General features: G+C 45.6%; 3 protein-coding genes and 5 long non-coding RNA genes across 14 annotated transcripts; 6 read left to right on the top strand and 2 right to left on the bottom strand.

The window, feature by feature from the left end:
* The first annotated feature begins 135,184 nt into the window (after positions 1-135,184).
* Positions 135,185-138,018, top strand: LOC147655081 (uncharacterized). Its single transcript, XR_015283770.1, has 2 exons — positions 135,185-135,954; positions 137,341-138,018. It is a non-coding gene; the product is annotated as an uncharacterized LOC147655081 (long non-coding RNA).
* Positions 138,019-150,455: 12,437 nt separating this feature from the next.
* Positions 150,456-153,289, top strand: LOC147655080 (uncharacterized). Its single transcript, XR_015283769.1, has 2 exons — positions 150,456-151,225; positions 152,612-153,289. It is a non-coding gene; the product is annotated as an uncharacterized LOC147655080 (long non-coding RNA).
* Positions 153,290-157,745: 4,456 nt separating this feature from the next.
* LOC147655079 (uncharacterized) lies at positions 157,746-160,141 on the top strand. Its single transcript, XR_015283768.1, has 2 exons — positions 157,746-158,077; positions 159,464-160,141. It is a non-coding gene; the product is annotated as an uncharacterized LOC147655079 (long non-coding RNA).
* Positions 160,142-173,782: 13,641 nt separating this feature from the next.
* On the top strand, positions 173,783-176,178 carry LOC147655078 (uncharacterized). Its single transcript, XR_015283767.1, has 2 exons — positions 173,783-174,114; positions 175,501-176,178. It is a non-coding gene; the product is annotated as an uncharacterized LOC147655078 (long non-coding RNA).
* A 26,933-nt stretch (positions 176,179-203,111) lies between these two features.
* PCARE (photoreceptor cilium actin regulator) lies at positions 203,112-211,057 on the bottom strand. The gene is made up of 2 exons (XM_023923371.2): positions 207,324-211,057; positions 203,112-203,241 (listed from the first exon to the last, which is right to left on the bottom strand). The coding sequence occupies exons 1-2, from the start codon at positions 211,055-211,057 to the stop codon at positions 203,112-203,114; spliced, it is 3,864 nt and encodes a 1,287-aa protein (XP_023779139.2).
* A 6,609-nt stretch (positions 211,058-217,666) lies between these two features.
* CLIP4 (CAP-Gly domain containing linker protein family member 4) lies at positions 217,667-247,963 on the top strand. Of its 2 annotated transcripts, XM_086871399.1 has the most exons (18): positions 217,667-217,795; positions 219,125-219,161; positions 221,335-221,396; positions 221,976-222,122; positions 224,692-224,831; positions 225,666-225,759; positions 226,642-226,803; positions 229,929-230,047; positions 232,280-232,516; positions 235,738-235,873; positions 236,579-236,719; positions 239,272-239,355; positions 242,075-242,215; positions 242,631-242,759; positions 244,972-245,095; positions 245,955-246,019; positions 246,668-246,740; positions 247,506-247,963. In XM_086871399.1, the coding sequence occupies exons 4-18, from the start codon at positions 221,990-221,992 to the stop codon at positions 247,825-247,827; spliced, it is 2,100 nt and encodes a 699-aa protein (XP_086727525.1). In that variant the 5' UTR covers positions 217,667-217,795; positions 219,125-219,161; positions 221,335-221,396; positions 221,976-221,989; the 3' UTR covers positions 247,828-247,963. The 2 variants fall into 2 exon arrangements, with proteins under 2 accessions (XP_086727525.1, XP_086727530.1); XM_086871404.1 differs by lacking the exon at positions 239,272-239,355.
* A 3,858-nt stretch (positions 247,964-251,821) lies between these two features.
* Positions 251,822-558,486, bottom strand: ALK (ALK receptor tyrosine kinase). 6 transcript variants are annotated; one of them, XM_086871357.1, is made up of 31 exons: positions 557,904-558,486; positions 474,805-474,924; positions 463,337-463,501; positions 415,617-415,818; positions 355,326-355,453; positions 329,338-329,469; positions 321,908-322,039; positions 320,851-320,951; positions 310,719-310,888; positions 299,911-300,005; positions 298,401-298,544; positions 287,335-287,497; positions 283,031-283,181; positions 280,577-280,708; positions 279,620-279,764; positions 278,677-278,859; positions 277,125-277,223; positions 276,274-276,426; positions 274,984-275,082; positions 273,095-273,281; positions 270,792-270,882; positions 269,813-269,877; positions 268,788-268,917; positions 263,053-263,150; positions 261,916-262,008; positions 260,159-260,260; positions 258,840-258,974; positions 258,166-258,256; positions 254,993-256,831; positions 254,749-254,857; positions 251,822-252,713 (listed from the first exon to the last, which is right to left on the bottom strand). In XM_086871357.1, exons 1-29 carry the CDS (start codon positions 558,484-558,486, stop codon positions 256,127-256,129), a joined length of 4,794 nt encoding a protein of 1,597 aa, XP_086727483.1. In that variant the 3' UTR covers positions 251,822-252,713; positions 254,749-254,857; positions 254,993-256,126. The 6 variants fall into 6 exon arrangements, with proteins under 6 accessions (XP_086727483.1, XP_086727472.1, XP_086727499.1 ...); XM_086871346.1 differs by having other exon boundaries at positions 254,749-256,831; XM_086871373.1 differs by lacking the exons at positions 474,805-474,924; positions 557,904-558,486 and adding an exon at positions 467,755-467,859.
* LOC147655077 (uncharacterized) lies at positions 467,913-470,315 on the top strand. Its single transcript, XR_015281462.1, has 2 exons — positions 467,913-467,975; positions 468,478-470,315. It is a non-coding gene; the product is annotated as an uncharacterized LOC147655077 (long non-coding RNA).
* Positions 558,487-576,716: the final 18,230 nt, after the last annotated feature.

The following is a 576,716-nucleotide window of genomic DNA, read 5'->3' as shown; positions in this document are numbered from 1 at the left end:
TGGAGTCGGCAACCTTGAAAACCCGGACCGGATTTTTCCCGGAGTCCGGAATGGAGTCGGCAACCTGGAAAACCCGAACCGGATTTTTCCCGGAGGCCGGATTGGAGTCGGCAACCTGGAAAACCCGGACCGGATTTTTCCCGGAGGCCGGAATGGAGTCGGCAACCTGGAAAACCCGGACCGGACTTTTCCCGGAGGCCGGAATGGAGTCGGTAATTTGGAAAACCCGGACCGGATTTTTCCCGGAGTCCGGAATGGAGTCGGCAACCTGGAAAACCCGGACCGGATTTTTCCCAGAGGCCGAAATGGAGTCGGCAACCTGCAAAACCCGGACCGGATTTTTCCCGGAGTCCGGAATGGAGTCGGCAACCTGGAAAACCCGGACCGGATTTTTCCCGGAGGCCGGAATGGAGTCGGCAACCTGGAAAACCCGGACCGGATTTTTCCCGGAGTCCGGGATGGAGTCGGCAACCTGGAAAACCCGGACCGGACTTTTCCCGGAGGCTGGAATGGAGTCGGTAATTTGGAAAACCCGGACCGGACTTTTTCCCGGAGTCCGGAATGGAGTCGGCAACCTGCAAAACCCGGACCGGATTTTTCCCAGAGGCTGGAATGGAGTCGGTAGTTTGGAAAACCCGGATTGGATTTTTCCCGGAGTCCGGAATGGATTCGGCAGCTTAGAAAACCTGGACCGGACTTTTCCCGGAGTCCGGAATGGACTCGGCAACCTGGAAAACCCGGACCGGACTTTTCCCGGAGGCCGGAATGGATTTGGCAACCTGCAAAACCCGGACCGGATTTTTCCCGGAGTCCGGAATGGAGTCGGCAACCTGGAAAACCCGGACCGGATTTTTCCCACAGTCCGGAATGGAGTCGGCAACCTGGAAAACCCGGACCGGATTTTTCCCGGAGGCCGGAATGGAGTCGGCAACCTGGAAAACCCGGACCGGATTTTTCCCGGAGTCCGGGATGGAGTCGGCAACCTGGAAAACCCGGACCGGACTTTTCCCGGAGGCTGGAATGGAGTCGGTAATTTGGAAAACCCGGACCGGACTTTTTCCCGGAGTCCGGAATGGAGTCGGCAACCTGGAAAACCCGGACCGGATTTTTCCCAGAGGCTGGAATGGAGTCGGTAGTTTGGAAAACCCGGATTGGATTTTTCCCGGAGTCCGGAATGGATTCGGCAGCTTAGAAAACCTGGACCGGACTTTTCCCGGAGTCCGGAATGGACTCGGCAACCTGGAAAACCCGGACCGGACTTTTCCCGGAGGCCGGAATGGATTTGGCAACCTGGAAAACCCGGACCGGACTTTTTCCCGGAGGCCGGAATGGAGTCGGTAATTTGGAAAACCCGGACCGGACGTTTCCCGGAGGCCGGAATGGAGTCGGTAATTTGGAAAACCCGGACCGGATTTTTCCCGGAGGCCGGAATGGAGTCGGCAACCTGGAAAACCCGGACCGGACTTTTTCCCGGAGGCCGGAATGGAGTCGGCAACCTGGAAAACCCGGACCGGATTTTTCCCGGAGGCCGGAATGGAGTCGGCAACCTGGAAAACCCGGACCGGATTTTTCCCGCAGTCCAAAATGGAGTCGGCAACCTGGAAAACCCGGACCGGATTCTTCACGGAGTCCGGAATGGAGTCGGCAACCTGGAAAACCCGGACCGGACTTTTCCCGGAGGCCGGAATGGAGTCGGTAATTTGGAAAACCCGGACCGGACCTTTTCCCGGAGTCCGGAATGGAGTCGGCAACCTTGAAAACCCGGACCGGATTTTTCCCAGAGTCCGGAATGGAGTCGGCAACCTGGAAAACCCGGACCGGATTTTTCCCGGAGTCCGGAACGGAGTCGGCAACCTGGAAAACCCGGACCGGACTTTTCCCGGAGGTTGGAATGGAGTCGGCAACCTGGAAAACCCGGACCGGACTTTTCCCGGAGGCCGGAATGCAGTCGGTAATTTGGAAAACCCGGACCGGACTTTTCCCGGAGTCCGGAATGGAGTCGGCGACCTGCAAAACCCGGACCGGACTTTCCCAAGAGGCTGGAATGGAGTTGGCAACCTGGAAAACCCGGACCGGATTTTTCCCGGAGTCCGGAATGCATTTGGCAACCTGGAAAACTCGGACCGGATTTTTCCCGGAGGCCGGAATGGAGTCGGCAACCTGGAAAACCCGGATTGGACTTTTTCCCGGAGGCCGGAATGGAGTCGGCAACCTGGAAAACCCGGACCGGATTTTTCCCGGAGGCCGGAATGGAGTCGGCAACCTGGAAAACCCGGACCGGATTTTTCCCGGAGTCCGGAATGGAGTCGGCAACCTGGAAAACCCAAACCGGACTTTTCCCGGAGGCCGGAATGGAGTCGGTAATTTGGAAAACCCGGACCGGATTTTTCCCGGAGGCCGGAATGGAGTAGGCAACCTGGAAAACCCAAACCGGACTTTTCCCGGAGTCCGGAATGGAGTCGGCAACCTGGAAAACCCGAACCGGATTTTTCCCGGAGGCCGGATTGGAGTCGGCAACCTGGAAAACCCGGACCGGATTTTTCCCGGAGGCCGGAATGGAGTCGGTAATTTGGAAAACCCGGACCGGAATATTTCCTGGAGTCTGGAATGGAGTCGGCAACCTGGAAAACCCGGACCGGATTTTTCCCGGAGTCCGGAATGGAGTCGGCAACCTGGAAAACCCGGACCGGACTTTTCCCGGAGGCCGGAATGGAGTCGGCAACCTGGAAAACCCGGACCGGATTTTTCCCGGAGGCCGGAATGGAGTCGGCAACCTGGAAAACCCGGACCGGACTTTTCCCGGAGGCCGGAATGGAGTCGGTAATTTGGAAAACCCGGACCGGATTTTTCCCGGAGTCCGGAATGGAGTCGGCAACCTGGAAAACCCGGACCGGATTTTTCCCAGAGGCCGAAATGGAGTCGGCAACCTGCAAAACCCGGACCGGATTTTTCCCGGAGTCCGGAATGGAGTCGGCAACCTGGAAAACCCGGACCGGATTTTTCCCGGAGGCCGGAATGGAGTCGGCAACCTGGAAAACCCGGACCGGATTTTTCCCGGAGTCCGGGATGGAGTCGGCAACCTGGAAAACCCGGACCGGACTTTTCCCGGAGGCTGGAATGGAGTCGGTAATTTGGAAAACCCGGACCGGACTTTTTCCCGGAGTCCGGAATGGAGTCGGCAACCTGCAAAACCCGGACCGGATTTTTCCCAGAGGCTGGAATGGAGTCGGTAGTTTGGAAAACCCGGATTGGATTTTTCCCGGAGTCCGGAATGGATTCGGCAGCTTAGAAAACCTGGACCGGACTTTTCCCGGAGTCCGGAATGGACTCGGCAACCTGGAAAACCCGGACCGGACTTTTCCCGGAGGCCGGAATGGATTTGGCAACCTGCAAAACCCGGACCGGATTTTTCCCGGAGTCCGGAATGGAGTCGGCAACCTGCAAAACCCGGACCGGATTTTTCCCGGAGGCCGGAATGGAGTCGGCAATTTGGAAAACCCGGACCGGACTTTTCCCGGAGTCCGGAATGGAGTCGGCAATTTGGGAAACCCGGACCGGATTTTTCCCGGAGGCCGGAATGGATTTGGCAAGTTGCAAAACCCGGACCGGATTTTTCCCGGAGTCCGGAACGGAGTCGGCAACCTTGAAAACCCGGACCGGATTTTTCCCAGAGTCCGGAATGGAGTCGGCAACCTGGAAAACCCGGACCGGATTTTTCCCGGAGTCCGGAACGGAGTCGGCAACCTGGAAAACCCGGACCGGACTTTTCCCGGAGGTTGGAATGGAGTCGGCAACCTGGAAAACCCGGACCGGATTTTTCCCGGAGGCCGGAATGGAGTCGGCAACCTGGAAAACCCGGACCGGATTTTTCCCGGAGGCCGGAATGGAGTCGGCAACCTGCAAAACCCAAACTGGACTTTTCCCGGAGGCCGGAATGGAGTCGGCAACCTGCAAAACCCGGACCGGACTTTTCCCGGAGGCCGGAATGGAGTCGGCGACCTGGAAAACCCGGACCGGACATTTCCCGGAGTCCGGAATGGATTTGGGAAGTTGCAAAACCCGGACCGGATTTTTCCCGGAGTCCGGAATGGAGTCGGCAACCTGGAAAACCCAGACCGGATTTTTCCTGCACTCCAGAATGGAGTCGGCAACCTGGAAAACCCGGACCGGATTTTCCCCGGAGTCCGGAATGGAGTCGGCAACCTGGAAAACCCGGACCGGATTTTTCCCAGAGGCTGGAATGGAGTCGGTAGTTTGGAAAACCCGGATTGGATTTTTCCCGGAGGCCGGAATGGAGTAGGCAACCTGCAAAACCCGGACCGGACTTTTCCCGGAGTCCGGAATGGAGTCGGCGACCTGCAAAACCCGGACCGGACTTTCCCAAGAGGCTGGAATGGAGTTGGCAACCTGGAAAACCCGGACCGGATTTTTCCCGGAGGCCGGAATGGAGTCGGCAATTTGGAAAACCCGGACCGGACTTTTCCCGGAGTCCGGAATGGAGTGGGCGACCTGCAAAACCCGGACCGGACTTTTCCCGGAGTCCGGAATGGAGTCGGCAACCTGGAAAACCCGGACCGGACTTTTCCCGGACGCCGGAATGGAGTCGGTAATTTGGAAAACCCGGACCGGATTTTTCCCGGAGGCCGGAATGGATTTGGCAACCTGGAAAACCCGGACCGGACTTTTCCCGGAGGCCGGAATGGAGTCGGCAACCTGGAAAACCCGGACCGGACTTTTCCCGGAGGCCGGAATGGAGTCGGTAATTTGGAAAACCCGGACCGGAATATTTCCTGGAGTCTGGAATGGAGTCGGCAACCTGGAAAACCCGGACCGGATTTTTCCCGGAGTCCGGAATGGAGTCGGCAACCTGGAAAACCCGGACCGGACTTTTCCCGGAGGCCGGAATGGAGTCGGCAACCTGGAAAACCCGGACCGGATTTTTCCCGGAGGCCGGAATGGAGTCGGCAACCTGGAAAACCCGGACCGGACTTTTCCCGGAGGCCGGAATGGAGTCGGTAATTTGGAAAACCCGGACCGGATTTTTCCCGGAGTCCGGAATGGAGTCGGCAACCTGGAAAACCCGGACCGGATTTTTCCCAGAGGCCGAAATGGAGTCGGCAACCTGCAAAACCCGGACCGGATTTTTCCCGGAGTCCGGAATGGAGTCGGCAACCTGGAAAACCCGGACCGGATTTTTCCCGGAGGCCGGAATGGAGTCGGCAACCTGGAAAACCCGGACCGGATTTTTCCCGGAGTCCGGGATGGAGTCGGCAACCTGGAAAACCCGGACCGGACTTTTCCCGGAGGCTGGAATGGAGTCGGTAGTTTGGAAAACCCGGATTGGATTTTTCCCGGAGTCCGGAATGGAGTCGGCAACCTGCAAAACCCGGACCGGATTTTTCCCAGAGGCTGGAATGGAGTCGGTAGTTTGGAAAACCCGGATTGGATTTTTCCCGGAGTCCGGAATGGATTCGGCAGCTTAGAAAACCTGGACCGGACTTTTCCCGGAGTCCGGAATGGACTCGGCAACCTGGAAAACCCGGACCGGACTTTTCCCGGAGGCCGGAATGGATTTGGCAACCTGCAAAACCCGGACCGGATTTTTCCCGGAGTCCGGAATGGAGTCGGCAACCTGGAAAACCCGGACCGGATTTTTCCCACAGTCCGGAATGGAGTCGGCAACCTGCAAAACCCGGACCGGATTTTTCCCGGAGGCCGGAATGGAGTCGGCAATTTGGAAAACCCGGACCGGACTTTTCCCGGAGTCCGGAATGGAGTCGGCAACCTGGAAAACCCGGACCGGACTTTTCCCGGAGGCCGGAATGGAGTCGGCAACCTGGAAAACCCGGACCGGATTTTTCCCGGAGTCCGGAACGGAGTCGGCAACCTGGAAAACCCGGACCGGATTTTTCCCGGAGTCTGGAATGGAGTCGGCGACCTGCAAAACCCGGACCGGACTTTTCCCAGAGGCTGGAATGGAGTCGGCAACCTGGAAAACCCCGACCGGACTTTTCCCGGAGGCCGGAATGGAGTCGGCAACCTGGAAAACCCGGTCCGGATTTTTCCCGGACGCCGGAATGGATTTGGCAACCTGGAAAACCCGGACCGGACTTTTCCCGGAGGCCGGAATGGAGTCGGCGATCTGCAAAACCCGGACCGGATTTTTCCCGGAGTCCGGAATGGAGTCGGCAACCTGGAAAACCCGGACCGGATTTTTCCCGGAGGCCGGAATGGAGTCGGCAACCTGGAAAACCAGGACCGGATTTTTCCCAGAGGCCGGAATGGAGTCGGTAATTTGGAAAACCCGGACCGGATTTTTCCCGGAGGCCGGAATGGAGTCGGCAACCTGGAAAACCAGGACCGGATTTTTCCCAGAGGCCGGAATGGAGTCGGTAATTTGGAAAACCCGGACCGGATTTTTCCCGGAGGCCGGAATGGAGTCGGCAACCTGGAAAACCCGGACCGGATTTTTCCCAGAGTCCGGAATGGAGTCGGCAACCTGGAAAACCCGGACCGGATTTTTCCCGGAGTCCGGGATGGAGTCGGCAACCTGGAAAACCCGGACCGGATTTTTCCCGGAGGCCGGAATGAAGTCGGCAACCTGGAAAACCCGGACCGGATTTTTCCCGGAGTCCGGAATGGAGTCGGTAATTTGGAAAACCCGGAACGGACTTTTCCCGGAGTCCGGAATGGAGTCGGCGACCTGCAAAACCCGGACCGGATTTTTCCCGGAGGCCGGAATGGAGTCGGTAATATGGAAAACCCGGAATGGATTTTTCCCGGAGGCCGGAATGGATTCGGCAACCTGGAAAACCCGGACCGGATTTTTTCCTGGAGGCCGGAATGGAGTCGGCAACCTGGAAAACCCGGACCGGATTTTTCCCGGAGTCCGGAATGGAGTCGGGAACCTGGAAAACCCGGACCGGACTTTTTCCCGGAGTCCGGACTGGATTTGGCAACCTGGAAAACCCGGACCGGATTTTTCCCGGAGGCCGGAATGGAGTCGGCAACCTGGAAAACCCGGACCGGATGTTTCCCGGAGGCCGGAATGGAGTCGGTAATTTGGAAAACCCGGACCGGACTTTTCCCGGAGTCCGGAATGGAGTCGGCGACCTGCAAAACCCGGACCGGATTTTTCCCAGAGGCCGGAATGGAGTCGGCGACCTGGAAAACCCGGACCGGATTTTTCCCGGAGTCCGGAATGGAGTCGGCGACCTGCAAAACCCGGACCGGATTTTTCCCAGAGGCTGGAATGGAGTCGGCAACCTGCAAAACCCGGACCGGACTTTTCCCGGAGTCCGGAATGGAGTCGGGAACCTGGAAAACCCGGACCGGACTTTTCCCGGAGTCCGGAATGGAGTCGGCGACCTGCAAAACCCGGACCGGATTTTTCCCAGAGGCTGGAATGGAGTCGGCAACCTGCAAAACCAGGACCGGATTTTTCCCGGAGTCCGGAATGGAGTCGGCAATTTGGGAAACCCGGACCGGATTTTTCCCGGAGTCCGGAATGGAGTCGGGAACCTGTAAAACCCGGACCGGATTTTTCCCGGAGTCCGGAATGGAGTCGGCAACCTGGAAAACCCGAACCGGATTTTTCCCGGAGGCCGGAATGGAGTCGGCAATTTGGAAAACCCGGACCGGATTTTTCCCGGAGTCCGGAATGGAGTCGGCAACCTGGAAAACCCGGACCGGACTTTTCCCGGAGACCGGAATGGATTTGGCAACCTGAAAAACCCGAACCGGACTTTTTCCCGGAGGCCGGAATGGATTTGGCAACCTGGAAAACCCGGACCGGATTTTTCCCGGAGGCCGGAATGGAGTCGGCAACCTGGAAAACCCGGACCGGACTTTTCCCGGAGGCCGGAATGGAGTCGGCAACCTGGAAAACCCGGACCGGACTTTTCCCGGAGGCCGGAATGGAGTCGGTAATTTGGAAAACCCGGACCGGACTTTTCCCGGAGTCCGGAATGGAGTCGGCAACCTGGAAAACCCGGACTAAATTTTTTCCCGGAGGCCGGAATGGAGTCGGCAACCTGGAAAACCCGGACCGGATCTTTCCCGGAGTCCGGAATGGAGTCGGCAACCTGGAAAACCCGGACCGGACTTTTCCCGGAGGCCGGAATGGATTTGGCAACCTGGAAAACCCGGACTGGATTTTTCCCGGAGGCCGGAATGGAGTCGGCAACCTGGAAAACCCGGACCGGATTTTTCCCGGAGTCCGGAATGGAGTCGGTAATTTGGAAAACCCGGACCGGACTTTTTCCTGGAGTCTGGAATGGAGTCGGCAACCTGGAAAACCCGGACCGGACTTTTCCCGGAGTCCGGAATGGAGTCGGCAACCTGGAAAACCCGGACCGGACTTTTCCCGGAGGCCGGAATGGAGTCGGCAACCTGGAAAACCCGGACCGGACTTTTCCCGGAGGCCGGAATGGAGTCGGCGATCTGCAAAACCCGGACCGGATTTTTCCCGGAGTCCGGAATGGAGTCGGCAACCTGGAAAACCAGGACCGGATTTTTCCCAGAGGCCGGAATGGAGTCGGTAATTTGGAAAACCCGGACCGGATTTTTCCCGGAGTCTGGAATGGAGTCGGCGACCTGCAAAACCCGGACCGGACTTTTCCCGGAGGCCGGAATGGAGTCGGCAACCTGGAAAACCCGGACCGGACTTTTCCCGGAGGCCGGAATGGAGTCGGCGATCTGCAAAACCCGGACCGGATTTTTCCCGGAGGCCGGAATGGAGTCGGCAACCTGGAAAACCCGGACCGGACTTTTCCCGGAGGCCGGAATGGAGTCGGCAACCTGGAAAACCCGGTCCGGATTTTTCCCGGACGCCGGAATGGATTTGGCAACCTGGAAAACCCGGACCGGACTTTTCCCGGAGGCCGGAATGGAGTCGGCGATCTGCAAAACCCGGACCGGATTTTTCCCGGAGTCCGGAATGGAGTCGGCAACCTGGAAAACCCGGACCGGATTTTTCCCGGAGGCCGGAATGGAGTCGGTAATTTGGAAAACCCGGACCGGATTTTTCCCGAAGTCCGGAATGGAGTCGGCAACCTGGAAAACCAGGACCGGATTTTTCCCAGAGGCCGGAATGGAGTCGGTAATTTGGAAAACCCGGACCGGATTTTTCCCGGAGTCCGGAATGGAGTCGGCAACCTGGAAAACCCGGACCGGATTTTTCCCGGAGGCCGGAATGGAGTCGGCAATTTGGAAAACCCGGACCGGACTTTTCCCGGAGTCCGGAATGGAGTCGGCGACCTGCAAAACCCGGACCGGATTTTTCCCAGAGGCCGGAATGGAGTCGGCGACCTGGAAAACCCGGACCGGATTTTTCCCGGAGTCCGGAATGGAGTCGGCAACCTGGAAAACCCGGACCGGATTTTTCCCGGAGGCCGGAATGGAGTCGGTAATTTGGAAAACCCGGACCGGACTTTTCCCGGAGGCCGGAATGGAGTCGGCAACCTGGAAAACCCGGACCGGATTTTTCCCGGAGGCCGGAATGGAGTCGGCAACCTGGAAAACCCGGACCGGACTTTTCCCGGAGGCCGGAATGGAGTCGGTAATTTGGAAAACCCGGACCGGATTTTTCCCGGAGTCCGGAATGGAGTCGGCAACCTGGAAAACCCGGACCGGATTTTTCCCAGAGGCCGAAATGGAGTCGGCAACCTGCAAAACCCGGACCGGATTTTTCCCGGAGTCCGGGATGGAGTCGGCAACCTGGAAAACCCGGACCGGACTTTTCCCGGAGGCTGGAATGGAGTCGGTAATTTGGAAAACCCGGACCGGACTTTTTCCCGGAGTCCGGAATGGAGTCGGCAACCTGCAAAACCCGGACCGGATTTTTCCCAGAGGCTGGAATGGAGTCGGTAGTTTGGAAAACCCGGATTGGATTTTTCCCGGAGTCCGGAATGGATTCGGCAGCTTAGAAAACCTGGACCGGACTTTTCCCGGAGTCCGGAATGGACTCGGCAACCTGGAAAACCCGGACCGGACTTTTCCCGGAGGCCGGAATGGATTTGGCAACCTGCAAAACCCGGACCGGATTTTTCCCGGAGTCCGGAATGGAGTCGGCAACCTGGAAAACCCGGACCGGATTTTTCCCACAGTCCGGAATGGAGTCGGCAACCTGCAAAACCCGGACCGGATTTTTCCCGGAGGCCGGAATGGAGTCGGCAATTTGGAAAACCCGGACCGGACTTTTCCCGGAGTCCGGAATGGAGTCGGCAACCTGGAAAACCCGGACCGGACTTTTCCCGGAGGCCGGAATGGAGTCGGTAATTTGGAAAACCCGGACCGGATTTTTCCCAGAGTCCGGAATGGAGTCGGCAACCTGGAAAACCCGGACCGGACTTTTCCCGGAGGTTGGAATGGAGTCGGCAACCTGGAAAACCCGGACCGGATTTTTCCCGGAGGCCGGAATGGAGTCGGCAACCTGGAAAACCCGGACCGGACTTTTCCCGGAGGCCGGAATGGAGTCGGCGACCTGGAAAACCCGGACCGGACATTTCCCGGAGTCCGGAATGGATTTGGGAAGTTGCAAAACCCGGACCGGATTTTTCCCGGAGTCCGGAATGGAGTCGGCAACCTGGAAAACCCAGACCGGATTTTTCCTGCACTCCAGAATGGAGTCGGCAACCTGGAAAACCCGGACCGGATTTTCCCCGGAGTCCGGAATGGAGTCGGCAACCTGGAAAACCCAAACCGGACTTTTCCCGGAGGCCGGAATGGAGTCGGTAATTTGGAAAACCCGGACCGGATTTTTCCCGGAGGCCGGAATGGAGTAGGCAACCTGCAAAACCCGGACCGGACTTTTCCCGGAGTCCGGAATGGAGTCGGCGACCTGCAAAACCCGGACCGGACTTTCCCAAGAGGCTGGAATGGAGTTGGCAACCTGGAAAACCCGGACCGGATTTTTCCCGGAGGCCGGAATGGAGTCGGCAATTTGGAAAACCCGGACCGGATTTTTCCCGGAGGCCGGAATGGAGTCGGTAATTTGGAAAACCCGGACCGGAATATTTCCTGGAGTCTGGAATGGAGTCGGCAACCTGGAAAACCCGGACCGGATTTTTCCCGGAGTCCGGAATGGAGTCGGCAACCTGGAAAACCCGGACCGGACTTTTCCCGGAGGCCGGAATGGAGTCGGCAACCTGGAAAACCCGGACCGGATTTTTCCCGGAGGCCGGAATGGAGTCGGCAACCTGGAAAACCCGGACCGGACTTTTCCCGGAGGCTGGAATGGAGTCGGTAATTTGGAAAACCCGGACCGGACTTTTTCCCGGAGTCCGGAATGGAGTCGGCAACCTGCAAAACCCGGACCGGATTTTTCCCAGAGGCTGGAATGGAGTCGGTAGTTTGGAAAACCCGGATTGGATTTTTCCCGGAGTCCGGAATGGATTCGGCAGCTTAGAAAACCTGGACCGGACTTTTCCCGGAGTCCGGAATGGACTCGGCAACCTGGAAAACCCGGACCGGACTTTTCCCGGAGGCCGGAATGGATTTGGCAACCTGCAAAACCCGGACCGGATTTTTCCCGGAGTCCGGAATGGAGTCGGCAACCTGGAAAACCCGGACCGGATTTTTCCCACAGTCCGGAATGGAGTCGGCAACCTGCAAAACCCGGACCGGATTTTTCCCGGAGGCCGGAATGGAGTCGGCAATTTGGAAAACCCGGACCGGACTTTTCCCGGAGTCCGGAATGGAGTCGGCAACCTGGAAAACCCGGACCGGACTTTTCCCGGAGGCCGGAATGGAGTCGGTAATTTGGAAAACCCGGACCGGACCTTTTCCCGGAGTCCGGAATGGAGTCGGCAACCTTGAAAACCCGGACCGGATTTTTCCCGGAGTCCGGAATGGAGTCGGTAATTTGGAAAACCCGGACCGGACTTTTCCCGGAGTCCGGAATGGAGTCGGCGACCTGCAAAACCCGGACCGGACTTTCCCAAGAGGCTGGAATGGAGTTGGCAACCTGGAAAACCCGGACCGGATTTTTCCCGGAGTCCGGAATGGATTTGGCAACCTGGAAAACCCGGACCGGACTTTTTCCCGGAGGCCGGAATGGAGTCGGCAACCTGGAAAACCCGGACCGGACTTTTTCCCGGAGGCCGGAATGGAGTCGGCAACCTGGAAAACCCGGACCGGATTTTTCCCGGAGGCCGGAATGGAGTCGGCAACCTGGAAAACCCGGACCGGATTTTTCCCGGAGTCCGGAATGGAGTCGGCAACCTGGAAAACCCAAACCGGACTTTTCCCGGAGGCCGGAATGGAGTCGGTAATTTGGAAAACCCGGACCGGATTTTTCCCGGAGGCCGGAATGGAGTAGGCAACCTGCAAAACCCGGACCGGACTTTTCCCGGAGTCCGGAATGGAGTCGGCGACCTGCAAAACCCGGACCGGACTTTCCCAAGAGGCTGGAATGGAGTTGGCAACCTGGAAAACCCGGACCGGATTTTTCCCGGAGGCCGGAATGGAGTCGGCAATTTGGAAAACCCGGACCGGACTTTTCCCGGAGTCCGGAATGGAGTGGGCGACCTGCAAAACCCGGACCGGACTTTTCCCGGAGTCCGGAATGGAGTCGGCAACCTGGAAAACCCGGACCGGACTTTTCCCGGACGCCGGAATGGAGTCGGTAATTTGGAAAACCCGGACCGGATTTTTCCCGGAGGCCGGAATGGAGTCGGCAACCTTGAAAACCCGGACCGGACTTTTCCCGGAGTCCGGAATGGAGTCGGCAACCTGGAAAACCCGGACCGGATTTTTCCCAGAGGCCGAAATGGAGTCGGCAACCTGCAAAACCCGGACCGGATTTTTCCCGGAGTCCGGAATGGAGTCGGCAACCTGGAAAACCCGGACCGGATTTTTCCCGGAGGCCGGAATGGAGTCGGCAACCTGGAAAACCCGGACCGGATTTTTCCCGGAGTCCGGGATGGAGTCGGCAACCTGGAAAACCCGGACCGGACTTTTCCCGGAGGCTGGAATGGAGTCGGTAATTTGGAAAACCCGGACCGGACTTTTTCCCGGAGTCCGGAATGGAGTCGGCAACCTGCAAAACCCGGACCGGATTTTTCCCAGAGGCTGGAATGGAGTCGGTAGTTTGGAAAACCCGGATTGGATTTTTCCCGGAGTCCGGAATGGATTCGGCAGCTTAGAAAACCTGGACCGGACTTTTCCCGGAGTCCGGAATGGACTCGGCAACCTGGAAAACCCGGACCGGACTTTTCCCGGAGGCCGGAATGGATTTGGCAACCTGCAAAACCCGGACCGGATTTTTCCCGGAGTCCGGAATGGAGTCGGCAACCTGGAAAACCCGGACCGGATTTTTCCCGGAGGCCGGAATGGAGTCAGCAATTTGGAAAACCCGGACCGGACTTTTCCCGGAGTCCGGAATGGAGTCGGCAACCTGGAAAACCCGGACCGGACTTTTCCCGGAGGCCGGAATGGAGTCGGTAATTTGGAAAACCCGGACCGGATTTTTCCCAGAGTCCGGAATGGAGTCGGCAACCTGGAAAACCCGGACCGGACTTTTCCCGGAGGCCGGAATGGATTTGGCAAGTTGCAAAACCCGGACCGGATTTTTCCCGGAGTCCGGAACGGAGTCGGCAACCTTGAAAACCCGGACCGGATTTTTCCCAGAGTCCGGAATGGAGTCGGCAACCTGGAAAACCCGGACCGGATTTTTCCCGGAGTCCGGAACGGAGTCGGCAACCTGGAAAACCCGGACCGGATTTTCCCCGGAGTCCGGAATGGAGTCGGCAACCTGGAAAACCCAAACCGGACTTTTCCCGGAGGCCGGAATGGAGTCGGTAATTTGGAAAACCCGGACCGGATTTTTCCCGGAGGCCGGAATGGAGTAGGCAACCTGCAAAACCCGGACCGGACTTTTCCCGGAGTCCGGAATGGAGTCGGCGACCTGCAAAACCCGGACCGGACTTTCCCAAGAGGCTGGAATGGAGTTGGCAACCTGGAAAACCCGGACCGGATTTTTCCCGGAGGCCGGAATGGAGTCGGCGACCTGGAAAACCCGGACCGGACATTTCCCGGAGTCCGGAATGGATTTGGGAAGTTGCAAAACCCGGACCGGATTTTTCCCGGAGTCCGGAATGGAGTCGGCAACCTGGAAAACCCAGACCGGATTTTTCCTGCACTCCAGAATGGAGTCGGCAACCTGGAAAACCCGGACCGGATTTTCCCCGGAGTCCGGAATGGAGTCGGCAACCTGGAAAACCCAAACCGGACTTTTCCCGGAGGCCGGAATGGAGTCGGTAATTTGGAAAACCCGGACCGGATTTTTCCCGGAGGCCGGAATGGAGTAGGCAACCTGCAAAACCCGGACCGGACTTTTCCCGGAGTCCGGAATGGAGTCGGCGACCTGCAAAACCCGGACCGGACTTTCCCAAGAGGCTGGAATGGAGTTGGCAACCTGGAAAACCCGGACCGGATTTTTCCCGGAGGCCGGAATGGAGTCGGCAACCTGGAAAACCCGGACCGGATTTTTCCCGGAGTCCGGAATGGAGTGGGCGACCTGCAAAACCCGGACCGGACTTTTCCCGGAGTCCGGAATGGAGTCGGCAACCTGGAAAACCCGGACCGGACTTTTCCCGGACGCCGGAATGGAGTCGGTAATTTGGAAAACCCGGACCGGATTTTTCCCGGAGGCCGGAATGGAGTCGGCAACCTTGAAAACCCGGACCGGATTTTTCCCGGAGTCCGGAATGGAGTCGGCAACCTGGAAAACCCGAACCGGATTTTTCCCGGAGGCCGGATTGGAGTCGGCAACCTGGAAAACCCGGACCGGATTTTTCCCGGAGGCCGGAATGGAGTCGGTAATTTGGAAAACCCGGACCGGAATATTTCCTGGAGTCTGGAATGGAGTCGGCAACCTGGAAAACCCGGACCGGATTTTTCCCGGAGTCCGGAATGGAGTCGGCAACCTGGAAAACCCGGACCGGACTTTTCCCGGAGGCCGGAATGGAGTCGGCAACCTGGAAAACCCGGACCGGATTTTTCCCGGAGGCCGGAATGGAGTCGGCAACCTGGAAAACCCGGACCGGACTTTTCCCGGAGGCTGGAATGGAGTCGGTAATTTGGAAAACCCGGACCGGACTTTTTCCCGGAGTCCGGAATGGAGTCGGCAACCTGCAAAACCCGGACCGGATTTTTCCCAGAGGCTGGAATGGAGTCGGTAGTTTGGAAAACCCGGATTGGATTTTTCCCGGAGTCCGGAATGGATTCGGCAGCTTAGAAAACCTGGACCGGATTTTTCCCGGAGTCCGGAATGGACTCGGCAACCTGGAAAACCCGGACCGGACTTTTCCCGGAGGCCGGAATGGATTTGGCAACCTGCAAAACCCGGACCGGATTTTTCCCGGAGTCCGGAATGGAGTCGGCAACCTGGAAAACCCGGACCGGATTTTTCCCACAGTCCGGAATGGAGTCGGCAACCTGCAAAACCCGGACCGGATTTTTCCCGGAGGCCGGAATGGAGTCGGCAATTTGGAAAACCCGGACCGGACTTTTCCCGGAGTCCGGAATGGAGTCGGCAACCTGGAAAACCCGGACCGGACTTTTCCCGGAGGCCGGAATGGAGTCGGTAATTTGGAAAACCCGGACCGGACCTTTTCCCGGAGTCCGGAATGGAGTCGGCAACCTTGAAAACCCGGACCGGATTTTTCCCGGAGTCCGGAATGGAGTCGGTAATTTGGAAAACCCGGACCGGACTTTTCCCGGAGTCCGGAATGGAGTCGGCGACCTGCAAAACCCGGACCGGACTTTCCCAAGAGGCTGGAATGGAGTTGGCAACCTGGAAAACCCGGACCGGATTTTTCCCGGAGTCCGGAATGGATTTGGCAACCTGGAAAACCCGGACCGGACTTTTTCCCGGAGGCCGGAATGGAGTCGGCAACCTGGAAAACCCGGACCGGACTTTTTCCCGGAGGCCGGAATGGAGTCGGCAACCTGGAAAACCCGGACCGGATTTTTCCCGGAGGCCGGAATGGAGTCGGCAACCTGGAAAACCCGGACCGGATTTTTCCCGGAGTCCGGAATGGAGTCGGCAACCTGGAAAACCCAAACCGGACTTTTCCCGGAGGCCGGAATGGAGTCGGTAATTTGGAAAACCCGGACCGGATTTTTCCCGGAGGCCGGAATGGAGTAGGCAACCTGCAAAACCCGGACCGGACTTTTCCCGGAGTCCGGAATGGAGTCGGCGACCTGCAAAACCCGGACCGGACTTTCCCAAGAGGCTGGAATGGAGTTGGCAACCTGGAAAACCCGGACCGGATTTTTCCCGGAGGCCGGAATGGAGTCGGCAATTTGGAAAACCCGGACCGGACTTTTCCCGGAGTCCGGAATGGAGTGGGCGACCTGCAAAACCCGGACCGGACTTTTCCCGGAGTCCGGAATGGAGTCGGCAACCTGGAAAACCCGGACCGGACTTTTCCCGGACGCCGGAATGGAGTCGGTAATTTGGAAAACCCGGACCGGATTTTTCCCGGAGGCCGGAATGGAGTCGGCAACCTTGAAAACCCGGACCGGACTTTTCCCGGAGTCCGGAATGGAGTCGGCAACCTGGAAAACCCGGACCGGATTTTTCCCGGAGTCCGGAACGGAGTCGGCAACCTGGAAAACCCGGACCGGACTTTTCCCGGAGGCCGGAATGGAGTCGGCAACCTGGAAAACCCGGACCGGACTTTTCCCGGAGGCCGGAATGGAGTCGGTAATTTGGAAAACCCGGACCGGATTTTTCCCGGAGTCCGGAATGGAGTCGGCAACCTGGAAAACCCGGACCGGATTTTTCCCAGAGGCCGAAATGGAGTCGGCAACCTGCAAAACCCGGACCGGATTTTTCCCGGAGTCCGGAATGGAGTCGGCAACCTGGAAAACCCGGACCGGATTTTTCCCGGAGGCCGGAATGGAGTCGGCAACCTGGAAAACCCGGACCGGATTTTTCCCGGAGTCCGGGATGGAGTCGGCAACCTGGAAAACCCGGACCGGACTTTTCCCGGAGGCTGGAATGGAGTCGGTAATTTGGAAAACCCGGACCGGACTTTTTCCCGGAGTCCGGAATGGAGTCGGCAACCTGCAAAACCCGGACCGGATTTTTCCCAGAGGCTGGAATGGAGTCGGTAGTTTGGAAAACCCGGATTGGATTTTTCCCGGAGTCCGGAATGGATTCGGCAGCTTAGAAAACCTGGACCGGACTTTTCCCGGAGTCCGGAATGGACTCGGCAACCTGGAAAACCCGGACCGGACTTTTCCCGGAGGCCGGAATGGATTTGGCAACCTGCAAAACCCGGACCGGATTTTTCCCGGAGTCCGGAATGGAGTCGGCAACCTGGAAAACCCGGACCGGATTTTTCCCGGAGGCCGGAATGGAGTCGGCAATTTGGAAAACCCGGACCGGACTTTTCCCGGAGTCCGGAATGGAGTCGGCAACCTGGAAAACCCGGACCGGACTTTTCCCGGAGGCCGGAATGGAGTCGGTAATTTGGAAAACCCGGACCGGATTTTTCCCAGAGTCCGGAATGGAGTCGGCAACCTGGAAAACCCGGACCGGACTTTTCCCGGAGGCCGGAATGGATTTGGCAAGTTGCAAAACCCGGACCGGATTTTTCCCGGAGTCCGGAACGGAGTCGGCAACCTTGAAAACCCGGACCGGATTTTTCCCAGAGTCCGGAATGGAGTCGGCAACCTGGAAAACCCGGACCGGATTTTTCCCGGAGTCCGGAACGGAGTCGGCAACCTGGAAAACCCGGACCGGATTTTTCCCGGAGGTTGGAATGGAGTCGGCAACCTGGAAAACCCGGACCGGATTTTTCCCGGAGGCCGGAATGGAGTCGGCAACCTGGAAAACCCGGACCGGATTTTTCCCGGAGGCCGGAATGGAGTCGGCAACCTGCAAAACCCAAACTGGACTTTTCCCGGAGGCCGGAATGGAGTCGGCAACCTGCAAAACCCGGACCGGACTTTTCCCGGAGGCCGGAATGGAGTCGGCGACCTGGAAAACCCGGACCGGACATTTCCCGGAGTCCGGAATGGATTTGGGAAGTTGCAAAACCCGGACCGGATTTTTCCCGGAGTCCGGAATGGAGTCGGCAACCTGGAAAACCCAGACCGGATTTTTCCTGCACTCCAGAATGGAGTCGGCAACCTGGAAAACCCGGACCGGATTTTCCCCGGAGTCCGGAATGGAGTCGGCAACCTGGAAAACCCAAACCGGACTTTTCCCGGAGGCCGGAATGGAGTCGGTAATTTGGAAAACCCGGACCGGATTTTTCCCGGAGGCCGGAATGGAGTAGGCAACCTGGAAAACCCGGACCGGATTTTTCCCGGAGGCCGGAATGGAGTCGGCAATTTGGAAAACCCGGACCGGACTTTTCCCGGAGTCCGGAATGGAGTGGGCGACCTGCAAAACCCGGACCGGATTTTTCCCGGAGTCCGGAATGGAGTCGGCAACCTGGAAAACCCGAACCGGATTTTTCCCGGAGGCCGGATTGGAGTCGGCAACCTGGAAAACCCGGACCGGATTTTTCCCGGAGGCCGGAATGGAGTCGGTAATTTGGAAAACCCGGACCGGAATATTTCCTGGAGTCTGGAATGGAGTCGGCAACCTGGAAAACCCGGACCGGATTTTTCCCGGAGGCCGGAATGGAGTCGGCAATTTGGAAAACCCGGACCGGATTTTTCCCGGAGGCCGGAATGGAGTCGGCAACCTGGAAAACCCGGACCGGACTTTTCCCGGAGGCCGGAATGGAGTCGGCAACCTGGAAAACCCGGACCGGATTTTTCCCGGAGGCCGGAATGGAGTCGGCAACCTGGAAAACCCGGACCGGACTTTTCCCGGAGGCCGGAATGGAGTCGGTAATTTGGAAAACCCGGACCGGATTTTTCCCGGAGTCCGGAATGGAGTCGGCAACCTGGAAAACCCGGACCGGATTTTTCCCAGAGGCCGAAATGGAGTCGGCAACCTGCAAAACCCGGACCGGATTTTTCCCGGAGTCCGGAATGGAGTCGGCAACCTGGAAAACCCGGACCGGATTTTTCCCGGAGGCCGGAATGGAGTCGGCAACCTGGAAAACCCGGACCGGATTTTTCCCGGAGTCCGGGATGGAGTCGGCAACCTGGAAAACCCGGACCGGACTTTTCCCGGAGGCTGGAATGGAGTCGGTAATTTGGAAAACCCGGACCGGACTTTTTCCCGGAGTCCGGAATGGAGTCGGCAACCTGCAAAACCCGGACCGGATTTTTCCCAGAGGCTGGAATGGAGTCGGTAGTTTGGAAAACCCGGATTGGATTTTTCCCGGAGTCCGGAATGGATTCGGCAGCTTAGAAAACCTGGACCGGACTTTTCCCGGAGTCCGGAATGGACTCGGCAACCTGGAAAACCCGGACCGGACTTTTCCCGGAGGCCGGAATGGATTTGGCAACCTGCAAAACCCGGACCGGATTTTTCCCGGAGTCCGGAATGGAGTCGGCAACCTGGAAAACCCGGACCGGATTTTTCCCACAGTCCGGAATGGAGTCGGCAACCTTGAAAACCCGGACCGGATTTTTCCCGGAGTCCGGAACGGAGTCGGCAACCTGGAAAACCCGGACCGGACTTTTCCCGGAGGTTGGAATGGAGTCGGCAACCTGGAAAACCCGGACCGGACTTTTCCCGGAGGCCGGAATGCAGTCGGTAATTTGGAAAACCCGGACCGGACTTTTCCCGGAGTCCGGAATGGAGTCGGCGACCTGCAAAACCCGGACCGGACTTTCCCAAGAGGCTGGAATGGAGTTGGCAACCTGGAAAACCCGGACCGGATTTTTCCCGGAGTCCGGAATGGATTTGGCAACCTGGAAAACCCGGACCGGACTTTTTCCCGGAGGCCGGAATGGAGTCGGCAACCTGGAAAACCCGGACCGGACTTTTTCCCGGAGGCCGGAATGGAGTCGGCAACCTGGAAAACCCGGACCGGATTTTTCCCGGAGGCCGGAATGGAGTAGGCAACCTGGAAAACCCGGACCGGATTTTTCCCGGAGTCCGGAATGGAGTCGGCAACCTGGAAAACCCAAACCGGACTTTTCCCGGAGGCCGGAATGGAGTCGGTAATTTGGAAAACCCGGACCGGATTTTTCCCGGAGGCCGGAATGGAGTAGGCAACCTGCAAAACCCGGACCGGACTTTTCCCGGAGTCCGGAATGGAGTCGGCGACCTGCAAAACCCGGACCGGACTTTCCCAAGAGGCTGGAATGGAGTTGGCAACCTGGAAAACCCGGACCGGATTTTTCCCGGAGTCCGGAATGGAGTCGGCAATTTGGAAAACCCGGACCGGACTTTTCCCGGAGTCCGGAATGGAGTGGGCGACCTGCAAAACCCGGACCGGACTTTTCCCGGAGTCCGGAATGGAGTCGGCAACCTGGAAAACCCGGACCGGACTTTTCCCGGACGCCGGAATGGAGTCGGTAATTTGGAAAACCCGGACCGGATTTTTCCCGGAGGCCGGAATGGAGTCGGCAACCTTGAAAACCCGGACCGGATTTTTCCCGGAGTCCGGAATGGAGTCGGCAACCTGGAAAACCCGAACCGGATTTTTCCCGGAGGCCGGATTGGAGTCGGCAACCTGGAAAACCCGGACCGGATTTTTCCCGGAGGCCGGAATGGAGTCGGTAATTTGGAAAACCCGGACCGGAATATTTCCTGGAGTCTGGAATGGAGTCGGCAACCTGGAAAACCCGGACCGGATTTTTCCCGGAGTCCGGAATGGAGTCGGCAACCTGGAAAACCCGGACCGGACTTTTCCCGGAGTCCGGAATGGAGTCGGCAACCTGGAAAACCCGGACCGGATTTTTCCCGGAGGCCGGAATGGAGTCGGCAACCTGGAAAACCCGGACCGGACTTTTCCCGGAGGCCGGAATGGAGTCGGTAATTTGGAAAACCCGGACCGGATTTTTCCCGGAGTCCGGAATGGAGTCGGCAACCTGGAAAACCCGGACCGGATTTTTCCCAGAGGCCGAAATGGAGTCGGCAACCTGCAAAACCCGGACCGGATTTTTCCCGGAGTCCGGAATGGAGTCGGCAACCTGGAAAACCCGGACCGGATTTTTCCCGGAGGCCGGAATGGAGTCGGCAACCTGGAAAACCCGGACCGGACTTTTCCCGGAGTCCGGAATGGAGTCGGCAACCTGGAAAACCCGGACCGGACTTTTCCCGGAGGCTGGAATGGAGTCGGTAATTTGGAAAACCCGGACCGGACTTTTTCCCGGAGTCCGGAATGGAGTCGGCAACCTGCAAAACACGGACCGGATTTTTCCCAGAGGCTGGAATGGAGTCGGTAGTTTGGAAAACCCGGATTGGATTTTTCCCGGAGTCCGGAATGGATTCGGCAGCTTAGAAAACCTGGACCGGACTTTTCCCGGAGTCCGGAATGGACTCGCCAACCTGGAAAACCCGGACCGGACTTTTCCCGGAGGCCGGAATGGATTTGGCAACCTGGAAAACCCGGACCGGATTTTTCCCGGAGTCCGGAATGGAGTCGGCAACCTGGAAAACCCGGACCGGATTTTTCCCACAGTCCGGAATGGAGTCGGCAACCTGCAAAACCCGGACCGGATTTTTCCCCGAGGCCGGAATGGAGTCGGCAATTTGGAAAACCCGGACCGGACTTTTCCCGGAGGCCGGAATGGAGTCGGCAACCTGGAAAACCCGGACCGGATTTTTCCCGGAGTCCGGAATGGAGTCGGCAACCTGGAAAACCCGGACCGGATTTTTCACGGAGTCCGGAATGGAGTCGGCAACCTGGAAAACCCGGACCGGACTTTTCCCGGAGGCCGGAATGGAGTCGGTAATTTGGAAAACCCGGACCGGACCTTTTCCCGGAGTCCGGAATGGAGTCGGCAACCTTGAAAACCCGGACCGGATTTTTCCCAGAGTCCGGAATGGAGTCGGCAACCTGGAAAACCCGGACCGGACTTTTCCCGGAGGCCGGAATGGATTTGGCAAGTTGCAAAACCCGGACCGGATTTTTCCCGGAGTCCGGAACGGAGTCGGCAACCTGGAAAACCCGGACCGGACTTTTCCCGGAGGTTGGAATGGAGTCGGCAACCTGGAAAACCCGGACCGGACTTTTCCCGGAGGCCGGAATGCAGTCGGTAATTTGGAAAACCCGGACCGGACTTTTCCCGGAGTCCGGAATGGAGTCGGCGACCTGCAAAACCCGGACCGGACTTTCCCAAGAGGCTGGAATGGAGTTGGCAACCTGGAAAACCCGGACCGGATTTTTCCCGGAGTCCGGAATGGATTTGGCAACCTGGAAAACCCGGACCGGACTTTTTCCCGGAGGCCGGAATGGAGTCGGCAACCTGCAAAACCCGGACCGGACTTTTTCCCGGAGGCCGGAATGGAGTCGGCAACCTGGAAAACCCGGACCGGATTTTTCCCGGAGGCCGGAATGGAGTCGGTAATTTGGAAAACCCGGACCGGATTTTTCCCGGAGGCCGGAATGGAGTAGGCAACCTGCAAAACCCGGACCGGACTTTTCCCGGAGTCCGGAATGGATTTGGCAACCTGCAAAACCCGGACCGGACTTTCCCAAGAGGCTGGAATGGAGTTAGCAACCTGGAAAACCCGGACCGGATTTTTCCCGGAGGCCGGAATGGAGTCGGCAATTTGGAAAACCCGGACCGGACTTTTCCCGGAGTCCGGAATGGAGTGGGCGACCTGCAAAACCCGGACCGGACTTTTCCCGGAGTCCGGAATGGAGTCGGCAACCTGGAAAACCCGAACCGGATTTTTCCCGGAGGCCGGATTGGAGTCGGCAACCTGGAAAACCCGGACCGGATTTTTCCCGGAGGCCGGAATGGAGTCGGTAATTTGGAAAACCCGGACCGGAATATTTCCTGGAGTCTGGAATGGAGTCGGCAACCTGGAAAACCCGGACCGGATTTTTCCCGGAGTCCGGAATGGAGTCGGCAACCTGGAAAACCCGGACCGGACTTTTCCCGGAGGCCGGAATGGAGTCGGCAACCTGGAAAACCCGGACCGGATTTTTCCCGGAGGCCGGAATGGAGTCGGCAACCTGGAAAACCCGGACCGGACTTTTCCCGGAGGCTGGAATGGAGTCGGTAATTTGGAAAACCCGGACCGGACTTTTTCCCGGAGTCCGGAATGGAGTCGGCAACCTGCAAAACCCGGACCGGATTTTTCCCAGAGGCTGGAATGGAGTCGGCAGCTTAGAAAACCTGGACCGGACTTTTCCCGGAGTCCGGAATGGACTCGGCAACCTGGAAAACCCGGACCGGACTTTTCCCGGAGGCCGGAATGGATTTGGCAACCTGGAAAACCCGGACCGGATTTTTCCCGGAGTCCGGAATGGAGTCGGCAACCTGGAAAACCCGGACCGGATTTTTCCCGGAGGCCGGAATGGAGTCGGCGACCTGGAAAACCCGGACCGGACTTTTCCCGGAGTCCGGAATGGAGTCGGCAACCTGGAAAACCCGGACCGGATTTTTCCCGGAGGCCGGAATGGAGTCGGCAACCTGGAAAACCCGGACCGGATTTTTCCCGGAGTCCGGAATGGAGTCGGTAATTTGGAAAACCAGGACCGGATTTTTCCCGGAGGCCGGAATGGAGTCGGCGATCTGCAAAACCCGGACCGGACTTTTCCCAGAGGCTGGAATGGAGTCGGCGACCTGCAAAACCCGGACCGGACTTTTCCCGGAGTCCAGAATGGAGTCGGCGACCTGCAAAACCCGGACCGGATTTTTCCCGGAGGCCGGAATGGAGTCGGTAATTTGGAAAACCCGGACCGGATTTTTCCCGGAGTCCGGAATGGAGTCGGCAACCTGGAAAACCCGGACCGGACTTTTTCCCGGAGGCCGGAATGGAGTCGGTAATTTGGAAAACCCGGACCGGATTTTTCCCGGAGGCCGGAATGGAGTCGGCAACCTGGAAAACCCGGACCGGACTTTTTCCCGGAGTCCGGAATGGAGTCGGTAATTTGGAAAACCAGGACCGGATTTTTCCCGGAGTCCGGAATGGAGTCGGCAACCTGGAAAACCCGAACCGGACTTTTCCCGGGGGCCGGAATGGAGTCGGTAATTTGGAAAACCCGGACCGGACTTTTTCCTGGAGTCTGGAATGGAGTCGGCTGTTGCTATCCAGCTCCCCGATGGGACCCCTCTGTCCCACCCCCCGTGGAGCTCGCTCGTCCCTGGGCACGGGCGGTGGAGGGGGTCCTGGAGTGGATACAACACGGACTCAAAGTATCTAGACACAGGAGGCTCAAACTTGCTGGAATAATCCCGGGTTTATTGTCTGTCGTCCATCCGGGGCAAGAGAGAGAGCGAAATGCTCTGGATCTTATCTCTTATACCAGGGGGCAGGGGTGATCAGGGGATGCAGGGAGGTCACAGCCAATGGGAAGGGGGGGGAGGGAAAGAAGGTTTTCAGGTAGGAACTAACATTACACAAACCAGAGGTGAGTTTTACCCTTGGGAGGTACCAAGATTTCTAGATGCACTACAACACCTCACCCTTTTCTGTTATACAAAAATGAGAAACATGGATTTGAATAAGAGGTAAGTTATTTCAAAAAAGGAAACAGAAATTTTTTTAAAACATATTCGCAGCCAAAGTATGCAGGTCAGGGGCTAGGGAGGTTTCTTCTTGCTCTCTTCAGCGGCGTCTTCTCTTGGAAGCAACAGCCACTTGCTTCTCTTCTCTTCTTGCTGGTGCTGGATTCTTTGGAACAAAAGGTTTTACCCATTTCTGAGGGATCCATCGGGGGCCTGAAGGGGTGGATACACACGCATAACCTCGCCCCCAGGTGACAAGTTCATAGGGGCCCTTGGTTTGCCAAGTTTCAGGGTCCCTGATTAACACTGGTGGATGCTGTGACAATTTAAACTGATCACCACTGTTAAAATGCCGAGTTACAGGAGGATTCATGTTTTCAAATGAGCAGTTTAGGAAATTAATAGTAAACAGAGCTTTACATAGTTTCTGTTGGGGAGACATCCACACTGCTTCGCTACCTTGCCTGGCTAGGACTTGTTTGAGCGTCTGGTGTGTACGCTCGATTACAGCCTGACCTGTGGGGGAGTGGGGGATGCCAGTTTTATGTTCCACTCCCCACTGCTGGACAAATTCCAGGAACTCCTTGGATTTATACGCTGGGCCATTATCTGTTTTAATTTCTTTAGGGACTCCCAATACAGAAAAGGCTTGTACTAAGTGTTGTTTAGCATGCACAGACTTTTCTCCTGCATGAGCAGAGGCATACATCGCTCCTGAGTATGTATCGATACTCACATGTACATACTTAAGGCGACCAAAACTGGGAATGTGAGTGATATCTGTTTGCCACACCTCACAGCTCTTAAGGCCTCTGGGATTAACCCCGATGCCTAATGATGGCACTGCCTGGAGCTGACAATTGGGACAAGTAGCCACGATGGCTTTGGCTTGATTCCGTGTCAGCTGGAACTGACGAATCAGTCCTGGCACATTTTGATGATATTGCTGGTGACTTATTTTTGCCTGCTGAAACACATCAGGGAGACATACCTTTTCGGCTGGGGCAGCAAGGGAATCAGCCTTCCGGTTCCCCTCAGCGATTTCACCTGGCAATGAGGTGTGCGATCTTATATGCATCACATAGAAAGGTTGTTCTCTATTCGAGACTAAGTAAATCAGTTTTGAAAGCAATCTAAAGAGATGTTCGCTCTCAATGTCCTTGAGAACTGCCTGTTCCGCTCTGGACACCACTCCTGCTACGTAGGCTGAGTCAGTAACTAAATTAATCGGTTCTGAAAATTTTTCAAAGGCTCTCACGACCGCAGCTAGTTCAGCTATCTGGGGTGACCCCTCTACAAACTCAACATCAGCTTCCCAAAGCTGAGTCTGTGGATTTCTCCAAGTCATCACCGACTTGTGAGATGTCCCAGATGCATCAGTGAACACTGTGAGAGCTTTGAGTGGCCTCCGGCTCCTTTTCTCACGAGGAATGAGGTGGAATTCCTCATGAAACAATTTGTGTGACGGTGCATGAACTGAAATTTGCCCACTATAGCTGTCCAGAGCTAACTGGAGGTTAGCATTGCTCTGCAGCAGATGCTCAAACATCTCTTTGGTCAGTCTCTCAGGGGAGTTTTTCCCTTCTCCAGAGAGCCTGACTGGGAGGTGAATACACATAAAGTCACAACCTGCCAGTTCCCGCAGCCTTACCCTGGCCTTTTGAATCAGCTGAGCCATCAGCTCTTGTGGCTTGGTGATAGTCTTGGGTCTTTGATGGGAGAGGAAGACCCATTCTATTATTAAGAGTGGGTCTCTCTGCCCTTCAGCCCATTGGAATATTAACCCATAGGTAGGTGTGGCAATTTTCCCAGGACAATAAATTTGAAAGGCAGCTCAGGTTTGAAGCGGTGTGCCTGTCTTTCTGTCAAGGCCTTTTGTGCCTTTTCAATTACAGTTTTTGCTTCTGGAGTTAGCACTCTGGGAGACAGTAACTCTCTCTCCCCTTTTAATAAATTGAGTAGGGGGCCCAGGTCTTCATTGGTGAGACCTAGCCAGGGTCTGACCCAGTTTAGTGACCCGCATAGAGAATGAAGATCTGCTAGAGTTTTAGGATTACCAATAATTTCCAATTTTTGTGGAACAACAGTCCGTGCTGTAATTTGCAGGCCCAGATATTTCCAAGGTGGCATCCTCTGAACTTTGTCTTCCTGCAATTGGAATCCAGCAGAGGTTAAAACTTTAACCACTAGGTCAAGGGTGTCTTTCAGTATGTTGTTATTGGGACAGCATATTAAAATATCGTCCATATAATGCAAAATGATAGCCTCTCTCTTTTCAGCACGCACTGAGGACAGCAATGACCCCACATACCACTGGCAGATGAAGGGGCTGGCTTTCATCCCCTGAGGTAATACTGTCCAGTGGTACCGTTTCATTGGGGCTTCCCTGTTAATGGTAGGAATGGAAAAGGCAAACCTTGGTGCATCCTCTGGATGCAGGGGAATTTGAAAAAAGCAATCTTTAATATCCAGTACTGCTAGTAGCCAATCTTGTGGTAGCATGGTTGGGGAGGGCATTCCTGGTTGGAGAGATCCCATGTTTTGTATTTTTTTGTTTATTTCTCTTAAATCTTGAAGGAGACGCCATTTGTCTTTCCCTGGCTTTTTTATTACAAACACCGGGGAATTCCAAGGGCTGGTTGTTTCTACTATGTGTCCCTTAGCCAATTCTTCTTCTACTAATTTTTCTAGCGCCCCAAGTTTTTGTTTGCTGAGAGGCCACTGGTTCACCCAAATTGGATCATTATCTAGCCAAGATAATTTTTGGACAGGACGCTGTACAGTGGCCTCTATCAAAAATCCTGAGGTGTCTCAGGAATAGTGAGTTTTACCCCCCACTGCAACATGGTATCTCTCCCCCACAGGGGGCACTTGTAGTCAATTACAAAAGGTCGGACACTAGCAATCCTACCATCCGGACCTTCGATCTGGACGATATCTCTAGCAATTTTTGCCAGTTTCATCCCTCCAACACCTTGTATTTTTCCTGCCACTGGTTGTAGTTCCCAGTGTGATGGCCACACCTTTTCCGGTATGATGGTCACATCTGCCCCAGTGTCAATTAACCCTTCTACATGGAGATGTTCTGATTTATGTGTTAAATTGCATCCTATAATAGGCTTGTTTTCACCCACTACTTCTGCCCAGTAAACTCCCAGTGCTTTGTCATCTACTGGGACTTCTGTTGGAACAGGGATTACCTGGGCTATTACCTGCCCTTTGTCTATATAGAAAGGTGGTTGGGGGCACCTGGCTAAGAGAGTGAGGTGTGTTAGGTCTCCCGTGATTGTCATGGGAGCCACCTCAATCTCTATTGGTGTGTGTGCTGTGTCTCCAATAACAAAATACCTACTCTCCAGTCCAGCCAGGTCTTGTGAATTATCCTGCAAATCTACTCCAACAACAGTCCATCGATCAGATCTGAAACAAAAAGCTTTAGAAGTTACAAGTCTGAATCGCTTTTGCGGTTGCCAGACCTTATTAGGCAAACGTTTTTCACAATTATAGTTTTGCAGTTTTTCACTCCCCTTCCCCCTTTTTATTAAAGGACAGAGATTCGTTTCCACTTCATTTATGTCTGCACGCTGAGTGGATAAGCGCTGTGATGTAAGTTTTTTGGCAAGCTGGTATCCATGTGTTTCTGTTGTTTTAAAGGACAGTTTTTAGCAAAGTGTCCTGGTTTTCTGCAATAAAAACAAATTCGCTGTTGCTGGTCAGGCGTCATCTGTTCATTCCTTGTCTCAGATGAAACTGCAGCAACAGGTCTTGGGGTGGTCCAGGGAGGTCTCTTTTCCTGCGAAAACATCTCTGCTTTCCTTGCACAGGCTGCTGACATCTGTGCAAGGGTTGGAGGGGGATCCACAGGCAAACCTAAAATGACTCTACGGCAAGATTCATTAGCATTTCTCTGAGCAAGTTCCTTGACTAACTCTGTCTGTACCACGGGGTCTTCTACCTGACGGGAGACTTGTTCTCTTAATCGGTCTAAGAATTGCAGGAATCCTTCTGAGGGCATTTGTTTTACATTAATATAACTGCCCTTAGTGTCAGCTGTAGGTAGTTGTGTGAAAGCCTTTTCTGCAGCTGTAGTGATTTTATCTATCACAGCTTTTGGCAATGCCCTAGTTTGGTCTTCAGGTTTTTCCCATACTCCTTCACCACATAAATGCTCTAAAGTAATAGGATTATTTAATAAATCCACATATTGGGGATTAGTTTTTAATAATTCCACCGGTATGTTTTTTAGAAACCGCTTCCATGTGTTTTCCCATAATTCAAATTCAGATGGTGTAAGCAAACACTTAAAAAGATCTTTAATATCTGTAGGAACTAAATCATTTGAAGTTAATGTTGTTTTAACAATGCTTTTAAATATTTCACTATTACGGCCAAATTCTCTTTGTACTTTGCAAATTTCTTTTTTGTCTTGGTATGAAAACGGTTTGTAAGTACGGTTTTGTGGTCTCATTCCAGTAAAAGTGACAGGAGCAACAGTGGGGAAAAAGGCTGAATTAAAACTATTTAGTTTTCCATTCTCAGTTGTATTGAGCTGGGCGGGGGGAAAGGCTTGTCCTGCTCGGACATCGGGGAAGCCCGTATTCCCCCATCTCCCAGGGGCACCATGTGGCTCCACACTGGGAGCAGGCTGTGAGCTTCCACCCCTCCATCCCCCGGGGCGTCCCCCGGGGCCATCAGGGCAATTTGCAGCAGCGCAACCACACCCGCCTTTGGAATGTGGTGAGGCAACCTCACCTCCCTGCCCGGTCTCGGCCCCGCCCCCCGGACCGTGGGAACTGGGCGGGGCCCCGCCCCTCAGCCCCCACTCGGCTCCGCCCCCAGCCCCGCCCCCAGACCGTGGGAACTGGGAGGGGCTCCGCCCCTCAGCCCCCACTCGGCCCCGCCCCCACTTGGCCCCGCCCCCCGCTTCCACCCCAGCCCCGCCCCCGCAGGAGCCGGGCGGGGGGGCGCTCCCCCCCACACCGGGCCTCGGGGTTCCACCCCCCCCCATGTCGGGTCTCGGGGTCTCCCCCCCACCCATGCCGGGTCTCGGAGGCTCGCAGCTCCCCATCGGGGGGCAGAGCCGGGACACCCCTCTCCCTGCCTCTCTGCAGGAGCAAGGGGTGTAACTCTCTCCCTCCCCGCTCCTCCTCCCCACGGGACAGGGGCCGGAGGAACAGGGAATAGGGTTACAGCCTCGGGGGGCAGGGTCATAGGGTGGGGCCAGGCAGGGCTGGGGGGTGGAGCAGGGTGGAACATCAGGAGTAACAAAGGGGTTGTGATAAGAGTTATGGGTGGAAACCGGTGGGTGGGAGGGATTATGGGTAGGAGAAAGGGGATACACAGGAGGATTCACCACGTGGCCGGGTAACACGTGGCCGGCGCCATCTTGGCTCTCAGCCATGTGGGGATAGAAAGATACATTTTCTGTAACACTGACAGGGTATAGGGAGGGAGCCTTGATGGCTTGTGAGGCAGGACTGGGTGACTGAGAGAGACACACCGGATTAGAACTTGTATTGTTTGTCTCGGGTATCTTTTCTATTGGGGGAACAGAGGTTTTGGGGGAAAAGTTAGGAAAATTAGGTGGATACTGTGGTGCTTGTTTGTCTTCTGTTTTTATTTCTCTGTTAACTAATTCTTTTCGAATTAAAAGAAAAACTGGGAGGAATTTCAGGGCCGATTTGTCTCCTCCTTCTATTTTTAAGGTTAATAAATTTCCAATTTCATCCCAGGCAGTTACTGAATCTAATTTTAACAATTCGATCTGTTTACTTTGTTGAGTCAAATATGATACAAACTGTTTTATCTTATGTTTTGAAGTTTTTACATTTGTGGTTTTTAAAAAATTCTGTATTTGTTGTGTATGACTCCTTTCTTGTGTGCATAGCCGGGATCCCATTTTTGGAGGTCACAGCAGCTCTGCACACAATCTGTCTATTTTCCCTACCACAGAAAACAAGGTTGCACCAAAAGGATTACAATTAAACTCACACTGTACAGGCAGCAGGGAGAATTCCCTCTCCCACCCCCTCTCCGTCTCTGCCCACGGCTGGGGGAACCCCACAGGCTCGGGTCTGCTGCCGCTGGGAAGGAGTTACACGGAGCACAGTCCCCTGGGATCTGTTTCACTCTCCACCCCTCCCAGCCCGGTGTCGGAGTCCAATCTTACCTTTTTCTGTCATTTTCTGGCGGTGGAAAGATACTCGTTGCCCTGGAATCGGTCCTCTGGTGCTGGAGGATTTTCGACTCCTTTTTGGAAACTTTTTTTGCTGTGTTTTTTTTTTAACTGCATCCAAAGTCTCCAAAGAACGGCTCACCCTGGCTCCGATAAGCCTTTAACGTGGGCTTGTTCAGCCCCAACGGTCGGGCGCCACTCTGTTGCTATCCAGCTCCCCGATGGGACCCCTCTGTCCCACCCCCCGTGGAGCCTGCTCGTCCCTGGGCACGGGCGGTGGAGGGGGTCCTGGAGTGGATACAACACGGACTCAAAGTATCTAGACACAGGAGGCTCAAACTTGCTGGAATAATCCCGGGTTTATTGTCTGTCGTCCATCCGGGGCAAGAGAGAGAGCGAAATGCTCTGGATCTTATCTCTTATACCAGGGGGCAGGGGTGATCAGGGGATGCAGGGAGGTCACAGCCAATGGGAAGGGGGGGGAGGGAAAGAAGGTTTTCAGGTAGGAACTAACATTACACAAACCAGAGGTGAGTTTTACCCTTGGGAGGTACCAAGATTTCTAGATGCACTACAACAGTCGGCAACCTGGAAAACCCGGACCGGATTTTTCCCGGAGTCCGGAATGGAGTCGGCGACCTGGAAAACCCGGACCGGATTTTTCCCGGAGGCCGGAATGGAGTCGGCGACCTGGAAAACCCGGACCGGACTTTTCCCGGAGGCCGGAATGGAGTCGGCAACCTGCAAAACCCGGATCGGATTTTTCCCGGAGTCCGGAATGGAGTCGGGAACCTGGAAAACCCGGACCGGATTTTTCCCGGAGTCCGGAATGGAGTCGGCAACCTGGAAAACCCGGACCGGATTTTTGCGGAGTCCGGAATGGAGTCGGCAACCTGGAAAACCCGGACCGGACTTTTTCCCGGAGGCCGGAATGGAGTCGGTAATTTGGAAAACCCGGACCGGATTTTTCCCGGAGGCCGGAATGGAGTCGGCAATTTGGAAAACCCGGACCGGATTTTTCCCGCACTCCGGAATGGAGTCGGCAACCTGCAAAACCCGGACCGGATTTTTCCCGGAGTCCGGAATGGATTTGGCAAGTTGCAAAACCCGGACCGGATTTTTCCCGGAGTCTGGAATGGAGTCGGCAACCTGGAAAACTCGGACCGGACTTTTCCCGGAGGTTGGAATGGAGTCGGCAACCTGGAAAACCCGGACCGGATTTTTCCTGGAGTCCGGAATGGAGTCGGTAATTTGGAAAACCCGGACCGGATTTTTCCCGGAGGCCGGAATGGAGTCGGCAATTTGGAAAACCCGGACCGGACTTTTCCCGGAGTCCGGAATGGAGTCGGCGACCTGCAAAACCCGGACCGGACTTTTCCCGGAGTCCGGAATGGAGTCGGCAACCTGGAAAACCCGGACCGAACTTTTCCCGGAGTCCGGAATGGAGTCGGTAATTTGGAAAACCCGGACCGGACTTTTCCCGGAGTCCGGAATGGAGTCGGCAACCTGGAAAACCCGGACCGGATTTTTTCCCGGAGGCCGGAATGGAGTCGGCAACCTGGAAAACCCGGACCGGATTTTTCCCGGAGTCCGGAATGGAGTCGGCAACCTGCAAAACCCGGACCAGATTTTTCCCGGAGTCCGGAATGGAGTCGGCAATTTGGGAAACCCGGACCGGATTTTTCCCGGAGTCCGGAATGGATTTGGCAAGTTGCAAAACCCGGACCGGACTTTTCCCGGAGTCCGGAATGGAGTCGGCGATCTGCAAAACCCGGACCGGATTTTTCCCGGAGGCCGGAATGGATTTGGCAACCTGCAAAACCCGAACCGGACTTTTTCCCGGAGTCCGGAATGGAGTCGGCAACCTGGAAAACCCGGACCGGATTTTTCCAGGAGTCCGGAATGGAGTCGGCAACCTGGAAAACCCGGACCGGATTTTTCCCGGAGTCCGGAATGGAGTCGGCAACCTGGAAAACCCGGACCGGACTTTTCCCGGAGGCCGGAATGGAGTCGGTAATTTGGAAAACCAGGACCGGATTTTTCCCGGAGGCCGGAATGGAGTCGGCAATTTGGAAAACCCGGACCGGACTTTTCCCGGAGTCCGGAATGGAGTCGGCGACCTGCAAAACCCGGACCGGACTTTTCCCAGAGGCTGGAATGGAGTCGGCAACCTGGAAAACCCGGACCGGATTTTTCCCGGAGGCCGGAATGGAGTCGGTAATTTGGAAAACCCGGACCGGATTTTTCCCGGAGTCCGGAATGGATTTGGCAACCTGGAAAACCCGGACCGGATTTTTCCCGGAGGCCGGAATGGAGTCGGTAATTTGGAAAACCCGGACCGGACTTTTTCCTGGAGTCTGGAATGGAGTCGGCAACCTGGAAAACCCGGACCGGATTTTTCCCGGAGTCCGGAATGGAGTCGGCAACCTGGAAAACCCGGACCGGACTTTTCCCGGAGGCCGGAATGGAGTCGGCAACCTGCAAAACCCGGACCGGATTTTTCCCGGAGGCCGGAATGGAGTCGGCAACCTGGAAAACCCGGACCGGACTTTTCCCGGAGGCCGGAATGGAGTCGGCAACCTGGAAAACCCGGACCGGAATTTTCCCGGAGGCCGGAATGGAGTCGGTAATTTGGAAAACCCGGACCGGATTTTTCCCGGAGTCCGGAATGGAGTCGGCAACCTGGAAAACCCGGACCGGATTTTTCCCAGAGGTTGGAATGGAGTCAGCAACCTGCAAAACCCGGACCGGATTTTTCCCGGAGTCCGGAATGGATTTGGCAAGTTGCAAAACCCGGACCGGATTTTTCCCGGAGTCCGGAATGGAGTCGGCAACCTGGAAAACCCGGACCGGATTTTTCCTGGAGTCCGGAATGGAGTCGGTAATTTGGAAAACCAGGACCGGATTTTTCCCGGAGTCCGGAATGGAGTCGGCGATCTGCAAAACCCGGACCGGATTTTTCCCGGAGGCCGGAATGGATTTGGCAACCTACAAAACCCGGACCGGATTTTTCCCGGAGTCCGGAATGGAGTCGGTAATTTGGAAAACCAGGACCGGATTTTTCCGGAGGCCGGAATGGAGTCGGCAACCTGGAAAAGCCGGACCGGACTTTTCCCGGAGTCCGGAATGGAGTCGGTAATTTGGAAAACCCGGACCGGACTTTTCCCGGAGGTCGGAATGGAGTCGGCAACCTGGAAAGCCCGGACCGGACTTTTCCCGGAGTCCGGAATGGAGTCGGCAACCTGGAAAACCCGGACCGGATTTTTCCCGGAGTCCGGAATGGAGTCAGTAATTTGGAAAACCCGGACCGGATTTTTCCTGGAGTCCGGAATGGAGTCGGCGACCTGCAAAACCCGGACCGGACTTTTCCCAGAGGCCGGAATGGAGTCGGCAACCTGGAAAACCCGGACCGGATTTTTTCTTGGAGGCCGGAATGGAGTCGGCAACCTGGAAAACCCGGACCGGATTTTTCCCGGAGGCCGGAATGGAGTCGGCAACCTGGAAAACCCGGACCGGACTTTTCCCGGAGGCCGGAATGGAGTCGGCAACCTGGAAAACCCGGATCGGATTTTTCCCGGAGTCCGGAATGGAGTCGGTAATTTGGAAAACCCGGACCGGACTTTTCCCGGAGGCCGGAATGGAGTCGGCAATTTGGAAAACCCGGACCGGACTTTTCCCGGAGTCCGGAATGGAGTCGGCGACTTGCAAAACCCGGACCGGTATTTTCCCGGAGTCCGGAATGGAGTCGGCAACCTGGAAAACCCGGACCGGACTTTTCCCAGAGGCCGGAATGCAGTCGGCAACCTGGAAAACCCGGACCGGACTTTTCCCGGAGTCCGGAATGGAGTCGGCAACCTGGAAAACCCGGACCGGATTTTTTTCCCAGAGGCCGGAATGGAGTCGGCAAGCTGGAAAACTCGGACCGGATTTTTCCCGGAGTCCGGAATGGAGTCGGCAACCTGGAAAACCCGGACCGGACTTTTCCCGGAGGCCGGAATGGAGTCGGCAACCTGGAAAACCCGGACCGGATTTTTCCCGGAGGCCGGAATGGAGTCGGCAACCTGGAAAACCCGGACCGGATTTTTCCCGGAGGCCGGAATGGAGTCGGCAACCTGCAAAACCTGGACCGGATTTTTCCCGGAGGCCGGAATGGAGTCGGCAACCTGGAAAACCCGGACCGGACTTTTCCTGGAGTCCGGAATGGAGTCGGCAACCTGGAAAACCCGGACCGGACTTTTTCCCGGAGGCCGAAATGGAGTCGGCAACCCGGAAAACCCGGACCGGATTTTTCCCGGAGTCCGGAATGGAGTTGGAAATTTGGAAAACACGGACCGGATTTTTCCCGGAGACCGGAATGGAATCGGCTACCTGGAAAACCCGAACCGGACTTTTTCCCGGAGGCCGAAATGGAGTCGGCAACCTGGAAAACCCGGACCGGATTTTTCCCGGAGTCCGGAATGGAGTCGGTAATTTGGAAAACCCGGACCGGATTTTTCCCGGAGGCCGGAATGGAGTCGGCAACCTGGAAAACCCGGACCGGCCTTTTCCCGGAGGCCGGAATGGAGTCGGCGACCGGGAAAACCCGGTCCGGACTTTTCCCGGAGGCCGGAATGGAGTCGGCAACCTGGAAAACCCGGACCGGATTTTTCCCGGAGGCCGGAATGGAGTCGGCAACCTGGAAAACCCGGACCGGATTTTTCCCGGAGTCCGGAATGGAGTCGGCGACCTGGAAAACCCGGACCGGATTTTTCCTGGAGTCCGGAATGGAGTCGGCAACCTGCAAAACCCGGACCGGCCTTTTCCCGGAGTCCGGAATGGAGTCGGCAACCTGGAAAACCCTGACCGGACTTTTTCCCGGAGGCCAGAATGGAGTCGGTAATTTGGAAAACCCGGACCGGATTTTTCCCGGAGGCCGGAATGGAGTCGGCAACCTGGAAAACCCGGACCGGATTTTTTCCCACAGTCCGGAATGGATTTGGCAACCTGGAAAACCCGGACCGGACTTTTCCCGGAGTCCGGAATGAAGTCGGCAACCTGGAAAACCCGGACCGGATTTTTCCCAGAGGCTGGAATGGAGTCGGCAACCTGCAAAACCCGGACCGGATTTTTCCCGGAGGCCGGAATGGATTTGGCAACCTGCAAAACCCGGACCGGACTTTTCCCGGAGTCCGGAATGGAGTCGGCTACCTGGAAAACCCGGACCGGACTTTTCCCGGAGGCCGGAATGGAGTCGGCAACCTGGAAAACCCGGACCGGATTTTTCCCGGAGTCTGGAATGGAGTCGGCAATTTGGAAAACCCGGACCGGACTTTTCCCGGAGTCCGGAATGGAGTCGGCAACCTGGAAAACCCGGACCGGATTTTTCCCGGAGGCCAGAATGGATTTGGCAACCTTCAAAACCCGGACCGGATTTTTCCCGGAGGCCGGAATGGAGTCGGCAACCTGGAAAACCCGGACCGGACTTTTCCCAGAGGCTGGAATGGAGTCGGCAACCTGGAAAACCCGGACCGGATTTTTCCCGGAGGCCGGAATGGAGTCGATAATTTGGAAAACCCGGACCGGACTTTTTCCTGGAGTCTGGAATGGAGTCGGCAACCTGGAAAACCCGGACCGGATTTTTCCCGGAGTCCGGAATGGAGTCGGCAACCTGGAAAACCCGGACCGGATTTTTCCCGGAGGCCGGAATGGAGTCGGCAACCTGCAAAACCCGGACCGGATTTTTCCCGGAGGCCGGAATGGAGTCGGCAACCTGGAAAACCCGGACCGGATTTTTCCCGGAGGCCGGAATGGAGTCGGCAACCTGGAAAACCCGGACCGGACTTTTCCCGGAGGCCGGAATTGAGTCGGCAACCTGGAAAACCCGGACCGGATTTTTCCCAGAGGTTGGAATGGAGTCAGCAACCTGCAAAACCCGGACCGGATTTTTCCCGGAGTCCGGAATGGATTTGGCAACCTGCAAAACCCGAACCGGACTTTTTCCCGGAGTCCGGAATGGATTTGGCAACCTGGAAAACCCGGACCGGATTTTTCCCGGAGGCCGGAATGGAGTCGGCAACCTGGAAAACCCCGACCGGATTTTTCCCGGAGTCCGGAATGGATTTGGCAAGTTGCAAAACCCGGACCGGATTTTTCCCGGAGTCTGGAATGGAGTCGGCAACCTTGAAAACCCGGACCGGATTTTTCCCGGAGGCCGGAATGGAGTCGGCAATTTGGGAAACCCGGACCGGATTTTTCCCGGAGGCCGGAATGGAGTCGGCAACCTGCAAAACCCGGACCGGATTTTTCCTGGAGTCCGGAATGGAGTCGGCAATTTGGGAAACCCGGACCGGATTTTTCCCGGAGTCCGGAATGGAGTCGGCGACTTGCAAAACCCGGACCGGTATTTTCCCGGAGTCCGGAATGGAGTCGGCAACCTGGAAAACCCGGACCGGACTTTTCCCAGAGGCCGGAATGCAGTCGGCAACCTGGAAAACCCGGACCGGACTTTTCCCGGAGTCCGGAATGGAGTCGGCAACCTGGAAAACCCGGACCGGATTTTTTTCCCAGAGGCCGGAATGGAGTCGGCAACCTGGAAAACTCGGACCGGATTTTTCCCGGAGTCCGGAATGGAGTCGGCAACCTGGAAAACCCGGACCGGACTTTTCCCGGAGGCCGGAATGGAGTCGGCAACGTGGAAAACCCGGACCGGATTTTTCCCGGAGGCCGGAATGGAGTCGGCAACCTGGAAAACCCGGACCGGACTTTTCCCGGAGGCCGGAATGGAGTCGGCAACCTGGAAAACCCGGACCGGATTTTTCCCGGAGGCCGGAATGGAGTCGGCAACCTGCAAAACCCGGACCGGACTTTTTCCCACAGTTCGGAAAGGAGTCGGCAACCTGGAAAACTAGGACCGGATTTTTCCGGGTATCTGGAATGGAGTCAGCAACCTGGAAAACCCGGGCGGGATTTTTCCCGGAGGCCGGAATGGAGTCGGTAATTTGGAAAACCCGGACCGGACGTTTCCCGGAGGCCGGAATGGAGTCGGCAACCTGGAAAACCCGGACCGGATTTTTCCCGGAGGCCGGAATGGAGTCGGCAACCTGGAAAACCCGGACCGGACTTTTCCTGGAGTCCGGAATGGAGTCGGCAACCTGGAAAACCCGGACCGGACTTTTTCCCGGAGGCCGAAATGGAGTCGGCAACCTGGAAAACCCGGACCGGATTTTTCCCGGAGTCCAGAATGGAGTTGGAAATTTGGAAAACCAGGACCGGATTTTTCCCGGAGTCCGGAATGGAGTCGGCAACCTGCAAAACCCGGACCGGACTTTTCCCAGAGGCTGGAATGGAGTCGGCAACCTGGAAAACCCGGACCGGATTTTTCCCGGAGGCCGGAATGGAGTCGGTAATTTGGAAAACCCGGACCGGATTTTTCCCGGAGTCCGGAATGGATTTGGCAACCTGGAAAACCCGGACCGGATTTTTCCCGGAGGCCGGAATGGAGTCGGTAATTTGGAAAACCCGGACCGGACTTTTTCCTGGAGTCTGGAATGGAGTCGGCAACCTGGAAAACCCGGACCGGATTTTTCCCGGAGTCCGGAATGGAGTCGGCAACCTGGAAAACCCGGACCGGACTTTTCCCGGAGGCCGGAATGGAGTCGGCAACCTGCAAAACCCGGACCGGATTTTTCCCGGAGGCCGGAATGGAGTCGGCAACCTGGAAAACCCGGACCGGACTTTTCCCGGAGGCCGGAATGGAGTCGGCAACCTGGAAAACCCGGACCGGAATTTTCCCGGAGGCCGGAATGGAGTCGGTAATTTGGAAAACCCGGACCGGATTTTTCCCGGAGTCCGGAATGGAGTCGGCAACCTGGAAAACCCGGACCGGATTTTTCCCAGAGGTTGGAATGGAGTCAGCAACCTGCAAAACCCGGACCGGATTTTTCCCGGAGTCCGGAATGGATTTGGCAAGTTGCAAAACCCGGACCGGATTTTTCCCGGAGTCCGGAATGGAGTCGGCAACCTGGAAAACCCGGACCGGATTTTTCCTGGAGTCCGGAATGGAGTCGGTAATTTGGAAAACCAGGACCGGATTTTTCCCGGAGTCCGGAATGGAGTCGGCGATCTGCAAAACCCGGACCGGATTTTTCCCGGAGGCCGGAATGGATTTGGCAACCTACAAAACCCGGACCGGATTTTTCCCGGAGTCCGGAATGGAGTCGGTAATTTGGAAAACCAGGACCGGATTTTTCCGGAGGCCGGAATGGAGTCGGCAACCTGGAAAAGCCGGACCGGACTTTTCCCGGAGTCCGGAATGGAGTCGGTAATTTGGAAAACCCGGACCGGACTTTTCCCGGAGGTCGGAATGGAGTCGGCAACCTGGAAAGCCCGGACCGGACTTTTCCCGGAGTCCGGAATGGAGTCGGCAACCTGGAAAACCCGGACCGGATTTTTCCCGGAGTCCGGAATGGAGTCAGTAATTTGGAAAACCCGGACCGGATTTTTCCTGGAGTCCGGAATGGAGTCGGCGACCTGCAAAACCCGGACCGGACTTTTCCCGGAGGCCGGAATGGAGTCGGCAACCTGGAAAACCCGGACCGGATTTTTTCTTGGAGGCCGGAATGGAGTCGGCAACCTGGAAAACCCGGACCGGATTTTTCCCGGAGGCCGGAATGGAGTCGGCAACCTGGAAAACCCGGACCGGACTTTTCCCGGAGGCCGGAATGGAGTCGGCAACCTGGAAAACCCGGATCGGATTTTTCCCGGAGTCCGGAATGGAGTCGGTAATTTGGAAAACCCGGACCGGACTTTTCCCGGAGGCCGGAATGGAGTCGGCAATTTGGAAAACCCGGACCGGACTTTTCCCGGAGTCCGGAATGGAGTCGGCGACTTGCAAAACCCGGACCGGTATTTTCCCGGAGTCCGGAATGGAGTCGGCAACCTGGAAAACCCGGACCGGACTTTTCCCAGAGGCCGGAATGCAGTCGGCAACCTGGAAAACCCGGACCGGACTTTTCCCGGAGTCCGGAATGGAGTCGGCAACCTGGAAAACCCGGACCGGATTTTTTTCCCAGAGGCCGGAATGGAGTCGGCAAGCTGGAAAACTCGGACCGGATTTTTCCCGGAGTCCGGAATGGAGTCGGCAACCTGGAAAACCCGGACCGGACTTTTCCCGGAGGCCGGAATGGAGTCGGCAACCTGGAAAACCCGGACCGGATTTTTCCCGGAGGCCGGAATGGAGTCGGCAACCTGGAAAACCCGGACCGGATTTTTCCCGGAGGCCGGAATGGAGTCGGCAACCTGCAAAACCTGGACCGGATTTTTCCCGGAGGCCGGAATGGAGTCGGCAACCTGGAAAACCCGGACCGGACTTTTCCTGGAGTCCGGAATGGAGTCGGCAACCTGGAAAACCCGGACCGGACTTTTTCCCGGAGGCCGAAATGGAGTCGGCAACCCGGAAAACCCGGACCGGATTTTTCCCGGAGTCCGGAATGGAGTTGGAAATTTGGAAAACACGGACCGGATTTTTCCCGGAGACCGGAATGGAATCGGCTACCTGGAAAACCCGAACCGGACTTTTTCCCGGAGGCCGAAATGGAGTCGGCAACCTGGAAAACCCGGACCGGATTTTTCCCGGAGTCCGGAATGGAGTCGGTAATTTGGAAAACCCGGACCGGATTTTTCCCGGAGGCCGGAATGGAGTCGGCAACCTGGAAAACCCGGACCGGCCTTTTCCCGGAGGCCGGAATGGAGTCGGCGACCGGGAAAACCCGGTCCGGACTTTTCCCGGAGGCCGGAATGGAGTCGGCAACCTGGAAAACCCGGACCGGATTTTTCCCGGAGGCCGGAATGGAGTCGGCAACCTGGAAAACCCGGACCGGATTTTTCCCGGAGTCCGGAATGGAGTCGGCGACCTGGAAAACCCGGACCGGATTTTTCCTGGAGTCCGGAATGGAGTCGGCAACCTGCAAAACCCGGACCGGCCTTTTCCCGGAGTCCGGAATGGAGTCGGCAACCTGGAAAACCCTGACCGGACTTTTTCCCGGAGGCCAGAATGGAGTCGGTAATTTGGAAAACCCGGACCGGATTTTTCCCGGAGGCCGGAATGGAGTCGGCAACCTGGAAAACCCGGACCGGATTTTTTCCCACAGTCCGGAATGGATTTGGCAACCTGGAAAACCCGGACCGGACTTTTCCCGGAGTCCGGAATGAAGTCGGCAACCTGGAAAACCCGGACCGGATTTTTCCCAGAGGCTGGAATGGAGTCGGCAACCTGCAAAACCCGGACCGGATTTTTCCCGGAGGCCGGAATGGATTTGGCAACCTGCAAAACCCGGACCGGACTTTTCCCGGAGTCCGGAATGGAGTCGGCTACCTGGAAAACCCGGACCGGACTTTTCCCGGAGGCCGGAATGGAGTCGGCAACCTGGAAAACCCGGACCGGATTTTTCCTGGAGTCCGGAATGGAGTCGGTAATTTGGAAAACCCGGACCGGATTTTTCCCGGAGGCCGGAATGGAGTCGGCAATTTGGAAAACCCGGACCGGACTTTTCCCGGAGTCCGGAATGGAGTCGGCAACCTGGAAAACCCGGACCGGATTTTTCCCGGAGGCCAGAATGGATTTGGCAACCTTCAAAACCCGGACCGGATTTTTCCCGGAGGCCGGAATGGAGTCGGCAACCTGGAAAACCCGGACCGGACTTTTCCCAGAGGCTGGAATGGAGTCGGCAACCTGGAAAACCCGGACCGGATTTTTCCCGGAGGCCGGAATGGAGTCGATAATTTGGAAAACCCGGACCGGACTTTTTCCTGGAGTCTGGAATGGAGTCGGCAACCTGGAAAACCCGGACCGGATTTTTCCCGGAGTCCGGAATGGAGTCGGAAACCTGGAAAACCCGGACCGGATTTTTCCCGGAGGCCGGAATGGAGTCGGCAACCTGGAAAACCCGGACCGGACTTTTCCCGGAGGCCGGAATTGAGTCGGTAATTTGGAAAACCCGGACCGGATTTTTCCCGGAGTCCAGAATGGAGTCGGCAACCTGGAAAACCCGGACCGGATTTTTCCCAGAGGTTGGAATGGAGTCAGCAACCTGCAAAACCCGGACCGGATTTTTCCCGGAGTCCGGAATGGATTTGGCAACCTGCAAAACCCGAACCGGACTTTTTCCCGGAGTCCGGAATGGATTTGGCAACCTGGAAAACCCGGACCGGATTTTTCCCGGAGGCCGGAATGGAGTCGGCAACCTGGAAAACCCCGACCGGATTTTTCCCGGAGTCCGGAATGGATTTGGCAAGTTGCAAAACCCGGACCGGATTTTTCCCGGAGTCTGGAATGGAGTCGGCAACCTTGAAAACCCGGACCGGATTTTTCCCGGAGGCCGGAATGGAGTCGGCAACCTGGAAAACCCGGACCGGACTTTTCCCGGAGGCCGGAATGGAGTCGGCAATTTGGGAAACCCGGACCGGATTTTTCCCGGAGGCCGGAATGGAGTCGGCAACCTGCAAAACCCGGACCGGATTTTTCCTGGAGTCCGGAATGGAGTCGGCAATTTGGGAAACCCGGACCGGATTTTTCCCGGAGTCCGGAATGGAGTCGGCAACCTGGAAAACCCGGACCGGACTTTTCCCAGAGGCCGGAATGCAGTCGGCAACCTGGAAAACCCGGACCGGACTTTTCCCGGAGTCCGGAATGGAGTCGGCAACCTGGAAAACCCGGACCGGATTTTTTTCCCAGAGGCCGGAATGGAGTCGGCAACCTGGAAAACCCGGACCGGATTTTTCCCGGAGGCCGGAATGGAGTCGGCAACCTGGAAAACCCGGACCGGACTTTTCCCGGAGGCCGGAATGGAGTCGGCAACCTGGAAAACCCGGACCGGATTTTTCCCGGAGGCCGGAATGGAGTCGGCAACCTGCAAAACCTGGACCGGATTTTTCCCGGAGGCCGGAATGGAGTCGGCAACCTGGAAAACCCGGACCGGACTTTTTCCCACAGTTCGGAAAGGAGTCGGCAACCTGGAAAACTAGGACCGGATTTTTCCGGGTATCTGGAATGGAGTCAGCAACCTGGAAAACCCGGGCGGGATTTTTCCCGGAGGCCGGAATGGAGTCGGTAATTTGGAAAACCCGGACCGGACGTTTCCCGGAGGCCGGAATGGAGTCGGCAACCTGGAAAACCCGGACCGGATTTTTCCCGGAGGCCGGAATGGAGTCGGCAACCTGGAAAACCCGGACCGGACTTTTCCTGGAGTCCGGAATGGAGTCGGCAACCTGGAAAACCCGGACCGGACTTTTTCCCGGAGGCCGAAATGGAGTCGGCAACCCGGAAAACCCGGACCGGATTTTTCCCGGAGGCCGGAATGGAGTCGGTAATTTGGAAAACCCGGACCGGACTTTTTCGGAGTCCGAAATGGAGTCGGCGACCTGCAAAACCCGGACCGGATATATCCCGGAGGCCGGAATGGAGTCGGCAACCTGGAAAACCCGGACCGGATTTTTCCCGGAGGCCGGAATGGAGTCGGTAATTTGGAAAACCCGGACCGGATTTTTCCCTGAGGCCGGAATGGAGTCGGTAATTTGGAAAACCCGGACCGGACTTTTTCCCGGAGGCCGGAATGGAGTCGGTAATTTGGAAAACCCGGACCGGATTTTTCCCGGAGGCCGGAATGGAGTCGGTAATTTGGAAAACCCGGACCGGATTTTTCCCGGAGGCCGGAATGGAGTCGGCAACCTGGAAAACCCGGACCGGATTTTTCCCGGAGTCCGGAATGGAGTCGGCAACCTGCAAAACCCGGACCGAATTTTTTCCCACAGTCCGGAATGGATTTGGCAACCTGGAAAACCCGGACCGGACTTTTTCCCGGAGTCCGGAATGGAGTCGGCGACCTGGAAAACCTGGACCGGATTTTTTTCCTGAGTCCGGAATGGAGTCGGTAATTTGGAAAACCAGGACCGGATTTTTCCCGGAGGCCAGAATGGAGTCGGCAACCTGCAAAACCCGGACCGGATTTTTTCCCACAGTCCGGAATGGATTTGGCAACGTGGAAAACCCGGATCGGACTTTTCCCGGAGTCCGGAATGGAGTCGGCAACCTGGAAAACCCGGACCGGATTTTTCCCGGAGGCCAGAATGGATTTGGCAACCTTCAAAACCCGGACCGGATTTTTCCCGGAGGCCGGAATGGAGTCGGCAACCTGGAAAACCCGGACCGGACTTTTCCCTGAGGCTGGAATGGAGTCGGCAACCTGGAAAACCCGGACCGGATTTTTCCCGGAGGCCGGAATGGAGTCGGTAATTTGGAAAACCAGGACCGGATTTTTCCCGGAGTCCGGAATGGATTTGGCAACCTGGATAACCCGGACCGGATTTTTCCCGGAGGCCGGAATGGAGTCGATAATTTGGAAAACCCGGACCGGACTTTTTCCTGGAGTCTGGAATGGAGTCGGCAACCTGGAAAACCCGGACCGGATTTTTCCCGGAGTCCGGAATGGAGTCGGCAACCTGGAAAACCCGGACCGGATTTTTCCCGGAGGCCGGAATGGAGTCGGCAACCTGCAAAACCCGGACCGGATTTTTCCCGGAGTCCGGAATGGAGTCGGCAACCTGGAAAACCCGGACCGGATTTTTCCCAGAGGTTGGAATGGAGTCAGCAACCTGCAAAACCCGGACCGGATTTTTCCCGGAGGCCGGAATGGATTTGGCAACCTGCAAAACCCGAACCGGACTTTTTCCCGGAGTCCGGAATGGATTTGGCAACCTGCAAAACCCGGACCGGATTTTTCCTGGAGTCCGGAATGGAGTCGGCAATTTGGGAAACCCGGACCGGATTTTTCCCGGAGTCCGGAATGGATTTGGCAAGTTGGAAAACCCGGACCGGATTTTTCCCGGAGTCCGGAATGGAGTCGGCAACCTGGAAAACCCGGACCGGATTTTTCCTGGAGTCCGGAATGGAGTCGGTAATTTGGAAAACCAGGACCGGATTTTTCCCGGAGGCCGGAATGGAGTCGGCAATTTGGAAAACCCGGACCGGACTTTTCCCGGAGTCCGGAATGGAGTCGGCGATCTGCAAAACCCGGACCGGATTTTTCCCGGAGGCCGGAATGGATTTGGCAACCTACAAAACCCGGACCGGATTTTTCCCGGAGTCCGGAATGGAGTCGGTAATTTGGAAAACCAGGACCGGATTTTTCCGGAGGCCGGAATGGAGTCGGCAACCTGGAAAACCCGGACCGGATTTTTTCCCGGAGGCCGGAATGGAGTCGGCAACCTGGAAAACCCGGACCGCATTTTTTTCCCGGAGGCCGGAATGGAGTCGGCAACCTGGAAAACCCGGACCGGATTTTTCCCGGAGTCCGGAATGGAGTCGGCAACCTGCAAAACCCGGACCAGATTTTTCCCGGAGTCCGGAATGGAGTCGGCAATTTGGGAAACCCGGACCGGATTTTTCCCGGAGTCCGGAATGGAGTCGGCAACCTGGAAAACCCGGACCGGATTTTTCACGGAGTCCGGAATGGAGTCGGCAACCTGGAAAACCCGGACCGGACTTTTCCCGGAGTCCGGAATGGAGTCGGCGATCTGCAAAACCCGGACCGGATTTTTCCCGGAGGCCGGAATGGATTTGGCAACCTGCAAAACCCGAACCGGACTTTTTCCCGGAGGCCGGAATGGAGTCGGCAACCTGGAAAACCCGGACCGGATTTTTCCAGGAGTCCGGAATGGAGTCGGCAACCTGGAAAACCCGGACCGGATTTTTCCCGGAGTCCGGAATGGAGTCGGCAACCTGGAAAACCCGGACCGGATTTTTCCCGGAGGCCGGACTGGAGTTGGTAATTTGGAAAACCCGGACCGGACTTTTCCCAGAGGCTGGAATGGAGTCGGCAACCTGGAAAACCCGGACCGGATTTTTCCCGGAGTCCGGAATGGAGTCGGCAACCTGGAAAACCCGGACCGGATTTTTCCCGGAGGCCGGAATGGAGTCGGCAACCTGGAAAACCCAAACCGGATTTTTCCCGGAGGCCGGAATGGAGTCGGCAACCTGGAAAACCCGGACCGGACTTTTTCCCGGAGGCCGGAATGGAGTCGGCAACCTGGAAAACCCGGACCGGACTTTTTCCCGGAGGCCGGAATGGAGTCGGCAACCTGGAAAACCCGGACCGGATTTTTCCCGGAGGCCGGAATGGAGTCGGCAACCTGGAAAACCCGGACCGGATTTTTCACGGAGTCCGGAATGGAGTCGGCAACCTGGAAAACCCGGACCGGACTTTTCCCGGAGTCCGGAATGGATTTGGCAACCTGCAAAACCCGGACCGGATTTTTCCCGGAGTCCGGAATGGAGTCGGCAATTTGGGAAACCCGGACCGGATTTTTCCCGGAGTCCGGAATGGATTTGGCAAGTTGCAAAACCCGGACCGGATTTTTCCCGGAGTCCGGAATGGAGTCGGCAACCTGGAAAACCCGGACCGGATTTTTCCTGGAGTCCGGAATGGAGTCGGTAATTTGGAAAACCAGGACCGGATTTTTCCCGGAGGCCGGAATGGAGTCGGCAATTTGGAAAACCCGGACCGGACTTTTCCCGGAGTCCGGAATGGAGTCGGCGATCTGCAAAACCCGGACCGGATTTTTCCCGGAGGCCGGAATGGATTTGGCAACCTACAAAACCCGGACCGGATTTTTCCCGGAGTCCGGAATGGAGTCGGTAATTTGGAAAACCAGGACCGGATTTTTCCGGAGGCCGGAATGGAGTCGGCAACCTGGAAAACCCGGACCGGACTTTTCCCGGAGTCCGGAATGGAGTCGGCGACCTGGAAAACCCGGACCGGATTTTTCCCGGAGGCCGGAATGGAGTCGGTAATTTGGAAAACCCGGACCGGACTTTTTCCCGGAGTCCGGAATGGAGTCGGCAGCCTTGAAAACCCGGACCGGATTTTTCCCGGAGTCCGGAATGGAGTCGGCAACCTGGAAAACCCGGACCGGACTTTTCCTGGAGGCCGGAATGGATTTGGCAACCTGAAAAACCCGAACCGGACTTTTTCCCGGAGGCCGGAATGGAGTCGGTAATTTGGAAAACCCGGACCGGACTTTTCCCGGAGTCCGGAATGGAGTCGGCAACCTGGAAAACCCGGACCGGATTTTTTCCCGGAGGCCGGAATGGAGTCGGCAACCTGGAAAACCCGGACCGCATTTTTTTCCCAGAGGCCGGAATGGAGTCGGCAACCTGGAAAACCCGGACCGGATTTTTCCCGGAGTCCGGAATGGAGTCGGCAACCTGCAAAACCCGGACCAGATTTTTCCCGGAGTCCGGAATGGAGTCGGCAATTTGGGAAACCCGGACCGGATTTTTCCCGGAGTCCGGAATGGAGTCGGCAACCTGGAAAACCCGGACCGGATTTTTCACGGAGTCCGGAATGGAGTCGGCAACCTGGAAAACCCGGACCGGACTTTTCCCGGAGTCCGGAATGGAGTCGGCGATCTGCAAAACCCGGACCGGATTTTTCCCGGAGGCCGGAATGGATTTGGCAACCTGCAAAACCCGAACCGGACTTTTTCCCGGAGTCCGGAATGGAGTCGGCAACCTGGAAAACCCGGACCGGATTTTTCCAGCAGTCCGGAATGGAGTCGGCAACCTGGAAAACCCGGACCGGATTTTTCCCGGAGTCCGGAATGGAGTCGGCAACCTGGAAAACCCGGACCGGATTTTTCCCGGAGGCCGGACTGGAGTTGGTAATTTGGAAAACCCGGACCGGACTTTTCCCAGAGGCTGGAATGGAGTCGGCAACCTGCAAAACCCGGACCGGATTTTTCCCGGAGTCCGGAATGGAGTCGGCAACCTGGAAAACCCGGACCGGATTTTTCCCGGAGGCCGGAATGGAGTCGGCAACCTGCAAAACCCGGACCGGACTTTTCCCGGAGGCCGGAATGGAGTCGGCAACCTGGAAAACCCGGACCGGACTTTTCCCGGAGGCCGGAATGGAGTCGGTAATTTGGAAAACCAGGACCGGATTTTTCCCGGAGGCCGGAATGGAGTCGGTAATTTGGAAAACCCGGACCGGATTTTTCCCGGAGTCCGGAATGGATTTGGCAACCTGGAAAACCCGGACCGGATTTTTCCCGGAGGCCGGAATGGAGTCGGCAACCTGGAAAACCCGGACCGGACTTTTCCCGGAGGCCGGAATGGAGTCGGCAACCTGCAAAACCCGGACCGGATTTTTCCCGGAGGCCGGAATGGAGTCGGCAACCTGGAAAACCCGGACCGGACTTTTCCCGGAGGCCGGAATGGAGTCGGCAACCTGGAAAACCCGGACCGGAATTTTCCCGGAGGCCGGAATGGAGTCGGTAATTTGGAAAACCCGGACCGGATTTTTCCCGGAGTCCGGAATGGAGTCGGCAACCTGGAAAACCCGGACCGGATTTTTCCCAGAGGTTGGAATGGAGTCAGCAACCTGCAAGACCCGGACCGGAATTTTCCCGGAGGCCGGAATGGAGTCGGTAATTTGGAAAACCCGGACCGGATTTTTCCCGGAGGCCGGAATGGAGTCGGCAACCTGCAAAACCCGGACCGGATTTTTCCTGGAGTCCGGAATGGAGTCGGCAATTTGGGAAACCCGGACCGGATTTTTCCCGGAGGCCGGAATGGATTTGGCAACCTACAAAACCCGGACCGGATTTTTCCCGGAGTCCGGAATGGAGTCGGTAATTTGGAAAACCAGGACCGGATTTTTCCGGAGGCCGGAATGGAGTCGGCAACCTGGAAAAGCCGGACCGGACTTTTCCCGGAGTCCGGAATGGAGTCGGTAATTTGGAAAACCCGGACCGGACTTTTCCCGGAGTCCGGAATGGAGTCGGCAATTTGGAAAACCCGGACCGGATTTTTCCCGGAGGCCGGAATGGAGTCGGCAATTTGGAAAACCCGGACCGGATTTTTCCCGGAGGCCGGAATGGAGTCGGCAACCTGGAAAACCCGGACCGGATTTTTCCCGGAGGCCGGAATGGAGTCGGCAACCTGGAAAACCCGGACCGGATTTTTTCTTGGAGGCCGGAATGGAGTCGGCAACCTGGAAAACCCGGACCGGATTTTTCCCGGAGGCCGGAATGGAGTCGGCAACCTGGAAAACCCGGACCAGACTTTTCCCGGAGGCCGGAATGGAGTCGGCAACCTGGAAAACCCGGACCGGATTTTTCCCGGAGTCCGGAATGGAGTCGGTAATTTGGAAAACCCGGACCGGATTTTTCCCGGAGGCCGGAATGGAGTCGGCAATTTGGAAAACCCGGACCGGTATTTTCCCGGAGTCCGGAATGGAGTCGGCAACCTGGAAAACCCGGACCGGACTTTTCCCAGAGGCCGGAATGCAGTCGGCAACCTGGAAAACCCGGACCGGACTTTTCCCGGAGTCCGGAATGGAGTCGGCAACCTGGAAAACCCGGACCGGATTTTTTTCCCAGAGGCCGGAATGGAGTCGGCAACCTGGAAAACTCGGACCGGATTTTTCCCGGAGTCCGGAATGGAGTCGGCAACCTGGAAAACCCGGACCGGACTTTTCCCGGAGGCCGGAATGGAGTCGGCAACCTGGAAAACCCGGACCGGATTTTTCCCGGAGGCCGGAATGGAGTCGGCAACCTGGAAAACCCGGACCGGACTTTTCCCGGAGGCCGGAATGGAGTCGGCAACCTGGAAAACCCGGACCGGATTTTTCCCGGAGGCCGGAATGGAGTCGGCAACCTGCAAAACCTGGACCGGATTTTTCCCGGAGGCCGGAATGGAGTCGGCAACCTGGAAAACCCGGACCGGACTTTTCCTGGAGTCCGGAATGGAGTCGGCAACCTGGAAAACCCGGACCGGACTTTTTCCCGGAGGCCGAAATGGAGTCGGCAACCCGGAAAACCCGGACCGGATTTTTCCCGGAGTCCAGAATGGAGTTGGAAATTTGGAAAACACGGACCGGATTTTTCCCGGAGACCGGAATGGAATCGGCTACCTGGAAAACCCGGACCGGATTTTTCCCGGAGGCCGGAATGGAGTCGGTAATTTGGAAAACCCGGACCGGATTTTTCCCGGAGGCCGGAATGGAGTCGGCAACCTGGAAAACCCGGACCGGCCTTTTCCCGGAGGCCGGAATGGAGTCGGCGACCGGGAAAACCCGGTCCGGACTTTTCCCGGAGGCCGGAATGGAGTCGGCAACCTGGAAAACCCGGACCGGATTTTTCCCGGAGGCCGGAATGGAGTCGGCAACCTGGAAAACCCGGACCGGATTTTTCCCGGAGTCCGGAATGGAGTCGGCGACCTGGAAAACCCGGACCGGATTTTTCCTGGAGTCCGGAATGGAGTCGGCAACCTGCAAAACCCGGACCGGCCTTTTCCCGGAGTCCGGAATGGAGTCGGCAACCTGGAAAACCCTGACCGGACTTTTTCCCGGAGGCCAGAATGGAGTCGGTAATTTGGAAAACCCGGACCGGATTTTTCCCGGAGGCCGGAATGGAGTCGGCAACCTGGAAAACCCGGACCGGATTTTTCCCGGAGTCCGGAATGGAGTCGGCAACCTGCAAAACCCGGACCGAATTTTTTCCCACAGTCCGGAATGGATTTGGCAACCTGGAAAACCCGGACCGGATTTTTCCCGGAGTCCGGAATGGAGTCGGCGACCTGGAAAACCTGGACCGGATTTTTTTCCTGAGTCCGGAATGGAGTCGGTAATTTGGAAAACCAGGACCGGATTTTTCCCGGAGGCCAGAATGGAGTCGGCAACCTGCAAAACCCGGACCGGATTTTTTCCCACAGTCCGGAATGGATTTGGCAACCTGGAAAACCCGGACCGGACTTTTCCCGGAGTCCGGAATGGAGTCGGCAACCTGCAAAACCCGGACCGGACTTTTCCCACAGTCCGGAATGGAGTCGGCTACCTGGAAAACCCGGACCGGACTTTTCCCGGAGGCCGGAATGGAGTCGGCAACCTGGAAAACCCGGACCGGATTTTTCCTGGAGTCCGGAATGGAGTCGGTAATTTGGAAAACCCGGACCGGATTTTTCCCGGAGGCCGGAATGGAGTCGATAATTTGGAAAACCCGGACCGGACTTTTTCCTGGAGTCTGGAATGGAGTCGGCAACCTGGAAAACCCGGACCGGATTTTTCCCGGAGTCCGGAATGGAGTCGGCAACCTGGAAAACCCGGACCGGATTTTTCCCGGAGGCCGGAATGGAGTCGGCAACCTGCAAAACCCGGACCGGATTTTTCCCGGAGGCCGGAATGGAGTCGGCAACCTGGAAAACCCGGACCGGATTTTTCCCGGAGGCCGGAATGGAGTCGGCAACCTGGAAAACCCGGACCGGACTTTTCCCGGAGGCCGGAATGGAGTTGGTAATTTGGAAAACCCGGACCGGATTTTTCCCGGAGTCCAGAATGGAGTCGGCAACCTGGAAAACCCGGACCGGATTTTTCCCAGAGGTTGGAATGGAGTCAGCAACCTGCAAAACCCGGACCGGATTTTTCCCGGAGGCCGGAATGGATTTGGCAACCTGCAAAACCCGAACCGGACTTTTTCCCGGAGTCCGGAATGGATTTGGCAACCTGGAAAACCCGGACCGGATTTTTCCCGGAGGCCGGAATGGAGTCGGCAACCTGGAAAACCCCGACCGGATTTTTCCCGGAGTCTGGAATGGAGTCGGCAACCTGGAAAACCCGGACCGGACTTTTCCCGGAGGCCGGAATGGAGTCGGTAATTTGGAAAACCCGGACCGGATTTTTCCCGGAGGCCGGAATGGAGTCGGCAACCTGCAAAACCCGGACCGGATTTTTCCTGGAGTCCGGAATGGAGTCGGCAATTTGGGAAACCCGGACCGGATTTTTCCCGGAGTCCGGAATGGATTTGGCAAGTTGCAAAACCCGGACCGGATTTTTCCCGGAGTCCGGAATGGAGTCGGCAACCTGGAAAACCCGGACCGTACTTTTCCTGGAGTCCGGAATGGAGTCGGTAATTTGGAAAACCAGGACCGGACTTTTCCCGGAGTCCGGAATGGAGTCGGTAATTTGGAAAACCAGGACCGGATTTTTCCGGAGGCCGGAATGGAGTCGGCAACCTGGAAAACCCGGACCGGATTTTTCCCGGAGGCCGGAATGGAGTCGGCAACCTGGAAAACCCGGACCGGACTTTTCCCGGAGGCCGGAATGGAGTCGGCAACCTGCAAAACCTGGACCGGATTTTTCCCGGAGGCCGGAATGGAGTCGGCAACCTGGAAAACCCGGACCGGACTTTTCCTGGAGTCCGGAATGGAGTCGGCAACCTGGAAAACCCGGACCGGACTTTTTCCCGGAGGCCGAAATGGAGTCGGCAACCCGGAAAACCCGGACCGGATTTTTCCCGGAGTCCAGAATGGAGTTGGAAATTTGGAAAACACGGACCGGATTTTTCCCGGAGACCGGAATGGAATCGGCTACCTGGAAAACCCGGACCGGATTTTTCCCGGAGGCCGGAATGGAGTCGGTAATTTGGAAAACCCGGACCGGATTTTTCCCGGAGGCCGGAATGGAGTCGGCAACCTGGAAAACCCGGACCGGCCTTTTCCCGGAGGCCGGAATGGAGTCGGCGACCGGGAAAACCCGGTCCGGACTTTTCCCGGAGGCCGGAATGGAGTCGGCAACCTGGAAAACCCGGACCGGATTTTTCCCGGAGGCCGGAATGGAGTCGGCAACCTGGAAAACCCGGACCGGATTTTTCCCGGAGTCCGGAATGGAGTCGGCGACCTGGAAAACCCGGACCGGATTTTTCCTGGAGTCCGGAATGGAGTCGGCAACCTGCAAAACCCGGACCGGCCTTTTCCCGGAGTCCGGAATGGAGTCGGCAACCTGGAAAACCCTGACCGGACTTTTTCCCGGAGGCCAGAATGGAGTCGGTAATTTGGAAAACCCGGACCGGATTTTTCCCGGAGGCCGGAATGGAGTCGGCAACCTGGAAAACCCGGACCGGATTTTTCCCGGAGTCCGGAATGGAGTCGGCAACCTGCAAAACCCGGACCGAATTTTTTCCCACAGTCCGGAATGGATTTGGCAACCTGGAAAACCCGGACCGGATTTTTCCCGGAGTCCGGAATGGAGTCGGCGACCTGGAAAACCTGGACCGGATTTTTTTCCTGAGTCCGGAATGGAGTCGGTAATTTGGAAAACCAGGACCGGATTTTTCCCGGAGGCCAGAATGGAGTCGGCAACCTGCAAAACCCGGACCGGATTTTTTCCCACAGTCCGGAATGGATTTGGCAACCTGGAAAACCCGGACCGGACTTTTCCCGGAGTCCGGAATGGAGTCGGCAACCTGCAAAACCCGGACCGGACTTTTCCCACAGTCCGGAATGGAGTCGGCTACCTGGAAAACCCGGACCGGACTTTTCCCGGAGGCCGGAATGGAGTCGGCAACCTGGAAAACCCGGACCGGATTTTTCCTGGAGTCCGGAATGGAGTCGGTAATTTGGAAAACCCGGACCGGATTTTTCCCGGAGGCCGGAATGGAGTCGATAATTTGGAAAACCCGGACCGGACTTTTTCCTGGAGTCTGGAATGGAGTCGGCAACCTGGAAAACCCGGACCGGATTTTTCCCGGAGTCCGGAATGGAGTCGGCAACCTGGAAAACCCGGACCGGATTTTTCCCGGAGGCCGGAATGGAGTCGGCAACCTGCAAAACCCGGACCGGATTTTTCCCGGAGGCCGGAATGGAGTCGGCAACCTGGAAAACCCGGACCGGATTTTTCCCGGAGGCCGGAATGGAGTCGGCAACCTGGAAAACCCGGACCGGACTTTTCCCGGAGGCCGGAATGGAGTTGGTAATTTGGAAAACCCGGACCGGATTTTTCCCGGAGTCCAGAATGGAGTCGGCAACCTGGAAAACCCGGACCGGATTTTTCCCAGAGGTTGGAATGGAGTCAGCAACCTGCAAAACCCGGACCGGATTTTTCCCGGAGGCCGGAATGGATTTGGCAACCTGCAAAACCCGAACCGGACTTTTTCCCGGAGTCCGGAATGGATTTGGCAACCTGGAAAACCCGGACCGGATTTTTCCCGGAGGCCGGAATGGAGTCGGCAACCTGGAAAACCCCGACCGGATTTTTCCCGGAGTCTGGAATGGAGTCGGCAACCTGGAAAACCCGGACCGGACTTTTCCCGGAGGCCGGAATGGAGTCGGTAATTTGGAAAACCCGGACCGGATTTTTCCCGGAGGCCGGAATGGAGTCGGCAACCTGCAAAACCCGGACCGGATTTTTCCTGGAGTCCGGAATGGAGTCGGCAATTTGGGAAACCCGGACCGGATTTTTCCCGGAGTCCGGAATGGATTTGGCAAGTTGCAAAACCCGGACCGGATTTTTCCCGGAGTCCGGAATGGAGTCGGCAACCTGGAAAACCCGGACCGTACTTTTCCTGGAGTCCGGAATGGAGTCGGTAATTTGGAAAACCAGGACCGGACTTTTCCCGGAGTCCGGAATGGAGTCGGTAATTTGGAAAACCAGGACCGGATTTTTCCGGAGGCCGGAATGGAGTCGGCAACCTGGAAAACCCGGACCGGATTTTTCCCGGAGGCCGGAATGGAGTCGGCAACCTGGAAAACCCGGACCGGACTTTTCCCGGAGGCCGGAATGGAGTCGGCAACCTGGAAAACCCGGACCGGACTTTTCCCGGAGGCCGGAATGGAGTCGGTAATTTGGAAAACCTGGACGGAATTTTTCCCGGAGGCCGGAATGGAGTCGGCGACCTGCAAAACCCGGACCGGACTTTTCCCAGAGGCTGGAATGGAGTCGGCAACCTGGAAAACCCGGACCGGATTTTTCCCGGAGGCCGGAATGGAGTCGGCAACCTGGAAAACCCCGACCGGATTTTTCCCGGAGTCCGGAATGGATTTGGCAAGTTGCAAAACCCGGACCGGATTTTTCCCGGAGTCCGGAATGGAGTCGGCAACCTTGAAAACCCGGACCGGATTTTTCCCGGAGTCCGGAATGGAGTCGGCAACCTGCAAAACCCGGACCGGACTTTTCCCGGAGGCCGGAATGGAGTCGGCAACCTTGAAAACCCGGACCGGATTTTTCCCGGAGTCCGGAATGGAGTCGGCAACCTGGAAAACCCGGACCAGATTTTTCCCGGAGGCCGGAATGGAGTCGGCAACCTGGAAAACTCGGACCGGATTTTTCCCGGAGGCCGGAATGGAGTCGGTAATTTGGAAAACCCGGACACGACTTTTTCCCGGAGTCCGGAATGGAGTCGGCAACCTTGAAAACCCAGACCGGACTTTTCCCGGAGTCCGGAATGGAGTCGGCAACCTGGAAAACCCGGACCGGACTTTTCCCGGAGGCCGGAATGGATTTGGCAACCTGAAAAACCCGAACCGGACTTTTTCCCGGAGGCCGGAATGGATTTGGCAACCTGGAAAACCCGGACCGGATTTTTCCCGGAGGCCGGAATGGAGTCGGCAACCTGGAAAACCCGGACCGGATTTTTCCCGGAGTCCGGAATGGAGTCGGCAACCTGGAAAACCCGGACCGGACTTTTCCCGGAGGCCGGAATGGAGTCGGCAACCTGGAAAACCCGGACCGGACTTTTTCCCGGAGGCCGGAATGGAGTCGGCAACCTGGAAAACCCGGACCGGACTTTTCCCGGAGGCCGGAATGGAGTCGGCAACCTGGAAAACCCGGACCGGACTTTTCCCGGAGGCCGGAATGGAGTCGGCAACCTGGAAAACCCGGACGGAATTTTTCCCGGAGGCCGGAATGGAGTCGGCGACCTGCAAAACCCGGACCGGACTTTTCCCAGAGGCTGGAATGGAGTCGGCAACCTGCAAAACCCGGACCGGACTTTTTCCCGGAGGCCGGAATGGATTTGGCAACCTGGAAAACCCGGACCGGATTTTTCCCGGAGGCCGGAATGGAGTCGGCAACCTGGAAAACCCCGACCGGATTTTTCCCGGAGTCCGGAATGGATTTGGCAAGTTGCAAAACCCGGACCGGATTTTTCCCGGAGGCCGGAATGGAGTCGGTAATTTGGAAAACCCGAACACGACTTTTTCCCGGAGTCCGGAATGGAGTCGGCAACCTTGAAAACCCGGACCGGACTTTTCCCGGAGGCCGGAATGGATTTGGCAACCTGGAAAACCCGGACCGGATTTTTCCCGGAGGCCGGAATGGAGTCGGTAATTTGGAAAACCCGGACCGGACTTTTTCCTGGAGTCTGGAATGGAGTCGGCAACCTGGAAAACCCGGACCGGATTTTTCCCGGAGTCCGGAATGGAGTCGGCAACCTGGAAAACCCGGACCGGACTTTTCCCGGAGGCCGGAATGGAGTCGGCAACCTGGAAAACCCGGACCGGATTTTTCCCGGAGGCCGGAATGGAGTCGGCAACCCGGAAAACCCGGACCGGACTTTTCCCGGAGGCCGGAATGGAGTCGGGAACCTGGAAAACCCGGACCGGACTTTTCCCGGAGTCCGGAATGGAGTCGGCAACCTGGAAAACCCGGACCGGATTTTTTTCCCAGAGGCCGGAATGGAGTCGGCAACCTGGAAAACTCGGACCGGATTTTTCCCGGAGTCCGGAATGGAGTCGGCAACCTGGAAAACCCGGACCGGACTTTTCCCGGAGGCCGGAATGGAGTCGGCAACCTGGAAAACCCGGACCGGATTTTTCCCGGAGGCCGGAATGGAGTCGGTAATTTGGAAAACCCGGACCGGACTTTTTCCTGGAGTCTGGAATGGAGTCGGCAACCTGGAAAACCCGGACCGGACTTTTCCCAGAGGTTGGAATGGAGTCAGCAACCTGCAAAACCCGGACCGGATTTTTCCCGGAGGCCGGAATGGATTTGGCAACCTGCAAAACCCGAACCGGACTTTTTCCCGGAGTCTGGAATGGAGTCGGCAACCTTGAAAACCCGGACCGGATTTTTCCCGGAGGCCGGAATGGAGTCGGCAACCTGGAAAACCCGGACCGGACTTTTCCCGGAGGCCGGAATGGAGTCGGTAATTTGGAAAACCCGGACCGGATTTTTCCCGGAGGCCGGAATGGAGTCGGCAACCTGCAAAACCCGGACCGGATTTTTCCTGGAGTCCGGAATGGAGTCGGCAATTTGGGAAACCCGGACCGGATTTTTCCCGGAGTCCGGAATGGATTTGGCAAGTTGCAAAACCCGGACCGGATTTTTCCCGGAGTCCGGAATGGAGTCGGCAACCTGGAAAACCCGGACCGGGTTTTTCCTGGAGTCCGGAATGGAGTCGGTAATTTGGAAAACCAGGACCGGATTTTTCCCGGAGGCCGGAATGGAGTCGGCAACCTGCAAAACCCGGACCGGACTTTTCCCGGAGTCCGGAATGGAGTCGGCGATCTGCAAAACCCGGACCGGATTTTTCCCGGAGGCCGGAATGGAGTCGGTAATTTGGAAAACCAGGACCGGATTTTTCCGGAGGCCGGAATGGAGTCGGCAACCTGGAAAACCCGGACCGGACTTTTCCCGGAGGCCGGAATGGAGTCGGTAATTTGGAAAACCCGGACCGGATTTTTCCCGGAGGCCGGAATGGAGTCGGCAACCTGGAAAACCCGGACCGGACTTTTCCCAGAGGCCGGAATGGAGTCGGCAACCTGGAAAACCCGGACCGGACTTTTCCCGGAGGCCGGAATGGAGTCGGTAATTTGGAAAACCCGGACGGAATTTTTCCCGGAGGCCGGAATGGAGTCGGCAACCTGCAAAACCCGGACCGGACTTTTCCCAGAGGCTGGAATGGAGTCGGCAACCTGGAAAACCCGGACCGGATTTTTCCCGGAGTCCGGAATGGAGTCGGCAACCTTGAAAACCCGGACCGGATTTTTCCCGGAGTCCGGAATGGAGTCGGCAACCTGGAAAACCCGGACCAGATTTTTCCCGGAGGCCGGAATGGATTCGGCAACCTGGAAAACCCGGACCGGACTTTTCCCGGAGGCCGGAATGGATTTGGCAACCTGGAAAACCCGGACCGGATTTTTCCCGGAGGCCGGAATGGAGTCGGCAACCCGGAAAACCCGGACCGGATTTTTCCCGGAGGCCGGAATGGAGTCGGCAACCCGGAAAACCCGGACCGGACTTTTCCCGGAGGCCGGAATGGAGTCGGCAACCTGGAAAACCCGGACCGGACTTTTCCCGGAGTCCGGAATGGAGTCGGCAACCTGGAAAACCCGAACCGGATTTTTTTCCCAGAGGCCGGAATGGAGTCGGCAACCTGGAAATCTCGGACCGGATTTTTCCCGGAGTCCGGAATGGAGTCGGCAACCTGGAAAACCCGGACCGGACTTTTCCCGGAGGCCGGAATGGAGTCGGCAACCTGGAAAACCCGGACCGGATTTTTCCCGGAGGCCGGAATGGAGTCGGCAACCTGGAAAACCCGGACCGGACTTTTTCCCGGAGTCCGGAATGGAGTCGGCGACCTGGAAAACCTGGACCGGATTTTTTTCCTGAGTCCGGAATGGAGTCGGTAATTTGGAAAACCAGGACCGGATTTTTCCCGGAGGCCAGAATGGAGTCGGCAACCTGCAAAACCCGGACCGGATTTTTTCCCACAGTCCGGAATGGATTTGGCAACCTGGAAAACCCGGATCGGACTTTTCCCGGAGTCCGGAATGGAGTCGGCAACCTGGAAAACCCGGACCGGATTTTTCCCGGAGGCCAGAATGGATTTGGCAACCTTCAAAACCCGGACCGGATTTTTCCCGGAGGCCGGAATGGAGTCGGCAACCTGGAAAACCCGGACCGGACTTTTCCCTGAGGCTGGAATGGAGTCGGCAACCTGGAAAACCCGGACCGGATTTTTCCCGGAGGCCGGAATGGAGTCGGTAATTTGGAAAACCAGGACCGGATTTTTCCCGGAGTCCAGAATGGATTTGGCAACCTGGATAACCCGGACCGGATTTTTCCCGGAGGCCGGAATGGAGTCGATAATTTGGAAAACCCGGACCGGACTTTTTCCTGGAGTCTGGAATGGAGTCGGCAACCTGGAAAACCCGGACCGGATTTTTCCCGGAGTCCGGAATGGAGTCGGCAACCTGGAAAACCCGGACCGGATTTTTCCCGGAGGCCGGAATGGAGTCGGCAACCTGCAAAACCCGGACCGGATTTTTCCCGGAGTCCGGAATGGAGTCGGCAACCTGGAAAACCCGGACCGGATTTTTCCCAGAGGTTGGAATGGAGTCAGCAACCTGCAAAACCCGGACCGGATTTTTCCCGGAGGCCGGAATGGATTTGGCAACCTGCAAAACCCGAACCGGACTTTTTCCCGGAGTCCGGAATGGATTTGGCAACCTGCAAAACCCGGACCGGATTTTTCCTGGAGTCCGGAATGGAGTCGGCAATTTGGGAAACCCGGACCGGATTTTTCCCGGAGTCCGGAATGGATTTGGCAAGTTGCAAAACCCGGACCGGATTTTTCCCGGAGTCCGGAATGGAGTCGGCAACCTGGAAAACCCGGACCGGATTTTTCCTGGAGTCCGGAATGGAGTCGGTAATTTGGAAAACCAGGACCGGATTTTTCCCGGAGGCCGGAATGGAGTCGGCAATTTGGAAAACCCGGACCGGACTTTTCCCGGAGTCCGGAATGGAGTCGGCGATCTGCAAAACCCGGACCGGATTTTTCCCGGAGGCCGGAATGGATTTGGCAACCTACAAAACCCGGACCGGATTTTTCCCGGAGTCCGGAATGGAGTCGGTAATTTGGAAAACCAGGACCGGATTTTTCCGGAGGCCGGAATGGAGTCGGCAACCTGGAAAACCCGGACCGGATTTTTTCCCGGAGGCCGGAATGGAGTCGGCAACCTGGAAAACCCGGACCGCATTTTTTTCCCAGAGGCCGGAATGGAGTCGGCAACCTGGAAAACCCGGACCGGATTTTTCCCGGAGTCCGGAATGGAGTCGGCAACCTGCAAAACCCGGACCAGATTTTTCCCGGAGTCCGGAATGGAGTCGGCAATTTGGGAAACCCGGACCGGATTTTTCCCGGAGTCCGGAATGGAGTCGGCAACCTGGAAAACCCGGACCGGATTTTTCACGGAGTCCGGAATGGAGTCGGCAACCTGGAAAACCCGGACCGGACTTTTCCCGGAGGCCGGAATGGAGTCGGTAATTTGGAAAACCCGGACCGGACTTTTTCCCGGAGTCCGGAATGGAGTCGGCAACCTGGAAAACCCGGACCGGACTTTTCCCGGAGTCCGGAATGGAGTCGGCAACCTGGAAAACCCGGACCGGATTTTTCCTGGAGTCCGGAATGGAGTCGGTAATTTGGAAAACCAGGACCGGATTTTTCCCGGAGGCCGGAATGGAGTCGGCAATTTGGAAAACCCGGACCGGACTTTTCCCGGAGTCCGGAATGGAGTCGGCGATCTGCAAAACCCGGACCGGATTTTTCCCGGAGGCCGGAATGGATTTGGCAACCTACAAAACCCGGACCGGATTTTTCCCGGAGTCCGGAATGGAGTCGGTAATTTGGAAAACCAGGACCGGATTTTTCCGGAGGCCGGAATGGAGTCGGCAACCTGGAAAACCCGGACCGGACTTTTCCCGGAGTCCGGAATGGAGTCGGCGACCTGGAAAACCCGGACCGGATTTTTCCCGGAGGCCGGAATGGAGTCGGTAATTTGGAAAACCCGGACCGGACTTTTTCCCGGAGTCCGGAATGGAGTCGGCAGCCTTGAAAACCCGGACCGGATTTTTCCCGGAGTCCGGAATGGAGTCGGCAACCTGGAAAACCCGGACCGGACTTTTCCTGGAGGCCGGAATGGATTTGGCAACCTGAAAAACCCGAACCGGACTTTTTCCCGGAGGCCGGAATGGAGTCGGTAATTTGGAAAACCCGGACCGGACTTTTCCCGGAGTCCGGAATGGAGTCGGCAACCTGGAAAACCCGGACCGGATTTTTTCCCGGAGGCCGGAATGGAGTCGGCAACCTGGAAAACCCGGACCGCATTTTTTTCCCAGAGGCCGGAATGGAGTCGGCAACCTGGAAAACCCGGACCGGATTTTTCCCGGAGTCCGGAATGGAGTCGGCAACCTGCAAAACCCGGACCAGATTTTTCCCGGAGGCCGGAATGGAGTCGGCAATTTGGGAAACCCGGACCGGATTTTTCCCGGAGTCCGGAATGGAGTCGGCAACCTGGAAAACCCGGACCGGATTTTTCCCGGAGGCCGGAATGGAGTCGGGAACCTGGAAAACCCGGACCGGACTTTTCCCGGAGTCCGGAATGGAGTCGGCGATCTGCAAAACCCGGACCGGATTTTTCCCGGAGGCCGGAATGGATTTGGCAACCTGCAAAACCCGAACCGGACTTTTTCCCGGAGTCCGGAATGGAGTCGGCAACCTGGAAAACCCGGACCGGATTTTTCCAGCAGTCCGGAATGGAGTCGGCAACCTGGAAAACCCGGACCGGATTTTTCCCGGAGTCCGGAATGGAGTCGGCAACCTGGAAAACCCGGACCGGATTTTTCCCGGAGGCCGGACTGGAGTTGGTAATTTGGAAAACCCGGACCGGACTTTTCCCAGAGGCTGGAATGGAGTCGGCAACCTGCAAAACCCGGACCGGATTTTTCCCGGAGTCCGGAATGGAGTCGGCAACCTGGAAAACCCGGACCGGACTTTTCCCGGAGGCCGGAATGGAGTCGGCAACCTGGAAAACCCGGACCGGATTTTTCCCGGAGGCCGGAATGGAGTCGGCAACCTGCAAAACCCGGACCGGACTTTTCCCGGAGGCCGGAATGGAGTCGGCAACCTGGAAAACCCGGACCGGACTTTTCCCGGAGGCCGGAATGGAGTCGGTAATTTGGAAAACCAGGACCGGATTTTTCCCGGAGGCCGGAATGGAGTCGGCAATTTGGAAAACCCGGACCGGACTTTTCCCGGAGTCCGGAATGGAGTCGGCGACCTGCAAAACCCGGACCGGACTTTTCCCAGAGGCTGGAATGGAGTCGGCAACCTGGAAAACCCGGACCGGATTTTTCCCGGAGGCCGGAATGGAGTCGGTAATTTGGAAAACCCGGACCGGATTTTTCCCGGAGTCCGGAATGGATTTGGCAACCTGGAAAACCCGGACCGGATTTTTCCCGGAGGCCGGAATGGAGTCGGCAACCTGCAAAACCCGGACCGGATTTTTCCCGGAGGCCGGAATGGAGTCGGCAACCTGGAAAACCCGGACCGGACTTTTCCCGGAGGCCGGAATGGAGTCGGCAACCTGGAAAACCCGGACCGGAATTTTCCCGGAGGCCGGAATGGAGTCGGTAATTTGGAAAACCCGGACCGGATTTTTCCCGGAGTCCGGAATGGAGTCGGCAACCTGGAAAACCCGGACCGGATTTTTCCCAGAGGTTGGAATGGAGTCAGCAACCTGCAAGACCCGGACCGGAATTTTCCCGGAGGCCGGAATGGAGTCGGTAATTTGGAAAACCCGGACCGGATTTTTCCCGGAGGCCGGAATGGAGTCGGCAACCTGCAAAACCCGGACCGGATTTTTCCTGGAGTCCGGAATGGAGTCGGCAATTTGGGAAACCCGGACCGGATTTTTCCCGGAGGCCGGAATGGATTTGGCAACCTACAAAACCCGGACCGGATTTTTCCCGGAGTCCGGAATGGAGTCGGCAACCTGGAAAAGCCGGACCGGACTTTTCCCGGAGTCCGGAATGGAGTCGGTAATTTGGAAAACCCGGACCGGACTTTTCCCGGAGTCCGGAATGGAGTCGGCAACCTGGAAAACCCGGACCGGATTTTTCCCGGAGTCCGGAATGGAGTCAGTAATTTGGAAAACCCGGACCGGATTTTTCCCGGAGGCCGGAATGGAGTCGGCAATTTGGAAAACCCGGACCGGATTTTTCCCGGAGGCCGGAATGGAGTCGGCAACCTGGAAAACCCGGACCGGATTTTTCCCGGAGGCCGGAATGGAGTCGGCAACCTGGAAAACCCGGACCGGATTTTTTCTTGGAGGCCGGAATGGAGTCGGCAACCTGGAAAACCCGGACCGGATTTTTCCCGGAGGCCGGAATGGAGTCGGCAACCTGGAAAACCCGGACCAGACTTTTCCCGGAGGCCGGAATGGAGTCGGCAACCTGGAAAACCCGGACCGGATTTTTCCCGGAGTCCGGAATGGAGTCGGTAATTTGGAAAACCCGGACCGGATTTTTCCCGGAGGCCGGAATGGAGTCGGCGACTTGCAAAACCCGGACCGGATTTTTCCCGGAGGCCGGAATGGAGTCGGCAACCTGGAAAACCCGGACCGGATTTTTCCCGGAGTCCGGAATGGAGTCGGCAACCTGGAAAACCCGGACCGGATTTTTCCCGGAGGCCGGAATGGAGTCGGCAACCTGGAAAACCCGGACCGGACTTTTCCCGGAGGCCGGAATGGAGTCGGCAACCTGGAAAACCCGGACCGGATTTTTCCCGGAGGCCGGAATGGAGTCGGCAACCTGCAAAACCTGGACCGGATTTTTCCCGGAGGCCGGAATGGAGTCGGCAACCTGGAAAACCCGGACCGGACTTTTCCTGGAGTCCGGAATGGAGTCGGCAACCTGGAAAACCCGGACCGGACTTTTTCCCGGAGGCCGAAATGGAGTCGGCAACCCGGAAAACCCGGACCGGATTTTTCCCGGAGTCCAGAATGGAGTTGGAAATTTGGAAAACACGGACCGGATTTTTCCCGGAGGCCGGAATGGAGTCGGCAACCTGGAAAACCCGGACCGGATTTTTCCCGGAGTCCGGAATGGAGTCGGCAACCTGCAAAACCCGGACCGAATTTTTTCCCACAGTCCGGAATGGATTTGGCAACCTGCAAAACCCGGACCGGACTTTTCCCACAGTCCGGAATGGAGTCGGCTACCTGGAAAACCCGGACCGGACTTTTCCCGGAGGCCGGAATGGAGTCGGCAACCTGGAAAACCCGGACCGGATTTTTCCTGGAGTCTGGAATGGAGTCGGCAACCTGGAAAACCCGGACCGGATTTTTCCCGGAGTCCGGAATGGAGTCGGCAACCTGCAAAACCCGGACCGGATTTTTCCCGGAGGCCGGAATGGAGTCGGCAACCTGGAAAACCCGGACCGGATTTTTCCCGGAGGCCGGAATGGAGTCGGCAACCTGGAAAACCCGGACCGGACTTTTCCCGGAGGCCGGAATGGAGTTGGTAATTTGGAAAACCCGGACCGGATTTTTCCCGGAGTCCAGAATGGAGTCGGCAACCTGGAAAACCCGGACCGGATTTTTCCCAGAGGTTGGAATGGAGTCAGCAACCTGCAAAACCCGGACCGGATTTTTCCCGGAGGCCGGAATGGATTTGGCAACCTGCAAAACCCGAACCGGACTTTTTCCCGGAGTCCGGAATGGATTTGGCAACCTGGAAAACCCGGACCGGATTTTTCCCGGAGGCCGGAATGGAGTCGGCAACCTGGAAAACCCCGACCGGATTTTTCCCGGAGTCCGGAATGGATTTGGCAAGTTGCAAAACCCGGACCGGATTTTTCCCGGAGTCTGGAATGGAGTCGGCAACCTTGAAAACCCGGACCGGATTTTTCCCGGAGGCCGGAATGGAGTCGGCAACCTGGAAAACCCGGACCGGACTTTTCCCGGAGGCCGGAATGGAGTCGGTAATTTGGAAAACCCGGACCGGATTTTTCCCGGAGGCCGGAATGGAGTCGGCAACCTGCAAAACCCGGACCGGATTTTTCCTGGAGTCCGGAATGGAGTCGGCAATTTGGGAAACCCGGACCGGATTTTTCCCGGAGTCCGGAATGGATTTGGCAAGTTGCAAAACCCGGACCGGATTTTTCCCGGAGTCCGGAATGGAGTCGGCAACCTGGAAAACCCGGACCGTACTTTTCCTGGAGTCCGGAATGGAGTCGGTAATTTGGAAAACCAGGACCGGACTTTTCCCGGAGTCCGGAATGGAGTCGGTAATTTGGAAAACCAGGACCGGATTTTTCCGGAGGCCGGAATGGAGTCGGCAACCTGGAAAACCCGGACCGGACTTTTCCCGGAGTCCGGAATGGAGTCGGCGACCTGGAAAACCCGGACCGGATTTTTCCCGGAGGCCGGAATGGAGTCGGCAACCTGGAAAACCCGGACCGGACTTTTCCCGGAGGCCGGAATGGAGTCGGCAACCTGGAAAACCCGGACCGGACTTTTCCCGGAGGCCGGAATGGAGTCGGTAATTTGGAAAACCTGGACGGAATTTTTCCCGGAGGCCGGAATGGAGTCGGCGACCTGCAAAACCCGGACCGGACTTTTCCCAGAGGCTGGAATGGAGTCGGCAACCTGGAAAACTCGGACCGGATTTTTCCCGGAGTCCGGAATGGAGTCGGCAACCTGCAAAACCCGGACCGGACTTTTCCCGGAGGCCGGAATGGAGTCGGCAACCTTGAAAACCCGGACCGGATTTTTCCCGGAGTCCGGAATGGAGTCGGCAACCTGGAAAACCCGGACCAGATTTTTCCCGGAGGCCGGAATGGAGTCGGCAACCTGGAAAACTCGGACCGGATTTTTCCCGGAGGCCGGAATGGAGTCGGTAATTTGGAAAACCCGGACACGACTTTTTCCCGGAGTCCGGAATGGAGTCGGCAACCTTGAAAACCCAGACCGGACTTTTCCCGGAGTCCGGAATGGAGTCGGCAACCTGGAAAACCCGGACCGGACTTTTCCCGGAGGCCGGAATGGATTTGGCAACCTGAAAAACCCGAACCGGACTTTTTCCCGGAGGCCGGAATGGATTTGGCAACCTGGAAAACCCGGACCGGATTTTTCCCGGAGACCGGAATGGAGTCGGCAACCTGGAAAACCCGGACCGGATTTTTCCCGGAGTCCGGAATGGAGTCGGTAATTTGGAAAACCCGGACCGGACTTTTTCCTGGAGTCTGGAATGGAGTCGGCAACCTGGAAAACCCGGACCGGATTTTTCCCGGAGTCCGGAATGGAGTCGGCAACCTGGAAAACCCGGACCGGACTTTTCCCGGAGGCCGGAATGGAGTCGGCAACCTGGAAAACCCGGACCGGACTTTTTCCCGGAGGCCGGAATGGAGTCGGCAACCTGGAAAACCCGGACCGGACTTTTCCCGGAGGCCGGAATGGAGTCGGCAACCTGGAAAACCCGGACCGGACTTTTCCCGGAGGCCGGAATGGAGTCGGCAACCTGGAAAACCCGGACGGAATTTTTCCCGGAGGCCGGAATGGAGTCGGCGACCTGCAAAACCCGGACCGGACTTTTCCCAGAGGCTGGAATGGAGTCGGCAACCTGGAAAACCCGGACCGGACTTTTTCCCGGAGGCCGGAATGGATTTGGCAACCTGGAAAACCCGGACCGGATTTTTCCCGGAGGCCGGAATGGAGTCGGCAACCTGGAAAACCCCGACCGGATTTTTCCCGGAGTCCGGAATGGATTTGGCAAGTTGCAAAACCCGGACCGGATTTTTCCCGGAGGCCGGAATGGAGTCGGTAATTTGGAAAACCCGAACACGACTTTTTCCCGGAGTCCGGAATGGAGTCGGCAACCTTGAAAACCCGGACCGGACTTTTCCCGGAGTCCGGAATGGAGTCGGCAACCTGAAAAACCCGAACCGGACTTTTTCCCGGAGGCCGGAATGGATTTGGCAACCTGGAAAACCCGGACCGGATTTTTCCCGGAGGCCGGAATGGAGTCGGTAATTTGGAAAACCCGGACCGGACTTTTTCCTGGAGTCTGGAATGGAGTCGGCAACCTGGAAAACCCGGACCGGATTTTTCCCGGAGTCCGGAATGGAGTCGGCAACCTGGAAAACCCGGACCGGACTTTTCCCGGAGGCCGGAATGGAGTCGGCAACCTGGAAAACCCGGACCGGATTTTTCCCGGAGGCCGGAATGGAGTCGGCAACCCGGAAAACCCGGACCGGACTTTTCCCGGAGGCCGGAATGGAGTCGGGAACCTGGAAAACCCGGACCGGACTTTTCCCGGAGTCCGGAATGGATTTGGCAAGTTGCAAAACCCGGACCGGATTTTTCCCGGAGTCCGGAATGGAGTCGGCAACCTGGAAAACTCGGACCGGATTTTTCCCGGAGTCCGGAATGGAGTCGGCGACCTGGAAAACCCGGACCGGACTTTTCCCGGAGTCCGGAATGGAGTCGGCGACCTGGAAAACCCGGACCGGATTTTTCCCAGAGGTTGGAATGGAGTCAGCAACCTGCAAAACCCGGACCGGACTTTTCCCGGAGGCCGGAATGGAGTCGGTAATTTGGAAAACCCGGACCGGATTTTTCCCGGAGGCCGGAATGGAGTCGGCAACCTGCAAAACCCGGACCGTACTTTTCCTGGAGTCCGGAATGGAGTCGGTAATTTGGAAAACCAGGACCGGACTTTTCCCGGAGTCCGGAATGGAGTCGGTAATTTGGAAAACCAGGACCGGATTTTTCCCGGAGGCCGGAATGGAGTCGGCAACCTGGAAAACCCGGACCGGACTTTTCCCGGAGTCCGGAATGGAGTCGGCGACCTGGAAAACCCGGACCGGATTTTTCCCGGAGGCCGGAATGGAGTCGGCAACCTGGAAAACCCGGACCGGACTTTTCCCGGAGGCCGGAATGGAGTCGGCAACCTGGAAAACCCGGACCGGACTTTTCCCGGAGGCCGGAATGGAGTCGGTAATTTGGAAAACCTGGACGGAATTTTTCCCGGAGGCCGGAATGGAGTCGGCGACCTGCAAAACCCGGACCGGACTTTTCCCAGAGGCTGGAATGGAGTCGGCAACCTGGAAAACCCGGACCGGATTTTTCCCGGAGGCCGGAATGGAGTCGGCAACCTGGAAAACCCCGACCGGATTTTTCCCGGAGTCCGGAATGGATTTGGCAAGTTGCAAAACCCGGACCGGATTTTTCCCGGAGTCCGGAATGGAGTCGGCAACCTTGAAAACCCGGACCGGATTTTTCCCGGAGTCCGGAATGGAGTCGGCAACCTGCAAAACCCGGACCGGATTTTTCCCGGAGGCCGGAATGGAGTCGGCGACCTGGAAAACCCGGACCGGATTTTTCCCGGAGGCCGGAATGGAGTCGGCAACCTTGAAAACCCGGACCGGATTTTTCCCGGAGTCCGGAATGGAGTCGGCAACCTGGAAAACCCGGACCAGATTTTTCCCGGAGGCCGGAATGGAGTCGGCAACCTGGAAAACTCGGACCGGATTTTTCCCGGAGGCCGGAATGGAGTCGGTAATTTGGAAAACCCGGACACGACTTTTTCCCGGAGTCCGGAATGGAGTCGGCAACCTTGAAAACCCAGACCGGACTTTTCCCGGAGTCCGGAATGGAGTCGGCAACCTGGAAAACCCGGACCTGACTTTTCCCCGAGGCCGGAATGGATTTGGCAACCTGAAAAACCCGAACCGGACTTTTTCCCGGAGGCCGGAATGGATTTGGCAACCTGGAAAACCCGGACCGGATTTTTCCCGGAGGCCGGAATGGAGTCGGCAACCTGGAAAACCCGGACCGGATTTTTCCCGGAGTCCGGAATGGAGTCGGCAACCTGGAAAACCCGGACCGGACTTTTCCCGGAGGCCGGAATGGAGTCGGCAACCTGGAAAACCCGGACCGGACTTTTTCCCGGAGGCCGGAATGGAGTCGGCAACCTGGAAAACCCGGACCGGACTTTTCCCGGAGGCCGGAATGGAGTCGGCAACCTGGAAAACCCGGACCGGACTTTTCCCGGAGGCCGGAATGGAGTCGGCAACCTGGAAAACCCGGACGGAATTTTTCCCGGAGGCCGGAATGGAGTCGGCGACCTGCAAAACCCGGACCGGACTTTTCCCAGAGGCTGGAATGGAGTCGGCAACCTGCAAAACCCGGACCGGACTTTTTCCCGGAGGCCGGAATGGATTTGGCAACCTGGAAAACCCGGACCGGATTTTTCCCGGAGGCCGGAATGGAGTCGGCAACCTGGAAAACCCCGACCGGATTTTTCCCGGAGTCCGGAATGGATTTGGCAAGTTGCAAAACCCGGACCGGATTTTTCCCGGAGGCCGGAATGGAGTCGGTAATTTGGAAAACCCGAACACGACTTTTTCCCGGAGTCCGGAATGGAGTCGGCAACCTTGAAAACCCGGACCGGACTTTTCCCGGAGTCCGGAATGGAGTCGGCAACCTGAAAAACCCGAACCGGACTTTTTCCCGGAGGCCGGAATGGATTTGGCAACCTGGAAAACCCGGACCGGATTTTTCCCGGAGGCCGGAATGGAGTCGGTAATTTGGAAAACCCGGACCGGACTTTTTCCTGGAGTCTGGAATGGAGTCGGCAACCTGGAAAACCCGGACCGGATTTTTCCCGGAGTCCGGAATGGAGTCGGCAACCCGGAAAACCCGGACCGGACTTTTCCCGGAGGCCGGAATGGAGTCGGGAACCTGGAAAACCCGGACCGGACTTTTCCCGGAGTCCGGAATGGAGTCGGCAACCTGGAAAACCCGGACCGGATTTTTTTCCCAGAGGCCGGAATGGAGTCGGCAACCTGGAAAACTCGGACCGGATTTTTCCCGGAGTCCGGAATGGAGTCGGCAACCTGGAAAACCCGGACCGGACTTTTCCCGGAGGCCGGAATGGAGTCGGCAACCTGGAAAACCCGGACCGGATTTTTCCCGGAGGCCGGAATGGAGTCGGTAATTTGGAAAACCCGGACCGGACTTTTTCCTGGAGTCTGGAATGGAGTCGGCAACCTGGAAAACCCGGACCGGACTTTTCCCAGAGGTTGGAATGGAGTCAGCAACCTGCAAAACCCGGACCGGATTTTTCCCGGAGGCCGGAATGGATTTGGCAACCTGCAAAACCCGAACCGGACTTTTTCCCGGAGTCTGGAATGGAGTCGGCAACCTTGAAAACCCGGACCGGATTTTTCCCGGAGGCCGGAATGGAGTCGGCAACCTGGAAAACCCGGACCGGACTTTTCCCGGAGGCCGGAATGGAGTCGGTAATTTGGAAAACCCGGACCGGATTTTTCCCGGAGGCCGGAATGGAGTCGGCAACCTGCAAAACCCGGACCGGATTTTTCCTGGAGTCCGGAATGGAGTCGGCAATTTGGGAAACCCGGACCGGATTTTTCCCGGAGTCCGGAATGGATTTGGCAAGTTGCAAAACCCGGACCGGATTTTTCCCGGAGTCCGGAATGGAGTCGGCAACCTGGAAAACCCGGACCGGGTTTTTCCTGGAGTCCGGAATGGAGTCGGTAATTTGGAAAACCAGGACCGGATTTTTCCCGGAGGCCGGAATGGAGTCGGCAACCTGCAAAACCCGGACCGGACTTTTCCCGGAGTCCGGAATGGAGTCGGCGATCTGCAAAACCCGGACCGGATTTTTCCCGGAGGCCGGAATGGAGTCGGTAATTTGGAAAACCAGGACCGGATTTTTCCGGAGGCCGGAATGGAGTCGGCAACCTGGAAAACCCGGACCGGACTTTTCCCGGAGGCCGGAATGGAGTCGGTAATTTGGAAAACCCGGACCGGATTTTTCCCGGAGGCCGGAATGGAGTCGGCAACCTGGAAAACCCGGACCGGACTTTTCCCAGAGGCCGGAATGGAGTCGGCAACCTGGAAAACCCGGACCGGACTTTTCCCGGAGGCCGGAATGGAGTCGGTAATTTGGAAAACCCGGACGGAATTTTTCCCGGAGGCCGGAATGGAGTCGGCAACCTGCAAAACCCGGACCGGACTTTTCCCAGAGGCTGGAATGGAGTCGGCAACCTGGAAAACCCGGACCGGATTTTTCCCGGAGTCCGGAATGGAGTCGGCAACCTTGAAAACCCGGACCGGATTTTTCCCGGAGTCCGGAATGGAGTCGGCAACCTGGAAAACCCGGACCAGATTTTTCCCGGAGGCCGGAATGGATTCGGCAACCTGGAAAACCCGGACCGGACTTTTCCCGGAGGCCGGAATGGATTTGGCAACCTGGAAAACCCGGACCGGATTTTTCCCGGAGGCCGGAATGGAGTCGGCAACCTGGAAAACCCGGACCGGATTTTTCCCGGAGGCCGGAATGGAGTCGGCAACCCGGAAAACCCGGACCGGACTTTTCCCAGAGGCCGGAATGGAGTCGGCAACCTGGAAAACCCGGACCGGACTTTTCCCGGAGTCCGGAATGGAGTCGGCAACCTGGAAAACCCGAACCGGATTTTTTTCCCAGAGGCCGGAATGGAGTCGGCAACCTGGAAATCTCGGACCGGATTTTTCCCGGAGTCCGGAATGGAGTCGGCAACCTGGAAAACCCGGACCGGACTTTTCCCGGAGGCCGGAATGGAGTCGGCAACCTGGAAAACCCGGACCGGATTTTTCCCGGAGGCCGGAATGGAGTCGGCAACCTGGAAAACCCGGACCGGACTTTTTCCCGGAGTCCGGAATGGAGTCGGCGACCTGGAAAACCTGGACCGGATTTTTTTCCTGAGTCCGGAATGGAGTCGGTAATTTGGAAAACCAGGACCGGATTTTTCCCGGAGGCCAGAATGGAGTCGGCAACCTGCAAAACCCGGACCGGATTTTTTCCCACAGTCCGGAATGGATTTGGCAACCTGGAAAACCCGGATCGGACTTTTCCCGGAGTCCGGAATGGAGTCGGCAACCTGGAAAACCCGGACCGGATTTTTCCCGGAGGCCAGAATGGATTTGGCAACCTTCAAAACCCGGACCGGATTTTTCCCGGAGGCCGGAATGGAGTCGGCAACCTGGAAAACCCGGACCGGACTTTTCCCTGAGGCTGGAATGGAGTCGGCAACCTGGAAAACCCGGACCGGATTTTTCCCGGAGGCCGGAATGGAGTCGGTAATTTGGAAAACCAGGACCGGATTTTTCCCGGAGTCCAGAATGGATTTGGCAACCTGGATAACCCGGACCGGATTTTTCCCGGAGGCCGGAATGGAGTCGATAATTTGGAAAACCCGGACCGGACTTTTTCCTGGAGTCTGGAATGGATTTGGCAACCTGGAAAACCCGGACCGGATTTTTCCCGGAGTCCGGAATGGAGTCGGCAACCTGGAAAACCCGGACCGGATTTTTCCCGGAGGCCGGAATGGAGTCGGCAACCTGCAAAACCCGGACCGGATTTTTCCCGGAGTCCGGAATGGAGTCGGCAACCTGGAAAACCCGGACCGGATTTTTCCCGGAGGCCGGAATGGATTTGGCAACCTGCAAAACCCGAACCGGACTTTTTCCCGGAGTCCGGAATGGATTTGGCAACCTGCAAAACCCGGACCGGATTTTTCCTGGAGTCCGGAATGGAGTCGGCAATTTGGGAAACCCGGACCGGATTTTTCCCGGAGTCCGGAATGGATTTGGCAAGTTGCAAAACCCGGACCGGATTTTTCCCGGAGTCCGGAATGGAGTCGGCAACCTGGAAAACCCGGACCGGATTTTTCCTGGAGTCCGGAATGGAGTCGGTAATTTGGAAAACCAGGACCGGATTTTTCCCGGAGGCCGGAATGGAGTCGGCAATTTGGAAAACCCGGACCGGACTTTTCCCGGAGTCCGGAATGGAGTCGGCGATCTGCAAAACCCGGACCGGATTTTTCCCGGAGGCCGGAATGGATTTGGCAACCTACAAAACCCGGACCGGATTTTTCCCGGAGTCCGGAATGGAGTCGGTAATTTGGAAAACCAGGACCGGATTTTTCCGGAGGCCGGAATGGAGTCGGCAACCTGGAAAACCCGGACCGGATTTTTTCCCGGAGGCCGGAATGGAGTCGGCAACCTGGAAAACCCGGACCGGATTTTTCCCGGAGTCCGGAATGGAGTCGGCAACCTGCAAAACCCGGACCAGATTTTTCCCGGAGTCCGGAATGGAGTCGGCAATTTGGGAAACCCGGACCGGATTTTTCCCGGAGTCCGGAATGGAGTCGGCAACCTGGAAAACCCGGACCGGATTTTTCACGGAGTCCGGAATGGAGTCGGCAACCTGGAAAACCCGGACCGGACTTTTCCCGGAGTCCGGAATGGAGTCGGCGATCTGCAAAACCCGGACCGGATTTTTCCCGGAGGCCGGAATGGATTTGGCAACCTGCAAAACCCGAACCGGACTTTTTCCCGGAGTCCGGAATGGAGTCGGCAACCTGGAAAACCCGGACCGGATTTTTCCAGGAGTCCGGAATGGAGTCGGCAACCTGGAAAACCCGGACCGGATTTTTCCCGGAGTCCGGAATGGAGTCGGCAACCTGGAAAACCCGGACCGGATTTTTCCCGGAGGCCGGACTGGAGTTGGTAATTTGGAAAACCCGGACCGGACTTTTCCCAGAGGCTGGAATGGAGTCGGCAACCTGGAAAACCCGGACCGGATTTTTCCCGGAGTCCGGAATGGAGTCGGCAACCTGGAAAACCCGGACCGGATTTTTCCCGGAGGCCGGAATGGAGTCGGCAACCTGGAAAACCCAAACCGGATTTTTCCCGGAGGCCGGAATGGAGTCGGCAACCTGGAAAACCCGGACCGGACTTTTTCCCGGAGGCCGGAATGGAGTCGGCAACCTGGAAAACCCGGACCGGACTTTTTCCCGGAGGCCGGAATGGAGTCGGCAACCTGGAAAACCCGGACCGGATTTTTCCCGGAGGCCGGAATGGAGTCGGCAACCTGGAAAACCCGGACCGGATTTTTCACGGAGTCCGGAATGGAGTCGGCAACCTGGAAAACCCGGACCGGACTTTTCCCGGAGGCCGGAATGGAGTCGGTAATTTGGAAAACCCGGACCGGACTTTTTCCCGGAGTCCGGAATGGAGTCGGCAACCTGGAAAACCCGGACCGGACTTTTCCCGGAGTCCGGAATGGAGTCGGCAACCTGGAAAACCCGGACCGGATTTTTCCTGGAGTCCGGAATGGAGTCGGTAATTTGGAAAACCAGGACCGGATTTTTCCCGGAGGCCGGAATGGAGTCGGCAATTTGGAAAACCCGGACCGGACTTTTCCCGGAGTCCGGAATGGAGTCGGCGATCTGCAAAACCCGGACCGGATTTTTCCCGGAGGCCGGAATGGATTTGGCAACCTACAAAACCCGGACCGGATTTTTCCCGGAGTCCGGAATGGAGTCGGTAATTTGGAAAACCAGAACCGGATTTTTCCGGAGGCCGGAATGGAGTCGGCAACCTGGAAAACCCGGACCGGACTTTTCCCGGAGTCCGGAATGGAGTCGGCGACCTGGAAAACCCGGACCGGATTTTTCCCGGAGGCCGGAATGGAGTCGGTAATTTGGAAAACCCGGACCGGACTTTTTCCCGGAGTCCGGAATGGAGTCGGCAGCCTTGAAAACCCGGACCGGATTTTTCCCGGAGTCCGGAATGGAGTCGGCAACCTGGAAAACCCGGACCGGACTTTTCCTGGAGGCCGGAATGGATTTGGCAACCTACAAAACCCGGACCGGATTTTTCCCGGAGTCCGGAATGGAGTCGGCGACCTGAAAAACCCGAACCGGATTTTTCCCGGAGGCCGGAATGGAGTCGGTAATTTGGAAAACCCGGACCGGACTTTTCCCGGAGTCCGGAATGGAGTCGGCAACCTGGAAAACCCGGACCGCATTTTTTTCCCAGACGCCGGAATGGAGTCGGCAACCTGGAAAACCCGGACCGGATTTTTCCCGGAGTCCGGAATGGAGTCGGCAACCTGCAAAACCCGGACCAGATTTTTCCCGGAGGCCGGAATGGAGTCGGCAATTTGGGAAACCCGGACCGGATTTTTCCCGGAGTCCGGAATGGAGTCGGCAACCTGGAAAACCCGGACCGGATTTTTCCCGGAGGCCGGAATGGAGTCGGGAACCTGGAAAACCCGGACCGGACTTTTCCCGGAGTCCGGAATGGAGTCGGCGATCTGCAAAACCCGGACCGGATTTTTCCCGGAGGCCGGAATGGATTTGGCAACCTGCAAAACCCGAACCGGACTTTTTCCCGGAGTCCGGAATGGAGTCGGCAACCTGGAAAACCCGGACCGGATTTTTCCAGCAGTCCGGAATGGAGTCGGCAACCTGGAAAACCCGGACCGGATTTTTCCCGGAGTCCGGAATGGAGTCGGCAACCTGGAAAACCCGGACCGGATTTTTCCCGGAGGCCGGACTGGAGTTGGTAATTTGGAAAACCCGGACCGGACTTTTCCCAGAGGCTGGAATGGAGTCGGCAACCTGCAAAACCCGGACCGGATTTTTCCCGGAGTCCGGAATGGAGTCGGCAACCTGGAAAACCCGGACCGGACTTTTCCCGGAGGCCGGAATGGAGTCGGCAACCTGGAAAACCCGGACCGGATTTTTCCCGGAGGCCGGAATGGAGTCGGCAACCTGCAAAACCCGGACCGGACTTTTCCCGGAGGCCGGAATGGAGTCGGCAACCTGGAAAACCCGGACCGGACTTTTCCCGGAGGCCGGAATGGAGTCGGTAATTTGGAAAACCAGGACCGGATTTTTCCCGGAGGCCGGAATGGAGTCGGCAATTTGGAAAACCCGGACCGGACTTTTCCCGGAGTCCGGAATGGAGTCGGCGACCTGCAAAACCCGGACCGGACTTTTCCCAGAGGCTGGAATGGAGTCGGCAACCTGGAAAACCCGGACCGGATTTTTCCCGGAGGCCGGAATGGAGTCGGTAATTTGGAAAACCCGGACCGGATTTTTCCCGGAGTCCGGAATGGATTTGGCAACCTGGAAAACCCGGACCGGATTTTTCCCGGAGGCCGGAATGGAGTCGGCAACCTGCAAAACCCGGACCGGATTTTTCCCGGAGGCCGGAATGGAGTCGGCAACCTGGAAAACCCGGACCGGACTTTTCCCGGAGGCCGGAATGGAGTCGGCAACCTGGAAAACCCGGACCGGATTTTTCCCGGAGGCCGGAATGGAGTCGGCAATTTGGGAAACCCGGACCGGATTTTTCCCGGAGGCCGGAATGGATTTGGCAACCTACAAAACCCGGACCGGATTTTTCCCGGAGTCCGGAATGGAGTCGGTAATTTGGAAAACCAGGACCGGATTTTTCCGGAGGCCGGAATGGAGTCGGCAACCTGGAAAAGCCGGACCGGATTTTTCCCGGAGTCCGGAATGGAGTCAGTAATTTGGAAAACCCGGACCGGATTTTTCCCGGAGGCCGGAATGGAGTCGGTAATTTGGAAAACCCGGACCGGATTTTTCCCGGAGGCCGGAATGGAGTCGGCAACCTGGAAAACCCGGACCGGATTTTTCCCGGAGGCCGGAATGGAGTCGGCAACCTGGAAAACCCGGACCGGATTTTTTCTTGGAGGCCGGAATGGAGTCGGCAACCTGGAAAACCCGGACCGGATTTTTCCCGGAGGCCGGAATGGAGTCGGCAACCTGGAAAACCCGGACCAGACTTTTCCCGGAGGCCGGAATGGAGTCGGCAACCTGGAAAACCCGGACCGGATTTTTCCCGGAGTCCGGAATGGAGTCGGTAATTTGGAAAACCCGGACCGGATTTTTCCCGGAGGCCGGAATGGAGTCGGCGACTTGCAAAACCCGGACCGGTATTTTCCCGGAGTCCGGAATGGAGTCGGCAACCTGGAAAACCCGGACCGGACTTTTCCCAGAGGCCGGAATGCAGTCGGCAACCTGGAAAACCCGGACCGGACTTTTCCCGGAGTCCGGAATGGAGTCGGCAACCTGGAAAACCCGGACCGGATTTTTTTCCCAGAGGCCGGAATGGAGTCGGCAACCTGGAAAACTCGGACCGGATTTTTCCCGGAGTCCGGAATGGAGTCGGCAACCTGGAAAACCCGGACCGGACTTTTCCCGGAGGCCGGAATGGAGTCGGCAACCTGGAAAACCCGGACCGGATTTTTCCCGGAGGCCGGAATGGAGTCGGCAACCTGGAAAACCCGGACCGGACTTTTCCCGGAGGCCGGAATGGAGTCGGCAACCTGGAAAACCCGGACCGGATTTTTCCCGGAGGCCGGAATGGAGTCGGCAACCTGCAAAACCTGGACCGGATTTTTCCCGGAGGCCGGAATGGAGTCGGCAACCTGGAAAACCCGGACCGGACTTTTCCTGGAGTCCGGAATGGAGTCGGCAACCTGGAAAACCCGGACCGGACTTTTTCCCGGAGGCCGAAATGGAGTCGGCAACCCGGAAAACCCGGACCGGATTTTTCCCGGAGTCCAGAATGGAGTTGGAAATTTGGAAAACACGGACCGGATTTTTCCCGGAGGCCGGAATGGAGTCGGCAACCTGGAAAACCCGGACCGGATTTTTCCCGGAGTCCGGAATGGAGTCGGCAACCTGCAAAACCCGGACCGAATTTTTTCCCACAGTCCGGAATGGATTTGGCAACCTGCAAAACCCGGACCGGACTTTTCCCACAGTCCGGAATGGAGTCGGCTACCTGGAAAACCCGGACCGGACTTTTCCCGGAGGCCGGAATGGAGTCGGCAACCTGGAAAACCCGGACCGGATTTTTCCTGGAGTCCGGAATGGAGTCGGTAATTTGGAAAACCCGGACCGGATTTTTCCCGGAGGCCGGAATGGAGTCGATAATTTGGAAAACCCGGACCGGACTTTTTCCTGGAGTCTGGAATGGAGTCGGCAACCTGGAAAACCCGGACCGGATTTTTCCCGGAGTCCGGAATGGAGTCGGCAACCTGCAAAACCCGGACCGGATTTTTCCCGGAGGCCGGAATGGAGTCGGCAACCTGGAAAACCCGGACCGGATTTTTCCCGGAGGCCGGAATGGAGTCGGCAACCTGGAAAACCCGGACCGGACTTTTCCCGGAGGCCGGAATGGAGTTGGTAATTTGGAAAACCCGGACCGGATTTTTCCCGGAGTCCAGAATGGAGTCGGCAACCTGGAAAACCCGGACCGGATTTTTCCCAGAGGTTGGAATGGAGTCAGCAACCTGCAAAACCCGGACCGGATTTTTCCCGGAGGCCGGAATGGATTTGGCAACCTGCAAAACCCGAACCGGACTTTTTCCCGGAGTCCGGAATGGATTTGGCAACCTGGAAAACCCGGACCGGATTTTTCCCGGAGGCCGGAATGGAGTCGGCAACCTGGAAAACCCCGACCGGATTTTTCCCGGAGTCCGGAATGGAGTCGGCAACCTGGAAAACCCGGACCGGATTTTTCCCGGAGGCCGGAATGGAGTCGGCAACCTGGAAAACCCGGACCGGACTTTTCCCGGAGGCCGGAATGGAGTCGGTAATTTGGAAAACCCGGACCGGATTTTTCCCGGAGGCCGGAATGGAGTCGGCAACCTGCAAAACCCGGACCGGATTTTTCCTGGAGTCCGGAATGGAGTCGGCAATTTGGGAAACCCGGACCGGATTTTTCCCGGAGTCCGGAATGGATTTGGCAAGTTGCAAAACCCGGACCGGATTTTTCCCGGAGTCCGGAATGGAGTCGGCAACCTTGAAAACCCGGACCGGATTTTTCCCGGAGTCCGGAATGGAGTCGGCAACCTGCAAAACCCGGACCGGACTTTTCCCGGAGGCCGGAATGGAGTCGGCAACCTGGAAAACTCGGACCGGATTTTTCCCGGAGTCCGGAATGGAGTCGGCAACCTGCAAAACCCGGACCGGACTTTTCCCGGAGGCCGGAATGGAGTCGGCAACCTTGAAAACCCGGACCGGATTTTTCCCGGAGTCCGGAATGGAGTCGGCAACCTGGAAAACCCGGACCAGATTTTTCCCGGAGGCCGGAATGGAGTCGGCAACCTGGAAAACTCGGACCGGATTTTTCCCGGAGGCCGGAATGGAGTCGGTAATTTGGAAAACCCGGACACGACTTTTTCCCGGAGTCCGGAATGGAGTCGGCAACCTTGAAAACCCGGACCGGACTTTTCCCGGAGGCCGGAATGGATTTGGCAACCTGAAAAACCCGAACCGGACTTTTTCCCGGAGGCCGGAATGGATTTGGCAACCTGGAAAACCCGGACCGGATTTTTCCCGGAGACCGGAATGGAGTCGGCAACCTGGAAAACCCGGACCGGATTTTTCCCGGAGTCCGGAATGGAGTCGGTAATTTGGAAAACCCGGACCGGACTTTTTCCTGGAGTCTGGAATGGAGTCGGCAACCTGGAAAACCCGGACCGGATTTTTCCCGGAGTCCGGAATGGAGTCGGCAACCTGGAAAACCCGGACCGGACTTTTCCCGGAGGCCGGAATGGAGTCGGCAACCTGGAAAACCCGGACCGGACTTTTTCCCGGAGGCCGGAATGGAGTCGGCAACCTGGAAAACCCGGACCGGACTTTTCCCGGAGGCCGGAATGGAGTCGGCAACCTGGAAAACCCGGACCGGATTTTTCCCGGAGGCCGGAATGGATTTGGCAAGTTGCAAAACCCGGACCGGATTTTTCCCGGAGGCCGGAATGGATTTGGCAACCTGGAAAACCCGGACCGGATTTTTCCCGGAGGCCGGAATGGAGTCGGCAACCTGGAAAACCCCGACCGGATTTTTCCCGGAGTCCGGAATGGATTTGGCAAGTTGCAAAACCCGGACCGGATTTTTCCCGGAGGCCGGAATGGAGTCGGTAATTTGGAAAACCCGAACACGACTTTTTCCCGGAGTCCGGAATGGAGTCGGCAACCTTGAAAACCCGGACCGGACTTTTCCCGGAGTCCGGAATGGAGTCGGCAACCTGAAAAACCCGAACCGGACTTTTTCCCGGAGGCCGGAATGGATTTGGCAACCTGGAAAACCCGGACCGGATTTTTCCCGGAGGCCGGAATGGAGTCGGTAATTTGGAAAACCCGGACCGGACTTTTTCCTGGAGTCTGGAATGGAGTCGGCAACCTGGAAAACCCGGACCGGATTTTTCCCGGAGTCCGGAATGGAGTCGGCAACCTGGAAAACCCGGACCGGACTTTTCCCGGAGGCCGGAATGGAGTCGGCAACCTGGAAAACCCGGACCGGATTTTTCCCGGAGGCCGGAATGGAGTCGGCAACCCGGAAAACCCGGACCGGACTTTTCCCGGAGGCCGGAATGGAGTCGGGAACCTGGAAAACCCGGACCGGACTTTTCCCGGAGTCCGGAATGGATTTGGCAAGTTGCAAAACCCGGACCGGATTTTTCCCGGAGTCCGGAATGGAGTCGGCAACCTGGAAAACTCGGACCGGATTTTTCCCGGAGTCCGGAATGGAGTCGGCGACCTGGAAAACCCGGACCGGACTTTTCCCGGAGTCCGGAATGGAGTCGGCGACCTGGAAAACCCGGACCGGATTTTTCCCAGAGGTTGGAATGGAGTCAGCAACCTGCAAAACCCGGACCGGATTTTTCCCGGAGGCCGGAATGGATTTGGCAACCTGCAAAACCCGAACCGGACTTTTTCCCGGAGTCTGGAATGGAGTCGGCAACCTTGAAAACCCGGACCGGATTTTTCCCGGAGGCCGGAATGGAGTCGGCAACCTGGAAAACCCGGACCGGACTTTTCCCGGAGGCCGGAATGGAGTCGGTAATTTGGAAAACCCGGACCGGATTTTTCCCGGAGGCCGGAATGGAGTCGGCAACCTGCAAAACCCGGACCGGATTTTTCCTGGAGTCCGGAATGGAGTCGGCAATTTGGGAAACCCGGACCGGATTTTTCCCGGAGTCCGGAATGGATTTGGCAAGTTGCAAAACCCGGACCGGATTTTTCCCGGAGGCCGGAATGGAGTCGGTAATTTGGAAAACCAGGACCGGATTTTTCCCGGAGGCCGGAATGGAGTCGGCAACCTGCAAAACCCGGACCGGACTTTTCCCGGAGTCCGGAATGGAGTCGGCGATCTGCAAAACCCGGACCGGATTTTTCCCGGAGGCCGGAATGGAGTCGGTAATTTGGAAAACCAGGACCGGATTTTTCCGGAGGCCGGAATGGAGTCGGCAACCTGGAAAACCCGGACCGGACTTTTCCCGGAGGCCGGAATGGAGTCGGTAATTTGGAAAACCCGGACCGGATTTTTCCCGGAGGCCGGAATGGAGTCGGCAACCTGGAAAACCCGGACCGGACTTTTCCCAGAGGCCGGAATGGAGTCGGCAACCTGGAAAACCCGGACCGGACTTTTCCCGGAGGCCGGAATGGAGTCGGTAATTTGGAAAACCCGGACGGAATTTTTCCCGGAGGCCGGAATGGAGTCGGCAACCTGCAAAACCCGGACCGGACTTTTCCCAGAGGCTGGAATGGAGTCGGCAACCTGGAAAACCCGGACCGGATTTTTCCCGGAGTCCGGAATGGAGTCGGCAACCTTGAAAACCCGGACCGGATTTTTCCCGGAGTCCGGAATGGAGTCGGCAACCTGGAAAACCCGGACCAGATTTTTCCCGGAGGCCGGAATGGATTCGGCAACCTGGAAAACCCGGACCGGATTTTTCCCGGAGGCCGGAATGGAGTCGGCAACCTGGAAAACCCGGACCGGATTTTTCCCGGAGTCCGGAATGGAGTCGGTAATTTGGAAAACCCGGACCGGACTTTTTCCTGGAGTCTGGAATGGAGTCGGCAACCTGGAAAACCCGGACCGGACTTTTCCCGGAGGCCGGAATGGAGTCGGCAACCTGGAAAACCCGGACCGGATTTTTCCCGGAGGCCGGAATGGAGTCGGCAACCCGGAAAACCCGGACCGGACTTTTCCCGGAGGCCGGAATGGAGTCGGCAACCTGGAAAACCCGGACCGGACTTTTCCCGGAGTCCGGAATGGAGTCGGCAACCTGGAAAACCCGAACCGGATTTTTTTCCCAGAGGCCGGAATGGAGTCGGCAACCTGGAAATCTCGGACCGGATTTTTCCCGGAGTCCGGAATGGAGTCGGCAACCTGGAAAACCCGGACCGGACTTTTCCCGGAGGCCGGAATGGAGTCGGCAACCTGGAAAACCCGGACCGGATTTTTCCCGGAGGCCGGAATGGAGTCGGCAACCTGGAAAACCCGGACCGGACTTTTCCCGGAGGCCGGAATGGAGTCGGCAACCTGCAAAACCTGGACCGGATTTTTCCCGGAGGCCGGAATGGAGTCGGCAACCTGGAAAACTCGGACCGGATTTTTCCCGGAGGCCGGAATGGAGTCGGCAACCCGGAAAACCCGGACCGGATTTTTCCCGGAGTCCAGAATGGAGTTGGAAATTTGGAAAACACGGACCGGATTTTTCCCGGAGACCGGAATGGAGTCGGCTACCTGGAAAACCCGAACCGGACTTTTTCCCGGAGGCCGAAATGGAGTCGGCAACCTGGAAAACCCGGACCGGATTTTTCCCGGAGTCCGGAATGGAGTCGGTAATTTGGAAAACCCGGACCGGATTTTTCCCGGAGTCCGGAATGGAGTCGGCAACCTGGAAAACCCGGACCGGACTTTTCCCGGAGGCCGGAATGGAGTCGGCAACCTGCAAAACCCAGGCCGGATTTTTCCCGGAGTCCGGAATGGAGTCGGCAACCTGGAAAACCCGGACCGGATTTTTCCCAGAGGTTGGAATGGAGTCAGCAACCTGCAAAACCCGAACCGGACTTTTTCCCGGAGTCCGGAATGCAGTCGGCAATTTGGGAAACCCGGACCGGATTTTTCCCGGAGTCCGGAATGGATTTGGCAAGTTGCAAAACCCGGACCGGATTTTTCCCGGAGTCCGGAATGGAGTCGGCAACCTGGAAAACCCGGACCGGATTTTTCCTGGAGTCCGGAATGGAGTCGGTAATTTGGAAAACCAGGACCGGATTTTTCCCGGAGGCCGGAATGGAGTCGGCAATTTGGAAAACCCGGACCGGACTTTTCCCGGAGTCCGGAATGGAGTCGGCGACCTGCAAAACCCGGACCGGATCTTTCCCGGAGGCCGGAATGGAGTCGGCAACCTGGAAAACCCGGACCGGATTTTTCCCGGAGTCCGGAATGGAGTCGGTAATTTGGAAAACCAGGACCGGATTTTTCCGGAGGCCGGAATGGAGTCGGCAACCTGGAAAAGCCAGACCGGACTTTTCCCGGAGTCCGGAATGGAGTCGGCGACCTGGAAAACCCGGACCGGATTTTTCCCGGAGGCCGGAATGGAGTCGGTAATTTGGAAAACCCGGACCGGACTTTTCCCGGAGGCCGGAATGGAGTCGGTAATTTGGAAAACCCGGACGGAATTTTTCCCGGAGGCCGGAATGGAGTCGGCAACCTGGAAAACCCGGACCGGACTTTTTCCCGGAGGCCGGAATGGATTTGGCAACCTGGAAAACCCGGACCGGATTTTTCCCGGAGGCCGGAATGGAGTCGGTAATTTGGAAAACCCGAACACGACTTTTTCCCGGAGTCCGGAATGGAGTCGGCAACCTTGAAAACCCGGACCGGACTTTTTCCTGGAGTCTGGAATGGAGTCGGCAACCTGGAAAACCCGGACCGGATTTTTCCCGGAGTCCGGAATGGAGTCGGCAACCTGGAAAACCCGGACCGGACTTTTCCCGGAGTCCGGAATGGAGTCGGCAACCTGGAAAACCCGGACCGGACTTTTCCCGGAGGCCGGAATGGAGTCGGCAACCTGGAAAACCCGGACCGGATTTTTCCCGGAGGCCGGAATGGAGTCGGCAACCTGGAAAACCCGGACCGGACTTTTCCCGGAGGCCGGAATGGAGTCGGCAACCTGGAAAACCCGGACCGGATTTTTCCCGGAGGCCGGAATGGAGTCGGCAACCTGCAAAACCTGGACCGGATTTTTCCCGGAGGCCGGAATGGAGTCGGCAACCTGGAAAACCCGGACCGGACTTTTTCCCACAGTTCGGAAAGGAGTCGGCAACCTGGAAAACTAGGACCGGATTTTTCCGGGTATCTGGAATGGAGTCAGCAACCTGGAAATCCCGGGCGGAATTTTTCCCGGAGGCCGGAATGGAGTCGGTAATTTGGAAAACCCGGACCGGACGTTTCCCGGAGGCCGGAATGGAGTCGGCAATTTGGAAACCCGGACCGGATTTTTCCCGGAGTCCGGAATGGAGTCGGCAACCTGGAAAACCCAGACCGGATTTTTCCCGGAGGCCGGAATGGAGTCAGCAACCTGGAAAACCCGGACCGGATTTTTCCCGGAGTCCGGAATGGAGTCGGCAACCTGGAAAACCCGAACCGGATTTTTCCCGGAGGCCGGAATGGAGTCGGTAATTTGGAAAACCCGGACCGGACTTTTTCCCGGAAACCGGAATGGAGTCAACGACCTGGAAAACCCGGACCGGACTTTTCCCGGAGGCCGGAATGGAGTCGGTAATTTGGAAAACCCGGACCGGACTTTTCCCGGAGGCCGGAATGGAGTCGGCAACCTGGAAAACCCGGACCGGATTTTTCCCGGAGGCCGGAATGGAGTCGGCAACCTGCAAAACCCGGACCGGATTTTTCCCGGAGTCCGGAATGGAGTCGGCAACCTGCAAAACCCGGACCGGATTTTTCCCGGAGTCCGGAATGGAGTCGGCGACCTGCAAAACCCGGACCGGATTTTTCCCGGAGGCCGGAATGGAGTCGGTAATTTGGAAAACCCGGACCGGATTTTTCCCGGAGGCCGGAATGGAGTCGGTAATTTGGAAAACCCGGACCGGATTTTTCCCGGAGGCCGGAATGGAGTCGGCAACCTGGAAAACCCGGACCGGACTTTTCCCGGACGCCGGAATGGAGTCGGCAACCTGGAAAACCCGGACCGGACTTTTCCCGGTGGCCGGAATGGATTTGGCAACCTGGAAAACCCGGACCGGACTATTTCCCGGAGGCCGGAATGGATTTGGCAACCTGGAAAACCCGAACCGGACTTTTTCCCGGAGTCCGGAATGGAGTCGGCAACCTGGAAAACCCGGACCGGACTTTTCCCGGAGGCCGGAATGGAGTCGGCAACCTGGAAAACCCGGACCGGACTTTTCCCGGAGGCCGGAATGGAGTCGGCAACCTGGAAAACCCGGACCGGATTTTTCCCGGAGGCCGGAATGGATTTGGCAACCTGGAAAACCCGGACCGGATTTTTCCCGGAGGCCGGAATGGAGTCGGCAACCTGGAAAACCCGGACCAGACTTTTCCCGGAGGCCGGAATGGAGTCGGTAATTTGCAAAACCCGGACCGGACTTTTCCCGGAGTCCGGAATGGAGTCGGCAACCTGGAAAACCCAGACCGGACTTTCCCCGGAGGCCGGAATGGAGTCGGCAACCTGGAAAACCCGGACCGGATTTTTCCCGGAGGCCGGAATGGAGTCGGCAACCCGGAAAACCCGGACCGGATTTTTCCCGGAGTCCGGAATGGAGTCGGCAACCTGCAAAACCCGGACCGGATTTTTCCCGGAGGCCGGAATGGAGTCGGCAATTTGGGAAACCCGGACCGGATTTTTCCCGTAGGCCGGAATGGATTTGGCAACCTGGAAAACCCGGACCGGATTTTTTCCCGGAGTCTGGAATGGAGTCGGCAACCTTGAAAACCCGGACCGGATTTTTCCCGGAGGCCGGAATGGAGTCGGCAACCTGGAAAACCCGGACCGGACTTTTCCCGGAGGCCGGAATGGAGTCGGTAATTTGGAAAACCCGGACCGGATTTTTCCCGGAGGCCGGAATGGAGTCGGCAACCTGCAAAACCCGGACCGGATTTTTCCCGGAGGCCGGAATGGATTTGGCAACCTACAAAACCCGGACCGGATTTTTCCCGGAGTCCGGAATGGAGTCGGTAATTTGGAAAACCAGGACCGGATTTTTCCGGAGGCCGGAATGGAGTCGGTAACCTGGAAAACCCGGACCGGACTTTTCCCGGAGTCCGGAATGGAGTCGGCGACCTGGAAAACCCGGACCGGATTTTTCCCGGAGGCCGGAATGGAGTCGGTAATTTGGAAAACCCGGACCGGATTTTTCCCGGAGGCCGGAATGGAGTCGGCAACCTGGAAAACCCGGACCGGACTTTTCCCGGAGGCCGGAATGGAGTCGGCAACCTGGAAAACCCGGACCGGACTTTTCCCGGAGGCCGGAATGGAGTCGGTAATTTGGAAAACCCGGACGGAATTTTTCCCGGAGGCCGGAATGGAGTCGGCAACCTGCAAAACCCGGACCGGACTTTTCCCAGAGGCTGGAATGGAGTCGGCAACCTGGAAAACCCGGACCGGATTTTTCCCGGAGTCCGGAATGGATTTGGCAAGTTGCAAAACCCGGACCGGATTTTTCCCGGAGTCCGGAATGGAGTCGGCAACCTTGAAAACCCGGACCGGATTTTTCCCGGAGTCCGGAATGGAGTCGGCAACCTGCAAAACCCGGACCGGACTTTTCCCGGAGGCCGGAATGGAGTCGGCAACCTTGAAAACCCGGACCGGATTTTTCCCGGAGTCCGGAATGGAGTCGGCAACCTTGAAAACCCGGACCGGATTTTTCCCGGAGTCCGGAATGGAGTCGGCAACCTGGAAAACCCGGACCGGACTTTTCCCGGAGGCCGGAATGGATTTGGCAACCTGAAAAACCCGAACCGGACTTTTTCCCGGAGGCCGGAATGGATTTGGCAACCTGGAAAACCCGGACCGGATTTTTCCCGGAGGCCGGAATGGAGTCGGCAACCTGGAAAACCCGGACCGGATTTTTCCCGGAGTCCGGAATGGAGTCGGTAATTTGGAAAACCCGGACCGGACTTTTTCCTGGAGTCTGGAATGGAGTCGGCAACCTGGAAAACCCGGACCGGATTTTTCCAGCAGTCCGGAATGGAGTCGGCAACCTGGAAAACCCGGACCGGATTTTTCCCGGAGTCCGGAATGGAGTCGGCAACCTGGAAAACCCGGACCGGATTTTTCCCGGAGGCCGGACTGGAGTTGGTAATTTGGAAAACCCGGACCGGACTTTTCCCAGAGGCTGGAATGGAGTCGGCAACCTGCAAAACCCGGACCGGATTTTTCCCGGAGTCCGGAATGGAGTCGGCAACCTGGAAAACCCGGACCGGACTTTTCCCGGAGGCCGGAATGGAGTCGGCAACCTGGAAAACCCGGACCGGATTTTTCCCGGAGGCCGGAATGGAGTCGGCAACCTGCAAAACCCGGACCGGACTTTTCCCGGAGGCCGGAATGGAGTCGGCAACCTGGAAAACCCGGACCGGACTTTTCCCGGAGGCCGGAATGGAGTCGGTAATTTGGAAAACCAGGACCGGATTTTTCCCGGAGGCCGGAATGGAGTCGGCAATTTGGAAAACCCGGACCGGACTTTTCCCGGAGTCCGGAATGGAGTCGGCGACCTGCAAAACCCGGACCGGACTTTTCCCAGAGGCTGGAATGGAGTCGGCAACCTGGAAAACCCGGACCGGATTTTTCCCGGAGGCCGGAATGGAGTCGGTAATTTGGAAAACCCGGACCGGATTTTTCCCGGAGTCCGGAATGGATTTGGCAACCTGGAAAACCCGGACCGGATTTTTCCCGGAGGCCGGAATGGAGTCGGCAACCTGCAAAACCCGGACCGGATTTTTCCCGGAGGCCGGAATGGAGTCGGCAACCTGGAAAACCCGGACCGGACTTTTCCCGGAGGCCGGAATGGAGTCGGCAACCTGGAAAACCCGGACCGGAATTTTCCCGGAGGCCGGAATGGAGTCGGTAATTTGGAAAACCCGGACCGGATTTTTCCCGGAGTCCGGAATGGAGTCGGCAACCTGGAAAACCCGGACCGGATTTTTCCCAGAGGTTGGAATGGAGTCAGCAACCTGCAAGACCCGGACCGGAATTTTCCCGGAGGCCGGAATGGAGTCGGTAATTTGGAAAACCCGGACCGGATTTTTCCCGGAGGCCGGAATGGAGTCGGCAACCTGCAAAACCCGGACCGGATTTTTCCTGGAGTCCGGAATGGAGTCGGCAATTTGGGAAACCCGGACCGGATTTTTCCCGGAGGCCGGAATGGATTTGGCAACCTACAAAACCCGGACCGGATTTTTCCCGGAGTCCGGAATGGAGTCGGTAATTTGGAAAACCAGGACCGGATTTTTCCGGAGGCCGGAATGGAGTCGGCAACCTGGAAAAGCCGGACCGGACTTTTCCCGGAGTCCGGAATGGAGTCGGTAATTTGGAAAACCCGGACCGGACTTTTCCCGGAGTCCGGAATGGAGTCGGCAACCTGGAAAACCCGGACCGGATTTTTCCCGGAGTCCGGAATGGAGTCAGTAATTTGGAAAACCCGGACCGGATTTTTCCCGGAGGCCGGAATGGAGTCGGCAATTTGGAAAACCCGGACCGGATTTTTCCCGGAGGCCGGAATGGAGTCGGCAACCTGGAAAACCCGGACCGGATTTTTCCCGGAGGCCGGAATGGAGTCGGCAACCTGGAAAACCCGGACCGGATTTTTTCTTGGAGGCCGGAATGGAGTCGGCAACCTGGAAAACCCGGACCGGATTTTTCCCGGAGGCCGGAATGGAGTCGGCAACCTGGAAAACCCGGACCAGACTTTTCCCGGAGGCCGGAATGGAGTCGGCAACCTGGAAAACCCGGACCGGATTTTTCCCGGAGTCCGGAATGGAGTCGGTAATTTGGAAAACCCGGACCGGATTTTTCCCGGAGGCCGGAATGGAGTCGGCGACTTGCAAAACCCGGACCGGTATTTTCCCGGAGTCCGGAATGGAGTCGGCAACCTGGAAAACCCGGACCGGACTTTTCCCAGAGGCCGGAATGCAGTCGGCAACCTGGAAAACCCGGACCGGACTTTTCCCGGAGTCCGGAATGGAGTCGGCAACCTGGAAAACCCGGACCGGATTTTTTTCCCAGAGGCCGGAATGGAGTCGGCAACCTGGAAAACTCGGACCGGATTTTTCCCGGAGTCCGGAATGGAGTCGGCAACCTGGAAAACCCGGACCGGACTTTTCCCGGAGGCCGGAATGGAGTCGGCAACCTGGAAAACCCGGACCGGATTTTTCCCGGAGGCCGGAATGGAGTCGGCAACCTGGAAAACCCGGACCGGACTTTTCCCGGAGGCCGGAATGGAGTCGGCAACCTGGAAAACCCGGACCGGATTTTTCCCGGAGGCCGGAATGGAGTCGGCAACCTGCAAAACCTGGACCGGATTTTTCCCGGAGGCCGGAATGGAGTCGGCAACCTGGAAAACCCGGACCGGACTTTTCCTGGAGTCCGGAATGGAGTCGGCAACCTGGAAAACCCGGACCGGACTTTTTCCCGGAGGCCGAAATGGAGTCGGCAACCCGGAAAACCCGGACCGGATTTTTCCCGGAGTCCAGAATGGAGTTGGAAATTTGGAAAACACGGACCGGATTTTTCCCGGAGGCCGGAATGGAGTCGGCAACCTGGAAAACCCGGACCGGATTTTTCCCGGAGTCCGGAATGGAGTCGGCAACCTGCAAAACCCGGACCGAATTTTTTCCCACAGTCCGGAATGGATTTGGCAACCTGCAAAACCCGGACCGGACTTTTCCCACAGTCCGGAATGGAGTCGGCTACCTGGAAAACCCGGACCGGACTTTTCCCGGAGGCCGGAATGGAGTCGGCAACCTGGAAAACCCGGACCGGATTTTTCCTGGAGTCCGGAATGGAGTCGGTAATTTGGAAAACCCGGACCGGATTTTTCCCGGAGGCCGGAATGGAGTCGATAATTTGGAAAACCCGGACCGGACTTTTTCCTGGAGTCTGGAATGGAGTCGGCAACCTGGAAAACCCGGACCGGATTTTTCCCGGAGTCTGGAATGGAGTCGGCAACCTGGAAAACCCGGACCGGATTTTTCCCGGAGGCCGGAATGGAGTCGGCAACCTGCAAAACCCGGACCGGATTTTTCCTGGAGTCCGGAATGGAGTCGGCAATTTGGGAAACCCGGACCGGATTTTTCCCGGAGTCCGGAATGGATTTGGCAAGTTGCAAAACCCGGACCGGATTTTTCCCGGAGTCCGGAATGGAGTCGGCAACCTGGAAAACCCGGACCGTACTTTTCCTGGAGTCCGGAATGGAGTCGGTAATTTGGAAAACCAGGACCGGACTTTTCCCGGAGTCCGGAATGGAGTCGGTAATTTGGAAAACCAGGACCGGATTTTTCCGGAGGCCGGAATGGAGTCGGCAACCTGGAAAACCCGGACCGGACTTTTCCCGGAGTCCGGAATGGAGTCGGCGACCTGGAAAACCCGGACCGGATTTTTCCCGGAGGCCGGAATGGAGTCGGCAACCTGGAAAACCCGGACCGGACTTTTCCCGGAGGCCGGAATGGAGTCGGCAACCTGGAAAACCCGGACCGGACTTTTCCCGGAGGCCGGAATGGAGTCGGTAATTTGGAAAACCTGGACGGAATTTTTCCCGGAGGCCGGAATGGAGTCGGCGACCTGCAAAACCCGGACCGGACTTTTCCCAGAGGCTGGAATGGAGTCGGCAACCTGGAAAACCCGGACCGGATTTTTCCCGGAGGCCGGAATGGAGTCGGCAACCTGGAAAACCCCGACCGGATTTTTCCCGGAGTCCGGAATGGATTTGGCAAGTTGCAAAACCCGGACCGGATTTTTCCCGGAGTCCGGAATGGAGTCGGCAACCTTGAAAACCCGGACCGGATTTTTCCCGGAGTCCGGAATGGAGTCGGCAACCTGCAAAACCCGGACCGGACTTTTCCCGGAGGCCGGAATGGAGTCGGCAACCTGGAAAACCCGGACCGGACTTTTCCCGGAGGCCGGAATGGAGTCGGCAACCTTGAAAACCCGGACCGGATTTTTCCCGGAGTCCGGAATGGAGTCGGCAACCTGGAAAACCCGGACCAGATTTTTCCCGGAGGCCGGAATGGAGTCGGCAACCTGGAAAACTCGGACCGGATTTTTCCCGGAGGCCGGAATGGAGTCGGTAATTTGGAAAACCCGGACACGACTTTTTCCCGGAGTCCGGAATGGAGTCGGCAACCTTGAAAACCCAGACCGGACTTTTCCCGGAGTCCGGAATGGAGTCGGCAACCTGGAAAACCCGGACCGGACTTTTCCCGGAGGCCGGAATGGATTTGGCAACCTGAAAAACCCGAACCGGACTTTTTCCCGGAGGCCGGAATGGATTTGGCAACCTGGAAAACCCGGACCGGATTTTTCCCGGAGACCGGAATGGAGTCGGCAACCTGGAAAACCCGGACCGGATTTTTCCCGGAGTCCGGAATGGAGTAGGTAATTTGGAAAACCCGGACCGGACTTTTTCCTGGAGTCTGGAATGGAGTCGGCAACCTGGAAAACCCGGACCGGATTTTTCCCGGAGTCCGGAATGGAGTCGGCAACCTGGAAAACCCGGACCGGACTTTTCCCGGAAGCCGGAATGGAGTCGGCAACCTGGAAAACCCGGACCGGACTTTTTCCCGGAGGCCGGAATGGAGTCGGCAACCTGGAAAACCCGGACCGGACTTTTCCCGGAGGCCGGAATGGAGTCGGCAACCTGGAAAACCCGGACCGGACTTTTCCCGGAGGCCGGAATGGAGTCGGCAACCTGGAAAACCCGGACGGAATTTTTCCCGGAGGCCGGAATGGAGTCGGCGACCTGCAAAACCCGGACCGGACTTTTCCCAGAGGCTGGAATGGAGTCGGCAACCTGGAAAACCCGGACCGGACTTTTTCCCGGAGGCCGGAATGGATTTGGCAACCTGGAAAACCCGGACCGGATTTTTCCCGGAGGCCGGAATGGAGTCGGCAACCTGGAAAACCCCGACCGGATTTTTCCCGGAGTCCGGAATGGAGTCGGCAACCTTGAAAACCCGGACCGGACTTTTCCCGGAGTCCGGAATGGAGTCGGCAACCTGAAAAACCCGAACCGGACTTTTTCCCGGAGGCCGGAATGGATTTGGCAACCTGGAAAACCCGGACCGGATTTTTCCCGGAGGCCGGAATGGAGTCGGTAATTTGGAAAACCCGGACCGGACTTTTTCCTGGAGTCTGGAATGGAGTCGGCAACCTGGAAAACCCGGACCGGATTTTTCCCGGAGTCCGGAATGGAGTCGGCAACCTGGAAAACCCGGACCGGACTTTTCCCGGAGGCCGGAATGGAGTCGGCAACCTGGAAAACCCGGACCGGATTTTTCCCGGAGGCCGGAATGGAGTCGGCAACCCGGAAAACCCGGACCGGACTTTTCCCGGAGGCCGGAATGGAGTCGGGAACCTGGAAAACCCGGACCGGACTTTTCCCGGAGTCCGGAATGGATTTGGCAAGTTGCAAAACCCGGACCGGATTTTTCCCGGAGTCCGGAATGGAGTCGGCAACCTGGAAAACTCGGACCGGATTTTTCCCGGAGTCCGGAATGGAGTCGGCAACCTGGAAAACCCGGACCGGACTTTTCCCGGAGGCCGGAATGGAGTCGGCAACCTGGAAAACCCGGACCGGATTTTTCCCGGAGGCCGGAATGGAGTCGGTAATTTGGAAAACCCGGACCGGACTTTTTCCTGGAGTCTGGAATGGAGTCGGCAACCTGGAAAACCCGGACCGGACTTTTCCCGGAGGCCGGAATGGAGTCGGCAACCTGGAAAACCCGGACCGGACTTTTCCCGGAGGCCGGAATGGAGTCGGTAATTTGGAAAACCCGGACCGGATTTTTCCCGGAGGCCGGAATGGAGTCGGCAACCTGCAAAACCCGGACCGGATTTTTCCTGGAGTCCGGAATGGAGTCGGCAATTTGGGAAACCCGGACCGGATTTTTCCCGGAGTCCGGAATGGATTTGGCAAGTTGCAAAACCCGGACCGGATTTTTCCCGGAGGCCGGAATGGAGTCGGTAATTTGGAAAACCAGGACCGGATTTTTCCCGGAGGCCGGAATGGAGTCGGCAACCTGCAAAACCCGGACCGGACTTTTCCCGGAGTCCGGAATGGAGTCGGCGATCTGCAAAACCCGGACCGGATTTTTCCCGGAGGCCGGAATGGAGTCGGTAATTTGGAAAACCAGGACCGGATTTTTCCGGAGGCCGGAATGGAGTCGGCAACCTGGAAAACCCGGACCGGACTTTTCCCGGAGGCCGGAATGGAGTCGGTAATTTGGAAAACCCGGACCGGATTTTTCCCGGAGGCCGGAATGGAGTCGGCAACCTGGAAAACCCGGACCGGACTTTTCCCAGAGGCCGGAATGGAGTCGGCAACCTGGAAAACCCGGACCGGACTTTTCCCGGAGGCCGGAATGGAGTCGGTAATTTGGAAAACCCGGACGGAATTTTTCCCGGAGGCCGGAATGGAGTCGGCAACCTGCAAAACCCGGACCGGACTTTTCCCAGAGGCTGGAATGGAGTCGGCAACCTGGAAAACCCGGACCGGATTTTTCCCGGAGTCCGGAATGGAGTCGGCAACCTTGAAAACCCGGACCGGATTTTTCCCGGAGTCCGGAATGGAGTCGGCAACCTGGAAAACCCGGACCAGATTTTTCCCGGAGGCCGGAATGGATTCGGCAACCTGGAAAACCCGGACCGGATTTTTCCCGGAGGCCGGAATGGAGTCGGCAACCTGGAAAACCCGGACCGGATTTTTCCCGGAGTCCGGAATGGAGTCGGTAATTTGGAAAACCCGGACCGGACTTTTTCCTGGAGTCTGGAATGGAGTCGGCAACCTGGAAAACCCGGACCGGACTTTTCCCGGAGGCCGGAATGGAGTCGGCAACCTGGAAAACCCGGACCGGATTTTTCCCGGAGGCCGGAATGGAGTCGGCAACCCGGAAAACCCGGACCGGACTTTTCCCGGAGGCCGGAATGGAGTCGGCAACCTGGAAAACCCGGACCGGACTTTTCCCGGAGTCCGGAATGGAGTCGGCAACCTGGAAAACCCGAACCGGATTTTTTTCCCAGAGGCCGGAATGGAGTCGGCAACCTGGAAATCTCGGACCGGATTTTTCCCGGAGTCCGGAATGGAGTCGGCAACCTGGAAAACCCGGACCGGACTTTTCCCGGAGGCCGGAATGGAGTCGGCAACCTGGAAAACCCGGACCGGATTTTTCCCGGAGGCCGGAATGGAGTCGGCAACCTGGAAAACCCGGACCGGACTTTTCCCGGAGGCCGGAATGGAGTCGGCAACCTGCAAAACCTGGACCGGATTTTTCCCGGAGGCCGGAATGGAGTCGGCAACCTGGAAAACTCGGACCGGATTTTTCCCGGAGGCCGGAATGGAGTCGGCAACCCGGAAAACCCGGACCGGATTTTTCCCGGAGTCCAGAATGGAGTTGGAAATTTGGAAAACACGGACCGGATTTTTCCCGGAGACCGGAATGGAGTCGGCTACCTGGAAAACCCGAACCGGACTTTTTCCCGGAGGCCGAAATGGAGTCGGCAACCTGGAAAACCCGGACCGGATTTTTCCCGGAGTCCGGAATGGAGTCGGTAATTTGGAAAACCAGGACCGGATTTTTCCCGGAGCCCGGAATGGATTTGGCAACCTGGAAAACCCGGACCGGATTTTTCCCGGAGGCCGGAATGGAGTCGGTAATTTGGAAAACCCGGACCGGACTTTTTCCTGGAGTCTGGAATGGAGTCGGCAACCTGGAAAACCCGGACCGGATTTTTCCCGGAGTCCGGAATGGAGTCGGCAACCTGGAAAACCCGGACCGGACTTTTCCCGGGGGCCGGAATGGAGTCGGCAACCTGCAAAACCCAGGCCGGATTTTTCCCGGAGTCCGGAATGGAGTCGGCAACCTGGAAAACCCGGACCGGATTTTTCCCAGAGGTTGGAATGGAGTCAGCAACCTGCAAAACCCGAACCGGACTTTTTCCCGGAGTCCGGAATGCAGTCGGCAATTTGGGAAACCCGGACCGGATTTTTCCCGGAGTCCGGAATGGATTTGGCAAGTTGCAAAACCCGGACCGGATTTTTCCCGGAGTCCGGAATGGAGTCGGCAACCTGGAAAACCCGGACCGGATTTTTCCTGGAGTCCGGAATGGAGTCGGTAATTTGGAAAACCAGGACCGGATTTTTCCCGGAGGCCGGAATGGAGTCGGCAATTTGGAAAACCCGGACCGGACTTTTCCCGGAGTCCGGAATGGAGTCGGCGACCTGCAAAACCCGGACCGGATCTTTCCCGGAGGCCGGAATGGAGTCGGCAACCTGGAAAACCCGGACCGGATTTTTCCCGGAGTCCGGAATGGAGTCGGTAATTTGGAAAACCAGGACCGGATTTTTCCGGAGGCCGGAATGGAGTCGGCAACCTGGAAAAGCCAGACCGGACTTTTCCCGGAGTCCGGAATGGAGTCGGCGACCTGGAAAACCCGGACCGGATTTTTCCCGGAGGCCGGAATGGAGTCGGTAATTTGGAAAACCCGGACCGGACTTTTCCCGGAGGCCGGAATGGAGTCGGTAATTTGGAAAACCCGGACGGAATTTTTCCCGGAGGCCGGAATGGAGTCGGCAACCTGGAAAACCCGGACCGGACTTTTTCCCGGAGGCCGGAATGGATTTGGCAACCTGGAAAACCCGGACCGGATTTTTCCCGGAGGCCGGAATGGAGTCGGTAATTTGGAAAACCCGAACACGACTTTTTCCCGGAGTCCGGAATGGAGTCGGCAACCTTGAAAACCCGGACCGGACTTTTTCCTGGAGTCTGGAATGGAGTCGGCAACCTGGAAAACCCGGACCGGATTTTTCCCGGAGTCCGGAATGGAGTCGGCAACCTGGAAAACCCGGACCGGACTTTTCCCGGAGTCCGGAATGGAGTCGGCAACCTGGAAAACCCGGACCGGACTTTTCCCGGAGGCCGGAATGGAGTCGGCAACCTGGAAAACCCGGACCGGATTTTTCCCGGAGGCCGGAATGGAGTCGGCAACCTGGAAAACCCGGACCGGACTTTTCCCGGAGGCCGGAATGGAGTCGGCAACCTGGAAAACCCGGACCGGATTTTTCCCGGAGGCCGGAATGGAGTCGGCAACCTGCAAAACCTGGACCGGATTTTTCCCGGAGGCCGGAATGGAGTCGGCAACCTGGAAAACCCGGACCGGACTTTTTCCCACAGTTCGGAAAGGAGTCGGCAACCTGGAAAACTAGGACCGGATTTTTCCCGGAGGCCGGAATGGAGTCGGTAATTTGGAAAACCCGGACCGGACGTTTCCCGGAGGCCGGAATGGAGTCGGCAATTTGGAAACCCGGACCGGATTTTTCCCGGAGTCCGGAATGGAGTCGGCAACCTGGAAAACCCAGACCGGATTTTTCCCGGAGGCCGGAATGGAGTCAGCAACCTGGAAAACCCGGACCGGATTTTTCCCGGAGTCCGGAATGGAGTCGGCAACCTGGAAAACCCGAACCGGATTTTTCCCGGAGGCCGGAATGGAGTCGGTAATTTGGAAAACCCGGACCGGACTTTTTCCCGGAAACCGGAATGGAGTCAACGACCTGGAAAACCCGGACCGGACTTTTCCCGGAGGCCGGAATGGAGTCGGTAATTTGGAAAACCCGGACCGGACTTTTCCCGGAGGCCGGAATGGAGTCGGCAACCTGGAAAACCCGGACCGGATTTTTCCCGGAGGCCGGAATGGAGTCGGCAACCTGCAAAACCCGGACCGGATTTTTCCCGGAGTCCGGAATGGAGTCGGCAACCTGCAAAACCCGGACCGGATTTTTCCCGGAGTCCGGAATGGAGTCGGCGACCTGCAAAACCCGGACCGGATTTTTCCCGGAGGCCGGAATGGAGTCGGTAATTTGGAAAACCCGGACCGGATTTTTCCCGGAGGCCGGAATGGAGTCGGTAATTTGGAAAACCCGGACCGGATTTTTCCCGGAGGCCGGAATGGAGTCGGCAACCTGGAAAACCCGGACCGGACTTTTCCCGGACGCCGGAATGGAGTCGGCAACCTGGAAAACCCGGACCGGACTTTTCCCGGTGGCCGGAATGGATTTGGCAACCTGGAAAACCCGGACCGGACTATTTCCCGGAGGCCGGAATGGATTTGGCAACCTGGAAAACCCGGACCGGACTTTTCCCGGAGGCCGGAATGGAGTCGGCAACCTGGAAAACCCGGACCGGACTTTTCCCGGAGGCCGGAATGGAGTCGGCAACCTGGAAAACCCGGACCGGATTTTTCCCGGAGGCCGGAATGGATTTGGCAACCTGGAAAACCCGGACCGGATTTTTCCCGGAGGCCGGAATGGAGTCGGCAACCTGGAAAACCCGGACCAGACTTTTCCCGGAGGCCGGAATGGAGTCGGTAATTTGCAAAACCCGGACCGGACTTTTCCCGGAGTCCGGAATGGAGTCGGCAACCTGGAAAACCCAGACCGGACTTTCCCCGGAGGCCGGAATGGAGTCGGCAACCTGGAAAACCCGGACCGGATTTTTCCCGGAGGCCGGAATGGAGTCGGCAACCCGGAAAACCCGGACCGGATTTTTCCCGGAGTCCGGAATGGAGTCGGCAACCTGCAAAACCCGGACCGGATTTTTCCCGGAGGCCGGAATGGAGTCGGCAATTTGGGAAACCCGGACCGGATTTTTCCCGTAGGCCGGAATGGATTTGGCAACCTGGAAAACCCGGACCGGATTTTTTCCCGGAGTCTGGAATGGAGTCGGCAACCTTGAAAACCCGGACCGGATTTTTCCCGGAGGCCGGAATGGAGTCGGCAACCTGGAAAACCCGGACCGGACTTTTCCCGGAGGCCGGAATGGAGTCGGTAATTTGGAAAACCCGGACCGGATTTTTCCCGGAGGCCGGAATGGATTTGGCAACCTACAAAACCCGGACCGGATTTTTCCCGGAGTCCGGAATGGAGTCGGTAATTTGGAAAACCAGGACCGGATTTTTCCGGAGGCCGGAATGGAGTCGGTAACCTGGAAAACCCGGACCGGACTTTTCCCGGAGTCCGGAATGGAGTCGGCGACCTGGAAAACCCGGACCGGATTTTTCCCGGAGGCCGGAATGGAGTCGGTAATTTGGAAAACCCGGACCGGATTTTTCCCGGAGGCCGGAATGGAGTCGGCAACCTGGAAAACCCGGACCGGACTTTTCCCGGAGGCCGGAATGGAGTCGGCAACCTGGAAAACCCGGACCGGACTTTTCCCGGAGGCCGGAATGGAGTCGGTAATTTGGAAAACCCGGACGGAATTTTTCCCGGAGGCCGGAATGGAGTCGGCAACCTGCAAAACCCGGACCGGACTTTTCCCAGAGGCTGGAATGGAGTCGGCAACCTGGAAAACCCGGACCGGATTTTTCCCGGAGTCCGGAATGGATTTGGCAAGTTGCAAAACCCGGACCGGATTTTTCCCGGAGTCCGGAATGGAGTCGGCAACCTTGAAAACCCGGACCGGATTTTTCCCGGAGTCCGGAATGGAGTCGGCAACCTGCAAAACCCGGACCGGACTTTTCCCGGAGGCCGGAATGGAGTCGGCAACCTTGAAAACCCGGACCGGATTTTTCCCGGAGTCCGGAATGGAGTCGGCAACCTTGAAAACCCGGACCGGATTTTTCCCGGAGTCCGGAATGGAGTCGGCAACCTGGAAAACCCGGACCGGACTTTTCCCGGAGGCCGGAATGGATTTGGCAACCTGAAAAACCCGAACCGGACTTTTTCCCGGAGGCCGGAATGGATTTGGCAACCTGGAAAACCCGGACCGGATTTTTCCCGGAGGCCGGAATGGAGTCGGCAACCTGGAAAACCCGGACCGGATTTTTCCCGGAGTCCGGAATGGAGTCGGTAATTTGGAAAACCCGGACCGGACTTTTTCCTGGAGTCTGGAATGGAGTCGGCAACCTGGAAAACCCGGACCGGATTTTTCCCGGAGTCCGGAATGGAGTCGGCAACCTGGAAAACCCGGACCGGACTTTTCCCGGAGGCCGGAATGGAGTCGGCAACCTGGAAAACCCGGACCGGATTTTTCCCGGAGGCCGGAATGGAGTCGGCAACCCGGAAAACCCGGACCGGACTTTTCCCGGAGGCCGGAATGGAGTCGGCAACCTGGAAAACCCGGACCGGACTTTTCCCGGAGTCCGGAATGGAGTCGGCAACCTGGAAATCTCGGACCGGATTTTTCCCGGAGTCCGGAATGGAGTCGGCAACCTGGAAAACCCGGACCGGACTTTTCCCGGAGGCCGGAATGGAGTCGGCAACCTGGAAAACCCGGACCGGATTTTTCCCGGAGGCCGGAATGGAGTCGGCAACCTGGAAAACCCGGACCGGACTTTTCCCGGAGGCCGGAATGGAGTCGGCAACCTGGAAAACCCGGACCGGACTTTTTCCCACAGTTCGGAAAGGAGTCGGCAACCTGGAAAACCCGGGCGGGATTTTTCCCGGAGGCCGGAATGGAGTCGGTAATTTGGAAAACCCGGACCGGATTTTTCCCGGAGTCCGGAATGGAGTCGGCTACCTGCAAAACCCGGACCGGACTTTTCCTGGAGTCCGGAATGGAGTCGGCAACCTGGAAAACCCGGACCGGACTTTTTCCCGGAGGCCGAAATGGAGTCGGCAACCCGAAAAAACCCGGACCGGATTTTTCCCGGAGTCCAGAATGGAGTTGGAAATTTGGAAAACACGGACCGGATTTTTCCCGGAGACCGGAATGGAGTCGGCTACCTGGAAAACCCGAACCGGACTTTTTCCCGGAGGCCGAAATGGAGTCGGCAACCTGGAAAACCCGGACCGGATTTTTCCCGGAGTCCGGAATGGAGTCGGTAATTTGGAAAACCAGGACCGGATTTTTCCCGGAGCCCGGAATGGATTTGGCAACCTGGAAAACCCGGACCGGATTTTTCCCGGAGGCCGGAATGGAGTCGGTAATTTGGAAAACCCGGACCGGACTTTTCCTGGAGTCTGGAATGGAGTCGGCGATCTGCAAAACCCGGACCGGATTTTTCCCGGAGGCCGGAATGGAGTCGGCAACCTGGAAAACCCGGACCGGACTTTTCCCGGGGTCCGGAATGGAGTCGGTAATTTGGAAAACCCGGACCGGACTTTTCCCGGAGTCCGGAATGGAGTCGGCAACCTGGAAAACCCGGACCGGATTTTTCCCGGAGGCCGGAATGGAGTCGGCAACCTGGAAAACCCGGACCGCATTTTTTTCCCAGAGGCCGGAATGGAGTCGGCAACCTGCAAAACCCGGACCGGATTTTTCCCGGAGTCCGGAATGGAGTCGGCAACCTGCAAAACCCGGACCAGATTTTTCCCGGAGTCCGGAATGGATACGGCAATTTGGGAAACCCGGACCGGATTTTTCCCGGAGTCCGGAATGGAGTCGGCAACCTGGAAAACCCGGACCGGATTTTTCCCGGAGTCCGGAATGGATTTGGCAAGTTGCAAAACCCGGACCGGACTTTTCCCGGAGTCCGGAATGGAGTCGGCGATCTGCAAAACCCGGACCGGATTTTTCCCGGAGGCCGGAATGGATTTGGCAACCTGCAAAACCCGAACCGGACTTTTTCCCGGAGTCCGGAATGGAGTCGGCAACCTGGAAAACCCGGACCGGATTTTTCCAGGAGTCCGGAATGGAGTCGGCAACCTGGAAAACCCGGACCGGATTTTTCCCGGAGTCCGGAATGGAGTCGGCAACCTGGAAAACCCGGACCGGATTTTTCCCGGAGGCCGGACTGGAGTTGGTAATTTGGAAAACCCGGACCGGACTTTTCCCAGAGGCTGGAATGGAGTCGGCAACCTGCAAAACCCGGACCGGATTTTTCCCGGAGTCCGGAATGGAGTCGGCAACCTGGAAAACCCGGACCGGACTTTTCCCGGAGGCCGGAATGGAGTCGGCAACCTGGAAAACCCGGACCGGATTTTTCCCGGAGGCCGGAATGGAGTCGGCAACCTGCAAAACCCGGACCGGACTTTTCCCGGAGGCCGGAATGGAGTCGGCAACCTGGAAAACCCGGACCGGACTTTTCCCGGAGGCCGGAATGGAGTCGGTAATTTGGAAAACCAGGACCGGATTTTTCTTGGAGGCCGGAATGGAGTCGGCAATTTGGAAAACCCGGACCGGACTTTTCCCGGAGTCCGGAATGGAGTCGGCGACCTGCAAAACCCGGACCGGACTTTTCCCAGAGGCTGGAATGGAGTCGGCAACCTGGAAAACCCGGACCGGATTTTTCCCGGAGGCCGGAATGGAGTCGGTAATTTGGAAAACCAGGACCGGATTTTTCCCGGAGTCCGGAATGGATTTGGCAACCTGGAAAACCCGGACCGGATTTTTCCCGGAGGCCGGAATGGAGTCGGTAATTTGGAAAACCCGGACCGGACTTTTTCCTGGAGTCTGGAATGGAGTCGGCAACCTGGAAAACCCGGACCGGATTTTTCCCGGAGTCCGGAATGGAGTCGGCGACCTGCAAAACCCGGACCGGATTTTTCCCAGAGGCTGGAATGGAGTCGGCAACCTGCAAAACCCGGACCGGACTTTTCCCGGAGTCCGGAATGGAGTCGGGAACCTGGAAAACCCGGACCGGACTTTTCCCGGAGTCCGGAATGGAGTCGGCGACCTGCAAAACCCGGACCGGATTTTTCCCAGAGGCTGGAATGGAGTCGGCAACCTGCAAAACCAGGACCGGATTTTTCCCGGAGTCCGGAATGGAGTCGGCAATTTGGGAAACCCGGACCGGATTTTTCCCGGAGTCCGGAATGGAGTCGGGAACCTGGAAAACCCGGACCGGACTTTTCCCGGAGGCCGGAATGGAGTCGGTAATTTGGAAAACCCGGACCGGATTTTTCCCGGAGTCCGGAATGGAGTCGGTAATTTGGAAAACCAGGACGGGATTTTTCCCGGAGGCCGGAATGGAGTCGGTAATTTGGAAAACCCGGACCGGACTTTTCCCGGAGTCCGGAATGGAGTCGGCGACCTGCAAAACCCGGACCGGACTTTTCCCAGAGGCTGGAATGGAGTCGGCAACCTGGAAAACCCGAACCGGATTTTTCCCGGAGGCCGGAATGGAGTCGGTAATTTGGAAAACCTGGACCGGACTTTTTCCTGGAGTCTGGAATGGAGTCGGCAACCTGGAAAACCCGGACCGGATTTTTCCCGGAGGCCGGAATGGAGTCGGCAATTTGGAAAACCCGGACCGGATTTTTCCCGGAGTCCGGAATGGAGTCGGCAACCTGGAAAACCCGGACCGGACTTTTTCCCGGAGGCCGGAATGGATTTGGCAACCTGGAAAACCCGGACCGGATTTTTCCCGGAGTCCGGAATGGAGTCGGCAACCTGGAAAACCCGGACCGGACTTTTCCCGGAGGCCGGAATGGAGTCGGTAATTTGGAAAACCCGGACCGGACTTTTCCCGGAGTCCGGAATGGAGTCGGCAACCTGGAAAACCCGGACTAAATTTTTTCCCGGAGGCCGGAATGGACTCGGCAACCTGGAAAACCCGGACAGGATTTTTTCCCAAAGTCCGGAATGGACTCGGCAACCTGGAAAACCCGGACCGGATTTTTCCCGGAGTCCGGAATGGAGTCGGCAATTTGGGAAACCAGGACCGGATTTTTCCCGGAGTCCGGAATGGAGTCGGCAACCTTGAAAACCCGGACCGGATCTTTCCCGGAGTCCGGAATGGAGTCGGCAACCTGGAAAACCCGGACCGGACTTTTCCCGGAGGCCGGAATGGAGTCGGCAACCTGGAAAACCCGGACTGGATTTTTCCCGGAGGCCGGAATGGAGTCGGCAACCTGGAAAACCCGGACCGGATTTTTCCCGGAGTCCGGAATGGAGTCGGTAATTTGGAAAACCCGGACCGGACTTTTTCCTGGAGTCTGGAATGGAGTCGGCAACCTGGAAAACCCGGACCGGACTTTTCCCGGAGTCCGGAATGGAGTCGGCAACCTGGAAAACCCAGACCGGACTTTTCCCGGAGGCCGGAATGGAGTCGGCGATCTGCAAAACCCGGACCGGATCTTTCCCGGAGTCCGGAATGGAGTCGGCAACCTGGAAAACCAGGACCGGATTTTTCCCAGAGGCCGGAATGGAGTCGGTAATTTGGAAAACCCGGACCGGATTTTTCCCGGAGTCTGGAATGGAGTCGGCGACCTGCAAAACCCGGACCGGACTTTTCCCAGAGGCTGGAATGGAGTCGGCAACCTGGAAAACCCCGACCGGACTTTTCCCGGAGGCCGGAATGGAGTCGGCAACCTGGAAAACCCGGTCCGGATTTTTCCCGGACGCCGGAATGGATTTGGCAACCTGGAAAACCCGGACCGGACTTTTCCCGGAGGCCGGAATGGAGTCGGCGATCTGCAAAACCCGGACCGGATTTTTCCCGGAGTCCGGAATGGAGTCGGCAACCTGGAAAACCCGGACCGGATTTTTCCCGGAGGCCGGAATGGAGTCGGCAACCTGGAAAACCAGGACCGGATTTTTCCCAGAGGCCGGAATGGAGTCGGTAATTTGGAAAACCCGGACCGGATTTTTCCCGGAGGCCGGAATGGAGTCGGCAACCTGGAAAACCAGGACCGGATTTTTCCCAGAGGCCGGAATGGAGTCGGTAATTTGGAAAACCCGGACCGGATTTTTCCCGGAGGCCGGAATGGAGTCGGCAACCTGGAAAACCCGGACCGGATTTTTCCCAGAGTCCGGAATGGAGTCGGCAACCTGGAAAACCCGGACCGGATTTTTCCCGGAGTCCGGGATGGAGTCGGCAACCTGGAAAACCCGGACCGGATTTTTCCCGGAGGCCGGAATGAAGTCGGCAACCTGGAAAACCCGGACCGGATTTTTCCCGGAGTCCGGAATGGAGTCGGTAATTTGGAAAACCCGGAACGGACTTTTCCCGGAGTCCGGAATGGAGTCGGCGACCTGCAAAACCCGGACCGGATTTTTCCCGGAGGCCGGAATGGAGTCGGTAATATGGAAAACCCGGAATGGATTTTTCCCGGAGGCCGGAATGGATTCGGCAACCTGGAAAACCCGGACCGGATTTTTTCCTGGAGGCCGGAATGGAGTCGGCAACCTGGAAAACCCGGACCGGATTTTTCCCGGAGTCCGGAATGGAGTCGGGAACCTGGAAAACCCGGACCGGACTTTTTCCCGGAGTCCGGACTGGATTTGGCAACCTGGAAAACCCGGACCGGATTTTTCCCGGAGGCCGGAATGGAGTCGGCAACCTGGAAAACCCGGACCGGATGTTTCCCGGAGGCCGGAATGGAGTCGGTAATTTGGAAAACCCGGACCGGACTTTTCCCGGAGTCCGGAATGGAGTCGGCGACCTGCAAAACCCGGACCGGATTTTTCCCACACTCCGGAATGGAGTCGGCGACCTGGAAAACCCGGACCGGATTTTTCCCGGAGTCCGGAATGGAGTCGGCGACCTGCAAAACCCGGACCGGATTTTTCCCAGAGGCTGGAATGGAGTCGGCAACCTGCAAAACCCGGACCGGACTTTTCCCGGAGTCCGGAATGGAGTCGGGAACCTGGAAAACCCGGACCGGACTTTTCCCGGAGTCCGGAATGGAGTCGGCGACCTGCAAAACCCGGACCGGATTTTTCCCAGAGGCTGGAATGGAGTCGGCAACCTGCAAAACCAGGACCGGATTTTTCCCGGAGTCCGGAATGGAGTCGGCAATTTGGGAAACCCGGACCGGATTTTTCCCGGAGTCCGGAATGGAGTCGGGAACCTGTAAAACCCGGACCGGATTTTTCCCGGAGTCCGGAATGGAGTCGGCAACCTGGAAAACCCGGACCGGATTTTTCCCGGAGGCCGGAATGGAGTCGGCAATTTGGAAAACCCGGACCGGATTTTTCCCGGAGTCCGGAATGGAGTCAGCAACCTGCAAAACCCGGACCGGATTTTTCCCGGAGTCCGGAATGGAGTCGGGAACCTGGAAAACCCGGACCGGATTTTTCCCGGAGGCCGGAATGGAGTCGGTAATTTGGAAAACCCGGACCGGATTTTTCCCGGAGTCCGGAATGGAGTCGGTAATTTGGAAAACCAGGACGGGATTTTTCCCGGAGGCCGGAATGGAGTCGGCAATTTGGAAAACCCGGACCGGACATTTCCCGGCGTCCGGAATGGAGTCGGCGACCTGCAAAACCCGGACCGGACTTTTCCCAGAGGCTGGAATGGAGTCGGCAACCTGGAAAACCCGAACCGGATTTTTCCCGGAGGCCGGAATGGAGTCGGTAATTTGGAAAACCCGGACCGGACTTTTTCCTGGAGTCTGGAATGGAGTCGGCAACCTGGAAAACCCGGACCGGATTTTTCCCTGAGGCCGGAATGGAGTCGGCAATTTGGAAAACCCGGACCGGATTTTTCCCGGAGTCCGGAATGGAGTCGGCAACCTGGAAAACCCGGACCGGACTTTTCCCGGAGACCGGAATGGATTTGGCAACCTGAAAAACCCGAACCGGACTTTTTCCCGGAGGCCGGAATGGATTTGGCAACCTGGAAAACCCGGACCGGATTTTTCCCGGAGTCCGGAATGGAGTCGGCAACCTGGAAAACCCAGACCGGATTTTTCCCGGAGGCCGGAATGGAGTCGGCAACCTGGAAAACCCGGACCGGACTTTTCCCGGAGGCCGGAATGGAGTCGGCAACCTGGAAAACCCGGACCGGACTTTTCCCGGAGGCCGGAATGGAGTCGGTAATTTGGAAAACCCGGACCGGACTTTTCCCGGAGTCCGGAATGGAGTCGGCAACCTGGAAAACCCGGACTAAATTTTTTCCCGGAGGCCGGAATGGAGTCGGCAACCTGGAAAACCCGGACCGGATCTTTCCCGGAGTCCGGAATGGAGTCGGCAACCTGGAAAACCCGGACCGGACTTTTCCCGGAGGCCGGAATGGATTTGGCAACCTGGAAAACCCGGACTGGATTTTTCCCGGAGGCCGGAATGGAGTCGGTAATTTGGAAAACCCGGACCGGACTTTTTCCTGGAGTCTGGAATGGAGTCGGCAACCTGGAAAACCCGGACCGGACTTTTCCCGGAGTCCGGAATGGAGTCGGCAACCTGGAAAACCCGGACCGGACTTTTCCCGGAGGCCGGAATGGAGTCGGCAACCTGGAAAACCCGGACCGGACTTTTCCCGGAGGCCGGAATGGAGTCGGCGATCTGCAAAACCCGGACCGGATTTTTCCCGGAGTCCGGAATGGAGTCGGCAACCTGGAAAACCAGGACCGGATTTTTCCCAGAGGCCGGAATGGAGTCGGTAATTTGGAAAACCCGGACCGGATTTTTCCCGGAGTCTGGAATGGAGTCGGCGACCTGCAAAACCCGGACCGGACTTTTCCCAGAGGCTGGAATGGAGTCGGCAACCTGGAAAACCCGGACCGGACTTTTCCCGGAGGCCGGAATGGAGTCGGCAACCTGGAAAACCCGGTCCGGATTTTTCCCGGACGCCGGAATGGATTTGGCAACCTGGAAAACCCGGACCGGACTTTTCCCGGAGGCCGGAATGGAGTCGGCGATCTGCAAAACCCGGACCGGATTTTTCCCGGAGTCCGGAATGGAGTCGGCAACCTGGAAAACCCGGACCGGATTTTTCCCGGAGGCCGGAATGGAGTCGGTAATTTGGAAAACCCGGACCGGATTTTTCCCGAAGTCCGGAATGGAGTCGGCAACCTGGAAAACCCGGACCGGATTTTTCCCAGAGGCCGGAATGGAGTCGGTAATTTGGAAAACCCGGACCGGATTTTTCCCGGAGGCCGGAATGGAGTCGGCAACCTGGAAAACCCGGACCGGATTTTTCCCGGAGGCCGGAATGGAGTCGGCAATTTGGAAAACCCGGACCGGACTTTTCCCGGAGTCCGGAATGGAGTCGGCGACCTGCAAAACCCGGACCGGATTTTTCCCAGAGGCCGGAATGGAGTCGGCGACCTGGAAAACCCGGACCGGATTTTTCCCGGAGTCCGGAATGGAGTCGGCAACCTGGAAAACCCGGACCGGATTTTTCCCGGAGGCCGGAATGGAGTCGGTAATTTGGAAAACCCGGACCGGACTTTTCCCGGAGTCCGGAATGGAGTCGGCGACCTGCAAAACCCGGACCGGATTTTTCCCAGAGGCTGGAATGGAGTCGGCAACCTGCAAAACCCGGACCGGACTTTTCCCGGAGTCCGGAATGGAGTCGGGAACCTGGAAAACCCGGACCGGATTTTTCCCGGAGTCCGGAATGGAGTCAGCAACCTGGAAAACCCGGACCGGATTTTTCCCGGAGGCCGGAATGGATTTGGCAAGTTGCAAAACCCGGACCGGATTTTTCCCGGAGTCCGGAATGGAGTCGGCAACCTGGAAAACCCGGACCGGATTTTTCCCGGAGGCCGGAATGGAGTCGGTAATTTGGAAAACCCGGACCGGACTTTTTCCCGGAGTCCGGAATGGAGTCGGCAACCTGGAAAACTCGGACTGGACTTTTCCCGGAGGCCGGAATGGATTTGGCAACCTGAAAAACCCGAACCGGACTTTTTCCCGGAGGCCGGAGTGGAGTCGGCAACCTGGAAAACCCGGACCGAACTTTTTCCCGGAGTCCGGAATGGATTTGGCAACCTGGAAAACCCGGACCGGATTTTTCCCGGAGTCCGGAATGGAGTCGGCAACCTGGAAAACCTGGACCGGATTTTTCCCGGAGTCCGGAATGGAGTCGGCAACCTGGAAAACCCGGACCGGATTTTTCCCGGAGTCCGGAATGGAGTCGGTAATTTGGAAAACCCGAACCGGATTTTTCCCGGAGGCCGGAATGGAGTCGGCAACCTGGAAAACCCGGACCGGACTTTTCCCGGACGCCGGAATGGATTTGGCAACCTGGAAAACCCAGACCGGACTTTTCCCGGAGTCCGGAATGGAGTCGGTAATTTGGAAAACCCGGACCGGATTTTTCTGGGAGTCCGGAATGGAGTCGGCAACCTGCAAAACCCGGACCGGATTTTTCCCGGAGGCCGGAATGGAGTCGGCAACCTGGAAAACCCGGACCGGATTTTTCCCGGAGGCCGGAATGGAGTCGGTAATTTGGAAAACCCGGACCGGACTTTTTCCTGGAGTCTGGAATGGACTCGGCAAGTTGCAAAACCCGGACCGGATTTTTCCCGGAGGCCGGAATGGAGTCGGCAACCTGGAAAACCCGGACCGGACTTTTCCCGGAGGCCGGAATGGAGTCGGCAACCTGGAAAACCCGGACCGGACTTTTCCCGGAGGCCGGAATGGCGTCGGCGACCTGGAAAACCCGGACCGGATTTTTCCCGGAGGCCGGAATGGAGTCGGCAACCTGGAAAACCCGGACCGGACTTTTCCCGGAGTCCGGAATGGAGTCGGTAATTTGGAAAACCCGGACCGGACTTTTTCCTGGAGTCTGGAATGGAGTCGGCAAGTTGCAAAACCCGGACCGGATTTTTCCCGGAGTCCGGAATGGAGTCGGCAACCTGGAAAACCCGGACCGGACTTTTCCCGGAGTCCGGAATGGAGTCGGCGACCTGCAATACTCGGACCGGACTTTTCCCGGAGTCCGGAATGGAGTCGGCAACCTGGAAAACCCGGACCGGACTTTTCCCGGAGGCCGGAATGGAGTCGGGAACCTGGAAAACCCGGACCGGATTTTTCCCGGAGTCCGGAATGGAGTCGGCAACCTGGAAAACCCGGACCGGATTTTTCCCGGAGTCCGGAATGGAGTCAGCAACCTGGAAAACCCGGACCGGATTTTCCTGGAGTCCGGAATGGATTTGGCAAGTTGCAAAACCCGGACCGGATTTTTCCCGGAGGCCGGAATGGAGTCGGCAACCTGGAAAACCCGGACCGGATTTTTCCCGGAGGCCGGAATGGAGTCGGCGACCTGCAAAACCCGGACCGGATTTTTCCCGGAGTCCGGAATGGAGTCGGTAATTTGGAAAACCCGCACCGGACTTTTTCCCGGAGTCCGGAATGGAGTCGGCAACCTTGAAAACCCGGACCGGATTTTTCCCGGAGTCCGGAATGGAGTCGGCAACCTGGAAAACCCGGACCGGATTTTTCCCGGAGGCCGGAATGGATTTGGCAACCTGGAAAACCCGGACCGGATTTTTCCCGGAGTCCGGAATGGAGTCGGTAATTTGGAAAACCCGGACCGGACTTTTTCCTGGAGTCTGGAATGGAGTCGGCAAGTTGCAAAACCCGGACCGGATTTTTCCCGGAGTCCGGAATGGAGTCGGCAACCTGCAAAACCCGGACCGGACTTTTCCCGGAGGCCGGAATGGAGTCGGCAACCTGCAAAACTCGGACCGGACTTTTCCCGGAGGCCGGAATGGAGTCGGCAACCTGCAAAACTTGGACCGGACTTTTCCCGGAGGCTGGAATTGAGTCGGCAACCTGCAAAACCCGGACCGGATTTTTCCCGGAGGCCGGAATGGATTTGGCAACCTACAAAACCCGAACCGGACTTTTTCCCGGAGGCCGGAATGGAGTCGGCAACCTGGAAAACCCGGACCGGACTTTTCCCGGAGTCCGGAATGGAGTCGGCAACCCGGAAAACCCGGACCGGATTTTTCCAGCGTCCGGAATGGAGTCGGTAATTTGGAAAACCCGGACCGGATTTTTCCCGGAGTCCGGAATGGAGTCGGTAATTTGGAAAACCCGGACCGGATTTTTCCCGGAGTCCGGAATGGAGTCGGCAACCTGGAAAACCCGGACCGGACTTTTCCCGGAGGCCGGAATGGAGTCGGCAACCTGCAAAACCCACTTCGGACTTTTCCCGGAGGCCGGAATGGAGTCGGTAATTTGGAAAACCCGGACCGGATTTTTCCCGGAGTCCGGAATGGATTTGGCAAGTTGCAAAACCCGGACCGGATTTTTCCCGGAGTCCGGAATGGAGTCGGCAACCTGGAAAACCCGGACCGGACTTTTCCCGGAGGCCGGAATGGAGTCGGTAATTTGGAAAACCCGCACCGGACTTTTTCCCGGAGGCCGGAATGGAGTCGGCAACCTGGAAAACCCGGACCGGACTTTTTCCCGGAGTCCGGAATGGATTTGGCAACCTGGAAAACCCGGACCGGATTTTTCCCGGAGGCCGGAATGGAGTCGGCAACCTGGAAAACCCGGACCGGATTTTTCCCGGAGTCCGGAATGGAGTCGGCAACCTGGAAAACCCGGACCGGATTTTTCCCGGAGTCCGGAATGGAGTCGGCAACCTGGAAAACCCGGACCGGATTTTTCCCGGAGGCCGGAATGGAGTCGGCAACCTGGAAAACCCGGACCGGATTTTTCCCGGAGGCCGGAATGGAGTCGGTAATTTGGAAAACCCGGACCGGATTTTTCCCGGAGTCCGGAATGGAGTAGGCAACCTGGAAAACCCAGACCGGACTTTTCCCGGAGTCCGGAATGGAGTCGGTAATTTGGAAAACCCGGACCGGATTTTTCCCGGAGGCTGGAATGGAGTCGGCAACCTGGAAAACCCGGACCGGATTTTTCCCGGAGGCCGGAATGGAGTCGGTAGTTTGGAAAACTCGGACCAGATTTTTCCCGGAGGCCGGAATGGAGTCGGGAACTTGGGAACTTTTCCCGGAGTCCGGAATGGAGTCGGCGACCTGCAAAACCCGGACCGGATTTTTCCCGGAGTCCGGAATGGAGTCGGCAACCTGGAAAACCCGGACCGGATTTTTCCCTGAGGCCGGAATGGAGTCGGCAACCTGGAAAACCCGGACCGGATTTTTCCCGGAGTCCGGAATGGATTTGGCAACCTGGAAAACCCGGACCGGACTTTTCCCGGAGGCCGGAATGGCGTCGGCGACCTGGAAAACCCGGACCGGATTTTTCCCGGAGGCCGGAATGGAGTCGGCAACCTGGAAAACCCGGACCGGACTTTTTCCCGGAGGCCGGAATGGAGTCGGCAACCTGGAAAACCCGGACCGGATTTTTCCCGGAGGCCGGAATGGAGTCGGCAACCTGGAAAACCCGGACCGGATTTTTCCCGGAGGCCGGAATGGATTTGGCAACCTGGAAAACCCGGACCGGACTTTTCCCGGAGGCCGGAATGGAGTCGGCGACCTGGAAAACCCGGACCGGATTTTTCCCGGAGGCCGGAATGGATTTGGCAACCTGGAAAACCCGGACCGGATTTTTCCCGGAGTCCGGAATGAAGTCGGTAATTTGGAAAACCCGGACCGGATTTTTCCCGGAGTCCGGAATGGAGTCGGCAACCTGCAAAACCCGGACCGGATTTTTCCCGGAGTCCGGAATGGAGTCGGCAACCCAGAAAACCCGGACCGGAATTTTCCCAGAGGCCGGAATGGAGTCGGTAATTTGGAAAACCCGGACCGGATTTTTCCCGGAGGCCGGAATGGAGTCGGCAACCTGCAAAACTTGGACCGGACTTTTCCCGGAGGCTGGAATTGAGTCGGCAACCTGCAAAACCCGGACCGGATTTTTCCCGGAGGCCGGAATGGATTTGGCAACCTACAAAACCCGAACCGGACTTTTTCCCGGAGGCCGGAATGGAGTCGGCAACCTGGAAAACCCGGACCGGACTTTTCCCGGAGTCCGGAATGGAGTCGGCAACCCGGAAAACCCGGACCGGATTTTTCCAGCGTCCGGAATGGAGTCGGTAATTTGGAAAACCCGGACCGGATTTTTCCCGGAGTCCGGAATGGAGTCGGTAATTTGGAAAACCCGGACCGGATTTTTCCCGGAGTCCGGAATGGAGTCGGCAACCTGGAAAACCCGGACCGGACTTTTCCCGGAGGCCGGAATGGAGTCGGCAACCTGCAAAACCCACTTCGGACTTTTCCCGGAGGCCGGAATGGAGTCGGTAATTTGGAAAACCCGGACCGGATTTTTCCCGGAGTCCGGAATGGATTTGGCAAGTTGCAAAACCCGGACCGGATTTTTCCCGGAGTCCGGAATGGAGTCGGCAACCTGGAAAACCCGGACCGGACTTTTCCCGGAGGCCGGAATGGAGTCGGTAATTTGGAAAACCCGCACCGGACTTTTTCCCGGAGGCCGGAATGGAGTCGGCAACCTGGAAAACCCGGACCGGACTTTTTCCCGGAGTCCGGAATGGATTTGGCAACCTGGAAAACCCGGACCGGATTTTTCCCGGAGGCCGGAATGGAGTCGGCAACCTGGAAAACCCGGACCGGATTTTTCCCGGAGTCCGGAATGGAGTCGGCAACCTGGAAAACCCGGACCGGATTTTTCCCGGAGTCCGGAATGGAGTCGGCAACCTGGAAAACCCGGACCGGATTTTTCCCGGAGGCCGGAATGGAGTCGGCAACCTGGAAAACCCGGACCGGATTTTTCCCGGAGGCCGGAATGGAGTCGGTAATTTGGAAAACCCGGACCGGATTTTTCCCGGAGTCCGGAATGGAGTAGGCAACCTGGAAAACCCAGACCGGACTTTTCCCGGAGTCCGGAATGGAGTCGGTAATTTGGAAAACCCGGACCGGATTTTTCCCGGAGGCTGGAATGGAGTCGGCAACCTGGAAAACCCGGACCGGATTTTTCCCGGAGGCCGGAATGGAGTCGGTAGTTTGGAAAACTCGGACCAGATTTTTCCCGGAGGCCGGAATGGAGTCGGGAACTTGGGAACTTTTCCCGGAGTCCGGAATGGAGTCGGCGACCTGCAAAACCCGGACCGGATTTTTCCCGGAGTCCGGAATGGAGTCGGCAACCTGGAAAACCCGGACCGGATTTTTCCCTGAGGCCGGAATGGAGTCGGCAACCTGGAAAACCCGGACCGGATTTTTCCCGGAGTCCGGAATGGATTTGGCAACCTGGAAAACCCGGACCGGACTTTTCCCGGAGGCCGGAATGGCGTCGGCGACCTGGAAAACCCGGACCGGATTTTTCCCGGAGGCCGGAATGGAGTCGGCAACCTGGAAAACCCGGACCGGACTTTTTCCCGGAGGCCGGAATGGAGTCGGCAACCTGGAAAACCCGGACCGGATTTTTCCCGGAGGCCGGAATGGAGTCGGCAACCTGGAAAACCCGGACCGGATTTTTCCCGGAGGCCGGAATGGATTTGGCAACCTGGAAAACCCGGACCGGACTTTTCCCGGAGGCCGGAATGGAGTCGGCGACCTGGAAAACCCGGACCGGATTTTTCCCGGAGGCCGGAATGGATTTGGCAACCTGGAAAACCCGGACCGGATTTTTCCCGGAGTCCGGAATGAAGTCGGTAATTTGGAAAACCCGGACCGGATTTTTCCCGGAGTCCGGAATGGAGTCGGCAACCTGCAAAACCCGGACCGGATTTTTCCCGGAGTCCGGAATGGAGTCGGCGACCTGGAAAACTCGGACCGGATTTTTCCCGGAGGCCGGAATGGAGTCGGCAACCTGGAAAACCCGGACCGGACTTTTCCCGGAGGCCGGAATGGAGTCGGCGACCTGCAAAACCCGGACCGGATTTTTCCCGGAGGCCGGAATGGAGTCGGCAACCTGGAAAACCCAGACCGGATTTTTCCCGGAGTCCGGAATGGAGTCGGTAATTTGGAAAACCCGGACCGGATTTTTCCCGGAGGCCGGAATGGTGTCGGCAAAATGGAAAACCCGGACCGGATTTTTCCCGGAGGCCGGAATGGAGTCGGCAACCTGGAAAACCCGGAGTGGATTTTTCCCGGAGTCCGGAATGGAGTCGGCGACCTGGAAAACCCGGACCGGATTTTTCCCAGAGGCCAGAATGGAGTCGGCAACCTGGAAAACCCGGACCGGACTTTTTCCCTGTTGTAGTTGATAGCCTGAAATGTATCTTTTCCCATCTTTTATTTGTGATCCTCCCCCCACCCCCAGCTTCTCTTTCTCCTAACTGTTTACCTGGTGTCAGGTTACCATGGTTACTGAAGTTTCTCTCCTCAGCCCCACGGCGAGAGGCCGGATAGAGTAAAGAGAGGACCCTGCTGGCATTTCCAGCTGCTTGAAGTTTCTTTAGCCCAGGAAAGCACAGGGTTGAGAGAAGAGAACCCTTCTTTCCAGCACGGAAGTTTGTAACTCTGTTTTTCCTGTCCCAGAATGCCTCTGAGCTATGGAAGCTGAGAGGCCAGGCTTCCCTTCCCTTCCCTTTCTTTTCCCCCTGGGTTGCCGGGAAACCAAGCCCCCCCTCTCTCCTCCGCTGCCCCTCTGTGGAGAATACTCCTACACCTTTGTGGGCATTTGAAGAAGTTGGTGTCTGTTATTTCTTATCTTGGTGTGTGTAACCTTGATTTGTAGAAAGTTTGTAAGATGTACTAACTGAGAAAAATAATTGGTTCTCTCTCTGATGTTCCCTCCCTCCGAGAAACCCTGCTAAAAGAGACCCCCCAGACCCCAAATCCTTGGTCTCTCGTCCCTTGGATTCCCCTTCACAGAAATAAACTGTGGAATGCAAACCAGAGAGAGAGTCCCCCCCTGATTTCTTTACTCGCTCTATAGACTTGAATTCTTGAAGAAAATCAGTGAATCTCACAAACATATGCTGGCTCAAAACTCGAGTGAAGAGAAACCTCATCACTGAGCTAGCCGGGTCACACTCGAGAAGATCGAGTCAGGTGGCGCCCAACGTGGGGCTGGCCTGTCCCTCAATGAAGGGGACAGAAGAACCACGGAAGGTGAGATTCTGACCACCGCTGGGACGACATCTACCCCAGAAGCATCTCTTCGCTGTTCTAAGTGGAAGACGTGCTGGGGAGAAAAGCAAGAACCCCTAAGCACCGAGGGGCTGCTTTTGAGAGCGAGACAACGGCAGGAGCATTCAGAAGACTGAATTCCCCAAAGGGGGGAAGTGGTGAAGAGGGAGTGGGTGAGAGAAGAGTCCCATCCCAGGTGAAACTTCTGGATGCAGAGCAGTTTGGAGCCGTTGGTGAAATAGCTGCAACGGACAGGTGAGATCACAGAGATGGGTGCAAGACTGTCTGTAGCACAAAGGGGGATTTTTAATCAAGTGATTGGCATTTTGCAAATTGGAGAGAAACCGTTTTCTAAGAAAAAGGTGAAAAAATTAGTGAATTGGGTTTTTTTAAATTTTCCTCAAGTGTCTCCTGCAGATATAACTTCTGTTTCCTTTTGGAACAGAGTGGGGACAAAATTGACTGAATCTGTGAATGCTGGAGATAGTTCAGCAGAGAAAGTAATCCATTTGTTTGTTTTGATTAGACTAACCCTTATTGAAAAAGAAGAAAAAAGGTTATCCAATCCTAACCCTGATAACCCTGTTTCTTTACCTCAACCCTGTTACCCTAAGCTGGGAGAGTCCTCTCAGCACCCCTGTTCCAGTAGCTCTGGCCAAGCTGTTGGAAACCTTTCCCTAAAACCCATCCCAGCTCCCTCTCCTACCCCTCTTTACCCTCAATATTCCTCTCCTTTTATTCCTGGTGGTCTTTTGGGTACACAAAATGGAGGAGACCACACGGGGAGTCTCCCCCCAAGTGTTACACAAAGGGCCCAGGAACTTCAAAATGGTGGTGAGCACATGGTCGACCCCCAAGTTGCTTCTTCTTCCCACAATCCCTTTGTTTCCCCTCCCCCCTTCAACCCTTTCCTCCCCCAAGACCTCCCCCCTCCTGGTCCTCCAGACCCTCCCTCCTCTGCCTCCGCCCCACCCCTCAGGGGTGTCTCCCTCCCAAGGCACCCTGCCCCTGACCCCTCCTACCCCCCCTGCAACCCCGCCTGCCCTCTCTCTGCTGCTGGCTCCCAGGTCACTCCCTCCAGCTCACACAGAGTGGGGAAGGGAGGGGGTGAAGGGACAAACCAGGAACAGAGACCTGCCTTCTTTGCAGCACCTGTAACTTATGGGAGGGGAGGAACATTACCAGAATGGAATGAAATGTCATTTCAATTGAAAATGGAATTATGCAAAGCAGCAAAGGAGTTTGGAAAGGAAAGCCAATTTTTTAAAAGTCTTTTAAAGGCAACCCTCTCCTCCAACCAATTGGTCCCACATGATTTGAAGGATTTGTTTTCCTGCCTTCTATCCCCAGGAGAATATTTGCTCTGGGAAGGGGCTTGGAAAAAATTGTTGAAAACCCTTTTGGGAGAATTACTGAGCAGTGATTTTGAGGCTTTAGATGAAAGGGGTAAAATAATTACCATGAATCACTTATGTGGCGAAGGTGATTGGAGTGAACCTGTTGACCAGGCCCAAAATTTGCCAAAAGGAGTTAGAGAGAAAATAAAGAAAGCTGCAGAGAAAGCATTTTTCAGTATTCCTCTTTCTGAATCTGTTGTTCCCTATGCTCAAGTTAAACAGCGTTCTGATGAAAGATTTGTAGATTTTGTGAATAGATTAAAGGTACAGATTGAAAGACAAGTGCAGAATACCACCCTGCACTCTGACTTGCTGTTGGAAATGGCTCGAGTGAATGCGAACGAAGCCTGCAAAGCTCTGATTCGGGTGCTGCCGAAGGATCCACCACCGACCTTGACAACTTTAATCGAGATGTGTACGGATGTAATCAGCACTTCAATGCCAAGGACTGAGGATTCCCAGAGAACCCCAGGAAGGATTGCAGCCACAACTGTACCTACTCTGCCATCGCCAGCCAAGCCGAAGGGACCGTTCACCTGTCATCGGTGTGGACAGCCAGGACATTTTGCAAAGTTCTGCCAAGTGCTATATCCTAACAAGCAAGGGCAGGGAAACCGGGAAAAGGGAGGGGGTCCTCAGAACCAAAAAAACTAGATACCCAGCGCGAGTCTATTCCGCGCAGAGACACAAGTGGAATAGAAGTCACAGGGGGAGGGAAAATTGAATGTGATAACAGTCTTAAACGTGACATTTCTCACAGGTCTGACTTCTGCCACTGAAATAACATCAAGGGTTATGAAGATTGGAAGCCAAAATTACCTCTCAAATTGTTTACTGTGAAAGATCATTTTTTTAGGTCTCGCCACTGGACAGTTGTTTCCGTTGACCCACTGAGGGAAAAACTGACCCCCGACCTGAATTGTAAGTTTCTTGTTATTGGGGACACAAAAAACACACCCCCAGAGATTGAAATTTCTCCTGTCACTCTTTCAGCTGACTTGGATGCACTCATCCTTTTGGCACGGTGCATCAACCCACCATTCTACCTGGCACAAGGGCAGGTAATTGCTCAAGCTATTCCCATTCCATCAGGGATCCCAGTAGATGATGCAGCACCTCAGATCTACTGGGCTCAAGCAGTGGGAGAAAACAAACCCATCATCTCATGCCATTTGAAGAAAGGTAGTGAAGGCATGGGAATGACAGGCATGATAGACACAGGAGCAGATGTGACTGTCATCCCTGAAAGGAGATGGCCACCACAATGGGAACTGCAACCGATGGTTAGCCACATCCAAGGTATAGGGGGAGCCCAATTGGCCAAGATATCAAAGGAACCCATTCAGATTAGAGGACCTGATGGGCAAATAGCATCTATTCGCCCCATTGTCACTGATTTCCAGGTTCCCCTGTGGGGAAGAGATGTCATGTCCCAATGGGGAGTCCGCATTCACATTCCAAAAACACCTCAGGATTTTTGATTGCGGCCACTGAGAAGCACCAGACCCAAAAACTAGAATGGACCACAGATTCCCCAATTTGGATACCCCAGTGGCCGCTGAGTAAAGAGAAATTAAAGGCGCTAAATGAGTTAGTAGATGAGCAATTGGCCCAAGGCAATATTGAACCTACTTTTAGCCCTTGGAACTCCCCAGTGTTTGTCATTAAAAAGCCAGGGAAAGACAAGTGGAGATTAGTTCATGATCTGAGAGAAATTAACAAAGTCATTGTAGACATGGGACCTCTTCAGCCAGGAATGCCGTCTCCCGCCATGCTTCCTCAAGATTGGGAATTGGCTGTGATTGACATCAAAGATTGCTTTTTCAAAATTCCTCTAGACCCTATAGATGCCTCCAGGTTTGCTTTTTCTGTGCCTTCCCTCAACAGAGAAGCCCCAATGAGAAGGTTTCATTGGAAATCCCTTCCCCAAGGGATGAAAAATTCACCTGTGATTTGCCAATGGTATGTTGCCACCTTGTTATCCCCTGTGCGAGCTGAGGTGGGGGAAGCCATTATCCTGCATTATATGGATGATGTGCTAGTGTGTGCCCCCCAGGAAAAATTGCTCCAGTCCACACTGGACCGGGTGATCGAAGTTTTAACAACTGCAGGACTCACCCTTCAGGAGGAAAAAGTACAAAAGATGCCTCCTTGGAAATACCTAGGTCTGGAAATCACTGCAAAAACAATTGTTCCTCAAAAATTGGCTTTTAACAGCAATCCCAAAACCTTAGCCGACTTGCACTCTCTGTGTGGAACACTGAATTGGGTTAGGCCTTGGCTAGGCATTGCCACTGATGACCTAGCCCCTCTTTTCAATTTATTGAAAGGGGGAGATGAGCTGAGTGCTCCAAGGACACTGACTCCAGAAGCCAGGGATGCTTTAGAGAAGGTAAGCAGTATGATGGAAAAGAGACAGGCACATAGATGCCATCCAGAGCTGCCTTTCAAATTTATTGTAATGGGGAAATTGCCACACCTTCAGGGGTTGATTTTTCAGTGGGACAAGGACCAGAAAGACCATTTGATAATAATTGAGTGGGTCTTTCTCAGTCACCATCGGTCCAAAAATATTACAAGGCCACAGGAATTGATGGCCCAGCTGGTTGGAAAGGCCAGGCTGAGAATGAGAGAACTTGCTGGCTGTGATTTTTCATGTATACATTTGCCCCTAAGCCTCTCTGAGGAAGAAACCTCCTCAGTGAAGATGACCAGGGAAATGTTTGAGCACCTCTTGAGGAATCAAGAGACCCTGCAAATTGCTCTGGAGAATTTTACTGGGCAGATTTCAGTTCATGCCCCTGCACACAAATTGTTTAATTCAAAATTTCATTTGGTACCAAAAGATAAGAGGAGTCAGAAGCCCCTTGAAGCTTTGACTGTTTTTACTGATGCTTCTGGAGCATCCCAAAGGTCAGTAATGACCTGGAAAGATCCTCAGACGCAGCAGTGGGAATCAGATGTTGATTATGTGGAAGGATCCCCTCAAATTGCTGAGTTAGCAGCAGTGGTTAGAGCATTTGAGAGATTTTCAGAACCATTCAATTTGGTCACTGATTCAGCCTATGTAGCAGGAGTGGTTTCCAGAGCAGAAAATGCAGTCCTCAAGGAGATCTCAAACAGAACTTTGTTTGAATTGCTTTCAAAACTGATTTATGCAGTGTCCCATCGAGAACATCCTTACTTTGTTATGCATACCCGGTCGCACATGGAATTACCTGGTTTCATAGCAGAAGGGAATGACAGAGCTGATTCCCTGGCTGCTGCCCCTGTTGGGCTGGCCAGACTCCCTGACCTGTTTCAACAGGCAAAATTAAGCCATGAAATGTTTCATCAAAATGTACCAGGCCTGATTCGACAGTTTAATCTGAAACGAGATCAAGCCAAAGCCATTTTGGCCACATGTCCCCACTGTCAGCACTCAGCTCTGCCATCCCTGGGTGCTGGAGTCAATCCAAGGGGACTTGAAAGCTGTGAAGTATGGCAAACTGATGTAACACACATTCCTGAATTTGGACAGGTAAAATATGTACATGTATCTATTGATACCTTCTCGGGAGCAATTTTTGCCTCAGCCCATGCAGGAGAAAAAGGTGTGCATGCCACAAAGCACCTGTTGCAAGCTTTTTCTGTACTAGGAATCCCTAAAGAAATTAAAACAGATAATGGACCAGCATATATTTCCAAAGTGTTTAAGGAATTTTTGCAGGAATGGGGAGTGAGACACAAGACAGGAATCCCACACTCTCCAACAGGTCAAGCAATAGTAGAGAGAGCACACCAGTCACTCAAACGAGTTTTGAAAAATCAATGGAAAGACAGAGTAAAGTTAACACCACAGGAAAGATTATGCAAAGCCCTGTTCACTCTCAATTTTTTAAATTGTTCTATGGAAGATCAAAACCCCCCTGTGGTTAAGCATTTCTCCCCTCATGGCAAACACAAGCTCAAGGAACATCCACCAGTGCGGATGAGAGACCCTGATAGTGGAAAAATTGAAGGTCCCTACAAATTAGTGACATGGGGAAGAGGATACGCTTGTGTATCAACACCCCTGGGTTTGCGGTGGGTCCCACAGAGGTGGGTAAAACCGTACATTGAAAAACACCCCACAAGACCCCCCGATATTTCAGTGGCAGAAGTTCAAAGAACAAACAGGTATTTGGGTGGAGAAGGAAATCCAGATTCTCCATTCTACCCTGACTTTCCATTGTTGAATCTGTTTATTGATGAATTCAGCTAATGTTGTTTGTTCCTTGTTAACCTGTATTTTAGGAAGAAACCATCCCCAGCATGACAGTTTTGTGGACATTTTCTCAGGATGGGGATTTTCAGGATGGCTGTCTTCTGTTTTCCGGACTGTTTTAGGGTTTTTTGCAATTGTTGTTGTTGTTTTGATTATGTTTTCTGTTTTGCAACGTTGGTGTGTTACCACTACCACCAAGTTAATTTCTCCTGCACCTCAGATAAATGCTGTGGAATTCCCAAATCCCAATACACCCCAAACCCCTTCCCCTTGGTTTGAAGAAGTAAAACCAAGTTCCCTTCCTTCTTTTGGAAAAAATTAGGGGGAGATGTTGTAGTTGATAGCCTGAAATGTATCTTTTCCCATCTTTTATTTGTGATCCTCCCCCCACCCCCAGCTTCTCTTTCTCCTAACTGTTTACCTGGTGTCAGGTTACCGTGGTTACTGAAGTTTCTCTCCTCAGCCCCACGGCGAGAGGCCGGATAGAGTAAAGAGAGGACCCTGCTGGCATTTCCAGCTGCTTGAAGTTTCTTTAGCCCAGGAAAGCACGGGGTTGAGAGAAGAGAACCCTTCTTTCCAACACGGAAGTTTGTAACTCTGTTTTTCCTGTCCCAGAATGCCTCTGAGCTATGGAAGCTGAGAGGCCAGGCTTCCCTTCCCTTCCCTTTCTTTTCCCCCTGGGTTGCCGGGAAACCAAGCCCCCCCTCTCTCCTCCGCTGCCCCTCTGTGGAGAATACTCCTACACCTTTGTGGGCATTTGAAGAAGTTGGTGTCTGTTATTTCTTATCTTGGTGTGTGTAACCTTGATTTGTAGAAAGTTTGTAAGATGTACTAACTGAGAAAAATAATTGGTTCTTTCTCTGATGTTCCCTCCCTCCGAGAAACCCTGCTAAAAGAGACCCCCCAGACCCCAAATCCTTGGTCTCTCGTCCCTTGGATTCCCCTTCACAGAAATAAACTGTGGAATGCAAACCAGAGAGAGAGTCCCCCCCTGATTTCTTTACTCGCTCTATAGACTTGAATTCTTGAAGAAAATCAGTGAATCTCACAAACATATGCTGGCTCAAAACTCGAGTGAAGAGAAACCTCATCACTGAGCTAGCCGGGTCACACTCGAGAAGATCGAGTCATTTCCCGGAGGCCGGAATGGAGTCGGCAACCTGGAATACCCGGACCGGACTTTTTCCCGGAGGCCGGAATGGAGTCGGCAACCTGCAAAACCCGAACCGGACTTTTTCCCGGAGGCCGGAATGGAGTCGGCAACCTGGAAAACCCGGACCGGACTTTTCCCGGAGTCCGGAATGGAGTCGGCAACCTGGAAAACCCGGACCGGAATTTTCCCGGAGTCCGGAATGGAGTCGGTAATTTGGAAAACCAGGACCGGATTTTTCCCGAAGGCCGGAATGGAGTCGGCAACCTGCAAAACCCGGACCGGACTTTTCCCGGAGTCCGGAATGGAGTCGGCAACCTGGAAAACCCGGACCGGACTTTTCCCGGAGGCCGGAATGGAGTCGGCGACCTGGAAAACCCGGACCGGATTTTTCCCGGAGGCCGGAATGGAGTCGGCAACCTGCAAAACCCAAACCGGACTTTTCCCGGAGTCCGGAATGGAGTCGGTAATTTGGAAAACCCGGACCGGATTTTTCCCGGAGTCCGGAATGGTGTCGGCAAAATGGAAAACCCGGACCGGATTTTTCCCGGAGGCCGGAACGGAGTCGGCAACCTGGAAAACCCGGAGTGGATTTTTCCCGGAGTCCGGAATGGAGTCGGCGACCTGGAAAACCCGGACCGGATTTTTCCCAGAGGCCGGAATGGAGTCGGCAACCTGGAAAACCCGGACCGGACTTTTTCCCTGTTGTAGTTGATAGCCTGAAATGTATCTTTTCCCATCTTTTATTTGTGATCCTCCCCCCACCCCCAGCTTCTCTTTCTCCTAACTGTTTACCTGGTGTCAGGTTACCATGGTTACTGAAGTTTCTCTCCTCAGCCCCACGGCGAGAGGCCGGATAGAGTAAAGAGTGGACCCTGCTGGCATTTCCAGCTGCTTGAAGTTTCTTTAGCCCAGGAAAGCACAGGGTTGAGAGAAGAGAACCCTTCTTTCCAGCACGGAAGTTTGTAACTCTGTTTTTCCTGTCCCAGAATGCCTCTGAGCTATGGAAGCTGAGAGGCCAGGCTTCCCTTCCCTTCCCTTTCTTTTCCCCCTGGGTTGCCGGGAAACCAAGCCCCCCCTCTCTCCTCCGCTGCCCCTCTGTGGAGAATACTCCTACACCTTTGTGGGAATTTGAAGAAGTTGGTGTCTGTTATTTCTTATCTTGGTGTGTGTAACCTTGATTTGTAGAAAGTTTGTAAGATGTACTAACTGAGAAAAATAATTGGTTCTCTCTCTGATGTTCCCTCCCTCCGAGAAACCCTGCTAAAAGAGACCCCCCAGACCCCAAATCCTTGGTCTCTCGTCCCTTGGATTCCCCTTCACAGAAATAAACTGTGGAATGCAAACCAGAGAGAGAGTCCCCCCCTGATTTCTTTACTCGCTCTATAGACTTGAATTCTTGAAGAAAATCAGTGAATCTCACAAACATATGCTGGCTCAAAACTCGAGTGAAGAGAAACCTCATCACTGAGCTAGCCGGGTCACACTCGAGAAGATCGAGTCATTTCCCGGAGGCCGGAATGGAGTAGGCAACCTGGAAAACCCGGACCGGACTTTTCCCGGAGGCCGGAATGGAGTCGGCAACCTGGAAAACCCGGACCGGACTTTTTCCCGGAGGCCGGAATGGAGTCGGCAACCTGGAAAACCCGGACCGGACTTTTTCCCGGAGGCCGGAATGGAGTCGGCAACCTGGAAAACCCGGTCCGGACTTTTCCCGGAGGCTGGAATGGAGTCGGCAACCTGCAAAACCCGGACCGGACTTTTCCCGGAGGCCGGAATGGAGTCGGCAACCTGCAAAACTCGGACCGGACTTTTCCCGGAGGCCGGAATGGAGTCGGCAACCTGGAAAACCCGGACCGGATTTTTCCCGGAGTCCGGAATGGATTTGGCAACCTGGAAAACCCGGACCGGACTTTTCCCGGAGGCCGGAATGGCGTCGGCGACCTGGAAAAGCCGGACCGGATTTTTCCCGGAGGCCGGAATGGAGTCGGCAACCTGGAAAACCCGGACCGGACTTTTCCCGGAGTCCGGAATGGAGTCGGTAATTTGGAAAACCCGGACCGGACTTTTCCCAGAGGCTGGAATGGAGTCGGCAACCTGGAAAACCCGGACCGGACTTTTTCCTGGAGTCTGGAATGGAGTCGGCAAGTTGCAAAACCCGGACCGGATTTTTCCCGGAGGCCGGAATGGAGTCGGCAACCTGGAAAACCCGGACCGGACTTTTCCCGGAGTCCGGAATGGATTTGGCAACCTGAAAAACCCGAACCGGACTTTTTCCCGGAGGCCGGAATGGAATCGGCAACCTGGAAAACCCAGACCGGACTTTTTCCCGGAGTCCGGAATGGATTTGGCAACCTGGAAAACCCGGACCGGATTTTTCCCGGAGGCCGGAATGGATTCGGCAACCTGGAAAACCCGGACCGGATTTTTCCCGGAGGCCGGAATGGAGTCGGTAATTTGGAAAACCCGGACCGGACTTTTTCCTGGAGTCTGGAATGGAGTCGGCAACCTGGAAAACCCGGACCGGACTTTTCCCGGAGGCTGGAATGGAGTCGGCAACCTGGAAAACCCGGACCGGATTTTTCCCGGAGTCTGGAATGGAGTCGGTAATTTGGAAAACCAGGACCGGATTTTTCCCGGAGGCCGGAATGGAGTCGGCGACCTGGAAAACCCGGACCGGATTTTTCCCGGAGGCCGGAATGGAGTCGGTAATTTGGAAAACCCGGACCGGACTTTTCCCGGAGGCTGGAATGGAGTCGGCGACCTGGAAAACCCGGATCGGATTTTTCCCGGAGGCCGGAATGGAGTCGGCAACCTGGAAAACCCGGATCGGACTTTTCCCGGAGTCCGGAATGGAGTCGGCAACCTGGAAAACCCGGTCCGGATTTTTCTCCGAGTCCGGAATGGAGTCGGCAACCTGGAAAACCCGGACCGGACTTTTTCCCACAGTCCGGAATGGAGTCGGCAACCTGGAAAACCCGGACCGGATTTTTCCCGGAGTCCGGAATGGATTTGGCAACCTGGAAAACCCGGACCGGACTTTTCCCGGAGGCCGGAATGGCGTCGGCGATCTGGAAAACCCGGACCGGATTTTTCCTGGAGGCCGGAATGGAGTCGGCAACCTGGAAAACCCGGACCGGACTTTTCCCGGAGTCCGGAATGGAGTCGGTAATTTGGAAAACCCGGACCGGACTTTTTCCTGGAGTCTGGAATGGAGTCGGCAAGTTGCAAAACCCGGACCGGATTTTTCCCGGAGGCCGGAATGGAGTCGGCAACCCAGAAAACCCGGACCGGATTTTTCCCGGAGGCCGGAATGGATTCGGCAACCTGGAAAACCCGGACCGGCTTTTTGCCGGAGGCCGGAATGGAGTCGGTAATTTGGAAAACCCGGACCGGACTTTTTCCTGGAGTCTGGAATGGAGTCGGCAAGTTGCAAAACCCGGACCGGATTTTTCCCGGAGGCCGGAATGGAGTCGGCAACCTGGAAAACCCGGACCGGACTTTTCCCGGAGGCCGGAATGGAGTCGGCAACCTGCAAAACTCGGACCGGACTTTTCCCAGAGGCTGGAATTGAGTCGGCAACCTGCAAAACCCGGACCGGACTTTTCCCGGAGGCCGGAATGGAGTCGGTAATTTGGAAAACCCGGACCGGATTTTTCCCGGAGTCCGGAATGGAGTCGGCAACCTGGAAAACCCGGACCGGACTTTTCCCGGAGGCCGGAATGGATTTGGCAACCTGAAAAACCCGAACCGGACTTTTTCCCGGAGGCCGGAATGGAGTCGGCAACCTGGAAAACCCGGACCGGACTTTTTCCCGGAGTCCGGAATGGATTTGGCAACCTGGAAAACCCGGACCGGATTTTTCCCGGAGGCCGGAATGGAGTCGGCAACCTGGAAAACCCGGACTGGATTTTTCCCGGAGTCCGGAATGGAGTCGGCAACCTGGAAAACCCGGACCGGACTTTTCCCGGAGGCCGGAATGGAGTCGGCAACCTGGAAAACCCGGACCGGACTTTTCCCGGAGGCCGGAATGGATTTGGCAACCTGGAAAACCCGGACCGGACTTTTCCCGGAGGCCGGAATGGATTTGGCAACCTGGAAAACCCGGACTGGATTTTTCCCAGAGTCCGGAATGGAGTCGGCGACCTGGAAAACTCGGACCGGATTTTTCCCGGAGGCCGGAATGGAGTCGGTAATTTGGAAAACCCGGACCGGACTTTTCCCGGAGGCCGGAATGGAGTCGGCGACCTGGAAAACCCGGACCGGACTTTTACCGGAGTCCGGAATGGAGTCGGCAACCTGGAAAACCCGGTCCGGATTTTTCTCCGAGTCCGGAATGGAGTCGGCAACCTGGAAAACCCGGACCGGACTTTTTCCCACAGTCCGGAATGGAGTCGGCAACCTGGAAAACCCGGACCGGATTTTTCCCGGAGGCCGGAATGGATTTGGCAACCTGGAAAACCCGGACCGGACTTTTCCCAGAGGCTGGAATGGAGTCGACAACCTGGAAAACCCGAACCGGACTTTTACCGGAGTCCGGAATGGAGTCGGCAACCTGGAAAACCCGGACCGGACTTTTCCCGGAGGCCGGAATGGAGTCGGCAACCTGGAAAACCCGGACCGGACTTTTCCCGGAGGCCGGAATGGATTTGGCAACCTGGAAAACCCGGACTGGATTTTTCCCAGAGTCCGGAATGGAGTCGGCGACCTGGAAAACTCGGACCGGATTTTTCCCGGAGGCCGGAATGGAGTCGGTAATTTGGAAAACCCGGACCGGACTTTTCCCGGAGGCCGGAATGGAGTCGGCGACCTGGAAAACCCGGTCCGGATTTTTCTCCGAGTCCGGAATGGAGTCGGCAACCTGGAAAACCCGGACCGGACTTTTTCCCACAGTCCGGAATGGAGTCGGCAACCTGGAAAACCCGGACCGGATTTTTCCCGGAGGCCGGAATGGAGTCGGCGACCTGGAAAACCCGGACCGGACTTTTCCCGGAGTCCGGAATGGAGTCGGTAATTTGGAAAACCCGGACCGGACTTTTCCCAGAGGCTGGAATGGAGTCGGCAACCTGGAAAACCCGAACCGGACTTTTACCGGAGTCCGGAATGGAGTCGGTAATTTGGAAAACCCGGACCGGCTTTTTGCCGGAGGCCGGAATGGAGTCGGTAATTTGGAAAACCCGGACCGGATTTTTCCCGGAGTCCGGAATGGAGTCGGCAACCCAGAAAACCCGGACCGGATTTTTCCCGGAGGCCGGAATGGAGTCGGCAACCTGGAAAACCCGGACCGGATTTTTCCCGGAGGCCGGAATGGAGTCGGTAATTTGGAAAACCCGGACCGGACATTTTCCTGGAGTCTGGAATGGAGTCGGCAACCTGGAAAACCCGGACCGGATTTTTCCCGGAGGCCGGAATGGAGTCGGCAACCTGGAAAACCCGGACCGGACTTTTCCCGGAGGCCGGAATGGAGTCGGCAATCTGCAAAACTCGGACCGGACTTTTCCCGGAGGCCGGAATGGAGTCGGCAACCTGGAAAACCTGGACCGGACTTTTCCCGGAGGCCGGAATGGAGTCGGGAACCTGGAAAACCCGGACCGGATTTTTCCCGGAGTCCGGAATGGAGTCGGCAACCTGGAAAACCCGGACCGGATTTTTCCCGGAGTCCGGAATGGAGTCAGCAACCTGGAAAACCCGGACCGGATTTTCCCGGAGTCCAGAATGGATTTGGCAAGTTGCAAAACCCGGACCGGATTTTTCCCGGAGTCCGGAATGGAGTCGGTAATTTGGAAAACCCGGACCGGACTTTTCCCGGAGGCCGGAATGGAGTCGGCGACCTGCAAAACTTGGACCGGACTTTTCCCAGAGGCTGGAATTGAGTCGGCAACCTGCAAAACCCGGACCGGATTTTTCCCGGAGGCCGGAATGGATTTGGCAACCTACAAAACCCGAACCGGACTTTTTCCCGGAGGCCGGAATGGAGTCGGCAACCTGGAAAACCCGGACCGGACCTTTCCCGGAGTCCGGAATGGAGTAGGCAACCTGGAAAACCCGGTCCGGACTTTTCCCGGAGTCCGGAATGGAGTAGGCAACCTGGAAAACCCGGACCGGACTTTTCCCGGAGGCCGGAATGGAGTCGGTAATTTGGAAAACCCGGACCGGATTTTTCCCGGAGTCCGGAATGGAGTCGGGAACCTGGAAAACCCGGACCGGATTTTTTCCCGGAGGCCGGAATGGATTTGGCAAGTTGCAAAACCCGGACCGGATTTTTCCCAGAGTCCGGAATGGAGTCGGCAACCTGGAAAACCCGGACCGGACTTTTCCCGGAGGCCGGAATGGAGTCGGTAATTTGGAAAACCCGGACCGGACTTTTTCCCGGAGGCCGGAATGGAGTCGGCAACCTTGAAAACCCGGACCGGAATTTTCCCGGAGTCCGGAATGGAGTCGGTAATTTGGAAAACCAGGACCGGATTTTTCCCGAAGGCCGGAATGGAGTCGGCAACCTGCAAAACCCGGACCGGACTTTTCCCGGAGTCCGGAATGGAGTCGGCAACCTGGAAAACCCGGACCGGACTTTTCCCGGAGGCCGGAATGGAGTCGGCGACCTGGAAAACCCGGACCGGATTTTTCCCGGAGGCCGGAATGGAGTCGGCAACCTGCAAAACCCAAACCGGACTTTTCCCGGAGTCCGGAATGGAGTCGGTAATTTGGAAAACCCGGACCGGATTTTTCCCGGAGTCCGGAATGGTGTCGGCAAAATGGAAAACCCGGACCGGATTTTTCCCGGAGGCCGGAACGGAGTCGGCAACCTGGAAAACCCGGAGTGGATTTTTCCCGGAGTCCGGAATGGAGTCGGCGACCTGGAAAACCCGGACCGGATTTTTCCCAGAGGCCGGAATGGAGTCGGCAACCTGGAAAACCCGGACCGGACTTTTTCCCTGTTGTAGTTGATAGCCTGAAATGTATCTTTTCCCATCTTTTATTTGTGATCCTCCCCCCACCCCCAGCTTCTCTTTCTCCTAACTGTTTACCTGGTGTCAGGTTACCATGGTTACTGAAGTTTCTCTCCTCAGCCCCACGGCGAGAGGCCGGATAGAGTAAAGAGTGGACCCTGCTGGCATTTCCAGCTGCTTGAAGTTTCTTTAGCCCAGGAAAGCACAGGGTTGAGAGAAGAGAACCCTTCTTTCCAGCACGGAAGTTTGTAACTCTGTTTTTCCTGTCCCAGAATGCCTCTGAGCTATGGAAGCTGAGAGGCCAGGCTTCCCTTCCCTTCCCTTTCTTTTCCCCCTGGGTTGCCGGGAAACCAAGCCCCCCCTCTCTCCTCCGCTGCCCCTCTGTGGAGAATACTCCTACACCTTTGTGGGAATTTGAAGAAGTTGGTGTCTGTTATTTCTTATCTTGGTGTGTGTAACCTTGATTTGTAGAAAGTTTGTAAGATGTACTAACTGAGAAAAATAATTGGTTCTCTCTCTGATGTTCCCTCCCTCCGAGAAACCCTGCTAAAAGAGACCCCCCAGACCCCAAATCCTTGGTCTCTCGTCCCTTGGATTCCCCTTCACAGAAATAAACTGTGGAATGCAAACCAGAGAGAGAGTCCCCCCCTGATTTCTTTACTCGCTCTATAGACTTGAATTCTTGAAGAAAATCAGTGAATCTCACAAACATATGCTGGCTCAAAACTCGAGTGAAGAGAAACCTCATCACTGAGCTAGCCGGGTCACACTCGAGAAGATCGAGTCATTTCCCGGAGGCCGGAATGGAGTAGGCAACCTGGAAAACCCGGACCGGACTTTTCCCGGAGGCCGGAATGGAGTCGGCAACCTGGAAAACCCGGACCGGACTTTTTCCCGGAGGCCGGAATGGAGTCGGCAACCTGGAAAACCCGGACCGGACTTTTTCCCGGAGGCCGGAATGGAGTCGGCAACCTGGAAAACCCGGTCCGGACTTTTCCCGGAGGCTGGAATGGAGTCGGCAACCTGCAAAACCCGGACCGGACTTTTCCCGGAGGCCGGAATGGAGTCGGCAACCTGCAAAACTCGGACCGGACTTTTCCCGGAGGCCGGAATGGAGTCGGCAACCTGGAAAACCCGGACCGGATTTTTCCCGGAGTCCGGAATGGATTTGGCAACCTGGAAAACCCGGACCGGACTTTTCCCGGAGGCCGGAATGGCGTCGGCGACCTGGAAAAGCCGGACCGGATTTTTCCCGGAGGCCGGAATGGAGTCGGCAACCTGGAAAACCCGGACCGGACTTTTCCCGGAGTCCGGAATGGAGTCGGTAATTTGGAAAACCCGGACCGGACTTTTCCCAGAGGCTGGAATGGAGTCGGCAACCTGGAAAACCCGGACCGGACTTTTTCCTGGAGTCTGGAATGGAGTCGGCAAGTTGCAAAACCCGGACCGGATTTTTCCCGGAGGCCGGAATGGAGTCGGCAACCTGGAAAACCCGGACCGGACTTTTCCCGGAGTCCGGAATGGATTTGGCAACCTGAAAAACCCGAACCGGACTTTTTCCCGGAGGCCGGAATGGAATCGGCAACCTGGAAAACCCAGACCGGACTTTTTCCCGGAGTCCGGAATGGATTTGGCAACCTGGAAAACCCGGACCGGATTTTTCCCGGAGGCCGGAATGGATTCGGCAACCTGGAAAACCCGGACCGGATTTTTCCCGGAGGCCGGAATGGAGTCGGTAATTTGGAAAACCCGGACCGGACTTTTTCCTGGAGTCTGGAATGGAGTCGGCAACCTGGAAAACCCGGACCGGACTTTTCCCGGAGGCTGGAATGGAGTCGGCAACCTGGAAAACCCGGACCGGATTTTTCCCGGAGTCTGGAATGGAGTCGGTAATTTGGAAAACCAGGACCGGATTTTTCCCGGAGGCCGGAATGGAGTCGGCGACCTGGAAAACCCGGACCGGATTTTTCCCGGAGGCCGGAATGGAGTCGGTAATTTGGAAAACCCGGACCGGACTTTTCCCGGAGGCTGGAATGGAGTCGGCGACCTGGAAAACCCGGATCGGATTTTTCCCGGAGGCCGGAATGGAGTCGGCAACCTGGAAAACCCGGATCGGACTTTTCCCGGAGTCCGGAATGGAGTCGGCAACCTGGAAAACCCGGTCCGGATTTTTCTCCGAGTCCGGAATGGAGTCGGCAACCTGGAAAACCCGGACCGGACTTTTTCCCACAGTCCGGAATGGAGTCGGCAACCTGGAAAACCCGGACCGGATTTTTCCCGGAGTCCGGAATGGATTTGGCAACCTGGAAAACCCGGACCGGACTTTTCCCGGAGGCCGGAATGGCGTCGGCGATCTGGAAAACCCGGACCGGATTTTTCCTGGAGGCCGGAATGGAGTCGGCAACCTGGAAAACCCGGACCGGACTTTTCCCGGAGTCCGGAATGGAGTCGGTAATTTGGAAAACCCGGACCGGACTTTTTCCTGGAGTCTGGAATGGAGTCGGCAAGTTGCAAAACCCGGACCGGATTTTTCCCGGAGGCCGGAATGGAGTCGGCAACCCAGAAAACCCGGACCGGATTTTTCCCGGAGGCCGGAATGGATTCGGCAACCTGGAAAACCCGGACCGGCTTTTTGCCGGAGGCCGGAATGGAGTCGGTAATTTGGAAAACCCGGACCGGACTTTTTCCTGGAGTCTGGAATGGAGTCGGCAAGTTGCAAAACCCGGACCGGATTTTTCCCGGAGGCCGGAATGGAGTCGGCAACCTGGAAAACCCGGACCGGACTTTTCCCGGAGGCCGGAATGGAGTCGGCAACCTGCAAAACTCGGACCGGACTTTTCCCAGAGGCTGGAATTGAGTCGGCAACCTGCAAAACCCGGACCGGACTTTTCCCGGAGGCCGGAATGGAGTCGGTAATTTGGAAAACCCGGACCGGATTTTTCCCGGAGTCCGGAATGGAGTCGGCAACCTGGAAAACCCGGACCGGACTTTTCCCGGAGGCCGGAATGGATTTGGCAACCTGAAAAACCCGAACCGGACTTTTTCCCGGAGGCCGGAATGGAGTCGGCAACCTGGAAAACCCGGACCGGACTTTTTCCCGGAGTCCGGAATGGATTTGGCAACCTGGAAAACCCGGACCGGATTTTTCCCGGAGGCCGGAATGGAGTCGGCAACCTGGAAAACCCGGACTGGATTTTTCCCGGAGTCCGGAATGGAGTCGGCAACCTGGAAAACCCGGACCGGACTTTTCCCGGAGGCCGGAATGGAGTCGGCAACCTGGAAAACCCGGACCGGACTTTTCCCGGAGGCCGGAATGGATTTGGCAACCTGGAAAACCCGGACCGGACTTTTCCCGGAGGCCGGAATGGATTTGGCAACCTGGAAAACCCGGACTGGATTTTTCCCAGAGTCCGGAATGGAGTCGGCGACCTGGAAAACTCGGACCGGATTTTTCCCGGAGGCCGGAATGGAGTCGGTAATTTGGAAAACCCGGACCGGACTTTTCCCGGAGGCCGGAATGGAGTCGGCGACCTGGAAAACCCGGACCGGACTTTTACCGGAGTCCGGAATGGAGTCGGCAACCTGGAAAACCCGGTCCGGATTTTTCTCCGAGTCCGGAATGGAGTCGGCAACCTGGAAAACCCGGACCGGACTTTTTCCCACAGTCCGGAATGGAGTCGGCAACCTGGAAAACCCGGACCGGATTTTTCCCGGAGGCCGGAATGGATTTGGCAACCTGGAAAACCCGGACCGGACTTTTCCCAGAGGCTGGAATGGAGTCGACAACCTGGAAAACCCGAACCGGACTTTTACCGGAGTCCGGAATGGAGTCGGCAACCTGGAAAACCCGGACCGGACTTTTCCCGGAGGCCGGAATGGAGTCGGCAACCTGGAAAACCCGGACCGGACTTTTCCCGGAGGCCGGAATGGATTTGGCAACCTGGAAAACCCGGACTGGATTTTTCCCAGAGTCCGGAATGGAGTCGGCGACCTGGAAAACTCGGACCGGATTTTTCCCGGAGGCCGGAATGGAGTCGGTAATTTGGAAAACCCGGACCGGACTTTTCCCGGAGGCCGGAATGGAGTCGGCGACCTGGAAAACCCGGTCCGGATTTTTCTCCGAGTCCGGAATGGAGTCGGCAACCTGGAAAACCCGGACCGGACTTTTTCCCACAGTCCGGAATGGAGTCGGCAACCTGGAAAACCCGGACCGGATTTTTCCCGGAGGCCGGAATGGAGTCGGCGACCTGGAAAACCCGGACCGGACTTTTCCCGGAGTCCGGAATGGAGTCGGTAATTTGGAAAACCCGGACCGGACTTTTCCCAGAGGCTGGAATGGAGTCGGCAACCTGGAAAACCCGAACCGGACTTTTACCGGAGTCCGGAATGGAGTCGGTAATTTGGAAAACCCGGACCGGCTTTTTGCCGGAGGCCGGAATGGAGTCGGTAATTTGGAAAACCCGGACCGGATTTTTCCCGGAGTCCGGAATGGAGTCGGCAACCCAGAAAACCCGGACCGGATTTTTCCCGGAGGCCGGAATGGAGTCGGCAACCTGGAAAACCCGGACCGGATTTTTCCCGGAGGCCGGAATGGAGTCGGTAATTTGGAAAACCCGGACCGGACATTTTCCTGGAGTCTGGAATGGAGTCGGCAACCTGGAAAACCCGGACCGGATTTTTCCCGGAGGCCGGAATGGAGTCGGCAACCTGGAAAACCCGGACCGGACTTTTCCCGGAGGCCGGAATGGAGTCGGCAATCTGCAAAACTCGGACCGGACTTTTCCCGGAGGCCGGAATGGAGTCGGCAACCTGGAAAACCTGGACCGGACTTTTCCCGGAGGCCGGAATGGAGTCGGGAACCTGGAAAACCCGGACCGGATTTTTCCCGGAGTCCGGAATGGAGTCGGCAACCTGGAAAACCCGGACCGGATTTTTCCCGGAGTCCGGAATGGAGTCAGCAACCTGGAAAACCCGGACCGGATTTTCCCGGAGTCCAGAATGGATTTGGCAAGTTGCAAAACCCGGACCGGATTTTTCCCGGAGTCCGGAATGGAGTCGGTAATTTGGAAAACCCGGACCGGACTTTTCCCGGAGGCCGGAATGGAGTCGGCGACCTGCAAAACTTGGACCGGACTTTTCCCAGAGGCTGGAATTGAGTCGGCAACCTGCAAAACCCGGACCGGATTTTTCCCGGAGGCCGGAATGGATTTGGCAACCTACAAAACCCGAACCGGACTTTTTCCCGGAGGCCGGAATGGAGTCGGCAACCTGGAAAACCCGGACCGGACCTTTCCCGGAGTCCGGAATGGAGTAGGCAACCTGGAAAACCCGGTCCGGACTTTTCCCGGAGTCCGGAATGGAGTAGGCAACCTGGAAAACCCGGACCGGACTTTTCCCGGAGGCCGGAATGGAGTCGGTAATTTGGAAAACCCGGACCGGATTTTTCCCGGAGTCCGGAATGGAGTCGGGAACCTGGAAAACCCGGACCGGATTTTTTCCCGGAGGCCGGAATGGATTTGGCAAGTTGCAAAACCCGGACCGGATTTTTCCCAGAGTCCGGAATGGAGTCGGCAACCTGGAAAACCCGGACCGGACTTTTCCCGGAGGCCGGAATGGAGTCGGTAATTTGGAAAACCCGGACCGGACTTTTTCCCGGAGGCCGGAATGGAGTCGGCAACCTTGAAAACCCGGACCGGATTTTTCCCGGAGTCCGGAATGGAGTCGGCAACCTGGAAAACCCGGACCGGACTTTTCCCGGAGGCCGGAATGGATTTGGCAACCTGAAAAACCCGAACCGGACTTTTTCCCGGAGGCCGGAATAGATTTGGCAACCTGGAAAACCCGGACCGGATCTTTCCCGGAGGCCGGAATGGAGTCGGCAACCTGGAAAACCCGGACCGGATTTTTCCCGGAGTCCGGAATGGAGTCGGCAACCTGGAAAACCCGGACCGGATTTTTCCCGGAGGCCGGAATGGAGTCGGTAATTTGGAAAACCAGGACCGGATTTTTCCCGGAGGCCGGAATGGAGTCGGCAACCTGGAAAACCCGGACCGGACTTTTCCCGGAGGCCGGAATGGAGTCGGCAACCTGGAAAACCCGGACCGGACTTTTCCCGGAGTCCGGAATGGATTTGGCAACCTGGAAAACCCGGACCGGATTTTTCCCGGAGGCCGGAATGGAGTCGGCAACCTGGAAAACCCGGACCGGACTTTTCCCGGAGTCCGGAATGGATTTGGCAACCTGAAAAACCCAAACCGGACTTTTTCCCGGAGGCCGGAATGGAATCGGCAACCTGGAAAACCCGGACCGGATTTTTCCCGGAGGCCGGAATGGAGTCGGTAATTTGGAAAACCCGGACCGGACTTTTTCCTGGAGTCTGGAATGGAGTCGGCAACCTGGAAAACCCGGACCGGACTTTTCCCGGAGGCTGGAATGGAGTCGGCAACCTGGAAAACCCGGACCGGATTTTTCCCGGAGTCTGGAATGGAGTCGGTAATTTGGAAAACCAGGACCGGATTTTTCCCGGAGGCCGGAATGGAGTCGGCGACCTGGAAAACCCGGACCGGATTTTTCCCGGAGGCCGGAATGGAGTCGGTAATTTGGAAAACCCGGACCGGACTTTTCCCGGAGGCCGGAATGGAGTCGGCGACCTGGAAAACCCGGACCGGATTTTTCCCGGAGGCCGGAATGGAGTCGGCAACCTGGAAAACCCAGACCGGACTTTTCCCGGAGTCCGGAATGGAGTCGGTAATTTGGAAAACCCGGACCGGACTTTTCCCAGAGGCTGGAATGGAGTCGGCAACCTGGAAAACCCGAACCGGACTTTTCCCGGAGTCCGGAATGGAGTCGGCAACCTGGAAAACCCGGACCGGACTTTTTCCCACAGTTTGGAATGGAGTCGGCAACCTGGAAAACCCGGACCGGATTTTTCCCGGAGTCCGGAATGGATTTGGCAACCTGGAAAACCCGGACCGGACTTTTCCCGGAGGCCGGAATGGCGTCGGCGACCTGGAAAACCCGGACCGGATTTTTCCCGGAGGCCGGAATGGAGTTGGTAACCTGGAAAACCCGGACCGGACTTTTCCCGGAGGCCGGAACGGAGTCGGCAACCTGGAAAACCCGGAGTGGATTTTTCCCGGAGTCCGGAATGGAGTCGGCGACCTGGAAAACCCGGACCGGATTTTTCCCAGAGGCCGGAATGGAGTCGGCAACCTGGAAAACCCGGACCGGACTTTTTCCCTGTTGTAGTTGATAGCCTGAAATGTATCTTTTCCCATCTTTTATTTGTGATCCTCCCCCCACCCCCAGCTTCTCTTTCTCCTAACTGTTTACCTGGTGTCAGGTTACCATGGTTACTGAAGTTTCTCTCCTCAGCCCCACGGCGAGAGGCCGGATAGAGTAAAGAGAGGACCCTGCTGGCATTTCCAGCTGCTTGAAGTTTCTTTAGCCCAGGAAAGCACAGGGTTGAGAGAAGAGAACCCTTCTTTCCAGCACGGAAGTTTGTAACTCTGTTTTTCCTGTCCCAGAATGCCTCTGAGCTATGGAAGCTGAGAGGCCAGGCTTCCCTTCCCTTCCCTTTCTTTTCCCCCTGGGTTGCCGGGAAACCAAGCCCCCCCTCTCTCCTCCGCTGCCCCTCTGTGGAGAATACTCCTACACCTTTGTGGGCATTTGAAGAAGTTGGTGTCTGTTATTTCTTATCTTGGTGTGTGTAACCTTGATTTGTAGAAAGTTTGTAAGATGTACTAACTGAGAAAAATAATTGGTTCTCTCTCTGATGTTCCCTCCCTCCGAGAAACCCTGCTAAAAGAGACCCCCCAGACCCCAAATCCTTGGTCTCTCGTCCCTTGGATTCCCCTTCACAGAAATAAACTGTGGAATGCAAACCAGAGAGAGAGTCCCCCCCTGATTTCTTTACTCGCTCTATAGACTTGAATTCTTGAAGAAAATCAGTGAATCTCACAAACATATGCTGGCTCAAAACTCGAGTGAAGAGAAACCTCATCACTGAGCTAGCCGGGTCACACTCGAGAAGATCGAGTCAGGTGGCGCCCAACATGGGGCTGGCCTGTCCCTCAATGAAGGGGACAGAAGAACCACGGAAGGTGAGATTCTGACCACCGCTGGGACGACATCTACCCCAGAAGCGTCTCTTCGCTGTTCTAAGTGGAAGACGTGCTGGGGAGAAAAGCAAGAACCCCTAAGCACCGAGGGGCTGCTTTTGAGAGCGAGACAACGGCAGGAGCATTCAGAAGACTGAATTCCCCAAAGGGGGGAAGTGGTGAAGAGGGAGTGGGTGAGAGAAGAGTCCCATCCCAGGTGAAACTTCTGGATGCAGAGCAGTTTGGAGCCGTTGGTGAAATAGCTGCAACGGACAGGTGAGATCACAGAGATGGGTGCAAGACTGTCTGTAGCACAAAGGGGGATTTTTAATCAAGTGATTGGCATTTTGCAAATTGGAGAGAAACCGTTTTCTAAGAAAAAGGTGAAAAAATTAGTGAATTGGGTTTTTTTAAATTTTCCTCAAGTGTCTCCTGCAGATATAACTTCTGTTTCCTTTTGGAACAGAGTGGGGACAAAATTGACTGAATCTGTGAATGCTGGAGATAGTTCAGCAGAGAAAGTAATCCATTTGTTTGTTTTGATTAGACTAACCCTTATTGAAAAAGAAGAAAAAAGGTTATCCAATCCTAACCCTGATAACCCTGTTTCTTTACCTCAACCCTGTTACCCTAAGCTGGGAGAGTCCTCTCAGCACCCCTGTTCCAGTAGCTCTGGCCAAGCTGTTGGAAACCTTTCCCTAAAACCCATCCCAGCTCCCTCTCCTACCCCTCTTTACCCTCAATATTCCTCTCCTTTTATTCCTGGTGGTCTTTTGGGTACACAAAATGGAGGAGACCACACGGGGAGTCTCCCCCCAAGTGTTACACAAAGGGCCCAGGAACTTCAAAATGGTGGTGAGCACATGGTCGACCCCCAAGTTGCTTCTTCTTCCCACAATCCCTTTGTTTCCCCTCCCCCCTTCAACCCTTTCCTCCCCCAAGACCTCCCCCCTCCTGGTCCTCCAGACCCTCCCTCCTCTGCCTCCGCCCCACCCCTCAGGGGTGTCTCCCTCCCAAGGCACCCTGCCCCTGACCCCTCCTACCCCCCCTGCAACCCCGCCTGCCCTCTCTCTGCTGCTGGCTCCCAGGTCACTCCCTCCAGCTCACACAGAGTGGGGAAGGGAGGGGGTGAAGGGACAAACCAGGAACAGAGACCTGCCTTCTTTGCAGCACCTGTAACTTATGGGAGGGGAGGAACATTACCAGAATGGAATGAAATGTCATTTCAATTGAAAATGGAATTATGCAAAGCAGCAAAGGAGTTTGGAAAGGAAAGCCAATTTTTTAAAAGTCTTTTAAAGGCAACCCTCTCCTCCAACCAATTGGTCCCACATGATTTGAAGGATTTGTTTTCCTGCCTTCTATCCCCAGGAGAATATTTGCTCTGGGAAGGGGCTTGGAAAAAATTGTTGAAAACCCTTTTGGGAGAATTACTGAGCAGTGATTTTGAGGCTTTAGATGAAAGGGGTAAAATAATTACCATGAATCATTTATGTGGCGAAGGTGATTGGAGTGAACCTGTTGACCAGGCCCAAAATTTGCCAAAAGGAGTTAGAGAGAAAATAAAGAAAGCTGCAGAGAAAGCATTTTTCAGTATTCCTCTTTCTGAATCTGTTGTTCCCTATGCTCAAGTTAAACAGCGTTCTGATGAAAGATTTGTAGATTTTGTGAATAGATTAAAGGTACAGATTGAAAGACAAGTGCAGAATACCACCCTGCACTCTGACTTGCTGTTGGAAATGGCTCGAGTGAATGCGAACGAAGCCTGCAAAGCTCTGATTCGGGTGCTGCCGAAGGATCCACCACCGACCTTGACAACTTTAATCGAGATGTGTACGGATGTAATCAGCACTTCAATGCCAAGGACTGAGGATTCCCAGAGAACCCCAGGAAGGATTGCAGCCACAACTGTACCTACTCTGCCATCGCCAGCCAAGCCGAAGGGACCGTTCACCTGTCATCGATGTGGACAGCCAGGACATTTTGCAAAGTTCTGCCAAGTGCTATATCCTAACAAGCAAGGGCAGGGAAACCGGGAAAAGGGAGGGGGTCCTCAGAACCAAAAAAACTAGATACCCAGCGCGAGTCTATTCCGCGCAGAGACACAAGTGGAATAGAAGTCACAGGGGGAGGGAAAATTGAATGTGATAACAGTCTTAAACGTGACATTTCTCACAGGTCTGACTTCTGCCACCGAAATAACATCAAGGGTTATGAAGATTGGAAGCCAAAATTACCTCTCAAATTGTTTACTGTGAAAGATCATTTTTTTAGGTCTCGCCACTGGACAGTTGTTTCCGTTGACCCACTGAGGGAAAAACTGACCCCCGACCTGAATTGTAAGTTTCTTGTTATTGGGGACACAAAAAACACACCCCCAGAGATTGAAATTTCTCCTGTCACTCTTTCAGCTGACTTGGATGCACTCATCCTTTTGGCACGGTGCATCAACCCACCATTCTACCTGGCACAAGGGCAGGTAATTGCTCAAGCTATTCCCATTCCATCAGGGATCCCAGTAGATGATGCAGCACCTCAGATCTACTGGGCTCAAGCAGTGGGAGAAAACAAACCCATCATCTCATGCCATTTGAAGAAAGGTAGTGAAGGCATGGGAATGACAGGCATGATAGACACAGGAGCAGATGTGACTGTCATCCCTGAAAGGAGATGGCCACCACAATGGGAACTGCAACCGATGGTTAGCCACATCCAAGGTATAGGGGGAGCCCAATTGGCCAAGATATCAAAGGAACCCATTCAGATTAGAGGACCTGATGGGCAAATAGCATCTATTCGCCCCATTGTCACTGATTTCCAGGTTCCCCTGTGGGGAAGAGATGTCATGTCCCAATGGGGAGTCCGCATTCACATTCCAAAAACACCTCAGGATTTTTGATTGCGGCCACTGAGAAGCACCAGACCCAAAAACTAGAATGGACCACAGATTCCCCAATTTGGATACCCCAGTGGCCGCTGAGTAAAGAGAAATTAAAGGCGCTAAATGAGTTAGTAGATGAGCAATTGGCCCAAGGCAATATTGAACCTACTTTTAGCCCTTGGAACTCCCCAGTGTTTGTCATTAAAAAGCCAGGGAAAGACAAGTGGAGATTAGTTCATGATCTGAGAGAAATTAACAAAGTCATTGTAGACATGGGACCTCTTCAGCCAGGAATGCCGTCTCCCGCCATGCTTCCTCAAGATTGGGAATTGGCTGTGATTGACATCAAAGATTGCTTTTTCAAAATTCCTCTAGACCCTATAGATGCCTCCAGGTTTGCTTTTTCTGTGCCTTCCCTCAACAGAGAAGCCCCAATGAGAAGGTTTCATTGGAAATCCCTTCCCCAAGGGATGAAAAATTCACCTGTGATTTGCCAATGGTATGTTGCCACCTTGTTATCCCCTGTGCGAGCTGAGGTGGGGGAAGCCATTATCCTGCATTATATGGATGATGTGCTAGTGTGTGCCCCCCAGGAAAAATTGCTCCAGTCCACACTGGACCGGGTGATCGAAGTTTTAACAACTGCAGGACTCACCCTTCAGGAGGAAAAAGTACAAAAGATGCCTCCTTGGAAATACCTAGGTCTGGAAATCACTGCAAAAACAATTGTTCCTCAAAAATTGGCTTTTAACAGCAATCCCAAAACCTTAGCCGACTTGCACTCTCTGTGTGGAACACTGAATTGGGTTAGGCCTTGGCTAGGCATTGCCACTGATGACCTAGCCCCTCTTTTCAATTTATTGAAAGGGGGAGATGAGCTGAGTGCTCCAAGGACACTGACTCCAGAAGCCAGGGATGCTTTAGAGAAGGTAAGCAGTATGATGGAAAAGAGACAGGCACATAGATGCCATCCAGAGCTGCCTTTCAAATTTATTGTAATGGGGAAATTGCCACACCTTCAGGGGTTGATTTTTCAGTGGGACAAGGACCAGAAAGACCATTTGATAATAATTGAGTGGGTCTTTCTCAGTCACCATCGGTCCAAAAATATTACAAGGCCACAGGAATTGATGGCCCAGCTGGTTGGAAAGGCCAGGCTGAGAATGAGAGAACTTGCTGGCTGTGATTTTTCATGTATACATTTGCCCCTAAGCCTCTCTGAGGAAGAAACCTCCTCAGTGAAGATGACCAGGGAAATGTTTGAGCACCTCTTGAGGAATCAAGAGACCCTGCAAATTGCTCTGGAGAATTTTACTGGGCAGATTTCAGTTCATGCCCCTGCACACAAATTGTTTAATTCAAAATTTCATTTGGTACCAAAAGATAAGAGGAGTCAGAAGCCCCTTGAAGCTTTGACTGTTTTTACTGATGCTTCTGGAGCATCCCAAAGGTCAGTAATGACCTGGAAAGATCCTCAGACGCAGCAGTGGGAATCAGATGTTGATTATGTGGAAGGATCCCCTCAAATTGCTGAGTTAGCAGCAGTGGTTAGAGCATTTGAGAGATTTTCAGAACCATTCAATTTGGTCACTGATTCAGCCTATGTAGCAGGAGTGGTTTCCAGAGCAGAAAATGCAGTCCTCAAGGAGATCTCAAACAGAACTTTGTTTGAATTGCTTTCAAAACTGATTTATGCAGTGTCCCATCGAGAACATCCTTACTTTGTTATGCATACCCGGTCGCACATGGAATTACCTGGTTTCATAGCAGAAGGGAATGACAGAGCTGATTCCCTGGCTGCTGCCCCTGTTGGGCTGGCCAGACTCCCTGACCTGTTTCAACAGGCAAAATTAAGCCATGAAATGTTTCATCAAAATGTACCAGGCCTGATTCGACAGTTTAATCTGAAACGAGATCAAGCCAAAGCCATTGTGGCCACATGTCCCCACTGTCAGCACTCAGCTCTGCCATCCCTGGGTGCTGGAGTCAATCCAAGGGGACTTGAAAGCTGTGAAGTATGGCAAACTGATGTAACACACATTCCTGAATTTGGACAGGTAAAATATGTACATGTATCTATTGATACCTTCTCGGGAGCAATTTTTGCCTCAGCCCATGCAGGAGAAAAAGGTGTGCATGCCACAAAGCACCTGTTGCAAGCTTTTTCTGTACTAGGAATCCCTAAAGAAATTAAAACAGATAATGGACCAGCATATATTTCCAAAGTGTTTAAGGAATTTTTGCAGGAATGGGGAGTGAGACACAAGACAGGAATCCCACACTCTCCAACAGGTCAAGCAATAGTAGAGAGAGCACACCAGTCACTCAAACGAGTTTTGAAAAATCAATGGAAAGACAGAGTAAAGTTAACACCACAGGAAAGATTATGCAAAGCCCTGTTCACTCTCAATTTTTTAAATTGTTCTATGGAAGATCAAAACCCCCCTGTGGTTAAGCATTTCTCCCCTCATGGCAAACACAAGCTCAAGGAACATCCACCAGTGCGGATGAGAGACCCTGATAGTGGAAAAATTGAAGGTCCCTACAAATTAGTGACATGGGGAAGAGGATACGCTTGTGTATCAACACCCCTGGGTTTGCGGTGGGTCCCACAGAGGTGGGTAAAACCGTACATTGAAAAACACCCCACAAGACCCCCCGATATTTCAGTGGCAGAAGTTCAAAGAACAAACAGGTATTTGGGTGGAGAAGGAAATCCAGATTCTCCATTCTACCCTGACTTTCCATTGTTGAATCTGTTTATTGATGAATTCAGCTAATGTTGTTTGTTCCTTGTTAACCTGTATTTTAGGAAGAAACCATCCCCAGCATGACAGTTTTGTGGACATTTTCTCAGGATGGGGATTTTCAGGATGGCTGTCTTCTGTTTTCCGGACTGTTTTAGGGTTTTTTGCAATTGTTGTTGTTGTTTTGATTATGTTTTCTGTTTTGCAACGTTGGTGTGTTACCACTACCACCAAGTTAATTTCTCCTGCACCTCAGATAAATGCTGTGGAATTCCCAAATCCCAATACACCCCAAACCCCTTCCCCTTGGTTTGAAGAAGTAAAACCAAGTTCCCTTCCTTCTTTTGGAAAAAATTAGGGGGAGATGTTGTAGTTGATAGCCTGAAATGTATCTTTTCCCATCTTTTATTTGTGATCCTCCCCCCACCCCCAGCTTCTCTTTCTCCTAACTGTTTACCTGGTGTCAGGTTACCGTGGTTACTGAAGTTTCTCTCCTCAGCCCCACGGCGAGAGGCCGGATAGAGTAAAGAGAGGACCCTGCTGGCATTTCCAGCTGCTTGAAGTTTCTTTAGCCCAGGAAAGCACGGGGTTGAGAGAAGAGAACCCTTCTTTCCAACACGGAAGTTTGTAACTCTGTTTTTCCTGTCCCAGAATGCCTCTGAGCTATGGAAGCTGAGAGGCCAGGCTTCCCTTCCCTTCCCTTTCTTTTCCCCCTGGGTTGCCGGGAAACCAAGCCCCCCCTCTCTCCTCCGCTGCCCCTCTGTGGAGAATACTCCTACACCTTTGTGGGCATTTGAAGAAGTTGGTGTCTGTTATTTCTTATCTTGGTGTGTGTAACCTTGATTTGTAGAAAGTTTGTAAGATGTACTAACTGAGAAAAATAATTGGTTCTTTCTCTGATGTTCCCTCCCTCCGAGAAACCCTGCTAAAAGAGACCCCCCAGACCCCAAATCCTTGGTCTCTCGTCCCTTGGATTCCCCTTCACAGAAATAAACTGTGGAATGCAAACCAGAGAGAGAGTCCCCCCCTGATTTCTTTACTCGCTCTATAGACTTGAATTCTTGAAGAAAATCAGTGAATCTCACAAACATATGCTGGCTCAAAACTCGAGTGAAGAGAAACCTCATCACTGAGCTAGCCGGGTCACACTCGAGAAGATCGAGTCATTTCCCGGAGGCCGGAATGGAGTCGGCAACCTGGAATACCCGGACCGGACTTTTTCCTGGAGGCCGGAATGGAGTCGGCAACCTGCAAAACCCGAACCGGACTTTTTCCCGGAGGCCGGAATGGAGTCGGCAACCTGGAAAACCCGGACCGGACTTTTCCCGGAGTCCGGAATGGAGTCGGCAACCTGGAAAACCCGGACCGGAATTTTCCCGGAGTCCGGAATGGAGTCGGTAATTTGGAAAACCAGGACCGGATTTTTCCCGAAGGCCGGAATGGAGTCGGCAACCTGCAAAACCCGGACCGGACTTTTCCCGGAGTCCGGAATGGAGTCGGCAACCTGGAAAACCCGGACCGGACTTTTCCCGGAGGCCGGAATGGAGTCGGCGACCTGGAAAACCCGGACCGGATTTTTCCCGGAGGCCGGAATGGAGTCGGCAACCTGCAAAACCCAAACCGGACTTTTCCCGGAGTCCGGAATGGAGTCGGTAATTTGGAAAACCCGGACCGGATTTTTCCCGGAGTCCGGAATGGTGTCGGCAAAATGGAAAACCCGGACCGGATTTTTCCCGGAGGCCGGAACGGAGTCGGCAACCTGGAAAACCCGGAGTGGATTTTTCCCGGAGTCCGGAATGGAGTCGGCGACCTGGAAAACCCGGACCGGATTTTTCCCAGAGGCCGGAATGGAGTCGGCAACCTGGAAAACCCGGACCGGACTTTTTCCCTGTTGTAGTTGATAGCCTGAAATGTATCTTTTCCCATCTTTTATTTGTGATCCTCCCCCCACCCCCAGCTTCTCTTTCTCCTAACTGTTTACCTGGTGTCAGGTTACCATGGTTACTGAAGTTTCTCTCCTCAGCCCCACGGCGAGAGGCCGGATAGAGTAAAGAGTGGACCCTGCTGGCATTTCCAGCTGCTTGAAGTTTCTTTAGCCCAGGAAAGCACAGGGTTGAGAGAAGAGAACCCTTCTTTCCAGCACGGAAGTTTGTAACTCTGTTTTTCCTGTCCCAGAATGCCTCTGAGCTATGGAAGCTGAGAGGCCAGGCTTCCCTTCCCTTCCCTTTCTTTTCCCCCTGGGTTGCCGGGAAACCAAGCCCCCCCTCTCTCCTCCGCTGCCCCTCTGTGGAGAATACTCCTACACCTTTGTGGGAATTTGAAGAAGTTGGTGTCTGTTATTTCTTATCTTGGTGTGTGTAACCTTGATTTGTAGAAAGTTTGTAAGATGTACTAACTGAGAAAAATAATTGGTTCTCTCTCTGATGTTCCCTCCCTCCGAGAAACCCTGCTAAAAGAGACCCCCCAGACCCCAAATCCTTGGTCTCTCGTCCCTTGGATTCCCCTTCACAGAAATAAACTGTGGAATGCAAACCAGAGAGAGAGTCCCCCCCTGATTTCTTTACTCGCTCTATAGACTTGAATTCTTGAAGAAAATCAGTGAATCTCACAAACATATGCTGGCTCAAAACTCGAGTGAAGAGAAACCTCATCACTGAGCTAGCCGGGTCACACTCGAGAAGATCGAGTCATTTCCCGGAGGCCGGAATGGAGTCGGCAACCTGGAAAACCCGGACCGGACTTTTCCCGGAGGCCGGAATGGAGTCGGCAACCTGGAAAACCCGGACCGGACTTTTTCCCGGAGGCCGGAATGGAGTCGGCAACCTGGAAAACCCGGACCGGACTTTTTCCCGGAGGCCGGAATGGAGTCGGCAACCTGGAAAACCCGGTCCGGACTTTTCCCGGAGGCTGGAATGGAGTCGGCAACCTGCAAAACCCGGACCGGACTTTTCCCGGAGGCCGGAATGGAGTCGGCAACCTGCAAAACTCGGACCGGACTTTTCCCGGAGGCCGGAATGGAGTCGGCAACCTGGAAAACCCGGACCGGATTTTTCCCGGAGTCCGGAATGGATTTGGCAACCTGGAAAACCCGGACCGGACTTTTCCCGGAGGCCGGAATGGCGTCGGCGACCTGGAAAAGCCGGACCGGATTTTTCCCGGAGGCCGGAATGGAGTCGGCAACCTGGAAAACCCGGACCGGACTTTTCCCGGAGTCCGGAATGGAGTCGGTAATTTGGAAAACCCGGACCGGACTTTTCCCAGAGGCTGGAATGGAGTCGGCAACCTGGAAAACCCGGACCGGACTTTTTCCTGGAGTCTGGAATGGAGTCGGCAAGTTGCAAAACCCGGACCGGATTTTTCCCGGAGGCCGGAATGGAGTCGGCAACCTGGAAAACCCGGACCGGACTTTTCCCGGAGTCCGGAATGGATTTGGCAACCTGAAAAACCCGAACCGGACTTTTTCCCGGAGGCCGGAATGGATTCGGCTACCTGGAAAACCCGGACCGGATTTTTCCCGGAGGCCGGAATGGAGTCGGTAATTTGGAAAACCCGGACCGGACTTTTTCCTGGAGTCTGGAATGGAGTCGGCAACCTGGAAAACCCGGACCGGACTTTTCCCGGAGGCTGGAATGGAGTCGGCAACCTGGAAAACCCGGACCGGATTTTTCCCGGAGTCTGGAATGGAGTCGGTAATTTGGAAAACCAGGACCGGATTTTTCCCGGAGGCCGGAATGGAGTCGGCGACCTGGAAAACCCGGACCGGACTTTTCCCAGAGGCTGGAATTGAGTCGGCAACCTGCAAAACCCGGACCGGACTTTTCCCGGAGGCCGGAATGGATTTGGCAACCTACAAAACCCGAACCGGACTTTTTCCCGGAGGCCGGAATGGAGTCGGCAACCTGGAAAACCCGGACCGGACTTTTCCCGGAGTCCGGAATGGAGTCGGCGACCTGGAAAACCCGGTCCGGACTTTTCCCGGAGGCCGGAATGGAGTCGGTAATTTGGAAAACCCGGACCGGATTTTTCCCGGAGTCCGGAATGGAGTCGGCAACCTGGAAAACCCGGACCGGACTTTTCCCGGAGGCCGGAATGGATTTGGCAACCTGAAAAACCCGAACCGGACTTTTTCCCGGAGGCCGGAATGGAGTCGGCAACCTGGAAAACCCGGACCGGACTTTTTCCCGGAGTCCGGAATGGATTTGGCAACCTGGAAAACCCGGACTGGATTTTTCCCGGAGTCCGGAATGGAGTCGGCAACCTGGAAAACCCGGACCGGACTTTTCCCGGAGGCCGGAATGGAGTCGGCAACCTGGAAAACCCGGACCGGACTTTTCCCGGAGGCCGGAATGGATTTGGCAACCTGGAAAACCCGGACCGGACTTTTCCCGGAGGCCGGAATGGATTTGGCAACCTGGAAAACCCGGACTGGATTTTTCCCAGAGTCCGGAATGGAGTCGGCGACCTGGAAAACTCGGACCGGATTTTTCCCGGAGGCCGGAATGGAGTCGGTAATTTGGAAAACCCGGACCGGACTTTTCCCGGAGGCCGGAATGGAGTCGGCGACCTGGAAAACCCGAACCGGACTTTTACCGGAGTCCGGAATGGAGTCGGCAACCTGGAAAACCCGGTCCGGATTTTTCTCCGAGTCCGGAATGGAGTCGGCAACCTGGAAAACCCGGACCGGACTTTTTCCCACAGTCCGGAATGGAGTCGGCAACCTGGAAAACCCGGACCGGATTTTTCCCGGAGGCCGGAATGGATTTGGCAACCTGGAAAACCCGGACCGGACTTTTCCCGGAGTCCGGAATGGAGTCGGTAATTTGGAAAACCCGGACCGGACTTTTCCCAGAGGCTGGAATGGAGTCGGCAACCTGGAAAACCCGAACCGGACTTTTACCGGAGTCCGGAATGGAGTCGGCAACCTGGAAAACCCGGACCGGACTTTTCCCGGAGGCCGGAATGGAGTCGGCAACCTGGAAAACCCGGACCGGACTTTTCCCGGAGGCCGGAATGGATTTGGCAACCTGGAAAACCCGGACCGGACTTTTCCCGGAGGCCGGAATGGAGTCGGCAACCTGGAAAACCCGGACCGGACTTTTCCCGGAGGCCGGAATGGATTTGGCAACCTGGAAAACCCGGACTGGATTTTTCCCAGAGTCCGGAATGGAGTCGGCGACCTGGAAAACTCGGACCGGATTTTTCCCGGAGGCCGGAATGGAGTCGGTAATTTGGAAAACCCGGACCGGACTTTTCCCGGAGGCCGGAATGGAGTCGGCGACCTGGAAAACCCGGTCCGGATTTTTCTCCGAGTCCGGAATGGAGTCGGCAACCTGGAAAACCCGGACCGGACTTTTTCCCACAGTCCGGAATGGAGTCGGCAACCTGGAAAACCCGGACCGGATTTTTCCCGGAGGCCGGAATGGAGTCGGCGACCTGGAAAACCCGGACCGGACTTTTCCCGGAGTCCGGAATGGAGTCGGTAATTTGGAAAACCCGGACCGGACTTTTCCCAGAGGCTGGAATGGAGTCGGCAACCTGGAAAACCCGAACCGGACTTTTACCGGAGTCCGGAATGGAGTCGGCAACCTGGAAAACCCGGTCCGGATTTTTCTCCGAGTCCGGAATGGAGTCGGCAACCTGGAAAACCCGGACCGGACTTTTTCCCACAGTCCGGAATGGAGTCGGCAACCTGGAAAACCCGGACCGGATTTTTCCCGGAGGCCGGAATGGATTTGGCAACCTGGAAAACCCGGACCGGACTTTTCCCGGAGGCCGGAATGGCGTCGGCGACCTGGAAAACCCGGACCGGATTTTTCCCGGAGTCCGGGATGGAGTCGGCAACCTGGAAAACCCGGACCGGACTTTTCCCGGAGTCCGGAATGGAGTCGGTAATTTGGAAAACCCGGACCGGCTTTTTGCCGGAGGCCGGAATGGAGTCGGTAATTTGGAAAACCCGGACCGGATTTTTCCCGGAGTCCGGAATGGAGTCGGCAACCCAGAAAACCCGGACCGGATTTTTCCCGGAGGCCGGAATGGAGTCGGCAACCTGGAAAACCCGGACCGGATTTTTCCCGGAGGCCGGAATGGAGTCGGTAATTTGGAAAACCCGGACCGGACATTTTCCTGGAGTCTGGAATGGAGTCGGCAACCTGGAAAACCCGGACCGGATTTTTCCCGGAGGCCGGAATGGAGTCGGCAACCTGGAAAACCCGGACCGGACTTTTCCCGGAGGCCGGAATGGAGTCGGCAATCTGCAAAACTCGGACCGGACTTTTCCCGGAGGCCGGAATGGAGTCGGCAACCTGGAAAACCTGGACCGGACTTTTCCCGGAGGCCGGAATGGAGTCGGGAACCTGGAAAACCCGGACCGGATTTTTCCCGGAGTCCGGAATGGAGTCGGCAACCTGGAAAACCCGGACCGGATTTTTCCCGGAGTCCGGAATGGAGTCAGCAACCTGGAAAACCCGGACCGGATTTTCCCGGAGTCCAGAATGGATTTGGCAAGTTGCAAAACCCGGACCGGATTTTTCCCGGAGTCCGGAATGGAGTCGGTAATTTGGAAAACCCGGACCGGACTTTTCCCGGAGGCCGGAATGGAGTCGGCGACCTGCAAAACTTGGACCGGACTTTTCCCAGAGGCTGGAATTGAGTCGGCAACCTGCAAAACCCGGACCGGATTTTTCCCGGAGGCCGGAATGGATTTGGCAACCTACAAAACCCGAACCGGACTTTTTCCCGGAGGCCGGAATGGAGTCGGCAACCTGGAAAACCCGGACCGGACTTTTCCCGGAGTCCGGAATGGAGTAGGCAACCTGGAAAACCCGGTCCGGACTTTTCCCGGAGTCCGGAATGGAGTAGGCAACCTGGAAAACCCGGACCGGACTTTTCCCGGAGGCCGGAATGGAGTCGGTAATTTGGAAAACCCGGACCGGATTTTTCCCGGAGTCCGGAATGGAGTCGGGAACCTGGAAAACCCGGACCGGATTTTTTCCCGGAGGCCGGAATGGATTTGGCAAGTTGCAAAACCCGGACCGGATTTTTCCCAGAGTCCGGAATGGAGTCGGCAACCTGGAAAACCCGGACCGGACTTTTCCCGGAGGCCGGAATGGAGTCGGTAATTTGGAAAACCCGGACCGGACTTTTTCCCGGAGGCCGGAATGGAGTCGGCAACCTTGAAAACCCGGACCGGATTTTTCCCGGAGTCCGGAATGGAGTCGGCAACCTGGAAAACCCGGACCGGACTTTTCCCGGAGGCCGGAATGGATTTGGCAACCTGAAAAACCCGAACCGGACTTTTTCCCGGAGGCCGGAATGGATTTGGCAACCTGGAAAACCCGGACCGGATCTTTCCCGGAGGCCGGAATGGAGTCGGCAACCTGGAAAACCCGGACCGGATTTTTCCCGGAGTCCGGAATGGAGTCGGCAACCTGGAAAACCCGGACCGGATTTTTCCCGGAGGCCGGAATGGAGTCGGTAATTTGGAAAACCAGGACCGGATTTTTCCCGGAGGCCGGAATGGAGTCGGCAACCTGGAAAACCCGGACCGGACTTTTCCCGGAGGCCGGAATGGAGTCGGCAACCTGGAAAACCCGGACCGGACTTTTCCCGGAGGCCGGAATGGATTTGGCAACCTGGAAAACCCGGACCGGATTTTTCCCGGAGGCCGGAATGGAGTCGGCAACCTGGAAAACCCGGACCGGACTTTTCCCGGAGTCCGGAATGGATTTGGCAACCTGAAAAACCCGAACCGGACTTTTTCCCGGAGGCCGGAATGGAATCGGCAACCTGGAAAACCCGGACCGGATTTTTCCCGGAGGCCGGAATGGAGTCGGTAATTTGGAAAACCCGGACTGGACTTTTTCCTGGAGTCTGGAATGGAGTCGGCAACCTGGAAAACCCGGACCGGACTTTTCCCGGAGGCTGGAATGGAGTCGGCAACCTGGAAAACCCGGACCGGATTTTTCCCGGAGTCTGGAATGGAGTCGGTAATTTGGAAAACCAGGACCGGATTTTTCCCGGAGGCCGGAATGGAGTCGGCGACCTGGAAAACCCGGACCGGATTTTTCCCGGAGGCCGGAATGGAGTCGGTAATTTGGAAAACCCGGACCGGACTTTTCCCGGAGGCCGGAATGGAGTCGGCGACCTGGAAAACCCGGACCGGATTTTTCCCGGAGGCCGGAATGGAGTCGGCAACCTGGAAAACCCAGACCGGACTTTTCCCGGAGTCCGGAATGGAGTCGGTAATTTGGAAAACCCGGACCGGACTTTTCCCAGAGGCTGGAATGGAGTCGGCAACCTGGAAAACCCGAACCGGACTTTTCCCGGAGTCCGGAATGGAGTCGGCAACCTGGAAAACCCGGTCCGGATTTTTCTCCGAGTCCGGAATGGAGTCGGCAACCTGGAAAACCCGGACCGGACTTTTTCCCACAGTCCGGAATGGAGTCGGCAACCTGGAAAACCCGGACCGGATTTTTCCCGGAGTCCGGAATGGATTTGGCAACCTGGAAAACCCGGACCGGACTTTTCCCGGAGGCCGGAATGGAGTCGGCGACCTGGAAAACCCGGACCGGATTTTTCCCGGAGGCCGGAATGGAGTCGGCAACCTGGAAAACCCGGACCGGACTTTTCCCGGAGGCCGGAACGGAGTCGGCAACCTGGAAAACCCGGAGTGGATTTTTCCCGGAGTCCGGAATGGAGTCGGCGACCTGGAAAACCCGGACCGGATTTTTCCCAGAGGCCGGAATGGAGTCGGCAACCTGGAAAACCCGGACCGGACTTTTTCCCTGTTGTAGTTGATAGCCTGAAATGTATCTTTTCCCATCTTTTATTTGTGATCCTCCCCCCACCCCCAGCTTCTCTTTCTCCTAACTGTTTACCTGGTGTCAGGTTACCATGGTTACTGAAGTTTCTCTCCTCAGCCCCACGGCGAGAGGCCGGATAGAGTAAAGAGAGGACCCTGCTGGCATTTCCAGCTGCTTGAAGTTTCTTTAGCCCAGGAAAGCACAGGGTTGAGAGAAGAGAACCCTTCTTTCCAGCACGGAAGTTTGTAACTCTGTTTTTCCTGTCCCAGAATGCCTCTGAGCTATGGAAGCTGAGAGGCCAGGCTTCCCTTCCCTTCCCTTTCTTTTCCCCCTGGGTTGCCGGGAAACCAAGCCCCCCCTCTCTCCTCCGCTGCCCCTCTGTGGAGAATACTCCTACACCTTTGTGGGCATTTGAAGAAGTTGGTGTCTGTTATTTCTTATCTTGGTGTGTGTAACCTTGATTTGTAGAAAGTTTGTAAGATGTACTAACTGAGAAAAATAATTGGTTCTCTCTCTGATGTTCCCTCCCTCCGAGAAACCCTGCTAAAAGAGACCCCCCAGACCCCAAATCCTTGGTCTCTCGTCCCTTGGATTCCCCTTCACAGAAATAAACTGTGGAATGCAAACCAGAGAGAGAGTCCCCCCCTGATTTCTTTACTCGCTCTATAGACTTGAATTCTTGAAGAAAATCAGTGAATCTCACAAACATATGCTGGCTCAAAACTCGAGTGAAGAGAAACCTCATCACTGAGCTAGCCGGGTCACACTCGAGAAGATCGAGTCAGGTGGCGCCCAACATGGGGCTGGCCTGTCCCTCAATGAAGGGGACAGAAGAACCACGGAAGGTGAGATTCTGACCACCGCTGGGACGACATCTACCCCAGAAGCGTCTCTTCGCTGTTCTAAGTGGAAGACGTGCTGGGGAGAAAAGCAAGAACCCCTAAGCACCGAGGGGCTGCTTTTGAGAGCGAGACAACGGCAGGAGCATTCAGAAGACTGAATTCCCCAAAGGGGGGAAGTGGTGAAGAGGGAGTGGGTGAGAGAAGAGTCCCATCCCAGGTGAAACTTCTGGATGCAGAGCAGTTTGGAGCCGTTGGTGAAATAGCTGCAACGGACAGGTGAGATCACAGAGATGGGTGCAAGACTGTCTGTAGCACAAAGGGGGATTTTTAATCAAGTGATTGGCATTTTGCAAATTGGAGAGAAACCGTTTTCTAAGAAAAAAGTGAAAAAATTAGTGAATTGGGTTTTTTTAAATTTTCCTCAAGTGTCTCCTGCAGATATAACTTCTGTTTCCTTTTGGAACAGAGTGGGGACAAAATTGACTGAATCTGTGAATGCTGGAGATAGTTCAGCAGAGAAAGTAATCCATTTGTTTGTTTTGATTAGACTAACCCTTATTGAAAAAGAAGAAAAAAGGTTATCCAATCCTAACCCTGATAACCCTGTTTCTTTACCTCAACCCTGTTACCCTAAGCTGGGAGAGTCCTCTCAGCACCCCTGTTCCAGTAGCTCTGGCCAAGCTGTTGGAAACCTTTCCCTAAAACCCATCCCAGCTCCCTCTCCTACCCCTCTTTACCCTCAATATTCCTCTCCTTTTATTCCTGGTGGTCTTTTGGGTACACAAAATGGAGGAGACCACACGGGGAGTCTCCCCCCAAGTGTTACACAAAGGGCCCAGGAACTTCAAAATGGTGGTGAGCACATGGTCGACCCCCAAGTTGCTTCTTCTTCCCACAATCCCTTTGTTTCCCCTCCCCCCTTCAACCCTTTCCTCCCCCAAGACCTCCCCCCTCCTGGTCCTCCAGACCCTCCCTCCTCTGCCTCCGCCCCACCCCTCAGGGGTGTCTCCCTCCCAAGGCACCCTGCCCCTGACCCCTCCTACCCCCCCTGCAACCCCGCCTGCCCTCTCTCTGCTGCTGGCTCCCAGGTCACTCCCTCCAGCTCACACAGAGTGGGGAAGGGAGGGGGTGAAGGGACAAACCAGGAACAGAGACCTGCCTTCTTTGCAGCACCTGTAACTTATGGGAGGGGAGGAACATTACCAGAATGGAATGAAATGTCATTTCAATTGAAAATGGAATTATGCAAAGCAGCAAAGGAGTTTGGAAAGGAAAGCCAATTTTTTAAAAGTCTTTTAAAGGCAACCCTCTCCTCCAACCAATTGGTCCCACATGATTTGAAGGATTTGTTTTCCTGCCTTCTATCCCCAGGAGAATATTTGCTCTGGGAAGGGGCTTGGAAAAAATTGTTGAAAACCCTTTTGGGAGAATTACTGAGCAGTGATTTTGAGGCTTTAGATGAAAGGGGTAAAATAATTACCATGAATCATTTATGTGGCGAAGGTGATTGGAGTGAACCTGTTGACCAGGCCCAAAATTTGCCAAAAGGAGTTAGAGAGAAAATAAAGAAAGCTGCAGAGAAAGCATTTTTCAGTATTCCTCTTTCTGAATCTGTTGTTCCCTATGCTCAAGTTAAACAGCGTTCTGATGAAAGATTTGTAGATTTTGTGAATAGATTAAAGGTACAGATTGAAAGACAAGTGCAGAATACCACCCTGCACTCTGACTTGCTGTTGGAAATGGCTCGAGTGAATGCGAACGAAGCCTGCAAAGCTCTGATTCGGGTGCTGCCGAAGGATCCACCACCGACCTTGACAACTTTAATCGAGATGTGTACGGATGTAATCAGCACTTCAATGCCAAGGACTGAGGATTCCCAGAGAACCCCAGGAAGGATTGCAGCCACAACTGTACCTACTCTGCCATCGCCAGCCAAGCCGAAGGGACCGTTCACCTGTCATCGATGTGGACAGCCAGGACATTTTGCAAAGTTCTGCCAAGTGCTATATCCTAACAAGCAAGGGCAGGGAAACCGGGAAAAGGGAGGGGGTCCTCAGAACCAAAAAAACTAGATACCCAGCGCGAGTCTATTCCGCGCAGAGACACAAGTGGAATAGAAGTCACAGGGGGAGGGAAAATTGAATGTGATAACAGTCTTAAACGTGACATTTCTCACAGGTCTGACTTCTGCCACCGAAATAACATCAAGGGTTATGAAGATTGGAAGCCAAAATTACCTCTCAAATTGTTTACTGTGAAAGATCATTTTTTTAGGTCTCGCCACTGGACAGTTGTTTCCGTTGACCCACTGAGGGAAAAACTGACCCCCGACCTGAATTGTAAGTTTCTTGTTATTGGGGACACAAAAAACACACCCCCAGAGATTGAAATTTCTCCTGTCACTCTTTCAGCTGACTTGGATGCACTCATCCTTTTGGCACGGTGCATCAACCCACCATTCTACCTGGCACAAGGGCAGGTAATTGCTCAAGCTATTCCCATTCCATCAGGGATCCCAGTAGATGATGCAGCACCTCAGATCTACTGGGCTCAAGCAGTGGGAGAAAACAAACCCATCATCTCATGCCATTTGAAGAAAGGTAGTGAAGGCATGGGAATGACAGGCATGATAGACACAGGAGCAGATGTGACTGTCATCCCTGAAAGGAGATGGCCACCACAATGGGAACTGCAACCGATGGTTAGCCACATCCAAGGTATAGGGGGAGCCCAATTGGCCAAGATATCAAAGGAACCCATTCAGATTAGAGGACCTGATGGGCAAATAGCATCTATTCGCCCCATTGTCACTGATTTCCAGGTTCCCCTGTGGGGAAGAGATGTCATGTCCCAATGGGGAGTCCGCATTCACATTCCAAAAACACCTCAGGATTTTTGATTGCGGCCACTGAGAAGCACCAGACCCAAAAACTAGAATGGACCACAGATTCCCCAATTTGGATACCCCAGTGGCCGCTGAGTAAAGAGAAATTAAAGGCGCTAAATGAGTTAGTAGATGAGCAATTGGCCCAAGGCAATATTGAACCTACTTTTAGCCCTTGGAACTCCCCAGTGTTTGTCATTAAAAAGCCAGGGAAAGACAAGTGGAGATTAGTTCATGATCTGAGAGAAATTAACAAAGTCATTGTAGACATGGGACCTCTTCAGCCAGGAATGCCGTCTCCCGCCATGCTTCCTCAAGATTGGGAATTGGCTGTGATTGACATCAAAGATTGCTTTTTCAAAATTCCTCTAGACCCTATAGATGCCTCCAGGTTTGCTTTTTCTGTGCCTTCCCTCAACAGAGAAGCCCCAATGAGAAGGTTTCATTGGAAATCCCTTCCCCAAGGGATGAAAAATTCACCTGTGATTTGCCAATGGTATGTTGCCACCTTGTTATCCCCTGTGCGAGCTGAGGTGGGGGAAGCCATTATCCTGCATTATATGGATGATGTGCTAGTGTGTGCCCCCCAGGAAAAATTGCTCCAGTCCACACTGGACCGGGTGATCGAAGTTTTAACAACTGCAGGACTCACCCTTCAGGAGGAAAAAGTACAAAAGATGCCTCCTTGGAAATACCTAGGTCTGGAAATCACTGCAAAAACAATTGTTCCTCAAAAATTGGCTTTTAACAGCAATCCCAAAACCTTAGCCGACTTGCACTCTCTGTGTGGAACACTGAATTGGGTTAGGCCTTGGCTAGGCATTGCCACTGATGACCTAGCCCCTCTTTTCAATTTATTGAAAGGGGGAGATGAGCTGAGTGCTCCAAGGACACTGACTCCAGAAGCCAGGGATGCTTTAGAGAAGGTAAGCAGTATGATGGAAAAGAGACAGGCACATAGATGCCATCCAGAGCTGCCTTTCAAATTTATTGTAATGGGGAAATTGCCACACCTTCAGGGGTTGATTTTTCAGTGGGACAAGGACCAGAAAGACCATTTGATAATAATTGAGTGGGTCTTTCTCAGTCACCATCGGTCCAAAAATATTACAAGGCCACAGGAATTGATGGCCCAGCTGGTTGGAAAGGCCAGGCTGAGAATGAGAGAACTTGCTGGCTGTGATTTTTCATGTATACATTTGCCCCTAAGCCTCTCTGAGGAAGAAACCTCCTCAGTGAAGATGACCAGGGAAATGTTTGAGCACCTCTTGAGGAATCAAGAGACCCTGCAAATTGCTCTGGAGAATTTTACTGGGCAGATTTCAGTTCATGCCCCTGCACACAAATTGTTTAATTCAAAATTTCATTTGGTACCAAAAGATAAGAGGAGTCAGAAGCCCCTTGAAGCTTTGACTGTTTTTACTGATGCTTCTGGAGCATCCCAAAGGTCAGTAATGACCTGGAAAGATCCTCAGACGCAGCAGTGGGAATCAGATGTTGATTATGTGGAAGGATCCCCTCAAATTGCTGAGTTAGCAGCAGTGGTTAGAGCATTTGAGAGATTTTCAGAACCATTCAATTTGGTCACTGATTCAGCCTATGTAGCAGGAGTGGTTTCCAGAGCAGAAAATGCAGTCCTCAAGGAGATCTCAAACAGAACTTTGTTTGAATTGCTTTCAAAACTGATTTATGCAGTGTCCCATCGAGAACATCCTTACTTTGTTATGCATACCCGGTCGCACATGGAATTACCTGGTTTCATAGCAGAAGGGAATGACAGAGCTGATTCCCTGGCTGCTGCCCCTGTTGGGCTGGCCAGACTCCCTGACCTGTTTCAACAGGCAAAATTAAGCCATGAAATGTTTCATCAAAATGTACCAGGCCTGATTCGACAGTTTAATCTGAAACGAGATCAAGCCAAAGCCATTGTGGCCACATGTCCCCACTGTCAGCACTCAGCTCTGCCATCCCTGGGTGCTGGAGTCAATCCAAGGGGACTTGAAAGCTGTGAAGTATGGCAAACTGATGTAACACACATTCCTGAATTTGGACAGGTAAAATATGTACATGTATCTATTGATACCTTCTCGGGAGCAATTTTTGCCTCAGCCCATGCAGGAGAAAAAGGTGTGCATGCCACAAAGCACCTGTTGCAAGCTTTTTCTGTACTAGGAATCCCTAAAGAAATTAAAACAGATAATGGACCAGCATATATTTCCAAAGTGTTTAAGGAATTTTTGCAGGAATGGGGAGTGAGACACAAGACAGGAATCCCACACTCTCCAACAGGTCAAGCAATAGTAGAGAGAGCACACCAGTCACTCAAACGAGTTTTGAAAAATCAATGGAAAGACAGAGTAAAGTTAACACCACAGGAAAGATTATGCAAAGCCCTGTTCACTCTCAATTTTTTAAATTGTTCTATGGAAGATCAAAACCCCCCTGTGGTTAAGCATTTCTCCCCTCATGGCAAACACAAGCTCAAGGAACATCCACCAGTGCGGATGAGAGACCCTGATAGTGGAAAAATTGAAGGTCCCTACAAATTAGTGACATGGGGAAGAGGATACGCTTGTGTATCAACACCCCTGGGTTTGCGGTGGGTCCCACAGAGGTGGGTAAAACCGTACATTGAAAAACACCCCACAAGACCCCCCGATATTTCAGTGGCAGAAGTTCAAAGAACAAACAGGTATTTGGGTGGAGAAGGAAATCCAGATTCTCCATTCTACCCTGACTTTCCATTGTTGAATCTGTTTATTGATGAATTCAGCTAATGTTGTTTGTTCCTTGTTAACCTGTATTTTAGGAAGAAACCATCCCCAGCATGACAGTTTTGTGGACATTTTCTCAGGAGGAGGATTTTCGGGATGGCTGTCTTCTGTTTTCCGGACTGTTTTAGGGTTTTTTGCAATTGTTGTTGTTGTTTTGATTATGTTTTCTGTTTTGCAACGTTGGTGTGTTACCACTACCACCAAGTTAATTTCTCCTGCACCTCAGATAAATGCTGTGGAATTCCCAAATCCCAATACACCCCAAACCCCTTCCCCTTGGTTTGAAGAAGTAAAACCAAGTTCCCTTCCTTCTTTTGGAAAAAATTAGGGGGAGATGTTGTAGTTGATAGCCTGAAATGTATCTTTTCCCATCTTTTATTTGTGATCCTCCCCCCACCCCCAGCTTCTCTTTCTCCTAACTGTTTACCTGGTGTCAGGTTACCGTGGTTACTGAAGTTTCTCTCCTCAGCCCCACGGCGAGAGGCCGGATAGAGTAAAGAGAGGACCCTGCTGGCATTTCCAGCTGCTTGAAGTTTCTTTAGCCCAGGAAAGCACGGGGTTGAGAGAAGAGAACCCTTCTTTCCAACACGGAAGTTTGTAACTCTGTTTTTCCTGTCCCAGAATGCCTCTGAGCTATGGAAGCTGAGAGGCCAGGCTTCCCTTCCCTTCCCTTTCTTTTCCCCCTGGGTTGCCGGGAAACCAAGCCCCCCCTCTCTCCTCCGCTGCCCCTCTGTGGAGAATACTCCTACACCTTTGTGGGCATTTGAAGAAGTTGGTGTCTGTTATTTCTTATCTTGGTGTGTGTAACCTTGATTTGTAGAAAGTTTGTAAGATGTACTAACTGAGAAAAATAATTGGTTCTCTCTCTGATGTTCCCTCCCTCCGAGAAACCCTGCTAAAAGAGACCCCCCAGACCCCAAATCCTTGGTCTCTCGTCCCTTGGATTCCCCTTCACAGAAATAAACTGTGGAATGCAAACCAGAGAGAGAGTCCCCCCCTGATTTCTTTACTCGCTCTATAGACTTGAATTCTTGAAGAAAATCAGTGAATCTCACAAACATATGCTGGCTCAAAACTCGAGTGAAGAGAAACCTCATCACTGAGCTAGCCGGGTCACACTCGGGAAGATCGAGTCAGGTGGCGCCCAACGTGGGGCTGGCCTGTCCCTCAATGAAGGGGACAGAAGAACCACGGAAGGTGAGATTCTGACCACCGCTGGGACGACATCTACCCCAGAAGTGTCTCTTCGCTGTTCTAAGTGGAAGACGTGCTGGGGAGAAAAGCAAGAACCCCTAAGCACCGAGGGGCTGCTTTTGAGAGCGAGACAACGGCAGGAGCATTCAGAAGACTGAATTCCCCAAAGGGGGGAAGTGGTGAAGAGGGAGTGGGTGAGAGAAGAGTCCCATCCCAGGTGAAACTTCTGGATGCAGAGCAGTTTGGAGCCGTTGGTGAAATAGCTGCAACGGACAGGTGAGATCACAGAGATGGGTGCAAGACTGTCTGTAGCACAAAGGGGGATTTTTAATCAAGTGATTGGCATTTTGCAAATTGGAGAGAAACCGTTTTCTAAGAAAAAGGTGAAAAAATTAGTGAATTGGGTTTTTTTAAATTTTCCTCAAGTGTCTCCTGCAGATATAACTTCTGTTTCCTTTTGGAACAGAGTGGGGACAAAATTGACTGAATCTGTGAATGCTGGAGATAGTTCAGCAGAGAAAGTAATCCATTTGTTTGTTTTGATTAGACTAACCCTTATTGAAAAAGAAGAAAAAAGGTTATCCAATCCTAACCCTGATAACCCTGTTTCTTTACCTCAACCCTGTTACCCTAAGCTGGGAGAGTCCTCTCAGCACCCCTGTTCCAGTAGCTCTGGCCAAGCTGTTGGAAACCTTTCCCTAAAACCCATCCCAGCTCCCTCTCCTACCCCTCTTTACCCTCAATATTCCTCTCCTTTTATTCCTGGTGGTCTTTTGGGTACACAAAATGGAGGAGACCACACGGGGAGTCTCCCCCCAAGTGTTACACAAAGGGCCCAGGAACTTCAAAATGGTGGTGAGCACATGGTCGACCCCCAAGTTGCTTCTTCTTCCCACAATCCCTTTGTTTCCCCTCCCCCCTTCAACCCTTTCCTCCCCCAAGACCTCCCCCCTCCTGGTCCTCCAGACCCTCCCTCCTCTGCCTCCGCCCCACCCCTCAGGGGTGTCTCCCTCCCAAGGCACCCTGCCCCTGACCCCTCCTACCCCCCCTGCAACCCCGCCTGCCCTCTCTCTGCTGCTGGCTCCCAGGTCACTCCCTCCAGCTCACACAGAGTGGGGAAGGGAGGGGGTGAAGGGACAAACCAGGAACAGAGACCTGCCTTCTTTGCAGCACCTGTAACTTATGGGAGGGGAGGAACATTACCAGAATGGAATGAAATGTCATTTCAATTGAAAATGGAATTATGCAAAGCAGCAAAGGAGTTTGGAAAGGAAAGCCAATTTTTTAAAAGTCTTTTAAAGGCAACCCTCTCCTCCAACCAATTGGTCCCACATGATTTGAAGGATTTGTTTTCCTGCCTTCTATCCCCAGGAGAATATTTGCTCTGGGAAGGGGCTTGGAAAAAATTGTTGAAAACCCTTTTGGGAGAATTACTGAGCAGTGATTTTGAGGCTTTAGATGAAAGGGGTAAAATAATTACCATGAATCACTTATGTGGCGAAGGTGATTGGAGTGAACCTGTTGACCAGGCCCAAAATTTGCCAAAAGGAGTTAGAGAGAAAATAAAGAAAGCTGCAGAGAAAGCATTTTTCAGTATTCCTCTTTCTGAATCTGTTGTTCCCTATGCTCAAGTTAAACAGCGTTCTGATGAAAGATTTGTAGATTTTGTGAATAGATTAAAGGTACAGATTGAAAGACAAGTGCAGAATACCACCCTGCACTCTGACTTGCTGTTGGAAATGGCTCGAGTGAATGCGAACGAAGCCTGCAAAGCTCTGATTCGGGTGCTGCCGAAGGATCCACCACCGACCTTGACAACTTTAATCGAGATGTGTACGGATGTAATCAGCACTTCAATGCCAAGGACTGAGGATTCCCAGAGAACCCCAGGAAGGATTGCAGCCACAACTGTACCTACTCTGCCATCGCCAGCCAAGCCGAAGGGACCGTTCACCTGTCATCGATGTGGACAGCCAGGACATTTTGCAAAGTTCTGCCAAGTGCTATATCCTAACAAGCAAGGGCAGGGAAACCGGGAAAAGGGAGGGGGTCCTCAGAACCAAAAAAACTAGATACCCAGCGCGAGTCTATTCCGCGCAGAGACACAAGTGGAATAGAAGTCACAGGGGGAGGGAAAATTGAATGTGATAACAGTCTTAAACGTGACATTTCTCACAGGTCTGACTTCTGCCACCGAAATAACATCAAGGGTTATGAAGATTGGAAGCCAAAATTACCTCTCAAATTGTTTACTGTGAAAGATCATTTTTTTAGGTCTCGCCACTGGACAGTTGTTTCCGTTGACCCACTGAGGGAAAAACTGACCCCCGACCTGAATTGTAAGTTTCTTGTTATTGGGGACACAAAAAACACACCCCCAGAGATTGAAATTTCTCCTGTCACTCTTTCAGCTGACTTGGATGCACTCATCCTTTTGGCACGGTGCATCAACCCACCATTCTACCTGGCACAAGGGCAGGTAATTGCTCAAGCTATTCCCATTCCATCAGGGATCCCAGTAGATGATGCAGCACCTCAGATCTACTGGGCTCAAGCAGTGGGAGAAAACAAACCCATCATCTCATGCCATTTGAAGAAAGGTAGTGAAGGCATGGGAATGACAGGCATGATAGACACAGGAGCAGATGTGACTGTCATCCCTGAAAGGAGATGGCCACCACAATGGGAACTGCAACCGATGGTTAGCCACATCCAAGGTATAGGGGGAGCCCAATTGGCCAAGATATCAAAGGAACCCATTCAGATTAGAGGACCTGATGGGCAAATAGCATCTATTCGCCCCATTGTCACTGATTTCCAGGTTCCCCTGTGGGGAAGAGATGTCATGTCCCAATGGGGAGTCCGCATTCACATTCCAAAAACACCTCAGGATTTTTGATTGCGGCCACTGAGAAGCACCAGACCCAAAAACTAGAATGGACCACAGATTCCCCAATTTGGATACCCCAGTGGCCGCTGAGTAAAGAGAAATTAAAGGCGCTAAATGAGTTAGTAGATGAGCAATTGGCCCAAGGCAATATTGAACCTACTTTTAGCCCTTGGAACTCCCCAGTGTTTGTCATTAAAAAGCCAGGGAAAGACAAGTGGAGATTAGTTCATGATCTGAGAGAAATTAACAAAGTCATTGTAGACATGGGACCTCTTCAGCCAGGAATGCCGTCTCCCGCCATGCTTCCTCAAGATTGGGAATTGGCTGTGATTGACATCAAAGATTGCTTTTTCAAAATTCCTCTAGACCCTATAGATGCCTCCAGGTTTGCTTTTTCTGTGCCTTCCCTCAACAGAGAAGCCCCAATGAGAAGGTTTCATTGGAAATCCCTTCCCCAAGGGATGAAAAATTCACCTGTGATTTGCCAATGGTATGTTGCCACCTTGTTATCCCCTGTGCGAGCTGAGGTGGGGGAAGCCATTATCCTGCATTATATGGATGATGTGCTAGTGTGTGCCCCCCAGGAAAAATTGCTCCAGTCCACACTGGACCGGGTGATCGAAGTTTTAACAACTGCAGGACTCACCCTTCAGGAGGAAAAAGTACAAAAGATGCCTCCTTGGAAATACCTAGGTCTGGAAATCACTGCAAAAACAATTGTTCCTCAAAAATTGGCTTTTAACAGCAATCCCAAAACCTTAGCCGACTTGCACTCTCTGTGTGGAACACTGAATTGGGTTAGGCCTTGGCTAGGCATTGCCACTGATGACCTAGCCCCTCTTTTCAATTTATTGAAAGGGGGAGATGAGCTGAGTGCTCCAAGGACACTGACTCCAGAAGCCAGGGATGCTTTAGAGAAGGTAAGCAGTATGATGGAAAAGAGACAGGCACATAGATGCCATCCAGAGCTGCCTTTCAAATTTATTGTAATGGGGAAATTGCCACACCTTCAGGGGTTGATTTTTCAGTGGGACAAGGACCAGAAAGACCATTTGATAATAATTGAGTGGGTCTTTCTCAGTCACCATCGGTCCAAAAATATTACAAGGCCACAGGAATTGATGGCCCAGCTGGTTGGAAAGGCCAGGCTGAGAATGAGAGAACTTGCTGGCTGTGATTTTTCATGTATACATTTGCCCCTAAGCCTCTCTGAGGAAGAAACCTCCTCAGTGAAGATGACCAGGGAAATGTTTGAGCACCTCTTGAGGAATCAAGAGACCCTGCAAATTGCTCTGGAGAATTTTACTGGGCAGATTTCAGTTCATGCCCCTGCACACAAATTGTTTAATTCAAAATTTCATTTGGTACCAAAAGATAAGAGGAGTCAGAAGCCCCTTGAAGCTTTGACTGTTTTTACTGATGCTTCTGGAGCATCCCGAAGGTCAGTAATGACCTGGAAAGATCCTCAGACGCAGCAGTGGGAATCAGATGTTGATTATGTGGAAGGATCCCCTCAAATTGCTGAGTTAGCAGCAGTGGTTAGAGCATTTGAGAGATTTTCAGAACCATTCAATTTGGTCACTGATTCAGCCTATGTAGCAGGAGTGGTTTCCAGAGCAGAAAATGCAGTCCTCAAGGAGATCTCAAACAGAACTTTGTTTGAATTGCTTTCAAAACTGATTTATGCAGTGTCCCATCGAGAACATCCTTACTTTGTTATGCATACCCGGTCGCACATGGAATTACCTGGTTTCATAGCAGAAGGGAATGACAGAGCTGATTCCCTGGCTGCTGCCCCTGTTGGGCTGGCCAGACTCCCTGACCTGTTTCAACAGGCAAAATTAAGCCATGAAATGTTTCATCAAAATGTACCAGGCCTGATTCGACAGTTTAATCTGAAACGAGATCAAGCCAAAGCCATTTTGGCCACATGTCCCCACTGTCAGCACTCAGCTCTGCCATCCCTGGGTGCTGGAGTCAATCCAAGGGGACTTGAAAGCTGTGAAGTATGGCAAACTGATGTAACACACATTCCTGAATTTGGACAGGTAAAATATGTACATGTATCTATTGATACCTTCTCGGGAGCAATTTTTGCCTCAGCCCATGCAGGAGAAAAAGGTGTGCATGCCACAAAGCACCTGTTGCAAGCTTTTTCTGTACTAGGAATCCCTAAAGAAATTAAAACAGATAATGGACCAGCATATATTTCCAAAGTGTTTAAGGAATTTTTGCAGGAATGGGGAGTGAGACACAAGACAGGAATCCCACACTCTCCAACAGGTCAAGCAATAGTAGAGAGAGCACACCAGTCACTCAAACGAGTTTTGAAAAATCAATGGAAAGACAGAGTAAAGTTAACACCACAGGAAAGATTATGCAAAGCCCTGTTCACTCTCAATTTTTTAAATTGTTCTATGGAAGATCAAAACCCCCCTGTGGTTAAGCATTTCTCCCCTCATGGCAAACACAAGCTCAAGGAACATCCACCAGTGCGGATGAGAGACCCTGATAGTGGAAAAATTGAAGGTCCCTACAAATTAGTGACATGGGGAAGAGGATACGCTTGTGTATCAACACCCCTGGGTTTGCGGTGGGTCCCACAGAGGTGGGTAAAACCGTACATGGAAAAACACCCCACAAGACCCCCCGATATTTCAGTGGCAGAAGTTCAAAGAACAAACAGGTATTTGGGTGGAGAAGGAAATCCAGATTCTCCATTCTACCCTGACTTTCCATTGTTGAATCTGTTTATTGATGAATTCAGCTAATGTTGTTTGTTCCTTGTTAACCTGTATTTTAGGAAGAAACCATCCCCAGCATGACAGTTTTGTGGACATTTTCTCAGGAGGAGGATTTTCGGGATGGCTGTCTTCTGTTTTCTGGACTGTTTTAGGGTTTTTTGCAATTGTTGTTGTTGTTTTGATTATGTTTTCTGTTTTGCAACGTTGGTGTGTTACCACTACCACCAAGTTAATTTCTCCTGCACCTCAGATAAATGCTGTGGAATTCCCAAATCCCAATACACCCCAAACCCCTTCCCCTTGGTTTGAAGAAGTAAAACCAAGTTCCCTTCCTTCTTTTGGAAAAAATTAGGGGGAGATGTTGTAGTTGATAGCCTGAAATGTATCTTTTCCCATCTTTTATTTGTGATCCTCCCCCCACCCCCAGCTTCTCTTTCTCCTAACTGTTTACCTGGTGTCAGGTTACCATGGTTACTGAAGTTTCTCTCCTCAGCCCCACGGCGAGAGGCCGGATAGAGTAAAGAGAGGACCCTGCTGGCATTTCCAGCTGCTTGAAGTTTCTTTAGCCCAGGAAAGCACGGGGTTGAGAGAAGAGAACCCTTCTTTCCAACACGGAAGTTTGTAACTCTGTTTTTCCTGTCCCAGAATGCCTCTGAGCTATGGAAGCTGGGAGGGCAGGCTTACCTTCCCTTCCCTTTCTTTTCCCCCTGGGTTGCCGGGAAACCAAGCCCCCCCTCTCTCCTCCGCTGCCCCTCTGTGGAGAATACTCCTACACCTTTGTGGGCATTTGAAGAAGTTGGTGTCTGTTATTTCTTATCTTGGAGTGTGTAACCTTGATTTGTAGAAAGTTTGTAAGATGTACTAACTGAGAAGAATAATTGGTTCTCTCTCTGATGTTCCCTCCCTCCGAGAAACCCTGCTAAAAGAGACCCCCCAGACCCCAAATCCTTGGTCTCTCGTCCCTTGGATTCCCCTTCACAGAAATAAACTGTGGAATGCAAACCAGAGAGAGAGTCCCCCCCTGATTTCTTTACTCGCTCTATAGACTTGAATTCTTGAAGAAAATCAGTGAATCTCACAAACATATGCTGGCTCAAAACTCGAGTGAAGAGAAACCTCATCACTGAGCTAGCCGGGTCACACTCGAGAAGATCGAGTCATTTCCCGGAGGCCGGAATGGAGTCGGCAACCTGGAAAACCCGGTCCGGACTTTTCCCGGAGACTGGAATGGAGTCGGCAACCTGCAAAACCCGGTCCGGACTTTTCCCGGAGGCTGGAATGGAGTCGGCGACCTGCAAAACCCGGACTGGATTTTTCCCAGAGTCCGGAATGGAGTCGGCGACCTGGAAAACTCGGACCGGATTTTTCCCGGAGTCCGGAATGGAGTCGGAGACCTGGAAAACCCGGACCGGATTTCTCCCGGAGGCCGGAATGGAGTCGGCAACCTGTAAAACCCGGACCGGATTTTTCCCGGAGTCCGGAATGGAGTCGGCAACCTGGAAAACCCGGACCGGACTTTTCCCAGAGGCCGGAATGGAGTCGGTAATTTGGAAAACCCGGACCGGACTTTTCCCGGAGGCCGGAATGGAGTCGGTAATTTGGAAAACCAGGACGGGATTTTTCCCGGAGGCCGGAATGGAGTCGGCAATTTGGAAAACCCGGACCGGACTTTTTCCTGGAGTCTGGAATGGAGTCGGCAACCTGGAAAACCCGGACCGGATTTTTCCCGGAGTCCGGAATGGAGTCAACAACCTGGAAAACCCGGACCGGATTTTTCCGGGAGTCCGGAATGGAGTCGGCAACCTGGAAAACCCGGACCGGATTTTTCCCGGAGTCCGGAATGGAGTCGGCAACCTGGAAAACCCGGACCGGACTTTTCCCGGAGGTTGGAATGGAGTCGGCAACCTGGAAAACCCGGACCGGATTTTTCCTGGAGTCCGGAATGGAGTCGGTAATTTGGAAAACCCGGACCGGATTTTTCCCGGAGGCCGGAATGGAGTCGGCAATTTGGAAAACCCAGACCGGACTTTTCCCGGAGTCCGGAATGGAGTCGGCAACCTTGAAAACCCGGACGGGATTTTTCCCGGAGGCCGGAATGGAGTCGGCAATTTGGAAAACCCGGACCGGACTTTTCCCGGAGTCCGGAATGGAGTCGGCAACCTTGAAAACCCGGACCGGATTTTTCCCGGAGGCCGGAATGGAGTCGGTAATTTGGAAAACCCGGACCGGATTTTTCCCGGAGGCCGGAATGGAGTCGGCAATTTGGAAAACCCGGACCGGATTTTTCCCGGAGTCCGGAATGGAGTCAGCAACCTGCAAAACCCGGACCGGATTTTTCCCGGAGTCCGGAATGGAGTCGGGAACCTGGAAAACCCGGACCGGACTTTTCCCGGAGGCCGGAATGGAGTCGGTAATTTGGAAAACCCGGACCGGATTTTTCCCGGAGTCCGGAATGGAGTCGGTAATTTGGAAAACCAGGACGGGATTTTTCCCGGAGGCCGGAATGGAGTCGGCAATTTGGAAAACCCGGACCGGACTTTTCCCGGAGTCCGGAATGGAGTCGGCGACCTGCAAAACCCGGACCGGACTTTTCCCAGAGGCTGGAATGGAGTCGGCAACCTGGAAAACCCGAACCGGATTTTTCCCGGAGGCCGGAATGGAGTCGGTAATTTGGAAAACCCGGACCGGACTTTTTCCTGGAGTCTGGAATGGAGTCGGCAACCTGGAAAACCCGGACCGGATTTTTCCCGGAGGCCGGAATGGAGTCGGCAATTTGGAAAACCCGGACCGGATTTTTCCCGGAGTCCGGAATGGAGTCGGCAACCTGGAAAACCCGGACCGGCCTTTTCCCGGAGACCGGAATGGATTTGGCAACCTGAAAAACCCGAACCGGACTTTTTCCCGGAGGCCGGAATGGATTTGGCAACCTGGAAAACCAGGACCGGATTTTTCCCGGAGTCCGGAATGGAGTCGGCAACCTGGAAAACCCGGACCGGATTTTTCCCGGAGGCCGGAATGGAGTCGGCAACCTGGAAAACCCGGACCGGACTTTTCCCGGAGGCCGGAATGGAGTCGGCAACCTGGAAAACCCGGACCGGACTTTTCCCGGAGGCCGGAATGGAGTCGGTAATTTGGAAAACCCGGACCGGACTTTTCCCGGAGTCCGGAATGGAGTCGGCAACCTGGAAAACCCGGACTAAATTTTTTCCCGGAGGCCGGAATGGAGTCGGCAACCTGGAAAACCCGGACCGGATTTTTCCCAAAGTCCGGAATGGAGTCGGCAACCTGGAAAACCCGGACCGGATTTTTCCCGGAGTCCAGAATGGAGTCGGCAATTTGGGAAACCAGGACCGGATTTTTCCCGGAGTCCGGAATGGAGTCGGCAACCTTGAAAACCCGGACCGGATCTTTCCCGGAGTCCGGAATGGAGTCGGCAACCTGGAAAACCCGGACCGGACTTTTCCCGGAGTCCGGAATGGAGTTGGCAACCTGGAAAACCCGGACTGGATTTTTCCCGGAGGCCGGAATGGAGTCGGCAACCTGGAAAACCCGGACCGGACTTTTCCCGGAGGCCGGAATGGAGTCGGCGATCTGCAAAACCCGGACCGGATTTTTCCCGGAGTCCGGAATGGAGTCGGCAACCTGGAAAACCAGGACCGGATTTTTCCCAGAGGCCGGAATGGAGTCGGTAATTTGGAAAACCCGAACCGGATTTTTCCCGGAGTCTGGAATGGAGTCGGCGACGTGCAAAACCCGGACCGGACTTTTCCCAGAGGCCGGAATGGAGTCGGCGACCTGGAAAACCCGGTCCGGATTTTTCCCGGAGTCCGGAATGGAGTCGGCAACCTGGAAAACCCGGACCGGATTTTTCCCGGAGGCCGGAATGGAGTCGGCAACCTGGAAAACCCGGACCGGATTTTTCCCGGAGTCCGGAATGGAGTCGGTAATTTGGAAAACCCGGACCGGACTTTTCCCGGAGTCCGGAATGGAGTCGGCGACCTGCCAAACCCGGACCGGATTTTTCCCAGAGGCTGGAATGGAGTCGGCAACCTGCAAAACCCGGACCGGATTTTTCCCGGAGTCCGGAATGGAGTCGGCAATTTGGGAAACCCGGACCGGATTTTTCCCGGAGTCCGGAATGGAGTCGGGAACCTGTAAAACCCGGACCGGATTTTTCCCGGAGTCCGGAATGGAGTCGGCAACCTGGAAAACCCGGACCGGACTTTTCCCGGAGGCCGGAATGGAGTCGGTAATTTGGAAAACCCGGACCGGATTTTTCCCGGAGTCCGGAATGGAGTCGGTAATTTGGAAAACCAGGACGGGATTTTTCCCGGAGGCCGGAATGGAGTCGGCAATTTGGAAAACCCGGACCGGACTTTTTCCTGGAGTCTGGAATGGAGTCGGCAACCTGGAAAACCCGGACCGGATTTTTCCCGGAGTCCGGAATGGAGTCAACAACCTGGAAAACCCGGACCGGATTTTTCCGGGAGTCCGGAATGGAGTCGGCAACCTGGAAAACCCGGACCGGATTTTTCCCGGAGTCCGGAATGGAGTTGGCAACCTGGAAAACCCGGACCGGACTTTTCCCGGAGGTTGGAATGGAGTCGGCAACCTGGAAAACCCGGACCGGATTTTTCCTGGAGTCCGGAATGGAGTCGGTAATTTGGAAAACCCGGACCGGATTTTTCCCGGAGGCCGGAATGGAGTCGGCAATTTGGAAAACCCGGACCGGACTTTTCCCGGAGTCCGGAATGGAGTCGGCAACCTTGAAAACCCGGACCGGATTTTTCCCGGAGGCCGGAATGGAGTCGGCAATTTGGAAAACCCGGACCGGACTTTTCCCGGAGTCCGGAATGGAGTCGGCAACCTTGAAAACCCGGACCGGATTTTTCCCGGAGGCCGGAATGGAGTCGGTAATTTGGAAAACCCGGACCGGATTTTTCCCGGAGGCCGGAATGGAGTCGGCAATTTGGAAAACCCGGACCGGATTTTTCCCGGAGTCCGGAATGGAGTCAGCAACCTGCAAAACCCGGACCGGATTTTTCCCGGAGTCCGGAATGGAGTCGGGAACCTGGAAAACCCGGACCGGACTTTTCCCGGAGGCCGGAATGGAGTCGGTAATTTGGAAAACCCGGACCGGATTTTTCCCGGAGGCCGGAATGGAGTCGGCAATTTGGAAAACCCGGACCGGACTTTTCCCGGAGTCCGGAATGGAGTCGGCAACCTTGAAAACCCGGACCGGATTTTTCCCGGAGGCCGGAATGGAGTCGGCAATTTGGAAAACCCGGACCGGACTTTTCCCGGAGTCCGGAATGGAGTCGGCAACCTTGAAAACCCGGACCGGATTTTTCCCGGAGGCCGGAATGGAGTCGGTAATTTGGAAAACCCGGACCGGATTTTTCCCGGAGGCCGGAATGGAGTCGGCAATTTGGAAAACCCGGACCGGATTTTTCCCGGAGTCCGGAATGGAGTCAGCAACCTGCAAAACCCGGACCGGATTTTTCCCGGAGTCCGGAATGGAGTCGGGAACCTGGAAAACCCGGACCGGACTTTTCCCGGAGGCCGGAATGGAGTCGGTAATTTGGAAAACCCGGACCGGACTTTTCCCGGAGTCCGGAATGGAGTCGGCGACCTGCAAAACCCGGACCGGACTTTTCCCAGAGGCTGGAATGGAGTCGGCAACCTGGAAAACCCGAACCGGATTTTTCCCGGAGGCCGGAATGGAGTCGGTAATTTGGAAAACCCGGACCGGACTTTTTCCTGGAGTCTGGAATGGAGTCGGCAACCTGGAAAACCCGGACCGGATTTTTCCCGGAGGCCGGAATGGAGTCGGCAATTTGGAAAACCCGGACCGGATTTTTCCCGGAGTCCGGAATGGAGTCGGCAACCTGGAAAACCCGGACCGGACTTTTCCCGGAGACCGGAATGGATTTGGCAACCTGAAAAACCCGAACCGGACTTTTTCCCGGAGGCCGGAATGGATTTGGCAACCTGGAAAACCCGGACCGGATTTTTCCCGGAGTCCGGAATGGAGTCGGCAACCTGGAAAACCCGGACCGGATTTTTCCCGGAGGCCGGAATGGAGTCGGCAACCTGGAAAACCCGGACCGGACTTTTCCCGGAGGCCGGAATGGAGTCGGCAACCTGGAAAACCCGGACCGGACTTTTCCCGGAGGCCGGAATGGAGTCGGTAATTTGGAAAACCCGGACCGGACTTTTCCCGGAGTCCGGAATGGAGTCGGCAACCTGGAAAACCCGGACTAAATTTTTTCCCGGAGGCCGGAATGGAGTCGGCAACCTGGAAAACCCGGACCGGATTTTTCCCAAAGTCCGGAATGGAGTCGGCAACCTGGAAAACCCGGACCGGATTTTTCCCGGAGTCCAGAATGGAGTCGGCAATTTGGGAAACCAGGACCGGATTTTTCCCGGAGTCCGGAATGGAGTCGGCAACCTTGAAAACCCGGACCGGATCTTTCCCGGAGTCCGGAATGGAGTCGGCAACCTGGAAAACCCGGACCGGACTTTTCCCGGAGTCCGGAATGGAGTTGGCAACCTGGAAAACCCGGACTGGATTTTTCCCGGAGGCCGGAATGGAGTCGGCAACCTGGAAAACCCGGACCGGATTTTTCCCGGAGTCCGGAATGGAGTCGGTAATTTGGAAAACCCGGACCGGACTTTTTCCTGGAGTCTGGAATGGAGTCGGCAACCTGGAAAACCCGGACCGGACTTTTCCCGGAGTCCGGAATGGAGTCGGCAACCTGGAAAACCCGGACCGGACTTTTCCCGGAGGCCGGAATGGAGTCGGCAACCTGGAAAACCAGGACCGGATTTTTCCCAGAGGCCGGAATGGAGTCGGTAATTTGGAAAACCCGAACCGGATTTTTCCCGGAGTCTGGAATGGAGTCGGCGACCTGCAAAACCCGGACCGGACTTTTCCCGGAGGCCGGAATGGAGTCGGCGATCTGCAAAACCCGGACCGGATTTTTCCCGGAGTCCGGAATGGAGTCGGCAACCTGGAAAACCAGGACCGGATTTTTCCCAGAGGCCGGAATGGAGTCGGTAATTTGGAAAACCCGAACCGGATTTTTCCCGGAGTCTGGAATGGAGTCGGCGACCTGCAAAACCCGGACCGGACTTTTCCCAGAGGCCGGAATGGAGTCGGCGACCTGGAAAACCCGGACCGGATTTTTCCCGGAGTCCGGAATGGAGTCGGCAACCTGGAAAACCCGGACCGGATTTTTCCCGGAGGCCGGAATGGAGTCGGCAACCTGGAAAACCCGGACCGGATTTTTCCCGGAGTCCGGAATGGAGTCGGCAACCTGGAAAACCCGGACCGGACTTTTCCCGGAGGCCGGAATGGAGTCGGTAATTTGGAAAACCCGGACCGGATTTTTCCCGGAGTCCGGAATGGAGTCGGTAATTTGGAAAACCAGGACGGGATTTTTCCCGGAGGCCGGAATGGAGTCGGCAATTTGGAAAACCCGGACCGGACTTTTTCCTGGAGTCTGGAATGGAGTCGGCAACCTGGAAAACCCGGACCGGATTTTTCCCGGAGTCCGGAATGGAGTCAACAACCTGGAAAACCCGGACCGGATTTTTCCGGGAGTCCGGAATGGAGTCGGCAACCTGGAAAACCCGGACCGGATTTTTCCCGGAGTCCGGAATGGAGTTGGCAACCTGGAAAACCCGGACCGGACTTTTCCCGGAGGTTGGAATGGAGTCGGCAACCTGGAAAACCCGGACCGGATTTTTCCTGGAGTCCGGAATGGAGTCGGTAATTTGGAAAACCCGGACCGGATTTTTCCCGGAGGCCGGAATGGAGTCGGCAATTTGGAAAACCCGGACCGGACTTTTCCCGGAGTCCGGAATGGAGTCGGCAACCTTGAAAACCCGGACCGGATTTTTCCCGGAGGCCGGAATGGAGTCGGCAATTTGGAAAACCCGGACCGGACTTTTCCCGGAGTCCGGAATGGAGTCGGCAACCTTGAAAACCCGGACCGGATTTTTCCCGGAGGCCGGAATGGAGTCGGTAATTTGGAAAACCCGGACCGGATTTTTCCCGGAGGCCGGAATGGAGTCGGCAATTTGGAAAACCCGGACCGGATTTTTCCCGGAGTCCGGAATGGAGTCAGCAACCTGCAAAACCCGGACCGGATTTTTCCCGGAGTCCGGAATGGAGTCGGGAACCTGGAAAACCCGGACCGGACTTTTCCCGGAGGCCGGAATGGAGTCGGTAATTTGGAAAACCCGGACCGGATTTTTCCCGGAGTCCGGAATGGAGTCGGTAATTTGGAAAACCAGGACGGGATTTTTCCCGGAGGCCGGAATGGAGTCGGCAATTTGGAAAACCCGGACCGGACTTTTCCCGGAGTCCGGAATGGAGTCGGCGACCTGCAAAACCCGGACCGGACTTTTCCCAGAGGCTGGAATGGAGTCGGCAACCTGGAAAACCCGAACCGGATTTTTCCCGGAGGCCGGAATGGAGTCGGTAATTTGGAAAACCCGGACCGGACTTTTTCCTGGAGTCTGGAATGGAGTCGGCAACCTGGAAAACCCGGACCGGATTTTTCCCGGAGGCCGGAATGGAGTCGGCAATTTGGAAAACCCGGACCGGATTTTTCCCGGAGTCCGGAATGGAGTCGGCAACCTGGAAAACCCGGACCGGACTTTTCCCGGAGACCGGAATGGATTTGGCAACCTGAAAAACCCGAACCGGACTTTTTCCCGGAGGCCGGAATGGATTTGGCAACCTGGAAAACCCGGACCGGATTTTTCCCGGAGTCCGGAATGGAGTCGGCAACCTGGAAAACCCGGACCGGATTTTTCCCGGAGGCCGGAATGGAGTCGGCAACCTGGAAAACCCGGACCGGACTTTTCCCGGAGGCCGGAATGGAGTCGGCAACCTGGAAAACCCGGACCGGACTTTTCCCGGAGGCCGGAATGGAGTCGGTAATTTGGAAAACCCGGACCGGACTTTTCCCGGAGTCCGGAATGGAGTCGGCAACCTGGAAAACCCGGACTAAATTTTTTCCCGGAGGCCGGAATGGAGTCGGCAACCTGGAAAACCCGGACCGGATTTTTCCCAAAGTCCGGAATGGAGTCGGCAACCTGGAAAACCCGGACCGGATTTTTCCCGGAGTCCAGAATGGAGTCGGCAATTTGGGAAACCAGGACCGGATTTTTCCCGGAGTCCGGAATGGAGTCGGCAACCTTGAAAACCCGGACCGGATCTTTCCCGGAGTCCGGAATGGAGTCGGCAACCTGGAAAACCCGGACCGGACTTTTCCCGGAGTCCGGAATGGAGTTGGCAACCTGGAAAACCCGGACTGGATTTTTCCCGGAGGCCGGAATGGAGTCGGCAACCTGGAAAACCCGGACCGGATTTTTCCCGGAGTCCGGAATGGAGTCGGCAACCTGGAAAACCCGGACCGGACTTTTCCCGGAGGCCGGAATGGAGTCGGCAACCTGGAAAACCCGGACCGGATTTTTCCCAGAGGCCAGAATGGAGTCGGCAACCTGGAAAACCCGGACCGGACTTTTTCCCTGTTGTAGTTGATAGCCTGAAATGTATCTTTTCCCATCTTTTATTTGTGATCCTCCCCCCACCCCCAGCTTCTCTTTCTCCTAACTGTTTACCTGGTGTCAGGTTACCATGGTTACTGAAGTTTCTCTCCTCAGCCCCACGGCGAGAGGCCGGATAGAGTAAAGAGAGGACCCTGCTGGCATTTCCAGCTGCTTGAAGTTTCTTTAGCCCAGGAAAGCACAGGGTTGAGAGAAGAGAACCCTTCTTTCCAGCACGGAAGTTTGTAACTCTGTTTTTCCTGTCCCAGAATGCCTCTGAGCTATGGAAGCTGAGAGGCCAGGCTTCCCTTCCCTTCCCTTTCTTTTCCCCCTGGGTTGCCGGGAAACCAAGCCCCCCCTCTCTCCTCCGCTGCCCCTCTGTGGAGAATACTCCTACACCTTTGTGGGCATTTGAAGAAGTTGGTGTCTGTTATTTCTTATCTTGGTGTGTGTAACCTTGATTTGTAGAAAGTTTGTAAGATGTACTAACTGAGAAGAATAATTGGTTCTCTCTCTGATGTTCCCTCCCTCCGAGAAACCCTGCTAAAAGAGACCCCCCAGACCCCAAATCCTTGGTCTCTCGTCCCTTGGATTCCCCTTCACAGAAATAAACTGTGGAATGCAAACCAGAGAGAGAGTCCCCCCCTGATTTCTTTACTCGCTCTATAGACTTGAATTCTTGAAGAAAATCAGTGAATCTCACAAACATATGCTGGCTCAAAACTCGAGTGAAGAGAAACCTCATCACTGAGCTAGCCGGGTCACACTCGGGAAGATCGAGTCAGGTGGCGCCCAACGTGGGGCTGGCCTGTCCCTCAATGAAGGGGACAGAAGAACCACGGAAGGTGAGATTCTGACCACCGCTGGGACGACATCTACCCCAGAAGTGTCTCTTCGCTGTTCTAAGTGGAAGACGTGCTGGGGAGAAAAGCAAGAACCCCTAAGCACCGAGGGGCTGCTTTTGAGAGCGAGACAACGGCAGGAGCATTCAGAAGACTGAATTCCCCAAAGGGGGGAAGTGGTGAAGAGGGAGTGGGTGAGAGAAGAGTCCCATCCCAGGTGAAACTTCTGGATGCAGAGCAGTTTGGAGCCGTTGGTGAAATAGCTGCAACGGACAGGTGAGATCACAGAGATGGGTGCAAGACTGTCTGTAGCACAAAGGGGGATTTTTAATCAAGTGATTGGCATTTTGCAAATTGGAGAGAAACCGTTTTCTAAGAAAAAGGTGAAAAAATTAGTGAATTGGGTTTTTTTAAATTTTCCTCAAGTGTCTCCTGCAGATATAACTTCTGTTTCCTTTTGGAACAGAGTGGGGACAAAATTGACTGAATCTGTGAATGCTGGAGATAGTTCAGCAGAGAAAGTAATCCATTTGTTTGTTTTGATTAGACTAACCCTTATTGAAAAAGAAGAAAAAAGGTTATCCAATCCTAACCCTGATAACCCTGTTTCTTTACCTCAACCCTGTTACCCTAAGCTGGGAGAGTCCTCTCAGCACCCCTGTTCCAGTAGCTCTGGCCAAGCTGTTGGAAACCTTTCCCTAAAACCCATCCCAGCTCCCTCTCCTACCCCTCTTTACCCTCAATATTCCTCTCCTTTTATTCCTGGTGGTCTTTTGGGTACACAAAATGGAGGAGACCACACGGGGAGTCTCCCCCCAAGTGTTACACAAAGGGCCCAGGAACTTCAAAATGGTGGTGAGCACATGGTCGACCCCCAAGTTGCTTCTTCTTCCCACAATCCCTTTGTTTCCCCTCCCCCCTTCAACCCTTTCCTCCCCCAAGACCTCCCCCCTCCTGGTCCTCCAGACCCTCCCTCCTCTGCCTCCGCCCCACCCCTCAGGGGTGTCTCCCTCCCAAGGCACCCTGCCCCTGACCCCTCCTACCCCCCCTGCAACCCCGCCTGCCCTCTCTCTGCTGCTGGCTCCCAGGTCACTCCCTCCAGCTCACACAGAGTGGGGAAGGGAGGGGGTGAAGGGACAAACCAGGAACAGAGACCTGCCTTCTTTGCAGCACCTGTAACTTATGGGAGGGGAGGAACATTACCAGAATGGAATGAAATGTCATTTCAATTGAAAATGGAATTATGCAAAGCAGCAAAGGAGTTTGGAAAGGAAAGCCAATTTTTTAAAAGTCTTTTAAAGGCAACCCTCTCCTCCAACCAATTGGTCCCACATGATTTGAAGGATTTGTTTTCCTGCCTTCTATCCCCAGGAGAATATTTGCTCTGGGAAGGGGCTTGGAAAAAATTGTTGAAAACCCTTTTGGGAGAATTACTGAGCAGTGATTTTGAGGCTTTAGATGAAAGGGGTAAAATAATTACCATGAATCACTTATGTGGCGAAGGTGATTGGAGTGAACCTGTTGACCAGGCCCAAAATTTGCCAAAAGGAGTTAGAGAGAAAATAAAGAAAGCTGCAGAGAAAGCATTTTTCAGTATTCCTCTTTCTGAATCTGTTGTTCCCTATGCTCAAGTTAAACAGCGTTCTGATGAAAGATTTGTAGATTTTGTGAATAGATTAAAGGTACAGATTGAAAGACAAGTGCAGAATACCACCCTGCACTCTGACTTGCTGTTGGAAATGGCTCGAGTGAATGCGAACGAAGCCTGCAAAGCTCTGATTCGGGTGCTGCCGAAGGATCCACCACCGACCTTGACAACTTTAATCGAGATGTGTACGGATGTAATCAGCACTTCAATGCCAAGGACTGAGGATTCCCAGAGAACCCCAGGAAGGATTGCAGCCACAACTGTACCTACTCTGCCATCGCCAGCCAAGCCAAAGGGACCGTTCACCTGTCATCGATGTGGACAGCCAGGACATTTTGCAAAGTTCTGCCAAGTGCTATATCCTAACAAGCAAGGGCAGGGAAACCGGGAAAAGGGAGGGGGTCCTCAGAACCAAAAAAACTAGATACCCAGCGCGAGTCTATTCCGCGCAGAGACACAAGTGGAATAGAAGTCACAGGGGGAGGGAAAATTGAATGTGATAACAGTCTTAAACGTGACATTTCTCACAGGTCTGACTTCTGCCACCGAAATAACATCAAGGGTTATGAAGATTGGAAGCCAAAATTACCTCTCAAATTGTTTACTGTGAAAGATCATTTTTTTAGGTCTCGCCACTGGACAGTTGTTTCCGTTGACCCACTGAGGGAAAAACTGACCCCCGACCTGAATTGTAAGTTTCTTGTTATTGGGGACACAAAAAACACACCCCCAGAGATTGAAATTTCTCCTGTCACTCTTTCAGCTGACTTGGATGCACTCATCCTTTTGGCACGGTGCATCAACCCACCATTCTACCTGGCACAAGGGCAGGTAATTGCTCAAGCTATTCCCATTCCATCAGGGATCCCAGTAGATGATGCAGCACCTCAGATCTACTGGGCTCAAGCAGTGGGAGAAAACAAACCCATCATCTCATGCCATTTGAAGAAAGGTAGTGAAGGCATGGGAATGACAGGCATGATAGACACAGGAGCAGATGTGACTGTCATCCCTGAAAGGAGATGGCCACCACAATGGGAACTGCAACCGATGGTTAGCCACATCCAAGGTATAGGGGGAGCCCAATTGGCCAAGATATCAAAGGAACCCATTCAGATTAGAGGACCTGATGGGCAAATAGCATCTATTCGCCCCATTGTCACTGATTTCCAGGTTCCCCTGTGGGGAAGAGATGTCATGTCCCAATGGGGAGTCCGCATTCACATTCCAAAAACACCTCAGGATTTTTGATTGCGGCCACTGAGAAGCACCAGACCCAAAAACTAGAATGGACCACAGATTCCCCAATTTGGATACCCCAGTGGCCGCTGAGTAAAGAGAAATTAAAGGCGCTAAATGAGTTAGTAGATGAGCAATTGGCCCAAGGCAATATTGAACCTACTTTTAGCCCTTGGAACTCCCCAGTGTTTGTCATTAAAAAGCCAGGGAAAGACAAGTGGAGATTAGTTCATGATCTGAGAGAAATTAACAAAGTCATTGTAGACATGGGACCTCTTCAGCCAGGAATGCCGTCTCCCGCCATGCTTCCTCAAGATTGGGAATTGGCTGTGATTGACATCAAAGATTGCTTTTTCAAAATTCCTCTAGACCCTATAGATGCCTCCAGGTTTGCTTTTTCTGTGCCTTCCCTCAACAGAGAAGCCCCAATGAGAAGGTTTCATTGGAAATCCCTTCCCCAAGGGATGAAAAATTCACCTGTGATTTGCCAATGGTATGTTGCCACCTTGTTATCCCCTGTGCGAGCTGAGGTGGGGGAAGCCATTATCCTGCATTATATGGATGATGTGCTAGTGTGTGCCCCCCAGGAAAAATTGCTCCAGTCCACACTGGACCGGGTGATCGAAGTTTTAACAACTGCAGGACTCACCCTTCAGGAGGAAAAAGTACAAAAGATGCCTCCTTGGAAATACCTAGGTCTGGAAATCACTGCAAAAACAATTGTTCCTCAAAAATTGGCTTTTAACAGCAATCCCAAAACCTTAGCCGACTTGCACTCTCTGTGTGGAACACTGAATTGGGTTAGGCCTTGGCTAGGCATTGCCACTGATGACCTAGCCCCTCTTTTCAATTTATTGAAAGGGGGAGATGAGCTGAGTGCTCCAAGGACACTGACTCCAGAAGCCAGGGATGCTTTAGAGAAGGTAAGCAGTATGATGGAAAAGAGACAGGCACATAGATGCCATCCAGAGCTGCCTTTCAAATTTATTGTAATGGGGAAATTGCCACACCTTCAGGGGTTGATTTTTCAGTGGGACAAGGACCAGAAAGACCATTTGATAATAATTGAGTGGGTCTTTCTCAGTCACCATCGGTCCAAAAATATTACAAGGCCACAGGAATTGATGGCCCAGCTGGTTGGAAAGGCCAGGCTGAGAATGAGAGAACTTGCTGGCTGTGATTTTTCATGTATACATTTGCCCCTAAGCCTCTCTGAGGAAGAAACCTCCTCAGTGAAGATGACCAGGGAAATGTTTGAGCACCTCTTGAGGAATCAAGAGACCCTGCAAATTGCTCTGGAGAATTTTACTGGGCAGATTTCAGTTCATGCCCCTGCACACAAATTGTTTAATTCAAAATTTCATTTGGTACCAAAAGATAAGAGGAGTCAGAAGCCCCTTGAAGCTTTGACTGTTTTTACTGATGCTTCTGGAGCATCCCGAAGGTCAGTAATGACCTGGAAAGATCCTCAGACGCAGCAGTGGGAATCAGATGTTGATTATGTGGAAGGATCCCCTCAAATTGCTGAGTTAGCAGCAGTGGTTAGAGCATTTGAGAGATTTTCAGAACCATTCAATTTGGTCACTGATTCAGCCTATGTAGCAGGAGTGGTTTCCAGAGCAGAAAATGCAGTCCTCAAGGAGATCTCAAACAGAACTTTGTTTGAATTGCTTTCAAAACTGATTTATGCAGTGTCCCATCGAGAACATCCTTACTTTGTTATGCATACCCGGTCGCACATGGAATTACCTGGTTTCATAGCAGAAGGGAATGACAGAGCTGATTCCCTGGCTGCTGCCCCTGTTGGGCTGGCCAGACTCCCTGACCTGTTTCAACAGGCAAAATTAAGCCATGAAATGTTTCATCAAAATGTACCAGGCCTGATTCGACAGTTTAATCTGAAACGAGATCAAGCCAAAGCCATTTTGGCCACATGTCCCCACTGTCAGCACTCAGCTCTGCCATCCCTGGGTGCTGGAGTCAATCCAAGGGGACTTGAAAGCTGTGAAGTATGGCAAACTGATGTAACACACATTCCTGAATTTGGACAGGTAAAATATGTACATGTATCTATTGATACCTTCTCGGGAGCAATTTTTGCCTCAGCCCATGCAGGAGAAAAAGGTGTGCATGCCACAAAGCACCTGTTGCAAGCTTTTTCTGTACTAGGAATCCCTAAAGAAATTAAAACAGATAATGGACCAGCATATATTTCCAAAGTGTTTAAGGAATTTTTGCAGGAATGGGGAGTGAGACACAAGACAGGAATCCCACACTCTCCAACAGGTCAAGCAATAGTAGAGAGAGCACACCAGTCACTCAAACGAGTTTTGAAAAATCAATGGAAAGACAGAGTAAAGTTAACACCACAGGAAAGATTATGCAAAGCCCTGTTCACTCTCAATTTTTTAAATTGTTCTATGGAAGATCAAAACCCCCCTGTGGTTAAGCATTTCTCCCCTCATGGCAAACACAAGCTCAAGGAACATCCACCAGTGCGGATGAGAGACCCTGATAGTGGAAAAATTGAAGGTCCCTACAAATTAGTGACATGGGGAAGAGGATACGCTTGTGTATCAACACCCCTGGGTTTGCGGTGGGTCCCACAGAGGTGGGTAAAACCGTACATGGAAAAACACCCCACAAGACCCCCCGATATTTCAGTGGCAGAAGTTCAAAGAACAAACAGGTATTTGGGTGGAGAAGGAAATCCAGATTCTCCATTCTACCCTGACTTTCCATTGTTGAATCTGTTTATTGATGAATTCAGCTAATGTTGTTTGTTCCTTGTTAACCTGTATTTTAGGAAGAAACCATCCCCAGCATGACAGTTTTGTGGACATTTTCTCAGGAGGAGGATTTTCGGGATGGCTGTCTTCTGTTTTCTGGACTGTTTTAGGGTTTTTTGCAATTGTTGTTGTTGTTTTGATTATGTTTTCTGTTTTGCAACGTTGGTGTGTTACCACTACCACCAAGTTAATTTCTCCTGCACCTCAGATAAATGCTGTGGAATTCCCAAATCCCAATACACCCCAAACCCCTTCCCCTTGGTTTGAAGAAGTAAAACCAAGTTCCCTTCCTTCTTTTGGAAAAAATTAGGGGGAGATGTTGTAGTTGATAGCCTGAAATGTATCTTTTCCCATCTTTTATTTGTGATCCTCCCCCCACCCCCAGCTTCTCTTTCTCCTAACTGTTTACCTGGTGTCAGGTTACCATGGTTACTGAAGTTTCTCTCCTCAGCCCCACGGCGAGAGGCCGGATAGAGTAAAGAGAGGACCCTGCTGGCATTTCCAGCTGCTTGAAGTTTCTTTAGCCCAGGAAAGCACGGGGTTGAGAGAAGAGAACCCTTCTTTCCAACACGGAAGTTTGTAACTCTGTTTTTCCTGTCCCAGAATGCCTCTGAGCTATGGAAGCTGGGAGGGCAGGCTTACCTTCCCTTCCCTTTCTTTTCCCCCTGGGTTGCCGGGAAACCAAGCCCCCCCTCTCTCCTCCGCTGCCCCTCTGTGGAGAATACTCCTACACCTTTGTGGGCATTTGAAGAAGTTGGTGTCTGTTATTTCTTATCTTGGTGTGTGTAACCTTGATTTGTAGAAAGTTTGTAAGATGTACTAACTGAGAAAAATAATTGGTTCTTTCTCTGATGTTCCCTCCCTCCGAGAAACCCTGCTAAAAGAGACCCCCCAGACCCCAAATCCTTGGTCTCTCGTCCCTTGGATTCCCCTTCACAGAAATAAACTGTGGAATGCAAACCAGAGAGAGAGTCCCCCCCTGATTTCTTTACTCGCTCTATAGACTTGAATTCTTGAAGAAAATCAGTGAATCTCACAAACATATGCTGGCTCAAAACTCGAGTGAAGAGAAACCTCATCACTGAGCTAGCCGGGTCACACTCGAGAAGATCGAGTCATTTCCCGGAGGCCGGAATGGAGTCGGCAACCTGGAAAACCCGGTCCGGACTTTTCCCGGAGACTGGAATGGAGTCGGCAACCTGCAAAACCCGGTCCGGACTTTTCCCGGAGGCTGGAATGGAGTCGGCGACCTGCAAAACCCGGACTGGATTTTTCCCAGAGTCCGGAATGGAGTCGGCGACCTGGAAAACTCGGACCGGATTTTTCCCGGAGTCCGGAATGGAGTCGGAGACCTGGAAAACCCGGACCGGATTTCTCCCGGAGGCCGGAATGGAGTCGGCAACCTGGAAAACCCGGACCGGACTTTTCCCGGAGACTGGAATGGAGTCGGCAACCTGCAAAACCCGGTCCGGACTTTTCCCGGAGGCTGGAATGGAGTCGGCGACCTGCAAAACCCGGACTGGATTTTTCCCAGAGTCCGGAATGGAGTCGGCGACCTGGAAAACTCGGACCGGATTTTTCCCGGAGTCCGGAATGGAGTCGGAGACCTGGAAAACCCGGACCGGATTTCTCCCGGAGGCCGGAATGGAGTCGGCAACCTGGAAAACCCGGACCGGATTTTTCCCGGAGTCCGGAATGGATTTGGCAAGTTGCAAAACCCGGACCGGATTTTTCCCGGAGTCCGGAATGGAGTCGGCGACCTGCAAAACCCGGACCGGACTTTTCCCAGAGGCTGGAATTGAGTCGGCAACCTGCAAAACACGGACCGGATTTTTCCCGGAGGCCGGAATGGAGTCGGCAACCTGGAAAACCCGGACCGGACTTTTCCCGGAGGCCGGAATGGAGTCGGTAATTTGGAAAACCCGGACCGGATTTTTCCCGGAGTCTGGAATGGAGTCGGTAATTTGGAAAACCCGGTCCGGATTTTTCCCGGACGCCGGAATGGAGTCGGCAACCTGGAAAACCCGGACCGGATTTTTCCCAGAGGCTGGAATGGAGTCGGCGACCTGGAAAACCCGGACCGGATTTTTCCCTGAGGCCGGAATGTAGTCGGCAACCTGGAAAACCCGGACCGGATTTTTCCCTGAGGCCGGAATGGAGTCGGCAACCTGGAAAACCCAGACCGGATTTTTCCCGGAGTCCGGAATGGAGTCGGCAACCTGCAAAACCCGGACCGGACTTTTCCCGGAGTCCGGAATGGAGTCGGCAACCTGGAAAACCCGGACCGGGCATTTCCCGGAGGCCGGAATGGAGTCGGTAATTTGGAAAACCCGGACCGGATTTTTCCCGGAGGCCGGAATGGAGTCGGCAACCTGGAAAACCCGGTTCGGATTTTTCCCGGACGCCGGAATGGATTTGGCAACCTGGAAAACCCGGACCGGATTTTTTCCCGGAGGCCGGAATGGAGTCGGCAACCTGGAAAACCCGGACCGGATTTTTTCCCGGAGGCCGGAATGGAGTCGGCAACCGGGAAAACCCGGACCGGATTTTTCCCGGAGTCCGGAATGGATTTGGCAACCTGCAAAACCCGAACAGGACTTTTTCCCGGAGGCCGGAATGGAGTCGGCATCCTGGAAAACCCGGACCGGACTTTTTCCCGGAGGCCGGAATGGAGTCGGCAACCTGGAAAACCCGGACCGGATTTTTCACGGAGTCCGGAATGGAGTCGGCAACCTGGAAAACCCGGACCGGATTTTTCCCGGAGGCCGGAATGGAGTCGGCAACCTGGAAAACCAGGACCGGATTTTTCCCGGAGTCCGGAATGGAGTCGGCAACCTGGAAAACCCGGACCGGACTTTTCCCAGAGGCTGGAATGGAGTCGGCGACCTGCAAAACCCGGACCGGATTTTTCCCGGAGGCCGGAATGGAGTCGGCAACCTGGAAAACCCGGACCGGACGTTTTCCCGGACTCCGGAATGGAGTCGGTAATTTGGAAAACCCGGACCGGATTTTTCCCGGAGGCTGGAATGGAGTCGGCAATTTGGAAAACCCGGACCGGACTTTTCCCGGAGTCCGGAATGGAGTCGGCAACCTGGAAAACCCGGTCCGGATTTTTCCCGGACGCCGGAATGGATTCGGCAACCTGGAAAACCCGGACCGGATTTTTTCCCGGAGGCCGGAATGGAGTCGGCAACCTGGAAAACCCGGACCGGACGTTTTCCCGGACTCCGGAATGGATTTGGCAACCTGGAAAACCCGGACCGGATTTTTCCCGGAGGCCGGAATGGAGTCGGCAACCTGGAAAACCCGGACCGGACTTTTCCCGGAGTCCGGAATGGAGTCGGCAACCTGGAAAACCCGGTCCGGATTTTTCCCGGACGCCGGAATGGATTCGGCAACCTGGAAAACCCGGACCGGATTTTTTCCCGGAGGCCGGAATGGAGTCGGCAACCTGGAAAACCCGGACCGGATTTTTCCCGGAGTCCGGAATGGATTTGGCAACCTGGAAAACCCGGACCGGATTTTTCCCGGAGTCCGGAATGGAGTCGGCAACCTGGAAAACCCGGACCGGATTTTTCCCGGAGTCCGGAATGGAGTCGGTAATTTGGAAAACCCGGACCGGATTTTTCCCGGAGTCCGGAATGGAGTCGGTAATTTGGAAAACCCGGACCGGATTTTTCCCGGAGGCCGGAATGGAGTCGGTAATTTGGAAAACCCGGACCGGATTTTTTCCGGAATCCGGAATGGAGTCGGCAACCTGGAAAACCCGGACCGGATTTTTCCGGAGTCCGGAATGGAGTCGGCAACCTGGAAAACCCGGACCGGATTTTTCCCGGAGTCCGGAATGGAGTCGGTAATTTGGAAAACCCGGACCGGATTTTTCCCGGAGTCCGGAATGGAGTCGGCGACCTGGAAAACCCGGACGGATTTTTCCCGGAGGCCGGAATGGAGTCGGCGACCTGGAAAACCCGGACCGGATTTTTCCCGGAGGCCGGAATGGAGTCGGCAACCTGGAAAACCCGGACCGGATTTTTCCCGGAGGCCGGAATGGAGTCGGCAACCTGGAAAACCCGGACCGGACTTTTCCCGGAGGCCGGAATGGAGTCGGTAATTTGGAAAACCCGGACCGGATTTTTCCCGGAGACCGGAATGCAGTCGGCAACCTGGAAAACCCGGACCGGATTTTTCCTGGAGGCCGGAATGGATTTGGCAACCTGGAAAACCCGGACCGGACTTTTCCCGCAGTCCGGAATGGAGTCGGCAACCTGCAAAACCCGAACCGGACTTTTTCCCGGAGTCCGGAATGGATTTGGCAACCTGCAAAACCCGGACCGGACTTTTCCCGGAGGCCGGAATGGAGTCGGCGACCTGGAAAACCCAGCCCGGACTTTTCCCGGAGGCCGGAATGGAGTCGGCGACCTGGAAAACCCAAACTGGACTTTTCCCGGAGGCCGGAATGGAGTCGGCAACCTCGAAAACCCGGACCGGACTTTTCCCGGAGTCCGGAATGGAGTCGGGAACCCGGAAAACCCGGACCGGATTTTTCCCGGAGTCTGGAATGGAGTCGGCAACCCGGAAAACCCGGACCGGATTTTTCCCGGAGGCCGGAATGGAGTCGGCAACCTGGAAAACCCGGACCGGACTTTTCCCGGAGTCCGGAATGGAGTCGGTAATTTGCAAAACCCGGACCGGATTTTTCCCGGAGTCCGGAATGGAGTCGGCAACCTGCAAAACTCGGACCGGATTTTTCCCGGAGTCCGGAATGGAGTCGGTAATTTGGAAAACCCGGACCGGACTTTTCCTGGAGTCCGGAATGGAGTCGGCGACCTGCAAAACCCGGACCGGATTTTTCCCGGAGGCCGGAATGGATTTGGTAACCTGCAAAACCCGAACCGGACTTTTTTCCGGAGGCCGGAATGGAGTCGGCAACCTGGAAAACCCGGACCGGATTTTTCCCGGAGTCCGGAATGGAGTCGGTAATTTGGAAAACCAGGACCGGATTTTTCCCGGAGGCTGGAATGGAGTCGGCAACCTGGAAAAGCCGGACCGGACTTTTCCCGGAGTCCGGAATGGAGTCGGCGACCTGCAAAACCCGGACCGGACTTTTCCCGGAGGCCGGAATGGAGTCGGCGACCTGGAAAACCCGGACCGGATTTTTCCCGGAGGCCGGAATGGAGTCGGCAACCTGGAAAACCCGGACCGGACTTTTCCCGGAGGCCGGAATGGAATCGGTAATTTGGAAAACCCGGACCGGATTTTTCCCGGAGTCCGGAATGGAGTCGGCAACCTGGAAAACCCGGACCGGATTTTTCCCGGAGGCCGGAATGGAGTCGGCAACCTGGAAAACCCGGACCGGACTTTTCCCGGAGGCCGGAATGGAGTCGGCAACCTGCAAAACCCGAACCGGACTTTTTCCCGGAGTCCGGAATGGATTTGGCAAGTTCCAAAACCCGGACCGGATTTTTCCCGGACGCCGGAATGGAGTCGGCAACCTGCAAAACCCGGACCGGACTTTTCCCGGAGGCCGGAATGGAGTCGGCAACCTGGAAAACCCGGACCGGATTTTTCCCGGGGGCTGGAATGGAGTCGGCAACCTGGAAAACCCGGACCGGATTTTTCCCGGAGTCCGGAATGGAGTCGGCAACCTGGAAAACCCGGACCGGATTTTTCCCGGAGTCTGGAATGGAGGCGGCAACCTGCAAAACCCGGTCCGGATTTTTTCCGGAGGCCGGAATGGAGTCGGCAACCTGGAAAACCCGGACCGGACTTTTCCCGGAGTCAGGAATGGAGTCGGTAATTTGGAAAACCCGGACCGGACTTTTCCCGGAGTCCGGAATGGAGTCGGCAACCTGCAAAACTCGGACCGGATTTTTCCCGGAGGCCGGAATGGATTTGGTAACCTGCAAAACCCGAACCGGACTTTTTTCCGGAGGCCGGAATGGAGTCGGCAACCTGGAAAACCCGGACCGGATTTTTCCCGGAGTCCGGAATGGAGTCGGTAATTTGGAAAACCCGGACCGGATTTTTCCCGGACGCCGGAATGGAGTCGGCAACCTGCAAAACCCGGTCCGGACTTTTCCCGCAGTCCGGAATGGAGTCGGCGACCTGCAAAACCCGGACCGGACTTTTCCCGGAGGCCGGAATGGAGTCGGCAACCTGGAAAACCCAAACTGGACTTTTCCCGGAGGCCGGAATGGAGTCGGCAACCTCGAAAACCCGGACCGGATTTTTCCCGGAGTCAGGAATGGAGTCGGTAATTTGGAAAACCCGGACCGGACTTTTCCCGGAGTCCGGAATGGAGTCGGCAACCTGCAAAACTCGGACCGGATTTTTCCCGGAGGCCGGAATGGATTTGGTAACCTGCAAAACCCGAACCGGACTTTTTTCCGGAGGCCGGAATGGAGTCGGCAACCTGGAAAACCCGGACCGGATTTTTCCCGGAGTCCGGAATGGAGTCGGTAATTTGGAAAACCAGGACCGGATTTTTCCCGGAGGCTGGAATGGAGTCGGCAACCTGGAAAAGCCGGACCGGACTTTTCCCGGAGTCCGGAATGGAGTCGGCGACCTGCAAAACCCGGACCGGACTTTTCCCGGAGGCCGGAATGGAGTCGGCGACCTGGAAAACCCGGACCGGATTTTTCCCGGAGGCCGGAATGGAGTCGGCAACCTGGAAAACCCGGACCGGACTTTTCCCGGAGGCCGGAATGGAGTCGGTAATTTGGAAAACCCCGACCGGATTTTTCCCGGAGGCCGGAATGGAGTCGGCAACCTGGAAAACCCGGACCGGATTTTTCCCGGAGGCCGGATTGGAGTCGGCAACCTGGAAAACCCGGACCGGACTTTTCCCGGAGGCCGGAATGGAGTCGGCAACCTGCAAAACCCGAACCGGACTTTTTCCCGGAGTCCGGAATGGATTTGGCAAGTTCCAAAACCCGGACCGGATTTTTCCCGGAGTCCGGAATGGAGTCGGCAACCTGGAAAACCCGGACCGGATTTTTCCCGGAGTCCGGAATGGAGTCGGGAACCCGGAAAACCCGGACCGGATTTTTCCCGGAGTCTGGAATGGAGTCGGTAATTTGGAAAACCCGGACCGGATTTTTCCCGGAGGCCGGAATGGAGTCGGTAACCTGGAAAACCCGGACCGGATTTTTCCAGGAGTCCGGAATGGAGTCGGTAATTTGGAAAACCCAGACCGGATTTTTCCCGGAGTCCGGAATGGAGTCGGTAATTTGGAAAACCCGGACCGGATTTTTCCCGGAGTCCGGAATGGAGTCGGTAACCTGCAAAACCCGGACCGGATTTTTCCCGGAGTCCGGAATGGGGTCGGCAACTTGCAAAACCCGGGCCGGGTTTTTCCCGGAGTCCAGAATGGAGTCGGTAATTTGGAAAACCCGGACCGGATTTTTCCCGGAGTCCGGAATGGAGTTGGTAATTTGGAAAACCCGGACCGGATTTTTCCCGGAGGCCGGAATAGAGTTGGCAGCTTGGAAAACCCGGACCGGATTTTTCCCGGAGTCCGGAATGGAGTCGGCAATTTGGAAAATCCGGACCGGATTTTTCCCGGAGGCCGGAATGGAGTCGGTAATTTGGAAAACCCGGACCAGATTTTTCCCGGAGTCCGGAATGGAGTCGGCAACCTGGAAAACCCGGACCGGATTTTTCCCGGAGTCCGGAATGGAGTCGGTAATTTGGAAAACCCGGACCGGATTTTTCCCGGAGTCCGGAATGGAGTCGGTAATTTGGAAAACCCGGACCGGATTTTTCCCGGAGTCCGGAATGGAGTCGGCAATTTGGAAAACCCGGACCGGATTTTTCCCGGAGGCCGGAATGGAGTCGGTAATTTGGAAAACCCGGACCGGATTTTTCCCGGAGGCCGGAATGGAGTCGGTAATTTGGAAAACCCGGACCGGATTTTTCCCGGAGGCCGGAATGGAGTCGGCAACCTGGAAAACCCCGACCGGATTTTTCCCGGAGTCCGGAATGGAGTCGGCAACCCGGAAAACCCGGACCGGACTTTTCCCGGAGGCCGGAATGGAGTCAGTAATTTGGAAAACCCGGACTGGGTTTTTCCGGAGTCCGGAATGGAGTCGGTAACTTGGAAAACCCGGACTGGATTCCCCCGGAGTCTGGAATGGAGTCGGTAATTTGGAAAACCCGGACTGGATTTTTCCAGCGTCCGGAATGGAGTCGGTAATTTGGAAAACCCGGACTGGGTTTTTCCGGAGTCCGGAATGGAGTCGGTAACTTGGAAAACCCGGACTGGATTCCCCCGGAGTCTGGAATGGAGTCGGTAATTTGGAAAACCCGGACTGGATTTTTCCGGAGTCTGGAATGGAGTTGGTGTTGAAAGACCCCCGAGCTGTTCACCAGTCTTCACAGAAGTAATTGTGAATGCTATTTATTTCTATTGTTAACACACCTTTTATAGGGTTCTACAGGGTCTGCGGGCAGAGCAAGTTACTATTGGCTAACACACACAGGTTTACATTCTTATCCTTGTACACAAGGATATTGTTTTGCTTTACTCTCTCTTCTGCAGGCAAGTTTCAAGGATTTTAGCCCTTAATATCACGACTTATTTCAAAGGCTGGTTTGTGCATACAGGCCTTTATTAATATATGAAATATAGCAACAGTTCCCCATTTCTCTTTTTGCACAAACCAGGCTTTGGATAAGATAACACACAACTTAGACTGTCATCCCAATTAACACTATAAGTAAAGTCCGTCCCCCTTCTAGCACAAGAGACCTCAACCATCCAGTGATGCCCCAGCTGGCGAACCAACTTCCAATGGGGTCACTATCTTCTTTCAGGGGATGTAACCCATCCTGTAGCTGTTGTAGTTGCTTATGGATGGAAGCTGAATGATCAGTAAGATCCAAGCAGCACATGCCTTCAAACTCCCCACAACCACGTCTTTGTGCTAAGAGCAAAAAGTCAATTGCAGCTCAATTTTGTAATACTGCATGACATACACTACTCACATCGGCTGAAAGCTCACTTAACATTGTGGATGTTAAGTTCAATCCTTCCTTAGTCCATCAAGCGAGCCTTTTTAGGGTGGCTAAGCTTTAATTCATTCAGGCTTCGCTTTGACTGTTTGATGTTCTTCATTTTGCTAGTTATATTCAACAATTGGTGTTAGCTTGGGTGGAACAAAGTTATGTTTCCCAAGATAACAGGGTCCTCTATGTGGACTAGCAGGAATCCCATTCCATGCTCTATCTCCACAGATTAGGAATACGGAACTAGGTAATCGCTTTGGTAATTGCCCTGTGAGATTGCACCACGAACAAAGGCTTTACTTTCAATGGTAGTAACGAGATCAGCTACAGGGTTGACTGCAGCTCAGGGCTACATTACTTTGTTAGAATGACTTTTTGTCGGGGGTTCAAACATTATCCATCCACCTGAGGTATTGGTGGAACTTAACAAATCTAATTCTTCTGAGGGTTGTAACATTGAGAACTTTGGTAATTTTTTGCTTGCCAACAGGCTTCAGGTTGTCTTAATGTGAAGCCAACAGTGCAATTGCACTCTTGCAACATTGCCAGTTGATTCAGTTGAGTCTCATTACTAATTAAATCTTTAAATGCTGGAGGATCCCATTCAGGGATTCCTATGAGACAGGTGCGAAAGGATCTCCAGGTGTGTCTAGGCTTAGACACATTGACCTTTGGCCAGTTCAATGTGCCAGTGACCCACATGTTCTGCCTCATTTGGATGTTAGTTAGCAGACAGTTGGTTGGGACTATACACAACACAATTACCATAAGCAGTTTGTTCCATGCAAATGACACACTATTTGCAAACTTACAGCTAAAACTCCAATCGTTAAATGAACTTTCAAAGATGCTTACACTAGCTCTTGAAGGGGGAATACTTATACTTTATACTAACACAACAATTACCACACAGGCCAAACTTGTTATCTTAAACTATTATCTAACTACCTTTAACACACGTGCTCTGGTATATATGTAGTCTAAGCGTGAAAGCAATTTGCTAAAAGGGTAAACACACAACTACAATTTGCTTTATATACAGTTAGATGGAGTCTCTACACTTCTTAGATCTTCTACAGAATTTCTCTAACACAATTCAGTCCTGGAACGTTCACTGCTCCCGTGATGTCAGCTGGCAGCTGATGGGCGACTGAGGGTTTTGATGTTCAAGTTGTTCTTCAGATCCTTCTAAATCTTAAAACAAAGGATACCTGAAAAATTGGTAGAGACACAACATCATAATAACAACATAAAATTTCTGTTGGCAACTGTCTGTATAGTGTTCAGACACAACTGGGCTCAAGGCATCTTCCAGGATGCCAATGATTTCTGCCAGCACGTCCAGCGCTTTCTGCTTCACCCTCTTGTGGCTGATAGATATTCTCAAGACAATAATAATGTTGATATGTAGAGGTTGTCCACGGCTTGTGGCACTCCTTGAAACACTTGCCTTCTTTCTGTGGTTTGTTGATGCAGATTCAGAGGAAGGTGTAGAGGCTGCTTGGTATTTGTCACACTCCATGAACGCCTTGCTTTCTTCCTCTGTATTGTTTCAGACTCGGAAGATGCTGTAGAGGCTTCCCAGGGCTTTTCCCTGGCTTTAACCCATCTTTTAGCGTGCCTATGATCTCAGGCCAACAGGTCCGGTGCCTTCTGCTTCACTTTCTTAGGAGTATCACCAAATCTCAGGACAAAAATAATGTTGATATGGACTTGAGGAAGCTGTGGAGGCTGTCCAGGAGCAGTTGCATGCCCTGAAACCCTTATCATCTTTCACTGGGTTGTTGATGCTGTGTCAGATGAAGCTGTAGAGTGTGAACAGAGCATGTCACACTCAATGAACTCCTTGCCTTCTTCTTCTGAGTTGTTGATAGGTATTCAGGAGATACAGATCAGGTAAAAGGGACAAAGTGAGTGGGGTAAATGCACACCTTGACAATCAACCCATCTACTGGGTGAGGCATTCACCACCAGAGAGCAGCCCAGCTCCTGCCTCACTTCTTTGTGAGGCTGAGCCTTGCTCGGCCTTCACCTTGTCCTCTTTCCTGGCAGTGACCCTGGGGACAGCGCTGCTCCGCTGCCTCTGCCAGGGCTCCTGGGCCAAGGCCCCTGAACAGACCGGGAACGAAGCCTCCATTGGCAAGGCCGGGGTTCCACACATCAGCCTTGCAGCCAGGCAGGGAGAGAAGCTGCCTGGATGGGGAGGCTGCACAAATCCCTTCCTACACAAGGGAGGGTTAGTTTTCATCTGGGTTAGTGTTGCACGCTCAGAAGATGCTGTGGAGGCTGCTCAGGGTTTGTTGCACATCATGAACCCCTTGCATTCTTCATCTTGGTTGTTGATATGGACTTTTAAGCTTATGATGTGTTCAAGCATCTCAAAGCATGGTGTATAGTTGAAATGTTTTTCATAGACATAATTAAAGTTGCTTTCAACATTAAATCTTTATGCTCATTGCCTCACAGAGTAATATTTGAGGAAGAAAGTTTGGTGCTTCAGAAATTCCTTGAATCAGACAGTTTGACAGTAGGGCAACACAGATTTAGCATATGTAATCTTACATGTATTAGTTGTGCAGTAAAATAGAGGAACACTTCTTGTAGGCTGTGTATCTAACCTAAGTGACCTTGCCTCCAAGAACTTAGAAAAATGGGGAGAGATGGAATCAGTAGCAAGAGGAGCTGCACAGTGATTTGCCTGCAGGCCTGAGGTCTCTGTTTTGATTTACTGGGTGCTAATGATCCTAAGAAGCTGGGAATTCCAGAGGATTCATTTCCATTTGATGACACCAGCAGGTTTTCTGCAATCCAGGGCTCCCCCAGACTGCAGGCATATTGCTTTGCCACGGTCATTCCAGCTGCAGGGGTTTCATTGCAAGTGAGAAAGGGGTACCTAGCTTTACTTTTGGTGTTTTCCATATCACTTAGCTGGCCTCCATTAGGTTCTGTGTGCTGAATTTCGGCAACTAAGCCTTTAGGCACCAAGAGGGGAGGTGCCATAAGTAATGCCCTTCCTGGTGCCACTGTACAACAGGCTAGTTTGGAGGTAGAACTGCCTGGGAGAGGGAAAATATGGATGCATGTGGAAGCTGGCTTTGTGTTACAGGTAAGCCAATGGCAGAGGCAGCTACAGGATGCACTAATTTGTGGTATTTAACTTTCCCTTGGTCATTTTTAATACCTTAGGCAAGAGGGCATGGTCCTCCTCATTTAGGAGATGAACTTAACCAGCCAAGAATTGCCATTGAGATATTTCCTAGCTATTGTTCCTATGAAATGAGACCCAGGAAGACAGACCTGACTCCGTGCTTTCTGTACGAGTCCCACTGACAATGGGTCCCACAGAGAGCTCTGGCTGGAACACAGGAGAGCGGGAGAGTTTATCGTCTTTGGAGAAAGGGGCAGGCAACTCGGGAGGACTCTAAGGATGTTGCGAGGATTTGCAGGGACAACAAAATTCGAAGAGACAAAGCCCAAGTTTAATCTGGCTACAGCAGTGAAATCATAGAATCCCAGGATGATTTAGTTTGGAAAGGACCTGAAAGATTGTCTACTCCCAAACCCCTGGATGTGGGCAGGGGCACCTTCCACTAGGCCAGGTTGCTCAGGACCCCATCCAAACTGGCCTTGAAAGCTTCCAGGCTTAAGGCATCCACAGCTTCTCTGGGTAACCTGTTCTCAGTGCCTCACCAGCCTCACAGGAAAGAATTTCTTCCTAGAAACTTGCAACTTAGAGTAAAACTATTTCTGCATCAGCAACAAAAGGAGGGCTAAGGAGAATTTCTGTCTTCTGTTGGATGTGGGGGGAAACATAGAACAAAGGATGAGGAAAAGACTGAAGTACTTAATGCACTCTTTCCTAGGTAAAAACAGTCAGTATGGGCAGGCCCAGGGAGTGGTGGAATTCAATGGAATTAAATCCAGCTGGTGCCTGGTGACAAGTGGTATTCTCCAGGGCTCAGCACTGGGGCCAGTTGTGTTCATATCTTTATCAGTGATGTGGAGGAGAGGATCAGGGGCACCTCAGGCAGTTTGCAGACGACACCAAGCTGGGTGGGGTTGTTGATCTGCTGGAGTGTAGGAAGTCTCTGCAGAGAGATCTGGACAGGCTGGATCATGGGCTGAGGCCACTTGTTTGAGGTTCAACAAGGTGAAGTGCCTTGTCCTGCTCTTGGGCCACAACAACCCCATGGAAGTCTAGAGGCTGGGGGCAGCGTGGCTGGGAAGCCGCCCAGCAGAAAAGGACCTGGGGGTGCTGGTTGGCAGTGGCTGAAGGTGAGCCTGTGCATGCCCAGGTGGCCAAGAAGGCCAATAGCATCCCTTCCTGGGATATGCTGCAGTGGTGGCCTTGGTAGGGTTAGCGGTCTCAGGTTATTGGGGGGGGACTCATTATGATCTTCAAAGTCTTTTCCAGTGGAAGCAGTTCTGCAATTCTAAACCTCCACTCCTTGTTTTGAAGGATGCAGTCCCAAATAGATCCACATTAGCGTTTTTAAGGAATTCAGCATCTACTTTTCCTTGAGAGTAATAGAAGTCAGGCTTTAAATGCTCTTGAAACACCTTTATTCCTTGATCTTAAGCTGTGTGTTTTAACTGAGGTGCTTTTGCCAAGAAAGGTTGGCTCAGAGGATAAACGCAGGCATTTTAGCTGCAATGGCACTTGGTTCATCTGCTTTTCTGCTTCCTTTCCTCGTGGGGGGCAGATTTGGGAGTATTTGTCTTGTGCTTTGAGTTCTGGCTCAGACTTGCTCATGAATGTGTTGTAAAATCTTATCTATTCCTTTCTACTGAAAAAATCTTGCAGACTGGTGGGAATTGCTAGAGACAAGGCTTACAAACCAGTCCCCAATATGATCAGCCCAATGTCCCTGCTAAAGTCCAGTTATGCTTGTATTTAGAAGGAGCAAACTATTCTAACTCCCCTGACCCCTCCCCCCCTTTTTTGTTGGGTTTTTTGTTTTTATGTAGCTCTTGGGGCAAGTCCTGTGTGCCATTCCAACTCTCTGTTATCAAATGTGTGAAGTGATGTTGCTGCTGTAGCAGCAGCCTGAGTTGAGCAGGAGCAGCTCCAAAGCACGGGGCCCCACAACAGTGGCACGGTGAGAGACTTGCCTCTGCTGCTGTGGCTTCCCCCATTCTGCCAAGAGCAGTCTGCCTCCACCATGTGCACTGTATGGCCATGATTTTGCCAGAATGTGGAAAAGGCATCGTTTGAACGTATTTTGCTGTTGGCCACCATCACCTGACTGGAGCAGTTTGGTAGGCAGGACGCCCTGTGGGCAGGGCCATGGCTGGGATGGGTGGCTGTCACTTGCACTGGCAGTGTTACTTTTCCAGGCAGGCTCCTGATACAGCTGTGGGAGAAGGCACAGCAGCTGTTTCAGGCCCAGTGAGCAGCAGCACATGGAGGAGACCCTCATCTGCCAAGAGCCCTCCACCCCTTTACTCCCCCCATGGCAGTGCCAGATGATTCTGCCGCAGGTGAAGGGCTGCAGCAGCCTGGAGACTCCTTCAGCCAGGACTTGTTGCAATCTCGTTCCTGCAGCTGTGCCTGGAGGATGTTGGCCCACAGAGGCAGTGCAGATGCCCAGGGATGCTGCTTGGCTCAGGGAGTGTGTACAAACTTGGCAGAGTGTGTACAAAAAGCCGCATTCGAAGCGCTGATGGCGAGACCCTGGTGTTGCTGAATACGGGGGGCATCTAATGCAGACTGCAAAGCTTCTTTGAATAGATTGAATAATTTTGCTAATGCAGTAAAAGGGGTAAGAGCCACTGGACCCTTGGCTCAGGCTTACTTCTGCTAAATCCTGGGCATGGCCCCTTTGGAATGATTTCTTTATTACTGATATGCAGCTGGAATACTGAATGCAGTTAGGGAGAAGTATTGCTTAGTAATTTAGGTGACATTTTTGCTGGATAAATTCTGGACTAGAAATGAGCTATACCATTAAACCTTGCATGTCACTCTTTTATTATTGATCTGATGGTTCTAGAGGGGATAAGGATCCTGATTTAAGAAAGGTATTCTTTTTTTTACTGCTTGGCTGCAACATTATTTTATTCTCTGTGAAGCCATGTAAAGAATGATTAGTTCTCTGAGTTCCAACAGCTGCTGGAGAGTATTTCAGAATGACCTGCCCTATGCTATTTCCATTAAGAAAATTTTGAATTGTTAGGAACTTCCAAGATCAGAAATGTTTTGAGGCAGGTCATGTTTATGTTGGGTTTGGGTGTCTCTGCAGCAAAGAAAGCAGAGAATAAACTCCTGGAACAATGAAGCAGAGCAAAAGTGGAACATTTAGATGGCTATCTGCTCCTGCAGATACAGGCTCCCTGAGTACTTGGGACATCTAATAGGAGTGCAGAGCTTCTTTTACTTCTAACATGGCATGCCATTGTCCATGTGCCAGCACCTTCCCTCCCCTGCCTGACTGCGAGGATGGTGTGTGGAACCATGGAGGTCTCGGCTCCCGGCCGGCTCAGGGGCCTTGGCCCAGGAGCCCCGGCAGAGGCAGTGGAGCAGCGCTGCCCCCAGGGTCACTGCCAGGGAGGACAAGGTGAAGGCAGAGCAGGGCTCAACCGCACACAGAGGTAAGGTGGGAGCTGGGCTGCTCTCTGGCAGGAGGAAGGGTCTTGTGCCAGCCTAGAGAGCCTGTGCACATCCCCAGGGAACAGTTCTGCCCTGCATGTGCCCCCTGCAATGAGCTGTGCTGCTGCCAGTGCCCCGTGCAGCTGTAGGGCTGCTCAGCTGTGGGGCAGGGACAGGAGCAGGAGGCTGCATGTGCAGCTGAGCCATGGCTGCAAAGCCCAGGGCTCTGGGCTCCCTGCTGTCCCAGGCCAGCCCAGAGGCCAGGCTGTTCCTGTGGGAGCTCTGTGCTAGTGGGGCAGGGTGTCCCCTGGCCTGCCTCAAGTGGCTGCAGGCAGGAGCATGTTTTCCTGTGCAGCTATTTAGAAGTTTGCAGCTAGTCTGTCCCATGAAATATGGAGCTTCATGTGAGAAAAGAAGCCCATGCCTCAGTTAAAATTTAAAGAAAATTTAATAGCAGACACTAGGGGACAAAGCCAATAAAGCAAAAAGAACAGCCCTGAACACTTAGGAGCAGCCAGAGGCACACCAGTCATCACAGCAACACCCCTTTTATACCCTTTTTGGATGGGTATTGCGTCAGCCAAACACACATTCATAAAAAATCATATATATTCAAACATTTTAGCATAGTTCCTCCTCTGTCCCTCCCCATCAGAGCAGGTGCAGTCATTCTCCTGGTGGTCTTCTGCTACAGGCCTTGCTTCTTTCATTAGTTAAATGTTAACGTTATCACAACAGTCTGATTAAAAGAACTCTAAGCTTTAGTAAAACTTCTTTTACAAAAGTCAACATTACATAAACACATTGCATTCACTCCAACCTCTGTGAAAGCCAACACTGTAATATATTTATCACATATCAGATGCTTTAGGTTTTCACTGTGGCCTCTCTTACACTTTGTATCTCCGTTTTGCAGGCCTGACTGGCTAGTCTACCATGATGTTTTCCCTGCACACATTCTGTGTTCCCTGACCCACAAAGTCCTTGCCTCCCATCCAGAAGAATTCTCTTTCCTCCAAGCTCAGCAAGAACCTGCCACATGTTTGAAGAGTATTTGAAGAACAGGATTTATGTATTAGGCTTCATAGTTACAGATGATCATATGTTCTGATATTTAGATGTAGTTCTGAATAAATGTGTTTTGAGTGTATCTTTTCAATTTTGATGATATATTTTTAATTGTATGTATTTTATTTTGATGATTAAAAAAAATTAAATTAAATAAATTTAAATAAGCTAAGCAGACAATTTGAGACCAGGACCTGCTAGCCTAGAGGTTATCAGAGTGCAGCTCACTTGATGTGTCAGTGTCTCACCATATCCTTTCCTTGCTGGGCCTCTCTCTCTCTTGCCGTCTTTTCTCTTTTTGCATCATTTGTGCTGCTCTTTATTATTTTGCATTACAATGGGCCCACCTATTGACATGTTTGGGGGACAATGGACCCAAAAGGTCCTGTATAGTCTAATATATCCTAGATGTATTCTGTGTTCAAAAAAGTACTGAGCAAATAAAGAGAAGTGTGCCCAAATCCCAGAGCTTTGCCCTTTTGCAATCTCCCAGAGACCTGGCTTAGATCTTGGCTTCAATCACACTTTAACAGGTGAAAAGAGGACATGAGAAAAGATCCACAGCTTTGGAAGTCATCTGTATGTATATTTACCCAGGACAGCAGTTCAGCAGTGTTGTTTGCTACTTGTTTGCAGAAGGATGAGTGGACTGTGGGGCCAATAACAGGTGACAAGAGTTTCTCAAGTCTATTTATACTCCAGCCTGGGTGCCATTCAGCCCAGGGGTATGGGAGTATTTGTTACCATGGACCAGTGTTTGCCAGTGTAATGAATTCCTGCATAGCTGGAACAAGCAATTCTGGATTCAGCTCCAGCTCTTGATGGGCTGCATGATCATTGACAATGCTGCCTTTCCAGAAATTATTTTGCTGATTCCTTTCATAGTCTTTTGAAGCTTTTAAAAGTCACATTTCAATTTGCTCTGCCTTAGGGAAAAACACTTCTGGTGTTTTTCCAGTGCAAACTGGAACCTTTTGGACAAAGTCCTCATGGTTGCCAGCTTCTGATGTTACAGAAGAAAATGCATGAAAATGTGTCAAGTAGGTTTTCTTTTCATAGAGAAAAACTCAATGTCACATGACTGTGTGTGTTTGCTTAGCTATGGGTCTAGTCCCAGCCTAGTAAAGCCCAGGCAGGGTGGAAAGTTGCAGGGAAAACTAGTCTGTGAGCTTATGGGGTTGCCATCACCAGCAGAGTGAACGTGTCCTTTGGGGATTTCTCTGGAGACAAAATGAGGGACCTGTTCCCTCCTGCAAGATTCTCTCAGATCTTTCTAAAATATCCTAGAAAAGGCAGTGAAACTTCACATCTCCTTGCACAGCCACTGTTTGAATAGGGGCATTTTTGTCCCTCCTCAAAGTCGTTGCTCTTGCACACCACAAACATGAACATCCATCCACAAACGGGAATGATGTATGGTCCTCCTGCTGGTGCTTCAGAGTACTGGGAAGTGCTTGGCTTACAAAACTAAAGTTAGGTATTGCTTGGGTCTTGGCTCAGTTTTGTGCAAGTTTAGAAGGAAAAGAAAATCTGAGATAAGAAGCTTAGGATAACTGGACACATTGGCTGCCGTGCTAGCTTTCTGTCTACTTTTTTGTAGCATTGGCTTCTCATCCCCGAATGAGTGAATGGGAAGTAGTCACCCCCAGAGCTGTTGCTTTGTACTTATGGAGCGTGTCAGACTCATGGGAATTATCATCCAAAGAGTAGAGAAACTCACACAGGTCTTAGTCTCCTTTTTGCTGCAAGGAGTCTAAGTTAAACCTATTAACAGACTCTTAAAATTATTAAGAATTTATTTAAGAGGCTTTAAGAGCTATTAAGCTTATTTGATGACTGCTTTTCTATTTTTACTGTTTTGTAAATAGCCTTTGAAAAGGTCACAACAATCATCATTTTGTGTTGGGGGAAGACAGATTGCAGAGCCACTCATCAGTCCAGGAAAACTGGGAATACACCAAGCATCTAAATGCCTGCTGCAGTCCTTTGCTGTGGTGTTTGCAGTGGCTGTTCTTCTGTGGAAAAGCTTAATGCAGTTATTTGGCTGTCAAGGGAACTCTGTGGGGCTGGAAATAGGACATCTTATACTTGCCTGGGGTAGAAGAGCTCAGAGGTGCAGTGTATGCTTTCTTCATCTCTTGCCTCTTGGTGAGATAAATAGTTCTGAAGTACTGAGTTTTCAACATAAAGAACATAGTATTTCTTGTGGGTTTTAAAAAATTTTCAATGGTATATTCTACATTCTTTCTTCCTTTTGTACCTTAGAGGGTTTTTGTTTTGTATTTTTTTTTTTCACTGTTTCAAGCTGTTGTTGAAATGTTATTTGGAATAATATGAAATCTGTTTAAGATTCATAATTAGGTAACTACTTACCAGGAGTCCTTTCTAACTAGATGCTCAACTGCAGAGCACAGTGGTAGTTGGGTGTCCTTGATGCTCCCTGTTTCCTGACTTATTCACATGAGAAATCATGCTATGAGAGCCTACTTGCAATCCAGGTCACTTACAATAGTTAACATGTGCATGTATATGTATGTGTTTTCCCTGAAATATAAAGGTAAAAGGATCTGCATGGATAGCTAGTTATTGATGAAACATTCACTATTCAAAAAGATCCAAAAGATGCATTGCTTTGTGCCCTGGTTTTCCATGTTAACTGTATTTACTATCAAAGACACACAGAGCTTCCAAGAGGAGTAAAACATTCCAAAACTAAGGCCATTATATTGTACTGGCAGGTTGAATTTCTAGTTTGGCTGTTACAGATATTAAACTTCTACTAATTATGAGAGGGGGTAAGGCTGCAATGGTCCCATAAGGTTGGCAGAGTCACGCTTAAAAGCCAAGCAGCCGGTAAATTTTTTTGGTTTAGATTTTAACTGCAGAATCATCTCTGCCTTGCCACACATCTGTGTGTCTGCTGGAATGCCTGGAAAGTTTTGTTCACAGCTTTATAGCTACTGCTCTGGGGAAGGATGGTCTTTGTTAGCACCCTCAGGCTTTGACTTGGGTTCACTCATATCCTAAGGAGTCATTGGTTCAGTAGTATTAATAAATGAAGGGCAGCCTGTTGCATTGAAAGCTTTCAGTTTCTCCTTAATTGCTGTACAGTCAATCTGTGCCTTGAGGAAATCTTTACTAAAGCAGGAGGAAATAGATATGGAGTAAGATAGACTTATCACCCCTTTTTCCTTTGAAATAACCTTGAGAAAGGGTGTGTTCTATACAGTCCTACTTTAGAAATTCTCACACTATTACTTAATGCAATCACAGAGTTGTATGTTAGTAAAGAAAGAGAAAAGAATAAAGGAAGAGACTTAAGAGGCCAGATTTTGAAAATCAGAACGTCACTGAGAGGAGAACAATTAGGGGCTATGAGGACTGTAGGTAATTTTGTGCTTGAAGTGGCGGAACAGGTTAGGTGCAGGGCAGGTATATGTGAGACGAATGGAAATGGGATCAGAGGGGTAATGTGATCCTGGGCCTTGATCACCTTGCCCCACTGAGCATCTACTGTCTCTACCTGCACATGTTTTCTTTTGACATTAACATTTTCGTTTCTCATCCAAAAAAGGCTGTGAGTGAGAAATGAGAAAATGAGGTCTCCTCTCAGTCTTTTCTTCTCCAGGCTATCTGAGGTAGTTCTTGAAGTCAGAAAAAAAGAAACTGGAGTGTGAGTAGTGCCTTAGTGTCCTAGTCATCTCAGATGGCAAGGGAATGAAATGACAACCCCCTTAAGGGTCTGAGATTTGAGCAGCGTCATTGGAAACAAGGGCAGCTGCCAACTTTTTAAAGGTCTACAGATCAAGTGCAGCACAGAGCTGTTTGTTGTCTGCTCTTTTCACAGCTATGAAGAAGCCCTGGCTGGAAACCTGATCCTGCTTCACTCTGTGCTCAATCCCTCTGCAATCTGACTCCACTGCAGCGAGTGCAGTCCGATTTTTACCCTTAGGACCAAGCCACTGCCCCCTGAGTTAGCTGTGATTTTACACAGCAACTCAAATGAACTGCATACAAGACTGCCAAGTAGCTCAGGCTTAAATCAGGGCAGGGGAGAGGTGGAAGTACAGCTGACCTATACTCTGGTCTGTCAGTGCCCAGGCTGGATCTTATAGCCTAAAAAAAGACATTATTTGCTGAATGGAAATGCAGTTTAAGTTAATTGATATACCAGCAAAACAGAAAACAAGACAAGCTTGTTCTGGGGTGGGGGAAGAGGAAGCAAATGGCCTTTTTATAGTTCAGGGCACTAGTTAGTGCACTAAGGAATACATCAATAGTATAACCTTGGGCTAAGATTGAAACTGGTTGCATACAGAATATGGGAGATCAAACTCATACCTTGTATATAAAACCTCTGTTTTATTTACATCAGTAAAAAATAAATGTTAAAGTTGAGCCTGGTCTTATAAAACAGATATATTCCAGAAATGTTGTATTTGTGGAAAAACTGAACTGTTGACTAAAAAACCTGTTAAAAAATTATTTTTTTTTTAAAAATGGTGAGGCAAACTATAATTTCCTGAATACTAGAGTTACTCTCAACTTCATGCTTGCAATACAAATCAAAGGTAAACATATTTTTTGCAAGAGTCCTGTACATTACTGGACTAAAGAGAATTTCTTAACCACATGTAATCATGAGTTCATGTTACAAACTTGCAGATGACTCCCCCAGAAGCTGTGTCTTGCATACAATGAATGAGCAGATTGCTGCAGCATCCTTTGGACAGCATTAGAATCCTTCAGCAGCTACAGTCTTTAGATGGGACTGTGTTTGCCAGGAGCCTCCTGATGACCAGAGCCTCAGTCAGAGCCGGGAGGGATGAGGTGCTAGGATGCCAGCTCATGTGCACATCTCCAAGGGAGCCTGGCTTTGGGCAAAGATGCGTTGGCTGACTCCGTGTCCAGAGCGCACACGTGGGAGGAGGTTTCCAGCTTGACTGCTCAAGTGTTGCCCCATGTGCTGCTGTAGCAGAATCTGCTTCTTGAGGGATGTAAAGAAATACTTTCTCTTATTCCTCATCAGGGGTGCTGGGAAGTTTCAGCATGAAGCCAGAAAGAGTTGAACTGATTGTAGTTGCTGAGGAGAAGCTGTCCTCCCACTCTGCTCTGTTTTCCTCTGCAAAGCTGCATTTAGGCATGCAAAGTGCCAGTTTCCTGCTGTCACATTTCTGGTTTGCTTCTGTTCGGGGGGGGGGGGGTTACTGCCAGCAGAAAAAACCAACCCAAAGTGCATGCAAAAATGCATTTGTATTCTTACCCATGGGGGGAGAGGATTGCACTTCTGATGAAGGTGAGGACTAACTTGCAGAGTTACAGCTCACTGCTGGTGAGCTTTGCTGTATCCCCCTGGTGATTTTCCAGCTTGATAGGGGATGGTGCATCTGCCTTTATGATTACACAGGGGTTTGGTTGATGTCTGTATGGGTATGGCTGCTTGGCCTCTTTAAGCTCACAAGTCCCTGACCATCCAAAGTATCTATTCACTGCGAGCTGCTTCTCTGTATTCAAACCCACACTTTAAACATAATAATTAAGGTTTCCTCTGGTGCAAAATGATGCTGTACTTGGTGAAAGATGCTTGTGGTTAAGGCACGGGACTAAAGCTCAGGAATTCAGTATCCAGAGAGTAACCCTTGTACTGGAGAGAGTGAAGCTCTGTTCCCCCATCATGAAGGTGGGCAGGAAAGGTAAAAATGCTGTGTGAAGGTGAAGTTTCCAGACACCACCTTGATGAAAACTGTAGGAAAAATTTAAACTAATCCTAACAAAGTATGATACAAATGGCTTTGGTTTTTTTAATTGTTTTTTTTTTTTTAATGAATCTTATTCTGTACTAAAGTTGTAAATGAAAACATGTCAAATGTAATTAAACTACATTAATTAAAAGTTGCATCTTAGCCATGATGATATATGTTAGGTGAGGAAGATCCAGTAATTTTTGAGACCTTATTCCAGTGAATGCTGTAAAAGCTTAGGATTAATTCACTGTAAATAATTTGTGTTTTTATTAATAAGAATCTGTTTAGACTATCCAGTGAAATTGCAGTAAATACTCTCAAACTGCATAAAGCAGAAAAAAAAATCAAAACAAACTTTTTCGGGGAGAACAGGATTGTCTATGGTGGCATTTTTTTCTTTAAAAAAAAAAAAAAAAAAAAAAGAAAAAGAAGAAGAAACCCAAACAAAACCTCCAAATGCGTCCTTAGATGCCTTGTGATTTATAATGTTGTTTGGTTGGGCTATTGCAAAACTACTCTAATCAGGATTAGGCCTTGTACCCTGGAAACTAGAAGTGATGAGATTATCTGGTAATCAAAGGTGATTTAGAAGATCAAAAGCTTTTTTGAGGGAGTAAGATCCCTAATTTTTTTTCCTTCAAAAGGGGTTGCTTTAACTTGTATATGACACTATTCTCTCCCTGCATGTTGATAAACACCTAGTAAAAATGTGGCTTTGCTGAAGCCATGGATGTTTAGTTGCAGTAACACTCAGTTGGTTCAGGGTTTTACCTCCCTCCTAGAAAAGTCACAGCAGCCCTTTTTACATGGACTGTGATGCCTACTGAATAAATAACAAGCTAAATAATGATAATTTGTGTTAGCTTTTTTTAACTCTTGTCTAAACTGGGGAAAAAAAGGACTTGGCTATAGGTCCTGTCTTCATCAACCAAATTTGCCTCAGACTCACCCAGCAACAAAGTGTTTCTTTTGCTCTATGCACATCTCTGAGCAAAACCATGGAATGAAAGGAGAAGAAGCCGGCGGGTATTTCATTAGATTGTGGAGCCCAGTTTGGGGCTTTTGATGCAATGCCATCATATAGTTTCCTTGCAAGAGAAGGTGAAGCTGTGTTTTGGAGACTTGGGTAAGGCTGTTTCCTCCCTCCAGGGCCTCTGGCCTTTCTTGTGCCTCTGGGGGTGCTTCTGCTGTCAGTCCCTCTGCAGCCCCTGGCCCACGACGTAGAGCTCGGGGTGGGATGCAGATCTGTTGGACTCTTTGTTTTCAGGAACGCCAGAGCTGCTCCAAGAGTCACCTGCTTTTCTAAGGCTCTTCTCCAAGCTGCAGAAGGAAAGATGCTTAAGAGGCTAATGAATCGTGACTTTTTAAAACAGCACTGATTAGACCACGTTAACCCACAAAGCAGAAATGCTGCACGATACCCCGTCATTCCCTGCCACCTCCTGAACACACGCTCCTTATGTGCACCGTCCACATTTTACTCTTGTCATGCTAAATGCACTGTACTCTTCCCTCCTAGACCTCTCTTGGGAAGAAAACATTTTGTATGTTTAACAGAGGATCAGTGTGAGACTGTGTTTCCTTGCAGATAGGGGAAGATTTGAGTGAAAAGTTTTGTTTCAGACTGCTGAAGGAAAGGAAAGGTCTTGCCTCTGATGTGCATCTGCTTAGCCTGGTAACAGTGATTTCTGAGCACACCAGCATGACTGGGAATGAGGGGAATTCTGGCATTATAAATCTTCTACTCTCACTCTGGTGACAGGACCACTTAGACACAGAAAGTGTAAATGGTGTTCTGGAGGTTGCTCTGGCACTCCCTAGGGGTACAGGGACTTTATGTATCAAGACTGATCATAGCAGTGGATCTAGTCATAGGTATCTCACGCCCTGTGCCTTCCTGCTGAAGTGTGTGAAGTGTGCCCTGTGCTGCTGCAGCTAATTCATGTGGTTTAAGCTCAACATGGGGAAATATTTCAGAGCTATCTGGGAATCATTACTGTATTTCAAGTATATAAAACTGCTAAACTGAATTAGCTTTCAACTACAGACAAGGTGTTATGTTCCTACTCTTAACTGCTGGGACTTTAATGATATGAACTGCTAAATGAAGAGATTTGTGATACATGTCCAGTCATGAAACTAATCCAGATTCAAATATCCCCCAGTTGCAGGAGGGCTTATTTGGGCTACTTGCTTTGATCCATTCTCAACTGCTCATTGAACAGTATGTTAAAGACAATAGCATTTTGTCTTCTCTCTCTGCTCTACCACTTGGAAGAGGAACAGTCTCAATGAAATACTATTTTGTTAAGGTGCACACACAGAAACTGTGTTACAGATTAACAGAATTTCTATGAGCAGACCAACTGTACATGTTGTGCCTTACTGAAATGCCATAAAGTGCTGATTGCTGTCAAATGACCAGTCTCAGAAACCAGCCAAGTTATCTCAGTCTATCCAAGTCACGGGCTGTTCAAATAGGAACCAGCTGAACTGACTTGAGAACTGAAGTTCTTGTCAGGTACCCTAAGACTAAATGCAAAAGCTCCAGCTCCAGCCCTAGTTAGGGCTACTAATGTTTTAAGTCCTGATACTCCTTACAACATGGGATGGGCAGAAGACATGCTTGGAAAAAAGAGTGGGTTTTGCCTTCCAGGAGAGCAACGAGTGTGCAGGTGACACACGAATCTGTGCCCCATGCTGACATTTAATGCCCATCAATGCCAGCGTGCAAAACAAGATGGAAGTTGCCTCTTTTTAGTGTGTGTCTCTGTTAAAAGGGGGTGTGTGGGAGAGGCAACTCAGCTGCCTCTTTTTGCTTGTACAAGCTTTGCCAGATTATCTTTGGCAACCCACTTCTCAGCAAGCGGATATTTTAATTTGGTATGGGAAAAGTGGGGGGATGTATCTCTTACATCCCTGAGTCTGTGAGCAAGGGAGAAACTGGACAACTCACTGGTCTTCAGAATGTTTTACCTATAAAAGATAGTGTCTCAGGTTTGACTCGGTGTCCTGTCCCTTCTACTAATGAAGCTGCTAATAACACAGAAAAATAACACAGGAAAACACCACACAGGCCAAAAAAAGGCATTGCTGTATTTGGAAAGAAGCAGCAAAGCAAGGGACAGAATGAAGGAAAGGAGACTGACAGCTGTGTGATAATGGCTTGTGAATTTGAGACCTGATGCAAACATCGCTGGAATGAGGAGATTTAGGTTTAGACATTTAGAGATTTTCCTCTGTCAGCTGGATGAATTACAAAGCAAAGAAAGTCCTGGCTGTTTCATGAACTTGGGGGAGATAGATGGATCAGAGTGTGGTGCTTTGCCTATTAGGGCACCTGCTAAAAGTGCGGGGCTCAGCATCTGCACAAGGTGATGTGGTGCTCACAGCTGTGTCACCCACCCCAGTCCTGAGCAGGAGGAGAGGACCTGCAGTGATGTGAAGAGCTCTCAGAGTTTTTTCCCTAAAAGAGTTCATTCCTAGAATGGTCCTTCTTTGCCCATTGGCACATTGGCTGCGGTGTTCATTTTAGGCCATTCAGTGCAAGGTCCATAAAATTACTCTAGGCAGTTTATTTTGGCTGTAAGAAAACACATAGTTGTGTATTGCATCTTAAATCAGTGTGTGTGGTAATTAATGGCCTAAATTTGCCTTTTGCTTAGTTGATATAAATTTGGCATAACTGACTAGTAGTACTGTTGATGTTCACTGGGATAAATGATAAGCTGAATTTGAGCCAGGATATATTTCGTTCTTCCGAAATACTTGTAGATCATGATGCTAGAATATATGACTTTTTTCATGAAAGGGATGATTTTATTTACAGGTTTTTTTTTTATATTACTCACTATAGTCTGACAGACTATGATAGAAAAATAATACATCCCATTGAAGTATAAATTAGCTAGCAATTTATAATAGACTGATTTTAAAATGCATCCATAAAACTGCCAGGGCTTTTGTCTTGTAAGGTTTTACATAAAATCTCTTTTGAAAACATTTATTTCTGCTGGAAGGCACCAGAGTAGACAAAGCTAACTTCACACAGGACATAAAAAACCAGAAAACCCAGCAACACTGCACAGAAATTTTAGGAAATATTCAAATGTCAGACTACAATGCAATATTAGAACTGGGAATGCAAAATGGTTTTCTTTTCCCAGTGTTTTTTACATGTTTTGTTCAACATGTTCCTCTACTGCCAGCATGGGATACTCAGTCCTTATTCTGTCTTTGGGCTAGAAATGCCTGGACATCTGTCCTCAGTGACCATGACAATTCCTGTGCTCACAATGCCCTGCGTGCTTGTGCACCTACAAGTGCCATTTCATCCTGCTGGGGTTGATCTTGCAATCCCTATCCCTCCCCATGGGAATGAGTCATGTGACTGCAGCTCTTCTGGGGCAAGAGCAAAAATAAATACTGCTCATGTGTGGAAAGGTCACCGGAGAAGCTTAAAGCTTAATTGACTTACACATGCTAAGATGCTAAGAAACTAGAATAACAACACTGTACTTCCAGGCTGTTACACATCTTTGAGTATTCCCAGATACTTCTATTTCCTGGCTGGTTTTATGATTTTTTTTTCTTAGGTGATAGACAAAATTTAAAACTAAGCCCATTTTTTTAATAAGAGGCCACCACTTTTTGCAAGCATGGAACTGGCATGTGTTGATGTTTTGATTTTTTTTTTCAGAGCAAGGACTCTCCAGTAGCCACAGGATGCTTTTCCACTTTGAAAACTGGGCTTGGACCTAGCAGACTTGGCATCAGCACCTAGGTCTGAGAGTGTGCACAAGAAGCTCAAAATTCCAGTCTATAATTATGGCCACACAGATCCTTGCCTACACATTACCTGTCTCTCATTCTTGGCAGCTGACTTGAAACATTCTCCCACAGATTTCAGATGAACAATTTATACTGAATTAGAAGCTGATAATAGAACAACACCCCTCCTCTTGGCTCAAGACTATCTTCTCATAAATATTTATGTTTATAACCTCAGGGCTACTTCAAAGCTTTTAGGATTGAAAGTGGATGCCACTAGTCCCCACAGAAATAAGGGGAGTTCTGTGCCATGAAACCAATACTGAGTTTTCCCCAGGGTGCCTGTCACAGGTTTTGTGTAAGGGTAAGGCTTGAGCAAGCCATGGAAAGTTAACTCTTCCTTTTGTTCAGACTGGTAGTCTACTGAAATCTGAGGCAAGAAAACAGAACAGATTATTTCAGTTGGAAGGGACCAACAGTGATCATACAGTGCTGTCTTTACCCAGCCATCTTTTCTGCACACAAACAGGGCACTTTTCTGGGAAACCTCTCAACAACATTACATTCCCATCAGAAGTTTAGAAAGCCAACACGGCACTATAGGTCTGCTTCTCTGGCATGAAGTTCCTTACCTTGCTTGGTTAAGTGTGGGTTCACTGCCAGCTGTTAGAGGAGCTGGAAGATGAGGCTGGACCCCTGGTCGGCGGTCAGAGAAACTTCTCCTGACGAACGGCTGAGGATTGGTGGTGCTCAGGGACAGCTTCCTGGTCCGGTCTCCGGGCTGCCGGAACAGCAGACTGCTCTTTTGGGAATGTGATGCAGCTTCAGGCTGGCTGCTCACCTCAGCAGTGCATTTGTTGGGTACCACTGGAGGTCTAGCTTCGAATAAGGAAGAGGTGGCCGGGCAAAATATGGAACGGACATTGCTGCCTCTCTTGGAGGAGGAGAGCTGGTGCTCTTCCCCAGCATCCAGCCCAGCTCTTGGTCCCTTGTAGGAGCGAGATGGGGAGGCTGGTGGGGAGGGGGTGGTGGGGAATGGAGAGGGGGAGCCCACCAGCCGCTGGGCTGCTGGTGAGCTTTGCTTGTGCCCCACAGGAGGGCTGAGTGGTTTTCGCTGTGGTGGCGGAGAGGGCAGCTTCTTCTGCAAAGGTGGGCTGGGCATCCTGGGGCTAGAGGGGGGACTGGGTTTCCTCTGCATGGTGGGTGAGCTTGGCTGTGTGTTGCTAAAAGCCTGCAGAGAATGTCTGTGATGCGCTGGGGGGCTGAAAAGCCGCTTCTCAGTTGGTGAAGAAGGAGGAGTTCTTGTTGGGGAGACCCTCCTGGCAAACAGTGAGCCTTTTTCATTGCTCCGTAGCGGATCAGGAGAGCCGTGCTTCTGACATGGCACTGAATGCCCAGCTGGGCTGGGCACCTTGCTCTCTGAGCTGTTGCTGTGTGGGTCTGAAACCCCACTGGGATTTCGAAGAGGAATAATTTTATGGGTTTGCTTGTATAAATCCGCAGCTTCTTTCCTCTGGGTTGCTAATATCTCCTCCTGGCTAGGGATGCGCACACTGGTGGGGTTCAGCTCCAGAGAGTACCTGTGAGGCTTCTCATCCCCTGGCCTGGTATTCCTTAGACCTTTATTAGTCACAGCACTGGGGCTGCTGATATTTTTGCTTGGCAGTAAGTCGATGGACTGAAGGGAGGCTTTCATTTTTGGGGAAACTTGTGATCTCTTAGCAGTATGCAATTCTGGTTTGGCGGTCTTTTTGGCATCTTCTGAACAATTTCCTTCTATTCTTGCAGTATCTTCAGGCTCGGATAAATTTTCAGAAGAAGTGTCCATTAACATTTCAGGTGGTGGTGGTGGCAGGTTCTCTGTGTCTTCATCAGTCTCTTCCTTTGTGTCCTTCTTGCTTAATTCTGCAGGTGGTGCAGGAAGAAAGGCATTTGGAAAGCTAGAAGAAACATCATTGGTGTTTGTGTCTTCTACTGGTGAAATACGATGCTTAAGATTTAAAGGTGCCAGGCCTCTCTGAAAGGGAGCGGTGGGTGGCATGGCTGGAAGTCCAAATTTTCGGATGCACTTTATTGGTCCTAAGGATCTTAGAGGTGTGGCTTTTGCAAGATCATCAGTAGGACTGAAGGTTTCAATCAGTTTTTTGACAGACTGCCGAGGAGTACAGCTGCTGCCACTCCACATTTGTGCTCCAGGAGGCTCATTTTCTTCGCCTCCTGATGTCTCCTGGGTAGGCACAGTAGCTCTTACAGGCTTCTTGACCCTCTTGTCATTCAGTGGAAGGACAGGATTTTGATCAGATGTGAACAAAGGGACTTTATCCTGGTTAGGCAGGATGCTGAAATTCTTTGAGAGGCCTGCCTTCAGCTTGCGGGAGGACCTAGATGTAATTTGCTTGTCCTGCAAAGAAGGTGCTATTCTTGATTTCCAAAGCTCCAGGTTGTTAGCTATATCCTTTCCATACAACATTTCCAGCCTTTTGCTGAGCTCCTTTTGAGTCCTCTGAAGTTCTAGGAGTGTTGGGTCCTCTGCCTGGCTTCTGAGGGACTCCTCTGACCTGGAGCGTCGCTGTTTCCCAAACCTTCTCTGTCTGCCTGTTGCTGTACTGGGCCTTTTTGCAAGGACTGCTCTTCCACTCTCATCCTCTATCCATTCTCTATGCCTGGATTTAGCTGGGACGAACTTGATTTTTTCACTGATGGCATCTTTCATCTTCAAAATGATTTCTTCTGTGTCTGCATTCTCTGTCCTTTTGATGGACTGCCTTTGAATGTTATCAGTGAGTGCAGGTGAAGACAGGGACCTTGGCAGAGCATCCTTCCCCATTTCTGATAAACTTGTGCTGTCATCATCCTCCCCCAGCGTGCTCTCTTCTTCATCATCATCATCCTCATCCTCATCAGAAGGAAAATCTGTTGATTCGCAGATTTTGAAATGTTCACCTTCCTGAGTAGAATCAGACTGCAAGGAGTTGTAGGAATGGCTTTTGCTCAAGTTTGCGTACTGGGGCATGGTAGAAGTGCCTTCTGCTACTCCACCCTGACAAGAAGTCGCTTCCCTACTTTGCATGGACGAATGAAACACGTCTTTAAAACGCCTTTCAAGAGCACAGCCATGAGATGCAGCTGTGCCCACTGATGCTGTCCCACCTTTCAGACGCTCCGCTGCACCGGCATGCTTTCGGGATGGATGTCCGTGCGCACAGGAGTCACTTGGATGTCCTCCATGCTGGCCCAGAGCACTGAACTCTTTGAGGGACTCATTGTCCACACCAATGCCACTGTCCTCAGAACAGAGAGTCCTGTCATCACCGTGGGACTTAGAGGGTCCCACAGTTGAGGCTTCGAGCAGCTTTACTGTCCGTAGCAGGTGCTCATCGAAGCTTTGCTTTGCTTTCAGTTTGCCTTCCAAGTTGCTTGCAGCAGACTGTAGGTAGCTGCACGTCTCCTGCAGGGCGTTGGACGTGAGGGAGGCCAGCATCCCACTCACCACCTGCATTTTGTTGACTGTGTATTGCAGCAGCTGCTGCAGAAGATCAGGGTGCTCCTTCAAATTGTCCTTTTCTGCTGGCCATGCCAGATTCCCACCTACATCTTTGAGAAGATTTTCCCCATCATTGGCAATTTCCTCCAAGAGCTGGTTGATTTCATCGAAGCGAAGCACAAGGAAGCTGATCATCTGCTGTAGGAAGAGCTGAGTTTGGGTGGCCTGGTTGGCCATGTGCAGAATAGTTTCATACTTGGAGAGGTTGGGATGTAAGTAGGCATATGCACTCTGGTGAGCCTTGACAAGCAGTTCTGGGAAGTCCACCTTCTCCTCTGTCTCAGACAGGGCCAGAATGGACTTTTCCTTACTTTTGTTGGGCTGACCTTGCTTTGCCAGCTTATGGGTTTTCTTCTTCTTTCCTTTCTTTGGGATTTGCTTTGCATTGCTTTCATTCTTGTCATCCCAGATGAAAGCCGATGCTTCTGATTCGCAGGAGGTTTGCTTTCTGATCTCTATGGACTCGGTGATGTGCTTTTGAGACTCAATCAGTTCAGACATAACAGCTTCAGCATCTGTGGCTGTCCTCTCAATTTTCCTGTCTTCCCTGGAAATCTGAGAATCTGAATGAGCCTTGGAAAATAACTGTGAATCATCATTTTTGTCCAGCTCTGACAGTCTATCCTCCTCCTCTTCTTCCAGGTAGTCCTTCCTATGAATCCCATATTCATCAATATTGTAGCAAGATGAACCTTTAACCAGTAGAGGGATTCCTTTATCTCTTGAATCAATAGGCAAAACACTTTTGGGTTTATTCAAAGCCTTAAGACCACTTCTTGCAGCAGTACCAGCAGTCTCACTGTGAGAAGGTGTGCAGCCCATCTTTTCTTCGTCTTTATTTTTGATCAAAAATACAGAAGAACTAGGGAAAACACAAGTAAAAATCAAACTCACTGTGTCATCCTGAGCTGCGGGCTGGCCTGTTTCTCAGGAGTTTTCCAGAATGATCCCAGTTTTGTTGTCAGTTTCCTTTGCTGTTCACCTTCAAAACCCATGTGCTTATTGCGCAGGATCTGCTGTTGAAGTTGTTCCCTGTTCCATTGTACATCCCACTTGGGTTTTCTTCTTTGATTCAAAAAAAGGAGTGTGAGAGTGAGCTCGGCTGGATTTAGAGCTAATGGATTAAAATCACTTGCGTACCTCATTTCTGCCGTGACAGATGTCCTCTGCAAATAAGATTTTAAGCTCATTAGGGTAAGCAGGCTCCAGCCAGTCAGCAACAGTGTTGTATTTATAAAGGCAGATTTTTTTTTCTGCATATTTTTGGGGCAGAAGGACTTGGTACCTGTCCCTGCTTTTTTCCCTTGTTGCAAAAACATAACATGCAATTGAATGGAGAGATCCAAAGGAAGAGGCTGTATTTTGAAGCCTTTTTGGAGGGAGACTATTTGAACATGGCATCATTAGATACTCCTTAACTGTGAGAAAGGTGACCTTGACCATGGATGTACCCGCTGGAGAGTAAAAGACAGGAAATCAAATGGGCCAGAAATGCTCCTTAAGACTTCTGCCTTGAGAGTCTTCAAAATTTTCCCCTACTTGGGAGTGACAAGCTGCTCATGACAAGCTTTTTCCTTCTAAGAGTTCCAAAAAAGATTTTGGTTTTTTTTTCCTTCCTCTCAGATGATCATTCTTGAAAATTATTTTTTCCGCTTCTGGATAGTTTCCCAACCTGAAAATCCTAACTGCACAACAACAGTATTTGAATTAAGTGAGTCAGTAAAATAAGTTTTGCATAGAATCTAGTGGATCCAACGTTTAGTGGATGTTTATCCAACATCAAAACATCTAGTGGATGTTTATTTTCAAATTAAAATTAAAAGTTAAATGAAAGTTAATTTTTTTCCTTTGTCTCAGTATCTTGGGATAAAATCTGAACTCACAAAAGTGACTTGCTTACCTTAATTTCTTTTTCATTTGCCTTTCATGGCTTAGTTCTCTTAAATGCACGGGTTTATGGGCTAAAACTCCACGAAAAAAAACCCCAACTAATATATTAAAAAAATATAGACCCATATCTGAAACAGAAAAGGGAAGGGAAATAAAAATCTGTTGTTTGAATCACTTCTAAGGTCAGGATGGTATAATAATAGCCTGAAAGAGAAACTAGGAAAGCCAAAGTAGAAATTGGATGAGGCAGAAGATACTTGTCTTTTCCACGTATTTATTTATTATGAAAGGTGGCATGTGGATGGCAACTACCCCCAACTTCCCTCTTCACTAGTCAGACTGGCCTAAATGGATTTGTTTTTTAATTTCCAGACACAACTTTTATACTGAAAGCAGCCTTTGCTTGGTGTTGCAGGGGTTCCAGAAAACGGTGGCCAGCTCCAAAGCCGACTAGAAGTCTACAGCTTCTCTCTAGAAATTTCCACCTGTGTGGTCATGTGTATCGTGCCCAATTCCCAAAAATCTTTACATGGTGCCAAGCCTATGAAACATTCTCAGACTTTAAGTAACTTCTTACATGACTGATTCCTCAGGGCTGGACTGCAATCTGCGTGGGAAGTTGTTATTCTCTGTAGCCCTATTCAAATATTTTTATCTTTTCAGCAGAGACAGCAAAATTACCTTATTTTACAGGGAAGAATGCACTACAGTGATTCCCAGGAAGATTTTTCAAACTCCATGTGCTTTATCCAAAATAATTTTTCAGGAACACATACTTAATATACATGATGACAGAGTAATTTCCCACAAGGCTTTTCTGGGAAGCATCAGGTAATAACCTCCTGGCTCTGCTTCTGGCCAGTCATTTAGCTCAGGCTCTGGCTGCTTCAGTGTCTCACCACAACGTGTTTTCTACAGAACTGTCCCAACACTTTTTGTATTCCCTTCCAGGCATGTATCTGAAGTGTTCAAAGTGGAGAAGTGGAGCAGATTGAGGCAGCTGATCCATCCTGGTGATGCTAATGGTCAGGATGCTGTAGCCCTCCTCAGTTAGTCTAGGAAAATGCAGGAGAACAAGCAAATAGATACCCCTCTTCTGCTTACAGACTTGAGAGACATCTCTATGTACCCCCCAAGTATTTGTGCTATGAAATCTCTGGTGTCTTTTTTCCAAAAAGCAGCTCCAACAACATTGTTCACACTGGGAATTTGAGCAATTAACTCTTTGTGAGTTGGTCATCATATTTAGGAAGTTATTTTTCTTCCCTTTGCCTTTGATTTGTCATGTTACTTTTGTTCGAATTTTTGTTCTGCTGATTTTCACACCATGCATTAACCTCTTCCAGGAAATAAATGTACTGTTAAAAATGCAAAATCCTGGTTCATGATTATGAATTATGCAGTCATTTGTTATTTTAAATACTAATAGGAAACCAATACACATTTTATTATTTATTTATCACTAGATCCAGACTCATATAAAATGTGTTTTAACAAGGGCTCTGTTTTATCCTAGCTTTCATTGCTGTCTGCATGTATATGCAATACGACTATTTTATTAGCTTCTGTGAGATCTTTGATGTGCCTGTTTCCAAACACTCATGTAGCTGTATTTTTCTTAGCAATACTCTTATTACCAAGTAGGTATATATTCCTTTGTACTTCTGAGGCACTTCAGAAAAATCCCAATACTTTATGTCATGAAAAATTATAAGGAAAATACTTTATCTCATGATCATAAAACAAAAGAGAGGATAAAATAGGCAATGCACATAAATGATTATGCCAAGTCTTAAAAATCTAAGGTTTGTATTTGTGGTAGAGAGCTCACTGAGGAATTGTGGAGAACTTGAGTGATGATAATTTTAAAGAGCTATTTTACTGTCAAAGAAATGCCCTGTTTCTTGTTTTGTGTGAACAAATTGAACATGACCAAGGAGCTGTTCATATTGTTGGCCTAGATAGCATTAAGTAAATAAGAAATAGTCTCTTTTTTTTCAGCTTTTCCTGCAGAGCTGATACTAATTTGGGATAGAGTGTAGGTTCTCTCCTTTCTGTAATCACTAGCAGAAATACATGTGAAGCTTCATTTTGTTTCCCCTGTGGAGACCTGTTGACAATAGTAAATAATAGAAATATCATGGTTTGAAGGAAATGTAGTTGCAAATAATTGAATAGAATCAGTGAGTCTTTACAGAGCCTTTACTAGTGGTGATGATGCAAGTGAAAGACAAAATTCATCTTGATTCTGGGCCAGTGATAAACTTCTCAGAATTGGCTTTTTAAATTTTTTTTTATTATTATTTTTTATTATTCTAACTTCTGAGTAAAGTGGTTCAGTCTGATTGCATGAGGCAATAAATGTGACCCCAATGCTTTCAAAAAACTGTTTTGCAAAAACATCTGGATTTTTTAAACAGCAGAAGGACAAGGAAAAAAAAGTTGCTGGAAACATCTAGGAAACTGGTTTCCCTCTCCAGCAAAATTACTTTATAAAGGAATTGATGAAGGAAGAAATACATGTAGAAGAATAAAGACAGTAATTTTGAGGGGTTTGTCTGCACAGGGCTGTTGGTACACTCAGGTGACCCAAAGGGGCCAAGAAGAGTTGTATGATTAGTGTCAGCAGGAGTTTTGTGAGATGTATTTACATTTCTCTGTTATTTCTGGAAAGTGTGTTCTGGTCAGTTAGTCACAGTTTCTCTTTGCTAGGCATTCCATCAGTATTTTAGGTGCTTGGAATCTGCCCCAACCAAGGCATTCACTGCTGGGCTCAGTGGGTAAGACAGTGACTGCCAAAAGACAAGAGTTAGGACAAAGAACAGTGTGAAACAGCTTTAAGTTTTAAGCATAGATTTCCAGAGCTATGCAAATCTAGAAAATTAAAAGGAGAGGGCTTCACTGGCCTTGGCAACAGTTACATTAGTTCACAGGAGTGAAAGCAGGTTTGTGGTTGTGGAGCAATTTCAAGGTGAGTTCCTTTCAGGTGAGGGACTGGCAATTTAACTGGCTGGCAAGGGCTTCAGCACTTTCTAATGGAAGGCAATAGTAATGATTTTGGATCTAGAAGTGAGGTCCATGAATTTGTATTCCAGAAAAATATCCCAAGATCCTATAGAAAAGAGTGCAGATATTTAGCCTTATGTCTTTTCCACTTCCCAATGAGCTCTCTTACCTAAAAACTGAGGTAAACACAGGATTCCTCCTCCTGGCTTTCTCTCAGGGCGTGTCTCCAACCACAGTTTGTGTGCACACTCACTGTCAGAGCCTCCCTGCTGCCCTAAGCCTTGCTCCAGAGTGGCTCGACTTGAAGCTGCAATGTCTTCCTAAGCCATTTTAATGATTGCTTTCCTCTGCTATGTAAATCTGTGGGGATGAACGGGTTAGTAATGCTCTATTTCTGCCCAAAGGAGAAACAAGAACTGAAATAATATTTCAGTTGAAACTGGCTTGCTGTTCACAAGCATTGTTTCCCCGTCTTCCTCCCAAGGTGGCCAGAGCTGGTGCAGCCCATTGTTTTGAGTTCTCCAGGTGCTCAGCAGCCTTGCTGCCCATGGCAGCATCAAATGAGTCAGACAGGATAGGCTGAACAGGCTTTTTATTTTCACTCACATCCTGGCTTGTAGGACTGACTGAAAAAGACAATGTGCTAGGGTACAGAAAGTGGTTTAAACATGTATTCTTTGAAAATTTCCATTACAAGGTCCAGAGGTAGAAGTCCAGACAGGCAAGGGGTTTTGTCCGGCAGTGACATCCAGTCTCCTCTGTAGCTGCAGCACTCAGGACTCACTTTGAGCTAAGATGTTTGGGGTTCTGCCATTGCTGGCCTGATCAGAAGGACATTCTAGAACCTGAGATGATTCGTTAGGTCCTCGCTTTCATTTTCTAGCATAAAAAATAATCACACAGAGTTTTGTCCTCATATGCAACTCCACCTTTGAATTCACACCCCATTTTCTGTGGTTTATGGCAGATGGCAACTACATCCTTTGTCTCCGCTTTCATTCTGCTGCATCAAACAAGCCATGCTCTGGTTACCCCCTAAAAGAGACTGCTCTTTTCCTTGGCTGTGCTGACAAACTCTCTCTGGACACACTGGATTAATTGCTGCTCACTGAAGAGGGCAGCTCGCACCGAAATGTGATCCCTCAAGGCGATGGCCAGACCTGCTGGCACGAACACTTCACTTCCCTGCCACAACTCTCCATTTACACATCCTAAGATAAGTGTTTGATTTTTGTGCCATTGCTTCATTTTGGTAAGGATGTTCCTTGTGTAGCTGTCTTGCATTGTTCGGTACCTCAGTCACTTCCATACAATGATCCCATACCTCACTCTTACACCAGTTCATTCCTTTCTAACAGCAATTCTTTCCTTTTTGCTTTTTTTTATCTTATTGGTTTGCTGTTTTTTTTATTTATTTATTTATTTTTAATTAAAGGAAAATATAAAATGAAGACTAGTTCCAAGGATAATATCCCAGGATGTCATCGGTAGCCTCCCTCAGCTCAGGACTTTGCATTTAACACTACTTAACACTGTTTCCCCCTGTGCCTGTGCTTTGTCTTCAACGAAGCTCCCCTAAATTCTAGTCTTCTCCAGAACTGCTAATAACTCCATTCCAGGCTCTACACTAAAGTCTGTTATTCAGCATCAGCAATAAAACATTTCTTTGCCCAGAGCACCAAGCATCTCAAAAAAGGCAAACATCAACTGCCAGTACAAAACTCACACTTGATCTTGCTTTCATGATTGACTTTTTATAGAGTTTGAACCTAAGTAGCTTTGAGATCAAAGTAGTGGCCTGCATTTTCCTGGAACATTTTTTCTTTGCCTTTTCCAAGGTATGGAACATTCTAAGAAGTGGAAGAATTTCCTTTTTCGTAGCCATCTGTTACCACGTTTACTTTCACAACTGCAATTCAATGCTCTCCTTCTTTCAGTTTCGGAGTCTCTGGGAGCCGAGAGAATTTGCAACTCTTGACCTTTCCAGCACTTCACTTGAGGGAATTTCTACTTACCATTACTATTATTCGTCCTGCCCCCATCCCTTTTAATATCATCACTGGAAAAACAACACCAAAAGCCTGACTGTAAACACCAGTTATGTTTATTTAATAGTGACCCACGTAGAGCATAAAAATATAGCTGGACTTGGCTGAGGTTTTATCCAGGTCAAATTCCCTTCATGCAGCCTGGGCTCAAATACGAGGCTGGGTTTACTACAGTAGGCGTTTCCCGGAGAGCGCCAGTCTCTGGATTTAGCTCCTCATTAGATTTTACACCATGGGACGAGCACGCTTTGAAAACCCTTCTTGGGAGCCGCTCCTTTCGTTCCTCCACCTGGCTACTGAGACAACCAGCAGTCCCGACGGCCGAACCGAGTGCTGAACCGTGTCAGGCTGTGCGCTCGCTCCCACCGCCGCTCCCACCGCCGCCCGCTCCCGCCGCCGCCCGCTCCCATCCCCGCATCCCGCAGGTGCGCGCGGCCCGCGCCCCTTCCCGCCGCGGGGGGCGTGGCCTGCGGGACGGAGCCCGCCCATTGGCCGGAGGCGTAGGAAGGGGCGTGGTTTACCCGCGATGGGCGGAGCCTGAGCCTCGCTCGGCTCTCTGGGCTGCGGGCTGGCGCGGGAGGCCCGGGCGGCGGGCGCTGCGCTCGGCCGAGAGCAGGTAGGGCTGGGGCAGGGATGCCGCTTCCCGGGGCTCTTCCGGCGTTTCCCGGGGCTCTTCCGGCGTTTCCCGGGGCTCTTCCGGCGCTCTCCATCCTCCCTCGGCGCGTAGTGGGGGCCGCCGTGGCGGCGCAGGGACCGGCGCAGCGGGCGGGCCGCGGCCGGCCTGGCCCCCCCCCCGCCCGGCTGCGGCACACGGGCCGGGGGGACGGGCACGGCCCGGGCGGTGTCACCGCGGCTCCGGGAGGGTCTGCTCTGGTCCCTCCCCGTGAGAGAGAGCGGAGCTGGGGAGGTGGCCAGGGAGAATCTGCCCGGAGAGTGCGGGACCTGCGCTCCCTGGAACTTCCAGCTTGTCAAAGCGCTTGGCCGGTGGAGGTCACAAAGATGCGGGTATGGAGCATCTTTCTTATGAGGAGAGACTGTGGGAGCTGGGCCTTTGTAGTGCGGAGAAGAGAAGACAGACGGGGTCTTATCAATGCATGTAAATATCTCAGAGTGCCAGGGGGATGATACCAGACTCTTTTCAGTGGTGCCCAGTGTCAGGACGAGGAGCAATGTCTGTAAACTAAAACACAAGAAGTTCCACCTCAGCATGAGGAAGAATTTCTTTACATTGAAGGTGGCAGAGCACTGGCACAGCTGCCCAGGGAAGTTAAGGACTCTCCATCCCTGGAGACGTTCAAACGCCACCTGGACACATTCCTGTGTCACCTGCTGCAGGTGACCCTGCCTTGGCAGGGGTTGGACTGGATGATTTCCAGAGGTCCCTTCCAGCCCTGACAATTCATTGAATCTGTGAAAACACTGCCATGTTGAAAGAGGGCCCTGCAAACCATCCAAATTATGGTTCTACCTACATGTGTATAGCATGTCTACCACTCGTGCTGTATGTTCTGGCGTGGGCAGGCGGTGTATATGCAAGAAACTTGTTCTCTGAACTTTATTTTTCTTGAGCAAATCTAAGTACATGATAAAGAGTCCATTATACATAGTTGTCAAAAATAGCATCACATTTGTGGCAGGTTCAGCTATCAAAGTCGAGAGCAACTGTATGTTGTGGCTTGAAGTGCTTTAGGATTTGGAAGTTCTTACAGCACTTGCAGAAAAGCTTTGTGCTTTAACACAAGTTACAAACTAAAGTACATGAAAAAGTTGGGTCCTCTGTTATGGAACTTTTTTCATGTGTATATGCAGAGCTACCGTGCATTCCTGTATAATGTGTGGATATCAAGAAATCTGTAGTTGCTGTTCAGTTTTGTCAGCAAAAGGGTGTGTGCATCTGATGAGTCTTTGACTTTTTCCCCTGATATTTCTGTGTTTTCGTTTTCAGATATAATTCAGTTGGAAGAACGTATGGCTGGCAGATAGTAAGTATGATAGTCTCTGCTGTGCTAAACTGTGCTCCGTGGTTGTTTGGCAGTGCTGTGAACAGAAAAATTCTCTTTTCTTTCATGTAATTTCTTTAATAGTTTCTGCTTTTAAGCTCTTTTCCTAATACAGGAAAGTTACTGCTCTTTTGGAAGGCCTCCCATTCCACTGCACCAGGACTTTCCAGATGAATCTTGGTGGAAAGTATGTGTTGGGCATTGTTAATACTTCAGGCAGTTTTGATATTGCTTACAACAGAAGTCGTTATGAGGATGGTGTGGGGATGCCTTTTTACTTCCTTTGAAATACTTTCCAGCCTTTTCCTTTCCCTTTGCCTTTCCAGGGGTGGTGTATGTGTGTGATGTTAGCTAGCTGGGAAGCTTTTTCACCTGAGCTGGCAGCCTCTGGAGGTGGCAGTGGGTGCAGAACGTGTTCTCTTGACATTGCGTGGTTCAGTGCCGTGTCATGTGCTACATTTCTAGAGCCAGGTGAAAACCCTGCACTGTGAGGATGTGCACACTTCCACTGGAGGTGTTGGCACTCCTGTGGACATATAAATTCATTCTTTATGGAGTTGGGTCAGCATCTGCATTGTAGCCTTTGGGTCCTTGTGCCACCTACCTGACAGCATGGGTTGTTTCCCTGCCTGCTTTGCTTTGGCAGAATACAGATGGTGTTCTTGTCTCTGGTCCTGCAGAATAAAAGATGCCCTGGCTACGTGCACAGGTTGTGTAGTGTTTGGTCTGCTTTCCTCTGTGCCATAAACACTCTTTCTTGTATTAATTTTGAAATGTCTCCGTTGATTTCAAGTTCCAACAGCTTACGTTGTCCTACTTCACAAAATCTCACCTTTTCCTGCTGCCATCTGCTCAATCAGGTCTGGCTGCTTTTCAGTGTGTTTCCTCTGTTCCCTCAGTGTAGGGCTGTGCAAAAAGCTTTTAATTTCTTTTGTGTCTTTCTCTAGCTTAAGAGGCTCAGCTAATATGTCTTCTTTACTCATATACTCCTTTGTGCATTTAATGAGAGCTTTGAGGTGCTGCCTGTGAGAAACTTGTGAATTCATGTATCTTACAAAGCTTTGTTTTATTTTGCCGTAGCCTCTAAAGAAATATCAGATGGTAGCAGATTTATTTCACTGTTGCACTTCAAAAGCAATTTAATTAGGTATTTGCAGCTTAAGGGACTTTCTAGTCTGTCAGGCAAGAAAGCTGTTGTCATCTTTATGACAGCTATTAAGCCATTGAATTGTAAACTCTTAACTTTTCCTGACTGAAAGAAAATATTAATTGAAATAATTAGAGATATTTTTGGCCTAGTTGAATGGAAGAACATGTAAGCCAATGCAATTTGATAATGCTGTGGGGAAAAAATAGTCCTGTCCTTCCAGTGGCCTCCTCCTTGATCTTCATGCCAGAACAGGAGTTTGTACAGCTGTATAAGACTAAGGAAATGAACTAGTTGGGAGAAAAATGAGCATTTTTCACATGAATTTTTATTTCCAACTTGAGCACAAGGTGAACTGTGTATGATGGGCAGGAAAAGGAGGCTTTAATTTATTTACTTCAGGATTAGCATCTGTAATGCACTGCTAAAATGCCTTCTATATTAGCATGTAGATTGTGGGGTCCCAAGTACTGTGACAGATTTATTTGGGGAAATACCAGACTGAATCTATTCATATAGCTTGTTGTAGGTTAGATACAAAACCCAAAATAAGTCTTTTTTTTAGTTTTTCATATTTACTTGGGTATAAATTAAATGTAATAAAAACAAACATTCCTTGAAGCTCCACAACTTCTTTCTGTCAAGCAGGCTGGCTAAACAAATTCCTGAGAAAAGAGCACTGTATAGTAATCTCCAGAATAAAAATGTAGGTTGTTTAGTAGAAATGTTGCTTTTACCCCAAGTGTTTAATAATGATCATTCAAGATGCAGGATTTCAATTTTTCAACAGAGATGTAGCCTCTGATGGTGCAGTCATGTCTGTTTCTCTTAAGAAAAGTGATTTTTTTGTTATTTGTTAATTAATTTGCCTGATAAAATGTCTTACAAGTGGTAGCCATCTATCCTCTGATCTTAACCTGTGAACCATAACTAGGATGTAACTTGGGCTGGTTGTTAAATTTTGTCACTATAACTCTACAACCATTTAGTCTTGGTTCTCTCTCCTAGATTGCTGTAAGGCCAGGGAAGTTGGCTGGAAACAACACGAGGGTGAAGGTTACAACGCTGTGGTAAGTGTGCTATTTTAAAACATCGAGGAGAAGAGCTGGGAAAGGAGCTGATATGGAATCGTGAGTCCAGGAGTGAATCACTTGGTGATGAATTGTTGTGTGTGGGAAGATGAAAGAGCTGAGAATTTAAAAAGAGGAGGCAGCAGTAGCTGGCAGCTCGTGGTGAAGGGAGGGAATGTGCGTGCAGAGTATGAGGGCAGGTACTTGATGCTTTACATTTTCATAAAGCTGTGAAACACACTAATCCATTTATCCTCAGTGTGTGTTTGCTAATTAGAGAATTAATATTTTCTTTATTGCTCAAGTGGGAAACTGGGGAGAAATATAATGTTTTCCATTACTTATGTGTAGGTTTAGTGGTAGAAGTCCAAACTAGAAGCTGGCTAATCTTGACACCATGATAACCATTAATAACCTTTATGAGCTTGGTTAATTTATTGGTTTGTAATAATGTAATGGCAGTAATAGGTTGTTTACAGATTTAAGATTTTAGTCTCATTGCATATTATATCTTACTATGACAGAACCAATCCAAAGTTTTTCCAATGAGGTTATTTATTGATTTTTGTCCTCCTAAAGGAACTTTCTAGAAGATGACCATAGAGGATCTCCCAGAATCTTCCTTCGAAGGAGGTTCCCTCATTGAAAGAGAACAGTTCTTATTCCCAAACTCTGAAACGTCTGTTACTTTTTCAGTTGCTGCAGCACCAATGCCTTCAGACTGTGGTATGTACTTTAAACAGAAAATGAATTTGTGATCAGCAGAAAATAAATTTGAATAATAAATTTTAGGAAAAGCTTAATTAATCTTAATTACTTCTTTGCAGAAAATGCTTTCTTATTAAATGGATTCTCTGTTAAATGAAAGGTGAAGACCCATGCTTTTTGCATTTTTCTTATTGTATACACTATAAATTATATCTTTTCCTTTATATAGTAATGTGCATGTGTGGTCATATTTGTAGTTCTTTCACATCTCAGTGTAGAACTGGATATTGTGTTAAGATGTAAAATTGGAGTAAGTAAGGGAAGTTAATCTACACCACATTTAAAACATCTTGAGTTACACTTTTTCTTACGTAAATGATGTACTAGAAGAGGATATTTCTGTTGGAAGTGTACATTTTTGTAGTGGTAAGGACCATAAAGTGAGCAGTAGAAAATGGTACCAAGTATCAGTGATAGCTGTCAGAATAATGTTTGTCTTCAGTAACTGTCTTCACATGTATAAATTATAATAAAATTTCTAACAGTATATAACGTGTCAAAATGTCACCATAGGTAAGGAGCTTTACTGATAGCTACAATTACAATGCCTTTGAATTTAATCCCTCCACCTGTGTTTCCCATGCATTGATCAGAGCAATCAACTGCATTCAGGAAAAAAAAAATAAAAAATAATATATGCAATGTTCTGTGTTTGACAGACTCAGTATTCTTGAGACCCATTTTTTATAAGGTAGTTCAGGTTGGGAGTGTAAGTGTTCCACATGATATATTTCAGTACATGAACATGTGTCCTAGCATGGTTTAGCCCTGTTCTCATCACTTATGTCTCCTAGTCTGCTCTAAGTACTGCCATGATTTATTCCATTCTGCTTTCTTATCCATTAGATAAAGTTTCAATTTGCCTTCTTTAAATATTGTTTTGTTGTGGTATCTTCTAATAACTCTATAATTTCACTGTCTGTTCTACCTGGCTTCTGCCTACTCATTTAATAAAAAAAAAAAATCCTTTTATAGGAGATTGCTATGTAACACTAACATTGCTGATCTGGGGGAAGGAAGTTAAACCATTACAGAGAGAGATTCTCAGTCTTTGCATTCAGTGCATTTATTTTTCCTTAATGCAGTTGAGCACTGTAATTAATACTTGGGAAAGAGAGGGGGAGAACGTAATATCTTAAATTATCTACATACCATTGGCATCCCTTCATGGGATTCATTGCTTCAGCAGATTTTCTGTAGCATTGCTTTGGTTTGCAAAGACTACAGCTGATCACCTGTTAAGCACTTAGAGTGGTTGTTATTAATACTTGATACAGTCTCACATTTTTTTCCTATCATGCTGATTGTAAGAGTTGATTTCTGATAGATAATTTGGATCAGGTTTGTGGCTAGAAATCTTCCTGGCAGAGTAAGAACTGTGAATATCGTGCAGGGTCATTAATCTTGTTGCCTAGTTGTCTGTTATCTACAGCTGAAAGCTATGAAGTACAGCTGTGGTTTATGTGGAAGGTAAATATTGGTGGGTAAATCAGTAGATGTGTTGATGCATGGGATGTAGGGAAGAAGCACACTTCATGTAGTGCTGGGAGATAAAGGATTTGGGGTTTTTTTTTATATGCTAGGTGCAAATAAAAATTCATGTTAAATGTCAGTGAAGTTGTCCTCCTTTTCCATTCTTGTTGGATCAGGGCGATGCAGTTTGAGGAACTCTAAATAACCAGGAAGCAAACTCTGTGTGTGCTTTTATCTGTTAATCCAATCTAGAGGTCAGGTATGCTGGTTTTGGGGAAAGGTTGGGATGATTCACCCAGGAGTGGTTTATGCCATGTCCCACACCCAGATGGCTGATGGTATTTGTTGCTTAACTTGTCTGTCCTGTCTGAGAGTGGTGAATCTGTGAGGGATGTGAGCTGAGTTGTGCATTTATCCAAAACCTGTTTAAAAGGCAACTCCCTGATAGCTGCAGCAGGGGTAAAAGTTAAGTGTATGCCATGATTCATTTGCTGATGGCAGTGGACTCTGCTTCCATTCCCTCTCCTCATAGCCATTGCTAACCAGATTCTTTCATATAATTTTCCAGAGTTGTAAGAAATTCCAGAGATTTAAAATAGAGCATGTGTATAACATACACATACACCTGTGAGTAATGTGACGTATACTTTTATAATAAAGGTGTGTGTTATATACTTACAGTTTGGGTTGCCTGAAAGAACATGAGGCTTAAAATCCTTAAAAGTGTCTTTTTTTTTTTTTTTTTTTTTTTTTTCTTTTTTTTTTTTTTTCTTCTGGTCTTGGTTTGGTGCTTTAATTTTTGAAGGTGTTTGTTTCCTGCAGCTGCCACCAGCTGGGATTGATGCATTCATAAAACACTGAAAATAGCAGAGGTCACAGAATGTCTTCCTGGTTAGAGTGTGTATGTTTATATTTTAGTATGTTCTATGTAAATTGTGATGGAGGAAGAAGAAGGAAGACATTTTCTCTCTGCTATTCTTTGCCTCTGAGTTTGAAAAACTAGATGAGTGTTAAATGTCAGGATTTTACATAAGGATTCTTTTTCTTTAAACAGAGTTTTCCTTCTTCGATCCCAATGATGCAGCATGCCAAGAAATACTCTTCGACCCCAAAACATCAGTTTCTGAATTGTTTGCTATCTTAAGGCAGTGGGTTCCACAGGTTCAGCAAAATATTGATATTATTGGGAATGAGGTGAGATACAAATGAAGATCCTTGAGTGCTCTCAATGTCAAATACTGTCTTGATAGTGAATAAAACCATTTAATTCAGAAGCAGAATTAATCATAAATGCAGATACAGTTTCTGCCTCTTAACAGGTAGTGACTGATCATACCTTGTATTCTACATGTTGTCAGCTTTTATTTGGAAAAAGAAAGATGATGGATAAAATTCAGTACATTTGCAGAGATGGTATAAACAATGTTTCTCAAGACAATTGTGTTGAGTGAGACCCTTCACCTTGGTGTTTCAGTTTCCTACTTAGCAGTAATCCCAAACTCCCAATATATGAAGTTACTGTTGAAGCTTGGCCTTAAGGGCAATCTTTCCTAGGCACAAAATATGTTTCTAGTATTTCCATCCTACTTTCTTATTTTTCTTCTGGATTACAGGCTTTCTGCACATGTGGGGAAGTGTAGTGAAGATAAACCATACTATATTATAACTGGGGCTTCTTTTGGGAGATGTGTGGGAGTGGGGTGGGTAATTGTTGAGAGATCAAAGAACAAGGGAAGAGCTTCATAAATCATCTTCCTGTGCAGTTAACTGCTTAACTTTTTAGCATGTGAAGTATATGTTAGAAAGAGCAATATAAAGAATTTTTTAAATCTGTAAATAATGAAGGTTCATTATGATGTTGTTTATTACATTTGTGTATGTTGCTCTGTTTTGCAATTAGAGTTTTTTCTGGCAGGCTTCTTTGTTACTAGCCATTGCAATGAATTTAGGAGTCAATATATCTGAAATAGCAGTGATGTCAGAGATATGCCAGAGCTAAAATGTACTTGTTTTCCACTTGCCTGTCAGATCATTAAAAGGGGTTGCAATGTGAATGACAGAGATGGACTGACTGATATGACCCTCCTGCATTATACTTGCAAATCAGGGGCTCATGGCATTGGTGAGTAAAAAAAAAGTCAGAGATGTAGAAACCTGATTGACTCACATAAGCTTTTCGTACTGACTGTTACAGAATTTTTCCTTGCAGTAGATTTATTTTTCGTGTTTGGTTTTCTTTCTTCTAGTGGCCATAAGCAAGGAAAGTGCAGAACCGCAGCAATAGCCATGGGGAGCAAGAGTTAGTAGTTCTAGGTATTAGAGACAGTAGTGCCAGCTTAAACAGGTACTTCATGTAGCAAAGGCAGTTTCAGACTGGTGCAAGCTGCAAGCTCGCTGTAGTTTTTGGTGTAGTTTTCTTACAGCAGAACATTTAGGCGACTGGCTGTTCTCTTTGTTTTGTTTCTTTCACCCTGTTCATGTCAGAAGAGAACAATAGACTTCATTTGCATTATTATGGTCATAAATACTGGAAATGAGAGCACATTTAACTCTGTTTGAATACCCCTATTAACTTTTCTGTATTGTGTTACTTCTTCATTGACCTGGGCTCACTTCTCCTCTGAGTTTGAGAGAAGTCTGGCATAGGTCGTCTTCCCTGGTGTTGTCAGATCTTTTAACACAAACTTCAGCATTGTGATGTGCAATTCTTTTTCTTCTATCAGATACTTAAACTCCTGGATTTGGTGGCTGACCCAGTACTTACATTAGTGAAAAACAGATGGTGTTATTATACACTAGAGATCTCAGCTCTTTATGATAAAGGGCAAAGATTTTTTATCCTAATCCTAAAAAAAAAAAGGCTATAAGAAAAGAAAAATAGTTACAGTTCTGTTGTGAGCTTAAAGGGCCTAATGTACATTTTGTATTACGCATAGACATGTGTGTTTTTTCAGGTCAAAAAAAAAAAATCACTAATGCATACTTTACAAAAATTACCCTGCAGGTGATGTTGAAACTGCTGTAAAATTTGCAACACAGCTTATTGATTTGGGTGCTGACAGCAGCTTACGCAGCCGCTGGACAAATATGAATGCCTTGCATTATGCTGCCTACTTTGATGTTCCAGAACTGATCAGTGTTATTTTGAAAAATGCAAAGCCAAAAGGTAAGCTTTGTGACCTTTGTTTCATGTAGTTGTCCGTATCTTGTACATTCTAAGCTGATATATAGTGGTCTGTAAGTGTGGTGTTCACTTACCCATGATTCATAAATAATTTTGTATTCTTCTATTCAGCCTCATTGGTTCATTTTTCTCTTAACCTATTTTTAGTGGTTTACTGTACTGTTTCTTGCTGGTTTTTAAATTTAAGCTTTGTACTTCTATTGTACAAGGGAATAGAAGTTTCAAATAGACTGGAAAGCAAACAGGTTAATCTTAAATTATTGATAACTAAAAGAATGTTTTCAGAAAAACCAAAGGTACAACTATTCCAGTAAAATGGTGTTTAAGGTTGCTTAAACATTGAGAAGAATATTTGAAATGTGGGGAGAAGGTTAAAGGAATAGTGGAGATTTGGCAGTTTCATGTGGTGAACCTGTGACTGTGGCTATTTTGACATGCTCTTTTTCCCCATTTCTCAGCTGTGTAGAAAGCTGAAGGAACAATTTGAGTTTAGTGTTTGGTGTAAATAGGTAACATCTTTTGCAGTGATACTGTGAAGGATTGGTAATTGGAGCCCTACATATACTAATGCAAATACAGAAATGGTGTTAAACCACAACTGTTTGTTTCTAATTTGGTCAGGACAGCAAAACCAATAAGCATCTTTATCACTAAAATTGTACAAATGTGAATTTGTTTGACTGGGCGTCCTTCTGATTGCCCCAGTTTGCAAAAGGATTTTTAATCTAGGGACTCTGTCTTAACAGTCTGAAAAGCTGTTAGGTTTTTGGAGTACCCAGGGCTTGCTTACCACATCTTGAATCTTCATGCAGGTAGTTGTTAGGCAGTGCTGTTACTGGTGTGACTTGCTTGGGAGGTGACAAGTGTGGGTTGGTAACAAAAGACAAAATCACAGTACAGTAGTTAAGTCCACATCACATTTCAATAGCCTGGCGCCCATAATTAGCATCAGCAGTTTTTAGGTCTCCTTTCAGACCTTATTTGCATTTGGTGTTCTCCTCCTGTGCAGTTCCTACAGAAGGGTTGGGATTTTGCTCAGATTTCCAAGGAAACCACTCTGGTTAAATATCTCGGCAGTTGGCAGTTTTTGGATAAGCAGCTGATGTTCTTTACCTCAGGAAATAGATAAAATTATTTGCCCTGTGATATGGAAACAATGGATAGTCTGAATTAATAAAATAATTTAAGCTTCATACTTCATCAGGGAGTTTGCAGAGAAGGAAGAACATACATAGAAGGCGAACATGCTTTGGATGGGTCCATAACTGAACTGGAGAAAAAATGGTTGTTAATATATAAATAGCTTTTCAAGACAGTGGTATGCTGGCTCTGAGACACCCATTGTGAAGCACAGGGGTTTCCTTTTGATTTACTGCTAAACTACTTTCTTTATAACACTTCGTAGTTCACTTCTTCATACAGGTTTACTTCTCAGTTGTTACAGGAGAGAGCTAGTTTGATCTTGGATTTTTAGAGGTTTTTAAATACAAAAATTGTATATTATTTTCTTCTAGATAGTTTGGGGGTAGTTGGCAGGTAACATTTGCTATTTGTCTTTTTTTCTGTCACCTCTGCTCTGCCCACAAGAGAACTGTTCAAAAAACAAAAGTATGAAATTTGCAAGTCTGAGGAAGTCACAGTCGAACTCAAAAAAAAACAAACGAACTACACATTTTGTTTTTCAAAACAGAAATACATGCAACTGTTGCTGGCTCATTAGCTGATGCTACTGGCCAGTATTTCTGCAAATTGGCTCCTATGTGTGCAGAAGATGTCGGGCTGTAAACTTCCATGGAAGTTTCAGTGGCTGTATACAGCTCCTCAGCTTCTAGCTGGTTTTAAACTGGTAATGTCTCCTGACCTTTGGTATATAAAGGGTACATCTGCATATGTAGCTCTCATTATGACTGAGGCATGTGAATGCAGTCTTTTTTCACATTTTTGTTCAAACAGTGCAGTTGCAAAACTGTTAAATTCTGATTGCAAATTTGTTACCTTTGGTATTTTTAAAATAGAGGCAATTTTATTAGTGTGTATGAACTCAGCATGTCTATACAGACATATATAACTCTGTATCTTCTATATATATATTGATGTTTCACTTGTTCATTTAGTGTAACTATATAAGGATTTTGATGATGTTGGGATATACTTTGTTTATGGCATTGTGAGAAGGGCCAGTGTTTTTTGGGATGGAGACTGATACTGGAAATTATGAGGAGACTCTTCAGCCCTGAGGTGGAAAGTTTTATGTTCCTCCCTGGTATTTCAAATTGGAATGTGATTGCTAATACATGTGGTCTTTTGGTTTGTGTATGAAATCAACTGGCATTTTTAATTAACAGTCCTATATCTAATTGACTCAAAATGACATCTCTCTTGTATAATTTAAGAGAGGAGCCTCAGACTAAACAGACATTTAAACTCCAATCTTCTAGAACAGTAATAACTTCATAGCAGATTGAAAGATACATTGGGAACAACTGATAGAAATATATATTGTGCTAAATTGCTTCCAGTCAAATGCAGTGCTCCATTTTCCAAACTGCCAGTGCGAGACCCTTCAGAGTGCAATTCCTTGAAAACAAAGAGATGATAACAATCACCAGCTCTTACTTCATTCTTGACCATTAGTAATTAAATCAATGTAAAGCAGATGCATAATCAGTTTTCCCTTGCCCTACTGCATGCTCACAAAGGAAAACAACTGTTTGAAGATGCATCTCATTTTAACGTTTGACACCTAGAAGCAATAAAATATAAATGTTTCTGAAACATTAAAACATTAATTTACTTGCAAAGCTGAAGTTACTCACTTGTTAATCTTGGCACAGTAGCAGCAATTTTGCAGTTAAGCCATCAGTATTAAAAAATGAGTGGAAGTACATGCTCATCTTCCAGGTTGGTTCATGGTATGAATAAACAGATGCAAATAAGGTTGATATTCTATGTAGAATTACTTCTCATATGCATTTGGTACATAAATAATGGTGTGTCTGTGTAAATGCTAACATAAACTATAAAAATGAATGTCCTCACAAGGAATCTGTAGTGGGAAATGTTTATGTAAGAGACTTGCATACCTCACATGTGATGTTTAATTGCAGATGTGGATGCCACCTGTAGTGATTTTGATTTTGGAACAGCTTTGCATATTGCTGCATTTAACCTATGCACAGGAGCTGTCAAGTGTTTACTGGAACATGGAGCAAATCCTGCCTTTAGGGTAAGGAGTTAGGTTGTAGATTCACCAGAAGGTGAAAAAAATACCTGGAAAAACTGAACAGTCTGTCCAGGATTTTGATTAGCTAAAAGTGTGCTACGTGGAGTGAGAGTGCCTCAGAAAAAGATACTTGCAACTAACTCATAGTGGATGATTTTGTGTGCTTTGTCTTACTTGTGTGTTGAAGTTTGTATTTTTGTGTCATGGTCTAGTTCATTAGTTCAAATAACTTTCAGGAGGTTTGTTGTCTGTTGTTTAAGCTTTCATTTATTAAAACTCCTGGGTGTCTTGCAACAGCTGAGACAGTGGGGGATCTTTTCAGAAATGGAGGAGTGCAGTCCTTGCCCTCCAGAAACACAGTGTTGTGCTTAGCATTGAGCCTGGTGTTAGCATGAGTAACTGAGAATGCATAAACATCACCTGCTCTGCTTAGTAACCTAATAATAAGCATAGGTTATAGTGCAAAGTGTTGTTATATGTGTCTAGCCACTATCTGGGGTTTTGACCATGTTTTCTGTTTGATTTTGTATTTGTTGTTTTGTGTGGGGCTTTTTTGGGTTGTTTTTTTGGCAGGGAGGGCTTGGAAGGTTTTCTTATTTTAGCAAAACCAGTATCTCAGTTCTTCATTTTCAAATGTGGAGGGTTATTTTAAATGAGAAATCATAGTTGTTTTAAGGGTACTCAAAAGTCATTATTTTATGTAGCACTGTTGGTGTGAAATCTTCTGAAACATTATTGTCCATACAGTTCATGATATTCAATCTAGATCTCTTAAAAAATGATGAGTTTCTTCTTTGTCCCTCTATTCAGTGTGAATGTATGTGTCTCAAGTTCTCTGTCAGCTGTGTGTTTAGGAGCCTGTTGTCACAGTGAATGCTGGTTTGTAGTTGCATAAGCATTCTGAGCTGGCAGAGGTGGCTGTGCCCTTGAGAAGAGAAATCCTGGGCTTCCCCTGAGCTTCCACTTTGCCTTCTTGCCACTGCTCTGCCCCTGCTTTGTGTTGGCACAGAGGTTTGCAGGGCACCTGGTGGGCTGAATTGTGGGACTGATCTGACCAGAATAATCTCTAATGTCATGACTACAAACTCAAACTCCCCACTCAACTTTAACCCAGCCATATCCTGTTTTTAAGGTAGTGTGATTTTTACTCACAGAGTAATTGGAGGTTTTTAAGGAATGGTGGGTGTTGAATTGCTCAAACTTGCAATAAAGTTTTGACTAGAGACAGTGTGTAGAGTTTGATTATTTGGGAATAGCAGTGTAAATTCTGAGTAAGGATTATACTTTTCTAGCTTTGAGATGGATTGAGAGCCAGCTGAGGAAACAATGAACTTCTAGTTTATTTTGAAGGGACTAAAACAAATACAGTTGTACTCTGCATCATTCCTTCTGGTAATGTCTGAGTCCAGGAGCTCAGTTGAGAAGAAATTTTGAGGACTGAGATGATAATTTTTCCACAAATGTTGTGAAAATGGGCAGACAGCCGAAGCTCCACGCCAATGGCTTTGCTAAAGAGTGTAGACAGAAGTGTCCCTGGAGCAGCCTGACAGTACCTGCTGTCTGAGCAACTGGCCTGGAGTTGAGGTTAACTCCAGGGGAGCTGGTACTCCAGCAACTTGTCCTGTCGTGTAGGGATCACAGTCACGGCTCTTTGGGAAGGCGGCTTGTTTGGAAAGGACTCTGTCTTTAATTCATCTCTTGTAGGATGGTCTGTGTCTAAATAAATCTGAACAGATTTATTCAGGTACTCTTGTGAGCCATCACATTTGCATATTCTATATATGCAACATACATTAATTAAATTAATCTCTTACATTTGGAATAAGCATCACCAAGGAGCAAGCTATATGCTGGGTAAAGATAGATTCTTTGGGAGGAGTTGGCATTTTGGTATTGGCATTACAGTCCAGAAGGCTGCCTTGCTTTCCTAACTCTTTGTTCAGGTACACAGATACAAGTGTTCTGTTTCAGGTGTTCTGAGTCCTAATAATGTTCTTAAATTTAAAAACATTGGCTACTTGTTGGTTTCTAAAATGAGATGTTGTCATGCTAGCTGATCTATTGAAGGATGTTTCGGCGTCCTTATTTGAAAATGTGGATTTTTTCATAGCTGTTTATATTCTAGGAAAAATACCTAATAAAGAGGATTAAACACTTCATAAAATGCTGTGCTTTCACCTGATCAGATTTATCTTGTAATAACATTAAATCCTGTGCTATGTTATGTTTCTACAGAATGACAAAGGGCAGATTCCAGCTGATGTGGTTCCTGATCCTGTAGATATGCCACTGGAAATGGCAGACGCAGCAGCCAGTGCCAAGGAAATCAAGCAGATCCTGCTGGATGCAGTGCCTCTCGCATGTGACATCTCCAAAGCCATGATTTCAACCTACGACCACGTCACTGGCAGGGCCATGCTTTTATCACTTGGCCTGAAGCTGGGAGATCGTGTTGTTATTGCAGGACAGAAGGTGTGGCCACCAGCCTGGTACTACTCCCATAATTCCTGCAGAGTCCATTCATTTACCACTTTTGAGACATACCTCAATTTGGGGGTCTGAAATGCTTTCTGGAAGGTGTGACATCTGGATGGCAGCAAGGAACTGGTTATGGAAAGTAATAAGCTGAAGAGTTGTGTGATAAAGTCATTATTATGAAAAGCAGTTTTGACAGGCATAGACTGCATTTTGTGTCTTTAAATGATCTTTAACAGTCTCCTATAGTACATCAGCATGGCTCAGCTTTTATTAATGTTTTGGGTGTCACATCAAAGTGATGGTAAAACTCACCAATTTGTGAGTTGCCCAGCTTTGTTAGGAGTGTGCATTTGTGAAGTACTCCTGATAGCTTCCAGAAGGCAGGGAAAAAACCCTTCAGTTCTGCTTAGCCTAGAGTAACCCAATTTCACTGGTGCAATGCAGCTAAAATCTTTGAAGCAGTGCTGTGCCAACAAGGTTGTTACATGGTTCTGTGGAAATATAAGGATGTAGCTAATAGAGGCCCAGCTCAAATGTGAATAGCTTTTTAAAAGCTACCATGATAGCCACCTTTCTAAAAATATATTTGAAAACTATAACATTAATATTGCATTTGGTATTCAGACTTTTTATTTGCTCTGATGGCAAGGGATCTAAGTGCTAGAACTCTTTTAAAGAAGTTCTTTTTTCATGGTAAATATTGAAAGCATTTGTGAGCAAAATTTTATATTTGAATAGCTTTTGCTTTAATAGCTTTCCTAATATAACTTCAGATTTGTAACTGTCACAACTGAAATGTTCTAAAGTGATCTCCAGCAAGAGTGTGAAGCAGCTTCCATTGTGTATTTTAATTTGGTGTGTTCTTGAAATTGGGTCAGGGAAAGCAAAGGAATCACTAGCTATGCAGAAAGCATTTTAACTGAAGTATGTACAGAAAGCCACTTATTCTTTAAAGACAGAAGTTTCTTTATCAGAAATCACAGTGGCAGCAAGGGGAGATAATGTAAGTGCAAGTTAATGGAAGCTTTAGAGCAAGAAAGTGATGAAACTGGTGTTCTTGTGTATCTTTCCTCTAAGTAAGGTCCACAGAATGGTTCATGCTGTAACGTGCTCACTGTGTGTGGATAGAGCTGCCTGGGTCTGGTTACTTTTAGTCTTCTAATTGATTATGCTGTTGCAGTGTTTTTTAAGTTGTTGGAAGCTGTTTTTTGTACTGCCAGAGGCCAGCAGGGCTTTGCCACTAGCTTGTTTTTCTTTAAGGGAGCCAAATCTGTTCTAGAGCAGGTGAGAAGAAGGAATGTGATTGTTCTTTTTGAACTTCCATTTCCATGACAGCTTTCCTCCCTTCCTTCCTTCCTTTGTGTGCGAGGAGCTGTTGTGCATTACTCCCACATTGCTTCCCACCCCTTTTCCCCATTTGCCTGAATGGAGAAGCTGTTCTCAGCCCTGCCTTCCCCTCCCCCTCGATAAATTCCTGCAGGGTGGAGCAAAAGTGACAGGATGATGAAAATGGTGCCCTGTTTTTAACCTTCTCCTGGATCCGTTCTCATTCTGGAATATGGAAGCTGGGATGAGAGTGCTTGGAACAGCAGCATTTTTTGGAGCTATATTTACAGGTTCCTGTTGTCTTTCCTGCTTCTGCAGTCTCTTAATATGTCAACTTTAATGAAACTTGAAAGCCAAGCACAGCAGATGCCAGAGGGAGAAGGGATTCCTCTCTTGACTCCCACTGCTGTCATTCCAGTTGTCGTACAGGGGAGGAAGCTGTGTAAGCAGGTGTTTGTGTTTGTGATTTGGGGCCCCACAGCTCCACCAGCTCCTGCTCTGCTAGACTGAGTGTCCATTTAGATCACATCTGATGAAATGGGAGTGCAGGGACACCAGCAACGGGGAGAAAACTGCTCCTGCTCTGTCTCATGTGAGGGAGATCCCCTGCTCATTGCTTGCACAGGTCCTAGGGCAAGATTGGAGGCACAGTTTTTCAATCTCCAGCCTCTGTTTTAGGATGCTGGCTGATCTCTCTGCTCAGTAAGTGTCCTTAGCTGGTGCCTGGAAAGTAAGTGGAGAAATTGTAGGAAACTCTGGGGCTGCTTGGCCAAACTTCCCCTGGCTGAATTTGATCCCTGTGTCAGTAGCTAACAGGTCTCAGTCTAGATTTGTGTGACATACCTGCCTATAACAATCAAGTTTAAAGGAGATCTTCAGCACGAGAGAAGAGGCTCTGGGTCATGTTTATTTCTTTACAGACATTAGGAAAGAGTAGCTGGAAGGTTTTATAGTAAAAAAAATAAAATTCTATCTGTTTACTCTGAGGGTTGGATTAAACAGTGGAGTCGTAGTGTGAAATGAACTAATATTAAGGTCACATAAGATGAGGAAAACGGAGCAACTGAAAGATCAAAGGTTTTTATTACTAAAACTAATTTAAAAATCAAATATGAAAAGGAATTTAAATCAATGTTAAATGCATCTCTTGTAGTTATTCCTCCCCTGTTTGGTTGAAGTGTGTGCGTTTATAATGTATATTTGCAGAGAATGGCGTCCACCAGCAAGACTGGTCTGTCTTGGTAGTCTTCATATGCTTATCTGTTAAGAGTTTATGGTATATATTGAAGCAACAGCAAATGTTTAAAACATTTGCTGGCTTTTAAAATTTTGTTTAATCATAAGGAGGGAATAGAAGAGCTACGAATCTTTTCTAAAGAAAAAATTAATTATGCTCTGAAGTTTGCCCTGGAACCTTTGCCAGTTACATATATCCATACACACTTGTATGTATGTGTTTATGTGCACACAGATTTATTTAATCAAATATTTCTATGGAACCTCCAGGAAGATACCTAGCCCTGATTCTGGAATTCTTGTTGTATAAACAGTGAAAGTAAAACCTTTCATTGGGTGTGTGCTCCTGTACCATGACCTGGAGCTGTGTTTACAGTGGTTCTTACTGTCTAATTCATGTCTGTTGTGACATCTGTCATAACCATGGCTGCTGTTTAATGCAAAATACACACAGAAGGACTAAGATCTTTTTGGAAAATGTATTGAGGGATGTAGTGAAAGGTAGGAATGTGAATAAGTGAGGGAAATGATGTTTGCATTTTTGTGATGAAAAGTTTGGCGATGACTTGCTGTCTCTTTCATAACTGATACTATTTTCTCATGAGCAAAACTTGTTTAACAAACCCATTCTGTGTTGATGCTTTTTCTCTTAGGTTGGTACCTTAAGATTTTGTGGCACAACAGAATTTGCCAGTGGCCAGTGGGCTGGTGTAGAACTGGATGAACCAGAAGGAAAGAACAATGGAAGTGTTGGAAAAGTCCAGTACTTCAAGTGTGCACCAAAACGTGGTATAGCCTTTATTTCTTTTTCCTTCAATTTTTAAACCCCCAAATTTTGAAGAGTACTGGTAAATATGAACCATTTGGGAGGATAAAAACAGGTAGCAGATTCTGTTGCTTTTATTTGTAGTGCTTTGTTTGTTTTATTGGCTCTTTAGCTGGTCCTCAAGTTTTGACTGCAACTATTTGCAAAATGACTGAAACAGCCAACCAGTCAAAATTTCCTTGAAACTGAGATTTCCTGGTTTTTCACCTATACTGTTGAAACTACTTGTTTGTACTGTAACAATAATAGCCATGTTTCTTTACCTGCTTAGTCTTCCTTGATAAAATACTCGTGCTTGTAGTTGTTTTCTAACTTAGAGCTTGAGGTATTTTAATTGAGGTGCCATGGCCACACAGGACATACAAAGGTGTTGTGTTTTTGTAGTGAGGGAGACTGAGCATTACTGTTAGGACAAAAAGGGGATTCTAATTGATAATTCTAATTGAGTGCTTCCAACTTACTCTGTCCAAGTTGCTTGAAAAGGATTTTATTTTCACTGTCCACTTGAGCTTGTCCTTCCTACCCTGCAAGTGCTTTCTCAGCATAGGAAGTTATGATGGCTAAAAAAAAACCCCTGAATTAATTGATGTGAGAGACAGTAGCTGCAAAGTTTTACTACTTTACCATTATCTATGGCTCTTTGTTGGCACATGCAATTTTCTCTGCAGGTATCTTTGCACCTCTTTCCAAAATAAGCAAGGCTTCTGATCACAAAAAAAGCTCCGTACGAAGCTCTTCCGTGCGGTCTTCACCTTTGGTCAAATCCAAGAAAGTAGATGTGACACACATAACTTCCAAAGTGAATTCTGGTGAGTGTTTCCTTGCATGTTGACACGGGATGGAAAGATACTAATCTTCAAGGATTAGTAAATCTTGGTATTAAAATACTTGTTTGGAACTAATTCATAACCTGGGATGAGGTGATAAGGTATTTATTAACTCCACATTGTCGTGGTTGGAAGTTCATTGGCCACTGGAAGTGGTACTGGAAGGATGTTGTGTGTAGCTGTGGAGTACTTATGGTGATTTGATGTACTGTGACAGTTTCTACTCTTTACATACTCTATAAAGAAAACCTCTCACCACAACATTTATTCTTGAGCCATTTAAGTAATTTCTAATTGGCTGTAATACAGTTAAGTGTCTTAACTCAATGAGGTTCCATTTACTAAGATGTTCCTGGAGAATTTGCAAGGAATGAAAATCTAGTAAATAATCTATACACCTGTATGCCTAGAAATTGAAGAGATTTATTATCTGGCAACATGATAAAGGAACTATTTAACTCATTGTGTTTTATCTGCTAATTAAATTATCTGAATAAAACCAATGCCAAATTAGAGGAGAAAGTTTGTCCTTATAATAAGGCCTCAGTCTACAGACTGGAGTTAAGGGCTCAGTCTCTGGCTCTGGTTTAGTTTTTTAGTAATTCGGTCAAATTACTTAATCCTTCTGTGTAAATTCCCTCCCTGTGGAGGGAATGATCCATGTTTTCTAATTGTTCAGGTTCCAAGTTGATTGGAGAACAGGCTTTTCCCTGCTGTGTGCAGTGCTGACCATGCATTGGCATTTCTTCTGCCTTTTGAGCCCTGTTTAGGTGACTCACACTAAGGCAGCACAGCTTAAGAGATGGAAGAGAACCCACATTCTCATCGAATTTCCCCAAGCACCCTAAACCACTGCACACTTTACCCGTAATTTTAAGGATGTAGAAACCATGCAGCAAGCTGGTGCCAGGAAAAGATGCATATTGACAGCTTTATGGATGAGTTACATAACTTTTCTCTGCATAGATTGAGGGGGGAGTAAGATTTAAGTGTCTGTATTTACAATTAGCACAAGATTCAAGCTATTTATAAATGGGCATCTTGCATAAGAAGCTTCTTGGGATAAGCAGTTTGTTAGGAATATTGCTCAGGAGCAGATCCAAGTTGACTTCTGTTCAATATTTTCAAGTGTTTGATTCACTTTGCTGTGAACTGTTTGTAACCCATTAAACTATAATAGGAGGGACTTTTCCTTTGTCTGGAATGAAGCTGTCTGTGACAGTTTAATCATAATCTACCTTTTCTGTCCCAAAGGTGCAGTTGTGTCTTTGTAAAATCTAAACTTCTGATCCCTTGCTTTGAAGTAGAAATCAGAGTGAGTTAAGCATCATCTACCCAGGAGAGCATACATCCACTGGAAGCTGCTGTGTGCAGGGAGTCCTTGCACAGAATTCCATTGGAATTCATGGAATTAATCAGCCTGGCTGTTTGGCTGGCTGGAGCTGGGGAAGGACAAAGCTGCAGAGGCAGAACTTTGGTTTGCCGTGTTTATGTGCATCACCAGGTCATGTTTCTTTCCTTTAAACTTCTTCCCTGCAGTACGTTGGTTTGTAATGATTCAAGAAAAATTAATATACTTTTTATAGATAAGGTTATAAGCTGAAAAGTGCTGAAAAGTAAAATATAATATTGTATAGCGATTTTGAAATTCTGTTTCGTTCTGCTGGATTTGAGTAATCTGTCAGATTGATGAGAAAAGATCTTTTTCAAGTTTGTAGGAAAAGGATTACTGAGATAAAATTAAGAAATGTGTTATCAGTCACAAACTGCTAGTTTTTTGATCTGATGCCTTAATGGCTAAGCCATAAAATTTTGGGAAATACGCTACACTCGCAAACTAGTTCAGTCCCTGTGGCTGAATTATGTTGAGAGATGTAGTTAAATAAAAAAAGATGGGATTTTTCTTTCATGACAAGGAAAGGATATATCATAGATGAGCTTGTTCTTCATTGAATTAGGGTAGGAAACTGTCAGAAATGCAAAATGACTCTTTGTAAATTGTAACTTGGGTGAGAGTACAAGTTCCTACACACATCTCAACCTTGCTGCTCTGACAGGCTCTTAAAAATCATTGGCATGCTTACTTCATTATTTGTAGTATGAATGAAGATTTGATCTCAAATCTCTTTCAAAACATTGATGTGTAATCTTTAAAGCAGAAATTGTGAAATTACTACTGGTGAATAGTGGAGCTGTTAAAGTGGATGTTACAGATAGGAATGTTTGAAAGATTTAAATAAAACTCCTTCAATATAAAAATAGTATCTTATAGACCATTTGTTTGTTTGGCAAGACAGTTTGGACTGGTTTAATATGTTAGGGGGTTTAATATCTGTGCTTATCCATCAAAACAATTCTGCAGTTCTCGTTTTGTCCGTTTATCGAGTGTCTAAGGAATTGTACAGTTTTATCCATTTTTCCTTGCATCCAGCAATCCACAAATATGTCAGATTTTTTTTTGTACATGACTTGCCTGTAAAATTATTGTTACTTGTTAGGATGTGTATGTTTAATTGTATATATTCTTTTTATAGGCCTAAATATGGCAAAAAGAGACAGTGCTTCTGAAAACAACTTTCTGACTGCTAACAGGGGAAAAACTGTACCTGCAAAAGATGGTAATGAAATAATTTAGAATTTTTTTTTTAACATCTTAAGAAAAATTCTGTGTATGGTGGAGGCAGTATTATTGCTGCCCTACCTCTGTAAAAGCCCTGTATCTACACTATAGAAATAGTTGTCATGCTTGTTTAATTCAAGTCCCAAGCAGGCTGTAGGTATTTAATTTTCCAGGAGCAAAGTAACTTGTGTGGATGTTTGCCTGGTGTTCTGTGTTGGTTTGGTAGCCACTTCTGTCTGAATACTTGGGCAAGAACATAGAGAAGCCCTTAAAACTGCCTCTTAGTAAATGATCTGCAGAGGAACTGCAGAATTACCAGCTGAGGTTTCGAAGGGAGACTTTTTGCCTGGTATTGTTGCTGCCTAGATTGTAATATTCTGTTGGCATTTTTTTTCTCTCCTCTGTCTGTATATTCATGCTTCTGTAATAAAGTGTTACCATCCAAAAGTGCTTAACAGTCTTGGCATTGTATCATGGTAGACTCACAATAACAGGCTTTGTATATAAAAAATGAAAATAGCTTTTAAAGGGTGTCTTTTGCATGTGAATCATTCTCTGCAATTACCTCGTTTCACAATTGGATAACAACTTCTACCACAGCAGTACTTTGCTGAACTTGAAACCCAGAGGGACTTCGCTTTCAGCTGTCTTGAACAAACTCTAAAAGTTGTGTCTCCTTTGAGGTTTTGGCTATAAAATCATACTTTAAGTGTTGGTAAAAGCAGTGTTTCTTTGGAATAATTTCAAGTGTGAATTTGAATATGCCTTCTTTAAGTCACAGAATCACAGAATAGTTTGACTTGGAAGAGATGTTAAAGATCATCAAAGAGCATACACAGTTTCTCTGGGTAACCTGTTCCAGTGTCTCCCACCCTGACAGTAAAGAATTTCTTCCTAATATCTGATCTAGGCCTCTTTTATGTCTGTCTGAAGCCTCTGCCCCTTGTCCTGTCACTGTTTCCACTCATGAAAAGTCTGTCCATCTTTCTTGGAGGCCCCCCATAGGCACTGAAAGGCCCCAATGGGGCTTCTTTGGGGCTGACCAACCCCAAATCTCTCAGCCATTCCATATAGAAGAGGTGCTCCATCTCTCTAAACGTCTTCATGGCTTCCTTTGGATTTGCTCCAGCAGGTCTGTGAAGGAAAGCATCTTTTTATATCTTCTGTGAGTGAACAGTTGTGAATTCAGAGGGAATTCAGAAAAGACAACAACTGGATTTTTAAAATGTGACTTAGGAATAGAGACCTGAAATTTGTGTTTGGTTTGTGATTAAAAAGACAGAAGATGAAAGGCATGAAACTGGAAGCTTTGGAATACAAGGGATAGTATAACCAACTCTGCATGTGTAGTGAGAGTAAAAATCCTTGATCTAAACTGATGGTGATATGTTTGGGGGGAAAAACCCTAGAGATAATTATGTGATGAAATACATTGCTGAGGAAGTCTTGAGATCTCTCTGGTCGGAGGTTTTTAAGAACAGGCTAAAAACTCACCTGTCAGGAGTGTTATAACGAATAATTGTTTTGCCTGAAGGAAAAGGAATCAATTATATGGCCTGCTGAAGTCCTTTCTGCTTTTCCTTCTCCTACCCTGTGATTTCCCACAAAATGAAGTATCTTGATGACAGGTTTAGTTGGAGCAGTTTTTGTTGCATCCCTGTAGAAATGGTGATCTGTCCTCCAGTGCATCCATCCCTGGACTGGCTTCTAAATAAGGATTTGTAGCATGTGTTTGCAAACGCACATGTGTGTTTATACATTGGACATGGAGCTGAAGTTAGCCTGTTTAGTCACTATTTAGTCAGTAATTTGCATTTTCTTCATTGTAGCGTAGCTGCCGTGCGTATCTCTTCAGATTTCTGTCCTTAGTTTTTGTTTGGAACCGCTGCCTTTGCCTTTCCTCAGGTCTTTACTGTTTTGCAAAATTGGATAATTAAATTACATTGAACAAACTAACCCTGCATTGATATCAAGCTGCTTGTGAAAACTAATGGTTTAAGCTTCTCAAAAGTCTGGAAAGTTTGATAAGCAATATTATCTTAATTTTTCACATTGATAAGCTGAGGCGTAGATGTGTCTTGCTGCACCCTGCCCCATTTTGGACAGAAGGGGTTAAGAAAGGGAAGAAGAGGAAGAGCCTTGAAAAAGAAGCACGAAAGATAAACATAAGTCTGATTGGTCAGTCTAGACTTTAGGGTTTGCAAATGGAGATAAAAGTGATTTATTTCCCATTCTTGTTTTATAGTACAGATTTTAATATTAATACAGTATGTAATAGAATATAGTAGGCTTTAATCCAGGCAATTATTCACTCACATGATATCACCTTCCTTCCACTTTTCATCAAATCTTTAGTAGGTTGGATGCTGAAAGGCTGGTGGTATGATCTCTTATTACTAAAGCTTATGTATTTTAATAAATATGCTTGGGACTGTTTAGCTGAACTTTGATAGAATAATAAAGATGGGCTTTTGGAGACGTCTTCTAGCACACAGCTATCACCATATTCCCAAGGCAGGGTCATGTGAACCTGTGTCGTTCCTGACAGGTGTTTGTGCAGACGCTGCATAACAAGTTCTGACTTTGGTTTTTTACTTAATATTTTGCCCTCCATGGAGAGCAGGTAACTTCCACATGACAAAAGCTTTCCTTTCTGCTTAATCTTGTCATTTTCCAAAATATAATCCCTGAAGGACAACTTTAATTTATATCTTCAGGTTTTCCTGGGTACAGCAGCTCTTCCTCTTCTTCTACCTCCTTGGAAGGCAAACGGAATTACTCCAAGAAGAGGAACTCGGCGAGCAGCAGTAAAAAGGCCCTGACTAGAGTGTCTTCTGCCTCATCTAAGATTAGTGCTGGTATGGTCTGTTGTACTGGGGTGTATTTTCACAGGGGGGAGTTCACTGCTGCATTAAATACTGCTGTAGAACTACTTGTGTTGTTTCAGAATCAGATAGTTCGAGAAAGACACTTGTGAAGTAGTTTAACCATAAACCTAAGTATGGCAATTTTGAGATTTTTGTGACACCTTCAAGATGTAAAGTGTTTTTATAGTTGGTCACTGTACCTTTTCAGAGCAGAGAAAAGGCTGTAGTCCAGTTTTTATGCTGGCACAAAGCACATTTTTGTCTGAGCAAAATTTTTGTTGCCATGTGTTGAATGTAGACTGTGTTAGAGATAAATACCCTGTTCACTAATCAGTTGGCATGCTTTTGAAAACTTCCTTGAAGATTTAATCCCACTAATTTCAGATCTTGTTCTTCTCTTGACCAGGGCTGTATAGTTCCCCAACCACGAGGAAAAATGCTCTTGAGGGAGAAATCCAGGTTGGAGACAGAGTACTGGTGGTGGGACAGAGAACAGGCACTGTTAGATTTTGTGGGACAACAAAATTTGCACCAGGTATGTGCAATACTCTGTGTATGTTGTCAAATCAGTGTGGAGTAGCTTACATGTGAGCACATGAATGGAAATCCATCTTTTCCCTCACTCCTTCCAAAAGAATTTTAAATTTGAATTGGTTGGTTTTCCAACTTCTTTCTTTCTTTCTCTCTCTCTCTCCCTCTCTCTCTCCCCCCCACTCTTATGTTTCTCTGAATATTTTTTACTTTAATACAACTATAAGGAAAAAATAATGGTTTAAAATGTGACTTGTCCACTATCATGATTTAAGTAGGAGAGTTACTTTGGTGTAAGTATTACACAGAATATTCTGAGTTAGAAGGGACCCACAAGGATCATAGAGCCCAACTTCTTCAAGTTTTCTGAAAATCCTCAGTTTAGTCTTCAGAGAGGTATGTAGTTTGACATCACATGTATTTACTCTTTACTTTCTGTATTAAGGCTTTTTGACACAGCTTATCTCTTGCAATAGTGGCACTCTTATATCATGTACCAGTCTAATATCTTGACTTATTGGCATCTTTAATAGGGTAATTGTGAACATTAAAATTTTAACTAACAAACCTTTAGATCACAAGATCAATAAAGTTACAAATACCTCAGAAAGCCCCAACCCCTACCACCATTTCTCATCCTTGTCCCTTTTCAGTTTCTCCATTCCCCTTGCTAGAAAGCTCTTTGCAGTGAAAGCAAGTGCTGTCAAAGGCAGCCAGTTGTTCTACATTGTGGAAATTAATTTCTGAATCCTATATTGTAACCAAATTTATCTGCTCTATGGCCCTATCTGTAAACTTACTGCAAGAGTGCTGCAGAAGCAGTTGGCAAGTGTTGGTGTGAGTACCTGGTCTGGGTGATTGTTATTGGTAGGTGATTGGCAATACTCTGTGCTGACACTGGGTGGCATCAGCATTTAAAAAACCCCGTCAGGCTGCAAGGCCGTGGTACAAGCTCTGTGCTTGTTTCATCCCTCCCCTGTTCCCCAGCTGTACTGTAGGCAGCCCTTGCTCAGGTACTGCAGTTACCTGAGGGACACTTCAATGTCATCACTCTTTGTGTTGTTGCTGAAAAAGTGAGCAGTGAGAAAAGGACTGTTTCCCACATACACTGACAGCTGTGAAATCAGAAAGCTGTTTGACAGTGTTAAGTCTTCTCCGTGTCTGCTTTAAATCAGGAACATAATTTTTTGGAGGAAAACATGCTATTGTAAGAAGTGAAGATGGAAAGATGACAAATCATCACCACTTGCTAACCCAGTAGTTTATAGAAAATGTAACAGATGCAAATTTAAGTGTTTCAGTTCTAATGTGTATCAAAGCTCTGGAAGTTATCCAAGGTTTGTTCCTTTTGCTGCAATGCAGATCTTTATTTAATTCTAAGAATGGGAAGGGGAGAACTTCTGATATACGGAGCCCTTCTAATTCATAAGCTGTCATTCTTGAGTTTCTTGAGCTGATAATTAGAATTACAGTTTTATCCAGTGCCTTAGTACCAAGTGACTTGAATTAAATTCTGAATCTTCTGGGGATGGATAGCATAAGGACTACTAATGGAGTATGAAATTTAGCACCTTTATGTAATTAGCTCTCATTTATCACAGGTTATGAATGATCAAGCTCATTAATATCTTGCTGCCTATTCAGTGTTCTGTACGAGATTAATTGATGGCCAGTTCCAATTCTTGCACCCTTCTCTTGATACCACACGACCAGCCTTGCAATTTGTATTAATTATAACTTGCTAGATGGAGAGAAAGAATGAATTAATATCAAAATTTGAATTTTACTGGTAATGATCTCAGATGAGGCATAAACCATGTGGTCAGGGGACTGAAGAGGGAAATGTGAAACAGCAGCTCTGTTCTTTGCTATCTCCTTGTTGTCCAACAGCCAGTTATGCTCAGTTCTATTTGACTTTAGTATATGTATACACACACAAATACATTTCTCAAATGTTTTACTTTTTTTGTATTAATTAAAATAATTTTATTGAAGGCATATAAAAATGCTGAGATAATTAGAATTATTAGGGTGTAATTTCCGCATAATTTCATAGATAGCTATTTTATAATATTCATACTTACTGTTAGCATATTTTCTGACTAGAAACTGTTTTCCTTGATGTGAGTGAATGCCACCTGTGCCAGTGGTATAGATGAAGAAAAGCCTGTAATGTTTTGTTCAAAATGCCCTGATTTTACTGTTTTGCAATGTAGGGTTCTGGTGTGGAATTGAATTGGACAAGCCCCACGGGAAGAATGATGGCTCTGTGGGAGGAGTGCAGTACTTCAGTTGCCTTCCCAGATACGGCATATTTGCACCCCCATCTCGTGTACAGAGGTGAGCACTGAAGCTCTTGCCATGTTTGGGTTGCCAAATGATTTCTTAATATGTTTCTAGTGTGAAACAAAATTTTGAACAGGTACAGAAGATGCAAATATTTTCTTCTTCAAACTTCAAATGGAAGTTTGTAACCTCCATTAAAAACCTGGTGGTGTTAGATCAGCTATTTATATATAAATATATATATATTTATATATATATATTTAATATATATGTAAATATTTATATGTATTTATATATAAAGCAGGGTGTAAACTGGAAATGCATCTCCCCCTGTTTCTCTTGCACCTACCTGGAGTATTTTTATTCTAGGGCCTCTGATAGTCTGTGTTCATTAAACCTTGCTTTCTTAATCCAGTCCTGATGTGTTGTGCTAAATTCAGTTATACAAATAAATTGCCCTTGGACATGAGTGGAAATTCTCTTTTTGTCCCAGCTAACTGCACAGAGGATCCAAAGCATGCTTTGTAGTCACCTCTTGCTCATAGTCTCTTCCTTAGGTTCCAGGAAGAGCATCCAAGGAGTTCTGTGCTCTTTCCTCCTATATTTGTTTGTAGTTACTCTGCCAGACGAGATCTTGCTTTTATTTCTCTGAATAAGCCAGCTCAGGCAAACTGTTAGGGACTTTCCTCAGAATCATACCTGCAGTCTCAATGAGTGAGAGCCAAGTAACTCAGATACACTGACTTGCTCCAGGCACTTCTTGCACAGCAGCCTGAGTGCAGCAGGAATGCTGGTGTCTCTTGGGAGGCAGATGGAGAAGGAGAGAATCAAAACCTCATCAATATTTGACAAGAAGCCAGTAGGTTTGTTCAGAGTTGAGTTGAAATGACATCTTTGTGTTCTTGCTTTTCAGACTAACAGGTTCTCTGGATTCTCTCACAGAGACTTCATGGAGTAAAGTAACTCACACTTTTCCAGGTAGGAGTGTGAGGCAGCCCCTGCAGGCCCCGTTCTGCAGCCAGAACCATCTGCACAAAGCCAACTTCTCCAAAAGCACAAGAGATTTTCAGGGACCCCAAATTCCAACCAATAGTCTGGCTGTTCCTTTCCTAAAAATGTAGCCTGCAGAAGGAACTGTGGCGTACTATATTGTTCTTAACACTCTACTGGCAGAAAGAATTACGTCAAATACGATTGTTGGCAGCCATCCCTTGCAGCTAATATTGCAGTCTAATCAGAGAGAAAGGGAAATGGAACCTGCTCCTTAATACAAATTGAGATTGATGAAGGGATCAGTAGGGGGACGTCCCTGTGAAATTACTAGAACCTGTGTGACGTATTTGAAGTAGTTGGTTTTCTTTTCCTCTACTTAAGCTTTTTGTGAAATGACCTTCAAATTATGCTTGTTTGGTTTGTTTAATTTGATTTCTCTTCCCTCTGAAAAGCCAAACATATTATAGGCATATATGTTCATGAGAAGTTCCGTTGTTTAATTTCCAAATTAGAGGGGAGAATGTGCAGCAAATGTAGTGGAAGCAGTATAAAAGAAAACACAAGGAGTATGTGTTCATAAAGGTGTTTTTTTCCTTAAGAAGTCCTACACAGCTTATTCATCTTTCCACTCAGGTTTTAGGCGCAGTCTAAGCACTACTTCTGCATCTTCACAAAAGGAGATAAACAGAAGAAATGCCTTTGTTAGGTGAGTGTTAAGAGTTTCAAGTGTTTGGGTGAGCTGGCTGTTAGCTTACTCAAAAAAACCCCTTCTTGCTTATAAGATGTCTAGAGCTTTGCATGTTCATTTTTTTCATTCCAAAATGGACCAGTAGCACACTGTTTGTCCATGGGTTTCCAGGACCCATGAAAACCCTGCATCTGTTCCATGCCATTGGTAGAAATTACCTTGCTGTATTTATACAGGCTTAGTATTTATGATAAGGGTATTATGTATTCCACTCTGGGTCATTCCTCCTCTTCTCCTCTCTGTACAGTCCTAGAATTCAGATTGGCATTGAAGCTGTTTTCCAATCATTCATCACTGCATATTCTCCAAATTCTTCACACAGCTGGGTGAAGTTCAGAGGTTTTTGTGAAGGACTTCACTTTGTTCTGGTGATTCTGACTGACACTTGTATGTTAAAAGTTGTTTTGGTTAAACTGTTTTAAGCCCCAAATAAAATGTTTTGTATGGCTTAATTTACCAATACTATCACCTGCTGTAAATACTGTAGATCCTAGCACTGGGGAAGGAAATTGCTTTTCCAATACTTCAGAGTGCTGAGTGTAGCAGCCTGTTACTGTTACTTCATGGTTTGTTAGTGACACCAGATCGAACCCAGTTTTTCTAAAAAGGGATTTGAGAGTGTGTTTTTTCCTCCATGCACTTCCTTGAATTACAGATTAGCCCTGGATGTTTTATAACAAAAAAAAAACAAGACTTTTTTTGTTGCCTTTCTTTTCTCCCTAGATCCAAGAGCTCTGTGTTGCGGCGCAGCTGGAGCAGCAGCACTGCGGCTCCCTCTGAGGGGCCCGTGAAGCTGCACGAGGGCTCCCAGGTTCTCCTGACCAGCTCCAATGAGATGGGCACCATCAGGTACATCGGCCCCACAGACTTTGCCCCGGGGATCTGGCTGGGGCTGGAGCTCCGCAGCGCCAAGGGAAAGAACGACGGCTCCGTGGGGGAAAAGCGCTACTTCACCTGCAAGCTGAACCACGGCGTCCTGGTGCGCCCCAGCAGGGTCACCTACCGTGGGATCAACGGGGCAAAGCTGGTGGATGATATCTGCTGAGCCACGCTGTGCTCACAGAGTGGGGAAGGAGTCTCTTAAAGCACAAAACAACCCTGCCTAGAAAGCAAACTTATTTTGGAATCTTGAAATCTGCATTTGTGTTTTACGTATGTAAGTATATATGTAGGTGTATGTATATAATATATATATATTTTATATAAATATATATATATAAAAAGAGATAAGAGTTCAGTCATGTTAAGAAGTAAAATCACTGTTGAGTTTATCTTACCTTAATGACCCTTGCCTGGAAGGTTATTAAAGCATTTTGGGTTTAAGATGCTGCATTGTTTGAAAACTGTTCCAGTTGGAGAACAGTGTCTGTTCTTCTCTAAACTTCTCTAAAGTTTCTGTGTGGTTCATGGAGGGGCTTTCTCCATGTAGCAATGAACTGGAAATGCTTGTGCATTGCCCATGGAGGTGGTTGCTGGGTGACATTACCTGGTTCCTGGGCACTTTATCAATTCCAATACCAGCAGCTAGCAATGAGAAGGAAGAAAAAAAAAAAAAAAGCCCAACCCCCTCCCCTTTCTCAAACAATTGTGGAGTATTTTTGCATTTTATCATTTGGATCTCTCTCTTCTTTCCCCCCTCCTCTTCTCCTCTCCATAATGCAAAAGGGCTGATAAATGCAAAGATTTGCCCCTCTCCTAATGAAGAGCAGCAATTAAATAAAAAGCCTTTAAAAAGCACAAATATGCTGCATGTCAGTCTGTACAGTAACAAGCACTTTTTGCTCTGCATTTGTAGAAGGAGCCACATACAAGATGCACTCTTTAAAATAACGCACTTTGCACTCTCCTGGAGAGCGTTCCCTCATTTTTAGAGACTGCTTTTTTTGTTTGGGGTGCTGCAGGCAATGAGTATCACTGCTGTAAAATGTAAATAAACCCAGAGTGGAATACATAATACCCTTATCATAAATACTAAGTCTGTATAAATACAGCAAGGTAATTTCTACCAATGGTATGCAACAGATACAGGGTTTTCAAGCAAGCTGTTGCCATGGTTTGATTAGTTTGTGATACATGTTTCTTTTTGTTTGCTTTGGAACAGTTTCCAGTATAAATTTTTTGCGAGATCTTACAATGAATTAAGGATAATTTTGGGTACAGCATTGTAATGGGCCTTATGTGACATCATTTGTGTATCAGCCTTTTAGAACAGCTCATCTTTTGTCCATGTTTTAAACATAGAATGTATTTTAATTGCTCAGCATATGTAGACATTATCTTAACTGGATGGGTTTGTGTTCCAGAACAGTCATTTTGCTCCTAAATGATTTGCTTGCTCTTGCCTACTTGAACAAGTGACACTTTAAATAGTAATATCCTATTTTTAGACAGAATCCTGCTGCTGTAACCTTCTTTTAAATGTTGCTGTAGCTATTTTTCCTGACCTGTATTTAAAATAATGCCTATTGTATTCTAACTTATGGGAATTTTTAATTTAATATAAAAGCTGTAAATTTTGAATGTAAAAAAGTAATGCTTTACATTTAGAGATGCAGATATTCAGTGCCGTACTGAACTTTAGTTTGTCTAATATCTGTTTCCTGCTGGTATTAATAAAATGAAACCCTGTTAAACAGTACAGCAAAAAGAATTTTCTCTGGGTTCTTACAGAATGTACAGAAGGACAGCTCTTACTTCTGTACAAATGAAGTGCAGGGGTTCAGCATGGAACAGCAGCTGCCAACTGTGAACCAGCAGCTTTTCTCTCTCCTGGCTGTTCAGCACAGAACTGCCAGTTCCAAGCAAAGCCTTTGCACATTCTGTCACAGCCTGCTGCTCCCGGGTGGGCAGTGGAGTTTCTGGGAGGAGACACTCATTGTCAGGAATGCTCTTTTTTCCTGCCTAACCAAATGGAAGGTGTGGAACTGCTTTATCTGAGGGGTAGCTGGAGCTCTCCTGGAAGTGGGTATGGGAAGAAGAGTGTGGGTGAGGCAGCGAGCTGGGGCAGCTCGTTAAGAGTCAAACCACTTCTGTGTGGTCTGTCTTGCACAGGTGATTCAACATGAGCTTGTTTTTCCTGCAGGGGTGTGGGGCTGCACCTTCCACAGCTCTCCAGCTCCACACAGTGCAGCTGCAAGCAGGGTCTTGGCCTGGGCCTCACTGAAGCTGCCTGATGGGTGCAGGAGAGGGCACAGATACCATCTGGCACTGGTGGATTGTGCTCTGCCTTCCATTTCAGCCTCAGCCAGCGGCACGTCTCTCCTGGAAGCTCTGGCTACTGTAATTGGTTTGTGCACTGTAGGTTAGAGGAGCAAGTCTCACTGTTATCAGGTTGGGAGACTATTTTGGTAGCTCCCAGCATCTTCTGCCAGGAAGCAAGCACTGTAAATTTATGCTTAAAAATAAGAAGTAAATCAGTCCATTCCAGAAAGGATTACTGATGGCTCTCTTCAAGATGATGCTGGGAAGGGATTTGTCCTTCCCTAAACCCCAGGTAAGTTGCCATAATCCTTTACTCCAACTCTTGAAGGAGGACACCGTGTCATAAAAAAAATTCTGAAAATGAGTGGCAGTGAAGTTTGAAATTAGGTGCTGTGCAGAGGGACTGTACTATCACAGCCCCTGACTGGTTAGAAAAAAAGTCAAATGATCCTCAAAGTCCCAATAAACTACATAAATAAAACACTATCTGTAGCTTATAAATAAATAAACAGATGGTCCTCAGCAAGTCTGTGCTCTCTGTGCAGGCTCAGAGGCCGGTCCTTGTCCCACAGTATGTCTCAGGTCCCCATACAGAAAATGTCCTTCCTCGGTACTCTGCAATTAAATCTTTCAAATTTTCTTGAACACTGGCTGGAGAGACCACAGGTGCATGTAACAGGAGGATGAGAATTTTCTTGAGGTGTCTGAGGATGGGGAATTAATTTCTAGGAAGTTCAGCTCAGCTGGATTCAGTGGCTGTGTTGCAGATGGTGACAGTAATGGTTTTCCAGGCAGGGAGCCTGCGCTTTCAGAGAGCTGCTGGTCAGCAACATTTGAGGCACAAGGCTCCAAGGCTGGCTCTGCAGACCTGCAAGATCTGCCAAGTTAACTCTGTTACCTGTGAGAGGTGGCAAATCCAGCATTTCTGTCATGGCTTTCTCAGGGTTTGCAGAAGCCTTGACAAGGACCAGGTGGAAACTGAAACTCTCCATGAAAGCCACATAGCAGAGTACCCACCTGCATCCTTTTCCCTGCCTGGCTGCAGACAGACAGCTCTGGAAGAAAGGGGAATTAGAGCAGAGATTTCCAGCCAGTGCCAGATCCAAACCAGGCTGTGGTGGCTGGCTGCTGACCAGCCCTGTTCCTGGAAGAGCATAAAACTCCTTCTTGAGTTAAGGCAGGGAAGAAAACAAAGGAGGGAGGGGAGAGGTGCCTACTGGAAAAGTCTTGTTAACCAAACCACAGCACTATCCTGTAGTAGAATGAGCACGTGAAGGAGAAAGTTTATAATTTAAGGAGGATTCAAGTTTATATTTTCAAGGAGGATTTCTTGAGAATGCAGCTACCTGGGACATAGGATGTATGGGACAGGATAAAAACTGAGTGTTTCAGGGCAGGAGCTACCTCCTTGTCACAAGATTCAATACTGTCATTTTCAATATTGAAAATGTATTAAAATACAGCTTATAGGTAGACCTACCCTCAGTCCAGACTCAAAGGCTTAGATACATACATTTAGGAAAACACCCAAATGCGATCTTCAGCCATATCCTTCGTTCTCTTTTCATACTGGCCAGTTTGCTGTGGGTAAAAGCCAGCCTTCCTTGTGACAGAGGGAAGGGCACCATCCCCCATAAAAAATACTTGGTGTGTAGCATCTGCAGGGTGAAGTCTGGAACAGCTGCTGCGAGCCCAAAAGGTGGCTTGGGGTACCACCAAACGTGCTCCTTAGGGTGTTCATCACTTTAATACCTCTGCAATTTTGCCAAATAAAAATGGATGTCCAGAGACCTCCCTCTGATGTTGATCCAATCATTGCACAGCCCAACACGGAGAAATCCAGCTACTGTCACTTTATTTGTCTTCATGCCTTGTGGTTCACTACACTTGTTTACAATACAAATACACTATTCAATACAAAATACTCAATGACCATATATTAGTATTTTTCTTCATAGTATCCCTGAAGTGCACAGGCCCTTCCTTTATAAACAATGTTGCATAAACGGCTGTACATGAGACAGACACTCCTCTAATGAAGCTGGGTACTAAAAGAAGCCAGATGTGGACACTTGGGACGTTTCCCTGTGATGGGTTTAACTCTGGGACAGACAAATGGCGATGTCTTTGCTGCTGTGGAAGGCTGTTTTACGCTATTCCCTTGTCAAGGTTCTCATGGCCCAGAAGCCAGGTGCAGTACCAGGAGCAGATGTGCAAAGTGGCACCTGTCATTCCCTGTTCCAGCCCTCCTGTGCCTTGCTGGGGCTGCTCCTGCCGAGCCGGTGCAGGGGAACCGGAGCACCCACGGTCCAACACCGCTGTCTGAGACAGACTTGGCCAAATTATCACAGCCCTGGGGCTTCCCACCCGCGGTCCCTGCACCTCCTCTGGCTGTGGCCAAGCCCCTCTCCCACCCTGCTCCCTCCCTGCGCCTCGGGGCAGCAGAACCACCCTCGCTCCTGCCCTCGCTTCATTCCCAGGCACACGGTGGAGAAACAAGGTTCAGGGGCACAAAGGGAAGATGATGGGACAACTGGAAAGGCAGAGACAGGCATCCCAACCTAGTTTACCTCCAGCAGCTCACGGAATCAGAAACCTACTTATCTTCTGTAGGAAACCAGGTAACATCCAGATGGAAATAAGCCATTTTCAGAGCATAAGAGGGGTAGCACAGGTTTTTTCCGTGCTGTGCTTTACGTCCTGTAGATCATACTGCTTCCTGCTTTTCCACTGCAGAATGAGGAAGACATAAGTGAGAACTTCATTATTACCAACACAAAATATTAATGGTCTTAAAACAAGTTCCTTAAAAATAGACAGTGTGTCAATAAACTATAATGAAAAAAATAAGTCATAGACAAAAACGGGTAAGAGGGTTAAAATAACTTGAATTTGTTTTTCTCCTAGCATGGAGGGGTTTGATAGAGGAATTTGGGATTTATGGAGTGTTTTGGTCTGGTGAGCCCACGGTGACTTAAATCCCTTCTGGTCCCTGCAGCTCTGAGTACTGAACAGGTGAATTGTCCTAGACACAGAAATTAAAATTTCTGGTTCATGCTCATGGCAACTGCAGCCTGAACACAAGAAACAGAGCACCCTTTGGTCCAAGCACTTAATGGTAATATTTGTTTTCTAAGCAAGAGGACAGGCAAATGCTCCAGTTCTTGTTTCTACGAGAGAAGATTTGATTAGCACCAATATTTACAGAACAGGTTTTGCAATCTGGGGTGCAGTGCTTGGGCAGCACACAGGGATACCAAACTAAATGCTTGCTGTGGAAGAGTCAAAAATGCTATGGTTTTAACATTAAAAATAAGCCCAAACTGGATTGATGAATTCCAAGAGTTAAGAGAGAGGGGTGAAAAAAAAAACAACCCAATAATACAAACAAACCCCAAAACTCCAACCAACCAAGAGAATCAAAACCATTAAAGAACCCACAACAAAGCATTTTGCACTGGAGACACTGGAGGGAAGCTCACTTAAAAGCAGCTGCCAGTGCTGAACAGTATTTATCTCAGTGCACTGTACTGGAGAATACTGTTGTCTCAGTGCACAGCAGACTGGAGAATTTTGGTAGTAATTCACTATTTCCCCAATCAGAATTCTCTCTTGACATATTCCTAAGGTAAGAAGAAGGAAAGTGTTTAGCTCCTTCAATTTTTACAACTCCCATTCTGTAAGAGTATTTCAGTGGAAATTCTATGATCAAATAACTGCACAGCACAAGCCCAGAGCAGCAGCCACACTCTCACCATGGCTGGGAGAGCCTGCCTTTCACACCTACAGACTTGAAATCCTCTCTTGCTTGTGCTTTTTAAGTTTCTTTAGAAATGCCACCTTTAACATCATAACCCGGCAGCTTATCTGCATTTGTGCAGCATTGAAGCTGCTGTCCCAGATCCAAGAATTAAAACTTTCAACTAGTCAAAGATCATTAACTTAGCAACTTTTTGTTCTTGTGCATTCTTTTGAAAACACTCATCAGTAAACAGGTCAGCTTCTGCCCTTAGTAACTTTGTAAGGCAGCAAAAACTCAGTGTTTTTTGTTGGCTTGCAGAGAAAAGCCAAAGAAAAGAATGAGGAGGTTCAGCTCTTCTGAAAATGAGAAAGCTGGAATACTTAAATGAAAATGCTACTAGTACATTATTCACATACATTCTATGTGAATAATGTACTAGTGTCATAAATTGTTCAGATAGTGCTTGCCTCCTGAATTAATCAGCTTTCTTGAGACTCGAGAAACAACCCCACTGAGTTTACTGAGCTAGAGAGAGAGAGAGACTGGTGTGACACTAACACAGTCCTAAGCTAGAGAGAATCCCTCCCCAGTGGCTATTTCACAGCAAGAGATGTGAGCCTAATAACCTTGGAGATGACAAATACCCTCTTAGCAGAGCCTAAAGAAGCCTGTAAGTATAACCCTTGTTATCTCCCCTAACCCATGCAGCAGCAGTGGGATGGATCTCTAGCAGATGAACATGAAATTCAGAGCAGCCCCGGAACCAAGATTCCCAAGCCACGAGCACAGCCCATTAACCAGTCACCACATCTGCTTTTGGCTTTGGTCTAAAAAAAGGATTTAATTCTGTGTATCAGAGACATCAGAAAGGCAGATTAAGAGAGCACACTAGTGCACACCCTGCAGTGTGTTTTTTACAAAGGGGGTGGCCCAAGCCAAATCCTCCAATTTCAGTCTGCCCATCCCGAAGTTTAGGATATACAGGGACTCTGGTTTGTTCCCTTATGAAGACAGGAAGCTTACCTCAATGTTTGGATCCAGGGCCAGACTCTGGGTCACATCAGTGAAACGAAGAGTCTCAGACTGAGGAACACCTTCCCACTCCTTTGCTGATGCTCCAGTACTCCCATTTCTATGGAAATAAGCACCCCTTTTTTGGACAGTGTTCATGCTAAAACAGCTCCTCCCAACCCTAAGCTGAAGTTACTAATGCACATCTTTACACATGAATTATTTCCTACATCTATGTTTTGACAATACACTTAACTGGAATATTTTTCATGCACGGGGTGGACAAAGTGAGTCAATGGAGTTTTTGTCCTTAAACCACTATCATACATGTATTTTGTCGAAGGAAAAGGGGCTCTAATCCCTTCAATACAGACAGTATCTGGCTTCCAGACAGTGGCACGATGTAGTCTTCTGCCTTTATGGTGTTGTTCGTACAGGGTATGTCAAAGGCTATTTCAAACCTTCAGTGTATGCAGGTGGCTGTCCATTTTCAGGGCATGGTCAAAGTCTCTCTCATGATCATGGTCCTTTAAAGCTTCACCTTGATTCCACTTGACACTCACATGTTCCTGATGAAGGGCATTCCTACTTTTGTAGGACAGAAGGAATTTTAAAGGGTTTTACTCGGTTCTGGTGCTTAAGCATAGGTAAACAAAAACAAACCAAAGAAAACCCCAGCCAAACAATGCCCGCCCCCTGAATGCCTCACAGCATCTACACCCCATCCTCTGCCTCCTCTCCTCTCCCCTTCAAGTGATGCAGTGTGACCAGGGTTTTTCCATTGCCCTGCCAGCACCCCCACAACACTGTACATTCAAGGACTTTCGAAGACTGGACTGTAGCTGGAACAAGACTTGAGAACGTGCCATCGCGTCACCATTCAGTGCTGTCGTATTTTTATTTTATGGTTTGGATAGAGGACGCTCTTCCCAAACCCACTACAAGCTCTGCCAGCAGCAGGAGACCTCCAAGTCTTCCACAGCAACGACAAGTTTGGCACGGAAAAGCCCAGACATGAAAAACACTCATGGCAGTGAGGCGCGGCTTGACACGGAAGCAGAGGACGCACAACTGGGAAAAGCTCACAGGAAGGGCATGACGACAACCATGCGGATGAGTTGATGCAACAGCAGCTGGGCCTTGCAGTTAACAACAGTTCCCTGCATCCTCCCTCCCCCTTGTTCCTTTGACTCTACTGGGGCTCCGGTGGTTTGAAGCCTCTTGGGTTAGTAGAAATTACAGCGTCAAGGGTGGCACTTTTGGAGCAAGTTTACACAAAATAGGAGGTGATGCTGTCAGATGCCTTGCTCGTGGTGTGTTGGGTAACAGGACATCTCTTCAAGGCTCAGGGGCCACCGGGGGGGAAAAGTCAAGAGAGGGTGGAGGGCTCTCAGGGCCCCTGCTGGGTTATGTGGCTCTTGTTTCTAAGGACAGGGTCCTCGTAACTGCTAGCGCAAGGTGGTGTGGAGTTTTCCAAGGGTAAGCCCTGCTGTTGGTATCCATAGTTGACATTCCCACAGGGGAAGTGGCGGAGCCTAAAGAGAGGCACTTCTTTAACACTTGCAGTTAGGGAAGATGGCTCTAAGAGCAGGGAGGAGCCTGGCAGCCTGCCAGTCACAATGTTGGGCCCCACAGTACAGTTTCCTTCCTGTCCCAAATTCTCCCTCTCGGGCCTCTCCTTCTCCAGCAGAGAACTGTTTTTGCTGGCCTGCTTCTCTGCAAACCAGGAACCGTAGGTTGGATTCCAGAGGTTGGTGGGCTTGTTTCTGGAGCCCCGGCTTTTGTGAAGCTCGGAAGGGGGATTGGACTGGGCATAGGCCATGTTGATGTGTCCTCCCCCTGTGGCTGACTGCACCTTCCCCGGCACTGGCTGTTCCAAGGCTCCCACTTTCCCTAGAGATTTTCCAGCTGTGATGGCTGACGGCAGGGGTGGTGGAGATGGCAGGGTTTGCTTATCATCCTTTCTGTCTTGGTGGGTTGAGACCAAGAGAGGAGGAATTCCTTCTGGATCGTCAGGGCGCATCGCCACCTTCTCCTCCTCCTCAGCCGATGGGCCGTATTCTACCGGCAAGGCCGTGTTGATGACATCGGGATCCTGGGATCAAAGGAAAACAATCAAATATCAAAGGGAGCAATGGGAATTGCTCAAAGTCTGCAGCCACCAGACACTGAATGACACATCTAGCAGCTGTCATGCTGTGATCTCAACACATCTCACCACCCAGAGCTCACATTCAATGAGGAGGGAATGCAGACAAAGTAGAGTTAGGTGCGAGAAGCAACAGGATATCCTTAAAATCTGACTCTTTGAAAGAAAGTAACCCTTAAACTCACCATAGAACAGCGGAGGCATGAAACCAATGAAAAGCATTTTTTATGTCCAGTAAAATTTCCTGTGGGAATGTTTTTTGGAATCTATATCCTCTCAGAGTTCATAACACTCTCAGATAATATTGAGAAAGTTGGAGCCATGTAAGTATTGCTATTGCCTCCACACAACAAGGGAGGAATGGGAATGCAAAGTGAAGACAATACTGTCAGACCCTTGAAGCCCAAATCCATAGGGACTGCAGCTCTGAGCTAGTTAAGCAGTTTTGAAAATTAAACTGAGAGAAAATGTGGTGATCCTGGCAACCTTTACTTATTGCTATATGGCATGGCAAGCTACAGATAGCAGAAAAAAATGCCTCCCAATCCCAGGATCCAATCACACACAAAAACCAGATCAAGCTTCCCAAATAGCAAGGGGAAGCAAACTGACTGAAGAGAACAACAGCGACATCATACAAGGAGCCTGTGCTGATGCAGGTAGGAGAACATTTTCCAAACTGCTCTATTCCTCACAAGATAAAGTGGTGGTAAAAAAATCAGTAAATCAGATTTTGGCCTGGAAATCCAGCCACATCTTTTCCTTGTTGCCCAGCCTAAGAATCCCCACTCCTTTAGTCTAGCCATCTCTACCTGCCTTCTCCAGCACTGTCAGATTTAAAAGAAATGCCAACAGCTGCTGAAACCCCCTGCAAAGGGTGCTCTGAGCTGGGGCCATTTCTGTTCAGTGCTGACTATGCTTTAAGGGCTGGAGTGGCTGGGATGAGGAATGTGAAAGCAGTGCCGGTGCTGGCCTGTCTTTGCTCTTTTGCTTGTTGGAATCTATGCCTCTATAAGCAGAAGCAGTGCTACAGGTGTGCTCTTTGTAAAGCTGTGTAAGCCTTTGTCAGCCTGTGCCTTTCAGCAGCAAAAGACAAGAAGGGTCAAGCACCTGATGAGGTCAATATTCCAGCCAGTGTCCCAGGCTGACACCAGTCTCCCTGGATTGCTGAGTGCAGTATTGCAGTGCTGCCTCCTCATCTCTTGTCCTGGCTTGTCTGGACAGCTCCTCAAGAAGAACCCTCTCCACCCCCCGCATTCGAGGTGAATGAACACCGATACCTGAGTGCAGTACTCAATCCTCTCCAGGATTATGGCAAAGTTTGGCCGGTCTTCAGGCTGGTGCTGCCAACACTGGGTCATAATGCGGTAGCTGGAAGGGCAGAACAGGAGGCATTCATGAACGGCAGATCCCATGGGATGTGACAGCTACTCATGGCAGCTTAGGAATCACAGACAGACATTCATCACCATTCTTTCTTCTAACAAATAAGAGTTCTCTGCCTTCCCTGGAGTTAGGCAACTGATGCACTGGTAGCCACTGGAATGTGACCACCAGTGGGGTGAAATCCACAGTCTTTCTGAGAAATTACTCATCCACCTGATGTCCCTTGGACAATATATTAAAGGTAGGCAGGCCTACAAGATAAAGGAGCCCAGTTTTCCCTGCCTGTGAACAGTCTGCTGCATTGAAGTTTCACAGCTAACCTAAGATAGAGAAATATTGTGTCACTTTTACCAAAAAAGCAGTGGCCAGGACTTCTCAAATGGGCCCTGAATTACTCTCTGAAACAACAGAAAATTTAAATATTAGAGAAATCACTGGCACTAAAGTTTAATAAAGCAAATTAGCCATGATTAGGTCAATCTTAAAAGTCATTGACTTTTGAGTAGAGAAAAAGCATTCGAAGCAGAAACTTAGTTGCATGAATATATGAAAATTATAAATCTCATACACAGGGCCAGGGCAGTTTTTAGGTGGATCCATCCTTCCTCCGTTGGTGACAAACTCCAGAACCTCCTGGTTGCTTTTGCTGGGGTAGGGCATATATCCCAAAGAGAATATCTCCCACAGTAATACACCGAAGGACCTGAGTACAGAAGCAAAGGAAAATGAAGTGAGGGATACTGGAATGACCATTAGCAGTGGGCAATGCCCTTAGGTTCAATACCATCAGCATTGCTCTTTGCAACCTTTGATCAGGCAGCTGGTGGAAATCCTGATGTAGGATTCAGACATAAATAAGCTGCACAGTTGTAACAGTGAACTTTAAAACTTTTAACAAATACCAGTAGCTGACTGTTAGGTGAGTGAAGCCTGTGATGTAGGCAGGTAAATATGGCTGCTTTGCCCTTGTACTCAGCACTGCTAAGCTGGAGGTAACAAAAGTTTCCTTTTCTGAGACTGACCACTGCTGGAGCCAGGAGTTATGACGAACTTTTCCTCTGGAATAGCTACCCTGCATGAAATATCACGCTGGTGAATCCCCACCGGTGCTCTGAGGCCCACAGGCCCCACCTGTGAATCAGAGTACAATAAAAACACTCCCTAGCAAACACAGCCCTGGGCCTGGGTGCTGTGGCCTACAAAGCCCTAGGGACAGTGGCTGGGACAGGACTTGCTGGCACTGTCCCTCCAAAGCATTCACCAGGTCAGTGGAAACCACGAGCTCATTGGTTAAAACCATAGAAGAGATGTGCAGCGATGGGAAACTTCTCTGCCTGGTGCTGAGACAGGCAGAGCTCAGCTGTACAAGAGTGTGGACCTGGTCCCTCTGCCAGGGCTTGTTCAGGAGCTGTATCCTGGCCACCAGCCCCTTCCCCCTCCACACACTCCCTGAGCTCTTGCCTCCTGCTCACCTGATTTTCCTCCCCACCTCTGGCCACTCTGGAGCTCCAAGTGCTGCTGTAGGCCAGGAGAAAGGCAAACCCCACTACAGATGACACCCTTCTCCCTGACTGATAGGATGGATTGTGCCTGTAGCCTCCCATGCTGCTTTCCTCAGTGTGGGACTAATGCTTTCCTCCCTGGAGCAGCACCTGCATCTGCTTTGATCTCCCTTCCCTGCCTGCTCACCTGCCCTGCAGCACCCACCTCTGCACAGGTCTGACCTTTCTGCTCCCTTGTCTCAAACACTGCTGGCTCTGAAAGACCCAGCTTATCTTTTTAGTATGGCAGTAGTGAACAAGAACGTGTGATTTTTACAAAGCATTGACAGTTTACAAAAGAGGTTACAACACAGACAGACTGGACAGCGGAGGAAAGGAAGCGCACCATGTGTCTGTTTTTGATGTAAAAATCCCTTCCATGAAAGCCTCAGGAGGCATCCATTTGACAGGCAACATTGCACACCCACCCTTACGATAGTAGCTGGCTCTGCAAAGAATAAACAAAACAAAAGAGTCAGCCAAGAATTCAGAAAATTCCATTAATATGGGATTCTTGTAATTACAAATATTAAAATTATGAGCCAGAGGAGAGACTAATTTAGGTGGAACAATCTAAGTGCTGAAATGACCTGTTTCTTCTCATAAAAGTAGTGGAAAAGAGCAAACCATGGAAGTGCAGTTTAATCTACATCACTTCAGGCCTGATCTGGTAAACCAGTTATCCTCATCCTCCTAGGGAATTACAAACAGAGTAACTGCTGCTGGCAGAGCCTCCTCCTGCCCTTTTCAACCACAGCAAGATCTCCTCATCTCACACATGGTTGGTCATCTTGGGCATACCCAGCAAGAATAAACTAAACCTATGCTATACATACCCAGTCTAAAGCACTGAAGTAAAATCCAAACCTCTTTGTAGGAGCTTGTTGAGGAGGATGCCAGGTTATTACAGGTGGGACAGTAGCACAAAAATGTTCCTGAGACAGGAGTTACAAGAGTCCTTTAAAGTCATTGTCTTTTAAAATAAAACCTGAAAGCCCCAAATCCCATCCTGGCAGTTGCAGGGGGCTGTTCATGCAAGCTGGTATCACTGATCATAACTGCACAGCCTGAGCATCCAAAGGATGTTCCTGGACCAACAAATGCATGCAGGCTTCAAAGGCCCCTTTGAAAGCTCAGCACCAAAGTGTTCATCTTGGCAGTCGGTTCTGCTGATTGTGTGAGGGTGACAGATGCTACTTTGTCCCAGCAGAGCCCCATCTGACAGTGGGGCAGCATGGGGGCTCTTTGTGGAGGAAAAAAGCCCAAGAAGCTCTGATACACTTGGGTTTTTGAAGGTAGCACTCTGTTTGCATCACCTCCGGCTGTGATACTGTCAGAACTCAAGCTAAGCAGAGCCAAGCCTGGCTTAGTAATTGCACAGGAGAATCCCCAAGCAAGAAAAAAAGAAGGCAAGGCACTGGAATAAACTGTGTGGGTGACTGAGCACAAGGCATTCCTTCTTCCAAATCAGGGCAGATCAATTCCTCAGCACAGCAGGGTATGGAGCTGCACTTCTAGAGGTGCTCTATGGAAGATGAGACATCAAACTGCAGCCCTGACTGCTTATGGTCATTAAAGATTTTTTGGCACTTCTTGAAAAGAGCAGAGGTATTCAACCCCATGTCCTGGCTGAATTCCAGTTTGGGTGATTACATTTTCCTGACTTCCTTCTGCACCTTCCTCCTTTAGCTGCGGTAAATTGAGGAGATTTACTGATGCCACCGAACCAAAGGTGCAGGGGTAGCGTCAAGGAGAGAGATTAAACAGAATGATTTGGGATCACAAAACAAAAGGGCACATCAATGCCATTCAGTGTGGAGAAGGTAGGGAATAGAAACTGAGGACAGGGTCTAAGAGGGAGGAAAAACACCTTCCATGACCATTAGACTGATGCCAGGAGAAAACTGTCAGGAGTGGGAAAAGTCTCCAGGACAGTTTAAGGCGAACACGAGGAAGGCATCAGCTGGGATTCAGCAGGATGGGACCTCTCCACTCTCACCTCACCAAGCTTACACAGAACAGCACAAGAGCCTGCACAAACACTGCTCCTCCCTCATTTCAGTGACCTCCCACTTGCAGGTACCCGGGACTTGGCTCTGCTACCTGTATATATCCCGGGCCATTCCAAAGTCTCCAATCTTAGCCACTCTCCCAGGCCCTCGACAGGTAAGGAGGCAGTTTCTGGCAGCAATATCCCTAAAGGGAAAGGGAAGAAAAGAAACAGAAAGAGAAGAATCACTTAATCATTTGACAGTTTTCCGAGTCAGGAAGAAAACAAAAAGTAGTACCTACTTTCCTGAGCTGCAGAGAACCTAGAACCGCCAGAAAAGTCAGTGTTTATGGATAACTGCAATGTCCCCAATTCCAATCTATCCCCACAGCAGGAACAGTTTCGTTGTTTAACATTTTCTCTTTAAACTTCACATAACATTTCTAGTTGAAAGAGTAGGCCTCCCGTAATCCTCCCTTCACTCCAGGAGCTATTTTTACATCTCTAAGGAGTGCAAGAAGAGGAGCTGATTTCAGTTAGTCCCAACATCAAGGTGTCTGGGGAATGATCCACTGATCTGTTCCTACTGTGCTTGTTGTCAGAAGGCTCTTGTACTGCCAGAGACAGGTAGAACAACAACGTGCAGGTGTTGCTCTGAATATTCTGAAGCTGTGGGCTTGAATCTGTGTATGCAGGTAAAACTACAAGCTCCACTTCTGCTGGGCTGGAGTAAACCTTGAGGTCTGAGTAACACAATGGCACAACTTGTGGGTGACTCTTAGAACTGCCATCTGCCACCCCTCTACCCATCTCTACTCAGCAGGCAGATTTTAGATGCTTGCCAAATATCCTGTTTTGCAGGAGCAACGATCACCTGATGTTGCCCTTGTGGCTGTGCTTGTACAGGTGTTCTTTGAGAGGAAGAAGAAAAGGCTTCCAAAATGAGCAGACAGGCACTAAATAAAATTCATGACAGGGAGAGCTTTAAAGTCTTCTGTCACAAGATGTTGTCCATTTGCAGAGTAGCCAAATAGGCTACTGAGACAGGGCTCAGGATCTCTGGCAAAACTACAGAACTTTGTCAGCCTGATTTATAGCAGCTCTTCTATTGTTTCTATGACCCTGATTTTGTCTACCTTGTTGAAAGGTATCCAGCCACTAGAGTGCAGCAGGACATAAACGTACAGCGCAGGGCATTACGAGCCCCTGCTGGTCTGTCTGCAAGCCCTGCCCGGGCTGTGCTCACCCACCTGTGGATGAAGTGGTTCTCCTCCAGGTACTGACACCCACAGGCAATGTCACGGGCCACGTGCAGCAAGTCCAGCATGGAAAGGGAGGAGGGCTGATTCTGCCAAAAGACAAGGGACACACATGGGTTAAAAGCAGAAACACGGTGCGAGTCATTGCTGATACAGCGCTGGGAGCTCTCCAGCAAGTGATGTACCTCTGATGTTACCACACAAAGGGATTAGGGAAATGCACAAGAGAGAGTTCATTCCCATGAGCTGTGAAAGGATGTGCAGACACAACGTTATACAGATCCCAGAGACAGAATCAGAACACACAGAATCAGCTGGATCTGACTTTCCAGCTCCATTGGGATGTCCCTGTAAGAATTTCCCCCAGTTCTCATGGCAGATTCTTCTGAATTTTCAGCATGGTTTTTGAACTCTGTAGCCTGAACTGTTCTTCACTGAGTTTCTTTGTATTATTGCCAGCTCCTCTCTAAAGTCACCTTGAACCACGGGAATGACATTTTGTATAATGGCATGAGTCACATTTGCTCTTTCCCTCCTCCACATCTGTGTAGGTTTTATCTTGCCCCTTAGAGCACTGGCACAGTTTTGTGTAGCCAATGGCTGTGGAAGACTAAGGCTGCCAACTCCTTGTTCCTGTCCCTCTGATGGAGTCCACAGCCCTTGCCAGGAGGAGCCAGATGCTTTAGTGGAAAGGACAGGATTTGCACTGGCACTTCTCAGCCCCTGAAGCCAAACCATCAGCTGCTGCCCCGAGGTGTGAATCAGTGATGCCTGAGGTGTGAATCAGTGATTCCTGTGGTGAGATTCAGTGATCCCTGTGGCCAGTCCTATGGGAGAGCAGGAAAGTGCTGCTGCCAGCAGAGTCATGAGAAACAACTGGGTGGCAGTGACTGCTCATGCCATGACAACCATTTCATAGCTAAATGTTTATCAGCGTGAGTTACTGGATCACACAAGCTCATCACACTCCTTTGTGCTCTCTAAGGACACCAACCAATCAGCCAAAGTCCCCAAAGGGCACAGCTGCCCTTGGGGCTCTCACACTGGTGCACAAATCAGCATAGCTTCTCCAGTGACAGGGACTGCTGGCTCTCCAACCCATCTGTTGTAATGAAACGTGTCTCCAGATGGATGCAATGCTGTGCTGGCCATCCCTGATCTAAACCACTGCAAACTGGGACTGGAAACAAGTCCAGGCTATGCAGCAGACAGTAGCTAAACAGTGGTCATAGGCTGATAAAACTAAAATACAATAAACAAACAAACAACAACAACAAACCTCCAAACCCAAACATAAAAAACCCACAAAAAACAATTTAATGTCCTCTGAAGATATTAGGAAAAAAAAAATCTGGCCTCAATAATTGACTAATGAAATAATTGAAAAATGGTGCATCTCTGTGTGAACAAAGCCTGTTTTGTTCAATGCAGGGCCATAAACCAAAATGTGATCTTGTTCCACCTGCCCATATTTTATTAGTTACACAATATAGTTTATTGCATATATATACTTCACCAATTTTTTAAAACACTGGACTCCATCACCCCTTATATACTTTCCTCTTTACAGAATAACTATTTTCTGCAAACATAAAGCAGCTCTTTCCTTGCCATTTTGTGGGGAAGGGGGAATAATCTCTTCTACCTCTGTGAGTTAGTGACTCACCAGCTAAACAAGATGGCTACAGTAAGAAAGAATGCATGTCTTCTTTTTCCCTTGCAGGGCATAACCAAGGAGAAATTAATATCTCAATCTACCCATTCCCTGCTCTTTCAAGCCAGGGTCAGAAACCTGAAGTGAAAGAAAACTGAGTAAAAAGCCCAATTCTTTACTCTACAATCGATTTCAGACTCAAGCTATACTGCAAAACAGTCAGTAGGTTGAAGCCACAAGCTGATTTGAACTGTATAGCTTTTTTCTCTTTTGCCTTTTCTTTTTTTTTTTTTCTTTCCTTTCTCTCCTTGGATGAATTCCTTCCACCTTTTATTTGGCTAAATACAATCCTAAAACAGATGTGACTGCCCAGCCAAGGACAATTTAGCCATGTAATTTGTTTGAAAAATGGAGGTTTGGGATTCATTTTGCAAGGGGGCAGCCTTGAGACACACCAAAGGATTCGCTTTACAGCTTTTGCTCCCCAGATGAATGGATGATGCCAGCTGCAATGCTCTGCTGCTCGGGGCAGTGGGCATGCTGGAAGCACTGGTGTGACACCTCCCAGGTGAGGCTGAATCTTGCTAAAGGTGAATGAAATTCTGTGTATTGTTCAGTGTAATCACTGCTCTGTGCAACAGGCTGCACAGCACAAAGGAGGGGAATCATTTATCCGTATACGATTTCTCTCCCAGAGCTGGGCTTTGATTGCTGTGCTGTGTGTGAGAAAGATCAGCACTGAACCTCCCAAAATGGACAATTCTGCAATGTTCACTCTGAGCTAAGGCTCCGATTTCAGGTGTCTCTGAATGTACCAGGTTGTCTCTCTGCAGATGAGGGGGAAGAGGTAATCCTGTAATAGATGTGAAACTCTATTAGAAATGGAACAGAGAAAGCCTTCAGGGCTGTCAGCCATGGACTCATGGGGAATTATGAGTCTGAACCTTATGGAGTCGACCTAGCTGGCATAAATCGACATATTCCACTAGAATCACTGGTATTGTATCAGTGATGTTGGATGGATGGATATATGATCATTCTTGCTTAGAGCCCAGAAAAATCATTACGTGTTGGCTGAACTGAAACTTCGTTTTTTACATGAAGAACACAGATGAACAACGGTGCTGACAGCATCTCCATCTCTCATTAAGTTGGATCCCGTGTTCTGATACCTCCTGCAGTTGCTTCAGCTTTCCATTTCATGTCCCTTGCAATGCCTTAGGTCCCCCCCTTCACTTTCTCCTTCACCATTCCCTCTGCTGCCTTTCCTGCTTTCCAATGTCCAAGTGCACAGCAGCATGCTGCATGTGTTTTGTTCCAAGCCACACAGGTCACAGCTGGCCAGTGGCAACTGGTGATCTCTCCAGCATGGTGCTTTCTTTTTCCATAAGCCCTGGAATCAGTGCCAAGTTAATGCCTTTCACACCTCTGTTAAGTCTATCCAAAACTAGCAAATGAATTTGATGTTTGTTACGGGCAAGGCAGTGCAAAGAGCAACTGGGGCATGAAGGTAGAGACTGAATATGTAAATCTCCTTTTTGTGATTAGGCTGAAAGCAAAAGTAGGTGGGAAAGACAAGGTAGTAAAAGAAATTAGCTGGGAAGTACAAAAGTGTAAAGAAAATAAGGGGAAAGGCAGTAATTCATATGGTGCTTACTGCAGAGTGAGAAGTGCACCTCTGCCACCCAGTCAGTCAGACAGGGCTTGTGTGTTCAATTAATTCCTTTTGGAAGCAAAGCTCATCAAAGCCTCTTTACTCTGCAGTGTCCCTTGTCTTTTCCTTCCTTTAACAGCCCTGAAAAGCCAAACATCCAGCCTGCTATGCCTACCTTCTGCCTGTCTTCCCTGAATGAGCAATAGGAGGAACAAAGCGGCTCAGGGTTCATTAGGAGCAGTGCAAAGATACATCCACTAGCACTGAGCCTTATGTACAGAGGCTCTGTCACACCTCGAGCGTATGCAGAGGTAAATCCACTTCCAGGGTGGGATCCCATACTTCACAGAGCACAGTGCCCTGCACACATCTCACTTCCCATCAGTCACAGTCTCCTTGCCTTGCAGTTTGTGAGCCAGCAGAGGCTGATTTCTCAGCACTCACAGGTGCCATTGGCCCCTCAGAAGCTGCCCCAGCAGCCAGATAATGAATTACCCTGTCATTCTTGCCAGGCAGACACCACATGGGATGGCTGCAGAAGGAGGGCAAGTAAAGGGGAAAGAAGGTATTAGAATGGAGCAAAATTGTGTGGATCTGTGTCTGCACAGAGCACAGAGTCAGGCTGTCCACATTCACCCAGCTGGTAAAGAGGGAATGAAAACTGCTTTTCTGAATCAGTTCCAGTTTGCAGCTAGCCATCTGCATTTGAAGCTCAGCCTTCCCCAAGTGTGGAAGACATGGGACAAAGCAGAAAACAGAGGCATCAATCTGAGGTCTGTTTCTTTCCTGGGAACAAGTTAAATGCAGAAACCAGGGAGAATATTCAAGCTGACGGGAACAGGCCATTGTCATGGTCAGTCTCAGGTAACCTCAAACAGTTCAGGGAAGACAAGGAAAGTAGAGGACTAGAAGGGGCAACTGTGAGGGCAGAAAGAGAAATACTAAGGAAGCAATGGAGTGAATCATCAGCCCCTTCTGACACGGGCTTTCACAGGGGTTGCACAGACCTACTGCTGGCAGGAACAGAAGGCATGGTAAGGAAGAACTCATGACTGAGGTAGGGCCAAACAGATAAAAACTCCTCAGATCAGAAGGCTCCTATGACTTCATGCTGTCAAGATTAAGGGCTCTTTCTTCTACAAAAGCAGCTGGCTCATTTTACTGCAAGCAGGTAAAAAATTCCTGCTGTGCAGGACTAGTGTTCTTGGTAGTTCCTCACAAGATCTGTTCCATCACTGAGCTGGCTTCTCTAATTTAAGCAGCCAAACCCCATAGTGCTTCACCTGCCCCTTCACACACCTTGCACAGCCTGGACTGGCAGTTTTGAACAAAGCACTTACCTGGCAGCAGATCTTGTCCGTGCCCTGGGTGAGAGCAGAGACCACGTTGCAGAACATGAATTTCCCCATGCACCAACCATGCACCAAGTTCAGCCCATTTATAGGAGCATCTCTAGGTGCTTCAGAAAAACAACCTGTATTTATGAAGTCTGCTTGCTCAGATTTCAGACTTTCCTTTCTGGGTGTTTAGCCTCCTTATCCAGGAAGAAGCCAGTTTATTGCAACCTATTCAAGACTGCAGTGCTTCTGAGTCTCACAGACCATTTTATATGTCTGAAAAGCACACTGCATGGAAAAATAAAAAAGTTGATCTGTTTCCAAGACCCCTCAAGGTCTGGAATAATCTTACTGATATCTGTTAGAGCGAATTTGTGTCTCTCTTGTAGTGATGAAATGCAGCATTTTGTCCTCTGCTGAACTTAGAGACAAAGTATGAAACTGGATCCTGGTCTTAAACTTCAGCAATATCTGTGTGACTTCTGACCCAGGGACTCAGAGAAAACTTTGTTCTTCCACAATACTCAATTCTCTCTAGAAGCCATAATTTGTTTCTTCCACACTTCTAGCTGACTGTCTCTTCCTATTGATGCTGATTTCAGTGGGGAAAATCTTTAAAACTCTGGACTAAAGATATTTTCCATTAAGCCGACAGCTCCAGGCCGGATTGTCTCCCTGCCTGTGCCAAATTTGAACTGACAGATATCCACAGAAATGCATCTGATCAGCAGTTTAAATAATGGATTTTTTTTTTTTTTTAATATTCCTAGCTCAGTGTTTTTCCCCAGCCTGCCCCCAGCTGGTGAGAGGAAGGTAAGAGTTGAGTTTAACATTTTTTTAGACCTTGTTCTTTCTTTAGGTAGTATCTGCAATGTTATCTAGCAAAGTCAAGGGATACCACAGCAGCATGTGTTCCTTATCCTCCTGGCTCCTGCCTCAACAGAGGTCTTACAGCAAGAGAAATGTTGTGAAAATCTAAAATACTGGGAAATAGAACCCACATAGATCAGCTCTTTTGTAGCTAAGTGTTTGCCTTGTGGCAGCAGCCCTCTAAATAAAACAGAATTTACTCTTTCCTTACTGGTCTAGGCCGTGTCTCCCTCAGGAAGGATTTCAGGTCTCCTCCAGCCATGAGCTCCAGCAGGATGAAGCGGGGCAGGGCTTGCAAGCTCACCCCGATACAGCGCACGATGTTCTGGTGGTTGAACTTGCTGTGGAGACAGGGACACCCAGTCGTGAAGTAACTTAACTTTGACCCAAAAAGCACAGTAGCAGAAAACACTCAAACCTTTTTGCTGCAGGATATGTTGTTGTTGTTGTTGTTTTTCCCTCCCCAGGAAATAACAAATCTCAAAGGTAAGGCAACTGGATAAAACTAAAGCACCCTTGTACTCTGTGTCTGTCTGGATAGTGCAGAGACAGACAGAGGTGAGGAATCAGTGGCTTTTGGCTGCTTTTCCTCTCCCTATTTTCTACATTCTTTTTGGGTTATGGCAAGACTTGTGGGGCAGAGGAAACAGAACATGATAACAGAGAAAAGTCTGTTCTTAATTTTCCCATCCAAGAGGCAGAAGATGGGCTAGGGCAATGTTGCTCTAAGTAACACACTGACATGGGGATCTACTTATGGGGGATGTTTCCTGAGGTTTACTCTGTAATACTTCCTTATTTCCCTGCCTCTCAAATATGATGGGAAGGTAGTTCCATGGATTCTGGAATTCAGACACTGAAACATGACATGATAGCAGCAAAAAGTCAATGCCATCTGTTAGTTTTGACTAGTCAAATCCAAATTCCTAAGGTATGTTCTCCTCTCTAGGAGAAATAAAAAAAAAAATCTTATTATCCATTCTAACATCTGGGCTTTAAGTTTCTCACTTTGGGTAACAAAAACCTATGTGGATCCTTTTGAAAATTTAGCCTTTACTCATTTGGTGCCTTTTCATTTGTAATAGGAACAGAAAAGGATGGTAATTTCTATTCTCTTTGTGCTAAAACTACTGTATAGATGTGCTGAGAGGACATCACCTATGAAGAGCCCTTTTTTCTTTATTTGGTTGGGCTTTTCAAGCCTACACAAGTGGTGATCATATGATTCATACACACCTAATAATGAGAGCTTCCATGAGGAAGTCAAGCTCATCTTGCTCTGAACACACTTCTGGTAATGTCTGGAAAAGAAAGAACAGGTTGACAAGGAGAAGATACTTCAGTTCACAGATTAGAACACCTGGCACTAACAATGTCTGCAGCAATCCTTCTTTCTCAAAAGAAATCTCACTCTAAGACAGCCATTAGAGCATTGCTAAACTAGACTGTGAAGCCTGTGGAAAGGCAAATATCAGAACTCCTGGCCCACCAATGCCACTGTCATTCTCCTCCCAGCAAAGGAAATAGCCCAGAGTACACAGAAAAATGTTCAACATATGGGACTCTGCTGTACAGAGGGTGAGGAATGAGATCCTCTTCCTGAGTTCTCTGCAGTTCGATGATCCTACCTTCCAGCAAGACTGGGATCTATAACCAGCAGCAGGACTGTGCTGCCATGTAATCTCTAACAGAAAGCAAGCCAGCTAGACTGCTGAAGGCCTGGAGAACTCTACCAGGGTCTCTTAGGATTTAGCTTCACACCCAATGCATATCCATCCTGAAAGGGAGTGGTGATATCCCTGGAAAACCAGCCATCTCCTACTTGCAGGGTCTTTGATGTATGTGCCAGCAGCTTTTGGCCCTGTGAAGACTTTTGGCCTCTGACTCACAAGGCTTTGGACAGATTACCAGCCAGGTGGATGGAGAGGATGGACAGAGGATGGATTTAGCTCAGTCCTGCAGTCTACTGTGGCTCTATGGGAAATCTTTGCCCGTTTACTATTCACAGCCCTCTTTTAGTAGTCTCACATAGCCATACACTACAAGCTGTACCATTGCTGTGATGGATTAAAGTGTTGCAACACAGCAGCAACATCTCTAGCCATGTCCTTCAGGACTTATAGCAACGCTTCACTCATCTTCATTGTTATAATGCATTGGGACTCTTGTGAAAGGTGCATGAAACCATCATGATAACTCATAGACTGTCACTTACTTTCACAGCCACCTGCAAGGGAGTGGGGTCGCTGGGGATCCCTGTCACCTGACCTTCATATACCTCACCAAAGGCTCCGTGGCCCAAACCCCTGGACAGACCAGAGAAGACAAGAAGGTTTTACTACAGAGAACACACATTATAACACTGAGGACACAGCTCACAGAACGGGCTCACAATTTTCATGGCAGTGTAACAGGAAGAACTGGATATGGACAAAATGCAGGGAACCAGACCTTGGTGAGATCTTTCATGGACCTACATTTTATTTAATTGGAAGGGAAAGCAATCCATGGAAGTGAACATTCCCCAGTGAAATCGAGTTTCTGGCATTGCAGCATGTAACAGAGAGCACTCATCTATGGCTTTGGTATCAGTGCTCAGTGGTGGGTGCTCCAAAACAGACCAATAAAGAAAGGACTTTAGTCTTGGTGTTTACACACCCTAAACACATTAACAGTTCCCCTGATATTTCTGCATCACCATTAAACAAAACATTGAGCAAGAAACTAGGAGGCACAATGATTCTCAAAAGAACTGAATTCTACACCAAATACCTTTTCCTGATTTATTGTGTGATTCTGGGCAAGTACCTTAGCCAGTAAATGGTGATGGCAGTGCTTTGTAAAGCACTCAGCTCTAGGAATTTGTGCTGAGAATTGTTTCTGGCAGTGATCATATTATGAAACTTACAGTTTTATTTTGAATAAGATTACAAGAAAAAGAGAAAGGAATAAGAGTAATCATACAATAGATTTTGTCCCATGTTTTTGTGATACAGATTTTGCATACCTGTATATTAAGTCCTCACTCTCTTAATGTTAAGTCAGCTAGTACAACAATAGCTATTTCACATCAGTGGCCTGTCATAATCACATGGTGAAATGTGGCAGAGGATGAGGCTACACCCCAAATCCTGAGTCCCTCTTAACCCTGCATGGGCTGCACATTGGGCAGTATTTCCAGCCTCTAAGAGGCATTCCTGCATCTCAGTCTGGGGAAAAGGCTCTCAATAAAGCTCTCTGCTACAGCATGCACTCTCCTGTTAGAGCCAGGTTTGGGCTGAGAGCTGCATTGATTCTGTTCTCTGTTGCATCAGTGGACTGCTTTTGCATGGGCTGTTGTCCTCCCGTCCATATGAACAAGGAAGAACAATCTGCTCTGCTCTTCCATAAGTTCTGTCTGTAGTTTTGTCAGGATAGAACCGGCCTGGGCAGTGAAACCACACTGAGGACTCATGTTGCCTGTGACTCAACCACTTTGTGTAATAAGATTTTGTTAGGTGTTAGCTTGAGACACCACTCTTGGCTCTGCCTGACCAACCTATTACAAACTGAGGGGATAAACCAGATCGTTATAGCTTATAACTCACGGCCTTCCAAAAAGTCCACTTTCCCTCCCCTTGCCAATTCCCAGCTGTATCCTCTGCTATCTGCTTTCCACACTTCAAAAATCATTTCAAAGTCCAAGTGACAAAGGAAGCAGCAGCACAGGGTACACTGGAAACCCCCAGGTGCAGTCCAGCAAGATGTGCAGGTGAGGGGGAACGAGATAAGAGACAGCAAAACATTGCAGACTGCTTAGACTGCTCTGAGCGTAATTTTTTTTTCAGGACCTTAAGCTTCCTGGTTTTCCAAGGACTCCTGCTTCCACTTTTTGTTTTTTTTGTGTAACACTGCCTGGTGCCAGGGTACTGTCACATTCACAAGTATCCTGCAGTAGAGCAAAGTGTGCAAGAACTCTGAATTTTCAAGTTTTTCTTAGGAGACACTTTAAAGCTTTCCAGAAGTTCTCATGTAGAAGTGATTATCCTGCTGGCTTTATATCCATGTCTTTTTACTACTGTCTGGCATTTTCAAATTCATTGCTTTCCTTGCTATTGCACTTAAGGATGTCATTGTCTTTACCAAAGATCCCATCAAAGATATAAAAGAGCCTCCTACAAGCTTCAGTCATCCCAGAATTTCATCAGCTCATGGCCATGGGCCATTCACTGCATAGCCTGTAAAAGATGTCACCGAATTACTGGTGATGGCTATTCAGTTCTCCTGACAATCCCAGAAGATGAACACGGCACCTCTAGAAGGTCAGGGTTGAAACTTGCCAAAAATGCCAAAATCTAGTCCCTGCCACACAAGCCTAATTACTGCAGCTTTACATTTTATGAAAAGGGGTATGAACCTCAAAGTACACAAGAATTTGCATGTGCCTGCACAAAACTGTGTGTTCACACCTCTCCAGGAGAGCCAGGATATGTGGGTGTACAATGTGAAGGCTGATGGGGAAGGCAAAGATGAATTTACCGGATGAGGGAGATGTTTTTTCGAGGCACCTCTTTAAGGTCACTAATGGATGTGGTCTTTCCTGCAAAGCAGTAGTTGGGGTTGTAGTCTGTCATGATGGTGGAGGTACGCAGCTTGCTCAGTTTGTATTCTGGGCTCTGCAGCTCCATCTGCATGGCTTGCAGCTCCTGGTGCTTGCGGCGATACACTAAACACGGAGAACACAGTTAACCACCTACAGAGACTGCATTTGGGATTTTGGTGCTTCTCACTGGGGTTTGCCATGGTGTGGCCAGACTGCAGGGAATCAAACCAGCCAGTGACACTAGCATATTTCTGTATGTCAAAAAATTACAGATAGAAAATCGGATCTGAAGATACCCAGGAACCTTTGATTTACACATCTTATGAAGAAATAGGCTTGCTCATGGACCGTCTGGAAAAAGTAAAATTAATTTCACCTGGAGATTTCAGAGTTCACAGTTCTGATGATTTTATTTTGCTCTATTTAGTTTTACCAGACCTTCCAAACACAAGTCCAGTTTGAGATTTGAGGAAGCTGGGTCATAACCAACTTTCTTCACACAAACGTCTGAAATGAATTATTGCATCATATTGTTCAAAATGGATAGCCTACGTAGTTTCCTCAGAATAACACATTGTACATAAAAATTAGCTAATTTTCCAAAACTTCCTCTGTTTCTAAACTACAGAGTAGGACTACATTTGAAGTCAGTTTATGGTGTACTATATTCCTTGCACTGCTTCACTGATACCTCTGCAATGCCATTAAAAACCACACCTTGAAAGAAGACATCCTGAGGATATTCCTTGAAATAGTAACTGATATTGCAGGATTTTTTCCAAAAGAAGATGACAATCATGAGCAGGTTAAATCACTATTGATTTCTGTGGGAGCTGGATTGAGCCCAAAGACTGTGACAGTAACAGTTATTGCATCTTCTCCAGCAGATGTTGCTCAGGGGAAAAATTTAAGGGGTAAACATGCACTTGCAAAGGCAGATGGATGTAATGACCTATCCACAAATCCTTTCTGTCCTCCATTTTCCTCCTCATTGCCTTTGCTTTGATTTTTTTAAATCGTTGCCCTTTCCTGAGATGGAAATGATAGGCTTGTTGGATGGAAAGAGGATTACTCTTCCACTCCCGAGAAGTAGTTAGTCATTGTAAAAAGGCACTGTCAGGACAGACATCATAGATGTAGGACCATGTGTGTGCAGCTGATAACTCCTGAAATTCTTAAAACTGAAACAGCTGGGCAAATCTAATTTCCTGCTCTAGGTTCATCCCTCTCCTCCCCCAGACCATAAACAGTGTGGACAAAGAAAGGTGGCAAAATCATAGTTTGAATCCCTGACTGCTCTTCATTGATTCAAATCTATTCTGCTTGCACCAAAAGCAGCTGAGTGATTGTTTAAAATAAGAACATGAAAAGATGAAAAATACCTTTCAGAATTTTAAATAAAAATGCCAAGAATACCCACATCCTACTAAGTGGGCAGTTTGTGAAAGGGGAACCTATGTGACAGTTTAAGCTTAAATGTCATATATTAAGAGGTGAAATCTGTACATGGGCACACAAATAAAGAAGCTTTTAGGCATTAAACAGCACCAGATCTCACAAAACCAGAAGCAGCTGTGTTCTGGCAGCTTCACAGTAGAACACAAACAATGTCTCTTTTGAGATGCAGTCAGCAACCGAAGCCTCCTCGAATTGGTCATCGTGGTTAGAAACAACTACAGAAATCTGAAGTTAAGATGTGTGTGGGAAGGTGTCATTAAATACAGCAGTAGCTGAAAACCTGAATCCTTTTGCCTCTCAGGGCCCAATTATCCCTGGCTCAGATCCAGCCCTCATATGAAAATATCTTTTGCAGAGAAACACTCACCTATCATGATTCCTGAAAAAGCCAAAATTAAAGCAGCCACCAACGCTGAAGTCACTACAGACAAGACCAAGGAGAAAGGGAGACGAACCACTGGCTCAGCTGCAACAAAAAGGAGAAGGAATTACATGTTTGAAATTATCTTCCAGGAGCCACTTTTCGCAATCAAATTTTTTTCTGCTCTTCTTTCCAGTTACTAATCTGCTGCTCCTGTAGTGTAGGAGCAACCTCTGGCACGACCAGTTCTCAGGATCTGTGACTTCTCATACCTCATTGTTTCACTTTCCTCAATTAATATAGAGCCACTAAAACAGATTATTCGTTATCAATGAATTAACATGTGAATTCCCTGGGTGTGAAAACAAGACCATAAAAAAGAGGGGCAGGAAGTTGGGGGGTGGAAAGAACATTACATTGTCAGGGTTAAAGTGCTGCTATCAATGCCAAATCACACCAAAAGCAGGAGGACTGCAATATATCATCTCCTAAATGCATGTAATTCAGGCAGAAAAACCTGATAACAGTGTAGTGAAGCTGCATCCTCATGTGGGATCATGCTATTAAGGTTTACTTCACCTTGACAAAATGACCATACTTTTTACCCATCTTACAGGCAGGAATGGTAGAAACACAACAATTTTCCCATGCCAGTGACAAAGCTGAAAGCAGGATCCCAAACCCCTGGGGTGACCTGCTCTCACTGCTGCACGAGAGTATGAAGCAAATCTAGTAATGGAGCTCTGAGAACCTGGTTTTGAAAGAAAGGCAAGTACAGGCACTGTATTTGGTCTTTCTCAGAGAAATTTTGCACAGAATTTCTCATGGTTTCTGAAGTTTTACTTTAAATGTCCAAACCCACAAGAATCATATTTTTCTTCACCTTGCACTTCTTTCTTTTTTTTTTTTTTTTTCTTTAGAGTACTGGGCTGGAATTTAAGTTCAGCTGGAAAATCCTTTCAGCAAGCAAACTTTCAGGATTTCAGAGCAGACTTTGAACACCAGCACAAGCAGGTACAAACTCTGACTCTGCTCAGACCTGCCCAGTATGCCAAACACATTCAGTAGAGCAAAGCAGCACTGCTGCTCAGTGCCCCAGTCCTCAGGGCTGATGAGGCTATATCCTGGCAAAATGGCTCTGCAGCACACACCAGCAGGAAAGAAGGCAACATTCAACTGCAGCCAGGTTTAAGAAAGATTAGGGTACACTTTCAGGACATCTTACAGTCCAAACTACAGCTTTTGGCCATGCATTTTCTGTTCCACATGTTAGCAGTACCCCACACACCTACTTACCTGTGCAAGACACACCATCCTCTGCCAACTCTGTGCCTGGCTCACAAAAGCAAATGACTTTTTGAGTCTCAAGATCAACATGGCACTCGTCCATCTCACAGTGACTGCAGTTAAGGTGCAGCCTAATTTCCACCTCTCCATGCCCCTCTGTCACTAGGGAGTGGATGAAGAAGCTGAGTTAATCGCTGTAAAGACCATTATTAAAATTTCCTTGGGCTCACCCTTTTCTTTCCCAGCCTTTATGCCCTCCAAGATCAATCACTGCAATATCTTCAAAACTTTCTGGCTGAATCTACCAGGCTAGAGTGCATCTGTATTTGAAAATAATTCTGGCTGTTCTAAAGCAAACATTTTTTTTTTTTTTTAACAAGTAGATTTTTTGTGGTTTTCTGAGCACATTGCAAACATATTAAAGACACTGACTTCTGTGAAAACACAGGTTGGAGTGGCAGTATTTATCACTCCCACACACTGCTGGGCAGCACCTGGATATTTTACCAAGGGATGCTCTAAGGAACTTGCTTGTTAGTGAATAGTCAGGTGTTTTGTCTGTTTCTTTCCTAAAGTGTCTGAGCTGTGAGGTTCTGTTATCACTTTCCTTGTCCAAAAGGATTCTGTAGGCTGGTAGACTGTACTGCTGGGAGTGTTTCCTAATAGGCCTGAAGCTTCCTCTCCCTGTTTTTTTGCTGCTACTTCTGTCTATTCTCTGCTGTACTTTATATACTGTACTTTATATACTTTCTGCCTCCTCGTGTTCATGACACTGAGCTGTACTCCAAAAGGTTGTAAGGGGTCCTACTATTTTTAAAATTAAATAAGCCCATGAGAAGACTTCTGACCAATATGAATACCTTTAAGTGCTGGAGTGTATAAAGTACCAATTGGATTAATAAAGGACACACCATCCTCCCCATCCATCTCTGGGTCATTGTCCACTGCAGCATTGCCACCTATGTCAAACCAGAAGTTACCTTAACAGACCGAGGCTCATAAAACAATAAAACACAGATAAATATGGCAACATGCATGAATTCAGCACATTTAGGGAGGCATCTGAATGAAAAAAGAGAAAAATCAAAGCATTGAATATATAGGGAATATTTAGCAAGTTGTGGCATGAACTACTAGACTTTAGTACATCAATTTAATAACAGAAGCTTGTGACAATAAATTAATTAGCTCTGTTTAGGTAGACTGTTGCAAACTAAGGCACAAACTTCATCTTTAACCATTTGGATGCTGTGAAACATACTAGCCCTTCTTAAAATTTATGTAGCCAAGGGACTGGAAAGCACCAGTACTCCAGGGCTAAGTTAACACCCTTGCTGATCAAGGTATGTACTGTATCAGCAGAGGGAATGAATAATCTGATATCCTTCCTCTCCTTTGCACCCTTGAAGCAGGGTGGTCCACCAGAAGTGGGGATTGAAGGAATTTATGAATTGCTCTTTTGCACCTGAGCATATAAAACATACCAGAAGCAAAGTATGGGCAATACGTAAGAAATATTAGAAACACAGTATAGACCATATAATTTGTACTTCAAGCATGCAATGATTCCCTCACCCCACCCAAAAAATTGTTTTTTCCCTTTAATTGTCTTCAGTGAAACAAAAAAAATGTCATGTGAGTCATTCTGTTGGAAAAAGAAGCATTACACAGGAACATTGGTACAAAACATGCACTTAATTATTTAAACTCATTACTTCCTCTTAAGATTTCTAGTCTACTATTTACTTAATTTAAGCTGTGGAGAACCAGGGGTTAAAGAGTCCACCACAGTGCAGATGGCTGCAGAAACTATGTGGCCCAGGAGACTGTGGGTTAGTAGAGATCTTGAATCTGGCCCACACCAGTTGTAATCAACATAATGCCATCTGACAGCTGCCCTGAGACACAGAGGCACATGGAATTAGCTCCTTGTTGTCTGAAGTCATATTAAGAGGGGGGCTGGCTGGCAGCCTGAGCCTCTGCCCCCAGAGACCACCTGTGCAGGACCAAGGCCCTCGCACAGCAGGGCAGGGGAGAAGCCGTGTTTTTCTCCCGGCATAAAGCCTGGCTGCCAGTCTCCAGGACCAAAGTCCTCCAGACACAGGTGCTGGCAACGGGAGCACATAGCTGTGGCTCCTCCTTCTCCAGCACTGTCACCCCAAGATGAAAGGCTCAGGAATCACAGCAGGATCTTAATGTCACATTTTGCAGAGCGCAAAGCCAGGACCGGCATCTGGCTCTTTGCTCAAAGACTAAATGCCATCAGTTCATCTAGTGCTAAAAAAGCAAGACACAGACATACTAGAACATAACAGTCAAATATGCTAGCTACAGGAGAGTTATCATCAGCATTTTGCTGATCATTAGCACTAAAGGAGGGGAAGGGACACCTTGAACACGAAGCCACTTTACCTATATATCCTCCGCCTCCTCCACCTGAGGAGCACCCCCCTCCACCCCCTCCGAAACCCCCTCTTGTCTCCCACCCCCACTTCTTCATGGCCTGGGGGCAGGATCTTCCTCCAGTAGCACCTTCCAGCAAGGATTTTCCTGACCACAGGAAGGAAGTGTTATCATTCCAGCCACCTCCACCACCTGCAGTTGAGAGAAGAGAAAAGGCACAGCCAGGGGTTACTTTTTGTGTAAAAAACACTGCAGGAATCTGCAGCACGAGCATCCATTCAGAACACCTCAGCTGAAAATCATCGTCTGCACCTCTTTTCACCTACCATACAAGGATGGGCATTTTCTATAGTAAATGTAAAAATATATCCCTACCTACCCTCCAACCAGTCCTTTCTGGTTTACAGAGCCTTCCCCTTCTCTTTGACTAAAACACTTTTGGAAAAAACCAATGTCGGTTCTAAAGTAGAACAAACCAAATTTATTGAAAGGGGTGTAAAAACATATCCCACTCCTGCTCTCTACACAATACTTGTGACTCACTTTCAGCTCTGCTGGTTGCTCAGTCCAAGGTCTCTTCACAGAGACTTCTAGACATTGTGCAATTATGCTCTTTCTGCATAAGACAGAGAAACTCTGAGTACATCCACATGGCACAAAACAGTGCAGGGAGCAGGACAGCCACATTGGCACTGCAGACTCCCACATCAAATGAGAGGTAGTGCATTATTTTGGGAGAATGTTGCCATTGCTATAGCTATACCATCTCTGACACCCTTATTTATGCCAAGTATCTAGCACTGTGAGTAGCTTCTGTTTCCATGTGTTATAATCCTCTGTTCCCCCTGAACTGTATTTTCATGAGTTTTGCCTCACCTTCTTGTGAGGAGGAGGAATCTGGGAGTACCACATATTCACAAAGGTTTTCTTAAAAGGAATAAAATTTCCTTACCTGCAGCTCCTGAATTTCCATTCAACCCTGGAATAGAGGAATCATTCTCCAGTCTTTCTGGATGAAATGTGTCCGTTTTGGCCCTGTAGGCCCTGCCACCACCCCCTGCTGCAATTATCAAGGGGACTGGTTCTCCGTTCTCCATCTTAACAAATTCAGAAATAAAGGCAATGTTCAAACTGAGTCAGACATATAAATGGAAGTTCAGCCACATGATAGTTACTGCAGGTTGCACCAAGCAGACATCTAGGGCTGCTCAGCACTGCACACTCTCATTGCATTATTTATGCACCCACACCCAGAAAATTAATGAATAGAAAAATCAAGAATAGTCCTACAAAGTACAGGAAACAGCAGTGTCAATAGCTCTATGAATTGTATCTACCATGGTGTTGGCTCTTAGAAAGCCTGTAATGTCCCATGTGATGACTCTTATCAAATGAAACAGCTAAGGGGTGTGTCCTCTGGTAAAGGACTGCCTGAAACCAGTGTTTGGAATGAGTACTGTCTCAGCTAGCACAGGACAGGAAACATCTCTGGTCCATAGCTACAGCACTGCCAACATACTGGCAAAAACATACTGACTATCCTCAACTTCCCTTGTCAGGCCAAATGTATAGCTGAAGTCTCACATCCTACAATGACAGAGTTGAAGTCAGTCCTGCAGAATTTGCCCTTTGCTGTAGAACTATGCTTCAGCATCTCAGTTTTCATAGAAACAAAACCAACCCACTTCAACCCATTATGTTTGCAAGGGATACTCCAAGGCACTGAAGCAAGTGTGGCTATATTGCACAGCAGTTCAAAGAAGTGTGAAGGGCAAATCCAGATCCCTACATTTCTCAAGTGGAAATCAGGGATACCTGGAGGTCACTCTGTGGACCCTCTCCCTGAGGTGTATAAAGGACTTTCCAGAGGCAGGTGGCAGGATGTGTTGATGCTGAAGGTGTATCTTACCTTAAATATGTAAGTGGCACCACCCCCACCTCCACCTCCTCCTGCCCATTCATTGACACTTCTGTTCACACGAATCTCTTCTTCGATCACGTTGTTCTCTCCAATGCAGACTTTCTGGATAACATCATTAGTCTGCAAACAGAAGACCAGGTCTGAATTCAGGTAAGAAACCACCTTTCTCTTGTACACATGGAGGCCTCATGAACCCTTCACCATCCCAAAGCAAGAAATTATCCTCCAGTGAAACTACATGACCAGAATCAAGTGAATGCTCTCCTAGAAGAATCTGGCTTTTTGCTTCAACCTCTACCAGAACAATTTGTTGCCATTTTTAACTGAATTATTTTGAAGCAAGCTCAGTGCTGATACCTATTATCACATAAAACAGCTCCATAAACTTCTAATGTACAAAATGTAGCAGAATTTGCTGTAAATATCTCCCAGCATTAACAGTCTGTATTTCACAAGTGGAGGAAGGGAGCAACTTGGTAAGGATGTGTCTTGTCCAATGTCACCTGACAGCCAAATGCAGAGACAGAGAGAACCCAAGCTTTATTACTTCATTTCCAGTCCCTCTTTGGTTGGGGCCAAGCAGCCAATGTGCTGTTGATTTTAGCAGCAATTTTACTGCAACTACCAGTGCCTACCAAAACAGCAGCAATCCCACCTTTGATTGCAATATTCACCTGATGTTAGTAGAAGTACCTCACTAAAAATCCTCCACATTTCCTACTTAGCATTTTTTCCCTTCCATCAGTTATCACCAAACATGGTGAACTTTCTGTATTAGGCAAATCCCTGAATTCACAAACTGATTTAAATCACAACATTAAACTACCATTTATACCTACTTCAGGACTGTGACCTAACTCTTGTTTTGGTTTAAAACTGGAGCACTAAAGGACAAGCAGGACCTTGCTGTGAGTGTTTTCAAGTTGCAAACTTTGCTTCTAGCTTATCTTACTTCTCAAGCTTAGTCTCAGTAACACTATCTTGTTACATTGCACACATAATGCACACTGAACTTACCAAACCAACACTTTTAGGGGAAAATGCACAAGCCTTTGTTATAGTAGGACTGACCATCTGCTTCCTTCTACTTTCATGTATGTATTTTCTTTTGGAAGAAGAACCTGATAAAAGCATGCTCAAATTCCAAATTATTCTGCTGACCACAAAGTATCTTCTCAGTTCTGCCAGTGATCGAGTGGCATTCATTTTGTGTGTGCAGACTTGCCTAAAGAACTTACAGTCCTCCTTTCCCTGTTTTTTCCCCTCTCCTTAATTGATTTGGAGTTGGGTGGGAATGATTAATAAAATGACAAAGTCAATGACCCAAAGGAACCACTAGATTACAAAAAAATATAATCCTTCATGGCAAAGACATAACTGATTACAATCCAATCTAGTAAAAGTCCCCTCTACGAGTCAATGCAATCTCTTTGCCTCAATGAAAGAATTACATTAGCACTCAATAAATTCTCACTAAGATTACAGTGGCCTGCAATTTAATGAGTCCATATATTACCCTCAGCTGGAATGTCCTAGTTAAAGACGTTGGATGGACGTTTGAGTTAGGCCATTTCTCATTTCAAAAAGGCTTGGTATTAATGGTTTGTTTGTAGATATGTGTAATTCTAGTTTTAACATTATTTATTTTAGCAGCCAGCCTTGAGAACCCCTCTTACTTGTCTTTATCCTTCAACCTTTCTCTGCTCTAGCAGACTGGTAAGCTTTCATCTCTTGGATGCCAGCCATTATCAGCTGAGAAATGCACATCATTTAAATGTCCAGCTCAAACCTGTAGGTGAAATTTCATCAGATAATGCTTAGTTTGCTCCATGAGGGTTTTCTATTCTCACATCCTCCTCCAAAGAATACTAAACTATTAATAAACTACTGTTTATTAAATGCATACTGTTTATTAAATGCAAATAGTGCCCATCTTTCTGTCATTTGCAGCAAGGGTTTGCTAGTAACATAAAAATCAGGACTGACCCAACAATGATTGGTTTGTCTTTCCTATTCCCATATGGAGAATAACCAAGCAAGCCCTGTGACATGGGTATCTTGAGAGGTGCAGAGTCTGTGATAATGGCAGGGCTGGCCTCAATAGTGGAACAAGGGCAAAATCCTGCAGTCAGCCTTGAAGACTGATCTGCAGAGGAATGGAAGGCAGGGTTGTCTTTTGTCTCCACACCTCAACAGAGGTGCTCTGAGATATTCAGATCAGTCAGGAACCTGTTATGCATTATCACTGGGGCCAACATGTTGAAAAGGAGCAAGCACAGGGACATGGTGCTTCATGTTCTCATGCTCTCCCAGTAAAAGTGTACCTATTCCTTGACTTCTATAGCCCCACACCCCTTGAGGACAACATTCTTCTGTGTGAAAAAACAGAACTCCATGGATTTCTAGAAGGGATGAAGGCAAAAAAGAAATGCAATCACTTACACTAGGACAAGCATCTTCTCCTTGCTGTCCCACCAAGATATACAGTGTATCATCCTTCTGGAGATCAAAAATTCCCAGCACAGACACTCCGTGGGATCGCACCATGGTGTTCTTCCCTCCTTTCCCACCTGCAGCTCCATAGCCTGAGATGCTGCAGAAAAAAGAAAACAAGAGGCTGCCACCTGGGTTGTCCCAGGCAGGTGGGAGGAAGTACAAACCACTTCTGAGCACTGAGCATTGTGCACATCTGAGCATGGTGTCACAAAGACGAGCTCTGAAGACCTGACATTCTAAATAAATCTAAACCCAAAGCCTGAAAAATGCTTTTTCTGCTCTGTTTGAATCTGTGAGCTTGGGTAGCTACTAAACAGATTCTTTCACATTGATTATTGGGCAAACACTGCTGAGAACAGAGTGAGAAAGTCCTTATAGTTTCCAGCTTTAATATATGAAACACATCTTGTTTCCCAGAAGGCACATCTTTGAGAAGTTTGCAGCAAGGAAGAGAAGGAACAGAAACAGGAGAACTGGTAAAAACAGGACATATGGCTAAAGAGAACATTAAGCATGAGACTGACAGAGGGAGATTTGAGAAAGCAGACAGCATAACTGGTCTTAGTAATATGGACCAGATGGAAAACAGCTCTCTTATTCCCAGGACCAGAGGAATACAGAAAGAAAAGTAGATGGAGGTGACACTACCTGCAGTAAACAAGGAAGGCAAAAACCCCCTGGCCAAACTCACGGTGGTCAGGGACATCTCACTGTCTCCAGCCAGGAGTGGGCAGGTTACACACAGGCTGCTGCAGTCTCAGGTAAGGCTCTGGGATTTTTATTTCAAACAGTCAAGATTGAGAGGTGCTTACTGTTGCCAGTGCACCCAAAGGTGTGGCTGTAACACTGTATTTCTCAGCTCCTCCCTCTCCCTTTCTAACAATGGACATACTTAAAGCAGCTTCCAGCAAAGGATTTCAAAGCACTTTTTAGAGATCTTGATAAAACACACACTTGTGCTGCAAAAAACCACAGAGTTACTCAACTTTCTGAGCAGGTGAATGACAGTGCAGCAGCTCAGTTTAGACCTGAATTAAGCAGGTAATTCTCCACTGACATCAGTAGCTTTCCATCTGTTTCTGTGAGAGCAAAATTCCACCTGGAGCATGTAACCAGAGACTACAGAACTCAGAACTCAAAAACTGCTTCCTGCCAGGCACAGCTTAGGTGCTCTGCTTTAACACCTCCTTTCCTCCAGCACCTGGCTGCTCTCTGCCCAGCACAGTCCTGCCTGCAAACAGGCAGTGTCTCATAAAGCATATTAGATCCTGGCAATGTGACATGATTATGTTCATGCCACAGCTGATAACCAAAGCAATCAGTCCTCAGTTAGGCTGTACCAGAGCCAGCAGAAAAAGTGATGGACACAGCACTGGGCCACCCTGAACAGATGCTGTATGAATCTGAAGACTGAGTTGATTTGCTGTAGAATTTTGCAATGGCTAATGAGGTCCACTACCAGGCACAGTAAGCTGGCAGGGCTAATTGGCTGCCAGTAGGAGCCATACCTTTCCGTGTAAGAACAGATTTTGCATACAAGCAGTGATGTCAGAAAGTTCAGGAAACCCAGTCTGGCCTCATTCAAAGGCTGAAGACAAATAAAACCCAGTATATTCAGGTGACAGTGATTCCCTATTCAAAATGGGTGTCACTATTTAAACACTTATCTTGGCTTCAAACTTTAGGAGGATCCCTTTCTTTAGGAACACCTTTCTTTTACAGAAGGAAGGAAGCCTTTTAACCATATTGGCCCTGAGGAAGGGTTCAGCCCATCCTGAGTAAGAACACAGAGTACCTTCCACTGCCTTCCTTCTTTTCTGCTGCTATGACACCTGTGGGATCTTAAAAAGAAGCCCACACCTTCAGGAAGGGTCAGGATGTGCAGAGTGCAAACCAGGCTGCGCACACCAGGGTTGGAGAAAAACATGCATCCCAACATCCAGGTTATGGGAAACACTCACACATCTTGAGAGTATGAGAAAATGCTGTGCCTAGGCTGGCTGACTCAGAATGATATTTTTTTGAGCACCACTGGGCTGTGTTCTTGTGCCACCTTACATGATGGGACCTTAGAGAAGAGAGGACAGTGGAAGAGACCACAAATGGGGCAAAATGGACCTCAACCTCTTTAAAAATGGAGAGAAGTCAGATAAAAGATAGTAATGTGTAATTTATTACAATCCACTTCTCTCATACTTGGTCATAAGACCTAGATGACCAGATCTTCTGAATGCTTAGAAGGAAATCTGAAACAAAAAATATTCTTTTATAATGTTTAACTTCATTGTTACACAATGTGAAGTCCCACAGGAGTGAACCAGTTTTCAAATGTGGGCACTACTCACACCTTCACAGGTGGTGAGGTATTCTGGGTGTGGTTGGTTTGTGCTGGAGTTTTGTGCAAAATTGAGCTGTCTGTATTTTAGTAATGCATATTCTGCCTCACGTTCAGAAAATCGATATCCTTCTTGAGCAATTACCAGGAGTGTACATTACACGGTGTAAAACACACTGATATGGCAGAGCAACAGCTTTCTCGAGAGCCCAGCAGCCAGCAGAAGGGTTTGTTCCCTGGTCAGGTGTTTCAGCAGTGCCCATCAGGAAAACTTACAGGACCCACACTGCAGCAGGACTGCGGGGCAGAGCTAAACACAGGCAGTAAGTCCAGGCTCTGGGAAGCCCTGGAATTGATATTGTAACTTGACATTTTCCTAGGGCTATGCTATGCTGGCGGACTCTGCTGCCCCTTCAGCAGACCAGAATCAGGAAGATGTCAAGTTAATTTAAGCCCACAATTGCCTCCTGCTTTCCCCAGGCTGTGAATTTTCTACCATAGCCTTAAGAGGTGCAGAAAAGAATGTCATCCCTTTATATGTATGTTATGCACAACATTATACATCTATTATCTATACAGAACCTAGAAGTCTGCTAGGTCATTTATAGGACTTAAATAGACAGGTCATCCCTGCAGGGCCCAGGGTTTGTACTGAGCAGCAAAAAAATCAGCCTACAGCTGCACAGGAATTCTGGTTCTTCTTGGACTCTGATATTAAAGAAATGACAGTGCTGTAAGCTTTTGGGCTGTTTTGCCTGTTCATTTTTGGGCTGTACTTTATAACCATATTTACTGGATGCTGGTTCTGAAAAATTCTATTCACCTCAGGCAACTCCTTGTTGATAGCTGGGTAAAATACCATTAATGCTTTTTGCATTACCATCAATCCTTGTAGGAATAGGCACTCAGGCAGAACTTGTGCCTAGCCAAGCCAGTTTCTCAAAACTGCTTTGCCCTAGACCTCTATTAGAGACTGACATCTAGCCTCAACATTAACATTCTTTTTCAATATAAAGGAAAAAAAAAAAAAAAAGATGGGATCAGAGAATTGTAACTGAAATTTGTTCAAAGCCTTTAATGGAATATTTTGCTTTGAAATCCAAGATACCATCATTGCTTTCAATATGGAATGCTGCATAAAAAACCACCACTAGACTGGTTCAAACTGACAGTTCTGCTTACAAAATGATGCATGTAATGGCTTCATGTTACCATTCAGATACAGTGAACTACACTTCGATTGTACTTCTTTCCTCAGCAAGAGCAAAAAGAAAAAATGATTGGTAAAAATCTGATTAAGTAGCATTGAACCATATCTGATCATCTCTCTTTGAAAATAACTCCAAGGGGAATTTAAATGTTAGAATGCTCAGTATCACAGAGCCTACCATTTAGGTGGCTGGCTTCCAGAATCAATTCTACTGTGGTAAGCCAGGCTTACAAGCTCAACTTGCTGTGCCTAGATTCAAAAAAGGGAAGATGCTGAGCAGAGGTTGATGCAAGCTGTCCTGTAAGAAATGCTGACACATGATTGTGCTCTCCACACCAAGTGAAGGGTGGGAAAAACTCATTCTGTTCCCAGGGCTCAATGAAATGGGAAATGTATTCCTCTTGGTCTGGGGAGGTGAAAATGCTTCATTTGCAACTACTGATAGAGCTCTCCCCAACCTGTAACCATTAGGCTAAAGATCTGCCTGCCTCAGAAAGTTTCCTCTCTTTTGCCAAAAAAGTTACATCTTCCAGGGAATAAATCTGAGAAGGGAGAGGCTGGAAATCACAGGCTCAGTGATAAGTAAAACCCCAGTAGATGTGGCCAAACTTCTGAATGTAACACTTCAAGATGCCTAGCGTGTATCTGCAGCTTGGGTAGTTTCGAACACAGATACATCACGACCGTCAGAGACAGCTCCCTTACCTGTATGTGTTGGTTGCTGGTACTCTCCAGATCTGAATGCCTTGGAGAATCCCTTCAGCTCCCACCACCACTCTGAGCTTGGAGTTCCTGTAGGCGTCATTGCACTGGCTCTGTGTGGGGCCATAGGGTCCACTGGCACCACAGGTTGTGAACAACCACTGATCTGAAAGGAGGACACATGCCGAGCATGACCCCAACATCCAAAGACCAAGTAGTTCTTCTGCTCTTCAGCTGCTCTGCCTCTTGGACCAAGAGCACAACATGGCTCTGAGGTTTTTACCCAAACAAATACACACAAAATTATTTTAAAAGTCTTATAGTTCTGGGTATCTCAGTATTTCACAGTTTTTCATCAACATCTCCAGAAATCTGTCACAATAATAAACATAGTTCTACTTTTCCTAGTGCTCAAAAAGGCAAATAGCACAGAGTAGAGAAAAATCCAAGAGTCCTCCCAGTTTCAAGATCTGCTCTCAGGGCTGTTAAGTGTTCACTCATAATCTCAAGGCTGGTGCATTTTAGTCCTTTCAGTTTCTAGAGACATTTGGTTATTGAATTTATTTTAAACTGGAAAGTAGCTGTAAATTAGATAAAAACCTGTAAATAAAACACCATCACAGTGATTAAAACATAACAATAGATTAATTGCATTTTGAATAATTATTTGCTCATAGGAGACTCAAATTAAGCTCCAGAAAGCAAACCACCTGACTGCAAAACAAGCATCCAGCTCTGCATTTTCTAGGCCCGATCTGTGGGTGTAAATCAGTGCCTCCCTATTACAGTCATTTCCATCAGTTGGAAGAACTAATCCAGTACAAATAGATTTCTAGAAAAAGACTTTGCTAATTTGTATCTCAAAAAAGTCTTATTTTTAAAATTTGAATTTGAATACATGACAAAAATTTGAATACCGTGACAATTATGTTCTTTTCCTTAAAGATTCATTTTGGGGGCACTGCGGTCCCAAGACCACAATGCTTTTGTAAAACTCACCTTGTCCTATTTTCTAGTATATCAGGAAATACTTAATACATAATCAAAACTAAGATTTAGATGCTAAATAAGCAGACAAAGCATTTTTTGTGAACATGACCTGATTTATCAAACACACTTATTAATAATGTAATATACACAATCTAATAAACTCCATTAGGTAGTTCTACTGCCATTAAAGATAAAAGATTTGGAATTCATCTGGAGTGTTTTCTACAAATTATGTTGGTCCAGCTAGCCTTCCATATGGCCCTCTCTAAGGGCACCATTTCTCCACCAGCTTCCACAAAAGCAACGCCACGCATGCAGATTCCTTCAGTGGTGATACTAATTAAATCAGACAGGGCATTAATTTGGCTCGATGTCCAGGCCTCAATGATCCTTGCAGATCCCCTCCAACTTAGGATGTTCTTTGATTAGCTTGACCTGCTTCTTGGAATTCAGAGCTATTGTCTAAGCTGATGTGGTCTAGAAGAGATGGTCTGCATGTGCCTGGATGAGCAAGGCCAAAAGTTCTACCATTACTATTACTGGGGAGGTTCACCCTCCAGAAATATGAGAAGACACATTAGTTTTGCCAGAAAAAATGTCTGAATTAGCTTTTCACAAATTAATCCTGAAGATGAGCTAAATTCCTTCTTACAAAAAAAGTTCGGTGAATTAAATGGATCAAAGAATTTGACAGAACTTTAAGAAATAAAGTGACTGGTATTTCTGAAAAACGTTGGTAATACAGCATTGTGCAAAACTACCACTCTGTAAGAAAACTTCCCAATCTAAGCACTGCTGAGAAAATAATCCTTATTGAAAAATCTACACCACCCCTCCTCAAAAATCCCCTGCAAGGGTCCTCTACAGATTTTGTCACTGTTACTTGTTTCGCTTGCAAACTAATTTCACTTGTTTCTCCAATCCTTCTGCAGTGGGTGGCAGTATGAAATCTTAAAATTATTAGACAGCAAATGGAAGAATTTCCCTCTCCTCCTTTGCTTCTGATGTACCCTCCAAAAGCCCCCAAAACAACAGGTAAGTGGATAAATGTGCCTCAGGAAGAAAGGTCTAGAAGTTAGTAAAGCAACATGCTTCAGTAGCTTTGAACAGTCTGGCACCAGAAGTTACTTGTTTATCCTTGCAAAACCCACCCCAAACCCAAAGGAAAATCTCACACTAACTGGAAGATGAGAGACTCATTCTGTCAGCTATCACAGTGATTTAACACTGCAATGCCCCAGTGGGCTTAGCCACCTGCACTGAAACATATGTTTAGTAAAGCAGGCAGGTAAGTGGAACAGTACAAAGCCACTTGTATGTCTCCAGTGAAATATCAAACATGTTCCCAAAGGTAGATGCAGGTGACCTTCAAGGGTACAATAAGCCCAAAACATGAGAGAATCAAAATGGGAAACTGGAAGTGATAAACCTAGGACAGACCACGGCATGTGCAGACAGCTGCTATGGTTAAGCTTCACATTTCTGATTTAGCCCCCTGAAATAAAACTCATTCCTTAGATATCTGCCGACCTGACCTTGGCAAACTTATCTCCAGATGATTCCACATGTAATGCACAGCACAGCTGGACCTGAAACCGGCTGCCCTTGGCTCCCACTGGGTTCTAGGGACTAGGGATCAGAGAACTACATCTTATTCCAAAATGCTCAGAAATGGCCCTCTGGTTCATCAAAAGCCCTGGTGGAACAGGAGAATGGCCTTCTGCTGTAGACCCCATGCCTTCAGACTCTGAACTGAAGCAACCAGAATGGCTTTTGTATTTTCTGCCTTTAGGGCAGACTAGAGGGGGCTCACTTCCAGTGCAGAGGCAGTATCAGAGTAAAGGCAAACACTGCTGGCAATTTGAGATTAGTCAATCTGCACTAAGATTTTATAATCTGGTTTTTCAGAGCTTGACAGGGTGGGGAATTAAAAATCACAGATATCTTATGCCAAGGGGTACAATGTAAGGAACCTGGAGATGACTGAGTACAGGAGGTGCTATCTTGGATTTTTAAGGTAATCCTGCTGTAATGGATGGTGGTGTATACAAGATTGTCTGTAAAGCCTCCCAGGTTCTGCAGCTGCTGCAACCAGTGCTAGCAAGAATATCTATTTGCTTTATTTGGTAGATAGCAGACAAGAACAGGAAAACATGTGTTTCAGAACTAGGAGAGCTGGGTAGGGATCTTTGCCCAAAACATTGCAGGAGGAAGTCTGGCCCAAGTGAAGTCCATGGAGAGACTGCACCTGATTTAAACCAGCAGGGATTTTAATAAAACCTACAGCCAGGTGTTGCACGATCTCCTCATTTGTCATTGCTGCTCTGATGTGCAAACAGCCCTACTCCTGTTTATAAATACTGGAAGCCAGTCCAACATGGAACAGTTTTTTCATCCGAATTTTTTGTCTTTGTCACTATATTAAATGGGATATAATACGACACAGGGAGAAGCTGCCCCTCATTTCAAGATAATTAGGACAGCTGGATCTTAGTTACAATTCTGGATACAGACTAAAACCCCCACACTTCCCCCCTTACACGTTTCACAAAACCAACCCTCAGTGTGCAGATGTAACAGCAGCCCAAGATCTGAAACCACTAACCCAGTAGCAAAACAGAGTACTGCCTGCCTTAACTCACCACTGCTTTTTTAAAAGTAAGATTTCACTCCCTTTAAAGTATTGATTTTCTCTTGATTCTAGAAATGACTGCAGCATGTCTTATGAGCTTGGAGAGAGCATTTCTACAGGTTGCTGCATGCCACAGCAGTTTACAGTAATTCAGTTTGAAACATTATTTTGATCTCCAAAGACTAAAGCAGCAGCACTGAATCGAAAATCCTTAAGTAGCTTGGTGAGAAGCATAGATTTTTTCCATCTGTGAATAACTGTGGTCTGTTGCATAGTGCACCGCACATCCCTCCTTCCTTCTGCAGTGTGTGGCAGGATAACACTGCCAGCATCTCACACCCGGGGGAAGAGCAGCAGGACTCTCCAGGCTAAACCTCCCCCAAAAACTAGCAGATTGTGGAATTCTGCCCAGCTTCACACAGGATACATGTACCCAGTGGCCAGAAACAGCTGACCATTCCCATGACAAAAAACAACAGGTAGTTTAATGTGGGGTCCCTATATATTCTACCTTTGATAGCTGCAAGATGCTACCCAGGTTCAAAATATGGAAATCTCTGTTTGAGGTGGGGCAGGGGGAGGGGGAAAGGTGGAGATCACAGTGAGATTCAGGTTGGGATGCTACATTTCAGTGAGTAATTTATACCTCAGTTCAATTTGATAAAATCCTCCCTTTTAAAAGAAACATGGAAGGAAACAGAGGAAACATTAAGTTTCTGCCTGCTCACCCACTTACTTGCCCTCCTGCTCCCTGGCAAGCTCCCCAATACATTGGCAAGGTCCCAGAAACAGCATTTTGCAAAAAATGTCTTTTTGGCTCTATTAAAACAATTGAAAAAAAAAATAAATTCTTTCTTCATAACTTTTCTTTCCACGATGAATTCACTGACTGATATATTTACACACACAGTCGCTCATCCTTTTGCACAGCAGAAATTCTAGGTTTCACACAGTTTGTCTAGATACATGAAATGCACAGCAATCAAGGTGCTGGGTTTCAGCCACAGCCAAAGGGGAGTGATGTCCTGCTCTTGGAAAACAAAATGAACAAAACCCCACAAGACTTAAAATGACTAATTTGTTTGAAGCTCTGATACTACTTGCAGCCTGAGGCACTGCTGCTGCAGGCACTGTTGCAAATAACAACCAGCAACACCGAAGAGAAAACCATGGAGCAAAGCCTAGGGCACATTTGTACTTCTAACACAGAAAGCAATTTCATTGGCACATGTACAACACACAAACTGCATGCCACAAAACAGACAAGAGGCATTTTGGCTATGCCTCAAGGGCCTAAATGTATTAACTGGCATTTGTCAAATCAAGCTGGTTTGAACCTAGTTTAAGCTCATTGCCAACCAAAACTTTAGTGATTTGAGCAAATTGCCAACCAAGCACCATGGTACTTGGCTTATTTTGGAACCTAGAGTAGCATGTCACTGAAATGCATCAGTGCTTTCAAACAATATGTAGACAGTTTGTGTAATTTGCTGTGACAACCTCTATTCAGACCAAAAGGCTATTCCTACTTCCAACAGAGTAAAAATCCACATTAATAAGGGCTACAAATTCCCATGTTTCAGGGCCATAAGAACCCCAGTGGCTAAACTTTTGGATGTAGTTAATTCTTCCTCAGAGAGTTCATTTTACCTCTTCCTCTCAGGCAGATGGCATCGAACTTGATGCCATGAACAAATGGAAATGTTTGCTTCACCTGTTTGTAAAAACTTCCATAAGCTTCCCTTGCCTGGCAATATTTGGCCAATATGGGAAATCAGAGGCTTACAGAAAACTGCCCACCATAATCTTGACTAACATCTGGCTGCCCCTGGCACCATGGGTTGTGTGGAGAGCTGAAGATTTCACTCAGTGCATGAGTAAATCTCAGTTATGCATTACCAATAATTCCAGGGCTGGTCCATGCTGGAAGCCTGTAGGCAAAATACACTACAAGCATATATAAGAAACATGATCAGTGAGGTAAGGATTTCAATTTTGCTTTGGGTTCTGCAGTTTAACAGTGTTCTGTGAGCAGTAATTGGAGATTATTACCTTTCCCAGGATTGAATTTGCCAGAGATTAATGGGACAGAGGGTTGAAAGATGAGGGTAAATGGCAAAACTAGGTTTTGCTCACAATCACAGTCCCATACCTGTTAAGTGTGTCTACAAAACGGTATTAAGGGGATATAAAATGATCATAGAAATTAGTGAGTCTTGCCAGCAATATGAGAACCAGTTACTGAGGTATGGCTAGACTAAGAGAGATTGGCTTTTCCACTCTTTCTGGAGTTATTATTTCTGTCTTTATTTTCTAAATGAGGGCAGCAGTGAAAGACTTGGATGTCTTTTAGCTCAACAGGAAGAGCATCTACAGTGATGACAAATGCATGCCAGATCCATCCTGAGAAACATTTCAAAGAAATACTCAAAAGCTTGACTCATGCTTTAGATTTTTCTTAAGTGTTTATAAATAGGGAACACTATTGGGCATTCTTGTGAGAAATTGTGGCCAGTGTAAGAGGGTGAGAGCACTACTGACTTTGGACAGCAATGACAACACCTTGTTTCTTCCCACACTCTGAAACCAGGCACTAACAAAGCAGCATGAAGAAAACTAATTTCTTTTGCCTTTTATGTTTCACAAAGGATCTTCCATAAAGGGTGTTAAGTGATACATGCTACCAACTTTTTGGAATTTCTTTTTGTTCATAATTACAAAGGATGGTAGAAACGCATGTTAGATAACAAAGACCAAGTTGGAAAGAGGTGGGAAAATTATTTAAAAACATTTTCTGAGGTTTACAGCAGTTTCTGTACAATTTAAACCTCTATTCTTAAGAGCGAGCAGCTTTGAAATGTAGGTCTGAAACCTGTGAATTGCTCTGTTTATTTCAAGTGCATGATTAACTCTGGAGAGCAATTATGCCAATTCAACTTTGCTAGGTTTTATCTGGTTGCATGCTGATTTTCAGTATTGCACAGTTGCTATTTTCAACCCTACAGAGAAAGCAAGTGTAAACACTGCAATAAAGAAATTCATACCTACATATTGTGAGATCCCACTGTTGTGTCCAAACATCTCCATCACTGTTCAGAATGTTACTTTTCTTGTGGGGGAGGGCACTGGGCTGTTATTCACTGTGTTAATTGGTGCATAATACAAAAATACAATTCTGCAGATACCTTTATTGCATTATACCAACAGTTCAGTTAGTATAATTGCACACAAAGAACAACCAAATGTAATTTTCTTTTACTTAATACTTGCTCCACTGTCCCTTTCAGCTCCTTCATCTGATTAACTAATGTGACTGAGAGTTCTTCCGAGAAACAGCTGTGGAAGTACTCAAAACAGGACTCTCCCTGATGGAAAACACAAAATCTGTGCAACCACTAAATGCTGTGGGGAAGAGACTGGGGGAAAGCAGGAACCCAGTCTGGGAGAGAAAATGATTTGATGGCAGTTTCCATGCAAGAAACCAGGGCTGCATGATGGCTGGTGGATATGCAGAGCAGAAGGGACAAAACAATGCAAGATTTGAGGGGAAAAAGGGTTAAAGTTTTTGCACATTTCACAACGCACCATTTTTGTACTGTGTGCCCTGACACAAATAAGTTGTCAGTGGGACAGAAGAGAAGCTGAAACATCAAAAGAGAGGCTATCCTCATGGTATTTAAAGCCTATTCAGAAGCACCAGAAATCTTTAATTAAAGCTTGATTGCTCTGTGTCTTGTTATCTCCTTTCGCCTACTGAGAATCCTATTTTGTCTCCTTCAGCTTCTGTGATAGTAATTTGTTTACCTCTAGTTCCTCATTATTGCTCACTGTATCTTTATATGCCCGAATTTCCCATATTCTAGCCTTGTGTATAAAAGGAAATTGCATTGGTTTGATATAAATTGACTTTTTAATTGGTAGTTGAATGATAGTATGGCTTGAGAAGCTTTCAGTTTTACTCAAACTAATACCTAACCATTTTAAAACCAAAGCCAAAGTAAGCCTGGGTTTACAACAGAATAAACAGCACTCAGCTTTTTGTACACATTTAACCATCTCAGTGAAAAATCCTGATTCCATTAAAGCTGTTTCAATGTTCTGGCATATGCAGACCTTGTTACAATTGTTTTTCCAGGCTGCTTCTAGAATCAAGTTTCACCTGCAACCTTTCAGCAAGTAGCTGGTATTCCGGCAAATAACACATCATTAGTTAATTGAAAAGGAAAGCATTTGCAGTGCCCTGTGAACATCTATCTAATGGCCACCTTGCACTGCAAGCAACTGTGTGATTTGAAAACCACAGGAGTTTTTCTGTGCTGGTCATCACGAAATTTGAGAGAGTAACAGCACCACATTAGTTGTAGGCATTTCAGGTCTTATTCTACCCAGCATGTTCATTATCCCAGGTGTGACACTACAGTGGGTACCACATTTCTAGAAGCTTTAGGATATTTGATAGTGTGGCTGTATTGTGTGTTTTGAATCTCATGACTCAAATGTGCATGACCTGGAGGTGCTCTGACCATGACCAACAGCAGCAAGCCTGAAGAAGCAAGTTGGTAGGTACAGGGCCTGAGAACAGGGGGGCTGGAGGTGCCAACCATCACTTCTGCTGAAATGGATTTCCAAGCACAAGCAAAAATAGCAGGTGTGTACAAGAGGTTGTGCTCAGATACAAAGGAGCAAGTGGAGGGCCCATTGAAAACAACTGAGCTTCCTTGGATTTAATGTTGTGTAAACAAAGTGCTACCCATCTTGCAGACTAGCTCCTGCTGTGAGGGCTGAGTTGGCCTGGGGACTTAGGGAGGGCATTTTATTATCCTGTTCTCTCATCAGCTTTAGGAACACAGCTCTTAGTTTTAGTAAGATTTCTTAAAAAGGAAATATTATAGTATGTGATCCATCACACAAGTCAAAGATCCTATTAACTGTAATTACTTTTAGCTGAGCTCATGTTGGTCAGTGCAGTCTTTGGGACTTCAGGGTGATGCTGATGCTGTTGGTTCACTCACACAACAGTAAATACGTGCCCATCAAAGGAAAGGCCTTGACAGACTCGGCCTGAGGTTTCTTAGATGCATTACGGGATGCAGAAAGAAACGAGATTAAAGCTGGGTAAAACGCATAGCCCAGGGACCAAACAAGCATCTGCAGTGTTTCCTGACAGCAAGCAGGGGCTCAGCAGCACAAAGGAAAAAGGGGATTTGGTGCTGCAGAGACCCTCAGAAATGCAATGACTTTCACTGCTAGAAGCTGCCACTCAGCTTCTCTGTTTCTGCCCTGTCTACTCTGAGGGCACAAGGGGAGAAAATTGCTGTAGGAGTAATTTCAAACCCCAAGGGCTAGAGACAATTTTAGACAGCATATGAACAAGACCAAGGATACAACCCAGAAAATAGACAAGCTGTTTTAGATTGGAATTGCCTTGAATTTTCACCCCAAGGTCATCACAAATTATTTTAATTGCTCGAAGTACCTCAGTGACCTTCTCTTCTACCCTCATGCAATCTGATTCCCTTTATTTCTACTATCCAAGCCTTTCTTTAAATTGAATTCCTCAGATAGGACAGGGATCAGAAGAGCTATATGGTGTCAGGTCTAGTGAGGAGTAGAATAAAATAACAAAATTCTCAAAAAAATTTGCAGTCAGGATTCCTAGCCCACGCATGCTTTACATTAACGTTGCATCTAAAATGGAATGTTTTTTTCTGTTGCTAAAACAGTAGGTACTCTGGAAGGAAATGTACAGCTGCCTTGGGAAACTACATCACCACCTACAGAAAGTCAGGCAGAAATCCATAATCTACACCTGCCTACGGGTCCTACCATGAGCTCGTTGACCCAAGGGCAATACTGAGAGCACTTAAAAGACAACTCTGCTTACAGGCAGGAAACAGAGATACAGATATTGAAGGGAGGACTTCAAAGGATCTTCAAAGAGAACATATAAAGGCACTTTTGTAAATGATACCTTTGTGACAGCCCAAGCTCACACACAACATCTGTAATAGAGCTAAACACAACCTTTATCGCTGAAGTGCAGCCTCACCCAGCCCAGCATCCTCTCACACGGGCTCATTGCCTCTGTCTCGCTCCCTCAAGGCTCCTGACAGTGCTTCTGCATCTTTCTTGCTGTGTGATGCTCAGGACATAAAATATCAGTAAACTCCATGTGATGGCAACTCAGCTGACCCTGCAGGCTGTCCCCTCAGCCTCTGCTGCCCGAGCTCCCCTCCCAGGAGAGCTCAGGCAGCAGCAGCTGCCCTGCTGTGGCAGCACTGAGGGGGCTCATGGATCCAGCTTTTCAGGGAGACTGAAGGTTGTGTAGGGTTTTTTGGCCACACTGCCCAGACTGCTGTCAGCATCAGACCTAACACCATCAGTTCGTGCACCTCAACAGAACACTGCAGGCAGCAAAGTGAAATACAGCCTAGAAAAGAACAGATGCAAAAGAACTCTTCTTAGGCAGAAGAGTGGGAGAGAAGGAGGCAGCAGGAACAAATCCCTAGGCTTACTGACATAGCAAAGGAGGCATATATCAACCCTGCTCTCTAACTTAAGAGGGGTGGTATTTCAAATTGGCAGGTAAGTAGCTGGCTCCAAGTGAGGAGAAACAGCTGCACACAGTGCTGAGGTTTGCAGCTGTAACAAGAGCTTGTCTCTCCTGCAGCTACCCCTCACTTCCATGGTCAGCCCTGCTGCCCCAGGTAGGCTGGAGATTGTGGCTGCTTGAACCAGTTCAGGAAGAGAGGCTGGCAAGGAAGAGGGAAGGAAGCAGAATCAAACAGAAATGCACCTTTAAGGCCCAAACCAAATATTGTGAATATGTGGGAAAGCTTGGGAGAGGAAAGAGGGAAACATTTGGGAGACAGCAACGGGAGGGTGAAGGCAGGGAAGGGAACTCTTGCAGCTATCTGGCCCACACCATTACAGTTAGGTTGGAAAGAGGAGCTGAAGGGTAGTGGAGAATAAAGGAACATGAACATACAAGACTGACATTTCATAAGTCCAGTGCTGTACTGTTTCAAACGGACAATGAATATTTACTGAAAAAGTGAGGCTCTGTGAGTTCAAACCAAGTCTGTGTTAACTAGAATTGTGTGTTCAGGTAACAAATGCTAAACTCAGGCAATTCGGACACTTCACTTTGATTCCTGCCAACGACACCAAACACACTTATCTTACAGTTTAAATCCACATTTTACTTCAAGCAGCCCCCTCTGGTTATTCCACCAGCTTGCAGTCTGCTACAGTTAAATCCAGGTTACAGCTAGCAGCCAAAGGTAATTACTTTCTAATGCTTTTTTTGTTTTATTTGTAAGGGACTTGGGAAAAGCTCTAAACAATGGCTTTGGGGAAAAAAATTGCATTCAGCCACATCTAAATGATATCTGTGCTATTTGGATGTCTCTCCTATCTGATGATGCTTCTCAGACTTGACATTTACCTGCTGGATCAGAAAAGGGGGCACTGCTGAGCTGGAGATTTCCCAGGAGCTTTTGTTCCCATCCAAACTTCTTCTGGCCACCTCTACTGATGAGCAAATTGCTTGAGTCTGGAGCTGTACCTCGAGGTGTCTTCTCTCCACTGACTAGAAAACAAGAAATCACAGATTGGTTTATGGCTGAGGGGGACTGAGTCAGTATGTAATCCAAAACTGAAGTTAAAATAAGGGCTGCAGACTTCTGTGCTGAGAGTAAGAGCCTGCAGTCACAGGATATAACATTATTAAAAGAAATGGGCAGATTTACTTTCCATTGTTGGCAGGGAACTGAGACAAAAGGAAAATAAACAGGAATAAGGGGTAGGCAAAACATTAAGTGAATGAAGACACAAAGCAGAAATACAGAATACAATTTTTACCAACTATTACGAATTTTTTTTAGCCAGTAAAAGTATGAGGAATTTTCTTTAATTCTATCCTAATTTTAAGGTCTCTTTGAATACTGGAACTTGAGGTATATTGTACTTATGCACAGAAATCAAGAGGTATTACTGCATAATACTCATTATGAGAGACTCATGCCCCAGGCAATGCAAATTAACGTAACACAGAGCAGATGAAACATTCTGACTGCAGAAGTGGTTTGGAGGTTTTCAGTCTGAGCAGGGCTGCAGAGGTCACAGCTTCAAGCGTAGGAGAAGAAAGGACACACTTAAGTTCTGGTGCTCAGCCCAAGGCAGAAGTTTAATTTGTTCAGAGCAGCAATTCTCCAGCCCTCATGAAAGTTGTTGGTCTGAGGTACAGAGTAACAGATCATTGAACACATTTACAAATTAAGCAATTCACTATGCATGAGATTATGAAAGATGAGTCAGACACAAACGTTTAATAAAAATCTACATGTGGCATCAGAGGTACAGACTGGGCATGTTCTAGAGGCCAGTCAGTCACAAAGCCAGGATCAGAATCCAAATTTTTCCCCAGAGCAGTAGAGTGTGAAGATCCTAGTTTCTGATTCAGACTTAAATGCATGTCAGTCTAAATAAAATAACCTTGTTCTAATTTAACTGGAGTATTGTGCCCAATGTTATTGCAAAGTTAGTGTCAATCACAGGATGCCTGTCTTTTCCCAGCCAGTGTCCAACTGTCATTCATTTTGATGACTGCCACACAGCAAACCAGGTCATGTGGAAATCTGTAATCACAGACTGGCTTCTGCATCAGCCTGCCTGGATGGGTGATGGTCCTGCCTCAGCTGGAAGCTGATCTCCCAACACCCTGTGTCTCACTACCCACTTTTGCCAAACTGGGAACCCATTCCCAGCCCGGCTCCACCAATAAGGGGTGCACCTGAATGGGGTCCTCTGCCTGAGCACAGTCATTTCTGACACAGACCTTTACTTTTAAGGAGTCTTTTGAAGGTGATGATACCCAGCCCATTCCCCACAGTTTCCAAATTTCAACTGCATGGCAAATAAAAGACAAGTTGCTTGCACAAAAAAGGGAAACTTACTTGTTAAATAACAGTCCAGACTAAGGGAGACATTGTCAAAAGCAATAATGGCATCAGAACCTTCTTCCCATGAAGCGGTGATCTGAAACCAAAACCTGCACAAATTAGAAAAAATGAGATTAAATTCTGCTAAAGAATGTGAAATTCAGAGCTCTTCACAATTAAAACAGATTTTGAATGGTGGAGAAAAACTTTGCACATATAAAAATATTAAATTTATAGAGAAAGTATCATCACTCCTAGCAAGGAAAGATGATCTGAGGAGGGGAGGGGGGAGCTATACAGTAATATAGGTGGACAGAATAAGAGAATATTGCCCCTCTTCCCTCCAAACAAACAGCCTGAAGGAAGCAGAAGAGTGTGCACGTGTGTTGTCAGGAAACAAAGTCCCCTTGATTCTGGCACAAAAATACCCCCAAACAAACAAACAGACCCCTAAGTGATTTTATTTTCCCAAGCTATTTACACCCTAAAGCGTTAAGAAAAATAAGTAGTCAGGGCTCCTGAATTTGGAGCTCCTAAAAGGATCTAGCAATCAAAGGCTGGAACCATTTTAGAAAGTATTTGGTGTTGAGGCGCTCTGTAGGAAGCAAAGGATATCTAACAGCCCTGGCAGTCACAAAATAGAGGAACTGACAGTGGGTAGTCCACAGGAAGAGCATAACTTATTATCTCCTTATAGAAACTGAGGAGGTTTGCCTTAAATCACTTCCTGATTTAAGGAAAGCTGTCTTTTGCCAGGAAGTTATGCCACTCTTACCTTTCCAGAAGAAAGATCCCTGTAAATTCACCCTCAGTGATATTAAAAGTCAACAGGAAGAGCAAAAATTACCCAAAATGAAATACTTCAAATCTGACAGTATATTGACCATGCGTTAATTTTGTGTACTCATGGATTTAGGTTTCCTCTTAGCTTAGCAAGTTCATGTTCTCTCAATGCATATCTGCCACATAAAATCATAATACTCTGCTTAGGAAAGAGAACAATTTCTGAAAGCAGCCAACCATAGCTCAGCAGTCAGATACAATGCTCAGAGGTTGCATCAAGACTATAAAAACATGAAACTATCACATGATGTAGAACAAGCTGCAAGTGAATACAAAATATTATTTAAACCTAATTCTCTGTTGTAGCTTGATGTTTTATGCCAGCAGAAGTTAAACCATTTGTGGGTCTCTTTAATGTAGATCTATTGCTGGTGCTTCCTGCTCTTTTAGAGATAAATGTTCAGACAGAATGTGGATTCTTGCAGGTGTTTCAGTTTAGACAAGAAAATGATGACAGAACAAGTTATTTTTGAGGAGCAGCACTATTTATTTCGAAAGGCTTTAGAAATGCTGTCTCTTCCTTACAGCAAGGATCTAAACACCTGCAGAATTTTTTTCTTCTCACAGACTCTAGTCCTTCCTGCATGTCACTGGGTGTAAATTATTTTTTCTCAGCTTTGTGTATGTTGGCATTCTTACATTAGTCTCGATGATTCCTACTGCTTTTAAATACTACCTCTCCTTTACCAGCAAGCCAACCTCAAAACCAAAATTTCAGTGAAGTTGCCATGGTCATGTTCATATTTGCTGTGGGACAGCATATTCCTGTGTTTTCAAAGTGGATTTTGACTGAGCCTCCTGACTCTGTCAACAAATGTAACCATCTTACACACTGATCTCAAGCACACGGCAGCTTTCTAGAGGGGACAGTGAGGTCTGACAAAAGCTAAAACAGGCCCCAGGGATATGTGTGACCTTGAGGATATGTAGATTGGAGTGTCATGATCTTCTGCAACTGGTGCTCTTGCTAAGCTACAGCTGAGGACAGTGTCAGAAAAGCTGACACAACCAAAGCAAAAACCTCATAACAGAAATAAACTCCTGTCAGCCTCCCAAAGGTGCAAAGGGTTTATAACAGACCACAACCCACTCACTACAGAAAAGATTTATATAGTTACTATGTTCCTCCTCTTTATTTCTGGTAGAAAAAGCAACCCTGTTCCAACACTGAAATTTCTCATTCCTTGGAGATATGCATTGTGCATACAGAGACTTCTCCAAAACTGACTTTTATGTTCTAAAGACATGAGCAGCTGCCATGAAAGAGCAGGTGACTGACACAAATAATAGTGGATATGGTGAAGAAAGAGCATCCCTAGCATCAAAGGAAACTCCAAATTGCAAGACAGAATTTTCCTTGCTAAATGATCCACCTTTATCACCTCAAAAGGTGGCAGCACCAACCATACGAGCCTGAATATCACAAAAGCATATTTTTGTCCTTCCCAAATCCATAAAAAGGGCAACTTCAGTCTGATGCTGACAGCAGTCTCACAGTTCTTAGCTGGGATACCTGAAAGCCCTTGTGGGTATGTCCAGGAGGAGAACACAAGGAAACATAAAATCCTTGGATATTAAGCTGGCTTCTGACTGAATTTTGCCCTCCCCTTGCCTCGCTCCCTAATTTGCTCTACAGCTGACATTCCACAACACTTCAAGTGGAATTACAAGCTCTAGCATAAACATAAGCTGTTCAGTTTGAGACATGCCATACAAGACTTGCACAAAAGCTGTTGGACAGACACAGTGTGCTCTGATCTTTCTCCTGCAAGTCACAGTGCCAGCAGCAGAGGTGATTGAACTGTGTGTGAAACAGGTCCTAAAGCACCAGAGGTCACGTTCTGCTGTATAATGGAGAACCAGCACCTACCTCAGACTGTAAAACACTGACTCAGCAGAAGCTTCTCCTTCCCTGTTTTGGGCTGCTGAAATGCCCAGGAAGAGGTAGGGGTGGAGCCTTAGGAAATCAGTGCCCTGCACACAGTGACCACTGGTGATGCATGGAAGGGATCAGGTCTGGTGCATTTGAGCCTCAGTCTATTTCCTCAGGATGCACACTAAATGCCACTTGGAGACAGGAACTCTTTGGTGTCAATTTATGTTTGTAAGGTGTTAAACTGAGGCTGCAAAATTAATTACAAAGACAAATAAGCAATTCCACTCTGTCAGCTTTTCCCTCCAGTACTGCAGACTTTATCTCAGGCAGCATAAGAGACAGATACTTTTGCAAGGACTACGATGCACCTTCTTTCTGCCTCTAGGCAATGAAGCACTTCTAAAAATATCTTCAGGCAATTTCCTTGGCAGAACCTAAGGTTCATGCCCCAAGGTGTTATGCTTTGATGCACTTTTCATGTCGTGCCTCTTCAGTCAATAAAGGGTTGTTCTTATGAGAATTATCAAATGTTCGGCTCCTAAGACCTTGAAGGCATGATACAAACCAGTATTTCTGTTGTTGAAGGGAGTGCTGTGTAACATGCCCATATCAGAACACAATAGGTTGTTTTTTATTTATAGTTCATTCAAGTTAAGAGACAGCCTTGCTGATTTCACTTGCTGGACCACTGGGACCAGAACTCTTGAGAAATTTTCACAAGTTCACCAGGGATGAAAAGGAATGACTGAAATGCCTCCAAAATACAAAAATTCTGTGAATGATAAACAGTATTAGGACCATCAGTGCTGCTTTGGTTGCCTATTAATCTTATTTTTTGCTAACACGAAAGCAGTTTCAGTACAAACCTTCTCTTGAGACCCGCATTTCTGCAACAAATAGTTCATCATTTTATCGTCTCTAGTTTAATGCCACTATTAATTTAGAAATATGATGTCTTTCAAATTCCATTGAAACAAGATCATCAGTTAACCAACATTTCAATCATTAGCTTTGGTGGCTTTAGCTTAATGGGCTAATTAAGGAAAATTTAATCAAAACTCAAGATGGAAATGTCACACATCAGTGAGATGGAAAAAACTCCACAGACAAACTCATTCCCTTGCTCCCTCTTTTTTTTTTTTTTCCCTTCCTTTTCTGTTTGATCCCAGAAATCAATGAAATAATGCAATAACTCCCTCTGACTTTGGTGGGAGCTGATAATGAAGCAGCAATGTTACTGCAGTGACTCAGAACAATGCTGGAGGTGACAATGTCTCACGGGTGTTTGTGCACAGATCAAAGAGGGGTGATGCTGACTGCACACCCACTATCTCCACTGGCCCCAGCACAGATACTGGTCCACAGCCATGCACACACACCCACTGCAGACACTGATGCTGCAGTGAATGGTTAGGGAAGAATATTCCTGAAGGCAATTTTACAGGAGCAGCCAAATTACAGCTGGCAAGTTTGTCACGACTTTGTTGCTTAATAAATCCCAGCAACTTCTTCACATGGAAGCCAGATCCTCATCAGATAAATGTGTGTTTGTAAGCTAGATTTCTTCATAGGAATGAAAGTATGGCAGCCATGAAACACTTTAATGACTTGGATATTAGAAAAATTATGACTTGAGGACTGGTGCAAATTACTTCTTAACTGCATCCTTTTGCCCTACTCAACCTGAAGCACAGCTAGAAAGAGGATTCCTCAGATGTATGACAATTGGGAAGTACAAGTTACATCCTGTAGAGCTGAGTGTTAGCTGAGCTGCAAAAGCAAACATACAAAGGCCTTTAAGAAAGAAATTCTGTTTGAGGCAAATAGGAAATGCTGTACCAGGGGGACACCCTCCCCTCCTTGTTTCAATCTCCTCTCTGGGGAACATCAGCTCCTCTGTTTGAAGGATACAAATTTTACATAAATTCAAAAACTGCTCAAAGGTGACCACTGCTCAAATATTTCAGTCACAAATAAGAAATGGTACAAAATGAATTTTTTTTTGGTTTGTACCTTTGGCCCCGTGTGTGAAATATCAATCCAGATGTACAGTTCTTTGAAAGCATATTTTGACTCAGTTAAATCTGACCAAAACAGGACATCAAAGCTTCTAATCTGTAACCTTCCCATTCTTCATGTGTTTTGAATCTTGGGTTTTGTTTCAGTGTGGTCAGTGTTTGAGTTTGACTCAGTTTGTCTCATCACCCTGCATTTTCTGTTCAGCTCCTTCTTTTTGATTACTTTTTTTTTCTTGATTCTCACAGAAGGCTGGTTCTCCCCCAAAATATTTGGGGCTTGTTAGAGAGGGAAATGCAGAACTAAAAGTGTGAAAATATATTTATAGTTATGTTGGTATAGCCTCCATGAGGACAAACTCTTTTGCTCACATCACCTATCCCTAGATCTTCATTGCACATAAATGTTAGGTTTTGCACGTATTTTATCTTTTCCTGATGAAAGGGAAATAAAAAACCCATCCTTATTGCATTGAAAACCTCTGCAAGCTGATTTTGTGCAAATGCTGCAGCTCTGTCCCTTCAGTAACTACTCTGAATTTCACCTAAATATTGTCCCTGGTTCCTACAGACAGTTCAGGTTTTCATTATCCAGACTCAGGCAGCTGCCTTCATGCCATTATTTTAGAAAGGCTCATAATAATTATTTTTTTTCTTTTTATCATAAAAGACAGGGATTATTAACCAAGATTGAACGTTAATCTCCTCTGTACTCAATCCCCCATGCAGTGACACGAACACAGCATGTCTGTACGTACAGATCTCATTTCAGAACTGGGAATGTTTTGCCTCTGATGGAACTGATTTCTCTCTCTACCTAGCTCAAATAATTATGGCTGAACCTGCTTGAGACCGAGGTAGTCACAGAATGGAGAAATTTCAGGTCGCTAACCCTTATTACATTTGGGTTCCCATTAACTTCTCTGTTACAAATGATGCATTGTTAGCTCACTTCACAAAGGAATACTTACTATTTGGGATAAAAGACACATTTAGATGAAATTAGGTGATTTGGAGAAATATAAGCATGTTAACCAAACTCAGAGAGGCAGAATTACCATGCAGGAAGTTACTTAATAGCTAGTAATAAAGATTAAGATTCAAAGGTGTTGTTAAAGACAACCATGCATGTACAAAATCTGTCACAGGCACTCTGCACACTCTGTCACCAAAACCCTCTTTTCAGATGCACAGAACAACATTTTCAGAATAATTCTTTCAGGGGGAGGACAGTCACAGACAGACATAATTAATGCTAGAGAGCAGAAGAGCAGTGATCTGGTTGTTAAGGTCTCACTGCTTTTCACAAAATAATGTGTGGCCACCTCGGGGCAGCACAGCCTAGGCTTGTTGGGTGGATGCAGGACAGACTGAAGAGATCTGGGGGCAGATTGAGCAGTTAATGTATATATGTGGTAATGTGTAGGCAGACATATGACTAGCTAGGGTCCCCGTTTCTTCTTAGAGAATGGGAAGAAAATTTAGGAATAACATGAGATAAACAGGCCCCTGGGTTAAAAATATTGCCAAGAGCCTTCCTTTTCCTTTTCTTTCCAAATGGGAAACCTGATGCTCAGAAACTTATAAATAAATTCTGAAAAGAGTGAGAGGGAAAGACAGAGCAATGCAGGGAAAATTCCTGCACAAGAGGAGTGTTTAGCCACAGCTGGTGGAGAGAGAGGGGTATGAAATGAGACTTCTTTTTACTGCTGCAGTGAGTGAGAGGGTCCCCAGGTGCTGTGGCTGCCACTGAGACCGGAGCTGCTGAGGGAGCCAGACAGAACAGACAATCTCACTCCCATGGACCAAAAGGGAATCCCACATGGATGTGGAAACCAAAACCTAATGAGAGCCAGTGTAGTTTGTAAAAATCCAGCAAGTCAGAAAAATTGGAATAGGTAATGAAGCCAGTTAAAACAAAATAGAAAGTGCAGTTGTTGGGACTTGAATTCTTGCAACAGAATATCACCCTCTGAGGTAACTGCTGTCTGTAGGTATTTCTGCTTTCTTCCTCAGCAAGCTCTCATCCTTACACAGCCTTCCAGGTAAGTCACCTCACTGATCCCTTCCAACATAATAAAATTCTCAGTCAGTGCTGAGGAGAAGGTCACCAGCAAGAAAATAATTTTGAAGCCCTCTAAGCACTATGGGACCAAAAGAAAATTGGTTTTTCACTTTCTGAACATGCTTCCCTGCTAGAAGGACATGGCCCGGCCTTGCTACCAGTGACAAGGCAAATGGTACTGATATTAATGACTAAAAATTTAATTTCTAGGGACCTCAAGTAAACTCCTCCTATTCCATCCTCCATCTGGCCACTACTAATAAAGACCGGCTAAAAATTTAGATGTTGTAATGCCAAAAAAATTTAGGAAGAAAGGAAACCAAAGAAACCTTTCTAACCAGTAAACACATTTAAATTCCTTTTATATTTCTACACAGTCTTCTTCTGTCATGAGACTGCACTGAGGTGGGACAGGTTACTATTAATATTAGCCATTTTTACCAAATTCCCCTTACAGAGGTTAAAGTGAAATATTTTTAATGAAAGGGAAAGGGTTAGTAGAGAATATAGGCTTTAAAAGACCACATCTGGGCTGGTCTGGCTCACATGGAATCCACTTCCAGGCAACTTCAGCCAGGTGGTAGAGGGACCCAGAGAACTTTTAGTCTACTTGCTGCTCTACATGGCTGGTCTCAGCTTCATCAAGGGAGCAAAAATTGAGATTTAAAATTTGTTTCTTAAAGCATTAATTTTCCAGTCAGGCTTCAGCCTATTAGAGTTAATCCTTTTCCACCTTTCACACTGCGTAGCAAACAGTTGCTAAGTGTTGGTGATAATCAACATCAGCCTATAGCAAGCTCCAGAGAATCACTTAGTTACGTGTGATTGTATTTTATCTATGTGCTGTACCTTGACCACACTGTTTAACTAACACAATGTCTAATTATTAGCTACACAAATCACTCATCTTCAATTACATCAGGCTTCTGTTTGCTCTTGCTGTCACAGTCACACAACATTATCATTACTAAAATTTAAATTCACATGTACTAATAAAAGAAAATATATAAAAAAAGCAAGCTCAAACTAACAACTACAATATAGTTTTCAAGACTGTTTCCTACTTGCATTTCTGTGAAGTTAAAAATGAACAGCCCTTGACAGACTTATCACTTTTCACTGGAAAACAAATTTTCCATCAAGTAAAACAATCTTATAATTTATAAGATGGTTCTCCATTCCACTCCCAATCCAAATGTTGCAGTATTGCACTAATGTGTAAATCCCAGTAAGTAAAATTAACCATTTCTCTATCTTTCACTAATCTGTGCAGATTATTTGATTTGCAGATAATGAATCCTTTAGAAAGGGGCAAGTGGCTCTACAGGGGATAACAAATCACAGCAAGGATTGTTCATCCATGTTGAGTACATCTCACTGGGAACTTAAAACACAGTGCCTCTGTTGCCTTTTGCCTCTGGTAGGCACAACCTGTTCCTCCAACAGCTCAAGGAGCTCTTGCCCACAGCTGTCTTCCTTAATGACACATCCTTGACCAGGCTCTTGGTCCTTCCTCCCCCATGCACAAGGATCCTGAGCATTTGTGACTGGGTTACAACTCTGTTACCAACACAACACATGAGCTCTCAGGATTGTTCTGCTAACATCTTCCAGAGCAAAAGGGGATAGATAACTTCAGGATGATGTAAAGTGCCAGCACTACTTCAGCTTCTTCCAAGTCCATGCAGAAGAGGTAAGACCTCACACAGGGTGAAATTGTGCTTGCACGTGTCCAAGGTTGCCCAGGCTAACACAGAGCTAGAAATCTACTGTCCCTCAGTCACAATTTAACTTCTTTGTCTTACTCCTCCCTCTTTTCTGTTATTGCCAATTCACCTGAAATGTTCTAGCTGTGATTTTCTGCCAAAGTATAATTTCTCCCAACAGCCTGAGGCATATCAAACATTTAAGAAATGTCTGTTTCTAAAGATAGAGCTGATCTAATTTCTTGGAAGTCTTCCTAATGATTCTTTGAAGTGCTGTAAGCCAAACATGGAAATTATGGCTAAGCAGCTTTTAAACAAGCATGCTTTTGAGCAGTTTTAGAGCATATTATCTCGTTATTAATAACACTTTCCATTCAGTTTCCCAGTCACAATGGAATGTGCTTTAATTTTGTGTGAAACTGGTACACTGGTGTGCTTTACTTGAGAGCTTTACTTCTGTAAGGTGATTGAAACTTTCAGCTCCTCCGGTAGGAATATCTGCAATATCGTGGTTCTAACACAGACCCTCGCAGCTTCTGACACGGGAACCAATTAGAAAAAGACAGACACAGCAAGCTTTCAGCAGCACCAGCACTGTGTTCACATCAATTAACTACTTCTTACAGTTCAATAAAACTGTCATTTATCTCCATTTATATACTGGAGTCTCACCAATACCATTTTGGTGTATACTTCCATAGAATTCCTTCCTAATCTGTACAGCAGTTCATATTTCCTAAGAAACAGGTTTTGAGATGGTAAGAAAGATGCTGGCAGTATTTTCAAGTCTTATAGGAGAGAGACTTGGAAATATGATCTTTCTTCCCAGGAAGGACTGGTTTCAATTAAATCAATCTCAGAAGAAAAATTCATTAACATAGCACAGTTTCTGTGAATAAATAAGGACAAAAACTTTTCAAGAGACACCAAAACTTCAAAGTGTTCCACGCTTATGTCCTAACCTACAACAAACTCCATTCCTTCAGGGAACCCATCTGTCTTTCTCTGTAAGCAATGGGGAAGTAAGCGTGTCAGCACCTTATACATAATAGTCAGCACCGTGTTATCAGCTGAATCCATGATTTCTCATGAACCACTGCTAGCCTGACTCCTAAGATCAAAGTGTTCTCTGCCTGACTCTGCAACCAGAGAGAATTTAAAGGAAAGCAATAGTACAAGGGTACAGAATAATTCAGGTACAAAACATTCCCCTGGCAACATTAGGAAATAAATCACATAAATAATAATGGCAAAATATACCATTCTTCAAAGGAAACACAGCTGAAGGGAATGAAGCAACCAGGTATTTTTACAAATGGTGCTTCACCAGTGACTGCACAATAAGCTTAATGCTGGCATTTTTTACACCTTTGATGCACTCATATTAATTATACATTCAGGACCAAAGCATTGGCAATGTCCTTGTATTTGCAGCCTACACGCATCCCCAGGTGCCAGGAAGATAAAAGACATATTCATATAATGTTTGTTCAAAGTTCTTAGAAGACAAACTACCCCTTAATGAAATCCATTAGTTCTAGGGCACAGGTTTCCAAAAAGACAAGGGACACCAGTATTCACAACACAGATGGTAGATGCAGATCTTGCAGCCTAAGGGCCAGGGCAGCAGGAGGTGAAGCATGTCTGTGCCTTCTCTAGAAACATCACACGTTAAAAGTAAACAATGAACAAGGGTATTCCTTTAAAGATCACTGGCAAGAAACAGCTAAAACAACACTTTAAATAAGCATACGCTACCAGATAAACCTTCTATGCCTCAAGCCAGAACAGAGCCATGATTGGCACAGCCCTTTATCAAGGTAGGCTTCTGCTACAGCTAACACAAAGATGGATCCCTGCCTGATTTTGCAGCAGGCTCTTTTCCCACCTCTTCACCCTCAGAATTAGACACATTGAACACCAGGGGCTTTGATACCCAGAAAAAATATCTATGCAGCTTACATCCAGCTCTCACACACCATGAGAGAGCACCAAACATGCAACATAGAACAGCATGCGAAGAGAGTGGTTCCCAGTCAATGAAAGGGGACACAGGTTTAAGCACCTTGCTGTAGACTACCCATGGAATGAGCTTTTGAACCAAAACTCAGACTTGGGAATTGCAAAACTGTGTACTTTGCCCCAAATACTCAGTTATTCTCATTGCCTGCTTCTAACAGAAGATGCCTCACAGAGGACAAAGCAGCTCCCTTCTACCCGAGGGAACAGCTTCCAGGAGCAATGCTGGGCATATTCATTGCCAGGTAGCTAGTGCTGACAGGATTGATCATCATGCAGGAGAATGAGGAGACTCATACCTATCCAGTATCTCTGGGAGAGGTAAGATCATCCACTGCCATATTCCCAAACCTTCGCTGTTCTCTGAGTGCCAGAACATCCAGCTCTGCTCCTTTCCTGTCTTGTTCTCCACCAGCATCAGGGATACATTTCCCAGCAGGACACCATGGATGAGCCATGACATTCGTAGCTAGAAGAAATAGAACATATGAGATTAAACATCACAAACATTATTCAAAAGTGAACAAAGTTATCAATTCTTCTTTCCTTGCTTTCCAATTACCGAAAAGGTGATTCTCCCATACTTAAACTCATGTCATCCCTATAGGAAACTCCACAGATATGGAAGCCTGTGATACTTAGTGTATGCTATTAAACATTGAAATGACTGGCCTTTTTTTTTTTTTTTTTAAGAGTCTAAACAGTCTGTTTTAGCTTTCACATATGTGGCTAATTTTACAGGGATAAGATTGTACCTCTGTTTTGAGCAGTACAAAGACTACACGCCCCTAAGATGCCACCTAAGAGATTCACTTAAAGACTAACAACTTATTCAGTAATAAACTTTTATATTCCAGCAGCAGTAGCAGCAAAAAACACGGGGAGAAGATTGCAATAAGCAGGCATCACTAGTAATCACATCCTCATCCCCCAGATACTCTTTGCAAAAATCAGTTTTTACTTTCCATCCAAGTTTCTACAGATTTTTCAATCAAAGCTCAGTAATAATTTGCTGGGGTTTTTATTAATTAAAATACTGCAGGGAACCATTTTTCTAACATTTTTGTTATGATAATGTAATTGAATCCATTTCTATGCATTTATCCCTGTATGTAAAATTATTTCATGTAGTTTTCTCATTTTATGACTTTCTCTCTCTCACTGTATAAAAAGAAAAACAATTCCTTCCACATTAGGCTAGTTTCACAATCCATACTATATGAATATAGTCTTATTTTCTTGGGTAAAAGATGAGGAGCTAGCCTTTGTTGATAAAGACTATAAGTAAAATACCACATATATTGTATTCAGGAGCTGGGTTTCATCTCAATAACCAATAGAGGTGAGAATGCTGAAAGAATGAGTTTATTAAAGCTACATTAACGATGGATGTTTTGGACACAAGAAAGTGTTCAGCACAATATCTAATATCCATACATATTAAATAAAGCACTCTATTTTTTAGCACTTCAAAGCCACCACCAAAGTCAGGAGGCTCGGAATTAAGTTTGTATTTTACAAAGGAACACCTGATAACATTACTTCCTTGCTTTGATAGCACAGAACATCCGTATCCATTTCTCAGCATAAAACAAAACTGATAAATTTTGCTTGCTGTTCCTATGTCATGGTGTAAGTTTGTTCTGGCAGCCAAATCAGATGTAGGCATCAAAATGACAGAAGTGTTGCTATTATTCCTAGTTTATGATCACAATTTTGGAGTGGGTGGAAGAAAATTCTGGATATCCATTGTATTAATTACCAGTACTGAATTTGGGTAAACACTACAGCTCATCTGCCTGTCTCCAAAGTTACAAAGAAAAAAGTGACTTTGTACTGCAAAACTGACAGAGACTGAATAATCTAGATGGGGGTCTTCTCTTTCTCCAGTCCAAAAATTACTGGATTTGCCTGGAATCAATTGTACTGTATAACCCAAGGATTGATAGATGCACAAACAGATATGTCAGTTTGTGTTTGTGAAACCATTTTGTTACATTACTTTGGCCATACATCCAAAATTGATGTGTAGGATTTTGAGTGGTTCAGCAAACCATCACAGGTGCCCACAGCACTTCTGGGGACAAGCTGGTCAAGCCTGGACACTGGTCAAGCCTAATTTCCAGCTCACTCCTACCCCAGTTCCAGGAAAGGATTCATGGAGTCCCAAGGCTATTTCCAGAGTCAGAAAGTGGAAATCACAGCAGCAAGTGTGAGAATTTTCACCTCCCAGACACTACAGAGAAAAAGCAGTTGAGCAGGATGGCCAGGAGCTATTTCAGATTCACAACATGATGGCCATGGAGGCAGCTGAGGAGGGCTGAGCTCATACCCAGCACTGGTGAGAGAGGCTGCTGACAAATGTTCATGGTGTGGGAGGCTAATGCTTTCAAACTTGGTGTCTGCATGGTTACTCCTAACAGGTGACAATCAAGATGAAAGAACTTGTTGGGTATTCTATATTTTCAAATGCCTACAAAGAGAGGCCTTTTTTTGTGTGAATTTAGGTGAAAATTTATACCTTTCAGACCCAATAAAGTAATTTCCCTAGAGACAAAACTGACTAAACTGTTTGTTCAAATAAGTTTGGAATGCCAGTAGACATTTAAAACCTTCCACCTATACCAGGGAAAGCAACACCTTTTACTGAGATTCCACATGTCCTCTTTTAGGACTCAAGTGCCAACTCCCTGTGCAACCACTATGTGATATTTTTTAATACAGGTGAGTTGGAACAACTTCACTGTGCCATTTTGATAGTTTAAAATTTGAGAGGTAAAGCTCCCACTAGGCAGAGGCTTTGAGACTTCTGTCTCTTCTGGAGACCTGCCAGAAAGTAAGAGGCAACATCTACATGGTCAGAAGTGAGGGAAGAACAAGCCTTTGATAGCTGTTAACGTAACACTAGAGCAAAAGCTGAAGCAACTGATGAATTGGAATGAATGCCTTTGCACACATGTCAGCTGTTTGAAGGAAAGAAGTAGCTGGCAATAGATGTGGGAGATCAGCTCATTGGCAAAGTGCAATATGCAAACTCTAATGAACTGGCTCTGAGTGAATCGACTGGCACTGTGTCCAAATGGGCATTTTTGGCTGTGATTTCCATGGTTTCTAATCCTCACAGCAGGGCAGTCCAGGTCTTTTCACACCTGCTGAAGTGAACCAGAGCAGATGATGAGCTGGATACCATAGTAGAGACTTCTGAATGGGGCTGGCATTCATTCGGTTGAATACAGCATCAATGATGGCAGATGGCACTACACACACAGTGCACCCTGCAAGCAGAGCAGTGGCACATTTGGAAAAATCTAAAGCTGGGCTGTTGGTGGAATACCCCAACATTATGCATCAAACATCTCCCTCCGTGTTAAATTAGCAGTAAAATATTCAGAAGCTAGAAACATCACTGAGAAATTAATTAAGCATAGAAGGTAGGCAGTGGCTCAATGGCACCTTGCTTTCTGGCTTTAGAACCCACCAGAGCTGGTGATCAGCTGTTCATATGCAAACCCACTGACTCAGTAAATGAAATGGTCTAAACTGATCTGGGGAAAATTAACAGGAGGGAGAGCCCATGGTAAATACACAGCATATTGAGGCAAAACTCAGGTCGGATGGCTACATGCACTCTACTGCGAGCACCATCTGGAAGAATGCCTTCTGAGCATCCCCTTAGTCTCTGAGTTGGTGGAGTTTCTGAACTGACAAACAGGAGACTCAATTCATCCCAGAAAGAAAAAAAAAAAACCCAAAAACTAATTCTTATCAATATCAACAGGGCTTGTCAGGTGAAGAAAAACAAGGAAGGTAGATTTTCCAGCACAAGCCGCATAACTTCACCACCACTTGAGAACTGAGACTTCCATTTTACTTCCTTTTGCAAAAAAAGAGAAATAAAATACCAAGAACCTTCTGGGTGAAGTTTGAACTTGCTGACACCTCTGAATCTACTTTAATGGCTAGAAACATTCCAGCATAAACTATCTCCGAGATGCCTGACCGAGGACCAATGACACACACTTGCAGCAGCATAAATAAAACATTCTGCAGTGACACCCTGGAGAGCTGCTGTTTCTTTTTCCTCCCTTTCTGCATGGCAATGATGCTGACTATTAGCATTATGGTCCTACCTGGCAGGAATAGATACTTGGCTCTCTTTAACACAAGTGAAAAAGGAACTGGAAAATAAAAACATACTTCAAACAGGGCTTGGAGTAAAGTAGTTTTAAGAAGACAGAGAAGAATCTACAGGCATTTTGCTCCCAAGGAACTGCAGTAGTTGGATCTCACTGGTGGCTCTCTTGGCCAGCAACACCTCAACTCTAGAACACAGGTTTTCATCTTCTCAGACAGCACATTACTTAGTTGTGATGCCCCCAAGTCCTTGCTCCTTCCCTCCATGGTCCTTGCTCAAAGGAATTGCCCAAAATTTGCCTGACAAGGAACAGTGGATTTTTGAAATGCAGACATTTAGTCTCCTGAAAAATGTTACTGTTTCCTTGGGTCTTCTTCACTGCAAGGGAAACAGTAGAAACTGTTTTCAGTGGTGAATGCGCTGATCCTGTAAATGTAACTCAGGTATTAAAGAAGCTTGGAAAACATCTCATTATTGACGAGAAACTGAAGCTGCAAGCTGGAATGCGATTTGCACAAAATTAGGCAATAGCTGCAGACACTTTTGCCAAGTCTCAGTAAGCTTTGTACATATATGAGCTACCTTTGACAGGTGAAGTTTATCACACTGATGATTTTTTTTTTCTTACTAGAAATGAGAAATGGTTGCACACAACAGTACAAGCAAAGACATCTATTAGTAGTGTTCAGCAATTCAGACTTGGACTCTCCTGAATAATAAAGAGGATCAAAAGGTCTTATTTCTGGTTTTTGGCCAGATCTACAACAATGCATGATCAGACTCTCTTGTAGTCTGCAGACATTTCTGCTTTAGATGAGGACTCAGGTGTATAAGTAAAAACCTTTTGTAAATTATAGAATTCTAATTAACTGATCTGATTATGTAGCTTTAAAATACCCAGGCAGGCTCATGTTTATATGAACAGATTCTCCCACTATTTATTCCCACATTATTTCTTTATTTCAGAAAACGGACAAAGAGAAAAATAAAAGCAACAACAAAAGAGAAAGTGTGCAGAATTCTGATGTCAGAGTACTGTGGAATGACCAGCATTCAAGAGATTTCAGATGCTATAGATCCTCTGATCCTGTGACACAAAAGCCAGTTGGGAGCAAGGGAACAGGAGAAGACACATGACAGTGAATAAGCTGTACAAATTTTAAAAACAACATTTTAAAATAAAAAAGTATGCTAAGAATATTCTGCCAAATAAAGCACATGAAAGGCTGAGCTAGAGGCATATCTGTGTTGCATTTTTCATGCTCGTAAATTTTCAGTGTCAATGTTATTACCATGTATGCTTCTAAGTTATTTAAAGCTCAAGGAGTAGAGGAGAAAAGGAGACACAATGCAGGTGGAAGCATGGGGCTCAGAAGGCACTCAAGGAATGATTTATATTATTGACTTACATGCCTTGAAAATATGCAGCACTTCTGCATAGAAAAGAGAACCGAATTAATAAACAGAGAGGATGAAAACATCTTTATATCTGTAAACCTGACTGAGAAGGCAAACTTCAACTATACTGTTCTACATCAATATGTTATATTTATTTTCAAGCAAGAGTACATTTACATTCAAAAAGTAATTTCAGGTGTTAAAGAAATCTGGCACAGTTTAGTTCTAACTTACATAACATAATGGTGGCTTTCAACAAACAGCTAGTTGAAATGTCAAAATAGCATCAGAAAAATATTTTCATTATTTTAAACACAGCCAAAAGCACAAAACACATTTACTGTCATAGGAATCTGTTTTCACTGTTTCCCGGCACAACTATACCCTTTAAAAAGTTTGACCTAGGGCCTACCAGGAAAATGAATTAATCTGGCTCCTAATCACAAAGCAGTCCCTCTTGCAGAGTCACCTTACTCTGTGGAGATGCATGAAATAACATTTAAGGCTAATTTCAAATTCACCCCCATGCAGGCAACAGCAGCTCTGCTGTTACTCTCCTTCTCTATGACAGCCCACACCAGAGCTGCACGCTCGGCTTTTACTTATCAGGCATGGCACTGAGATTCTGTCACAGATTCCCTGGAGCTGAGCAAAGCACAGCCTGTCTAAAAATCGTTCTCCAGACTGCTCATGTTTCTGGAGTGACTTCCAAGCAGAAGGAGTAGTAACAACCCACCCCAAAATGAAATCTTGCAGGATAGATGCAAGACTACAGCCCAGGCAGGTACAACTGTGCCATCATCTTGGATGTCTTTATGAGACATAAAACCCACAAACATGTGTGTTTCTTATGACCTACAGGTACCACAACATCCTTCAAGGCCTGAGGATGCAGACATCAGGGAACATCTCTAAAAAAAGGGAGGAAAAGCCAGTCAGCACATGTGACTGCACCTGTACAGCAATAATGCTGGACTGAGGGAGATGGGATTGCTTTGTCTAGACAGGGGGGGTCAAAACTGAGTCTCCAGCTTTCACACAAAGGTGAGTAATCCCTGGGCACCTGCAACACTTCTGTCAGCTCTCTGACTTCTTTGTGAAGTACTGAGAAGAAGGTAGCCATGATAGTTTGGAAACTGTGCCCACCTAGGGGCTATCAACTGTGGTAAAGCAATTAGTTTTGCCATGGTGGTGTCTGAGATGACAGCACTTCCCTTGGATTTAATTGCAGTGAGGTTTCCTAGGTTCCCAAACACCAGTACAGCTTCTAATGACATGCATATAGATTTCTTCTTCAAAATGAGGAAATGCCTATCCATCCCATGCTCCTCTTTGCCCTGTCAGCCTTGCACATGCCAATTGATTCCCACTTAGAGGAGGGGAATCTCAGTGTGACAGAAGGGAAAGGAAAGCTGTGCTTTACTGCTCAAGCTCTAAAAACTCTGCCTTTAAATCAGGCCACTCTTTGGCTTAATTCTTTGTACTTCATGTGCATTCCTATGCTCAATTACATCTGCTTTACTTCCAGTGAACTTTTACGTGTGGGTTAAAAGGTTTTCACTCTTGATTATTGTGACTGTTTGGTTCCAGAAGCATTTCCTGAGCTTTTTGTTGCATCTCCCCTCTCTGGCTACTTCAGGGTAATGGAGCATCACTTCACAGACTATGTGAACCACTTCCTGCACTCACCCAAGATTTAGTAGAAGTACCACAGCTTCCCTCTTCAATAAAGAGTGGGTTTTAAACACAGACTTAAAGGGGTCAATAAGCAAAGGGCTCTACTGAAAGTGCAACATGAAAAAGATAACAAAGGCTGTCTGGACTGCAAACAAGAGAGATTCTTTGAAGCCAGGATACTCCAGCCAAGATTTAATAAAACAACAAAAGAAAAGAGAAAAACTAACTGAACCAAGAATAAAGGGCAGCATCACAAACGGACTACTCTGACCTGCCAAAAGCACTGAAGAACAAAGAAAATGAAAACACAAGGCTGCTCAAAACAAATAGGAGTGAAGTGCAATACAAAGCTGTACACAAAGTGCAAGGCACATTAGGCCAATCCCAAAAGTCTGGGAAAGTACAGGCTGTGTTTATTACAGTATCTCCTATGTGCATTTTTATCTTTTTCCCATCTTTTGATGCATGTGGGGCAGTGCAGAGTAGCTGAGGCTGATGTTTCCTTTCCTGAGTTAACAAGGAGCCTCCCACAGGGCATGGAAAGGGCAGCCCTGCATGTTCCTGGTGACTGAGCTCAGGCTGCAGCGAGCACAGAGATGAGTGTCACACTAGTCCCACGCTCAGTGACAGTTCATGTGCCAAGCTCATCCGTGCTGTGGTGTCTCCAAGTGCTAACACCAACACCACTGCAAACAGCTGCCCAGAACCTCAGCAGAGAAGGTCTTTGGACCAGGCTGGTCAGCCACCTCCTTTTCCAGTCTGCCACAGTGAAAGATTAAACAGCCAGGCTCAGGCAGGAAAAACAAGCTTAAAGCATTAGAAACTCATTGTGGCTAGCACCCACTGTGGACTGCTTGGCTGTTTCCTTATCAGCTTTGCATCCTGGTTTCATGGACATCCTGGCCAACCCTCAGAATCCTCCAGCCTGGTAAACAGCACTGTGTCAGGTAATATTCCTCATGCTGAGGCTGAAGTAATTAATTCCTATGAACACCTCAGGCTAAAGAGCAGGGTATCAGCTCCTGCTGTGGTGGATGCGATTGGTCTAACATGACTGGATAAAAGAAAATTAGGGGATAAGCGGAAAAAATAATAACTTGGTTGAACAGCAGGTGCCCCAGATCTTCCAGGTAGCAGGGGAGAAGAAAGGGGAGTCAATCTGATCAAACTGAGGATGTTTGCTGACCTCCTTGTTGCTCTAAGGAGAGCAGGAAGATATCTAAAGGATCATAAGAGCTGGATCAAATACAAGAGGAAGGGCAGATTTATGGCTGGATCTGATGGTGGAAGAATAAATGGGTCTAATTCACACACACACACTTGCTGAGATTCCTTTGCAACACGAATTTTGAGTATTTTCTGTGGGATTTCAGCTGCCAGAGAATCTGTCCCAGTTGTGACATGCCAGGTAAAGCTGTCAGCAGTGACATGTAAAAGAAAACTCATCTTTTAGTGCCTGAACTTGAGCCAGTTCAATCAAGAAGTGGTTGAAGGTGAATAAATACAGGACAGAATTATAGTATTTTCACCACCTCTTTTCTGACTATAATTTCACTATTAGGAAGTTTGTTGGCACCTGTTGGAGAAATAAGTGCATAGGGAGGCATATCTCCTTTCTCCTCTTCTGTTGTGTTGAGAAGTGGAATTAAATTATTCTGTGCACAGACAGATTGTTCCAGTAAAATAGAATTTGAAGCCACCAGGGACCCACTGAGAAGAGAAGCTTTTACACTATATGAAAAGGCAAGAGACAAAACCCTTGCCAAAACCCCTTCACTCTTTATTACCGACAGCTGCAACGCTGGATGCGTCCGGATGCCTTTTAAGTGCCAAGGGGAGTGACGGAGGTGGGATGGCATGTGAGCAGATGAAATACACGGCAGCCTCTCCCCCGAAGGCAAGTTTAATTATTTGCAGTGTTGTATACACAAGAAAAAAATACACAGATATTGGGAAATCATTCACTGTGATTCCTGTGTCAGGTGGATTATGAAAAACACTCGCTCTTGCTGGTCCATGGCAGAGCAAGGTCTTAAAATATTCAGAACCTGCATACGCCTTTGTCACAGATGGGAGGAAAAACAAGGTAGAATATATTTCAAAGAGAGAGAACATGAATATATCAAGAGAGCAAAGCCAGAGGCGCTTTGCTGTATGAACAGAGATATCCAACAGAAGTGAAACAAACCAAACTTTAAGGAAAAGAAACACCTTCTTCTGTGTAGTTTCATTCCTGAGAACTTTCCAGCACATCCCCTCTTGTTCTTTCTGCATTTTAAGATCACTGGAACAGATTCTTTTGTCTGTTCAGTGCTCAACCAACAAACAGCTGCACTTCATTAGTATCATTTTTTTCCTAAATCCCTCTACTCCAGGATCCAGAAGCTAATGCGAGATTTCTGAGTGACCATGAAGATGACAAATGCTTGAACTCACTAGGTGTGGTTCAAGGCCATAAGTCAGAAATAAATCCTACCAATGATTCTACAGTCTGTGAAGATACAGAATAATAAGACGCAGACAAGTCACCATTCTGAAGGTGCACTTTAAGGGTTAAATACAACTGACTCAGAAATGAGAACCATGAGCAAGGTTGTCTGGCAAGCCTTGATGTACTTGCTTAAGCTGATGTCTTATGACTATCAATAGCTTTTCTGCTTGAATATGAACCTGGCTCCATGCTGGATTGATTTCTCTCTGCTGCTGCTAACTTCAGCACTCCTATGAAGGAGGCCTACACGAGGACTGGTAGGTTTGAAGTGCAGCAGCGTGAAGAGCTGCCAGCCCAAATCCCAGCTGTGCTAGAGAAAGCATGCACTGCCTTTTCTGAATGGCTCAGGGGCAGTCCTGAAGACTGTTCTGTCTTGGATGTTGCAAATATAACGCTTGTTCACGCAGTAAGATTCCTCCTCTCTGTGTTTATGTAAGGCTGGCTGCCCTTCTCTTACAGAATGCACACCTAATTATGAAGATTGTAACACATCATGTGATGCAATGAGGACAGGATATGATAGGTTTTTCAGAGCACATGTTGTGGCATTCAAGTAGATAACCATATCTTTCCCCTGCACAGTGGGCATAAATAGGTATATTTTAAAGAAAATAAAATCAGAGGTAGTGGTTGCCTTGCTACTGACCTAGTACCTATGTTTGAAAACCTGAGTCAAACACACAGAAAAAGCTCTGTAAATTGCACAAGAAAAGAAACCATTATGACTTGCCTCACAGGGAGAGTTCCTCAAAGGAGCTGGAAATGCTGTGCTGGTCATGACAGTCTTTGCTACTGCTGGTGCCTTGCTGGTGTTAAGGAGGAGTGCACAACCTGGATGAAAGAGAAGGAAGAAGGTCAAACTGCAGCACTCACCTTTGCGTTTCAGGATTTGTGAAACCTGCCCCAAGCCTATGTTAGCTGGCTTGGCCAAATTCCAGGGAACAGAAGGCTTTTTCCATCTTTCAGGGATGCAGCTTCACCTACCTAAGATACTCAGTAAGCACACTTAGGGAATCTGTGTACCTTGCCTCACTGCTAACTTCTGTTGCTCCATGACTTCAAATCAATCCTCCTTACAGGGGCAAATAATAAAGTGTATATTTTATGAACAAAAAGTAACATGGAAGAAAATAATTCATCTTGACCAAACCCAAACAAAAGTACAGCTATAACTCTTTGCTTCTTGAATAATTTGTTGTAAACAGCTGGAACAAGGGCAGTAGTGGGTTTTCTCTCAAAAGAGAACTGGAAAAAACTAACTTCAACTGTTTGTATGAGAAGGATTAGAAATGACTAGCATTTAGGTAGGAGAACCAAGTACATAGTAGTTGTACATTAAAGTGCAACTCAAGGGATCATGAAGCAAAGAGAAGAAAAAATTAGGATGTGAGCAGGGGAAAAAAGCAACAGTACAGAGAAATGGAGAAAGTAAATAAGAAAATCAGAAAGCTAAAAACAGATCAGTACGGTAGACGGTCAGGCAGATGAACATTTGGTATGAATTATTTTAGAAGGGGTCAAGATCTGAATCAGGTGTCAGTGGTGGAGACTGAGGTACCACTTTGTACCCTCAAGACAGAAAGGGAGCAGGACAGTCTATTGCTCAAAGCACTTAGAGTGGAAAAATCGCATTTGAGAGTAGAAAGTTGGGATTTGTTTCACTGGAGGCTGAATATGTAAGTACACAGGAAAACTTGCCTCGTGTTTCATTCCCTCTCCTCACCACGTGTGCATCATTTTTGCACTCTGTTGTTTATGCTCTACACTTTCTGTTTACTCTCACCCACCTTCTATGGAAGGGAAACGGTTGTGTTCCGGGCTGCCAATCCGCCATGGAGAAGGATGGGATGCAGAGGAGCCTGGCATCCAGCCACAATCCCCTTCTTCAAAGGAACAGTAAAAGCCAGAGGGAAGCTTTCCTGCAAGAGGGAAAGACACACAGACAGAAGAAGCTAGGTGAGCTGAGGAGGCAGCTCCTGGCCTCACACAGGAGCTGCAGTGACTATTTCAGCCGGGTTTTCCCGGGCCATGTGGGTACTCCCAGCTCCTCAGGGCTTTCGTGTGGAATCTGTTCGTGCCTGACCAGGGGGAGGGAGGAGCAGTGGGAAGCAACCCCCAGACTGTGGCTAAGTGACTCCCTACCCACCTTGACAAACCTGAGTGAGAGGACACATATCACTACACACTTTGGGGTCTCCTAAATGCCTGGGCTCCCAGCTCTGCAGGTGTCAGCTCGCTCAAGGTTACATCTCGGAGATGACTTTCCTAATCACTGCTTCTGCAGCCCCACAGAGGGAAATCTTGGAGAGGGAAAAATTCCCTACAAGATTCCCTGCCTTAAAGTCCAGGTTTCTACTCAGCCCAGCTCAGCAATGTGATCTCTCTGTGAGCACTGATGTGGCCTCAGGTAAAGCACTGAATCCTTTTGTGCCTCAGTTTTTTCACCTGTGACTTTCTTCCATGAGATGAATGGCTGAAAAGAGTATAGTTTATTTCAATCCATCCTTTGAGGCTTTGAAGCCTGCTCATTCTGTCACTAGCTCAGGATTTCAGTTTCCAGCTCCAAACAATAGAGCTCCATTAGCTTTTTACTTTGAAATTTGCCAGTTTTAAAGCAATAGTAGTCTCATTCAAAGAAGGCAATCTCATGCCTTCCATTTACTGCTCTACCTACAACTGCAAGTTCTTCTTACAAAGGGTGCAAAGTATTGTTCCTTTTACTCCAAGAGAGGAGGATGATACATGAAATCTGTTTAAAGTTGTAAGATAAAAATGAAATTTCATGTGCAAACACATATCCAGGATTTTTTAATTTTATTTTTACTTTTAGCTGCTTGATAAAATCAGAATAAAAATTTCTTCACTTACACACAATAGGATAGACCACAAACTTCTAAAGCAAGAGAATCTTCTGGTCAAGTGATACAAGTAATTCCATTAGCTCCTCTATGAGAAGAGGATGCTCTTGAACATATATTTTGTTGTGATTATTAATTTCTTTCCCCCCTGAAATTATATATCTATAAAGTGTCTGTCAAACAATGAGGCACCAGTATTCAAGCTCCAGATCATTCAAAATGTTTAAGTACCCTGAGATTTCAGATCAGGGTAAATAAAATACCTGCTCACAGGGCCCCAGCTTTGACTCACACACCTCAAAAGGCAATTGACTGTCATTGGCACAGGCATGTGGTCCTTGGTGTACCCAGAGAAAACAACCATGGAACACAACTGCAGCATCTAGCCCACAAACATTTGATTTTCTGGGACCCTGAATCACAACTCACTTGTCAGAGGGAAAGGAAAAAAATCCTCTATCTCCAGCTTTTTAGTAGGGCTAGTTTTGGACCTGGAACCTGACATTGAGGCAAGAGCCACATTTTAGTGGTATTTTGTGCAAGCATCTAAACCTATAATGAAAAAATCAAAACCTGTACTGAAGTTCGAGCTTTTTCAAGTTTTCCCTTTTAAAAATCTCTAAATTCATTCAGCCTGGTCTTTAAATGTGAAGCTGTTACTCAGAGAGTTACTTCCCTGTGTTTCACCCCTCTGCAGAACTTGATTATGTTTCATTGTGCAGCCTGAGGCTGGGATACAAAGAAAATGACAAATTATAACGTGCCCTGAATTCCCACTGAAACATCTTGGCTTGGTGTCCAACTGAATTCATGTCATGGCCATTTGCTATCTAGGATGATGTAAACAAGCCAGAGCAGCAGGAGGAGTCATCTAAGTAGCAATCCCTGCCTGAAGGCCAGGAAAAGCTCACTGTCGATGAACAAGTAAAGGCATAAATAAGAAGCTATTACTTTCACAGAATATTTCATTCCCTTTTCCCAAATTAATGTTTTATGAGTTTTCAGATGTCTCATGCCCTGGATGCATTTTCTTTGCTGCTCTTTCTTACCTTGAATATGTACAGCACCTGTGACTCCATGTGCTGGTACTCCACAGAGACCTCTTTGGCTACCACTTCTCTCCAGCCTGCTCTTCTCCATTTCATGTGTTTGGGACTGAAACTCACATTAGCACAGACACTGCACTGATGAGGGGAAGCTAGTCTGACCTTATAGGAAAATCAAGGAAATGAGGGGGCAGGGGTTACTTCTACTGAAGCCTGCCATTTTGGATATTAATACCAGTGACAGGAACCTCAGAAGATTTGGGCCTTGGTAAGATTAAGATACAACTCGTGGGTAAAAGATGGATAACAGAGTAGTCCAGTAAAACTGAGGCACTCTGAGAATATAAGAGTAATGTAAACAAGAATGTAAATGTTCTTTTATGTGGGTAAGGAAGTAGGGAGAAGCTGTCAGATGTTAAACTTGTTCTTAACCAAATATTTTCAAGCCTTCAGAATGAAATACCTTTGAAGAAAAACCTAAGTTCTTTTTCTTTAACTCAGTTTGTTCATCCATTAATAGCAAGAGAATTAGTTACTGATATAATTTATGAAGCAAATGGAGTCATCTCTTGCTTCCAAACTAGGTGTAAATCAGCCAGATACCACAGTTTAAACTTCTGGGTGAAATTCCAAACTGGTATTATAAAGAACAAAAGCATTAAAGACGACTCTGTATGTATGGACCTTTATCAAGTTTAAGAGGAAATCTCAGAAGACAAAGAGTTCAGCTACTCAATTTAAAGAATCACATGAATCTTAAACATGAGCTTGTTTCAATGATTGCTTCTATGCTAGCAAATCTGGCCAGCCAAATTCTACCAGAAATGAAGCATAAAAAGAGAAAATACTTTTCAACAGTCAGCAGAGTTATCCTTTAATGGCAGATGGCTTTGCTGAGCTCAAAACTGCCAGAGGTTAGAATTTGTTTCTGTAAGTACAGCTTTTGATAAAGAAAGAAGGAGAAGGATTAGTGTATGCAAGACAGGAACCTTAAGAGCGTTGCATGGTGTGGCAACAGTTTGCTGCTTCATCATTTTGCTTGCAGGAAGACTCTGCTGGGCTGTGTCTGGATAAAAATGAATCCCACAATTTCTTCACATGTTTTTTCCTGGAAAGCCAGCTGGCCCCTATAGAACTGATTATCAATGCTGTTTTGGCCACTCATCTGTGTTATCAGAAAATGAAACTCTATAGGTTCCTATTCTAGCTGCCTTTTGACTGATGTGTGCCTGCAGTCCTCCAGCCACGTAGCACAGCCTGAGCCCCTCCTTTCAGGAATCAGACTCTTGTCTTTCTAATCTCACCTGCTAAGGTGTTTAACATCCTTAAATATTCAATGAAGCAGAGTGAAAATTACCCTATAACCCAGTGATTATGAGATTTATTTGAAAGATAAAGAGGACATTACTTCCTGTTCCAGCTAAAATTCATATAATATGGAAGCGCAATCTCAGGAGAGACTTGGTTAACCATTTTCTCCTAGACCAGAACTCCAGACCACAAGCTTGGAAGCCCCTTATGGGAATAGAAAATATGGGTTCAAATTCACAGAAAAAAACAGCCCTGGTTTAATTGTGTCCTAAGTGAATCCTATAATTTCTGGGTCGCTAAATAATAAATATACTACTGTCACCTCCATTATTTAAAATGTTACATTTTTAAAATATATCCATTACTTACCTAGCGTGCTTGGACTGATAAACCAATATTTTCTAAGGATGAATTGTTTTTTGTGAATTTGTCACAGAAAGTGTAATAGTTTTGGACTAGTCAGAATTATATGTATTCCTTCTCAGTAAAGTTTTAACTTTTGCCCTGACTTGCTGCCCTGCAATGAAAGATTATTGAACCAAAATCTCAGATACTGTTAACTAAAAAGAGAAGTACAAAACTGCTAAAACAAATTCAACCTTTCTGTAAAACAGAGCCCTGCCCATCTGTGTTAGTAAATAATTTGAGTTTTCATGTCTGTCTTGTACCACACAAAGTATGCAACATGTGATTACTACAATAAGAGAAAGTATGTTGGGGTTTTCTGCATTAAGTTCTATCCATATGTTGAGTGATTTGGTAAACTACTTATATAGAATTTGCTGCTTAGCATTAACAGATAAGTTTGCTGATGCCTAAGGCACAAGCTGTGAACTTTCACCAGATACACTGAACTTTCCACTCAGTCAAATATGAGAAAACCCTAGAGCTGGTTCAAGACAGAAGATAAGGAATTCATTAACAGAAGCTGCAACCTTAGAAATAAGAAACATCCTACCCAGAGGCAAGCAAGGTACACAATGAAGAATGGGAAGAGCTCCCAGAGCTTCATATAGGGGACAACTGGTTCAAACTGGTCCCATGAAGGCTGAGAAATTTAGATTGTTTGACTAATCAACTCTTTGTTCAAGGTCCCTCTTTGGAGGCACCCAGCTCCAGCTATTACACCATCTTAAAAAGTACTTTTATAGAGGAATCTGTCTTTCAATTTATGAACTCAGCAGAAACCAAGAGTCAAAGCCTGCCATGGTGGCTGGCACGTGTAGTTCCTGTACCTGGAAAGGCATGAATTTACTAGCAGAGCCACACCACCATTGCTCCCTGAAGTATTAACATGTGCCTGAATGTGTGCTCTGCAAAGTAATTTCTAGTGTGGCACTTCCATCAGGCTGGTGAATCCGTGCCTGATCCCAGGTCAACACACGCGCAGTGCGCATCTCATCCCGCATCTGCCTCTTTGAAGCTGTCTTTTACTCCTGCAAGAAAATCTGATTATGACTCAAACAGCAATATGCTTTTCTCTAGGGGTCATCCCTCTCTGATTTTACAATTCCTACACAGACTAATTGGTTGCAAAGCAGAACAAGCACCATGACGTTTCATTGGCCATTAATAGGAGGTGTTAGCAAACAGCAGGCTGTAGAGAGACCTTTTCCAGCTGAGATAGGAACAAAATTAAAATTATTAGGGAAAAAAAATTTAAATAATAAAAAAACCAATTAGTACTTGTAAAGCTAAAAGACTGTGAAAGGCAAAAAACTCCAACACCTCCTTGAAGCTCAAAGAGAGAAGCCTTTGATAATGGCATTTTTAAAATCTCTCGCCTCAGTTTTGAGCATAGCTCATCTTTTTCTGACAGCTCTTTTGTGTAAGCAGAACCATTTGGGAAACCCTTTTCTCTGGTTGATAAATCTGAATCACTTTTTACCACACTTGCACAAAGCAGATGAAAATATCCATGTTGCTCAGGAGTAAAATGACAACTAAAATGCTGAAAGATGACATATGTTTTGTGTTAGGCTGCCATGCAGATATATGTGACACCTCAAACATTAGATCACTTCTCTGTTTTGTGTAAGAAACCTTATGCCAACAATATTCAGCACTGTAAAGAAGCAAAAGCAGAAGGATCTGCCATAGAACTGAGCAGGCTTGTAGGTGGATAAGCAGGAATATCCACAGCCTGGGCTCTTGCTCAGACAAGCCATGCTTTTTTATTACTTGAGTGGAAGACAGTGATTTTTGGACCTTTTGGCTGGATGTAAGATCTCTCATTTCCAGTACCTATGGGTGAATGCAAACCATTTGGTCTCCTTAAGCTGGGAGTCATGCTCTGCTAAACAGCTGGCTAAATGTTTTCTGTTTTTCACATTTTCTCACTTACATTCTCAGTACATTCCTTTGCCAGCACAGCTGCAAGTGCCATATTGCCTTGTGAAAACAGCTACAGATGAATGGAGGGAGAAAAGACAACCAAACCAAGACCTGTGGGTAACATATGCCAGAGAGGCAATGGCTGCTTTTCCACTGGGCTTGCCATGGGGCACATGGGGCAAGCAATATCTGAAAATAACAGGCTAGCATGTTCCTCTAGGCCTGCCCCATCCCATGGTGGTATTTAGTTTGCATCCATGATGGGTACAGCTCCACCTGGTGAACTCTGCTCTTCCCCTGGCACAGACAGGATTACTCCCACAAGGCAGAGCCGTTTATGGCACACAGGCACCAGAGTGTGTCTGAACATACAGTTGAGGGTAAATAATGTTTCTCTACTTCCAATGAAATGAAAATGCATTCAACCTTATTTAATTATAGAGTAGAACACAATAGAAATGCCATTATGAGGTTTTAGAGTTCTATTTTAAAGGTCTTAGATGGAAATAAGGTTTTAATGTTACTAATATGAAGCATTATTGGTTCTAAGAAGCTGCAAGCCCACAGTGCTGACATTGTTCCTGTGAATTTAATGTCCACTGAGTGTGTCATTAAAGAATATAATTTCAAATTGTAACAATGTCTAAAATGATGGAGAAGCATGTAATTTCAAGCTTTTAACTAGTTTCCTAGATGATCCCAGGTCAAACCAATGTTCTCCACACCAATAAAGTCTGCATTTTATTTCTTTATTAGCAAAAAAGAAGTGAAATCCGCTAGAAGTTATATATCACTACTCGTGTTAAGTTCTTGCTAGAAACAGCAAACCTGTTTTTTACATATCACATCAACACAATTCTATTGTAACAGCCCACAGGCTATATCAGCTGTGGCACAAACACTTTGAATAATGAACTCTCAATATTTATTTTTCTTGATATATTTGCCCTGTAGACAACCATACAGCTGAAAACCCACCACTCCTACCTATTTGTAGGCTGGCACATGGGAGGATGCTGGAGGCAGAATGTACAGAGGTACAGAAAAAGTGATAAGGTACCTTCAGGATAGTTAAAGGAAGGTCCTAAGGTATCTGAGTTCCACAGCATATTTTTGAAAGTACTCAGGCACAACAAGTTCTGAGAAAACTCAGGCTGCTATCTATCTTCTGCTGTATGTTATTGGACTATTGACTCCTGAAGAGAGGGTAGAAAACCAGAGGAATTACAAAGACACAGGGGTTGGTCAAAGACAAGCTACTGGCTCTACTCATTTTTCATCTTCGAAGTTTTCTCTTTCCTCTCCCCCTCTGCCACATGCTGTAGTGCATTTTGATTAAAGGCTCTAGCCAACTGCACATTTCATAATTCTGTAAGGCATCTAGCTATTCAGGCTATACTTCCTTTGCATTTTTGATCAGGACACTGGAAGTGATGAAGCACTGAGAGCATGTTAAGAAGCTGCTGCAGAACTGATGGAAGTGAGCCCAGAAATATCAAATGGTGCACTCCAGCCAGACACCCAGAGAAACAGCATCTGTTTTGGGGGACACAGATCTTTTGATAGCACCAAATGGATCTGTTAGTGCTAAAGTCTCAGACATTAAAGTCAAACCAGTCAATTCTTGTGGAAAAGGCAGGTACAACCTGGGGGTTAGGATTTACTCACTGCACATATCTCCCTCATCTTCTCCCTCAGGGCAGTCCTGGATGAAGTCACACGCCTGCCCCAGCCTGATCACTGTTCCATTCCAGCAGCTGAAGGAACCCTCCAGAGCCATCTTTGAGAGAGAAGCAGATCCTAGAGAATAAGAAAAAAACAACAAAAACACTTCAGACAGCCAAATTGCCTTCCTTTCAACCAACAGGTCATAGCATTGTGCATAACACTGAAGAGATGAATACCTTGTAAAATCTCAATTCAATACTTACTTGCTAGTTGTTTTTTTGACCTATTTAATTTTGTCAAATGTCTAATGGTCCACCTAATACAGAATTTCAGTTCTCCAGGTCTTTCTGGTGCTATAATATGGAAGGCAGCCTTGACCTCTGGAGGGCTTAAATTCTGCAGTCTGCTCTGGTACTTCTCAAGAACAACACAATACACTTTAGGTTTTTAATTGTGTGTGAATTTATTTCTGCACTGACAGTCCTGAAGGCTGATATCCTCTCTGCCTAACTCAGGAGTAACATGGCTACAGGACCTAGAAAGAGCACCAGCTTTCATCATGCTCTCCTGGCAACATGCATTACCTTTGCTTTGGGTGCATTGTGTTGTCATATTTTCTGCAGGAGAGAAAACAGTTCAATCTCTACTTGTAATTTTCTTTCTCTTCCATGCCTACTCCTGCTGCTGCATCCTGCACTCCCTTGAGTCAGGGAGCCCACAGAAGACTACATCTACCAAGGGTCACCAGTTCATTTTATCTGTGCTAAGCAGTGAAAGACATCCAGCAATGTGCAGAAGAGATATCTACTATGAAATGGGGTCACCAAACATTACAATTAGAGGTCAGTATCATCCACTCAGAAATGATCCTGAGTAATTTTGCCTAAGAACCATCCTTTTCTGGAGGCACTTGATTCCCTTGACAGCTAAGAAGTCAGATATCAAGTGGCCTAACAGGTATAATTTTCCTTACTGTAGGAATTCTCTCATCCCAAGTCCTTTGGGATGATACCGAGGACAAGGCCTTCATTTTTAATTTTTTTTCTTTTTTTTTAAGAGGCCCATGCTCTAGATTAGATGCCTGAAGGAGGCAATTAGTTCAGTAATATCCTGAAGTCAGTGTGTATGGAGGAGTCTAAGCTTCAAAGATGCCAGAGCTCCTTCCACAAATATCTGAGTGTGGCTGCAGTCCCCTGCTGCTCAGGACACCTTCCTGAATCTGCCAAGACATGCTTCCAGTCACTGCTGGAAGACAAGCCTGGAAGAACAAAGAGATGTGTGCTGTGAATTCCCCATTGCAACAATAACTGCCCTGTCTCGTATTAAATGGGTAAATGCTCCAGATTAAACCAAAGCCTCTGGGCAGAGAGAGCCATTGTTTGCCTAACTCATCCACGCTCACTAAACAGTGCAGCTACATCATGTTCTCTGGTACTACAGGGAGTTGGAAATCACTGGCGATTCAATTAGATGTGCACTTGATATTTTTATTTATATTGCCTGCCAAAACTAAAAATTAATGAAGCATGTAGGAAAACAACCACTATTTCTCTTCCAGCTTATTTTATGGTGCAAATCATTCAGGAGTGGGGGGAATACATGCCAAACTTTATTAATAAAGGATGACAGATCCTGAAAAGGGTGCTCTGTGTTATTGTCAGGTCGATTTTTTTTCTCTTCCTTAAAGCAATTCTGGCTTGCCACATATAGGCTGCACAACACCCTTGTATTCCAGTCCAGGTCAAGACATGACTACAGAAAAGAAGCTTTGAAGGAAAAATAGACCAAGTAACTTGGAGCTAGCTGCTGACATTTTCTGTGGGCTCCTTGGTGAGGGAGTTCAGGCAGTGAGACGGTATCTCTCTTGGCTTTGATGAACTTCCTACAGAAAATGAACCCTCAGAGACAGCACTGAGAGCCTTCCCTGTGTGAGGTGAAAAGCTCTTCACATGGCACAAACCAGACTCTTGGGGCTCAGGTCCGTGCAAATGGGCACCACAAAGCTGTAAGAAGGGACTCTGGTAACTCAGTAGGTGATCCCTTCTCCTAGGGGTGTGCAATTAGCCCGAACAGCACCCTGTTGTTGGAAGTTCCACCTGAAGAAAAGTTAGGAGATACAGCCCCAGAGCACTTCCATGAGTTAGCAACATCATGACACTCTTAAGAGATCCTGAAGTTCTATGAAATTCAGAGTACTCTTGTCTCTCTGAATTATCCCACAGATGGTTTTGAGCCCCATGTTCAGCACCAGCTTTCATGTCCCACTCAGTTTATCTGCCATCTTTTCAGCAATGTCCATGTTTTACTTCAGCAGCTGCAGAGATACACAGAGATTCAGAGGAGTGGTTATTGTAGGCAATGGGGTTGCTCTGTTTACTCAGATCATTATAACTTTTTAAAGGCACTCACTTTTCCAAGCACACAACTGCATTAACACTAATTATAATGGAACCAAGGCATTCAAGAGAACCTACTTGTCTTCCCAGGTGTTTGTTGTTGCAGCCTAGGGGCACAAATCTCCCGAAGCCAGCTGACTGTAGTATTTGAAATATGTCAGTTGCAACTGGGAATCAGGCAATTCCAGGAGCTATTTCTCCAAAACAAAGCAGCAGATTTGCATGCTCATTCATCTCTTTGGAGACGGGGCTTGAATTAGCTCAGATTTGCATTAGAGCAATATATACGTGCTCCTTGTATAGGTTAGAGAACACAAATAGCAAAGCTGCAGCCCAGGGAATGGCTGGGCTCTGTTACAGTGCATGATTTATTCCCATCTTGTTTGCTTGCTTACTGTGAGCACAAAGGCAAAATGAATTGGAGAAAGAAGATGATTAACCAGTAAAACAAACAGATAACCAAAAAAAGCCCAAATACAAATAATCCTTTTAATGGGCCACTTAATGCAGATGTTTGCATCCAAGCTCAAGGAAACTCAAATTTTAATTAAAATACTTTGCAAGAAAAACAGACGTTTGATCTTTTCAGTTCCCAGACTCAATTACTCCTGGCAAAGTGAACCAGAATGACCTGGATCGCTGAGTGAAGTGGCCTCAACTCACACACAGAAAATACCTTAGGAAAGGAAAATGAATGGTATCAAATAAGTATCAGAGTAAAATTTGTGGGAGACATCCTTTATATTTACAGCAGTGTTTATGTAGCCAGTGGCATCCATAAATTACAGCAGTAATTAAGCTGTACCACGGCTGGCTTGAAGGCTTATAAATCATTATTTAAACAGGAGCACTAAATAAATGGCATTTCAGGCTCTAAATTGAAAGTAGAAACAACTCCTTGGGGAACTAGTGCTGACTTGGTACCTCACAGGTTCTGCTTCTCAACACAATCCAGTCCTGGCAGTGTTCAAATCCAGTACCAGACCCTGGACACAAATGACAGCCTGGGATCTTTACAGCCCATGATTTTGGACCTGGTTTCCATATATCAGGATTGGAAAGAGGAAAATCATGTGGCTTAGCTTATGCAGGATCAGCAACTTACTGCTTGCACAGTGGGACCCAAGGGGATGTATTTCAATTCTCAACAGATTTTCTCTGACTTGGGTTTCCTCTTCACTCGTTCCCTGTCCCCTGACCAGCAGACAAATCACAGTGTCTGGCAAGCTCTGGCAAGTCTGTCTCTGAGGAACCTGGCCAGAAAGATTGTGGTGTTTGAGCACTGCAAGATGGGAAACTTCACCTTCCTGCTACCACACTTGGTCAGGTGGAATGGAAGAAATTCTTGGAGGCATCTACAAAAATATCTCTTATCTGGCAAACTGGCTACGCTGCTAATTATCATGCAGGGTTTAATGAAGCTGAACATAATTATACCTTCACATGCTACATTCAACTTCTTAGACCATAATTTTTAATTCTACCAAAAGCTTTTGGGACAAACACAGTCAGGTGAAGCGCTCCTGCTGAGCACATATTAAATCAGAAGAGCTTAATAAGACAGTGCTTGGTTGCTATTTAAAAATTGTCTCATTTGTACTCTGCAAAAATTCCAAAGATCTGGGATAAATGTACAGCCTTGTCACATTTTACCAGCAAACAGCTTCTCTCTGGGCTGTCCTTGAGGACACTGTACAGAGCTGAGTTTATTTCAGTGGTCCTCAAGGCAAGACCCCATATGCCCACAATGTGAAAAATGTCCATTTTTAATTGCATATATGTAGCAAAAAATACCTACCCATGGAAGTCCACCATGTTTATCTAACCATATGCATTACCTCTCAAAACAGAGAAAGTTTCCTACTATTTGATTATATCTCTTAAAAGATGTTTTCCAATGGGTTAGTGCTGCAGCTTACTATCCCTCCACTAAACATCACTAAAAATCTGGGATTATATAAACTTGATGATGATGTGTCACAAGTATTTGTCATTAACTTTTCAGTTTCACCTGCCCCTCCTTTGGCTTGAGTCCAAAGCTTTGACTCAGGTATTTACAAAAACTGCATGGGGGAGTGAAAGGTTGTATGAAAACAGAAAATTTGCTGTCTAGCTATAAAAGAATAGTGAGAATTTGGGGGAGTTTCTGATTATTGATTTTTCCATGACTTGCCATTTCTGATGGCTCCGTATTTCCTCACTCTTTATCTCCAGCCCTCCAGCAGCACAGACATTTAAAGGCTGCTGGCTCCCTTTGTGCTGAGGATAGCCATATTCCAGGACAAAGTAAATTTGCTATTGATACAAGTCACTAAAACCCACACTTTCACCATTAGAGAACTTGGAAGGTATGAAATAAAGAAGGAAAGAAAGTGAGAGAAATGAAAGGTGAGTTCATATTTGAGGGGAGTGAAGCCATGCTTAGCAAATGGCCATTGAACTCCACATGATACAGGGCAGATCACATAAATCACAACTTTCACAGCAAGCTACACTGCTCTCATTTTCCTGCCACCCACCCCAGGACACCTGTATCCAGACCAGCAAGGAACCCGAGTAGTTGCAGCTGCAAATGAGACCAGTGAGAGAAATACTTGGAAAACACATTGTCCTCAAAAAATGCTTTGAAGAAAAGGCTGGATTCCATGTTTCTAACCAGTCAGAATTGGCCAACACTTCATAATTTCTGACTTTAATATTTGTAACAGCATTGTTACTGTTACTGTCATTGCCTAAGGTTGCAAGTGAAGCTGCATTTGTAGGAGGAAGTGTTCTCTTTTTTATTAGACTGCCTGCTACAGGCAGAAAAAACAGCCCATGTTTGTAGCAAATGCCTGAAAGCTCACTCATTTTTCCAGTTACATAAACTGCCTTTTATCTTCTGACTTCACTTCCTAAACATAAATGGGAATAAACTCATCACAAGAGCTCTGTGATGTTCATTTCATTAACATTTGTTGGAACTAAGATGCTATGATAACAGGCATAAAAAACCTGTAAGGAAATTATTTACTCTGTCTTCACAGTGCAGCTTGAATAATTTACAGTATAAAATGAACACACCTTTGATGAAGGCAGGACAGAGGGCAGCAAATAACTTCCCACTGAGAGAGCACCTCCTGCCCTGCACACTAAGGGTGCAGCATTCCCACAGTTAGCTACAACAAGAAGAGAAAACTTGCTCATTAGAGCAATGTAGAGACCGAATTTTCATCTCAAAGACAATGTCAACATTTCAAAATGTATATAACCAGAAAATAAAAAGGCCCAAAATTCTCGCAGAACAAAAGATTAAAAAAATTCTAGGTTAGAAAACTGACTTTAGAGGTTCTAACACATGAGTAATACTGTCATAAACCCCAGAAATTTGAAAACACTTGAGAATTAGGACAAAAATAAAATGTTGGGCAGGAAACTCAAGAGTAAGAGGGAACTTATGTTTTGGAAGGCACTCATGCCAATAATTCAGCCAGCTCAGTTCTAATGTGCTTTCCCTCTCTGCTGCTTCAGAGTAGGGATGCTGTGTTTAGTATACAAATTTTAAACATCTGCTCCTTCAGCATGGCCTAATGCCAGCAGGATTGCTTACACAGAAGAGAGCTCTCAGCACACCTGAGGAGCTGGCACTTGCTCACTGCCACATTTCAGTACCAAGAACCCTCTCCAGAGTTGTGCAGAATTCAGACTATCCAGGCCCTCTGTGTTCTCTTAGAAATGTTTTTGACCAGGTCTAGTTGCTTTTCCTACCTTTTGACTGAATAACTTCCCAACAGTAGTGCTGGTGTGTTGCAACTTCCCTGAATTTACAGAGAAAAATAGCTTCCTTAAAAACTGTAATGAAATAAGAACGTGGAAAGAGAAAGTTAGATGGATTTCACACTTTCTCAATTTTCAATTAGGAAAGTTGGCTGAGGGTCTTCATTGTTCCTGAGACAACAAAAAATCATTGAGTGCAGCAAATGACATGATAATGTTTTCCCCTATTAATCTTGCACAAAGTCTAGCTGCTTCTTTGTTTCTTTTTTTTTTTTTCGTTAGGGCTCATGGTAACACACATTATTTACCAGTCGATAGCAGCTCCAACTGCACATCCAAAAAATAACAGTAAACAAGTAAACAGCAGCAGTGAACTTTATAATGAAAGTGTGATTTTCCATCATACAGTGATACCTACGTATTCTGTGGTATCTACTAAATTGAAAAGGGCAAAAAGAGATGGAGAGTACTTATTATATGAAATGCTGTGCATACATAGTCATTGGACCCTTTTAAAATTTCTTCTAACACAGAAGATCTTTAAGGCTTTCATCCATAAACGTGAACATTCTGACTTAGAATAATCAAATGGGATAGAGTAGTTTTATTAAAATCCCAAATCTCATTTCTCCTGGTTGCTTTTCATTGTTTTGTTTCAATATCAGGTTGCATTTACGGTTTGTTTCCCTTTTCTCTTGGGTACAAATTGCATCTTTCTAGGTACCATCGCATCTTTGTGAGATTAAAAAAACACAGAGACCCCTCTCTGCTAGGTTTCATATTTCTCCTAAAACAAGTGAATACTCTATATTTGTAACAGTAAGGAACTGGTTAAAAGGAGAAAAAAAAAAACCCAACAAAAAACCTCCACAGAAACAAAGATCAAAAAACTCTTCTCTGCGACATCCTGTGAATTCTTCAAAATTCATACCTTGTAGAGGGAAAATAAAAATGTCCAACTCCTATTATTACCTTTGCTATTCCCATCAGACTTTTCTGTGTCTGAATGGGCTTGGAGACCAGCTCTTTTCAGGGAGCAATCTTTTTTTCCATGGGAAACACCAGCAGACTGATGGCTGGCTAGCTGAAGGATGAATGCTGCCTGCTGCATGCGGCGGGCGCTGACACAATCATGAGGTGGTTAAGATCTCTAAGCTTATTTACAGACAACAGGAGCAGATTTAGCACAGGTCCTAGCTCAGCATCAGACACAGAACTGAATGTGAAATAAAACAAGGCTGCTGGAGAAAAGAGACAGAAATTGCACTTCCAAACCTCATGTGTGCCTCTTGGGGAAAGTGTAAGAGCTGATCAGATAGGAAATACATGTAATTTTCCACCTTTTGCTTCTTAGGAGGCTTAGTTCAAATCCATTTTCAATTATTAAAGTAAGTGTTATCTTTGCCTCTTCCAGTTCTGCAGTTCCAAGCACAACCAACACTGCCACTATACACAGTGGATTTTATTCAATCCTTGGTTCTTAAAAACAGCAGAGCAAGATAACCACAAACATCAATAACATTTTAAAGATGAGGAAACTGAGGTACTTGTCAACCAATTTCAATCACATAAATGAGCCTGTAAATTGCCCAAACCAGACAATCTCTCTGACTCCTGCTGCTTCCTGTACCAGTTGGACCGAAGATACCCAGATTCAAGGAAAAAGAAGAGACTGGAGAATATTTCCATGGCTCATCAAGAGCTGGTTCTACAGAGGTCAGATATAACCTCTCAACCCTGCAACAGCAGCATCTCAGCAAGCTCTCTTTTAGCATTGCCAATGCAGTTAACGAGAGAGGTATATTCATATGCCTGGTCACGAAAAACACAAATCAAGGTATGAGACTTAACTGTATTCAAACAGTATTTTAGATAGGAATGAGATTTTTCATTTCTAAAATGCAATTCTCTTTCTGTAACTTTTTAAAGCAGTCTCTCTGCTTTAGCTATCAGTAGAATTAAGGTTTTTGCCTTACTACAGATGGGTTGCTGGGGGTGGCAGGTGGAATATCACAAATCAGCACAACCCTGAGCATGCACTTGTGGTTCCTCTCAGCAGAGTGCAGGGACTCATCCTCACACCACAGCCAATCCCTTACTGTGCAAAGCAGTTGCCCCACAGTGGAAGACCAATTGTTGTTCCAGGTGGAAGCAGGAGCTTGCCTGGGGAAGCAAGTTTCCTGTTGTGCCCCTTTCCACTGTGCCAACTTCTGCAATTGTGGGAAGGCAACAAGTTGTCATCAAACAGCTGATTTCCACTTTGTTTGACAAGTGAGCAACGATACCTCAAACCCACAAATAATAAGCGAAATTAAATTGCACCTGAACACTTGCTGCGAGGGAGAGCAGTAGCTACACACAGCAGGTTTGCCACTGGGACAGACTTCATGTGCATGGCTGCTTCCAGCTTTTACTTCTGGGGAAGCAAAAGGAAACTCTCGGTGTCACCCTACCGCCACACACCGCTGAACACCAGGAAGTTGTGGATGCAGTGACTCACGGGCGACTCTTCCAGCTGGATGCACCAACAGCTGCCAACATCTCAGTGCTCTGAAGCCAGTCCAGAGGGATGGAGGGCCAGCACAGTTCTGTGCACTTGTGTTCCAGGCTGTGCTTCAAGGCCTTGCTACGCTTGAATGACATTGTACCAGGAGCAAAGCTGCTGAAGGTCAATGGTCCTCAACATCAAAAACGAGCCTGGAGAAGGACTCCTTCCTGGAATCCACATCTCTGCCCAAGGACCGCTATTAATGTTTGAACGTGCACGAAACTTATGAAAATTGGGAATGCTTACTGAAAAAAATTGATGTCAGTGAATGACAGAGTGATTAGCTCTGTGAAAGCTATAGACTGAAAGGTACAGACTGAAGATACCAGGGAAAAATGGAAGGGATAATGTTGCAATTCAAACATTACCACCTGGTTTCAGGTGGACTCTACTCTCTTGTGGCATGCTGAAAGACTCTTTGATTCATGCCTTGGAAAGTGAGATCATTTTCTAAAAGTATAAGGAGATACAGAGAGGACTGTGAGAGTTGACCAATATCAGTACAGAGAATAACCATGCCCTTGAGAGGTCTGTGGGCTGCCAGCCACAGCAGAGCAGATAGACTAATAGTGGAATAGTTAAATAATATTAAAATGGCTTTTGAACTTATTTTAAATACAGTGATAGGAATTCTGGCAAACAATTGTTATGAATAAAGACAGATCAAGGAGACAAACCATGTCTTCTCCCTCTCTCTCTGACTCTAGGTTTTCTCGAAGACCTTTACCCTTCAATGAATAAATCGTGCAATCAACTCTCAGGAGATTTTATACAATTACTCAGAATGAGCAGTCATTTTCCTAGCAATTCTCATTTTAAAATTCAGCACCTTAAAGCATATGCCTACCCCAAATATCCCTTTATTTCCTCTTTGTCAATAAGCTTTCTGTCCGGTGCAAGCTCTCCTCCAAGATTTTTCCAACTCATTTTCCCCCCGTTTCACTGATTCAGTTGGCCATTAATTAATCACTTAATTACTGACAGTACAGGTATTAAATTCTCACAAACTTGCTCCTGCTGTTATTATGTAAAATGCTCCTCCCAGCTGGGTAGGTTTCAGCAAAGCATAACACCTTGTTGACTTTAGATAAATCTATTTATAAAATGCAAATGTATCTCTTCCTGGCAGGCAAATCCTTTATAACAGCTCAACAATTCGTTATACAAAATAAAGAATTAGGAGGACACGCAGCTCTTCATCAAGTCCTAACAAACATAAACATTTTGGTAAAAAACAAGTGATAAAAAGAGTATATGAAATGGTAGCCCTATGGCAAAGTAAATGGGGTTAATCTGGTCTTGTGGCAGACAGGGTAGTAGAGCACCCTGGCATACCCAGCCATGCATACACAGTATTACAAATGACTGGCAATCAGAAAACAATTAGGGGTACCAGCAACTATGAAAAGAGAAATAGAAACCAATTTACCAGCTATAGGAAGCAATGAAATTATGTATACACTCCACCAAATATCTACTGGGTCATGGTGCAGTTTCAAAGATGGTATTGGCAAAAAACACCACCAGTTTAGGAGAGGGTTATAGTAAGCAAGCTGTACTGGACAGGACTCACTTGACAGTACAAAGTGCACAAATGTACTGAATAAGAAAAATAAAAAAGAACCATCAAGCTTTTATTTGGCCATAAACTAGACTAGGGGAGACCTAGAAGCTACTTTACACGTGTCTTGAAGCCACTTTACACATATGATCTTGAAGTATCAATTTAAAAGAGCAAATAACCATTAACATTAATTTTTGTACGATTTCATTAGGAATTCTCTCTGGCAGTGGCTATCTGGACAAGGGCAGCCATCTTAGGGGACAGACACTCTTCCTGTTTCTTACTCTGCCCCACTGGTCACTGTGTTTGTACTTCCATTCACCTTAAGCTGCCCATGGTCCTCTCTGTGCTATAGTAAAGTTATACTGAGTGCAAAGGTTTTAAATGTCCACTATATATTTTTTACAAAGAGAATAGTTAAAATACTTGACTTCCAGCTCTCCCAGGGCTTTAACTTAATGGGATGTGGATGCAGTTCACCAGCCATAAAGAATGTCACTGGCTTACATCACTGCGGTATCTCAAAGACAGGAAGGCAACCCATAGGACACAGGGAATCTTCATAAAGAAAGTTTACTGAAATACCAGCAACAAAATCAACTGCCCTACTCCTTACAGCAGTAAAAATGCCTTGCCTCCTTTTCCAGGATCTCTTGAGAGACAGCAGTAGGACTCTTATGCAGCTGCAGCAAAGGCTCTGAACTCCACTTGGACCATGCCCTTCCTTCCCATCCCACAGGTCATTACTGCTGCTTTTTAGTGAGCAATATAATTTTAAACAGTCTGTCAATGAGGTATCACAAAGATGATAAAAGTGCCTTGCCCTAGCATCTAATGTGGATAAAATCAATGATCCAAGGTGCCATGGGTGGTGCCAGAATCAGAAAGCTCAGGGGCCTCTGGGCCCACAGCAGCTGCAGTCTCTGTTCAGCAGAGCAGTAGGGCAGCTAAGGGAACGGAGACCTGGCAAAGGCAGGGTGCCAAATGCAAGTTATCCCTTTATTTATCCAAGTCATTCAGGCTACTCTTGCAAATAAAAAGCCTGGTATCTTTTCCCCAGTACTCCATGAAATGAAGGAAGAATCAAGGACTGAGCACCAAACAGCCCAAACACAGCAAGCAGCCCAGCATCATTTCTTGGGGTTCTCCAAACCAGACTCCACCTGTGTGTGCAGGAGCCTTGCCCTGCCAGCAAATCACCTCCAGAAATGCTGCCTATCAAATCAGGAATCTCATGGTCAGGATTTCCAAAATGGTTCTTCTGTTGTGACCTTGGATGAGAGTCTTTGCTTGACAAAGACCTTGGATAAGTCTCTTTTTGCTGTGACAGAAAAAAACCCTAAAAACCCATTTTGTGGGGAATATATGGCCTTGCTGCTTTTTAGAATAGCATAATTTTTTTCACAGAAAAAAAAAAAAGTCTCATTTTTAAGAGCTATCTAAAATGAAAATGTCCCCTGTAGAGGAAAATGTTTGCTCAGCAGTACTTCAAAAGATTTTATTTGACCTGAAATAAAACATTAGTTAGCTTCAGGAAACTTGCTATTGTTCAAATTTTTTTTCCAGTTCATATATTTCATGCTTTCTTTTCGCCTTTTAACATGATTTCCAATAAAAAAAACCTCCAAGAATCCAGGGAAAAGGTGTGAAAACTTGGTTTCTCCCATTAACTTTTTTGTTTTCTTTTGCCAAAACACATATTAAGTTTGCACTTTGAATAGCTTTGTCCCTCCAGGTTGCTTTTTTAACAAGCTAGAATAAAAATGAGCATGCTGTTTACTCTGTGTAGCACCATGGAGGCTCTCAAGTGGAAGGTGATACCAAGTGTGTCACCAAATGCTAATCACAAGCACAGAGGGTGACAGAATTACTGGAGTCTCTGGCACATGCTAATGCAGCATCTGTCTGAGAAAGCTCTGGGTCATTTCAGCTCCGTCCTGTCCCCTGAAATCCCCCCACTCAGAGCACCAAAGAGAAAACCTTTTACCAAATTAGCACTGACAGGGCTGACAACGTTCTCTCCATTTGGCACACATCAAACCATGCAAGTATTAGCAAAACTCAGGTTTAGCTGAGGGAACCTCAGATGTGGAAAGCAGCAAAAAACCAGTCATGAAGCCTGCACAGTCTCACGTGGGCACTGTGGAGTTATTACACTGCTATTTCCATCTCAGTGAGAAGCAGCATGGAAAACAGTTAAAGTAAACTCAACATTAAAAATTTCACTGACAATTAAGATGACAGATTAAACTGATCTACATGCAATCTGCAAACTGATCTGGCATTCACTGATTAATGCAGTAAATTAGATACTAACATCTCTCATGCAATGTTATAAATCACTACCTTCACTCAGCAATGCATATTTGGTGTCAAACAATTTTTGATGCTGGCTAAGTTATTAAATTTTCTGTAGATGAAGCACTGAATATCTGTTACAGTTTTAGGATGAGATTATGAAAAGACACTTTCAATTTCTGATCAAGGTACTTGATACTATTAGAACTGCTCAGATTTCCAAAATTCAAGTGGGAATTGCTTTTCATTGTAGTGAAAAACAGGGAAAGAAACCTAACAGCACCAAGTCTGGACCCAAACATCTTTTAAGTGGACACACACTGGAAGGCAGAGAGATCATTTACAAACACGATTTACATCTCAAAAATGGTGCTTACCTGACACATCCATCTCTGAATCTTACAGATACTTGGTAAAATACACAGCTCCCTCTTGAAGAAATTTCAGCAAGAAATGCCACAGAAAGGCCCTGAGATCTGAGTATTTGTCCCAACTACTGCAAACAAGGCAGAGTCTGTCTCTTATGCTTTTCTATGGATGTTATTCACTGTGAGTCAACAGACCCCAAGTATTTTCAACTACACTGTCACGAATTCACCAGGTGAGGGTATCCCCCTCCACAAATTCCTGGCAGTGCAAGGCTCCAGCCTTAGCAACAACACTTCAGCTCACAGCTGTCAGCACTGCTGAGTTAAAGCAGACAGTGGTGAGATCCTGGAGTTATTTGTGGCTGTGGTACAGGTAAGTCCCTCTGGTTGCAGGTAGGCATCCTTCCCCAGCTGCATTGGCAGGAGAGGTTATTGCCTCCATCTGTTCACCGCTGCTTTCCCTCCTGATCCACTGATCAAGCAGCATGTGCAAGTACTCCCTAATTTATTTCAGGCAAAGTCAGACAGGTGACACCAATACTACAATTCCTACCTACTCAAGGATTTTATGTGACCCTCTCATTTCCAAGTGACAGCTGCTCTCTGGGCTATGTTGAAGCTTCTCCCAGTCTCATGTGACCCACTAAAAGTCTGTTCTCTAGTCCCTTATAAAAACCATCATTCTAATCTGTGAGGTAATTCTGATACATGATAAAGTTCTTACTAGCCCATGCAAAGCACTTTGTGGGAGAGAGAGTATTTCCCTTTTCGAAAGGGGGCATACTGTGGACCATCAGGCTGCCAACTCCCGTTACTTTTGCAGCTTTGGGAAAACTCAAACCCAGCTTGGTCTTTATCTGAGGTATTCAGATCAAATCTGCTTCTAAACCAAGGAGAATGGGAAGAAAGAAAATGCAAGTATGGTAAAGCTCTGAGGAAATTGTGTCTCAATTTAGAACTGCACAAGAGGGACCTCTCTTTAACTCAAAGATGGAAATAAAGGGATTGGGTTATCTACAGAAAATTATTAAAGCTTTTTTTTTTATAGTATTTAATATTATTAAAACAGAATGGTGATGTAACAAAAAACCCCAAAGAACACCACACTTGGTACAATTTTCTCTTCAGTAAATACTTTAGTTTAAATTTTTCTGGTAAAGAAGGAACATTGATTACATTAATATAATGGAACAGAAATTCCCTGGCATGCATCTTAACAGTGCATCATGCCTAAGAAGTCCTGTCAGTTGAAATTTAGTCTAGAACTCAATGATCACCAGGAACAGGATCTGAAATTACCTACTCCTGAATGTAACAAGATATCCTTTCAGAAGCAGGCTGAATTAAGGTTCAAGACAAATGCTGCATATAATATAGATCTTAACCTCATTTAGAAGCAATGTTGTTTAAGGCTGTATTAAGGGATTGAGTTACTGCTTTTGCTTAAACAGAAGTGACAGAGTCATTCACAAGGGTAATAAAAATAAACAAGATAATGCAATAGAAGGAATTGCACCTCCTGGTAAGGAAGTAAGTGAAAAATTAATGTGGATCTTCTATTACCACTCTTTGGAAGCAGCATGGGATCCAATCTCCAATTGCAACTCAATTTAAGTAGATTTTTCAAAAAGCCTTCATTGAGGCCTCAAATATGATCTGCAGGACTCCATTATGAGGCTCTGGGTTGTAGCTCTGCTGCTACCAACAACCACTTTTCTGTTCACATACCACTTCTGTATCTGAATGTTCTTCCTTGTGAAAGAACTGTGGGTTTTGTTTTTTAGAAATATGTCTTCTTTTCTAGACCCATTCATAAAATATCTAGAGAGGCTGAAAAACACAGGGCTCATTTCTGGCTTATAATTCACACAGGTTTCCCCAGTGCAGAGAAGCTTCTAGGTCTGACTGGAAGTACCCTATAAAAGCTGCATGAATGAAGCTTGTTTTGGTAATGCTGGTTTTGTAAAGTATGCCTGGATAGAACTATTAATCTTGCACTCAACAGCCATTTAATTTTTTTTTCAGGGTTTATTCTAACAGACTCTGAATAAACTCCTGCAAAATAATTACTCTAAAATGATTGATCTGGCATGGTAACCAGTGAGTGTTGAGAATGTTCAATAGAGAATCTGTTTGTTAAAGATTCCTTGCCTGACCCTATTCATTCACAAGTGAGGAATTGGTGGGCAGACTTTATAGATTACAGATATTAAAGCACCCACTGGCTTTAAAAGGATAGTGCTGTTAGAAATCCCAGACAACAATTCTTCAGCCAAAGCATTGTCCCCTTCCTGACACTCTGATGATGCGATGATGTTAAAGGTGGAATGAATTGCCCTCTGAAGTGCCTCTTTTTCTCTCTGTTGACTACAGAGGGACCCTAGAGACCAGCTTTGACATGATGCCTAACTTTCAGATAGCTGAAGTCACAAAAGATGAATACCATCTTGTCTAACTTCATACAACAAAGCACCTGAATGTCTGAACTAAATCTTGCCTAGGGAGATTGAATCTTGTGATATTGTGAATTAGATGACTGGTTTATTATACAGATTTTATTCCCTGACAGTTCAGCTGAGGTCTAGACTGAGAACTGCAAACTGAATTAGCTTTGCAAGTTGGAGTTTAGGGGAAGATTATTTTTTTTCTTCTATCTACTGAAAATATTTTCTGGCCTTTGTTCAAACACTGAAAAAAGCAGGCAGCATCAGCAGAATGTAGAGGTGCTAAAAAAAAGGTCACCTATCTGCTATTAAGATAAAGAAATAGGGAGAAAGGGACAAGTCCATTGTTTGGCTCTGTAAACTGGATAAGAAACTGTCTTCATTTAATTGAAACTACTGTTTTGAGATGGTACAGCAATATGAATAAATGGAAACCATAGTAAACTACTCTGCAGTCTTTACAGAGCAGTATCATGGTGGGCTTGCACTGTAGGAAGACTTATTTTGCATGACTGATTAACATTTGGTGGCATCTGCCTAGTCATGATACTTAAGTTTCATTTCAGAAATTACCTTAATTGTCCAGGAAAGGAAGGCACTGTTTACTTGAAAATCAAAAAAAGTAATCTGAGCCAGGGAGAAATGTTCTGAGAAAGACAACTGTAATGCATTACTGCTGGTGCCTGGTACTGCCAGGAACAGAAGCAGCAAGAAGCAGCAAATTTATTATAATTTGAGGGGAGCTACACGATGCCACAAATTAGTCCACATTCTACAAATCAACAATTAAGATGAAGACTACTTGCTACAATATAAACTTATAATGGAATAAAAATTACCCTGAAGGTTTTGTGATTAGATTAGACAGGCAGGGAAAGAGGAGAAGTAGGCTTGTCCAAATGAGAGGAATTGCCTGATTTCACTTGGGAACAGAGAAAGCTAGAGGTGCCCCAAAGATGAAGTTGGAAAAAACCAGAAGACAAACACCATAAACATGGAAGACCACGGCAAAGCACTCTGTGCAAACATGAGCAGTGCAAACATTTCTTGGGGTAGAACTTTTCTAGCACAGAACAGGAAAGGTTATTTGCATTTCAAGTTGTCTTAAGCAGTTGTTAATTAAAAAAATTGGATATAACTGTACATAATATGTATAGTTGCAAATCCTGTGTCAGCTCCAGCCTCCTCTACCTACAGTGAAAGAACAGCTGTAACTTAAACATAACTCTTTCCTTGGCTGTGAAGAGATGAGCAGTGATGAAGAAACTGAAGTCCAAATCAGCAACATTGCTATCAAACCTCTTGTTAGGCTCCAACTTTTTTGAAAGCTTTGATAAATATATAGGGGCAGATTTTCAGCTGATGCAAACAGTTGAGGCTCCAACAATTACTGGGATGACGTGCAATGTCCTTTAGTAATTTCACTGGCAGAAACTCCTTACAAGTAACTGTGTAGTTACTCACTTCCTTTGCTTGGGGAAATAGCTGCCATGCAAAAAATACTTCCTTTACTCGGCTGCTAAGTCACTTGGCAATTTTTGCAGACAGGTGAGTAATTTTGTTATTGTTTTGTTACTGATGTGTACGACAAGAGTACACAGGAGGGCTGAGTTAACACTGTTGCCAAAACTTTGCACTTCATGTTTCTGATGTTATAGCAATTGCTTTCTTTTTCTTATGGTTTCATTAACTGATGTTCATGGGCAAGTCTACATACATTGTTATTCAACGAGGTGCTTAAAGAGGCAACAGTGTTTTTGTATCTTTTTAGAAATCAATAGCAACACTGTTAATATTGAAGTTTGATAATTTTTTTTTTTTTTTTAAACCTCATAACCTGATGCTGGATTTATGCTGTTGTTACTTACAGCTCTAAATGATGTTTTAAATATCCAGTCCATCATTTGGGCTTAAGTGCAAGGAATATTCTGTACTCTCCAAGAAATCATTTACTCTGAACTGTGGTGCACCCAATTCCACCAAAATAGCTTAGATCCCAGTATGGCACAACCCATCACAGAAACAGATGGATTGCTTCTCAACCCTCAAAGATTTTAAGTATCCAAAGAGCAGCATTGTTCATCTGTATTCACATCAAATGAAAGATCTACCACTGATGATATTTTTGGAACATGATAAATGTTTCTTACAGAGTTGACTAAATTATATTTCCTTGTAGATCTGAAAAACATTTCCAAACCTCTGCCTATGCTTACAAATTCACTGATACTCCATCATGTTCCATGAGCAGTACACTTCAGTCTGGAATTGGACCCAGGATGCAGCTGACTCATTTAATTGCTTGCAACCTCCCAGTTATAGAAAACTTCAGCAGGCAGTAATTTTAAAAAGCGAGGGAGGGGAAAAGGTATGTTCTTAAAATTTCTTTCATGTAATAAAAACTGACTGCAATTTAAGATCTTGCCATCCATGTGTGACTCCTGGATCAATAAGGCTTGCTAGCAGGCCTTTCAAAGGCTCAATTCATAAAAGCCCTGTACACCTCATTTATGGAGGCACTTGGTAAAGCTGCCTCCCTTCTCATCCTCATGATGGAAGGCATGCCTCAGTGCCAGGCAGTAATGATGGCATTTTTGAGAACTCCTAGGGGACTAAGGAGTGTGGTTCCCATTAATTTGTGCTCCTAAGTCACTTGGCAGCTTTTAAACAATCCTCTCTCTCCCCACGTTTTTCACAACTTCAGAGTAAAAAAAATTACAATATACAGGCTTAATGATACTGACAGAGACTCTGATGGGCAGCCACTGGTTGTGAGTTTCCAAATACAGCATAAAGGACTTTCATTTGTTGAAAGGGCACTCACTGCTTTTCAGAAAATTCAGTCCCCCTCTACAGATTCTTAAACTTTTCAGGGGACAAAACCCCCAATGCAGTAGTTTTATTCAGTTGTCATTTCTACTTACGGATTATGTATTTAATTTGGAATTACAAGGTCGAGGCTTTTTTGTTTCAGTTTTTCTATTTCAGACTGTCACTGTATCCATCTGTGTTGGCACCAAGGTGCCACGCCTCTCCCATGCTACAGTGCAGGATTGTAAAAAAAAAGTCAGTGGGTTGATTTTGCAGTTGGTTTGCTTAGAAAGCTGACCACAGTAGACCTGGCAGAAGCTGAACAGCAGGACAAGCAAGCAGGGCTCCTGAGCCAGAAAGGGGAAGGTTTTGGACAAAAAGAGGGAAGAGCTGTACAGGGTCTTATAGCACATCTGGGCAGATTTACAGTGAGACATCTCAGACACAGAAAACAAAATGGACTTGAACATTTTCAGAGGATAAGCCCTGAGGTATTTAAGTGCCCTGAGCCAAAAATCTAAAGGACTCTACCCTGTGAAGAAAGAGGAGGTATTACACTTTCTTTCAATCTTGTATGCAGTGCTCTACTACAGAGAAGTGGTAACCACCATTTACAACTGTGACACTTAAGCAGGCTCTTAAAAAAATAAGATCATTGTTTTTGGCATTATTCCATTTTCAAGCAAACACAGAATATCTTCTTTCCTTATTGTGCCATCTTCTCCTCATTCTTGTTCCTCATCTTCCAAATCTTACTTTGCTCATTAATGCCTCTGGGGCTCTGGTGATATGTGCCACATAAAGGGACTAGTTTCCATCTGAACAGCCTACATATTTATCTTTGCTTTCGATAATTTTAAATGCTAATGGATTAATTCTTGTGCATTTCATTAAATTTTGACAATTCACTGCATTTTCCTCACTTGGTTTCTTTGCCGGTTCAAAAGATTATCCACCTAGTTAGTTCAGACTGGCTGATTGAGTGACAATCTGATTAAGCTTGGTTGCTCTAGTTAATTAATTAGATTGTAAATGTTTCTTCCAATCACTTTCTAACTGGTCAAACTTTTTAATCATTTCCACCATCTAGACCAATTATTCCTGCCTGATATCCTGTCATTTGTTTTCAGTGTTAGCAGTTTATCACCATCTCTCCCTTCCTCATCTCTCCCTCTCTCTATTACCTAAAGGGATCCTACAAGAAAGCTGGACAGACACTTTTCACAGGAGCATGTAGTGACAGGACAAGAGGTAATGCCTTCAAACTGAGAGAGAGAGGATGTTCAGATTGGATATGAGGAAGAAATTCTTCACTGTGGTGGGGCACTGGCACAGGTTGCCCAGAGCAGCTGTGGATGCCCCATCCCTGGAAGTGCTCAAGGACAGGCTGGATGGGGCTCTGAGTAACCTGGTCTAGTGGGAAGTGTCCCTCTCCATGGCAGGGAGACTGGAATTAGATTATCTTTAAATTCCCTTCCAACCCAAACCATTCTGGGATTCTATGTTTCTCTTCCTTTGCTGACTCAGTCTGACTCATTTCCTTTCTGCTCCATCATCTCCCTCTCCTGTTCTGACTTTCTAAGCTTCCCCACTATCTCTCACTTCTTCACAAAGACCACTGCAATTCTTCACAAACATGAATCAAGCTGCATAGTCAGGTCTTAACTCCAAACACCAGTCCTATTTAAACCAACAAAATTTTCCTACAAATAATAGGGAACTTCATGGATATTAAACAAAACTCAGAGCAAAACTATCCCTGATTCTTTCTTTTGCAAAATCAAGGATCTCCATGCCCTCTGTTACAGGCTAGCAGTCTTTTGGGGTTTATTAGGGAGAGAAAAAGGGACAGTGAGACTGTCATCTACTTACACAGTGGAGTCAGACTGCATAAATCTTTGAATCTGGAGTAATACTGGCTGAAAATCATTGGGTCATCTGTAAATCATCATTGTCCTTCCCATTTCTCAAGTGATAATAGCAAATCCTATGATTGTTTTAATAAATCCAAGTAGTTAAAACATCACAAGAAGTAAGTGGCAGCAATTAATAGTAATAAAAATAAGTTCAATTTGGGGAAAGCAGATTACAGAGTTCATTTTCTTTCACCGAATCAATGGCTCCCCTGTTGAAATAAGCCTTAATTAAAGGAGAAGGTCAGGATAAAAATCATATACAGCATTAAAAAGATAATGTATTGGCCAATTCTTCAAGGTGTTAAAAAGTACTTAAGACCAACAAGTGCCAACATTTGCAATGTCTCTTGAGCAGCTCCTAGTACTTCTTATGAGCAGGTCCTTCTCTTCAGACTATTAAGGCATCAGATTTTAAAGTCTGAGGTTTCTCAATTCTGTCTAACCCAAGTCACCTAACCTTTTCTGAGTTAGGATAAACCTGCTCACTCTGGTAAGGCACACCTATTTGGAGCTGCTGTGGCAGATTCAAGCCTTCCCACCTTTTGCAAGAAAACAGATATCTATTTTAAAGATGGGTTTTAAGTGCATTGTAAAACATTTCTTTGTATCTCCCTCCTCCATATCTTACCACCCCAAATGTATGGCCAGTTGATTACCAAATAAAACAATAGGACTCTCTGTTCCATTCATCACCAAACTGGCATGGCAGACCTATGAAACCCAAATTCTCTAAATATTCAGGTTTGCTTCCCCCCTGCTGCTCCTTCGATGAGCACACGAAGGTTCTAAATAGATTGAATTATTCAGCATCACCACCACTGTCTAAATCTGGCTCTGCAAGAAGTAGGTGTTCACAGCCAGTAACAGAAATGCATAATCACTAATTCATTACTGCAAGAAGCTACTCTACCACTAATTGAGTTACTGTGGCTCTTCTGGAAGCAATATTAAAACTAAATTTGCTTAATTTTTTTTATTCCTAGTGTTACAATAACTTCATTTTAAAAAGATGAAAGTGAAAACAAAGATAAGCCCCATAACAAGTTCATTAAATTTATTTTACTTAAATTGGCACAAACCACAAGTGAAATAACTTTCACTTTAGAATGACTTTTAAATTATTTAACTTCACTCCAGCCACCACCCTCATCTGCAAAGCAGTATTTTCTCCAACATAAGATCCCTACAGGATTAAAACACAAGCAGGTTAGAGATAGTTTTTGGCACTCAAGCTGAAGCCAGAATAATCAGTCACAGCTCAGGAGGCAGCAGAGGTGAATGGGGAAGAAGGTGGCTGCCAAAGCATTTGGAAGCAAATATTCTTAAAATAGTAAGGCTTTTTTTTCTAAGTGCCTCCTTAGTGAAATTAGACCCACAAAAAACCAAAGCAATTGAACTGTATAAATAGCATAGGCCACTCAATGGAAAATGCAGCCAATCTGCCTAATTTTATTTTTTTAAAATGAAGAAACAATACAAACATACTGAATAATTCTGCTGATTTCAATTAACTCTGGACCATTTCTCTGGCTTGGTAAGGTTCTTAACCATGGCATTAATGCCAAAGGAAACTATCTAGCTTCTTTTACACAAAAATTACCTGGATAGGACAAGTAATATTATGGTAAATGTTAATCCTAAGCCTCAGATAGAGATGGCTACTTCTGAAATTATGACTACTTTTCTTTTTTAAATCATGTTTATTTTTCAGTTTTATAACAATGACAAAATTCTGACTGCTCATTGTTCTGTTCAGCTGTTCCCCTGACTTTTGGGACAGAGGTCAATCTCCAGACCATATACGATGACATGACTGACTCTTCTAAAGGTTCATACCTTTTCTCCTCCATCACATAAATACAACCGAGCAAATAATGAAATATAAACTATGGTCACAATTAATCTAGTGGTTTGATAAAACTTCTGTAAATATCTTGCAATTCTCCCCAAATTAAAATTATTTAAATGATATATAATATTTTTTTTTTCAATTAATTATTAACTTCATGTTTCATGTGGGGCTTCAATTTAAAACGTATGTTTTAATTATTTTTACAGTGAGAAAACACAGTTGCCAGGGCAGCGTGTGGTAGTCCCTGGAGGTTTTCAAGATGCAGCTGGTCAGGGTTCTAGATAATCTCACCTCGATTCCCTTTCACATGAAAGGTTGTGCCAGATTCTCTTTTGAGGTTCCTTCCAACCTGGCCTGTTCTGTGAATCTCTCTCATATGCTGATATAATCTCAGTTTTCTGTTGGGAAGAGGTTAACTTTTCTAGGCAGTTTTCCAATAGGAAGCATCAAGAATTCATTTTGAAAAGGGGCTCACTGGTATTTCATTAAGTTCAGTTAACCACAACATCCTGTCATCGAATTAATTTATAAGACAAACTGCAAAAAAGAGAGTGTGTGGGAAAAACTGAAATGATACATATCCAGGTTTTGTCCGAATGCACAGAAATATCATTGTAGTAATGATTCAGATGCATAAGCAATCCTGTCTGGAGAAAGCCCTTATTGATCTCCTGCAGCTGATTCATAAATCTGTTGGTAGAATATTTATCAAGGGGAATCATGAAAAATTCTAACAGGCAGTTGGTCATATTTCTTCAGACGCATTGTAAGTCTGTATTTTTACTCTTCCTTTGCTATCTCTTCTTTCAGTAAAATCACCTCCTGATCTTCAGAATTTTTCCTTTCCTGAGAGGTCCTGTGCTTTAGATCAAGGATTCTGCCTTTAGTACAACCTTAACTCCAACTTTCAGAAATTTGCATACATATTACAGCCATCAGATCATTACAGAACTCACTGCCCACCAGCTCAGAAGGTAATGCGTGTTTCTGTGTACTCACAGTATCTACTGAAAAAAAGCTATTGCTGAGTGGACAGGAGCATTAACTTAATCAACAACACATAGTCTCTCCCCTCTCCAAAATAAATGGTTTTATGTTGCTTACTGAGCTTGAAAACTTGAAAGCTAAGTGCTTCCTCTTGGACAGGCTGAGTGTCTGAAATAACTGCTTTTAACAGCCCTGGAGCATCATTAAACCTTGAAGACATTTCAGAAGCATTTGGTCTCCACGCCCCTTAGGTAAAAATTTACTTAGAATTGGTAAATTGAACATTGCTAAGTAAAACAATGCCTTGTCATTTACTTGTGCCTGCTAATAAGTGCTTTAATTAAGACTTTTGGAAACAACTTAGCAAATTAATTAATTTACAACTGCAATAAAAAAATCAGTAAGAAACCCATTAAATATCATAAATAAGTCAATACATTACTTAGGAAATGAACTCTATTTTTATTACTAGAAATTACCATCAACTATAAAATGCCACTGTACCAATTACTTTACTTGTATAAGTAACCATTTCTTAACTGGTGTTATTAAATTAATGTATTACTTCTCTGCAACTTTTTTTTTCTTTTTGCTTTGGCTACTACATTTATTTAAATAGTAAGTCGTAAGAAAGAGAATTAGGCAATCAATAGCTTAGGGTTTACACACTGACAAACACAATTTGCTTCACATTTAAGTCAGTAATTGAAAGTCAATTGGTTGTAGCAGTCCAGGCAATGCTACCTGTTAGTCGTCCTGAGACAAAACCTATAGAAGTAGAAGCAGTCTTTGTATTGACTGCAGGGGCTCTTGGACCAGACTTGAATCCTAAGGTTGAGACAAAACTGTAAGAGCTTTCCTTCTATTATGGGAATGGGGAAATGTGAAGCTATTCAAGTGACAACTAGCATTTTTAGATTTTGAATTTTGTAAAAATTCAGAATTTTATCAGCATCTGAATCTACTTAAGTTTTAAATTTTAATTTCCCATTCAATCCCATATAAAATGTTATTTTTTTCAGTTCAGATGATTTTTTTTTTTCTATGCAAAATCTTCTCTATGATTAAAGAACTCAAAATAAAATAAATATAGAATCACCAACATGCAAAACCAAATTCCAACCGCAAGCTTTGACCTTCTTCAAGCCCTTGCTGTTCTTCACCCAGAGTGTGGCTGGGCACTGGAACAGGCTCCCCAGGGCAGTGTCACAGCACCAAGGCTGACAGAGCTCAAGAAATACTTGGACAATGATCTCAGGCACGTGGTGTGACCCTTGGGGTGTTCTGTGCAGGGCTGGGATATGGATTCAGTGATCCTCATGGGCACCTTCCAGCTCAGCATATTCTGTGATTCTTTCTATATCTGCACCTATGGAAATGGTAGCCTAACTTCCTAAGATTGTATGCACACCTTCATTTATTTTTAAATTGTGTTTATGGTCTTCAAAAGGCTTAGAAAAATCAGTTTCTATTTCTCAGATGTTTCTTTCTCAAATTCACCCATGTTTTATGTGCTTCAGTGGCATTAAAGTATCCAAGTAGCTAAGCTGCCCAAAGGCTTCTAACAGCTGCAGAAAAATTAGATTTAGATTAATCTTTTCTTATTGCTTTCCCTATTTTCTCCAAGCTTAAGGTGTCACCCTCAGCTGCTCATCACCACCTCTTTGCTTGCAAAAGTACACTGTCACATCTTCAGCTGTGCACAAAAGGCTTAGCAACCTAAACCAACTGAAAATAAGAGAACAAGTGGTTTTGCTGTCTGGTGGTATTGTTCTTACTCTGTGTCCTATAAGCAGGGCAGAGGAGTAGCTGTTTGCTACAAACCTGCAGGCAAAATGGGAGATTTGTTCCTTCTTTTGCTCAGAATGTGTCTTAATGGCCTCAGCACTTGACATCTGTCATCTGCACAGCAGTGCCTGGTATGGGTAAGAACTCACAGTCCGGCACCTCCGGCTCGCCCTTGAGTGCTCCCAGGAGGAGTTCCTGTGCCCGCAGTCCGCTGCACTGAACTCCCAAAGCACCGTGGATTACTTGTGTCCTTAACACCAGCAGCAGAACAGGCACCTGCTGTCTCAACATGCCTTTGCTTCCAGCACAATGTCAGGCTGCTCCTTGTTGGAGCTTAGAGAGCACCTTTATGTACAAACAGTGCAATAAATCCTTTAATACAACTGGCCTTTGTGGAGAGCAAGGTAAATGACCAAAATAATGTATGTTCTGCAGCACATTTCCCTGTCCTAGAGAGGTTGAAAAGAAGGACATGCAGCTCAACTCAGCACTACTCCAAATAAATAAAATGGACAAAAAGTAATGTGTTAAGAGCTATAAGTAGTAATATTCTTCACTGACATGCCACCTAAAGATTTCAGTATGATTCACAGAGTCCATAAAACTGGTAGAACTAATATGCAGCTGCTTCTGGCACAGAGCACTGAATTTACATACTTGGATTGATTACATAGCTTGTATTTAAAAAAGTAACCCCCATTTAGGTTGCCCATTATTAAAATTCCACACATTACATGGAGCTATTAGGGGCTGCTCAGCAATAACTGCCTTGGTACGTTGCCAAAGAAAGGCATACTTTATTAGAATCAAGTTTTCCGCAGTTGTTTAAAAAACAACTCTGAAATTTGTAACCATGAACGTAAAAAAAGATGGCTTGCAAGATGTCTGTCTAGGAACCCTCATCTGTTCTACTTTCTGCTTCAGAAAAGTGAAGTTGTCAGGATATGCATCTGGCAAGCCAGGATGAATACTGCTTCTTTTCTCCCAAAATTAAATTTTCATAGCTATTCTTTCCAAATGGGGAAAAAAAAACCCAAAACAAACCAACAAACTTGTTTTTAACTTTTTGAAATAAATTTTAAGGCAACATTGAAAAAAGATCCTTCCCCGAGAGGGACCCTATTTTATTTTTTTAAAATTTAAAATATTTATTTGACAAGAACATTTCCTTCTGTGGTGTCTGCAGCAGTCAGAAATCGTGCTTCTCTCCAAAAAGGCATCAAAGTACTATGAGCTAGAAACAATAAAATGCTCTGTTACCTGAACTGCAGTTCTTCATGGCAAAGGAATCCACTGCCGCCACGCTCTTGTTCCCATTAGGAATATACTCCAGTGAGATCCGAAATGGTTTCTCCAGGTGTCCAACTCTCCTTTGGAGCAACACCCATCTGGTCTCATCATACAGCAAGAGGAAAGAACAAAGGAGAAGAGCTGTAAGAAAGGCTACTTTACAAGGAGCACATCCCCCAAACGAGCAGCTCCACTTATGGCTGGTCACACTGTGCTTCCTACCCCAGTCCTTACTTCCCCCACAGTGCCCCATGGTCAGGGCCTTTCCCTGCCATGGATTTTGCAAAAGCAAGATTCTAAGCACCAAGATTTCCACCCCGCTACGATGTGGAAACCCAACTAAACAGTAGCTTATTGCTCTCTTCTGTCACACTTCTGTGCCCCCAGATGTCTGCCTGCTGGTTGAAGGAAGCCTAACTCTCCGGGCAAAGCAAGCTGTGAAATCTGTAGCGCACATGCACACCCCCTTTAAATATCATTCCTGAGTCTCACCAAAAAGCCTCTTAGTCACTCAGGAAATAAGACAGTCTCCAGGGCTGTACAATAACTGTAATTCCCAGCACTGCATCACTGGTTGAGGTAACACGTTTTGCCTCTAAAGCAGTTGGCTGGAACATCTCCCTGTGCACGAAGCGCCACATCTAAAATATGCTATTTCTCCTCCTCCACTTCCTGTCCCCCTTTTCCTACTTACCTTCCTCCCAAATGACAAAAATTCCCAGCAAGTAAATCAAGGAAGTGAATTAGCAGCCCTGGATATTAACAGCCACACTCCAAGAGTGTTTCAACTTGGTTTGCTTTTTTTCCAAGAGTAAATGAGAACAAAAGGCCTGCATAAGCTTAGTTTATTCCCTGAGATGCTGGAAGACATCAATCTTGGCTGTCTTTACTGTCCACCTCCTCCTCTCTGATCAGCTGGGTCTGCTGCTTTACCTGAAATAACTTCCAGCCAGAGATCACAAGAGCTATTCCTAGACCCCTGATTCCAATTCTGTATCCTGCAAGACATGTCTAAAGGTAGACAGTAAAAATACAAGTATCTATCTTTTTGCCACTATACTGGAATTCTGCAAGGAAAATGTTGAGGAATTAAATACTTGTACAATAACATGGCCTGGGACCCATCTCCCTTTTCATCCTTAGGCACAGGCTGCCAGTAAAACCATTTGTGAAGGGCTGCTTCCCAAGAGGCGTGTGTTACCTCAGCAGTGATATGGATCCCATCCCCTGTCTCACTCCAGTTTATCAGGAACTGCTCACTAACCATAAGTGTGATCAGAGACAAGAGATTCTGTAAAGTCACTCAGCCACTACTAATTCATTTTTTCACATTTCTCTTCTATTATAGGAAGAATTCAGCACCAAGGAAAAAGTCTCTTTGTAGCATACTGTAAGTGGTCAGCTGGAGTCTAACAAACCAACAGGGCCTAACAAAGCCTGTTAGGAAATGCAGCTCCAGCTGTAACTATTGAAAGATGAGAACAAGAACTTACTGTGTTTCCTTAAGTTTTTAAACACCAATATTAGGCATTTTGGAGGAAGACTTTAAATACTTCTAGTTGTCAGAAATTTTTCATTGCCCTTTGACAAAACCTCACATTTTTTAGTGCTCTTACAAAAAGATTTCCTTGTCAAGTAAGTGTCCCCATCACCTCCCTGGGTTTGTGCTTGAACGTGAGCTGTGAAAAAGAACACATTTTTTTGGGGAAGGAAACCCTCAGGAACATATCTTCTGAGCACAAGAAGCTACACAGTTTATCTGGCATCTCTTTCTCCAGAAGCATGCCAAAACGTAGATGTTATGAAGTTAAGACACCCTCCTGGAAAGGAAGTATAACAACATGTGTGTGTGACTTTTGCACCAAGGGGCCACCATTTGTGCCTGTTATGAGCACAGATCAGTCCCAAACTGCAGACCCTACACTGTGACAAAAGCTAGGAGACTTTCCTTGGTTCCAGGGGCAGATATGTTGTTTATCTCCTCAGGGACACAGTGGTGTCATGATGCCCCACTGAACTAAACAAAACTCCCAGCAGGCAAGGAAGCTGCTGGCAGGTATGAGAAGGACCTAAAGAAAAGTCCTAAGCCAGGGCTGCAGAAGGACCCTGCTGGCAGCTATTGCAGTTCAATGTGCAACTCAGAAAAGCAAATGCAGCTTTTTAATGATTTACTAGGTTCCTTCCTCCCTCTTTCTCCATTGAGAAGATTGAAAATAGACTGCTAAATTTCATTTTTTGTTTACAATTATTTTCATTTCCACATCTCATCTTCCACCTTCTGTGCTTTAGGCTCCCACTTGAGAGGAGGATGTTTGCATCCTTGCTCTTTTTCTATCCCACTCCCCCAAGAGATAAATCTGCTTTTGTTGAAATTAAATAGAATAAAGCATTGAGAGTATTTTAAATGCCTAGCTTCTGTGTAAGTTATTTCTTCTGATGTCATCTCAACTTAGGTATATTATAAGGATTAGAGGATACGAATTTCCCTACAAATAGAACCAAAACCAACCCTAGATTAATTTTGATTATGAAATACAAAAGCATCTGTATGTCATGAAAATTGTTTTCCTCAGCTTCAGAAGACTGATGGATTTTAATTCCAAGTACGCGGTGGCTCTCAACAATGATTTCCATTTCTGTGCTACTGCTAACCCTCTGGATAAATGTGCCAGGAGTTTTAGGAATTGCTTTTTTGAGTTACTGGTGCAATAACTTTAGTTTGAGATTCTCAGGCCTCTCATAGTTTACCACAGAAACTTTATTAACTCCCAGAGCTGTTGCCAAGCAGGTGTTTTATATCACCACAACACAAGACTGGAAAAGGCAGACTCACTCAAGCCCAGATTCATTACAAAATATATTCAAACTTTCCTGTACAAATTCCTACAATATGTTACTTGAGATTCAGATATTCATATAAAAAAAAAAAAACAAGTATCAGCCTCTTACTTTGGAGACAAAGATGGCATCAATTGGTGGATTTATCAGGGATATTAAAAATAGCTCCAGGGTCAGCAGAGGCACCTATGGGCAAATTTGGATAGGAATCAGTTCTGCCATCATTCTGTGGCAGATTTGGGACTCTGCCCTGCAGACCTATGCAACACAGTGTATTACAGATACCCACACTCATTTGCACATCCTGCACTATATATAGGCTGTCTGGCAGCAGGATCAGCAAGATCTACTTCAGCGTAACCAATATGTATTAGATGTTAATTTGTAGTAGCTTTATTAAATTTCTATCAGTGGCCTACATGTTATGAATCTAATTTTAGAAAGCATTTTATAGCAAGGTAACAGAAAACTACTTCAGTCATCTTTTGGGAGAGATGGGGAAACACTGTGTATGGAACTGCCTCACACTGGAGTCATACTTCACCAACCTGACAGGTTTCTGTGCTGAGATGATAGGCTTGCTTGAGGAGGAGAGCAGTGGATGCTATCCTTATTTTTGATATAATGTTGCTTATCTTTGCTTTGGTAAGGTTTCCAGCACTGTCTCCCATCCCAGGGCCGCTGACTGATGGAAGCACAGACTGTGAAGTGGGCAGTGAGCTGGGCTGGCTTGGGGGGTTATCATCAGTGTACCAAGTCCAGCTGTGAGCCAGTCACCCGAGGTACACCTCTGGTTTTATAGTGTTTTCTGTCTTCACTAATGATCTGGATCATGGGACAGGCTGCACTATCAACAAGCATCCAGCAAGACTGGGAGAAGCAGTTGATACACAGGACAGTTGGGCTGCCACGGAGAGAGGTCTTGACAGGCTGGAAATTTGGGTCAACAGGAACCTCATGAAGTTCAAGAAAAAGAAATGCAAAGCGCTGTGTCTGCAGAGGAACAACCTCATGCTGTGCTGGAGCACAGACCAGAAAGTGGCTTTGCAGAAGACAACCTGTGGGTCCGGGTGTACAAAATACTGAGGCTAAGCTAGAAATATGTCCCCAGTGACAAGAAAGGCCAATAGTTTTTCAGGCTGCACTGGGAACCACAGATCAAAGGGGCAATTCTTCCTCACTGTTCAGTACTGGAGAGACACTTCTGGAGGACCGGCTCCAGTGCAGCACTTTGCAGCACAAGACTTACAGAAGTGAGCCCAGAAAATAGCCACAGAGATGATTTAGGGACTGAAGCATCTGACATACAAGAGGAGGCTGAGACAATTGGGATTGCTTAGCCTGGAGAAGAGAAGGATCTTATCAGTGTTGATATGTTGTGGGTGAATGAAAAGGAGACAGATTTCTACAGGGGTATCCAATGAAAGAACAACAGAAAGGCAGAAGACACTTTTCTTGGACTGTAAGACCAGAAAATTCATTCAAACACAAGAGAAAGCTTACTTAAGGGTGACTGAATACTGGAACAAGTTGCCCGGAAATCTCTGGAATCTGTGTTTATAGATATTTAAAGTGGGAGTGGATATAGGTCTGAGTAACATGCTTTAGCTCACCCTACATCAAGAAGGGAAGTTGGACTACTCAATCTCAGTGCTTCCTTCCAACCTCAGCCATTCTGCATTTGTGAAACATAGGCCCCAAAAGCAAACAACAGCAGGTAACAGATTACTCCTGTTATCCTCTGCATGACCTCCAAGCACTCTACAGAGTGATAAATCAGCCCAGTAAGCTGACAGCTGCAAGGATAAAGGCATCACTTATTGCACCCAGAGCTATCATCACACAGCCTTCAACATCATGGCCTATTTCTACCACAACAGTGACCATAATAACCGTGATGATCTCTGTGGATACTGCCTCAAGCAGTAAAAAATTCTGCAGTTTAACATTTTAATTCAAACCTTTATGCTGCAAAGCAACACACTAACAATGTTGTACTGTTTAGGTACTGCTCAATGTCTTGTTACAAGTCAGATCCATCAGGTCTTTCACTGAAGCTGCAGTAAGAAAGAAATTGGCTCAGATATCTATAATCTGCAATATACATCAGTTTAGACAGAATCCAGTAACATTGTGGTCTTCAGTGACAGAGTAACCCAAAATCCTAGATACAAATATTTCCAGATTTTAGAGAAGTTCAGACTGGATATGTCACCTAGAAATAATTAGTTGCTTAAAGAAAGCCTGGGCAACACTCAGAGTTTCTCTCAGAAGGCTCTTCTCCAAAGCAGAAAATGCTGCTGACAGAACCTGAGCCCAGGTTTACACAGGACAGCAAGTGCTAAATTTTCAAATGCCTTTTTCATACTCAGTCCTTAATGAAGGTGTGCTAGAGACAACCTTTGGCCTCTCCCAGCCCTGCAAGTATGAGGTGCTAAATGTCAAGCAAGCCAAAGTACTTCTCTGTAACCTAGCTTTACTTAAGCCCCACATCCACGGCTCAGTTGGCCAGGCTCTAGGTTTCAGAAGCCACAATCCAGTTGTCATGGAAACTTGAGAGGTAGTTTAGACACTCTGGTTGTTCATGCAGCATGTAGCTTCAGAAGGAACACTTTCCTGATTAATTCTAATCGATATATTAATGCTTTGGATGCCATTTTGCATGCTCCTCTGGGTAATGCCAACACTGATTAATTGCAAGTGCAAGTCAGGATGATCTCTTAGAGGCAGTGCATTAAAAAAAAGAAGTGCTAGAACTCTCAAGTAAAGTCTCAAGCCGGAATACTTGCAATCCTGCATTTGTCTGCCTTCATGGCTAAATGATTTTGAATCCAATTAACACTCACATACTCTTTTATCCTATTAAAGAGGGGTTTCAAAATGCTTGATTGCAGCAAGCTTTGGGACTCTGGTTTTGACATCCCATGTACAGCAATCATCTCTGTGATCATTCCCCAGATCATTCCAGCTAATTCTGGAAGATAGAATTAATTTCTGTGCTGTCAGCCAGCCTGACACCTATGCTGCCACCTGTGTCACCACCTATGTGTCTTCAGTGGAGTGCAGTTTGCACTGGCCCAAAGGCAGGAGTTAAGTTTCACCCAAAATACTGCCCTAGCTTTGACAGACCCACTGCTTTCTAGACAGACCCACTAGCTTTTTTTCTAGAGAAAATTTGAAAGCAAGTCTTCAATTTACACGAAAAATATGGAAATTATTAGCAAAAAACCCTAAAGAACCAATGCTAAAATCCTAGTAAATCAGGGCTAACTGCACTTGAACTGTTGTGGGGAATGAAGAGCTGCATGGGCCCTCCAAGGGTCATGAATCAGCTCATGTACTCCCAATAATTAATAGAAGCATGAGGGAATGCAGGAACTTCCAACTCTCTCCTCTCCTTGAGGAAAAAGTTCCGTGAATTCAAGCTGTATTCTATTCTCTCATCTCCACTTTCCCAGAACAAAAATTGTGGAATTTAACAGACTCCTCACAGCTAGATTGAGTGACAGTGTCACTTTATTTCTTCAGGTCCAGGCTCTCACCTAAAATACTCCTGTTGCTACCAGCACTTATCATGGTATGGCTGTGAGGAAAATGCAGTGCATCTTAGCAAAGGTTTTGATTTTATCTTTTTGGTAAAAGGTTCAGCAAACTTTCAGGAACTACAAAATTAAATAGAAATAATAGCAGCTATGTCAGAGTATTTCACATCAAAATCTGCCCACAGCAGCGAAAATATTAGAAGCTGATTTTTGAGAATGAAACCTAGTTAAGAGTGGAATTAAAATTAGTGCTAGGAGCCCAAAAGAGAATTTTTTCTCTTTAATGGAAAGTAGGGTAAAGAACATAACTTTTTTTCATCCTGCACGCCCCTGCATAATTATGCAGAAGTTTATAATATGTTTTAATCTTGCCTCCATAATGCTTCAGACCTTCCTTTGCTTCAACAATTAATGGCCACTGCAAAAAGGAAGAACCAGATTAGACCTTTTCAAGCTCCAGCCAAAAGAAAATGAAAAAAAGGTTTTCAAGAGAATGCCAATAAAATTTATAGAGACAGAGGAGGAAAAGTAAAATAACCTATAGGTTATTTTAGCCTATAATAAAATATATAAAAACTACAAATAAACCTATAAGGTATAAAGTATTTATATAACCTATATAAATATATATATTTATATATATATAACCTATATAAATAAACCTATAGGTAAACACTTTTTTCATTAATTCAAACAATATAATATATTGTCTTGTAATTATTTTTAATTATCAACTTTAAAGTAATTTCAGTTTACTGATCTTAAAATGACTTAAATGACACCAGGTCCAGAATTTGATGATGAGAAAATGATCCAGAAAATGATGATATAGTCTTGAAAAACGGCAACAAATAAAAATACTGTACAATAAGGCAAGACATTATTTAGCATTAAAGGATGAGACTCTTGATGTGCAACACAAAGTTTGCAAAGTTAATTCCGCTGCTCATTGATAATTTTACTTTCTAAGAGCAAGAAAAATGGGAAAACATGACTTTTTAAGAGAAAATGTTATCTATTTTCCTCTATTGATTTAATGCCGATTGTCTTTCTACCCTTTTCTTTGGCCTTTTGCATAAGCAAGACGTAACTGGTAGGTTAAATACAGTTGAGACCTTTATTAGTGTCATTGGATCAGACCTTTAACATCCCTGTGAGTGGTTTTGAGAGTGCTTCCCCTCCCTTTCCTCAAAATGCCTTTAGAAGATGTTTTCACAAAGGTTTTGCCATTAAAAAACAAAATTTTAAAAAAATACAATTATTTTCTTTCCTAATACTCTTTTAGTGCTTTAAAGATGAAACTAAAACCACTGTCACCTCCCTCCAAGAAAATATGCTGTAATTGTGCTTGATTTGACCACTAAGTCAGGCATTGAGTAATTACATTGCCTAGGGCAGGAGACCAACAAGATTTTTACTCTAAAATGCAATGATACCCCCTCCTCATGAGTGGTGGGAAGGAGGTTAAATCTACCCTCTTCCTAGAATTGCAGTGTTGGGCTCCTTTTTACAGCTGCTCTACTGAGAGTTGTACAGCTGGGAAGATATTGCAATATGGAAGAAACTGCTTTAGGCTTCAGTGAAACACAAGTTGCCATGAAGGATACTTTTTTTCATGTTCTACTTATTCCTGGCCAACCATGGAAGTTTGCAATTAAGCCACCAGGGTTTTTTAGGTAGTGGTCTCTTCTCCTGTGCAGGGAGCTTGCTACACAACCACAGCACATGGGAAAACACTCTACATGGGAAAAAAACTTCTGAAATGGCAGAAGATAAAACCTACAGAAAAAGAATCTGTCCTTGTTAACTTCCACAGAGTTAAAATATTATTTAATTGCTTTCCTGAATGTTTCTTAGAAAAATCACTGTTACAAAGATTTTGCCTTCCTAACCTGTTTAAAGAAACTCTATGCTCTGAAAATGTGAAGACATATTTGAGCTCTGTGATGAGCTGAAAAGGTAACTGGCTGAAGAGCTGCCCACTCACAATTAAACCCTATTCTTGTGCTTACAAATGAGAAACTTTTAATGGAATTTAATACTGACTCAGCCCTGGAACAAAGAGCAGAGGAACTGCAGAGAGATTCAAAGTCAGATGATGAATTTATGCTGTATGGTGGAGAGCACACCTCTTTCCAAGAGAGTAATCAACTTTCCCCTGGAAGGTAACCCACTAAATAAATGGCAGGGCTATTATTAATTCATCTAATATTTTCAGAAAGTCTGTGGAATGAGTAATCCAAGTTTTTTACAGGATAATTTTTGTTACTGACTATTCCAAAATGTAAACTTAGTGCTCCAGGCATGTTGGAAACTCATCAAATAAACACGCTATTGTACTAGAGTGGTTGAGACATGAGAAAGCATTGTTGATTTTTTAAATGACAGAACCAGTTATTTTAATTAGCTACTTCATCACATCCAGTAAACAGTTCTGATGCTTTTTGTGTGAGCTCCCCATGGACATGACATGGCTAATCACTCCAGTAAGAGACTTCTGCAATTGCAAGTACAGTAGAGCTCAACAACTTGCTCAGAGGAATGTGTCCATCTAGCCCTGAACTTTTCTTTACATTCCCCAGTTAAACTATGCACAATGGAACTTTCTTCTGCCTCTTGAGCAGTACATAGTTAGAGGCACTCCTGGGATGCTAAAATTAGTTATCACATCTAAGATGTAGCACCAAAACATGTGAAAATAATAGCTCTGCAGACTTTTCTGGTGCACAGTGGCTCTTTAGTGTCACCTCCTCTTGTATCCCTCTCCCTGTTTCATATCAGCTTCATTATACCTGCTTTAACAAAACTAATGCTGCCGAAAAATGAAACTTCATTGTATGAAACCAAGTTGCAACATGTAAGCCCAGGCAATCCCAGGAACACTGAGCATTCATACAAAGCATGATATCTTTAGGTGGTTATACAGACCTCACAGCATCTTAGCAAAGAAATCAAACGCCTCATTTTTCAGGCGGGTGGAAAGGAGGCACAGCAAGGTTATGTGATCCATTTAGTCAGCAGCTAGATAGACCTAGGATCAGAGATAAAAGTTTCTCATTCTTATTCCTACATCCTAATCCACTGCATCATGCTGCTTCTGATGAGGGTAATTAAATTTCATGCTTCAGGGAGTAACTTAATTGTCTTTGAGGATCAGAAGGAAACTCCATCCTTTCAACACAATGTACAACATTGCTCAGGTGCGCCAAAAAGTAGTTTTCATTTTTTATTTAAATATTGAAAGTAAAACAGTCTAATCCTAATTACAGGCAAATATAGTCAAGGCTTCCGAAAGACAGAATGTCTTTTCAAAAGGAAGAGTAGTGGAAAAATACTCTGAAATTATTTAGTTTTCAACATCTGTGTCTGGGAGACCAATTAAACCAGGATTTTTACCTCCTCATTACACTCACCAATGGCTTTTCATGGCACAGGTAAAGGGAAGTAGGAATACTGTGTCTGCTCACCACCTATCTAGTGGAAATAAAGCCATGAAAGATTTTAGGTTCAAAGTTAGGTTCAAAGAGTGAGAGAGATTTTACTTAAGAGAAGAGCTGTGCTTAACTGTGTGTCCTTTACGAATATCTAGCAGCTGTAATAACCTAGACATGAAAAATCAGATATCAATACAGCTGAAGAAAGATTAAAGACTAGATGAAGAACTGTTTGAATCATTAGGCTCAGAAGGATTTACAGACCATCTACTCCAGCCATTCCCTCCCACTCCAAGACAGTCTAAGAGGCTCCTAAAACCCGTTTCATCAGGTCAAACCCCATAAAAAGCTGTTTGGTTAGAAAGAAAAAACAGCCTGGCTGGGTATTAGAGAATCCCAGAAAGAAAAAAGGCCGGCAGATAATCCTCAGCAAATACCACCTTTCCCACAACTTCAGCTGTTTCCAGTCTTTGCCTGCAGCACAAAGGTAGCATTTGATTGCACTGGGCAGAGCACGTGCCATAGGAGATGCAAAATAGATAAGTAAATAAAAATAAAACATGATGCAGAACAAGGAGAAGTGAAATGCTTCCCATAAAACAATACTGAGGATATCTATGCACAAGCAATGTGAGGGGCAACATGAAATTGCAGGTGTGACAAAAAAAGATGCATTTACTGATGGAAAACTTCCTCTTCCAATTTGCTCCCTTCAAACACAGTAATTGGAAAGAAATGCATCATTAGGAAGGATGTGAATTGGGAAATATGAGACTTGGAATGCAGGAAGGTTTTGTCCATTACCCCATATGTAGCAGGTATTGTTACCCTGTTGGGGAAGAGGCCTTTGAATTGTATGAATCAATTCTGAATGGAGAAGGAAGTTAAAATGAAAGAGAGACTGACCAAAACAGTCACTTTGTCAGTGTCCTTTTTAAAGACAAGGAACTTGGGAGGCCAGTGTCTGCTCTTCAGAGCAAATGACACTTCAGAAGTCAGACAGATCATACCACTTAACAACTGAAATGTCAACTTTAAAGCGACAGAAATGCCACCAAATTGAGGTTTGCACAGCTTCCAACACGGCAGCAGCCACAGCAATGTCCAGCACTGCCAACAATGTCTACCCCATCTTATGTTTGCAATACATACACCAGTAACTTCTGCTGGTCCAAAAACGCTACCAAGAGTCAAGTCTAGTTTTTCCACACATGGTGAGACTGTTCCTGTCCCACTGATCTAAATCTCCTGCATTTAGCATTAGGTATTTCTGAAACAGAACCGGAGCAAGCCACGCTGAACATCCAGAAGGGAAGCCAGGAGTAACCAACTGCATCTGCCACTGTCTGCAGATACGAGTTTAAGACACTGTCTCAGCTTCCCAGAACCTGAAGCAAGGAGATGTTTTATTTAGCTCAGCGTACATTTGCCTGTTAGTCTCAACATTTGGCACACACACTTCCTTTGAGCATAAATAAGAAAAGTCTTGATAAGAAACACTCATAGAAAACAGACTCCACAAGATGTTCCAGTATAATATACTGGCTCCTCACAATCAAATAAAAAGGTTCCTAAACTGTAAAGCACATTATGAAATTGAAGGTGTTTTTGAGCAGTGATTTTAAAAACACATGAAAACATGATGACTGTCTTTAATATTTACTGATAAATAAAATACCTAGGGGCCTTTTCATGCATTCCCAAAATAGCAGTCCTGACAATGCTGTTCATCTCAATATTGCATTAAGTTGTTTATCAAATTCAAGTAGGCCTTTTTTCTAACAACATCAGGAATGGCAATTCAATAATGTTTTCTGGGATAGCTCTTGCCTTTAGACACCCTTCTCGGAAGAAGACCATGCACTGCAGCATCCTGGAAATCTCAGAAGCACAGAAATGTGCTCTTAGCCTCAAAGACTAAGTTGTACTTACAAGCTCGCTTGTATTGGGCAAAGGCTGGAAAGAACATCATTCCACAATTCCCTCACAGGGCAAAAATGAGGAAAAAGGTCCTTGCCATGATATTTCAGTGTGACTTTAGAAACACTGTGACATTTCTATGAACATTGGTATAAAAAGGTATTCTTGGTGCCTGAGGGTATTGCAAGGCCAGATTAAGTTAATACCCAGCTCAGTGCTAAAGGCCAAACAAATTCAGGCACTATTCCTACCCTCTGACTTAAACCCTGTTTTCAATATAACATGTAAATTAAACTCTGAACAAGGAGGAGATTTTCTGTGTGAACCTGCAACAACCCTTGAGCACTTCAGACAAATAAGGCTGCAGGTATGCAAAATATCCACATGCAAGGGTGCATATTGTCAGGTCACCTATGGGTAGCAAAAATTAGGGAGCAACAGCAAGACTGAATTTCTTAACATTAATTATCTGTTTCTATGCCACATCAAGAGGATTTTTCAATGTACTTTTTTCTAGAATTATTTTCTTGTGTTTTTCCTCTCCTGCACAGAATATAACCATAATCCAAGTTCTGCAGGCTTACAGTAAGTTCTGCAGGAAATACAGTAAAATTTCCACTCTTTCCTCCCTCAATGCTTTTCTACATGGGTTGCCTACTTCAAAGTAGGATTTTGCCTTTTTCATCAAAATTTAGTTTTATTGACTCTCAAAATCCCACAATAACATCTAATTTTCCCTAACAGGCATAACCACAAAGCTCTCAGGCTCCATATCCACCAAGAACAGTCAATACTGTTCAATAAAAACCAAGCTATGGACCACAGCAGCCCCTACCTCTGCCTAGCTCAAAGATTTTATGCAGTTTCATCTTGTTCTTGGGTGAATCAGCTCCTGAGGAATTAAATAGTCCAAATCCAAATGCTCCTGCACCCTTTTTGCTTGGGTAAATTGCCTCAGGATACACAGAAGTCTGGTCACCAGGAGTTTAAAGTTGCCTCAGTCCATAGGATATGCTGAGAAGATGGAAGGCTGATGGAAGGCTGATGGAGGCTGATGGAAGATGAAATTATGCTAAAGCTCCATCAGAGCAGTCAGATGATTGTGCTTTAGTCTATAACCCCATTTCTGCCCCAGCCCTACTGAATCTATCCATATATTCAGTATGCCACTCTCAGCTTCATACCAGCTTTGCCATTAGCCCACACTGGGATGACTTTCCACTAATTAAGTGGAATTCATCTGACATGATGACTAAACTCTCCTTTTCCAGATAGCAATTCAGAACTGAGCCAAATGCAAGGATAAGGAAAAACGGTGGGAAAAGGAAGGTACACAGAGAAGGACCATAGGTATGCTTCAGATTCTATTGGCTGCATGAAGTTTTCAAATTTTATTAAGAAATTCAGCAGAACTTAGCCTGGTCACTGCTGTCCCAAGGCAAGAGAGAAAGGAGGGGCTGCAGAATAACCCCTGGCCTGGGGTATATTAGTGCCAGGCCCTCCCCATGCTCTGCTCATTTACAGCACAATTCCAAGGGCACTTCTCTGTGTGAGCTAATTTAAAAATCAGTACAGAATGTAAAAATAATGACCTTTTGACCTAGTAATATTTTACATTCACTTTCAGTTTAAGTCATTGAGAATAATAGAGAATTAGGACATCTGGTCTTGTAGGTAAAGTGAATTTAGTCCAAAGACCACTATGGCCTCGGAGCAGCCTTCTTATCACCTCCTCCCATTTTCTTCCCTCTTTGAAAACTGAGACAGCACACTAAAAGCCGTGGCAAATGCTCTTCAGTGGTTCTATCTAGCAAGTGGCTGTGTTTGAGATTCATATCTACAGAAAAGGCCCAGAACATGCCACAGATCCATCAACATTTCAGAAGGTGAATGAATAAAGTACTTAGAAAGCAGAGCAGCTGTTTCAATTATAGCATTAGCAGCCCAAGCCCTAAGCACTCGGTGCTCCTGGAAGCCCAAGGGTGGGTAGGGAACAGAGCCATCTCTACGGATTATAATTAAAAGACCAAGGCCAATTGCACATTCAGAACAAACAGGCAGCAAATGCTTTGGTTGCAGTTGGTCATTTTCTGTTTCAGCCTTCCAGATTTCTGTTTTTGCTTTGCAAATGTGAACAAACCCCTTTCAGAGTATGCCAAGTACAAGTAACTCCAACAATCCCATGCTGCTGTTTATGTTTGGCAGTTTCTACTGCATGGAGGGGCAAAAGAAAATAATTCGGGCATCTCCTTTCCCCTTCTACTTTCACAGGGACAAGTTTATATCCTGAGGCCCTTAGTGGCTGAAAAATATTCATTTCCAAGCAGGTAATGTCCCATGTAAATCATCACCCCACTGCAATAAAAGAAATGGTGAATCTATATTTCATATTTCACGCCTCCTTATGCAAACTGTGTAAATTCAAGAACTTGCCTTATAACTTTTTTTAGTTAGACATCTAAGCTCTCAGACAAAAATGATTATACAGAAAATAATGGAATTGGCTCAAAAGCACACAGAGATTCTTCCCTGGGGAATTTCTGTTCAACCACACACCACTGAGTGGACAAAGAAAGTGAATTCAATTTTACTAAACTCTGATTGAACAAAAAAATCAGGTTTATTCCTCTGACCATACTGATACATATGAGCATAATATGGTTGCTTCTGGAATAAGACCTGCAAGAGTTACTATTGCATAAGGTAATCTCCTGAGCTTGAATAAAAAGTGTCGGGGAAAGACATTCTGATGTCTTCAACACACCACTAAATAAAGCTTCAAGAATTATTATGAAAGAGGTGAAGCGAAGATGCAACACACAGGAGTATACCACAAGAGTCTGCTAAAGGCTCCCAGAAACTGTAGCCTGAGATCAAAGCAGTGAATGTGGCAACCTGTGAGAGCAGCAACACTCTTTCCAGGATGGATGGATGGGGCAAGACCCCCTCTGCCAGAAGCCCTGAACTCAGTTTCCATAAACATCCCACTTTAGGTAACTCAGACATGAATTGTGCCTGTAGAAGAGAGATTTCTCAACCCTACAGGAGGATTACTTGCTGATACTTTGATGAGGGGTGTTAAATGAATAGCCTAGATAATGGACTGGAGCAACTGACATGCAAGGAGAGGCTGGGATTGCTTAGCGTGGAGAAGGCCCTTATCACTATGTCCTAATACCCTGTTTTGGCTCTGCCTTGAGCAATAGGCCTGGACTAAACGATTTCCAGAGGTGCCCTTCAACCTCAGTCATTCTGTGATCCTGCACAGGTAGAAGATGTTCCACTGGCTAAAGATCTCTGTCTTCACTATTGATTTCTTTAACAAAGCATACTGAATTACTGGTGCTCCTGGATCAATGCTACTAGAGGGTCAAGAGTGGCCACATCTTCAATTTTTCCTTCTCAGCTATAGACGCAGAGCTTCACTCGAATGAACTTAACGTGCATTGAAACAGGATACATGAATAAGAAAATGCATATTATTATCAATTTATTGAAGTAATCTGTGCTTTGTTCCTGTTGATGGAGGGCTTGAAAATGCAAAGAGCTAGAAGAACGTGAATAGCTATTAATGAAGCCTCTGTCAAATGTTTCAGAACTTTTTCTCCTCTGAAACCGATTTCAGAGTGAAAGAATAATTTTCCTGTAAAATGTGCAAAAGTTAGTAAGTCTCAAGAAGTTTCTCCCTGGAGGGATGCCCTTCAGACCCCGTTAGACATCCTGCTCTGTGCTTGGTTTATCTTTGTTGTTTTTTTAATTTTTTTTTCTGGTCACAGCTCTCTAACAAACAGAACAGGAAGGAAGGAGAAAAGGTTATTTCTTCTTGTTACTATGTGCTAGCAAAGGGCAACATTCAAAACTCTGAAATGTATACATGTAAACAGAGCACTAGAGAGCATGGGCAATTCATATCCAGGCTATAAAACTCATCTCTTGGTGAGTGAGTCAAAGAGCAGGAACCAGGAAAAAGGATAGAGGGGGAGAGGGAAAAGAACAGCACTAGCAAGCAAGGAATGAGGCAGAGTACAGACAGCATGTGGATAAGAGAAAGTCAGCCAAAATATATGCAACAGGACTAGCTGTCTCTGAAACAGAATCACAGGATATGCTGAGTTTAGAAGGGAACCACCAGGTTCATCAAGTCCAGCTCCTGGCCTTGCACAGAACACTCCAAGGGTCACACCAAGTGCTTGAGAGTGTTGTCCAAATGTTTCTTGAGCTCTGTCAGCCTTGGTGCTGTGACACTGCCCTGGGGAGCCTGTTCCAGTGCCCAGCCACCCTCTGGGTGAAAAACCTTTTCCTGATATCCAATGTAAATCTCTCCTGACACAACTTCAGGCCATTCCCTTGGGTCTTGTCACTGGTCACCACGGAGAAGAGATCAGTGCCTGTCTCTCTTCTGCCCCTCCAAAGGAACTTGTAACTGCAATGAGGTTTCCCCTCAGTCTCCTCCAGGCTGAACAGACCAAGTGACCTCATACTGCTTCTCCTCAAGGCCTTTCATCTTTGTGGCCTTCCCCTGGACACTCTGTAATGGTCTAATGTCTTTTTTATATTGTGGTGCCCAAAAATGCTCACATGTCTCAAGATGAGGCCCCATCAGTGCAGAGCAGAGCAGGACAATCCCTTCCCTTGGCCAGCTGGCACGATGCCCCAGAAGCAGCCAGGCCTGTGAGCACACTCTCACTGCAGTTGTAGTTTGTGGTTTACGTGAGCTGGGAAAACAGGTGTTCTTTGAACCCTCTTGTTCAATGGTCCAAAACAGCAGCCTTGTGTGAGGCAAACAAACCAATGTATTTAAATACTTAAATGCCAGCATGGATGGACTCTTTCACTAGGTAAACTCCTGCCTCAGCCTTGTTTTGTTTTCCTTTTCCTTCAGCCCTTGGGATGTCAGGGTACAGCCACGAGCCAAAAGCAAAGAAACACTCTGTGTGCTATTCAATATTCTCTAAAGGACACCATGCAATCTGTGAAACATTTCAGGAAGAAAGCCCCTGAAAAAAAAAAAATGGAGTGATTTTTCTAGGGTGGTAAACTGAGCTGCACAAATTACAGTCCAGAGGAGACCTCAGCTGTTGTTCTTTTCCCAGTATAATCTTTATGAATAATCGTGTACTTACAAACCTCACAGAAATATCTGGTAATATCAGAAAGAACATATAACTGAAACTTAAAGGTGTGAATCAGAAAGCCTATCTAAAAATGCCTGAGGAGAAAAAATACTATAAAAGAGTTTTAATAGTGACTTTCAACGTAATTTACTGGGAAATGAGGAGATGAAGATGAGGACTTATGAGAAAGGAAAAAGAAGAAAGAATGGGGACAGGGTAAAGACAGCAGATTAAAGACAGGACAGTTTCCTGAAATAAGCAATCTCTGTACAAATGGGTGAGACTAGTGAACTTCAGTACATTTGCAGAGAGGGAAAAAAAAAATTCCATTACAGCAGAGAGACCAGAAAGGCACAGAGTAATGCCCCAGCTCTTACAATCTTACTGATTTTTCCCAGTCTTATGTTCCTAACTTCAAGTCATATGTGTTACTCAGGCAAAAGCTGATGGTGATCAAAAGCTATTAGAACCGAACAGCCTTTTAAGTTCAAAGAGTTCAGCAGGGTCAAAGCCTTATCCCCCTCTTTATTTCTTTTTTTTTTTTTCCTTCTTCTGAAATTGTCAAGTCTCTAGATTACCATCCCTGATATCTCAGAGGTTATCACCTCTAAGGGCAAACTGAAATTCAGTGATGGACTATTGCTTCAGTAGCATCTTTGAATTCTACTGAAAGGCATCTGCTAAATATAAAAAAATTTTTATTTTTATGCAAATAATTACAAAATTGATTTGAGTTCAATAATCACTCATCTCTAAACTTATCCTAAATAAGAAATGATGTCAATATGAGGATTATGCATCAACAATGAAGTCAAGGTGTCAACAGAAAGGTGTGTAGGGGCCAGGGCAGCTGGAGTGAAAAGAGGTCAGCTGAGGCATGGAAAAAAGGAAAACTTCTAGGGGCAGGAACATGAGACAGACACAGACCTAACTGCAATAGACAAGGATGCTCTATTCATATTTACGTGATGTCTGCTGAAGTACAAAAGCTGATGATTCACATTTTCACCCTTTAGCTATTCCTTCCCCATTTCAGGGTGAGGCTATCTTGAATGTTCCACTGGGAATCTGTGCAGACTGTGAAACCTAAATCCTTTTCTTGCTACTAAAATTCTTCCTGTAGTTTGTGGATTAAACATACTGTCAGGAAGACATTGCAGGAAGACATCTCTGAATAAATGGGACAGTCTCCAAAGAGGCTAGTTCCACTTAATGCATTTGTACCAGCTAAAAAAAATACCAGAAGGATTCTAAATGTCTGCAGCCTTTGGAATCATGCCTGAGGAGTAATGAAAATGGGCAGGACTCTGCTCCTGATGAGATCTAGGGTTACCACCAGCTATGCTCTACTGCACCAGCCACCGTGAGTGGAGTAATGAGAAACTCAGCAAGTATTTGTACAGGTTTTCCATCAAGGTTCAGATTCCTATCTAAATTATTCTTTTTCATCTGAATAGATTTACCTACCCTTAGCTCTCATGCAAAGACATTTTCTTGATGGGGCCTTTGAGTGCCATGACACGGTTTTCTCTTAAGTTGTTTTTCCCTATGCACATTTTCTTCATCTCTCTTCACTTGCACAGAGCAGAGCTCTTGATCTGAATCATTTATATTCCACAGAGGTGTGGGAATAATCCATAAAAGCAACAGGTGGCCTGAACAGCACTTTGAGCTGTTCTTCCAGCCAAAGCTGCTAAAAAAGTGTGCACAAACTGACATTGTACAGCAGCTGTGTCCAGCCTGTGCTAGACACTACGACTTGAAACATTCAGCAAAACTGGCCAGCAGCAAAACTTTAGACATAATTGAAAAGTTTTCCTTTAACAAGCCGACCCCTGACCCGCTAGGGATTCCACTGACCAACTACTGGGGAAAGGATTCCAACAGCATTACTCAGCCTCACAGTCTGGTGTGAAATTAGAGAATTCACCATTACCAAAAGAACTCTGTCTTTCAATCAATCACATTAAAAGTCTCAGCTGCAGATACATTCTTCTTTTCAGGGTACAATGAGGGAAAGTTGAGCTGAAACTCTTCTGGCAGTGCAGATGTCTCTCTAAAGAAGACGTAGTCTAGATGGAAGAAGGAATTCTTATCTTCCAAAGCATGTGAAAACACATGAAAATAATATTGGGACACCAAGAAAAAATGTAGGAAACAGAATAATTTTTCACCAGAACTTCTCTATTTAGAACTCCATCCCTGCTTATAAGAGAATGAAAAGCAGGTATATTCAGCAAAAAGGGAAAATCTGAAAGAAAAGCAAAATTGCATGTCACAAACAGCTATTCAGAGACTCCTGACACATGAGGATTCCTGGGTTCCAAAAATTTATATTAAGGAGCAAAAAAAGAAGCCTTGAATCTCAGTTTGGAACCGACAAAGAAAATTAAAGTAAGTAAAATGATACCTCAGCGGACATTTAGCATTATTTAGATAGTTCCTTTGGATTCTTTAGGAGTCAAATGAGATCCAGTAATCAAATTTTTTATTTTTTATTTTTTGTACTGGAAACAACAGATGAGTAATATAGGTATGTTCCTACAAAATATTCAAAATAATTTCCCAGAAAAAAACTTCCAAACAGGCAAATCATGAAACCGGCAAAAATTGGTTTATATCCACTAAATCAGAAATATCATTAGATGAGTATACTCTATTGCATTATAAACTATAATAGTTTCTAGTAATATTGTTATGGCAAGAGTTCCCATCCAATGCTGAGCTTTACAAATCACTTTCTTATAGCAACACCATGATATGCTCTTTGAAAATGTTATGTTGCTGGTAGCTTTGTGATGCAATTTATTCATATATGAATTCTGGCCAGCAAGCAGACTTTGCTCTCTTTGATTTTTCCAGCATCACTTCTCAAGGGAAAACAAACTGCTTCCTGAGGCAAGGGCATTTGTACTTTGATCAAAGTTCTGTGAAAAGATAATTTTCAACATATTGTTTGAGCCTGCCTCTGCTCAAGAACCCATGCTGTAGGATAAAAAGCAATTTTCTGAGCATAAATTCAGGCTTCAGATCATCGACTTCTCCTTTAACAAAAAAACTAATGTGGAAAGCCTCAGTAACATTTGCTAACTTGCCAAGATTGTACTCATTGTACTTAAAATGTGCAAGTCCTGAGACCACTGCATTATTTCAATACATAATGCACAAATATTTCAGTAATTGATGACTAAATGTATGTGTCCTGTCCTTCTGGGTGACTTACTCAGTGAATGATGGAAATGTTAAATCGTTTAATCTGTTAAAGATTACAAAAAGTGACAGAACAAAATACTGAAGAATATGAAGTTTCTATTTATCACAACATCATTTGGAAGATTAAGAGATTGCATTGTCAGTCTCCAGTCAAATACATGCAACAAGCAAATGATAGCGATTTCACAGCTACATCAAAAGACATCTTAAATGATCTTCAAAATGAGGAGACAGAAGAAGAGAGTGACAAGAATTAATTTCTATTAAGAACATGACAATACCTCAATGCTCTAACCAAGTCAGAGCTCCTGTGTGGAAGCCTTGGTAGAGCCACTGTGAGGAAACACCTGCCCCAAAGCACTTGAACTATTTGGAGGAGAGGAGGAAAGGCTGCAGGCCTCCATTCCCTCACAGTCCATCACTGTCAGAAAAGAGGTACTGGCACTACTACTTCTCACATTTTCATCAGCCAATCTGTTCCAATTTGGAAACCTATTCATGCTGATGTTTCTATTTCCCTAAGTTTTTGTGAGTTTTTTTGAAAGAAGAAAATAATTTGCAAAGTTCCACTTTGAGAAAGCTTTGTGTGTTTAAGTTCTGGTACAATATTCTCAACCCATTGTGGTCACCTTTGCCTTTGCTGTGTGAGGCTGACATGCCTTGCTGTGTTATCTTCAGAGCAATTGTGGGCTAGAGGCAGAACTGCAAATGTTTGCTCACTGCCCAGAGGCCTGACCTACCCACGACCTTTACAGCAACTTCCCAAGAAGCAGAAAGCAAGGCTGCTATCCAGCATCTCTTTATTCCTTGGCCTATCCACCAACACTGCAAACAAAAGCACCAAGTACTGTCAGGTGTGAGGGAGATTGCTGAGATCTGGGCACCAAACACAGGCTTCTCAAAAGCAGGCACTGAAAAGTGATTGAATTTCACCCCAGGCAAAACTGGGGATGAACACACACCTGCTTCACTGGGACAACAGTCAGGCAAACTTTCCTACCACCTGGGTCTGGGAAGAGTTATGCCAAGAACACCAGCTCATTTCAAAATGAACTGAAGGGACTTTGATCAAAAATCATTTTTGATCTGTGCAACAAATGACCAAGTGATCAAAATATTTCAGTTTTCTTCACACAAAGAATACATTATTTCAATTTGCTATTCAACTTGTGCTTACCCTAAGCGAGTTCCTCAGGAGACAGCACACCAGCTGATCCTGAACGTCACCAAAACACCCATTGTTTTAGGCTGTCAGGTTGTATTCTGACTCTGTCAGTGTTTTCTGTACCACTGCATTTGAATTTTCCTATTAAGTTGTAGTTTTTAAAATTTAGATATACCAGTAAAGTAACTAAAGCTGCTACTCCCATATCTTTAAGTGAGAGCCCTTTAATTTCAAAATTTGAATAATTCGGAGGGAAGAAGTTTACATTTTCCATTTCAAGGGAAGTTCCTGCCTTCTTTAATAGACAACTGTCTTTTCAAACCAAGACACCCATGATCAACCAGGTCAACCCATTAACTGCAGTACCTCATGTATCTATATGGCACTTAAGCATCCACCCACACACCAAAAAAATCAATATTGGTCACAGTCTTGACACATAAAATCCCCCAAGATCATTTGCAAACTATGACTTCCAATAGCAGCATCTTGGAGCTCATTAAGACACTTAAGAATCAGATTTTTCCAGCTCATACCAAAAAGCTCTTGTGCACTGAAGCACCACATGATGTTACTCAACATGGCTGAAACAGCAAAGTGCTCACAGGACATTAATTAGCTCCAATTGATCTGGTGTCCCAACCTGTGCCTGACACCACTGTGTGCTTTCTTTTAAACCTTTTCTGTGAGAAAGCACTTGCAGGAAATCTAGAGCCAGCCCTGTAAACATCTCTCTCCATCAGGTTCCCACATAATTAAATACCAGAGAGGGCACCCGCTGGGCACGTTTCCCCCCATACAGTTCTGTGTTCAAAAAGCCTTCTGCTGTTAATCAGCACTGATTACCAATCTCTTTGGCAGTAATTGGTGTTTCAGGCTACAAACCACAGCTCTGGGAGTCATACAAAGTTTCAGCAGAGGGTGTGACCTCTAATAATCCTGGCAAAATCCGGTCTGATGCATGCGAATCCACCCCAATACAACAGTTAGTTAATGCTCACAATACTGTAATTTGACAGAATGGAAGCAAATTTTGTCACTTTACAAAGCATTAGAACATGACTTTCTGTAACACATCTTGCTTAAAAACCTCAGGGCAGCGAACTAAAACCAGAAATGTGACGTTTTCAGTGTCAAACTCAGTTAGTGAGTGAATGTGCTGGCAAACACAGTGCTCAAAGCCATTGATCGGGCAATGCCTCTCTGCTCTTTCCAAGTTTTGATTACTTCATGAAATTTTTACATCTTTTCTTCCCTCAGAATAAACAGCATATGTTGAAGAACTCTTAAAAATAATCTTTCCTTCAAGGGAAACAGTTTTCCCTCTAGCGAAAATGTATTGTTACCTTCAGTTTCATTGTGAAACAGGAAAAACAAAGTACTGAAAAATGCAATGGAGATGATGTGGATTTAAGGGCAAGATCTCCCACAGTACAGCAAGAACATAACACAGTAAAATAAAAGTGGTTGTTACTGGATTTTTTTAGATTTTTGGAGCAAGAGGATGGGACTGAATGCTTACCTTCTTTTCCCAATTCTGCCAGCAGCCATAAAGCCAAATGCTCAATTGGTATTTTATGTTCTAAGAAGAAGGCTGGAGAAATATGCTGCACAAATTAAATACCTTAGGGAGGTTACACTAGGAGAGAAGATCTTAGTTTATAAGCAAATATTTAAATTAATCATGTTAACAGATGCATTTCTACTTACTGTTTGTGAATGTAATAGCTCAGTGTTAGGGAGAATTGGAAATAAAAGCAATTACATATAGCTCTAATTCAGCATTTTACTTTCTGACTGACTGTGAACATGAACCAGTGCTCTTACTGAGGAGGGGGAAGATGGAAACTTCCCTTCCAACACATATTATTATACTAATTTTTTGTCCAAAATTAATTTATTCTATACAACTACACCCAGGCTGCTTGAGAATCCAAAGATGCTGGTAGAAAGGGTCCTTCAAAAATTTATCTTGCCCAAAACTCTGCAGCTGAATGCCAAGAGCAGTCTGGCTAAAGAGATGCACACTTGAGTTGAAACACTCTTTTTTCTGGTTAGAAGGTCAAATGAAAATCCCACCTCAACCATCAGCATGAGGTCACTCCAAAATGCACTTGTCTGTGATACAGGCTTCTATGTAACACAAAAAACATGTAAGGAAAAAGCAAGCAAGGGGATAAGACAGACCCTGTTGACTGGGAAATTCACTTGGAGCTCCCCAGTTGCTGGCTTAGCCAGCATTCAGTATTGGTTACTCAGAGCTGGTTCCAAGACACACAGCATTGGCTGTGAGAGCTCTAAAATGCAAGCTGAGTTTTGCCCCATCAAGCCACACAGATATCATTAACTCATGAAAATGCTGCTGGTTGTCAGAAGCAGCTCTCTTATTTCTGTTCCTCTTCAGTGTGTTCCTGCCCTTCCCTTTCCCCAGTGCTTGACGGTGTGATGAAAAGAAGTGGATCAACACTTTGGCACAATCAGACAATAATATAGTCTTCCAACTTTGTTACTTTTTATTTAAATATAATTATACCTTTGCTGTTGTCATGCTCTTCATCCAACAGCCAAAAGTTTGAAAGCAAAAATTTGGTCACTGATTTGTCTTTCTATGAGGAACAGAGAAAATGCAGGTTTTCATTCAAGGATTTTGCTTTGTTTCTTTCTTCTCTCATGCCTGTCTTTCATTACAAGAAGATCAGGCTTTTCCTTGTGCTGGAAGACTCATTAGATGGTAGGTTATCACTCCACAAAAGCCATAACCTTTCTGTACAAGCAGCCCTGAGGGAACATTAAGTCTGCAAGGCACAACACTTATTTTCAATTCCTGAGAAACAAGGTTTAGAAAAGAACCACTTTGCAAAAATGGTCTGGCTATTCATTTGGAGGCTGAAGAAGCTACAGCTCTGGAACTGTGATAAGGAGACTCCTCAGACCAAAAGATAAAGAAAAATTTGGTTTTATGATAAATACAATCTTATCCCGTCGTTCATAAAGTGTCAGGATGGAAGGGTGGGAAAATGAAATTCCTCTTTAAAACAGTGAACATAGGCCAGACATTTTCTGCACTCATCACTTTTGAAAAGCTGAGCTAATTCTATGCCTGCCGTGATTCCTGGGTGCTGCTGAGGTGACGCAATGAAGGCAGAGAAGCTCCAAGGGACCAGGAGGGAGTTGTTGTCAACATGGCAGTGACAAAAATCCTGGTGCCAAAGGGGTCATTGGAAGGGAGACTCCAGCAGCAGCATTAGCTTTGGCAATCACAGGGAAGCCCTGGGAGGGAAGAACAGCTCTCAGGAGAGCTTCAGATTCTCTTCACACCACTCGTCCCTGTAGCATCTCCAAATTTGTGTGGGACAGATGATACCCAATGCTCAGTCTCCTCACTTTGTGGATCCAGTTCAAGTTCTGTAGCTCTGAAGAGGACCAGGCCAAGAGTACACCCCACATATTTTGTCAGAGTTATTTGTTCTCTGCTCATATCCTTTCCTTAAGTTCCACAGATCACTGTGCAGACACAGGTGAAATGAGGAGACGTTAAAGATGGGGGCTGTGGAGCAGAGAGATGATTTCAATCTCCTTCTGAGCTTTTACCACACAGAGTGATACTCATTATTTCAGCATTTGCTCAAGTTTGTATTACCTTCTTGCTGCTCTTGCCATTCTCTCCTGAAAATTGTGCTGGACAATTTCAAGCATATGTTCTGGACTTCACACAATGTGCCTTGAGCAAGTCTGCAATGAAAGCCCTAACATTTCTCTACATGTAATGATGTGAGAACTAGGAGGTCTAGCCTACTTTGTAGGGTTTTGTAAAGTATAGAGGGAAAATGATCTTATTCATTCTCCTTCTGAACTTTTCAACCCCTGAGAAAATGATTCTGCATCCAGCCTAAACAGAAGTGAAATGTTTCAGCTGCTTTGATTACAGAACCACGTTGTCTGGGAAACACAGGCTTAGAGAAGGTATAGATCAGTTTCTCTTAGGATATCATTAAACTCCTTTTGCATGACAGACTCGAGTACCAGGAAAGAATAGTTTCCACAGGCAGCACAGGGAAATTCAGAAACTGATCTAAACACAAAGAAAGCCCAGAGGCTGTCAAAACCAGTACAATTTATACCACCACTTGACCTTCTCCTTCAACATGTTAGCAAAATCTAAATTGCTGGATTCTCCCATGTGGAGTGTTCTACTTTAACACCCTTGGATTCTTTGGTATCATCATGAAGTTGCCAATGAAGCAAACATTACCAACTGATAACAGAAGTTAAGACAAAAAGAAAAGGAATACAAGGAACATGGGATAGGGGATTGCTGTATTTATAGGTCAGAGTAATCTGTCCTCTGCCACAGATGACACCTTCATCAATTCTTTGCACACACAAACAACAAATTCATCCCCAGTTATATATATTGAGGTGGACTGCACTGTCTCTGATATCAGCCTTTTCCTGCTGATAGAAGTCATTTGATCTTGCTCAGAATACCAGAATTCTGGGAAAGTGCTGAGAGTTGTTTCACTCCACCAAGAGTTCTGAAAGGATCAGGACATACAGGCCACAGCATTTGAACAGCATTTGGGTGGTCAAAATTATCACTCATTTCCAAAAAATAAGGGAGGATTTGTTAATGCTGATCTATCTCAGATTTTTTAAAACTCTCCATTTCTTTGTTTGTGTATAAAAACTCTAGATGAGAGAATATGGATAAGGCAGAACTTCCAACAGTACAAATTAACTCATAGTAATATAGCATCAACATATATGCACCTGGGATGTGCAAATTTCCCCAGTAGCCCTTAGATAAACCAGAGTTTGGGATTTTAGTGCCAAAATACTGGAAAATCCTGCTTTGGAAGTGTTCAAGTAAATAGTAGCAGCACAGAATTTAAAACTTGAGAAAAATTATAGACCCCTCCAAAATGACTCAATTTTGCAGTCCTAAATGTATAGGGAAAGATTTAATCTAATCTAAACTCTAAACATGTCTTCTGTTTCTATTGTTGAAATCTTAAACATTGAATAAAGGCTTCCAGTTTGGCCTCACCATGCATTAAACATGACAGATTTTGCTTTCAGTCATGCCAACATTAAAAAAAAGGTCAACAACCATAAGAATTTCAGCCTGTGTTCAGAGTTGTTTAACAACATACAAAGCAATGACAGAACAGCTTAAAAATTCTTAAAAATATATCTCCCCTAAACTGAAAAATCACCCTATGGAAACAGAATAAAAAATTATTAACATGATTTGTTCTCCCTGTCATTTATGAGACTTGTTTTTCCACATTTAAGAAAGGAAATATAAGATCTTAGAAGCAAAAACTGTTTTATTCCAAGTAGTTTAGGTGGGTGTTTTGCCTATGCAGAAGCTGTAGCATTTAGCATATAAACAGAAACTCCTTCCACACAGCTCTAGGAAAATCAGGAATCACTTCAGAGAAAAATCTCGTGTAGTTCTGAATATCTTCTCTTTCAAGATATTTAATGACTTTCCTCTCTTTCAAGATATTTAATGACTTTCACACTTATGTTTAAAGCAGAATGATCACAGACAGGCCAGTGCATTTTTTCATAAGGACAAAGAATTAGCTACTCACCATACCAGCAGTCGATTTCATGTGAAGGAAAAGGTAAGTAACCATTTTTCATGAAATCAAACCATGAGTTACAATGCTGAAATGGAACAGTTCACAGATGTGATCTCAATCAGTCAATTTAAAAAATAAAAGGAAAATGATAGAGGTATAAGAGATGTCCCTGATACTTCCTCAAGTCCTGTCTACTGAAGTGCTGCTCAAATGAACTCTACAATACAGCCAGCCAAGATCTTAATAAAAACCAATCTATTTTCAAGAAACGCTGTTCTGTTTAAGCAAGAGTTTTTCCTATGAACATTATTGTTCAGGTGGAAAATTTAGATTCCAGAAAAATCTGTTCTGAAGAAGAAATTCCCTTTCTCCATCACACACACAAAAAAAAAAACCTCAACAAAAACCCCACAAAAACAAAACAAACCCCAAAAAACCCCAATAAAATGTAAGTGTGAAATGATAAAGTCATTTGATGAGATATGTCATTTTTGCCATGCCTGTATTCACCAGAATCTATTAACAAAAATCTTAAAATAGCTATGAATATAGATACTGCTTTCCAACAATCTCCTAAATTTCATTTTTTTTGAATTTTTGAACTCCCATGGTAGTTTTTTCCATGATAAGTAGTTGTTTCAGGCCAAGCAGACACACAAAAAAAAATCCCAGGTTAATTATTGTTTCATACATCCATACCTCATACTTACCTACGACTCCTCAAACAAGATTTTAAAAACACTCCTTTCTGCCAGGTATGCTTCTAAAACTGTCTCTTTATATGCCTCTAAATGCTTTGGGCTACACAAAAAGAGGTCCATAATTTCTAAAGATAATAGACTTTTGTATTAGTCTAAACACAAACTACAGGTAGTCAAAAAAAGGTATCCAGTGTTTTTTAAAGCTTCCACGAACTTTTTTATTTTTTCTGTCAAAATCCAGTATTTCACAAAACCTCAGAGTATCAAATTTTCTGAGCAGCTTTAATAAAAGCTACAACTTTTAGCTCCAGAATATGTTTCTGTCTTCCTCTGGAAACAGAGCACTAAGATGAAACCTCCACAGTGATCCCTTTCTTTCAGCAGACAAAGTTTAAGAGGATTGTATGTTCTTCTGATCTTTCAGGTACTTAGCAGTACGAGGCAGAGGTTGCCTTCAGATCTTGTGAGCCAAAGCCTGTCTCCTGCAAAACAGAACTGACCCACCAGTAGGATACAGCTTAACCACGGCACAACTCACAAAGGCAGGCCAGCCTCACACAGGGAGGGCCTTGAACCGCTGGGTGACAAAGCAGTGACAGCTCTGCTCTCTTTTTCATGAGTGACAGCTGTGGGAAATGCTGCTGCAGTGCTCTGGCCAGCACCCTGCCCAGCAGAGCCGAGCCATGTGCCAGCTCCCAGGCTCTGGACCAAGCTCCATCATGTTCAGGGTCTTGCTTCCACCCTGGCAAAGCCCTCCTCAGCTTCTTAAAGGCTGGACATGCTCACAAACCCTGCTCATGGGCTATTTCTGTGTGCACTGGCTACTCCCCTTTGCTTTCTTTAGGACTGGTTGAGCCACAAAGTGACCAAACCTTCACTGGTGTGCTGAAGATTATTTCTTTGAGAAGTCCCTTCTTTGAGAAGTTTGAAGAAATGGCACTTGATCCAAAGGTTGGGCATTTGGCTACAGAATGCCCTCCATTCAGGAGAGCACCAGATGCAATGACCTGCTCATGGAGTTCTCCACTGAGGCCCGCTGGCACCAAGAGCCTAAAACTGACATACCAGATGCTTTTGCATTCCTTCATAACAGGCTAAAGAGCGCTCAAAAGAGACAACTTGAGATAGAGCTGCAGTTAATTGAGAGACAAATACAGAGAGGGGTAAATACCTGGTACAGAGAGAGAATGGAATGCATAAGACATGCTTCAAATTAAGTGTCACTGCATAAATGAAATGAGAAGCTGGAGATCCACTTTTTGTCTAAACTGTTCTTTTGTTGCATTCTCAAGGTTACCATTTATCCTTTTTCATTAGACCAACAACATCACCGACTGCATTGAGGTTCTAATAATCATTGCATAAACCAAGAGAATTAATCTGAGATATGCAGAACTTGGTTTCATCAAGGCAAACCCAGGGAGACTTCAGTTAATTGTATACATGATTTGTATATTTGCACCCAGAGAACTTGGGAACAAAAGACGTCATATGCTTTTTTTCCTCCCATGATAAACTAACACTGCACCTAATTCTGAACATTTCACAGAAACAAAAAACCCACAATCAATTCTTATGTATTATGCATACATACTTGTATGTATTTGTGTGCACAGGGGCTCTTCCTGATGCAAGAGAAAAGGTGATGAACTCTCCACACAAAATATAAAAATAGCATCAGTAGCACAGTTAAAGAGCTATGCACAATTTTCCATAGCTGATGATTAGTTGATTTAAGAGACAGTGAGTTGGAAAATTAATCTTTTTCAAATTTATAATATGAACATAAACAAGAGCAAGTAATTTACTAAGCTGTTCTACAGATGTGGAAATAATAATCAGTTTAGTATCAGGATTTTATAATCTATTTTATGCCAGGATAAGCACAAGTGGGTTTTGTTGCTGTTTTCCTTTTCTTATGCTTGGAAAAAAAAAAAAAAAAAAAGATAACTTTTACATACCACAACTGACTAGAATTCAAGCATTGAAGTTTAATTCCTGAGCATCTTCTCTATTAGTAAGAGTAAAGAAATGGAGGAATGATGAGGCTCTCAGGTGGGACCTCTGGAGGTTGGTTATTTGAACATCTGATATGAATTCAAGTGACAAATCCTGAAGAAAGTGAAGAAACTCTTATTTCCAAGAATTTCTGCTAGCTATTCCGAAGCATCACAAGCAAACCCCTAATTCTTTCACTAAGGTAACTCTGTTGATGTGGAAAAGGAATAAAATAATAGCTTGCACAAATGAAGAGAAAAGTAGCAAATCGTTTGATTAACCTCAATTCCTGCTATTTTTCCTCTTAAACAGCAGGTAGTGAACAAATAGCTACAGAAACTTTCAGAAGGAAATCAAGACAGAACAGAAACTACCACTACCCAGTGTAACCTGTTCCTTACTGATCATTTCCAAAGGATGATCAGAAAGGAACTCATGGTCAAACTGCACAATGTTTTGAGAAAATATCTTTGATAAAACAATTCAAACAGTTCAGAACTTGCTACAGTTTGGCTTGATCCCCAAAACATTTCCCATAACACCAGTAGCTTAAAATACATCACAGCTTCAAGGTTTAAAGCAAAGATTTCTGAGAAGTGTGTAAATGCGTGCGAAAGTTTCTGCTTCTAAAATGGAGATGGAACTTTCTGGAGAAACTCTTCCAAATCCTAGCTTAGAGTTCTTCAATCCCTAGTCTCAGAAACACCAAAGTAAAATTTTACTTTCTCTAAAAAGTGGTCAGCTACAAACCCTGAATTCCTGCAAAATTTGGGTTTGCACTCAAGTTTCTTACATCTGACCCAGCCCAGCCTGGCTCCCTTCAGCCGTGACAGGTCACAGTTACAATTAATGTACCACGAGGTACACCCCCAGACATGGCTATTGCCCTAGCAGAAGTTACTGTGTAAGTTATTCCAAGCTCATCACCTCTCATAATCAGCTGGCAAGAACAAATCCAATCCTAAGTGGGCTCAGGTGTGTAAAGGACCCCTGAACAGACAGGATTCCAACACTTCACTCTGACAGTGACAGCAGCAGCTGCTGTACATCACCACTTCCCAAAGCCATGGGGAACCACATCTTCAGAAATATCCCCCCCTGCTTCTTCCCTCTTCCTTAATTAAATTGCAAAAAGTAAATAAGAAATACAGCACATGGAACATTTTGATGTCCCTCAATGAATCTATTGGTCATTTTAAGGCAGTACTATGATATTTTAAATCAAAGTCTTTGCTCCAGGCTCTGCACATCTTCAGTCAATATGGATTTGTAGGTCACTTTACACAAGGGCAAAGCCCAGGAATATACAGCAGGAGTCCAACTTTTAACCAGATTCAGATTATTTGTCTAAAAAAATACGTTTCAACAGTACAAACTGAATTTGAAATAACAAATATTGTGCCTGGGTTTTGGCAGTTAAACTAAAAAATAAAGCTAAAATTTACTCTGAGGTTTCTGAAGAAACTTAAATTTTAAAGGGAGTTGTAACAGTAAACCAAACAATGCTATAAGACAGTTTTATATGATCCACACCTTGTTTAGTTCTAATTCAAGGAAAAAATAAAAAATAAAATCTAAGAAACAAGAGATGGGCTAACTGGGGTAAAATATTCCATTTATGGGAGCGCTAGATATTTTTGTGATAATATTATGCATCTGCATAAGGTAGTGAAATGACGATGCTGAATTCTGGTCAACCTTACTGGAAGGAGAGGGTATGTAATACCCAGCAGGAACAACCCTCAGTTTATATCACTTATAATCCAGTTAACAATAAATTAGGCTTGACCAAAACCATAATAAAGCATTTCCTATAAATGAGATTTTAAAATGTTTACTCTGTAATCTCCAAGGAGCCACTAAAAATCACTGCTGTTGCAGGCCCTGCTAAAACCTGTCCAGTTCAGTAAACCATATTATTCTGTGTATGGGGAGAACTACACCACTCTGAAAGTAATTTTTGCCTTGGGGATAATTAAATGCATATTGTACCTTAAAGTTACAGCACCAGGAAGCTTTAGTATATTGAGCTACTTTAATTAGAAAGCATTTTACATATTTCTTGGCCCCAGTTTTTTGTCTTAAACATGCTGGTGAAAAATGTTAGGATGGCTAAAATTCCTATTTTTTACTTTGCTTAAGGCACTATTTATAAACATTACAATGAATCAGGCCACTGGAGCCACAACTTCTCACTTACAGACTGGGGAAGAGTTTCTACTTAGACTTCTCTTCAAAGCAAGCCCTTTAATCCTTGTGTTTTAGAGGATTTTGCTGCACAATAAATACTCAGTCAAGGCATGCCAGGGACACAGGAGCAACAGGACGGGAGGAAAAAAATTAACTTTTTGTTCTGATTAAGTTCCCTCTCAAGGGACCCTGTGAAACTCTATCATGACTATGCAACCCAACAGTCTGGATTAGATGGATCTTTTTAGAAATCTGAACGTTTCTGCATTATTAATGGGATGTAGTAATATTAAACAAAACAGGGAGGTAAAGACATCTGGGGTATGCATACAAAAAAAAAAAGGAATATGAAAGTGTGCTGGAATCAATTTCCAACCTCACAGGTAAGCACAGACCACAGCCTTCCCCTCCAAGCTAGGTACTCTGTTCACATTAACATGGCTTGATTCACATCACTTCCCCTTCATCCTCCTTTTACAGAAAACATCTATTAAAAAACAGAATCAAATTCTATTTCTGGAATGCTTATCAGAGAAGCCACTTGGGACTCCTGACCATAAGCAAACAGTGCAAATAAGCTGTTGAAATGACATTTTAAATTAGGTACCGATTTGGCTTTATGTCCTGGGATGTATACAGAATATTACCTATAAAGGCAGCAGAATGTAGTGCAGGTAAGGACAGGCATGTCCATCAGGGCCCAGGGAAGCAGCCCCAGGCTGCCAGGGCATGGTCACAGCAGGAAAGCAGGGCACAGAAATGATACACTGCCCGTTCCACTGACCATAAATATGTTAAGACCCATTTTGAGACCACCAAGGCTAAGCACCCCAGAAAGCTGTGCTCATTCTTCCTCTGCCCTACTGTTGCAAATTCCTAAATCACAAAGATAGCTGCTCTGAATTAAATACAGCCACTGAATTTTAGGAAGGCTGAAAAGAACGATAGATTGCAATTTATATGCTGCACGATACCTTCAGTTTAATTGGACATGTGTACTTGATGTTTCTTTCAAATCAGCTCTAACTGTAGATGGATTCAAATGGCCAGACATCTGATCAGAATGCAAATTAAAATACAATCAAAGAATATGAGATGTTCACATTGATTGTACAGATTTGACCCATTAAAGGGGAATTCAGAACCTTTCAACAACCTGATACTGATGTGTTCAAGTGGTTGGATCCAAGATTTTGAAACCTGGTCACTACCTCCAGCAATTTCTGACGGGGAAAAAAATTGCTATTGAAGAGACAACTAAGTAAAAAAACATAGGTAAAGATAAGCAGAGACTTTTGAAAGGAGAACCAGTTTAAAACACACTCAGACTTGGTGTTGTCATTCAGGCATGTGGAGCCATAGGAAATTGCCTCTGCTCTTTGTGCCTTGGTTTCTGGTGTGTGCAGAAGTTGGCTAAGATGGTTCTTAAACTTTATACCGTTGTGGTACCTAGACACAAACTTACCATTTCATGGATATTTGGAGGGAAGGAAAGCCCAACACTTCCTGTTAGTTTTAAATCACACACCATTTGTGTTTATAACCAGAGTCAGCAGATTTTTAGATAGTTTGCTCAGGCATTACAGCCTGAACCAGGCTGCATTATGAGACAGGAGATACTACACTAAATGAAAAAGCAAAGGTTTTGCTGACACTGTAGTCTAATACCATATTAAAGGCACTAAGCAAAGAATACTTTCATATCAGAATGGTGTATTTCATGTATCACATTTAGTACCACGTCTCCTTGATTGCAGAGGTTGAGATGGAATTTTCTTTCTCCTGGAAATTCGATGGGATCCTGGGAATTATATGTTCAGTTATTTTTAAAATTAAATACAGAAAGTGTAAAACACTGTACAGTTAGAAACTGTAAAGAGTGTAAGTGCTGCAAAATGCAGAGAACAATAGAATAAGCCTAACTTCGCTTTCCTCTGCTATTAAAAGAAAACAAGTTTAACTCAGTCTTGATCAAAGAATAAACACATTTATCATGCCTTTGCTAAAAAAAAAAACAGCCAAACAAAAAAACCCCAGAGCATCAAAAAGGCTGCATCTCATTGAGAGACTAATTGCTGTTCAACATTTCCTTGAACTCTGAACCATGTAAATGGACAGATAGCTGGAAAACAAAATGCAAGTTTTCCTTAAATTCCTAAGTCTGTACACAGCCCAGAAAACAATCGTAAAACCTCAGCCTAATCACTGAACCATTTGAACTGGTAGTATTTCTATTACCACAACACCTTCAAGAACAGCGCTGTATTAAGACACTACACTCCTCCTCCCCATTCTGGCAGACTTCTGGGATGGAGATGGAGCAGGATCACCACTTTCATCAGGTCTTTATGCACGTACCTGCCTTATGCACCGGCACAGAAATGAAGCACACCGAGCCAGAGCGTGACATTAGGTCTTGGCAGACGTGGCCATGTGTCAGCAGCAGCAGGAATGACACGCTAGGCTGCGCTGTGGCAGTGACGAGTGGCACGGTGCCACCACCATGGTGTGCGCGCTCCAAGAGGAGCGGCCAGCCCCCAGCAGCTGGGGGTACAAAACTGCCTTGCTGGCCATTTAGTGTCTCTGGATTTCCAGCAGAAAACACAAAGAGAGTGGGCACTAAGTACAAATGGTTTCTGTTACAGGGAGGAAATACTGTGCTTGATCCCGTGGTCCGTTTCAGCCAGGCTCATTTGTACCCAAAACGCAGCCCTTGGGCTACGAGCAAGACAGATCCTGAATGTGAAAATGTGCAGCTACTGAGTGACACTTTCTGTACACATCTACTTACTAATAATTTAGAAAAGTGGATGTAATAGGTGTGCAGTCATCTACATCTCCAAAGTGTTCTGCCTCACCATGAATTCACTACAAATCTTCCCATATTTGAGGTCTTTCTCAATGTCAAATAACTAGTTATCTTTAAATGTTTCTGGTCATCATCTCTTAGGGAAAAAACATTTAAAAATATGAGGTAAGGTTTGAAAAGCTTGAGGTAAATTAACAGCACTTGCCAGTAGTATCCATTTAAAGCCAGATGTATGATTTACGAAAATGAAGGACTGGAAATATGACTAATAAAAATAAAATTTTATACAAAAGGTATGCTTAAAAAAAGCTTGTGGTCTACTTAAGCATATTAGGTACAGAAAATAAAGAATCTGAGCAGATAGTAATATACAAGAACCCAAACCAGAGCCTTGCTCTCCCACTAACAATTATAAATTAACAGATATTTTAAGGCAATATGATTATTAGCCTCCATCTCAAGAAGGCATTAGTTACAGATGGGCTAACTCCTGCCCATCCTTATTCCAGAGCTGCAAATCCAAATGTGCTAGTGAAGCATGTGAGAGATAATATACTTCTTAAAAAGCCAGTGTGAGAATTCACTTTTCTTTCATTTAAGGTCCCAAACCTGACCACTTCTGTAATGACATGAGCTAGAAAAACAAAACTGCCATCACCCCTAGAAAGATGTTTGCAGCAGAAGTCAGTGCAAAGGGCACTGATTTACAGCTCTGGAGCACCTGTAGTTAAAGCATTTCCCCAAAGCTGTTTAGGAAAAAGCACAGCCAAATCAAGGTAGGCCCTCCCTGAGTCACGGCTGGTGCCACCAGTCCTGCCTGTGGGGACCAGGAGATCACTGATATTGTGGCATTTACCCAGCAGAGTTTGGTATATTCAATATGGCAACCTTTGACTTACTTTTGAAGGTAATTGAGGCTGGAGAAAGCATTTATCCTGCAAACATCTCCCTTCAGATGGCAAGCTGTTCAGGCAATTCTCCTCAAATATGCTTTTGTGATGGCAATCCACACCGCATGAATCTCAATTCAATTGCACCATGGGATCATGCTGGATGAAGAATACCAGGATTCCAATGAGCAGTAAGGGAAAAACATTTATCCCCAGCAGATCAAGCTGTTGAGGATTTGATAAAACACAATGATTCCTTCTCCTTCACAATGACACGTTGACCCTGTGGATATTTTCTCCCTGTCTCCATCCTCACAGATCACTCCTGTTGATAGAATTGCAATATATGGGGGTAGGAGGGAACATAAATACAGAGCCAGCAGCACTGGTATCACATTGAAGCCGATCAATACGAGCACGGAGCTTCTGGTATTTTTGTTTTGTTTTCTTGGGGGTTTTTTATTTTCAAAAAATAAAGCCACTCTCTAACTGAACTTGCACAGAAGGCAGGGAAACAATAACTTTCCTCTCCTGCAGCAGGTTTGTTTCTGGAATTGGATAGTCTGGGTAATTCCCAGTTAAGACGTGGCACAAATCAAGCGCAATAACTCCCACGGGAGTCCTGGCCCAGCCGCGCTCTCAGGGAACAAGCACATCTACACCTCAGAGGTGGCTTCACCTGCTCTGCCCACAGCCACATCATGTGCAAACTGCTCCTTGGTGCCACCAGCCCTCCTCGTGTAGAGTTCTGCCCCCTTGGCTGGGTGTCCTGGGGACATTGGTGCTGTGCCACACATGGCACCCGCCCCCAGAGCAGCGGCAGCCCTGGTGCCAGCGGCCAGCCAGGACCCAGAACATCCGTCTGTCCCTTCCCAGCACTAATGCACAGCACCAGGAAGGCACTTGGATGGGCACAGAAAGAATAGGAATTGTAAGAATGAAAGACTTGGCACCAACTTTTCCAGCTAATTTCTACCTTCCAGTACTAATTGCTTTCATTTCACATGCAGGTCGATTTGTCCTTGGCTGGGTCACTCTGACATTGCTGGCAGGAGCCCTGACCTTGCTGTGTGTCCTGATGTTCCACACGACAGAAAAAGGTGTGTGTAAGAGACAGGGGGCCCAGCATGTGCAGCACCAGAGTGCTGGGGCAGCAGGCTGGTGTCAATGCAAGCAGGTCTGGAATGTGAGGTTCACTTTTGGACAGGATTGCACCATCTTTATTTCCTTGAGAATGCTGACATTTCACAAATACCATCTCTCAAATGCAGTCAGTGGATTAGGAAAAGAGCATATTATTGTTAATTATGTTATCCTGAAAATATAATCAGACTTAAATTTCAGCATCTTCTATTTAATCAAAGCGTGCAAACAGCAATAAAAATGTCCTTCTCATTAAACTGAGAAGTCTCTCTTCATTCCAGAGCTACCAATGCCCAGGTCTATTTTGAAATATTTTAACAAGATAGAATTGTACCATGTAACTGGAAAAATGAAACTTAATATTTATATAGCTAAAGCAGTAATAAATAAGGCTGCATAAGCTTAGACTGTGCTCTGGAAGCACAGTGTGTGTTTTTTTACACGCATATCACCTGAGCATCGGGTGTGTCAGAATATTGCCCCCCCCCAGCTCTGCCTCTATCACACAGCCACTGCAAAATATGTGGGAAAGACAGAAAAAAACAGCAATACTTAAATACAGTAAATAACTTTTACAGCACTATTAACTGAACTGAGATCAATCTTTCCTGACCTCTGCAAGAAATTAAATTCCCTGCATTTCTTCTCTTCCCTGGTATTAGATAAACCCAAATTCAAAGATCTCACAGAAAAGGAGAAATTCACTTTTGAATATTGATTTGCTAAGGATAATAAAGGACCAAATATAAGCTGCCTAAGCTGCAATGTGTAGTTTCAGACATGACCTTAACTATTCTGACAGTTCACAGGAATTCTGATCCTGAAAATTATCAATATGGGGCCCATCAGGAGTATGCAACATTTAGTAGAACACAGCTGGGGATGAGAAACAGAGCTTTAGCTGAAATGAAGAGATGAAAATCAGAGATCAGAGTTCCATTGTCAGAAAATAGAATCATAAAAATGTTAGTTGGAAGTCATTAAGTCCAACTGACTCTAAGCTGATGTGCACCAGGCCCTTTCCAGGGATGGGAATGGGCTTGATGAGATACAAAGAACCCCATTTTCTTGCTTTTCCAAAAAACTGATACAACACTGGCTATTTTCAGTCATCAAAAATGTGCCAGCCTCCTTCCCAGTCGCCATATTTTGTCATAAACATTGTGTACCATATACAAACACATCAGCCTACTTTTTCAGGCCCCTTGGGAACATCTAGGACATGGATTTGATCACATTCACATCTGTAAAGAGTCCCTGACTTGTTGCTGCTCTAATGTTGGCTGCACTTCTCCTTCCCAAGCTGTAAGAATGTGCAAACAGATCTCAGATCAGGCTTTGCTCATCAAGACTCAAGTTAGAAAGAACATCCTTTACTTTTAGCTTTTCTTTTTCATAACAGACAAACATTTCTGCTGAATTTCCTTGTACTAGTGCAGTACCTTCTTGTTAGTGCTGATGTTTGCTACTCATTCATCTTCAGCTGGGCTTTGATATGATTTAGCAAGAATTACTTAGGTCAGCATTTTCACAAATGCCCACTATTTTGGGTTTATAATTTGACCTGAAGGTAAGAACTGACATGAGCTTAGGATATATATTATATAATATATATTAGGGTATAACCTGGGGGATCTCTGTGGGGAACTTAAGCCCTTGGAAGGGGCAATGGATAGTGAGGCTGCAGCCTCTGGAATTGATGTGGAAATCCCCTGTGGCATTGCTAGCTGGCCAACCAAAAACTCAGGCAGACTTAGCAGATGCAAAGACATGGCTTAAAGCACCACAAGAGAATGAGTTCTGTGAGACAAAGAAAGTCCTAACACTAAGGTCTTATTTCAAAACCACACATGAGTGCTTGATCATTTCCAAAAGACACAGCAGCCAAATGTTTTTACTTAGATGGTTCAACACCCAAATATTTTTCAACAAGGTCCTTCCAGATGGATCTCCAGGCTAAGGAAATTGAGACAAATACTTGCTTTAGGATCATCCAGTAGCTCAACAGCTGAGCTGGATGCAGCCCTTTGTTCTCCTTGCTGCTTAGTTAATGACACTGGAATTCATTGTTTGTATGCACAGTGGAGGGCACAATATATTATTACAAAAAGAAGAATTGCTAAGAAAGCAAGAAATATTTGCACATTAAGGACATGCTATAAAGTGAGACCACGTATTCTGTAGCTCTTCATGGAGACACAGTCAGCAAAAACCACCCCAAAATAAAAAGCAATTGTGACCCTGGAGTGACATAAATCTGTGATATAGCATGTACACATCTAATATTACAAACAAGCTCAAAAGTAAGGAGTAAGGTCCCAGTCAGTCAGTCAGAACATGCTAACAAGCAGCAAGAGCTACTTGAATTTAATTCAGTGTGTTAAATGGATCTCAGGAGGGGCCTATGAGTCAGATCCTTTTGCAGGGGGAATCTCACATGAGGATCTGAAAGTTGGTGGCATCAGCACTGTGACAAAAGTTGTATGGCACAGAGAGGGTAACACATGTATGGAGAGATCAGATTATTGTCAATCAAGCAGCAACTGGGGAGAGAGGGGGCAGCAGTGCATACAGAAATGCTCTAGTGAGTCATATTGGGAGAAAGGGAGAAGATTAAGCTGTTAACTCACTTGCAGACACTTACTCACTCCTCATAAAATCAGCACACAGCTATAATAGTTGTCACAAATAGTTGTCAAAGCGTTCTTCTACAGTAATGGTGATTATTCATACTTCCAAACATTACAAGCTGCAAGGCAAGTAATGCTAATGAACAAGCAGTCAGTTGTAACACATGGCATCCAAAATACCTGGTCAGAAAAGGATTAGATCTTTGTAATAGCACCTAGTGTTAAAATTATTAAGAAGGATTTGTTAACAAGACACTATTGGGACTCCTGTAAGCAACTTGACATGACCTGGCAATGTGCACTAGAAGCCCAGAATCCACCTGTATCCTGGGCTGCACCAAACTTGCAAAGGAGTGATATGACAAGGGGAATGGCTTTAGAGTGACAGAGGGTAGATTAAGATTAGAAATTAGGGAGAAATTCTTTACTGTGAGGGTGGTGTGACACTGGCACAGGCTGCCCAGAGAAGCAGTGGATGCTCCATCCCTGGAAGTGTTCAGGGTCAGGTTGGATGGGGCTCTGAGCAGCCTGGTCTAGTGGGGAGGTAGAGGGGTTCTACACCACTGGGGTTCTAGTTCTAACCCCATGGCAGAGGGGTTAGAACTAGATGGTCCATGAGGTCCCCTCCAACACAAATTGTGCTCTGAGTCTATGATTTTTTGATGATTTCTGACTAAAGGTCTTTCCACCTGAAAATGAAAATGTAATGGAAAAAAACTGATAGAAACATACGGACCTTAGTTATATTCTATGTCAAAAAAGTGTTCATTTCATGGTGGAATTTCCATTTCATTTGGAAATTCCGTTTCTTCAGAAAGAAGGATCAATACTCACCTCACCCTATACACCACTACAAGGGAAAAATACCAGCAAGGACCCAGACAGAACAATGATGATACTCATAGGGGAATGAGTGGTCCAAGCTGTGGGTCTACCATGTGCAGCAGAATGTATTCCAGGCTGTTCTGCAGGACAGAAGAGAGGGGCCTGACAAGGAAACAGACACCTACCCTGTGAAAAGGTGTTGGCTTTCTTTCAACATAAAACAATTAAAAATTTTTTTAAAAGAACTAATTACACAAAAAAACCCCAACTTCCTAACATATTCTTTTCTTAACCTATTCTTTCAAAGCCTAAAGCAGCTATAGAAAATACTAGATTTAAAATAAGAAAAGGATAAAATCTAGTATGTTGAATTATCTGCTTTTCTACATCAACAAAGTTTTTTGAAGTGCCTATTCCATTCCTGGAAACTGAATATTAGCCCAAGAAAGGTCTGATTTAACCTAATTCCTAATCATAATAGTTCTCAAAGCCAAAGGTCAGCTATCATGTTTGGCCAACTCTGCAAGTCCACATGTAAAAACAGGGCAAGCCATATTACACATGAACTCAATCCCCTCAGTCTGTGTGCTTGGATCCACAACAAGATGTTAGCAGCCCCTGCAGAGTGTGATACAGAAGGCTGAATGCCCTGCAAGCTGCTGTGTGTATTTCTGATGGAATGCCATAGGGGAGATCTGTAAACTGTACTCTAGAAACAACAAAGGAAATGGTAAAAAGGAAGGATACCTCATTTTGCAGATTCCAAGTGAACACACCTCTACTGATTCAGTCAGGAGCAAGGAATGAATGAATGAATTTTCAAAGACCACTTGAGATCTGATAAAACTGTAAGTAACTTAAGGACACAAAAGTTTTCAACACCAGCACTCTGTGCTGAAAAGATTCAACTTATGCTGAAGTATCACACTGAACTTGATAGTGCATAATGGTGTGTGAAGAGCTAAAGAATAAAAAGAGAGCTCAGCAGATTCCAAAATTTCATTCTTTACAACTGTGCCTCTGCACCACGGGTGCTGCTTATCTTTCCAGAACAGGGCTTTCCTAACACTTGTCCTACTCAAGGAAACCTGGTTTGATCTCACACTTACATTAACAATATCTGAGAGAGATTAATGTTGATAGCTGTAATAATAAGGAGAGATTTGGATTCATCTTAGAATCTTTATAGCAGGAGACTCTACTCTCAGAATGTTTGGGATTGGGCTCTTAGATACTAATTTATTTTGCTATTCTGAGAGGGGGAAAAAAAGACTCCCTGTGATAAGAGAAGGAGGAGCACAAAACAGAACAACAGGAACACAGGACTAGGCAGTGTCTGGCAGGTCTCCAGCCTGACCTAACCTTCCCTCTGCTGTAAAATTATCAGGTATTAATATCTTTTATATCTAATATCTAATTACCTTCTTTTGATACAAGGCAACAGCAAAGGTTATGAACAGGGCAAGGCCAGGCACATTCTACCCAGCAGGTCAAGTGAACCTCTCCAGCTAACAGGCAAATATTCTACCCAGGTTACACACTGGCTGCTGCTGGCAACTAGTGCTAGGCTTGGCAAGAGCCCACCACTACCACCACCACTGATAGCTAGTTCACAGCATAATACTGTAGCAAGAGAGATAAATGATAATAATAATGAAATATGAAGTTGTCACAGGTGTCTCTTCCAGCCTCTTCTAGCCTGTATGAAGGCAGAAAACACCTCAAGTCTCAGTGGTGGTATAGACTGCTACACTCCCTCTGTAGGAATTGAAAATTTAGAATCTCTCCAAACTTCAAGCTTTGCCCAACATGCACAATTTAGAGCAGGTTTCATTTCACACAGACAAATGTCTCTGGCAGTATTTCCAGTGAACTCTGGAAGGCATTTTAAGATATCTTACATTCTCTGGGCCACAGTCTAACCTGAACACAGAATTGATTCCATCTATTACTCTATTTTATCAGGCTAAAGCCATGAAAGTCCCTTGCTAAAATTTTGCTTTTAGTGCTTAGACAGCTGAGGGATGGGATCCCAATTATGACCCAATTATGTGATAGAGAAACAGTGCTCACAGAGAACAATAACAACAACAACAAAGCAAATAAAAAAAAAAAAATAATGTAACCAGTGTGATGACAAATTCTTCAAGGTTCAGAGCAAGCGTTCAGCAGGACATAGGTTCAAAAATTAAGAATTCTAACACCACACACAACTGTGACTCAAGACTGCAGGGCTCTGAATACAGAGCTGTGATGAATCTCTTAACATTTCTTCCAATCAGCTATCTGTGGGACAACAGAAAAGATGTCATAAAAACTTATTATTTGATAAAGTCTAGCAGATTTTTACTTGAAAGGTGTTGCTGAAGGGCAAAGCATTAAATTATATATGGCTAAACCATGTCATGTATTATTAGCATAACTTCTTTGTTCCTCTAGCAGTTTGTCTTTCTGCCTTAGGGAACTTCTCACAGTCTCTTCCCCAATATCCAAGATAAAGTCTGTTTGTAGTCAGCATTCAGAGTACTTAAAATCAACATTTATAGCCACAATTTACTTGTCTGACTTTTGCTGCTTGAAACTGATTGCTTGAAATTTACTTTCTGAAATTTCAGTCAGAAGATACAAATTTCAAAGGACATCTGGGCACAATTTCCTTTTTTTAATTAGAAAAGAAAGGAGGTGGGGGTGGGAGTAACATTTACTTGCTGAGATACTTCCACATGTTTCTTTCACTAAACTTGTATGCAACACATTGCATAATATGTTAAAACAGAAACATGTAAAAATACTCCTTAGACGCAGCCCCTGATTCTAAATATTTCAAATAATGTTAGAAACACAAATTAGAAGCACAAATTGTGATAAAACGTGGCTGAACTTCTGGCTGCTGATTTAGGATCTGACTGAAAGACTGGTAAACTCCATGGAGAGATTCCTGATCAAGAGGGCTTGAAATAGACTCTGAAAAATCTTGATGTTACTTTATTGAAGACATGCACCATGAGATACCCAGTTATCTAAACATTAAGACACTCATGCTTCACTTAATTGCTGCTATACTCACCTGATGACACCCTTCCAGTTGCCAGCTTTTTTTTTTTTCCACACACATGGCTGAATCCAGCCTTATGGCACCCATACTTGACAAGTTTTCATTTATGTGAGAAAGCAACAAGAATGTTTTCTGCAGGCATTTGGTCTTTTAAAGTCAGTTTGATTTGATTCAGACTGAACCTGCTCCATGTGTGTTTCCCACAAATATTATTACAGGCATTTAGTACTACAAATGGTCATGGAAGAGAAATATTAATATACAACACAGTATTCATAACAAGTCCACTTTCATCTCTCTTGTTCCTTAGGAATTGTGAACAGTACAGGAAAAACATAACTTGCAAACACTAGAGATAGAGAAGGAAATAAAGGAGGAAATACAAAAACCTTTTCTATTATCTTCTGAGTTGAGCTGCTTTATTTCTAGTCAGCTGGACACTGATAAGCATGTGTGTAACACACTGTAAATTATATATTGGCCAGTCATGTTTCCTCTGCAAAATGACATAGTTTTGTCACGGTACGTGTTCAGTGCAGTGTTGATGAAGATGCCCTCATCTACACTTGAGCTGCAAGATTAACCTGCCTCAGATGGGCAAATCAACACTTCAGTTACTCATTCTGCAACTGTGCCTCACTCTCACCTCCCAGAACTTTTAAGGCTTGTGTCCTGACAGCATACATGACTGCAAGTAAATTGAGGGCTCAGATCCTCTGCCAGGCACTTGTAAAGAGGAAAGCAGCTCTTTTTGAGTCATTTTGAGTACAGAGGCAGGATATCTGTGTGTGCCACTGTGGCTTGCAATCTCAGTGGAAGAAAATGGAAAATTAACTACTTTCAGTTAATTAGAAAGCCTTTCACTGGTTTTCTAGAACCATTTCTGGCTAGCAATAAAGTAATTCACAAATCTTTTTCAACAAGAAGTATTTTGAAAAGGCATTCATAATGCTATAATATCTTTAAGAAGTTAATGATATTGTCAGCCTGAGTTTAACGTAAATATAAATGCATTGCTGATATGGATTAGACATCCTACTGTCTTGATGCAGCATCATTAAGGCACAAATATGAGCAGTACATGAGATTAAAAATGTCAGCCTTATGCAATGCTCATTTGGGGACTTCTCAAAGGCAGCCATGTCCAGCATCCCACCCTGCCAGGCCACAACAAAGGTGAGCAGGGTAAGACACTGCTGTGACTCCAGAAAGCAGTAATTATAACAGTAGCATTAAATCAATGTTTTCTGCATACTTTGGTTTGCTTCTTTTGGTTTCTGCTAACACCAGCCTGGCTCTTCTCTAAATTCAGAGTAATTTGTCAAAGTGTACAGGTGCAACTTCCACCCCATTTAATCCCAGGCCAGCTTCATGGCAAACTGAAGGACCAAAAAATAAAACATCACTTCTTTCTTCTGCCTTTTACATAAGCTAATGCAGAAATTATGAAGAGGCTCCCTCTTGATTCCATTTTTTTGATGCTTAATAGGGCAAACAAAGAAGTATGTCTGGAGTAACCGTTGTCTCTAACACTTTTTGGTTTACATACCCAAAAACTAACGTACCAATAAAAACATTTTTCTCTCTCTCACTTTTACACATACTTCAGGTTAAATTTCAAAGTGCAAGTATGGATCAATCACTTCATTTACAAATCAGCAAATGGAAGCTGAACTATGCAGTAAGAGCCAACAAGACACAGCTCAGAGAGAAGGGCTGGAGAATGTTTCCTGGCACCATAAAAGGCAGAAGAGGTAGGAACATTCTCCCTCTAGAAAAGAGGCTGGAGGAAGAGAAAAGTCAGCATTCTAACAGCTAACAACTTTGCTCTTTTGTTATTCTAATTCTAACAAGTCTGCTGGCAACATATTAATATAGAAACACTCAGTGATGTTTTAAAACATCTTCCAAAATTTTGTGAAGACAACGGTGACCTCCTGTGCAAGGTCATAAAGTTAATTAGAAACTAAGTGGGTAGTGAAGATTACCAGTTTTCCAAACACAGACCCTCCTAAGTGGAGAGAGGGGAGTGCATGAAACAAAGCATTTAATTAATTCAAAAAATTTAGGCATGGCAGAAAACCCACTATTTGCACAAAATACTGTTATTTGGTAATACTCAACCTCTGCAACAGGATGTCTCCACACCAAAAAAAAAAGTCAATACTGGGAGAAACAGTTATATCAATATGGGATATGACTCCTTACTAGATACATCCAACAAGTCTCATTTTCACACTACAATACTTCTTCTGTCTAGGCACAGTGAAAGTGAAGAGATTCAAATATTCAGCCACTACCAGTGTATCCTGAACTACAGGTGTAAGTCCATCAAGTGTCCTAGGTACAAGAAACTTATTATTCTATTCAAGTATTAACTTAAATTTATAGGCCAGAACTGACATAGCCAGATGCATAAAATCTTAATTCTGCTTACAGAAGAAACACTAACTCTGTCTTCTTTCCCTTTCCCTGTAATACACACAATTCTCATTTGAAACAATAGCTGAATATGCAATAATAATTTGCAATGTGAAATACTGTTAATGTGTTTCCTCAGAGAGTTCCTGTTCCAGAACATAGCAGAAACTATTTTTATTGCTCAAGTTTTCATTACAGAGATGCCACAGCACATATATCTTTTGTCTACCATGTACAGCATGTGACAAGCTAATGACAAGGTTCTTTTCCTGCCCATCCCCTCAGCCCCCTCCTTTTTTTTTTTCTATCACCAGTGCACTAATATTTAGACAGATTTACACTTTGGAGCAAATAGTAAATGACTGGGAAGTTGTTACAATTTCTTTCTCATTCTGATTAATGAGCTGGAGGAACACTCCCCCCCTTCCTTCTCCTTCTGTGGTAGAAAACATATTGAGCTTATGCATCAAATAATTTTGTACCTGCATTTCCTAAAAGATGGATGGCACTGGCATAACAATGATGGCTTTTCCAAGAGGGAATAAGGATCCACAAAGTCACCCTTCAGCAGTCATTCCAGGCTGAAGGATTAAGAACATACTGTATCACACGCAGCAAGTCTCTCACACACACACAAACTACCTACACAAGCAATGCCCAGCGTTATCAACCAAAAATCCTTCATTCTTCAGAAAGCCAAGTGAAAAGGGGAGAAAAAACTCCATAATTTTTTAGGGGATGGGAAAGAAAAAGCTAGCTCCTGTATATGGTATAAGAGATATATGAGGGAGAGACAACAAGGAAGAAACCCAGGAATACAACATTCAGAAAAGAGCAAGCATCAGACAGAGCTCACTAGGAGCTGAGAGCGGCCCCAAAGCAAGACCTAGAGGCTTCTAGGCCACACGAGCTGTGAACACAGCTTTTTGTGGGGTTTGAAGTCTCTCATTTTCAGGAATATGAGACTTTCAGATCAACAGGATGATCCAAGCCTTTGGTATCACTGCCAGATTTTCTTCCTCCCAAAGGCAACCTGTGGGTCTTCAACTCTAAATAACTATTGTGTTCAAAAGGGTAACTGTATAAAAAGACTGCCAATATAGTCTATGTTTTTGCCCCTCAAGAAGATCCTGAACTTTCCAATAGGATGGTTAAAATACATTTCAGTGGCAAAAGGCATCAAAATCAGTTTTACACCTAAAAGCTGAAAAAATTCACTTACCCAAACAACTCCCACTAGGGCTGTCACAGGCAAGGAACAGAAAATAAAATACTTTCTGATGGATAACTGAGGAAAAGCTGAGTAAAGAATGACATTAACCTGCAGAATTTATTACCATGTCTCACTGTGCCAATACTGAACAGTTACATTACAGTGAATGCTGTTTGTAAAACAAACTCTATTATCAGTCAGCAGATAATAGCTGAGCATGATCACTGCGTAAATTATTACAGAAGCCTACAAGCAGAAGTGATTAAGAAAAAGTCAATACTGGGAGAAACAGTTATATCAGTTCCAGAAAAAAAAAACCCAAGTGGATAAAAGGCAACAAATTTCAGATTTGAAATCTAGCAATGTGACAGACAGCTTGTTTTCCACTCAATAATTAATTACCTTGTTCTACACTAGCGGGGTTTTTCTTCACAAAGTAACTTTACTCTTCAGTCTGAGAAAACATGGGACCCTTCGGCTCTGCTACTACACTTCATTAAGTTCTATAAGCCCAAACAATTTGTAAAGCAGGAGCACATTTTTGTCATCTTTAAAGCAAACAAAAATAAGGATATTCATTTATCAGCATGCTTTACATACGTGACCTGCAATATTTGAGTAGATTCATCATTCAACTGCATTCTGCACTTTCTTATGAAGCCATGCTGCTGAGCAGCACACTCAGAAACACTGAGAATGACACTCCAGTGCTATGATTCCTTGAGTGAAGAGTTTTCCCAGCAGCATTCTGATGATGCTCTGCAATTCATGTCACTTCCATGACATGCTACTGAGTGGCTGGAGAAGAGGTGCTGTCTCACAGGAACAAAGAACAATCCCTGTGAAAATTGAACAGTGCTAAGAAGGCACTTGGGGTCAGTCCAAGAAACCAATATGGGAAAAACACCAAGTTTTTTTCATGGGAAAAGTCCTGATTTCATGGAAGACACATTTTCTAAATAAAAGAAGTAATGTAATTGTCCTAAATTAATTCTGGTTTTTTCAGCTGAACACAATGTGCTTCATTACCACTTTTATCCCCCTCATGAAATCCCAGAAACTCTGCTATGTATTAGGGGTTTCAATCTTTTGAAATACCAGTTTTGTTCCTAAGTCAAGTCCTGCTTCACAAGAAGGGGAAAGATCTGGCTTGCAAGATCTCTTTCAGAATCTAGGAATGCAGAACTTGTTTCATGTTCTGGAGCTAAAATGTTGTTTATCCACTGCGGTTGAGCCCGTGGCTCTGTCAGAAAGGGAAAACTAATAAGACATTCACTCACTTAAGGAAAAAAAAAAAGAAAAACCCAAGTGAAAAACACTCTTCAGGTTGATGTTGGAGGCAAATAACTCAACTACAAAAAGCCATCAGGATTTTGCAATTTTAATTTTTCTGCTCATTGAAGCTTTCTATTTTCAGGCAATTAAAACCAGGCATCAAAGGCACATGAAATTGGGATGGGGTAGTGATTAATTTGCGGAAAAAAAACGTTCACAATTTAGTTAGACGGAGAGAAATCAGGCATCCATTTCTCAGGAATGGGGAGTATTAATGCACTAAGGAGAGCTGAGAGGAGCACGGGGAAGAGCAGATGGAAACAGTACATGCAGTGCCTGTCCCATGGAGGGTAGAAACGTCTGCCAAGTGCTGCTCATGAGGAGGACCTGGGGACAGATGCAGAGCTAGAATAGTCCTAGCCTATGAACAATTATTTCTTCCTCTTAACTTTGCCCCAACAAATGTGTCTGTATTGCAACAAATGCAAAATCTAGGTTTTGTGCTCATGCTGAAATTCAGTGGATTAATGCCCATTTTCCAAACAGTGTTGGGCCTCTCAGGTGAGGCAGAGAGGATGCACATTAAAATCTCCACTAGAATCCTTTGACTGTGAAAACCCAGACATCAACATTATCTCTCTCCACCAAAACCTGCAGTCTTCTAGTATAAAAAAAAAAAAATTAAAAAATCATAGATGCAGTTCCATTCAGTCACACATCTACTGAATACCAAGTTCACTAATGATCTGCTAGAACACCTCTTAAATTCTTGACTGTGTCCACCTGTAAAGTGCCACCTCCTTCAGCTGGGTCTCAGCGTTATTAAGAGTCCTTCAGACCACTTGATGAAAGCATTGCTGGAGAGCAATAGAATCCCTTGCTTTATTTGTATGGCCATTGCTGTAAAAATTCACTCAGGCCAGTTTACAAACTCTAAGAAGCTGATGTTTGTGCTCTCTTGGCTGACATTTTCTTACACAAGCAGCAGCTGAACTGCACAAAGAAAGGTGTCCAGTGCACACCCTGGGCTGCAACTGGCAGTAGCAGAGCTGAGCACACAAAATCAGCTGCTCAGTGCTTCCCCGTGCTGGTCTGGGCTGAGGTAGAGCTAATTTTCTTCACAGTTAAACCATGATGCTCCCCCAGCTTTTATGGACCCAGAATTTGTTATCAAGAAATATATCCAAGTCAAAGACAAGCAGGACAGGAACACACGAGAGGGAGTGAAGATGAAGTGAGAGACAACATGAGACCTATTGAAGATTTGGAAAACTGCTTAGAAGAAGAGCCTGGAATACAAAACTAGAATGGAAAAGTGTTGAGATAGAGGGAACTGGAGAAGTGATCCCTGTGAATATTGAGAATAGATAAAAGAGCTGATAGGAAGACACAAATTCTGTTGGCCAATACCACACCAATCCCTCCATTTTTTAATTATTGAGGAAAGAGGTCAGTAAAATCCTATAGGATATTTTTCCTCCCTGCTTCATAATAGAATAGTTGTGGAAGGCAATAAGTAAAAAGAAGGCAGGATGTTCTTGAAAAGAATATTATATTGACAGTGGTCTGATTGTCGATAAACGTTGAAGTTGATGGTATCTCATTGTCTGAGAGCAGCTGTTTCACTGACAGCTGTAACTGCCTTGATACCAGCAATCAAAACGCCCCATCTAAAACAGAAACTAAGAGCAGACAATGCCCTTTCAAAGAGACCACATACATGTGACAGCCCTGACCTGGAAAAATTGCCTAAAGGGATGAAAGGAGCTCAAGTTCCCAGAGAACAGACTTTATAAAAAAGGGAAATCAACTTGTGTCAGGTTTAATTTAGAGACCACTAAGAAATGGGCATCTGAACAGCTCATCTGGCATGAAATAATAACAAATTGCAATCATCATGGTTTTGATATGGATCTGAGATGTCAAAAGCATTAGCCCACACTTCCCAAACCACAGTCTCCTGAAAGACAGGCATTTAGAGTAGAAAGGGGCAGAGATGCAAAAAAACCTAGTTGCTAGATTTGAGAACACACTTAAACTAAGACAATATCCAGACAGATCATCTCATGGTTTCATTTTCTGGTGTGGCAGTAAATTTAGTTAGGCACACTTAGGATGCTTTAACATCCTAAAAATAATCAGGTCGTCCATTGCGCTTAATCCACCAACAACAATTATCTAACTAAAATTATCTTAACATCTCTGAGCAAGCACATTGCACAGGGAAACTTCTACACTTTGGAATTTTCTTCTGCTGAAGAAAATCAGATTATTTGGTTCCTTATTAAAAAGAATTTCAATGCAAATATTTTGATAAAATCTCCCCCTTAGTGTAATTTTGTTCTATTATAAAGGCATCACAATAACTGGTCACTGATCTGAATATGAGTGGCTGTTGACTTAGTCTCATTTATTCTACTGCTTGTATTCCTTGCTAGATAAAGCAGAGTCATAAAAACTTCATTGCCTTGTGAAAAATTTAGACTTGTGCCAATCTTCTGCAATCTCATGTGAAGTTCACCAAGGATGACAGACGTGCTGCTGGTTCAAGTCCTAGTTTGGAACATCTTTACCTTGTCCAAAGGAACTTTATTATGCATCTTTGTGGCCTCAATCCATCAGCATGAATGGTACTCCAAGCCAGGGATGATCAGGAAAAACTCCAATTACATTCAGCAGACAGACTTCATTGCTGCTATTCCCAACAGAAAATCATATTTAGTCAGCCTGATCTAAGACACAACAGATACTGTAAGGTTATGGATTGATGTTAATAAAAAACTGGTAACTGCTCTTGATGACTCAGAGAACTCAATGTCTGTAAAGTAAAACACATGAACAAAACCCTTTGAGAAAAAAAAAAAAAATTAAAAAAAAAGGAAGGTCCAGAACTTCCAAATGTGGTGGGGAAGGCTGTTCATTTCTCCAGACAAGACAAGATATCAAAACGCTACTGTGCAAGCCATGAATGTTCATAGCTTCCCTATACTGAAGAATAGCCAAGCACAGCACAGGGAAAGCCTTCTACAAAAGTGCAAAAGTGAAGAAATAACCTGATTCAAGCACTATTTAAAATAGATCTGACAAGGCTGTCTGAAACCTGTGCCTTTGGTGTTGGTGTCAACCCCAAAGCCCATGTTTTTGCTAGAGTAGCTGCTGACAGTAATGGTTTGCACTGCTAGTACAAGAAAGAGCTCTTGAAAAAGTATTTTATTAAAGGAATATAATTTCTACTGTACTAGATGTGTGCTATAGAAAGCAATAAAATTCAAAACAAAACAAAGGTAGGTATTTGACAGAAAAATGCTTTCAGGCAGGAGCAATACTGTTTAACAAATATGGTACACAAGTTTTAAATTAAAATCTCTGCAAAGTGCTTCACACTGGTGTCATACAGCTCAGTCCTCACTGTATCCCTGTGCAAAGTCATGCTGTGTTTTCTCAATCACTGAAAAGAATTTCAGGCTGCTGCCTCTGCCACTGCAGCACGCATCAGAATCTAAATAATTTCTAAGCCTTCATTCAATTTCCCATGTGGGAATTTATTGAGAATTAGCTTCTTAATTCCTGTTGAATAAGCCTTTGATTTTTTAATATGCAGAAGCAAATTGTAAGTTAGAGGTCAAGTTTATCAGAGCTGTCTTTTTTCTTGTGTGTAAAACACATAATTTACCCACAGCTGAGAATAATAGGCAATATTTTTGGTGAGCAGCAATACAGACAGTGCTCTTTAAAGTGAGGGTGCAAAGCTGCCCCGCAAAACTTGAACCCTGTGCTGCAAGTCATGGAAGACCACCAAGAATTTCAGGGGAATAGCCAAGAACCTGACTTAGAATGCAGAATCAACTGCATTCCCACTACAGGAACCCTTTTAGCAGGTGGATGGTTCAAGGGCACGATTTTCAAGTCTTGCAAAGTTATCAGCACCTAGTTAATTTTTCTCCGAAATTGAAAGCAGGAATATTACCTTGTAAATCTTCTACAGTACTTCCTACAGCAGGGTAGATTTGCCTTGGATAAGAAAGAGATTCTGAAGCATTAGCAGGGAAAGCCCCAAGGAAATTGCACACAATGACAAAGCCATGCTCCAAAATGGGACAGCCGCAGAGGAGGTTGCACAGAACTCAGAAGGATTTTAAGGTCAAAAGTAAGTAGGAGATACAGAAAGCAATTATACCACAGGCTTGTTATAAAACTTGGCCAACAGCAGAATGTCAGAGAGCTTAGCTGGAGGGGAGTGAAAAATAACTAGAAACAAGGCTGGCAATATTAATTGCCTAGTGTCTGGAAACAAATGTCGGAAGCATTTGGCTATGGGCAAAGTTACTTGGACACAGCAAAGGATCCTAAAAGACTGTTGCAGTTTCATACAGCAGAAAGGACACCTAAACAAAGAAAAAGACAACAAACTGAAGTGTTTGTGCAGCTTGGGAAGACGAGGCTGGGTGGTGTGTGGATGTGTGGTAGGTGCTTTGCTTGTTTAGGTTTTATCAAAACTCAATTCTTCCTGACATGCCCAAACTGATAGGAAGTACATCATGGACTAACATCAACATGAGGTTGTGAAGATTAGTTTAGGATGACTTTAAAAATTGAAGTAGAAGCCTCTGTGTAGAGAAAAAAAAAAAATACAAGATCTATAAAACAAGGAAACAAGAATGAGAGAATGGGGGGGAAAAGCCAACCCACACTTTAGAAAGTGAGAATAACATAACCAGAAAAGAGGAATCTGAAAATAATTCTGAAGGATACAAGGTACAAAAGTTTAGGATGACAAATCTTTCTGCCCAGGATTTGGACAGTATAAAAGTTGGATTAGGTTGCTCAGAGAGGTCTGAAAAAATTTTTTTAGCCATGTAAGAAATGATTTATATTAAGGAATCTTTGGTTTCAAAGAAGAAATATCCAAACCTGGTGAACAAAGGGTGGCTGAACTCTCAGTGTGGTCAGTTTGGCATCATTTCTACAGAGTCAGATGTGCCAGACTCTGAGGTTTCTTGGACAGAACTAGCTCCCAGGGCTGAAGGTCACCAACAGGTCCTGTGATTATTTGGGAAGCCACAAGGATCCTTGTGCCAAGGCATACTAGGAATCCAGCTCCCCACCCCAGTTCTCCTACACTACAGTGTGTTCAGCACTATGTTCAAAGCAGTAGAAAATGCTATTCCACTTGGTAAAAAGTGAGCCTTTATCCTGAACAATATGCTTCTCTTTTGTCTTTTTTTTTTCCATTCTCTACATAATAAGTAATGTATTTCAATAGTAAGCAAAATTTTCATGCTTGACATGCACTTCTCATTTTCTACTTTATTTCAACTTTAAAATTACATCCCCCACTGTTTCATCATTGTAATTGGAGCTATACTACACAACTTTGGTCTTCCTATTTGCATGAATCTGGCAAACATTGATAAAAGGCAGCACTGCCTTTTATAACTGTCTGATAACATATATTACAAGAAAAGAAAGACCACCTTCCCCTCACGTTGCCCCAAACTGATTTTCCATCAGTTTGATTGGGACTATGACCAACTGCTAAAAAAGTAATTGCAACTGCTCACTACTGAATTAAGCTGGTTGGCTTTGGTTGGTCCAAGAGGTCATAGGATACTGTTCCTTCACAATATTATCTGCCACAACAGTGAATAACACTCAAAATTCAGTTTCTGGTAATATTAATATATCATTAATAGTAACAAATAGTTCACTTCCATATAGATGGAAGAAGAAATAAGGTGCTACAGCCCAATCTCAACTGACAGCACAGCAAATCTTTCCAGAGCCCTTAGAAGACACTGCTTTGTTGACTTAAGGCTACAAAGAAAAATAAGGCATGCTCTAAAATGAAAAACAATCTCCAAAAAGGATCTATGTTTATCTTAAGTAATAATAGAGCACTTCAGCAGCAGCAAAACCACGAAGACTTTTAAAACAGAAGTGTACAGACATTTACTTCACCCTAGTGTGAAAGTGACTATTTGAGCCACATAATCTTGTGCCCAAGTGGAATGAGAAAATGGTCTACAAATGTACAGACATTTCTATATCAGGTTCATACTATTGCCTAAAACTTTGCAGTGCTGTATTTTACCTTACAGATCCTGATGATTTTAATTTAAATCTCTCCAGCAGCATGAGGTTCAACAATACTGGGTGCTGGAGCCTACACTTAGACCACAACAACGGCACTGCAGGCTGGAGGCAGAGTGGCTGGAAAACTGCCCAGCCAAAAAGGACCTGGGGGTGCTGATTGACAGCACTGAACATGAGCCAGAGTATGCCCAGGTGGCCAAGGATATCCTGACCTGGATCAGCAAGAGTGTGGCCAGCAGGACCAGGGAAGTATTGTCCTCCTGTAGTTGACACTGGGGAGGCCACACCTCAAATCCTGTGTCCAGCCCCTCACTGCAGGAAACACACGGAGGTGCTGGAGTGTTTCCAGAAAAGGCCAATGGAACTGGTGAAGAGTCTGGAGCACAAGTCCTATGAGAAGCAGCTGAGGGAGCTAGGGGTGTTTGTCCTGGACAAAAGGAGGCTCAGGGGAGACCTTATCACTCTCTACAACTCCCTGAAAGGAAAGTGTAGCCAGGTGGGGATCAGCCTCTCCTCCCAGGCAACCAGTGATGGGATGAGAGGACACAATCTCAAGCTGCACCAGGAGAGGCTAAGGCTGGACATTATGAGGAGTTCCTTTGTAGAAAGGATGACTAGACATTGGAATGGGCTGCCCACAGCGGTGATGGAGTCACCATCTCTGGAGGTGTTCAGGAAAACACTGGACATAGCACTTGGTGCCATGGTCTAGTTGACACCATGGGGTGGTGTTTGGACAAAGATTGGACTTCATGATCTCAGAGGTCTTTTCCAGCCTAATTGATTCTGTGATGTTGCACAAACTGGATTTTGTAGATAGCAACGAACTCCTCAAGGTGCCATGACCGACAGTTAAAGCTTTCCTCAGATCTTGACTTGAGGTACTGGAAAAACCAAAGGTTTATTAGGTGGAGAAGAAAATTTTTTTTCCACATGCAAGCATTTGCTATCAAAAATATCAAACTGATTCTTCCTAGATGTCAAATAGAGTATCCTTTAAAAAAGAAAGGGGAAAAGCAACTCCAACTTTGTCATTGCTTTTCTTTCCTCTTTTTTTTGCCTTCCTTTGCACTTATTTTCACAGACTGAAAGGGACTAAAAGTTGGCTAGTGGGTAATAGCACAGAAAAAGTTTAAGTGCTAATTTTCTGTCTAGAACAATTCAAGTTATCTATCTAAAATTAAGGATTAGTGGTGCCTGGCCATCAGGGTGAGAGAGCTTAGTTTCTAACAAATCCATAAATCCAAATTATTTTCCTGGATTACCTGAATTTCTCAAATACATAGTTTGAACTGAATCACTTAAACTCCCGATTTAGAATTCTCTGAGAGTAAAAATACCCTGTAAATTTTGAGACATATTTTGATGCTAAAAATAAGTTTAAATGTCTCAAATACACACTAAGACTTTGGTCTTCATTCTTTTTATGTCTCAGCCCAGGCATTTGGAAAACAAAGGCTTGAATTTAATTAATGAAATTTTTCAAGGCAAAGGGGAAAAAAATAGAATGAAATAAATCAAACAAACCTTCCCCATCCACACAAAAAGAATATAAAACAAGCAAAAAAATCCTTCTATGTAGCTCCTGGTCTCTGAGACAGGCTACTGAAGCTACTGGTAAGAAAGAAAGAAAAGGAACAAGACTAGTACAAGAAATAACCTTCAGATTTCAAACCCCAAGGTCAAATGTGACAGATACTACTGATTCTTTCATATATTTTCCTTGACATCTATCAATGCAATCAATCTTGAGTGAAGTTGTAGATGCCAGAAAGGGAATAGCCTATCATGATTTGCAGCAACCTTCAGAACCAGGTGAACCTGCTCTGTTGGAAGTGCTCTGTGCACCAGTATTCATATACCTACCCAAGTACTGGCTAGTGAAATATTAGTGTTTTATGACTTCCTTTCTCATGCCTGTTCACATTTCATGTTTTATTTAAGAAACACCTTCGACTTCACATATTTACACAAAAGTCTTCAGATCAATCTCGAGCTTGGTGATGAGGGAGGTCTACAATAAGAGACCATATTGAAATTCGGTGTCACTTGCTATGTTCTTATAAAAAGCTTGGTTTGATATATCGTATATAATACTGCAGCTCACCATTAACAGTGGAAGTAGAGGTGCAAAGTAATACATGATAATTTTGTCCTTGCCCAATTTTAATTTCTCCAAACTACACAGATTTAAAGAAATGAAAATCAATCCTTCATTACAAACGCTAACCTTGCTGACAAGATTTCCTTGATTTCCTTTGTGCTTTCTCCACTCCAGCACGCTTACAATCTTACTTGCTTTATAATTATAAATTTAACACATGGGAAAAAAATATGAAGTGAAATTAAATCAGTGGCCACAGTGACAGTCTGACAAGCACCCAAAAGTCAACATTCAAACTGGCAGCAATTCTGCTTTGCTAAATTACCAATATGCAACATAACCATACTTGTTATCTCCTCACCTACAGAAACAGAAAATGGGAACCCCATTAAATATCAAAAAAGGAATGTATACAGCACCATGGGAACAGAAAAACCTCAAAAGATAGTACCCACATGTGGTGTCATTTGAGACAAATCAGAGAGTGCTGTGCTCCATGGCAGGAATTATAGCAACTCTTTTGCCAGCACAAAGGATCAATAGCTGTGCACTGGTTCTCTCCCTGTATCATCTGTGGGTGCTTATAAAACCCAACTCAATTGCACGAGATGTCAGAAGAGACTAACCACATCACAAACATCCACAGACTCAGAGCAGTGAGAAACACTTCCATGCAACACATCTAACTCTAATAGAGCACAGTGATGTACTGTTCCACATAAAGGAGTCCTACTGATTTTTTAGGAGTTAAGTTAGGAAGGTCTAACCTAAAGGTGTTCCAAAACCCACAGTGCTTAAATTGGAGTAAAACCTTTCCCCTCTTTAAAAATAATAATAATTTTTAAAAGTTAACAATTCTGCTCAACTGATAAATAAGGACATAGTTACCTTCTGAGTAGCAAGCATTCTTGTAAATAGTATATATAAAAGTCATGATTGTATTTGGCAGAGTTTGTCTACCACAAGATAACTATTCCTTTGCCAGCCTCTGGTTTTCATCACTCAAGAACCATTCCCAGCCGTCACTTCTGCCATTCTGATCCTGGTGTATGTTCCATCTGCCACACCCTACTGCAGTGCAATGCATCTTAGCACAGCCACCTTTCTTCCTGCATGCAATACACCAACTGCAGTGAAATATGTAGGTAAGAAAATAAAACAAGCTGGTGTCTTCCACACAACGATTTCTGTAACCCCTCTTGCTCATTATGGAACTCATACAACTCTAGTCCACAGGCTGTGGCTGGTTTTTTTTCTAAGGAATAAGACCAGAGGAGCAAACAGAACACCCATAGTTCTACTTTGAGTCTTTATGTATAATAACACCTAGTAATTTACACACTAAGACAGCAAGGGTGAGCTCTGGTAACAAATAAATATTTGGGTGTCATGCTGTCTTCACCTAATACAGTTTCATAGCTTTACATATATTCTACTTAAAATCAGCCTCAAGCCCAAAACCTTGGCTTGCCTGGTTTCACCCTGAATGAAACAGTAATATCTGACAGCATCCACTTTTTGCTGTAAATGTGGGTGAACTGTAAAGACCTTGTGTGGTCTTAATATATGTAATTCGGGTTATGCAATTTAAAAAAGAAAAAAAAGGTAAAGAAGGTATTAGTGCTGTGCATGGTTCAATATCTGAGAAAATCCACCCTGGAATTAACTTATTGCTTTATCACCCCTCAGATGCATTTTTTTTTTAACAAAAACACATTTTTCCTGTGATGAGCTTGATTTCAAACAACAGCATGGACTCACTACTGCACATACAAAGTCTCTGGCAGCTACACACACTTTACACCTCTTGTTTGCAAAGCAATATATTATAAAGCATGCAGAATCAAAGAAGTGTCATCTGTGAAACTTTAAAGTGTTTTTATTTCTAGCACAGACTCATCATTGAAGAATTCAATTACTTTGTGCCTAGAGCTAAAATCCTTATAAAATTCTAGAAATTATTTGGTTATAGCATGGTCAAAGAACTCATTATAAAAGAACACAATTGTTTGCAATTTCCAAGACAAAATAAAATATTGAACAGAAGAGATTTCCACTGTAGGACTGATAGTTCATTTAAGAACTCCATTGAATTATTCTTGACTTTCGATCAGCTATACTGGATTCCTATTTAAAGGAAAAAAGATGCTTTAAAAAGTGAGATTTACATGTTTTGTTATCAGAGCTGGAATAGCTGATATTATCCCTCCAAACAAAGGAGGGGCACTCCCGTTCTGGAATGAAGATTCAGGGCAAATTGTGACAAATTGCAACCTCCTCATCTGTGGCTGTGGGAAGCTATTTAACCATCCCCATGTGACATTTATGTGGGCACAGTAGCAGAGTTTTTCTGCATTGCTGAGCCTAGAGAAGAGTTACTGCCTCTTGCAGTGGAGGGACAGGACCAAAGGAGGAGGGGAAAATGAACCAGCTGGTTGCTCCAACTGGAATTTTCCAGCACACGGAGTATCAAGGAGTCAGACATACAAACCCATGAAAGACACAGGCACATCCTCAGCCCTCCACACACCACAGAGATTGGTTGGGCAGCAAGCTGCACTTCTGGCAAGCATATGGGACTGTCAAGCTATAACCAAAGCCACCTTCTGTAAAAGCACAAACCCTCTTTACTGTGGTGACGATCTCCATCTGCAGCACACAGCTGAGCCATCCACGTTATCTCCAGCAGATGGCAAAGGTAGGAATTTGTTACTGTACTTAAAGTAATCTTTCCCTTCCCTTCAAGTCTCCTTACATTTGGCACTTGCCCGTGCTCCTGGTGAGTTGTGCCCACCCACAGATGCGAGCCGCAGCTCCTCCACGCAGCAGACCAGAGCCTTTTCCACACAGCAATATTCCCTGCGAGTGCCAAGGAGCAGTGGCAGTGCCAACGCAGGAGGCACTTTGCACAAAGCATGTTTATTAGCTGTGACACAGAACACAGCATTTGCAAAGAGCTAAGGAAGAAGACAGCTGCTGTGGCTCCTCTAATTACCTCTCCCCAGACATCAACAGCAATTTACAATTTGGATGATGTTGCTGGAACTAAGTATGATCTAGATCCACACTCAAGCTCTCCTCCTCACTTTTATAGGCCATGTGTTATATGAGAATTACAACTATTCAAACTGTTTCTATGAGTTAGGTTATCTCCTGCAAGGCTTTTTATTGCACATTCTCCTTTTGCTACTGGAAGATACAGAATTTGCTGTAGACAGTAATCAGATAATCACATCTTGTTACGAGTACAAGCCAGCAGGATTTGCTATTAGAAACTCTCTAATCTATCACATCAAAACAAAGAACATTTGAGATGTTTGGTAAAAATTATGCTGCTTAACACATTTCACAACAAAGGTAAGAAATAAAAATTTTAAATAGTCAGTATACAGAGCAGGTAGAACATTAGGCTCACATATATCCAAATTAAATTCCAAGTTACTCTACTCCTACAGCATCTTGAAATATTTACTCTGTTCATCTCCTGCTGTTTTGCTGCTAACAAAAATTTAAAAGAATACACAGGAAGTCAGACAAATTAAAACATCATCAAGATTAATTGCACAAAGAGGATAAAACATTTCAAACAGTTGCACCCTTGAAAGATCAAAAGCTTTCCTCCCCTGCTAGTACTTCTGAACAGCTTTATGGGTAAAAAAAAACAGAAGTGAAGACAAAACTGAAAATGTATGCAGGCACATGAAACTGCAAAGACTCAGTAGATATTCTAAGCCCAATAGTATACATGGGTTAAGAAGTAGTAAAAAGCAATCACACAGAGAGAATTAGGCAGAAAAGCTTTAACCTGAGGATGAGTATCCACGCTCTATCTGTACCTGCAAGCACTGAGAATAAATGTGATGTTGACTTAGAGACTCAATTACATGGATTTAGAAGTTTGCTAATGCTTTGTATAATAAAATAAGCACCAATCTCCACCTTCTATGATATTTTAGACCCATGCAAGACAAGCATCTTCTCAGAGGAGTGTCCTGCTCCTCTCAGATGTGCAGCATGCATTTTGTGGCTCTACTGCTACACAATAGAGTGATTTTTCTCAATTCAAGCTGTGAGTCAAACAAGAGGATGAGACTTACCCATGTTTCTCTGGGCTCTCCTCTGATAGGATTTCGCTGCTGCTCTCATCAATGGGATGGACACGAGCAATATATTCTCCACTCTGCTGGTAAGACTTGTACACAGCCACTTGAACTACACATTGGTCACTGTTGCTCCTCAGCCAAGGGCTCAGGATGGTGGGGTTCGGCCTCTCTGATGCATTGAGAAACAGAAAAGAACCTAGGACAGAGGATGCAACAAGAAAGCTTTAAAAATTAGAAAAACCCCAAAGCCTCCTAGATTGCAGATGAATACTTTCAAGTTTTATGTCTCAGTTCATTCTCCAGCACTTCCATACCTCACAGCTTATCTCAAAGATTATACTCACAAAGATTGTATTTGCCAATTAGTTTGGAAGGTTTGCCCATTTTGTATTAAATAATTTATTAAGAGTAAAGCAACACTACAACTCACCTCTGAATGGCCCAAAACAAATATTACGTTTAGATTTAACTCCCAGAAGAAAAAAGCCCGCCCAGGTGATTAAGGAGTTTTCAGTTTATATTCTTGTCTGTAACCTCTCAGGTCTGGTTCAGACTCAAATATATTAGCAATGGTTCAGTTGGATCCTGATTTGACAGCTCTGGTGTATACATATTTATTTATAATACTTACCCAAATAATACACAAATTCAATAGCTTTTCTTATGCTCATCTATAAACAGAAGACTGCAGCGATTTTAAGTCTAATATTAGAGACAGGATAAAGGTCTGACACAGTTTCATTTCTTCAGCAATTCATTCTAATGTATTAATTTTATATGCAGCTAATCCACATTAAACATTTCATTATTATCCACTACATTGACTCCCTCGACCTAATTCTATTTCAATACAATCTGAGGCTTACCCAGTGGGACAGAGGTAATGTATTTTCATCCCATTGCTGCTCATTTCAGGTGAGTCAAATGACTCCCTTTCGGCAGCTGGCTAATTTATCAATTTGTCCACAGAACAAGCACGCTGGGGCCTGTAGTTGGCAAATGAAAGGGACCAACCCTCGAAGCAAGGAAAAGTATGATATTCCACAAATTCTAGCAAGACTGGTCAGGTAATGAAATCTCATTGTCTTGATTACCTGGAGCATCCATTAATACAGCCTGTCCGCTAATACTGAAAATATGCAGATCTGATGAAGAGTTTAATTTCATTGAGAGAAAATTAAAGCTCAACAGGGCTGTAATTGAAACTTCTTTTTAAATGTGCATGAATTTTAGCCAGAGCAGAAGCTTGTTTTTGAAAATGCCAAGGTTGCAGCTTCAGAGAAATGATCTCCTACATCACTGAGCATGGCTTATATGATATCCAGGGCGTCTAAGAAATACTGTTGAGGAGCTAAAAATGAGTTCTTGTTTTCACCTCAATTTGTAAACTCTGGAGCAGGAGGTGCAAAGCAGCCATTCTGAGCTCCTGCAGCAGTTCACCTCCTTCCACCAGGCATCTGGTGAATTTGATTATTTGATTGCTCTCATTTCTCTCCACTGAACTGAGAGTCAAGAGCTCAGATTTTAATAGCTCACTGTCTGATGCTGGTTTAGAACATGGGAATTGCACTTGTGTTCACACACGTCCCTTTGGAAAAGTCTGATTTGGCAAACCGTGTCAGGTCACACAAAGAAAAAAAGTGAAAATAATGAAAGGGTTACAAATGAAAACTGGATTACTATCAAACACTGTTTCCCTCACATACGTTTGTCATAAACAACATTTTTGACATATTTGTCAAAAACAGTGTTCTTGGCATTTACACCACATTAATGACATATCTAAAACTAGAAAACATCTGTACTGAAAGAAACATGAAGAAATACATCAAGTACACCTTGCTCAGATGTAAAAGCTTTCAAACAGAGAAGAGTGAAAGGCAGTCACAGCTATTTTTTTCTTAATAGCAAGATTCCTATATCTAAATAATAGTCTTCAACACAGTTGCTAATTGAATTGTTTGATGAGTTTAAACAAACAGTTTTTGTCAGTTATTTTTGTTGGTCAGTAAAAGAAAAAACCCAACAAAATAAAATCCAGCTACATGTATCATCCTTCCCCGTCTCTCCCTTTTGTTACAAACAAAAGAGAATTAGAGCAGTAAATCTTGTGGTTTTAATTTTACCATCCCCATAAGAACAATGAAATCTCTGACATGAAAGGGAGCAAAGAGATTTCTGCTGGTGGCAGAAAGACACTAAGTGTTGCAATAATTGCTGATGGTAACTTGCCAGGTGCAAGAGCCATTTGCACATCTTACTGCCTTGCAACAGGGAGTCAGATTTTAAAAATAACAAACAAAGGCGGTTCTCATTCCTTCTTCGCTTGCAGTGGTTCTAAATCAAGGGAGCTGCCAAGGATAGTTCCTCTTATGCCCTGACTTGAGGTCAGGATTGAAACATCAATGAAGTCCAGTAGTAGACCAAGGTGGCTGCTACAACAAATCTGTGAGACAGTCACGAATCTCCTTTGTTCTGACTTTTTTATTTCTACTCTCTGTCTGCAGGGCTCACACTGTGCAGTTGCAGCTTATTACTCATCACATGGCCAGTTGTACCCACTGATTTATATTGCTGAAAGGAGCACAGTTTTGCCACAGTGGGGTTACCCCAGCACACACACCCAGCATGCTGCTCCCAGGAGGAGCAGCTCCACATCAGCTGCTGTGAAGTGGTGCCTAGGAAATCATTACAGAGGACATGGCTCCATAATGGATTACACTGCATTGCCTCACCACCAAGCCAGCCTTGTCAGAAATGTCCTCCCTCCCAGTGCATCCTTTTGGGGAGATCACCTACCTGGGCAAATACTACAGCTATGAGAGATTGCACTTTTTTATATATATACATGTTTATTTTATCTTAAAAGAGGAGAGAATAAACATAACTTTGTTCTTGTTTTTGAAAGCTCAGCTACCTCATGGGTGACTTCCTTGCTGCAGCAGAGTTCTCTTTTTGCGCTTACTGCTCTTTTAGTTTGTAAGTGCCAAGCAAGAAACTATCAGAGAGCATCATTTAAATCTGGTGTTATGGGAACCGTTTCCAAAGTTGAAATGCAGATACTTCCTTTAACACCACCGACATTTTCTTATACAGCAGAATTTGTAGATTCTGGGATTATCCACAGCACCCACAAAGGAATAATTAATGTATCTGATGTGAGAAATGATACATTTTGAACACAAATCCCTATGCTTGTCCTTTCCCTCAAAAGCACAATCTCTCAGGCAGTGCTTGACACTGTTTCCCCCACAGGATCAGTATGACCAGCATTTCCAGGATCAGCACAGAGACTGCTACTTGGAGTTAAGGGATCACCTGGAGATCCATTACACATCTGTGCCAAGGGATACAAAAATATTCTATTTCACAGCAAGAGACTTTCTCATCAAAACCAGAAGCTACCTGTTCACCTGTGTTTCCCCACAGTGGAAATCCACGTGGCATGCTTTGAGATCATTCTGTAGACTGTAGGACTCTAAGGTTCCAGCTAGAATTTTGTTGCAGTTATTTTCTCCTATTGGTTTGCAGCTCAAATAAGACTTTTGGAATCCCCCTGGGTGAATAGCTAGAGAAAGCACTGTAGCTTCCACCAAACTTCTGCTGCTATTTAGATACCAGGGGATATAAGCTGAGATGGAAGGCCCCATCATGGTTCACACTGCCAGTGTCACATTCAGGATTCTGAAGGGTCTGTTACCTATCACAATGATTACCACCAATGAGTCATTGCAGGAGTCTTTTGCTACAGGTTTTAAATTAGACCCTGTCTGCCCAATGCAACACTGATATTGAAGAGATGCAGTTAAAATAATGAAATTGTAACTAGATATACACCCACAGATCCAGGCACTTAGCACTTCTGGAGTCCTGAGCTCATTCATCACACAGAACCCAAGGTTTGCAGAGGGAACAGCAGTCAGTATTTTGCCCCCAGTACACCCATGTTTACATTATATAACAGAAAACCTACTAGCTGATACTGCTCTGTGGTGTTCCAGAAAGTGCTGGTCTAAATGCAAATACATTATTTTTCATATTCCCTCTAAACACTCACATACTGTGTGACAAACCTACCAATAATATTCAGCTTCTAATGATAATTTTTCCCTGCCTTTTAAATAGCTGCAGTCATAAGGCAATGATGTTACTCATCCTCATGTGTTGTGCCTGATAACATCTCTGGCAACTTTCTGTCACTTCAGACAAACACACATGAAAAGATATTTATGCTTTAAGCACAGTTGATTATTGCAGTTGACATAAAAGGAATATTACAAGATAAATTAATATATCCTGCATGAAAAATTGCTGTTGATCCTTTGGAAACTTGTTTACAACATTTTAACATTCATGTCACACAAAGGGAAGGATGGTTTTTCAGCTTAGTAGCAAGATGTTTTTGAGGTGATGAAGACATCTTCAAGTTCTACTGTTCAGGACTAATGAGGTAACAGATTGTTTATAAACAAGAAAATTGATGTTAAAGTACTATGCATGCACAGACACACCATGAACAAAGCACCTGTCCAAAAAAGTTTCCAAATGAAGAAATACAAACTGGTAAGCCTACAACTTAAACCCACAACAGCAACAAAGCCCATTCCCACAGTCTCTGGCCCAACATCCTTATCTGACACAGATGCACAAACCACCTGAAGCTCATGCCAGTGAATGCTGAGGGAACCCTTAGGTGCTCTCAACACAGAGCCATTCCTTTGGCCCTAGGAACAGGGTAAATTTGGAATCATATTGCAGGCCCTTTGAAAAGCTGGTCATCTGACAGCTACCCAATAGCTTTGAATGCACCCTGCTGACTGCTCATATCCTAAATCCTTCCTGGTCAGTCCTGGGGGAAAAGCACAGACAGAGCCAGGTCAGGTTCTTCTGCTCAACAACCTTGTGATGCTCAGCAAGGTCAGTGCAACTCCATTGCATCCTTGGACCTTTCTGAGCCAGCAGCCCAGGAAAGATGGGCGCAGCCCAAAAATACAGCAGCCTGAGAAGTCACATTTGGAAATAAGGGTCCTCAGCAAAGTTTTCACAGCAGAAAACAGCAAACAGCTCTTCTGGGGAAAATATATGGAGGCAACTCCTCAACTTGCAGCTGAGCTCTAGAATTTCCAGCATGTGATGGGGCTGACCTACTAAAGAGCAGCTCTGTGGAGAGGGGCCAGGGAGTCTTGGTGGGTGACAAGTTGACTGTGAGCCAGCAGTTTGTCCTTGCTTCCAGGAGGGCCAATGGGATCCTGGAACTCATTGGGAAGAGTGAGGGCAGCAGGGCAGTGGAGCTGATCCTGCCCTTCTACCTGGCCCTAGCAAGGCCACATCTGGAGTTGTGTGTCCCATTCTGGGCTCTTTAGTACAAGACAGACACAGAGCTGCTGGAGAGGGTCCAACAGAGGCCACAAAGGCAATGAGGGGTTTCTCTCTCTCGTGAGAAGAGACTGCAGGATCTGGGCCTGTTTAGTGTGGAGAGGGGATCTCATCAACGCATGTAGATATCAAAAAGTGCCAAGGGGATGATACCAGACTCTTTTCAGTGGTGCCCAGTGTCAGGACGAGGAGCAGTGTCTGTAAACTAAAACACAAGAAGTTCCACCTCAGCATGAGGAAGAATTTCTTTACATTGAAGGTGGCAGAGCACTGGCACAGTTGCCCAGTGAGGTTATGGAGTTTCCCTCCCTGGAGACATTCAAATCCCACCTGGGGACGCTCCTGTGTCACCTGCTGCAGGTGACCCTACCCTGGTAGAGGAGTTCCTCTACTGGGGTCTCTTCCAACCCTAAAAATTCTGTGATTCTGTGAAAAGCAAGACTCAAAATACAACTAGGCTGACATAATCTGATCACACTTATAAAGCAGCAATTTAACAATCTTTGCAAAACTGATAGATTGTTATTCTGAACATAAACTCTATCTTCCTACTAAAAGGATTTTATTACCTTTCACGTACAAGTTCAATACTCTACCAGATTAAATTAGAGCTGTAAAAACTATTAACAGTCAACGTCTGTTGGGGACTGTACAGTAGAAAAAAATTATTTAAATCAAGTTTTATAGTCTTGAGAGCTGCTGACTGGAGAGAACATTTCCACTAGTATCACAAAACATCCCACAGAGCTGGTCTTTGCATTCTTCATTTCACACTTGACTTTCAAATTAACTATTCAAGCAAAACTCTCGTAGCAGGAGCTCAATAGTTGGCAAAAGCCATGAAAGAACTGGGCACTATCTGAGTGGCAACATTAAAGAAAAGATTCTGTTATACTTTTTCTGGGCTTATATACACAGATTTCCTAATTGCCTCATCAAGGCTCCAAAATGTGCTGAATGCGAAGAATGTGAATGGTCTCCAGCGCTGAGTGCAATGTGACTGCATAAGCACCAGAAGATTTGCAACCTGCTATACTTGCATCTGACTTAAAATTCATGAAGGTAACAGCCTTTGAATTATTACAAAATTCGGAGCTGAACAATTCTTAACAATCTAATTATGGTAATTGGATGATATCTTACCTCTTTGGGAGTCGATCAGAGCTCCTGCCATTAGCTGAAATAGAACAGGGATTTCACTTCTAATACTGAGCAGGAGTGTGAGCACATTTCTCTGGGTGATGCAAGAGCAATTCAGAAGCACTAATGAATTCATACTAACTCTGGTGGGCATGTCATACATTTTACAAATGGACAAGTTAGGGCAGACATTAAACAACTGCAAACAGCACGCAGCCAAGATTGGTATCAGAGCTGAGATCTGCAAGTCAAAACTCTTTAAAAATTATGTTGTGTTTCAAGAGTTTTTCATTTCCTAAGTATAAAGGGGAAGGCAAATAATCCATCAAAGCAAAATAAAATAAAATTTTGTCCTGGTACTAAGGCATCAAGCAAATTTGATTTACCTTATACTATTTCTCTTAAATTCAATGGCTTCACTCATATAAAACCTTGTCCCTCAAACAACTAGTGTTCACTGTCACCCTTGGGAACTGCAGCAGTGTTATAGAAATGTGACTTGAGTTGGGAAAGACAGGAGTCCTTCATTTTCTCACACTCCACTCTCAGAATTTTCTTTATTATTATAACTATACTCTTGGAGGCAACCTTGAAGCCTTACAGACACAGAGGAAGGAATCTCCTAGCAGTGCCCTTCACACAATTCTTTCACAGATTTCCCCTGTCACTTCCCTATGCTCAGGTGCAGTGCATGAGCTGAAGTCCAAATTAACACCCTTTAAAGATTTATTACTATTTATCAGTTTAAATTCCAATAATCCCTAGCATAGTCATATGGAAAAGCTGGATCTCATCACAGTACTCTTTAGACAATAAAAGATGTTTTTCTCACAAAGCAGTTTAGATCTAGTTTTTCAAAAGGAAAGTCAGATGGAAGAAGAAGAAAACAATTAAAAGCTCCAGGTATTGCCTTCTGTAACAGGAGCTAGAGCCAGATGCTGTTACAGCCCAATTCCTAAATGACTCAGCAACGTTTGCTCCCAGCTAAAAAGCACTGAACTGAAAAAAAGTAGTTAGTTAATTAAAAACTTAAAACTCAATGCTGAAATTAAAATCTTTCCTAGAGAATGACAGAAGAGTCTTTAAATAATTCAGCCTTGCACAGATGATTAACCAACATGCATCTTCTCTTCTGCTGCCGACAGAGGTGAACGGCAAGTTGCTTTTGAGATGCCTGTTCTGAGACTAGAGGATGGGAAAATTTTCTGTCATCATGAGCAAGACAGAACTAAAGGGAAAGCTAAGAGGAAGCTGGTCCTGTCAGTAAAAACAGAGGCAGAATGCCTGCTCAGGAGCTCAGTGTGTGCAGTGGTTAAGGGGAGGGTGTGAAAGGAAGCCCTAGTACTGTGCCTCTGGTTGCTGTTTTGCCCTCGAGTGTGCTTATTCGATTACACTCAGGAGGCTGGATGCTTAAAAATTAAGTTCAGCAACGCTGTGACGCACAAGTACCTGAACAGAAATGTGCCTGGAACAGTATTGCAGCCACTCACAGTTCAGTAACGTCAGAGACCACGTTAAACAAGTGGTTAGTACAGCAAGTTAGTCCTCTGTGGAACTAGAAAGCCACAAGAGAAGGCACCTAATTAAATCTGTGGTGTAGCATGCCTCCTTTTGCATTCTCTGTCAGGATTAAACTCATCACACAGAAGCTGCCATTATGTCAGCTTTAAGTGCACAAGAGTCATAACTCAGACCATTGAAGAACCATGACACTGGTTCACAGATAACATAAATAAGATAAATCATTACAAGATTATGTGTTTTAATGTCTCATACATTTCAATTTGTTGTTGTCATCATCTTCTCCACATACATGCATGAACATCCATGTACACAGTGCCAGGAGTCTATTAGCTGGCCAGCTGTCACCATAAGTAGAGGGAAATGTGATGATCCTATCCAGAGCTTGTTAAATGCCTCATAGCATAAAGCATCTGTCACCAAATCGTTGCCTGTCCTAAGGTTCAGCCATCCTCCCTCCATCTCTAGCTCACACCACTTCCATTCACCTGCCTGTCAGTAATTCAGGTATCACTTCTGCATGCCAGTTTTTTTGGCAGACCCCTTTTCACCCATCTTTTAGCCTTAGAGCTTCCTCTTGCTTTTTGTGCTTTCCTAGGTCATCACTGAAAGGATGAAAAGGGAGGAAAGTGCCTTGGCACACCAGTTACAGGATGGAAAGAAATGCAGAAGGCAGAAACCTTTTGAGGACTCTCTGCTCTACTGTGAAAGCTGTCCTGGCTGCCAGTTGTCCTTCTGCTGACTCAAAAACCCAACTTGGCATTCACATGTAAGAAAAAAAGCAAGCTTCACCCATATACCAGTTGCAAATGAGCAGACACATGAGGGAATAACAACCTTTCCTCTAGGTCTGACACTAAGTCAGAACTTCTCTGAATGTTGATAGACATGCTGGAAAAATGCTGAGGCAATCAATGACAGAAGAGGATTCCACCAGCTTACACAGTTTCTGTTCCCTGGGCCTTCGATAACTTATGTGCTCTCCAACAACACAGTTAAACTTCACACTTAAGATCACATTCTATAAATTCAAAACATTGCAGAAACATTAAAGGATTAAACCTCAGGATGCTAAAATACCCTTTTCCAAATTGGAAAAGAAAATACAAAAGTGAGGGGCTTGCCTCAATGTGGTAAAATCAGGCATCACACAGAATTAGTAGTCTAAACTGCTCATTTGACAACAACCTTATTTATGATGGCAACATTTATTTGAAAGAGATAGTTTCATCTGCTTCTTGCTGTTAACTCTTTAATTAAAACTTTACCTAATCTGCCTTTCCAGAAAAATAAAATTGATTCCCTTTTCTATTCTGCAGACAGTGGCACAGGTGAAGGAGGGGACTATAGTTCAGATGAAGGCTACATGTACTGGTGGGATGAGATCTCAGTAGACTGGACTCCAGCTATCTGTTCTCAGTTCTGGCCTCTCAAAGACCTTCCAGCACAAAGAATCAAACAGCTTGTCCACTGCTGTCACTGCTTTAAAATGAGATCACTGAACCACATAAACTGGAAGGTCCTTCCATAGGTCTCCATCCAGTGCCCTGCTCTAAGCAGAACTGACACTAGATGAGGGCACCATTCAGCCAAGTCTCAAAAGTCTCCAGGCGTGGAGATTTCACAGCCTCTCTGGTCAACCTGTTCCAGCACTGCACTCTGCTCCTGGTGAATCTGTGAAATCAAACCTGGACCTCCCAAATGGGAAGCTGTTGCCACCATCCACTGTATCTCCTCTGCTATGATGGAGAAGTATTGGCTTTGCCTTCTTTGTATCTCTCTGCTGGGTGGTTGTGGCCACCTCCAGCTCACCTCTCAGACACCTCTCCCCAGCCAAAAGAAGCTCAGCTCCCTCCATTTCTCTGAGGGGGTGCATCCTGCAGTCCCCTGAATGCATGACAGCCCCACTGGGTCCTGCCAGTTTCCCCATATCCCCTTGACCTGGGAAGGCCAGACACAGAAATCCAGGTGTGGCCTCACCACCACTGACTGGTCCTGAACAAGTAACTTCTCATGGCTTCCTCCTATCTTATTTTGGATGGCTGCCTACCCTATTTGTTATGGGTTGGGTCCCCCACAACCTGCAGGTCCTCTTCAGCAGGACTACTCAAGGCCACCACTTCCCAGCCTGGGGAATAGGACACTGCACTAGCAAATCCTGGTGTAAGAGTAGAGCAAATTACTTCTGATGGCTCCACAAGGCTCCTGTTAAGCCATTCCTCAAGTTTTCCAAGTCCCCGTTGGAGCAAAGTTTTGCCATTCACTGCATCAGCAGAGTCCCCTCTCCTTTCAGTTTTGGATCATCTACAAATTTGACCAGTGTCTCATTTTCTAGGCCATGGCTGAGCATACCGATCACTACCTGCCCCAGTTCTGACTCTCACAATCCTTGCTGCCCTTTCCTTGAACCTAGGCTGTTACATGCCAAGGTCTGGGGGTTGCCTTGGCCTGTAAAGGAAAAGAAAGGCATGTTCACAGTATCATCTGTCGATAAAATTGCTTTAACTTGTACCAAGGAAGACTAATGGATTATTTAAAACACTTTATTCCCCCACAGGACCTAGGAAACTCATTGAAGGCCAGACCTCTTTACAGAGAGTACCTTAGAGAGCCACTGCACCAGAGTCCAGCAGAATGAGGGAAAAGGCAGCTGGCAACTACAAAGAGACAGACAGTGACAGCAGCACACATGGAAACAAAGAGGAGCTTCAGTCATGTCAACAGTGACCACCGAAGCTCAAAATATTTTTGCTTCAATGCCAAACCATAAATTCTGTGCCTTGTCTCCTCAGTTGGCTTTTCTTATTGTGATTGCACTGTGATTCACTTGAAAATTACATTTCTGCTGAAGAAGAGCCGTTTTTTCTTGACTTGTTCTGCAAACTGCCTATCACACTTTTGGGCTCTGAATACTGTGAACTGACTGAAATAATAAGGACACTACTTTTTCCAGCAGTGAAAGAGCTGGAAAAAGTCTCCACTCTTCATGCAAGCAAATACCCATGGGGCTTCAGTGTGGGTTTCACATGAGTACAAATTGTAGAAGTTCAAGCTCTCAATGCACATTATGGATGAAAAACCGCACAGTTCTTTTGCTCTAAAAACAAAAAGCACAGCCACAGGGGATCTGCCCACTGAACAGGGCATGCCAATCATCTCATATGTTGCAATCCTACCTTCAGCATGCCTTATAAATCAATTCTTCGTCTCAAGAGAGAAATATTTATTTTTTAAAAACAACAAATTTTGACAGCACAAAGCCTAACTATAATGGAGGAACGTTACATGAAATTCAATTAAACAGGACTAACCATGATACATCATATGAGTTTTCTTCTTCCAAAAAGAGTACTTAAATGTCCCTGAAATGTCACCACAGCCCTAACTAAGCATTTCTGGCTCAAAAAACAAACTGCCATAAAGATTTCCAGGGGAAAGGTGGGTCGAGGTGTATCTGCAAAGATGTACAAAGCTCTTCCAACCAACTGCATTCACTTTTCAGCCTTACTGAAACTATCTAATGAGAAAAAAAATCAAGTAGTCAGACTTATCATTCTGTTGGCATCCTGAACAAATTACCTTTAGCTCATTGACATTCTAATTTTCTAGAAACAGGCATAGTTATGCTAGAAAGGTTATGACTTGTGTATTTATCTTGGTTACAATTATTCTATGCTCTTTTCACTTCCATAAGATATAGCATAAATGAGAAATCCCATTTTATTTGGGTTTTTTTTAAGCTGCAGAATGAAAGACCTACCGTCTTATTAAAAGACTGTCTCTCCACTCTAGTTTTAGCCTGGAGATAACAGAACAAGGAATGGATAGCAGGGTAAATTGGAAATGGATTGTGGCTCATAACATGGATTTTACACAGCCCAGAATGACACTCAGGAGTTTAGAAGCTGGCTCTGCCTGACAGAGAGATTGTAGCTGATGGTTTCAGTGAGTCCCCACCACAAAGCCATTACCATTATCAGTACCATAGTGAGACATCTCAGTGGTAAGCTGGTGTAAATGAAGCTTTTGTGGTTCCTGTACTGCAGATACACAGTGGATTTTGACCTCAGTGCTGTCTCGTTCTATCTGCACTAAGCCCAAAGTGCCTCCCCAGTGCTTATCTGGTGGAGAAAAACCCCAGTGAGTGTTATTTCTGGATAGCACATGCAGGAGGTACAGAAGTGATTCAGAAGCCCAAAGAGATCTGGCATATGAGTGGGGACAGCTTGCCTTAATACAACTGTCCTTGCCCTCCACTTCCCACTCTGGTGGCAGATGACTTTTCTGCCAGTGAAGAACAAGTGGAAACACTTCATTTCACAAAGTGATGCATTATGGTAACTGGTGCAGTATTTTATGCAACATGGTACAGACAGATTTCCAAAGTAAGCTGACTGAATCTAAGGTACTTCTGGGAAACCACCCATGTTGTCCTTAAATTCACAATGGTCACTGGTGCTCTACGGGAGAGCAAGGAAAGATGCTTAGGCCTCAGTTTTAATAAGGCTGCTTTTAAAAGCCCACAGTATTAATAGGAGAGGAAAGATCTTACCTGTTATTTCACTTTTATACCATTCACATAATTTGCCTCCATTTTGCATTCCACCTGTGGGGTCACTTTTCTTTTCATGATTGTGCTGTCTTCCTTTTCTAATTGGAGGCATTAGCTCAAGGCTGCCAAATCTTGTGGCAAGGGATGTTATTTAAAACCAGACAAGATTCAGCTTTCTTTGACTTCAAACAAAACCTTATGACCATCTGTCAAATGATCCAAGGTTCAACAGACCCATGATTTTTTGAAAGCAACACTTCTGGCCTTAAATCAGCCTGGCAGCCTTCTTTTAAGGGTGGAAAATAAAACTCCCCTAGGAATAAGCTAGTGGAGGCAGCAGACATGTAAGCTGCAACACAACAGTGAAGAGCAGAGAATTCTCCTATTTCCAGTGACATCCAGCCACATAGGATTTACTGCTATGGCTTTTCAATAACCCAAGTCCTACACAGAGTGAATGTGCTATAGACTGTTATGAAGTGGTTGGCAGAGACTCCATAAAGGTTACAGGAGATACCCAAGCTTCACTCAATAATGCTCCCTCCCTCTCTGCCTTTTAGATAAAAATAAATATTGCAAGGTCATATGCAGCAGAAATACACTGCTGACAGCACATCACTATGGAGGCTCTAATAAGCCCATAGGTGTTTGTGCATATATGTCATATCTGACAGCATGCACTCTCACAGTTCCTGCAGGCAGCATTTTTCATCCCAACTGGCAAGGTTTTAATGGCTTTTCTATTAAACTGGCTGGTTTGGTTTTTTTTAAAAAAAAGGGGAAAAAACATGTCTTTTCTGTTCATTACAAACATGGGACTGATATGAAGGGAGCATGGCAGAGACTTGTAGACTGAGAAATCTTTCAGACCATTTCCATCTTTGTAGATGAGCTATCAGGGTATTTAATTAAGTCTCACTCTGGCTGTAGCCCTTGTTTTAGATATAGTTTATAGTTTTTTCCCTTTAGGAGAAATGTGAAAAAGGAAGCAAACAAAACTGCTGAAACAGGAAAACTGCATTCTTTTTGTGGCCTTCAGCACTGAACAACTACGGAGTTTTACTGAATTTAACTGTTCAGAGGAATCCCATTTTTCCCATTAAATATAATCATACGCCTACCAGTGTGACACTCACATTGGGAGGAAAAGTACAGTAATCACTTTCAACTTTTGGCACTCTTGTAGGAAAATTAACTGATTTGGAACTCTAAACAGAAGGAGATGGAGATAAGAAGAAAGCTGGTGAGGTGCCTAAAACCAGCATCCTCTCTCCAAAGCTACAATTCAGCATTCAAGCACAGACAAATGAGATGTGCAATCTTCAAACCTTTGTGATTTGAGATACTTGATGTTCAAACCTCTATCAGGAACTAAACACCCTAATATGAAAGCCAAAAATGACAGGCCTTACTTACAGTAACCATCTCTTGCTATCCTTTATACACTGGTCCCTTCCAAACTGAACACTTAAAAAATGTGTCAGTGAGTTTTCACACAATTTTTCAATTTGCATAGACAATAGAACTAAAATCAGTGTAAGCACTGGATCTTGTATTTAGGATGTTTAAATAAGACCTTCTCATCCTACCAGTTCTTTCTGCAGTGACCCTTTCTAGCACAGTTTCTAAGACAAAGGCTTTTACATGCAGTGCATACTCCAAGGATGGTTGCTGATATCAAGTTTGAATGGTAAATAAAGTTTTCATTACTGCTTGTCTAGTGAGTGTGAGAGGCGTTATTTGAAAAAATACATAGTACATTTGACTGATTTTGCAAACCCACAAATGCTTTCAGGGTGATTCTAAAACAAATTTATAGAATCGTAGAGTGGTTTGGGTTGGAAGGGACCTTCAAGATCACCCAGTTCCAATACACCTGCCATGGGCAGAGACATCTTCCACTGGATCAGGGTGCTCAAAATCCCAATCAACCTGGACTTGAACGCTTCCAGGAATGGGACACTCACAGCTCCTCTGGACAACCTGTGCCAGTGCCTCCCCACCCTCATAGGGAAGAATTTAGATAACTACTAAATTATCTCCATCTGCTCTCTGTCAATTTAAAACCATTACCACTCATCCTACCACTACTGTACCTGAAAAAGTCTCTCTCCATCTGCTCTGTAGGCCCCCTTTAAGAACTGGGAGGCTGCTATAATGTCTCCCAGAGCCTAATCATGAATAATGTTGTACATATGCTTTTCTCCTTCAAAATGCTGCATAAATTTGACCATTTTTGAAGGTTTCAAATACAAATCACAGAATGCTTCTAAATGAAAGACTGTCTTCACTTGGAAAAGACAGACAACTAGAGCTCGGTAACCACTTTATATCACTGCACAGCCCACAAAGACAAGAAAAGGCTCTTTTGAGGAAATACTAACCTGGTACGGCTAAATGGAAATCAGATACCACCTTGTATTAAGGTAAAAGCATCTAGTTTGTAGTAAATGAAGTGTACAAGACCCAAACCACACCAAATAGGGTGGTGAAAAATGATATATAAAGCCATAAAAAACAACCTCCATGGTCCTATACAGTTCTGTCTGCAACCCTTGAAAAGGGAGCAATATACTGAAAACACAACTTGATGCTATTGCTTGAAATATTAAAGTGTGTTCAAGGGTTTGATAACAGCCTGCTACTTGCAGATTTTAACACCTTGTGTGGGGAAGACGAAGGCTGATCAAGGATCATGGTTCATAAACAATTTGAACATAAACCATTTTGAAATATAACAGCACTCAAAAGAGCCAAAATATTTCATATTTTCTAGGAGAGTTAAGTACTGGGTAAAGCTAACACCACCTACACTATACATACAGAATAGTCTTGGCTTCATGGAAATAATAGTGGCAATTTGTTCCTTGGCCTCTAGACTTCCAGCAGGGCTATCAATTTAAGACAGAGGCTTTCTGGCATGTGGATACCTACCCAGTCAGAAACAGAGCTGCAGCTGCCATTTATTTCACAAAGACTCACCCTAAAACCTTCAGAGCTGGGTAAAGTTGGCCTTTATAATTTAGATACTTTTAATGTAGTACCCTTCCTCCCTAGTCAGCTACTTCAAAAAAATCAAATCATATCTGCCTTTCCATTTTGTCAATGATGTACCCTCTCATGGGTGCTGACACTTCCTTCAATTTTGCAGTTATTATTTCAGATAGCTTAGAAAGATCTGTCCTGCCTTAGCACTCAGCATATCAGGTGAGACTTGGGATGATCTCAATTATAAAAGAACTGTCATTTTTGGGGGAAAATGCTCTAAATGTCTGTCATAGTTCCTTTGCATGATAGTCCGGTTGAAACTAAAACCTTTATAGAGTGAGAAAACAAAGATACTTCTAGCCCAACATTTATTCTCCTATGGCTAGAAAATTACCTACTTCAATCATGAATAAAATCAGTCTTTATCTTCTATAAGCAAGGGAACTATTTCTTTTTCCCTCTTTTAACATTCACAAAGTACCAAGCCTAGTGACTACATCACTCCTCGTATGCACATAGCACTTACTACAAGGAGAGAACAAGAAAATCCCACCTAAAGAATGTGTGGGTACTAGTTCTGATTGCTTCTCCTGTTCCTTGAAAAAGTAGTTTCTAAATATATATATAAATTTAATCTTCCTAATTTCCCTATAGTTTGAAAGAAGAAATCTGTGTTTTTACATGAAAGCAAATAATGTTTTCCAGTCAGCTCTGCTTACATCTCACCACACATGGAAAGGCGACTGCCTTGTGCTGCGTCAATAACAAGCCAATTACAAAGTATCTTAAAAATATGGCCTCTTATAAAATTATACTGTAGTTAATGAAGCACAGATACTGCCCCTAAAATGGAAAGAAAACCGAAAAAACAAAACCCAACAATGCAGAAACCTGTCTATTAGATGTGCTAATAATCTGGTCATGAAATGATAAAGGTTTGACAACCCATAAATTGCAAGCATTCAGTTTGGCTGTTGGGAAATTGCTTGCATACAAGTCACCTCAAATCCAATAACCTTTCCTGAAAGTTTGATTATAAGTGAGATTATAACTCTATTATATTAATCACTGCAGAAGAAGCAGACAAAAAAAACCCATGCCAGACAACACCCTAATTGAGAACAATAAGAAAGATGAATAACATATGGTGGTTCGCATAGGTGCCATGGCACTATAATTGCTAAATTTAATTAAAGGGAAAAGAAGTTGAAGATTCTGTTACTGCTGTGATTTGCATATTGCAGTTCAAAAAAGAAGGCCTTTAAAAAACTAGACTGTACTGAAATCAATCCCACAACAATAACAGCAAAAAAGGCAGAACACTTTTGGATAATAAATGCCAATATGAATTTGCAGTGAATATGCATACATGACAAGAGAATTGTTCATAAAAGACATAATAAATATTTTGCATTTCTGCAGCACTTTTTATCTGAGCCTTAAAATGTGATTCATAACAGATTAATTCTCACATAAGCAAATGTCACATAGGGATTTAATTTACTTGCCCAGAAAGGCAGCACATTTTAAGAAAAGACCAGCAAGCTTTCACTGGTATCAGGTAACCCCATGAAATAGGATAACAAATGAAGTGCCTCTTACCCAGCCAAGTCACATCTAAAGACAAAGGAACATAGCCCCATTTCAAGACCTCAGTTGGTATCCACAACCATCTTTTACCAGAATATGTCTGCTGGTTAGGCAGAAGAAACAAGACTCTTTTGCACTCTTATAAAAGTTAGATTACAGATCCTCAGGAAGGGGGAATACCCTTGCACCTCATTGCATTGTCCTCACTGGCAAATACGTCATACACTGCTTCACAGAGTGGCACATTTTCCCCTGGGGAGAAAGATGGAAATGAAATAAAAATGTTACTGCACTGATCATTCAAGAAAGCACCCCTGTGACTGCCCAACTGCTCTTCAGAAATGCAACCCCGTACAAAATCAACAGAGCAGCTGAACCGACATGGAAGTGTCTGTCACACAGACATAAACATGTAACCTCTCTGAGGACTGCCCAGCTGAATTGCAAAGGTAGTAAGGCAGCGATGAGAGGATGCAAGACAAGTACCTACAGAGCAAGACAGGACCAAAATCACAAAAATTTATACTTATTCTAAGCAGAAGCACAAGACACTAAAATTTTGTTTGTTGGTGGGCTCGTTTCTCGAAACATTCATTTTTAGTGTTTTGTTAAGCTAAGTTTCCTAAAGCCTAAACAAAAGAATGCCTTAAAATGAATTAGGATTAAGCATACCACAGTCATTAGCAGGCTAAACAGCAATATGCTTCCAGGGCACTGTGCTGCCTCCAGCCAAACCTCATTATCCTTTTGAACCCCAGTTAGAGAATAAATGGATTGACCTATTTATTTCATGTCTAAATTTTATTAGAGGATTAACTTATTTATTTAGCATTCGGCAGTGGCAGTAGCAAAGGTATTTGCATTCTGTGAAGTGGTCTAGGAGAGGTAAAGGGGATGACTGAATGAACTTTGTTGATGGAATTGGATGGGCAAATTCCTGCAATCAATGTCACTTCCTGTATGAATCTCTCTGCTCCAGTGACAAGCACCCAGCAGTTTTTTTGATGGCCTTACACACTCTTTGTTATATCACTGATATTTAATTTGTGATTTTCTTATCTCCAATTCTAGTATTTTTCCACCTGTGAACACTGGTTTCTCTTTAGCTACTTCTCTGCTTAAGCAAGTCTTGCTGATACTCATCATCTCTACCAGCATCTAAATCCTGCTTGCCACCATGATCTCCCAATTTCCTCCCTCTCTCCCTTCTTTGGGATTCAGCCATGAAATCAAAGTTGAATCAGATAGACATACACATTGTCATCAGATTAAATTTATTGCAGCTGCATGTTACATTGCTTATAATGATGGAAACTGAAGGGGAAAAAGAGAAAACATCATGAAATATCAGACAACTGCCCAAATTTATCTCTGGGACCAAGCTATGCTGCAAGCCTAATAAATGAATAACAAAGTGTGTAGAAGCCAAGGCCATAACTCAAAAAAGATCTGGCTACCATTACAGCAATCTCAGCAGCAAACACAACCTTTGAGGAAGTAGAGCTATAAAGTTCAGGTCTCTGCATCCAACACTCTGTGGTTTTTGGTGAAACTTTTCTTTTTGTCCCCATATTTCATTTGTAAAAATCAGAACTAGGCTTTCTTTAAAAACTTTATATGACAAGGAAATAGTGAAAGGCAATCAGAAGTATTTCCTGATAAATAAATGCAATCCTGTAATAAAAATAAATACTTGGCCTCATCCAAACAGCAGTGAAATTTTCTATTGCAGCACCTGGGGTTTGTAGTCTTCTCATTAGCTTCAGGAAACTTTGAGATAACCTTTTTCATTTAATCTTCTACAATAGAAGTGTTTTTGTAAATGGCCTTACCTTTACCAGATACGCTGATCCTGGAAACCACTACTGTACAAATTATATGAATCATTAAATAGCCATCTGATGTACCAGCAGATCAGGCAAGTCTTCTGTTCCATTTTAAATACAGATGGTCTTTGTAGCACTCCTTATCAAGGCATTTCTAAGGTGCACATTGCCATAACCAAGTAACGAAGGAATATTCTATTAATCTAGCCATGAATAATCTGCAAACAGATGGAAAGTTCTACAAACACTTTTTTTCCCCTGGAAATTATTTGAAGTTTTCTTTGTGTGCAATACAGATTGCTCTTCAACTGCATATGAAGTATGTGTTTTAGAGAAGTCATTCTTAATTCACTGTTTGAACTTTTATGTTTGCACTGAAATGCAAACACACCCTCTGACTGGGTGAGCATTAACTCTTAAGAGATAACACTGACTGACAGCAGCACTTCTGTGCTAACCAAGAAAATATAAAAGATGCAGCTCACTCCTAAGAAGAGTCAAACAAAAGGAGACAATTAAGCCATAAAAGAAATAAGCTATTTCAAATAGAACTATTTAGATGAGCAATCAACATGCTTAAGATGGTGTTTGTAAAAGGATTCAATTCTACATTTGTCAGGTAAGACATTTCTCATTACATCATGGCCATCTTATTACTGGAGACTTCCTCTTTACCAGAGTCAGGGTGAAAAACACTGATCTGATCCTGCACAACAGGCTTTCCTAAGAAATCCTCCTTACCAGTATCCTCTCATACAAAGCTCTCCATGATCTGCTATGGATTTGGTCCAACAAGTTTTTGTTACTCTCACAGTTCCTTGGACAGGGTAGCAGGGTGGGGGGGTTGGTGCATTTTTCTCTTACATCAAAGGAAATGACAGTTTTTGTAAACTCTTATCCTGTATTTTTGGGAAGAGATTGGAATAAATTCAGTATTCGTAGCCAATTTCCCAGCTCCAAGTACAAAAAATCAGTGATTTTCTTATTACACACATATAGGTCAACATTTTAGAAAGTGTCCCAACATATCACCAAAGCTACCACAATGTGAATCTGCTCTAAGGACTGACTGACAGGGTAGCTCAGAATCCTTGGTTTCACTGCTGAAACCACCAACAGGGGCGGCCAATTAGTGCCAGCTCCTGTGGACAGTGCTTTGATGGAAAAGACAGTTCTCCAACACATTTCCCGCTGACCATCAAACACCTTGCAGACAGCAATGACTCCCAGCACCTGGTGAGTGGCTGAATCTGAACCAAGTCTGAAAAGGTCCCACACCCATTACAGATCTCCTGTCTCACTAGTACTGTTGATGGCTGCAAAGACAGAGAGTTGCTCCTATCAGCCTGCTGTTCCCAAGCCCACCTGTGCTGGAGGGGGGCAAAGAGCACTTCTCCAAACACTTTGTTTTGTTTCAAGTTCCCCACTTGGGACTTGATGGAAGCATCAAACAGAATTCTTGGCCCATTCCATAAATCAGATTTTGCCTAAGTAGCTAATGTCAGCCTTGTGGGGAGGGGAGGAAGGAGATGAAGTGTTCATTTTCAGAGACCAGCACGTGGTTTGTGCTTCAAAAGCATTTGAAAGACTATAAATCAAGGCAGAATATGAACCGGCAGAGCTAATTCACTGCCTCACTGTTTCATTTCAGTTGCATCTTCCTCAAACTCCTCAGCCAGGTAACATGGCCTTTCCTTGAAAGTTACACAACAAATCAAATAAGTGGGTGCTGGGAAGCAAAGAAGAGAGCAGGAGAGGTAAAATTTATTACTGCCTAAAAGGGAAGGTGACTCATAAGAGAGTGGTATTAGCAAAGTGACAGTACGAGACGAAGAGGGAGCGCTTTGAACTCCTTCTAACGATCTAATGACTAATATAATCCATTAAGAAAAGCAAGGGCAAGATCTTTTTCACTGATTAACGTTGTACCTTATCCATGTTTTTAATAAAAAAATGTAATCTATACTGCTCCTCAACTATCTGCATATTTAATTAAAATGCTGAAAGCTTTCAGAAAGCATTTATTTTACTCCATCAGATGAAATAGTGAAGTATCCTACCCTTCACCATGGATCTGGTAGAAGTAGAATAGAGCAAGAAGGAAGGAAAAGAAGGAAGAACTGTATCATAATTAATACAAGAACATCTGTTGGCTTAGCAACATACCTTTAAAGTATGGTGTTTGAAACCCCTAGACAAAAACTACAAGAATTTAACACTAATATTTTATGAAGCAGATGTTTTCTTAAAGCCAGAAATAGTATAAAATAACAGAAAATATTAAAATTCAGCTCTTGGACTTCAGTGATGAATAAACAAATGTAATTTACTTTTAGGGGAATAAATGAACCTCATACAAACAATCACAATATGTTAAAAATACCCCAACAGGCCAAAGTCCACACTCGCCCTTTACTCTAAAATTGTATATAAATTGTTAATACCCTCAAACTGAAATTAAAGAGCAGACTCATTTCATGCCTTTCAAAGTACTCTGCAATCACTTAAAACTGGGTATTCTGCTATCTGAGCTTCTGCTGCAGCAGTCTACTGCTAGAAGGCACACTCCAGTGTGAGAGCAGCCAAGGCTCTGCTGCGCACTGAAGAAATACCTTTCCTGCTCTGACCGACCCACTGCAGTCATGCATTTTAAAAGCACAATACATTATTAAAATAAATTCAACTCAAATGAGCAGCTGAGCTATTTCTGGTTCAAAACAGGAGGCAGAGGCCCAGATCACATTTCACGTGGTTGCAGCTGAACTGCTTCATCATAGTCTTGACCACTTTTAAAAATGGAAGCCTCTTGCCAAAACAGTGTTCAGCTGACTGATTCGAATGGTGGCAGCCCAAAAGCCCTGTTCACACACACCCCGTCCTTTGGATTCTTGGCCACTGGAAAACCAACATATTCAGTGCTGATTCAGGAGACAGCTGCAGCAGCTGCAATCATAGGGGTTTTTTAAGGTGACAAAACAGGTATAGGGGGTACAAAAAAAAAGGGCTTGCTAATTGTTTGCAACTGTTTCAACATTTCACCAGCGGCTGCTTATTATTCATAGATATTGTGTTTGTACATGCAGACCACTGTGACTTTGCACAGCTTTGAGCTAATCACTACTCATTGAACACTTGACTTTTTTGTCCCTTTTGGGTTCTTTTCAACACAATTGACCTAGTCTGGGGTAACACTGGCATATTCTGAAAGACAAGACTAGAGGAGTTATCTAAAATATTAGAGATTTTACATTTAATAACTCTTAGAATAACAGCATTTCAAGAGAAACTCTGCATTAAACCAGTGTTTTTAAAGGATTGAAGAGGTAATCCTGACATCCTGAACACCGGAGTATCAACATGGGACAAGTTAAATAGCTTCAGAGCTGAGAAATGAGTTTTACAACATGACAGAGAGAAGTCGGGTACTAAGAAAATATTTTTACAAGAGAGAAGATAGTGAACCTTGCTATATAATATACATTGAGACAAATACAATGAACAACAAAGACTTCAATTCTCATAAAGGCAGGGTAACCATAAATAAATCACTGGTAAATAAAAAGGATAGTACAAGCAACTTATACCAAAACAAAGCTCAGAGTCAAATGACATGCAGGAAGAAAATCATGGCAATGGTGGCTGTATGAAGACACTTGTTTTGGCAGTGACACAGAAAAGGTTTTGTCATGACATCAGATGGCCAGCTGAACTTGGCACTGCAGTCAGGCACTGCCACCAGTTGTGGGAGACCCAACCTGTGCTGCTCTGACATCACATCTGAGCTGGACTTTGAACACAGGCAGAAATTCATGGAGCTGGCATCTGGCTACAGCTCTCAGTACCACTGACATGGCTTTGGGTCAGGCTGTGAGAGGAAGCAGAGCTTGGAAGAAGTCTGACTACAACCATGTAGGCTTTTTATACAGAGTCTTGACCTTGGCATCTTTTAAAGCAGTCCTTTCATATGATAAATAATAAACATTTTTTGCCAAGTAATGAATTAATTTTCAGGATAACTACTGTATAAAGGATAAACTGGACATGACCTTTCTATCATCAAAATCCTTTTCCTATATTTCAGTGTTTTGAAATTCCCACATAAATTACAAATGGAGCCTACTGTCTTTATCAGAAGCTCGATGTTTTCATCCTCTCTCTTCAAACTATTGAAACAATGAAAAACTTTGACAAAGTTTATGTGCTTTACACACTGCCACTCAACACAGCAATCAAAGCAAATGGTAGTCATTTCTCATCAAGGTGTCTTTTTAATAAATAACTTACTGGAATCAATACAAAGATTACTAGATCAATTTCAATCCACTACTAGGTCAGATGATCTAATGGTCTCCTTTGGCCTTAAAATCTATTAACCAGTTTGTTTTGCACAGATGATCAAACATGCCTCCAAGAAGAACAGTCTATCACCCTCCACAAGGAAAGGGCAGGGGAAGCCACCTTAGTAGGGAAGTGCTGCCCTTCTGCTGCTGCACATGAAGGGATTAATTTAGTTTTTTCCTGTCCACCATCTTTAACTACTGGTAACATTTTTAAGAATCTCATGCAATAAACCAAATGTCAAGACAATCATGTCACTCAAAAGCTTTTCCCAAGCTTAAAACAACAGCCTGCAAATGTGATCTCTCTGGAGGCTGACTTGAACATGCTGCAAGTTCTCCTCCAGCAATGAGGAAGGCTCCTACTTCAACTCTCAGGCTTCATGGACCTCCCAGCCTAAGGAGACAGGACTGTGAGACTACAAAGGCAAGTGATTTTTAAACCTGCATTGTGGGAAAGGAAATAAAAACTAACAAACAAAACCCCAAACATACAGCACAACAAGAAAACCCAGCAAATAGGATTCACTCCTAAAAGGAACTTTGAAGAATGTCCTCCTCATTAAGAAAACCCTAACAATCATCCCAAAAGATTTTAAACCACAGCACTGCTTTGATTTCTTTATATGATCATATCTGTAGCAGCACAGTATGGGAGAGAAGTCTCACAGCTCAGTCTTATTTAAAACTCTGTGCAGTCCCACCAACCCTGTGAAGCCTGGCTGGGTGCTGGCTGTCAACAGCTTGCCAGAGAATCCCCACTTCTGGGAAAAGAACACTCTGAAGCAATACTGGCCAGATTTATAAGAACTCAAGTCATTGAGCACTGTGCTACTTCCAGACTGAAAACAAGCCATTAGAAAAATACAGAGAAAATTAAGGAACAATGCAATTATTTCCCAAAAAAAATGTAATGTTGCATGAGCTCTCTGTGTCTTAAAACAATGCTGATGAAAATATTTTTGCTGTTTTTCCAAGTTTAGTTTTGTAATTTGCCTACCATGCTAGCACATACATTCTTACTTTGAGGGGTGAGCTGAACTACAGAGCTAAAAATGTGACTGTGATTTGCTGGGCAAGACTACAAATAGAAGTGCATCTTTCTGAATTATTAATAAAAACTTGTCTAATCATTCCCTGCAATAACATTCCCTCAGTAAAGTATACAGAATCCTTTAAGAAAAGACCACTTGTCTTTTGAAAAAGGATATGTTTTTAAAGTATTTTTATGTTATTTCTCTCAGAAACTATCCACCTATCTAAACTATAGAAGACTATTGTAAATTTTTATTCAGTTACAAATACAGTTCTACTCAAGAAGAGGTAATTGCCATTATAAGCATAAAAAAAGGAACAATGATGAATTCATTACAGAAAAAAAGAGAGCCAGTTACAGAGATTGAGCAGGAGACTGCTTGGAAGTCCCCACGATGCCCCAGGACAGTCCAAAGCAGGACTTATCCATCAGTGAAACTATTTGAGCCAACTGAAACATGTGATCTTGTGGAAACCAGGATGCTTCCCATGCTTAAATGTTCCACTGAGAAGGCATCTCTACCAGGCATGGGATTGCTAGTCAAAAAAAGGGGGAGAAGAGGGTTTTTTCCCCCCTCTGCTTTTAGGTTCATTTAATCATACACATCTCTTTAGTGAAGAAAGACTACAAGTCAATCCATGCCCTGTGAAATGCACCAGTCAATAGCATTTCTACCAATGACTGCTATGAAACTCCATGCAGAGAAAAAAGGTTTTTCTGTGAAACCCCAAGTGATATTTGTGCAAGGAATGCTTTGTGGAATTAAACAAGCAAACAAAACCCTAAGAACTTGGTCTGCAGGATGTAGATTGCACTGCCTAAACAAGTTTCACCTCCATCAAAAATAAAGCAATGTGACTGACAGCTTCTCTTGAATCTCCAACAAAGAATTTGTTAAGTTTCTGTCATTTTATATTGATTTCATATAAAATAATTTAGAAACCTTCTCTTGCTGTAGCATTTAAGTTTATACATCATACACAGAAGTTACATGGTGAGTTTTTCAGGAGGTAACTGAGGACATGAAAGGTAAGAATAGTTGCAAGCAGAAAAGTTTCTGTTCTAAGTATATACCCTAAGCCCTTCCAGTCATTCACACCAATTGTTTTTTATACTGATTTCCTGAAAAAGCAATGATTCAAAGCCAGCCATTTTTCACTTCAGATTTTAGAATCTAAGGTTCTCAGGGTCTCCTCACTCTAACTCCAAACCCTGGCCTATTGTTTTATCGAAAATACAACATAATTTCTAAGATATTTTAAGTACAAAAGGACAGTAGGCCAAGGTTTTATGCCTAAACACGTGCCTCTTTGTATATATCCTAAAGCACACCAGCAAAGGTTCCTGGGAAAGAGCTGTGATAAGGGTTCATTTGCAGTCACTCCCTCATTTTATGCCACTGAAGGGAGAGGGCTTGCCCCATTTTCCGTTTTCACTGCCCTGACCTGTGCAAATCCATGTCTCTAGTGCTAAAGACCATTTCCCCTGCAATAAATCTCCCTGTCACCACAGCTGCTCAGCCCCCTGCCAACGCTGCTCCGCGCTGCAGCAGCGGATACAACAGTCCACAGGTTGGGATTCCAGTCATCCTCCTGCTCTGGCTCTCCGGGCTTCCTCCTTTCCTTGAGCGGCTCTGGAGAAGTGCAGCTTGGTCTCACATGAGAGCAAGGAAATCAGTTGTCACCTTCTCTGGTTTTTATCATTTATAAAACTTATTATTTAGATAAATCCACATGCATTTATGTTTTTAAACTGAATTTCAGGGAAAGTGAGAATACATTTTCCAGTCAATTGACTACCATACCAACAGCACAGTCTCTTTGCAGATAAAACTTTGCTCTTGTAGAATTTGGCTTTGTATCAACTTAGACTGTAAATTGCAAACTAATGAATTTGTATTGGCAGAGGAAAACATTTCTGCTTTTACAGACTACAGCATTTACTAGTAAACAAGATTACTAGGAACAATTCCCAGTTTCCCCAGCAACTTAGTTACTTGTCTCTTACAAGGCTCATTGTTGATTCATTCCTCTCTGTGGTCCCAGTGTAAAATTATAGCAACTGAATGCCAAGTTTTGTGAGTCCTGACATTCTGAGAAGAATATACCCAAGTGCTGGGCACAGAAACTGGTTTTACCTTGATGCCACCAGGGGTATAGGTTCCTGCTTTAGAACCATCCCCAGAACTTTTGCATGTCCTTTCAATCACTAAGATGAAAACAAGATAATCAGAACAAAATAATTACTTATCTTGTCAGCCCTCCAGCCATCTCCCCGTTTTGTAAAGCCATGGAGGAAACCTTAAGTTGTGAAGCCAGAATTACTGCACGAGTGGGAATCTGTCTACAGCTATGCAGCAGCAGCCTTGCCATAGAGTTCCTTGTCCCTCCCCCTCATCAGTGCCTTCCAACTCCATTTTTTTCAGGATCATGGGAAGACACTTGTTTAACTTCCTAAGAGCTCAGCTCCCCAAGACACTTGTGTAACTTGAAAACTCCTTACACCTGTCTCTGATCTTTCCCAATCACAAACAAATTTTGTGTAGCAGTCAGAAATATACAGTCAATTATAAAATGTTATAATAGCTGCATAATCAGCATGACCTGCTAAACCCACATTGTTGATAAAAAGTAATTAATGGTCTTTATCTGCATCCTTTGAAAGCTGGTGAATAAAGATGATCTAAGAATAATATGGTATTTTACCCAAGGAGTAAATTAAGCCACACTATTTACAATAAAAACCTTCTCAAGAACCACAGATCTGAAGTATATTCATACACATTAAATTATTATGATAACTTTTAGGAGATTTTCTAAGACTCATTCAAAAGGGAAGCACAAATCACTTGGCAAACTATGGAAGAAGACCATCATATCAGAGAAATGACTTGTTCAGATTAAAAAGTTCCATTTGTATCAAACTTCCTAATTATAATCTGGCAAGGTTTAAAGAAAACCCATGAATAAATAGCACACATCTGCTATAAACAGCTTTTTTTACAGGCTGTTAAATACATAACAGTGTCCAGGTATCTTAAGGCCATAGAGATAAAGGAGAGTCAGGTTCTGAAAACTTTTAAAAAATAATTCAATTAATCCAGTATTCCTTTCTGTCTGTTTGTTTTTGAACTAACAAGATAATTTTCTGTAGGTTAAATTGATCAGTACTAACACTAGGATGAAGTGAAGTGTAGCCATTTAAATGTATCAGTTTGAAACATGATAAAAGGAAAAACCTTTAACAGAACACACTATTAGCTCCTGGTACTCATTGAAAAGAAGTATTGAAGGCAATTAAAGCTGGCATTAAAAAAGAAAAAGAAAATGAAAAACTAAAAGATACATCTTTTTATAGAGATCAAACATGGACAAGGCTGGAAGTTGGTTTAGGTGCTTATTCCATATCTACACATTAGAGTACTCCTTGCACCAGTCCATCAAAGGATATGATACAGTACCAGTACCTGCAAAAGCATCTCATACATGCTGAAATTCTAGTTTCATGGCATGGGAGCTCTCACATTCAGTCTCAAACAAAGTTAGAAATGTTATCATGGTCATTCTCAAATTATGTCCTCCCCAAGGGTTAGTTCACTGGAGGTCATCATTAACTAAAACCTCTTAAAAATTAGCACCTGTAGGAAACTCTGGTTTGATTCCTAACAATTTACATGGGCAGGTGAGTCATTTTAAAAATCTTCTCTATCAGACACCTAGACAAATTCTTACAGCAACCAAAACATAAAATTAAATTTAGATCTTTTCATGCTTTGATGAAATCCTGTATGAGAGAAATTTCCTAAGACTAAGAAGTGCTGATCCCCAAATTTTCATACACTTCTAGAGAAAAGCATGAATGCCTATCAAATAGAGCTAATATATTTCACATTTGCATGTTCTTGTCTCAAGTTAAACACAGGAAAGGAAAATTAAATTTAAAAGGACCATGCTATCTCATTTCAGGACTTGCAGCCAGGTTTGACAGTGCAAACTGCATGATAAATATTCCTTTTTGGAAGTTTATCTCAGTTTTTATGTCACATACAATATGATTGGTTGACATGAACAAACTCCAAAGATGTTAAAGGAAGTTATTGCTATTTTCTTTTGGTTAAAGGAAAGTTGAACTTGCCATATATTGGCTGTAACAGATGAAATTCTCTTTAACTTTGCTATTTCCATTAATCTCATTAAGGTGATGAATGACAGAGTAACACCTGCCTTAGAGAGATCCCATGCAAGTTTCTGTGCCTTTTACACCATAAAAACCAGCGAGGTAGAAGCTTCTGCACACGAGAACTCACAAACTCCTTGCTCTAAGGACAAGTACTGCTCAAAACACACCAGAGGAAGACACATTCCTCTTTTACAGAAGATTGTACCAGGTTTAACCCTGAGGGGCTCTTTCAGAATATGAGAAAAAAATTAACAAAAAAAAAAAAAAAAACCAAACCAAAAAACACCAAACTCCAACTGCAAAACAAAACTACTCAGATTTAATTTATCTGAAAATCTCTAGGACATAGAAAATACAATGGAGTAATTGCATGAGGTCTGTGGGTGCCAGGTTCCTATGTTTGTCAACCCATTTTCAGGCACTAACATAGGAAATGATTGCTGAGTATATGAACTATACTAGCAGAGCCTTGATTTTACTTGTTCTTGTCTTCAAAAGGTCCTTTTCACAAGTTCATTTTAAGGAAAATATCTTCTTCCATGTCCAAATTAATTTTATCAGACCAAAGGATGTTTATACAAGCCCATTTACATTTTTCAGTTGTCTTGATACAACTTTTAAAAACAGTAAAAAAAAAAAAAATTCCTGGTATTTAATATAAATCAGCTACCATAATTTAATTACGTCCACAATGTTAAGGATAACTTGTAATTGTAAGAATTGCTCACTCAGGATAATTACTTCTGTCAACATTTTGACTTTTTTAAGGACAAAAATACATTTTCTAGAGTATTTCAATTTTTCTCAGCTGACATCTTCACAGGGATTAAATTTTTTAAGTGGATAGCCCTCAATAAAAGCTAATACATTCCAAAGAGAATTTGAATGAGTTTCTGCTCAAGCATTCAGAGAAAAACCAGCTCAAGTAAAATGCTATAACATGGAATAGTTTTTTCTTTCTGCCTGTTTTGTAGCTCATGCCAGGCTGCCATTGATGAGCTATGTGGCTTTCTGTCCTGCTTACTGCACATTCAGACACCAGTTAACACTATGAGTAGTAAATATCTAATTACTTTGAGATTGTAGGACGAATGAACAATAAAAACTTCATCTTCAGTGATCACTTGAAAGTGACACTCAAAAACTTTCTGGGCTGAAAGCACAGAACTCCACACAGGACACCAGCTACAAACACCATTAGAGCTGACATGGGCTGCACAAGTTTTTACTGTGATTTTAAGGTACTTTATGCAGTTAAAATGTAAATCATAGAACAGCCCAGAGTGGGAGAGGTCTCAGAAAATCATCTGGTCTGACCTTCCATGGAAACAGAAAAAGAAAGGAGCCCAGAGGAGATTATCTAACGCCCTGTCCGGTCCCATCTTGAAAACACCCAGCAGTGGGGAAGTTCTTCCAGCCAATGATTGTTACCATAAAAATATTTTTGCTCACTTTTTTATGAAACTTCTCCCAGTGCAACTTGTTTCTGTTGCCCCTTTTTCTGTGGCTTCTAGTGAAGTGTTCTCTTTGTAGCTGGCCTGTAAGTACTGGAATACTGCAGTGAGGTTCTCTCTGAACCTTCTCCTCTCCTGAGAGGAAAGACCTAACTGCTTCAGTCCTCCCTCGTAGGTTGGGTTCTCCAGCCCTTTGATCATCAATATTATGCTCTTTGTAAAGAAATCAGGTCTACATTTTTGCGTATGGGTATGCATTTCTAATTTCAGAGGAGGTCAGAGAAGTTCTTGTCCCTGTGAAGAGCACCATTAAAACCATATTAAAGCGTTGAAAACTCGATTCTGTTCTTTCTTTGACTTTGTTCACTACTCAGCAAAATGCCTTCTTGTTAATTATCGACTTCATCATCGAGGGACAGTTTAATCACAAGACTGTCTGCAGTTCAGGCTATCACAGCAGTACTAGCAGGGAATTTTGCACTGCACATAATTGGCCAGGTAATTAGAATACAAAATCCTTAATTGCTCAGTTACCAAACATAAACGGTGCAGCAGACAGTGCTTGACTGGCAGAGGACTTGGGGGAACCAAGACAGCTGCCAAGTGCCACTTTTTCCTCCTTCACAGCAGAGCACAGCAAGCAGCCTGGGTGGCTTACTGAGCCCCTGCTCTCCTGTGGGGTGTGGGAAGGCCTTTCATTCAGAGGTGCAAAAAGAAATTCAGCAGACACTCTATTTCAGGACATCCAAATCTGCTTGAAAATAAAACCATCAACCCAGGACTTTTGCAAGGCAGAGGAAACCCAGCATCCTGTCAACAATGGCAAGTCAGAGCCCCTACCCTGGCATGGAACAGCACCACTGCCCAAACTGACAGCTCTCTGGTACGGCACAGGCTGCTGTTGCAGGCTGGGAACTCAGTACAGGATCTGTACGGTCCGAGCTGGAGATTTTCAGCACATCATTCTATAAATGGATGGGTGCAGCATCAGCCTGCCCTAATATCTGTGGTTTGGATAATTCAGAAGTTACACCACTGTTGGGATATCACACCAAGGGGTACACATAACAATAATACCAGTTCTTCCTTTTGTTGATGGACGATGTGAAGTGCTACATCAAAACTATCTATATTACCAGCCCTCTTCACTGGAAGGCTAATTCACAGCCCTGATATTTCATTATCTTTGTCTTATTTCCATGCTAAAAGCATTTGTGGCCTGTGTTTATTTGTTCATTTGTTTCTTGGTCAGAACAAGAACCTTCAGAAATTTGCCTTTCTTTCTTCAAATATATTTATAAACATCAGCATCAAATTCTCACATCAGTAGACTGAAAAGTGCTATTTTGTAATCTCACCTGCTGTGGAAAGACTTGTTCTAGGAGCTCTTTTCAACACCTATTCCATTTTACATTTCCTTTTTTCTAAAACAGAGCAAGGCAGACTAGTATGCAGCACTCTGCATTAGGCTCTGTTACTGTTTTATGCAATAGCAATAGAATATTCTTCTCTCTTCCATAAAAATCTTCCCCAGCCTCATAGCTCACTGCTCTGGAAATTAACAGACACTCTACTCTCTCACAGCTTCCACTTTCAGCCAATAATCCCTGCTTGGAACACAAATTCTTACTCTGCTCCATGAACAAGATTTTTCATTTTCTGCTACAGTTATCGCCTCCAGGATTCCAGTCCTAAAGGCATCACATTCTTCCGAACTTTATTCCACTATTATATTAGCAATGCCTTTCAAACCCATGTGGTCACATTTATCCCACTGCCTCTGTGTTTCCTTCACCATCTAGAGGCAATGACTCATAAATTCTTCTATCAGTTGGTCCAACAATCTTATGTCTTTCTCACTGCTCCTCCTTCAGGAGTTTCTCCCTTCAGCTTGTAAGAAATCCACAGTTGCCCACACAGGCTTTCCAAAGGCAACCACAATTTGTTTGTATAGGAACAATATAAGACATATAATAGCCATAGAATAGGACTGATACAAATTATTTGGCTTTTAAGAGAAGGAAGCTAATTCAGGGCATCATCTGGTTTTTAAGAGAAAGAAACTATTTCAGGGCTTTTACAATTTGTCCATGCTCCTAAATGAAACCTTCCTCAAAAGAATAAAAATAACAGTGTGCAATTCTGACAAGCCCTTCAAGAAAGCTGTTTACTGGGTGAAAACAAAGGAAAGTTTTGCAAGAAGCAGCTAATTCAATTGCTTGTTGCCTTAGTGCCCTGGTTATGTTAAACCTGCACAATATGATTCTGATTGGAAGGAGTAATCATGAGCCAGACAACCATTAGGCAAACTCAATAATGTTTATATTATTCAGATATAATCAGAACCTACTTGTTCTTATTTTAAGGTGTTTGAAAAGCACAGTGTTTATAGCAGGGGGCTTAGCAGCCCCTTCTTATATTGCAAAGCACAAAAGATAAAATCCTGGGCTCTCCATTCTTTGTAGATTTGATTCAACATAACACACTTTGCTGCAGTGAAGGAAACGCAGCAGTAAATACATCTTTGTATTCATAATTATCTAATACACCTCTGTAAAAATACACCTCTGTATTTTAAGGTTCCTAAGGCCCTTAGCTACAGTCTCTACTAAAGAAAAAAAAAAAAAAAAAAAAACCAGGAACCCCAGATTAAAAAAATTCCATTTCTACTGGACTCTAATAGACTCTGGAAATCCCTGATGATAATCTCAACCCCACAAAACTCAATAATTCTTCCAATTCTTTTTCTACTTTCATAAATAAACCACATGCTACTCCCAGTCTAAATGACTATCCATTCTTGCCTCAAGGACAAATGACTAAGACACTCTTCCTATATTTGAAGTACTTGGCCTGCTTAAAAAACCCATGTGATGTGAAAAACTGTACCTATTTCACTGAGTATTTTGTACTTTGCAAAGTTACCATCTCTTCTTTTTTCTGCTATAGCTAAGAATTCATACCAGCAGGATAAACTAAAATAATTTATCATTAATCCCCAGCCCTCCAAGTCTTTATTGACTCTGGCATATTCTATTTTGACTTCAATTCAGTGACTAAAAGTATTTATTTTGAAGTAAGATTCACAACTAGCCAAGGCAAATGCTAGTAAGGCAAATGCTACAGCCAAGGCCTGTATCGTGATCTTGAGTCAAGAAAATGGGAAATAAGAAATAGAAGTTTAATCCAGAGATGAGTTAAGATTTAACTCTTCTCTGAAATCACTGCAGCAAGACCACTCTTAATGCATTTAGCAACAATTAATTCTCAAAGCCAAAACAGCTGCACATTGCTGATGCTCTCCAGATGCAAGGTAAGGAATTAAATCATGGGATAATTCAATTGGAAAATTGCTTGTAATTATGGAGAATGCAGCGTCTGCTTGACTCCTTGTGGTGATTGGTAGTTGCTTTAAGAATAGTGAGGTAGTCTGTGCAATGCATGGCGAATACAAATAAGTAGCTGTGTTATGAGAAATCTCATTTAGTTTCACAAAGATATGGTTTTAACATGATTAAAACTGTATTTGCTGACATTAATGATAATCCATTTTCACTGTCCCATTACTGCCAAAGGCCTGCACAGAGCAGCAATATTTACTGATAGCACCTTCCCTCTGAAGGAACTCTGAGTACTTTGCAAACATGCAGAACACGATCCCACTCTAAACAAGGACCCAAACAGGTTGGTGTGTCCCACCTCATTTAAAATAGGTACATGCAAACAGCCTTGTTCTAACAAGTCATTTAAATCTCCAATGCCACAAGGCTGACAACTGCTGGAAATGAGGAACGGTGCTCCTTCAGATATTAAAATTCTCAATAGTAACAGAGGAGAAGGCTGCCATAGGGTCTAGTCAGATTCTCTAGTACTGACAGCATGAAAAAACCCCAAAGAAACTGGTCTTTTGGACTGACAGCTACCAGTGGAGAAAAAGAGCCATCTCGTCATCGCCAAACTGAGCGCGTGTACTCTGAAAATAACAGGATGATGCAGGGGTTTTCAGTCTTTTGTAGAATAATTTTACCAGAACTGATCCTAATTGGCATTGCAACATGTGGCAGAGTCTGCTCACTGTTTTAAAGTTGGCAAACTGAAAGACAAAATGGCTGCTGTGTGTGATCACATTCCTCCAGTCAGTGATTGAATGGGAAAGCCACCTAGAAATACTAATTTTCTGTTTCATAGTTTAACCATTAAAACACACAGCTCTCAGTATATAAAACTCCAGTTATGGTAGCACTGGTTACTATGACATTACATTATCTCTGCTTTAGCTACTGAAATGTTTGCCTGATTTTTTTCTTTCCTTTTTACTTTACAAAGCTTTAACAGAAAAACCATTAAGGAACAAGAGATCAATTATTTACAAGTTGCTTCACAAATCAATCATTCAGTATAAAGCTAAAGTTGTTATTTTTAGCAGTATTAACTACACAATAATTAAAATTGATTGCAAAGTCACAACCCCTCATTAAGTTGCTGTCAATTGAGGGAAAAATTCCTCAAAAGCAATTTTTTTTCTTTAAAGTGGTTGTAAAAAGATTCCCATCAATTAAAGAGACATCTGGTAATATGGAAAAGGTGATAAATTATCTCCTTTTCTCAGTGGTAGTACCTTGTAGACCAAAGGTAGTGCAGAAGAGAAATTCTTATGGTCTTACCTTGTCCTGAAAAGAACAAACAGCCTTGTGTGGGGCCACGTAGACCAAATCCTGCAGAGACAAGCCTTGCATTTCAATCTAACCAAGACTAACCAAATTCTGTAAGTATTTGGGCAATCATAAGAAATAGAGAAGTTCTCTGCATGTTTTATTGCGGCAAAAACCACCAGAAAACTAAAAAACTAGCTAAAAGATCTGCTGCTGTGCTTGCTCTCATACCTTCAGCAAGGCTTCCAGTGACATAATGCACGTTTTTATCACCTTGTGACAGTGTCAGGCTTTAAAAATCATCCCAGGCTTTAACCCAACAGTAAGAAACTGGGCACATCTTCAGCAATTTCACAAACAGGCTTATTGAAAACGGGGGCTAGCAAAATGCCACTTCCTGAAGTCTGTACCCCTTTATCCAGCAACCCCAGTGATACATTCAAAGGACAGCATCTGATAACAATCAGAGGAGGGGAACAGAGCAGGAAGGTGCCTTTTAGAAAACATTTTTTAAGAAAAATCAGAAAAAAACCTATCCCCAGCAAACACAACCCACACACAAGTAAAGAAGGAGCTTTGATTACATTTGGGAGTGAAAGAGATTAATCTGCAGTTCACTCAAGTTTCTGCAGTCTGTATTACCAACAGTTGTAACAACAAGGAATTGTTCAGTAACTCAGTCTCATCTTTAAAAAGTTTAGCTTGCTGGTTAAAGTAGTGTACTAAGTAACCAATCAAGTAACCAGCAAATCTGTTAATTTTTGTAAGTTGTTTAGGTCATTCTCCATACAATGCCCATTACCAGCTTCACACTCAGGGTCAGTTTTGGTGCCCCACTCTCTGGAAGAGTTAATGGATATAGCATTGACTGAGGCCCAGGGCAATCAATTTGTTGCTGCAGTGAAGGACATTTCACCTGCCCACCCACAAAGCACTCTGACATGCACAATTTCATTCAGATAAAATAGAAAACCCCAAAAGCAGAGTGGTTAGAGGCATTATCTCCGCCGTGCCTCTTTTCCATACAGCAAATTCCTGTATTCCCTAATTCAGGGACATCCCAGCCAAACTCCTCCATGCCAAAAAAGCTCTCCCCCCAAGCTAAGCAGTGCTTTGCACCCAGGTGAGGTCCCTCAGATGTCTGGAGCTCAGTTATTTCAGTTACACTTTGTCACTCACTCTGTAATGACAGTACAGCTCAACAATCACTCAAGCATTGACTCTATTCCAGTATATTCTTACGGCTGCCCTTACCTGTCCACACAGACACCTTCCCCTGTAAATCAGGGCAAAGAAATGGAAGCTCTCAGCTTCACACAGCACTCATCTGTTACACAAACATTCATCTAAGCACATAATCAAATGCACAATACCATTATTATTGGAAGCATATTAGCTCTTACATGATTTTGCAAGGGTGTTTCTCCTCACTGCAAGGAAAACCTGAACACCAATTCCCAACATTTCACCTGCAGTAAAACACCCCTTAGTCATGGCAAAAGCCCCCTGTAGAACAGAACAGGAGATGTAGTGTTAATGGAAACCAACATTCAGTTTCTAAATAGCATTTTAGCTTCTAGTTCTTGAGTGTTCCTTAATTTTAAGGCAGTTGGGAGTAATATTGCTGAATCCAAACACACCAAATATTCCAGTAGTCTCCATATTCAGTTCAGCCCGACACATAACAAAAATCACCTCTTTGACAGCAAACACCTGCCATTAACCATGTGCTTTGCAAGATGACCACAGAGAGAACTTGCTGGAACAAGTCAAGCACCAACCTTGAAAAGGCTTGGAGTATATTTTAATCATCCCTTGCTTCAAAGCCATTACAATTATCACTGGATTTTTTCAGTGTAACCGGGATCCAGATTTTCTGTTCTCTAATTAGGTGATCAAATTCTTCAAAGATAAAAATTCCTTCTACTCCTTAATCACCTTTCTCCATTGACAGATCAGACAACCAGCTACATATGCTACACAGGTAGTCATACTTTAATAAATGTCCTTAAAGAAATATGCTATTGAAAATGTTAATTGTTGCTGTTCACTCAGCTGTTGCTACCAACTGCAAATGGCCTAACACCTTTATGAAGCAGTTGATTTCAGAGCTCATTCTTGCTTAACAGATAGTCCTTTGCCTTGGTTAGTCATTGAAAAAGTCATTATTATGGGTGTAAGACACAGCTTCTGAATTAAGTTATACAATGTTTTCTAATACCTTCTCATATTCTTGCTTTTTACCCTTAATTAATGATAAAACAAATATTAACTATACAAGCTGTCAGTTCCTCAGAAATCTTGATTTGCTAATAGCATGATAACTTGAATATATTGCCCTGAGACAACTGGATAGGTAAACCAATGACTACAGAAATGAAAGAGCTTTCCCTACTGTGCTGTGGGTACTGAGGCCACCAATATGATCTTTTCTCCCAGTCTAAGAAAGTTCAGTTTGTAAAATTCCAAGCTGTGTGTCACAGCAAACTTTCACCTCTAGTGAAGTGACCTTGTTGACATGTAGGATCAACTCACACAGAGCCTGCCCTATCAATACCTGGTAGTCTGAAAACCTGTAATTTTTTAGAGCAGTCAAATACAAAACAACCTCTGTCTCCTCCTCAAATACTTCCACACCTTCATGAAAAATATAGAGAGTGGAATTAAACCTGCATCCTAATGATGTTTTAACACAGGCTTTTTGTTTCTTCCATGCTCTGAATAAACACCTTGAAAACAGAACATCCTTGAACCTTCGGCTCAAAATCAATACTGGAGCTCTGCAGCTTGGGTTTTTCTCAGATAAACAAACCTACTGCGACAGGTGAAAAGGAATTGTGATCTAACCTTTATTGTGCTGTTTAAGTGCCTTGCAAAGCTCCAAATTACTGCCAGAGATGCCTACCTGTGGTACACAGCAAAATGCTTCCCTTCAGTGCCTGACCTTTCCACTTCCCCACTGGAAGCACAGGAGTACAGCACCATGTCCTCCACTAAAAGCAACACACAAGGTGAATAATTGTAGTTCAGTCCTTCATCAGGTTTATATTTTAACATGGGCAATGGCAAGTAACAAATCTGCTTTTGCTGCATGATCATCTTTTCAAATGTGGAGAAATCTACTCATCACCTTTTTTACTCATGTTTACACAAGGTAATTTAGAAAGACAGCCTCTCCCAGAAGAGTGGTTAGATCTGCTTACAGACATAGAATAGAAGAAAAAAAATGCAGAACAATGGCTAAAAGCTCACTATTGCATTTCTTAAATTCTTAAGGAAATGCCATTTAGAAGTAAGTGGTCCTCTCTTTTCTCACCTCTGTTGTGTCACTGAAGCATTCAGCTAACAAGGCTGGCTTTCATTTGACTTTACAACTACTAGGAACCATTAATGAATTAGAAATTATTTTTTTAAAAACACAGTATTTTCATTTTAACAAAAGATAGAGACTCGTATTTAACTTTTATAAAATCCTGTTTAGTTGAGGAAGGTGAAAGATGAAGGCCAAGCATTTCCAAATTGCTTGCATTTTGACAGACGAGAAAGCCTGAGCTGTTGAGACTAAAGAGACTCACAGGGACAAGAGGAAGTGATATCCTTACCACAAGCAGGATGCACAATTTAATTTATTGCACAGAAAAGAAGGGTTGCTCAACACAGGAACAGGGTCTAGGATTGGAGGTCCCAGATCATACTGTGGTATGTTCCCCAGCAGAGTTATAAGATGGAGGGCCCTGTTCTACTGCTCCCCTCAGCTCACAGTCTCTGGCACAGCCCATCTGAAGAGTGAGAGAACATCTGGGGAAGTCCAGCCATCAGTTTTCTTCCCTCTCCTGCTTTCCCAGTATGGCCATTCTCATCCTCATGCATTATACCATCTATTTAATCACTGTGCTCTCAAAACAAACAAACAAAGAAAACAGATGAAACTTCAGGGATAGCTTCTAGCTCATAATTGAAAGGATGATTATTCATTAGAATCTAGGCAAGTTGCTTGGGGCTGCCAAAACAAGCATTGCATGGTATTATGAAATTTATTTTTTAAAGACAGAAAACAGAATTCTCATTCAGTATCTTGTCTTTAACTCTTCAACATTCTTTGGTTATTTTGAGTGGGATAAAATAAGCATGCTGACTTTAAGCTTCTATACAAGAAAAAAACTAAGCTCAGAGGTCCCACCTCCTTCAAGGTAAACACAAACAAAACTACTTTGGTGAGCTTTAATATTAACAATTTCTATAAGATTTACTCTCTGAAGGCACAGCTAGTGGAATATTTCTTGCAACACCTCTGAATTAGTACATGTAATTGTGAGAAAAACGAGATATTACAAAAGCATTGGTATCAACATACACTTTACGGAATTACATCTAAAAAACTTGAAATTAATCAGAAAGCCAAGGACAGGAATATTAAAAAAAAATCAATCCTCTCTTTACCCAAATTTACAAAAATGGTTAAACTGTACTTGGGTTTAGCTTCATCCACACTGAGATTCTGACTGAATCATGATATTTTTCTCTACCACTGTTCTAAATTAACAATTTCTTATCTCCAATTAATTAGCTGGACTTTGTTCTTGGCAAGAGTCACAGCAGTAAAACCTCCTAGCTTTTAAAGTTCTGTGAATCTCTTTTAATGTCTTCACCCAAGCACAGGTGTGTAAGCTATGTACTGTAATACAACAGACTATCACTGAGGAGAAGTATAACAGCAAAAACACTGCAGCTCTTGCCAATTTGATGATGTTTTTAACATAAACTCACAGAAGAGCTGTGTAGGAAATCCCTCATGATAACATCTATTTATTACCAGTGGAGCAAGCCAACTTCATGAAGAGAACACTGGGGACCAACAGCCCCAACAATTGTTAGTAGTGGTTAAGGTGCAAGGGACAAAAGTTTGCACAGCAGGGAACACAACTCACCTTGGGCTACTGATTTAACCACACAGGGCTTTAGTTTCTCTCTGACAACAGAGAGAAACCCTTCCTCCAACTCTTCAAAACAAAGTGCCTTATTTAGCAGGGCATTCTCAGAGCCTGCTAGGTGAAGTGGAGATGCACAGGTTATTGCAGTATTTGGCAATGGATGTAGTAAGATCATGCTTGGTAAGGATTGCCAAAATGCAGCCAAGGGGCTCACAGGGCCTTGCTGATACTTTACCATACACTGTATTTTTATGTACTGAGCCATATGTGTGAGCTGTCATTGGCATGGTAAAAAAAATAAATACAGAAATCAGAAGAATCAGGTAGGCTAGAAAGAAATCAAAACTACCAAATAACTTGCTCATCCATTGAAGATTTTTTTTTTTCATAAATGCGAGTTTTCCATGTTGAAAAAGTTCAATTTAAGAACCCTCTGAACACAACATGTACCTGGACATACACAAACATTTTGTGATAAAGGGCATTGTCCCTACACTGCAGAGGGAAAATAATTACGTATGTGTGTTAATCCAGTAGTCTTTTTCCTATAAAAAGGTCAAACACAGCCAAGAGCAGGACACGCTTCCTTCCAGCTGTCCTTTTAATATGCCTCTCATCTTGCCAAGGAGAAACTGTCATTGTGAGTGAGAAAGAGACCATTTTACAACCCATTTATTCTTCACTGTCTCTGCCTTTTCTGGATATACTTGTTGGAGTACATTAGTCACAGGTATGCAGCAAGCCATTAGAGCATACGAACATCTGATGCACACAAACTAATTTTTCTTCTTCAGCTTGGGGAAACAGACTGCTGGATGTTGCATGCAAGTCTTCACTGAATTAAGGAATGAACAAACAAGATTTCTAAAATCAACAAACCCACGTGCTTCTCCACAGTCTGTATAAATACATACCTACTCTATAAACAAACATACTGTCCTACAGCGAGACAATAATTTGCCTCTTTAGAGCAGACTCATTAAAGGGAAATAATTTTGCAATAACAAAGCACAAGTGTAGTCCTAATGAGAAGAGCAAGCTGCAAAATGCTAGGAACACCTGGTCCATTTTTTGTACTGACAGAGCATGAGCTGGAATCTGATGCTTATAAAAAGGCTGTATTTTTCCTTCTCCACAGCCCAGTGGACTCTGGATGCAAGTTTGGTTTGCATTTTGTGTCTTCATGTTGTATCAATTGCTATGGGTATGTGCTGTAACATTTGAAAACTTTATGTTGCCAAACTGAATCTCAAAATCTAAATCTCATCTAGAACAGCCAGTACTATGTGCCGTAAATATTTTTAATTCTAAACCCCTTCTTTGTATACAAATAACTTAGTAGTCATCCCTACAAATCCATAAATCTCTCATTCACAGCAAGACTGAGGAATAATTTTCAGTCTGTGTTACTTCCAGACCTCACTTAATTCTTCTACTCTTTCACTTGTGGTATGTAGCTGATCCTTCAACTCACACACAACAATTATTTCCACTGAGACACTGACTAAATATTAAAGAGGAAAATAACTAATAGGAAACTGAATCCCACTTGAACTAAATTAAAATACGTAAGTACAAAAGTTCACAAATCTTCATGAGATACCTACAGTATATATTTGTTATATAAATAATAAAACTAGGGTGGCATCATATCATAGCAGTATCTTTTTAAGGACTATTCATCCATCTGGATTGAACCAGGATGATCCATGCTCTTCTCCAGCATCAGAGAGAAGGATGCAATAAACATTCAGGTCTGCCAGTTTTTTGTCAGAATATGTGACAGGCTCAACAACATATTTCCCCCAGTAGAAATTCTCCTGAGAAAACAATTCTTGGTTTGTTGTTTCTTTTACCAGGTCTAAGGTGTCTAGATCTCAAACTCCATGTAATGATTTACTAAATAAGAAATACCTCTGATATCTTGTTCTAAAGACACATAAGATGGATCAATTCTATGAGATCAAGGCATATCCTCAAACCAGTATAAGAATTAATATAAAGGGAAAACTTTTGTCTGCCTAGTGTGAGCCCAGCTATTCTCCTTACTCTATTCTTTCACCTGGTAAATACCTTTACCTAAGAGATTTTTTTTTATTTCATTGTGTGTGTGTGTAATTTTAAGCGATACAAGTATTTTTTCTGTTTGAGTTTTACATGAAAAATAACTTATCACCTACTTATTTCCTGCAAGTCCACACTGATTTATACTCCACTGTTTTGTTAATAAAGTGATAATCTGAAACAAAGTATTATTTATTATCTTCTATTATCTGCCTCATTCTTCTTTGTCTGAGGAATCATAAATTAAAGTCAACAACCATTTTATAATCCTGCAGTTCATTATCTTCCATTTGCTGATATACTCAGTGCCTTAGCCTTGCTCCATTTCTTTAGTAATAATTACAAAAATTAAAACCACATTAACACAATATGCAGATACTTCTTCTTTTAGAACTTACATAAGAGACTTTCAACTAATCAGTGGCTGGTTAAGGCACTGTCCTCATTCATCTCCCACATCCCCTGCCATCTTTAATGAAAGTTTAATCTACATTTTCCATTAAGAAGTCATCTCAACTGGAGTACACATTTGCAGGGTGGCTTATTACTTTTTTGATTTTTATTCAGAATGGTGGTCATACCTCCACAACTTATCTCTTCATCTGAAAATTTATCAAGCAGCTGCATATTTTCCTGGTCCTGAAATCTTCAAATCACAGAAGCAGAAATTCACTTACTTGATCTAGAATCACAAGATTTAAAAGAGGAGCAGGCAACCTGCTTGCATAACCATAGTCAGGAGCAGTAAAGACTCTAATCCTTCCCATTTAAAACTGCATTTATGGTTAGAAACAGATCACTCTGACATTTGATCACACCTGGACTCAGTTTGCATGCAGTTATTTTGGGTTCAGCTGCTACTGAACTAGTCAGCCTCCTTAAATACAAAGGATTAATTTTGTAGCAGTCATTCTCTATCTTCCTTCTAAGATTTGACTCAGAATGAAGCCCCAGCTGTGGTCTCAGGTCAGGGACCACAATTACTGCCCACCAAAGTCCCTGGGCAACTCAGCATTGCAGGAAGCTGAGCCAGTGCTTCTCGGGAGGAAGGAAAACACCAGCTCTGCAGTTAGGTAGTGGGAGAGGTGAATGCTGAAAAGTCCCACTTGCTGATGGTTAAACCATCCCTGCTGGATGTCAAACTCAGTGCTGTGTTCCAGAGCTGCCCCCCACAGTACAGAAAACTCTGGGTTTGACTCAAGAGTTGAGAGGCACAGAATTTATGGCTGGTTTGACCTATTTCAGGTTTATCAGAGAGGCAAATGACTCTCCATCTTGAGCATGACAAAAACATAGATCCACACAGCTGAAAGCAAAACTTCCTTGGTCTACAAATTCCTTCTAACCACAGATTGGGTTGTCTCACCTGCCTCCTTAGGAAATACTGCTACAGTTCCAAGATCTCCACCTGCCCATGTTTCATTACAATAGACTGCAGTGAATTTGCTGGTATAATATATTATGAAGGGTCATGAATAATTAAAAATTAATCACACTTGTCAAAATAAATAAATGCAGTCAGTGATGCAGAATGCTTGAATTTTTTATAGCATCTTTTTGCTTATTCATGAATTAAAAGAAGTCTAGTAATCCACAATGGATTGCCTACTCATTACAGCATGTATAGGCCCAATTCAGATCCCAACAGTGGAGGTTTTCCTGTCAGTCTTTAGCACATCAGTGGAATTTTAACCTTAAATCTCTGACCCTGCAGAAAGTTACATAAGTTAAGCTAAGAAATGTAAATAACTCCAGCAGATCTTCAGGGGCCTAGCTGGCAGATACACCAGTGATTCACTCACTGGTCTGCTTACAAGATGGGGGGAATGAAGAAGAGTGAAGATTTTTAGCACCAATTTAAAAAAAAACCAAAACTTTGGTAGCCTCCCTAATCCATGTTTCTATAGGCAAACAGTTCTGCACTTCTTCCTACAAATACTCGGTATTTTTGCATGGTTTGACAGCATTCCCAAGGCTTTAACAGAAGAGCAAATAATAGTAAATACTTAAATAGCAACTTTCCTCTAACTCTCTAAATTGGTCTAAAACTGTTAATGCATTTCTATCATTTTTCAAAGGGAACCCAAGGCTGGTCTGGCAGGTGAATGAGGAACACACCACCACACCAACCCTATCAGACCAAAGATCTATTATCTTTAAATATTTGGCTCTGAGAACAAAGAGCTGGAAATAGAAAATGAAAAAGATTGTATGAACAGGGAGAGCAAAGAGTTGTCCCTCATCACCCATAGCCTTCAGGGACCAGTCACACAAGGACTTTCTGAGCCAGAAAAGGTTCTGTAGATAATTTAGTAGCTGTAACTATTTCTCTTTCCTGCACATATCCTGTCAATTTGCACATCCACAAAAGGTTCCAGCAACAACAATACCCTGGGAAGAAAGTTTCACAGTTTCACTGTAAGATACTGAGAGATCTCCTTCTGTTTTGCCTGACATCTAATAATTTTGCTTGATGCTATCCAATACTGTATTAGAAGAAATATCAAATATTCCTTCTGTACTCATCCTTTCAGAGCTTTACAAACCCTTGGGAGTTTATAAAGCTTTATATATATTTTATAAAGATTTTATAAATTTCTGATTTCTATACAACCCTGCATATATTCCTATAGATGCCTCTTGCAGGCAGGGCAGCCCTAGTCAATATAAGTGTTCCTAGGAGACATCCAGTATATACTTGATCATCTTCGTTTCCATTCTTTTAAAAACTTTCACAACTGTACTAAAAGATTTTTGATGCATGGGATCTAGAACAGAAGAATGAGTTCTACATACAGCTGCCCCACAACATTCATACTATAGCATACTGTTCCTTTCCTCCACTCCCTTCCCAGTAAGCCCCCAAATCACATTTATTTTGTAACTGCTACTGAGGTGATGCTTTCACAGCTCTAGTCTTACCCTTAAATCAGCTTAAGTGACAGTAACCAGCTCAAAATCTGTCTGCATATATGCCAAGCTCTGATTGTCTCTCCCACCACCTCAATTCAAATAACCTGCACTAAATTTCACCTGCCACTATTAGCTGGTTAAGCATCCCTTTTCAATTCCTTGCAAACTAGACCTTCAATCTTTTACCCTGAATAATTTAGTATCAAACTGTTCCACCTCACCATCTATTCCTATCCAGGAGATCAATGATTTGTGTGACACTACATGCTGAACATGCCAAGTGAGTGGATTGCTCAGCTGTGACTGCAACCAGATGCTGAGACACCAGGAGTTGGCTCTTCCTCTAGGATGCTCAGTCCATGCTGACATCTGATTTCTTGACACTGAGCTGTATCGTGTGGCTGAGGCAGGAGCAGAAATACAGAAATTCTTCCAATGTGTCTCTTTAGGAGAGATACCAATGATTTTCTACTGAACGTTTTACAGAAACCCATGTGAAGCCTAATGAATCATACCAGAGGCATTTGTCTCTATCAATGTCTTGCCATGACTTGATAACCAAGTGACAAGGATGAGCTAAACCATCCCAAAATCTAGTTAAGCTATCTGTTTATCTCTATGCATTTCTGTCTGCAAAGGAGATGAAATGAGATTGAGATAATTGCAAGTACAATTTGCAGGAAACAGTGGGGGTTGGAACTACTGTGCTTAATTATTTCAGATTGAAACAGACCACACAACTATCTGTGCCAAACAGCTGTAATTAAAGTGATTTAAAATAGAGAGATGCTAGCTCCAAGTGTTGATTTTCAAATGAGTCTTTATACATGCAAGAGTTACAGTCATCGATGAGTTGCAGACCTACAGCTCTACTGAGAAAAAAATTACCACTATGTCCAACAAGTAATTTAAAAAAAAACAAGCCCACACATACATAAGCAAATAAACCATACAAAATAATCCACCCTAATGCCCCACAAATCTAAATCCACCTCAATCAATTTGACAAGGTTACCTGCCCCTCAGAACAGAAGAAAAGAGCAGGACACAAGCTGTAGCCTAAATTGCCTATATTCCAGAGGAGAAACCCCAACCTTTGGGCTTAGAAATAGAATTTTAACCCAATAGGCAATTGAAAATCAACAGCCAATACCACCTTTGGTTTTGGGCTACAGAGACAGCCAACAGACTCCCCTTCTTCTGCTTTGATAGATATATATAAAACTGAGTTAGACAAAGGTATAACTTTACTGAAGAGGATCCAAAAGAATTATACATTGACAACATGTAGCACCATGGGGACCCGGCCAGGCTCTTTACCTGGAACTATACAGGTAAATTAATAAACAATACAGGAACAAAATAGGAACAATAAATTGTAGAAACAATTTACTTCCTTGTGGGTTTTTCCATCTTTTCCCCCCACTCCAGGAAAATGATAGCTATTCTTCTCAATTCAAAACAGGATTTTAACTCCTAAATTTCAGGGGCAGCCAGCTTGCACTAGAATTTAAGAAAAAGAAGAAGAAATTCTGATTTATCTCAAACGTTCCCTGAACTTTACCTTTGTAGGAAGAAATTCAATATGTGTGTAGATGTTCATTGATGCAGGAATTAGAAGATATTTGCATGCAGCACAAATGTTGTCCATCTGCTTTACACACGACACAGAGCACAGCAAAATGACTTGGTCTGCTGATGAATCAATGGGCCTTAAAAGTTAATTTATAATGGCTATCTGGGGAAAAGTACTATACTATTGGTATGGATGAGAAAACAGAATATGAATGAAAGCAGCACAGAAAATTTCCTCAATATCTGCCTGAACATAAGAACTGTCACAAGCAGTCAGACTGCAGCTCTGCAAAGTCAAATTCTGTCTCTCTGGCTCCTAAGAAAAGAATCCTTTCACTTGCAGCCTTTTGTGTAGGAGGCTTCTTGACTCTAAACAGACTATTGAATTAAACATCCAGTGATGAATGTATTCTGCAAGAATTCATCTGATCTTTCTTTAAACTTACACACACTTCTGGCCCCACAACATTAATTCATGTATTTTATTAGCACCATTTATTCAGGTACTACATGAAAAATGTCTCAGCTTCCTTGTTCTAAACCCAGAACCCACAAACTTCACAGCTGCTTTCCAGTGCTCTTCAATCTGTTTTTTAAAGACCTCTAACCCCTGCCATCAGAGATTGAACAGAGAATCTTTGTCTGTTTAGTTTTTCCTACTATAGAAACTGTTCCATAGTCCTTCAAATTTTCGTTGTCCTTCCTGAGACCTCTTTGTTTTCCTGGACAAAGTTTGTACTCTAACCCCCCAACCTTCATTCCTGTAGGTCCATTCTCATCAACACCACCTTCCAGAGAGAAGTTCCAAGCAGATGTCACTAACAGCTGAAGGGATGTTAAGAGTTTTTCTGCTTTTTCAGGATTAAAAGAGCACATATATACTTAAAAATCTTTTCAGAACTTACAATCTCAATGAAATATGCTGCTGTTCAAATATATGATCATAAGCAGGAAAAGTAATTTCGATAAACCACATTTTTTTTTCCAAGAAAAGCAAAAGTTCTGTTGCACTCCCATCTTTTGAGACCTCCTAGTTCTCTTTAGAGACAGGATCTTTTTTCTGATATTAAGGACAAAGCCCATCTTTGTTTTCTTACCAAACAGAGAACCTAAGCCCTGGACAAAAGGATATTGCCTAAAATAGTCTGCAAACACACAAGTGGTAAACAGGACCTAGAGCAAAGATAAGGCCAGACTCTTCCAAACACTGAATGACCTTAAACACAGGCACCATAGTACAGTTTTCATCCAAATATCATCCAAGGCATGGGCCAGCCCAACACAGATTTTACACAAGACTGAATTTGATACTTTGCTTCCCAGATATATGATGGAGCTTGCTTTTGGGTGAAAACACATCTTCTCTGTAGAATGACTCCCTTTTGATTGTCACTTTGTTTTCACTCCTTGTCTGTTGAAGAAAAGGGATTATAGCTATCTTCAGCACTTCAGGAGGACACGTGTGTTTGGGCAGGGTTTTGGGCTTTTCTCTTATGGTTATTTCAGAGGGTGGAAGCAAAGGTGATTTTATTTTAAGACTAACCACTACTGACGGCATTACAGAGTTGTATTCATCTTACCTTTGGATGTGCTCTCAGAGTGATCTCTCTCTGGACCATCTGGGAGGTTTAGCTGTGAGATTTCTTCTGCATTCAGTCTGACCCAGGCATTGTTGGGGGTTTCCTGATCTTTTGAGGCAAAGGAATATTCCAGCTCACAAGGCGATTCAAAGTTGCAGTCAAATACTGGAAAAAGAAAATGGACACAGAACTTGCCTGGTTAATTAAATCCAGTGTCTTCTGTGCTCAAAAGTAAGTATACATACAGGTGCATGCATATTAATTTTATAATATTTTATATTTCTTAATTGTAATTTCATAATTAATTTTGTAAGTTAGAGCTTTATTTTTTCCATAATGAGGTAAAAAGAAACAATAGGGAATTCTGTAAAGAGGCAGGCAAAAATGGGCCTGAAATGGGCCACACAGATTCATTATGGAGGCAGCAACAAATCAAAAGGAAAGCTCAAGAGCCAGTAATTCCCCTTCAGGACAGGTCAAAGGGCAGCTCAGGCTAAAGTGGGGAAAGGCATCATCTGGATTGAAAGGAAAATAGCTTAGTCAATGGATGAAATGGGACAGAAAGCCAATCTCTTCTGGGATGCAGTTTCAAATTCAACCAGTGCAAAGACTCCTAACGTGATTCACATCATCCATGTGAGCACAGAACTCTCTGCAAAGAGAGTCATCTATCCTGGGCTTATGGAATGTGCTGGAAGCCACAGGGTCTGTACCCCAGGAGGTGACATTCTGAACTCCAGGGTTTGAAACTTTCCTGAGACAACAGAAGCAGCAGAAACCTGAATTGCTGCTGCAGAACTTCAGCCTCCAGGCAGCACAGCCAGCAACTGCCTCCAACAAAGATTTCTCTTTTTGGTATGTTTCCCTAGAGAAACATATCAAGAGGAGTTGTACCCTGCTGGTACAACTATGATTCGCTTCCCAGTGGCCAGTTTACCGTCACACCATAGTTCAAGTTGCTTAACACAACATGCAGTGACAACCTGCAAGGATTTTACTTTTAATTGCCAAGATCATAAAATTTTCTGGAATGCCCAGTATACATTTGCTTTTGTCACCACACTCAGCACTCAACACAATATTCAGTAAGAGAAAGAAATTATTTTAGAACTAACTCAGTGCTCCTGAACAGACTAGATCCGTTTGAAAAAGCCCAAGGAAAAAAAAATACAGCTGCTCCTTGGAGTATTCTGCGCTGTCTTTCTGTCTTGCCATACTATGCAGGTGAAACAAATAATCTGAATTGACATTACTGAAATTAACTGATTTTTTTAAGCTTCAATTACATTCCCTGTTAAACATCTAATTTCTTCTTTGTGGGCACAGATTTATGTAGTTCATTTTCCTATTCTCCTGGTGATAAAATATTTTCTAATCTGAAGGTTAATACTGTTGCCCTCTTGCTATACTTTTCTCAGCTAATTTCCCTTTTTAACAGCAAGGAACAAGCTGGAAGGAACAGAGTCTTTTTTCCAGTTTATATTTGATTTTCTTAATCAAATGCTTTATCATTCACTCAGCATTTTAAATACTTCACAGCATCACAGCACCAGGGAAATGATATAACATAAGTAGCCCATTTACACCACAGTAACAAGGATTACACACATTTCCTTGAATCCAAATGCACAAGCCCCTACTCTCTTCAAGCCTCTAAGTTATCAATATAAATTTCATGATACATGAAGCACACTTCAATTTAGGCAGTGGGGAACTGTGGATATATTCATGTGGTTTACTACTGCAATATCATATCCAAACCTCAGACCACTTATTCCTAGTCCCTTAGATGGTCTTAAAAGAGCAAAACAAAAAGAAAAGAAACAAATCCAAAACACAAACACCAAAATTTTTTTGAACTGAAGTGTTAGGAGTATGTTGAACTTTGTACCTAAGCCCAGATGTACAAAAGAGCAACCAAACACTCACCTATAGGTCACAGAACATATATGATCTTTACTAGTCACTGGGAACACCTTGAGCAGTATGTGTTTTAAGGCACTGTAAAAAAAACTATGGAGGGAAGAAGCACAGCTCCTACAAGGATTTTTTTGACAGAAGTCACTGGATGACAAATGGGAAAGCCCAGGCCAAGGACCACACGTGGCAAGAGCAGTCATTTCAAACCAACTATTTCGTTCTTTGTGCACTTCTCTTCCTGATCAATCTCGTATTTTCTTTGGCTTTCCAGCAGTTGCTGCTTGCTTCCCCTCCTCTCCTGCCCAGCTGCTGGGAACAGAAGCCTTTGTGCTCTCTAACCCTCTTGACCCAAGCAGAGAGGCCATGGATACCCACCAGGCGCTCTCATTCTCCTCCTCCAGTCCCCCTGCCTGTCTGATTGTGGTGCCACAAGCACTCAACAGCCAGCTCTGCTCCCAGCTAAGGTCTCGGTGTCCAGACTCCCCACCTCAGAAGAGAGCCATCAATCAGCTGTGCAGCCCTTAACACAGCAGGCCTCTGACCTACAACTGGTACAACTTAATTGGGGTAAGTGATTAAATACCAGTCACTGCTCATGACCCCTGCAGACAGCTAAAGCCTCTGCCTGAAGGGGGGAAAGTAAAGGAAGAAAAGGCAAGCAGCAATGCCATTTCCTTTCCTTGCAATGAATGGCCTACAGAGAGTGGGCATGATCTAACATGCCTGCTGTGCTCACACTGAATATCCTTCACAACAGGTTGTTCCTTGGAAGAGAGCGACACTACTTGGCTCACACATCCCACAGTGTCTGTGATTCAGTGGAAACACACTTGCAACTTTTACATGATTCCATAGTCCCCTCACATCACCAGAATACTGGTACTTTTTATAAGCTCTTATTTAAATTAATCCTGTATGAGACACAAATTTCAGTGCTATTATCCTATTCAGTACAAAGGAATGATGACAAAGAAATGCTATCTGATGCAACACAGAAAAATCTATGCAAACAGCATCCAGTCTTCCAAGGCTAACATTAACTTCCTACCCTCAGGCTTTCCTTCTTTCACAATGTCCTTCACTATTGACAATGTAATATACCTCATAAAAAAAGAATTATATACTTTTTTTCTCACTGAGAAGCTGGTCTTGGTATGTTAGCTATTACAAGACCACATAAGCCACACTTGCAAATACAAAACCCGCATAATACTTGAATTGCTGCCACAAATCACCTGCCATTTTTTACACCTCTGCATAAAAAAATAATGTTTCTCTTTCCTTTTTCACTTTTGTCTTAACATTTAAAGGCTGCAATAGGTTTATTGTTTTCTTGCCCAGTTAAGCACAGAAAGCAGTAGCCATGTGCCTTTGGAAGCTGGATAAAGGCCATTCTGCCTTTTCTTTTCCTACTGAAAAACTAAACATTGCAGGAAAGGCAATTAAAACTAGCACAACTTCTAGAGGTTATTTTTTTTAAAGCCAGTATCAATATAAATTGACTAGATACAGAGCTATAGGACCTGAATACTGTGCTTATGTATGCATATCAGTAAAATGGTGTGATTTTTTGTGATTTCTGATGATCTTCTAAAAGAAATGTCAGAGATTCAAACCAAGTACAGGCATTTATGTCAGAACTATATTGACACTGCAGATCCTAAATGCTCAATAGGAGTTTTAAGTTCCATACAGAAAAAAAATACTAAAGTCTCTTCTTAAATAAGAAATAAAAAAATCCCAAAATAGAACAAACAACTTTTTGTCCAACAATCTCTTTTATCTGTAACTGCTGGGCATAAGAGAGGCAGAATAGATAATTTATTAGAACCCCAATTCATCATCAATATGCCTTTAAAGAAGAAACAAAAGTGAGGCTTAAATCAAAATAAGATAAAAACCTGTTTAAGAAAGGCTGTAGACATAAATCAGTTCAGCTTTTGGTATGTAAAATGATACAGAATATTAACCACAGACTGAAAAGCCAATCAAGCTACTATTCAATTAAAAAGACACTGGAATTTGTGCATGTCTGATTATGTTAGAGTCTTGTGAGTGTTTCAATTTTTTTATTTTTATCAACATACCTAACAACAATAATTTGTGCTCAGACAACTAAAATATCTGGCAACCACATCTGTTTCAATTAAACTGATTAGAGTTTCTAATAAACAAATGCCTTAAAATAGTAGCATAAGTAGTGTAAATAATACACAGTATTCAAAACACAGTAATCAGTGGAAAGTATTATTTTACATTGTATCAGGTCAAATTATGGATCATTCACTTTTAGGTCATCTTGGGTCATTTGTGTAACCACACATCACAGAAACACACCTTATTTAGAACAAAAATAACCTAATACTGAGAGATTTAAAAAAAAAAAAAACCTGTTCCTGTTAAGAAACTACTCTGTGTATCCTTTTTTTCAGCTGCCCAACAAAAATATAGGTTTATTTGGTCTAAACCACTTCTCCTTTCAACCAAAAAAACCTTACCAGCAGGTAGTTTCCTCTTAGTCTGCTCCTATCCAGTTCTACACGTGTCTGACTTTAAAAGGTCCTTTTCCCTCCTCTCTGCTGACTCTTACAAATCACTCCTCCTCAATTACTCTCAGCTGGGCACACCTTTGAAAAGGTGTGGTTGCTTTCTCACTGCACTACCAGAGCCAAGGGAGCAGGGAAAGGTTCTCTGTTCTCAGCAGGACCAGCTTAGTGAGGTACATCCTCTCTGGCACCTCATCAGCTTGCACATGACTAATTTATACAACATCTACAGACAAATGCACAATGTAAAGGTCACTCACACCGATCAAGTCAGGACCACAATCTCCCTCAAGAACTCTCAGCAGCAACAATCACAGCAGCAGTGTAGAAACAGATAAAATATTCTTGCACAGGATGTCTTTTTTCAATACAAATATTGACAGATACTCCTTGTGGAGGAGACATAATTTAAATTGTGTAGTAGAGATCTGCTCTGCTGAGTGAGCTTTGAGACCTCCATCAATACCCACTAACCTCTATTTTACTCATGTTATAAGGCCTATAAGCTTTTAATTTATGACAGGGAAATGACAAATTGATTTTCCAGTTATTAATCCTAGTGACAGAGCCAGTTCCTAAAGCCTTCCTATTCCCTCTGAGTACAAAAGGGCACAGGGCATTCAATCTAAGGGTTTCAATTGCCTCATCAGGCCTTTCTGAATTTCTATTCACCAGGGTGCACGTGTGGGGTGCCACAAAGAAGCCTGCAGCGATAAGTATTTCTCCCTGAAAGTAGAACATAAATAGGAGACAATGTTCTCTCTGTCTGTCAGCTGACCTGTCTGCTGAACACCCAGAAGGACCCAAATACAGGCCAGGCCCTTGGAAGTGAGCATTTCTTACTGGCACAAAGAAGAGATGAAACTTCTTGCAAATGAATTCCTGGTGCTATATTTCAGCTGTGCAACTGGAGTTACAGCAGCAATTTAAAATAAGGGAATCTACCACAGAATGGAAGGGCACAGCAAAAAAGCCCAAAGGGAAAGGGAAAAGGTGTTGGAAGTCACACAAATTCAAGAGCAAAAACAATTGCAGGGTTTAACTGCCTTGCTCCTGCTGAGCAAGCAAGTCTAAAGGGACACTTTCACCTCTTTCCTTCCATTGCCTAGCCCTGAGAAAGGGCAGACTGCACTTTTTAAGGGATGCTTAAGTGACACGTATCCCTGCCAGGCACCCTGGGTCATACTGTCCTTAGCAAATGCCCCTGCCAACAATCACTGCTCCTTGGGCTGCTGCTCCAGGAGCTGACAAATGTGAGAGCAGCAGCATGGCCTGCTGCAAGGGGACATGGGGAACTGGGGAGACACTTGGGGAGAGCCCCCCAGCACTGCTCCATCCAGCACAGCTTTGGGGTCCATACCATCTGATGGAGCTCAGCCACCTGCAAGTGCAGCAGTGAGATCAGCTGGGCACCGTGCCAGCTCCTCTCCCTGCCCTGAGACACAGCCTGTGCTCACCAGGGACCTCCTTTTAATTTCAAACTACTTAGCACAAGTTAGCTTATCGCTCTCTGTGTCCTTCCTCCTCACCAGCAGGTCTCTGAGCACGATGCCCTGACCTTGAAAATACTGACAGGGCTGCTGCTGTACCCTCACAGGGCATCAAGGGCTCTTCAGAGCTTGCTGCCTGCAAGGAAGGGTTCAGTGGGGCCAGTTTCTCCCCAGCACCCAAGAGTTGTGGCTGCTGGGAAGGGTCAAGGCCGGTAGCGTCAGCACTGCTCATCCCTTCGATGCCCACCTGGAAGGAAAACCACACAGGTTTCCTTTGGAAGGGGCTTTAAGGTTAGATTGCATTTTGAAGAAAAAGTTTTAGAGGAGCAACACCCTGGGGAATATCCCAGCAACAACCTGGGAAGGGGGCTTGGGCCTGGATGCCCAGCACAGAACAAGCTGCCTGCCTCCCTGTGGAGCCCAGAGCTCTCCTCATGCCAGATGCATTTAAATTAATCCTCTGGGGAGTGAGCCACGATGGATGGGCCGCTGCTTAGAGAAAACAGCAATAATGCAGCTATTCATTTATTTGTTAAGAGAATCGTAAAAATGACAGCATCTACTTTATATCCACCCAGCCCCTCAGCGTGCACCAGGGACTGAATCACCAAAATCTCTGACAGCTGCTTTGTTCAGTGAAAATCAAACTACAAAGAAAGGGCCAGGACTCCTTCATCAATCAATTATAAGCACAGTCTTTCAAGACAGCTACAGAGAGAGGTGTGAGAAAGGGGTGTTGGGAGAACAACTAGCAACAGCTCTCGTTTTCATTCCTCCTGCTCCAAGAAGTGTCAGAGCTCATTCTCCACACAAGAAATATTTGTCCACCAAGTCTCCCATGTATGCAGCAAAAAACAATACATGAAAGTGCATTTCTAATGCCAGTTCTGGCCAAAAAACCAAAGTACTGACTAACAGCAGTCAGTTGTTAGAAAACATGCTCTAGTTGGCACAAAACAGTAGTTGGATGAACTGTCATATTTTGTCAATTCATACAAGGAACCTCTTGCATGAATTTCAAAAGATCTCTAGAGAAAATGAATACTTGAGAGATGGGGAGAAAAGACATTTGTTGTCTTACTGTGTGTTATTTTATTATTGAAAAATGTTGAGCTGTCACAGACATATTATCTGCAGATGAAAGGTGATATAAGGAAAAAGAAAGTTAAAATTTCTCCTTAATAAGACCTTTTCTTCCTTCTTGCTTAACACAGCCTTTGGTTTAGCTAGGCAGATGCTGCACTTCCTGACTTTCCTCCTTTTGGATTTCAGCACCACTGCACGTAGCCAAAATACCATCTAATTGTTAAGCAAGAATTCCTGCAAATGTATACGGGGTCACAGCATCTTCTATTTTATATGGAGCAAATCTATTAATGTGGTGTGAGTAACTGCTGTTAACTGAAGCCTTGCCCTCTTCCATCCATAATGCTATTTCCAAACTGCATTAGAATACTTGTAAGATTGCAAAAAGGATGTGTTTGAATGAAGATGATACATCACTTTCCCAGTATCTGTACTCAGAAAACATTGATTCAGTTTTCCTCTGGGATGAAGTAGCATCCTCCTTGTTCCTCTCCTGACTTTATCTCACCTCCAAACAGGATCTTGCTGTAACTGTAATCTGTTTGTGTCCATACATCTCACAGTGCCATGCTGAGCCGAGAATCACAACAGCTTTATCATTCTGCAGATGTCAGTAGTAGTCTGATTTGTTGTAGAATTATCAAGCAAGTAGTCATGGGATGCTAACTGTAACATGAATACATCTGGCTGGTGCCCTCTTTCTCTCCATCTTCCCTTTCATTCAATGTTCAGACTCACTGAGTTTCATGGCAGCAGTGTCTGTCTGGTACCCAACTGACATGAATGAAATGGTGCATAGGACCTACCAGGGAAAAAAATTAATCATCTGACAGCTTGCTGAGCAGCTGCCATACCACTGAGCATCAAATAACACAGCAAGAATGACCCCAAATTATCCCACAGTAAAATTACTTGGGCTATTTTTATTTTTTTAAGTTGGCAAACCAAATTCAGGAAATTAGGAACTCATCACAGACGACATTCCATTAGAAAGTGTTAAAAAAACCCCAACAACCCTGTCAAATTAGTTTTCTGAAGACACAGAGTTGAGTGAAATTATTAATAAGTTGTTAATTGAGGCCATCCTGTGGATTAGGCTTTTAGTACCTATTAAATCAAAGCTGTGAATAATTATGCATTCTTGTAGGTGTGTGTTCCTCCTCTGCTGAACTCACCTTTTCTAGATGTTTTTAAGCATAACAGTGACTAGGTAGCCAAATTTGCTCTCATCCTGAGTTTTAGTCCCAGATGACTTTGCCATCCAAACACCACCATTTCCTAAGTTTTAGGGTGGCAAAAAAAAGTCTATGAACTATATAACCTGAGAGGGGTACTTCAGTACTTGGCCCAATGCTGGTTCAGAGCAGCCAAGGAGTTCAGCTGCTACTGGACAAAGTGTCAAAGAGACACAAAGCCAGCAGTAATATAAGAACTGTTAAAAAGAAAAAGCCAACTCCAACAGTCCAGCATGGCAACCTAAGGCCTGTTATTCACATGAAATGTGTTCTTCTTTCAAAGCAATTTCAGTGAGTAGAATTGCATTTAAATTTTGCTCCAATCAATAGCACTTTCTGCAGCTGCCACCACACCCTGTCAGGATCATGCTCCAGGTGCAGGGTTGTTGGCTGGCCCAGGAAGATGGAGAGGATGGGGCAAAGAGGGTTGTGTTAACTGCATGAAGGTCCAGAGGGGCAGCTGTCATCTGGAACTCCTATTTCACAAGCTTATAAGATTTTATGTAGTGGACAATTGATTTCTTATAGAATACCTGTACAGAGGAGAAAATTAACATTCAACGAGCCAGGACAAAAAATGAAATATGTGGCTGGGTGCAGTTAATCATGTAAGCCTCAGGACAGAGATCCATCAGATCTGCAAATGGAAGATTAATATGCTACCATAAGTCCACATATGCAGAATGCATTAAAATTTGTTCTGGCCACAGGAAATAGTCTGAGTGTACCTCATGAGAACAAAAGGATATAAAAAATTTGGAGATTTAAAGTCTCTTCCTGCCTCACAGGTTGAATTCCCAGATAATTTTGACTTCACATGCAGTTTTTATTCTTTTTCTGAAAGGCAGGTGGATCTTGCATCTCTGAGATGACTGATGATTAATCAATGCTTGGATTGAGGCAAATCTAAAAAAATCTCTAGACAAAACAGAAAAAAAGTCTTGTGAATGCACCACTCAAGTATCTTCTTGTGCCAGCGATTATCTTCTGGGATTCAAAGATATCATCAGGCACTGTTCCTGCCAGAACTACCAGAGAGAGTCTGTCAGAATTTTTAATTCTGAGCAAAAGAGAAGAGAACTTAGTTTGGCAGAGGAAGAAGGACACCATGCATCAATTTACTCATTCTTTCAATCAGAGATTTCTCCAACAGCAGAACACAGAGAAAGTGTAATTAAGACAACTAATATTGCCCCACTCCAGCAATGTCAGCCAGTTAATTAGATGGGTCCCATCAGATGATTAGGCAAATGAAGTTTTGATAAAAGTTTTATTGAATACTTGGTAATCAGTCATGCTGGGAGCAGTAAGGAAGGCTGACAGAAGAAGAGATCACTCTGGTAGTAAAAGGCCACTGGGTTTTGTTTCTGCTTATGATTTATTGTGTGATTTTGGATTAACTACTAATCAGAAGGCTGGGTCCTGGGACAAGAGTACTCACCTAGAGCTTGGATGGTCTAACTTTGTCTTCTTCCTCACTCTGCTGAGTCCCTGCATGACCTTCACAGAGCCATGTAGATCCAGGGCCACTAATCAGCCACTGAAAAGAACTCTCCACCCTGTCATGGACAGAGCAGCTCTGAACAGAAATCCAGCTCTCTGAGAAGTTTGCTAATAAACCAAGTTTACTTAGTTTGGTAAAGAAGTTTACTAATAAAATTATAGCCACTAAGCCAGTGGCTTTAAGCTGAAGGTATGCAGAGTAATAGAAGTTTTAAGAAGCATCCTCTTATTCTTGGGCTATGCCTACAGGCTCTGCTGCACATACACACATCAGTCCTCTGCGGACTGCAAATCTCAAGTGGCAGGAAGTGTCTTTGCAGTGATGCTATGGGATGTTCCAGCCTGAAATGTGTGCCTTCCAGGGCTACTACCCTTTAATTAAATGAAATTAAATTAAAATAAAGACTTCTACCCTTTAACTTAAATTTTTGTAAATGTTATATTGGAAAGCTAGAAAAAGCAAATTATTCCTGCCTCTCTTCAAGATTCTCCAGATACTTCAAGGTGCATGTCCTAAATTACACCTACTGAGGAAGAAAACAGTTTAGACTTGTCCTGAGTGAATATTGTACTTTGTGTAACACCTCATCAAATTCCTGCCTTTCCTTGCAAAACAGATGGTTGGAATATGGTAGGATTTAGTCTTGTGCAATCAGCTAAAATCATCATAAATCATTTCTGCTGGGATGCAGTACATTTATCTCCATGTGATGCTGTCAGATGGAATCAGTGCTCTTAGGTTTTAAGAACAAAGCCTTCCCTTAGAATAGTATTACTGAGAAACTGAAAGAGTTTAGGAAGAAGTAATAAAGGATAAATTAAAAACCATTCTTGCAACTTCTGAGAAAACCAAGTAAGGGAAAAAAAGATTGTACTACTGTTGCTTCCAAAATGAAATTGGTGTGTCCTCATCACTCAAGCAGATACAACAGCTAGGAGCAGATATTGTATGCCAGTGGAAAGAATATATATTGCACACATAAAAGGCTGCAACATAAATTTGAAGAAATATGGGGCTCCTTCATATAGGTAGGTCAAACTTTTCCCTCAAGCAGATAATTACAGGCTTGGGGTGAGTAAATCTTATTAGCCTCTCAGCACCTTATCTCCCTGCGTAGAGACTGGTAGTAGATATATAGTAGATATATTCTACTGCAGTCACTTTCTGGATTGCATGTTAGATATTGCCTTGCGCAGTCCAGACCCAGCTACGGCCATCGTACTTCACAGTGGAATGGCCATGGATAGGTCATACCAGAGAACAGATGAAAACACATTCCCAGGTTTTTGAAGGGATAGGTGTTAGAAAAGGAGATGGAAAGCAGAAAGTTCAGTACACAGCTCCTCTCTTTGTGATATTGGCGAATTTCAACATACCACTCAAATACTGCACTCTGGGCTCTTGTTTTAGAAGGAAGGCTGGGGCAGCCCAGGTCACCAGGCACCTCCACAGAGATAGAAATGACCTCAGGCTGGGCTGGGCTCAAATTCTGGGTCCTTGGGCGTGGTGGGGGAAGTGCCAGGGGCATCTGGTAAGGGGTACTAAGGCTTACTAGTGCCCTCAAATGCTGCCAGTACGGATATTTTACCATGAAATATTTGACTTGCTTTGCTTTACTCCAGTATTGCACCAAAACCTTTGGCAGGGAGTTTCAGCCTCTTGAGGATAACATATTCATGGTACTCACTGTGTCGTCCTCTGTGGGAATAGAAAGGGGATGTATCTCTCATGACCCAGGTCAAGTTCCAAGCAGAGTAATGAGGAGGAAGAGAAGCGCTCCTTGCTGTGTGATCCGAAGGGCTCAGACCTTTCATAAAAATAAAAAAAAAGCCAAGAAAAGGCCATTAGGCATTATGAAGCTGTTTGCATGCTACACATCAAGTGCAAAGAGCTTAAGAATCTTTATTGACCATATGCAATGAGGATTCAACTACTCCTTGGTTGGTTCTTCCTTCCTGATACGCACATGCACAGGGACACAGGAGAGTTGTTGCTCTATAGTGCAAAATCATCTTGAAAATTTGTCAAGTTTCATCTCACACTGATTCTAAGTTCTCTTTGACCTTTCACTCCCCCGGTTTGGTTTGTGTTTTTTGAAGTTCTGCTAGCATAAGAAGATCTCGTACACAGAACAGGCAAACATGTACCAAACTTGTGTTCAACAACCCAACACATCTCAAATGTGCTTTTCATGATCCAAATACTACAGTGACCCAGAACAGGTGAGTTCTGTACAAACCTGGACTAACTCTGCAAGACCATGATGATGTTAGAGGTGTAACGAGAAACAGTGTCTGAAATGACACACAAGATCAATGAGCAAAGTGGAATTCTGCAAGCTTTGAAAGTATACATTTTCCCTGTGAATGTTTTATTTGGATTTTCTGAAGATATCAGGAACTTGGTCTCATTTTTTGAGATCCTCAGATGAAAGGTAAGAATTAAATGTGTAGGAATACAGGCAGGAAAAACTTGTGTTTGGGAGATTTGCTTGATGGGAAAAAAAACCCAAACCTCTGGATTTCTGATTTCTTTGCAGAAGCCATAAAAAAGGGACACTTTTATGAGAATAACAGTAAACAAAGTAAATAGCCAAAGTCTTGGGGAAATCACTGCTTTGATTTTGTAAAAAATTCTATTTTCCATTTCCACCAAAGAAAAACTGAAAAATTTCAGAGGGACTGTCAGAAACTTAAACACCAGGTGTTAGTTGTGCCCTATCTCGTTCTCAGTGCAATCTCAATTTTAGCACACTCTTGTAACCGAGCTATGCTGTAGCACAACCAAGAGAAAAATAACCACTCTTATGTAAAAGCTGTAACTCTTACTCCTTGCTTAGAGCAATAATCTTCAAGATAAAAATGGACTTCACACTGTATTGTAAGACATACTTGAGTGGCAAAAAATGAGTATCCCTAATGGCTCAATTAAACCTGGTCTCTATACTAAGCTAAAGTGCCATAACTAAATACCCCCTGTTGTGGTCTAGAATGTGGCTACACAGAAGATTGGGCCAGAGATTTGTGAAGGGAGGTAACAAACCTGGTGTTCTGCCTGCAGCTGTCATTGACGAAGTGATAGGTAACCATGGAATAATCTTTATATTGGCATTTCCTCCCTAACATCAAGACACGTCTTCCAGTAGCCCCTGAAAAAGCTGGCTATGGAAAATAATGCCAGGTTTTATCACAACAGTTATAATAGCTGCTAAAAGAAGATTTTTTTTTCCCCCCTACAAATGTGCTTCACTTTGATGCTACTATAAAATAATAAATAAAAGAAGCATATTTTTTAAAAAAGAGCCCCTGAAATAGGCTGGTTTTCAAAGCCGTGTGTGTTTTGCCTGGTGTGAGATGTCCAACCAATACCAATATTCCTGTTATATAACATCTGTACCTAGTGAGTCTCCAAAAGAGGGGATGATTGGATATCCTGTTCCCAGATCATAGATCTCAGACAAGAACTCTGGGGCTCCGTGGCCCCAAACAGACCCAAATGCATGCAGATGTCACTCATTTAGTGCTACCAGAGAGACAAGACCTTGTGCTGTATTCCTTTGAAAACTTCACAAAAACCTTAAAAACTGACCTGCTTCCCACCTCTGTTCCCATGCCAAAATAATCTGGGAGGAAGTCACTGAGGTGCATTTCTCTCCCTAATGCTTCAGTCACAGAACTTAAAATTAAATCTCTTCAACTACCCTGACCAGCCTTGCCTGGGAATCACTACCAGGGGAATCAGCACCACAGCAATCAGCTGCAGTATTCCAAATTCCCTGGCAATTCTCACATTCCAAAAAAATGCCTCTCCATATTGCATTCTTCAGAAATCCTGCCTATCTTCAGCCTCAGCTAAGTGGAAATGTTCCCTCTGGAATCAATATATCCAGTAAATTGAGATAAAAAATAAGGTTGAACATCTGAGCAGAGAAGACAAGACAGTCCAGGCACCTGAACCTTCCCTCAGCAGCAAGAGGTCAATAAGAGATAATACAAAAAATTGCAAGTTTTTCCTCTATTTTTAAAGAATGGAATAGATTCAGTTCAATTCATTTTAACCTTAGAACTATTTTAGCCCATATTCTTTGGGGTTAATTTTGGAACTTCATCTCAAATGATTTGCTTGGGCTATTGGTCTGAACTTGAGGACAAGAAGATTGTATCAGAAGTTATGAATCTTTCCCAATTAAGTTATCTTCCGCAAAAGATGCTGGGTAAAAGGTTTTTGTATAGCCAAGAGGCCACTCTTCACAGTGAGGAATGATTTGATTTAAGCATCAGGTTTAGGCTAGGAAAAGGAGAGACCTTTCCTCTTCCACCTTCAGGGCATTTTACATTGAGAAAGATAATAATGGGAGACCATTTCAGCTAAGTGAATGCTTCTTGTGCAGCAAGGGTAATGCAAATGTAGACCACACTCTAGCCCTTTTACAAAATAAAGAGGTTTTTCCATCTCCAAAATAATTCAATTTAAGCCAAAAGACACTGAGAAAATTTGTCTCCTTGTTTTCAGATATGCTAACCTCCAATTCCAGTTGTTTGTATCAGGGTACTCTGTCACTTGTCAAAAGTAACCCTAACCTTTAAAAAAAAAATTAATGGATTGGCAACTGGAAGTTGACAACTCCATTTTTAGGAGCCAGACATATGGCGAAGTACAAGAGAGATTTCTTTGATATTCCTGCCTGAAGACATATCCAGGACCAAATCCTAGCCCTAGGTGCTCCATCACAGCAAGAAACATGCACCTGAAGAGAACATTTGACATTTCTGTTTTTTAAACTTGTGCAAAGGTATCTCCTTAGGGGATGTGAAATTCAGTCTGTTCAACAGGAGTTTTGAAAAAAAAAACATAGCAAATGGCTCATGTGTGATGAACTCAAGCCTTAAGACTACTAATTCATTAAATAAAATATGTATTATTTTAATGAAAAATACCTCTTTTGTACAGCAACCCTTCATGTTCACAGAGAAATGGCACAACAAGAAAAGCTTTCTACGTGGGTAATTTTTAAAGAAACAGAATTTCCTCCCTTTTTTGTCTGCTCTGGAAGAAGGGATATCCCCAGAAATTAACATATGTAATTTTATAAAGGTTCATGTAGTTCAGAAATGTAAATGAATTTTTACCAAAACACTCAAGCTTTCTTTAACCAAAAAATGCTCTGCCACATAACTGAATATTGCTTATTGCTCCCTTTGGATATTACTTGATTACTCAGCTCTCTCACTGTACCGAGCTGCATTATTTGCAGTTTCCCAGCGGTAAATCTGAGGTGACAGACCAGCATGTACCTGTCCTCTAGATTTCAGAGTTGCAACAGATGTGTAAGATAATAACTGAGATCAACATGTACTTTCAGCTACATCTACATCTAAAAAATATCTCAAAATCTCTCTTTTTTTTTTTGTGGAAATCAAAAGTCAACATTAGTATTATTTGTGACTCTAATTTATAACAGCCATCAGTAGAGTAGTTCCTAGTAATTATTACAATAATGTGTTGAGAAACAGCCACCACTATGATCTGGACTTTCCAATCTCTGGGAAAGCCTGACATTTCAGAAAAGGTTATTCCAGTTCTAAGAAAAAGGCAGCGATTTTCCATGGAAAGGATATTACGACATTAAAATCTGGATTTTCCAGTCTCTGGGAAAGCCTGACATTTCAGAAAAGGTTACTCCACTTCTAAGTAAAAGGTAGCAATTTTCCACAGAAAGGATAATGTGCAGTTATCTTTCCACTGTTAAGAAAAGAAGGACTAAACTACTCAGAAGCAAGGCAACTTCATTTGATTAAAACAAAAATCTCACAGAGAACTGGCTGCCCTAGGTAAGGAAACCTCTGCAGATTTCTCCTGTGAACCAGAGGCAGGCCAAAGGCATCCTTGGGAAGAGGCAGATCCAGCACTGCAGGATCCTGAAGCCAAACCCCCTGATCTTGCAAAAGAACTGTCAGGACCCTGCCTTTAGTAAGCCTTGGCTGGCTGTGATCAGCAGGATGTTTGGGCTTGCCTCTGTTCAGCTGGAAGTGTAAACTCTGGAGGCCTTGATGAAGGATTGCTGAGCTCCTAGCTTCACAGAAGTTCTTGGTTTTATTTTTTTGGAGGGTGTCTTTCCATCCCTGACTAGAAAAGATCTGAGAATCCCCTCTCAAGTTCACAATTGATCCTCATAATCACACTAACAGTACTCACACCACTTAGAAGTTTTCACTTTTCCCCTCTTCACTTTTCCCTCCCATCTACAAACATACTCAGTCATCCATGAAAGTGCAAAAAACACACTATATAGAGGTGATCAAGCAACACCAAACCCAACAAACAGCCCAAGTAAATGCTTTGTGAATAATCCATACACTCAACCATGCTCATAAAAATCATTGTCTAAATGAAATTTAGCAGTAAAATTCAAGTTCTGTTTATGATCCTGATAGAAAACAAGACAGAGGTCAAGTTCTTTGCATACAGTTTCTTGCTCTGAGCTGCTGCAGAGCTTTTGTTACATTAATACGTGGATGTACTCCGGGGTTTTTTTTCACTAACCTTTTCTAAGTATGAAAATGTTCACTGACAGTCTGTCAAGTTTATCTTTTTCAGCTGGAAAATATATTTAATAATGCATTATGTTACAATGATTTTATGTCATATTGAAAGCCTGATGAGTGCAAATAAACTATAGTGTGTGTGTGTCACGAAAACTGTGCTGGATTGCTACAGAGAGGGAATTTGTATTTAGTGGGCTATAGCAGACCTGTGGATAGTGATTTCAGTCTGTATGAGGCACAGGAGTGATCAACAATGCTGACTGGCAGGTGCTTGATGAGTAAATTTGGGAATAGCATACACTTCCTGTACATAAAGCACATGTCTCTAACAAAACTGTATTAACCACTGGGTTATCCTTCTGACCCTGACTATTTTTTCTTTTCCTTTGCAAGCCTTGTTAAAAACTTTCTTTTAAACCCTTTCTGTTAGCCATGTACTTCTTCCCATCTCTTTTTCAACTGGAATATTAACATTTTATTGACAAAACCCAAATGTATCATAACTGATTAATCAGCAAATAGGTACTTCACAGCTCCATTCTTTTTCTACCGACAAGGCAGTTCCTCTGCCAAAAATGACCCATAAACATTTATTGATGCAAGGAGAGTCTATGCTAAGTCTGGGAGATGTGGCCTGATCTGTGGACTTTGGATCTGGAGGAAGAGGAAAACGAAACACCCAAATTGCAATTTGATCAAGACATTGCAACAGGGAAATATTAACTAGGTATAATGTGCTGCTGCTCATTGGAGGAAAAGAAATAATCCACATTTCCCATACAAAGAGTATTAAAATAAACCAGTTAAGATGACCAAGCTTATAATAACTAATAGAGGTAAAAAATGTACTGCCATCTAGAGCATACTAGTGCATCTCAGGTGCTCTGCAGCTGCTGAAGACCTGCCCACAAAACAGCCATGATTCACTGATAAAGGGCCTCAATTACAGACCAGGCTAGGAATGGCTTAACGTTGTTACTCATCTGTGTGCGCACAAGAAACCTTTAAAAAATCCAACTGCAGGCTGAGTTTTGCTGTAATAATCTTTTACAGCACAATTAAGCACCTCTGTGGGCAACACAGAGAAAACAAAGGACTGAGTGTTAGTAATTGAACTGCTCTTAACTCTGGTTCAGAGCCTCAAAGCTGAGCCTGCTGGCAGGATTGCGTCAAGAGACGAGCTCCTCTGGCTTGCCTTGCCTGCAGCTTAGCTAAACAGGGGGGAAAGCCCTGCAGCAGCAAGGCTCCATGTGCAAACACATCTTCTGAATTTCAAATTCAGAATTCTTTGTATCAGCTTTTAGACAATTTAGAATATTGGAAAAGGAGTATTGGGGTCATGATTTTGTAGGACTGTGGTATTTCAACACAGGGCAGTACATCTCCCTGTCTTTGGACTGATAACAAATGCATCTGAATTATTGACCAGATATGCAGTGAAAATCAAAAGGTATAATGTTTAGTTGTTTCCTTGCAGTACAGACAAACCTCCAGACACTGCAAACAGTAGGAAAATGCCAGGTAGAAATCTGCAGAATTGGTAACCTTTCTACTCAGGCACACCAAAGTACTTCAGGTTGCAGATATCTGAATTTTTTCTGTACATGTGGAAATAAAGTGATCCTTCCACTGTCATCTGGGATATGTGTGTGCTGTAGCTTAGAAAAACTTCCAAAGGAACAACCGAGAGACAGAATTAATGTTTGGTATGTGCGTCAACATTAGATAGTTCCCTCCACTCATGGTCATTGGGAGCCTGCTGCACTGGCCCCCTCCTTTAAGTGTTCTCCATCCAAAGGATTTTTGAGAAGTTGCTCATCAGCATGATTATTGCATATATATATATATATATATATATACACACTGGACCATACCAAAATGATCAAAATGATCACTCTGCTGGTATATCTGCTATACCAGTATGGTTCTCATCTTTCAGACCTGGTGTCCTGATCCCACACATTGCCAGTGTTCATCTCTTTGCATGTCTCGTACTACCCCTCTGCACTCTTTACTTTCTCCTACTCTGTACCCAGCTAACGTAACCTCTAGAACCACAGTGGCCAGACTTTCAAGCAAAAGAAATAGTTGTTTTGACAGTGTTTTAATAATTCATTACACACACTGACTTCAAACCATTTAGTGCCTTCACCTTGGGTTTCTGCATAGGTACACAGACACACAGCTGGAGTCTCATCAGATCCGCACACTTCCTATATAATTTTAAATAGTGAGATTAAAGACATAGAAAGAAACAAACCCCTGCTCCTTGTACACGTAAAGTCTTTTTTTGTGCTACATTGACTGCATTCTAAATCAGAATACACACACTGACTTACACCACTAAACAGTTATCACTTTAACAGAACTGCAGATATTTAGATATTCAGTGGCCCACAGCCCCTGCAAATTTTAATACAAGCTCCTATTTTTCTCAACATCTGCATTTTGAATCTCTGTCTCATGCTTTAAGATGTGGTATTCAGTGCTTACTTATTTTCATCTCTATATTTCTTGTCAGTGGACAAAAACACATGCAAAAATTCCTCAAATATTTAAATGCTGGGGAAATGAGTATTTGAAGGTTTTTTAGATCCGAATCTTTGGTCTGCAGGAAGGCTTTCACCTTCAGAGCAGGCAGCCTGCATCACCTTTTAAATACTTCTTTGATCAGGATGAAAAAGGTAGTAAATCACTTCTCCTCCCACACTTTCATGCCATGTCAGTACCTCTGGCCCTGGAGACACTCGTAACGATGTTTAGGGAACATTTATTTTTCCTTCCATACACAGCATCTAAATGCCTCCGTTCTCTGTCAAAGCCATCCACAGTCACACATGACCTGAGCGTTTACAACCCTCTCTCTGACTGCACTGCAGCATTGAGCTTGGATAGCAGGGAGACAGGAAACACAGTTCAGTTTCACACACCTATTGCATATCAAGGGAAAACCAACCTTTTATTCACTGCAGTTTAAAGGTCCAAGTTCAGCCTGAATTAATTTGCTAAGTGTCTTTACTTTGCTCCATCCGATTTGTCTGGATTTGCCTGGGAACCCTCATTCCCTGTAGCCCATAATACTGCTACATATACTTCTTTCCTTGTGGAAAAAATAAATAAAATAAAATTTTAATATAGCTTTTTGAAGGTGTGCACCATCCCTTTTCCCTCTTCCTCAAAGAGCATGGGACTATGTCCAGAACAGCCTTTGGCATAAACCCACCTTAGGTGCAAGCTGGCTGTGTTTTGTTGCCTGGAACCATTCAATAATGCCAGCTGCAAATGGCAGGCAGTAAATACTGGGTATTTGGAAGAAAGCAACAGCAGCAGCATAAGTCAGCCTTATTTTTCCTTGTTATTATCATTATTACTATTATTGCTTCTGTGAAAGGAGGGGAATTCTATGCTTAATGCACAAGTACATGTGCAAGTTAATTCTGGCAAAAGGCTCAATAATGGCTCTTCATATAGAAATACAAATCTAGGGGCTTTTTTTTTTTTTTTTTCAATCAGACATCCCCACCCCTTCACATTTAAAATAGGTCACAAACAAAGGAGATAAAATACAGCAACTTTGGTTAAAAACTGGAGATTTTCTGTATAACAGAGGCAGAAATCATGAAGTGACATTTCCCATAGAAACTTTGCCTCAGCAGTATCATGAAAACAGAGGAAACACCTGTAGAAAGGTCACTGGAGCTGCAGAGACCTTGTTCACTTTTAATACATGGAATAGTTCTGAAATCTTTGAATCCAAAGATGGTGTTTTAAAAGCAGAGACTTCTAAATTATGCCTATCATATCAAAACATAAGATGAACGCTCAGAGAGAAATCAGATGAAGCCCTACATGTGTACAACAGACACAAACTGTGAAGAAGTGGCAGTAAGGAATTTCCTGCCATTTGCATGGCCAAACCCATTTATTTGCTGCATTAGGCACTTCTGTTAAGCTATAGTGTTGCAGAGTTGCAACAAAAGTGCAGGGTGTTTTGGTATGAGAGAAAATACAAGATATTTGTTATTGGTAGGCAAGCTGCATTATTTCTAGAAATAGAAAAAGGGTGTGATGACTATTTCAATCTAAAGCACAGCTGTCTTGGCAGGAACAATAAAAACTACTTCATATTCTCTTTACTGGGAAGGATGCCAATGTGCTTATATTGTCTATTTTCACTGCAGCATTTAATTTTGCTTAAGGTAAAGGACAGCATCTCTGACTACATCTGTGGGGTATTTAGATGTGAAAGTACTGCTCAAGGAAGTTCTGTAAGTGCTGCCAAAATGAAAGCCATAAAGCATCTGAGTGAGGCATCAGAAACTCCTGTCTTCACTCACACAGACATCTCTAAATTGACTATGAGTAAAGATTGTAAAAGGGAAATCTCTTGTCATTCAGTTTTTCAGGTGCTGAATTAAAATAAGAAGCAGTATCTCTGAAGATGCCCTGAATTCTGTAGGATGTTTTGGGTTCCTTGGCACAATTTTGTTCTGTGAAGCTGCTTTCCAAAGATCTTAACAGTTAACTGATCCTCAGCACTCCCGAAGGAGAGGTCAGTGATGTGAAGCAGCTGATGCTGCCAGCCACCACTAACCCCTGCTGGATGGCACCAGAGCAGCTCATATGTGACACAAAAGCTCCAGCTCAAGGTACCACCCCTGTGTATGGAGGAGATGGCCAAGAGGCTCTCTGCTGATGCAAACTATGCTGCCCTGAAGTTCTACTCAGGCTTGTATTTGGCCTCTGGTATAAAGTTCAAATTAAAAGAAACTGTTCAAATACCCAACAAGACACAGTCTAAGGTGAGTAGGAAGAGGTAGGTTACCATCATCTGCCTGTCACACAGAGGAAGAGCCTTCTGGTGTCTCTCTTACATATTCTTACATGCTGCTACAGCCTTCCTTTTGGGGAAAGAACTGGTGAGGTGGGCTGGGCTGAACAGCTGCCCATATGCCCATAAAATAATTAGAAGGCATAAACTACACAGATAGAAAATGGACATATAAATTACATACCTCTTGTGTGTAAGGATACTAAGAAACCATGGGCTTAAATAACCTGCTCAAATTCACACTGCAAAGCAGTAGTAGAGTTTAGAAAACAAAACAACCTTTACAGTTTCCTTGTTCCCAGAAATCCCTGCTTCTGGTGGTCCAGCAGCCCTGTCTCTGTCCAATGACTTCACCCTACCTTGTGAAAGGGGAATTCTGAGCACTTGGAACAGAGACAGGTGTGTGGATGGCACCGTGAGCTACACAAAAATAAAACAAAACAGCTGCACAGAAATGTCGAGAGGGACAGGCAGATACTTTATGTGGGTTTTTTGTTTTTCATTTCCCCCCAGGTTTATGTCTGTCTAAATCCTTGCCTGCAACAGGAGAAATAGCTTTGCTTTTCTTCTCCCCAGAACCTGCAGTGTTCAAATAAGAATTTCCCAAAGTGATTACCAAAAGGCCTGTAAGAGAAATGATTACAAATAGCTGAGTTAACTGCTGCAGACGGCCTCATCAGTCATCATAATGCGATCTCAGCACCAGGGTCATCAGGACAGGCAACTTGTCATGACAGATGGCACCTCTTCAGGAAGACTTCCTCCCATGACTTTTCCACAAGAAAATCTCCTGGGATGAGGTGCTTGCAAATAGTGGTCCTTAAGCAATAATCGAGGAGGAATCATCACCAGCTGCCCTTATGAGCTGCTTCCATGATGGGGTTTGTTGGATTTTTTTAGTCTCTGAGTGTGGAATGTTTTATCTGTGTGCACGTCTTGAAATCAAAGTAGTTTTGGCAGTTGCTCTAAAGGTGAATTTAGAGATGATGATAAGAGAGACAAATTAAGAGACAGGAGACCTGAAAAGGCTGAGGCAGCAGTGAGCCTCCCGCTACTTTTCCACTGCCGGCCCCAAATGCTGCAAAGCAATTTGTAATCTATGCCTCATTTTCCACATCTAGGAAAGAAAGAGTATATACTCTACTGTATGTCTGCTATGGAAACTGCTAAGCTGGATTTGAGTTACACTGTGATGAACACCTTCTGTGATGAACACCACACTAACATCCATTATAAATAAAGGCAAATTTATCATTCATATATACTGTTTTGTGAACTGGATCTCAAGAGCTAATTCCATTTCCACCTCATTTTATCTACAATGGGATCTAAGATAAATTTTGTAGTTTCTTCTTTTGCCTTTTTATTCTGCTACTAAAATGGAAGTAATGATGCTGTCCTGGTTTAGGACAAATTTGGGAAGAAACCTCCAAATGGGGTCCCTCTAGAAAGCAAATTCAAGTGGCCCCTCCCCCAGCCGGTTTGGAAAAAGATTTCCTTGGAGAAAAGTGTGAAAAACCTGTTTATTTAACAAGCAAAGTATTCACAAGCATAAAAAATGTCTAATATTAAACAATAAAACCTCTTGCTGTTCTGAAGAGATGGCAAATTCAGAAAGTCCTTTTTGTCGGGTGTAGCTCAGCTCGCTCAGTCTCTCATCACTCCCTGCAGAACCAGAATGCAGCATCCCAGGCCCTGGTGGGTCACAGGTGTGAGCTCCTGGTGTTTTTCTGTGTTTTCAGTCCAGAGTAGGTTTGAACAGTTCCAAGAAAAAGATAAACCACAGTCCAGAGCAACTTCTCTGCCTCAACTAGCTAAAAAACTATCTAAAAGCAAAGGAGAGCTCTGTCCTGCTGCCTATCCGTGCTGCAGACAACACAGTCCACAGCAGGATGTGGAGGAGTGAGTGCAGTTTCTGCAAACAAACTCCGTGCTTCCTATTCCCCTCTTCGCTCTCAGAACCAGACTTAGAGGTACAGAACTTAATATCCAGCATAAACTGGATACATAAAGTCATCCCAGGACAGATGCTCGCTGGGTTTGGAAATCTTTGAATAAGAGGCAGCAAATATTTTTATGAAGAAATCTTTAAGCAAGGTTTTCAAAGTACAATTTCCCTAAACCTCTACTGTCCTGCTCCTCACACACATCTCTGTCACAGTGAAGAGGCAAACTCTTTGCAATGAACAGTTTGCTTGTGAAATCTGGCACTTGTTGTCTGTTTGCAAATAGTTCATGGGCAGAATGCAGTTGATGAATACTTTGAAATTACTCAAATATTTACTGGGAACAGATTTCAGCCCTTGGGGTTTTCTGTTTGTTTGCTTTGTGTGGTACTCCAGTCATCCACCAGTTGGTCTTTCAAATGACTGTGGTACACAATAGGTGCTGGATCTGAAAAAACATTACGAATTTCTGCTTTGCAGGAAACTCCGTGATTTCTTTTTGTTTGCAATCCATGTGTTGGAATGAACAAGAATAAAACTGAAATTTCCTCAAAATAAAATCTTATATAGAAAAACAGCTGGGGACCAAATGCTTCTGTGTAAAGGAATTAAAATTAAAGTGTTTCATGTCAATTTTACAGTAAAATATACCATAGTATAGTTGCAAATGAAGTAAATTATAGCACTGCTTCATCATAGTAAGGCCAAAATACTTCATTTTGATTTTCTCTCAGACTGAAAAAGACCTTGGCATTTTGTGTAAATTGACATATTCCCATAGGAAGTCTAGTTTTCAAAATGATATTTCTTGATGGAAAATCTGCCACTGGAAAACAACTTAAGTAATTCTAATTCCTATGCATCTGACACGATAAGAGTTTGCTATTCTGCTGCCAGAGCATCTCTCTGAGAGTCCCCTGACAGGAACTTTGAACTGGAAAAGCCACTCAGAAAAACACTCGTGGAGAGTCAACAAGGTATTTTAGAAAAATTAGTAAAGAGCAAAAGAGAATGAGCACAGCTATGGTAAACTCATAAGAAATTAAAATTTTAAAACATCTCTATTGGCAACAAACTTCAGGTGGAAATTTATTTTTATTGACAGAGAGGGAACTGCATGTCAGAGGCAGCACAACAATTGTGGGAATTACAACAACAGACTGAATCCCCACCAGAATGATGCACTGCTCCTTATATCCATACCCTCTTCTAATAACACTGTCAGGCAGTTTCAGGATGGAAAACACATCTTTTCCTTTCCTTTGCAAGAAAATTCTGGCCTTTCTGTTTACCAGCTGCCCACGCCTGCAGTCACAGTCACACCTTTGGCTGTCTTGCAGTGCAAGCAGTTGATCCATCACTGAGGGCATTAAGCTGAAGGTACTGTGGAGCCTCTCTGCAAGTTTGAATCCCATCAGGGAGGTAAGAGCATTCAGACTTTTATAATTACTGGCTTCAAATTAGATGTCTTTTGAAATAATCAGTTTTCCAAACTTCTTCCCAGCCCTGCCTAACATCCCTCTGTCAATGGTAGTATGTAAGTATGCACAGAGACCATCAGGTGAGGATTTGGGGTATTTTAAAAGTTCTTGTCATGCGGCTTAGCAAGTAGAAATAAACAGGAGCCAGTATTACCTTAGCAGTCAGCCCTTCAGAGCTTGCTATTGAACTGACTATGCATTAGCCAGGACTACAGCTTGATACATTCTGGGAAGCTATGAAATTACATGAGGAATAAAGCACTTGTATTAAGTAACTTGTTATTAAATTCTGTTGTAGCGACTTATCCTGGCTTAAAAGATTTGCTGTGTGCCACAACACTGTCTCAGAGCATCCTCCCCCCACTAATCTGTGAGCTGTGGAGGTGACTGTGTGGGCTCTAGACAGGAACAGAGACTGCCCTGCATTGCACATGGCAAGAGGCACCTCCGGCTCAACCCACTCAGATGATGTGTTAGAGTCACAGAGCTGTATTCATTTCTCTCTAAGAAGTACTTTGTGAGGATAAGCAACCTTCTTTCTTTCTTTCCCATTTAGTAAAAGAAAGCCAGGCAAAAAGAAAACCAGGGAGCATGCTCTTCTCCCATGTTAATTTGATCTTAGGAGAGACCTAGTTCAGCAGGGTGTCTTAAGTCTGTGAAGACAAATAGGTAATAGAGAAAGACATCACCATGCCCCAGATGCATTGCAGAGTGCAGAGTGAGGATATGAATAACTCTTAAAAGCTTCTGAATTATACAGATGTGACCAGAAGATGCAAAAGAACAGATTTTTAAGGGGATTTTTACCACCAGCTCACTAACTTCACTGCCTGCCCACAACTCTAATTCAGTTGGTGGTCAGGGTCTTGTTACTCCACATATTTTAATACTGAGGCCTCTCATCCAGGTTCTCCTCAGTGCATATCTGTTACCCCCTGAAATGTCCCTAAGCTTTTGTGTCTTCCTGCTCTTTGATGGCCTACAGCCAATCTGATGGATGGCTAGAAGCAATCTTCAGGAATTCAGAATATCTGCTTCAGTGTTGCCTTATTTCTTACCCTCCTCTACTTGAGAAAAAGTAGGAGGAACAGGCTCTCTCTCTCCCTGCCTTCTATTTTTATTTTCTGTATCCCTGCTCCTGACCCATGGCTGAGCTGAGGAAGCATAGGATTACTTGTGACACTGGGTGTGCCATCAACTTTCTTGGCTCTGGCTACCAGAGGTAGCACTGGATCTGAGAGGAGGTCTCCCCCGGCATTTTACAGGAGCCAGGAGCTTCTTACCAGGGAAAGTTTTGCTCTGGAACATCTGAAGGCCACTGAAGGGATGGCAGGGTATAGGAGCAGCCTGATTCTCAGAGTGAGGAGCTGAGTATGTTCTTCTGTGGATGAAATCTGCCTCTGTTCAGCTCCTGTAGAGTTTTCTATTAGTAGTCACCATCTCAGATGCTTCTGCTCCCTGAGAACCTACAATCTAATATTTATCAGGGAAATAACTTGCCCAGTCTGTCCTTATTACATTGCTAAAAATAGTAATTAACCTGTTTTTCTGCTCCTCGCTATCTCCGGAGTACACCTGCTTACACAGGGTTGATCAGAATCCAGCTCACTACTCACAGGAATTAGCATCATTATCTCCTTGTACAGACTGCCTGAGCTGCAAATTCACTTTCGTGGCTCCAGGATTTAATCTGCTGGTAGCTCTTCTGCTTTCTGACCATCACATCCCAGGCTGCATGTGGGAACATCAAGAGCTTTCCTCCTTCCTCTCTGTTCCCTATTCTGAAATGCAGCCTGTTCTGCTTTCTCAGGGCACTGGCCTCTGTGTCCACAGCAGCACCCAACCTGCTTCATCATTACCAGCTAGGGCAGGAAGCTTCCTACACTGCATGCGCTGAAAGTGAATTTAATTCAAACTCTCCTGCATGCTGAGGTACACAGTATCAAAATCCAGGCTGGAGCCCTGCTGGGAGGTGTTGCCGCTGGTGCTGAATAGATCACACGGACACAGGTTGAGGTGTGGTGAAAGGAAGAGTGAGTTTATTTTTCCTCCCAGGATTTATAGGCTTCTGACCACGGCCAGGGATTGGATGGTCAGGATAACACTTTCCCACTGCACTGGCCATGAGAGATGCCCATCACAAGACGTGTAACAGAAAGAATGTACACATATCTATGTTTACAGTTACTGTCCTGGAAAAGTCCTCAGAAAACTATGTTAGCAAGCTCAGAAGCTGAGTTTTCAGGGCGACAGGGAGGTACCTGTATCACCTCACCTTCAGTAACTGCAGAGTATGATGCCAATCCTGTTGTAGTCTAAAAAGGATTTATCGCATTGACCATTGACAGGTAAATCACGGTGCTGTAATCAAAATTCAAACTGCCACTTTTAAGTCTGTCTTTTTTGAAAACTTGACATCACACAGTCAGAACTGGGATGAAATGGGTAAGATTGCTCAGAATTTCTCCTTAACTTTTTAAGATAATACGGCTTTTTTCTTTTTTTTTTCTGTTTTTTCCTCTTTTCTAGGCAATGTTAGGTTTCCAGTAATATAGACTGAAGCTGTATTTTTACCAGCCAAAGAAACAGATCATAATGCTGCGGGCACAAAGGTTCTCCATTTTTTCCACACAGTTTTGCAGGTGTTGGAGGTCAGTATTCAAATGACTGCTTCCTTACCTAAATTGAATGAGACCTCCCAGCTTTTAATGTAATTCTATCGCACAGGAGTCAGCTGTGTAAAAATATTACAATGGGGATTTATATTAATGCAGGAACAGTGCTCAGATGGACAATGAAAAATACATTCATTTCCTAACCTTCAAAGACATCCTGGGGTCAGAAATGTGACATTAGAATGTATCCAGCAGCAACCCCTCTGTAAACTAAAATAATAGCCTCAGTAAAACTGGTGCAGTCCCAGTGCTTTCAGTGGTCAGGGTAGGTTACTCACCAGAAGCTGTGTTAACAGCACCATTATTGACAGCACTCAGGTGCTGAGAGCCTCTGTGCTGTGCCAGCTGTTATTTTCAGGGGATATAGCACAGGAAAGCAGAGATTCCAGCTTGCTCAAAACAGAATTGGTTCTGCAATGCTAATAGAAGTAAAAAGCAATAAAAGCCATCATGTTGTCACTAGCAGATTTTATATGTGTCTGAATGTACACGGGGAGTTACTCTATTGATTAAATTAGGACCTTTTTTGAATAGTCATTCTCTAGAGTAGAATAGCATTTTAAGGTTGGTAGTGAATTACATTCATTTGGGGAGTTCATCAGGATGTTTTGGCGTTCACAACTTTAGCATGCTCCAGTCCTGCAGTAAAAGCTAAATATCCTACAACGTCTGCCTGCATGGTTGGTTGGAAGTGGAAGCAAAAGTCAGCACAATCCAGAGCTATTGTGGGCTCAAAAGCTGAAGATTGTGCTAATATGTAAAGCCCCTCTGCACTGGCTAAGCATCAGGGATATCCTTTACTGAAGAAATACAAGAAAATCCTCTGTGTGGTTAAAGAATTACCTCTACTAGTATCTTACTAGTGGCTAAGCTCCAGGCAGTACAGAACTAGCAAAAAACCTAAACCCAAGTGAGACACAAACTTATAGCATCCTCTGGCAGACTCAGAGAAACAAAGTTTCCTCTGTCAATATATTGATTTTTCCAGACTTGTCTCTTTTTTTTTTTTTTTTTAACAACAAATATTCTTTGGAACTTAACTTCAAACTGAAATGGCAGCGTGTAGGGAGGAATGTACTATTTTTCTGCTTTTCTGTTTGTAGCTGAAGAAAGTTTTGATCTCCAGGAATACGTGATCTAATGGAGCTAGAGAAGTTTACTCGCTGCTGAACACAGGAGAGGTTTGCAGGCCAGCCAATTTCCTTAAGGAAAACTCTCCTTGCAAAACATCTATAAAGCCTTGTTAAACTCACCAAAATTAGTGGAATTACATGGAAGAATGGATAGAAGTGCTTGGTGCTTAGAATTACTTTTCAATTTAAAATAAGTTTTATTTTAAAATCAAGAATGTGGATGACAGTGAACTGAGGAGTGCAGCTGCCGTGCCAGAGGGCAGGGCTGCCATCCAGAGGGACAATGCCAGGCCAGGGAAACGGGCCAGTGGGAACCTTGTGGTATCCAGCTGGGACAAATGTGGAGCCCCACAGCAGTGTGGTACAGGCTGGGCACTGCCTGGCCGGGCAGCAGCGCTGTCAAAATTCACTGCTGGCCCTGCTTTAAGCAGGAAGCTGGACTAGAGACCTTCCATGCTCCCTTCCAACCTGAATTGCTCTAAGATTCTATGAAAATACTAGTTGTGAGCCACAGCACATTTTCAAGATGACTTAGAGGACTGATGAGTTTTCATTTAAGAAAATTATGGCTTCTGATGGCTTGGCAGAAATGCTTTCCATCAGTGAAAGCACAAAAGAAAATTCAGCTTGCATAAATCCCAGCAGGTCAGCACCAAACATTTTGCCTACAGATATATTTTCTGGCTTCCCTGGGTAGTTTGATGCACTCAATAGCTTCATTTTGCAGATGGAGCAGTAGATAGTCCGTTTAAGTGACCTGCTCATGCTTGTACAGATTCCATATCAGAACCCAGAGCTAAAAGGCATGATTTGCTCTTATTTTTCACCAGAAACTCACCTTCTAAGCATTTTGGAAACATTCTGAATGCTTTGTATAGTGCCTAGTACCTTTGTATTACACCTATAATGTTTTAAAGACAACTTCTTGGTGCTTCTTTAAAGAAAATAATGCTGTATAATTCACTACTGAGAACAGCAGAAACTCAAAGCTCAGTACTGAGTTCTAAAACAAAAAATAAACAGAATTTCTTCTTCTTTTTAATTTTTGTTTTTCGTTCTCTTTGTGTTCTAGGAAACTGGCCTAATAATGCCTCGGTAATTCCATAAGTACAGCTTAATCTTAAACAATAACAACAAATGAGTTTCATTTGATCTGTTCAAACACAGAGCGTGTTTAACAAAAGCGCCAAGGGCAGCTAGTGTTAGAGGGATATTGGCAGAAGCTGTTTCCTCAGTTATAGAAAGGAGCAAAGGAGGCCATTTTTAGCATTTGCTGAGGCAGTTGCATCAGATTAACTTTAGATCAATGAGTTGCTTGATTATTCTGCTTCACTCTCGAGTCTCTTTCAAGGCTTCTCTTTACCAACCAGGAAAATAAAGACAGAAATTAAACCACTCTCCTAATCTTTATTTTCACTCACAAAGAAGGTATTTTTCAAAAGCGACTCCATGTCATCTGCAGCAAGGCAGAGGTTCCAAAGTGTCCCTGGATGTCACTAATTACCTAGTGATGCAGGGGGTACCCAGAAGCATTTTCAGAGGGGCTTTGAAACTTTGTCTCCACTGTGTTGTGACTATGTCCTATGTGAGAAACAGGAAAAATAGTAGAAGACTCCTATTTTTGGTTACACGACTCCCTCTCAGTTCTAAGCTATCCTTTTAACTTGCTTCCCTCCTTCTCCTTTCCCCCCACGCTACCCCATCTCTGACTCATGAGTCATTTGGAGGAATTGCAAAAGACTACAACTTCATGCATTTCCTGCTGGCCCTGCTTGTGCCCAGCAGAGCTTGGAAAAAGGCAGGCTGAGGAGCTCAGACCTTCAGCTGGCATAGTGAGAGCTGCACACGCTTGCGATCACGTCAAGGGGCACCAGCTTTTGCTTCCAACAAACTGTCTGCACAAAGATTCCTAAAACTGCCTTTCCAGAGCTCCTTAGCTCTGCTCTAGCCTTCCTGACTCTGTGTTGCTGACTGATTCTGCTCAGATTCAGCTGCCTTTAGACTCAGTATTGCCCTACCTGAGATCTAGAGGGGTGAAAGAGCTGCCTCCTTCACATCCACAGTCCATGGGAGTCACCCTTGGTCATAGCCAGGATTGGATCAGCCTCTGGAACAGAAGGCTTCTAGGAAAGCTTTTCCTCTGAACACTGAACACAGCTAAGTCTCAGCCATCAGAACACTGTGAGACTGGCAAATCTATGCCCTCTGATTTTAGTGATATTTTAAAATGAATACTACCGTAGAAAAATTCCAGGCTTCACTTGACTGTCTTAAAAAAAAAATTTATAGGAATATTTTGAAAGCTTATCTTCAATAAAACTACCTTTAGAACAACCTCCTGCAGTATATAAGACTTCTCTGTCTTCAGTGAGTAGAAGAATAATTTTGTATCATTATTTTTTGAAGAAGCTATGCCTGTTCCAGAGACGAGGTCTGCTTAGTCAATTAATTCTCTGCCTTTCTGTGGCAGTCTGGCTATGCCCAGAAGCAGAACTTAAACCATCTCCAGTTTGATTCTTTTTCAGCTTTGGTTTGTTGAATGCTTGAAACAAGACATACCATCCCTTTCTGGACTGACATCAGGTTCTTAGTAAGAGTGCTCTGGAATTTCTCTCTATCTGGCAAACTCCTCTGTCCTTTCAGTTGCACAAAGTAATGGAATTTGTAGCCATATAAATGCATTAGTGTTGGGCAGGCTTGTGTATCTGTACTGCAAACCTGCATCATAATGTTCCACTGCCTGCAAGTGAGGAGCCACTGCTACAGACTTTTGCTCATCCCTGTATACAATATATCCACTACTCCTAAGGGTGCGAAAAATAGTTCACCAAACCCAGAGACACAGGAAAGCAACAGTTAACAATCTGATTTTTTAAAAGGTAATAAAGAAAAAAATCCAATTTGATAGAATCTTACTGTTCAATGTGAGCTTAGGCAAGGTAAACTCATCTCTTCCTAGACAAACTTGCTTAAGGACTTAGGAACAAGACTCCTGCAGTTATTGTATGCCAAATTTTGTGACTTCTGTTTCTGCCTGTGGTGACCTTCTATAGATCATGTAACCATCTAAACTTTGTTCCTCTTTTGGTATTTTGTGTCACCATCTCAGCCTGTGAAAGCTAAAGAGGCCATGCTAAACCTACTTTTTTCTTACACTACTTGATATGCGTATGCACATAATGTCTTGATTTAGAAACTAGAATGTAGCAAAGCATTTAAAAATATCTGAACATACCGATTTACTATCATCAGAAAAGTAATATTTTGTAAGTGTATTAACAGACTAAAGCCAAAAGGCTGTTAAGTAGAGATGGATGAACTGGAGCAGATGCAAAAACACGTAGCAACATGCTGCTACTGCTTTAACCAAACTCACAGAATCATTGCATCACAGCACATTCTTGATGTTTCTCCTCCCCCTCCCCTTGATCACCTCTCACTGCACGTGAAAACTTGGACTCCAGACTACCAGTAATCTTGCACAGACCTCAGTTCATATGGGAGCCATGGTTTTTTTTCTGGCTGAAGTGTGGCTTTTCAGAGGAATCCAGAGTTGGCTTTGTACATGCCACAGAGATTCCCTTGAAGCAGTGCACAGTACAATGGTTTAGTTTCACCATGTAACTAACATGGACTTAGTCCTCATATGCTTTGCATCCACTGGGCACATTCTCCTTTTCATTGCTATTATTTGGGTGTCACTCACATAGAAAGGGCTCGCAGCCAGCTCCTCAGCAGATTTCCAGAAGCAGTTATATAGGATTCCTCATACAAAATATGGCATAGGGGTAGCACTTGGACTTTTTCTCCAGTCTTGTAGTTACATTTATGCAGCTAAGCTCTTCTGGAAAACTCGAAGTTTCTTAGGATCTCACTTGTTTGGACTGGAAGCTGAGCAGTAAAGATTTCCTTTAAGGAAAATGCAGCACAAACATTCAGGGGCATGTTAACACATGACAGCCAGAAAACAAAACAGTTATATAGAGGTATTGTTTACCTTCCCAAAGTTGTTTTAGCTTGAACAAATATCATAAAGAAAGAAAAGCAATAAAACTGAAGTGTGTAGGTCAGAATGCTCCAGCTGAAGTGTTGGATAGGAAAAGAATGAAGACTTATATAAAAATCAAAGGCTTATAGATTATTCCCTTTACTCAGGGATATTAGGGAACTAATTAAATCTTCTAGTTTCCAAGTGTAGTGATTAATTAGAAAAAAGGTATTTTCATGTGTTTTACTGCTTCTTTAAACCACTTAGATGGTGGAAGAGGGCTAGAAACCTGGCAGGTTTTCCTGTCTCTTAAACTGACACGATCCATTCAAGTGTTTGGTTTTCTGTGTTCTGAAGGAGATGTGATCTTGCTCTGAAAGCCCACCCTGCCTTGCATGCCCCACATCAAACAGGAAGGAACTGACACAGAGGCTGAGCTGCCGGGGTTCTCCCAGGTGAATATTCCCTCTTTCAGCATGTTTCAAGTAGTTCTGCATGGCTTTCTCATGGTCCTGTAATCACCAGTAGGTTAAGAACATTCCCTCTCCTATGCCTGCAAGATATGAGACCTGCTTGAAGGAACCTCCTATTTCATACAACCAGACACAGCCCCACGGTCACTCCTCTGTAATCTGTTCAAAGCTCTGTTGGACACCAACTCTGTCCACCAAAGGAACAAGACCTGATTTGTTCTCTTCCCAACAAACCTGCAATTTTCCTCAGGTTTCTTGAGCACCTCTCTTCCTTCTACAGATCCAGTTTTGGCTACAGCAGGCACAGTAGCATGCAAGCTCAATGCTCCCCAGTGCCCTAGAGGACTCAAAGCTATTGCCACAGCAACAAAAGGAATTTGTTTGGATTTCTGGCATCCTTAAAACTGAGCTTGTCTGCAGCCAAGGGGTGTCCTGGTGGCAGCTCTCACTGAAAACCACATTAGATCAACTTGGCCCTAAACAAAATGTCTTAATAACAGATAGAGAAGAAAGAACAAAACAGGTGAGCTGAGAGACACAGTAGCTCCCATCAGAGTTGCTTCCCTGTGTCATTCCATATACACACAAAAATAAAGAGAAATTTAAAATGAAGACTTATTTCTGTGTGTCTGTTTAAGAGGTTTCCTCTGCTTCCAAAGACTTTCACTAGCAAGAGAAGTAGGGAGGCTCGGCAAGTGTGCATGCCAAAATTAGTGCTTTCCAACATTTTACTGGAAGAAGGATTTTGAGATTTTTCTAAAGATTTTGAGTGGTAGAAAGAATACTTTCTGTGAACATAATAAATGGCTCAACCTTGAAATCCGATGGTTTTTACCAGAAATTTCACTGATACTAAGCACTAAGCTTGATTTGAAAACAGAAAGCCAGTATGAACATTTAATGTATGCAGTAGACAACACTTTGGTTCTTGGTAGACTTACAGCTTTCCTGATAATTACACATACATGAAGTGGGCAAAAATAACTTTAGGAATTATCTCGCCCCACAGGAAAAAAAAACCAAAAAAACCCCATTTTATTCTGAGCACAGCTGCTCCAGTCTGTTCCAGAGCCTGACCAGCAGTGTTCTGAGCCTCAGATCTGATAGCTATTCAGGACAGCAGCCTCAGGAATTTGAGTAGTTGAATTTCATTTCTGATTATTAACAACTAAGGTTTTTTTTTTCCTCACTATTAACCCAGTCATGCCACTTCCCTCAATCATGCTTCTATGTATTGCCAACAAGTTATTTTCTCAATCCTTGAAAAATTTGAAAAAAAAAATACATATATGTATGTAATACATATGCACACACTCACAATTCAGCTGACTGTAGGTAAAAATCAGTTCTTTTTGGCATGCAATCAAAGCACTGACTTTTGGCATTTTTCATATAATTTTTTTTTTCAAATCTTTCACACTCATTGCAGTAGAAAAAATTGGTTCTTAGACCAAGAACCAATGCCTTCAGATTTCAAAAGGATATTCAAGTTTAACATTTAAAGCTTAATTCTTCCTTGACAATGATTAGAATTTCCATTAAAACAAAAATTATAATTAGCATTCTGTAACCCTTTGTAAATGGGTCCATTGTTCAAATAAACTGACCTCTGCAGCAATCGACTTTAACATTGCTCAAAAGCTTGACAGTCAATTATCTTCTGATCTTCCTTCAACGGGCCTTGTGGCTGGAATAACCAATCTGTCAGGTGGAAGGTGAGTATAATAGTGTCTCACAGGCATTGCTTCCCTACTTGTGACATAAACACACTGCTGTAGAATAAGTCAAGGAATTCTGCCTCAATCCCACTGAAGCATCCCCCAAAAGCAATGATGCATCAAGAAGCTGTTCCCCCTAGTGAATATCTCTGGATGCACAGTGAGCACCATGATGAAAAGCAATGGGTTGAACACAACATCATCCACTGCTCGGTGAAACCATCAGACTGGTGCTGGACTGTGCCTCCAGCAAGTGTCATAACTCTTTATTGTGTAGGACATGGATTTTGGTGTGCTGCAGGAAGATTCTCTCTCTCTCTTTTCCTTCCAGTCAATCTGATCCCCCTGGGGCCGTGGGACCTGGTGCTGGTAGGAGCTTGTTTGATATGCCCCTTCCCTCTCTCTGGCTTCCAAAGAACAACCTGCCTTTCCCACACACTCACATAAGACATGAGCTCTCCATCACTCTGCCTGGGCAAGCCAAGGAGAGCCCTCAGCACAGCACCACCACTTTCCCCCAGGGAGACATGCACATGGCTGGATGAATATTATGGATACTGGAATGTTTTTGGTGCCTGAGATTCTGCCACTGTTTGCTACCCTGGTCATTTATAATCACCACACTGTGATGACTTTAATACACCACCTTTACCCAGTGCCAATTCAACGTTTTAAAAGGTATTTACCATTAAATCTAGAACAGTGAGGGGTTTCTTTTAAGCAAACAAAAAAAAAATCTTCTGCAAATGAACCTCTGAACTTAAGGCTTAAAGGGTGGTATAATTTCTAATATCACAGACTACAATGTCAAGCAACAGAAATATTCATTCATTGCTAACAAAGTAAAACTCATCTTCATCCAGTATTTCTCACCCAAGAGAAACTACTCCTATCCCTGGGACACAGCCTGCTTCAGTAGAGACTATGCATCTTTACAGCACAGGCTGTCACAAACCAGTCTCCCTAGAAATACAAACCCAGTGTAGTCTTTTGTCTGGGTCTCTTGTGGAGGAAAATACAGACAGTATTTCGGGAACTGGAGAGCAGCAAGGAAGAATAAAAGCCCAAATTGATTGAAAAGACAGGCAAGAAAGCATGGAGAAGAAAGATGAAGAACAGCTGGCCAAGGAGCAGGAAGGCACATTACACTGGTGGTAAATCCTGCACTGAAATTCATAACTCCTGTGATTCCTTAGCCCCACTGAGGTTTAGGGAAGCCCCACAAGTAGCCCTGTATGAGCCAGCAGAAAACTGCTGCAACCTTCACTACACATCTAACTTTGAGTTATTCCCATATGAGGGTGTTCCTGAGCTAGAGCAGCTCACATGTGTGCACACATTCAGTGCAGTGCTCACACATGGCAGCTCACAGATGATGCCAAGACCTGAAATTTCAAGCGTATAAAAATAATCATTGATAAGCAAAGGTAATTTCTGATGGACAGAAAAATAAGATGAAGTGAATAAAAGATTATCACAGTAGAATGAAAGCATTTGAAATTAATAAGAGAGTTAAGCAATAAATTAACTGCCTTGATGTTTCATGGTACCTCTTCTTCTGACATTTAAAATATGTTTAAGATTATCCTGAATGTCAAAAGTAAATATATACCAAGGACAAACACCACAGGACACATCAGCAGTTTGCCTACTATTACAAACTTAACTACTTATTACAAACTTGCTACTTATTACAAACTGAACTTACTAACCATGTGCAACAGAACAACTATGAATAATGCCTATAAAAGAAACAATCCCCAAAGGACTGGCCACCTCATTTTTCAGGGCTGTCTGGTCTACACAAGGGTCTGAAGTATTTCAGTGAGAGCTGAGACCTCCTGTGTGTCCCTGGTCTGGGGGCAGCACTTGGGAGGGCTGGGACAGCTGCTCATTAGCTGGGTTGGTTCAGCAGTGTGACACAGTTTAGGATCAAGTCTATAGGACTATCCCTAGATTTACCTGATTGTTCTTTCATGTGCAAGCTTGAGGGTGCTCACCTGCCTTTCTCCCTTTTCTACAGGTCAGGATTCAACACCTCTAAATGGTGATTAGATTTTATAATTCTGTGGAATCTCAACTCCAAGAAACTCAGTCCCCTTAGTGTCATTATATTTAGCAAAATAATATTATGCCTCTTGCAAAGGTGAAGAAGTGCCCATCCTGGACCACAAGTCAGCCAATGCCAACAGGGGACAGGCAAATTATAAAAGAGCCCATTAACTACTCCAGGGAAACATTAATGTCTTTCATCACTTGCACACAGCAAACCCTAAGCAAAATGGCCACATTAGCACGACTGTGGACAGCGGACTGTAACAGGGACAGAACTCTCCAAGTGTGCTGCACATATTTATTATGATGAGTGATCAATTGTAGAATATGGGGAACATGCATCTTCTTTGAGATAAGCTCTGCTTTCCAGCTGGAGACATAGCAGCAGGTTTAGATGAAAATGAGATCAGAGAAAAACACTATAAAGTAAGATTACTTTACTTAATGCTTCAGTAGACTATCACTACCAATTAGCAAGCTCCCACTTCATCTTGGCCATGTCTTCCATTACTAAGTGTTCCCAGAGGAAGTAATTTTGTAAGAGAGCACCAGAAGGGAGGGTATCAGATAGCCAACTCCAGCAAGTGTGCATAATTTATTAGGATCCTAGAAGACAGAGCTTTCAAAAACTTTGAAGCTTTCTGTAAAGTCCCACCACAGGGGAGGAGAATTATATTGGTTGCCTCTACAAGCATCCCTGTTTCTGTCATGACCTGACCAATCACCTCCAGCCAAGATCAGCTCCATTTTTCTACATGTGGTCTGAAAACAAAGAAAAATATATTCCCTGCCCCAGAAATTTTCTTTTTGGACCGAACAAAGCCACAGGAGATGTGCATTGGCAGGGAGAGGGCTGGATCCTGCTGCACAGGTATTTTGAAGACACTTGCCAAGCAAATAGCCAAAGCATTGGTATGGCACAGCATACAGGTATGAGTGTGGTGCTACATGTATCAGCACCAGGGGTGTGAGAGCAAGGTTTTCATGACTTCTAATCTGCAAAAGCCTCTTGGAAGTTTTTTGAGGAAACTAGGATGTGAAGCACAGGCTGCCAAGTAAGTCCTGCTTGGGAGACTTTATACTTAGGTTTTTTACCTGTGATTTCATATGCAACATTAAACTTTGTGTTGCAATGGCTGGATATGCATTCCCTTCTACTAGGAACTGTTTTCTATTTTAGGGCCTGAAAGTCATTGTTTCAGTGGTAAAAGTGGGAGATGAATTGCTGGAAACGTGCTAGGAAAAAAGGCAAAGCCATTTGTTTGACGAAAGTAGGAAAAACTTAAGCTCTAAAAAAGCTCAAAAAGAGAAAATCCTGTAACACACAGGAGATGTAGATAAAGCTATTGTCAAACTGAGCACATTGTTCACTTCTTCATGGCTTGGTTGTGATCTGAACCTCTCTTGTATCCAACCTTTGGATGAAGGAAGGAAACACACTGCATAAGTGCTACATGGCAGGTCTGCAGAAAGCAGACCTGGATGAGTGACAATTAAGCAGGAAAGAAGTTTCTTTCTCATTGTTTATTCTTTATAAGTAATAAAAACTTGATTTTTCAATGCCTCTCTGGAAACTAAATGGGCCTTCAAGGAGGACCATCAGACAACTAAAAGGTGTTTTTTATTTGTATGTTTTTAATAGCACAAATAAAGAATCTCTGGCAACCTATGACAGGGTGACAAATAGGCAACTGTTGCAATTGTTATTAGCCCATCTGTGAATATCCACAGTGGAGTGCTCTGAGGAGAAAAAAGCACGAGACAGAAGAGAAAAAAAGTACCCTGTCATAATTTAGATTCATAAACACAGAAAATATGAACATGTTTCATTGTAGTGTGTAGCCTCTAGTGCCAGGGACCTTGGCTCATAATAATTTAAACAGCCAACAATATAAGATTTATGGAAATAATTTAGCACATCTTAAACAAGAAGTCTGGCTTACCCATCTCATATGTGTGTAGACCTAACACTTAAAAAAAACAAGGCCGATAACAAAAGCCCCTGGTATATTTACCAGAATCTTAAAAGGGTATTACTGCCTTAACTTAGGTCTCAGCTACACTGCCTTGCCAATCTTAATATGAATATTTTATAGGTATACAGCAGCATGCCTGTAGATGGTGTTTTTCCAGGCCCAATTAGCAAAAACACATGGAAAGACAAATAGAGTTGTGAATAGAGTTTTCAGTGACTCCTGAGTTACCACAAACCCAGGGAACACTAAATGCCAACAGATGAGTGACCAGCACAGTACGTAGCTACATCAGTGCTGAAGCTGATGCACAAGAAAATGGAAGCTCATGAGGGAACATGCATTTGGAAAATCTTGGAGAGGGAAAGAACTTGGTCTAGCTGCTGGGGTAGACCAGAGCTAGTTCTGGGTTTGGGTGCTTTTGTTTGTTTGTTTATTCTTAATGGGAAGATAAAAGTAAGAATAAATTTTCAAAAATCCTTTCTTGTTCAGGAAAACAGAAGATTTCCAAAATCTCAAGCACACACACTTGTCTGACATGAAATAACACCTGGGAGCAAACTATGTCATTAATTCATTGACATAGCTTTGGATCTAATCTGAGTGCTTTTCCATAGTACTGGGCCCTACATTTCACCCAGTTGCCCCCTTTTTAAGCCCTATCTTTTCTGTTTAAAACAGAACCTCAAGAAGAGGCATCCAGTTGTGACCTGAAGGGGAAGGATTTGATGTTATACTTTGTTTCAATACTTCATTACCCCTTCCCCTTGACAGAAATCTGTGTTTCATGTTGGGATTTGTCACTTTTCGCACACAGGTCCTTTTCCTAGCTCACTTCGTTGGATTAACATCCATAACTGCTGCCAGAAGGAGAAAAACAAGACATAAAGTCTCACAAAGTGACATCTTGATCTTTTCCTAAAGGGGCCAAGCACTTTAATTCTCTCGCACTAAAGCATTCCCATCAGCTATTAAATAACTTTTCAGGCTTTTCTTCATTGTAGTACAGGTCAGGCAAAGGGAATGGATGACTAAATATGACCTTCAGGTGAGAGCATTCAACCAGGAAATGGGTTACTGAGGTTCTGCTTCAAAGAATATTCAATAGTTATACACAGAGCAAAATAGCTTCCAGAGAAGTTGAGAGAGAGAGGGACAGTGCCTTGCCAGCTGAGATTATCACAAAAATGGATTTAGAGGTCACCTGAACTTCTAACGCCTGATATTTTCATCTGCTGCCTCCCCAGTACAAATTTGTTCATTTTTGCATAAACCCAACTTTTAATTTATGTTCTGCATTTACTTTCAGTCCTTTCACTCTTACACTGCTCTGGAACCTCATTATTGACCTGCCTGTGTGTATATAAAAAGCTTGAGTCTGGAGATCATTTGGATCCCTGCTATATTGTATGAGCCAAGGGCACACTTTTCAATAATGCATGAAGCTGCAGCACTTGCTCCTGTGCTCAGAAATGCAAAAAGGATGTCTTTTAAATGGCTTGCAATGTGACAGAGACAAGTGAAAAGCGAGTTCAGTAAATATCTGCCTGTCTCACGGCAGAAGTTCACCTCTCTATAAGGATTCAAATGCAAATAAAATGTTACATCCAAGTCTCACTCATGTAAATTTAGGTTAGGTACTGTGCTTTGAATTTCATGTAGGACTTTTTTAACACAGTCAAATGTCCTTATACATACTAAAACAGCTCTTACTCAGAATTCATTTAATAAATTTAAGGGTGTGACTAGACAGATGTAGTAGGAGGATAAACTAGCATGTGGATTTACGATGCAATAGTCACTCCAGAATTCCTGTACACATCTTATCCAGTAGTTCTATAGGCAATAGTCTACTCTTTCTGAACACACCTTGCCAGTGGGGTACATCAGATTTCTCACCCTTCTGCAATCACTTGATGCCAAATAGAGGCAGAGTTAGTTCCAGGATGTCTGTCCTGGTTTCAGCCATGATAGAGTTAATTAACCACGATATGGTTAATTTTTTGCCATAGGAGGGGGCATGGCTAGGATATGGAAGTTATTCAATACCACCTCACCTCCTTGCCAAGGGTGGGGAAAGGGACTTTCTTCCAGAGAGGAGTTCCTTCTGATTGAGCAAGAGTGGTGCTGGCCCTGAGCCAGAGGGAATGCTTGGGTGATGCTGGTTCCAAGCCTTGAGACTGGTCAGGGTGGTGTGGCTGTGGTCAGAAGGAGCTCCTGGTGAGCATTTTTGCATGTGAATCGCTCCCTCTTCTTTACACTTCTGTTATTAATATTGTTGCTGTTACTGTTTTCTTAACTCATTGCTATTTCTAGTAAATTGTTCTTACCTCAACCCATGATCTTTGCCTTTTGTGCCTTCAGTCCTCCTCTCCAGCTCAGTGCAGGGGGGCAGGGAGAGGGGAAGGGGGAGCATGCAACCAGTAAAGCCTAAACTGGGGAGCACTAAACTGGGGAGCACCATTCCTGAACCACAGCAGCATCTAAACACATGCACGTGGATATGTCCTAAACATCAGTTTCAGATGCAGAATACAGAACCCAGGACACATTATTATGTATCTCTAGAAGCTGGTCAGAGGAACTTGGAGAAGCTGCTACTCCTCCATGCCAGAATGGTTTCTGTAGCTAATGGAAAGTTCTGGTTCTTCAGTCCTGCTGTCCCTGGTTCAAGTCTCTTGCATGAACACTGTACCTCATGCTAATGGCATGTGGTACACTAGAAACAAAAATCACTCCTATTAAAATGTATTATGACAGCACAATCTTTGTAAGAGAAAAAGCAGATGGGCTGGGAAACATGTAGCTAAGCTAAACTTTTATGTCTTTTATGATCATGAAATTTTATGAAAATTTCCTGGGAATTTTGTTCACGATTGTCATAAACAACAAAAGTTGTGAGGACCTTGGTTTCTTTAGGTGTGTATCAATCCCTTAAGGCTGACCCAGAGTCTTAAAACAGGAATTAAATATCTGTGGTTAACTCTAAGATCAGGTCAGTTTTGCACATAAACAATTTAATTCTTCTGTGAAGAGGACAAATTAGCAAGTAAAATCAGCTGTCCAAGATTTTTTTTATTCTGAAGTTGCTAATGTGATTATTGAATAGTTGATTTTATGATAAGGGAAGGGAGGGACAGAGAGATGACAGGACCAACCCAAAAACCATCCATTCCTTTTTCCCAGATGGCAAAAATACTCAGGAAGGAAGAATTCATGTGGGATTTCAGCAATTTATTTTTATTGGTTTTGTGTAATCCACTGCACACTGGGCACACATTCAACCTCAGCTCTCCTTTTAAAAGGTATTTCTGCAGAAGCTTGAAGGAAAGAAACTCACACCTAGCTTGAAATGTCATGTTTTCTTGAACCAAGGTCTCTGATGGAAACATGAAGATTCTGTGGGTAAGAAAGCGTTGGCTGTCCTGCTGCTAAATGAGTTCAGTTCACATCCATCATAATGAAAGTAATTTGATTTAATGCAGCATTAATGCAGAGACAAAAGGTACAGGAGAATCTATTGTTGTTAAGTGATTCATTGATTTCCCACCAAGGTGTTAGCATTTTAATTTATTTATTTGTTGCATGTTAAATGAGCAAAGTAAATATGCATGCTATGTTTTGCTCAACCCCTACTGCTGCAGGAGCAGTGTCAGCAATATGCCCTGCTTGCATTTGGCTCATCACAGCAGCTTCTCTGGAGTAAAAGTCAAACACAGCACTCAAAGTCAATGGCTGAAAAGTCAGATGACTCAATTCACACTGAGCTCTTTACAAATGCTCTGGAGCTTAGCTGTGCTGAGCACCCACCAATAAAAAAAAAAGCTGAAACACTCCATAAGATAGAACCCCAGAGATGAAATTTCCTTTTCAATGCCATGACTTTGCAAAATGCTGCATCCTCATCCCACGTGAGATAATGACACACAGCCCTGTTTCTTTAGCAGAGTTTACACCTGGCAGTGCTTCAATGCACGTTGCTTGACAGAGCTCACCTTGCTACTGCTTCAATCTACTCCATGCATAAGAGCACTAAGCTTGCTGTTCACCTTATCTTGCTCTTTGTCTCATTTACAAAATTTGCAATTAGTTTAGAATTTCTCCAGATCTCCGATGCAAAGTTAGGTAGAAAGAATTTTCTGGAAAATCCTGTGTAGTAACATTTGCTTTGTGCAACATCTTGTTACCACAAAGTGCTATATTTACTTAATATGGCCATTATTACGTAGTGCTTTGTTATACATATCGCATGGATAAAATAAAATACCTCAAACACATCTTAAACTGTGCTGGATCAATACAATAATTTTGTGACATTATAGAATCTATGACTAAGACTTACACTGAGTCAAGTGCAATGTCATTTGAGTCTGTTTAATCTGAATTTTCACAGTTTGGCAAAGGAAAGAAAAAGATCAAAGATAGGTGGGCAAAGGGAAAATAAATATCTGTTTAAGGTCAGATAATGTGTATACCACGAGAAGAAGTGCCTGGTAAGGGTGTAATTTATAGGCTGCTGCTGAGGGCTCAGACATGGTGTGAAGATGGACTGTGACTTCCAGTCTGCCCAGCTCAAAGATGGGAAGACCCAGAGAATGTCACAGCCCAGGCACTGGGGCAGCTTTACATTTGCTCTCCATCTCAATCAATACATAATTATTTTATGATAAATTAAACTGCTTTAGGGGGAGGGAGGAAGGGAGTGCTGAAATATGCCCAGCAGTCTGGCAGAAAGAGTGTGTCACTGACAGAAGTGTCCCAAATCCAGCAGAGATCAGGACATGGGTCTACTGGATGAATGTCTCTGCTCATACCAGAGAGAAGCAAAGCTCCTTGGTTTCTACATTTTGTGAATCTCAACAGCAGGATGCAATGCACCACCATTTTTCATTTTTATTTCATTTTTCATTTTATTAAACTGTTTACCAACATCCCTCCTCCTCCCTATCAACAACTTCAGTAGTTGAAAACCCATTTTTTGGCTAAGCAGCTGTTCTCTTCAATCAAAATGATGCAGAGCACATACACTCCTGCAGCAAGGGACTTTTTAAAAAAGCCCTGCTCACTTCATTATTTGGTCTTCCAAGTAAGTCCTTCAAATAAGTGTGCTGATACAGCTATGGTGAGAGCCAGAAGGACAAAGGCAGGAAGGAGTGGACGCGGTGAAAATCAAACTGCTTTTGCTACTAGAGAAACCACAGAGTGAAACCTTCATGCCTGGCAAGGTTGTCAAGAGATCAGAAGGGGCTTTTTAGTGACAACTGATTGTTTCAGGGCTTTTATTTTCTACACTTGCTAAATTGTATATCTGCACTTAGCACAGAATTTGAGGAATGTTTCCAATGAGGGTGAAGGAAACTGAAGATTAATAAGGCAGATTTGCACTTGTGAAAGAACCTTCAGTCAAACAGCAATTTTTATAATGATGAATGCTCAGTCTCCTCAGTTCTTTCTTAATAGAAGAATAAAACAAATCTACCATGATCTATTTACAAAATCATCAGGCAAAGCTTCCACACAACCAAGGCCAATTTCAACATTGCTTTAGCAGGCAATTTCACCCGGAGGTGAAAAATTCCTAGAACAGCTTAACCAATACTATGCAAAAACTATGTTGTATTTACCAAGTGCCAATTCTGAGTCTACCACCATGGCATCTAAGCAAACAAGATCAGGGCCTTGTAATTATTAAAAGGATTGGTTTTGTCTCCTCTCTGCAAGCCCTGGGTTTTACAATGGCCTTCAAAATAGCATTTTAATTTAATGCCATTTTCATTTTAAATATAGAATAACCTTTTCTTTGCCATAAGAAAAAAGGATTAGAACATACACTTTGCTTGTGTATTGATATAACACTAAAGAATATGTAACAAGTCTTTATTTTCTGTCTTTGTAGCCGTGTTGAGTTTTTCTATTGTGTGGTCCGGATGTACCAAGAAGAAAGATCATCTATTGTTAACAGTAGTATTACAATGCACTGTAGAAGGGAAATAGTTCTAATGTTAAAGGAACAGGCTGTGATTTTGGCTGAGATTCTGGAGACATGACTACTTTCCTGAAATGATACCTGGTAGGTGTATTCAGGCCTGTGGAAATACATGACTGAGTTGTGTTTTACTGGACTCACAGTCCTGGGCAATTCAGTCACACCAGGATTCTCTATCACGATCAGGAAGGCAGTGTCTGGTACCTGTGGAGTAGAAGCTATACATAGGCTGCTGAAAGCAGTGGTGATGACTGCATGCATGACTGAACCGTGGTGGAATCCTGCCACAGCAGCCACTCAGAGTGTGAGCCATCTATCTTCCTTAATCTCCCTATATGCACTTCCCTCTTCTGGATTCTACCGTTCATATTTATTCAGCATTTTGGGATTGCTTTGTTTTCACCCATCCTATGCAGTTACTTGGAGGAACTTACTGTGCTGCTACCAAATTGAAAATAAAGCCAGGATTTTGGATCACAGCCTGCATGACCCACCAGACATTGTAATTCAGAGAAAGCTCTGTTGGATCAGATTGAAAGACGAGGCAGAATCTGAACACTAATAAAATGTTTCCAAGATGAGCCAGTTGGATTTGGAGGCATAAAACCCACAACACTGCTCACAGCCTTTTCAGTCATTTCCATCTGCTGATCAGAGCCAGACACCAGTTGCACGAGATGCTACTCAAAGTCAAAATCACTCTAGTGCCATGCTTAGGTGTGCACAGTGCTGTGCAGGTGCACACTGCACATAGAATCAGGCCCACTGCGTGTCATTAAGTAATGTTTCATTGAAGTTTCATTGGCATTATGCAATGCTCTTGATAGGTTTGACAAATTACATCTTAATTTCTGTCTCAGATTAAAAAAGCAAGAGTGATCTCTCTAGAAATATAAACCTCTGGAACTGAAGGGAACTTGCAAGAAATAGCAATACAAGGCTTTTCTCCTGCATAAATCCTCTCCATTTTCCAATTTAGCCCCCACGTCACCATGAATTACTAAATCTCAACATGAGATAAGCAGCAAGTCATTGTCACCATTGCACATGGAAGGAAAACCCAACTGATAAGAAGGTTCAGACCAGTAGCAGACAAGAGACTGAATGGAAAACCCTTGTCAGACTAAAAATTTCTCTTCAGAATTAATGGAATGACATCCTGAAAGCATGATGGTCTTGGCCATCTTAGGCTGGCTATTAAAGAAAATCTCTTGGAGAACAAGTCACCAGAATGGGCCTATACTCTCCACTTATCTGTGACCGCAGGTCAGAGATGTTCACAAGTGCTTCTCAAATAGGAAAAAAATGGGTTCATCCAAAAGCTCTAAACCAGAAAGTTGCAATTTTTGTTCCAGTCACTATTTAAGACAGTGAGGCCATCAAATACACCCAATGAGGGAAGCAAAGCACTGTTTATCAGTACAAAATGCTGGTCAACATGAGGGGAACAGCAAGACCTGTAAAATGCAGGGGAGTAGAATTGGCTCACCCACAAAAATGCAGCAATAAAACCAGAGAAGTCATGCATTTCTCTGAATTACAGTCAGATAGTTCAGCAGATAATCTGCAATATTGTCAGTTCACACAAAGATGGAATTTTTGGCCAAATAATTCTCTTTGCTTCAATGAGCTCATTGTTCATGAAAACTCCTCAGTTACTTTTTAAAAAAAAAACAACTGAAAGTGGGCACAGGAGCAAGCTATTTGAATCATGGATAGAGTAAAATATTCAAGTGTTTTAGAAGTGTGCAGAGAGCAGAATTTTAAAGAAGCTGATTATTGCTTCAGCAAGTTACATGCAAGTGAAAGTATATCACAAATGGGACAGGTCAGCCTTTTTGAAGGAAATGGATATTGCTTTTTAAAAGCATATCAAAGACCTCTTGCAGGCAGGTGATATCTGTCTGGTGCGAGATGTCTGTCTGCAGACACTCAGGTCTCCTACAAGAGATGCCTGGAGGTTAGAAACAATGCTGGTGTGACAAAATGCCCTCTGATTTAAAAGAGCTCTTTGGGAAAGTGCTCACTGATACCTACACAAAAGTCAGGGTCTGCAGCAGCAGTATATTAAGAGTACCATCTCCAAGGGCAGCAATACAGGCACACAAAAAAAAAAAAATTAAAAAAAAAAATAAAATAAAAGAAAAAGCTATTTCCATGTTGAGTTGATCCCTCTCCAAGGCAAACTTCCAGGCACAGGTTTACCAGCTGAATTCCTGTTAGGTGATCAGCACCATGCTAAGACCAGCCCTTGCTTCTTACCAGGCAAAGGGCCTGGATGTCTTTGCTGCCTCCCACTTTCTAAAAAATTTTTAGCAATTTAAAAAAGAAAAGTGTGGGAAAAGTCCTATCCATTCTGAGCCTCAGCATGGAGGAATGATACAGAGCTCTCTCTCCAAAAATGCTTTCTAGCATTGATACTTCCAAATCTTGTTTTGAAATAGAAGCATAAGCAATCAAATATTTGTTAAAAAAATTTCTTCTTTTCCAGTAACAGATGAGGAGCTACGCAGAAGAAGAGATATTGAAATTTCACTTTCTTAGCATTTTATCTTTCATTCCTTTCAATGAAAAGGAACAAAGCAATCAAATATTCTCTGCAGTTCTTGTAAGCTCAGCATCTAACCAAGATACCAGCATGCAAACCAGGCCTGACAGAAAAAAAAGCAAAACTCACTTGTCTTATTTCACTAGGGAAATAAATGATGAAGTAATACACAAAATAGATGGTTAAAAGTAATTATACTTACATGGCACAGTGCTTAAAGACACCCATTTTTCCCCTCTAAAGAAACAGAAACTAGATTTTCAAAACACTTGTACAGCTGATATTTGGTAGTGTCACTCAAGTGAGTATGAAAGCAGGCTTTTCTCATAAATATATTATTTTTATCTTGAGAGAATTCCATGCAAATGAAGTAAACAGGCAAAGATGGGCAGGTGAATGGAGTGGGATCCTGAGCATGCTGGTCTAGTGGAAGGTGTCCCTGCCTGTTGTGGGGGACTTGAAACAAGATGATCTTTAAGGTCCCTTCCAACGCAGACCATTCTGTGATTCTGTGATTCTGTGATTCTGTGATTCTGTGATTCTGTGATTCTGTGACTAGAAGGTGAGAATATGAACCATCCGCTTAAGAGCTGAACTCAATGATCCTTGTGGGTCCCTTCCAACTCAGAATATTCTGTGATTCTGTGAGAAAAGGAGGGAGGAGAGAAAGAAGGAGAGACAGGGATGGGGTGAAAGAGGAGAAATGAAGGAGGACACAAGGAGGGCTAAGCTAGCCAGCTAGCTTCAGTAAAGTCAAATAACCCTGAATTAAGTGCTAAGCAGTAATAGCAAGTGCATATGGGGATCTGGATGTATTAATGTATGTTTGGAACAGAAATAGAAAGAACAAAATAGATCATATTTCAAGGAAGGAGAGAATTGGGGAATGAGAAGAGCTAGGAAGTAATATAGTATTTTTTCCCATTACTATAGGACCAAATCTAGAGGCTATATATCAGCGAAGGAGGCAGTTAGAATATTACAGAATGGATATAAAATCTGTAAAATATATGCAGCATTATTCAAAATGTATTTTCAAGCAGAACAGTAACTGCGTATCTCCTGGCTCTGGCTGTAATACCAGGGTTTAGACAAAGCATGCTGGGGAGCTAACCAAAAGGAAATGGAGAAATGCCCAGCATGTTTCAAGGACTAACAGGAATGTCATCAGCAAATAACAATAATAAAGGCCAACAGATGATGCCACAGCAAAGCTATTTACAACCGTTGTCACATCCCAGAAATGCCCAAATATGATGCAGTCTTGTGGCTTTCCAAACGTTCCAGATCTACTCCATATAACAGCTATAACCTCCTCTCATGCCTTCTTCCCTCCATACTCTCCTCTCTTCAGCTTTCCCAAAATTTGATTTCATTAGGGAAAAACAAACAAAAAAACCAACTAAAATGAGAATAAAGAAGGTTTGGCCCAAGCAATCTCCTTATCTTTGTGCTCCACAGCTCATGTCTCACCTCAGGATTTCATCAAGAGGAGCGTTATGTCCTGCCTCCCCTCAACTGCAGTCTCCAGAGTGGAATTAATAACTCAACTTCAGGACTTATTTAGCACTTCCCTGCAGGACCAGCCCCAGTTAATAAAGGTGGTGCACAGAAACATAGATACTTAGTCCTGAGCCTACAGAAGACAATGTATTGCAAATCTTATTTTCTTCCTCAACTAAGCCATACTGTGCAGCCAACTTCTCCCATTTTGACGAGTGCTTTACTTTGCATGTAGCTGTTCTGAGATTGGTGTGCAAAGTATTAATTTATCACCCTTGCAAGAACTGCCATCAGGCCCTGCAGGTAACCTCTCAGAAAACACCCTTATAAGCACAAATTTCCCAAGAAGAAAACCTCTCTCAGCCAAAAAAACCCGACACATCAGGGTATGAGCTGTACCTTTACCTTCTCCCAGCTATTTAGGTTGTGTAATGAGGGCTTGTATCATCTGCATACCACTGTGTCCCTCTGCCAGCCCACCTCAGAACAGCTAAGAAATTACTTATAGAGAAATGTTATGGAACTACCCAGAGACAAAGCTGGATTTGATACTATGATGAGGTACTCAGGAAAGTAAAGATCAACAGGAAAATGGTAATTCCACTGTGAAATCAAACAGTTTTACCTTTACACCAAGGCAGTGAAATGAATATACAACCAGAGGGGGAAATGTTCATTCACAAAGAATAAAATAGTTTTTTGAAAACCACACACACACTTGCTCAAGCCACATAAACTGTGATTTTTAACCTAACATAACTGTGTTTGGAGAAATGTTATCACCTCGTTCCCCAGTCTTGACACTTCACCAATTTCAAATCTACATCTGTTTGATTCTTGGGTAAACTGCCATTTTCCCCTCACAAACCCATGGACAAGCCCTGGGCTCTTTCCAGTCTTGTGTCAGCAGCAGCAGCAGCAGCAGCACTCAATAGCTTGTGCTGTCTACACGGGGCAAATCACTCATCAGAGAGCTCCCCAAGGGACAAACAGAGCTTCCTGGTACCAGGTCCAATGCAAGCATCTCTAGATGACAACTTCTGCATGGCATCTCTGAACAAGCGCCTAGTACTGCCCTCCCCACTCCTCCACATGAGGGAAATGGGTATAAATGAGCTCTTGGAGAGTCTGGCAGGCACCTCCAGCCCTGGTGCCAAGCCTTGAAGAGAAAAGCAAACCAAACGCAACCAACTTGAGAAATGGCAGAGCTGGCCAACAGCTTAGCAATGAGAGGAGGAGATATGACAAAGATCAGTGAAATGCAAGGTGCAGGGAAAACTGCAGCACTACTTACACAGCAGGGCTGTGTTCTCAGTACCTTTGGATAAGCCACATCACATGGTTCAAACAGCCAACAAGTTGGCAGTGCATTGACTTAAAGCCTGGTGATTTGAGGGACTACTGCTGTTGGGTATTAGTTTGGCAATCACTCTTCTGATGTGCTGAGAGCAAACAATTCCATTTCTCATGAAGGAAAAGAAGACCTGCAGGAAAGACCACCTGCAGTGCCTGTTCGGAGCAAAGTGCCACTGAATTCCATGCTTCTTCATGCTGCTGATCCAAAATAAAAATATCTGAAGGAATGTGTGGTTGAATGTTGCCTTTTGCCATTTACACACACAGTATACATGTAACACTGGGAGCTGCTCTTACTCGCTCAGCTTCTAGTAGAAAGGAAGAAGCCAACTACCTTGGCAATTTTAGCCCAGACTAGCATTAACAATCAGCCTTAATGAGCTCTGGGTAAATATTTCAGCACTTCAGCATTCATTAGTGAACTCCCAGTCACAGTGTGTGGAATCTGCAGGTACCACAACAGCTACAGGGTAAGGCACACACAGACTGTGCTGGCTTCAAAGCAGCTCTCAGTATCCAGCCACCACATGCTGCAAAGCCCACCTGAAGGGCAAGGTACAAGGGACATGGGACTTCCCAAAGCAGCAACCTGAGAGGAACACTCTGACTGCTCGAAGAGCTCTACCATTTGAAATGACAAGTCTGTCCCATCACCCCTGGAAGATGGAATATGGCAAGTGACAGGAATATGACAGTTACTTTCGTTCAATCTATGTGAGTTTCAAATTGTGGCTGTCAACTGGATTCACTGCACAGCTTATGTGCAAACATAAGCTGGATGCATTGGCATAATAAGCGGCCAATCAATAACAGTGAAAGGACAGATTAATAAAAGTTGCTTCTGTCAGAGGACAAATTGAGGACATCAGAAAAGATGAAATTCTGTGAATACAATTGCTTCCTGAGAATAGTAACATTCAGCTCTTGTTCTGATTAGATGGAATTGGTTCAGATGAGCATCAAAAACTTCTGAATGCTTTTCTAAAACTGCTGAGGCTTGTCAAAAATACACTGCACCAATGCCAGAAAAAGACAACAAAGCAAAACACCAAAAACTCTCAAACCAATTCTGAAAGGATCTATGGGATTTTGCAGTCGTCCTTATCTGCCCCATTTGTGCCTTCCAAGTTTTCTTATCTGCTCAGTAAATTTGTATCACAGAGTACCTTCAAACTCTGAATAGGTTTGGATGAGTAAGCTGTACACTGCTTTGCCTCATGCAACTCTGAGAAAAATAGCCAGTCAGTCAAGCCCTGATTCTAAATTCTTTACTGTGGACAGAGATGATGATATATAGGATGGAAAAAACCCACAACTTGATTTTTCTAAAAGCTGCCTGAGCTCGCCACATCAGCAGCTAGAAAAAAAAAAAAAATCTTGTTCTGCCTTGTAGTGCTGAAGAAATTTGATGGATTAGTCACTCACTGAGAACTGATATAGAGTACCAAATTACTGTATTGGACATTCCTCAGACCACAATGAATTGTATTAAAATATATAAATGTCATCATTCAGAAGGTAGCTCTCTGGTGATGTTCTTAAAGAAACAAGACTGTGATGTGCCCAGCTGCCTCAGTATTTAGGCACATGTGTGCATGTGAATAAAATTACCATCTGAGTCTTGTCTGAGACTTTTATTTATCCTATTGCCCTGGCAATCCATGTGCTCCTCATGAAAGCAAATAACATGGTAGTGGTTGTCCTTCATCTGCTCAACACACAAAATGTCCCCAAGCAGAATTTAGAAAGCAAGAGAAGAAGAAATATGTTTTGCCTTTAGAGACAGAAGTTATATCCATGGAGAGCTGGACATTAATATGGGAATACTGCCTAAACAGTCATGCTATTCCAAATGTCTATGCCCTTCAACCAGGTGTCACTGAAATGATCAACTACTTGTCACCTTATTCTTTCTGTCTTCTGTCCACATGCAACAAAATTGGTGTGCTGAGTGAGCTAAATAGCTGCTAACAGGAGCATAGGGCCTGGGGAAACAGTCAAAATCGTTTCTGACACTTCCAACCTCAGAATGGTAGGATTTTCTGGTGGCTCTCTGAATCTCCCTCCCTCACATAAAGAAAGATAATACTTCCTTCTTTGAGAGTGAAACCTCATTGAATTTGCACCCAACAGCAAAAGATGGAATGCAAAACAACATATAACATGCAGCATGTGGATGCTATGCTGAAAACATTTTTACACACTTTCTGAGGTCCAAGAGAGCTTCCATGCCCGGGATTTGAAGGCACCATAGCACTCGCATACAGAAGTGCAGAGCCAGTGCTGCAAGATGAAGGCCACAAGAAAATAGCCCAGAAACAGCCAGAAATACACTCCTGCCCCTCTCCCATCCCTGAGCTCATGAAGCTTCCTGCACTTCCAAATGCACTTTCAAGAGCCAGGCACATAATCCATAGACTGAGAACAGTTACCAAACTTGAAGCGAAGACTTAAGTATTTTTAATATTGATTACTATTCATTAAAGGATTTCAAATCACTTTAGTTAAAAAGGTAGCTTTTACCATCAGTCCCAGGTTACAGGCAGAGGGGTTAGGGAAACTGGTCCATGTATATCAGCCTGCAAATTGCAGATTTGGTCAGAGTGCATAGCCCTCAGGCCACTTAAGATCATCCTGAATGATATTTTTCTCTTCTAATTTGCCTTGTTTCTTCAGTATAATCTAGCTTCCCCCAAAACCCAAGATTACTGCTATTGCCTCCTTCATTAATTAGAAAGAACAAAGAAAGAAAAGCCACAAAGCTTTTAAAATGAAAATTAGAAGCACCAAGGGGTAGAACTGTGGTCCAGTCTTTCCACCATTCCTTCCTAAGTCTTTCCATCATCCCTCTCTAAGCCTACACCTTCATTTATTGCAAGATTCTGGTTAGAACAATGTTCTTCTTCTGAAAAAACAAGGTTTTCATGGAGTGAAAAATTTCAGTACTCTTTTCCTAATGAAAGTGAATTGCTTTTTTCACTGAGATTTTTTGTGAAAAACAGAAAACTATTTCCTGACACCTCTAAATTATGCCATTAGATACTATAGAGGCTGTTTCAGTCTTTAACTGAAACAAAGCACAGAATTTTGTTTCTGTCCAGCAATCCCTCAGCTGAGACTCTCCTCTATATTCATTACAGTATTTTTCTGTCCTCCTCTCTGCCACAAGGCACATGTAACTGCAAGTCAAGAGCAAAGGTTTTTTTACATAAATCTCCTAAGTCAGTGATGGTACCATATGACCAGATACAGCACCTATATTTGGTAGAGTTGAGTGATCCAGACATACAGACCCGTTAGCTTTACCCTGCCAGAATTCAAGGCTGAACATTTTCTGAAGTGCAAAGGATTTTGGAGGGGTATTGAGGGGATGAATAGAAAAAGGGTTGAAAGGTATCTTGGGTTTAGCAAAAGCTGGCAGATCCTACACAGGTATTTGCTAAGGTAATTGGTTTTCTAAACAAGAGCAGTGCATTTCATTCCTCCTGCACAGCCAAAATATTTGAGGCAGCACCATGGAGGGAATCTGTGAGACTGGAAAAGCTGAAGGTCAGTGAGGAAGCTGAGAGAAAAACAAGGGAGCAGCTAAAAGCAAAGCAATGATAACCAGCTGTCCTGAAAGGAGAACTCACCACAAGAGGTCTTCAGACCATACCTGCAAATATTGCTGGATACAAATTCTGTAGCTGCTTCCCAGACTACACTGAAACAACTGTATATTAGAGAGCTGTACAGAGTGTTGGGGAAACTACCTGCACACAGAAAGGGACTATTTCTGTGTTATTCACAATGACAGCAGCTCACCCTTCTGGGAAGAGAAGGAGGAACATAGAGCCTCAAATGAAAAACTGGATACCTGGATAGATGTACCAGACTATGGAGAGAGTGCCCATATTGACATACATTTAGTGACTGACAGTAATTATCAGCCAATAATGATCAGCCAAAATGAAACATAAGATATATCTGAGCTGTCAGTCTGAGTACAGGTCTGCCCTAGTGCATTCCAGCAGGATGAGTTGGGCTTGGACCACATGCATGGCTATTAGTGTGGACAGAAAAATGGAAGAGGACCGACCTTGAAATAGAAATACAGGGTGAAAAGGTAGAGGAGACTTTTCATATGTCTAGAGATAAATAGCAGGGAAAAACAGTCATTAAAGCCAAGCAGTGTTATTGGCATATAAGCAAATAAATACAAATTGATGCTCAGAAAGTACACCTGGAAACAAAAACAAAACTTCTGAACAGCAGAAGAACAAGGTCCAGCAGTAACCTTTATTCAGTAATAATTGGAAGCAGGAAAGGAATCTTGGCTACTTTGAAAAGTGTTTTTTAAATCTTAACTCCTTACAAGTGAAACTGTGGGGAAGCAAACATGACAACCCTGTGTATAACATTCCTCCTATATTGGTTTTGGAGATCCTTCTTTGTCTTTTTACAGAGCACCTCTTCTTTGTCGTGAAAGACAAGAGGCTGGTTAGAGTCCAGTCTTAGCAACGTTCCCTTTGGCCATTGAAATAGTTAATTGTAATCCTATAATTTCCAGTCTTGAAAGGTTCTGAAGCCCTTCAGCTCACATGAAGAGCAATAGCATCCAGAGTAACTGATGCAAGGTTCTTCTCGTAAGAGCCTTCCTCCTAGTACATCTCCGAGAGAAACACCATCTATTTAGCACACACCTGAAAAACACTGAACTATAACAGACACTCTGCACATCTTTCCCTCATTTTTGGTCTTTTACAGTGTATCTAGTATTCCTGTAAATGTACTTGGACCTGCACAGAACAGCACACACAAGCAACCAAATAGCAAACCAAGCAAAAGGAAGACAGTAGAGTGCAAATGCTGTCATTCCTGTCCATAGTGAACAAGGTAGCAGTGTATTTTGAGTTTTCTTACAAGTTGTGAAAGGGAAGAAGGAAAATCTGGGGAAAATGCAGGCAAACATGTTAATATCATTATTACAACGAGGTTAACCCTGGGCATGTGTTGTTGTGACTTAACCCCAGCCAGCAGCCAAGCCCCACACAGCTGCTCACTCACTCCCCCACCAGCAGGACTGGGGAGGGAGTTGGAAGGGTAAAAGCTGGAAGACTCATGGGTTGAGACAAAGACAGTTCAATACAGAAAGCAAAAGCCACACACAGGCAAAGCAAAACAAGGGAATAGTTCACTGCTTCCCCTGGGCAGGCAGGTGTGCAGTCACCTCCAGGAGAGCAGTAATGTAATGTAATGCTGACATGGAAAGACAAATGTGATCACTCAAAATGTCTCCCCTTCCTTCCCCCAGCTTTATATGACATGACATGATGCCATATGGCTTGGAATATCCTCGTGGTCAGTTGGGACCACCTGTTCCAGCTGTGTCTCCTCCTGTGAACCCCAGTCTCCTTGCCAGTGTGACAGTACAAACAGGAGAAAAGGCCTTGGATCGGTGTAAGCCCTGCTCAGCAATAACAAAAGCATCTCTATCATCATCACTGTGTTCAGCACAAATCAAAAACACATCCCCATACCAGCCACTGTGAGGAAAATTAGCTTTATCCCAGCCAAACCCAGCACAGCCTGTATTGAAAATGTCATAAAGCATCAATGGTCAATTACTGGTTTTTTATCCTGGCATAAATTGGGAGAAACTACTCTAAGATGGCACGGAGACAAATTCCAGCAAGCAAAGACTGCAGAAAATTGTCTGCACAGCCAGATACCCCCTGATTCCTAGCAGCTCAGTAGTTCTGTGGTAAGGGAACTACAAACCAGAAACTGATACTGCTGCTGTAAGGGTCAGTCTTGCCTGCACTAAGGGTCACAGCAGCAGCTGAAAACTGTTGCCACTCAGGATCTGTTCTAGCACTCAGTGAAGGAAGGAGGTGTCCTGGACAAGTTGCTGCATAGAGGCAGATTCAGGGTATGTATTAGAAAATACCAAGCAGTGGGAGGAGACAATACTTGTATCTACCTGAGCCACAGTTCAATGGACAGGATGGCACAAGGACAAACAGACCACAGAGGGAGAATCCAGCACTGCCACTGTTCCTACTGTCATCAGAAGCCCATGTGAGGCTCTCTGACAAAGCTGGTGCACAGCTCTGTAGAAAGCAGGAGCCCTGGAGTGCCAGGAAAACATGGGGTTTGTGCTGTGTTTTAAAAATTAGCCGGAGAAAGCGTGTGCTGTTTGCTGAGAAAAGGGAAAATACCATATTATGCTTGTGTATAAGGTTCAGTTCCCCACCACAGGATCTGATGATCTGTTGTTAGGGATCTGATGAGCCCCTGGACTCTGGGAGTCCAGACAGCCACACAGTACAGGCTGAAGTCTCCTAATGTTTATTTAAGGTTTTGAAGATGGGAATACCATTAGTTCCACATGGTTACTGCAAAGGTAAGTGCCTGAAAAGACTGTGAAGTACCCAGATGTTATGATAATAATAACTTAGAGTGACAGAAGCTTCCTTTTGAACATGTGCTTGATGATTGCTAGATAACAGAAGGATCTACCTGAGGCCCACTTCATTTCTGAGAAAAGCAAGGTGAAAAAGGGAGATCTTTGAGATAATTGAAGCACACTAAACTACCCTAATTATCCATATTTCTGTTCAGTACTTTCCATCCTCCCACAACCAACTCCTGCTTGCTCAGGCAGTTATCATTGCAGGAAATAAACAAGATCTCAACCATACAGTCCCTACTTGTATTCCGTCAGCTGCAATGAAACACAGGCTGAGGAAGGAGGAGAAATATTGAGAAGCAGCAGAGAGTATCCATTAACCTCTTCAACAAAGAACATCAAACACTAGGTTTTATTAGGCTGAGTAGGACAGCTTAAGAATTGGTAAGCCTTCCTGAAAAATTTAGTTAGATTGTGACCAACAGCCCTAATGTATTTATTCAACAACGACTAAATTAGCCAGTGCTGCACTCTGGAAAGATTTTGGACTTGTTCATAGTTCCCTGAAAATACCATCTTAGCACTCAACAGAAGTCAAAAAGGCAACTTCAGAAAATATTTTTTGTACAAATGCAGGAAATGTCATGATTTTACAATTCTGGTCCCATTTTCCTCTCTGATATGCCTTCCTCTTCCCCTCATTTTCAACACAGACATGAAAGGACTAGAATCACAGAATGAACTGAGTTGGAAGGGACCCACAAGGACCACTGAGTCCAGTTCCTGTCCCTGAACACAACACTCTGTGAGTCACATCATGTACCTGAGAGTGTTGTCCAAATGCTTCTTGAGCTCTGTCAGGCTTGGTGCTGTGACACTGCCCTGGGGAGCCTGTTCCAGTGAAACTAGGAAAGCTTCAGGCAACAATAGCCATGAAAAATGATCAGCCAAATGGCATACCTGGAGAACTTCTACAGGCTAGAATTCATTATCCTGGAAAAGAAATGACTGAAGTGGTTTATAATAAGGGAATATGAAATTATGACTTGCAGAGAATGTATAATTATTTTTTATAAGTCAAAACCTAGTTTATAGTAATGTCATCCAAAAACTTTTAAACAATTGTTTCTCAAATGATGAATTTGTTATTAAATAATGACAAATTATTAAATTTGTCATTATTTAATAACAATTAAATAATGGTCTGGTCCAAAAATTCTATAGAAGTACAAAGAAAAGTTCCAAAAGAAATGAGAAAAAAAATGCCTTAGACGAAAAAGCTATTCAACAAGATGGTGTTGGTGGTATTTCCACCTTAAGAAGTTCCTGTGCTACAAACTACTGAAAATTTGGGCACAATAATAGCAAGGAATGCACCACTTTAAATATGCTCTGTTCTTACACTCTTTTTAAATATATATATATATATATATATATATATATAATTTTTTTTTTTTTTTTTAAGTTATGATCATTGTCAGAGTAACAGGTTTCTGATCTGGTATAAACATTGAGTATTTGGCTGGTGTCATCCATTTTTGGAAGCTAGCAGGGATGATTACACTCACTTATTCCACAAAACCAATGAATGTTACAGAGCTACACCATCAAACCTCTGCCTCAGTGTCAGATTTGTAGTACAGCTACTACTTGGAGGATGTTGTTACAAGGCTGCAAATGATACGAGTCACCAACTGCTTAGTGGATTGCTGCCTTAGCTGGTTATCATTCAAAGTCTTTATCTCATTTCTGAATTGGTATTACTCAGATATTCAGCTATTTTACTCCAGCCATACAACTTGTATCAGCAAGAACAACTGAAGAATTGTACAAGTAATGTACAATTAACAAGATCAGAAAGTACAATGACATTTTTCCAAATGAAAGACCCCGTTCACACATGATCCTTCTTTTTTTTAAGTCACAGTATGCAGCTGTGTAACTGCTATTCTGCCAGGTGAATTTAAATATTAAGGGACTGCTGAAAATAAGAATAATGGGAGGCAGGGTATTTTTAAGGCTTGTGGCTGAATTATCCCAGGAGGGAAAACAAAACATGACAAGACACCGAAGTGTGTTGGCTTATCTATCAGTTCATCCAAATGATAAGACTACACAATCTTTGCTGCTTGCTTTCATTTGTGCTTGTATGTCATGGTTTTAGCATTCATAAGATCATTCAGGCTTACAGAAGCCTCATGCAATATTAAAATGTTTATGCAACCCCTTTCTGTGCTTTAAGCAGCAACAACAAGTTCTGAGTGTGCAGAGAACAAGAAAAAATAGGTTCCACATCTCAGAAGAAAACCCTACTGCAATCAAACAATGATCTCTGAGCCACATTATGATTAACCAGAACTGTAATTTTTACCTCAATTAGCACCATTTGCATTCCACCACTTCCTCTACTGATATGTGTTTTGGAATTTCTCAGTGGGCTCAGATGCATCAATAAGCTAAAGACCACGCTTTTATTTCAAAAATAGTCTCTTCAAAATAATTTAGTTTCTACAAGTAAAGCAGACAAGTTGTATATCACGAAACAAAGATTAAGATACCTAAAAAGAGCATGACACTTTGATCTACGTGGCAATTTAGAGAAGCACTTGCTGCTTAATGAGATGTAAGTGCCGTAAGCAGCAAGCTTCGGAGGATGTGGGGAAGATCTCCCCTTCATGGTACCTTGGCTTAGCAGCATGAATTGTTTCATGGCAAACTATCATGAGCAGAGTCAAAAAAGGAAATAAAAACTAAGAGGAAAAAGGCAGGAAAGGGTCCTGCTTTGTGTGAAGGGACTCCAATGTTGAGGACCAGTTTGCTTGGATGCACAGCTGGAATGGGACTGTTTCAGACTCACAGAGGGCTGAAAAAGAGAACATGGGACAAGCAGAGCTCTACCCTTGTACTCTCTGGAGGTTTCCTGCCAATGTCTGTACTCCTCACATACCCTCTTGGAGTCTTGAACCACAATCCAGATGGAAGCAGCAAACCTTCATCCCATGCAGTTTTCATCAGCACATTACTTCTCTGGTCCTCTCTACTGCAGAAGTGCTCCATTTATGCAGTGTGCAAAGCTCAAGCCTTGGTTCCCAGCTCACATCTGGCTCTCACAGTTAGCTGCATTTTTGGCCAGAGTAAAAAAGTCAAGCTTAGTCATAGGCTTGGGTTATGTGCACAATGACCCCATTTGCTCACCACTGATACCACTGAGCAGCATAATTTATCTACGTGGTGAAGCTGGATCCTGATACCAGTCTGGATGATAACCAAGAAATTCTTTACCTTCATTTCCATCAGCTCTTTTAATGATGTTTCCTCATTAACTATGAAATTGAACATCTTACTATTGTTGTCTGTGAAAGATTTGGAACTCAGAAAAAGTCAAGCTGAAAAATTCATGATCTGCCCTTTGTTTGACCATCCCTCACACAGCTGCTGTCATGCTTGACCGGGATCCCCCTGATGAGCATGGTGAGCTGTATATGCACTAGCAAAGGCCCTGCAGGATGCCATGGGTTGAACAGCAGTTCTCAAAATGGCACTTTAACAAGTGCCAGAAGATTGTTTAATCCCCTGCTACCACCTTCAGAGATAATGACAAGGAGACTTCAACTGCTTTCTTTTCTTTTACTATTTTTTAAATTACCCTGAAAAGGTTTTATTATTTAGAACAGCAGGGTTTGCATCCTTCGCTAACGGTGTGGAAAGCATGTGTTTGCAAACCCCCTAATGGATGTTCCTGTTACAAATAGCACATTCAAATATGGTTTCTGAAGACCATCCCGTGCCATCTGAGCAGCCCTGTACTCAGTACCGTGCTGCCTGCTCTGAGCCAGCCCATAACCTCAAGAACAGCCTGAGGTTTCCACACTGCACAGCTAAACACGGCTTTCCACTCACTCATTTTAATCCAGACACTTCCCAGCAATACACAGCCCAACATGCACTGGTTGTTTGATGAATTCCATGTATCAACCAGCCAGGATTATTGATCCTTTTTAACTTGTTTACTTTCAGAGATTCTCAAAAGTGATTCTTTTCTGAAAGAGTTTGAAGGCACTAGGTTTCACAAAAGGAGAGAAAATGAAAGGCTTGACAAGACTCTATGCAGCATTCATTCAGTCTAACAAAAGAGCTTCAGAAAACTAACACCTATAAATATCTAGCAGTGTTTCCCCCTTGTTTCTAGGCAGAGTATTGGCTCATTTAAATCACAGACAATGAAAAACAGTCTAAATACATTCCTCTATTACCACCTCATCTGCTTGCTCTAAACCCACAACAAAAAACACTGAACTGCTCCCTCCAGAAAGATTTGCTGTTTTCTCATTCTCTTTTTTTCCTGCTTTCCCTGCCCTAAACTTGCTCAACTCTTCTCTCTTCAGATTAATGTTATGTGAGGAACTGAATTCTCAGTTCTGCTGCAGAACTGGGAGAGCATGTGTATGGCAGGGAGAGGAAGTCACTGTGGGAAAGAGGGTACAATGATTTTGCATCTGATATCCCTTGATCTGGTCCAAGACTACAGCTCACCTGAGACCTGCTTCCTAGGAAAGTGTCCTATAACCATGGAGTTGCAAGGCCTTATCAGGGGGACTACCTTCTCCTTCTCCTGCTGGAGTTGTCCCTTTTTGTGCAAAAGGTCTGAACGTTTGTGGCTCATCCAATGGAGAGAAAATGATGCAGTGACCTCCTGGAGATACATCTCACCTGGCACTGGAGTGCCAGCTCTTGCTGAAACCAATATTCAAGAGTACTCTGCACAGACTGGAGCAGCATCTGAAAGACATGCAGACAGTCCTGCCTCTCCCACTGAATGAAGCACTACTTGATGGCTGTAATGAGGGAGTTGCATATTCAAACCCCTTCAGACAGAGAAAAAACTAAACCCCAACCTTCTACACCATGAGTGACCCCTCTAATCAGTTTGTTAAATACATAAAAGAAAGCCACTGGCCATTTTAATAAACCTAACTCCTGATATGTTTTTACTACTACAACTAATCAGTTAATATGTCCAGAATGTGTAAGTGGTTCCAAGGAAAAATAGATTTCTTTCTTGATCAAAGAAATTATTCTGCAGATGTTCAACCAACAGTGAGGTATAATTTGACAGTGACTTCTCTAGGGCAAGGATAAATGAACTGTTCTCTTTACCCAATGCTGAACAGTGGAGAGGGGACCTTGTATGGTCCTCAGGCAAAATGTACAAGAATAGAATTAACAATATTTATTTCATCAGTTTACACCCAAACAATTAGAACATTATCAGATAAAACTCCCAATCAATGCACAAGGCACTAGGAAGTGTTTTTAACAGAAATTGGTACAGTGAAACCCTCCTAGCCCCTGTGAAGTGCTGTGACCACATGTTCACATGTGTGAACTGCCCCAGTGAGCTGGAACCTCTGTGAGCATCTCACTTGGAGATGCCTCAAATAGCTTGAGAGGATGTGGCAGTGCTGCACATATGGTCCCAAATCTACCAGACAGCAGTTTGGGGGCTCTCAGTCTTTAACTGAATTGCCTCAGTGGGATTTATGTGGAATGTACATGCCTGGGAATCTTAGTGGTTCCAAGACCGGAAAAGTCTAAACTGTATTAGCATAAATTAATAATAATCAATAATGTATGAGAGCTTGTATTTCTAGTTGGAAGGAATTTGCCCATTCAGATATCTTCCTTCCTTTCCCCTTTCCCCTTTCCCCTTTCCTTTCCTTTCCCCTTTCCTTTCCTTTCCTTTCCTTTCCTTTCCTTTCCTTTCCTTTCCTTTCCTTTCCTTTCCTTTCCTTTCCTTTCCTTTCCTTTCCTTTCCTTTCCTTTCCTTTCCTTTCCTTTCCTTTCCTTTCCTTTCCTTTCCTTTCCTTTCCTTTCCTTTCCTTTCCTTCTTCTTTCCTTCTTCTTTCCTTCTTCTTTCCTTCCTTCTTCCCTCCTTCCTTCCCTCCTTCCCAAAGGATATCAAAGTTGCAGCATTTCAATCAAGGTGTTCAAAATATAGCCTTGTGAATTCAAACTCATCTTGAAAATCAGAGAGAAAGAAAGAAGAGAAAGCCCACAAGAACAGTTTTCTCAATCAAACAAATTCAGCTCTATTTTAGTCTTTTTACGTTTAAAACAAAATACATCAGAATGGTAAATATCTTGTCTGCTTTCTAAAAGCTAGAAAATCAAATATCTTCCACTGGTGAATTTGTCATGTTTGATTTGAAAAGCACTGATTTTTCTCTTGTGCATTTCATTTCCAAATGAATATATACAATGTAAATGAATTTATATAATATATACAGCCTCCTTTAAAAGGGGGCCATTTGTCAATGGTACATTAGCTGAGCTCTAAGCTGCTAGCACAACTGACACAAAAATAGAGCAACTGCAAGATAAAACTATAGGCAGCTCATTGCGGATGCTGAAACCTGTTAATGGCACATTAGGAATTTACAGAGGATATACTGCAACATTTTCAGGCACCATGGGACCACAATATACACGTGTGTAAGCATCTAAAGCCTCTCCTTCAAAACGCTCTTTACTTCTTTGAATGCTTAAGAAAATTTTTTGAGTAGGGGCCAACTCCTCTCCTTATTTTTTTCCCTGCCCTTTTACAGGAAGGAACAGACTGAAAAAAAAAAAACCCAAACTAGGAAGAGTTAAGAACATTTTCCATTACCTCACATAAAACTGTAAATCAAAATTCTATTTAAAAGATCTGACTAAACCAGGTGTGATTCCAGCCTGGAAACGTTGCTACAGCAGCTCACAGCCACAACAGCTGAAGCAAGTCAATCTGCTGCTCCTTGCTGCAGTCCAGCTCCTGCAGCGCACTAAACCCTCTGGGCCAGGCAAACTCACGGATTGTTGATATCCCTGGCTGAGAAGCACCATGGACAGTGTAGCTGAGCTGATGCCAGCCCCACAGGGGAGTTCACTTCTCCAAATATTCACAGGCAAGAATTCAAGTTCATATGTTTTCAAAAGCTTGTGATTTTAAACCTGAGTATTGGAGGCTGGGTTTGCTCTGCTTTACTTGCTCCTTTTCTTCCACCTTGCCACATGAAGAAGAGATGGCTTTTCCAGAAAAACTGAAGTCCTGTTGATTCCAAGAGTGGAGGGCTGTTCTGTGTTTTTGGTTTTATTTTTTTTTTTCCAAGAAAAGACAGCAAATACTGTAAGGCTTGCTGTAAAATTGCAGGAGTTGGCAAAAGTGCAGCTGTAATTATAAAGGGCTGTTATTCTCTTCTGTGTGAAGTTGCAGAATATTTATATATGGGTGGCATCCATCAGCTAGAAGCCAACAGAGCAGTCACTCCAGTACCCATCCGTGGGCCAGAACAGGGCCAGGTAGTGCAGGCAGCCCACCAGCCACACTGGAAGTGATGCCAAAATGATTTTTGCTTTTATATATTCTTCACATATATTCATAGCTCTGTTATTATATAGTTATATAGTTGCCTAACTTCAGTACTTTTCCTGTTAAGACAAACAAATTCCTGAAGGCCTGTTCTAATCTTGCTTCTTATGGGAATTAAGGACAAGACACCTTCCCAAGACACTTTCCCATGTAATTGACATCAACAACTAGCAGGACGGGGGCTTCAGAAGGGGTTGAACCAAGAGGGGGAATTACTTCATTACCTGTGTTTTGAATTGGGGATTCTTGTTAATTATGCTAATTCGCTGAACTTATAAAACCGTACTTGCCCTATGTCATGTGAGCATCTTCGACGTGTGTTTCAGCATGTTGTGCACCTGGAGGGACCCTTCATTAAATGGTAACTGCATTTTATCACCTAACCTTGTTTGGCTCCTGATTTTAGGGCTCAAAAGGCAACAGGAGCACCGGTGCCTGACAATTTGGGGACCTTTTCCCAAGGCACCATCTCCAGCACTGACATGGTGATGATCCAGTTTTGCTCATGAACGCTAACGCTGCAACAGCCCAGAACACAGCAGGTTTTAGCTGTATGGATCACAAGACTGAGTGGGGAAGATCAAGTATTGACATAAATTATATTTGTCATTTGATATTGTAAAATTCTTTTGGTTTTCTTATCTTTTGCGTACCATCTATGAATATTTTCAAGAGTGCAATGCTTTCTGATGAAATAAAGGCAGTAATACCATGATTAAGCTGTTCCTCTATGGGATAAAAGTAAGACAGCTACGGTTCAAAGTTGAGATATGTTTTAGCTGGTATTAGCTTTGGAGGGACTGTACCATGGTGTTGTCATATATTTAAGTGTGTAGTTGGTTGACACCTAGGATTTTATGGCTTACAAAGAACTTTTATTCTCTTTGAGCACACAAGAAAAGAAGTTACTACAGCACATTGAGATTCCTAGAAAGTAGGATCTGAATTACAATGAGATGTATCTATCTAATCAAGAGCACATCTTAATATCCTAATTATAGAGTCTCAGCAGTTGGATGAAATATGAGATATTGAGAACCACTGACCAAGCAATTTTAAAGGTTGGTCTAACATTTTTTGTATTCCTCAGGGGGGGAGAGAACAAGTACTTTACTTTTCTGAGGAATAATGAAGTCAGGCTAAAAGCAGTGATCTTGACTGATTAATACTTAATTGCCAAATAAATCTGTGTAGCTGTATAAACAAATGCTCACTTCACTCCTATAAAGGCTTTCAGTACACTGGAGAGTTCCTCTAACCTGGTTCTGATTACCTTTGGGTGACAAATATAATCCTATGGAAACAGATCTCTAGCCTGATCTTGGTTTTGATTCCTTGGAGGAAATCTTCCACACTAATGTACTAACCTGTGTTATATGTTCTGAAACTGTACCTGCTGGGCATTTCTGGTCAGCAGAAAATGATAATGGTTCAGTGACAGTAATCCTCAGGGCTGAACTTCTTCTTACAGATAATATTAGATGCCTCCTCCAACTAATTTGTTTTAAATTTAAATAATTTGCATACTATCGTGTGTAACTGAGAAGAGCCCATTAATAATCTCTACCTAGACAAAAATAGACACATAAATAGAAAAGCATCTTCTGAGCCAGTTTCCAACCACTCAGACTTCAGACTGAACAATTCAACTATCAAATGGGGCATCAGGGGAATCACGACACAGTGCTGAAGAAAACCTTATGTTCAAGGTGATGGGCAGCTCATAGGAGAGACAAGAGGACAATTATCCCCCTCACATTCCTTCTCTACTCATTTGCAAATTTCCCATCCATTTCCTATGCCAAAAAGAAAATCAGAGGAAAGAAAGGGGGGAAAAAAATTAGTATTATATTACTAGGAAAATACAGTCCTCAGAGGAGACAGCAGTAAATAATACCTGAAATAATTGCTTTTATTTTATTAAAAAACAACTGTGACTGAGGGAACAAGAAATTCAGCTATGCTGTTATTTATTACCTATACCTAAAGTAAGGGGGGGAAATATACAGAAGATAAAAATAAATACACGTCTTATGTCCAAACTATTTCATGTAGGTGAGTCCAGGCCTTGATCTGTCACAGGACTAAAAGTTGTTGTTTGTTATTCCCAGCAGTCTCCCTGTGGAGTTAAAAGCTGTGCTGTTTAACTGTGTGTACACTAATGCAAAGCAAAACAGTATCCAGGCGTGGGCTGCGTGACAAAGCCTTGCTTTACACACTGATCAGCAATTTTGTACACATTTGTACTAAATTTCACCCATTGGATCACAGAGAAAGGGATCCATGGAGATCCATTTTAATGTGCTAATAGTCTCATTACCTGCCCATTTCAGCCAGGAACATTATACTTATTTGGGCTTGGAATTTCAGAACAAATCCTTGATTAAGAGCCAACTCATAACCTTTAATTAATTAGCAGACATCCAAGCACAACATCCTTGAACTTTCAGGAGAATTAGCGTAAGAGATCCAAGCAATTAGTTAGTGCATTTCAGAATCAGACAAGACAAGAGTGCATAGAAGAGAAAAAAACCTATTTCTGAAGAGATAACAAGATTTAATCCCCATTCCATGAAAAAAAAAAAAAAGAAAAAAAGAAAAAAAGGAAAGAAAAACAGTTGTAAATGTACTTGTTCTAATTTACTTAACAACTCCTTCTCAACATCTAAGATGTTCTGTGCCTTTCGAATTTTTGCTAAATAATCAAAGCACTGTTTTCTGAACTGTAGTGGACTTGGCAGTTCAGATCAACTCCAAGAGACTCTCATCCAGATTTCCTCAGTCACCTCTCAGCAGAGGGTGCAGTAGAACCTCGCTAGTGAATTTCATCACGCCACCTCCCCCACCAAATTCTGGCAGAACCACAGAATCCACGAGATCAGATGACCTGGTGGTGGTGCAATTAAGAGTAGCAACAGGAAAGTCATCTTTACAAAGCCTCACTAAGTAATCTGAGAAAAATTACTTAGCCATAGACTACACATTTATATAATCCACCTACCTAATAGAAATGTAATGAGGATTAATTAATTTTTCAAGTGTTTTGAGATCCTTGAGTTAAAGCAGTAGCTTTTTCTTGCAGTACTTTAACCCTGCTAATTCCAGACTGGCTCAAAAGTGACCAATCACAGGACATGAACAAACCAAAATGTCCAAGAAGTATTCAAATCTCGGAAGAGAATTAATCAATTCAATTTTGGAAGAGCTGGATTTCAGCCATATTTTATCCAATCTGAAATGAGAGAGAAAAATAACAGGTTCCATCCCCATTCTAGGTCACTTCTAGTGAAATTTTATAACATCTGTTGATGCTAAATACTTCAGACTAGAAGAATCCATTTAAGGCTATTTTCTGCAAGCCCATACTATTCTCCAGGGTTACCGCTTAGATGTATTTAAGCCAAGCACCCGTCAGAACACTATTTCATGCCCAGAATGGAAAAGAGGGTGAAGACCAAGATCTCACTGCTATTTGAAATCTATAATGTCACTGAGCTGCCAGATTATGACATATTAAAATTCCATTTGCTATCCATGGCCTGGCATTAGTTCAACAGAAAACAGCAAATCCGTTTGAACTCAAATTTGATTGATGAAAATTTCTACACAGTTTATTATCTGGCATGTTTTTGTGACACAGACCTGACTTTTAATTCTTTCCCTGCATGGTTTTCGGGAGTCCTAGTAATTTGCTTCCACCAAAATCTTCTGGGCATGGAAAAAAACCTTTCCCACCTTTCTCAAATTTTGGTTTTATGTTTTACTTTTCAGAAGTAGGTTTTAATGTAAAATTGTAGAAGTATTTAAGAAATTTGTTTAATTCACCCTAAATATCTAACAGAATTTTAGTAACCCCCTTTTTCTGGTGAGGCCCTAATCTAAATTTTTAATCATATGCAAATGAAAAGAAACTTATCTGTTGAGAAAAATGCCTCTAAGTTCCTCATATGACAGCTAAGCTTCCCAAAACAGTAGAATGGTGTACTGATTTTCACATCAGTTTCAAATTAAACTCCAAATAAGCCACTTCTTTCCCCCACACTGTCTACCAAGGAAGGGACTAAAAGGGAGATTATGGGTTGAGATAACAGTTTACTAAAAACCCAGAGCAATGGGATAAGATGCGCACAAGAGTGGTATTAATAGCAGAAGTATACAATAGAAGAGAAGGTGTTTTACCACAAAAAGGTATTCACCACCGGGAACAAAAACAAGGTGGTGAATGTTTGCTGCAGGACATGTCCATGGCCTTTTCCCAGACAAAGACAATACGTCCACCGTTCCTGCGATGCAGCGGGATACGGGAACAAAGGCAATATGGGCAGGGGACTTCCCACAGATAATGTTTTCCTCCCCCAGCCAAAAATAATAAAGAACAGGAAGGAAAAACCCTCCTGGAAGTTAGATTTTCTGAACAGGGGTCGTGCTGCAGCCCCTCTGAGCTGCGGACGATGTTGTGCTGCTGCTTTGAAGTCTCTGCCACCTGTGGGTTCTGCCACTTTTCCTACTGCTCTTTTCAGCCGGGCTCAGCTGGACTCACCCCCTCTACCAGTCCATTCCCAGTTGGCAGCTTCCCCCTGGCACTGTTGTTCCAGCACCATGGTTGATGGTGATGCTTTCAGCAGTAAAGGTCCGTGGCTGTGCTCTGGAGAGGATGGGAGAAGGGATGAGGCAGAGGAGACACCGAGTCTGCAATGGTTGATGCTGATGCCTTCCCAGAATAAGACAAAATGGTCCAATTCCTAAAGGGCGCCCCAGCTTTTCCCTGCTGAAACCATGTGCCCAGCAATGATGTGGGAGGCATAGAACAACCTGGTCACACCCACACAGTTCTGAACATCATCCCTCTCTGTAACTGGGACAATGGGAAGAAAATAATGCCTTTGGAGCAGCTTGCAGAAAGCAGAGCTGAAACACCCACACAGGAGCACACATTCAAGCACCTGCATAGGCTGCTTATCTTTGCATGCACAGGGAGCCTGGGCTGCCCGTAAGTCTTTTGTTGACACAACTTCATTTGTCATTTTTGTAATAAATCATACTGAACCAAATTCTTCATGTCTCCTTAATCCCAGTTTAGGCTGGGATCACAGTGTAGATGTGCAAGCAGAAAGAAGGATATATGATCTGTAGTGGAGAGTGGGAGAAGCCAGTTTTCATTTCAACAATTTAGGGGATTTTTCTCTTCATGTTGAAATGTTACATAGATATCTCTGTGGACTTTTCCTTCATCTGAGGGAATTCCTCAGCCATCCTCTGGCTAGCCATAATACCTTTCACTCTGTACTGCATAGAGTCAAATTTCTCCATAATTCTGTTTACCTTGACAAAAATCTCACAACACTTCAAAAGACTACCATTTTATAGGCACCACGGACAGCTGGACACAGGGTTTTTTGATGGCTTACTTATGAGCATACCACAGGGCAGTTGCAGACTCACAGGCCTTTCTTTAAGAAAATGACATAAAACCTGATCAGATTTTTTTTCTCCCTTGGCCTGACCTTCAAAAATGATCACCAAATTGTCACAAGATCAGGAAGACCTCAGTAGACAATTAAAGAATGCAATTACCTACTGGTATGATTAGGTGTCTTCCACATGTAGAACGAGGGGCCTCATTCAGAAGCTGTCTAAGTAATAAAGTAGGCAATGTACCCATTCCAGGGGCTGCATTTGTTCATCTTTTCTCAGAGGTAGAGGTGGTATTTGAAAAAAGTCATTTCACCAAAGAAGGAGAAAAAAAAAATGATACAAAAGCATTCATCGTCATTTGGAACATCACAGAACTTTCAGGATGTCTAAATATATATCAAATGAGAAAGATGTATCTCTTGTTCATGAATAAAGAACATTTTAGAGAGTTCAGGGAAAAAAAAACCCAAAACATGGCCACAGTTATGCAAGCCAGGCTAAATAAATAAACAAACTAAAACAAGGACACCCAAAACGAAGAGTCTCCTATTGGGAGACAGACTTAGCCCTGACTTCAAGAGGATCTGTAAAAGTTTGTCTTAAATGGCTGTTAATTCCAACCTCTAGAGCTTCAACCTATTTTAGTCCATGTGTATGTGCTTCAATTAAAAAAAATAAAGCCAACAGAGACCAGAGGCAAATGTTTGATTGCATTCTGCACAGTATTTGTATCAAACACAAGCCACAATAGGATATTAGGATGATAATTTTATACATTATAATGTCCATATGCATACAAATACGCATCCCTTAAGAATTTCTTTACTTCTGTTGATACTTTGGAAATTATTCATCTGTTTAATGAATTATACACTGAATTTATACATTAACGCCTAATACTTATGCCCAAATAATTTCTGGACTAATATATTATTTAAAACCACGTAGGAAGATTAGAAACTGGGTTAATTTACTAGTATCTAGCTTAGGGCTCCAATTTTCTTAAAGACAAATTCAGTACATGAACAGGCAGTAGGACTGTGAGGACAGAAAGTTTCAGATGTTCCAGTTATTAGGGCTGTTTAATAGATTATCTATATAAAATGGAGATTACAGCATAAGTCAGACTTCAAATAGTAAGCTAAGAACTGCAGACGAAAAGCTCCTGATAAGCAATTCATGAAGCTTTGACTTCCCCAAAAGGATTAATGTTATGTGAGATAGAAAGAAGCAACATCCATGGCTGTAGTGACCTTTCAGATTTCTGCTCTTAGACACAACAGAAGCTGTCCATAGTCTCGTGGCAAATGTGGTCTCAGATCTATCTCAACAAAACTGGAAGCAGCACTTTTTGTAAGTTACATGCAGCTTACCCTGGCATGTGGCATATACATAAAAATCACTTTTGAGGAAACAGGTTATGTCACTGCAGTTGAAAGCTGCAATTCTCAGAAAACTCTACCGGATAGAAGCCCAGCTACTTTTTCTAAACCAGACTTGAATTGATTTTAATCTCATTATTTGTACATGTCCTTAAAAAATATGTTTTTTTTACACTTTCACTTAATTTAAAAGACACACACAAAACAAAGCAAATATTAGGGATTGATTAGAATGATGCTGTCAAATTAATTGGCTCCATCTCAATTACATTGTTCTAAAATAGATACAGATCAACTACTTTTGAAGATCTAACTCTTGGTGTGTGATGGGGAAATTTGGCATATAGTTAATATGAGTTTTTCAGATTTTACTTCTTGTTGAACAAGCAATTTCTTTTAATCAATACATTGTTTTAAAATTGCTGCCAACCTTTTGGAAGACCAAAGGTGGCAAAACTGTTCCTAGTGTTTCATTTATATCTTGCAAGCAGTGAGATTTTGCCATTGCTGACATTGCCCAGCAGTCCTCATATTGCAACAGGAGCTCCATCTTTCCCAGCTCGAAGAGAATAGAGGGACTTGACTATCAATGTCTTTTGGATTTCAGTTTTTCCATAATAAAATACCTTAATATGCTTTTTTTTTTTGAGAGAGAGAGAGAGCACGAGAGAGGATAAGATGTCCTAGCTGAAACACTACTCAAAAAGAGTTTTTGGCAGATGATCAGCATGGAGAAATCTATTTTCTTATGCTTTAAAGGCTGAAAATTATAAGCAATCAAAGGATATTAAAAATGGAAAGTTTTGGGCAACATTTTCTGTAGGCACTGTGCTCTGGGCTCCAATAATATTAGAGTGCTGCGAGATGGCTCTTCAAAACACTGCATCTAAATTAATCCTTTCAGTAGCTTTTACACCATGCCTTTTTGGTACGTGATACGTTTTATACCATCCCATGTACTAAAGTGTGGCATCAGCAGTTCCATGCTTGGTATTAATTCAGGACTTACCAATGCATTTCCACAATATGGATATGGCATTGGGCACTTACACAGAGCCTCAATTATTTCCACATCTTTTCAAGGAAAAATGTCTTCCCTTGGGTCAACTATTCAGAAACAGTTGTAGAGATGACCACCCCCAGCTCCAAGGGGAGATAATCAACTTTAAAGTGAGGTCGATGAACCACTGAACAGATTCACTCATGACTGTTGCATGAAAGGAACTCTTGCTACCTCAGAATTTCACATGATTGCACCACATCTTATATCTCTTTCAAATATATTCTGAAGTTTCACAAGCTTTGCATGTTAGGACACTGCAACACAAAAGGAGCAGGGAAAGGCTTATTCCAGCATTTGCTGCACTGGCAAACATAAATATTTTGAATTCAGCTGTCCTTAAGTGCGTAAAAGGTAGAGACAATGAAACAGAAATCAATGGTCATGGTTCATATACTACTTGATGTTTTACTTTTTCCAGGGCTTCGATTATAGGATGCAGCACAGAATGAGCAGATGTGCATCTCCTGCTTTATGCTACTTTTTCTGCTTTGCTGCCTTCCCTGTTTCCTGACCTCCTTTTCCTAGGGGAAAGCAGGTGAATTTCTGCAGGGAGGTGGTGTGGTCAACATGTTTCTTTTTTTCTGCATGCTTCTTGTGTTCCAAATGAATAATTAAAGTCCAAAAAAAAACCTGCATGGTGTGAGCTGAAGTCCAGGCTAGATCCAGGATAATTACAATTGACTGATAGTGGCCAAGTGGTGTACTCAGTATTTAACACCGGGTGAGTGAAAAGTGTAACAGGCAATTGATCCCCCAGGAGCATCACACCCCGGCTTGCACTCTCCAGAGCAGTCTCAGCATAGTTCAGGGACTGTGTGAACTAAGGGTGACTCAATTCCTTGCTGCTACTAAAGATAGTCCTATAAAAACAAGAATGAGGTCTCAGACACAAGAGCTGATACCACCACTAGTGTTACAGCTCTGCAAATCGAGTCCAGGATTTAGGAACTCAGAGTGCATCAGAGCTTTTGAAAGCCATCTTCTGTGCTATGTGATCAATCATGTACTGAGAAAACTGAATGGCCAATATGAGCATTTTGCAAACTTCCCAGGCAAAGAAATATATCCGCTACTTTTTGGACTACTGTTTTTGAGTATGATGCACGCAGTCACCAGTGATCTGGAAATACAGTAATTTGTTAGAACTATATGCAGAGTTTTATTCAATTTAGAAAGAAAGGGGAATATGAGCAAAGGGGAGTGAAAGAATATTTTATTGAAAACAATGCTCCAGATGCATCCAGAACTGTCATCCGGGAGATATATAAAACCATTACATATGGAATAGAGTTTTTGTGTTTCTCCCAAAGAAAGTAAAAATACAATATAACTTATAATTAGTACAAACAAAAACGAGGTTAAATTCACAGTCATATATTGCCAGAATGATTCTAACAGGCTGAATGGAAAAGCTTATGTAGGCAGAATTTCAGCTAGCAGAAAATATAAGATATTTATCTGAGTTACAAGACAGCAAGAATGACAGAACTACTAAATTCACATGCAGGTTTCTAAAATTAATTTTTGTTTGTAGAATGAACTGCCAGATTACCAACACAGACTCCTACATACTTTGGAACCACATAATTCTGTCATATAATGTTGTTCTTATTCTCTTACAGAAAAAAAACCCTAATTTTTTGTTGCTTCACATATAATATTTTAGTGTTTCACACTGATTAGGTGAATTTTTGACTACGGGACCTTCCCAGTGGAAACGCTGAGCAGGGTGGGAGGGTGGGGGAGATGAACCACAAGATAATTTACGTAAGTGCCTTGCAATTATTTCTCCTTACTTATGCATGCAGCTGGCTCTATTTTTAGCCATGCCAGTGTGCTGTGCACACGAGCACTAAGGGTATCTGTCACTCCATGTGTCAGGCCTTTAACATTCTCACCCACCTGCCTGCGAATCACCAGCAGCAACCAAAGAGAAGCAGTCAGGCTTGTGGCCACCTGCCATTCATCAGCGCTGTCAAGACACGGCTGCTGCCTCTTCATATTTCTCTCATGTCGAGGCTTTCTCTGCACTGTCTTCAAAACACCAGGTCGATTTGCTCTTTTCTGCCAAGTTACTCTATGAACTTCCAATTTACCAGCAAACTAAGCTGCCTCGTTTTTGAAAACACAGTCAAACAAATGTAAGCTGTCAGTTAAAAACAAGCTGAATTAGTGAAAGAAATAATCACAGTTGTGTTTATATTAATTAAATTAAATAATTATATACTAAAACTCAGCTTGAATTTCCTCTCCAATGACACTGCTGCACTTTTTTTCACTTCCTGGCAAAGATTTTAATTTTTATACTAATGCTTTGTCCAGATAGATACTGAGGAAATTCTGTGGTTTTCCAGACATTCAGAGCATGGGGGAACCTTATCCTTGGCAGAAAATAATAATCCTGTTTTGCCAGTGCTACGTGGAGATGCTCAGGAAAATCAGAATCATTCCTCAAATACATGACACCACCTAGAAAACTCTGCCCACCACAGCACAAGGACATACCACAGCCATAAAATACAAGCATGGTAAACCTGTTCCAATAAGCTCTGGCTCTATCATCTCCACCAAACAGGAAAGAAACAAAAACTCAGACAGACACTGTCATTCCCACCTGGTAGTCCACCAGGTCACCCCTGTGCTACCACATATGTTCCCAGTGTCTTTACATAGATACTTTACATATTCACGAAGTCCTGACCACCTCCTGCAGCTTCTTTGGGACAAAATATCTCATACAAACACTGTTCTCCTGGCCTCAGTATGAAGAGCGGTCACAATGGCTCAACATGAAACTGTGGAGAATGCTTAATAGTCCAGAAGGGTTAGATATGCCTAAGATAATTCAAATAATGGTTTGTTTCTTAATGGGAAACCCTATAAACCATTTAGCCAGAAACCATGATCTTTTCACTTGGAATTTCTATGTATGGACTTGAGGGTTTTGGCATTTACAGCATTGCCCATGCTATTTATCCAGAAGTACCCTGTATTTGGAAGATGAACTTGCATGACAGTCTGATTCTCACCAACAGCAAGGCAGCACTGCTACCTTCTCTCCTTTCCACTCTTCCTCTCCTCTTCTGCCTTTCCCCCCAAAAAGAAATGGTAACACAAGTGGTAAATTGGGAGTTTTGTCCCTTATCATGGAAGCTTGTTTTAATTTCAAATACCATTGTTACTTGCATTTAAAATACGGTATGTGTGAAGCAATGAAATCAACCTCTAATTTGTTCTAAAACTGACATATAGTCAAGACTGAATGCAATAAAACACAATAGGTCTTCTGACTGCACTTAATTATCAGTATGGGCCCCAGCCATGTAGTAGACATCAGACAGGACACTAAAACCAGCATTTTATCTGGTACCACGTGCAACAAAAGTAATTTCACTTAATTTTGAATTTTTTCTTGCAATGCTGCTGTGAAAGGTGTTCCACCTGCCTTTGGTATTCCACCCTAAAGAGAAACATAGGGAAGAGAAAAAGATTTGGTTTTATCACACAATAAATAGTTAAAACCATGCATGCACCACATAGGCAAATAATTCCTATGGTATTCACCACTGAAAGTCATTCATTGACATAAACAAATTTAAGGGGTTGCAGGAAAACAGTACACAGACTCATCAAACACCTTGCTCTAGCAGCTATTTTTGAAGCAAACGATACAGGCTATTAGAGTTCAGTAGATTATGAAACCATGCAAAATCCACTCATTCATGGAGATAAGATTTATCGAATCACTATTCCCCCTGTTCTTTTAAGATATTTCATAATGACACTGACAGATGAAAGACTTGCATGCCTGGCTCCATAGCCCAGAACACTGCCAATACTCCAAAATTTATCAAAATGACAATTCAAAGCTATTTTCCCCTAGTTATTATAGAAGGGTCAGTTGGATTTTACACAACTCATCTTAAGTGATTGATGAAAGACACTGGAAAGACAGTCACTGTTGCCTTCCAGGTATGCAATGCTGGAATGCTAGACACATCTCAGGATGCAAAACACGCTTTATAAAAGTTATTGATAAAGCACGGGCCTCAGGGAGGCACCATTACTTTCTGTTAATAACAATAGACACATTCTACTCCTGTAAAATGTGAATCTGAAAGGATGTTTGAGGAGGAAACATGAGAGGGGCTGGTTATGGGTGGAGATTGCACAAGTTGGAGAAGCATTCAATATTACGGTGTTACAAAGAATTCAGGCTGTCAAAACGCAATGATATACATCTTACTAGATTAATTTTTCTCTAAAGATCAGAAAATAATAGACTGGTTTGGCTGGAAGATCATCTAGTTTCAGCCTCACTGTCATGGGTGGGGATATATTTCGCTGGGCCAGGTTGCTCAGACCTGGCCTTGAACAATTCTAGGCATGGGGCATCCACAGCTTCTCTGCACAACCTGTGCCAGTGCCTCGCCACTTCTTCCTAATATCTAACATAAACTTCCTCTTTTTCAGCTTGAAGCCATTCCTCCTTGTCTCATACATGCTCTTGCACATAGTTTCTCTCCATCTTTCTTGTTTTGGACTGGAAGCATATTTATAAAAAGGACACTGTTTGAAAAGATTTTGGCCATATGCAATATAGAAGGTAACATCTGAAGCCACTGGAATCCTCTCTTCCAAACCCTCTGTACAATATCAAAAAGGCCAAATCTCCTTTCCTGAGATTTTCTCTCATCCCTTAACAGAGTCATGGCCCAGGTAGAATGAAGGCCATGGTTAATCATACCAGCCCAGCTCAAGAGAGGAAAAGCAGTGCTTGTACTTCCACACCCTGACTTGCTAATGCCCCACTCTGATCCAAAGAGGCAAAGGTCTGCAACTGAGCTGGAAGCCACCATTCCCAGCAATGCTAATACCATTCAGCTGAAGGGAAAGAGCAATTTTTTAGGTTATTTGTTGGAAGCTTTTGTTTGGGTTTTCTTCTGGGATTTTTTGTTTGCTGGTTCATTTTTAGCATACAGCCGAGAGTAAATTTTGCAAAGAAATTAGCTATCTTTCTCAATTTCTTGAGGCTAATCCAAATGCAGGGCATTTCTTGTCACTGAGAGTCTTTGTCACCTATATTATTAGCAGATGTCTATTCAAAAAATCCACAAACCATTTTACAAACAGCAGAAAGCCCTGAGGTCACTTCTACCTACTTTTCTGCGATACATAATCTTCAGAATTAATTTCATTTTTTCATTATAATTTTGGGATCTTTTTTGATGCCGAAAATGTTATTTTCTTTTCTTTCCTGGGAGGAACTGCATTTTTAATCAGGCTTCCCAGAAAGAGCTTTGCTGATCTTAATGTGAAAAGAAATCTGTGAAAAAAAATATGTCTGGGAAATATTACTTCAGAATGACAGAGTTTATTTGACAGCACAGAAGATGAAAAGGCTTGGGTCCTTAAATTCTCTCTTCTCTACAGACCACAGAAGAGTGTTTGGAAAGCTGAACAGTGAAATACAGTTATGCCTAGAGACTGCTTGGCATCTCCTGCACATCACAGGAACATCTGGAGAGATGAAATTAGAGCACAAGCAGCTGCAATGCCCCCACTTGCTAATCTGAATTGTTTCATTGTCACCTTGTGCTCCCTCACTGACTGCTGCATCTACTGAGTGACCTGAATTTTATAAATCAATTCTCAACTGTGTTGCATTATCATAGAAATATTAGACAGCAGTAGGTTCACTGATCTGTTAACAGAGCAGGCAGGTGTCAATGGGATGACCTGCTGTCTGTTGAGTGAGCCAAATATTTGTCCTGTGTAACAAGCAGACACCCAGGCCGTGCCCAAAAGCAGTTAGGGAACTCATGCATGACTTGGGATTCGACAATCTTGTCAAAAATCTGTCAGCTCCCTAATGAGAGGCACTGCTTTACTCTGCTCATGTGCATGGTGAGCAATCACATATGCAGAGTACCATAAATCTGAGCCTAATATTCCAAGCAGATATACTCAGCTTGCTGGCACTCGCAAAAAGACAGAATTACACGGCTAAGAACACATATCACAGGGTAACACAGCACAGCTCAAGCTGCCCTAAAAAGGCCTGGCCAAATTCTATTTGATGATGTCTGCAGCCACAGAATCACAGAATGGTTGAGGGTGGAGGGGAGTTCTGAACCTGTTTAGGAATTGCAAAGACAAAACTTTTAAATTCTTGGTGTGCCAAGAAGCTTCTCTGCAGCTCCTAATCAAACTGCAATGGTTCAGATGTTTGCATTTCACCCTTCTCATCCAGGTAGGGAGGAAATCCATGATGTTCAGGCCCTGCTCAGTGGACATACTATTACAGACAGAGTTTTGACAGGGGCATGAGGGCTGCAGTGACCTGGGGGAGCTCACTGCCACCCATTGTCACCCGTGGCCAAGCACTGACCTGGCAGGCACCAGGCTGTGACTCACTGCTGGGTTTCACTGCGGTAGAAGCATGCATTCAACAGCACGAACAAGCAAATCACATCAGACACCAAAAAGGGAGAAGAAAAGAACAAAGTGAACTCCATGAAGTGTTCCAACATCAAAGGAGGTCAGAATCCCTCATCTTCCCTGCAGTATCAGAGATGGTTCCCAATGACTCAGATTACAGAACAACCCATTCAGCACAACGCCTCAGGGAGAAAGCCAAATTCACTTCTATTCCATTTTTCCTTCAGCAACATCACAAGGTTCATCAATATCATTATTTTATTGAAAAATGAGAATCATGAAGGACCATGGAACTGCTATAAAACTTCACTTTCCACATCTCTCAACTCTAGCAATATGACATTTTCTTAGGTGTCGGTCTTGTGTTGACCTCCTCAGCAGCTCCAAATATAAACAATTTTAAAAACTATATTTCAAGAAGAATGGTTAACAGGTGAAATCTTAGTTGTTTAATTCATTAGTGGATATCTTTAGTTATTGAATAGCACAGAAATATGCATGAACACTAGTGAAAAATGGAATCCTTCACTACTGAGACATCAGTTTAAAAAACAAAGTAACTTCCTTTTAGGGATGATTTGTGGCTGACTGTGAAAGAGTGAAACTGCCCTTACCTCTCTCCACTTCAAAGGGTAAAGCTGCCGGCCACATTTGCCATTTAGCCAGCAAAACAGTTGACAAGTCAGTATTTCATCACCTTTCTGTGGAACTCCCTTAGGTTTACCACAGATTTAGTGCTACTCAGAGGACCTGCACACACCACATTTATGAAGTGCCTTTATGAGAAGAGCTACTTGTTCAGAATACAATATAAAAAAAAAGAACTTGGGAAGGAACCTGCAGAGGAAGTTGCATCAAGGCAGATCCGTGTATGATCAAGTCATGATGCTGTCAGGCACAGCAAGGCACAACTTCCACTGTAATCAGCCTTCTTGGAGGAAGAGGCTGTTTTGGGAAAGGACTCCTGTTTGCTGTAGTACAGAATCATAACAGAATCTAGCTTGCTCAGATAGGAAAAAAAGGCCTTAACAGAGAAGCCTATGGCAAAAACAAACAAATGAATTTTCCTGGAAAATAAAGCTGATCTGGTCTCTGCATTTAAGGCATCTGAGATTCAGATCATTAGAGCTGAACTCACCTCTCTGCTGCACCTGCTCCAGCTTTGGCTCTGATCCAGGAGGCTTTTACCTGCAACATTTTACAAGAGGTGAATTGCAAAACAGAGCCTCCATGGAACTGCAGCTCCAGAAGTTAAGCACCTTCCCTGTCCTTGGGTGTGAAACTGAAAGGAACATCTGAAACTCCCTGTGTGCGACTCCAAAATCTGCACCAACAATAGATGCTAAAGAGAGGCAAGACATACCTGTGTTTTACCCAGAGAAAACAGAACTGCTTCTGGACCTTGCAGGACTGTTCTCAAGAAACACTATGATTGTTTCAGGATAATGGAAGTGCCCATGAGGCTCTGGAGAGAGGCTATAAAAAAGCAGTGACCAGGGCTGGGAGGTCAGTGATAAGACTTTAGATAATTCCACATTCTCAAAGCCACCCTGAAAGTCAGGCTTTTATTTCTAGGCTAGACACATGTGTGGAGCAGCTCAAAAACTGCCACATAAAACTTACCTTCTTATGGCAATCCCAAGACAGAATCCAAATTTTTACTAAGATGGCTCACAGTGCACCCACATGAGAAAAAAAGTCTTGGTCTTGCCATGAAACCAAAATTATGAATAAAACAGATGTGTCCCAGGATATTACTTCACAGAAACAATCAATGGACCAGTTTAGAGACTAGGAAAGAAAATTTCTGAATTATTCTAGCTTGAATTTACACAAGAGATTAAAGACACTTCCATGTTAGTTGTAAACTAGTTTGGATAAGAGTTTTCTTTCAGGTACTTTGCCTGTTCTTCTTTCTGGTAATTCTGCTGATATGACTTTAATACAATCTAGTCTGACCTTCCCATTATTTTTCCTTCCCTTGAGCATTTTAATCTGATCCCCATTCTACCATCCTCAAGTGCTGCCGGAGACAGAGATGAGAGTGATGATAAAAGACATGTTAAGCGACAAGACTTCAGCTCTTTATCTTTGCAGATGGGTTTGACTATCATAGCTACATTGGAAAGGATTTTAGAGGTAGAATAAAGACATTTTTTATCCCCTCTGGAGTAAAAATCACGTTCTCCTTTCAGATGGACATCTCAATTCAGTTGTCTTCTTTCTCTTTTTTTAAGAAAGGATATTGCCTCATTTCCCCTTCCCAATCCCTATTTTAAAAATAACTTATTTTTAAACTTTTAAGTGGCGAAAGTGTGTTTGAAATAATTTTAGAATCATATACTGAGAGCTTTTTCATGGGGCAGAAAGGGCAAATCTGTTAACCTTTTCAATTTCAAGTTTAGGATACCATGCAAAAGTGCCTTACTGTGAAGGCATGACCACAGCAGCATAGTCAGAATGAAAAAGGTGTTCACCCTCAGTTTGGAGACCTGCCTGGTCTGCTTGTTCTGTACAGTACATTGGGGTAAATCAAACATAATTTCATTTTAATAAAGGTGAGAAACTTGAAACTAGGTATTCAAGGATGCAATGCTTAATGAACAATGGATGAAAAATGTTTTAAGAGGTGACTATCAGAACTCCCATTTCTTTAGGGATATTCCAGTAACCCTAACAAACACCTTCCTCCTCTCCAGTGAATTCTGGAGAGCTGTTTTTCCCTTTGCTTACACTTGGATGCTCTCATGCCACCATTCCCCTTATTTGGTTGATGCTTCCCTGTGTTAATTCAACTCAAAACCCAGACATACGATGCCAAAGGTCTAAGAGTGGGCTACAACAGGAATTTTGATGTTTAATGGCTAACACACACGCTGCAGTGCAATGGTTGTGCCCAAAAGCCCCTTCCACAAAACCATAAGAATGCAGGAACAAGAGTTTTTAGTATCTCCCACGCTCCTTTGACCTGTGTAAAGACAGCCAGACACTATTGCTCCAACCACTAAACTGAGCACCAAGGACTTCTATTGCATTTCCACCCAGGCTAAGTGCAGACAAAAAATGCCAGGTTGAAAATTAGTTCTGTTTTTTATCTTCTGACACAAAACATGAGGTGTGCTCTGTCTCCCTGTGCACTCACAGCGAACGGCCCAATGGCAAAGAGCAGAAAAGAGGACTCTTGCCCAGTCCTTCTGTACCTGAGAGCAGGAGAGGGGAGCAAATGCACAATGGGGAGATGTCATTAGCTTCAGTAAGCTTAGGATCAGCCCCTTATGCCTCCACTCAAACTCTAGTCCAAAGCCTTCAAGAAAACCTGAAAATTATGAGTGCTCAGAGGAGAAACCCCTGACTATGCTACAGCCTAAATCTGGGACATGTCTCCACTCAGTTTGATCACTCTTATGGGATGACAGTCATTGCTTTCTCCACAGGACACTATACTTCAAAGCAAAGTAATGTACTGCCTTCAGTTACACTAATGCAATCTCCTCTGATTTATTCCTTCTACCATTTCAGTCAACGTCCCAGCGAGTCATCTACTTACCAGCTGCACATCTGCTTGACAGCTTTAGGGATCTTTCCCAAGCAATAAGTCCTGAATGTCTTTCCAGGGTCTTATGCTTCAGCTCTTTACTGTTTAGAGGATATTGCTCTATTTATCCTCGGTTTCATAGTCCCCTTAATGTTTATCTACCAGCACTGCCATCTTTCAAGCCACTGTACTAACAGATAAGGCCTTCGGCACCTGATTACTGGTCCAGTTATTATTTGCTGTTTGTCCTCTATATTTAGATGTATTTTACATGTTTGCTGGCTTCATTTCCACATACTATTATCCTTGTCAGAGACAAAGAATAACAGTTGCAGTCATAACAATGATCCTGCAGCCAGCTCCACTAACATTTTGCTAATTCTGCTCCCTGTTCATACTCCTTTAGTCATGATATTCAGATTTAATAGTGGCTTTCAATGTAAAATGGAAGAGATGGATGAACTACACTTTCATCTGCTGGGGTTTTTTTTATTATTTGAGTATGGAGATATTTGTTTTCTTTTAAACTTGCTATTTCTTCTAATAATAAGATAATTACTATCTAATTGAAAGCAAGTTGAGTTTTTTTCCAATTAGTTTTTCACTTGCGTGATTTATCTAAGGTCATTTCTCCACAGGAAAATGGTTGTAAAATAAACCCTGCAGTGCTCAGACCTAGCTACATTCTACTGCAGCCTTATCCTGCTTTTCTTATTGGCTTGCACTGCTTAGAACAAAAAGAAATTCCTAGCTTTCCTTCAACACCCCTATCTATCCCCTGATTGACAGACATCCCTTGGACAGTCTGATCCCTTGGTGCACAAGTGTACTCACTTGCAGGTGAACTGGGGACTTGTAGTGTACTTTTCTTGCAGCTCTTTGGTGTTCCCTGCCTAGGAAGGGTCTCTACAAAGGCACAGAGGGAACCTGACTGTCCAAATCCTCAAGACTCGATCTAGTGTGGCATTGTCTATTTTCAACCTGGAACTGTCTTTCATTACACTAAAGGTCTCCCTTCCCATTAATCTTGCTGAGCAGCTCTCCTCTCCGAGCTCTGCTGCTCACAATTTGTGATTCCTTATTGTTGAGCATCCATCACACGTAAAATAAGTTCTAAGCACCCATTACTCACATATTTAGAGATGTCAAAGCAAGGCCTCTGTGTAGCTCCCAGAGCACTTTAGAATTCCCTTCTGCTTTGCCATCAAAAAGGTAAAAAGGACATAAGCAGACAGCATCTTATTTGAACTTACTGGGGAGGTAGATTTTGTTATACAGAAAGCTATGAGGAGAAGCAAGGCAAAAAAGGCAACTACATAATACAGCTACAGTTAATGATGCATGAACATCACAAAATTCAGCAGAGCCATGACCCAGTCCTTGGTCCTTCGGGTGACTTTTTCAGTGCCAATACAACAGGAGAACTTTCTTTGAAGACTCTGTATGGAAACTAAAGTGAATTTCCTTTCTCATATTGTAATTTATATTTAGATTGCAGTGCACAGCATTTAAATACCTAGAAACCAGTTTTCTTCAGCTCAGCCTTGTCTTCAGTTTGGTTTAGGGACCATCTCCATTCATTTTTATGATGTATACATACGACTATATCCTGAATCAAGGATTCAAGATACACACAACCAAAAGCTGAAATAACAAGGAAACTGGGAAACTTCTGGGGGAAAATTCACTAATATGGGGTGTCTAAAGAAGTTTTATACATTTAAGAGCTTCCATTAATGGAATAGGACTTAGAGAAAGCTGTTGAACTCATGTCTAAAAACATTGCATTCTCACACTCATTATTAAAAAGGAAAGTGTGATAGTCGTTCTCCAGGGTCTATCCAGTAAGATTCCTTTCCCCAGCATAGGATTGCTGCAGCTCATTCATGCACTCGTTCATTCATTCATTCTGCAATTGCACAAACAGACTCTGTAAACAAAAACTCTTCACCAGCAAACTCCCACTGTGCCAGCAATATTAAGTGGCAAGAATATGAACACCCTGCAGAGAAGCAGAGGCAAACACTTCATTGATGCTTCTCTTTCCTCTTATCAGTATAGTTGATCCTGCTTTACAACCAATGTAAAAAGATAGGTTACAGTGGTAATAAACCTCAATACATTAAGTCTCTGTACAGACTGGTTGTTGAAGGCTTAATATCAGTCATAATTATTATCCATAAAATGTTATTGAATCAGATCTTAAAAGTTAATGCTGCTTTGTTTCAAGAGATAAGGGACAGTAGGCTGGTAAGGGAAAGAAGGAAACATTGAGCTTTTGATCAATCTTTGTGTGATTTAAAACCTTAATCACAAAAAGGACTCAGCACTTCAAATACTATCCCAAATCCTATGAGCTGGCCTAAGCAGAGCCCAGTGGCAAGAATGATTACTCAGAGGGTGTTTTATCTTTGATCTTTATACCAGCACCCAGATGGAGGATGTTCCTCTTTTCTTGAACTGAGGCCTGGTGAATGCTGCCCTTTTAAGACAGATTGAAATGTGGGTTTAGTAGGTAAGGGCTTTCATAAAGCTCCCATGTTCCATTTGAGGCCTTGCTGCTCGCAGCATCACCTGCATTCACGGGTGTTTGCCTTCACAGTCCTCACATCAATACAAGATGCAAAGCTGGTGCCCTGACAGAAGGCATCAGGCCACCAGTCAATGGAGCACATAAGCTGCCCTAACATTTACAGCTAATAAAGATTGCTTTCTTTCCTATCCACAAAAACAGAGGATCTGGATAGGCTGGACTGATGGGCCCAGATGAAGTGTGTGAGGGTCAGCAAGGTGAAGTGCCAGGTCACAACAACCCCTGCAGTCCTACATTGCAGAAGTGAGGCTAGAAACCTGTCCAGAGGAAAAGGACCTGTTCCACAGGTGGCCAAGAAGGCCAATGGCACGTGGCCTGTATGAGCAGGAGTGTGGCCAGCAGGACTGGGGCAGTGACTGTCCCCCTGTACTGGGCAGTGCTTGAGTTACCTTGAGTGCTGTGTCCAGTTCTGGGCCCCTCACCACAGCAAACACTGAGGGGCTGGAGAGACTCCAGAGAAGGGCAGTGGAGCTGGGGAAGGGTCTGGAGCACAAGCCTGATGGGGAGCAGCTGGGGGACTCAGCATGGAGAAGAGGAAGCTCAGGGGTGATCTTCTCACTCTCTACAACCACCTGAGAATGTAGCCAGGTAAGGGTCTGTCTCTTCTCCAAGGTAACAACTGACAGATCAAGAGGAAACGTCCTTAAATTGTGCCAGGGGAGGTTTAGATTGGATATTAGTAAAACTTTTTTTCACTGATAGGATTATCAAGCATTAGAACTGGCTGCCCAGGGAATGGTGGAATCACCATCCCTGAAAATGTTAAAAAAATGTGTAGATGTGGTGTTTAGGAACATGGTTTAGTGGTGGACTTGGCAGTCCTGGGTTAACAGCTGGGCTTGGTAATCTTAGAAGTCTTTAACAAATTACACAGTTCTGTGATTTTATTCAACTTTCAGCACTCACAATATCACTAACGCAGCTCTGCCTTACCCTTTTCATAGTAGAATACTGCAAAAATCTGAAGCCATTACTCATCTCTACAAAAAGCCAGGAAGAAGAAAGGTTCAACATAACAGCTGGGAAGGAGCAAAGCGGACCAGCGTGTGTCATCCCCTTCAAAACCACAGTGCTTCCCAGCCAGGAGACCTTGGCTCCCACGCAAAACAAGGCTCATCTCCTCCCCTGGTTATTTAGCAAATACTAATCATGTTATGGACACCCCAGTGTCCTGTAAAGTGAGGAAAGATTTTTAAGGTTCACCACAGGCTGTAGATCTTTGAGAACAAAGAAGTGTGTTCTGACTTATGTGCCAATTCTCAGCCAGCCCCAAGCAGATTCACTCCCTGCCTCTGTAATGCACCTGTTTTGCAAAGCAACCATTAAATTTGGAAGCTTTATAGAATGCAACATTTTTCAAATCTAAAAAGTATGCCAAAGAAATCATGCAGAAGGGTAATAGAAAATACTTGCAGGGAGACCTATTCTAAATCGTCTACACATAGATAAGGCACCAAATTCTTTTCCTTAAAGATTTTATTAACCTTTTGCTGATGGAAGGGGATTACTGATTGAGAGCTAGATGAGGTCAGTGCAGCAATTATATTTTGAAAGCTCTTCAAACAAGGCTCTTGTACAATGCAAGAAAAAAGTTGACAAAATGAATTGTTACTTAAAACGAGTCTTTTAGAAGAATAATTAACCTATAATAACTATTCTGGCCTCCTCTCCAGCCCTGAAAAGTAATCCTTTCTCATTAGTTTCAAGTTTAATTAGCATCAATAATGAAACAGCCCTTGGAAATAACCATTGCATCACAGTCTGTAATGCTGACATACATTGCCCTACAAAGGGTAAGGCCACAGGGTGAAATCTGAAGATAGGAGAGGCTCACCAGATCACTGATAATCCCAAAACTTAGAAAAAAACAGTATTGCAAAAAGTGTGGAATGTGACAAAAAAGATTTATTTAAAGAGGAGTATCACAAACATGGTGTGGAGCAGAAGAGACTCCGGTAGCTTTGCCAATAACTGCTGCAGTATTTCCAGCAAGCTAATGAGCCTCTCAACTCCAATTTCTTGTTCTTTCTTGGCCCTTTGGCTGAAGCAAAGAGAGAGACTTCCCTGTATAGTATATTCTATATGAGAAAATTCTATCAGCACTCGCAGTCTAACATAATCAAATAATGCTTTTTCCATCTCTGGCTTCTATGATCTCTCTGTAAAATAGATATAATAATGCTTAGCATTGTCACCAGGGTGATAGGGCTTAAAGTAGCTTGAGAATCCAACATGAAAGAGGCTATAAAAAGCCCAGACACTGATGCAGCCGAGATAACTTGTTACTCAATGGGCCAGTAGAAACAGCAGGCGAATGCCAATGTAAAAGTTGCAATTAGAGGTCTGCTGCAACTTGCAGAGCTCTGAAGCATCACCACATACACAGATATTCAGCTGCATGTCACAAACACTACAGCAACTGCGTTCAGAAGAACTACACCAGCTTTCAAAACTGAGCTGGAAAGAAAATTTTAATAACATAAAATTTTTAGAAGGAGTACCATATATGAAAAGCACCATTTCCAGTATGTCTACAGAGACTAGTATTTTCTCTTCCTGACATCAAGAAATACACAGCACAAGAATCCACACATGGACATCTCCCTCTGTACTCCCACCCTCGCACTGCAGGATCCTGCTTTTACCCCCTGCACTCACCACCCAAGTGTTCTCTGCTCTTCGCCTTAGAGAGCCACCTTCTCTCCCTTTGCCCAGCTTGTAACTTGAAGATAGAGTCAAGGTTTTCTTTCATCACAAAGTTTTGTAAGATATAAGACCAGTGAGAGTTGCTTGTCAGTAAGGAAATGGAGAGAAGCTTGCAGAAAGAGCCTGCACCTCTTTCTTCACGGTGCATTTCTGCAGGGAAATCCCAGTCTGAAATGGATTCAGCATATGCCCTTGTTTGAGGAGTTCTTCTGTCTTGATGTAAACATTGAAATGCCAGTGGAAAATCCTGGGACTTGAAAACTGAGCTGAAGAGTTCTAAAGGTGATGAGACAAGTTGCAAAGGGGATGCCACGCATTTCTAGAACCATCTACTTAGAAAGTTTCAGTGCCATCTGTAATCCAGGAAGAATTAGGTAATCCACTAAAATTTTAAACAATCTCAAATCCCCCATTCCATGCAAATGTCCAATAGCTTAAGCAAAAAGCCACAAAGGATAAACCTTCTCCCACTGCATCCACAACATTCTCCCTTCCCAACCAGGACAGACAGTGCTTGGATTGCTCAGCAGTCCCCACTAGCCAGCAGCAGCCAACACCTGCAGTTCCTCACTGTAAATGGAGATGGTGCCCAGCTGCTGCTGCCAAAAGCACATGGGCAGCTGGCCACAGCCTATCTCGTTCTCACTTTTCGTGAGGGTACAAATAATCTTGGTCAAAAACTCACAAAGTAATCAAAATCTAAATTTGACTGTTTGGCTTCAGGACAGGTGGTGTTTTAACAATCAAAGGCAGGGCTCAACGTTTTTCAAAGTGAAAGAGAAGTTGATTTTCTTGTAGCATCAATCAAAACTCTAAGTTTGCTATCACTGAAATGAAGGAAATAGCAGTCCTTTGACTATTAGCAGGGCAGAGATGGGAATAAATCAATATGGTATACTGGTTCTTTAAGCTTTTCCCTTAAAAAGCTGAGAGTTCAGACTGCACCTTACTGCCTTTATTCAGGTACTTAGAAAATAAAAGTGTTATTAAGCCACAAAAAAAGCACCATCTACCAACAGAGCTGAAAAGCAATCAAAACTACCCTTGCTTTGCAAAGGAAGCAACCGCCACAAAGGGAAGTATTTCATGTCACACAAGATGTCAAGGGCAGAGCTGTGCTGCAAGATAATTAAGCTGGAAGTCAAACTAGAACTCAGTTCTTGCAGCTACCTTCTGAAGGTCTTTGGCCAAAGAAACACCTGTTGTTAGAAACTTGTCTGAAATCAGTTTGAAGCCAGCCACCAGCTCTGTCTACTGGATACACTTAGAACACTTCAACCACATCACAGATCCTACTTGACTAACAAGGGAAGCTGATTCTCCTTCACCACAACTGACAGAGTTCACAGCTTCTGCAAAGAGAGATATCTAAGTCCTACCTATGCTGTCACAGGGAGTTTCTGAGCAGCCATCCTAAGCAGGATAGCGACAACCATGAAGCTACTCAGCCATCTCAGTCATAAATCAAAATACTCATGTAAATTAGACTTTAGTCTCAAAATCTGTTTCTTGCCTAAATATTTAAACATATAAATAACCTCTAGCCATTCTAGCTTGTCATTTTAAGCTTTCTGACATTTATTGTTCGCAAGAAAAGAAAGGTCAGACTTATCAAATCTGCATTTATGCTTCCATGACATTTTTCTCCAACCAAATCTTTCTGAATTAAAGAAGCAGGACAAATGTGGCACATTTCATAAAGGACCTTTCTCAGCCCAGCACTGCAGTCTCATCAACCATCTTGAGCTCAGAAGTTTGCTTTTCAGGAAACAGATGTTGTTTGCTCAGTGGATAAAAGAGAGGTGAAAAGCAAGCAACCTGAACTGGTGATTGCTATTAGGTAAATTACTTACACCAAAAACATAGATCTCCTAGTCTCAGTACTCTAGTTCTGAGTGGCCCAAGAAGTTGCCTTGGTGTGAGAATTAGACAGGAAATGTCCAGGCACAGTGTGGAACTTGCTGCTGTTTGGGAAGCAACTTGGATTCTCAAAACATCATCACTCCAAGGGAGTTAGCACTGATGTATCCAAGAGGTGCGATCTTCTTTATTAAGACAAGGCTCACTTAGTTGGGAACTTTGTAAGTGTTAAATCCTGCCAGTCTCCCTTCAACTCTTCTACTTCTTTTGGCTAATTCACATTGTCACAAACACATATTTTGCTTCCTATCATGTAATGTTTGGGTGAGATGTGCAGTGAACCAAATGACCAGATTGCTTCAGGACCCAATTCACTCAGACACTGCAAAATCACCTTTGATTCTGAAGAATGACTCTGCTTTTGTATAATAAGGCACTTAAGTTTCCCTGTGCACTTCTTTACTATAGGTATTTATTCTCTGTTTTTAAGAACGTGGAAATAGAAGCACAGACAGTTTAGAGAAAACATATTTTTTCAATGTGCCATAAATGTTCGTTCAAACATAATAAATCGTTACTTGTGCCCCTTTTGGTGTTTGTTTATGGCTATTTTACTGAACATGCTTATGAAAAAGAACATTCATAAGAACAGTGAGCCTAAAAGTAAACAGAATTTGCAGAAAACAGACCTAGAAATCATAAACATGTTGTGCATAATCCTGGCTCCCAGTGAGGATCAGCAGCACCACATAACTCTGGGAAAACAAAACCACGTGATCACATCACACTTTCTGTGAACCACTCAAAGACTGAGCATAATTTCTAAAGTTATCTGTCAAATAATCGGCAACAAATTTGCGAATGCCGGTGGCTTTACTGTGAAAGCCTCATGGCTTTGCAAGCCAAATTTTTGTGGTCAACATGGAACCAGTGGATAAGGCACAATAAGTCTAAAGAGTCATAAACTACGAGTTCTTTCAAGTTTTCTTAGTGCTGATGGAGTAGGAAAGTGACTTGGATAAGAACAGGTAGGACAGCAATAGGATCAAGGATCATACTGCCGACAAAGCCAGGCAAACCCCAACACTGGACAGTTGGTTTCTGCTTCACAAAGCACTTTCAGCTCAAGAAGAGGCACTTTGGACTTATTAATTTCACATTTCTGGAGAACATCAATGACTGGAGGTCTAGAGGGAAGTGCTACACACCTGATAAGGCAGGAAAGTCTGGGAAAGATGCTTCTAAGCACACTCATGATTCACTGATTTCACAACTGGTAATCTACATGCAGCCCACTGGTACCATTGACAATGCAAGGGTAGAACAGGAAAGCCTTGATTTGTACTAGTTCACTTCTAAAGTAAACTCAAGTGTAACTCATGCTGTCCTTAAGCTTCAGACTGGCAAAGCTGGCCTGATAGATGAGGCAAAGCACAAAACCCCAGCAAAGAGCAAAATCACTTGAAATACAGGAAAAAGCCTTTCAGCAGCCTGATGGCAATGCCCAAGTCTTATCCAACAAGTTCTGCCCCTGCTTTATAAGAGTAAGATCAGATCTCAGGTGTAGCACACAGCTGAGGGTGAGAGAAAACCAGAGAGCAAATGCAAAGTGACCGATATCTTTCAATAGTTTTCTGCTCAGTATGACACAACTTCAAACACTTTCCTTTGAAGGCAGCAAAACAAAACCAGAATATAATGAAAAATATAACTAAGGGACCTTGATTAAATGCTGGTACCTCTAAAATAAGCAGAAATAATTCTGTGGACTTCACCAGTCAGATTTCAGTTTGGAGTTCTGATTTTCATTTACAAAATGTCCACTTTCAAAACCACATTTTTATCTAGTCTGGAACTCTTTTCTAATCTTTAGGCAAAGGGTTCCTCCTGCAAATGAGTTCAGGTGTATAGTAGCAGTCCCCTAAAGATGTAAAGCCTAATTGCCTCAGCATTATAATAGCATTGGTATGTAGTGAATGCAGACAGTTTCAGGGAGAATACATGTGGCAAGTTAATAAAATTTTAGATGAAGGCCACAGTGCAGGACTAATATTTCGCTTAGCCAGAGGATGAAAAGTTATGCATTGCTATTTAAAAAATATAATTGGAATGTTAAATCTATTTCATGAATGAAAGTACACTGACCTTTAGAGGGAAGAATGACTCATTTTCAACCCTGTATGCCCCTTCTTAACATACGCTTCCCACCTTTGCATATGAAAATAGCAATTAGTTTTCATGGGAAGTTATTTTATGGCCATTTCAGCTAATTAAATATCCTGGGTAAACTCACAAGAAACCTATTTAGCAACACTTGTGGCTCAGGTGCCCTATAGTGAGAGAACTGGTTAGCTGTGAGGTTAGCATGAAGAAAACCCACATACCAGTGCAGGTTTAGGATGGAAGGGCTCTTGGATTATTTCCCCCAAGAAAGCTCAATAATGTTTCCAGAGTACACTGCTACAGAGACCCACCGTGGTTCAACACCACACAGTGAATCCTGTAAGAGCAGAACTGAAGTCAGTCTTCTGAAAATCTCCTGACATTAATGTTCACACTGTCTGTTCAGTTCCCCATGGCAATGTACTGGTTTTCATTAAATTCTTTTGGGAAAGGCTCCCCTGGAGGCAGAGTTTCCAGTCAAAATCATAGAAAATGAGAGCAAAGTCAACAGCAACCAGGTAGTTGAGAGGTTAATCTTAAATACAGATCTGCAGCACTGCACTCCTGCCCAAGCTTCTTTCTCCCTTCCTCTGTATTTCTTATTGTGCCTCTTTCATACAGAAAAAAATCAAATTAATTTGATTTTTTTTTTTTTTTGTCCCAGAGAAGCACTGGGACAAGGCTAAAAGGACAGTATTCAGTCTGAATGCACTTCAAAGAGAGGAAAACTCTCTTGTACCCAATCTTGAAAAGGCCAAGCTGACACAAAAATGTTGGAAGGGCTGAGGACCACAGTTTCACTAAATGGAAGCTTCTTCTTGCAGGATGCTCTGTTCCCACAAGGACGAGTGTGAGAGAAATCTGGCATCAAGAATATTTGCAGAAGAGCCCTGTAGAAATTCCTGTGAACTTTATGGCTTGTCTGCTGAACAACAGTACATCCGTTACTAATTGTTCAGTAACAGACTGAGACAAAGTGCTTTACGCTTTGTACAAACATGCTGCTAAAAAGGGAAAATATTCACTCCAGTTAAATTTATCTTTGAGCCAGCAAATGAAAGTATAAGTTAAAGAGATTAAGGCATTATTTTCACGATTGTGTTGTCACCTCTAAGGTCAGTGGGAATTCATACCCTTGGCCATTTTTTTCTCATCCTAAAATGTAACTCATTCTCCATTCACGTGGAGGATAATGTGGTGAAAACAATTTAGCAAGGCAGTTATACGTTTTTCTGGGAAGTACTGCAACCCTGGACATCTCCAGCAGACAAGAGGGAAAAAAAAAGCCCAGCATGCCAACATAAGTGAAGCAGCTTTCCATTGTTGATGGGAGGATTGTGTTGTTTGAAATCCATTTCCAATTAGCTTAAGCAATGGAGGAAAGGCTCAGTTGCCTTAGGAAGGGCTTTAGTTAAGCCCCATGCACATTAGCTGCAATGGTGTCAATAACTGCTGGAATCTGACAGGCTGGTGGACGCTGCTCGTGCTGTTATCACTGTGTCAGCACATCCTGCTGTCGGCAGGGCTGCACAGCACAAATTTAAGGCTGGCAGTGACACACGGTGTTCACATAGGCAGCACCTTAGCAAAGCAGGAGGAACGGATTTCCTAATGTTGTTAAACAAACCCACGTTACAAAAGCAGGGCAAAGCCAGGAACAGTGTAACTATGTTAAGGTGTCACTGCTGAGAAAGCAGAGGTGCAGTTCAGATAGAGACCAGGATTTTTACAGGAGACTGTGAACGACTGCAAGAAGTTACCATTTCAATATAGGTAAAGAAGGTCCATATTCCTTCCCTCTGCTTCTCCTTTTCCTCCATCCTCTGTGATTGAATTTCCATGACTCTGTTGCAGTAAAAACAGCAGAGCTTTCTCTCCAACATGATTTTACAGGGGCAGAGCTTCCTACTGATCTGGAAAAAACATGCATTTCTCCTCAACAGTGAGACAACAGACAAAATAAAGCCTGTGAGTTTTACTAGCTTTGGTTAAAGCTCCATCTGCATTGTATTCACATCAGAGAAGCTGTTAGTTCTTAAGTATACCCTTCCCTCAGGTTCAAAACACACCTTCATCCTGTAAGAAGACAGATTCATGTCCTCCAGCTCCATCATTGCTATAAGTACATGAGTAAAGATGGCATTCAAAACTAAGGCTTCACTGCCCGAGGAGATCTGTAAATCGAAACAAGTGCTAATCACAACCAATTCCCTGAACAGAAAGAAAAGGAGACAGTAGGTTTTGGTGTCTTTAATTTTTAATTAGTCCTTCTTTACGGTAATGTAACAAGGCAAAACCTGCTGGAAGGTGGGGGTGTGTTGGCCTCACCTAGCCACCTTGCGGTGGACAGCACCTCTGCATTATCCCTGCCAGATGCAACACAGGACGAGCCAACCTGGGTACCTCACTTCAGCCACAGCCGCATGACTTACACACAGCCTGCCCTGACAGTCAGCTCTGGTTACCTTTCTCAGGCAGCAAGGAAGGAGATGGGTTCCATTTGTAGTTCTTCAGATGGCTATCCCATCTTTTCAGATGAGCGTTAAAAATCAGTTGCTCCAACTTTGTATTCAAAGCCCAGCAGTGACTTCTCTCTCTTCTCGTGATTTAAGTGTATTCTGTGGCCCATTTAAGTAGGTGGCTACTCAGGGACACACCATTGACTTCTATGAAGCTTCATAAAAGGTACCTGACTCAACTCACTGTGACAAACTATTTGGACCTGCAGCCCTCTAGGCATTATATTCTTCTAGTAGGAAAGGCTGAATCACAGCTTCTGTTAAAGACACAATGCACACACAGAATGGAAATTTCTCTTGTTCACTGGCCCAAAACAGAGTCCTGATTTGAGATAAAGGAGATGCCCCAAACAGTGACTGCCAATCACTGCCCACCAGAATCAAAATTCTAATTCTAAGGTTCTCTCTTCACACAAATACCAGTGCTGCATGAGCCTCCTCAGATGTACAACTTCTTATATTGTATCTGATACAGTGCAGTTCACTAAGGATCCTTTGGGGGTTTAAAATGCCAATCAGCCCTTATCTTTTATGTTTAAAGAAGAGTAATAATATTAATAGCCAGTAATAGAGATAGCAGCATTAATGTGCAAAATCGAGAGCCAGACCCAGCTTTGGAGATGTTTCTGCTGTTCCCTGGTCTGCTTGCACATAACCTTGAAAATACTTGCAGCACTTTGAGGAATCATCCCTTTTTAGGATGACATTTTTTTAAGTTTCAAAAAACCTATCTTGCTGTCCTTCGACTAATGACACTTTAACCTTCTAGGTCTTGCTTGCGGCTTTCTAGCACGTAAGAACTCTTGGCGTTTCGTCAAAATCCCTCATCGCTTGCAAAATAGTCCTCCTGGCCCCACCAAAGCCCCTCGATACATCTCGCACGGGTAAAGCGCAGCCCTCAGGGACAAGACGCGAGGGGAAGGCGCGGCTGCTCGGGGGCGCTGCGCTTCCCGCATGCGGTCGCGCGTCCCAGCGGCCGGGAGGGAGCGGGGCGCGGGACGCGTGTCCCGGCGGGGAGAGCGCACCGCCCCGCGGGACACGGCGGGATCTGCGCGGGAGCGGGCGAGGGGCGCTGCCCGGCATGCAACGCACGGCTCACCTGCCGCGGAGACGTGGAAGAGGAGGCGGGGGCGGGCGGCGCGGATGGCCGCCGACAGCCCTCGCTCGCTGCCCGGGAGGGCGCCGCGGCGCTCGGGCATCAGCCGCACCCGCAGCCGCCCGTCGCCGGCGCGGAGCCACCAGGCGAAGAGCTCGGTGAGGTTGAACTCCAGGTGCGCCCCGCCGGAGCCCGGCGGCGGCTCGCCGGCGCAGCCGTCCCGCACGGTGCCCTCGCCCACCTCCAGCACCAGCTGCTTGGCGCGCCGCAGCCGCCGCCCGGCCGCGGAGGGCGCGGCGGGGGCGCCGGGCGGCTCGGCCCGCGGCAGCGCCCCGCGGGCGGCGCGGAGCAGGGGCGCGCAGTCCAGGCGCAAGCGGCACCGCACCGCGGCGCGGCCCGGCGGCCCCAGCACCAGCTCCCGCACGTAGGTGCGAAACAGCGAGGGCACGACGAAGTCCATCGCCAGGCTCCTCCTTTGAAGCCGCGAGAGGCCGGGGGCGTCCCGCGGTCCCGCCGCTCCCGGGGCCAAGCTCAAGGCGAGGCAAGCGACGGCCAGAAGGCGGGCGGGCAGCCTGCCCCCAGCCATCACCCCGCGGGGGGCCGGCAGCGCCCCGTCCTGCGCTCCGGCGGGGAGCGCGATGCCGGCGCGGTGCTGCGCGCAGGGAGCTCGGGGCCCCGCCGGCCGCTCCGCCCGGGGCCGCCGCTGCGCGGGCTTTGCCGGCTCCAACTACCCGCCACAACGCAGGCATTACCCTGCGAGCGCTGACGTCACGCCCCAGCGCGCCCCACAGCAGCCAATGGCGTCTCCGGTAGCCCTCATTATGCAAATGACCGGGGGCGGGGCGGGCGGAGCGTTCATTGAGGAAAAAATGGCCCGGCGGCCGCGGGAGCCGGGCCGGGGTGCGCGGCCCCCCGGGACCGGGCTGGCACGGGAACCGGAACGGGAACGAGAACAGGGGCGGTCTGCGGGCGCTTGCTGCCTGCAGGGAGAGACCTGGTGCTCTGGCAAGAGCACGGCTGGAGCCGCACCTCCACATGGCCCGGAGGGGCTGGGGGCGGGCAGCGAGCGCCGAGCCCGGCTGCCACCCCCGTGTGGTCAGGGGCTCTGGGGTCCCGTTCCCCGCCTCTTCTCTCTGTGCAGGCAATGACATGCCCGCTTTTCTTCCTTGCTTCCCTTTCTTTCTATTTCTTTCCCTTCCCTTACCCTTTCTTTCCTTTTCCTTTCCTCTGTCCTTCTTCCCCATCCTTCCTTTTCCTCTTTTCCTTTCCTTTCTTCCCTTTCCTTCTTGGCTTCCTTCCTTACCTCCTTAAAGACTGACGTCCATAAAACCCTGCATGTCTTCCCCTAAAGAGAAAGGAAAAAAAAAAAAAAAAAAAAAAAAAGATGAGAAGCAGAGGGGGAGAAATCTTAGAGTATAAGTCATTCTAAAAAACTGATCAAAATTCTTCCATTTCTGCATGAACACAACAGCCTTAAGAAAGGTTCACGCAACAATTTCCCCTTTTTTACCCTTCATAAATACAATATAATTACTGTAATTACATTAGTGCTGTGCCTTAGGATAGCTAATCATAACTCATTCATATTTCTGGAAGTTGCCTATATGAATTAATGACTTATTATTATCTCTTTAGTTTGATACTTAATGCATGTATATTTTTATAATCCAGGTACTTTAACTATATAATCATTAGAGTGCAATTATTCTGTCGTGCAGTTATTCTTGTGCTTATATCAAATTAATGTTAATATACAGATATTGTGGAGCAGAACCACAGTGTAATGCCTCCATAATTGTAATGCCACAGAGTGTAATTGCAGGCGCGATGCTAGAAAAGGGAACCATGATCTTTTCTCTACAGAAGTGTTGAGGAAGGAACTTCAGGGCAATTGCTGAAGGATTAGTTAAATAATTGAGTTAATACAAAAAAAGCCACTTCTGTGCTGTGTTTAGCCTCATACAGATGAACTAATTCAAAGCCCACCCATGAGGCTGGCATTTCTCTGGCTGCAAATGCTTTGGACATACCCTTGCTTTCCCTTAGCTCTTCTTATTGCAGAGTGCACTGGATTAACTTGCTCAACATGTGAAACCTAATCCTCCACTTTGCAGTTTTAATGGCTTTGGGTCTCAGTCTTGTCATGACCAGTAGGGTGCCATCCCTGGCTCTGGGACAGGGTAGAGATGCCCTGGCACAAGTCCCAGCACCTTAGTGCTGGATGAACCAGTGTCCATCCCAACACTGACACCAGGGTTGTCCCCAGGGAGATGTCAGGGAGGCCACCTGCAGCTCACAGCTTGCCTCTCCTCTCTGCAGCCCAGCACCTCTCTGCACCCACAGCTCTGCTTGGCCCTGGGCCAGCTGTGGATGCTGAGCAGCAGGAAGGAGGCAGTGGCAGAGAAAGACAAGGAAGAGGAGGAGCAGTTGGAAGGCAGTGATGAGAATGGGACCTCCATCATCCTCATCTGGCCCACCAGCTCCACTGCAATGCTGCTTCTGGGTTAGTTGTGATGCTACTCCCCATGGTAGGGCAGGAGAGGTTCCCAGCTATGTGCACACCACTCTGGGAATGATCTCTGCCTCCCCTGGCAGGGAGTTGATGGGGGCATTTCCATGCCCTACATCCCATGGTCACCTTTTGGTCCACAGCAGGTAAGGGTAAAAGCTGCTGTTCTGGCAGCTCAGAGGAAGCCATGGCTCAGGCAGCACCTCTGTCCTGTCCCCACCACCTTTGTCCTGCCCCTGTGTCCTTTCCCACGGGGCAGGGCTATGCAGGCACATCTGCCCTTGGGCTGGGGGAGCAGCAGGGCCTGGTGCTGGTTCTCTCTTTCTGCAGCTCCCAGGCACTGAAGGAGCTGTGGGTAGGCTGGGAAATGTTCCAGGAGCAGCCAGGCAGGGGGACATGGCTCCCCAGATGGGCAAAGGTGCCCCTGTTTGGGGCAGTGTTGGGCAGAGCTGCCTAAGAAGAGAGAAGAGGCAGCTGAGGGCTGATCCAGCTCTCTTCCTGTCCCTTTGCACTGCACAGGAGTGCCCAAGTGACCTATCTGCCAAGCATCTAACCCCTGGAGAAGGAGCTGCTGCCATGCAGTGCCTCTGCTCTGGGCTCTGTCCCTGAGCTCTGCTCCCCCAGCTGAGCAGCAGAGGCATCACTGCTCCCCTTCTTCCTCTCCTTGTCTTTTACCCATTGAGTGGTTGCTTTAGTGCCACAGTGTAGTAACAGCTGGAGTGTAAAAGAACCAGAGGAGACAGTTGCAAAGGTCTTTGTTCCTGTATGTTTTGTAAAAAGAACAGGTTTCTAACTATCACTTCTCCTTTAGTGATGGCATTGCTCAGAATCAGCAATTAAAGCAGTCATTCAAAATTGAAAGCTGTTTTTTCTCTTGCCTTCTCTGCCTTAATTCCAGCATCTTGGTGGTGGAAAGTTGGCACAGCAGGCCTGCCAGAGACATTCCCACAACTTGGCCAGTGTGCACCAAGGAGAATCTGTCTTCAGCCACCGTGGTCATGTCCAGGGAAAACAGCTTGTGTTCCTGACCAGGCCCTTGAAGGGAGAAAAGAGCAGTAATGCAAACACAGCATTTATCCCCAGCCCAGGGCAGCAGCTGCTCAAACCAGCCCACCGTGACTGTCTGTGCTGCTGGGCCTGCAGGGGTTGTCAGGGCACACAGGATTCAACCTGAATTACCTCCATGAAACACAGCTGTCAGGAGCCTCAGTGCACGAGAACACAGGAGCTGGTGCTGGAAATCACTGACCCCAGACATGGAAGCTTTCAGCAACTGTGCCTGTCCTGGAATAGACTGTGCCATGTGCATCCATTTCTCTTAAAAACTGTTCTCCTAGAAAAAGAGGGTTTCTCCTGAAAAAGACTTTTCCTGGGGAAGAAGCACCAGGGAGGGTTTTACAGGGAAGAAAACTTCACATAGCTCAGGGAACCAGATGTACCAGTTTTTTTCTTGTTCGTTTGTTTGTTTTGGTGGGTTTTGTTGTTGTTGTTGGTATTGTTGTTGTTGTCGTTTAATTAAAGAAGAGGGTGCAAGGAGGGCCATGATGTTTGTTATAAAATTCTCACCAGGCTGAACAAAGACACCAGGCCATGGGTCAGGGAACTCTTGTTCTTTACTGTGTAGTCATTCAACTGCTGCAGCAGCAGCAGCCCACTATTGAGACTCAAAATGTATTGTCTAACAAGCACTTAAATTTGTACAATAGTCTTCCACATGTGGTGGCTAAAAAGCCTTTAATTTTGTACTGTACACTTCCATAAACTTTCAAGTTCTCAAAAGAAACTTCTCAAAGGTGCTGGCTCACAAGTCACAACACACTTCCACAAGCTCCCCACTTGCACAACAAACAGTACGGAGTATGGAATAGAAAATGACAGCTGTGCTTTGCCCAAGCAAAGCAAGGGAGAAGAGAAATTAAGGTGGAGAAAATAAAACAGAGAATATCATCAGTACATGTAGATGGTCCAGAGCTGGGGCAAGCAGTGAGAGTGAAAGAAAGAGAGGGGAAAAAAGAGAGTGAGGGGCTCTGACCCACTTCCTTTCATGGTTAACCTAGTGCAGGTCTCTTAACTAAACCAGATTTTTCTCACCCTTTTGTTCACACAGGCACAGCCAGCTCTTGAAACCTTCCTCCAGGGAGGGAGTCCAGGATGAGGCCTGAGCACAAGTCTTCAGGCAGAGCAGGAAATTGGCTCAGTTCAGCATTGCCCCACCTCCACAGGACCCTCTCTTCTAATCACAGCTTTCCTGCCACAACACAGTCAGAATGTTGTATTATGCCTGCTACTTCACTAGTCCACAACTGGAAACAAAATGAAGTGCATACAAGTGCTGTAACATACAATCCAGTTCAGAAAGATTTCAAATCGATCTGTATGCTTCTATTCCTTTGAGCTCAGATTGCTTACTGGAAATAAATGCTAAGTGGACTGAATTAATCCTGTGTTCCTGTCTTTTCATTCCACCTCTTCTTCTGCTCTAGTGGATAGCCTTATAAATGTGCACAACCCTGGACTGGGAACTACATCCTCAAATCTGCCCTCTTCACCATGTTCTTTTGGACTCTCATACTCTGACAGTCTCATGTGCTACTGAAAATGTCTATTATTGCAGATTATTGTATGCTGGCCACAGGAAATGTTCTAAAAATCTCAACAATCAGTCTCTTATGGGCTTTTTTTCCTGCTTGCACAGATCAATTAGATTTTCATCAAATGAAGCTGCTGCTGTGGGACTTCTACAGGTTTCACTTCTCAGTATTTTCCTCTGGGATTCAGTCAATTTGAGCCTAATGCTTAGGCTCATTTCAGTGATTAGTAAGTCTCCTATTGAGTGTAACTGGGTAGACCCTGGGCACAGTTCAGATTTTCAACTAATGTACAGAATAATTTGTTACAGATAATGTTGCAGAACAATTTAATTGATTCCTTTATGCTCACCATCTTGCTGAGATAGACCATGTCTTCTCAAATTTACTCTATTTTGGAAATTATACGGGCACCTCATTGACCTCTCTCTTAACTAGGAAGTTAGAGCTGGCCCCAGAGATAAGTCAGGCTGGCATGACTGGAGCCTTTGCTCTCTGATCTTTTCTGAGAATTAGATAAAAAATGTATGGTGGTATACTGCAGCCTTCTTCCACACTCCCCTTTCATATTTCTGGGTGATATTGCCTGGAGTGGAATCAGCCACTCTAATCTTCTCAGGCTCTTCCTTCTCTGCTATATTTGCCCCCCAAAAAAAAGCTTTTGATCAAGAGAAGGTATTATGATGTGCCTGACTTCAGCCATGGGAATTTGTTTCTGCTCAATGTTACCGTGCAGGTGCTGTACAGACCCAAAAGGTTCTGCCACCTGTAGAGGGGATGTTCCCTTGGGAACAATATGGAAAAAGCCCTGAAGTGCCTGGAGACAAGACAGTGGGAGAGTGATCTTTGCCTGCATTTGGGTGGTGATGCAGCCTTGCATGCCTAAGGCAGTCATGGCACTCAATGAAATAATCTGCATGTGCTTGATGAGCAAAAATAAAATAAGTAGGGTACTGAGACTAGTGGCAGCTAACAGACTGTTATTTCCCACTCCCAAGGAAATTAAGTAGTGTATCAAAGCATGTAGATGTGTACTTTTCCCACTGTATTACTTTGTTTCATTCCCACCAACCACAAGAAAGTTAGAGCTGAAAACTGAAATGGTCTTTATTGATGGACTTTAAATGGCACAGGAGCAGCTGTTAATACTTTGAAAGAGGAAAAAGTGAAAATGGGCCCTATAATGCATGAAGAGTGGCAAAGAAATCAATGAGGGATCTCCAATGGTTGAGTTGTTGGCCTGCTTTTTTATCTCCTTTTTTTAATTGGTCTTTAACAGGAAGAATGGTTCGGACAATCGGAAAGGAATAGAAGCCTGGCCAATGCAGCTGCTAATGAAGGCCAGGTAAGGAAATACTTTGTTCAACTCTGTGATAGGTTGGGATCAGCAGATCTGGACAATATGCTTCCTAGGTTTTTAATTTAGCTAATGAATTGACTCTGTCGCTGGCAATTAATTTTGAAAAGTGGAGGAAAACCAAGGTAGTCTCAGAGGATGTGGGGGGGATTAAATACAGTGCTAACCTTTACTGTGGAGGGGAAAAGTCACATTGGTAGGTCTGCATTTCAGCATCAGCAAAAAAAAGTGAAAGAGAACAAGTCAGACAGGGGACTTCCGTGGAAGCACAGTGGGGTGTGAGAGGTGAGGGTGTGACACCCATGGAAGGCACGTTCTGCTGATAAAATACTCACAAACCTCAAGCATTAAGATATTCATAGCAGGAAAAATGTATTACCTGTTTGGGATCTAATTTCTACTGTTTAGATGTTGGAAAAGACAGTAAATTTCATGTATCCTCATTCTAGGAAACCTTCACCAGAAATATTACTGGGATAGTAGACCTGAACAATACCACGCAGCCTCAAAATCAGTCAGAAGACTCTCGGAAATGGAGTACTGTGTGTGAAAGATGGGTTTATAATAGACTGAGCAAGCATCAGAAATTGCTTTGCTCTAGCACTTCTGCTTGTACATAGCTGAGAGTATAAACAGTCAACTCCTTAGGCAACACTGCTTTGGGAAGGCTTCACCACAGCCAGATGTGGAGATCTTGATTTGGACAGGCATATTAGAGTGTCACCAAAGCAAGAGAAAAATACTGTTGAGGAACAAAGCCGAGGTATCTACAAGGAGATGATGTGTAGGAGCAATGTTTTTCAGCTAGATTTTGAAAAGAAATAGGGACTACCGAGTATCAGCAGTCCTGGTGGTGTAGAGGGAGATGCCATTTATGTTTTCCCTCTCCCACTGAATTCCCACTACAAGTCATCTGTACTCTGGGTGTGATGTTACATCCAAGATGCTGTGGCAAGGCCTCAAGGCAAAATGTCTGTACACAATGATTTCAAAGAGACAGCTGAGGATGAGGACTATTTCTAGATAAAATTTTCAGTGTCTAGACATGTCAGCTTAGAAGGAAGAACACAGAGGGAGCTGGCAATGGGATTGGTGATGTACATTTTTTGGGAGGCTGTGTAGGAAGAGAGTGAACTTTAAGGAGAAGCAGCTGTAGTACCTCCATGTAGTGCTGTAAGCCTGCTGAGCTAAACTGCCTGACAGACACCTCAGGCCACCAGGATCCAGCTGCCAGCCCAGCCTGTACCTTGGTAGATCTTCCCTCTCTAGAGTTAGGCTGAACAAGTGCTGATCAATTAGCATCCAATCCATGAAAGGCATGGGCTGAATTCCTTACTCACTGCCTTGCTGATCACAGTCCAGAGCTTGTAACCGAGGGGCCAGACCTGAAAGCCTGTAAATATCCTCTGTACTGACTTCAGTGAAGCTACTTTGGATTTACACTAATGAGGCAGAAAGTAGATTGTGGCTCTTGCTCATCACTTTGTAATCACTCTGGCTCCCTGAGACAAAGGCAGTGAATCAACAATGCTCATTATTTCATTTACTGCTTTGCTTAAGCCACCTGCCCTTTCTTTAGCTATTGAGTGTTTCTAAAGTAGCCTTCCATTTGCTAAGATAAAGCATAATAGCCTCTTTTATTACCTTGGATTTTTGTCTTCCTCCTCATGTCAATTAGTGTTTGCATTTTAACAGAGATCCTGCCTGAAAGCTTCTATCCTCTAATGTCACAATTAGTGTTTCTTTCTGTTGGACCAATTATAGGTGATAATGTTACTATTTGACAGTGTTTGTGTTCTAATTAAGTGCCTGATTGCAAATTTGGTTCTCAATTCCAGCCAAGCTGCTTCTTTTTCATAGGTTATTCCCTAGCCACAGCTATCTACAAATCCCTGGAATTATGCATGGAAAATAAAAATAGATGAGTCACCACTTGTATGAAATATTTTCTCACTTTCATCCAGATTCATCTTCCCTCTTTTGTTATTGAGTACCCTGAGTATTTTTTCTTATTTGGTGAGAATCTTTATCAAGGACAGAGCACGCCACAGATAAAAGCAGAATGGAGCTTCTGAATGACAAGTTTAATCCATCACTTAAAGCTCCTGCTTTCAAGTGTCAGCCATGAACCACTGATTGTTAGTATCACCCAGCACCAGGGTGCATCAGTACAACTGTTTTGCCCATTAAGAAAAACAAACAAATCAATGCTGAGTGTCAGGTTATAAAATGGGAAACCCCATCCTATAAAGCATGTTTGGGGACAAAAATGGAGTAAGATAAATTACTGTGTTTATAATGGGGGAAATGCCATTCGCATTGAAATATATATATATTATTTCATCTTTTATTTAGCACTATGTGGAACAGCATGGGGACATTTGAGAGCTTTACCTATCCTGTAATTCTGTTTGCCCCATCTTGCATAAATGAAGGGATCTACTCCTAAATCTGCACCAGTTTGCAAGCCTTTGGATACTGATGTGCACAAGACAGCTCATGAAGCTCATGTGTAAGAACAGGGCATGCTTGAAGCTGGCAAACAGCACGTTTGTGCAGAGTGTGTTGTGATTTTCATACCTTATAGGATCCAACACATCACCAATGGAGTGTGATTTTTTTCCTGATCACCTGAATGAGCAATACACAGGCACAAATACAATCTTGCCTTGCTTCAGTGCCCTCAAGTGAATTGTGCTCACAAGAGGGAAAAGGCCAATTTTATGGCATTTGAAGTGGTGGTTGAAATTTTAAAAGCAGTCAAGCTATCTAAAACATTCCTGTTTCACAGATACCAAAGGACCTTGCAGTGGAATGCTGTATCTGGGAAGGAGTTTCTCCATGAGGACTCAGCTGATCACATTAATTCAAAAGAGTTACACTGTGAAATGGAAAATGTTCCAGCATCATGTAACATCCCTTTGTGGAGTCTGTACTGACTAACACAAACTGCAGTTCACGGGAACAGAGCTTGACTGGAAAGCTCTTGGTGGGGCTTTGCTTTTGCACTGCCAAGAACTCTTGCTGCCCAGGTACTCACGATGCAGCTCCCAGCTGGGTCCTGCCTTCTCCCAAAGACATTTATCTGAACAGACTGCAGAACAAATGAAGCTTTGGACACAGGATCCCTGTCTCTGGACCCTGCAGAGGAAGAGCTACCTGTCGCTCAGCTTCCCTGAGTTACCAGATCTGGTACTAAATCACTTCGTAGCTTAGAGGATTTTCCCAGTAGGTGCTCTGGATTTATAATACATTTCTTTAGGATTTTAGTTGAACATATGGCTAAAACATACAGATATGCTTATGGAAAGATTTAGAAGCACTATCTCCTTTTACTTTCAGCACAAGGAAATAATAAAATACTGTGCACATTTCTCTGTCTCCTTTCCCTTACTGCTCTCATAGGTTCTCAGGTTTTTGATATGCTCAGGATTCCTCTTGAGGTCATGGCTTTTCCTCTGAAACACAGAACCTGCCTCCCTTGTGTAGCTGTATCCCTTCTCCCTTAGCTAGACCCCCTCTCAAGAAGGACATGCTGCCTTCCTCCTTCCTGTCCAGATTTCATATGCCTGAAATTCTTCTGCATTTTGTACAGGTCATTGTGCTTTGTGGCTTTCAAGGCTTCTACTGACATACCTGTCTGGGATGTGAACAGCTGACTCTGTGTCCATGCTACACTGGAATGAATTTCACATAAATCCCAGGTATTCATGCTTTTGCTGTTTCAGAGCATTAGCCAGACCACCTTCTTAGTACACAGACATGTTCCCCAAAAAATTGCTGTTGAATAAGGGCTTTCTACTTTTCAGGCTCATGGCTTGACACCTCAGTGGGGTTTGAAACAATTTTTGAATTCCTTATAGATGTTAGGGCTCCCATATCTCATTCTCTGGAAATGGAATAAGTTCACTGGAGGTCTTTGGATTATTATGTTAGGAACAGAGGTCACATCTTAACTTATTGCAAATGGAGTGAAAAAGACCTTTTCTGAAAAGTGACCTTAAATTTAGCTGGTGTATACAACAGACCATTTAGTTTGATTTTTGTTGTGTTATCACAGAAGCAAGATTTTTCCAATTTCAAAGCAAAAAATACTCACAGTTATTTACCTTCTGTCTGTGAGGCTAATTTAATGCTGAGTCAAGCATTGTGAGAGAAATAATGAACAGTACGTTCATATGCAAGAAACTTTAGGGAGTGAACTTCTCAGTCTGCTGATAAGGTGGCATTAGGTCTGACAGCAGAATCAGCAAAGTGCTTTAAAAATGATGATGAGCCTACTGCACTTAGGAGTTGCTTTTCCTCATTAATTTTCAAATGTACTCCTTCTCCCCAAAACTCAGTAACTGCCCAAGAGGGGGTGACTGTAGGGTCCCCCTCAGCTGTTGGCAGGGAGCAAGGCATGGTAATGTAAAGAAATCTTGTAGAATAAGTAGCGATATTTTCTTTCCCTGTGACAGATCCGTCAAATTTCCATTTGCCTTTGCTCCAGACTTTTTAGATTGGATAAAAAGGGCAGTAACACTTAACTGCAGAAGATTTTCTTTCATTTCTGAAAAATGTAATGCTGTTGCAGGCACATTTGGAACATGTTTGTGGTACTCAGTAGTGACTGCAGTGCCTAACTTGAAATGGGAAAATGTTGGCTGGGGGCCTAATTTTTGTACGCAATGAACAAATGTCTTTGCCATTAGCTTCAGTGAGATTGTTGCTCAGCATCTGTGAGGTGCTGCTCTGCACTCCCAGATGTTGCTGATGTCAGCTTTAGACACCCTGCCAAACACAGAAGGGTTTTTATTAAAAAGCCCCAAAATTATGGAATGACCTCATAGTAAATATAATATTTAATTTCATTGTAAATTCAGAAAAAAAATCAAAGCTCTGTATATTGCAGAGTGTAATGGAAACTGTCCTCGGGAGTCCTCTTCACATGCCTGCCAATTTTAATGAAGCAGTTTGTTTTAGATAAATTAGAGATATATTATCTCCCAGGGGAGATAATAGGTTGAAGAAGCCAGAGATCTTTTTCACTGTTTCTCTTGGTGCAGCATGGCTATGAAGCCCCACTGCGCTAATTTGGTATTGTTTCACAGGTGCTTTGACATATATACAGGAGGTGCTCTGCTAGCAGGGTCACAGATCTCCAGGACAAAGCTGAGGAAGTTCAGCAGCTCTCGTGCTGAAAGCACTGGTGATTCTGAGAAGTGAAGGAAGACCATGTGGTTCTGGAATAATATATAATAAAGAAACCCTACACTCATCCTTAGATTACAAATCCTTTCTTCTTGGATAAAGTTTCTTCTGCTTGGGTGTCTACAAAAATGAAACTCACTGCCTGTGCACCACATGAACCAAGGCTTACTGAAGTTTGAGAGGTCCTGAGGTACATCTGCCAGGCACTATTATTTGCTTGAAGTAGTATTTTGTTAATATCTTGAGGGCTTACAGAAGTCTCTAAAATCATTCATTGAGACATGCAGACATATCTGTAATTGATTCTGATTTTCAAATAGGCACAGATGCTAGAAGTTGGAAAACTGCGCATCCTTCCTCTGCAGTAATTCCTAGGAATTCAGTGATGCCCTCTGGTCCTCTGTTCCTATGGCAAACAAAATGATAGGTCATAAAACAAATGTCAAATTTACAGATCTTTCAGGTAATGGAGAAAAAGTCCATTTAATAGAGAACTGAGTCTTTTCAAGAAAATGCTGCAGCTTTGTATGATGATATTCTTAGTGATTAAAGAGGGTGCTTTATAAAAGCTGCATAATCAGGCTGCTATTCTGTCTAAAATGACCCTTTTAGTCATCTTTCTATTCCATGGGAAGCTTTAATACTAACAAGCATAAACAAGATAGGGTAAACCTTGAATTTACTGTTATTAATAGGTTTCAATCTGCTGCAATATCATCCCATGTCTCTTCAGGCAATTAAAGTTGTTTCTTGCTTTTAAAGGAGCTTTAATGGGTGCAGCCAATGGACCATCTATTATCATGAATGAACTCAGTTACTGTCTTAGTCACGATCAATATTTGCTTACACCAAGTTAGGAAAAATACTGAAAGCTTAGAGAGTGGTTAAATGGCTGCTGAAGTTAAAACAGCAGGAAAGCCTGAGAGCATTGAGAAGTGTACCCTTAAATAAGTGCAGTTTGTCTTGATATTTCTGTAGTCATCCAGGAAATAAGTGCTGATGATCATCTTTTCTGACACTGGCACTGCAAATTTGCATCAAGGATATATAGAATTACTAAATCTCTCAATGGAGAAAGGTTAAAAAATTAACTCATTATTTCCCTGATATGATGAAGAATGTGTTCTAAGAAGCAAATTCACTATAAAATGCTCTGCAAATAAGCAGACAAGCAGACAAACATTCATGTTCATGCATGTTACTGGCCTAAGTGGGAAAGCCCCTGGTGGACAGTGTCTCTGGGCTGAGGCCAACCAGCTCTGTACAAACTTAGCAGAGGAATATTGTGCCCCATTGGGGTGGCTTTGCTTTCCCTGAAGAGCACAGGCAGCATGCTGGGGCCAGAAGGATCAGGAGTATTTCAAATGAGCAAATTTCATCAGAACCACATCAGCAGCCTCCCACAGGAGTCAGCTTCATCATCCCATCTGATGACTTAATCACTCCAGAGGGAAGCTATTTGGTGATTCCAGTGTTGGAAGGGGAGTCCAAAGTTTCTGAACTCCATGTTACTTCTTCTCTGATTGAGTCACTTAACATTTCTGTTTCAGTTTCCAGTTTTAAAAACTGGTTTAATGCTCTGGGAATTGAAAGGCAGATAGGAAGAAAGAAACTGAAAGAGTAGGAGAAGCTATCAAAAGAAGTTCCAGGCTTTTGGACTTCCTCTCCCTTTCCCTTTCCCTTTCCCTTTCCCTTTCCCTTTCCCTTTCCCTTTCCCTTTCCCTTTCCCTTTCCCTTTCCCTTTCCCTTTCCCTTTCCCTTTCCTTTTTTTTTCATGGGAGAGCCTGAAAACCTCCACCATTTCCAGGTTTTACTGTCTTAGATGATTAAGGTTGCCTTTGCTTTAGCAAACCCATGAAAGGCTGACCTATATTTCAAAACAGGTTAGGATACAATTAATTTCTTTCGGCCCTGCTTGGAAGATATCCCAGAGTATCCACAGAGCCTGCCAAGCAAGCCATCAACAAAAGATTACAGATTTCTGATGGAGAGGTTTGTTTATGGTCTATTCCCTACATTGTGATAGAATCATTCTGGCCAGGTGAAAGGAAGGCAAGAGTTTCCAATTAATCATTTACACTTCACAAATGAATCATTAAAGTAACAATGGGTCAGTCATTTATTCTTACTGAATCTTAATTATCTGTCTTGAAAATGAGCTGAGATTGCTGGTGTATACATGGCATACAGTTGAGATACTGTTGCAAGTACTAATTTGTATCGTACTTTGCAAAGATGTGAAAGGTTTTGCTGAATTCAAAGGCTGATAAAACTGATGTAAGACAAATACACCCAGGTCTATTAAAAAAGAAGTTGTGGCTCCCCCAAAACCCCTCAGATATCAGCTTTAGGCACAGATAAATATGATCCCAGAAGATTGCTCTGTAGGTCCTCTGAGAGTGACTGTCAGCCCTGAGGATAAAGAGCACTGGTCAAACCATAACATGAAAAAGTGGTTTTATTTATTCAGATCTGAAACAAACAGGTAAACAAAGGATAAGAGTTTTCCAGTATGAAATACTCCCTTATTCCCCACTTCCATTTCCTCTCATCAATCATTTCAACCAAATAAAATGTCACGTCGGTTTTAGGTTGGTTTTCTTTGTCCTTCTATTTCAAAACGTAAGTGTAAATATTTTAGTGAAGCATTCTCCTTGGGGAAACAGCAAACAAACAATTTTAGCCTTCAGTCAGAAATGTCTGTTGATAACAAATCACTTATTAACATCTGCATTTTTCAAGAAGTCGTATATTCAAACAGAAAAGTGTCCAACCCTGAACTGGTAGCTGCCCTCCAGCTTCTTGAAGAATGAGATCTGTTCCCTCTTTTCCAAACACTTATCATGAAGAAGAGATCCAATTCTATGTAATCTATGCATCAAACTTGAATACAACCAGTGTGAATTTTTTTTTTTTTGCAGGTCAGTTCAAAGTTTGGCCATGCAGAATGCTCACACAGTTTATTAGAAGTGTTGGGAGCTTCTTAGATATTTCTTAACAACACTCAGTATTCAGCCTAACTCTACTGAATACCTGAATAGGCATCCTAGCACAAAAACAAGAAAATCCAGTTGAAACAAAACCTAACTCTATTTTAATCACATGTTGAATTGCACCATTTCAGTGCATCCCTTCCTGATTGCTTTATAATATTGACAACAAAAAACAACCAAAAACCTCCTAGCAACAACAGCAACAGAAGAAAACCTACTTCCCTACACAGTTATTTCTCTTACTATCCCAAATAAATGATTGCACACTTTGCTAATGTATTTGCTTGTTTTAAAGCAATTTAAGCTTTGTTGCATTCCAGACTTGCTTTTCTTAGGCTCTAATCCAGAGAGGTGCAGAGCAAGCTCAGCTGCCTCCTGAAGCTGAGACGAGGCCCTTGGAGATTAGGGCTTATGAGACTGTTTTATTTCAATTCACTTCAGACTTACAAGTCTTTGTTTTTCATCTTTCTCTAAAGTTACTTTAATTAAAACAAAACAAGTCAGAAAACCCCACATTTCTCCAAAGCAAGGTCCAAAATAGCCTTGTCTCTTTGTGTTTGCTTACTAGGTCCTCCTAGGAGTTGGGCTTCCAATTTAAGAGCACGTTGTATTCATGTGAAGGGAGAATGGAAATTTCCACTCTGAGAATTTTCCTTAGAATGTTTCTGTTGGGAACTGTTCTGCATAAAAGAACAAATTTGCCACGGAAGAAAGTGCAACTTTCATCTTCCTTACACACATATTCTTTGACATCCAAGCAAATCACAGAGAAATAGTATGTTGCCAATGCTGAAAAGCTATGCTTCTATCCCAGTGCCAGATGACAGGGAGCTGGGAGTGAGGCAGAGTGGTGAAAAGCCAGCCTGAATCTCACGTGCATCAGGCCAGGCTTTGTTGGTGGACACAGGGAAGCACCACCTACAGCACTGGTAAGGCCTCGTTTCTGATACCACAGCTCCTGCCACCTCTGTTCCAAGCAGAGAAACTGGAGGTAGCAGGGGTAAGGAGAAAGAGTTCTTTCCTCAGCAACATAAGATCTACCTTACAAAAAGGGAAAAAAGAACTTGGTTTGTTTGGCCTGGTGAAACAAGACTGGAGATGGGAGAAAATACCTCTGTATAGATATATCAAGGATTAAATATTGGGGAGGGAGGAGAATTACTTAACCTAAAGGATAATGCTGGAACAAGATCAAATGGATATAAATTGGTCATGACTAAATTTAGACTGGAAATTGGGGAAGGTTTCCAACCATTGGAAGAATGACATCCTGGAATAGCCTTTCAAATAGAGTAGTGATGGGTGGAAACTTCAACTTAAACTTGTGATATGAGTCCTTGAATCACCAAGTGGGTTTCAAAAACACAGGTGTTGCTACATTATATGTGTTTATATAAAATTTATTCCATGCTCTGGAGCTTCTACTGATTACCTGCCAGGGACAGAAAGAATTTTTTCCATTCCATACATAATTTTTGTTTCTAAGGTTGTACTGGTTTTGGCTGGGATGGAGTTAATTTTCTGCTTCGTAGCTTATGAGTGCTGTTTTGGATTTAGGATGAGGATAATACTGATAACACACTGATGTTTTAGTTGTTGCTAGGAAGGCTTACTCTAAAAGTCAAGGACTTTAAAGTTTCCCATGCTCTGCCAGTGAGAAGAACAAGAAGCTGGGAGGGAGAACAACCAGAAGAGCTGACAAAAACTGGCCACAGGGATATTCCATAACACTGAACGTCATGCTCAGTGCATAAACTGGGGGGAAGTTGGCCAGGAGGGACCAATTGCTGCCAGGGGATGAGCTGGGCACTGGTCAAGGGGTGGTGAGCATTTATGTTGTCATCACTTGTTTCTCCTGGGTTTTATCTCTCTCTGCTTCTCCTTTCCATTATTATTATTGTTACTGCTGGTGGTATTATTATAATTGTTATTACTATTTGTTATTATTATGCTTTTTATTATGTTTTATTATTTGTTTCAATTATTGTCAAAATCTCCCAAAACTGAGGATTTTTATTTCAATTATTAAACTGCTCCTAACTCACGAAGTTTACATATTTTTTTCCAATTCCCCTCCCTGTGGAGGACAGGTGGAGCGAGTGAGCAGCTGTGTGGTGCTCAGCTATCTGCTGAGGTTAAACCATGACATTAGCTTTTTTTCCTTCTGTGCCCTGAAATATGAGGAGGAAGCAGAGGTAGATGCACAGATATTCTTCAAGGTATTAAAAGCTTCCAGGTGGCTTTGATGATATAGTTTTCCACATACCTGGGTTTCTACTGATCTTATGTCAAGGAGTAATTTTCTCCTAGTTCATTTTTCACTCAGGGGCATAGGCTTGTGCTCCACCTAAGACCACCTGAAAATTCAATCTAACATATCCTGAATATTATTATATGCAAAATATTATTGACAAAGTCAATCTATTGCTTCCTGCTTATCCTAGATGATGGCTGCAGCTGGAAAACTTTGATGACAGTCTAAGACTACTGATAGGGCATGAAAACTATTCTGTATTGGGCAAAGGCTGGTGGATTAAGACCTAGCAGTCATTTCACAGTTCTCAGCTGACTAATAGGGATATGGGTCCTCCTGTGAGTCTTGCTTTGAAACACAAAGGGTGGTAAAGTGATATTGCTGTTGTTACAAGAATACCTCTTGTCCAGCATTCATTTTATCTTCCTTGTCTTATGGGCAGAGAGCAACATGTCACATTGTGTGCTGCCATTTCCTGTTCCTTGCATCCAACCTGAATCAAAATCCCTGAGGGTTTTTATCATGGTGAGACATGGAAAGAATCAGTATTTTGTCAAGGCAGTAACAATTCTGCATCATCACTGCAAAGTCAACCAGGCACTTCCCCTCCAAGATCAGCTGTGAAGAGCAAAGGAAGCCCACATCCATACCTTAGGGTCAGTTTTCCATAGTATTTTCCTTTCCATACTTGCCAGCATTTTGTAAGGCTGCCAGCCTCATTTTCCAACCCAATACCATCATGCTGAAGCTTCTTGCAAGGCAGAGTTTTAAAATCTGCCTAGACAGAACTCTGTCCTGCCTCTCCCTCTGAAGAAACTTTGATGTGCCTTAGTCCATTCTGAATACTACCACCAGCCTCTCCTTCCATCTAACCCGACCTGTGTCAGGATCTGACATGAAAGACAATTTCCATCCTACAACCTGTCTGTGCTGTCTGTGGCCTCCTATAGCTCATCACTGGTCATTCTTCTTCCTGACCTGCTAATTCTACAGGGCCAGCTGGCTCCCAGGTCCATGCTGGGGTGGCATACTCTGGTGCAATATCCCTGTAGCCCATGAAGTCCACGAGAGTTGGAGTTGATGTTAGCATTTACAATCGGGAATGCTGTAAACGAAACCTTTACTCTTTCCTCTGTGTATCCAAGGAAAAAGTCTACTTGATCTGCAGATAGCCTTGATCCTGAGGATTCTTTTAACCCCATTGTCTGCACTACAGGCACATATCTTAGTAAGCAAAGGTTAAAGGATTAAGTCTTTAAATTCTGTCCATCATGCAAAGTCAATCTCTCAACCACTTTACAGAAACCAGTAATGTAGCTTTTGAGATAAATAAGAGCAGGAAGACAGAAGTAAGGGAGAAGGGAGGAGTTTTCAGCTGGGACTTGGAATGAGATGGAAAACCACCAAAGCAAAAAAATAATGATGAGCCTGTTTCAGAAGACAGGAGACATAGAGGAGAAGTTGCTCATCCCATCTCTGGTCAGATTGCATGAATGGACAGAGAAAAGCAAAACTTGATGAAATTAAATGGCATTACATGTAGGAAGAAGAAAAATTAAAAAAAAAAGTCTTCTCTGCACTGGATGCAATGAATCTGTAGAATATGCTACAGAGAAAGTCAAAGAGCTAAGTAATAAGTCTGAATTTTTATAAGAGTTTGGTCAATGTGGGATTATTAATAACATGCAGACCATTGTCAGGTAACTTAGAGGTGATAGGATTTCAAAGCTTCCTAGGGTAAACCAGCAAGATATCCCTAACTTTGGGATATAATGCTCAAACAAAATCCCACCACTAACTGGGGAGCATTATAGGAGTGTGGTCCCATCTGCAAGAACTGAATAGTGGTCCCTGATGGAGAACAGACACTTGCCACACTGATCACTGCTTATGCTGTTTCTCTGTGACCTTGGTGCTATTTA

Source organism: Cyanistes caeruleus, chromosome 2 (genome assembly GCF_971803275.1).
Source record: "Cyanistes caeruleus chromosome 2, bCyaCae1.hap1.1, whole genome shotgun sequence".
Classification (NCBI taxonomy): Eukaryota; Metazoa; Chordata; class Aves; order Passeriformes; family Paridae; genus Cyanistes; species Cyanistes caeruleus.
Note: the sequence above shows the minus strand (reverse complement) of the source record. Positions and strands in the feature narration are given on the sequence as shown.

Bases quoted from the DNA above. Each gene is read 5' to 3' on its own strand.
- PCARE (XM_023923371.2), bottom strand. From the start codon at position 211,057: ATGGGCTGCACACCTTCTCACAGTGAGACTGCTGGTACTGCTGCAAGA. The intron at 203,242-207,323 runs GTAAGGAACTTC...TTCCTTCTGCAG, and splicing joins CCCACACTTAACCAAGCAAG to CTTGGAGAAGAGCCTTAGAA.
- CLIP4 (XM_086871399.1), top strand. From the start codon at position 221,990: ATGACCATAGAGGATCTCCCAGAATCTTCCTTCGAAGGAGGTTCCCTC. The intron at 235,874-236,578 runs GTATAGCCTTTA...TTTTCTCTGCAG, and splicing joins CAAGTGTGCACCAAAACGTG to GTATCTTTGCACCTCTTTCC. The intron at 236,720-239,271 runs GTGAGTGTTTCC...TTCTTTTTATAG, and splicing joins AACTTCCAAAGTGAATTCTG to GCCTAAATATGGCAAAAAGA.
- ALK (XM_086871346.1), bottom strand. From the start codon at position 558,486: ATGGCTGGGGGCAGGCTGCCCGCCCGCCTTCTGGCCGTCGCTTGCCTC. The intron at 463,502-474,804 runs GTGAGTACCATG...TTCTTTTTCCAG, and splicing joins TTCCCACAGAGGACGACACA to TATTTGACTGCAACTTTGAA. The intron at 298,545-299,910 runs GTAAGTTTCCCT...CTTGTTTTCTAG, and splicing joins TCTGGACTGTTATTTAACAA to TCAGTGGAGAGAAGACACCT.